Here is a 576,716-nt window from a genome sequence, read left to right on the forward strand (position 1 = left end):
AACACAGGATTCTTGAAAGCAAACATTGCAATAGTTCTCGCATTGATGGCCTGCCTTGTTGCTATAGACAGTGTAGCAGTGCTTACACATGTAACGGGCACCCAGAAAAGCCTTCAGATTTACAATGCCGTAATAGTGCTGGTCATGAAAAAACAGAAACACCGTTTTTGCTTTAAGCTGGGGGGTTGTTTCGTATCTTGCAAAAGTATCTGTTTCAGGACATCTGTAAACCACTACGATTTTAACTTCAAGAAGCTGTTCAAATTTAGAAATGTCTGCAAATGAAACCATCTGATCTTTAGTCAAACCCACTGCTTCTTGCAATTTTAACCCCTCAACCACACATGCACTATGCGTTCTATCAACTTTAGGAAGCATCAAACCCGCTAAACAGTAAGAAAAGCACAGCTGATCGTCTTTGTTATAACAGATGATGAGATGTTGGGCTTTCTTTTTAATGATACCGCTGTTCATAATGGTTGATAAACCACGCCGCAATGGCTGTCATTAGAGTCGTAACACACGGCGCAGCCATGGTAGAAACAGCCTGCAAATTCATAGGCTGTAGGAACACCCTCTACAACCGCGTAACCATCCACAAAATATCTCCCAAACTGTTTCTCACCATCGTTCAAAGCGTGCTGAATGTATATATTTTCAGTTTCAGCAACATACAACAGCCACTGTATTGAAGCATTTGAAAAACTCTTCTGCTGCTTTGCATAATTATCAGCGGGTACAATACCTATTGTGTTCTGAGGCAGAAATTTAGTCCTGTACATAGCCATGCACAAGGAGGCGATTGTAGTGCATTGGAAGGGGTCAATCTCGCCTACTTTGTAAACTTCTGTTTTGAAACGGATACACGCTTCTTTTAAAATCTCGACATCGTTCTTACAGTAAAACACCATCTCCTTTTTGAAATCAAACACGCCATCCTTAACGGTCGCATACCATGCATAAAAGTCCTCGCGGTCTTTAGCCATCATCTGGTGAATACCGTAGTACTTAGGATCCGGATACGGGCCCACATAGGTCTGGTTTTCAGCAGTATTGAAGAAATGTGGGAAATACCCTTTAGCGGCGTCAAATCCCATCGCTTTAGGCATAGCGCTCAGCCGCATAGGTAAAAAGTTCAAAGAATCAATATACCTCATATTGAAAGTTTTGTCAATGAAACACATCAGCTTGCTCCCCTGAGATATAATCTGGGGGGTGAGGGCATTGTGTACTAGATGATTCATGAGCAGATAACCATCATAACCTTTTGAGTTATGCGCTATAAAAGTATAGTCTTTATATCTGTAATTACGGTATCTCTGAAAGAAGGCCTTCACACAATCCTCTCCATCCCAAGACCATTCGACACCATCCAAATGGATGCAATGCAGATAATTGGGTACATGAACACCATCCTCCTGTCTACATTCAAAATCATAGAAGACATAATTCGTAGACACTTCAGGGGCCCTGAGAGGGGATATGAAGCATTTATGTGGGGAGTCAGGGTCCAGCGGGGCCTTACATGTCCTACACTGCGCTGCTAAACACATATGCTTTTTTGGTTTATCAGGATTGATGGTGACTAACCTACAACAAGATTCACACAATTTCAAGGTATCACAATGTGAAAACATCAGATCTAAAGTAACAGTGGAAGGGGTCCAAGCAGCCTTATGAGAATCATAACAAGATTGTGAACGACAATTTCTATGACACTCATCACATTTAACTTTCCCCTGAGGATCCTGAACACAGGATTCTTGAAAGCAAACATTGCAATAGTTCTCGCATTGATGGCCTGCCTTGTTGCTATAGACAGTGTAGCAGTGCTTACACATGTAACGGGCACCCAGAAAAGCCTTCAGATTTACAATGCCGTAATAGTGCTGGTCATGAAAAAACAGAAACACCGTTTTTGCTTTAAGCTGGGGGGTTGTTTCGTATCTTGCAAAAGTATCTGTTTCAGGACATCTGTAAACCACTACGATTTTAACTTCAAGAAGCTGTTCAAATTTAGAAATGTCTGCAAATGAAACCATCTGATCTTTAGTCAAACCCACTGCTTCTTGCAATTTTAACCCCTCAACCACACATGCACTATGCGTTCTATCAACTTTAGGAAGCATCAAACCCGCTAAACAGTAAGAAAAGCACAGCTGATCGTCTTTGTTATAACAGATGATGAGATGTTGGGCTTTCTTTTTAATGATACCGCTGTTCATAATGGTTGATAAACCACGCCGCACTCCCCCGCCTCGGGGGCAACGGATAACATTCACTACAAGCATCAGGGTCTCATCAGCCAGAATTGAACTATGACTTTGCAGTAGGGATTCAATATGGAGGAGAAATTCATCAATAGACAGAGTAGCACCAGTCATGTTTAGAAATACCGGGATATCCAGCGAATCAGCTCTTAACTCTAGGTGTACAACGTCATCCGGTTTCAGGGTTTCCCTAATTGAGGCTATCATACTTTCTAAAACCTCATGCATTACCACAAACATTTCACCATAAGAACCAAGATCATACAGCCGTCTGAAATTAAACCTGTACCTCAACTCTGTGTTATTAAAGCGAGGGCGTTGAATAATCTGTACCCCATTCTCAGTGTTTTCAACAGATGTCTCTTCTGAAGAGGTCGTACTAGCGCTATCAATTGAAGAAAAAGATTCCTGACTACTATCAGAGTCTGCATCTCTTATAAGACCGCCTCCTTGGATCGGTAGAGTGCCAGGCTTTGACATACCCGAAGTACCAGGTCTTTCATTATCAACAGTGCAGGGGTCAGACAATTTTGAAGTACCAGGTCTTTCATTATCAACAGTGCAGGGGCCAGACAATTTTGAAGTACCAGGTCTTTCATTATCAACAGTGCAGGGTGCAGACAATTTTGAAGTACCAGTTCTTTCATTATCAACAGTGCAGGCAGCAGACAATTTTGCTAAAGCAGCATCCAAACACTCTAGATCATACAGGGCCTAATGGAGTTCCGTACAGAGTGTACAAGAGTGCTTCAGGAGTTCTACGAATTCTGTGGAAATTGATGAAAGTGGCATGGGAAAAACAGGTTGTACCAAGAGCATGGCGCCGAGCAGGTGGAGTCTTTATACCTAAAGAAAAAGATTCTACAAGCATCAGTCAGTTTCGTCCCATTTCCCTGTTAAACGTAGAAGGCAAGATTTTCTTCAGCATTATTGCTCAGAGATTGTCAGCTTACATATTAAAGAACTGCTTCATTGACACTTCAATACAAAAAGCGGGCATTCCAGGTTTCCCAGGTTGCTTAGAACACATCAATGTGATCTGGCAACAAATTCAATCAGCTAAAAAGGAGAGGAAGGAGCTCCATGTGACATTCCTGGATTTGGCTAATGCATATGGTTCAGTGCCACATGAACTACTTAGGGCAGCATTTGATTTTTTCAGTGTACCGATGACAATAACAAATTTAGTGAAAGCCTATTTTGGAGATTTGCAATTCAGTTTTTCAACTTCAGAATTCAGCACTACATGGCAATGCCTAGAGGTTGGAATAATGGCAGGATGCACCATTTCTCCACTGGCTTTTACCATGGCAATGGAAGTAATCATTAGGGCATCAAAATGGGTAGTAGGAGGAGAGCGCTTGGCTTCTGGAATGCGACTACCACCAATTCGAGCATACATGGATGACATGACAACCATGACTACAACAGTAGCCTGCACTAATCGATTATTGGGCAAATTAACCAATAACATTGAATGGGCACGAATGCAATTCAAGCCCACTAAATCAAGGAGCATCTCTATAATTAAAGGCAAAGTAGTAGATAAAACATTCTTCATTAATGGTGAGGCAATACCAACAGTGTCTGAGAAGCCAGTGAAGAGTCTTGGGAGATGGTACGACGGGGATCTAAAGGACACAGTTCGTGTGGGAGAAGTTAGACAACAAGCAGTGGAAGGGTTGAAGAGCATAGACAGCTGCGCTCTACCAGGTAAACTAAAACTCTGGTGCTTTCAGTTTGGTCTACTGCCGAGGTTGCTGTGGCCACTGACTGTGTACGAGGTTTCTTTGACAACAGTAGAGAAGCTGGAAGCTTTAATCAGTTCATACATCAGGAAATGGTTGGGAGTTCCACGCTGCCTCAGCAGAGTAGGACTTTATGGTAAAGGAATACTGCAGCTACCAGTCTCTGCTCTAACCGAGGAGTTTAAGTGCGCCAAGGTCAGACTGGAAATGACATTAGTAGAGTCACGCGATAAATGCGTAAGGGAGGCAGCACCTGTGTTGAAAACTGGAAGAAAGTGGGCGGCAAAGAAAGCTGTGGAAGATGCAAAGGCTGCCCTTCGAATTGGTGATATCATGGGGCAAGTTCAGCATGGAAGAGGGGGTCTTGGTTTCAGTTCAACTCCTCCTACATGGCACAAGGCGGCCCCAGCTCAAAGAAGGAAGCTGGTAGTCAACGAGGTGCAAAAGCAGGAGGAGAGGATGAGGTGTATAAAGGCCATTTCCCAGGCCAAACAGGGAGAATGGATGAGATGGGAGAGTGTGGAACAACGCAAGATTGGCTGGCAAGACCTATGGTCAATGGAACAGAGCAGGATCAGTTTCCTCATCAGGTCAACATATGATGTTCTCCCATCACCACAGAACCTAAACCTCTGGGTTGGAGAGGATCCCTCATGTCCTTTGTGTTCATCACCTGCAACATTAAGGCACATTTTGACAGGATGTAAGGTGGCTCTTAGCCAAGGACGGTTTACTTGGCGCCATGACCAGGTGCTGCGATGTTTGGCCTTAGCATTGGAAGACAAGCGTAACATGACCAATAAGTTGCCACCTGTTCCATCAAAACATTACACACAAAAGACAACATTCCTCCGCCCAGGAGAGCAACCACCAAGAAAAGGTGTTAAAACCAATCCTCGCCCAGGACAACTGGAAGCTGCTAGAGACTGGAATATGCTGGCAGATGTTGGTCAACGGCTTATTTTTCCACCTGAGATTGCCACCACTAACCTTCGACCAGATATTGTCTTGTGGTCTAGATCAGCACGCCTTGTTCACCTAGTAGAGTCAACAGTGCCATGGGAGGACGCTGTAGATGAGGCGTATGAGAGGAAGAAACTGCGGTATGCTCAACTAGCCACTGAAGCGGAACAGCGAGGATGGAGAGTTCGGGTTTACCCAGTGGAAGTGGGTTGTCGAGGATTTGTGGCACACTCTACAACCCGGTTTCTCAGAGACGTCGGATTCAGTGGCCAAGAGTTGCGTCGCACAGTGAAGAACTTATCTGAAGCAGCAGAGAGGAGCAGCAACTGGCTGTGGTTGAGACGGAAAGATTCTGGCTGGGGACAGGTAAGTAAGCTGGGCTGAGTTGAGTGGGGGACGGAGGGGGGTGATTCTGGGACGCCAGAATCACCGTCGAGCCCTCTTGAGGTGTCGTGGGCTAGTCGACGAAACACTGAGGATGGAAGGTGCCCACTTGAAAACCCCAGAGATGTACCCTACTTAGCTCAATCCAGACGGTTGTCATGCTGATGCGCTGGGGAGGCCGCACTTTGGTTGATCCCCGGAGCCAGCATCGCAGCCGTTGTGTGTGCTGATGCGCCAGGGAGGCAAAATAAGCTGATCCCTGGAGCCAGCATTACACTTCAGCCATTAACACCAGACAGAAGGATATCTACATCATCATATGGAAGGAAACGTAAATGGATGGAGATGCATATGGATCACATTAGTTTACTGTAAAGCTACGTCTTAGTTGGTGCTTATCTTGGCGAGAGCCGAGTTCAAATCAGCATGAAGTTTTAACATCTACTCTCGTGTAATGGAAATCATAGGATTAACTACAGAGCTTTCAACTTTTACAGTAATAGGAGTACATGGGGGGGGTTTCTTCATTCAAATCAGGTAATGGAATGTTTGCACACGTTTCAGAAACCAGTTGTGTTATATCTTCAAGATTACAAGGAGGGCAATTTAAATCAGTTACCAAACTATTGCTAAGATCTAAATTAGATGCATCATCTAGAACAGGTCTTAGAGAGGTGTTAACAGTAGTCTTTTTAGCATTAAGCAGGGTATGAACATCGGCAGCATTGTCCCTCTTCATTCTATCTTTTTTAGTCATTTTTTATCAGACGTGTTTTTTAATGATCTTAACACAGATATAAGTTGTTCAATGTTACCTTCTAGGAGTTGTAAGATAAGGCTGAGATGGTTAAGATTATCTGAGACAAGGAACGGCGGTGAATCAGTCTGGGTAGCTACAGAGACCTTCTTCAGACGTGGGTCATCAATGATTAATGTCCTTTCAGCGGTTTTGTAGATCTTAGAGCTTCCAGGTAAAACAGGGGATGCGCAAGAGTATCGGAGGGTACGTCCTCTCTTCTTTTGTGGGGCTGAATAAGAGAAAGACATACAGGCTTGTAGAGTTGGCAAAAAAACCCTCCGCTTTTAAAAAATAAATAAATACATAAATAAATAAAGAAAGAAAGAGGTCTTAATATACGTACCGTGAGAGATGTCTCTAGAAGAGTTGAAACGGGTTGTAGGGGTTTCTACCGGGCCGTGTATGGTTTCTTTAGTATGTGTAGGAGTCTTCTTAGGATTGTCAGTAATTAGGTTTCTCTTGAACCCTGCATCACCAGGGGATGCTGGGGTTTTGCAGAACTTGGAGGAACTGTGCAGTGTTGGGGGTGCTCCAACTGCTCCGGGTCTACAAGACTTTTTCCTTTGTGGGGCTGTATAAGATAAAAACAAAGAGACTTATTGAGATGGGCTCTTTAAATAAATAAATAAATAAATAAATAAATAAATAAATAAATAAATAAATAAACAAGTATTAATACACGCACCATGAGATTTAGCCAAGGGTTTTATAAAGCGATCTTTAGGGGTGACTGCTGATCCATGAGAGTCTTTTTTAGGGCGTGCTGGAGGCTTCCTAGCCCTCAGTTTACCCTTAATGGGGCCTGGTTTGTTGACAACAAAGTCTTCCAAAGTCCAGACTTTATCAGGATCTGAAGGGTTTAACAGGCTTTGAAAGAGGTGCGGCATCTATAGTTTTAAAAAGAAAATTGTGTTAGAGAAGAGCAGCATTTATATATATATATATATATATACACACACACACAGAAACATTAAAACTCTGAGAGGAAAAAACAACACTTACTGATATTAGTATCTACTAAAGCCTCTAACTCAGCCACTACAAGCCGTTCCTGACTGGGGCTACATATGTTATCGGCCAGGAAATGGAATGAATCGTCGACTGCTGAAGCATCAGAGGAATATTTAGCTGTAAAAATAAATAAATAAATAAATAAATAAATAAATAAATAAGTTAAAAGGGTCAGAAAAAAATAAAAAATAAATAAAAAAGACTTACTAATATTGCTTATAATTTCTGAAAATATTTTATAATCTTGGGATGCTGTACAGAGAGAACCGGGCAGGAGATCACACGACACAGCTGTGAAATCTGAGGGTGATTACGTTATAAGAACAGTGCTAAAATAAAAATAAAAAAGAAAATAAATAAAATTAATAAATAAATAAATAAATAAATAAATAAATAAATAAATAAATAAATAAATAAATAAATAAATAAATAGATAAATAAATAAATAAAGTATATAGGATGTAAAATGTTCACTTTAATACAAAGAACATATTGGTAACATCTATCAATGTCCAAAATAACAGACAAAACGAGTACTAAAGTAACCACAACATTTTTTAAACATCAGACAACAAAACGGTATTACATTTTAAACAGGCGCCTTTGAAACAATTTTAAAATAAATGCACATACCTAATTTGCTGTCGAAGTAATCCATTATTTTAGAGAGTCCAAAGCATACGATATTTTCCAACGCAGATCAGGCAGTCAGGCAGGGAGTAGTTTTATCCAAAATAAGGTTTTCGGTATCAGCACCGTGCAGGGCTTAAATACTGTTACCTGAAGGAGGCATAATTAGATTAGCCATTACCCCTACCTTAAATCTATTGATTATCTGTTTTTTTTTTTTTTCAAAGATCTGTCTACCCCATTTGAATACAGTACACAGAACGATCAATTAGACATGGCCGCGCGTCTTTTTTTTTTTTTTTTACAGTCCGATGATGTTGGAGCGGTGAAACTATCAAATACTGTTATTTATATTAAACGTTAGTTTTTACTATCAAACACGTTTTTTATACAATATTTATTTTTGAAAAATAATTAGAAACCGATGCTCGAATATTAAAACCGATGCTACAGACACAAGTCAGCAGCATGTGTTTTTTCAAAGATCTGTCTACCCCCCTTTGAATACAGTACACAGAACGATCAATTAGACATGGCCTCGCGTCTTTTTTACAGTCCGATGATGTTGGAGCGGTGAAACTATCAAATACTGTTATTTATATTAAAACGTTAGTTTTTACTATCAAACATGTTTTTTATACAATATTTATTTTTGAAAAATAATTAGAAACCGATGCTACAGACACAAGTCAGCAGCATGCTTAATCCGGCAGCACTGATACAGTTTAACAGAAAAAGACGATTCATGTACCTAACCACGCCGTGTATAGTTTTTTAAAATAATCGCAATAAGATAAATAATATTGTGGAAACATCAATCAACGTCTAAAATAAGTTTTTTTTAAAAAAATACTGTTACCTGAAGGAGGCATAATTAGATTAGCCATTACCCCTACCTTCACTCTATTGATTATCTGTTTCTTTTTTTCAAAGAGCGGTCTACCCTCGTTTGAATACAGTACACAGAATGATCAATTAGACATGGCCTCGCGTCTTTTTTTACACTCGAAGATGTAGGCGCAGTGAAACTATCAAATACTGTTATTTATATTAAAACGCTAGTTTTTACTATCAAACATGTTTTTTATACAATATTTATTTTTGAAAAATAATTAGAAACCGATGCTCGAATATCCTGGGGTGCACCCCCTGCAATATTCAATTCGACCAGCAGATGGCAGTAGACGGCTTGCTTAATAATACAGCCCCTGCAATATTCAATTCGACCAGCAGATGGCAGTAGACGGCTTGCTTAATAATACAGCCACTGCAATATTCAATTTGACCAGCAGATGGCAGTAGACGGCATGCTTAATCCGGCAGCACTGATACAGTTTAACAGAATAAATATTATTCTTGTACCTAACCACGTCGTGTATCGTTTTAAAATGTTCACATTAATACAAAGAACATATTGGTAACATCTATCAATGTCCAAATTACATTTTAAATCGTTTTTTAGAGTTCTCTGTAAAGTTAATAGAAACAGTATGCAAATACAGGGCATTATGGGTAGGCTCCTAAAATACCCTAAAACCTTTACAATTCAGCCTGTGCTAACCTTTATTGGATTCAAAAACAACTTTAAATCGTTTTTTGGAACATGTTGTAATATTAAAATCAACTATTAGATGGAAACATGTTTATTATGGAATTGACACAGCTACCTACCACGGCCTGGAAATCCAACCGAAATGTAGGGCCCGGCGCCTTTGAGACTTGCTATTATGGGTTAGTTTTCAGTGTAGTATGTGTATAATATACTGATTATGAGACTCTTTTTAATGTTTAGGGACTCTCTGTATGGTAATAACCCCTGGTTATTGTTATAGAGGGTCTCAAACATAGTCAAACATGTTTAGGGACTCTCTGTATGGTAATAACCCCTGGTTATTGTTATAGAGGGTCTCAAACATAGTCAAACATGTTTAGGGACTCTCTGTATGGTAATAACCCCTGGTTATTGTTATAGAGGGTCTCAAACATAGTCAAACATGTTTAGGGACTCTCTGTATGGTAATAACCCCTGGTTATTGTTATAGAGGGTCTCAAACATAGTCAAAAAACATTGCATTACAATACAACATGCTTTCTCTTCTTTATTTCTATCTTTTCTTTGTAATAGTCTGTAAAATAAGGATACAACAGATGCCATTTTTAGGGAGGGCTATTTTTGACGGATGTACGGTAAAAAAGGGATGGGTCATAAATCACTCAAAGCGTGGGAAAAAGGGGCGAGGCTTTAGAGCCATAAATCACTCAAAGCGTGGGAAAAAGGGGCGAGGCTTTAGAGCCATAAATCACTCAAAGCGTGGGAAAAAGGGGAGGGGCTTAAGGGTCATAAATCAATCAAACCGTGGGAAAAAGGGGAGGAGCTTAAGGGTCATAAATCACTCAGGGGTGTGGAAGGGGGCGGGGCTTAAGGTCATAAATCAACCAAAAGGCGTGAAAGGGGCGGGGCTTAGGGTCATAAATCAATCAAAAGATGTTAAGGGGCGGGGCTTAGGGTCATAAATCAATCAAAAGGGGCGGGGCTTAGAGAAGTGACAGACGCTGTCGTACCGTTACTACTATCGCGATATTCTCTGTTCTGTTTATCCGCACAGATTACAGGAGCTAAATCAGTATCTCTTTCTGGTTGTCGAATTGGCCATGCGCTACGGAGGCGCTTTGTTCTATCAATACCACCGTGCTTTCTCAGCCAAAGCTGCTGCCACCCTCTCAGCCGACAACCGTATTATTGATTGGTCCCGTTCCAACACAGATCTTTTCACCCGGATCTTCAGCGGAATTCGTCCCAACGCCTGCAGCGCATGTGCCTCCACAGCACACTCCTCTTATCTATGCCCTAAGACAGCAGCTAGTTCTCTTCAACCCATTCATCATCCCTTGCCTTCTCTTCTCAGCTCAAGACATCTTGCCCCTGCTTCCATCCATGCTTCAGCTCCTCCCACCAGATCTCAAGCCAGAGATATCTATGGCCGTCCCATCAAGTTTATAGGTGGCAGGCAAATATGCAATAACTTTAATACTTCTGCCTGCTTCAGCAAAACCTGCAAGTACCTGCATGCCTGCAGCTTCTGCAACGACGCCCACTCACGCTCCATATGTCCTCTTACAGCTAAGTGACAATCAAAGTTACTTCAAGTTTCTACTCCTATCAACGTCCAGGCTCTCGCTAATGCGCTACAAAATCATCCAGATAAGCCGTTCGTCTCTTATCTAATTAGTGGACTTACAAATGGCTTTTTTACTGGCATTTCTCACATTCCTTCGGAGTCTCACATCTGTCAAAATCTCCGCTCTGCCATTTCTGAGCCACAAGTCGTCAGTTCCCTTCTCCAAGCCGAAGTCAACAAAGGCTTCATGGTCGGCCCCTTTTCAGCACCCCCCTTCACTACCTTTCACATTAATCCCATAGGCATCGCTACCCGTAAGTATTCAGGTAAGAAACGCCTTATTATTGACTTATCCGCTCCTCGGGGCGGTTACACACACAGCATTAACTCCCTCATTTCAAGCGAGGAGTTCTCTCTTCACTACATTAAGCTCTCAGATGCCATTCATTTCATCAAAATTGCAGGTCACGGAGCCTGGCTTGCCAAAGCCGATATCTCCGATGCATTCAAGGTTATGCCTATTCACCCTTCCCTCCGTCACCTTTTCGGAGTCTGTTGGGCAGACAAGTTCTATTTCTCCACCCAGCTCACTTTCGGCTGCCGCAGTAGCCCAAAAATATTCGATTCCTTGTCAGAAGCCCTCTGCTGGATTCTGCTCAACTCCTATCATGTCCCCTTCCTCCTCCATCTAATGGATGACTTTCTGCTTATTTTCCCCCCGTCAGATCCTCCAGCCCAAGCAATTAATCAGCTTAAGACCCTCTTCCCCTCAGTCGGTGTCCCTCTTTCTCAAGAGAAAACCATCAGCCCTGTTAACTCCCTGGAATTCCTCGGCATCAGACTCAATACAGTGAAATTCGAAGCCAGCCTGCCTCCTGCCAAACTCCAACGCTTACTTTCACTCATTAACAATTTTCAGATCTCCTCTTTCATTAAGAAGAGGGACCTCCTGTCTCTCCTCGGCCATTTTAATTTCGCCATTCGCATCATTCCCCAGGGCAGAACATTTATTTCACGTCTCCTAGCCCTCTCATCAACGGTCAAGAATATGAATTCTCACGTGAAAATTTCAGCCGAAGCCAGGAAAGACATAAAGATGTGGATCAGTCTCCTTACTAACTGGAATGGCCTCTCTCTATTTTATGACAATTTCATTTCAGCCCCCCACGACCTTGCCCTCTTCACTGACGCCTCATCCATCGGATTCGGCGGGTTCCTTGTTCCTGAATGGTTCTCTAGCACTTGGCCCCCTGAAATTCAGCTCCTTCCCCCTCAAGAGAAATCTACGGCACTTCTAGAAATGTATCCAATCTTGGTGGCCGCTGCCCTCTGGGGTCACCAATGGTCAAAAAAATCAATTATTTTCTTCAGCGATAACAAACCCACAGTACACATCATTAACAAAGGACGTTCTTCATCCCCCCTCATTATGCGCCTGCTCCGTCGTCTCATATGGTCTTCTGTATCTCTCAACTTCCTAATACAAGCTTGTCATCTTCCTGGTACCCATAATAATGCGGCGGATGCTCTTTCTCGCCTACAGGTAGCCAAGTTCCGTCAGCTGGTTCCATCTGCCTCCCCAAACCCCCTCCAGACCCCACAGTTTCATCAGCTGCTTCTAGACTGAACCCTACCCTCCGCAACCTCCTTCAATCTGCTCAAAACTACATGTCTACAGCCCTCGCCCCTTCCTCAAGAGCTTCTTATTCTACGGCCTGGTCAGCATTCCTAACCTTCTGTGCTCATAATCATATCCACCCTATTCCCTTCAATCAAGATTGGATCCTGGCCTTCATCGTCCATGCTAAGGAATCTCTCCATCTTTCCCCAGCATCCATCAAATCTTACATTTCAGGAATCCAATATCACTACCACATCATGTCCGTGCCTTCACCCACCATCCTCTCCATACCAGTTGTTTGTCTGACCCTCCGCGGAATCTTCAAAAGCTCCCCCCTGCTGCATCTTCCCGCCTGCCTATATCAACAGATATCCTCCATTCTCTCATCTCTACTCTTCGGAAAGGTTGCTTTTCCCCATACGAAGATCTCCTAATGGAAACCATCTGCCTTACAGCCTTCTTCGGCTTCCGCAGATGCTCAGAATTCGCAGTTCCTTCAGCTTCAAGCTTCCCTGCAACGGGTATTCGTCTATATGATCTCTCCTGTAGCAACTCCTATTTCATAATCCTGCTGCTTATCTCAAAGACAGATCAACTCCGGCGTGGTCAGTTCATCCAGCTTTCAAGGATTGAATCCTCTATCTGCCCTTTCTCAGCAATGGCAAAATATCTCTCCATCAGGAAATCCTTTCTCCCCCTGGACCCTCTATTTATCGATTCCTCTCACTCTATTGTCACTCGTCACTGGTTCTCAGCCCACCTCTCCTCCCTCCCTTCTAGAGCAGGCCTCCCTCCTCAGCTGTATTCTCCCCATTCATTTCGTATAGGTGCAGCTACCTCCGCCGCAAGAGCCAGCATCAACCACAGTCTGATCAAGACCATGGGCCGCTGGTCCTCTTCCGCAGTAGATTATTACGTCCATTCATCTCCCTCTGATATAGCGGCAGCCCATTTTAAAATCGCTAGCATGCCTGGAGTGGGGGCTACCTGTTCGCCGGGGCCACCTGAGGTTTTCCCCTAATTCACCTCAAGGGTTTTTTTCCTCTCCACTGAGCGGCAGGTATACACATAGTCACATCCCACTAACAAATTTACTAATCACCCTCTGTTCGTCCTTCTGGTCTTTTGTTTATGTTATGCGTTGGCATGTGCTGTCTTGTTTGTCTCACGGTGTGGGAATTTTCGTAGGTGCCGGGGGTCCATCCTTTGGGGGGCAAGTGAGGCTCACTTCCCCGACCTCAGGGCTAGGCAGCCGCCTCCCTTACCTTCAGGGGTTCTCACCGCGTGAGTCAGAGCGGACCCCCGGCCAAACTCTGTCCTGTCGCAGCTCCTGCGCTCATCTCACTCGAGGCTCTCTTCTATTCTGCCTCTCTTCAGGACGTGGTCACTCGTGCCGAGTCCTATACTAACCTCAATGCTTTGTCCTTATTTTCAGGTCCCAGGCAGCGTGATGTCTCGGCCAATCAGGGGTTTTACGAGCGCCCCTTACATAAGCCTCAAATGCTGGTTACCTCTCTCATCTCCTCCCGAGGGGCGGCTTTCCAAGTCATAACCCTCATATGTGTTTTCGGTTGCCGGGTCCTCCGCCCCTGGGATGTCGACAGCGTCGGCCCCAGTCGGTGACCTCTTTTCTATCCTGTTTCCGGTTGCCGGGTCCTCCACCCCTGGGATGTCAACAGCGTCGGCCCCAGTCGGTGACCTCTTTTCTATCCTGTTCGGTTGCTGGGTCCTCTGCCCCTGGGATGCGTGACAGCGTCGGCCCCAGTCGGTGACCACATTCTGTCCTACTAACTGCTCCTTGCTGCTTCTTCTGCCTTATCTTTCCCCCCCAGCTCACGCCCAGTGAAATAAATAAATAAATAACCCTGTTAGTTCCTCCCCATTCATTGCTAAAATTTTAGGCTACATATCTTCTTGATAAAGTTTCTCCCTTATAAATCTTTTGGTTTACTGTACATTTAATACATTTTTAAAATTTATTTTCTTGGAAAAGTAAGAGGCCACCTTAACTGGGCCAATATGGTATTCAGTGTTTAGAACAGACACAACACCTAATAAGTGTGTCGGTGCCTGGGAGGGGATCTCGTTCTGAAAAAAAAAAAAAGTGCCTAATGAACTTAGGAGTCCCCATCATTTTGTGTTACACTTATACCAATCATCAATATTACACAATAGGCTACTACTGCTCGTAAGTAATCATTTGAAAACTAAAATTATTACACAGGGGTTGGAAATTAACCACTTGTGTCAATTTCAGAATCACTGGAACTAACTGCCTGTGTCCTTTAAGCAGTTGTGATTTTGTACGATGATGCAATTCTTTGTATTTGTGTGCTTTCTCTTAACTTCTCCTCGAATAAACATGTATTTCTTACTTCCTGTCCCAGTAATAATTGTATTTTTAAATTTTTAAATTGTGTTCTTTCTCTGACAGATCTAACATTTTCTTCTCAAAATGAGGAAGAGCTCGCTGGCGTACAGCTTGACCCATTCGTGCTGGCTGCACTGCTGTCTCGCTCTCTCTCCTATCTCTGCACCATCTCTCTCCCACATTAAATAATGAGGACTAATAAAAGTTCCCTTTCAATTCGAAGATGACCACAAACTGATACTTTTGGGATATGCCTGCCACAGGTCAGGTATTCACTGAGCATTTTATATCAAAGCTGACGATAAGCCCCTCCGTGGAGTGATGTCCTTGGTCCCGCCCATCGAGGTATTAAATAGTTACTCAGCTGAAAACTCATTCTCTTTTGCTTCTCACAACAAGGTAAGTAAGGTGGGTATAAACTAACCTCTTTCCAGTTGTTGATTGTCTCTTTTTAAGAGCCCTTCTCTCCGAGTTTTCTGCAGGTTCCTTGGCAATTTTATTGCTGGAAGTTGGCTTGCCACTTCCCCGGACTCAGAACTCTGCAGCTGAAGCCTGAGCGAAACGCTGCGCAATGGCACTTCATTTTAAAATAATTATTTTCAACAGCCAACATCGCCTAGCAAATGTAGTCTGCCTTTACTAACCTTGTAGCTTACTGCCTGTGTTTTCTATTTTCCTCTGCCCTTGGCAGCTTTTGAAAAACACCAGAGAGAGAGACGTTTTCCTCCAGCAAGACCCAGCTCTGCTGTGCCCTCTGTTGAGTCGAGTACTCTGGGCCACCTCGGCACGCACACTCGCTGTGCACGGCCTAGTCTTTCTCTATCTTTTAGATAATGGGGCATTCAGAACAGAAAATAGGAGGCACTTTTTTACACAGAAAATTGTGGGAGTCTGGAACCAACTCCCCAGTAATGTTGTTGAAGCTGACACCCTGGGATCCTTCAAGAAGCTGCTTGATGAGATTCTGGGATCAATGAGCTGCTAACGACCAAACGAGCAAGATGGGCCAATGGCCTCCTCTCGTTTGTAAACTTTCTTATCTTCTTATGTTCTTTCTTTCTTTCTCTCTGCCTCTCTTTTTGTAGGCTGTGCCTCCCCGCTAAAAGCTACACACTTCACCAGCTGTGTACTGCAGGCGATCCAGACGACACCATCTGAGGACTGCTCCACTCCGCTGTAAGTTATGCGCTGTTCCTGGTTGAGTGACTGCAAGCAGCCCAAACTAGACACACAGCTCAGTACCCTTGATGCTTGAAGCCCTCGCGCAGGTGAGAGGTTTGCCTGGTGGAGGCAAACCTCTCACCTGCGCGAAGGCATAGGTATGGGAGTGATACACAGCCATCAAGTGGTGACGACAGACGCATCCAACTCGGGTTGGGTTCGGTCTGGGCAGGCAGAGGAGTCTGTGGGTCCTGGTTGGGTCGCTGGACATCCCTGCACATAAATGTGCTGGAGCTCCGAGCAGATCACCTCGCTCTCCAGCATTTCATTCCTGTGATCCGGAACAGACGTCCTCATCCACACAGACAACTTGTTGGTAATAGCGTCCCCGGGGTTGCGCCGCTTAGCCTTTCGACTGTTGGTCTGGGCACTCGGGCTGTTTATCTCCCAGGAGTGGTGAACTGCGCGGCGGACCTCCCCCCGGTAGGAGGCCTGTCTAAAGATCCTGTATGCACTAACGGCCAATGCAGGGTCACAGAAGCCCATCTCAGAAAGGCGCATGCAGCTGAAGCGCAAGTAACGCACCTGGCCAACACAGGAGGCCTCTTGACAGCCTACCTGGATGGCATCTTGCAATATGTATCCCTTCCTGAACCGCCAGCTTCAGAGCTACGCCTGGTCTCGGGTACGTTATTACAGATCTCTGGCTACCAGGGGCAAGCCCTAGGCAGAAGCCTGGCAGGCTTGGTGGTAGAACGCAGACAGCTGTGGCTGTCTCATGCGAGGGCCCCAGATGCGGACAAGTCCGTCCTATTGGATGTGCCTATGTCCCCTGGCCATACCTTCGGGCCAGCGGTGGAAGAGATATTGCAACGCTCCCACAGGGAGCGAGAGGCGTCTCGGCAGGTGGCTGCAATGCCACCCCCAGCACGAGAGAGGGGGAAGCGTTGGTGTCTGGCAGTTACTACAGTAACCCGGACAGTTCCAATCCTCACTGCGCCACGGGGTGACGTGAGGCACCGCCTTCAGGCCCCTGTGGCAGCTAATACCCGGGGCCGTCAGCAAGGACGGGGAAATGCCGGACATGGGGCCCAAGTGCACCAGCGCTCAGGGAGACAGTTCCAGTGGAACCGTCCCAGGCAGCCTCTACCCCAGCCCAAGCAGCCCCAGCAGGGGCCCTGAAGGGTTGCGGCCTCAGACCCACCCGTTCACACCACACCAGCTGCAATACTAGCGCAATTGCACCTCAGACTCCTGTGTGCTTGCCACTGTACACACCGGTTACGTACTGCAGTTCTGACCTCCTCCCTTTTGAGGGATCACACATCGGCACATCCTCCAGTCTGTCCGGCTGGGCAACTGGTTTACAACAGTGGACCTGAAGGACGCGTATTTTCACATCCCTATCCATCCAGCGCACAGGAAATATTTCTGCTTCGCCTTTCAGGGGAGTTTTCCGTGCTGCCATTTGGCTTCTCCTTAGCCCCCAGCACCTTTTCGAAGTGCGTGGATGCCATCCTAGCTCCCTTGCAGCTGAAGGGATCAGGGACGACTGATTAATCTACTCCCAGTCTCAGGAAGGAGTGACAGAACATCTGGCGAGACTGGGTCTCACCCTTAATGAGGCCAAAGTCCAATTAATACCAGTGCAGAGTACGGTCTACTTGGGTCTCCGGCTGGATTCCCTCACCATGCGAGCCTACCTGTCGGATGACAGAGTAGCCTCCATTCAAAACTGTTTAGCCCTGTTTCAACAAGGGTCCACAGTACAATTGGTGTTGTGTCAGAAACTATTGTATCTGATAGCTGCAGCTTCATCAGCCATCCAACTGGCGTTGCTACACATGCACCCAATCCAAGCGTGGCTCAATGCCTTTTGGCTACACCCCAAGCGCGGCAGACACTGTCGGCTGACCGTGTCTCGCTCATGCTGGGAAGCCCTACGCTGGTGGAGGCAAACCTCTCACCTGCGCGAAGGCATAGGTATGGGAGTGATACACAGCCATCAAGTGGTGTCGACAGACGCATCCAACTCAGGTTGGGGTGCGGTCTGGGCAGGCAGAGGAGTCTGTGGGTCGTGGTTGGGTCGCTGGACATCCCTGCACATAAATGTGCTGGAGCTCTGAGCAGATCACCTTGCTCTCCAGCATTTAATTCCTGTGATCCGGAACAGACGTCCTCGTCCGCACGACCCATTGCACTGTGGTTCTCTCTCCGCCGCTGCGGAGGTCCACTAGGCGTTGACACCCTAGCCCACGAGTGGCCCAAGGCGCTATTGTACGCATTCCCACCGATACGGCTGCTCCCTGCCTTCCTCGAGAAGGTCAGGAGAGATGGGGCGACAGTTCACCTGGTGGCTACAAGACGGCCCAGCCATATCTGCATGCCATGTCCCCATTGACTCAGTGTCCCCAGGCGGTCATATTCTGGTGACCCGTTTTCTAAAGGGTGCTCAGCGACTACGTCCTCCTAAGAAGTTCGTCCTCCCCGAATGGAGTCTAGACGTGGTATTGGAGGCTCTCACTAAGGCCCCGTTTGAGCCTATGCATTCAGTAGTTGAAATATCTCTCTTTGAAGACAGCCTTTTTATTAGCCATCACCTCTGCTAAGCGGGTCAGTGAGCTACAGGCTGGGTCAGTGCACAGTTCCTGTATGCGTGTTTGGGACCATGGAAACTGGGTATCGTTGCACACAAACCCTGCTTTCCTCCCTAAGGTGATTACAACTTTTCACTTGAATCAATCAGTGGAACTAAAGGCTTTCCATCCTCCTCCTTTTGCGGAGGCATAGCATAGCATAATCTATGTAAATTAGTCCGGGGGGACCATTTTCCAAGGGAGACCATTTTTTGTGTGACACCGTATTAGCTTTGTACTAACTCTGCAAGTTTGTTGCAACTGACCCTTTGAGTTTTTTTTGTTTGTTTGTTTTTTAAAGGGAGAGTGAGGGGTTGGGAGTCGTCTAAATCACCCAATCAAACAAGAGCAAAAAGCTTTCAATGCTTCCATTGAATGACACAAATGTCAATCAAAAGTTCAACAAGTAGATGGCATTAAGTTTTTGTGGTGAGTAAGAAGTTATGAAATAAAAGATAATTGTATATTTAAAAAAAAAAAGAAAATGTTACCTAATTGCTGACAATACAGTGCAGCTGCTGATTAGTCAATGCGTTTTTCCTGTTCTTTTACTATGCTGGTGCACTTGATAGCCCCTAACTAAACATATTATTTGTAGACGTTTTCTGTCAGATAAGTAGCAAACTTAACTGAGTAAAAAAAAAGAAAAAAGAAGGCTTTTATTTCTCTCAAGTGCTTGTGGCAGAGTGTCAGGAAAGGCAGATCATGTCTAACTAACCTACTTGACTTTTTTGAGGATGCAACATTGAAAATGGATAACTGCAAAGCATACGACATGGTTTATTTAGATTTCCAGAAAGCTTTTGACAAAGTCCCGCATAAAATATTAATTCTCAAACTGAACGCAAAAGGGATTCAAGGAAATGCATGCACATGGATTAGGGAGTGGTTAACAGGTAGAAAACAGAAAGTACTGATTAGAGGAGAAACCTCGAAATGGAGCGAGGTAACCAGTGGTGTACCACAGGGATCAGTATTAGGTCCTCTGCTATTCCTAATCTACATTAATGATTTAGACTCTGATATAGTAAGCAAACTCGTTAAATTTGCAGACGACACAAAAATAGGAGGAGTGGCAGACACTGTTGAAGCAGCAAAGGTCATTCAAAATGATCTAGACAGCATTCAAAATTGGGCAGACACATGGCAAATGAAATTTAATAGAGAAAAGTATAAAGTATTGCATGCGGGCAATAAAAATGGGCATTATAAATATCATATGGGAGATAGTGAAATTGAAGAAGGGAACTATGAAAAAGACCTAGGAGTTTATGTTGACTCAGAAATGTCTTCATCTAGACAATGTGGGGAGGCTATAAAAAAGGCTAACAAGATGCTTGGATATATTGTGAGAAGTGTTGAATTTAAATCAAGGGAAGTAATGTTAAAACTCTACAATGCATTAGTAAGACCTCACCTAGAATATTGTGTTCAGTTCTGGTCACCTCGTTACAAAAAGGACCAGACCAGAATTATCCCGGGTTTAAAAGGCATGTCGTATGCAGACAGGCTAAAAGAATTGAATCTATTCAGTCTTGAACAAAGAAGACTACGCCGCAATCTGATTCAAACATTCAAAATCCTAAAAGGTATAGACAATGTCAACCCGGGAGACTTCTTTGACTTGAAAAAAGAAACAAGGACCAGGGGTCACAAATGGAGATTAGATAAAGGGGCATTCAGAACAGAAAATAGGAGGTACTTTTTTACACAGAGAATTGTGAGGGTCTGGAATCAACTCCCCAGTAATGTTGTTGAAGCTGACACCCTGGGATCCTTCAAGAAGCTGCTTGATGAGATTCTGGGATCAATAAGCTACTAACAACCAAACGAGCAAGATGGGCTGAATGGCCTCCTCTCGTTTGTAAACTTTCTTATGTTCTTATGTATTATTATTTGTATTTTTGTTTACAGCGCGGGTAAAAGCGCTGCGTCTTTTATTATTTTATATTTAAAAACCCCGTGAGGATGCATGGCTGATCAGCTACTGATTATTTAACTAGCTGACAGTCATGCATCCTTACCAAATGCGTGCAGACTCTGGCCGAGGGATAATAAGATAATTACCAACTAGTTAATCCCTCGGCCAGAGTATATAAACCTGCAGCTCTCTGCACTTGAGGTTGGGTGTACAGAGGAGAGTACGGGGAGCGGAGAGAGCGAGCAACATTCGAAAAACAATTGCTAAAACGTGCTGGATTGTCCAGCACAACACTTACTTGTTTGTTTGTTTATTCATTTGGCCCTCGTGCCCTTTTGTTTTGTGTTTTGTGTGTTTTGTTTAAATCTTTTGTTTGTTTATTAAATACGCTGAACGCAATTGCATTCAGCTTCACCCGCCCATCCACTGTTTTGGTTTGAGTTACTTCCTGGTCTGTGACGTCATCACACATCACCACTGCGAGCCAGTCTGTCACATATGGTGTCCTGCGTGGGACAAACAACGCCTCCAACAGCCGGACCAGGAACAGCAAAGGAAGTTTTTTTTGTATTCATTTTTTTCAAATAGAGTACGGGGAGCGGAGAGAGTGAGCAACATTCGAAAAACAATTGCTAAAACGTGCTATAGACCGCCAAATTCAGACGCTGAGCAAAATAATCTGTTATACAATGACATTCGAAATGCGTGTAGAAAAGGAGAAGCCATACTAATGGGGGATTTCAACTTCCCCTGTATAAAATGGGAAAACCCAATGGGGGGCACGACGGACGAAATTGAAATGGTGGAAATGACAAATGACTGCTTCCTAACGCAATTTGTCAAGGCACCGACTAGAGGGGAGGCATGCCTTGACTTAGTCTTTTCAAATAATGAAGACAGAATAATTTCCATTACACGAGAGTAGATGTTAAAACTTCATGCTGATTTGAACTCGGCTCTCGCCAAGATAAGCACCAACTAAGACGTAGTTTTACAGTAAACTAATGTGATCCATATGCGTCTCCATCCATTTACGTTTCCTTCCATATGATGATGTAGATATCCTTCTGTCTGGTGTTAATGGCTGAAGTGTAATGCTGGCTCCAGGGATCAGCTTATTTTGCCTCCCTGGCGCATCAGCACACACAACACCTGCGATGCTGGCTCCGGGGATCAACCAAAGTGCGGCCTCCCCAGCGCATCAGCATGACAACCGTCTGGATTGAGCTAAGTAGGGTACATCTCTGGGGTTTTCAAGTGGGCACCTTCCATCCTCAGTGTTTCGTCGACTAGCCCACGACACCTCAAGAGGGCTCGACGGTGATTCTGGCGTCCCAGCATCACCCCCCTCCGTCCCCCACTCAACTCAGCCCAGCTTACTTACCTGTCCCCAGCCAGAATCTTTCCGTCTCAACCACAGCCAGTTGCTGCTCCTCTCTGCTGCTTCAGATAAGTTCTTCACTGTGCGACGCAACGTCTCTGAGAAACCGGGTTGTAGAGTGTGCCACAAATCCTCGACAACCCACTTCCACTGGGTAAACCCGAACTCTCCATCCTCGCTGTTCCGCTTCAGTGGCTAGTTGAGCATACCGCAGTTTCTTCCTCTCATACGCCTCATCTACAGCATCCTCCCATGGCACTGTTAACTCTACCAGGTGAACAAGGCGTGCTGATCCAGACCACAAGACAATATCTGGTCGAAGGTTAGTGGTGGCAATCTCAGGTGGAAAAATAAGCCATTGACCAACATCTGCCAGCATATTCCAGTCTCTAGCAGCTTCCAGTTGTCCTGGGCGAGGATTGGTTATAACACCTTTTCTTGGTGGTTGCTCTCCTGGGCGGAGGAATGTTGTCTTTTGTGTGTAATGTTTTGATGGAACAGGTGGCAACTTATTGGTCATGTTACGCTTGTCTTCCAATGCTAAGGCCAAACATCGCAGCACCTGGTCATGGCGCCAAGTAAACCGTCCTTGGCTAAGAGCCACCTTACATCCTGTCAAAATGTGCCTTAATGTTGCAAGGTGATGAACACAAAGGACATGAGGGATCCTCTCCTACCTAGAGGTTTAGGTTCTGTGGTGATGGGAGAACATCATATGTTGACCTGATGAGGAAACTGATCTTGCTCTGTTCCATTGACCATAGGTCTTGCCAGCCAATCTTGCGTTGTTCCACACTCTCCCATCTCATCCATTCTCCCTGTTTGGCCTGGGAAATGGCCTTTATACACCTCATCCTCTCCTCCTGCTTTTGCACCTCGTTGACTACCAGCTTCCTTCTTTGAGCTGGGGCCGCCTTGTGCCATGTAGGAGGAGTTGAACTGAAACCAAGACCCCCTCTTCCATGCTGAACTTGCCCCATGATATCACCAATTCGAAGGGCAGCCTTTGCATCTTCCACAGCTTTCTTTGCCGCCCACTTTCTTCCAGTTTTCAACACAGGTGCTGCCTCCCTTACGCATTTATCGCGTGACTCTACTAATGTCATTTCCAGTCTGACCTTGGCGCACTTAAACTCCTCGGTTAGAGCAGAGACTGGTAGCTGCAGTATTCCTTTACCATAAAGTCCCACTCTGCTGAGGCAGCGTGGAACTCCCAACCATTTCCTGATGTATGAACTGATTAAAGCTTCCAGCTTCTCTACTGTTGTCAAAGAAACCTCGTACACAGTCAGTGGCCACAGCAACCTCGGCAGTAGACCAAACTGAAAGCACCAGAGTTTTAGTTTACCTGGTAGAGCGCAGCTGTCTATGCTCTTCAACCCTTCCACTGCTTGTTGTCTAACTTCTCCCACACGAACTGTGTCCTTTAGATCCCCGTCGTACCATCTCCCAAGACTCTTCACTGGCTTCTCAGACACTGTTGGTATTGCCTCACCATTAATGAAGAATGTTTTATCTACTACTTTGCCTTTAATTATAGAGATGCTCCTTGATTTAGTGGGCTTGAATTGCATTCGTGCCCATTCAATGTTATTGGTTAATTTGCCCAATAATCGATTAGTGCAGGCTACTGTTGTAGTCATGGTTGTCATGTCATCCATGTATGCTCGAATTGGTGGTAGTCGCATTCCAGAAGCCAAGCGCTCTCCTCCTACTACCCATTTTGATGCCCTAATGATTACTTCCATTGCCATGGTAAAAGCCAGTGGAGAAATGGTGCATCCTGCCATTATTCCAACCTCTAGGCATTGCCATGTAGTGCTGAATTCTGAAGTTGAAAAACTGAATTGCAAATCTCCAAAATAGGCTTTCACTAAATTTGTTATTGTCATCGGTACACTGAAAAAATCAAATGCTGCCCAAAGTAGTTCATATGGCACTGAACCATATGCATTAGCCAAATCCAGGAATGTCACATGGAGCTCCTTCCTCTCCTTTTTAGCTGATTGAATTTGTTGCCAGATCACATTGATGTGTTCTAAGCAACCTGGGAAACCTGGAATGCCCGCTTTTTGTATTGAAGTGTCAATGAAGCAGTTCTTTAATAGGTAAGCTGACAATCTCTGAGCAATAATGCTGAAGAAAATCTTGCCTTCTATGTTTAATAGGGAAATGGGACTGTGTATTCTGAGCTTCCGAGGAAGCCGAAGAAGGCTGTGAGTGATGTATAACTAAAACAGAGGTCAGAGAGCCATTGGCAAACTCAGACCACAACATGGTCTCATTTGAAATATTTTTTAAATCCCCAAAAGTAATGACTAAAGCTAAGGTTTACAATTTTAGAAAAGCAAACTACGAAGGTATGAAACAGAGACTAACAGAAGAAGATTGGAGTAAAATAGAGAAAACATCCACAGAAAAAGGGTGGCTGTTTTTTAAAAATGTAGTACTAGAGGCACAAAACAATTACATCCAAAAAGTAGACACATCTAAATCTAAAACAAAATGGCCAAAATGGTTTAATAGATCAATTAAAAAAAATATTCAGCGAAAAAAGGCACTTTACAGAGCGTTTAAAAGGGACCAAAAACAAAGCACACAGAAAGAGTACTTGGAACTGCAAACACAAGTCAAAAAGGAAGTTAGAAAGGCCAAGAGAGAGATAGAAATCAATATTGCTAAGGGGGCTAAAACCAATTCCAAAATGTTTTTCCAATATTATTACAGCAAGAGAACATTCAAAGAGGAGGTTCACTGGGCGTGAGCTGGGGGGGAAAGATAAGGCAGAAGAAGCAGCAAGGAGCAGTTAGTAGGACAGAATGTGGTCACCGACTGGGGCCGACGCTGTCGACATCCCAGGGGCGGAGGACCCGGCAACCGGAAAGGATAGAAAAGAGGTCACCGACTGGGGCCGACGCTGTCGACATCCCAGGGGCGGAGGACCCGGCAACCGGAAACGGGATAGAAAAGAGGTCGTCGACTGGGGCCGACGCTGTCGACATCCCAGGGGCGGAGGACCCGGCAACCTGAAAACACATATGAGGGTTAGACTTGAAAAGCCACCCCTCGGGAGGAGATGAGAGAGGTAACCAGCATTTGAGGCTTATGTAAGGGGCGCTCGTAAAACCCCTGATTGGCCGAGACATCACGCTGCCTGGGACCTGAAAATAAGGACAGAGCATTGAGGTTAGTATAGGACTCGGCACGAGTGACCACGTCCTGAAGAGAGGCAGAATAGAAGAGAGCCTCGAGTGAGATGAGCGCAGGAGCTGCGACAGGACAGAGTTTGGCCGGGGGTCCGCTCTGACTCACGCGGTGAGAACCCCTGAAGGTAAGGGAGGCGGCTGCCTAGCCCTGAGATAGGGGAAGTGAGCCTCACTTGCCCCCCAAAGGATGGACCCCCGGCACCTACGAAAATTCCCACACCGTGAGACAAACAAGACAGAACATGCCAACGCATAACATAAACAAACAAACAAAAGACCAGAAGGACGAACAAAGGGGAATTAGTAAATTTGTTAATGGGATGTGACTGTGTATACCTGACTATGTGTATACCTGCCGCTCAGTGGAGAGGAAAAAACCCCTCGAAGTGAATTTAGGGGAAAACCTCAGGTGGCCTCGGCGAACAGGTAGCCCCCACTCCGGGCATGCTAGCAATTTTAAAATGGGCTGCTGCTATATCGAAGGGAGATGAATGGACGTAATAGTCTACTGCGGAAGAGGACCAGCGGCGCATGGTCTTGATCAGACTGTGATTGATGCTGGCTCTTGCAGCGGAGGTAGCTGCACCTATACGAAATGAATGGGGAGAATACAGCTGAGGAGGGAGGCCTGTTCTAGAAAGGAGGGAGGAGAGCTGGGCTGATTAGGAGATTTTCGTCGCTGCAGGGAAGCTTGAAGCTGAAGAAACTGTGTATTCTGAGCTTCCGAGGAAGCCGAAGAAGGCTGTGAGTGATGTATAACTAAAACAGAGGTCAGAGAGCCATTGGCAAACTCAGACCACAACATGGTCTCATTTGAAATATTTTTTAAAACCCCAAAAGTAATGACTAAAGCTAAGGTTTACAATTTTAGAAAAGCAAACTACGAAGGTATGAAACAGAGACTAATAGAAGTAGATTGGAGTAAAATAGAGAAAACATCCACAGAAAAAGGGTGGCTGTTTTTTAAAAATGTAGTACTAGAGGCACAAAACAATTACATCCCAAAAGTAGACAAATCTAAATCTAAAACAAAATGGCCAAAATGGTTTAATAGATCAATTAAAAAAAATATTCAGTGAAAAAAGGCACTTTACAGAGCGTTTAAAAGGGACCAAAAACAAAGCACACAGAAAGAGTACTTGGAACTGCAAACACAAGTCAAAAAGGAAGTTAGAAAGGCCAAGAGAGAGATAGAAATCAATATTGCTAAGGGGGCTAAAACCAATTCCAAAATGTTTTTCCAATATTATAACAGCAAGAGAACATTCAAAGAGGAGGTTAAATGTCTAAGAGACACAAATGGCAAAATGAAGAAAAAAAAATAGCAAATATATTAAATGATTACTTTTCACAGGTTTTTACAAAGGAGGACACGGACAACATGCCCCACATGTTGACCTGTTCCTATCCAGTTTTAAATAACTTTAGCATAACAGAGGCAGAAGTGTTAAAGGGACTAGGAGCTCTTAAAATAAACAAATCCCCTGGGCCGGATGAGATCCTCCCAATAGTACTCAAAGAAATGAAAGAAGTTATTTACAAACCGCTAACCAAGATCATGCAACAGTCTCTTGACACAGGGGTTGTACCAACAGACTGGAAAATAGCAAATGTAATACCAATCCACAAAAAGGGAGACAAAACCGAACCAGGTAACTACAGACCAATAAGCCTGACTTCTATTATATGTAAACTTATGGAAACTATAATAAGATCCAAAATGGAAAATTACCTATATGGTAGGGTTACCATGTGGCTCCAGATTAACCGGACGCTGTGAGACAGAACGGGATTTCAAACTTGCCCCTAAATTGAAATAAATGAAGGTGTAAATGAACCATCCTTAGCTACAATTAAGAATGGTGCTTAAATACCCGCATGCGCGTCAAATAATTGTATTATACCAAGAATGAATTGCAGCCAGTCGCTATTTTTTTCTGTTTGTTAAAATTCAATCGCCCATATTATTCTGCAAATACAATCGCATCATCATCTCGTTGCTCTATCGATAAATTAGCTATTCGTTAATTAAGATCTGATCAGAAGCAGCTGATCAGTGTGAATTGTTTGCTGCGCCCAAGCAATTCCACCACAGCAGGATTAATCTCAGCAAAGGTGGAGCTCATTTATACGTTAATTACTTTCAATTTAGGGGGAATTTTGAAAACCCGGTCTGTCTCAAAGCGTCCGGTTAATCTGGAGCCATATGGTAACCCTATATATGGTAACAATATCCTGGGAGACAGCCAGCATGGTTTTAGGAAAGGGAGATCATGTCTAACTAACCTACTTGACTTTTTTGAGGATGCAACATTGAAAATGGATAACTGCAAAGCATACGACATACGACAAACTCGTTAAATTTGCAGACGACACAAAAATAGGAGGAGTGGCAGACACTGTTGAAGCAGCAAAGGTCATTCAAAATGATCTAGACAGCATTCAAAATTGGGCAGACACATGGCAAATGAAATTTAATAGAGAAAAGTGTAAAGTATTGCATGCGGGCAATAAAAATGTGCATTATAAATATCATATGGGAGATAGTGAAATTGAAGAAGGGAACTATGAAAAAGACCTAGGAGTTTATGTTGACTCAGAAATGTCTTCATCTAGACAATGTGGGGAAGCTATAAAAAAGGCTAACAAGATGCTTGGATATATTGTGAGAAGTGTTGAATTTAAATCAAGGGAAGTAATGTTAAAACTCTACAATGCATTAGTAAGACCTCACCTAGAATATTGTGTTCAGTTCTGGTCACCTCGTTACAAAAAGGATATTGCTGCTCTAGAAAGAGTGCAAAGAAGAGCAACCAGAATTATCCCAGGTTTAAAAGGCATGTCGTATGCAGACAGGCTAAAAGAATTGAATCTATTCAGTCTTGAACAAAGAAGACTACGCGGCGATCTGATTCAAACATTCAAAATCCTAAAAGGTATAGACAATGTCAACCTGGGGGACTTCTTTGACTTGAAAAAAGAAAAAAGGACCAGGGGTCATAAATGGAGATTAGATAAAGGGGCATTCAGAACAGAAAATAGGAGGCACTTTTTTACACAGAGAATTGTGAGGGTCTGGAACCAACTCCCCAGTAATGTTGTTGAAGCTGACACCCTGGGATCCTTCAAGAAGCTGCTTGATGAGATTCTGGGACCAATAAGCTACTAACAACCAAACGAGCAAGATGGGCTGAATGGCCTCCTCTCGTTTGTAAACTTTCTTATGTTCTTATGTTCTTATGTTTGTTTATTCGTTTGGCCCTCGTGCCCTTTTGTTTTGTGTTTTGTTTAAATGTTTTGTTTGTTTATTAAATACGCTGAACGCAATTGCAATTGCGTTCAGCTTCACCCGCCCATCCAGTGACGCCTGACACAGGGAGGAGTGATGCCTGACACAGGGAGGAGTGATATCTGAGGACTGACATCTGAGGACTGACTTGAGGAAGACTGATACCTGACACAGGGAGGAGTGACGCCTGACACAGGGAGGAGTGATGCCTGACACAGGGAGGAGTGATGCCTGACATAGGGAGGAGTGATACCTGACACAGGGTGGAGTGATGCCTGACACAGGGAGGAGTGACGCCTGACACAGGGAGAGTGATGCCTGACACACCTGTGTCTAATCCACACACAAACGAAGAACAAGCGTACAAGGACATACAGATCCACTAGGAATGTGATCGAACTGACCTTTGGTTTACTAAAAATACAACCCCCAAACTGTGGCTCGGATCTTCGTAGCGTGTTGTATCCTGCACAACAGGGGGACCAAGAACTGTTCGACGCACTTGAGGAAGGTGAGGAGGAAGAAGTGCCTCATCTTGAACCATGGAAGCCTCAGAATATTTCTCCTGGAGAAGCCGCCAGGGCCAGGGCTGTCAGGCAGCACATCATTGACATGGATTTTGCCTAAACGTATTTGTAATGTTGTCAGACTCCCCCCACACTTTATGTACAGTGTACACTTTCACCTTCACATGTTTGTATGCATATAAAATGTTTTTATAATACTGTAAGTGATCGTTGGCTACTTCCAATCATGTTTAGTTTATATATCTCAGAGACGAGCAAAGAGTACCAGAGAAAATGCATTCAACATGATTAGAGGAATTCACCGAACAGTTATAAACAAACTGTGTATTGGGTAGGGAGTTCTATAGTCATTTTAAAAGCTTAATAAACATATAATGAAGTGTTACATACATAGTATACATGTATAATAACTAACAACTACAAAGACAAATGACACTTCAAACGTATATTTATAGCCTACAATCGTACCTACACAAGTAGATGTCAACATAAGAAAATAAATTCCAACCACGCCTACATAGAGGGCTTGCCCCATCCAAAAAATAAATAAATAAAAAAAAGTAAAAATATGTTCCCCTCTACCTGCATGTCAGCCAGTGCAACACAGAGGGACAGACACAGCCTGGGAAACGGGAGGTGTCTGTGGCCAGTGCGACACAGAGGGACAGACACAGCCTGGGAAATGGGAGGTGTCTGTGGCCAGTCCAACGAAGAGGGACAGACACAGCCTGGGAAATGGGAGGTTTCTGTGGCCAGTCCAACGAAGAGGGACAGACACAGCCTGGGAAACGGGAGGTGGCCTGCAAGAAAGAAGCTTTTTTACCGAGAAATTTGATCATTAACAACCTCACTGAGTCCATTTCAAAGCATTAACGGATTGATTTTATTAACAAATTCCATTTGAAATTGAAATGCCACTAAAGCTGTCATTACTATACCACGAGTTCCATACAGTAACTCTGATGTTTGAAAGTCCCCCCATTATGTTTTACATTGAAAACACGTTTGCTAAAACATGCGTTTCTTTCAAAACTGCACATTTGAGTCCTATGTAGCTAATGGGAGGGCAATATAGGGAAGATTTCTGGAATTATTTTGTTAGCTACAATTACTTTTAAAAAAGAAGAGGTGACTAAATGTATTAGTAGTAATATTACTATAGCTTATGTCAAAAGTCTAATTTATGACCCTTTTGACTTTTTTTTGACCTTATAGGTATGAATTTATGAATATATAATGAGGGGGCGTGGATTTTATGGTTGTTACAAGACAGATATGCTTATTGAATATAGGCTTATATATGCCTATAAACTTATTGCACGTCTTTTATAAGATATGTACAAAAATCAGTGTTTAATATGTTATTTATGTAATCGTGATAGAGGGTACCCATGTTTTATAAATGCTTATGTTAACTTCTGCTTGGTGCATACAACATTAATGCTTATGTTAACTTATGCTTTGTGCAGACATTAAAGTCTTTTTTTTTTTTTTTACATAAGACACTTAATGAAAAAGGAGAAAGTTTAAAAGAAGTTATTAAAAGCAAAAAGAAAAACCAAAAAAGAAAACGTCTTATTCACCATTTAAAAGCATTTAAACAATATACATATATACACTTAATGAAAAGAAAGTTTAAAACAGCGTATCACAAAATAAAACAGATATTAAAATTAAATATTTATAAAAAAAAGTACTAAACAAATTCTACCAGAATACAATTTCTGAAAAAGTACTCTCTCTCTCTCTCTCACCGTTTTTCAAAAAAAACTCCCCGGACAAAACGCTTTACAGTCAGCATTCCCTGAAAGCATTTAAACTAACATTACACACACACACACACACACACACACACACACATACACACACACACACACACACACACACACTTAATGAAAAAGAAAGTTTAAAACAGCGTATCACAAAATAAAACAGATATTAAATTAAATATTTATAAAAAAAGAACTAAACAAATTCTACCAGAATACAATTTCTGAAAAAGTGCTCTCTCTCTCTCTCTCTCTCACCGTTTTTCAAAAAAAACTCCCCGGACAAAACGCTTTACAGTCAGCATTCCCTGAAAGCATTTAAACTAACATTACACACACACACACACACACACACACACACACACACACACACACACACACACACACACACACACACACACATACACACACACACACACACACATATATACACACACACACACACACACACACACACACACACACACACACACACACACACACACTCTTAATGAAAAAGAAAGTTTAAAACAGCGTATCACAAAATAAAACAGATATTAAATTAAATATTTATAAAAAAAGAAAAAAAACAAGACAAAAAAATCTACCAAAGTACAATTTCTGAAAAAGCTCTCTCTCTCTTACCGTTTTTAAAAAAACTCCCCAGGACATCCGCTTAAGTACAGTCTGAATTCTCTCCCTCGCAGCCAACTGCAGCCAACTGCACTCATCAAACTTTAGCAGAAGAATGACTGCAAACTCGCTCTATGACTTAAATAGGGGGCGGTTCCTTGGGCTTCGAACATGCGCACAACTTCCTATAGGTACACTTACAGGCGCGCGCACATGAGCACCGGCACTGAGACAGCCCCACTCGCAGACACAGACACACAGACACATAACCACCCGCTATGAACAGCCTTGCGTCTCGATGTATTAAAAAGCACCGCTACCTATTTGTTAGAGGAAGGTCCCCTGCAGAGAAGGCTTTTGAAATGTGTGATTTGTAATGCCTAAAGGTTTGGTCTCCGCATGATAGACACTGCGATGACTACTTCAAATGAATATACATACTTTATATATATATATATATATATATATATATATATATATATATATATATATATATATATATATATATATATATTAAGGAGCATGCATATTTCTGTTAAGATTAAAACCAGGAATCAATTCTATAAATAAAAACTGTTTAAACGTGTTTGGTTGTCTGTGTTTGTTTGTTTGCATGTTTTTTAAAAAGATAAAATGAGAGCATTTTTTTTCATGACGCTAGTAAAATTAAAAAAAAAAAAATGAAAGACGTATTTAAAATATATTGCATGAACATTTTATGCCTGTATTACCGCGTAAAGAAAGTAGATTTAACTAAGCCTACGTTCAACTATAAACAAACAAACATGTACAATATATGCTATTGCAAAGCTTGGTTATTCGCACTGTACCTGTAAAACTAAGGGAATTGAATATAACTGAATAAAAACAAAATGTAATGATTTTGCAGGAAACAAATGAAGGAAAATTAAACACATATGTAAATGAATAAATCAGAGTTTATCATGTCTTAAGGAATAAGTGCTACGGTTTTTGTAGGGTATTTTGTGTGTCTGAAAAACCGAAATTCATTTGTGAGGTGAGAATCGTGGCACCCGTGAGTCTAGTTCTTTAACATATCAGACTTTGGGTGACTGTATGTTTGATGATGTTGGAAAGCACAATATTATCTCAATGTGAATATATATATATATATATATATATATATATATATATATATATATATATATATATATATATATAGATAGATAGATACCTATAGGGGATAAATATTTTTTATTCAATTTTACACGTTAGGCTCAGCTTGGCGCCGCTGTGTATTAAAAGTACAGATAGCGTATGCGGCGTCGTTTAGTCTGCTATGGGCAATAAGCCTCATGGTATTTCAAACGGGATTTAGTTTCTGGGCATAACGATTAGAAAATAAAATAAGATAAAATCTGTGTTATATTGCAAATAAAATAAGAGAACCTATTTAAGTGTTTTATCATTGCCCGTTTTTGAATAGCCACCCATCAGGATAATCTCCAGTAGCTTCTCATACACAAACAAACTATTCTGACGATGGTGCAAATCATTAACACGCTTTTACAGTTTGTAGATTTAAAACTATGTGGCAGCATAGTACAACGTAATGTTTTTTTAAGAAACGGCGAATATTGACTCGATACAGTTGTAATGCTCCTTTACGTGTATCTAAAATGAATCGGGTTATAAAACAGATTGTATAAAATCGTTTACAAAACGAATGAGAATATTTTTTTGCATATAATACTGAGTATAGAAAAAACTAAGCCCTCTTTTAACTATAAAAACATACAAGTGTAGGTATATGCGTCGTCATTTCTTGTTTATTAAAAGCATACCTTTAAAAACGTGATTTAAACATAATAAAACATAATGTCCGCATAATATCGAGAATATGACGGATGGGTTTGTGAATAGCCGCTTTAGAGAAGCGGGGATGGGCAGATTTCAGCGCCAGCTAGTCTAGGCATCTTTCGGGTGTCGTGTTTATCTCCCCTGATCCAGCCTGATCCGGACCCCGTGTGGTTACAAAGGCATTTACCGCGGATCTTGAGAGTATAAATCGTCCACGTACAGAGCTATGTATTACACTTCTGGAAAGGACGATTCCTCTTAAGAAACCTTATCCCGTAAAGAACCACTTCAGCTATAAATGGACGGAGAATCAAGCCACAACAATGAGGATCTAAACGGTAGGTCCTAGGTTTAATGTTTAAATTGGCTGTAAATGTTAGATGTGTGGTAAAAAATGTTTGATACGCTGTTTAATTTATGCTTATGATGAACAATGTGGGGTGTGTCGGTGATGCTGCCTAACCGTGTTTTCTTTTTGTTTTCTTTTTTTTCTTTTTTTTATAAATATTTAATTTAATTTTTGTTTTATTTTGTGATAAGCTGTTTTAAACTTTCTTTTTCATTAAGGGTGTGTGTGTGTGTGTGTGTGTATGTGTGTGTGTGTGTGTGTGTATGTGTGTGTGTGTGTGTGTGTGTGTGTGTATGTGTGTGTGTGTGTGTGTGTGTGTGTGTGTGTAATGTTAGTTTAAATGCTTTCAGGGAATGCTGACTGTAAAGCGTTTTGTCCGGGGAGTTTTTTTTTTGAAAAACGGTGAGAGAGAGAGAGAGAGCACTTTTTCAGAAATTGTATTCTGGTAGAATTTGTTTAGTTCTTTTTTTATAAATATTTAATTTTAATATCTGTTTTATTTTGTGATACGCGGTTTTAAACTTTCTTTTCATTAAGTGTATATATGTATATTGTTTAAATGCTTTTAAATGGTGAATAAGGCGTTTTCTTTTTTGGTTTTTCTTTTTGCTTTTATTAACTTCTTTTAAACTTTCTTTTTCATTAAGTGTGTGTGTGTGTGTGTGTGTGTGTGTGTGTGTGTATAATAAAATGAGATAATAGTGACAATATCTAAAAATATAAATTATAAAAAGGGGTTATTACATCACGATATGCAATGTGTTTTATTTTATGTCGTCATTAATATTATTATTATTTTATTTATTTAAAATCATATATTTTCATTTTTATAGATATCCAGGAATTTATTGAAGAACATTTAATTTCACACCAGGAGGAAGTAATTGAGCATCTTCCTATGCTCATTCCCCTCTCACCTACAATCATTCCATTGTCCCCGACATTTTTTTTGGATAGTCAGAATGGTGAGTTTTTTCATTTTGCTAACCAAAATATCGCGAGGGTTTTTTTTTTTTTTTTTTTTTTTTTCTGGTCTAACTATAAATACCTCCTTTTAAATTGCAGATACAATCCCAGGGCACAGCATTTCCCTTGAGCTACCGTGCGATCTAATCGTGCCTGAGGACTTTGTAAATAATTTCTCAGTGATAACAGAAAAGCCTGAAAGTGAGTAAAATAGTAGACATATTTGTCTGTTTGTTTTATTAATAACAAATACATAAATGTACTTATGATATATATAGTGCGTGAATGATATTACATGCTAGACATTGTTTTTTTTAGCTTATTATGATTTCCTTTTAAAACATAACTGATTCATTCTGTTTTTAGAAGCTGAATATATTGAAGATTCTGAGCTTTTGGAACAGTACTTCAAGACATCCTTCAGCGACCTAGCGTCAGACTCCGAATTGTCTAAAAGTATGAACCGTATTGTTTTTATAGATTAATAAAATATGTTTGATCGTTTTTCATAATATTAATTATTTTTAGGTTAAAACATTCATATTCAACCGTTTATATTATTTTAGAAGTTCCTGAAAAAGCCGAAAGGAACGACGTGGCCTGTACTTCGGAGGAGGGCCAGGTTATACATGCGTATACCCCCTTGGAGCCTCCCAATAGACCTCAAAAATCTGCAAAAAGACCTCTCAAAAGTAAGTGTATTTGAAATGAAGTTTTTTTTTTTTTTTGTTAAATATTTCAAACATCTGTTAAGGTATTTTTGGTCTGATTGTATATTTTGGCATATTTTCATTTAGAACGGCCCACTAGACGTACACTTCTTGTGGAAAGCGAATCTTCCGAGGACGACACCTCCTTCAGCAGAGACCCAAAGTCTAAAAGGCCGCGTAAATTTTCCGAAAGGTTTCATACTTCACTACAATCAAGAGGCACCCCCACAGTCTCCAAAGTATCACAAAGGCTAAAACCTACGCTCCCCTCAACTTCAACTACTGCTAGGTATCACAGCGCTGAGCTATTGAAACATGTACATATGACTATAGAGCAGATCATTTACAGACATCCTGCTATAAGGGCCCTAGTTTCTGACCCAGAAGTGGCTCAGAATATACAAACATTAATTACCCTATTGAAAACGCTGGGTTTTTTAAAACAATAACAGTGTATTTGTAGAGCTACAATGGAACCACATCGCAAAAAAACATGTAAAAGGAAACACATTGAAATTACTGTTGATGATTCTGACAATGATGATGCGGCTGTGAATGGAGTTCTAAAAAATAAAAAGGTTTCAATTGATCCGAGTCATAATGTGTCAAATTCTGTGGTAAATTCTATATTCGTTCCTAAAAATACCTTAAATTCTGATCCTTCAACAAGTTCACATACACATAGTATGTCTACAGCCCCCAATGTCAGTCTGCCCCCTGTTCACCCCCAAAATTTAAATGGTTTCGAGAATTTTGACTATCTAGACAAACTATTAAATGATTTAAATTATAATGCGTATAGTTTACTGTCAATCAGGGCTCTGATTGATGAAATTTCTCCAGATAGGCCCCCGATAAATGACAACTCCACTAATATAGACAGCAATAACTCCCAGTGCCGTGTGTTTGTTAATGATGCTAAATTGACTCAGATCAATTTTGACTCTTTGGATAAGCTTCTGCATGAAATGTATAGAGAGAATCATGATACTCTAGAGAGTGTAGTTGATGTGGAAAAACAAATAGGGGGAGGTTTGAACGACAGGGCTTACCGTGATGATTCTTTTAGCATAAAAGTCCCGGGGGGTGGTGTATTACATGATGATCAAGTGGCAGGTCCTTCAGGTTTACAGGCCCCCCATAGGGATAGTGACGGTGTTAGAATTGGAGGGGCATGTGTACAGCGTAGACATAGACCTATGTTTAACAATTTCGAATTGAAGCAACCTCTTAACTTTACACATCTGTATGACTTGGATTCCTACGCTGAAGTTTTTACGGTGTTACATGAAACGTTAGAGAATATGTTGAGTGAGGTTTCTAGAACGCTAAGACCCTCAGACGTTGTGCATCTTGAATTACGAGCGGGATCCTTAGATATACCAGTGTATGTAAAAATGAGTGGAGCCAATTTAATTCTAGATGATTTTCTCAGTCAGATTGAAGCTCTCCTTCAAAGTCATAGTGAAATTTTTAAAACTTTGTACAAGGTGCTATTCTCTCTATAAATGTGACCCGACAAAGCCACAGACTCATAAATGTCTTACTCCTTACTGTAAGCTATGTAAAGCCGTGTTGTTACCTCACAGTGATCATAAATGCTTCATTCAAATGCTTAAACCTAAGGAACCCACAGACAAATATGTGTTTTATGATTTTGAATGTCGTCAGGAAGCTGGCGTACACATTCCTAATTATTTGTACTGCATGCACATGGGTGGTGAATCATGGTTTTGGGGGGGCGAGGAATGTGTGAAAAAGTTTTTTGAGCGGTATCGTAGACCTTGTTATGCAGGATATACTTTCTTGGCACACAATGCAAAGTCTTATGACAGTTATTTACTGATGAATTATTTAGTAACCAACGGAATTAACCCAAATATCATAGCTCAGGGTAGCAAGTTGATGTGTTTTACAGACGAGGCTTTTAAAATGCGTTACATTGATTCCTTTAACTTTTTGCCCATGAAGTTAAGTGCCCTGCCTGCTGCTATGGGATTTGAAGCCAAAAAAGGATATTTTCCTCATTTTTTCAATACTGCTGAAAACCAGAATTATGTGGGGCCATTTCCTGAACCCATTTACTATGGTGTTCAGCAAATGATGTCTAAAGATCGTGATGACTTTTACAAATGGTATGATTCGATTAAGATGGGTGTTTTTAATTTCAGAGACGAAATGGCATTCTACTGCAAAAATGATGTTGAAATTTTGAAAGAGGCATGTATCAAATTCCGGACCGAGGTTTATGCAATAGGGCAGATAGACCCCTTCCAATGTACCACCATTGCTTCACTGTGCATGGCTATGTATAGAAGTAAATTCATGCCTAAAGACACAATAGCGATCATTCCTCCCGACAATTACAGTGAGCAGCAAAAAAGCTTTTCAAATGCCTCGATACAATGGTTAATGTATGTAGCAGAAACTGAAAATGTTTTCATTCAACACGCTTTAAACTACGGAGAGCTTAAAATAGGCCCCTTTTTCTTGGACGGTTATGCTGTGATTAATGGTAAGCGTACGGCTTTTGAATTTGCAGGGTGTTTTTTTCATGGTTGTCCCTTGTGCTATGATTCGGCCGATGTAAACCCCTTAAGCAAAGTATCGTGTGGTACGATGCATCATCACTTTGATGAAAAGATTGAAACATTGCAAAAGGTTTACGGGATGGAAGTCAGAGTTATTTGGGAACATGAATGGAACACCCTGAAAAAACAACCTAAAGTTCACGATTTTCTGATTCGTTCTGATTTTCCAGAACGCATAAATCCACGCGAGGCTCTGTTTGGGGGACGTACAAATGCCATTACATTACATTATGTGGCCCAAGAAAATGAAAGGGTGGAATACTTTGATTTCACTAGTTTGTATCCGTTTGTTAACAAAACAAAAGTGTATCCCGTAGACCATCCTACTGTAATTTACCATAATTTTCAAGACTTGAGCCAGTACTTTGGCTTGTTCAAATTAACTGTTCTGCCTCCTAGGGGTCTTTATTTCCCTGTACTGCCAGCCCGCATCTGTGGTAAATTAATGTTTACCCTCTGCCGCTCATGCGCGGAAACACTAAACCAGACTGGGGTATGTAATCATACCTCTGGAGAAAGAGCCTTGACAGGGACATGGTGTAGTGTAGAGGTAGTTAAAGCTCTTGAGAAAGGTTACAAAGTGTCTAAAATACATGAAGTGTGGCATTTTCCTCAGAAATCTGACACTCTCTTTACAGGTTACATTAATAGTCATCTCAAGGGGAAACAGGAAAGTTCAGGATACCCTGCTCATTGTACCGATGAGGAGCGTAAAGAGCGTTATATTGCGGAATATTTTCAGAAAGAGGGGGTTCAATTAGATCCTCAAAACATTAATGTTAATCCTGCTAAAAGACAAATCTCCAAACTATGCCTCAATAGTTTGTGGGGAAAACTAGCACAGAGAACTAACCAGCTCTCTACAAGCTTGGTAAAGGATCCTGACCAGTTTTTCCATTATCTCTTTTCAAAAAGATATCAGGTTTCGCATTTTTGTTTTGTAAGTGATACTGTGGCTCAGGTTCAGTGGCGTTACGCTTCTGATACCTATACTCCCACAGGTAATGTAAACGTATTCATAGCGGCGTTTACAACCGCTTACGCACAGCTAGAGCTCTATAACCTCTTGGATCGTCTGCAGGGTCGATGTCTGTATCATGATACAGACTCTGTAATCTTTGTCAGCAGGCCCCAGGCTTGGCGTCCAGAACTAGGTGATTATCTTGGTGATTTAACTAGCGAGTTGAAGCCGGGGGAATACATTACAGAGTTTGTGTCAGGGGGCCCTAAAACATATGGATACGTCACAAACAATGGAAAAACATGTCTCAAAGTAAAGGGGATTACCCTAAACTATGAGAATTCCAAATTAATTAACATCGCTTCATTAAAAGACCTTGTACAAAACTTTGTGAATCATGATAGAAACACCCCTGCAGAACATATCATGATTCGAGGCTCCCAGATTCACCGCAATAAAAAAGAATTTCAATTGGAAAACAAACCACTCCAGAAAACCTTTCAAATAGTCTACAATAAGCGAGTCTTGCGTTCTGATTTCACATCGATTCCTTATGGGTACTGAAGAAGGTTTTGATATTAGACTATCTGTGCCTTTTGCAGCTATAATATCGGGACCCTCCAATTCAGGGAAAAGTTATTTTGTGAAGCAGCTTTTAGAAAACTCTCAACAGATCTTTTCCAAAACCCCTGAGAATATCATTTGGAGTTATAGTTGTTGGCAGGGATTATACAATGAATTGGCCCTTAAATTTAAAAATATCAAATTTATTGAAGGCATACCAGATTCATTAACCGATGATAATTTAATGCCTCCTAACAAAATCAATTTACTCATTATAGATGACTTGATGGAAGCAGCTAGCGAAAATGATGAAATACAGAAAGCTTTTACAAAATACGTTCATCATAGGAATTTATGCGTACTGTATTTGGTTCAAAATTTGTTTTTTCAAGGAAAAATGAGCCGCACAATAAACTTGAATGCCAATTACATTATTCTGTTTAAAAACCCTCGAGATAAACTTCAAATCAACACACTAGCCCGTCAGATGTACCCCGGGAACTCCAAGTTTATCTTAGAAGCGTTTGAAGATGCGACAAAAAAACCCTATGGTTATCTTTTAATAGACTTAAAGGCCCAAACCCCTGAAGCATTTCGTCTAAGAACTGGTTTATTTACTCCTGATTGGCCTGTTGCGTACATCCTGAGAAATACCAAATCAAAACACCTATAAGCGACCGGTTATTGCTCTAAAACTTTTATTTATCTAGGCTTTGCAACAGCGCAGCATGTCGGCTAGAATAAAACGTAACCTCCATCTCTTAAAGAGCATAGTTCATAGCTCTGCTCATCAGAGAAGAGCAATTTTACGAAACGCCTCAGACGATTTTATCAAATCGATTGGGGAAATTGCCTTAAATGCCTTAAAGGGTCACATCCCCTTAACTTCGAGTCAGTTAAACACTCTCAAAAAGCAGCAGCGTGTTATAAAGAGCCTATGCAATAAGAAGCATTCAATTAAAAAGAAGAAAAAAACTGTGAATCAGAGTGGTGGTTTTATCAGAGCTTTAATAAGGATTGCATTGCCTTTTTTATCAGGACTCTTATCGCCTCAAAGTTAATTTGTAAAAATGACTCACTCCCAGAAAATGTTTCTGATACCCCAGCATCAACTCGATAGACTCAATAAATTTCGTTCCACTTCATGATTGTGTCCCACTTGTTGTTGATTCTTCACAAAAAAATTACAGTTTCATATCTTTATGTTTGAAGCCTGAAATGTGGCAAAAGGTCGCAAAGTTCAAGGGGGCCGAATACTTTCGCAAAGCACTGTATATATATATGTCTTTACAGCAATAAAAATATTTATTCACCATTTACAATGTCATAAGTTTTTTTTTTTGAAGATTAACATTCATAACATTTTTTAAAATCATGATGAGTCTTGACACACTGCACGCATGAAAATATATTTATACAATTCTGTTTTTTAGGGTTAGACATACAACGTATAAATTGGGACACCATCAGATCATTTTTGTTTAAATCAGAGCTGTAGAGAGCTATAACCTCAGGGTAAGTAAGTCCTTTGGATCGATGATGTACAAAGAAAACACAGTGATGGCCGCATGTCGTGGTCATAAGACCTTGTAGAGGCTGGTTATTGTACACTGTTTGTTTGACGTTGTTGTCTAAAAAGTTTGAGATAGTCTTAGGAAAATAAATAAAATCTGGAGGGTTACCGTAAGAATAAAAAAACTCTCCCTGTCCCTCTTCTTTTAGATAAATCCCTAGCCAGTGTTCTCCCGGATAATTCTGGGGGTCCGTGTTGACAATGAGTATTGCAGGCAGTTTTTTTATTTTTCCTTTAGGTAGTTGATCACTAGCTAGAACCCCATAAAAATACTTTGCAGTCAATGGGTTGCTGGTTAGCAGCGCTGTAAGCTGAGTGGTATTCATTTTAAAAGGATCAATGTTGTATCAAACTTTTCAGTAATCAAAGAGAACAGCTCTTTGGTGGGAAACCTCAATCACGTTCTCAAAAACAGCATATACAATCATATTCACCGTCTCTGGCAGAGCATTGGCAAAACGCATTTCAAGGCGCATATTACCATTTTTCACTAAGGAAAAATGATCTCCACATTCTTGATCAGGGGTCAAATCAAATGCATAGAGCGTATAGCCTCTAATAAAGTCTGACCTATCAATTATCAGCGGTTTGTCTTTGAGATGTCTACCCGTGGCTTGTATTAGACTGTAATATTCCCTGACTGGGTTGTGTCTTGCTGTATAGTGGGGTTGTAAAGGTTTTGAGGGGACTTGTTCACCATCGACGTACATAGCTATAAAGTTCCCAGCAAAGTGTTTAAAGTTAAATGGGTTTTTAGCGTAGGAACCACTAAATGCGTCATTATCTGTTAAACCAATAACCACAAACTTTGGTAACTGCCTGTCACAAAGACGGCCAGAGTGGGTGGCGTCAGACCAGAAGCAGGAAGGAATACAGAGAGACTTGGGGTTTTGGTATAGCTGAGCGCGTGATCGCGCTCAGCATTTAATAAACAGAAAATAAAAGGTTTTAAACACAAAAACACGGGACACGGCACTACACGCCAAAATAAAAAGACAAACAAAACGGACTACACAGACAAAACACGGTGAGCAGATTTACCTATAATAATAATAATAATTATTATTATTATTCTCTTTACCTCCGTCTCCAATCCCGTTCTCCACTCACCGAACACCTAACCCCGACTGCATGCTACGTGTCTCTATATATACTGTTGTGCTGGGATTCAATTACTAATTAATTATTCACTTGAATCCCAGCACGTGAATTAATTCTGTGCAACCCCGTGCTCACATACTACATTTAACCAGCACGTGAAGTGATTTGTGCTCTCCTCGTGCCTAAATACAAATCTACACTTTTTAAATACACGTGAAACACAGACCCGTTTATATCCCGTGTACCAATCTCTATACACCAACATTAACACACGCACGCAACATACAACATATAACACACAAATGCACACAGGGGCGGGGCACATTGCCACACTGCCCCAGAAACAAATTCTCCTGATTACAGACCCTACTCCCTCTAGGAATACTAAAAACTTTCATAGACACTCTATCAATAGGATATCGGGCATTAGAGGTCATCAAGGCCTGAGCTTGGGCAATTCTGACCTCAGGGGACACTTTTACTTTTTTAATATAGAGAGATGCTTCTAAAATTTTAAGTTTGAACTCTTCTGCAGCATCAGACATTAAACAGAAAGTGTCATTGGCCCTCACCATTTTAATTTTCAGGTCAATCCCATTCAGCATGAGTTTCTCTTGAAAAAATATATCCGCATGCAGAGGTCCTAAAAGTTCAACAGTATGACTCATTCTGGTAAACACATGCCGTTTAACTAAACCTTCATTAGCCCCTGCAGGATCAGTCTCATCCATATGTCCTGGGGTATCTTTGTAAAACAAGCCGGCAGTGAACTGTGATTCTAGAGTGTCCTTACTAAAGTTTAGCATTGCTTCTATAATGCTCCTGTAAGGATAAGTATTACTGCTTTGACTGATTAAGCGATTTCCTAAAGTTACATCCACTTGTGAAAACATGGTAGCTACAGGGTAATTGATAATACCGACTATACTGCCTCCAACTAAATCGGAGCCATCAGCCCTAGTAATTTTGCATGAAAGTCTTAAAAGAGTATTATTCAAATCAAGATAATCTTCCCCATTTCCCGCTATGTAAAATTCGATGGGGGCCGTGTCAGACAAGGCAGACAGGGGGGGAATTTCCACATAAAAGTTTTTTTCAATACTTGTCTGGGTATAAGGTATAGTAAACAGATCCAATTCTGATTTCACACATTCTTGAGACATATGATGTACCAGCGTCATGATTTAAAAGATGTTTCTCTTTTTCGCTGTTCTGGGGGTCTTTGGTTTCTTACTCCTTCTCCGGTTACCGTTACTAAATGACCTCAATGTAGCTGGTTTAGCCTTTTTGTGTGGATGATAGCGAGATCCTGGGGGTTTGCCACGTTTTCTCTTGTATCCTCGGGACATCACCATCAATCCCTACCCTGACTGGCTCTTGTTATGGCTATGAGGGTTATGACTTGTTAGGACATTTGACACTACGTCACTAACAATATTTTTAGCTGCTGATTTAAAATGAGGTTTAACTATTTCAAAACCCCTTCTAAGTAACGGTAAAGCTTTTCTGAAAAGACTTCTAAAAATACCCCCTATACCCGCCCCGTACATTACTGGAGCTCCAGAAAATCCAGGCAATCCATTACCAGCTTGATTTTTGTAATAATTAATATAAGGATTGACATATCCATTAGGGCCCATTTTCAATTATGTGTAAAAAAGAGGCTTTACAGGTCGGAAATGCAACTTCACTACAACCTTCCCAAAACGGAATGGCACTAACTTGTTTTGGTCCGTCTTAATTTGTATAGTTAACGTGTCAAAGTTGGTCTTGCTGAGGGGCACGTAATGAGGTCTGTCGTAAGTTACCGTGATTATATCGTTGTTTTTGCCTTTAATAGGAACGCATCTTAGAAGAGGCACGTAACTATCTCCAATGGCTTGATGTGTAATGATATCAGTATAGACATACAGGGTATAAAATCCCGCTCTGATGTCGGCTGGGTAGTTGGTCCTCAAATAAGCAGAATACACTTTAGCCTCAGTAGGGCCTAATAGTCTAATAGTTTCACCCTTTATAGTCTCACGAAATCCCAACATTTGTCCGAGATGTTCTTTGGTAAAAATCATATATGGTTTTGTACTTTTTATATAAATTCGTCTTTCTATAGGTTTATAGACTAATTTCAAATCATTATTATTTTGTTCATCGGGAGCCTTGTCACCTTTCTGATCTAGTCATTTTCCGAGCAGGACATCGTTCATGGTCGTTATTACATCCTGAAGGGTCTCATAATATCCTTTTGGTATAGTATAATCACGTTTTATCGCATTTTCTATATCATAAGTAATAAAAGTGCTGTCTTTAAGGCTTATATTATCCCAGGTATGGGGATATTGAATCTCTGCTAAGCAAACTTCCCATTTTCCCGGTAGATTCAGTGTTTTAACCAATTTGATAGTAAAATTGGATATTGCGTTTTTAGGGAAAACATCCTGTGAAGCGTTACTAGGCAGAGTTACATAAAAAGAGTCTTGAGACATCTTGAATAATGTTTTAAGTGTAATTAAATACAGTCAGTTCTTGTTAACTCTTTAGATCCACCACCTGCTGCTCTGCGACCCAACTGTTAAATTTTTCAGGCCAACCGGCCCATTTTATAAGATAAGACTTTTTACCATTTTCCTTTTTCTCGGCAACTATCTTCTCTATCCTAAACAGCCTATCAGTCTTAACATTTATTTTCTGTAATTCTGGTTCATAAAAGGTGCCCATTATAGGCTCTCCATCATAATCACATAGTTTATACACCGGTGGAAATCTTGTATACATTCTGTTATAGTAAAAATCTCTGATGTAAACGTCTGTTCATAGCCTTTTATAAAGGGAGCTCTTAACTTTGAAATTCTTACGCTGTCACCGACGGCAAACTTAAACTTTATATGTTTAGGGCTTTTCTTCTTAGAGTATAAAGTTTTAAACACTTTAAATTAATTATCTTCATTAACTTCTGAAGGTTTCATTTGAATACTACGGTGGAAGGAGTTGTTATATGCATGTACCATTTCTTGTAGTTTATCCATATACTTATGCGTGTTAAAAGCGGTGAAATATTTCCACATTCTTGTTTTAAGAGTCCTGTTGTATCTCTCAACAATAGATGCTTTTAGTTCATTCCCCGTGGTAAAGTGTAGAATATTATGTTTTTTTAGCATGTTCTGAAATGCTTTGTTTAGAAATTCGGCCCCTTTATCAGTTTGTAGTTTTTTAGGTTTCCTACCAGCGCTGATGATCCTCTTGAACGCCTCTGTCACCGTCTTAGATGACTTATTTTTCAAAGGTAAGACCCATGCATATTTGGATAAGATATCTATACATGTTAACAAGTACTTATAACCTCCATTTTCTTTTGACAAGCTAGACATATCCACTAAATCAGCTTGCCACTGTGTGTCGATATTAGATACAAATACAGTGTTTCTTTTAAAGTTTATTTTAGAGGGCTTATGCAACGTATATGAGTCTTGCTCTGATAAAAAGTCAGTTAAGACCCTCTCAGAGACTTTAGGTCCATCAGACCTCAGAGCTCTTTGAAGAGTCTGTAAACCCCCTAAACCTCCAGGATTTGAGGGATCGTAGTATATTTTTTTCATACGCTGGTGTGTCATCTTTAACCAAAATAACACAACTGAGAACAATATGACTTTCAAAAAGTTTTTATTCAAAGGTTATCATAACACTTCAGAGACATGTGGGAATGTCACAAAGACGGCCAGAGTGGGTGGCGTCAGACCAGAAAAGGAATACACAGAGATGGTGGTTGTGATGATGAGCCGAGTGCAATGGCTGCACTCAGCGTTTATTAACAAATAAAAAGGTTTTAAACGGTACACAAAACAGGACACGGCACTTGACGCCAAAATAAACAGACAGACAAAACGACTAAACACTTAACAAACGGTGCACGGAGACAAACAGACACGGTGAGAACAAACACTTTACGTTTACGTTTTTACTGCTTTAACTCTCCTCTCTCTCTCTCTCACCCGTTCTCCTCTTCCGAACACCCAACCCTGAGTGCAAGAAATGTGCGTCTATATATACTATTGTGCTGGGATTCAATTACTAATTAATTATTCACTTGAATCCCAGCACGTGAATTAATTCTGTGCAACCCCGTGCTCACATATTACATTTAACCAGCACGTGAAGTGATTTGTGCTCTCCTCGTGCCTAAATACAAATCTACACTTTGTAAATACACGTGAAACACAGACCCGTTTATATCCCGTGTACCAATCTATACACCGACATTAACACACGCAACATCCAACATACAACACAGATCACACAAATGCACACAGGGGCGGGGCACTTTGCCACAGGGAAGTTCAAAAGTTTTATTCACAGTTTATCAAGAAGATTAGGACATTTTAGAAGAGCTATAAAGTTTTTACACAAACATTCATGATTAGTCACTAAATAATCCACGACATTTTGCACAACTATCGATATAGCTTCATCTCTTAAAAACCTGGCCATGTTATAAAAACATACATCAGTCACATAAGCATACAAAACAAGGATATGTGTGCATTTGCAATCTTCTATTTCATCAAACATTTTAGGTAATATATTCATTAAAAATGCATTTAAGGGTTTACAGTGTTTTACATGTGTAATTACCAACTCTGACCATTCTTTAGTATCAATATCTTTACGGATTAAATCAGTTACACTTTTTAAATTGCTGAACATTTTTACATTTACGGGGATCAGGTTTTGAAAGAGTCTCTTGCAAGCCACTTTCTCAGCTAACTCAAACAGCAGCCCCTCCATGGTTTTCCTCAGTTTTGCTGGAGTCTGGACGTTCCCCATTTTCAAAGTCACAGGCCCCGTAATATGCTAATGGAGCGCGCGGGTTTGTAAAACTGCGATGGTAGAAAGCTTTGGTAATTTTGTTAACAATGTCTCGGGCCTTGTCATCCAGGGTTTCTTGTAGATGAATCAGTCTAATGCTGTGTTCTGGTCTTAGCTCTGTTAAAATATCTTCCACCAGTTTCTGAAGTTTTGTCAAAGATGGATGAAAATTGAAACAAGCTAGAGCTTTAGCCACCAGAAGTTTCAACCACGGGACGTGTATTTTTTCTAGTATTTCTTCAAAATGTTGATCAAAATAATTGGGGGCCGCTTCAAAAAGGCAGCTGTGTCTCAGCTGGCTCGGGTGGTCAATTTCGCAACCACGGCAATTTTTCACCATATCATGGTCAATGATCACTTCCAATAGAGAAGCCACGAGCCCCATAGAGATCTTTAATACTTTTTCAAAAGAGATGCCTAAGCCCCCATCAACGTCATCAGACTCTGCAGGGTTGAGGAGCGGGACATTTTCAAAGTCTTTTATAAGCTGGGTCATTTCTTCACTGGTCCAATCCATCTCATGATCGCTAGGTTCAAGAACGGCATTTTCAGAGAAGTATCTAAAGTTTGCAGAAGCCATGATGTCAGACTCCTTCAATCAAAAGGACATGTGGGGAGCCCCTTTAGTATGCTCCCCAAGATTAGGTTTCGGCCTATGAGGGTGTTGACGCCTCAGGCACCGTGGGGGATCCTTTGAGACGACCTATCAGAGATCCTTGAATGGGTGGTCCTTGAGGCGCCGCCCCTAGAGGCGTTTTCAGAGTTACCCTAATACATCTGCCCCTCTCTCTCATTGATGTTTGTTTTCAGTTCAGTCCACCGAGGAGGTTGTACAGTACACAGACGATCCTTGGGAAGAATGCTTGAAGGCCCCATGCTTGGACTCTCTCTTGAAACTTTTTTACAAGCCGTGGTTTCTTCTACATCTGCGGAAGGGCTAATGTGCATTTTTTTAAAGGCTTTTATAAGTTCAGACATTTCCCGATCCTCAAGATCCCCTTTCTCTGAGCAGCAACTAACAACGGAATGAGACATCTTGTGTAACACTCTAATAAACTCCCCAAATATTTTCCTCCTTTTTATAAGGTCTGAAAAACATGCCCAGACATGCCCCTTTAAAAAAAACAAAAACCCAACGTAGTCTCCATCTGTTCAACCTTTTGCTCAAACACCATACCACCTTGATTCTCTGAATCCCCCGGTAAGCTTAATACTTATTTTTTTATTTATTAATGTTTTAAGAAAAACTGTTGTGTCCGAGTGGTTAAGGCGAAGGACTTAAGATCCTTTTGACTCAATTGTCAGCGTGGGTTTGAATCCTACCCACAGTAATTATTTTATTTTCATACTCTTTTACATTTATAAATATTTAATGTTTATAAGCACTTGTAAAATACAAAGGGTCTGTTTTATATATATATATATATATATATTGTGACAAAGTTAGTCCTTCTTTGCGTACTTTGTTCACAAGTATGAGCGGGGACAACACAATAGACACAACAAGTGTAAGTTTATTTTAAACAGGATGTTACCTGCGTGTTTATTTTCAAGGGAAGTCCAATAATCAGAGTTGTAATGTTAATCCAGAGTGTGCCAACAATCAGGTAGTCATCCAAAATAGGGTCAAGAAAGCCAACAGGGTTATCCAAACAGTCCAGGGTCATACACAATATTGCAATCCAGAAATCAATAGAACACACAGAAATCTTCTCAACACACAGCACCAAACTCCTTCTACTCCCCTCTCACTATGGTGCTGTCAGTTTGCTCCTTTTATAGGGCTGGTCATTACCCTTGATCACCTGCAGGTGTGCTGACATACCTTAATTACCTGGTAAGGATCCTGGGTAGTGTAGTTTGTGGTGGGCGACCATTTTGGAAACTGTAGTCCTATTGGGACCTCCATTTTGTGAACGGACAAAGTCCTAACAAAATCTCTGCCCTCACATATCTCCCATTCAGGACCATGCCCTGAGGTTTATCACAATATATATATATATCAATACCAATATAAAATCCCCGCCCCTCATTATATATTCATAAATTCATAAATCCACGCCCCCTCATTATATATTCATAAATTCATACCTATAAGGTCAAAAAAAAGTTAAAAGGGTCATAAATTAGACTTTTGACATAAGCTATAGTAATATTACTACTTGTATTGTTACAGTTTCTAAAGCAGCTTCATTATTACAGTAGTGAAATAAATCCTATTGCTGAAAGAATACAGAAATACCATTGATTAATTCATGCATATTTTATTCAAGAGTAAAAAAAGTGTTTTCTTCCCATAGGGCATGCTTACAATGTCTGTGTTTAAGAAGTCAAATGCGAAAACTTAGGTCCAGAAAAAATACAAGAAAAATTGCCACAAGTTAAAGTTCCATGAAATACCTTTTGAAGTAAACACATTTGAACAAAACAAGAATCATAAAAGAGTGGAAGAAAATGAACAGTAAGCTTAAAATTGTTTAAAGTGAGGCACAACAGTGTGCCTCAACCTGTGTTACATTTTAATAAACCATGCGATCATGCATTGGCAGCCAAAAATGTTGCTTTTCACTGAATATGTTCATTCACGCCTATTGAACACTCCTGTACAGGAACACAACATAAAAATACAAGTTAGAATTAACAGTTTAAAATAACTTCAATACCTGTACAGCAAAAAAAAAAAAAAATTACAAAGAGAAGATAATAAAGCAGGAAAAAATTCAGAATTACCATATTGAAACACAGCACAAAGATAATTGCACATATCAATAAGAAATGTAACCGCATGCATAGATGCGTTCCATAGATGCGTTCTATAGATGCTGTACAAATTATTATTATTATTATCATTTTAACAGTATGGTCAATCGGTCTGCAAAACATACTGTATGCATTTTTAATTACAGGCAAGTGATAAATGAACAGGCAGTGTATATTGTGCAGGTAGCAACAGAAGTTAAATTGCATTATTTGCTGATTCTTAGCAACATTATTGACAGTGGCTTATTAAAAGGACTATCAGCCTTCCAGCAGAGTAAACAAATTGGGGGCAGAGAAGTTGTTTTACAAAACATCATTTTCAGGTAAGATTCATTGTAAATCAAAATTGTACACATTTTTTTTTTTATATAATTCTTTATTCTTTAGTAATACTAGTAGCAAAACATTTTAAACAGCAAGATAATTTGTAGAAGATGTTTTATGAATTAAACCTTTACTTAACATTTAAAATATAAGTGCCAAAATACAGTTAATGCACCCACAAATGCATCCTTATGAAGCAATTTACTGAAGTACATAAAAGGACGAAATCATTCCCGTATTTCTTAGGGAGTGAAGAAAATGCTGCTGCTGCCTGAACGCATTTCTTGCTGGAATTTGTTCCCCTTTTTTCCTAAAAGCGGTAAACGTCACCCCTAAGTAGTTAGCTCATATTCTGTCTTCAAAGCAATAGACTTTCAGCTCTCTAAAACGGGGTGGCTTTTGAGAAGGTCTCATTTCAATTGAAGCAGAATATTGCATTGGAGATAAGAGGCTTCACTGTGTTGGTAGAGTTGGTGCAGATGTGAGGAGGTCTCACTGTATGTTACTGTTGTCATCTGTCCCGTTCGACTCTGACATGTTCATCTTGCCCATCGAATGGCCCACATTGTTTACTGTGTCCTTCCTGGGAGGCATCCTCTCGTTGACACGGTCCAAGCCCTTTGCTTCCGCAAAACTGTTGATCTTGTGCTGGGGGGAGAATCCTCGGACTGCTTCAGGAAAGAGGGAAATGAGAAGACAAGCAGGTCAGGAAGTACACAAGTACAGCTTGTAGTATTAAAACATCACCATGACCTCCAGCCATGTTAATAATGTTCCCCATAGTAAAAGCATTGCAAAGCGTAATTAAGCATGTTAAAACATGGGCTAGTATTGGTAAGCATGTGAAACCCAGGGAGGTATGGGAAATCATATTACAAACATGGCAAACCATGGGAAACGATGCATAGTATAATCATAAGAAAAGCATAGACAACTGCTAAATTACCATACAAATGTACTTTGGTAAACTTGTATAAAGCCCATTAATATATCAATTGCATCTTAGAAGATTAATAAAGCAGTTTAAAAAATTTCCAAGCCGAACATGAATCTTCTAAATAAGGAAAATGTGTAGATCGGCTGCTAATTTGACAGGCAAAAATAGTCCAATAGGTTGACTAGTCTCCACTTTTCTGTCCTCCCTTTTCCCCCAAAATTACAAATCTTTGTGTCATATTCTTCCAGTTTTTAAAATAAAATAATTGTGTAGCTTTAATTTTCAAATTAGGGGAATGTAAATCAAATATGTGTAACTGATGTGACCTGTCCAAAGGTTTGTATCCTAGCAATGCACTCATGTTGGCTACCCCTACTGTACTCGCATCACTACGTAATCAATGTTTTAACCCTGTAGTGCCCAGGGCATGTTCCTCTTCCTATTTAATGCCTATTTTCTCAATGTCAAATATATTGGACACTGGGCAGCAAAGGGTTAATGCAAACTGGCAATGGGAGATTTCAAACTGGGCTCTAATTGAATGCATCGATTCACCAGTATGTAAACTTGGCACATTCATTGCATGTCTACAAACAACAGTATTGCAAATTACAGGAGCAAGAAAAAAAAAAAAAGAATTTGCTAAATCTTTGAAAATCATAGGTCTTATTTTCAAAGCATTTCCTACATTCTAATTAACTCATGTTACAAAATGAAGTACAAGACATATTGAGTGTGAAATAAAACTTAGTTGCTTGGTTTTAGTTTTGAAAACTGAACAGGTGAGATAACGAAGTTATGAAAAGGACTAGCATGTTCAGCATTAACACAGAAGCAGGTACAGAGCATCACTTCACACAAGACACTGCACACAGTCTTACCTTCACCGTCCTCAGGTGGCTCAATGGCTTCAATGGCTTCAATCGTAGCTGTGAAAGAAACAGAAATGTGAGGGGCTTTCAGAAACATGACATCGTAGCTTTAAATGAATAGCTATAGGAAACAGTGTTTAATGGAATAATCTACAAACGCATGCCTGGTAGCAAGAATGATAGAATGCTAACGAGGAACCAACTTCAGAGTGTGTAACTGAAGTAAAAAGCTTTGTGAAACTCTTAAGGGGTGAGAATCAAGTCTTTCAACCCCATTCCTGTACCTCGTATTAGTATTACAGTTGCACCATCCCCTTTCACATCACTTCTCTTACCTTGTTTTTTTACTGATCACTCTATAAAGAAAGCTGCTTGCTTCTTCCTGGTACCTTATCACATCCTGTGTCAGCCATGGTGCACCACTCAGCCTGCCCCATGGCAGTGAAACAACAGGAAGTGGTAGAGTTCCAGGAAGCAGCCATTTAAACCTTGCAATTCCGCATATCCCTCATTAAGAAAAGCTTCTTCTTATTGTCTTACTTAGATTTAATTTCCTTTGCTGCAGATGAGTTTTAGTCAAAACATGGCCTATCTATTGTTCAGGCTTCAGTAGGTTTCAGACTCCCTCTTGTGGTCAAAGTTAGCTACTGTTTTTTGTTTCTTTTTAAATGTTTTCATTGACAGCAGTGTAAATGTTTTCATTGACAGCAGTGTAAATGTTTTCATTGACAGCAGTGTAAATGTTTTCATTGACAGCAGTGTAAATGTTTTCATTGACCGCAGTGTAAATGTTTTCATTGACACCAGTTTAAAAGAGAAGTGAAACTGATACCGGTTGGGTTTTTCAGCACGAATAACAAGTCACATCTGTAAAACTCATTGGGACATATTTTCAAAGCCTTTCCTCAAGTCTTATTTTTTTTAAAGGAGAAAAGTAATGTAAATGTTACAACATCAGAAACAAGCACCTTGAGCTAACGTTGGCATAAGGTTGGTATGGATGGCTGACCGTCCCAGTCGGGGAGCTGGGGCCTGATTCACAATGCGCTCCTCAGCATTTAGCAGCTTCTATCCAGCATGTTTCTATCTGATTCACAATGCGCTCCTCAGCATTTAGCAGCTTCTATCCAGCATATTTCTATCTGATTCACAATGTGCTCCTCAGCATTTAGCAGCTTCTATCCAGCATGTTTCTATCTGATTCACAATGCGCTCCTCAGCATTTAGCAGCTTCTATCCAGCATGTTTCTATCTGATTCACAATGCGCTCCTGTGGCAATGTTCTCCGCCCCTGTGTGCATTTGTGTGTTATGTGTTGTATGTTGCGTGCGTGTGTTAATGTTGGTGTATAGATTGTTACACGGGATATAAACGGGTCTGTGTTTCACGTGTATTTAAAAAGTGTAGATTTGTATTTAGGCACGAGGAGGACACAAATCACTTCACGTGCTGGTTAAATGTAATATGTGAGCACGGGGTTGCACAGAATTAATTCACGTGCTGGGATTCAAGTGAATAATTAATTAGTAATTGAATCCCAGCACAATAGTATATATAGACGCACATTTCTTGCAGTCGGGGTTGGGTGTTCGAGAGTGGAGAACGGGTGAGAGAGAGAAGGAGAAATAACTTTAAAATATCAATTGCTATTACGTGCTGGTAGGACCAGCACAATACTTGTTTATTTAAAACTCACCGTGTTTGTTTGTGTGTCTGTCCGTGCACTGTATAGTCCATTTTGTTTGTCTTTTTATTTTGGCGCAAGTGCCGTGTCCTGTGTTTTTGTCTGTTCCAACCTTTTATTTTCTGTTCTGTTATTAAATGCTGAGCGTGGTCACGCTGTGTCTGTCTGTGTATTTCCTGCATCTGGTCTGACACCACCCACTCCGGCCGTCTTTGTGACACGTGGTGTCCTAGTGGGATCTACAGCGCCTCCAGGACTCAGGCCAGAGCAGGAACAGCATTTTTGGATTAAAAAAAAAAAGAGAGAGAAAAAAAAAGAGGGGGAAAAAAAATGGCAGAAGACGCAATCAAAGTGCGGGACTGGATGCTGGAAAATGCTGGGCTGGAGGCCCAGTCTATCCCAGTAGTCGTCCAGTTCCTGCGGTTTATGGACAGAGAGCGATGGGAGGCATATGCAAGGGAACAGACCGTAAGCACCTGGGAGGAAGGTGTGGGGTTGGTCCTCAGCTACCTGGAGGCAATTATAAGTGGAACAGCAGCCCAGGTAGCAGGTCCACCAGCAGAGGAAGAGTACCTGCTGTCCCCATCTCCACCAGCAGAGGGTGAGTACCTGCTGTCCCCATCTCCACCAGCAGAGGGTGAATGCCTGCTGGTTTTGCCTCCACAGCCCAAGTGGGAGGAGCCCGAATGTCCTACGCCTGAGTGGGAGGAGCCCGAACGTCCTACGCCTGAGTGGGAGGAGCCCGAACGTCCTACGCCTGAGTGGGAGGAGCCCGAACGTCCTATGCCTGAGTAGGAGGAGCCCGAACGTCCTACGCCTGAGTGGGAGGAGCCCGAACGTCCTACGCCTGAGTGGGGGGAGCCCGAACGTCCACAGCCCAAAAGGGAGGAGTCGGGGCGTCCACAGCCCAACAGGGAGGAGTCGGGGCGTCCACAGCCCAACAGGGAGGAGTCGGGGCGTCCACAGCCCAACAGGGAGGAGTCGGGGCGTCCACAGCCCAACAGGGAGGAGTCGGGGCGTCCACAGCCCAACAGGGAGGAGTCGGTGCATCCACAGCCCAAAAGGGAGGAGTCGGTGCGTCCACAGCCCGAAGAGAGGGAAGTCGGGGCTTCCACAGCCCCAGGACCCAAGCTGCCAGCAGAGGGAGAATGCCTGCTGGTTCCACCTCCACCAGCAGAGGGAGAATGCCTGCTGGTTTCCCCGTCAAAGGCGGAGCTGCACCAGTCCCCTGCAAGAGAGGCAGAGCAGCACCAGTCCCCTGGAAAAGGGTGAGACTACACGCTGCTCCCACCTCCATCGGCAGGAGACTACACGCTGCTCCCACCTTCACCGGCAGGAGCAGAACAGCCGGAGCTGCCTCTGCCTCCGCCACCTACACCGGCAGAGCAGCCGGAGCTGCCTCTGCCTCCGCCACCTATACCGGAAGGAGCAGAGGAGCAGGAGCTGCCTCTGCCTCCACCACCTCCAGGAGCAGAGGAGCAGGAGCTGCCTCTGCCTCCACCACCTCCAGGAGCAGAGGAGCAGGAGCTGCCTCTGCCTCCACCACCTCCAGGAGCAGAGGAGCAGGAGCTGCCTCTGCCTCCGCCACCACCACCGCAAGGAGCAGAGGAGCAGGAGCTGCCTCTGCCTCCACCACCACCACCGGAAGGAGCAGAGGAGCAGGAGCTGCCTCTGCCACTTCCAGGAGCAGAGGAGCAGGAGCTGCCTCTGCCTCCACCACCGCCAGAAGCAGAACAGCAGGAGCTGTCTCTGCTTCCCGTACTTCCACCACGGGGAGTACGGTGGCCGGAGCCCCAGAAAGGGGAGCTGTCGGCCACGAAGAAGGGGGAGGAGGTCTGGAGACCACCAACCCCAGCAGCAGTTTCGCTGCCGGAGATCGTGGGGGAGGTCCGGAGACCTGCTCCCACTGCAGCAGTTTTGCTGCCGGAGATCGTGGGGGAGGTCCGGAGACCTGCTCCCACTGCAGCAGTTTCGCTGCCGGAGATCGTGGGGGAGGTCCGGAGACCTGCTCCCACTGCAGCACTTGTGCTGCAGAAGAGACTGTGGCCGGAGCCCCGGAAGAGGGAGCTGCCGGCTACGAAGAAGAGGGGAGGTCAGGAGACCATCCCCCAAGCAGCCTTTCCGCTGCCAGGACTGCCCCTGCTGAAGGAGTCAGTCTGGGAGCTGTCAGCACGTTTGCTGACAGCATGGCCAGTAGCAGCCTGGCTACTGGCAACATTGCCACCTGTGGGCCCCTGGAAGCCTCCCTTCCCAGCCCGAGACTTTGGCCTGGACTGCTGGATTTTTAAGGGGGGAGGTGGCCGTTGAGGCCATGTGTGCTGCGCACAAGGGGGGGTATATGTGGCAATGTGCCCCGCCCCTGTGTGCATTTGTGTGTTATGTGTTGTATGTTGCGTGCGTGTGTTAATGTTGGTGTATAGATTGGTACACGGGATATAAACGGGTCTGTGTTTCACGTGTATTTAAAAAGTGTAGATTTGTATTTAGGCACGAGGAGGGCACAAATCACTTCACGTGCTGGTTAAATGTAATATGTGAGCACGGGGTTGCACAGAATTAATTCACGTGCTGGGATTCAAGTGAATAATTAATTAGTAATTGAATCCCAGCACAATAGTATATATAGACGCACATTTCTTGCAGTCGGGGTTGGGTGTTCGAGAGTGGAGAACGGGTGAGAGAGAGAAGGAGAAATAACTTTAAAATATCAATTGCTATTACGTGCTGGTAGGACCAGCACAATACTTGTTTATTTAAAACTCACCGTGTTTGTTTGTGTGTCTGTCCGTGCACTGTATAGTCCGTTTTGTTTGTCTTTTTATTTTGGCGCAAGTGCCGTGTCCTGTGTTTTTGTCTGTTCCAACCTTTTTTTTCTGTTCTGTTATTAAATGCTGAGCGCGGTCACGTGCTTAACCAAAACCCCAAATCTCTGTCTGTGTATTTCCTGCATCCATTTCCTGCATCCATTTTTGGTCTGACACCACCCACTCCGGCCGTCTTTGTGACAGCTCCTCAGCATTTAGCAGCTTCTATCCAGCATGTTTCTATCTGATTCACAATGAGCTCCTCAGCATTTAGCAGCTTCTATCCAGCATGTTTCTATCTGATTCACAATGCGCTCCTCAGCATTTAGCAGCTTCTATCCAGCATGTTTCTATCCGATTCACAATGAGCTCCTCAGCATTTAACAGCTTCTATCCAGCATGTTTCTATGTGTTTCACAGACAATTATGTGACATTTTGAGACCGAAAACAAAGAGAAGCGCGCTGTACCAAACACAATACAAGTGTCTGTAGCTGTTGTATTTTACGCATGGGTGCAAATTTAGGTGATTTTCATGGCCTTAAGAAGGCAGTGGCTTCATGAATTATTGGCTGTGTTTCCCACAGCCTTGGCAAGAGAAATATAGAAAAATAGAAAGCACAATTGAAAGATGTTTTGGGCTAATGAAGTCCAGATTTCAGTGCTTAAGTAAGTTTGAATTCTGTGTTTTCTGTGTGCACATACAAAACCAAACTGTTTATAAAAGACAGAACTGTCCCCTTGTGGCGGAGTGTCCCGCCCCTATTTATTATTATTTGTATTTTTGTTTGCGGCGCGGGTAAAAGCGTGGCGTCTTTTATTGTTATATTTAAAAAACCCCGTGAGGATGCATGGCTGATCAGCTACTGATTATTTAACTAGCTGACAGTCATGCATCCTTACCAAACGCGTGCAGACTCTGGCCGAGGGATAATAAGATAATTACCAACTAGTTAACCCTCGGCCAGAGTATATAAACCTGCAGCTCTCTGCACTTGTTGTTGGGTGTACAGAGGAGAGTACGGGGAGCGGAGAGAGCGAGTCACATTTGGAAAAAACAATTGCTAAAACGTGCTGGATTCTCCAGCACGACACTTACTTGTTTGTTTGTTGATTCGTTTGGCCCTCGTGCCCTTTTGTTTTGTGTTTTGTTTAAATATTTTGTTTGTTAATAAATACGCTGAGTGCTACTGCACTCAGCTTCACCCGCCCATCCACTGTTTTGGTGTCAGTTACTTCCTGGTCCGTGACGTCATCCACTTCACCTCTGCGAGCCAGACTGCCACATATGGTGTCCTGTGTGGGACAAACAACGCCTCCAAGAGCTGGACCAGGACAGAAAAGTGCGTTTTTTTTTGTTTGTTCGGTTTTTTTTTTCAAATTAAAAATGGGGAAAAGTAGCCGGAGGAGAAAGCAGCAGCAGCAACAACAGCAGCAGGAGGCGCAGCAACAGCAGCCTTACCTTGCCACACTGGATGTCTGCCTCACCTGCCTGAAGGGTGAGGAGTGGTGCTTCGCGGTTGGTGAGGTCGGGCACGTGGCACCAGACCAACCCCCTCCATGGCAGGAGATGGAGGAGCCTGAGCGTCCGGCGTCAGGGGGAGAGGGCCCGCTGGCTAAGAGGAGTTCACTCTCTTCTGAGGGAATCTGGGGCTGGCTGGTGGAGCCTGGGAGGAATGCTGAAGAGGCCCTCCCCGATGTGATCAACCTCCTGTGGGCCAGAGATGGAGAGCGATGGGAAGCCTGGGAAAAGCAACACTGCCCAGTGTCCCTCCCGGAGGTTGCAGACATGGTAATCCGCTACCTGGCTGCAGATATGGCAGGGCTACCACTATCTCCAGCTCCATCGGGAAAAGCCCAGTCGCTGCCATCTCCAGCGCCAGAGGGAGAAGAGTCATCGCTGCCTTCTCCAGCACCAGAGGGAAAGGAGCCATCGCTGCCGTCTCCAGCGCCAGAGGGAGAGGAGCCATCGCTGCCGTCTCCAGCGCCAGAGGGAGAGGAGCCATCGCTGCCATCTCCAGCGCCAGAGGGAGAGGAGCCATCGCTGCCGTCTCCAGCGCCAGAGGGAGAGGAGCCATCGCTGCCTTCTCCAGCGCCAGAGGGAGAGGAGCCATCGCTGCCATCTCCAGCGCCCGAGGGAGAGGAGCCATCGCTGCCATCTCCAGCGCCCGAGGGAGAGGAGCCATCGCTGTCATCTCCAGCGCTCGAGGGAGAGGAGCCAGTGCTGCCGTCTCCAAAGCCAGAGGGAGAGGAGCCATGGCTGCCGTCTCCAGCGTTAGAGGGTGAGGAGCCCTCGCCACTGCCTCCACCGCTGTGGGAGGACTGCTTGCCCCTCCCACCTCCACCAGCAGAGGGTGAATGCCTGCTGGTTCTGCCTCAACCGCCGTGGGAGGACTGCTTGCCCCTCCCACCTCCACCAGCAGAGGGTGAATGCCTGCTGGTTCTGCCTCAACCGCCGTGGGAGAACTGCTTGCCCCTCCCACCTCCACCAGCAGAGGGTGAATACCTGCTGGTTCCGTCTCGGCTGCTGTGGGAGGACTGCTTTCCCCTCCCACCTCCACCAGCAGAGGGTGAATACCTGCTGGTTCCACACCCACCGTCATGGGAAGGACTGCTCCTGCCCTGCCTCGCACCACCCAGGGATGCCTGCATCGGATCGCCTGGGGCTGCCTGTTGCTCCACATCGCCTGGAGAGCCACCAGGCGTCAGGGGGAGAGGGCCCGCTGGCTAAGAGGAGTTCACTCTCCTCTGAGGGAATCTGGGGCTGGCTGGTGGAGCCTGGGAGGAATGCTGAAGAGACCCTCCCCGATGTGATCAACCTCCTGTGGGCCAGAGATGGAGAGCGATGGGAAGCCTGGGAAAAGCAACACTGCCCAGTGTCCCTCCCGGAGGTTGCAGACATGGTAATCCGCTACCTGGCTGCAGATATGGCAGGGCTACCGCTATCTCCAGCTCCATCGGGAAAAGCCCAGTCGCTGCCATCTCCAGCGCCAGAGGGAGAAGAGTCATCGCTGCCTTCTCCAGCACCAGAGGGAAAGGAGCCATCGCTGCCGTCTCCAGCGCCAGAGGGAGAGGAGCCATCGCTGCCGTCTCCAGCGCCAGAGGGAGAGGAGCCATCGCTGCCATCTCCAGCGCCAGAGGGAGAGGAGCCATCGCTGCCGTCTCCAGCGCCAGAGGGAGAGGAGCCATCGCTGCCTTCTCCAGCGCCAGAGGGAGAGGAGCCATCGCTGCCATCTCCAGCGCCCGAGGGAGAGGAGCCATCGCTGCCATCTCCAGCGCCCGAGGGAGAGGAGCCATCGCTGTCATCTCCAGCGCTCGAGGGAGAGGAGCCAGTGCTGCCGTCTCCAAAGCCAGAGGGAGAGGAGCCATGGCTGCCGTCTCCAGCGTTACAGGGTGAGGAGCCCTCGCCACTGCCTCCACCGCCGTGGGAGGACTGCTTGCCCCTCCCACCTCCACCAGCAGAGGGTGAATGCCTGCTGGTTCTGCCTCAACCGCCGTGGGAGGACTGCTTGCCCCTCCCACCTCCACCAGCAGAGGGTGAATGCCTGCTGGTTCTGCCTCAACCGCCGTGGGAGAACTGCTTGCCCCTCCCACCTCCACCAGCAGAGGGTGAATACCTGCTGGTTCCGTCTCGGCTGCTGTGGGAGGACTGCTTTCCCCTCCCACCTCCACCAGCAGAGGGTGAATACCTGCTGGTTCCACACGCACCGTCATGGGAAGGACTGCTCCTGCCCTGCCTCGCACCACCCAGGGATGCCTGCATCGGATCGCCTGGGGCTGCCTGTTGCTCCACATCGCCTGGAGAGCCACCAGCTACAGGGAACAAGGGAGAAGTGGAGCTCCCGCTGCCGCCTCCATGGCCAGGGGCTCCCCTCCCGAGTTCACCTCCCGAGGGTCCGCTGCCGTCGCCTCCTGAGGGTCCGCTGCCGCTGCCGTCGCCTCCCGAGGGTCCGCTGCTGTCGCCTCCCGAGGGTCCGCTGCCGCTGCCGTCGCCTCCCGAGGGTCCGCTGCCGTCGCCTCCCGAGGGTCCGCTGCCGCTGCCGTCGCCTCCCGAGGGTCCGCTGCCGTCGCCTCCCGAGGGTCCGCTGCCGCTGCCGTCGCCTCCCGAGGGTCCGCTGCCGTCGCCTCCCGAGGGTCTGCTGCTGCTGCCGTCGCCTCCCGAGGGTCCGCTGCCGTCGTCTGGGTTCGCCAGGAATGCTGCTTCGCCTGGGGTCGCCAGGGATCCTGCTTCGCCTGGGGTCGACAGGGATCCTGCTTCGCCTGGGGTCACTACACTGTGGTCGGAGCCCCACGGAGGGGAGCTGCCGGCTATGAAGAAAGGGGGGGAGGTCAGGAGACCAGCTCCCCCAGCCTCACTTTCGCGGCTGGAGATCATGTGGTCGGAGCCCCACGGAGGGGAACTGCCGGCCTTGAAGAAGGGGGGGGAGGTCAGGAGACCAGCTTTCTCGCCACACTTTCGCGGCAGGATAGAGTGTGGAGGGAGCCCCATGAAGGGGAGCTGCCGGCCACGGAAAAGGGGGGGGAGGTCAGGAGACCAGCTCCCCCAGCCACACTTTCGTGGCAGGAAATACTGTGGCTGGAGCCCCGTGAAGGGCAGCTACCAGTCATGAAGAAGGGGGGGGGGGAGGTCAGGAGACCAGCTTCCCCCGCAGCAATTTCGCTGCAGGAGAAAGGGTGGCCGGAGCCCCACGGAGGGGAGCGGCCGGCCATGAAGAAGGGGGGGCAGGTCTGGAGACCACCCCCAAAAAATTTTTGGCCAGAGGAGCCGGCCGGTGCGCGGGCCTTTGGAACGCTACGGCTGTTTGGGTGGGAGGAGGACATCCCACCGTGGCCGCCACCTTTGGTCCGTTGCTGCCCCTGTTCCTGCGCCGGGACTGCTAACCGGGACTTTGGGGACTAAGGGGGGAGGTGGCCGAAAAGGCCATGTGTGCTGCGCACAAGGGGGGGCATGTGTGGCGGAGTGTCCCGCCCCTATTTATTATTATTTGTATTTTTGTTTGTGGCGCGGGTAAAAGCGCCACGTCTTTTATTGTTATATTTAAAAAACCCCGTGAGGATGCATGGCTGATCAGCTACTGATTATTTAACTAGCTGACAGTCATGCATCCTTATCAAACGCGTGCAGACTCTGGCCGAGGGATAATAAGATAATTACCAACTAGTTAATCCCTCGGCCAGAGTATATAAACCTGTAGCTCTCTGCACTTGTTGTTGGGTGTACAGAGGAGAGTACGGGGAGCGGAGAGAGCGAGTCACATTTGGAAAAAACAATTGCTAAAACGTGCTGGATTTTCCAGCACGACACTTACTTGTTTGTTTGTTGATTCGTTTGGCCCTCGTGCCCCTTTGTTTTGTGTTTTGTGTTTTGTTTAAATATTTTGTTTGTTAATAAATACGCTGAGTGCTACTGCACTCAGCTTCACCCGCCCATCCACTGTTTTGGTGTCAGTTACTTCCTGGTCCGTGACGTCATCCACTTCACCACTGCGAGCCAGACTGCCACACCACTTCAGTTGGTATTTGTTACCTAACTAACTGTCCAGGTCTAGAAGTTCTGCTATGAGAACGTCTGGAAGATGAAGGCTGCCCTTTGTTTATGAAGCCGATTCTCAAATACCCCGTTTCCACAGCCGCCAGCCCTAAAAACATGTGTTTCCACTGCTGCACACATCGGCCCTGGCTGGCCGCAGACCCTTTCTCTCTATCATACCATATCCACATCATGACGTAGCAGGGAGGCGTGTGCTGGATAAGAAGCTGGATAAGAGCTACACATTAGCACACGTGAATTACAGCGTGGAATGACATCATCCTCACTATCTTCCAATGCAGCGCAATCAGAGTCACTTTCAATCTGTCTTCTTTTAGAGGCTAGGACAATTAGTGGCTGTCTAAAATCATATGTAGAATGAAAATCAAAATAGCGACAAATGTTCTTTCAATTGCAGCATCCACTGCTCAGAATTTTTTTTTCTGAATGTAGTATTGCTACTGGTTTCTTTAAAACACCCACAATCCTCCATAGCCTGGACGTCGCCGGTTCGAGTCCAGGCTATTCCATTGACGACCGTGGACGGGAGCTCCCAGGGAGCGGCGCACAATTGGCCGAACGTCACCCGAGAGGGGGGCTTACCGCTCACCAGCGACCCCTGTCGTCTGACCAGGTGTCTGCAGGATTGCCTGTAAGCTGCCCAGGGCTGTGTTGTCCTCCGACACTGTAGCTCTGAGGTGGCTGTATGGTGAGCCTGCAGTGTGTGAAGAAGCAGGCGGTTGACGGCACACGCTTCAGAGGACAGTGTGTGTTCGTCTTCGCCCCTCCTGAGTCAGCGCAGGGGTGGTAGCGGTGAGCTGAGCCTAAAAATAACTGGACATTCTAAATTGTGAGAAAATAATAAAAATAATTGCAAACGACTAAATTTAAAAAAAGAGTGTATTTGAAAGCCTTTGTTCTCATGTTGTCTGGTTGTATAGTCTGAAAACAGTAACATCTCCACTCACCATTCTCTAAGGTTTGCTTGCCTCCAGAAAGCACCCCACTAGGAAGCATTCCAGTCGGAGTCAGACCTTTTAGTGTCAAAACGTTCTCGCTCTCCTCTCTGCGGAACACAGTTCACATGACACGGTTAGCAGCTTCAGAGACACTCCAGAGCTCATATTTGTTGCTTATTATTTGTGTTATTGACTGCAATAGATTTATGTTATAGCAGTAACAAACACATGTATAGTCTCTCATCAACACAAATCTCACAAATCCCTTTTTGCAGGTTTTATTTTCATTCCTGTCACAACGTCCTGTGCCAAAAGAGGCGGATTTCCTCAGCAGAGCAGACACACACATATCTCTATAGATACCCCTCAACTTTGTCCTTACAAAGGCCCTAAAAACAACTTCAGTGACAATGTGTCCACAGCTTTCTTTCTTGTTGTAGACATTAACCTTGCAGAGGTGTGAACAGCACTAGTTACAGCAGCTCACATAGACAAAGAAAAAGTAAAACGTGGACAATATGAGAAGAGCCTTTTTAGAAGGTAATGAAAAGATGAGAGCATAGGGCAGAAATGTAGATTTGGTGATATCTTAAAGTAATTGATGTTAAAAAAAAGAATGATATATATATTGTGGCAGAGCTCTGCATGTAAATATAGTCTGGGTGTTTTGTATGTGTTGTGGTGGTGGTTGGCAGGGACGGGGTTAATTCGTGTCCCTGCCACAAACATGTGAGAATGTGGCTGTTCCCAAATGAGATAATTGTCAATTGGGAACAGCCACATACTATAAAAGAGAGCTTCCAGCTCCATTAGATCAGAGATCACCAGGGAGCTAGTTTGTGAAGAGAACTGCCAAGTTCATGAAACACAAAGGTCCTGTGTAAAGTTGCATTTGTCTGTGAAAAGTGTTGATAAAGGTTTGTGACTGGTAAATGGCTTAGCCATCCAGTCTGATAGTGAGGGACTGTTTAACGTGAAGTTAGGCTCTATGCTTGAGCTAGGCTTTTGTTTTGTTTATTTTTTGTGTTGTAAAAAATAAAAGTGCACGAAAGTGCTTCACTGTGCAATTCTTGTGTCTGGGTCTGTCTTTTAAAGGGCAAACAAGCTGAGTACGGAGAGGCTACGTTACTATACATATATATATATATATATATATATATATATATATATATATATATATATATATATATATATATACACTACCAGTCAAAAGTTTTAGAACACCTCCATTTTTCCAGTTTTTATTGAAATTTACGCAGTTTAATGTCTCAATGTACTCTGAAATTAAAGCATAGAACAAATAAACAATTGGAGATAAAAAAAGACATCATGGAATTGTTTTGTTTAACAAAATTTAATCTAAATTTTTGACTCATCAAAGTAGCCACCTTTTGCAGATATAACAGCCGAACACACTCGTGGCATTCTTTCAACAATGGAAATCAAATATTGTTCGGAAAGTTCTTCCCAACACTGTTGCAGAAGTTCCCACAAATGTGTTGCACTTGTAGGTTACTTTGCTTTCACCCTTCTGTCCAGTTCATCCCAAACCAGCTCGATGGGGTTTAAGTCTGGAGACTGTGCTGGCCATTCCATGATTTGAAGCCTACCATCTTGTTCTTTTCTTCTAAGGTAGTTCTGACATAGCCTGGAGGTATGTTTTGGGTCATTATCTTGCTGTAGGATGAACCCCTGACCAACTAGGCGTATACCAGAGGGTATTGCATGGCGCTGCAAAATGCTGTGGTAGCAGTTTTGGTTCAGGGTGCCACTCACTCTGTGCAAGTCGCCGACTCTGGATCCAGCAAAAGAGCCCCAGACCATCACGCTTCCTCCTCCATGTTTGACAGTTGGTGTCACACACCGAGGAACTATCTTTTCGCCTACTCGACGGCGTACAAAAACCCTGCATGATGAACCGAAGATTTCAAATTTGGATTCATCGGTCCATAAGACCTTCTTCCAGTCTTCAGTAGTCCACTGGCGGTGCTTCATGGCCCAGGCAAGCCTCTTTTTCTTATTTTGCCATCTTAGCAATGGCTTTCTTACTGCCACTCGACCTGTCAAACCTGCAGCTCGAAGTCTTCTCTTCACAGTTGAAACTGAGACTTGCTTACTTCGACCAGTGTTAAGCTGTGCTTGAAGCTGTTGTCCTGTGAGCCGCCTATCACGCAAGCTGTTGACTCTCAAAAACTTGTCTTCTGATTCTGTTGTGGCTTTGGGTCTGCCAGACCTCTTCCTGTCAGTTTCCTCCAGTTTCCAAGTGCCTTTTGATGGTGTAGGAAACTGTACTCACTGACACCTTGGCTTTCTTTGCAATTTCTCTAAAGGAAAGACCTACACTTTTAAGGGTTATAATGGTCTGTCTGTCTTCCTTTGTTAATTGCCTTTTTCTCGCCATTATGAGAGCAATATACTACTTCCTGCAGTACAATACTGTCCAAATAATGCTTAAGAGGGTGTAGTAACACAGTCTGTTCCAACACTGCTTTTATACAGACAGAGGGTTTGTAAGTAATCAACAAAAGTTGGGACACCTGTAGGAATTGTTAGCATCAACTTTCAAGGCTTAATTTACTTCCATTGCTGCAGAACAGCTGTAAGTTGTTAACCCATTACTTGTTCCCTGAAAAAGGCCTTTTTGTATAACTCTGAAATGTACATTATTTTTCAGTTTTTGGTAACCTAAACTTTTTTTTTTAACCTCTGGCAGTTTACCGCTTACCTTTGTACCATTTCAGGTTATTCACTGGACTTGAACTGCTTAAATTTCAATAAAAACTGGAAAAATGGGGGTGTTCTAAAACTTTTGACCGGTAGTGTATATATATATATATGGTACTACTTTAGGTTAAAAGAAGCTTTCAGTTTTTATGCAGTTCATTGCAGTTCAAGTTTATTGTAAACACAGTGAGTGGTTTGCACTGAAACGTCCCTGTAGCGTTAGTCACTGCACAAGTTCATTTGAGTTTTTCTAACCCTCCTGTACTCGCAGTACTTACCTCAAGACTGAAAACATTTTGGCCATCTTGCCAATGGCTCTTATCTTGTTCCTGATCACTTCCTTTCGAGCAGCAGCAGCATTGGCTAAGAAAAGGAAAGAAATATCTTACTTCTGATTAATCAGTCTCACATTACAGGTGGAATCACAGGATGCAATGTGGATTTCTAATAGGCAGTGTTGTGTGATACATAGTTGTTATGAAATCTGACCCCTGTTGGTGAGATGAGGTTACAAGCTATAGAACCATGAATGCAGACAGGCCTCTCCCTGTTACATTGGTACCCGAACCCGGATCTCGTAGATTGGCTGCGGAGTTTAACGGGGGAGGAGTGTAATGGGCAGTGTTGAAAGGTTAAAGTTGGAGGAGTGTAATGGGCAGTGTTGTGAGGTTAAAGGGGGGAGGAGTGTAATTGGCAGTGTTGACAGGTTAAAGGGGGAGGAGTGTAATGGCAGTGTTGGAGGTTAAAGGGGGGGAGTGTAATGGGCAGTGTTGTGAGGTTAAAGGGGGAGGAGTGTAATGGGCAGTGTTGACAGGTTAGAGGGGGAGGAGTGTAATGGGCAGTGTTGTGAGGTTAAAGGGGGGAGGAGTGTAATGGGCAGTATTGAGAGGTTAAAGTTGGAGGTGTGTAATGGGCAGTGTTGTGAGGTTAAAGGGGGAGGAGTGTAATGGGCAGTGTTGAGAGGTTAAAGGGGGAGGAGTGTAATGGGCAGTGTTGTGAGGTTAAAGGGGAGGAGTATAATGGGCAGTGTTAAGAACATAAGAAAGTTTACAAACGAGAGGAGGCCATTCAGCCCATCTTGCTCGTTTGGTTGTTAGTAGCTTATTGATCCCAGAATCTCATCAAGCAGCTTCTTGAAGGATCCCAGGGTGTCAGCTTCAACAACATTACTGGGGAGTTGGTTCCAGACCCTCACAATTCTCTGTGTAAAAAAGTGCCTCCTATTTTCTGTTCTGAATGCCCCTTTATCTAATCTTCATTTGTGACCCCTGGTCCTTTTTTCTTTTTTCAAGTCAAAGAAATCCCCCGGGTTGACATTGTCCATACCTTTTAGGATTTTGAATGTTTGAATCAGATCGCCGCGTAGTCTTCTTTGTTCAAGACTGAATAGATTCAATTCTTTTAGCCGTCTGCATACGACATGCCTTTTAAACCTGGGATAATTCTGGTTGCTCTTCTTTGCACTCTTTCTAGAGCAGCAATATCCTTTTTGTAACGAGGTGACCAGAACTGAACACAATATTCTAGGTGAGGTCTTACTAATGCATTGTAGAGTTTTAACATTACTTCCCTTGATTTAAATTCAACACTTCTCACAATATATCGAAGCATCTTGTTAGCCTTTTTTATAGCTTCCCCACATTGTCTAGATGAAGACATTTCTGAGTCAACATAAACTCCTAGGTCTTTTTCATAGTTCCCTTCTTCAATTTCACTATCTCCCATATGATATTTATAATGAACGTTTTTATTGCCCGCATGCAATACTTTACACTTTTCTCTATTAAATTCCATTTGCCATGTGTCTGCCCAATTTTGAATGCGGTCTAGATCATTTTGAATGACCTTTGCTGCGTCTGACCTGTGTCTGCCACTCCTACTATTTTTGTGTCGTCTGCAAATTTAACGAGTTTGCTTACTATATCAGAGTCTAAATCATTGACAGGTTAAAGGGGGGAGTGTAATGGGCAGTGCTGAGAGGTTAAAGGGGAGGGGTGTAATGTACAGTGTTGAGAGGTTAAAGGGGGAGGAGTGTAATGGGCAGTGTTGACAGGTTAAAGGGGGAGGAGTGTAATAGGCAGTATTGACAGGTTAAAGGGTAGGGGTGTAATGGGCAGTGTTGACAGGATAGAGGGGGAGGAGTGTAATGGGCAGTGTTGACAGGATAGAGGGGGAGGAGTGTAATGGGCAGTGTTGACAGGTTAAAGGGGGAGGAGTGTAATGGCAGTGTTGGAGGTTAAAGGGGGAGGAGTGTAATGGGCAGTGTTGACAGGTTAAAGGGGGAGGAGTGTAATAGGCAGTATTGACAGGTTAAAGGGGAGGGGTGTAATGGGCAGTGTTGACAGGATAGAGGGGGAGGAGTGTAATGGGCAGTGTTGACAGGATAGAGGGGGAGGAGTGTAATGGGCAGTGTTGACAGGTTAAAGGGGGAGGAGTGTAATGGCAGTGTTGGAGGTTAAAGGGGGAGGAGTGTAATGGGCAGTGTTGACAGGTTAAAGGGGGAGGAGTGTAATGGGCAGTATTGACAGGTTAAAGGGGGAGGAGTGTAATGGGCAGTGTTGACAGGTTAAAGGGGGAGGAGTGTAATGGGCAGTGTTGAGAGGTTAAAGGGGGAGGAGTGTAATGGGCAGTATTGATAGGATAGAGGGGGAGTGTAATGGGCAGTGTTGACAGGTTAAAGGGGGAGGAGTGTAATAGGCAGTGTTGACAGGTTAAAGGGGAGGGGTGTAATGGGCAGTGTTGACAGGATAGAGGGGGAGGAGTGTAATGGGCAGTGTTGACAGGATAGAGGGGGGAGTGTAATGGGCAGTGTTGGAGGTTAAAGGGGGAGGAGTGTAATGGGCAGTGTTGACAGGTTAAAGGGGGAGGAGTGTAATGGGCAGTGTTTTGACGTTAAAGGGGGAGGAGTGTAATGTGCAGTGTTGAGAGGTTAAAGGGGGAGGAGTGTAATGGGCAGTGTTGAGAGGTTAAAGGGGGAGGAGTGTAATGGGCAGTGTTGACAGGTTAAAGGGGAGGAGTGTAATGGGCAGTGTTGAGAGGTTAAAGGGGGAGGAGTGTAATGGGCAGTGTTGTGAGGTTTTATATCAATATGAATTTTGAATTGTATGTACTATTGATAAATGTTAGGATAGATTTTAATATCAATATGACTTTTGAATTTGAGTCCAATGAAAGATAAAATCAATTCTAACACAATCTTAAGTAGAAAAGCAGCTCTCTAATGTAAAAACAACAGGGTACGTAATATGCTTTTTCTAATAACAAATAGCTAATGGCATAACACTTCTGAAATGATCAGTGTCTTAGATGAGCCTCCATTATGCCCCAATAATTATGTTACATACAGATTTGTAATATTATCAAGAAGACACATGTTAATCTATAGGCCTAAGACTGAATTGACTTTTTTTTTAATAGTAAACAGTAAACAATGACCCACATCTGAATCCAAGCAAACATTACTCAATTTATCACCTGATAATATGTCATATAAATTAGGGTCTCAATAACTGAAAATAAAAACAAATAAAACAATCATTAATAAGACTTTTAAAACAGTCTTTAAAAATTATGAACTTCTACTCTGATTGGATGTTTCATTACGATGACCAAATCAAAAGAACTGTTCAATAATACCCCCCCTTTGAGGGTTCTTACCATCAAAGATTTCATCACCGTCGTTCATGAGCTCATCATCGGAGCAGATATTTAACACATTCACTAGCATCTCTGTAACTGCAAGGGAATGAAAGTGTGTTAGCGTTAGGAATGCCACCTAGCCCTACAATTACATGACACTTTAACACCGGCCAGGCTTGGGTGTGCAGCCTCTGTCAACTCCTCTCTCTAAACCACCAACACATTGATTTCAATTGACATATGAAGGGAGTGTGAACTGTCAATAAATGAAGTGAACTGTTTTACTTACTAGTTACCAAAAGCACATACCTGTCCATCAATCAGACCTGTGCAGCATGCTGATTTGCTTTATTTGTCTGATTGGGCGGGACTGTGTGAAGCAGGCAGAAATAAGAAATAAATGGAAAGCGGCCCCCGAGGTTAAATGAAAAGCACGTGGGTGAGTGTAAAGCTATCTGGAATGTACAATACTATTTGATCAATATTTTCACCCTATCAAATTTCAAGCAATCCCATTTGAATCAATGTTGTTATGTCGCTGCCGCAGCAATTCAAAATATTCAATCTGTTTAATGAAGCATTGTAACCAGAGAGCATCATTTAAGATGAACATGTTTGCTTTCTTTCAAAACTGCACACCTGAATAGATTTCCATGGTGTGGAGTGAATCACTTTAAAGTAGAGATACATGATGTTTAGTGAGCATGTGAGTGGGGTAGAGCAGGCAACAAGCAACCCCAGTGGTCCTGGGGAATTATTTTGAACATTTATACTTTAGGAATGGAAAGTTCAGATCCACGTACTTTTTTCCCCAACAAATGGCAAGGACCAAGTAAAGACATCCATGAAGTTTGGAAGCCAGTAGGGATGAGGGGAGCAGTTGAACTGTCGAATATTCATGACATTGTTTTCATACTTCAATACTGCAGCTGAAAACAAACATTAGAAACAGGAATCAGTAAGACTCTGCACTTGGTGTAAATTGGGTATTATTTGCTGCTAAATCCCCACATGTGTGTGTTTGAAATAACAGCAAACAGTGACAATACAACAATCTGCATTTCACTTTATGAATACATCATTTAGTTCAGCATTGTGACCAAGCGAAGCTCATCTTTTTATTTTGCATTGAGAGCAGTGTCTCCGGGTGCTGTAGTCATTTAGAAATATACTTTGTATTGCTCGCCTGGACAAAAGTATAGAATTATGACTCTTGAAATGACATGCACATCTTCCACTAGGTATGGCGCTGACTTGAATATATTTATAGTTTTTTCATCACTTATACTTTTTAGACTAATTTTGATTGCCCTTTATTAGGAACTACAGGCTCCAGAATGCACTGCATTTCAGTCAGCCCCTGCCTGAAATACATTTGGTGAATTTGAATTTAGTGTACTGGTATAATCTCATTAAAACAGTTGATAAACAATGTTTGACAGTCGTTCCATTTTGTAATTTGCTCTCTTGTCAGGTGATCGTCACTATTGCAGTGTGGCAGTATTTATTAAAGCAATGAAGCACTTTGTGTCAGCCAAATATTGCATTGCATTGAAATTCAAAACATAATAACACACAAAAAATAAGAACATTTACAAACGAGAGGAAGTCAACCGATCCATCAGTGCTCGTCCGGTTCTAGCAGCTGTTTAATCTCAAAACGTTGTCAAGTTGGGTCTGCAAACATCCAAGTGATTGAGTCTCAACAACAAGACTAGGTAGGCAGCCCATTCCATAGCCTCACCACTCTGTGTGTGAAGAACTACTTCTCTGCTTCATTTCCAAATGTGTCCCCTGGTCCTGGTTTCTGTTCTGTACCTAAGGAATTGATTAGGATGACCTATGTCAACTCCTTTGAAGATGTTAAAGACTTCAAGCAATATAAGCATGTGATGGGGTGCCAGCTCGCCCCTATAATTTGTGTATTGTTGTTATTTTTACTGTTTTCATTATGTTTTTGTGATTCTTGGTTTGTTTTGGATTGGCAGGGAGGGGGTTAAATTCCTCCCTGTAAAAATGCATGTGAGAATGTGGCTGGAGCCTTAAGTGTTTAATTGTTAATTATTAGTTAATTGGGCTCCAGCCACAGACTATAAAAGACAGCTGAAACCCTTTGTTAGGGAGAAGAGTTTTGGGGTGAGTTTGTTTGTTGCTGTGCTGTGCTGTGCTGTGCTGTGCTGTGCTGTGCTGTGCTGTGCTGTGCTGTGCTGTGCTGTGCTGTGCTGTGCTGTGCTGTTTTGAAAAAAGAAACTGTAGTGAAGGCGAATGCCCAGCCTACATTTCTGTATTTTTGTTTGAACCTTTTTGTTGGCCCTTGTGCCTATTTATTTGATTATTTTTTGTTTAATAAAGATCATTATTTTGTCCATCCACTGTCTCTGAGCCTCGAACCTCTGTCATCCTGCCACAAAGCAATATAATAAGTGACGATAAGAAGGGGTGAGTCTTATCAGCCTTTACCTTTAAAAGCCACAGCTGGAGAATTTAGAGCATTTTACAGCAACAGGAGTAATGCCTGGATAACCCTGGCCCAGAGTGATCCCCCTGTGCTGTAAAATGGTCTGGTCTAAATCAAGCTGTGGTTTACAGGTAAACACCATCAATGGTCAAGTAGACAAATCTTTGTCTAAAATCCTGATGAAGACAACACATCCTCTCAACAACCCCTAACCCTTCACAACACCTAACACATCCTCTCGACAACCCCTAACCCTTCACAACACCTAACACATCCCCTCAACAGCCCCTAAACCTTCACGACACCTAACACATCCTCTCAACAACCCCTAACCCTTCACAACACCTAACACATCCTCTCAACAACCTCTAACCCTTCAGAACACCTAACACATCCTCTCAACAACCCCTAACCCTTCACAACACTTAACACATCCTCTCAACAACCCCTAACCCTTCACAACACCTAACACATCCTCTCAACAACCTCTAACACTTCACAACACCTAACACATCCTCTCAACAACCCCTAACCCTTCACAACACCTAACACATCCTCTCAACAACCCCTAACCCTTCACAACACCTAACACATCCTCTCAACAACCTCTAACCCTTCAGAACACCTAACACATCCTCTCAACAACCCCTAACCCTTCACAACACTTAACACATCCTCTCAACAACCCCTAACCCTTCACAACACCTAACACATCCTCTCAACAACCTCTAACCCTTCACAACACCTAACACATCCTCTCAACAACCCCTAACCCTTCACAACACCTAACACATCCTCTCAACAACCCCTAACCCTTCACAACACCTAACACATCCTCTCAACAACCTCTAACCCTTCAGAACACCTAACACATCCTCTCAACAACCCCTAACCCTTCACAACACTTAACACATCCTCTCAACAACCCCTAACCCTTCACAACACCTAACACATCCTCTCAACAACCCCTAGCCCTTCACAACACCTAACACATCCTCTCAACAACCCCTAACCCTTCACAACACCTAACACATCCTCTCAACAACCTCTAACCCTTCAGAACACCTAACACATCCTCTCAACAACCCCTAACCCTTCACAACACTTAACACATCCTCTCAACAACCTCTAACCCTTCACAACACCTAACACATCCTCTCAACAACCTCTAACCCTTCACAACACCAAACACATCCTCTCAACAACCCCTAACCTTTCACAACACCTAACACATCCTCTCAACAAAATCTAACCCTTCAGAACACCTAACACATCCTCTCAACAACCCCTAACCCTTCACAACACCTAACACATCCTCTCAACAACCCCTAACCCTTCACAACACCTAACACATCCTCTCAACAACCCCTAACCCTTCACAACACTTAACACATCCTCTCAACAACCCCTAACCCTTCACAACACTTAACATATCCTCTCAACAACCCCTAACCCTTCACAACACTTAACACATCCTCTCAACAACCCCTAACCCTTCACAACACTTAACACACCCTCTCAACAACCAAGCCCTCGGCCTCCTAACACCCCAGCTGCTGAATGCTATTGCTTCATCTAATCTGAAGTGTTGAAATGCTTCTCAAGACAGAGGAAATCCATCACTGCTAAAATACAAGTACCAGACATTCTGCATTATTGTTTTGTCAGAAACAGTGAAATAGTAGAATTGGTTCTGCTATTGTTCTGTGTGCTCAGCAAGTTAACAACACATTCATTCATTAGGTTGTGTTAGCCCATTAAAAAAAAAAAAGTATCATTTGCTTTGTTACCAGAGTAAGGGATTTCCTTTTGAGAGTTTGTCATGACTGATTTATTTTCAATTCCTGGACCATGTCCACACTTACTGTCATGTTTTGTTTAGATAACAATGTGTTTACATTTCCACAGTCACGTTGCAGTTTTGCCCATGCTTTTCCAATGGTCATACTATGCTTAAAGTATGTGTACATGTTTTAAAATTTGCTTTACCACACCTTGTTGTGATTTTGGGCCCTGAAATCATTCCTGTTGCAGTGAGAACATGCTTGCTGTGTGCAGCCCTCAAATCATTCCTGTTGCAATGAGAACATGCTTGCTGTGTGCAGCCCTCAAATCATTCCTGTCGCAATGAGAACATGTTTGCTGTATGCAGCCACTTTTTGCAGTTGCTAAGATGTGGAATGGATGAAAGTCATCTCACATTTTGCAACTCCAGTGTTTAATGAAGGAGACTGTCTTGAATAGTAGTAGTGTCTATCTCTACACATACTTAGGTTTTAATGGTCTAATGCAGACACTCTTAAACTCTATATTAACCCCACTTATGGTGACAGGCTGTGAATAATGCAGGTATAAGAGTGTGATGGGGTGAAGACTCCTCACTTGTAAACGGGTTCTTTATTTATTGTGTTAACCTATTTTTTGTACTGGTACTTGTTTGCATTCATTCCCATATTCTGCAGTATAAATGTGTTTAATTCCACCAGCTACATCATCAACAGTATCATCTTTATTGTCATATCTGTTGACTTTTTGTATAAATGTTCGATAGTGTTATATATTAACTGGACCCAGCAAAGGGTTAAGTTTGGGTTTGATTTAAAATACTTGCGTTTCTATGTGAGAATGTGGATGGAATGGAGTAAGATGGGGGCTTGATTGCTCTATTTCATTTTTCAATGTGTTTTAAATGATGCAGGTCTATACCAAAATAAGCACTATTTGCATGTGAGGGTTTTTCTTTCCCTGTCACAATCCTTATTTCATGGTTCATATTTTCTTGGACGTTTTGTTCTTGTGTCTCCTACAAGTTCAATCTAAATTAGTATTGCCGTGTCGTTTGATACATTGATATTAAGCTATATACAATATAGTTACATGTGCAGCAAGAATCAAAGACACAATTATATAAAGACACAGGAGAGAGCTGTATCGAAGAGGCGTTTGTCATTCCTGAATTAGCACGAGGAAACGTCCTTGCTTAGCAGGACACCTGGACTCACCTAAGGTAAATATCAGAAACTGCAAAAGGAACTCAACTGTTCTAACAGCTGGCTTTGTAAAGTACAGCACAAGGCACGCCATTCATTCTCATTCCATCAGCACACTCTGCTCTGCAATGATATTGGAAATATCTCAGTTCATTTAGACCAGGAAGAAGTGCTCAGGCTAAAAAATAAATGCATCACTTCCAGTGGGGCCACCAAGCCAATACCATGGCTAAAATCTTATTCACGCTGTTTGGAAGTCAATGAAGAGTAACCAAGACCCAGTGATTTAAAACCTGGCCTCTTCATTGCTTCAAAACAGCTCACACAACATTTGTTAGACTTTTTCTAGCCTTTTGTAATTTAAAAACAGGTCACATTTTTTAAATTGAAATCTACCCTTTAAAAATGGGTGTTTAGTCAGTGTGGGCGTGAAGAGGTACTTCCATAAACAGGTCTATATCCTCACAGGGCGCATGGTCAGCAGGGTCCACTGTAACAGGTTGAACAGTGCCTGCTTCTGACCCTCGATGACTCCGGGAGTCCCATAGTCTGTGGTGCAGCGCTCCCTGTGGAATCCCCTGGCACATCTGAGAACTTGCTCTCTCTCCTGACTGTGTGTCATTTAAAAGTAATGGATTGCAACCGCAGCTTAACTTCCGTCCACATAAAACCATGTACTTCACAATTATCAGTCAAGTAACACACAATTAGTGGACTACCAGTCGACTGTCACTTTTCTTTTCTACTGATTGACTGTTCAGTGCTACCCTAGTCACCAGTGTTTATGTAACCCTGCAAACAGTGCCTGTCTTTTTGGATAGTATCTAAATCATAGCCTGCGGGTTACAGAAATGACCTGGAAGCTTCAGGCACTTTATTACAATCTCTGTGAAGTTTGTAATCAGGCTATCATTTAGGCTGTAACACATCTTTTCTTTTGGGCAGTAATTGCGGGTTGCTCAGCAACGAATAAGTTACCAGTCAGAAAACAATAAGCGCATTCCAGCATTTCACCAACTGCCTTGGGATCTCCTGCAGCTGAGAGGTGACTGTTCCCTGATTTAATATCTCATCTCATTAGCTGCACAGTACAAGCACCCACTCACTGCAGTGCAGGGGGAGGAGTCATGATCACTGCAGTGTGGGAGGAGGTGGGATCACTGCAGTGCAGGAGGAGTCAGGATCACTGCAGTGTGGGAGGAGGCAGGATCACTGCAGTGCAGGAGGAGTCAGGATCACTGCAGTGTGGGAGGAGTCAGGATCACTGCAGTGCAGGGGGAGGAGTCTGGATCACTGCAGTGTGGGGGAGGAGCCAGGATCACTGCAGTGTGGGGGAGGAGTCAGGATCACTGCAGTGTGGGAGAGGTGTCAGGATCACTACAGTGTGGGGGAGGAGTCAGGATCACTGCATTGTGGGGAAGGAGTAAGGATCACTGTAGTGCGGGGGGCAGTGTTGTAATCGAGTCACAACAACTGGAACTCAAGTCGAGTCACTGGGGGGTAAGACTGGTATTGTAGCTCCTGTTTCATAAACAGATGTAAAATACCCCAGCAGTGCAAACAATCTTTTTTTTACCAGTGTAATAATTGATCTGTTCACCCACTATGGCAAAATCCACAGACCACTTCTTAAAACTTCATTGAAAACAATACAGCTCTGTCCTCAACCTTATTTTGTCTGGCAATGTTGATTGTACCTATTCCCAACATTTTGCTGCTGTGGTCTGGTCTGACCATTTCGTTTTAATGAATGTATTCATTAAAAGAGCTAAACGTTTTTAACCAAACTAACTCTAAAACATCTATCCAGCACATCCTGATGTATTGAATGAATCAAACATGTCTAGAGCTAATTAACTCAACATCAACAAAGATGACTGTGCAACAGCTTCACTGATCATCTGTACCATGTGCTATATTTATTTATTTTATTTTATTTATTGCATTTATATAGCACTTTTTATACAAAAGTATAACAAAGCACTGTACAGTACATAGCAGAAAAAAAGAACAAACCACAATACAATGGCTGTAGGCTAAGGGAATGTATAAAAATGAATACCATTATTAAAGCTCCAGAGGGTTGTTTGTGTGTTCATTTCACACACACACACACCCACACACATGTACATATACTGGTAAAAAAAAAATTCAGCATGCCTGTGGCTTCTCTGTATGTCACTGCTGGTTTTTTTTTTTTTTTTTTTTTTGCACGAACCAGCCACCGATCCATCGTAATAAGAGCAAACTTAACACTGCAATTTCCAGTTTACCGATTGTGACCAACTGAGCTGGGAGCGGCAAGCAGTCCTCCCACGGCGGCTGAGGCGGAACCAGCAAGCATTCACCCTCTGCTGGTGGAGGTGGCGGAGGCAGAGGCAGCTCCTGCTGCTCTGCTCCTGGCGGTGGTGGAGGCAGAGGCAACTCCCGCTGCTCTGCTCCTGGTGGTGGAGGTGGCGGAGGCAGAGGCAGCATCTTCATAATAGCGGAAGGGACAGTTGGCAAATCGATGCTTCTGGTCACAGAGGGGGCACAACTCTGATGGCTGGCTATATCTCCCTGGGTTTCTGGCCATTAGGAGACACTCCTCCTCCCTGTCCTTCACCTCTCGGTCTTCCTTCCATCCCATTTTTTTTCCCCCCTTCACAAAAAAACACTTTTTGAAAAAAACGAACACAAAAAAAATACTCCCTTTGCTGTTCCTGGTCCGGCTCCTGGAGACGTTGTTTGTCCCATGCAGGACACCATATGTGGCAGGATGGCTTGCAGTGGTGAGGTGTGGTGACGTCATGGACCAGGAAGTAACAGAACCACAACAATGGATGGGCGGGTGAAGCTGAATGCAAAGGCGTTCAGCTGATTTTATTAACAAACAAAACAAATGATTTGAACAAAACAACAAAAACAAAGGGCACGAGGGCCAAACGAATCAGTGTCGTGCTGGCTAATCCAGCACGTTTTAGCAATTGTTATTTTAAAGTCTGTCTCCTCTCTATCTCCTCGTACCTCCTCTCTGTACACCCAACCCCGCAGCACGGACAGCTGCAGGTTCTTATTTATTTATTTTATTTTTTATTTCTTAGCAGACGCCCTTATCCAGGGCGACTTACAATTGTTACAAGATATCACATTATTTTTTTCCATACAATTATCCATTTATACAGTTGGGTTTTTACTGGAGCAATTTAGGTAAAGTACCTTGCTCAAGGGTACAGCAGCAGTGTCCCCTACCAGGGACTGAACCCACAACCCTCCGGTCAAGAGTCCAGAGCCCTAAGCACTACGCCACACTGCTGCCCTTATACTCTGGCCGAGGGGTTAACTAGCTGTTAATTATCTTATTACCCCTCAGCCACAGTCTGCACGCGTTTGGTAAGGATGCTTGACTGTCAACTAGTTAAATAATCAGTAGCTGATCAGCCACGCATCCTCACGGGTTTTTAAATTATATAAATGTGACAAAGAGAGTGAACTCTTGTTTTAGATCTCCCTTCCAACCGGTGAGGGCACGGGGGAGGAGGAGCAGGCGGAGCCGCGGTGCGCAACGTCACAGACCCGGTCGGGAAGCGCGGTGGCAATCACGCATTGGCTGACGGCGGTTGCCCTCGCTGACCAATGGGGACGGGACGGGACGTACAAAAGGGGGCGTGGCCCGGGGTTCTGTTCCTTCTGGCAAGGTACTGTGTGTGTGAGTGTGAGTGTGAGTGTGAGTGTGAGTGTGAGTGTGAGTGTGAGTGTGAGTGTGAGAGAGAGAGAGAGAGAGAGAGAGAGAGAGAGAGAGAGAGAGAGAGAGAGAGAGAGAGAGAGAGAGAGAGAGAGGGAGAGGGGGAGAGGGAGGAGAGCAGAGCAGAGCAGAGCAGAGCAGAGCAGAGAAACGGGGGAAGGGAATTGGAATACGGATTGTCTGTGTGCAGGGATTTATTCTGCTAACCCATCTCCCATCTCCCATCTCCTCTTTTCTGTGTTTTAGAGCACTAACGGGATGCTCCGGGATTACGCCGGAGGAGCGACAACCCGGAAGTGCTGGGGTTTATTACCCCCCGTGTTTTCCCGTTCCTGAAGCATAAAAGGAAGACAGACGTTTTCTTTGTTGTTTGTTTATTTGGGACTGCAACCTTTTTCCCTTTGATTGGGTCGGGTTACACATTGTTGTGTATCCCGGCATTATTATTATTATTATTATTATTATTATTATTATTATTATTATTATTATTATTATTATTATTATTATTATTATTATTTAATCGGGTTACACATTGCTGTGTATCCCGGTATTATTATTTGTTGTTTTTTTTTGCCGTGTGAGGAATTAAAGCCGGGTTTTTTTTTTACCAACAAACCTGGACTGGTCTGACGATCATTTACACCACACGCTCAGCTATCCTGTCACAATAAACAATAAGAAATACGCCGCGCCGCAAACAATAATACAAATAATAATAAATAGGGGCGGGACACTCTGCCACACCAACGCTTACTTCATAGTAAGCTGACAAACAACATACGTTACCAGATGGTTGTGGACTTCATCCAAAAATATGCAAGCTTAAAAGGCACCAGTCAGATGCACAGCTCCATCTACAAACTTTGACATGCCTGGAGGTGTCAGCAGAAAGATTTGTTTTAAGTTAATATAATAATAATAATAATAATAATATCTTTATTTTTATATAGCGCCTTTCATAGTTGACCACCATCACAAAGCGTTTTACAGAGGTGGACTGTGAACTGTGCATTATATTCAGAGTCACTTACAATAGGATATTGAGTTTAGTTATTGAGAACAAGGAGGTTAAATGACTTGCTCACGATTACACAGTGAGTCTGTTAGTGGCAGAGGTGGGATTTGAACAGGTGATCTTTTGGTTACAAGCCCTGGACTTTAACCACTGAACCACACTGCCTCCTATAGCAGCAGTGTGGAGTAGTGGTTAGGGCTCTGGACTCTTGACCGGAGGTTTGTGGGTTCAATCCCAGGTGGGGGACACTGCTGCTGTACCCTTGAGCAGGGTACTTTACCTAGATTGCTCCAGTAAAAACCCAACTGTATAAATGGGTAATTACATGTAAAAATAATGTGGTATCTTGTAACAATTGTAAGTCACCCTGGATAAGTGTGTCTGCTAAGAAATAAATAATAATAACAAAAATTTTTGGCTGGTATTAAATTCGGCAGATTTGCTACGTTGGGGGATTTTTTAGACTAGCAAGCACTGGCAAAATCAGCTTAGTTTTATACGGTGCAAAATGTTTTAACGTTTTGTTTTGTTTCTGGACTTTGCGATACCTGCACAATGGCTGCATTAATAGTAGTTGTAAAAAAAACCAAAAAAAAATGCTTAACATAACAAAGAACAGTCCTACTAGAGTAGCAGGCAGTTTACACTGCTTCTGGGTTTCTGATCGCATCATCAATTCCACATTTTTTAAATCCATTGATGGAAATGTCCGTTCTACTTTTAATGTTTTCAAGCAAATTGGCTTTGTCACTGCCATTCTCATATCCACTTTGATATCTGACACATTATTACAGCGCTTCTTTAATCTGTTCTGTATACCAGTCTGACAGAGGGCAGGACAGCTATGAATACTGTATGCAACCCTCTGTTTGGTGGAAGTATTATTGGCGATCCAATCAAAATAGCCAGTAAAGCCCAAATAAAGTATCTGCCTGTTATACGGTATAGTCTAGGTTAAGATGTGCACTGTAATTAAAAAATAAATAAATAAATAAACCCAGAACTTCTAACGCACCCCCCCCCCCCCCCAAGATACAGTCCTGAACCTTCTAATGCCCCCCCAGGATACTGTCCTAAACCTTCTAACGCCCCCCCAGATACAGTCCTGAACCTTCTAACGCCCCCCAGATACAGTCCTGAACCTTCTAACGCCCCCCCAGATACAGTCCTGAACCTTCTAACGCCACCCCAGATACAGTCCTGAACCTTCTAACGCCACCCCAGATACAGTCCTGAACCTTCTAATGCCCCCCAGATACAGTCCTGAACCTTCTAATGCCCCCCCAGATACAGTCCTGAACCTTCTAATGCCCCCAGATACAGTCCTGAACCTTCTAACGCCCCCCCAGATACAGTCCTGAACCTTCTAATGCCCCCCCAGATACAGTCCTGAACCTTCTAATGCCCCCCCAGATACAGTCCTGAACCTTCTAATGCCCCCCCCAGGATACTGTCCTGAACCTTCTAATGCCCCCCCCCGGGATACAGGTACAGATTTCCTGTTCCACAGGCAGCTCTTTTGTGTTTAATTGGTACAGTTTTCCTGTTCCACAGGCAGCTCTTTTGTGTTTAATTGGTACAGTTTTCCTGTTCCACAGGCAGCTCTTTTGTGTTTAATTGGTACAGTTTTCCTGTTCCACAGGCAGCTTTTTGTGTTTAATAGGTACAGTTTTCCTGTTCCACAGGTAGATATTTTGCGGTACATCCAGGACAGTAAATGACAGTCACGACAGCATTTGTGTTGTTAGGCAGGAAAACAGTTGCTGTTTACTTTTATTCCTCTACGTTTTTGTTGGCACAGTCGCTGTACAGTTTAAACAAATAACGTATACAATTTGAATTACATTTATCAAAAATATACATTCGTAAAATGGTACTACTTGTTACATTGTACAGCCAACAGGGGCGTGTTAAGCTTTCTTGTAATGTTTATATTTAAGGTACTTAAGTTCACAGTTACATACAGAATTTTGAATTGTGTTTACTACGTACTTCGTTTATAAAGTACTGATTTCCATTGCCCCTGGAGTCCGTTATCAGTGGAGTTCACCTGTACATTCAGTGTCAAATGTTATCAGAAGTCTTTCTCAATGTCTTCAATCTAGTCAAAATGTTTGTCATTTTGAAGTTTCTAAATGTAGCTCTATTGAGTGTGTAATAGTTATAGATACAGTGAGCACGAACTGTCTTGTTCTATTGTCAGGGAGACTCTGAGTGTGTAATAGTTATAGCTACAGTGAGCAAGGACTGTCTTGTTCTATTGTCACAGACTCTGTGTGTGTAATAGTTATAGATACAGTGAGTGTGGACTGTCTTGTTCTATTGTCACAGACTCTGAGTGTGTAATAGTTATAGATACAGTGAGCATGGACTGTCTTGTTCTATTTGTCAGGGAGACTCTGAGTGTGTAATAGTTATAGATACAGTGAGCATGGACTGTCTTGTTCTATTTGTCAGGGAGACTCTGAGTGTGTAATAGTTATAGATACAGTGAGCATGGACTGTCTTGTTCTATTTGTCAGGGAGACTCTGAGTGTGTAATAGTTATAGATACAGTGAGCATGGACTGTCTTGTCCTATTGTCACAGACTCTGAGTTTGTAATAGTTATAGATACAGTGAGCATGGAGTGTGACTCAGTTAACACATATCATCTTGTTCCACCCCAGATCATTTCTCCAGCAGGAGGTTCTCAGAGGTACATTTGTGTCTTTGTAAAAAAAATAGATCTTTCTCCATTTAGGATAATTGCCATATGTATCACATTCAGCACCAAGCAAGAGTCCCAGTCAATGCAGTGCCATCATTAGAAGCAGTCGCATGTCCCCATGCAATGAACTCCCACATGAAAACCTTTCATTAAAACCAGGACACATTTTTGCCATTGCGTTTACCGGAGAAAAGTTAGAACCAACCCATTTAAATGTGAAATTAAGCCAACTGCCTATTGTATTTTTCCTTTCTTCGTTAATAAGTCAGAGATAATCTGTAATTTATAATGAAAAAATAATTGTAGCAGAGTGATGTTACAGTCCAGTGCTCACTTATTATTTCTCTAACTGAAAACAGTGAATACATGAAGGGCCCTTATACAGAAAAATAGAACAAATATAATAAGGATTTCTACTATTTTTTTTAACACAGAATGTACACATTTTGCAAAGGCACGCTCTCTAGTCACAGTTGTTTGTGAAAAACAATGTAGCAAATTTCTGGATCTCATTCTCTGTTTTTCATCCATGGCATCTGCAGCTGAGAGGATCCTGCACTGCACTCCCACCAGTGCCATGGGATCTGCAGCTGATAGGATCCTGCACTGCACTCCCGCCAGTGCCATGGGATCTGCAGCTGAGAGGATCCTGCACTGCACTCCCACCAGTGCCATGGCATCTGCAGCTGAGAGGATCCTGCACTGCACTCACACCAGTGCCATGGGATCTGCAGCTGATAGGATCCTGCACTGCACCCCCGCCAGTGCCATGGGATCTGCAGCTGAGAGGATCCTGCACTGCACTCCCACCAGTGCCATGGGATCTGCAGCTGAGAGGATCCTGCACTGCACTCACACCAGTGCCATGGGATCTGCAGCTGAGAGGATCCTGCACTGCACTCCCGCCAGTGCCATGGAATCTGCAGCTGAGAGGATCCTGCACTGCACTCCCGCCAGTGCCATGGGATCTGCAGCTGAGAGGATCCTGCACTGCACTCCTGCCAGTTGAGAGGTGACTGCTCTTCTGTTTAATATCTCATCTTATCAGCCCCACAGCACAAACACCCACATAATTCAGCACCATCTCTGCTTGAGAACTGAAGGGCAGGCAAGGGGTGTTCAGGTCAGGATTCTGGTGTACTTGCTTAGACCCAGGACAGACCCAGGCAAAAAAGTGATCTATCGAGGCTTGGCAATTTTTGTTTGTTTTTAAAAAGCTGGTTTGTTTGTGGTGCTGTGGAATAAGGAATTTGAATCCGATGGCTTACTGAACCTATCTACAGATGTGTGAATGACTGGAGTAAAACAAGAACCACATCTCCCCCAGACTGCACTGCTAGTTATGAGGGTGCTTGTGGGGCATTGTGGATGTTTGTGTGCATATACTCAAAGTGGGGAATTCTTTAGAATCACCAAGATAATGTGGATTAAAACAAGCAATACATGCCCCAGCACCACAAACACAAGAACACAAGAACATGTATGAATGAGAGGAGGCCATTCGGCCCATCTAAGCTCATCCAGTGCCTAGTAGTTGATTGATAACAGAACTTTGTCAAGTCTTAAAGGATCCAAGTGATTCTGCCTCAACAACATGACTAGTTAATCCATAATCCATTGCATCCCCTCGCCACTCTCTGTGTGAAGAAGTATCTCCTTCCCTCTATCCCAAGTCTATCAATTGACAGGTATAACATATTATTTTTCTAAAAAGCTAAATATAAAAGGCATACCATGACATCTTGAGCCTGAAAGCAGCTCCAGAGAGTCAGTGTTTTGCCTGGCCCCCCATCCCCTCTAACTCACCCTGCATTCCCCTGCACAACAGCCAGTTCTGTTGCACAGTAGGTAGGAGTACCTTTATCTCTTGCAAGAATCGAATTATATTGGTCTCTACAGACATAAACAGCCTCGCAAGCAATCTACCTTTGGGCAATGAGCAGAATTGGAATGTGGAACTACTCGTCCCCCAGGCTTCTTCTAACTGATCTAATAATTTCCCCGCTAGTTTATAAGAAGTGGGCGAGAAAGCGTGACTGTCACTTCTCAGCACAGCAAATCTGCATCAAAGAAGCCTCAAGAATAATAATAAGCTGCCCACGTAATCACCAGCACAGAGCTGCATGAAAGCACTGCAGCACTGGGCTGCTTCACACAGTGCTTTGCTTTGATTCAGTTAGAAGAAGATAAAAGGCTGGATGTCTTATGAGGTTTTGGCAAGTATTTTCATTCTAATGGTAACAGAAGAAAAAAGCAAAGGACAACAACAAAAAAAAGTGTAAAATAATGTGGATTTGTATATAATGTTTAGGGAAGAAATCATTGTGGTGTAAGAGGTGGCACCCTGTGTGATCAGGTTACTCATCCCTCTAAACCAGTGGTCGGCAATTAAATTTGATGGCGTGCCAAATGACCCACAGGCAGCTGCAGAGCGGGCAACTTGCAATACCGCCCCCCCCCCAGCCCAGAAAAATGTGCCCTTAAAATGTGTTACAGCATGGCACATGGCATACGTCAATGTGCCATGTCAATAAGAAAGCTGGTCAGGCTGGTTGAAAACAAACCAAAAATGAAAAAACAAGTAACAATTGTGCTAGTACGTATGTGTACCCTCCAAATAAATAATACAGCATCTGTGTTGTATCTATTAAGAGACACATTTGTTTAGTTTAACATTTCGATATGTTGTAAGTGAAACGTAACTCAAAATGACTCCTAACGATGTAGTCACTGGCTTATGACAGACTTCATTGCACAGCTGAAAGACAACTTCAGCATTCCCAGGGACGTAATCGGTTTTGTCCGTGATCCATTTTCAATCAACCCCGAATCGACGAAGCAGCTCTGCAACTAGAACTAGTAGATTTGCAGGCATCGTCGCTGCTAAAAACTGAATTCATTAACAAAGCAAATCGAATTCTGGTCCGCCTATATATGTCCAGAGAACTACGCGACAATGAAGAAGCTGGCTCTGTCTGTGCTCTCCATGTTTGGATCTACTTACACATGCGAAGAGGCTTATTCCACAATGAATGCAATAAAACAGAGGCACGAAACAGGCTGACACAAGAATCTTTGGAGGACTGCCTGCGTATCGCCGTCACGTCTATCGCTCCTGGTGTTCTAAAGCTGATCTCAGAACAAAAGTGCCATTTTCCTCATTAAATTTGTCATAAAGCAATGAACCATTTAAAATAAAAACGTATGATACTTTTGAATTTTGTTTTATGTTATTGCGGTCCTGTCTATGTAGGAAAGTGCCGTTTCATGTTGGTGTTTTGTAACTGAACTATATCCAGTTAAGACCACCCACGCAGCAGTTGACAGGCTGCACAAAATGTCAGTTTATCAGCCGAGATGATTATTGGTTGTTAGTTGCTTTGGAAATTAATTATATCCTGTGGTTACTTAGTAAAGCCTGGCCACGCAGCATTTGACAGGCTGCACAAAACATGACAATAAGCGGGTTTGTGATATGATATTAAGACAGGTATGTTTTCATATAAACTATGGTGTATGGCGAGTGGTTTTTGAAAAATTATGATAATAAACGGGGTATGATATCAAGCGAGGTGATAGAAAACGGGTTCATCTGTACTTTGTAATCGATATTTGTGTTGGAGCGCACCCCGTCCCTGTGTGTATTGTATTTGTGTTGGAGCGCACCCCGTCCCTGTGTGTATTGTATTTGTGATGGAGCGCAAACCCGCCCCTGTGTGTATTGTATTTGTGTTGGAGCGCACCCCGTCCCTGTGTGTATTGTATTTGTGTTGGAGCGCACCCCGTCCCTGTGTGTATTGTATTTGTGATGGAGCGCACCCCGTCCCTGTGTGTATTGTATTTGTGATGGAGCGCAAACCCGCCCCTGTGTGTATTGTATTTGTGATGGAGCGCACCCTGCCCCTGTGTGTATTGTATTTGTGTTGGAGCGCACCCCGTCCCTGTGTGTATTGTATTTGTGATGGAGCGCAAACCCGCCCCTGTGTGTATTGTATTTGTGATGGAGTGCACCCCGTCCCTGTGTGTATTGTATTTGTGTTGGAGCGCACCCCGTCCCTGTGTGTATTGTATTTGTGATGGAGCGCACCCTGCCCCTGTGTGTATTGTATTTGTGATGGAGCGCACCCCGTCCCTGTGTGTATTGTATTTGTGATGGAGCGCACCCCGCCCCTGTGTGTATTGTATTTGTGACGGAGCACACCCCGCCCCTGTGTGTATTGTATTTAAAAAATTTGAGTAACAAAGAAACTAAAAAGAATAATAAAAATTGCTAATCATGATGGCTTAATACCAGCGTGATACTTGTTGTATTTAGTGTTTGTTCAGTGTGTGTTTTTGTCTGTCTGTTTTGGCCAGCGTGCCGTTTTGTTTTGTAAAAGTGTTTTCGTTTGTTCAGGCCTTTTATTATTAAAACGTGCAAGCAGCGCTTTCATACCCCAGTCCTGTGTGGGAGTCCATTAATTTCCTGGTCTGATGTCACCCGCAAGCCATCCGGGTCACAATATTGCAAAACACTTAATTATTTGCTTACTGAAAGAAATGAAGGTCATACAGGGAATCATAACAGGCCCCTTGAAGTAATATTAAAATGAAGCTCTGCTCTCTCAGCCCTTGATACAGCCCTGCCAAGGAGCCTTCCACTGCTCTAAACCATGACAGCCCCTTGCAGTAATATTAAAATGAAGCTCTGCTCTCTCAGCCCTTGATACAGCCCTGCCAAAGAGCCTTCCACTGCTCTAAACCATGACAGCCCCTTGCAGTAATATTAAAATGAAGCTCTGCTCTCTCTCAGCCCTTGATACAGCCCTGCCAAGGAGCCTTCTACTGCTCTAAACCATGACATACGACATGTCATGCTGCTTTATGCTGTGTTAATGTTTTCTATTTTCTATAAATAAGATGTAGCTCCCCTAACTCATGTGTAATCTTTTACCTTTTACATGGCACATCTCTTCCAGCAGGTGAGCTGGCTGGACACAAGAGCATTCTTCAGACCCGGCTTTAGAAACTCCTCTTTTAAAATATTCTCACCTAAATAAAAATTTAAATCAAACTGTACTTCCATTGTAAAATATTTGGTATTTGTGAATATTATCAGCGTTTTGGAAATAGTTTGTTTTAAATGATATGCAGTATGCTTAGCAATGGAATTTATTTATAGTGCAGTCTGTCACAATGAGAAAAAAAGATCCAGTCACTAACTCTTCATGACATAACATAAGAATAACTCTTGGAACTGTAGACACATGAGTGGTGTACGAAAGCATATAACTGCAAATTAAATTACACGTTATCTCTACACCTAGAATTTTAGGATTGAGACATAATTAAAAAAAAATCTATGAATTGATACCTTTCATTTAACATCATGTAATCAAAGAAACTACAAAATGATATCGCAGTGTACCAGAAGCCATAATAATAGTACAGTATTTAAGCGATAGTGCCCGTCGATGATGACTCTACTGTGTGATAATTGACCGCGACGGGAGTTATGCGTCCCGAGCCACGGTAGAGCCATCATCGAGAGGACACTGTCGCTATTAGAAAATTATTTTTACCATTGTTTTCTTTAAAAAAAACGCCTTAAAACCTAGATTTACCTTGAACTTGTACTTATTTGTCGGGTACCTTTCAGCTGAGTAAAGACGTTCTAAGAAAATAGTCCTGAACATTTTTTAAATAAAAAACAAGGATGACATACATAAAAGAGAAAAACAATTAGTTTTTAATTAATAAATCGATTTTTACTTTTTATGACGTTGTTACAGTTTTAAACCCCTCTTTATAATCTGGACATTGTCTGAGAAATGAACGCAGCGGTCCCTGAACAGGGAGTAGATTGGCTGGTGCGGGAGTGACAGGAACCGGATCCACTGCTTGATTGGTTGGTTTTGAGTCTTGTTTGGAGGATCCAGCCGAGGACAGTGTTGTAGACCAATTGTGTTTTTGCTGAACATTTGCTGTCCAATAGCTGAGAATTGAGCCTTCGTTATGGTGTCCTGTACAGACATGATTTCTCTTGTCTCCAGACCAACGTCAGATAGAAGTTGAACAGCTGTTGCTCTCACACAGTGATTTGTGTGCCTTTTGGTGAGATTGGCTTATTTCACTGATGGTAGTCATTAAATTGCCACGCATGTTTTTTCCCAGTGGTTTGTAGATATACCAAGTAGGTTGTGTGGCAGCATTTTCAGGAGAGAAAGGCTTTGGCTGAAGGTAGAAACATGGTGAGTTAGGAGGCATTTTAGAGTGGTGTTTAATGAGAGATTGTATTGGGCACATTGGGTCACCAGGCTTTTCAAACATACAGCCTCTAAGCAGAGATGTATTTCCTTCGGTTACATCAGAGTGTTTTTTTGTGGGTTCGTTATAGGTCAGGGTAGCATATCTTATGCCATTTTCATCAGTATTGATTTTGAAGGCGTTTGCAGGCAGCTCTTACAGACCTTCTCTGCCATGGCGGGCAGAGTGTAACTGTATATCGAACCACACTTTATACAGAAGCCCCCTTGGTTCACTGATGTTCAAGATGCCAGATGATTTAAGTTTCTCTAGATCAGATTTGGAGATAAATTCATGCTTTTTAGATTTGCCTTTCCCTTCCCTGTGCATCTTTTTAATCATTCTGATAAAAACATTGTTTGCTGAAGTAAAATCAGTACTGTGCAGGATATTTATGTTTCTACTGTGAGAAGGATTATTAAGATGCTTGTTAACTCTGCGCATTGTACTAATTTCCTTTTGCATTCCTTACAGAGGCATAACACTGTCTAATTTACTCGTTTAGTACAGTCGCAGTTTCAAATTCAGTATCAAAATGCTTTTCAGCTAACCAGTTCTTAAAAACAGATACTGACCTCTTGGTTTGTTGTCTTGTTCTTAGTTCATTTCTTTGCAGTTCTAGGTTTTCCAGATCATTCTCTGATACATGCCTTGCTGTATTATTACTTGTAGTACTAGGGTTTTGTAGCAGTAGCTGGATCGGGTGTTGTAGGTAAGGGTGGTAAATTTACCCACTCCGGTATTGATTCTTGCCCAAATCAATTGAAATGTACATAAATAGATTCAGAGTTTAGGCAGTTTGTCATGTTGTCAGTTTAACTGTAAGCACAAATGTAATTTGTAAAAAAGCTGATTGATTTTAAATTTGATTCATAGTTGGTTCTGAGACGTTCCAGTGGGCATCTACTGTCTATTAGAAAACGATTGAGTGTGAACAGCCAATCAGCTTCCAGATCTAGCAGGCTTCTATTTTGCATAGATGCCCGCTGGAATGTTGAAGTGCTTAACTGTGAATTCAATTTGAAATCAATTGGTTCATGAATACCAACTTTTCCCCTTCACATTCTAATCTACAAGTAACATGAAAAGCTACTTAAACATTGATATCATGAATGTCAATTTTGATTTATTCAGAAACCTATCAATACTGGAGTGATGATGAATTTGCCATCCTCACAGACTACAAACAATCCAGCTGCGGAACATAAGCAACAACAAATCCCCAGTACTAAAACTAATAAAGAAAGAAGTATCAACGTACAGGAACATGAGCTTCAAAACTTGGAACTGCAGAAAAATGAACTAAGAACAAGACAACAAACTAAATGGTCAGTGTCACTACATAAAGCAACTACTGTTCAGTTTATTCCTGATGCTGGTCTAGAGACAAAGGAAATCATGTTTGTGACAGGACACCGTAATGAAGGCTCAATTCACAGCTACTGGACAGCAAATCAACACGAAAAACACAATTGGTCCACAATTCTGTCATCAGCTGGATCCAAACAAAACCAGCCAGTCAAACTGCCAACCCTGTTTCTCTTACTGCACCAGCCAATCCACTCCCTGCCAGCTTGAATGACGCCCCGCCTCCAACAAGAAGTTTCGAGCACAGTTGCCAAGTCCGCTGATAATAAGCGGGAATGGGCTTGTTTTGAGAGTCGCGGGTTGGGATTTGCATAAGCACCCATACTCTAACATGGGTTACGCGTGTTTTTTTTCCCGTGAGACTTGCAACACTGGTTTAGAGTCTGACTCTATACTACACAGACTATTCAACAATTGTACAATTAATTTATCTGGCAGTGTCTCGATAAATTATAATGAGAAAGACTCCAATAAATAAATATTTTAGCCAAATAATAATAATAATAATAATAATAATAATAATAATAATAAAACATTTTCTCTACGTGTGTGTCATTTTTCGATTCTAATTATGTTAGGGTCTATTTTCCTCAGCGGAAGGTTCCCCGGCGAAATGTCAGAAGTTCAAGGTAAATATAGATTTTAAAGTAACCAGGAGAGAAAATAAATAAACAAATTGTTTTTTAATAGCGATAGAGCCCTCTCGATGCGTGCTCTACCGTGTGGTAGAAGACCTCCATCGACGGGCTCTATCGCTTAATTAAAGCCTGCTAGAGCTGGAAGCTGATTGGTTGACTGTATTGGATCGTTTTCTAATTCATGTTACATTTTTTTCAATTTGTTCCATTTTTTTTATTAAGTATATGGAAAACTTCAAAGCCGTATGTAATTCAATATGTTAGCGTAACATTTTTCAGGAGGTTTCATTTAACTTTTTGAAGCAAAATTAGTTAATTCTATATGGTGATGTAAAACTTTAGCCACAGCTGTAGAACACATTAATATAAACACAATTGTGCAAATGAATACCTATAGCTAATTAAATACTATATAAGACCTTTAATATACTTGTCATGTTCGAGGCCCTACAGTTTACATGAGACTCACTGGATTAATTAGGCTGCCGTTTCAGCTCGTCTGGTCTCGTTGGGTCTTCACAGTCCTTGTAGTCTCTATAAAGTAGAAACGTTGCTCTGGAGATACACGACTCGGACAGGTGTAACTTTGGAACAATACCTCAAGTTTTATTAGCGAGTCATGTAACGCTGCATACAAATCCGAACATGCTCTCCGTCTAAACCTAGCCCCGCGCCAACAGCACGTTGCGTCCTGCGTAGTGACGCAGCTCAACATGATGCATAATGCATTATGTGACATCCCCTTTTTTCAGCTTATTTTTATTTTATTTTATTTTTTTTTTACAATTACTTTTTACATAGCGTAGTCGTTGTAACGACTTGGCAGGACCACTTGTCTGCCAGACCTGGTAGCTGTAACTTCAGCTCCAGCTTGTACAGAAGTATGAGAAACATTTTGTGAAACATCAACAAAAACATCATCATTTTCAGCATTAGACACAGGAACAATGTCAGGAATAGAAACCACAGATGAGGCCTTAGAGAGAGTCACTAGCCGTTCACTGTGGTCAGCTCTCAGGTGCCTCCTGTTATGTCTATATACCCTGCCGGAGGCAGTTTCAACATCATAGGACCTGGGCTCCCTGCGAACATTTTGAACTGTGGCCGGGAACCACCCTTGTGTAGTCTCTAGGCGTACTGGATCCCCTGCTTTGAATGGTTTCAGAGGTGCAGCATCCCTATCATAATAAGCTTTCTGCTTAAGTTGCTGTTTGGCCAACTGTTTTGTGACATGGCGTGCTACACACGGTTTCAGTTTGCGTGACATCACAGGAATGACCCCTCGCAAGACCCTGCCCATGAGCAGCTGTGCAGGAGAGTACTTCATACCTGAGATTGGAGTGTTGCGAAGGGTAAGAACAGCCAAATGGGGATCAGTGCCGGATCGCATAGCCTTTTCTAACACATGCTTGACAGTTTGTATGGTACGCTCAGCTAAACCGTTACTTTGGGCGTAATTGGGACTGGAGTGACTAAATGTAAACCCCCATTCAGCAGCCACCAGGTGTACTTCCTTGCTTTCAAAGGGCATGTTATCTGCCACTACTACCTTAGGAATGCCATGTCTTGCAAAAATAGCTTTCAATTTGCCTATTACTGTTGCACCTGTTTTGTCTGGCAGCTGCTGAATTTCAGGGAATTTGGAATGGTAATCCACAACTACTAGGTAGCTGTGTGAGTTAAAATCAAATATGTCAACCCCAACTTTCAACCATGGAATGTCAGGAATGTTGTGGTTAATGAGCGGCTCTTTGTGGTTGGCTGGAAGCAGTGCCTGGCATGGGTCACATTGTTGAATGCATAATTCTATGGCAGCACCCATGTTGGGCCAGAACATGTACTCTCAAGCATATGCCTTGGTTCTATTGACACCTTGATGTGCTACATGCAATCTCTCTAACATCAATGTTCTAAGTTTAATAGGAATTACCACTCTATCATCGAACAGTACCACTCCGTCTTGAACTCGCAGTAGATGCTTGATTGACCAAAATGGTTTGGCAAATGGATGGGTTTTGGACAGCCTGTCTGGCCAGGCACTGGTCAGCAGTTTCTTTACTTCATTGAGCTGAGGGTCTTTGTCTGTTTCTTCACCATTCTGTACTGTCTCCAGGGAGAGAAGCCCTGGACAGAAGATCAGCAATGACTACCTTTGACCCCGGGACATAAGCTATTGACAGATCGTATTTTTGCAATTGTAACAACATGCGCTGTAAATGTGCTGGGGTTTGTGCCATTGATTTGTGGAATATTGCCTCTAAGGGCTTGTGATCGGAGTGTACTACTGTAGTTCCATACCATAGATATGGTGGGTACCTGGGAACTGCCCAAGGTCATCAAAAATATCATTGTACTCTTTCAGCATCTGTCCTCTCGTGATGTCAGCCTGATTGTCAATGCTAAGTACTATGCGCACTAGGTCTAGAGCCGTGCATGCGTCTCTGCCAAGAATGGGTGTATCTGACACACTGGTGACAAAGAATGGTAATAAGTGTACAGTGTTGTCCCGTTTTTTACATCTAGCTCTATAGTACCATGAGGCTTTATTTTAAGACCTCCATAGGCTGTAACGTTATAGTTGTATGTTCCAACGGTTTGTTTGCAAACCATGCCTCATATAGTGCTAAGAGAAGAACATTGGCGTCAGCTCCCGTGTCAATTTTAAACTCAATATTTTTATTTTGGACTGCGAGTTTGATTTTCCATTGATCTTGTGAGCGTGTGTGTTTGTATCCGTTTCTGAATCTGGCCAAAGTTCCAATGAAAACCTCATTGACGTGTCGTGTCGTGTTTCTACCAGTAGAGGTCGCCCTACACACAGTCGCAAAATGATTCCTTTTGTTGCACGCTCTACATGTTAATCCATATGCGGGGCACGCTCGGGGTTTGTGTGTTTGCCCGCAGTTACCACAGGTTTTTTGAGGCTATTGCCGTGTCGGTTTCTGTCTAGAAATGTGATCTACGGCTGGGAGATCTACACCATCCGACGTTTGTGCTGCGAGTGTCATTACAGCCTGAGAGATCTGACCCTCCAGCATTATTTTTGATTGTGTCTGCGAGATCTCTTTGGCCCTGCATATGTCTATTGCTTTCAATAGTGTTAAATCCGGAAGAGTGAGCAGTTTCTCTTTGAGACGGGAATCCGTTATGCTGAACACTATTTTGTCCCTCATCATTGTATCTGCAGTGGTGCCGAAACCACAATTTTTAACTTTTACCGAGTTCAGTCACAAATTTGTCTATGGTATGTGATGCTGACCACCGATGGGCCCAGAATTGGTGTCGTTCGAATATTTCATTGCTTTTCGGCTCACAGTATGCTTTCAGAGCGCCTAGCACCTCGCCCGCTGTCTGTTTAGTCGGGTCTGCAAACACAATGTTCAGCCCGTTGTATATGTCAAGACCATCTTGTCCTAACATGTGTAAAATGGTGGCAACTTGAATTTCGTCAGATTTTTTGTTTAGACCTGACGCAACTGAATATATTTCGAATCGCTGTTGCCATCGTTTCCAGTTTTCAGTGAGATTCCCCTTGTTTCTAAGGCAGGGGGAGGTGCTAGTTGTTCCATTTTGGGTCAACAATCAAAACTACGTGTAGTCTAAGCACTTTATCTTTCAACACAATTCTCAAATACGATATCTGAAAACTCACATAGGGATACACTGAACGATTTAGTCCGTGATGAGTGAGTGTCCTTTCTGTATCTAAATCCGCGTTGCTGGTTTCCCGTATGAGCTGGGCTGTGGTTAGATGTTGTCAGGTGCAGCTCCACGATGCCTTGTTTCCGGTGTGGACCTTAGACAATTGTGGATGAAAAAGCTGGATTGCAGCATCTGCGAGTTGTAGGCTGGTCACTGATTGCTGTAGTCTTAGTCTGGTCCTATTCTTAGTTATCATTGATCATACGTAGCTATTAGAGTTATCATTGATCATAGGTATCTATCAGAGTTATCATTGATCAAACGTATCTATTAGAGTTATCATTGATCATACATATCTATCAGAGTTATCATTGATCATACGTATCAATTAGAGTTATCATTGATCATACGTATCTATCAGAGTTGTCATTGATCATACGTATCTATTAGAGATATCATTGATCATACGTATCTATCAGAGTTATCATTGATCATACATATCAATTAGAGTTATCATTGATCATACGTATCTATCAGAGTTGTCACTGATCATACGTATCTATCAGAGTTATCATTGATCATACGTATCAATTAGAGTTATCATTGATCATACATATCTATCAGAGTTGTCACTGATCATACGTATCTATCAGAGTTATCATTGATCATACGTATCTAATAGAGTTATCATTGATCATACGTATCTATCAGAGTTGTCATTGATCATACATATCTATCAGAGTTGTCACTGATCATACGTTTCTATTAGAGTTATCATTGATCATACGTATCTAATAGAGTTAACATTGATCATATGTATCAAAGAGGTGTGACTGATCATACGTATCTATCAGAGTTGTCATTGATCATACGTATCTATCAGAGATATCATTGATCATACGTATCTATCAGGGTTGTGACTGATCTTACGTATCTGTCAGAATCATTGATCATACGTATTTTTCAGAGTTATCATTGAATATACATATCTATCAGAGTTATCATTGATCATATGTATCTCTCAGAGTTGTCAATGATCATACGTATCTATCAGAGTTATCATTGATCATACGTATCTATCAGAGTTATCATGGATCATACGTATCTATTAGAGTTAGCCTTGATCACAAGTATCAATCAGAGGTGTGACTGATCATAAGGATCTATCAGAGTTATCATCGATCATACAAATCTATTAGAGTTGTCATTGATCATACGTATCTATTAGAGTTATCATTGATCATACGTATCTATCAGAGTTATCATCGATCATACGTATCTATCAGCGTTATCATTGATCATACGTATCTATCAGAGTTGTGACTGATCAAACATATCTATTAGAGTTATCATTGATCATACGTATCTATCAGAGTTGTGACTGATCATAAGTATCTATGAGTTATCATTGATCATACGCATCTATCAGGGTTGTGACTGATCTTATATATCTATAAGAATCATTGATCATATGTATCTTTCAGAGTTATCATTGAATATACATACCTATCAGAGTTATCATTGATCATACGTATCTATCAGAGTTATCATGGATCATACGTATCTATTAGAGTTAGCATTGATCACAAGTATCAATCAGAGGTGTGACTGATCATACGAATCTATCAGAGTTATCATCGATCATACAAATCTATTAGAGTTATCATTGATCATACGTATCTATCAGAGTAGTGACTGATCATACGTATCTATCAGAGTTGTCATTGATCATACGTATCTATCAGAGTTGTCATTGATCATACGTATCTATTAGAGTTATCATTGATCATATGTATCTATCAGAGTTATCATCGATCATACGTATCTATCAGCGTTATCATTGATCATACGTATCTATCAGAGATAAGACTGATCAAATATATCTATTAGAGTTCTCATTGATCATACATATCTATCAGAGTTCTGACTGATCATACGTAGCTATCAGAGTTGTGATTGATCATACGTATCTATTAGTTATCATTGATCATATGCATTTATCAGACCTTTCATTGATCATACGTATCTATCAGAGATATCATTGATCATACGTATCTATCAGAGGTGTGACTGATCATACGTATCTATCAGAGTTATCATTGATCATACGTATCTATCAGAGTAAAGACTGATCATACGTATCTAACAGTTATCATTGATTATAATTAGCTATTAGAGTTATCATTGATCATACGTAATTATTAGGGTTATCATTGATCATACGTATCTATCAGAGTTATCATGGATCATACGTATCTATTAGAGTTATCATTGATCACAAGTATCAATCAGAGGTGTGACTGATCATACGAATCTATCAGAGTTATCATCGATCATACAAATGTATTTGAGTTATCATTGATCATACGTATCTATCAGAGTTGTGACTGATCATACGTATCTATCAGAGTTGTCATTGATCATACGTATCAATTAGAGTTATCATTGATCATACGTATCTATCAGAGTTATCATCGATCATACGTATCTATCAGCGTTATCATTGATCATACGTATCTATCAGAGTTGTGACTGATCAAACATATCTATTAGAGTTATCATTGATCATACGTATCTATCAGAGGTGTGACTGATCATACGTATCTATCAGAGTTATCATTCATAGTACGTATCTATCAGAGTTATCATTGCTCATAAGTATCTATTAGTTATCATTGATCATACGTATTTATCAGAGTTGTCATTGATGATACGTATCTATCAGAGTTATCATTGATCATACGTATCTATCAGAGGTGTGACTGATCATACGTATCTACCAGAGTTATCATTGATCATACGTATCTATCAGAGTAAAGACTGATCATACGTATCTAAAAGTTATCATTGATCATACGTAGCTATTAGAGTTATCATTGATCATATGTATTTATTAGCGTTATCATTGATCATACGTATCTATCAGAGTTATCATTGATCATACGTATCTATCAGGGTTGTGACTGACCTTATATATCTATCAGAATCATTGATCATACATATCTTTCAGATTTATCATTGAATATACATATCTATCAGAGTTATCATTGATCATACGTATCTATCAGAGTTATCATTGATCATACGTATCTATCAGAGTAAAGACTGATCATACGTATCTAAAAGTTATCATTGATCATACGTATCTATTAGAGTTATCATTGATCATACGTATCTATCAGAGTTATCATCGATCATACGTATCTATCAGCGTTATCATTGATCATACGTATCTATCAGAGTTGTGACTGATCAAACATATCTATTAGAGTTATCATTGATCATACGTATCTATCAGAGTTGTGACTGATCATAAGTATCTATGAGTTATCATTGATCATACGCATCTATCAGGGTTGTGACTGATCTTATATATCTATAAGAATCATTGATCATATGTATCTTTCAGAGTTATCATTGAATATACATATCTATCAGAGTTATCATTGATCATATGTATCTCTCAGAGTTGTCATTGATCATGCATACCTATCAGAGTTATCATTGATCATACGTATCTATCAGAGTTATCATGGATCATACGTATCTATTAGAGTTAGCATTGATCACAAGTATCAATCAGAGGTGTGACTGATCATACGAATCTATCAGAGTTATCATCGATCATACAAATCTATTAGAGTTATCATTGATCATACGTATCTATCAGAGTAGTGACTGATCATACATATCTATCAGAGTTGTCATTGATCATACGTATCTATCAGAGTTGTCATTGATCATACGTATCTATTAGAGTTATCATTGATCATATGTATCTATCAGAGTTATCATCGATCATACGTATCTATCAGCGTTATCATTGATCATACGTATCTATCAGAGATAAGACTGATCAAATATATCTATTAGAGTTCTCATTGATCATACATATCTATCAGAGTTCTGACTGATCATACGTAGCTATCAGAGTTGTGATTGATCATACGTATCTATTAGTTATCATTGATCATACGCATTTATCAGACCTTTCATTGATCATACGTATCTATCAGAGATATCATTGATCATACGTATCTATCAGAGGTGTGACTGATCATACGTATCTATCAGAGTTATCATTGATCATACGTATCTATCAGAGTAAAGACTGATCATACGTATCTAACAGTTATCATTGATTATAATTAGCTATTAGAGTTATCATTGATCATACGTAATTATTAGGGTTATCATTGATCATACGTATCTATCAGAGTTATCATGGATCATACGTATCTATTAGAGTTATCATTGATCACAAGTATCAATCAGAGGTGTGACTGATCATACGAATCTATCAGAGTTATCATCGATCATACAAATGTATTTGAGTTATCATTGATCATACGTATCTATCAGAGTTGTGACTGATCATACGTATCTATCAGAGTTGTCATTGATCATACGTATCAATTAGAGTTATCATTGATCATACGTATCTATCAGAGTTATCATCGATCATACGTATTGTGGCAAAGTGCCCCGCCCCTGTGTGCATTTGTGTGTTCTGTGTATGTATGTTGCGTGCGTATGTTAATGTTGGTGTATAGATTGGTACACGGGATATAAACGGGTCTGTGTTTCACGTGTGTTTAAAGTGTATAATTATATTTAGGCACAAGGATGGCACATCACTTCACGTGCAGATAAAATGTGTATAATGTGTGGCACGGGGTTGCACGTAATGAATTCACGTGCTGGGATTCAAGTGAGTAATTAATTAGTAATTGAATCCCAGCACAACAGTATATATAGATGCACAGTTTCACTCAGTCGGGGTTAGGTGTTCAGAGAGTGGAGAACGGGTGAGAGAGAAGGAGTAAAATAAGATCGGAAATATAAGTGTGTTGTTTGTACTCACCGTGTTTGTTCGTCTGTCCTGCACCGTCTGTTTAGTGTTTAGTCGTTTTGTCTACCTGTTTATTTTGGCGTGTAGTGCCGTGTCCTGTGTTTTGTTGTTTCAAACCTTTTATTTTCTGTGCTGTTTTATTAAATGCTGAGCGAAACCATTCGCTCAGCTCCACCAAACTCCAAGTCTCTGTCTGTTTGTGTTCCTGTTTCTGGTCTGACGCCACCCACTCCGGCCGTCTTTGTGACACGTGGTGTCCTGCGTGGGATCGACAGCGCCTCCAGGACTCAGGCCAGAGCAGGAACCGCAGTTTGGATTTAAAAAAAAGAGAAAAAAAAAAAAAAAAAAATGGCAGAAGACGCCATCAAAGTGCGGGACTGGATGCTGGAGAATGCTGGGCTGGAGGCCCAGTCTCTGCCCATAGTCGTCCAGGCCCTGTGGATGATGGACTGTGAGAGATGGGAGGCCTATCAGGAGGAACACACCCCAAACACCTTGGAGGAAGGTGTGGAGTTTGTCCTCAGCTACCTGGAGGCAACCATAAATGGAACAGCAGCCCAGGTAGCAGGACCACCAGCAGAGGAGTACCTGCTGCCCCCATCTCCACCAGCAGAGGGTGAGTACCTGCTGTCCCCATCTCCACCAGCAGAGGGTGAGTACCTGCTGTCCCCATCTCCACCAGCAGAGGGTGAGTACCTGCTGTCCCCATCTCCACCAGCAGAGGGTGAATGCCTGCTGGTTTTGCCTCCACAGCCCAAATGGGAGGAGCCTGAGCATCCACAGCCCAAATGGGAGGAGCCCAAGCGGAAGGAGCCCGAATGTCCTACGCCTGAGTGGGAGGAGCCCGAACGTCCTACGCCTGAGTGGGAGGAGCCCGAACGTCCTACGCCTGAGTGGGAGGCGCCCGAACGTCCTACGCCTGAGTGGGAGGAGCCCGAACGTCCTACGCCTGAGTGGGGGGAGCCCGAACGTCCACAGCCCAACAGGGAGGAGTCGGGGCGTCCACAGCCCAACAGGGAGGAGTCGGGGCGTCCACAGCCCAACAGGGAGGAGTCGGGGCGTCCACAGCCCAACAGGGAGGAGTCGGGGCGTCCACAGCCCAACAGGGAGGAGTCGGGGCGTCCACAGCCCAAAGGGAGGCAAGTCGGGGCTTCCACAGCCCTGGGACCCAAGCCACCAGCAGAGGGAAAATGCCTGCTGGTTCAGCCCCAGGAGCCAGAAGGGGAGGAGTTACAGGCTCAACCCCCTGAAAATTTTTGGGGGGGAGAAGGGCAGGATGCTGGTGTCCCCCAGCAGCCTCTCGCTATGCTGCTGAAGGCAGCACGGCGTGCACATGCCCAGCCGCCACAGCAGAGGGAGCCAGCACCGCCAGGATCAGAGGAGCTGGAGCTGCCTCTGCCTCCACCACCTCCAGGAGCAGAGGAGCAGGAGCTGCCTCTGCCTCCACCACCTCCAGGAGCAGAGGAGCAGGAGCTGCCTCTGCCTCCGCCACCACCACCGCAAGGAGCAGAGGAGCAGGAGCTGCCTCTGCCTCCGCCACCACCACCGCCAGGAGCAGAGGAGCAGGAGCTGCCTCTGCCTCCACCACCTCCAGGAGCAGAGGAGCAGGAGCTGCCTCTGCCTCCGCCACCACCACCGCAAGGAGCAGAGGAGCAGGAGCTGCCTCTGCCTCCGCCACCGCCCGGAGCAGAGGAGCAGGAGCTGCCTCTGCTGCCCGTACCTCCGCAGGGAGTACGGTGGCCAGAGCCCCAGAAAGGGGAGCTGCCGGCCACGAAGGGGGACGAGGTCTGGAGACCACTTTCCCCAGCAGCAGTTTCGCTGCAGGAGTTCTTGTGGCCGGAGCCCCACAGGAGGGAGCTGCCGGCTACGAAGAAGGGGGAGGTCGGGGGACCACCTGCCCCCGCAGCTTTTTCGCTGCAGGACAGGACCAACAGGCTGTCAGCCGTGCCACTACCGGCAGGGGTGCTGACAGCATGGCCAGCCATGGGCCCACTGGAGCCTCCCTTCCCAGCCCGAGACTTTGTCCTGGACTGCTGGATTTTTAAGGGGGGAGGTGGCCGTTGAGGCCATGTGTGCTGCGCACAAGGGGGGGTATATGTGGCAAAGTGCCCCGCCCCTGTGTGCATTTGTGTGTTCTGTGTATGTATGTTGCGTGCGTATGTTAATGTTGGTGTATAGATTGGTACACGGGATATAAACGGGTCTGTGTTTCACGTGTGTTTAAAGTGTATAATTATATTTAGGCACGAGGATGGCACATCACTTCACGTGCAGATAAAATGTGTATAATGTGTGGCACGGGGTTGCACGTAATGAATTCACGTGCTGGGATTCAAGTGAGTAATTAATTAGTAATTGAATCCCAGCACAACAGTATATATAGATGCACAGTTTCACTCAGTCGGGGTTAGGTGTTCAGAGAGTGGAGAACGGGTGAGAGAGAAGGAGTAAAATAAGATCGGAAATATAAGTGTGTTGTTTGTACTCACCGTGTTTGTTCGTCTGTCCTGCACCGTCTGTTTAGTGTTTAGTCGTTTTGTCTACCTGTTTATTTTGGCGTGTAGTGCCGTGTCCTGTGTTTTGTTGTTTCAAACCTTTTATTTTCTGTGCTGTTTTATTAAATGCTGAGCGAAACCATTCGCTCAGCTCCACCAAACTCCAAGTCTCTGTCTGTTTGTGTTCCTGTTTCTGGTCTGACGCCACCCACTCCGGCCGTCTTTGTGACACGTATCTATCAGCGTTATCATTGATCATACGTATCTATCAGAGTTGTGACTGATCAAACATATCTATTAGAGTTATCATTGATCATACGTATCTATCAGAGGTGTGACTGATCATACGTATCTATCAGAGTTATCATTCATAGTACGTATCTATCAGAGTTATCATTGCTCATAAGTATCTATTAGTTATCATTGATCATACGTATTTATCAGAGTTGTCATTGATGATACGTATCTATCAGAGTTATCATTGATCATACTTATCTATCAGAGGTGTGACTGATCATACGTATCTATCAGAGTTATCATTGATCATACGTATCTATCAGAGTAATGACTGATCATACGTATCTAAAAGTGATCATTGATCATACGTAGCTATTAGAGTTATCATTGATCATATGTATTTATTAGCGTTATCATTGATCATACGTATCTATCAGAGTTATCATTGATCATATGTATCTATCAGGGTTGTGACTGATCTTATATATCTATCAGAATCATTGATCATACATATCTTTCAGATTTATCATTGAATATACATATCTATCAGAGTTATCATTGATCATACGTATCTATCAGAGTTGTCATTGATCATACGTATCAATCAGAGTTATCATTGATCATACGTATCTATCAGAGTTATCATGGATCATACGTATCTATTAGAGTTATATTTGATCACAAGTATCAATCAGAGGTGTGACTGATCATACGAATCTATCAGAGTTATCATCGATCATACAAATCTATTAGAGTTATCATTGATCATACATATCTATCAGAGTTGTGACTGATCATACGTATCTATCAGAGTTATCATCGATCATACGTATCTATCAGCGTTATCATTGATCATACGTATCTATCAGAGTTGTCACTGATCATACGTATCTATTAGAGTTATCATTGATCATACGTATGTATCAGAGTTGTCATTGATCATACGTATCTATCAGAGTTATCATGGATCATACGTATCTATTAGAGTTATATTTGATCACAAGTATCAATCAGAGGTGTGACTGATCATACGAATCTATCAGAGTTATCATCGATCATACAAATCTATTAGAGTTATCATTGATCATACGTATCTATCAGAGTTGTGACTGATCATACGTATCTATCAGAGTTATCATCGATCATACGTATCTATCAGCGTTATCATTGATCATACGTATCTATCAGAGTTGTCACTGATCATACGTATCTATTAGAGTTATCATTGATCATACGTATCTATCAGAGTTGTCACTGATCATACGTATCTATTAGAGTTATCATTGATCATACGTATCTATCAGAGTTATCGTTGATCATACACATCTATAAGAGGTGTGACTAATCATACGTATCTATCAGTTATCATTGATCATACTTATCTATCAGAGTTATCATTGATCATACATATCTATCAGAGTTGTCATTGATCATACGTATCTATCAGAGTTTTTATTGATCATACGTATCTATTAGAGTTATCATTGATCATACGTATCTATCAGAGTTATCATTGATCATACGTATCTATTAGAGTTATCATTGATCATACATATCTATCAGAGGTGTGACTGATCATACGTATCTACCAGAGTTGTCATTGATAATATGTATCTATTAGACTTATCATTGATCATACATATCTATAAGAGTTATGACTGATCATACATATCTATCAGTTATCATTGATCATACGTATCTATTAGAGTTATCATTGATCATACGTATCTATCAGAGTTGTCAATTGATCATACGTATCTATCACCATTGATTATACGTATCTATCAGAGTTATCATTGATCATACGTATCTATTAGAGTTATCATTAATCATACGTATCTATCAGACTTATCATTGATCATACGTATCTATCAGAGTTATCATTGATCATACGTATCTATTAATTATCATTTATCACACGTATGTATCAGAGTTCTCATTGATCATACGTAGCTATTAGAGTCATCATTGATCATACGTATCTATCAGAGTTGTCATTGATCATACGTATCTATCAGAGATATCATTGATCATAAGTATCTATCAACGTTATCATTGATCATACGTATCAATTAGAGTTATCATTGATCATACGTATCTATCAGAGTTGTCATTGATAACACGTATCTAAGAGTTGTGACTGATCATACGTATCTATCAGAGTTGTCATTAATCATACATATCTATCAGAGTTACCATTGATAATACGTATCTATCAGGGTTGTGACTAATCTTATATATCTATCAGAATCATTGATCATAAGTATCTTTCAGAGTTATCATTGAATATACATATCTATCAGAGTTGTGACTGATCATACGTATCTATCAGAGTTATCATTGATCATACGTATCTATCAGAGGTGTGACTGATCATACGTATCTATCAGAGTAATCATTGATCATACATATCTATCATAGTAAAGACTGATCATATGTATCTAACAGTTATCATTGATCATACGTAGCTATTAGAGTTATCATTGATCATACGTATCTATTAGGGTTATCATCGATCATACGTATCTATCAGAGTTATCATTGATCATACGTATCTATCAGGGTTGTGACTGATCTTATATATCTATCAGAATCATTGATCATACATATCTTTCAGATTTATCATTGAATATACATATCTATCAGAGTTATCATTGATCATACGTATCTATCAGAGTTGTCATTGATCATACGTATCAATCAGAGTTATTATTGATCATACGTATCTATCAGAGTTATCATGGATCATACGTATCTGTAGGAGTTATCATTGATCACAAGTATCAATGAGCGGTGTGACTGATCATACGAATCTTTCAGAGTTATCATCGATCATGCAAATCTATTAGAGTTATCATTGATCATACGTAACTATCAGAGTTGTGACTGATCATACATATCTATCAGAGTTGTCATTGATCATACGTATCTATTAGAGTTATCATTGATCATAAGAATCTATCAGAGTTATCATCGATCATATGTATTTATCAGCGTTATCATTGATCATACATATCTATCAGAGTTGTGACTGATCAAACATGTCTATTAGAGTTATCATTGATCATACGTATCTATCAGAGTTGTGACTGATCATACGTATCTATCAGAGTTATCATTGATCATACGTATCTATCAGAGTTATCATTGATCATACGTATCTATCAGGGTTGTGACTGATCTTATATATCTATCAGAATCATTGATCATAGATATCTTTCAGAGTTATCATTGAATATACATATCTATCAGAGTTATCATTGATCATATGTATCTCTCAGAGTTGTCATTGATCATACATATCTATCAGAGTTATCATTGATCATGCGTATCTATCAGAGTTATCATGGATCATACGTATCTATTAGAGTTAGCATTGATCACAAGTATCAATCAGAGGTGTGACTGATCATAAGAATCTATCAGAGTTATCATCGATCATACAAATCTATTAGAGTTGTCATTGATCATACGTATCTATTAGAGTTATAATTGATCATACGTATCTATCAGAGTTATCATCGATCATACTATCTATCAGCGTTATCATTGATCATACGTATCTATCAGAGTTGTGATTGATCCAACATATCTATTAGAGTTATCATTGATCATACGTATCTATCAGAGTTGTGACTGATCATAAGTATCTACGTATCTATCAGGGTTATCATTGATCATACGCATCTATCAGGGTTGTGACTGATCTTATATATCTATCAGAATCATTGATCATATGTATCTTTCAGAGTTATCATTGAATATACATATCTATCAGAGTTATCATTGATCATATGTATCTCTCAGAGTTGTCATTGATCATACATATCTATCAGAGTTATCATTGATCATACGAATCTATCAGAGTTATCATGGATCATACGTATCTATTAGAGTTAGCATTGATCACAAGTATCAATCAGAGGTGTGACTGATCATACGAATCTATCAGAGTTATCATCGATCATACAAATCTATTAGAGTTATCATTGATCATACGTATCTATCAGAGTAGTGACTGATCATACGTATCTATCAGAGTTGTCATTGATCATACGTATCTATTAGAGTTATCATTGATCATATGTATCTATCAGAGTTATCATCGATCATACGTATCTATCAGTCTTATCATTGATCATACGTATCTATCAGAGTTGTGACTGATCAAATATATCTATTAGAGTTATCATTGATCATACGTATCTATCAGAGTTGTGACTGATCATACGTAGCTATCAGAGTTGTGATTGATCATACGTATCTATTAGTTATCATTGATCATACGTATTTATCAGACTTTTCATTGATCATACGTATCTATCAGAGTTATCATTGATCATACGTATCTATCAGAGGTGTGACTGATCATACGTATCTATCAGAGTTATCATTGGTCATACGTATCTATCAGAGTAAAGACTGATCATACGTATCTATCAGAGTTATCATTGATCACACGTATCTATCAGAGTAAAGACTGATCATATGTATCTAACAGTTATCATTGATTATACTTAGCTATTAGTGTTATCATGGATCATACGTATCTATTAGAGTTATCATTGATCAGACGTATCAATCAGAGGTGTGACTGATCATACGAATCTATCAGAGTTGTCATTGATCATACGTATCAATTAGAGTTATCATTGATCATACGTATCTATCAGAGTTATCATCGATCATACGTATCTATCAGCGTTATCATTGATCATACGTATCTATCAGAGTTGTGACTGATCAAACATATCTATAGAGTTATCATTGATCATACGTATCTATCAGAGTCGTCACTGATCATACGTATATATCAAGAGGTATCATTGATCATACGTATCTATCAGAGTTATCATTGATCATACGTATCTATCAGAGTTGTGACTGATCAAACGTATCTATTAGAGTTATCATTGATCATACGTATCTATTAGTTATCATTGATCATACGTATTTATCAGAGTTGTCATTGATCATTCGTATCTTTCAGAGTTATCATTGATCATACGTATCTATCAGAGGTGTGACTGATCATACGTATCTATCAGAGTTATCATTAATAGTACGTATCTATCAGAGTTATCATTGATCATACGTATCTATTAGTTATCATTGATCATACGTTTTTATCAGAGTTGTCATTGATCATACGTATCTATCAGAGTTATCATTGATCATACGTATCTATCAGAGGTGTGACTGATCATACGTATCTATCAGAGTTATCAAAGATCATACGTATCTATCAGAGTAAAGACTGATCATACGTATCTAAAAGTTATCATTGATCATACGTAGCTATTAGAGTTATCATTGATCATACGTATTTATTAGGGTTATCATTGATCAAACGTATCTATCAGAGTTATCATTGAATATCCATATCTATCAGAGTTATCATTGATCATACATAGCTATCAGAGTTGTCATTGATCATACGTATCTATCAGAGTTATCATTGATCATACGTATCTATCAGAGTTATCATGGATCATACGTATCTATTAGAGTTATATTTGATCACAAGTATCAATCAGAGGTGTGACTGATCATACAAATCTATCAGAGTTATCATCGATCATACAAATCTATTAGAGTTATCATTGATCATACGTACCTATCAGAGTTGTGACTGATCATACGTATCTATCAGAGTTGTCATTGATCATACGTATCAATTAGAGTTATCATTGATCATACGTATCTATCAGAGTTATCATCGATCATATGTATCTATCAGCGTTATCATTGATCATACATATCTATTAGAGTTGTGACTGATCAAACACATCTATTAGAGTTATCATTGATCATACGTATCTATCAGAGTAGTCACTGATCATACGTATATATCAGAGGTATCATTGATCATACGTATCTATCAGAGTTATCATTGATCATACGTATCTATCAGAGTTGTGACTGTTCATACGTATCTATTAGAGTTATCATTGATCATACGTATCTATTAGTTATCATTGATCATAAGTATTTATCAGAGTTGTCATTGATCATTCGTATCTATCAGAGTTATCATTGATCATACGTATCAATCAGAGGTGTGACTGATCATACGTATCTATCAGAGTTATCATTGATCATACGTATCTATTAGTTATCACTGATCATACGTATCTATTAGAGTTATCATTGATCATACATATCTATCAGAGTTATCGTTGATCATACATATCTATAAGAGGTGTGACTAATCATACATATCTATCAGTTATCATTGATCATACGTACCTATTAGAGTTGTCATTGACCATACGTATCCATCAGAGTTATCACTGATCACACGTATCTATTAGAGTTATCATCGATCATACGTATCTATCAGAGTTATCATTGATCATACGTATCTATCAGAGTTGTGACTGATCATATGTATCTATCAGTTATCATTGTTCATACGTATTTATTAGAATTATCAATGATCATACGTAACTATCAGAGATGTTATTGATCATTCGTATCTATCAGAGGAGTGAATGATCATACGTATCTATCAGAGGTGTGACTGATCATACGTATCTATCAGAGTTATCATCGATCATACGTATCTATCAGAGTTGTGACTGATCATATGTATCTATCAGAGATGTCACTGATCATACGTATCTATCAGAGTTGTCACTGATCATACGTATCTATCAGAGTTGTGACTGATCATACATATCTATCAGAGCTATCATTGATCATACGTATATTTCAGAGTTGTGACTGATCATACGTATCTATCAGAGTTATCACTGCTCATACGTATCTATCAATCATCGATCATACGTATCTGTAAGAGTTATCATTGATTATACGTATTTATTAGAATTATCAATGATCATATGTATCTATCAGATTTGTCATTGATCATACGTATCTATCAGAGTTGTCTTTGATCATACGTATCTCTCAGTTATCATTGATCATACGTATCTATTAGAGTTATCATTGATCATACATATCTATCAGAGGTGTGACTGATCATACGTATCTATCAGAGTTATCATCGATCATACATATCTATCAGAGTTATCATCGATCATACGTATCTATCAGAGTTATCATTGATCATACGTATCTATCAGACTTATCATTAATTATACCTATCACTCAGAGTTGTGACTGATTATACGTATCTATCAGAGTTGTCACTGGTCATACTTATCTGTCAAAGTTGTGACTGATCATACATATTTATTAGAGTTATCATTGATCATACGTATCTATCAGAGGTGTGACTGATCATACGTATCTATCAGAGCTATCAGATCATAAGTATCTATTAGAGTCATCATTGGTCATAATTTCCATCAGAGTTGTCATTGATCATACATATCTATCAGAGTTGTCACTGATCATACGTATCTATCAGAGTTATCATTGATCATATGTATCTATCAGAGTTATTATTGATCATATGTATCTATTAGAGTTATCATTGATCATATGTAGCAATCAGAATTGTCATTGATCATACGTATCTATCAAAGCTATCATTGATCATACATATCTATCAGAGTTATCATCGATCATACGTATCTATCAAAGTTGTGACTGATCATACATATCTATAAGAGTTATGATTGATCATACGTATCTATCAGAGTTGTGACTGATCAAATGTATCTACCAGAGTTGTCAATAGTCATACGTATCTATCAGAGTTATCATTGATCATATGTAGCAATCAGAATTGTCATTGATGATACGTATCTATCAAAGCTATCATTGATCATACATATCTATCAGAGTTATCATCGATCATACGTATCTATCAAAGTTGTGACTGATCATACATATCTATAAGAGTTATGATTGATCATACGTATCTATCAGAGTTGTGACTGATCAAACGTATCTACCAGAGTTGTCAATAATCATACGTATCTATCAGAGTTGTGACTGATCATATGTATCTATCAGTTATCATTGTTCATACGTATTTATTAGAATTATCAATGATCATACGTAACTATCAGAGATGTTATTGATCATTCGTATCTATCAGAGGAGTGAATGATCATACGTATCTATCAGAGGTGTGACTGATCATACGTATCTATCAGAGTTATCATCGATCATACGTATCTATCAGAGTTGTGACTGATCATATGTATCTATCAGAGATGTCACTGATCATACGTATCTATCAGAGTTGTCACTGATCATACGTATCTATCAGAGTTGTGACTGATCATACATATCTATCAGAGCTATCATTGATCATACGTATATTTCAGAGTTGTGACTGATCATACGTATCTATCAGAGTTATCACTGCTCATACGTATCTATCAATCATCGATCATACGTATCTGTAAGAGTTATCATTGATTATACGTATTTATTAGAATTATCAATGATCATACGTATCTATCAGATTTGTCATTGATCATACGTATCTATCAGAGTTGTCTTTGATCATACGTATCTCTCAGTTATCATTGATCATACGTATCTATTAGAGTTATCATTGATCATACATATCTATCAGAGGTGTGACTGATCATACGTATCTATCAGAGTTATCATCGATCATACATATCTATCAGAGTTATCATCGATCATACGTATCTATCAGAGTTATCATTGATCATACGTATCTATCAGACTTATCATTAATTATACCTATCACTCAGAGTTGTGACTGATTATACGTATCTATCAGAGTTGTCACTGGTCATACTTATCTGTCAAAGTTGTGACTGATCATACATATTTATTAGAGTTATCATTGATCATACGTATCTATCAGAGGTGTGACTGATCATACGTATCTATCAGAGCTATCAGATCATAAGTATCTATTAGAGTCATCATTGGTCATAATTTCCATCAGAGTTGTCATTGATCATACATATCTATCAGAGTTGTCACTGATCATACGTATCTATCAGAGTTATCATTGATCATATGTATCTATCAGAGTTATTATTGATCATATGTATCTATTAGAGTTATCATTGATCATATGTAGCAATCAGAATTGTCATTGATCATACGTATCTATCAAAGCTATCATTGATCATACATATCTATCAGAGTTATCATCGATCATACGTATCTATCAAAGTTGTGACTGATCATACATATCTATAAGAGTTATGATTGATCATACGTATCTATCAGAGTTGTGACTGATCAAATGTATCTACCAGAGTTGTCAATAGTCATACGTATCTATCAGAGTTATCATTGATCATATGTAGCAATCAGAATTGTCATTGATGATACGTATCTATCAAAGCTATCATTGATCATACATATCTATCAGAGTTATCATCGATCATACGTATCTATCAAAGTTGTGACTGATCATACATATCTATAAGAGTTATGATTGATCATACGTATCTATCAGAGTTGTGACTGATCAAACGTATCTACCAGAGTTGTCAATAATCATACGTATCTATCAGAGTTGTCATTGATCACACGTATCTATCAGTTATCATTGATCATACGTATCTATTAGAGTTGTCATTGACCATACATATCTATCAAAGTTATCATTAATCATACGTATCTATTAGAGTCATCATTGATCATACGTATCTATCAGAGTTGTGACTGATCATATGTATCTATCAGAGTTGGCACTGATCATACGTATCTATCAGAATTGTCACTGATCATACGTATCTATCAGAGTTGTCACTGATCATACGTATCTTTCAGAGTTGTGACTGATCATACGTATCTATCAGAGTTATCACTGATCATACGTATCTATCAGAGTTATCATCGATCATACGTATCTGTCAGAGTTATTATTGATCATACATATTTATTAGAATTATCAATGATCATACGTATCTATCAGATTTGTCATTGATCATACGTATCTATCAGAGTTGTCTTTGATCATACGTATCTATCAGTTATCATTGATCATACGTATCTATTAGAATTATCATTGATCATACATATCTATCAGAGCTGTGACTGATCATACGTATCTATCAGAGTTATCATCGATCATACGTATCTATCAGAGTTATCATCGATTATACCTATCAATCAGAGTTGTGACTGATTATACGTATCTATCAGTTATCATTGATCATACGTATCTATTAGAGTTGTCATTGACCATACGTATCTATCAAAGATATCATTAATCATACGTATCTATTAGAGTTAACATTGATCATACGTATCCATCAGAGTTATCACTGATCACACGTATCTATCAGTTATCATTGATGATACGTATCTATCAGAGTAAAGACTGATCATACGTATCTATCAGAGTTGTCATTGATCATACGTATCTATTAGAGTTATCATTGATCATATGTATCTATCAGAGTTATCATCGATCATACGTATCTATCAGTCTTATCATTGATCATACGTATCTATCAGAGTTGTGACTGATCAAATATATCTATTAGAGTTATCATTGATCATACGTATCTATCAGAGTTGTGACTGATCATACGTAGCTATCAGAGTTGTGATTGATCATACGTATCTATTAGTTATCATTGATCATACGTATTTATCAGAGTTATCATTGATCATACGTATCTATCAGAGGTGTGACTGATCATACGTATCTATCAGAGTTATCATTCATAATACGTATCTATCAGAGTTATCATTGATCATACGTATCTATCAGAGTAAAGACTGATCATACGTATCTATCAGAGTTATCATTGATCATACGTATCTATCAGAGGAGTGACTGATCATACGTATCTATCAGAGTTATCATTGATCATACGTATCTATCAGAGTAAAGACTGATCATATGTATCTAACAGTTATCATTGATTATACTTAGCTATTAGTGTTATCATGGATCATACGTATCTATTAGAGTTATCATTGATCACAAGTATCAATCAGAGGTGTGACTGATCATACGAATCTATCAGAGTTGTCATTGATCATACGTATCAATTAGAGTTATCATTGATCATACGTATCTATCAGAGTTATCATCGATCATACGTATCTATCAGCGTTATCATTGATCATATGTATCTATCAGAGTTGTGACTGATCAAACATATCTATAGAGTTATCATTGATCATACGTATCTATCAGAGTCGTCACTGATCATACGTATATATCAAGAGGTATCATTGATCATACGTATCTATCAGAGTTATCATTGATCATACGTATCTATCAGAGTTGTGACTGATCAAACGTATCTATTAGAGTTATCATTGATCATACGTATCTATTAGTTATCATTGATCATACGTATTTATCAGAGTTGTCATTGATCATTCGTATCTTTCAGAGTTATCATTGATCATACGTATCTATCAGAGGTGTGACTGATCATACGTATCTATCAGAGTTATCATTAATAGTACGTATCTATCAGAGTTATCATTGATCATACGTATCTATTAGTTATCATTGATCATACGTTTTTATCAGAGTTGTCATTGATCATACGTATCTATCAGAGTTATCATTGATCATACGTATCTATCAGAGGTGTGACTGATCATACGTATCTATCAGAGTAAAGACTGATCATACGTATCTAAAAGTTATCATTGATCATACGTAGCTATTAGAGTTATCATTGATCATACGTATTTATTAGGGTTATCATTGATCAAACGTATCTATCAGAGTTATCATTGAATATCCATATCTATCAGAGTTATCATTGATCATACATAGCTATCAGAGTTGTCATTGATCATACGTATCTATCAGAGTTATCATTGATCATACGTATCTATCAGAGTTATCATGGATCATACGTATCTATTAGAGTTATATTTGATCACAAGTATCAATCAGAGGTGTGACTGATCATACAAATCTATCAGAGTTATCATCGATCATACAAATCTATTAGAGTTATCATTGATCATACGTACCTATCAGAGTTGTGACTGATCATACGTATCTATCAGAGTTGTCATTGATCATACGTATCAATTAGAGTTATCATTGATCATACGTATCTATCAGAGTTATCATCGATCATATGTATCTATCAGCGTTATCATTGATCATACATATCTATTAGAGTTGTGACTGATCAAACACATCTATTAGAGTTATCATTGATCATACGTATCTATCAGAGTAGTCACTGATCATACGTATATATCAGAGGTATCATTGATCATACGTATCTATCAGAGTTATCATTGATCATACGTATCTATCAGAGTTGTGACTGTTCATACGTATCTATTAGAGTTATCATTGATCATACGTATCTATTAGTTATCATTGATCATAAGTATTTATCAGAGTTGTCATTGATCATTCGTATCTATCAGAGTTATCATTGATCATACGTATCAATCAGAGGTGTGACTGATCATACGTATCTATCAGAGTTATCATTGATCATACGTATCTATTAGTTATCACTGATCATACGTATCTATTAGAGTTATCATTGATCATACATATCTATCAGAGTTATCGTTGATCATACATATCTATAAGAGGTGTGACTAATCATACATATCTATCAGTTATCATTGATCATACGTACCTATTAGAGTTGTCATTGACCATACGTATCCATCAGAGTTATCACTGATCACACGTATCTATTAGAGTTATCATCGATCATACGTATCTATCAGAGTTATCATTGATCATACGTATCTATCAGAGTTGTGACTGATCATATGTATCTATCAGTTATCATTGTTCATACGTATTTATTAGAATTATCAATGATCATACGTAACTATCAGAGATGTTATTGATCATTCGTATCTATCAGAGGAGTGAATGATCATACGTATCTATCAGAGGTGTGACTGATCATACGTATCTATCAGAGTTATCATCGATCATACGTATCTATCAGAGTTGTGACTGATCATATGTATCTATCAGAGATGTCACTGATCATACGTATCTATCAGAGTTGTCACTGATCATACGTATCTATCAGAGTTGTGACTGATCATACATATCTATCAGAGCTATCATTGATCATACGTATATTTCAGAGTTGTGACTGATCATACGTATCTATCAGAGTTATCACTGCTCATACGTATCTATCAATCATCGATCATACGTATCTGTAAGAGTTATCATTGATTATACGTATTTATTAGAATTATCAATGATCATACGTATCTATCAGATTTGTCATTGATCATACGTATCTATCAGAGTTGTCTTTGATCATACGTATCTATCAGTTATCATTGATCATACGTATCTATTAGAGTTATCATTGATCATACATATCTATCAGAGGTGTGACTGATCATACGTATCTATCAGAGTTATCATCGATCATACATATCTATCAGAGTTATCATCGATCATACGTATCTATCAGAGTTATCATTGATCATACGTATCTATCAGACTTATCATTAATTATACCTATCACTCAGAGTTGTGACTGATTATACGTATCTATCAGAGTTGTCACTGATCATACGTATCTATCAGAGTTGTCACTGGTCATACTTATCTGTCAAAGTTGTGACTGATCATACATATTTATTAGAGTTATCATTGATCATACGTATCTATCAGAGGTGTGACTGATCATACGTATCTATCAGAGCTATCAGATCATAAGTATCTATTAGAGTCATCATTGGTCATAATTTCCATCAGAGTTGTCATTGATCATACATATCTATCAGAGTTGTCACTGATCATACGTATCTATCAGAGTTATCATTGATCATATGTATCTATCAGAGTTATTATTGATCATATGTATCTATTAGAGTTATCATTGATCATATGTAGCAATCAGAATTGTCATTGATCATACGTATCTATCAAAGCTATCATTGATCATACATATCTATCAGAGTTATCATCGATCATACGTATCTATCAAAGTTGTGACTGATCATACATATCTATAAGAGTTATGATTGATCATACGTATCTATCAGAGTTGTGACTGATCAAATGTATCTACCAGAGTTGTCAATAGTCATACGTATCTATCAGAGTTATCATTGATCATATGTAGCAATCAGAATTGTCATTGATGATACGTATCTATCAAAGCTATCATTGATCATACATATCTATCAGAGTTATCATCGATCATACGTATCTATCAAAGTTGTGACTGATCATACATATCTATAAGAGTTATGATTGATCATACGTATCTATCAGAGTTGTGACTGATCAAACGTATCTACCAGAGTTGTCAATAATCATACGTATCTATCAGAGTTGTCATTGATCACACGTATCTATCAGTTATCATTGATCATACGTATCTATTAGAGTTGTCATTGACCATACATATCTATCAAAGTTATCATTTATCATACGTATCTATTAGAGTCATCATTGATCATACGTATCTATCAGAGTTGTGACTGATCATATGTATCTATCAGAGTTGGCACTGATCATACGTATCTATCAGAATTGTCACTGATCATACGTATCTATCAGAGTTGTCACTGATCATACGTATCTTTCAGAGTTGTGACTGATCATACGTATCTATCAGAGTTATCACTGATCATACGTATCTATCAGAGTTATCATCGATCATACGTATCTGTCAGAGTTATTATTGATCATACATATTTATTAGAATTATCAATGATCATACGTATCTATCAGATTTGTCATTGATCATACGTATCTATCAGAGTTGTCTTTGATCATACGTATCTATCAGTTATCATTGATCATACGTATCTATTAGAATTATCATTGATCATACATATCTATCAGAGCTGTGACTGATCATACGTATCTATCAGAGTTATCATCGATCATACGTATCTATCAGAGTTATCATCGATTATACCTATCAATCAGAGTTGTGACTGATTATACGTATCTATCAGTTATCATTGATCATACGTATCTATTAGAGTTGTCATTGACCATACGTATCTATCAAAGATATCATTAATCATACGTATCTATTAGAGTTAACATTGATCATACGTATCCATCAGAGTTATCACTGATCACACGTATCTATCAGTTATCATTGATGATACGTATCTATCAGAGTAAAGACTGATCATACGTATCTATCAGAGTTGTCATTGATCATACGTATCTATTAGAGTTATCATTGATCATATGTATCTATCAGAGTTATCATCGATCATACGTATCTATCAGTCTTATCATTGATCATACGTATCTATCAGAGTTGTGACTGATCAAATATATCTATTAGAGTTATCATTGATCATACGTATCTATCAGAGTTGTGACTGATCATACGTAGCTATCAGAGTTGTGATTGATCATACGTATCTATTAGTTATCATTGATCATACGTATTTATCAGAGTTATCATTGATCATACGTATCTATCAGAGGTGTGACTGATCATACGTATCTATCAGAGTTATCATTCATAATACGTATCTATCAGAGTTATCATTGATCATACGTATCTATCAGAGTAAAGACTGATCATACGTATCTATCAGAGTTATCATTGATCATACGTATCTATCAGAGGAGTGACTGATCATACGTATCTATCAGAGTTATCATTGATCATACGTATCTATCAGAGTAAAGACTGATCATATGTATCTAACAGTTATCATTGATTATACTTAGCTATTAGTGTTATCATGGATCATACGTATCTATTAGAGTTATCATTGATCACAAGTATCAATCAGAGGTGTGACTGATCATACGAATCTATCAGAGTTGTCATTGATCATACGTATCAATTAGAGTTATCATTGATCATACGTATCTATCAGAGTTATCATCGATCATACGTATCTATCAGCGTTATCATTGATCATATGTATCTATCAGAGTTGTGACTGATCAAACATATCTATAGAGTTATCATTGATCATACGTATCTATCAGAGTCGTCACTGATCATACGTATATATCAAGAGGTATCATTGATCATACGTATCTATCAGAGTTATCATTGATCATACGTATCTATCAGAGTTGTGACTGATCAAACGTATCTATTAGAGTTATCATTGATCATACGTATCTATTAGTTATCATTGATCATACGTATTTATCAGAGTTGTCATTGATCATTCGTATCTTTCAGAGTTATCATTGATCATACGTATCTATCAGAGGTGTGACTGATCATACGTATCTATCAGAGTTATCATTCATAGTACGTATCTATCAGAGTTATCATTGATCATACGTATCTATTAGTTATCATTGATCATAAGTTTTTATCAGAGTTGTCATTGATCATACGTATCTATCAGAGTTATCATTGATCATACGTATCTATCAGAGGTGTGACTGATCATACGTATCTATCAGAGTTATCATTGATCATACGTATCTATCAGAGTAAAGACTGATCATACGTATCTAAAAGTTATCATTGATCATACGTAGCTATTAGAGTTATCATTGATCATACGTAATTATTAGGGTTATCATTGATCAAACGTATCTATCAGAGTAATCATTGAATATCCATATCTATCAGAGTTATCATTGATCATACATATCTATCAGAGTTATCATGGATCATACGTATCTATTAGAGTTATATTTGATCACAAGTATCAATCAGAGGTGTGACTGATCATACAAATCTATCAGAGTTATCATCGATCATACAAATCTATTAGAGTTATCATTGATCATACGTACCTATCAGAGTTGTGACTGATCATACGTATCTATCAGAGTTGTCATTGATCATACGTATCAATTAGAGTTATCATTGATCATACGTATCTATCAGAGTTGTCATTGATCATACGTATCAATTAGAGTTATCATTGATCATACGTATCTATCAGAGTTATCATCGATCATAAGTATCTATCAGCGTTATCATTGATCATACATATCTATTAGAGTTGTGACTGATCAAACACATCTATTAGTTATCATTGATCATACGTATCTATTAGAGTAGTCACTGATCATACGTATATATCAGAGGTATCATTGATCATACGTATCTATCAGAGTTATCATTGATCATACGTATCTATCAGAGTTGTGACTGATCATACGTATCTATTAGAGTTATCATTGATCATACGTATCTATTAGTTATCATTGATCATACGTATTTATCAGAGTTGTCATTGATCATTCGTATCTATCAGAGTTATCATTGATCATACGTATCAATCAGAGGTGTGACTGATCATACGTATCTATCAGAGTTATCATTGATCATACGTATCTATTAGTTATCACTGATCATACGTATCTATTAGAGTTATCATTGATCATACATATCTATCAGAGTTATCGTTGATCATACATATCTATAAGAGGTGTGACTAATCATACGTATCTATCAGTTATCATTGATCATACGTACCTATTAGAGTTGTCATTGACCATACGTATCCATCAGAGTTATCACTGATCACACGTATCGATTAGAGTTATCACTGATCATATGTAGCTATCAGAATTGTCATTGATCATACGTATCTATCAGAGTTATCATTGATCATACGTATCTATCAGAGTTATCATCGATCATACGTATCTATCAGAGTTATCATTGATCATACGTATCTATCAGAGTTGTGACTGATCATATGTATCTATCAGTTATCATTGTTCATACGTATTTATTAGAATTATCAATGATCATACGTAACTATCAGAGATGTTATTGATTATTCGTATCTATCAGAGGAGTGAATGATCATACGTATCTATCAGAGGTGTGACTGATCATACGTATCTATCAGAGTTATCATCGATCATAAGTATCTATCAGAGTTGTGACTGATCATATGTATCTATCAGAGATGTCCCTGATCATACGTATCTATCAGAGTTGTCACTGATCATACGTATCTATCAGAGTTGTGACTGATCATACATATCTATCAGAGCTATCATTGATCATACGTATATTTCAGAGTTGTGACTGATCATACGTATCTATCAGAGTTATCACTGATCATACGTATCTATCAATCATCGATCATACGTATCTGTAAGAGTTATCATTGATTATACGTATTTATTAGAATTATCAATGATCATACGTATCTATCAGATTTGTCATTGATCATACGTATCTATCAGAGTTGTCTTTGATCATACGTATCTATCAGTTATCATTGATCATACGTATCTATTAGAGTTATCATTGATCATACATATCTATCAGAGGTGTGACTGATCATACGTATCTATCAGAGTTATCATCGATCATACATATCTATCAGAGTTATCATCGATCATACGTATCTATCAGAGTTATCATTGATCATACGTATCTATCAGACTTATCATTAATTATACCTATCACTCAGAGTTGTGACTGATTATACGTATCTATCAGAGTTGTCACTGATCATACGTATCTATCAGAGTTGTCACTGGTCATACTTATCTGTCAAAGTTGTGACTGATCATACATATTTATTAGAGTTATCATTGATCATACGTATCTATCAGAGGTGTGACTGATCATACGTATCTATCAGAGCTATCAGATCATAAGTATCTATTAGAGTCATCATTGGTCATAATTTCCATCAGAGTTGTCATTGATCATACATATCTATCAGAGTTGTCACTGATCATACGTATCTATCAGAGTTATCATTGATCATATGTATCTATCAGAGTTATTATTGATCATATGTATCTATTAGAGTTATCATTGATCATATGTAGCAATCAGAATTGTCATTGATCATACGTATCTATCAAAGCTATCATTGATCATACATATCTATCAGAGTTATCATCGATCATACGTATCTATCAAAGTTGTGACTGATCATACATATCTATAAGAGTTATGATTGATCATACGTATCTATCAGAGTTGTGACTGATCAAATGTATCTACCAGAGTTGTCAATAGTCATACGTATCTATCAGAGTTATCATTGATCATATGTAGCAATCAGAATTGTCATTGATGATACGTATCTATCAAAGCTATCATTGATCATACATATCTATCAGAGTTATCATCGATCATACGTATCTATCAAAGTTGTGACTGATCATACATATCTATAAGAGTTATGATTGATCATACGTATCTATCAGAGTTGTGACTGATCAAACGTATCTACCAGAGTTGTCAATAATCATACGTATCTATCAGAGTTGTCATTGATCACACGTATCTATCAGTTATCATTGATCATACGTATCTATTAGAGTTGTCATTGACCATACATATCTATCAAAGTTATCATTAATCATACGTATCTATTAGAGTCATCATTGATCATACGTATCTATCAGAGTTTTGAGTGATCATACGTATCTATCAGAGTTGTCAATGATCAAACGTATCTATCAGAGTTGTCATTGATCACACATATCTGTCAGTTATCATTGATCATACGTATCTATTAGAGTTGTCATTGACCATATGTATCTATCAAAGTTATCATTAATCATACGTATCTATTAGAGTTATCATTGATCATACGTATCCATCAGAGTTATCACTGATCACACGTATCTATCAGTTATCATTGATCATACGTATCTATCTGAGTTGTGACTGATCATATGTATCTATCAGAGTTGTCACTGATCATACGTATCTATCAGAGTTGTCACTGATCATACGTATCTATCAGAGTTGTGACTGATCATACGTATCTATCAGAGTTATCATCGATCATACGTATCTATCAGAGTTATCATCGATCATACGTATCTATCAGAGTTATCATTAATTATATCTATCAATCAGAGTTGTGACTGATTATACGTATCTATCAGAGTTGTCACTGATCATACGTATCTATCAGAGTTGTCACTGGTCATACTTATCTATCAAAGTTATCATTGATCAACCGTATCTATTGGAGTTATCATTGATCATACGTATCTATCAGAGTTATCATTGATCATATGTATATATCAGAGGTGTGACTGATCATATATATCTATCAGAGTTATCATCGATCATACGTTTCTATCAGCGTTGTGACTGATCATACGTATCTATCAGAGCTATCAGATCATAAGTATCTTTCAGAGTTATCATTCGTCATAAGTTCAATCAGAGTTGTCATTGATCATACATAACTATCAGAGTTGTCACTGATCATACATATCTATCAGAGTTATCATTGGTCATATGTATCTATCAGAGTTTATTTTGATCATACGTATCTATTACAGTTATCATTGATCATATGTAGCTATCAGAATTGTGATTGATCATACATATTTATCAAAGCTATCATTGATCATACGTATCTATCAGAGTTATCATCGATCATACGTATCTATCAGAGTTGTGACTGATCAAACGTATCTATCAGCGTTGTGACTGATCATACGTATCTATCAGAGTTGTGACTGATCATATGTATGTATCAGCTATCATTGATCCTACGTATCTATTAGAGTTATCTTTGATCAAACGTATCTATCAGAGTTGTCATTGATCATACGTATCTATCAGAGTTGTCATCGATCATACGTATCTATCAGAGTTATCATTAATTATACCTATCAATCAAAGTTGTGACTGATTATACGTATCTATCAGAGTTGTCACTGATCATACGTATCTATCAGAGTTGTCACTGGTCATACTTATCTATCAAAGTTATCATTGATCATCCGTATCTTTTGGAGTTATCATTGATCATACGTATCTATCAGAGTTATCATTGATCATATGTATCTATCAGAGGTGTGACTGATCATATATATCTATCAGAGTTGTGACTGATCATACGTATGTATCAGAGTTGTGACTCATGATACGTATCTATCAGGGTTATCATTGATCATACGTATCTATCAGAGTTATCATTGATCATCCGTATCTATTGGAGTTATCATTGATCATACGTATCTATCAGAGTTATCATTGATCATATGTATCTATCAGAGGTGTGACTGATCATACGTATCTATCAGAGCTATCAGATCATAAGTATCTATCAGAGTTATCATTCGTCATAAGTTCCATCAGAGTTATCATTGATCATACATATCTATCAGAGTTGTCACTGATCATACGTATCTATCAGAGTTATCATTGATCATATGTATCTATCAGAGTTATTATTGATCATACATATCTATTAGATTTATCATTGATCATACGTACCTATCAGAGTTGTCATTGATCATACGTATCTATCAGAGTTGTCATTAATCATACGTATCTATCAGAGTTGTGACTGATCAAACATATCTATCAGCGTTGTGACTGATCATACGTATCTATCAGAGTTGTGACTGATCATATGTATGTATCAGCTATCATTGATCCTACGTATCTATTAGAGTTATCTTTGATCATACGTATCTATCAGAGTTGTCATTGATCATACGTATCTATCAGAGGTGTGACTGATCATACGTATCTATCAGAGTTATCATCGATCATACGTATCTATCAGAGTTGTGACTGATCATATGTATCTATCAGAGATGTCACTGATCATACGTATCTATCAGAGTTGTCACTGATCATACGTATCTATCAGAGTTGTGACTGATCATACATATCTATCAGAGCTATCATTGATCATCCGTATCTTTTGGAGTTATCATTGATCATACGTATCTATCAGAGTTATCATTGATCATATTTATCTATCAGAGGTGTGACTGATCATATATATCTATCAGAGTTGTGACTGATCATACGTATGTATCAGAGTTGTGACTCATGATACGTATCTATCAGGGTTATCATTGATCATACGTATCTATCAGAGTTATCATTGATCATCCGTATCTATTGGAGTTATCATTGATCATACGTATCTATCAGAGTTATCATTGATCATATGTATCTATCAGAGGTGTGACTGATCATACGTATCTATCAGAGCTATCAGATCATAAGTATCTATCAGAGTTATCATTCGTCATAAGTTCCATCAGAGTTATCATTGATCATACATATCTATCAGAGTTGTCACTGATCATACGTATCTATCAGAGTTATCATTGATCATATGTATCTATCAGAGTTATTATTGATCATACATATCTATTAGATTTATCATTGATCATACGTACCTATCAGAGTTGTCATTGATCATACGTATCTATCAGAGTTGTCATTAATCATACGTATCTATCAGAGTTGTGACTGATCAAACATATCTATCAGCGTTGTGACTGATCATACGTATCTATCAGAGTTGTGACTGATCATATGTATGTATCAGCTATCATTGATCCTACGTATCTATTAGAGTTATCTTTGATCATACGTATCTATCAGAGTTGTCATTGATCATACGTATCTATCAGAGGTGTGACTGATCATACGTATCTATCAGAGTTATCATCGATCATACGTATCTATCAGAGTTGTGACTGATCATATGTATCTATCAGAGATGTCACTGATCATACGTATCTATCAGAGTTGTCACTGATCATACGTATCTATCAGAGTTGTGACTGATCATACATATCTATCAGAGCTATCATTGATCATACGTATATTTCAGAGTTGTGACTGATCATACGTATCTATCAGAGTTATCACTGCTCATACGTATCTATCAATCATCGATCATACGTATCTGTAAGAGTTATCATTGATTATACGTATTTATTAGAATTATCAATGATCATACGTATCTATCAGAGTTGTCATTGATCATACGTATCTTTCAGAGTTGTCATTGATGACACGTATCTATCAGTTATCATTGATCATACGTATCTATTAGAGTTGTCATTGACCATACGTATTTATCAAAGTTATCATTAATCATACGTATCTATTAGAGTTGTCCCTGATCATACGTATCTATCAGAGTTGTGACTGATCATACGTATCTATCAGAGCTATCATTGATCACACATATCTATCAGTTATCATTGATCATACGTTTCTATTAGAGTTTTGACTGATCATACGTATCTATCAGAGTTGTCAATGATCATACGTATCTATCAGAGTTGTCATTGATCACACGTATCTGTCAGTTATCATTGATCATACGTATCTATTAGAGTTGTCCCTGATCATAGGTATCTATCAAAGTTATCATTAATCATACGTATCTATTAGAGTTAACATGGATCATACATATCCATCAGAGTTATCACTGATCACACGTATCTATCAGTCATCATTGATCATACGTATCTATCAGAGTTTTGAGTGATCATACGTATCTATCAGAGTTGTCAATGATCAAACGTATCTATCAGAGTTGTCATTGATCACACGTATCTGTCAGTTATCATTGATCATACGTATCTATTAGAGTTGTCATTGACCATACGTATCTATCAAAGTTATCATTAATCATACGTATCTATTAGAGTTATCATTGATCATACGTATCCATCAGAGTTATCACTGATCACACGTATCTATCAGTTATCATTGATCATACGTATCTATCTGAGTTGTGACTGATCATATGTATCTATCAGAGTTGTCACTGATCATACGTATCTATCAGAGTTGTCACTGATCATACGTATCTATCAGAGTTGTGACTGATCATACGTATCTATCAGAGTTATCATCGATCATACGTATCTATCAGAGTTATCATCGATCATACGTATCTATCAGAGTTATCATTAATTATATCTATCAATCAGAGTTGTGACTGATTATACGTATCTATCAGAGTTGTCACTGATCATACGTATCTATCAGAGTTGTCACTGGTCATACTTATCTATCAAAGTTATCATTGATCAACCGTATCTATTGGAGTTATCATTGATCATACGTATCTATCAGAGTTATCATTGATCATATGTATATATCAGAGGTGTGACTGATCATATATATCTATCAGAGTTATCATCGATCATACGTATCTATCAGCGTTGTGACTGATCATACGTATCTATCAGAGCTATCAGATCATAAGTATCTTTCAGAGTTATCATTCGTCATAAGTTCAATCAGAGTTGTCATTGATCATACATAACTATCAGAGTTGTCACTGATCATACATATCTATCAGAGTTATCATTGGTCATATGTATCTATCATAGTTTATTTTGATCATACGTATCTATTACAGTTATCATTGATCATATGTAGCTATCAGAATTGTGATTGATCATACATATTTATCAAAGCTATCATTGATCATACGTATCTATCAGAGTTATCATCGATCATACGTATCTATCAGAGTTGTGACTGATCAAACGTATCTATCAGCGTTGTGACTGATCATACGTATCTATCAGAGTTGTGACTGATCATATGTATGTATCAGCTATCATTGATCCTACGTATCTATTAGAGTTATCTTTGATCAAACGTATCTATCAGAGTTGTCATTGATCATACGTATCTATCAGAGTTGTCATCGATCATACGTATCTATCAGAGTTATCATTAATTATACCTATCAATCAAAGTTGTGACTGATTATACGTATCTATCAGAGTTGTCACTGATCATACGTATCTATCAGAGTTGTCACTGGTCATACTTATCTATCAAAGTTATCATTGATCATCCGTATCTTTTGGAGTTATCATTGATCATACGTTTCTATCAGAGTTATCATTGATCATATGTATCTATCAGAGGTGTGACTGATCATATATATCTATCAGAGTTGTGACTGATCATACGTATGTATCAGAGTTGTGACTCATGATACGTATCTATCAGGGTTATCATTGATCATACGTATCTATCAGAGTTATCATTGATCATCCGTATCTATTGGAGTTATCATTGATCATACGTATCTATCAGAGTTATCATTGATCATATGTATCTATCAGAGGTGTGACTGATCATACGTATCTATCAGAGCTATCAGATCATAAGTATCTATCAGAGTTATCATTCGTCATAAGTTCCATCAGAGTTATCATTGATCATACATATCTATCAGAGTTGTCACTGATCATACGTATCTATCAGAGTTATCATTGATCATATGTATCTATCAGAGTTATTATTGATCATACATATCTATTAGATTTATCATTGATCATACGTACCTATCAGAGTTGTCATTGATCATACGTATCTATCAGAGTTGTCATTAATCATACGTATCTATCAGAGTTGTGACTGATCATATGTATGTATCAGCTATCATTGATCCTACGTATCTATTAGAGTTATCTTTGATCATACGTATCTATCAGAGTTGTCATTGATCATACGTATCTATCAGAGGTGTGACTGATCATACGTATCTATCAGAGTTATCATCGATCATACGTATCTATCAGTTATCATTGATCATACGTATCTATTAGAGTTGTCATTGTCCATGCGTATCTATCAAAGTTATCATTAATCATACGTATTTAGCAGAGTTGTCATTGATCATACGTATCTATTAGAGTTGTCCCTGATCATACGTATCTATCAGAGTTGTGACTGATCATACGTATCTATCAGAGCTATCATTGATCATACGTATCTTTCAGAGTTGTGACTGATCATACGTATCTATCAGAGTTGTGACTGATCATATGGATCTATCAGTTATCATTGATTATACGTATTTATTAGAATTATCAATGATTATACGTAACTATCAGAGTTGTTATTGATCATACGTATCTATCAGAGGAGTGAATGATCATACGTATCTATCAGAGGTGTGACTGATCATACGTATCTATCAGAGTTATCATCGATCATACGTATCTATCAGAGTTGTGACTGATCATATGTATCTATCAGAGATGTAACTGATCATACGTATCTATCAGAGTTGTGACTGATCATACGTATCTATCAGAGCTATCATTGATTATACGTATATTTCAGAGTTGTGACTGATCATACGTATCTATCAGAGTTATCACTGATCATATGTATCTATCAAAGCTATCATTGATCATACGTATCTATCAGAGTTATCATCGATCTTATGTATCTATCAGCGTTGTGACTGATCATAGTATCCATCAGAGTTTTGACTGATCATATGTATGTATCAGCTATCATTGATCCTACGTATCCATTAGAGTTATCATTGGTCATTCGTATCTATCAGAGTTGTCATTGATCACACGTATCTATCAGTTATCATTGATCATACGTATCTATCAGAGTTGTCATTGACCATACGTATCTATCAAAGTTATCATTAATCATACGTATGTATTAGAGTTAACATTGATCATACGTATCCATCAGAGTTATCACTGATCACACGTATCTATCAGTTATCATTGATCATAAGTATCTATCAGAGTTGTCATTGACCATACGTATCTATCAATGTTATCATTAATCATACGTATCTGTTAGAGTTATCATTGATCATACGTATCCATCAGAGTTATCACTGATCACAAGTATCTATCAGTTATCATTGATCATACATATCTATCTGAGTTGTGACAAATCAATGACAAATCTGTTATCATCGATCATACGTATCTATCAGAGTTATCATCGATCATACGTATCTATCAGAGTTATCATTAATTATACCTATCAATCAGAGTTGTGACTGATTATGCGTATCTATCAGAGTTGTCACTGATCATACGTATCTATCAGAGTTGTCACTGGTCATACTTATCTATCAAAGTTGTGACTGATCATATATATCTATCAGAGTTGTGACTGATCATACGAATGTATAAGAGTTGTGACTCATCATACGTATCTATTAGGGTTATCATTGATCATACGTATCTATCAGAGTTATCATTGATCATCCGTATCTATTGGAGTTATGACTGATCATACGTATCTATCAGAGTTATCACTGATCATACGTATCTATCAGAGTTATCATCGATCATACGTATCTGTCAGAGTTATCATTGATCATACGTATTTATTAGAATTATCAATGATCATACATATCTATCAGATTTGTCATTGATCATACGTATCTGTCAGAGTTGTCTTTGATCATACGTATCTAGCAGTTATCATTGATCATATGTATCTATTAGAATTATCATTGATCATACATATCTATCAGAGGTGTGACTGATCATACGTATCTATAAGAGTTATCATCGATCATGATAGCTGATACATATGTATGTATCAGATATCATTTATCCTACGTATCTATTAGAGTTATCATTGATTATACGTATCTATCAGAGTTATCATTGATCATACGTATCTATCAGAGTTATCATTAATTATACCTATCAATCAGAGTTGTGACTGATTATACGTATCTATCAGAGTTGTCACTGATCATACGTATCTATCAGAGATGTCACTGGTCATACTTATCTATCAGAGTTGTGACTCATCATACGTATCTATTAGGTTTATCATTGATCATACGTATCTATCAGAGTTATCATTGATCATCCGTATCTATTGGAGTTATCATTGATCATACGTATCTATCAGAGTTATCATTGATCATATGTATCTATCAAAGCTATCATTGATCATACGCATCTATCAGAGTTATCATCGATCATACGTATCTATCAGCGTTGTGACTGATCATACGTATCTATCAGAGTTTTGACTAATCATATGTATGTATCAGCTATCATTGATCCTACGTATCTATTAGAGTTATCATTGATCATACGTATCTATCAGAGTTGTCATTGATCATACGTATCTATCAGAGTTGTCATTGATCATACGTATCTATCAGAGTTGTGACTGATCATACGTGTCTATCAAATTTATCATTGATCATACGTATCTATCAGAGTTGTGACTGATAATACGTATCTATCAAAGTTATCATTGATCATACGTATCTTTCGGAGTTGTGACTGATCATACGTATCTATCAGAGTTATCACTGATCATACGTATCTATCAGAGTTGTCACTGATCATACGTATCTATCAGAGTTATCACTGATCATACGTATCTATCAGAGTTATCATCGATCATACGTATCTGTCAGAGTTATCATTGATCATACGTATTTATTAGAATTATCAATGATCATACGTATTGTCACAAAGACGGCCGGAGTGGGTGGCGTCAGACCAGAAGCAGGAAGTAAATAAACAGAGAGATGGGGTTTTGGTAAAGCTGAGCGCGTGATTGCGCTCAGCATTTAATAACAGACAGAAAATAAAAGGTTTGAAACAACAAAACCACAGGACACGGCACTATACGCCAAAGTAAAAAGACAAACAAAACGCACTAAACACAAACGGTGCACGGAGACAAACAAACACGGTGAGTACAAACAAAACACTTATTATATTTATAATTACGCTTTTAACTCTCCTTCTCTCTCACCCGTTCTCCACTCTCTGAACACCTAACACTGAGTGCAAGAAATGTGCGTCTATATATACTATTGTGCTGGGATTCAATTACTAATTAATTATTCACTTGAATCCCAGCACGTGAATTAATTCTGTGCAACCCCGTGCTCACATATTATATTTTAAATGCACGTGCGTGATGTGCAATCCCGTGCCTAAATACAAATCTACACTTTTTAAATATACGTGAAACACAGACCCGTTTATATCCCGTGTACCAATCTATACACCGACACTAACACACGCACGCAACATACAACACAGAACAAGCAAAATACACACAGATGCACACAGGTCGGGGCACATTGCCACATATACCCCCCCTTGTGCGCAGCACACATGGCCTCAACGGCCACCTCCCCCCTTAAAAATCCAGCAGTCCAGCACAAAGTCTCGGGCTGGGAAGGGAGGCTTCAGTGGGCCCAATGCTGGCAATGCTGTCAGCACCCCTGCCGGTAGTGGCACGGCTGACAGCCTGTTGGTCCCGTCCTGCAGCGAAAAAGCTGCGGGGGCAGGTGGTCCCCCGACCTCCCCCTTCTTCGTAGCCGGCAGCTCCCTCCTGTGGGGCTCCGGCCACAAGAACTCCTGCAGCGAAACTGCTGCTGGGGAAAGTGGTCTCCAGACCTCGTCCCCCTTCTTTGTAGCCGGTAGCTCCCTTTGGTGGGGCTCCGACCACAGTACTGCCGGCAGCGAAGAAGCTGTAGTGGGAGCAGGTCTCCGGACCTCCCCCACGATCTCCGGCAGCGAAACTGCTGCAGTGGGAGCAGGTCTCCGGACCTCCCCCACGATCTCCGGCAGCGAAACTGCTGCAGTGGGAGCAGGTCTCCGGACCTCCCCCACGATCTCCGGCAGCGAAACTGCTGCAGTGGGAGCAGGTCTCCGGACCTCCCCCACGATCTCCGGCAGCGAAACTGCTGCAGTGGGAGCAGGTCTCCTGACCTCCCCCACGATCTCCGGCAGCGACACTGCTGCTGGGGTTGGTGGTCTCCAGACCTCCTCACCCTTCTTCGTGGCCGACAGCTCCCCTTTCTGGGGCTCCGGCCACCGTACTCCCCGTGGTGGAGGTATGGGAAGCAGAGACAGCTCCTGCTGTTCTGCTTCTGGCAGTGGCAGAGGCAGAGGCAGCTCCTCTGCTCCTGGAAGTGGCAGAGGCAGCTCCTGCTCCTCTGCTCCTGGAAGTGGCAGAGGCAGCTCCTGCTCCTTTGCTCCTGCCGGTGTAGGTGGCGGAGGCAGAGGCAGCTCCGGCTGCTCTGCTCCTGCCGATGTAGGTGGCGGAGGCAGAGGCAGCGGCAGCTCCTGCTCCTCTGCTCCTGGAAGTGGCAGAGGCAGCTCCGGCTGCTCTGCTCCTGCCGGTGAAGGTGGGAGCAGCGTGTAGTCTCCTGCCGATGGAGGTGGGAGCAGCGTGTAGTCTCCCCCTTTTCCAGGGGACTGGTGTTGCTCTGCCTCTCTTGCAGCGGACTGGTGCGGCTCTGCTTCTGAAGGGGAAACCAGCAGGCATTCTTCCTCTGCTGGTTGTGCTGGGGAAACCAGCAGGCATTCTTCCTCTGCTGGTTGTGCTGGGGAAACCAGCAGGCATTCTTCCTCTGCTGGTTGGGCTGGGGAAACCAGCAGGCATTCTTCCTCTGCTGGTTGTGCTGGGGAAACCAGCAGGCATTCTACCTCTGCTGGTTGTGATGGGGAAACCAGCAGGCATTCTTGCTCTGCTGGTGAAGGTGGGAACAGCTGCCTCTCAGGCTTCGGATTCCCGCGGTCCCCCCGTCTGGGCGCTGGACGCTCGCGGTCCCCCCGTCTGGGCGCTGGACGCTCGCGGTCCCCCCGTCTGGGCGCTGGTTCCTCCTCTTCATACTGGGTGGGGCATATGGCTAACGTGTGCCCATAAGCCCCACAGCCAGGGCATAACTCTGCTGCGAGGTTCTTTAAAAAAACCTCCCAGCCATCATCCTCGACCTCCTCCCTTTTGGGCTGTGGACGCCCCGACTCCTCCCTTTTGGGCTGTGGACACTCGGGCTCCTCCCACTCGGGCTGTGGACGCTCAGGCTCCTCCCACTCGGGCTGTGGACGCTCAGGCTCCTCCCACTCGGGCTGTGGACGCTCAGGCTCCTCCCACTCGGGCTGTGGACGCTCAGGCTCCTCCCACTCGGGCTGTGGACGCTCAGGCTCCTCCCGCTCAGGTACTGGAGAGGGCAGCGACTGCTCCTCTCCCTCTTGCTCACTGGAAGGCATCCCTCCCATGTCTGCAGCTAGGTAACCCAGCACCACAATGGTGAGGTCACGAACGGATGCCGGGTTGTGCTGTTGCTCCCAGTCCTCCCATCGTTTCCCATCTCGCATCTGCAGTGCGTGAATAACCATGGGGAGGTCACTGGCGAAGTTCCCCTCGGGGTGCACCAGCCAGTCCCATATTTCCCGGGACGGTGGGGAACCCGGTGGCAGTGGGGGTAGAGGGGTGGCTACTGCCCCGTTGTGGCTGTCCTCCTCCCAGCCCGGCATGCAGGATGAGGGCTGCAGCTGTTGTTGTTGCTGCTGCTGCTTCTGCTGCTTCCTGCAGCTCTTTCTTCCCATCCTCGCTTTACTATTTTTTTTTTTTTTTTTCACAAAACCCCCTCTCCTGGTCTGACGCTTGGAGGCGCTATTATCCCACGATGACACCACGTGTCACAAAGACGGCCGGAGTGGGTGGCGTCAGACCAGAAGCAGGAAGTAAATAAACAGAGAGATGGGGTTTTGGTAAAGCTGAGCGCGTGATTGCGCTCAGCATTTAATAACAGACAGAAAATAAAAGGTTTGAAACAACAAAACCACAGGACACGGCACTATACGCCAAAGTAAAAAGACAAACAAAACGCACTAAACACAAACGGTGCACGGAGACAAACAAACACGGTGAGTACAAACAAAACACTTATTATATTTATAATTACGCTTTTAACTCTCCTTCTCTCTCACCCGTTCTCCACTCTCTGAACACCTAACACTGAGTGCAAGAAATGTGCGTCTATATATACTATTGTGCTGGGATTCAATTACTAATTAATTATTCACTTGAATCCCAGCACGTGAATTAATTCTGTGCAACCCCGTGCTCACATATTATATTTTAAATGCACGTGCGTGATGTGCAATCCCGTGCCTAAATACAAATCTACACTTTTTAAATATACGTGAAACACAGACCCGTTTATATCCCGTGTACCAATCTATACACCGACACTAACACACGCACGCAACATACAACACAGAACAAGCAAAATACACACAGATGCACACAGGTCGGGGCACATTGCCACACGTATCTATCAGATTTGTCATTGATCATACGTATCTGTCAGAGTTGTCTTTGATCATACGTATCTAGCAGTTATCATTGATCATACGTATCTATTAGAATTATCATTGATCATACATATCTATCAGAGGTGTGACTGATCATACGTATCTATAAGAGTTATCATCGATCATGATAGCTGATACATATGTATGTATCAGATATCATTGATCCTACGTATCTATTAGAGTTATCATTGATCATACGTATCTATCAGAGTTATCATCGATCATACTTATCTATCAGAGTTATCATTGATCATACGTATCTATCAGAGTTTTGAGTGATCATACGTATGTTTCAGAGTTGTCAATGAACAAATGTATCTATCAGAGTTGTCATTGATCACACGTATCTATCAGTTATCATTGATCATACGTATCTATTAGAGTTGTCATTGACCATACATATCTATCAAAGTTATCATTAGTCATACGTATCCATTAGAGGTATCATCGATCATACGTACCTATCAGAGTTGTGACTGATCATACGTATCTATCAGAGTTATCACTGATCATACGTATCTTTCAGAGTTGTGACTGATCATACGTATCTATCAGAGTTATCACTGATCATACATATATATTAGAGTTGTGACTAATCATACGCATCTATCAGAGTTGTCACTGATCATACGTATCTATCAGAGTTGTCACTGATCATACGTATCTATCAGAGTTGTGACTGATCATACGTATCTATCAGAGTTGTGACTGATCATACGTATCTATCAGAGTTGTGACTGATCATATGTATGTATCAGAGTTATCATTGATCATACGTACCTATCAGAGTTGTCACTGATCATACATATCTATCAGATTTGTCATTGATCATACGTATCTATCAGAGTTGTCTTTGATCATACGTATCTATCAGTTATCATTGATCATACGTATCTATTAGAGTTATCATTGATCATCCGTATCTATTGGAGTTATCATTGATCATACGTATCTATCAGAGTTATCATTGATCATATGTATCTATCAAAGCTATCATTGATCATACGTATCTATCAGAGTTATCATCGATCTTACGTATCTATCAGCGTTGTGACTGATCATAGTATCCATCAGAGTTTTGACTGATCATATGTATGTATCAGCTATCATTGATCCTACGTATATATTAGAGTTATCATTGATCATTCGTATCTATCAGAGTTGTCATTGATCACACGTATCTATCAGTTATCATTGATCATACGTATCTATCAGAGTTATCATTGACCATACGTATCTATCAAAGTTATCATTAATCATACGTATCTATTAGAGTTAACATTGATCATACGTATCCATCAGAGTTATCACTGATCACACGTATCTATCAGTTATCATTGATCATAAGTATCTATTAGAGTTGTCATTGACCATACGTATCTATCAAAGTTATCATTAATCATACGTATCTATTAGTTATCATTGATCATACGTATCCATCAGAGTTATCACTGATCACACGTATCTATCAGTTATCATTGATCATACGTATCTATCTGAGTTGTGACAAATCAATGACAAATCTGTTATCATCGATCATACGTATCTATCAGAGTTATCATCGATCATACGTATCTATCAGAGTTGTCACTGGTCATACTTATCTATCAAAGTTGTGACTGATCATATATATCTATCAAAGTTGTGACTGATCATATATATCTATCAGAGTTGTGACTGATCATACGAATGTATAAGAGTTGTGACTCATCATACGTATCTATTAGGGTTATCATTGATCATACGTATCTATCAGAGTTATCATTGATCATCCGTATCTATTGGAGTTATGACTGATCATACGTATCTATCAGAGTTATCACTGATCATACGTATCTATCAGAGTTATCATCGATCATACGTATCTGTCAGAGTTATCATTGATCATACGTATTTATTAGAATTATCAATGATCATACATATCTATCAGATTTGTCATTGATCATACGTATCTGTCAGAGTTGTCTTTGATCATACGTATCTAGCAGTTATCATTGATCATATGTATCTATTAGAATTATCATTGATCATACATATCTATCAGAGGTGTGACTGATCATACGTATCTATAAGAGTTATCATCGATCATGATAGCTGATACATATGTATGTATCAGATATCATTGATCCTACGTATCTATTAGAGTTATCATTGATTATACGTATCTATCAGAGTTATCATTAATTATACCTATCAATCAGAGTTGTGACTGATTATACGTATCTATCAGAGTTGTCACTGATCATACGTATCTATCAGAGATGTCACTGGTCATACTTATCTATCAGAGTTGTGACTCATCATACGTATCTATTAGGTTTATCATTGATCATACGTATCTATCAGAGTTATCATTGATCATCCGTATCTATTGGAGTTATCATTGATCATACGTATCTATCAGAGTTATCATTGATCATATGTATCTATCAAAGCTATCATTGATCATACGCATCTATCAGAGTTATCATCGATCATACGTATCTATCAGCGTTGTGACTGATCATACGTATCTATCAGAGTTTTGACTAATCATATGTATGTATCAGCTATCATTGATCCTACGTATCTATTTGAGTTATCATTGATCATACGTATCTATCAGAGTTGTCATTGATCATACGTATCTATCAGAGTTGTCATTGATCATACGTATCTATCAGAGTTGTGACTGATCATACGTGTCTATCAAAGTTATCATTGATCATACGTATCTATCAGAGTTGTGACTGATAATACGTATCTATCAAAGTTATCATTGATCATACGTATCTTTCGGAGTTGTGACTGATCATACGTATCTATCAGAGTTATCACTGATCATACGTATCTATCAGAGTTGTCACTGATCATACGTATCTATCAGAGTTATCACTGATCATACGTATCTATCAGAGTTATCATCGATCATACGTATCTGTCAGAGTTATCATTGATCATACGTATTTATTAGAATTATCAATGATCATACGTATCTATCAGATTTGTCATTGATCATACGTATCTGTCAGAGTTGTCTTTGATCATACGTATCTAGCAGTTATCATTGATCATACGTATCTATTAGAATTATCATTGATCATACATATCTATCAGAGGTGTGACTGATCATACGTATCTATAAGAGTTATCATCGATCATGATAGCTGATACATATGTATGTATCAGATATCATTGATCCTACGTATCTATTAGAGTTATCATTGATCATACGTATCTATCAGAGTTATCATCGATCATACTTATCTATCAGAGTTATCATTGATCATACGTATCTATCAGAGTTTTGAGTGATCATACGTATGTTTCAGAGTTGTCAATGAACAAATGTATCTATCAGAGTTGTCATTGATCACACATATCTATCAGTTATCATTGATCATACGTATCTATTAGAGTTGTCATTGACCATACATATCTATCAAAGTTATCATTAGTCATACGTATCCATTAGAGGTATCATCGATCATACGTACCTATCAGAGTTGTGACTGATCATACGTATCTATCAGAGTTATCACTGATCATACGTATCTTTCAGAGTTGTGACTGATCATACGTATCTATCAGAGTTATCACTGATCATACATATATATTAGAGTTGTGACTAATCATACGCATCTATCAGAGTTGTCACTGATCATACGTATCTATCAGAGTTGTCACTGATCATACGTATCTATCAGAGTTGTGACTGATCATACGTATCTATCAGAGTTGTGACTGATCATACGTATCTATCAGAGTTGTGACTGATCATATGTATGTATCAGAGTTATCATTGATCATACGTACCTATCAGAGTTGTCACTGATCATACATATCTATCAGATTTGTCATTGATCATACGTATCTATCAGAGTTGTCTTTGATCATACGTATCTATCAGTTATCATTGATCATACGTATCTATTAGAGTTATCATTGATCATCCGTATCTATTGGAGTTATCATTGATCATACGTATCTATCAGAGTTATCATTGATCATATGTATCTATCAAAGCTATCATTGATCATACGTATCTATCAGAGTTATCATCGATCTTACGTATCTATCAGCATTGTGACTGATCATAGTATCCATCAGAGTTTTGACTGATCATATGTATGTATCAGCTATCATTGATCCTACGTATATAATAGAGTTATCATTGATCATTCGTATCTATCAGAGTTGTCATTGACCATACGTATCTATCAAAGTTATCATTAATCATACGTATCTATTAGAGTTAACATTGATCATACGTATCCATCAGAGTTATCACTGATCACACGTATCTATCAGTTATCATTGATCATAAGTATCTATTTGAGTTGTCATTGACCATACGTATCTATCAAAGTTATCATTAATCATACGTATCTATTAGTTATCATTGATCATACGTATCCATCAGAGTTATCACTGATCACACGTATCTATCAGTTATCATTGATCATACGTATCTATCTGAGTTGTGACAAATCAATGACAAATCTGTTATCATCGATCATACGTATCTATCAGAGTTATCATCGATCATACGTATCTATCAGAGTTATCATTAATTATACCTATCAATCAGAGTTGTGACTGATTATGCGTATCTATCAGAGTTGTCACTGATCATACGTATCTATCAGAGTTGTCACTGGTCATACTTATCTATCAAAGTTGTGACTGATCATATATATCTATCAGAGTTGTGACCGATCATACGAATGTATCAGAGTTGTGACTCATCATACGTATCTATTAGGGTTATCATTGATCATACGTATCTATCAGAGTTATCATTGATCATCCGTATCTATTGGAGTTATGACTGATCATACGTATCTATCAGAGTTATCACTGATCATACGTATCTATCAGAGTTATCATCGATCATACGTATCTGTCAGAGTTATCATTGATCATACGTATTTATTAGAATTATCAATGATCATACATATCTATCAGATTTGTCATTGATCATACGTATCTGTCAGAGTTGTCTTTGATCATACGTATCTAGCAGTTATCATTGATCATACGTATCTATTAGAATTATCATTGATCATACGTATCTATCAGAGTTATCACTGATCATACGTATCTATCAGAGTTATCATCGATCATACGTATCTGTCAGAGTTATCATTGATCATACGTATTTATTAGAATTATCAATGATCATACATATCTATCAGATTTGTCATTGATCATACGTATCTGTCAGAGTTGTCTTTGATCATACGTATCTAGCAGTTATCATTGATCATATGTATCTATTAGAATTATCATTGATCATACATATCTATCAGAGGTGTGACTGATCATACGTATCTATAAGAGTTATCATCGATCATGATAGCTGATACATATGTATGTATCAGATATCATTGATCCTACGTATCTATTAGAGTTATCATTGATCATACGTATCTATCAGAGTTATCATTGATTATACGTATCTATCAGAGTTATCATTAATTATACCTATCAATCAGAGTTGTGACTGATTATACGTATCTATCAGAGTTGTCACTGATCATACGTATCTATCAGAGATGTCACTGGTCATACTTATCTATCAAAGTTGTTTTTGATCATACGTATGTATCAGAGTTGTGACTCATCATACGTATCTATTAGGTTTATCATTGATCATACGTATCTATCAGAGTTATCATTGATCATATGTATCTATCAAAGCTATCATTGATCATACGTATCTATCAGAGTTATCATCGATCATACGTATCTATCAGCGTTGTGACTGATCATACGTATCTATCAGAGTTTTGACTAATCATATGTATGTATCAGCTATCATTGATCCTACGTATCTATTAGAGTTATCATTGATCATACGTATCTATCAGAGTTGTCATTGATCATACGTATCTATCAGAGTTGTCATTGATCATACGTATCTATCAGAGTTGTGACTGATCATACGTATCTATTAGAGTTATCATTGATCATACGTATCTATCAGAGTTGTCATTGATCATACGTATCTATCAGAGTTGTCATTGATCATACGTATCTATCAGAGTTGTGACTGATCATACGTGTCTATCAAAGTTATCATTGATCATACGTATCTATCAGAGTTGTGACTGATAATACGTATCTATCAAAGTTATCATTGATCATACGTATCTTTCGGAGTTGTGACTGATCATACGTATCTATCAGAGTTATCACTGATCATACGTATCTATCAGAGTTGTCACTGATCATACGTATCTATCAGAGCTATCACTGATCATACGTATCTATCAGAGTTATCATCGATCATACGTATCTGTCAGAGTTATCATTGATCATACGTATCTATTAGAATTATCATTGATCACACATATCTATCAGAGTTGTGACTGATTATACGTATTTGTCAGAGTTATCATTGATCATACGTATCTATTAGAATTATCATTGATCATACATATCTATCAGAGTTGTGACTGATTATACGTATCTATCAGAGTTGTCACTGATCATACGTATCTATCAGAGATGTCACTGGTCATACTTATCTATCAAAGTTGTGACTGATCATACGTATGTATCAGAGTTGTGACTCATCATACGTATCTATCAGAGTTATCATTGATCATCCGTATCTATTGGAGTTATGACTGATCATACGTATTTATTAGAATTATCAATGATCATACATATCTATCAGATTTGTCATTGATCATACGTATCTGTCAGAGTTGTCTTTGATCATACGTATCTAGCAGTTATCATTGATCATACGTATCTATTAGAATTATCATTGATCATACGTATCTATCAGAGATATCACTGATCATACGTATCTATCAGAGTTATCATCGATCATACGTATCTGTCAGAGTTATCATTGATCATACGTATTTATTAGAATTATCAATGATCATACATATCTATCAGATTTGTCATTGATCATACGTATCTGTCAGAGTTGTCTTTGATCATACGTATCTAGCAGTTATCATTGATCATATGTATCTATTAGAATTATCATTGATCATACATATCTATCAGAGGTGTGACTGATCATACGTATCTATAAGAGTTATCATCGATCATGATAGCTGATACATATGTATGTATCAGATATCATTGATCCTACGTATCTATTAGAGTTATCATTGATCATACGTATCTATCAGAGTTATCATTGATCATACGTATCTATCAGAGTTATCATTAATTATACCTATCAATCAGAGTTGTGACAGATTATACGTATCTATCAGAGTTGTCACTGATCATACGTATCTATCAGAGATGTCACTGGTCATACTTATCTATCAAAGTTGTGACTGATCATACGTATGTATCAGAGTTGTGACTCATCATACGTATCTATTAGGTTTATCATTGATCATACGTATCTATCAGAGTTATCATTGATCATCCGTATCTATTGGAGTTATCATTGATCATACGTATCTATCAGAGTTATCATTGATCATATGTATCTATCAAAGCTATCATTGATCATACGTATCTATCAGAGTTATCATCGATCATACGTATCTATCAGCGTTGTGACTGATCATACGTATCTATCAGAGTTTTGACTAATCATATGTATGTATCAGCTATCATTGATCCTACGTATCTATTAGAGTTATTATTGATCATACGTATCTATCAGAGTTGTCATTGATCATACGTATCTATCAGAGTTGTCATTGATCATACGTATCTATCAGAGTTGTGACTGATCATACGTGTCTATTAAATTTATCATTGATCAAACGTATCTATCAGAGTTGTGACTGATAATACGTATCTATCAAAGTTATCATTGATCATACGTATCTTTCGGAGTTGTGACTGATCATACGTATCTACCAGAGTTATCACTGATCATACGTATCTATCAGAGTTGTCACTGATCATACGTATCTATCAGAGTTATCACTGATCATACGTATCTATCAGAGTTATCATCGATCATACGTATCTGTCAGAGTTATCATTGATCATACGTATTTATTAGAATTATCAATGATCATACGTATCTATCAGATTTGTCATTGATCATATGTATCTGTCAGAGTTGTCTTTGATCATACGTATCCAGCAGTTATCATTGATCATACGTATCTATTAGAATTATCATTGATCATACATATCTATCAGAGGTGTGACTGATCATACGTATCTATCAGAGTTATCATCGATCATACTTATCTATCAGAGTTATCATTGATCATACGTATCTATCAGTTTTGAGTGATCATACGTATGTTTCAGTGTTGTCAATGATCAAATGTATCTATCAGAGTTGTCATTGATCACACGTATCTATCAGTTATCATTGATCATACGTATCTATTAGAGTTGTCATTGACCATACATATCTATCAAAGTTATCATTAATCATACGTATCCATTAGAGGTATCATCGATCATACGTACTTATCAGAGTTGTGACTGATCATACGTATCTATCAGAGTTATCACTGATCATACGTATCTTTCAGAGTTGTGACTGATCATACGTATCTATCAGAGTTATCACTGATCATACATATATATTAGAGTTGTGACTAATCATACGTATCTATCAGAGTTGTCACTGATCATACGTATCTATCAGAGTTGTGACTGATCATACGTATCTATCAGAGTTGTGACTGATCATACGTATCTATAAGAGTTATCATCGATCATGATAGCTGATACATATGTATGTATCAGATATCATTGATCCTACGTATCTACTAGAGTTATCATTGATCATACGTATCTATCAGAGTTATCATTGATCATACGTATCTATCAGAGTTATCATTAATTATACCTATCAATCAGAGTTGTGACTGATTATACGTATCTATCAGAGTTGTCACTGATCATACGTATCTATCAGAGATGTCACTGGTCATACTTATCTATCAAAGTTGTGACTGATCATACGTATGATTCAGAGTTGTGACTCATCATACGTATCTATTAGGTTTATCATTGATCATACGTATCTATCAGAGTTATCATTGATCATCCATATCTATTGGAGTTATCATTGATCATACGTATCTATCAGAGTTATCATTGATCATATGTATCTATCAAAGCTATCATTGATCATACATATCTATCAGAGTTATCATCGATCATACGTATCTATCAGCGTTGTGACTGATCATACGTATCTATCAGAGTTTTGACTAATCATATGTATGTATCAGCTATCATTGATCCTACGTATCTATTAGAGTTATCATTGATCATACGTATCTATCAGAGTTGTCATTGATCATACGTATCTATCAGAGTTGTCATTGATCATACGTATCTATCAGAGTTGTGACTGATCATACGTGTCTATTAAAGTTATCATTGATCAAACGTATCTATCAGAGTTGTGACTGATAATACGTATCTATCAAAGTTATCATTGATCATACGTATCTTTCGGAGTTGTGACTGATCATACGTATCTACCAGAGTTATCACTGATCATACGTATCTATCAGAGTTGTCACTGATCATACGTATCTATCAGAGTTATCACTGATCATACGTATCTATCAGAGTTATCATCGATCATACGTATCTGTCAGAGTTATCATTGATCATACGTATCTATTAGAATTATCATTGATCATACATATCTATCAGAGGTGTGACTGATCATACGTATCTATAAGAGTTATCATCGATCATGATAGCTGATACATATGTATGTATCAGATATCATTGATCCTACGTATATATTAGAGTTATCATTGATCATACGTATCTATCAGAGTTATCATCGATCATACTTATCTATCAGAGTTATCATTGATCATACGTATCTATCAGAGTTTTGAGTGATCATACGTATGTTTCAGAGTTGTCAATGATCAAATGTATCTATCAGAGTTGTCATTGATCACACGTATCTATCAGTTATCATTGATCATACGTATCTATTAGAGTTGTCATTGACCATACATATCTATCAAAGTTATCATTAATCATACGTATCCATTAGAGGTATCATCGATCATACGTACTTATCAGAGTTGTGACTGATCATACGTATCTATCAGAGTTATCACTGATCATACGTATCTTTCAGAGTTGTGACTGATCATACGTATCTATCAGAGTTATCACTGATCATACATATATATTAGAGTTGTGACTAATCATACGTATCTATCAGAGTTGTCACTGATCATACGTATCTATCAGAGTTGTGACTGATCATACGTATCTATAAGAGTTATCATCGATCATGATAGCTGATACATATGTATGTATCAGATATCATTGATCCTACGTATCTACTAGAGTTATCATTGATCATACGTATCTATCAGAGTTATCATTGATCATACGTATCTATCAGAGTTATCATTAATTATACCTATCAATCAGAGTTCTGACTGATTATACGTATCTATCAGAGTTGTCACTGATCATACGTATCTATCAGAGATGTCACTGGTCATACTTATCTATCAAAGTTGTGACTGATCATACGTATGATTCAGAGTTGTGACTCATCATACGTATCTATTAGGTTTATCATTGATCATACGTATCTATCAGAGTTATCATTGATCATCCATATCTATTGGAGTTATCATTGATCATACGTATCTATCAGAGTTATCATTGATCATATGTATCTATCAAAGCTATCATTGATCATACATATCTATCAGAGTTATCATCGATCATACGTATCTATCAGCGTTGTGACTGATCATACGTATCTATCAGAGTTTTGACTAATCATATGTATGTATCAGCTATCATTGATCCTACGTATCTATTAGAGTTATAATTGATCAAACGTATCTATCAGAGTTGTCATTGATCATACGTATCTATCAGAGTTGTCATTGATCATACGTATCTATCAGAGTTGTGACTGATCATACGTGTCTATCAAAGTTATCATTGATCATACGTATCTATAAGAGTTGTGACTGATAATACGTATCTATCAAAGTTATCATTGATCATACGTATCTTTCGGAGTTGTGACTGATCATACGTATCTATCAGAGTCATCACTGATCATACGTATCTATCAGAGTTGTCACTGATCATACGTATCTATCAGAGTTATCACTGATCATACGTATCTATCAGAGTTATCATCGATCATACGTATCTGTCAGAGTTATCATTGATCATACGTATTTATTAGAATTATCAATGATCATACGTATCTATCAGATTTGTCATTGATCATACGTATCTGTCAGAGTTGTCTTTGATCATACGTATCTAGCAGTTATCATTGATCATACGTATCTATTAGAATTATCATTGATCATACATATCTATCAGAGGTGTGACTGATCATACGTATCTATAAGAGTTATCATCGATCATGATAGCTGATACATATGTATGTATCAGATATCATTGATCCTACGTATCTATTAGAGTTATCATTGATCATACGTATCTATCAGAGTTATCATCGATCATACTTATCTATCAGAGTTATCATTGATCATACGTATCTATCAGAGTTTTGAGTGATCATACGTATGTTTCAGAGTTGTCAATGAACAAATGTATCTATCAGAGTTGTCATTGATCACACATATCTATCAGTTATCATTGATCATACGTATCTATTAGAGTTGTCATTGACCATACATATCTATCAAAGTTATCATTAGTCATACGTATCCATTAGAGGTATCATCGATCATACGTACCTATCAGAGTTGTGACTGATCATACGTATCTATCAGAGTTATCACTGATCATACGTATCTTTCAGAGTTGTGACTGATCATACGTATCTATCAGAGTTATCACTGATCATACATATATATTAGAGTTGTGACTAATCATACGCATCTATCAGAGTTGTCACTGATCATACGTATCTATCAGAGTTGTCACTGATCATACGTATCTATCAGAGTTGTGACTGATCATACGTATCTATCAGAGTTGTGACTGATCATACGTATCTATCAGAGTTGTGACTGATCATATGTATGTATCAGAGTTATCATTGATCATACGTACCTATCAGAGTTGTCACTGATCATACATATCTATCAGATTTGTCATTGATCATACGTATCTATCAGAGTTGTCTTTGATCATACGTATCTATCAGTTATCATTGATCATACGTATCTATTAGAGTTGTCACTGATCATACATATCTATCAGATTTGTCATTGATCATACGTATCTATCAGAGTTGTCTTTGATCATACGTATCTATCAGTTATCATTGATCATACGTATCTATTAGAGTTATCATTGATCATCCGTATCTATTGGAGTTATCATTGATCATACGTATCTATCAGAGTTATCATTGATCATATGTATCTATCAAAGCTATCATTGATCATACGTATCTATCAGAGTTATCATCGATCTTACGTATCTATCAGCGTTGTGACTGATCATAGTATCCATCAGAGTTTTGACTGATCATATGTATGTATCAGCTATCATTGATCCTACATATATATTAGAGTTATCATTGATCATTCGTATCTATCAGAGTTGTCATTGATCACACGTATCTATCAGTTATCATTGATCATACGTATCTATCAGAGATATCATTGACCATACGTATCTATCAAAGTTATCATTAATCATACGTATCTATTAGAGTTATCATTGATCATACGTATCCATCAGAGTTATCACTGATCACACGTATCTATCAGTTATCATTGATCATACGTATCTATCTGAGTTGTGACAAATCAATGACAAATCTGTTATCATCGATCATACGTATCTATCAGAGTTATCATCGATCATACGTATCTATCAGAGTTATCATTAATTATACCTATCAATCAGAGTTGTGACTGATTATGCGTATCTATCAGAGTTGTCACTGATCATACGTATCTATCAGAGTTGTCACTGGTCATACTTATCTATCAAAGTTGTGACTGATCATATATATCTATCAGAGTTGTGACTGATCATACGAATGTATCAGAGTTGTGACTCATCATACGTATCTATTAGGGTTATCATTGATCATACGTATCTATCAGAGTTATCATTGATCATCCGTATCTATTGGAGTTATGACTGATCATACGTATCTATCAGAGTTATCACTGATCATACGTATCTATCAGAGTTATCATCGATCATACGTATCTGTCAGAGTTATCATTGATCATACGTATTTATTAGAATTATCAATGATCATACATATCTATCAGATTTGTCATTGATCATACGTATCTGTCAGAGTTGTCTTTGATCATACGTATCTAGCAGTTATCATTGATCATACGTATCTATTAGAATTATCATTGATCATACATATCTATCAGAGGTGTGACTTATCATACGTATCTATAAGAGTTATCATCGATCATGATAGCTGATACATATGTATGTATCAGATATCATTGATCCTACGTATCTATTAGAGTTATCATTGATCATACGTATCTATCAGAGATATCATTGATCATACGTATCTATCAGAGTTATCATTAATTATACCTATCAATCAGAGTTGTGACTGATTATACGTATCTATCAGAGATGTCACTGGTCATACTTATCTATCAAAGTTGTGACTGATCATACGTATGTATCAGAGTTGTGACTCATCATACGTATCTATTAGGGTTATCATTGATCATACGTATCTATCAGAGTTATCATTGATCATACGTATATATCAGAGTTATCATTGATCATATGTATCTATCAAAGCTATCATTGATCATACGTATCTATCAGAGTTATCATTAATTATACCTATCAATCAGAGTTGTGACTGATTATACGTATCTATCAGAGTTGTCACTGATCATACGTATCTATCAGAGATGTCACTGGTCATACTTATCTATCAAAGTTGTGACTGATCATACGTATGATTCAGAGTTGTGACTCATCATACGTATCTATTAGGTTTATCATTGATCATACGTATCTATCAGAGTTATCATTGATCATCCATATCTATTGGAGTTATCATTGATCATACGTATCTATCAGAGTTATCATTGATCATATGTATCTATCAAAGCTATCATTGATCATACATATCTATCAGAGTTATCATCGATCATACGTATCTATCAGCGTTGTGACTGATCATACGTATCTATCAGAGTTTTGACTAATCATATGTATGTATCAGCTATCATTGATCCTACGTATCTATTAGAGTTATCATTGATCATACGTATCTATCAGAGTTGTCATTGATCATACGTATCTATCAGAGTTGTCATTGATCATACGTATCTATCAGAGTTGTGACTGATCATACGTGTCTATTAAAGTTATCATTGATCAAACGTATCTATCAGAGTTGTGACTGATAATACGTATCTATCAAAGTTATCATTGATCATACGTATCTTTCGGAGTTGTGACTGATCATACGTATCTACCAGAGTTATCACTGATCATACGTATCTATCAGAGTTGTCACTGATCATACGTATCTATCAGAGTTATCACTGATCATACGTATCTATCAGAGTTATCATCGATCATACGTATCTGTCAGAGTTATCATTGATCATACGTATCTATTAGAATTATCATTGATCATACATATCTATCAGAGGTGTGACTGATCATACGTATCTATAAGAGTTATCATCGATCATGATAGCTGATACATATGTATGTATCAGATATCATTGATCCTACGTATATATTAGAGTTATCATTGATCATACGTATCTATCAGAGTTATCATCGATCATACTTATCTATCAGAGTTATCATTGATCATACGTATCTATCAGAGTTTTGAGTGATCATACGTATGTTTCAGAGTTGTCAATGATCAAATGTATCTATCAGAGTTGTCATTGATCACACGTATCTATCAGTTATCATTGATCATACGTATCTATTAGAGTTGTCATTGACCATACATATCTATCAAAGTTATCATTAATCATACGTATCCATTAGAGGTATCATCGATCATACGTACTTATCAGAGTTGTGACTGATCATACGTATCTATCAGAGTTATCACTGATCATACGTATCTTTCAGAGTTGTGACTGATCATACGTATCTATCAGAGTTATCACTGATCATACATATATATTAGAGTTGTGACTAATCATACGTATCTATCAGAGTTGTCACTGATCATACGTATCTATCAGAGTTGTGACTGATCATACGTATCTATAAGAGTTATCATCGATCATGATAGCTGATACATATGTATGTATCAGATATCATTGATCCTACGTATCTACTAGAGTTATCATTGATCATACGTATCTATCAGAGTTATCATTGATCATACGTATCTATCAGAGTTATCATTAATTATACCTATCAATCAGAGTTGTGACTGATTATACGTATCTATCAGAGTTGTCACTGATCATACGTATCTATCAGAGATGTCACTGGTCATACTTATCTATCAAAGTTGTGACTGATCATACGTATGATTCAGAGTTGTGACTCATCATACGTATCTATTAGGTTTATCATTGATCATACGTATCTATCAGAGTTATCATTGATCATCCATATCTATTGGAGTTATCATTGATCATACGTATCTATCAGAGTTATCATTGATCATATGTATCTATCAAAGCTATCATTGATCATACATATCTATCAGAGTTATCATCGATCATACGTATCTATCAGCGTTGTGACTGATCATACGTATCTATCAGAGTTTTGACTAATCATATGTATGTATCAGCTATCATTGATCCTACGTATCTATTAGAGTTATCATTGATCAAACGTATCTATCAGAGTTGTCATTGATCATACGTATCTATCAGAGTTGTCATTGATCATACGTATCTATCAGAGTTGTGACTGATCATACGTGTCTATCAAAGTTATCATTGATCATACGTATCTATAAGAGTTGTGACTGATAATACGTATCTATCAAAGTTATCATTGATCATACGTATCTTTCGGAGTTGTGACTGATCATACGTATCTATCAGAGTCATCACTGATCATACGTATCTATCAGAGTTGTCACTGATCATACGTATCTATCAGAGTTATCACTGATCATACGTATCTATCAGAGTTATCATCGATCATACGTATCTGTCAGAGTTATCATTGATCATACGTATTTATTAGAATTATCAATGATCATACGTATCTATCAGATTTGTCATTGATCATACGTATCTGTCAGAGTTGTCTTTGATCATACGTATCTAGCAGTTATCATTGATCATACGTATCTATTAGAATTATCATTGATCATACATATCTATCAGAGGTGTGACTGATCATACGTATCTATAAGAGTTATCATCGATCATGATAGCTGATACATATGTATGTATCAGATATCATTGATCCTACGTATCTATTAGAGTTATCATTGATCATACGTATCTATCAGAGTTATCATCGATCATACTTATCTATCAGAGTTATCATTGATCATACGTATCTATCAGAGTTTTGAGTGATCATACGTATGTTTCAGAGTTGTCAATGATCAAATGTATCTATCAGAGTTGTCATTGATCACACGTATCTATCAGTTATCATTGATCATACGTATCTATTAGAGTTGTCATTGACCATACATATCTATCAAAGTTATCATTAATCATACGTATCCATTAGAGGTATCATCGATCATACGTACCTATCAGAGTTGTGACTGATCAAACGTATCTATCAGAGTTATCACTGATCATACGTATCTTTCAGAGTTGTGACTGATCATACGTATCTATCAGAGTTATCACTGATCATACATATATATTAGAGTTGTGACTAATCATACGCATCTATCAGAGTTGTCACTGATCATACGTATCTATCAGAGTTGTCACTGATCATACATATCTATCAGAGTTGTGACTGATCATACGTATCTATCAGAGTTGTGACTGATCATACGTATCTATCAGAGTTGTGACTGATCATATGTATGTATCAGAGTTATCATTGATCATACGTACCTATCAGAGTTGTCACTGATCATACATATCTATCAGATTTGTCATTGATCATACGTATCTATCAGAGTTGTCTTTGATCATATGTATCTATCAGTTATCATTGATCATACGTATCTATTAGAGTTATCATTGATCATCCGTATCTATTGGAGTTATCATTGATCATACGTATCTATCAGAGTTATCATTGATCATATGTATCTATCAAAGCTATCATTGATCATACGTATCTATCAGAGTTATCATCGATCTTACGTATCTATCAGCGTTGTGACTGATCATAGTATCCATCAGAGTTTTGACTGATCATATGTATGTATCAGCTATCATTGATCCTACATATATATTAGAGTTATCATTGATCATTCGTATCTATCAGAGTTGTCATTGATCACACGTATCTATCAGTTATCATTGATCATACGTATCTATCAGAGATATCATTGACCATACGTATCTATCAAAGTTATCATTAATCATACGTATCTATTAGAGTTATCATTGATCATACGTATCCATCAGAGTTATCACTGATCACACGTATCTATCAGTTATCATTGATCATACGTATCTATCTGAGTTGTGACAAATCAATGACAAATCTGTTATCATCGATCATACGTATCTATCAGAGTTATCATCGATCATACGTATCTATCAGAGTTATCATTAATTATACCTATCAATCAGAGTTGTGACTGATTATGCGTATCTATCAGAGTTGTCACTGATCATACGTATCTATCAGAGTTGTCACTGGTCATACTTATCTATCAAAGTTGTGACTGATCATATATATCTATCAGAGTTGTGACTGATCATACGAATGTATCAGAGTTGTGACTCATCATACGTATCTATTAGGGTTATCATTGATCATACGTATCTATCAGAGTTATCATTGATCATCCGTATCTATTGGAGTTATGACTGATCATACGTATCTATCAGAGTTATCACTGATCATACGTATCTATCAGAGTTATCATCGATCATACGTATCTGTCAGAGTTATCATTGATCATACGTATTTATTAGAATTATCAATGATCATACATATCTATCAGATTTGTCATTGATCATACGTATCTGTCAGAGTTGTCTTTGATCATACGTATCTAGCAGTTATCATTGATCATACGTATCTATTAGAATTATCATTGATCATACATATCTATCAGAGGTGTGACTTATCATACGTATCTATAAGAGTTATCATCGATCATGATAGCTGATACATATGTATGTATCAGATATCATTGATCCTACGTATCTATTAGAGTTATCATTGATCATACGTATCTATCAGAGATATCATTGTTCATACGTATCTATCAGAGTTATCATTAATTATACCTATCAATCAGAGTTGTGACTGATTATACGTATCTATCAGAGATGTCACTGGTCATACTTATCTATCAAAGTTGTGACTGATCATACGTATGTATCAGAGTTGTGACTCATCATACGTATCTATTAGGGTTATCATTGATCATACGTATCTATCAGAGTTATCATTGATCATACGTATATATCAGAGTTATCATTGATCATATGTATCTATCAAAGCTATCATTGATCATACGTATCTATCAGAGTTATCATCGATCATACGTATCTATCAGCGTTGTGACTGATCATACGTATCTATCAGAGTTTTGACTAATCATATGTATGTATCAGCTATCATTGATACTACGTATCTATTAGAGTTATCATTGATCATACGTATCTATCAGAGTTGTCATTGATCATACGTATCTATCAGAGTTATCATTGATCATACGTATCTATCAGAGTTATCATTCATCGTACGTATCTATCAGAGTTATCATTGATCATACGTATCTATCAGATTTGTCATTGATCATATGTATCTATCTGAGTTGTCTTTGATCATATGTATATATCGGAGTTATCATCGATCATTCTTATCTATCACCGTTATCATTGATCATACGTATCTATCAGAGATATGACTGATCATACGTATCTATCAAAGTTATCATTGATCATACGTATCTATCAGAGTTTTGAGTGATCATACGTATCTATTAGAGTTATCATCGATCATACGTATCTATCAAAGTTGTGACTGATCAGTTGTATCTATCAGTTATCATTGATCATACGTATCTATTAGAGTTGTCATTGACCATACGTATCTATCAAAGTTATCATTAATCATACGTATCTATTAGAGTTGTCACTGATCATACGTATCTATCAGAGTTGTGACTGATCATACGTATCTATCAGAGCTGTCATTGATCGTACGTATCTTTCAGAGTTGTGACTGATCATACGTATCTATCAGAGTTTTGACTAATCATACGTATCTATCAGAGTTGTCACTGATCATACGTATCTATCAGAGTTGTCACTGATCATACGTATCTATCAGAGTTGTGACTAATCATACATATCTATCAGAGTTGTGACTGATCATACGTATCTATCAGAGTTGTGACTGATCATATGTATGTATCAGAGTTATCATTGATAATACGTATCCATCAGGGTTGTGACTGATCATACGTATCTATCAGATTTGTCATTGATCATACGTATCTATCAAAGTTGTCTTTGATCATACGTATCTATCAGTTATCATTGATTATACGTATCTATTAGAGTTATCATTGATCATCCGTATCTATTGGAGTTATCATTGATCATACGTATCTATCAGAGTTATCATTGATCATATGTATCTATCAAAGCTATCATTGATCATACGTATCTATCAGAGTTATCATCGATCATACGTATCTATCAGCGTTCTGACTGATCATACGTATCTATCAGAGTTTTGACTGATCATATGTATGTATCAGCTATCATTGATCCTACGTATCTATTAGAGTTATCATTGATCATACGTATCTATCAGAGTTGTCATTGATCATACGTATCTATCAGAGTTGTCATTGATCATACGTATCTATCAGAGTTGTGACTGATCATACGTATCTATCAAAGTTATCATTGATCATACGTATCTATCAGAGTTGTGACTTATCATACGTATCTATCAAAGTTATCATTAATCATACGTATCTATTAGAGTTGTCACTGATCATTCGTATCTATCAGAGTTGTGACTGATCATACGTATCTATCAGAGCTATCATTGATCATACGTATCTTTCAGAGTTGTGACTGATCATACGTATCTATCAGAGTTGTGAGTGATCATACGTATCTATCAGAGTTGTGACTGATCATATGTATGTATCAGAGTTATCATTGATCATACGTATCTATCAGAGTTGTCATTGATCATACCTATCTATCAGAGTTGTGACTGATCATACGTATCTATCAAAGTTATCATTGATCATATGTATCTATCAGAGGTGTGACTGATCAGACGTATCTATTCGAGCTTTCAGATCATAAGTATCTATCAGAGATATCATTGGTCATGAGTTCTATCAGAATTATCATTGATCATACGTATCTATCAGATTTGTCATTGATCATATGTATCTATCAGAGTTGTCTTTGATCATACGTATCTATTAGAGTTGTCATTGACCATACGTATCTATCAAAGTTATCATTAATCATACATATCTATTAGAGTTGTCACTGATCATACGTATCTATCAGAGTTGTGACTGATCATACGTATCTATCAGAGCTATCATTGATCATACTTATCTTTCAGAGTTGTGACTGATCATACGTATCTATCAGAGTTATCACTGATCATATGTATCTATCAGAGTTGTGACTAATCATACGTATCTATCAGAGTTGTCACTGATCATACGTATCTATCAGAGTTGTCACTGATCATACGTATCTATCAGAGTTGTGACTGATCATACGTATCTATCAGATTTGTCATTGATCATTATTATCTATCACTGTTATCATTGATCATACGTATCTATCAGAGATATGACTGATCATACGTATCTATCAAAGTTATCATTGATCATACGTATCTATTAGAGTTGTCACTGATCATACGTATCTATCAGAGTTGTGACTGATAATACGTATCTATCAAAGTTATCATTGATCATACGTATCTTTCGGAGTTGTGACTGATCATACGTATCTATCAGAGTCATCACTGATCATACGTATCTATCAGAGTTGTCACTGATCATACGTATCTATCAGAGTTATCACTGATCATACGTATCTATCAGAGTTATCATCGATCATACGTATCTGTCAGAGTTATCATTGATCATACGTATTTATTAGAATTATCAATGATCATACGTATCTATCAGATTTGTCATTGATCATACGTATCTGTCAGAGTTGTCTTTGATCATACGTATCTTGCAGTTATCATTGATCATACGTATCTATTAGAATTATCATTGATCATACATATCTATCAGAGGTGTGACTGATCATACGTATCTATAAGAGTTATCATCGATCATGATAGCTGATACATATGTATGTATCAGATATCATTGATCCTACGTATCTATTAGAGTTATCATTGATCATACGTATCTATCAGAGTTATCATCGATCATACTTATCTATCAGAGTTATCATTGATCATACGTATCTATCAGAGTTTTGAGTGATCATACGTATGTTTCAGAGTTGTCAATGATCAAATGTATCTATCAGAGTTGTCATTGATCACACGTATCTATCAGTTATCATTGATCATACGTATCTATTAGAGTTGTCATTGACCATACATATCTATCAAAGTTATCATTAATCATACGTATCCATTAGAGGTATCATCGATCATACGTACCTATCAGAGTTGTGACTGATCAAACGTATCTATCAGAGTTATCACTGATCATACGTATCTTTCAGAGTTGTGACTGATCATACGTATCTATCAGAGTTATCACTGATCATACATATATATTAGAGTTGTGACTAATCATACGCATCTATCAGAGTTGTCACTGATCATACGTATCTATCAGAGTTGTCACTGATCATACATATCTATCAGAGTTGTGACTGATCATACGTATCTATCAGAGTTGTGACTGATCATACGTATCTATCAGAGTTGTGACTGATCATATGTATGTATCAGAGTTATCATTGATCATACGTACCTATCAGAGTTGTCACTGATCATACATATCTATCAGATTTGTCATTGATCATACGTATCTATCAGAGTTGTCTTTGATCATACGTATCTATCAGTTATCATTGATCATACGTATCTATTAGAGTTATCATTGATCATCCGTATCTATTGGAGTTATCATTGATCATACGTATCTATCAGAGTTATCATTGATCATATGTATCTATCAAAGCTATCATTGATCATACGTATCTATCAGAGTTATCATCGATCTTACGTATCTATCAGCGTTGTGACTGATCATAGTATCCATCAGAGTTTTGACTGATCATATGTATGTATCAGCTATCATTGATCCTACATATATATTAGAGTTATCATTGATCATTCGTATCTATCAGAGTTGTCATTGATCACACGTATCTATCAGTTATCATTGATCATACGTATCTATCAGAGATATCATTGACCATACGTATCTATCAAAGTTATCATTAATCATACGTATCTATTAGAGTTATCATTGATCATACGTATCCATCAGAGTTATCACTGATCACACGTATCTATCAGTTATCATTGATCATACGTATCTATCTGAGTTGTGACAAATCAATGACAAATCTGTTATCATCGATCATACGTATCTATCAGAGTTATCATCGATCATACGTATCTATCAGAGTTATCATTAATTATACCTATCAATCAGAGTTGTGACTGATTATGCGTATCTATCAGAGTTGTCACTGATCATACGTATCTATCAGAGTTGTCACTGGTCATACTTATCTATCAAAGTTGTGACTGATCATATATATCTATCAGAGTTGTGACTGATCATACGAATGTATCAGAGTTGTGACTCATCATACGTATCTATTAGGGTTATCATTGATCATACGTATCTATCAGAGTTATCATTGATCATCCGTATCTATTGGAGTTATGACTGATCATACGTATCTATCAGAGTTATCACTGATCATACGTATCTATCAGAGTTATCATCGATCATACGTATCTGTCAGAGTTATCATTGATCATACGTATTTATTAGAATTATCAATGATCATACATATCTATCAGATTTGTCATTGATCATACGTATCTGTCAGAGTTGTCTTTGATCATACGTATCTAGCAGTTATCATTGATCATACGTATCTATTAGAATTATCATTGATCATACATATCTATCAGAGGTGTGACTTATCATACGTATCTATAAGAGTTATCATCGATCATGATAGCTGATACATATGTATGTATCAGATATCATTGATCGTACGTATCTATTAGAGTTATCATTGATCATACGTATCTATCAGAGATATCATTGATCATACGTATCTATCAGAGTTATCATTAATTATACCTATCAATCAGAGTTGTGACTGATTATACGTATCTATCAGAGATGTCACTGGTCATACTTATCTATCAAAGTTGTGACTGATCATACGTATGTATCAGAGTTGTGACTCATCATACGTATCTATTAGGGTTATCATTGATCATACGTATCTATCAGAGTTATCATTGATCATACGTATATATCAGAGTTATCATTGATCATATGTATCTATCAAAGCTATCATTGATCATACGTATCTATCAGAGTTATCATCGATCATACGTATCTATCAGCGTTGTGACTGATCATACGTATCTATCAGAGTTTTGACTAATCATATGTATGTATCAGCTATCATTGATACTACGTATCTATTAGAGTTATCATTGATCATACGTATCTATCAGAGTTGTCATTGATCATACGTATCTATCAGAGTTATCATTGATCATACGTATCTATCAGAGTTATCATTCATCGTACGTATCTATCAGAGTTATCATTGATCATACGTATCTATCAGATTTGTCATTGATCATATGTATCTATCTGAGTTGTCTTTGATCATATGTATCTATCGGAGTTATCATCGATCATTCTTATCTATCACCGTTATCATTGATCATACGTATCTATCAGAGATATGACTGATCATACGTATCTATCAAAGTTATCATTGATCATACGTATCTATCAGAGTTTTGAGTGATCATACGTATCTATTAGAGTTATCATCGATCATACGTATCTATCAAAGTTGTGACTGATCAGTTGTATCTATCAGTTATCATTGATCATACGTATCTATTAGAGTTGTCATTGACCATACGTATCTATCAAAGTTATCATTAATCATACGTATCTATTAGAGTTGTCACTGATCATACGTATCTATCAGAGTTGTGACTGATCATACGTATCTATCAGAGCTGTCATTGATCGTACGTATCTTTCAGAGTTGTGACTGATCATACGTATCTATCAGAGTTTTGACTAATCATACGTATCTATCAGAGTTGTCACTGATCATACGTATCTATCAGAGTTGTCACTGATCATACGTATCTATCAGAGTTGTGACTAATCATACATATCTATCAGAGTTGTGACTGATCATACGTATCTATCAGAGTTGTGACTGATCATATGTATGTATCAGAGTTATCATTGATAATACGTATCCATCAGGGTTGTGACTGATCATACGTATCTATCAGATTTGTCATTGATCATACGTATCTATCAAAGTTGTCTTTGATCATACGTATCTATCAGTTATCATTGATTATACGTATCTATTAGAGTTATCATTGATCATCCGTATCTATTGGAGTTATCATTGATCATACGTATCTATCAGAGTTATCATTGATCATATGTATCTATCAAAGCTATCATTGATCATACGTATCTATCAGAGTTATCATCGATCATACGTATCTATCAGCGTTCTGACTGATCATACGTATCTATCAGAGTTTTGACTGATCATATGTATGTATCAGCTATCATTGATCCTACGTATCTATTAGAGTTATCATTGATCATACGTATCTATCAGAGTTGTCATTGATCATACGTATCTATCAGAGTTGTCATTGATCATACGTATCTATCAGAGTTGTGACTGATCATACGTATCTATCAAAGTTATCATTGATCATACGTATCTATCAGAGTTGTGACTTATCATACGTATCTATCAAAGTTATCATTAATCATACGTATCTATTAGAGTTGTCACTGATCATTCGTATCTATCAGAGTTGTGACTGATCATACGTATCTATCAGAGCTATCATTGATCATACGTATCTTTCAGAGTTGTGACTGATCATACGTATCTATCAGAGTTGTTAGTGATCATACGTATCTATCAGAGTTGTGACTGATCATATGTATGTATCAGAGTTATCATTGATCATACGTATCTATCAGAGTTGTCATTGATCATACCTATCTATCAGAGTTGTGACTGATCATACGTATCTATCAAAGTTATCATTGATCATATGTATCTATCAGAGGTGTGACTGATCAGACGTATCTATTCGAGCTTTCAGATCATAAGTATCTATCAGAGATATCATTGGTCATGAGTTCTATCAGAATTATCATTGATCATACGTATCTATCAGATTTGTCATTGATCATATGTATCTATCAGAGTTGTCTTTGATCATACGTATCTATTAGAGTTGTCATTGACCATACGTATCTATCAAAGTTATCATTAATCATACATATCTATTAGAGTTGTCACTGATCATACGTATCTATCAGAGTTGTGACTGATCATACGTATCTATCAGAGCTATCATTGATCATACTTATCTTTCAGAGTTGTGACTGATCATACGTATCTATCAGAGTTATCACTGATCATATGTATCTATCAGAGTTGTGACTAATCATACGTATCTATCAGAGTTGTCACTGATCATACGTATCTATCAGAGTTGTCACTGATCATACGTATCTATCAGAGTTGTGACTGATCATACGTATCTATCAGATTTGTCATTGATCATTATTATCTATCACTGTTATCATTGATCATACGTATCTATCAGAGATATGACTGATCATACGTATCTATCAAAGTTATCATTGATCATACGTATCTATTAGAGTTGTCACTGATCATACGTATCTATCAGAGTTGTGACTGATCATACGTATCTATCAGAGCTATCATTGATCATACGAATCTTTCAGAGTTGTGACTGATCATACGTATCTATCAGAGTTGTGATTGATCATACGTATTTATCAGAGTTGTGACTGATCATATGTATGTATCAGAGTTATCATTGATCATACGTATCTATCAGAGTTGTCATTGATCATACCTATCTATCAGAGTTGTGACTGATCATATGTATGTATCAGAGTTATCATTGATCATACGTATCGATCAGAGTTGTCATTGATCATACCTATCTATCAGAGTTGTGACTGATCATACGTATCTATCAAAGTTATCATTGATCATATGTATCTATCAGAGGTGTGACTGATCAGACGTATCTATTCGAGCTTTCAGATCATAAGTATCTATCAGAGATATCATTGGTCATAAGTTCTATCAGAATTATCATTGATCATACGTATCTATCAGATTTGTCATTGATCATATGTATCTATCAGAGTTGTCTTTGATCATACGTATCTATCAGAGTTATCATCGATCATTCTTATCTATCACCGTTATCATTGATCATACGTATCTATCAGAGATATGACTGATCATACGTATCTATCAAAGTTATCATTGATCATACGTATCTATCAGAGTTTTGAGTGATCATACGTATCTATCAGAGTTGTCATTGATCATATGTATCTATCAGAGTTATTATTGATCATACGTATCTATTAGAGTTATCATCGATCATACGTACCTATCAGAGTTGTGACTGATCATACGTATCTATCAGAGTTATCACTGATCATACGTATCTATCAGAGTTATCATCGATCATACGTATCTATCAGATTTGTCATTGATCATTATTATCTATCACTGTTATCATTGATCATACGTATCTATCAGAGATATGACTGATCATACGTATCTATCAAAGTTATCATTGATCATACATATCTATCAGAGTTGTCACTGATCATACGTATCTATCGGAGTTATCATCGATCATTCTTATCTATCACCGTTATCATTGATCATACATATCTATCAGAGTTGTCTTTCATCATACGTATCTATCAGAGTTATCATTGATCATACGTACCTATCAGATTTGTCATTGATCATATGTATCTATCAGAGTTGTCTTTGATCAAACGTATCTATCAGAGTTGTCATTGATCATACATATCTATCAGAGTTGTCATTGATCATACGTATCTATCAGAGTTGTGACTGATCATACGTATCTATCAAAGTTATCATTGATCATACGTATCTATCAGAGTTGTGACTGATCATACGTATCTATCAAAGTTATCATTAATCATACGTATCTATTAGAGTTGTCACTGATCATACGTATCTATCAGAGTTGTGACTGATCATACGTATCTATCAGAGCTATCATTGATCATACGTATCTTTCAGAGTTGTGACTGATCATACGTATCTATCAGAGTTGTGACTGATCATACGTATTCATCAGAGTTGTGACTGATCATATGTATGTATCAGAGTTATCATTGATCATACGTATCGATCAGAGTTGTCATTGATCATACCTATCTATCAGAGTTGTGACTGATCATACGTATCTATCAAAGTTATCATTGATCATATGTATCTATCAGAGGTGTGACTGATCAGACGTATCTATTCGAGCTTTCAGATCATAAGTATCTATCAGAGATATCATTGGTCATAAGTTCTATAAGAATTATCATTGATCATACGTATCTATCAGATTTGTCATTGATCATATGTATCTATCAGAGTTGTCTTTGATCATACGTATCTATTGGAGTTATCATCGATCATTCTTATCTATCACCGTTATCATTGATCATACGTATCTATCAGAGATATGACTGATCATACGTATCTATCAAAGTTATCATTGATCATACGTATCTATCAGAGTTTTGAGTGATCATACGTATCTATCAGAGTTGTCATTGATCATATGTATCTATCAGAGTTATTATTGATCATACGTATCTATTAGAGTTATCATCGATCATACGTACCTATCAGAGTTGTGACTGATCATACGTATCTATCAGAGTTATCACTGATCATACGTATCTATCAGAGTTATCATCGATCATACGTATCTATCAGATTTGTCACTGATCATTATTATCTATCACTGTTATCATTGATCATTCTTATCTATCACCGTTATCATTGATCATACATATCTATCAGAGTTGTCTTTCATCATACGTATCTATCAGAGTTATCATTGATCATACGTACCTATCAGATTTGTCATTGATCATATGTATCTATCAGAGTTGTCTTTGATCATACGTATCTATCGGAGTTATCATTGATCATTCTTATCTATCACCGTTATCATTGATCATACGTATCTATCAGACTTCTCATTGATCACACGTATCTATCAGTTATCATTGATCATACGTATCTATTAGAATTGTCATTGACCATACGTATCTATCAAAGTTATCATTAATCATACATATCTATTAGAGTTGTGACTGATCAAACGTATCTATCAGAGCTATCATTGATCATACGTATCTTTCAGAGTTGTGACTGATCATACGTATCTATCAGAGTTATCACTGATCATATGTATCTATCAGAGTTGTGACTAATCATACGTATCTATCAGAGTTGTCACTGATCATACGTATCTATCAGAGTTGTGACTGATCATACGTATCTATCAGAGTTGTGACTGATCATACGTATCTATCAGAGTTGTGACTGATCATATGTATGTATCAGAGTTATCATTGATCATACGTATCTATCAGAGTTGTGACTGATCATACGTATCAATCAGAGTTGTCTTTGATCATACGTATCTATCAGTTTTCATTGATCATACGTATCTATTAGAGTTATCATTGATCATACTTATCTATCAGAGGTGTGACTGATCATACGTATCTATCAGAGTTATCATCGATCATACGTATCTATCAGAGTTATCATCGATCATACGTATCTATCAGAGTTTTCATTAATTATACCTATCAATCAGAGTTGTGACTGATTATACATATCTATCAGAGTTGTCACTGATCATACGTATCTATCAGAGTTGTGACTGGTCATAATTATCTATCAAAGTTGTGACTGATCATACATATCTATCAGAGTTGTGACTGATCATATGTATGTATCAGAGTTATCATTGATCATACGTATCTATCAGAGTTGTCATTGATCATACCTATCTATCAGAGTTGTGACTGATCATACGTATCTATCAAAGTTATCATTGATCATACGTATCTATCAGAGGTGTGACTGATCAGACGTATTTATTCGAGCTTTCAGATCATAAGTATCTATCAGAGTTATCATTGGTCATAAGTTCAATCAGAATTATCTGATCATACATATCTATCAGAGTTGTCACTGATCATACGTATCTATCAGAGATATCATTGATCATATGTATCTATCAGAGTTATTATTGATCATACGTATCTATTAGAGTTATCATCGATCATACGTACCTATCAGAGTTGTCATTGATCATACGTATCTATAAGATTTGTCATTGATCATATGTATCTATCAGAGTTGTCTTTGATCATACGTATCTATCAGAGTTATCATCGATCATTCTTATCTATCACCGTTATCATTGATCATACGTATCTATCAGACTTGTCATTGATCACACGTATCTATCAGTTATCATTGATCATACGTATCTATTAGAGTTGTCATTGACCATACGTATCTATCAAAGTTATCATTAATCATACATATCTATTAGAGTTGTCACTGATCATACGTATCTATCAGAGTTGTGACTGATCATACGTATCTATCAGAGCTATCATTGATCATACTTATCTTTCAGAGTTGTGACTGATCATACGTATCTATCAGAGTTATCACTGATCATATGTATCTATCAGAGTTGTGACTAATCATACGTATCTATCAGAGTTGTCACTGATCATACGTATCTATCAGAGTTGTCACTGATCATACGTATCTATCAGAGTTGTGACTGATCATACGTATCTATCAGAGTTGTGACTGATCATACATATCTATCAGAGTTGTGACTGATCATACGTATCTATCAGAGTTGTGACTGATCATATGTATGTATCAGAGTTATCATTGATCATACGTATCCATCAGAGTTGTGACTGATCATACGTATCTATCAGATTTGTCATTGATCATACGTATCTATCAAAATTGTCTTTGATCATACGTATCTATCAGTTATCATTGATTATACGTATTTATTAGAGTTATCATTGATCATCCGTATCTATTGGAGTTATCATTGATCATACGTATCTATCAGAGTTATTATTGATCATATGTATCTATCAAAGCTATCATTGATCATACGTATCTATCAGAGTTATCATCGATCATACGTATCTATCAGCGTTCTGACTGATCATACGTATCTATCAGAGTTTTGACTGATCATATGTATGTATCAGATATCATTGATCCTACGTATCTATTAGAGTTATCATTGATCATACGTATCTATCAGAGTTGTCATTGATCATACGTATCTATCAGAGTTGTGACTGATCATACGTATCTATCAAAGTTATCATTGATCATACGTATCTATCAGAGTTGTGACTGATCATACGTATCTATCAAAGTTATCATTAATCATACGTATCTTTCAGAGTTGTCACTGATCATACGTATCTATTAGAGTTGTGACTGATCATACGTATCTATCAGAGCTATCATTGATCATACGTATCTTTCAGAGTTGTGACTGATCATACGTATCTATCAGAGTTGTGACTGATCATACGTATCTATCAGAGTTGTGACTGATCATATGTATGTATCAGAGTTATCATTGATCATACGTATCTATCAGAGTTGTCATTGATCATACGTATCTATCAGAGTTGTGACTGATCATATGTATGTATCAGAGTTATCATTGATCATACGTATCTATCAGAGTTGTCATTGATCATACATATCTATCAGAGTTGTGACTGATCATACGTATCTATCAAAGTTATCATTGATCATATGTATCTATCAGAGGTGTGACTGATCAGACGTATCTATTCGAGCTTTCAGATCATAAGTATCTATCAGAGATATCATTGGTCATAAGTTCTATCAGAATTATCATTGATCATACGTATCTATCAGATTTGTCATTGATCATATGTATCTATCAGAGTTGTCTTTGATCATACGTATCTATCGGAGTTATCATCGATCATTCTTATCTATCACCGTTATCATTGATCATACGTATCTATCAGAGATATGACTGATCATACGTATCTATCAAAGTTATCATTGATCATACGTATCTATCAGAGTTTTGAGTGATCATACGTATCTATCAGAGTTGTCATTGATCATATGTATCTATCAGAGTTATTACTGATCATACGTATCTATTAGAGTTATCATCGATCATACGTACCTATCAGAGTTGTGACTGATCATACGTATCTATCAGAGTTATCACTGATCATACGAATCTATCAGAGTTATCATCGATCATACGTATCTATCAGATTTGTCATTGATCATTATTATCTATCACTGTTATCATTGATCATACGTATCTATCAGAGATATGACTGATCATACGTATCTATCAAAGTTATCATTGATCATACATATCTATCAGAGTTGTCACTGATCATACGTATCTATCGGAGTTATCATCGATCATTCTTATCTATCACCGTTATCATTGATCATACATATCTATCAGAGTTGTCTTTCATCATACGTATCTATCAGAGTTATCATTGATCATACGTACCTATCAGATTTGTCATTGATCATATGTATCTATCAGAGTTGTCTTTGATCATACGTATCTATCGGAGTTATCATTGATCATTCTTATCTATCACCGTTATCATTGATCATACGTATCTATCAGACTTCTCATTGATCACACGTATCTATCAGTTATCATTGATCATACGTATCTATTAGAGTTGTCATTGACCATACGTATCTATCAAAGTTATCATTAATCATACATATCTATTAGAGTTGTGACTGATCATACGTATCTATCAGAGCTATCATTGATCATACGTATCTTTCAGAGTTGTGACTGATCATACGTATCTATCAGAGTTATCACTGATCATATGTATCTATCAGAGTTGTGACTAATCATACGTATCTATCAGAGTTGTCACTGATCATACGTATCTATCAGAGTTGTGACTGATCATACGTATCTATCAGAGTTGTGACTGATCATACGTATCTATCAGAGTTGTGACTGATCATATGTATGTATCAGAGTTATCATTGATCATACGTATCTATCAGAGTTGTGACTGATCATACGTATCAATTAGAGTTGTCTTTGATCATACGTATCTATCAGTTTTCATTGATCATACGTATCTATTAGAGTTATCATTGATCATACTTATCTATCAGAGGTGTGACTGATCATACGTATCTATCAGAGTTATCATCGATCATACGTATCTATCAGAGTTATCATCGATCATACGTATCTATCAGAGTTTTCATTAATTATACCTATCAATCAGAGTTGTGACTGATTATACATATCTATCAGAGTTGTCACTGATCATACGTATCTATCAGAGTTGTGACTGGTCATAATTATCTATCAAAGTTGTGACTGATCATACATATCTATCAGAGTTGTGACTGATCATATGTATGTATCAGAGTTATCATTGATCATACGTATCTATCAGAGTTGTCATTGATCATACCTATCTATCAGAGTTGTGACTGATCATACGTATCTATCAAAGTTATCATTGATCATACGTATCTATCAGAGGTGTGACTGATCAGACGTATCTATTCGAGCTTTCAGATCATAAGTATCTATCAGAGTTATCATTGGTCATAAGTTCAATCAGAATTATCTGATCATACATATCTATCAGAGTTGTCACTGATCATACGTATCTATCAGAGTTATCATTGATCATATGTATCTATCAGAGTTATTATTGATCATACGTATCTATTAGAGTTATCATCGATCATACGTACCTATCAGAGTTGTGACTGATCATACGTATCTATCAGAGTTATCACTGATCATACGTATCTATCAGAGTTATCATCGATCATACGTATCTATCAGATTTGTCATTGATCATATTTATCTATCAGAGTTGTCTTTGATCATACGTATCTATCAGAGTTATCATTGATCATACGTATCTATAAGATTTGTCATTGATCATATGTATCTATCAGAGTTGTCTTTGATCATACGTATCTATCGGAGTTATCATCGATCATTCTTATCTATCACCGTTATCATTGATCATACATATCTATTAGAGTTGTCATTGACCATACGTATCTATCAAAGTTATCATTAATCATACGTATCTATTAGAGTTGTCATTGACCATACGTATCTATCAAAGTTATCATTAATCATACATATCTATTTGAGTTGTCACTGATCATACGTATCTATCAGAGTTGTGACTGATCATACGTATCTATCAGAGCTATCATTGATCATACTTATCTTTCAGAGTTGTGACTGATCATACGTATCTATCAGAGTTATCACTGATCATATGTATCTATCAGAGTTGTCACTGATCATACGTATCTATCAGAGTTGTCACTGATCATACGTATCTATCAGAGTCGTGACTGATCATACGTATCTATCAGAGTTGTGACTGATCATACGTATCTATCAGAGTTGTGACTGATCATACGTATCTATCAGAGTTGTGACTGATCATATGTATGTATCAGAGTTATCATTGATCATACGTATCTATCAGAGTTGTGACTGATCATACGTATCTATCAGAGTTATCATTGATCATACGTATCTATCAGAGTTGTGACTGATCATACGTATCTATCAGAGTTATCATTGATCATATGTATCTATCAAAGCTATCATTGATCATACGTATCAATCAGAGTTGTGACTGATTATACGTATCTATCAGAGTTGTCACTGATCATACGTATCTATCAGAGTTGTCACTGGTCATAATTATCTATCAAAGTTGTGACTGATCATACATATTTATCAGAGTTGTGACTGATCATACGTATGTATCAGAGTTGTGACTCATCATACGTATCTATTAGGGTTATCATTGATCATACGTATCTATTAGAGTTATCATTGATCATCCGTATCTAATGGAGTTATCATTGATCATATGTATCTATCAGAGTTATCATTGATCATACGTATCTATCAGAGGTGTGACTGATCATACGTATCTATCAGAGCTATCAGATCATAAGTATCTATCAGAGATATCATTCATCATAAGTTCCATCAGAGTTATCATTGATCATACATATATATCAGAGTTGTCACTGATCATACGTATCTATCAGAGTTATCATTGATCATATGTATCTATCAGAGTTATTATTGATCATATATATCTATTAGAGTTATCATTGATCATATGTAGCTATCAGAATTGTGATTGATCAAACGTATCTATCAGCGTTGTGACTGATTATATGTATCTATCAAAGCTATCATTGATCATACGTATCTATCAGAGTTATCATCGATCATACGTATCTATCAAAGTTGTGACTGATCATACGTATCTATTAGTTATCATTGATCATATGTATCTATCAGAGTTGTCACTGATCATACGTATCTATCAGAGTTATCACTGATCATACGTATCTATCAGAGTTATCATCGATCATACGTATCTATCAGAGTTATCATTGATCATACGTATCTATCAGAGGTGTGACTGATCATACATATCTATAAGGGTTATCATTGATCATACGTATCTATCAGAGTTATCATTCATCGTACGTATCTATCAGAGTTATCATTAATCATACGTATCTATCGGAGTTATCATCGATCATTCTTATCTATCACCGTTATCATTGATCATACGTATCTATCAGAGATATGACTGATCATACGTATCTATCAAAGTTATCATTGATCATACGTATCTATCAGAGTTTTGAGTGATCATACGTATCTATCAGAGTTGTCAATGATCATACGTATCTATCAGAGGTGTGACTGATCAGATGTATCTATCAGTTATCATTGATCATACGTATCTATTAGAGTTGTCATTGACCATACGTATCTATCAAAGTTATCATTAATCATACGTATCTATTAGAGTTGTCACTGATCATACGTATCTATCAGAGTTGTGACTGATCATACGTATCTATCAGAGCTGTCATTGATCGTACGTATCTTTCAGAGTTGTGACTGATCATACGTATCTATCAGAGTTGTGACTAATCATACGTATCTATCAGAGTTGTCACTGATCATACGTATCTATCAGAGTTGTCACTGATCATACGTATCTATCAGAGTTGTGACTGATCATACGTATCTATCAGAGTTGTGACTGATCATACGTATCTATTAGAGTTGTGACTGATCATATGTATGTATCAGAGTTATCATTGATCATACGTATCCATCAGAGTTGTGACTGATCATACGTATCTATCAAAGTTATCATTAATCATACGTATCTATTAGAGTTATCATTGATCATATGTATCTATCAGAGTTATTATTGATCATACGTATCTATTAGAGTTATCATCGATCATACGTACCTATCAGAGTTGTGACTGATCATACGTATCTATCAGAGTTATCACTGATCATACGTATCTATCAGAGTTATCATCGATCATACGTATCTATCAGATTTGTCATTGATCATATTTATCTATCAGAGTTGTCTTTGATCATTCTTATCTATCACCGTTATCATTGATCATACGTATCTATCAGACTTGTCATTGATCACAATCATCTATCAGTTATCATTGATCATACGTATCTATTAGAGTTGTCATTGACCATACGTATCTATCAAAGTTATCATTAATCATACATATCTATTAGAGTTGTCACTGATCATACGTATCTATCAGAGTTGTGACTGATCATACGTATCTATCAGAGCTATCATTGATCATACTTATCTTTCAGAGTTGTGACTGATCATACGTATCTATCAGAGTTATCACTGATCATATGTATCTATCAGAGTTGTGACTAATCATACGTATCTATCAGAGTTGTCACTGATCATACGTATCTATCAGAGTTGTCACTGATCATACGTATCTATCAGAGTTGTGACTGATCATACGTATCTATCAGAGTTGTGACTGATCATACGTATCTATCAGAGTTGTGACTGATCATATGTATGTATCAGAGTTATCATTGATCATACGTATCTATCAGAGTTGTGACTGATCATACGTATCTATCAGAGTTGTCTTTAATCATACGTATCTATCAGTTATCATTGATCATACGTATCTATTAGAGTTATCATTGATCATACTTATCTATCAGAGGTATGACTGATCATACGTATCTATCAGAGTTATCATCGATCATACGTATCTATCAGAGTTATCATCGATCATACTTATCTATCAGAGTTTTCATTAATTATACCTATCAATCAGAGTTGTGACTGATTATACGTATCTATCAGAGTTGTCACTGATCATACGTATCTATCAGAGTTGTCACCTGTCATAATTATCTATCAAAGTTGTGACTGATCATACATATTTATCAGAGTTGTGACTGATCATACGTATGTATCAGAGTTGTGACTCTTCATACGTATCTATTAGGGTTATCATTGATCATACGTATCTATTAGAGTTATCATTGATCATCCGTATCTAATGGAGTTATCATTGATCATATGTATCTATCAGAGTTATCATTGATCATACGTATCTATCAGAGGTGTGACTGATCATACGTATCTATCAGAGCTATCAGATCATAAGTATCTATCAGAGATATCATTCATCATAAGTTCCATCAGAGTTATCATTGATCATACATATATATCAGAGTTGTCACTGATCATACGTATCTATCAGAGTTATCATTGATCATATGTATCTATCAGAGTTATTATTGATCATATATATCTATTAGAGTTATCATTGATCATATGTAGCTATCAGAATTGTGATTGATCAAACGTATCTATCAGCGTTGTGACTGATTATACGTATCTATCAAAGCTATCATTGATCATACGTATCTATCAGAGTTATCATCGATCATACGTATCTATCAAAGTTGTCACTGATCATACGTATCTATTAGAGTTATCATTGATCATATGTATCTATCAGAGTTGTGACTAATCATACGTATCTATCAGAGTTGTCACTGATCATAAGTATCTATCAAAGTTGTCATTGATCATACGTATCTATCAGAGTTGTGACTGATCATACGTATCTATCAGAGTTGTGACTGATCATATGTATGTATCAGAGTTATCATTGATCATACGTATCTATCAGAGTTGTGACTGATCATACGTATCAATTAGAGTTGTCTTTGATCATACGTATCTATCAGTTTTCATTGATCATACGTATCTATTAGAGTTATCATTGATCATACTTATCTATCAGAGGTGTGACTGATCATACGTATCTATCAGAGTTATCATCCATCATACGTATCTATCAGAGTTATCATCGATCATACGTATCTATCAGAGTTTTCATTAATTATACCTATCAATCAGAGTTGTGACTGATTATACATATCTATCAGAGTTGTCACTGATCATACGTATCTATCAGAGTTGTGACTGGTCATTATTATCTATCAAAGTTGTGACTGATCATACATATCTATCAGAGTTGTGACTGATCATATGTATGTATCAGAGTTATCATTGATCATACGTATCTATCAGAGTTGTCATTGATCATACCTATCTATCAGAGTTGTGACTGATCATACGTATCTATCAAAGTTATCATTGATCATACGTATCTATCAGAGGTGTGACTGATCAGACGTATCTATTCGAGCGTTCAGATCATAAGTATCTATCAGAGTTATCATTGGTCATAAGTTCAATCAGAATTATCTGATCATACATATCTATCAGAGTTGTCACTGATCATACGTATCTATCAGAGTTATCATTGATCATATGTATCTATCAGAGTTATTATTGATCATACGTATCTATTAGAGTTATCATCGATCATACGTACCTATCAGAGTTGTGACTGATCATACGTATCTATCAGAGTTATCACTGATCATACGTATCTATCAGAGATATCATCGATCATACGTATCTATCAGATTTGTCATTGATCATATTTATCTATCAGAGTTGTCTTTGATCATACGTATCTATCAGAGTTATCATTGATCATACGTATCTATAAGATTTGTCATTGATCATATGTATCTATCAGAGTTGTCTTTGATCATACGTATCTATCGGAGTTATCATCGATCATTCTTATCTATCACCGTTATCATTGATCATACGTATCTATCAGACTTGTCATTGATCACACGTATCTATCAGTTATCATTGATCATACGTATCTATTAGAGTTGTCATTGACCATACGTATCTATCAAAGTTATCATTAATCATACATATCTATTAGAGTTGTCACTGATCATACGTATCTATCAGAGTTGTGACTGATCATACGTATCTATCAGAGCTATCATTGATCATACTTATCTTTCAGAGTTGTGACTGATCATACGTATCTATCAGAGTTATCACTGATCATATGTATCTATCAGAGTTGTGACTAATCATACGTATCTATCAGAGTTATCACTGATCATACGTATCTATCAGAGTTGTCACTGATCATACGTATCTATCAGAGTTGTGACTGATCATACGTATCTATCAGAGTTGTGACTGATCATACGTATCTATCAGAGTTGTGACTGATCATATGTATGTATCAGAGTTATCATTGATCATACGTATCTATCAGAGTTGTGACTGATCATACGTATCTATCAGAGTTGTCTTTGATCATACGTATCTATCAGTTATCATTGATCATACGTATCTATTAGAGTTATCATTGATCATACTTATCTATCAGAGGTATGACTGATCATACGTATCTATCAGAGTTATCATCGATAATACGTATCTATCAGAGTTATCATCGATCATACTTATCTATCAGAGTTTTCATTAATTATACCTATCAATCAGAGTTGTGACTGATTATACGTATCTATCAGAGTTGTCACTGATCATACGTATCTATCAGCGTTGTCACTGGTCATAATTATCTATCAAAGTTGTGACTGATCATACATATTTATCAGAGTTGTGACTGATCATACGTATGTATCAGAGTTGTGACTCATCATACGTATCTATTAGGGTTATCATTGATCATACGTATCTATTAGAGTTATCATTGATCATCCGTATCTAATGGAGTTATCATTGATCATATGTATCTATCAGAGTTATCATTGATCATACGTATCTATCAGAGGTGTGACTGATCATACGTATCTATCAGAGCTATCAGATCATAAGTATCTATCAGAGATATCATTCATCATAAGTTCCATCAGAGTTATCATTGATCATACATATATATCAGAGTTGTCACTGATCATACGTATCTATCAGAGTTATCATTGACATTTGTATCTATCAGAGTTATTATTGATCATATATATCTATTAGAGTTATCATTGATCATATGTAGCTATCAGAATTGTGATTGATCAAACGTATCTATCAGCGTTGTGACTGATTATACGTATCTATCAAAGCTATCATTGATCATACGTATCTATCAGAGTTATCATCGATCATACGTATCTATCAAAGTTGTGACTGATCATACGTATCTATTAGAGTTATCATTGATCATATGTATCTATCAGAGTTGTCACTGATCATACGTATCTATCAGAGTTATTACTGATCATACGTATCTATCAGAGTTATCATCGATCACACGTATCTATCAGAGTTATCATTGATCATACGTATCTATCAGAGGTGTGACTGATCATACATATCTATAAGGGTTATCATTGATCATACGTATCTATCAGAGTTATCATTCATCGTACGTATCTATCAGAGTTATCATTAATCTTACGTATCTATCAGATTTGTCATTGATCATATGTATCTATCAGAGTTGTCTTTGATCATACGTATCTATCGGAGTTATCATCGATCATTCTTATCTATCACCGTTATCATTGATCATACGTATCTATCAGAGATATGACTGATCATACGTATCTATCAAAGTTATCATTTATCATACGTATCTATCAGAGTTTTGAGTGATCATACGTATCTATCAGAGTTGTCAATGATCATACGTATCTATCAGAGGTGTGACTGATCAGATGTATCTATCAGTTATCATTGATCATACGTATCTATTAGAGTTGTCATTGACCATACGTATCTATCAAAGTTATCATTAATCATACGTATCTATTAGAGTTGTCACTGATCATACGTATCTATCAGAGTTGTGACTGATCATACGTATCTATCAGAGCTGTCATTGATCGTACGTATCTTTCAGAGTTGTGACTGATCATACGTATCTATCAGAGTTGTGACTAATCATACGTATCTATCAGAGTTGTCACTGATCATACGTATCTATCAGAGTTGTCACTGATCATACGTATCTATCAGAGTTGTGACTGATCATACGTATCTATCAGAGTTGTGACTGATCATACGTATCTATTAGAGTTGTGACTGATCATATGTATGTATCAGAGTTATCATTGATCATACGTATCCATCAGAGTTGTGACTGATCATACGTATCTATCAAAGTTATCATTAATCATACGTATCTATTAGAGTTGTCACTGATCATACGTATCTATCAGAGTTGTGACTGATCATACGTATCTATCAGAGCTATCATTGATCATACGTATCTTTCAGAGTTGTGACTGATCATACGTATCTATCAGAGTTGTGACTGATCATACGTATCTATCAGAGTTGTGACTGATCATATGTATGTATCAGAGTTATCATTGATCATACGTATCTATCAGAGTTGTCATTGATCATACCTATCTATCAGAGTTGTGACTGATCATATGTATCTATCAGAGTTATCATTGATCATACGTATCTATCAGAGTTGTCATTGATCATACCTATCTATCAGAGTTGTGACTGATCATATGTATCTATCAAAGTTATCATTGATCATATGTATCTATCAGAGGTGTGACTGATCAGACGTATCTATTCGAGCTTTCAGATCATAAGTATCTATCAGAGTTATCATTGGTCATACGTTCTATCAGAATTATCATTGATCATACGTATCTATCAGATTTGTCATTGATCATATGTATCTATCAGAGTTGTCTTTGATCATACGTATCTATCGGAGTTATCATCGATCATTCTTATCTATCACCGTTTTCATTGATCATACGTATCTATCAGAGTTGTCATTGATCATACCTATCTATCAGAGTTGTGACTGATCATATGTATCTATCAAAGTTATCATTGATCATATGTATCTATCAGAGTTGTGACTGATCATACGTATCTATCAGAGTTGTGACTGATCATACGTATCTATTAGAGTTGTGACTGATCATATGTATGTATCAGAGTTATCATTGATCATACGTATCCATCAGAGTTGTGACTGATCATACGTATCTATCAAAGTTATCATTAATCATACGTATCTATTAGAGTTGTCACTGATCATACGTATCTATCAGAGTTGTGACTGATCATACGTATCTATCAGAGCTATCATTGATCATACGTATCTTTCAGAGTTGTGACTGATCATACGTATCTATCAGAGTTGTGACTGATCATACGTATCTATCAGAGTTGTGACTGATCATATGTATGTATCAGAGTTATCATTGATCATACGTATCTATCAGAGTTGTCATTGATCATACCTATCTATCAGAGTTGTGACTGATCATATGTATCTATCAGAGTTATCATTGATCATACGTATCTATCAGAGTTGTCATTGATCATACCTATCTATCAGAGTTGTGACTGATCATATGTATCTATCAAAGTTATCATTGATCATATGTATCTATCAGAGGTGTGACTGATCAGACGTATCTATTCGAGCTTTCAGATCATAAGTATCTATCAGAGTTATCATTGGTCATACGTTCTATCAGAATTATCATTGATCATACGTATCTATCAGATTTGTCATTGATCATATGTATCTATCAGAGTTGTCTTTGATCATACGTATCTATCGGAGTTATCATCGATCATTCTTATCTATCACCGTTTTCATTGATCATACGTATCTATCAGAGATATGACTGATCATACGTATCTATCAAAGTTATCATTGATCATACGTATCTATCAGAGTTTTGAGTGATCATACGTATCTATCAGAGTTGTCATTGATCATATGTATCTATCAGAGTTATTATTGATCATACGTATCTATTAGAGTTATCATCGATCATACGTATCTATCAAAGTTGTGACTGATCATACGTATCTATTAGAGTTATCATTGATCATATGTATCTATCAGAGTTGTCACTGATCATACGTATCTATCAGAGTTATCACTGATCATACGTATCTATCAGAGTTATCATCGATCATACGTATCTATCAGAGTTATCATTGATCATACGTATCTATCAGAGGTGTGACTGATCATACATATCTATAAGGGTTATCATTGATCATACGTATCTATCAGAGTTATCATTCATCGTACGTATCTATCAGAGTTATCATTAATCATAAGTATCTATCAGATTTGTCATTGATCATATGTATCTATCAGAGTTGTCTTTGATCATACGTATCTATCGGAGTTATCATCGATCATTCTTATCTATCACCGTTATCATTGATCATACGTATCTATCAGAGATATGACTGATCATACGTATCTATCAAAGTTATCATTGATCATACGTATCTATCAGAGTTTTGAGTGATCATACGTATCTATCAGAGTTGTCAATGATCATACGTATCTATCAGAGTTGTGACTGATCAGATGTATCTATCAGTTATCATTGATCATACGTATCTATTAGAGTTGTCATTGACCATACGTATCTATCAAAGTTATCATTAATCATACGTATCTATTAGAGTTGTCACTGATCATACGTATCTATCAGAGTTGTGACTGATCATACGTATCTATCAGAGCTGTCATTGATCGTACGTATCTTTCAGAGTTGTGACTGATCATACGTATCTATCAGAGTTGTCACTGATCATACGTATCTATCAGAGTTGTCACTGATCATACGTATCTATCAGAGTTGTGACTGATCATACGTATCTATCAAAGTTATCATTAATCATACGTATCTATTAGAGTAGTCACTGATCATACGTATCTATCAGAGTTGTGACTGATCATACGTATCTATCAGAGCTATCATTGATCATACGTATCTTTCAGAGTTGTGACTGATCATACGTATCTATTAGAGTAGTCACTGATCATACGTATCTATCAGAGTTGTGACTGATCATACGTATCTATCAGAGCTATCATTGATCATACGTATCTTTCAGAGTTGTGACTGATCATACGTATCTATCAGAGTTGTGACTGATCATACGTATCTATCAGAGTTGTGACTGATCATATGTATGTATCAGAGTTATCATTGATCATACGTATCTATCAGAGTTGTCATTGATCATACCTATCTATCAGAGTTGTGACTGATCATATGTATCTATCAAAGTTATCATTGATCATATGTATCTATCAGAGGTGTGACTGATCAGACGTATCTATTCGAGCTTTCAGATCATAAGTATCTATCAGAGTTATCATTGGTCATACGTTCTATCAGAATTATCATTGATCATACGTATCTATCAGATTTGTCATTGATCATATGTATCTATCAGAGTTGTCTTTGATCATACGTATCTATCGGAGTTATCATCGATCATTCTTATCTATCACCGTTTTTATTGATCATACGTATCTATCAGAGATATGACTGATCATACGTATCTATCAAAGTTATCATTGATCATACGTATCTATCAGAGTTTTGAGTGATCATACGTATCTATCAGAGTTGTCATTGATCATATGTATCTATCAGAGTTATTATTGATCATACGTATCTATTAGAGTTATCATCGATCATACGTACCTATCAGAGTTGTCACTGATCATACGTATCTATCGGTGTTATCATCGATCATTCTTATCTATCACCGTTATCATTGATCATACATATCTATCAGAGTTGTCTTTCATCATACGTATCTATCAGAGTTATCATTGATCATACGTACCTATCAGATTTGTCATTGATCATATGTATCTATCAGAGTTGTCTTTGATCATACGTATCTATCTGAGTTATCATTGATCATTCTTATCTATCACCGTTATCATTGATCATACGTATCTATCAGACTTCTCATTGATCACACGTATCTATCAGTTATCATTGATCATACGTATCTATTAGAGTTGTCATTGACCATACGTATCTATCAAAGTTATCATTAATCATACATATCTATTAGAGTTGTGACTGATCATACGTATCTATCAGAGCTATCATTGATCATACGTATCTTTCAGAGTTGTGACTGATCATACGTATCTATCAGAGTTATCACTGATCATATGTATCTATCAGAGTTGTGACTAATCATACGTATCTATCAGAGTTGTCACTGATCATACGTATCTATCAGAGTTGTGACTGATCATACGTATCTATCAGAGTTGTGACTGATCATACGTATCTATCAGAGTTGTGACTGATCATATGTATGTATCAGAGTTATCATTGATCATACGTATCTATCAGAGTTGTGACTGATCATACGTATCAATCAGAGTTGTCTTTGATCATACGTATCTATCAGTTTTCATTGATCATACGTATCTATTAGAGTTATCATTGATCATACTTATCTATCAGAGGTGTGACTGATCATACGTATCTATCAGAGTTATCATCGATCATACGTATCTATCAGAGTTATCATCGATCATACGTATCTATCAGAGTTTTCATTAATTATACCTATCAATCAGAGTTGTGACTGATTATACATATCTATCAGAGTTGTCACTGATCATACGTATCTATCAGAGTTGTGACTGGTCATAATTATCTATCAAAGTTGTGACTGATCATACATATCTATCAGAGTTGTGACTGATCATATGTATGTATCAGAGTTATCATTGATCATACGTATCTATCAGAGTTGTCATTGATCATACCTATCTATCAGAGTTGTGACTGATCATACGTATCTATCAGAGTTGTCATTGATCATACCTATCTATCAGAGTTGTGACTGATCATACGTATCTATCAAAGTTATCATTGATCATACGTATCTATCAGAGGTGTGACTGATCAGACGTATCTATTCGAGCGTTCAGATCATAAGTATCTATCAGAGTTATCATTGGTCATAAGTTCAATCAGAATTATCTGATCATACATATCTATCAGAGTTGTCACTGATCATACGTATCTATCAGAGTTATCATTGATCATATGTATCTATCAGAGTTATTATTGATCATACGTATCTAATAGAGTTATCATCGATCATACGTACCTATCAGAGTTGTGACTGATCATACGTATCTATCAGAGTTATCACTGATCATACGTATCTATCAGAGTTATCATCGATCATACGTATCTATCAGATTTGTCATTGATCATATTTATCTATCAGAGTTGTCTTTGATCATACGTATCTATCAGAGTTATCATTGATCATACATATCTATAAGATTTGTCATTGATCATATGTATCTATCAGAGTTGTCTTTGATCATACGTATCTATCGGAGTTATCATCGATCATTCTTATCTATCACCGTTATCATTGATCATACGTATCTATCAGACTTGTCATTGATCACACGTATCTATCAGTTATCATTGAGCATACGTATCTATTAGAGTTGTCATTGACCATACGTATCTATCAAAGTTATCATTAATCATACATATCTATTAGAGTTGTCACTGATCATACGTATCTATCAGAGTTGTGACTGATCATACGTATCTATCAGAGCTATCATTGATCATACTTATCTTTCAGAGTTGTGACTGATCATACGTATCTATCAGAGTTATCACTGATCATATGTATCTATCAGAGTTGTGACTAATCATACGTATCTATCAGAGTTGTCACTGATCATACGTATCTATCAGAGTTGTCACTGATCATACGTATCTATCAGAGTTGTGACTGATCATACGTATCTATCAGAGTTGTGACTGATCATACGTATCTATTAGAGTTGTGACTGATCATATGTATGTATCAGAGTTATCATTGATCATACATATCTATCAGAGTTGTGACTGATCATACGTATCTATCAGAGTTGTCTTTGATCATACGTATCTATCAGTTATCATTGATCATACGTATCTATTAGAGTTATCATTGATCATACTTATCTATCAGAGGTATGACTGATCATACGTATCTATCAGAGTTATCATCGATCATACGTATCTATCAGAGTTATCATCGATCATACTTATCTATCAGAGTTTTCATTAATTATACCTATCAATCAGAGTTGTGACTGATTATACGTATCTATCAGAGTTGTCACTGATCATACGTATCTATCAGAGTTGTCACTGGTCATAATTATCTATCAAAGTTGTGACTGATCATACATATTTATCAGAGTTGTGACTGATCATACGTATGTATCAGAGTTGTGACTCATCATACGTATCTATTAGGGTTATCATTGATCATACGTATCTATTAGAGTTATCATTGATCATCCGTATCTAATGGAGTTATCAGTGATCATATGTATCTATCAGAGTTATCATTGATCATACGTATCTATCAGAGGTGTGACTGATCATACGTATCTATCAGAGCTATCAGATCATAAGTATCTATCAGAGATATCATTCATCATAAGTTCCATCAGAGTTATCATTGATCATACATATATATCAGAGTTGTCACTGATCATACGTATCTATCAGAGTTATCATTGATCATATGTATCTATCAGAGTTATTATTGATCATATATATCTATTAGAGTTATCATTGATCATATGTAGCTATCAGAATTGTGATTGATCAAACGTATCTATCAGCGTTGTGACTGATTATACGTATCTATCAAAGCTATCATTGATCATACGTATCTATCAGAGTTATCATCGATCATATGTATCTATCAGAGTTGTCACTGATCATACGTATCTATCAGAGTTATCACTGATCATACGTATCTATCAGAGTTATCATCGATCATACGTATCTATCAGAGTTATCATTGATCATTCGTATCTATCAGAGGTGTGACTGATCATACATATCTATAAGGGTTATCATTGATCATACGTATCTATCAGAGTTATCATTCATCGTACGTATCTATCAGAGTTATCATTAATCATACGTATCTATCAGATTTGTCATTGATCATATGTATCTATCAGAGTTGTCTTTGATCATACGTATCTATCGGAGTTATCATCGATCATTCTTATCTATCACCGTTATCATTGATCATACGTATCTATCAGAGATATGACTGATCATACGTATCTATCAAAGTTATCATTGATCATACGTATCTATCAGAGTTTTGAGTGATCATACGTATCTATCAGAGTTGTCAATGATCATACGTATCTATCAGAGGTGTGACTGATCAGATGTATCTATCAGTTATCATTGATCATACGTATCTATTAGAGTTGTCATTGACCATACGTATCTATCAAAGTTATCATTGATCATACGTATCTATCAGAGTTTTGAGTGATCATACGTATCTATTAGAGTTGTCACTGATCATACGTATCTATTAGAGTTGTGACTGATCATACGTATCTATCAGAGCTATCATTGATCATACTTATCTTTCAGAGTTGTGACTGATCATACGTATCTATCAGAGTTATCACTGATCATATGTATCTATCAGAGTTGTGACTAATCATACGTATCTATCAGAGTTGTCACTGATCATACGTATCTATCAGAGTTGTCACTGATCATACGTATCTATCAGAGTTGTGACTGATCATACGTATCTATCAGAGTTGTGACTGATCATACGTATCTATTAGAGTTGTGACTGATCATACGTATCTATCAAAGTTATCATTGATCATACGTATCTAACAGAGGTGTGACTGATCAGACGTATCTATTCGAGCTTTCAGATCTTAAGTATCTATCAGAGTTATCATTGGTCATAAGTTCAATCAGAATTATCATTGATCATACATATCTATCAGAGTTGTCACTGATCATACGTATCTATCAGAGTTATCATTGATCATATGTATCTATCAGAGTTATTATTGATCATTCGTATCTATTAGAGTTATCATCGATCATACGTACCTATCAGAGTTGTGACTGATCATACGTATCTATCAGAGTTATCACTGATCATACGTATCTATCAGAGTTATCATCGATCATACGTATCTATCAGATTTGTCATTGATCATATTTATCTATCAGAGTTGTCTTTGATCATACGTATCTATCAGAGTTATTATTGATCATACGTATCTATAAGATTTGTCATTGATCATATGTATCTATCAGAGTTGTCTTTGATCATACGTATCTATCGGAATTATCATCGATCATTCTTATCTATCACCGTTATCATTGATCATACGTATCTATCAGACTTGTCATTGATCACACGTATCTATCAGTTATCATTGATCATACGTATCTATTAGAGTTGTCATTGACCATACGTATCTATCAAAGTTATCATTAATCATACGTATCTATTAGAGTTGTCACTGATCATACGTATCTATCAGAGTTGTGACTGATCATACGTATCTATCAGAGCTATCATTGATCATACGTATCTTTCAGAGTTATGACTGATCATACGTATCTATCAGAGTTGTGACTGATCATACGTATCTATCAGAGTTGTGACTGATCATATGTATGTATCAGAGTTATCATTGATCATACGTATCTATCAGAGTTGTCATTGATCATACCTATCTATCAGAGTTGTGACTGATCATATGTATCTATCAAAGTTATCATTGATCATATGTATCTATCAGAGGTGTGACTGATCAGACGTATCTATTCGAGCTTTCAGATCATAAGTATCTATCAGAGTTATCATTGGTCATACGTTCTATCAGAATTATCATTGATCATACGTATCTATCAGATTTGTCATTGATCATATGTATCTATCAGAGTTGTCTTTGATCATACGTATCTATCGGAGTTATCATCGATCATTCTTATCTATCACCGTTTTCATTGATCATACGTATCTATCAGAGATATGACTGATCATACGTATCTATCAAAGTTATCATTGATCATACGTATCTATCAGAGTTTTGAGTGATCATACGTATCTATCAGAGTTGTCATTGATCATATGTATCTATCAGAGTTATTATTGATCATACGTATCTATTAGAGTTATCATCGATCATACGTACCTATCAGAGTTGTGACTGATCATACGTATCTATCAGAGTTATCACTGATCATACGTATCTATCAGAGTTATCATCGATCATACGTATCTATCAGATTTGTCATTGATCATTCTTATCTATCACCGTTATCATTGATCATACGTATCTATCAGAGATATGACTGATCATACGTATCTATCAAAGTTATCATTGATCATACATATCTATCAGAGTTGTCACTGATCATACGTATCTATCAGAGTTATCATTGATCATATGTATCTATCAGAGTTATTATTGATCATACGTATCTATTAGAGTTATCATCGATCATACGTACCTATCAGAGTTGTGACTGATCATACGTATCTATCAGAGTTATCACTGATCATACGTATCTATCAGAGTTATCATCGATCATACGTATCTATCAGATTTGTCATTGATCATATTTATCTATCAGAGATGTCTTTGATCATACGTATCTATCAGAGTTATCATTGATCATACGTACCTATCAGATTTGTCATTGATCATATGTATCTATCAGAGTTGTCTTTGATCATACGTATCTATCGGAGTTATCATCGATCATTCTTATCTATCACCGTTATCATTGATCATACGTATCTATCAGACTTGTCATTGATCACACGTATCTATCAGTTATCATTGATCATACGTATCTATTAGAGTTGTCATTGACCATACGTATCTATCAAAGTTATCATTAATCATACATATCTATTAGAGTTGTCACTGATCATACGTATCTATCAGAGTTGTGACTGATCATACGTATCTATCAGAGCTATTATTGATCATACGTATCTTTCAGAGTTGTGACTGATCATACGTATCTATCAGAGTTATCACTGATCATATGTATCTATCAGAGTTGTGACTAATCATACGTATCTATCAGAGTTGTCACTGATCATACGTATCTATCAGAGTTGTGACTGATCATACGTATCTATCAGAGTTGTGACTGATCATACGTATCTATCAGAGTTGTGACTGATCATATGTATGTATCAGAGTTATCATTGATCATACGTATCTATCAGAGTTATCATTAATCATAAGTATCTATCAGATTTGTCATTGATCATATGTATCTATCAGAGTTGTCTTTGATCATACGTATCTATCGGAGTTATCATCGATCATTCTTATCTATCACCGTTATCATTGATCATACGTATCTATCAGAGATATGACTGATCATACGTATCTATCAAAGTTATCATTGATCATACGTATCTATCAGAGTTTTGAGTGATCATACGTATCTATCAGAGTTGTCAATGATCATACGTATCTATCAGAGTTGTGACTGATCAGATGTATCTATCAGTTATCATTGATCATACGTATCTATTAGAGTTGTCATTGACCATACGTATCTATCAAAGTTATCATTAATCATACGTATCTATTAGAGTTGTCACTGATCATACGTATCTATCAGAGTTGTGACTGATCATACGTATCTATCAGAGCTGTCATTGATCGTACGTATCTTTCAGAGTTGTGACTGATCATACGTATCTATCAGAGTTGTCACTGATCATACGTATCTATCAGAGTTGTCACTGATCATACGTATCTATCAGAGTTGTGACTGATCATACGTATCTATCAAAGTTATCATTAATCATACGTATCTATTAGAGTAGTCACTGATCATACGTATCTATCAGAGTTGTGACTGATCATACGTATCTATCAGAGCTATCATTGATCATACGTATCTTTCAGAGTTGTGACTGATCATACGTATCTATTAGAGTAGTCACTGATCATACGTATCTATCAGAGTTGTGACTGATCATACGTATCTATCAGAGCTATCATTGATCATACGTATCTTTCAGAGTTGTGACTGATCATACGTATCTATCAGAGTTGTGACTGATCATACGTATCTATCAGAGTTGTGACTGATCATATGTATGTATCAGAGTTATCATTGATCATACGTATCTATCAGAGTTGTCATTGATCATACCTATCTATCAGAGTTGTGACTGATCATATGTATCTATCAAAGTTATCATTGATCATATGTATCTATCAGAGGTGTGACTGATCAGACGTATCTATTCGAGCTTTCAGATCATAAGTATCTATCAGAGTTATCATTGGTCATACGTTCTATCAGAATTATCATTGATCATACGTATCTATCAGATTTGTCATTGATCATATGTATCTATCAGAGTTGTCTTTGATCATACGTATCTATCGGAGTTATCATCGATCATTCTTATCTATCACCGTTTTTATTGATCATACGTATCTATCAGAGATATGACTGATCATACGTATCTATCAAAGTTATCATTGATCATACGTATCTATCAGAGTTTTGAGTGATCATACGTATCTATCAGAGTTGTCATTGATCATATGTATCTATCAGAGTTATTATTGATCATACGTATCTATTAGAGTTATCATCGATCATACGTACCTATCAGAGTTGTCACTGATCATACGTATCTATCGGTGTTATCATCGATCATTCTTATCTATCACCGTTATCATTGATCATACATATCTATCAGAGTTGTCTTTCATCATACGTATCTATCAGAGTTATCATTGATCATACGTACCTATCAGATTTGTCATTGATCATATGTATCTATCAGAGTTGTCTTTGATCATACGTATCTATCTGAGTTATCATTGATCATTCTTATCTATCACCGTTATCATTGATCATACGTATCTATCAGACTTCTCATTGATCACACGTATCTATCAGTTATCATTGATCATACGTATCTATTAGAGTTGTCATTGACCATACGTATCTATCAAAGTTATCATTAATCATACATATCTATTAGAGTTGTGACTGATCATACGTATCTATCAGAGCTATCATTGATCATACGTATCTTTCAGAGTTGTGACTGATCATACGTATCTATCAGAGTTATCACTGATCATATGTATCTATCAGAGTTGTGACTAATCATACGTATCTATCAGAGTTGTCACTGATCATACGTATCTATCAGAGTTGTGACTGATCATACGTATCTATCAGAGTTGTGACTGATCATACGTATCTATCAGAGTTGTGACTGATCATATGTATGTATCAGAGTTATCATTGATCATACGTATCTATCAGAGTTGTGACTGATCATACGTATCAATCAGAGTTGTCTTTGATCATACGTATCTATCAGTTTTCATTGATCATACGTATCTATTAGAGTTATCATTGATCATACTTATCTATCAGAGGTGTGACTGATCATACGTATCTATCAGAGTTATCATCGATCATACGTATCTATCAGAGTTATCATCGATCATACGTATCTATCAGAGTTTTCATTAATTATACCTATCAATCAGAGTTGTGACTGATTATACATATCTATCAGAGTTGTCACTGATCATACGTATCTATCAGAGTTGTGACTGGTCATAATTATCTATCAAAGTTGTGACTGATCATACATATCTATCAGAGTTGTGACTGATCATATGTATGTATCAGAGTTATCATTGATCATACGTATCTATCAGAGTTGTCATTGATCATACCTATCTATCAGAGTTGTGACTGATCATACGTATCTATCAGAGTTGTCATTGATCATACCTATCTATCAGAGTTGTGACTGATCATACGTATCTATCAAAGTTATCATTGATCATACGTATCTATCAGAGGTGTGACTGATCAGACGTATCTATTCGAGCGTTCAGATCATAAGTATCTATCAGAGTTATCATTGGTCATAAGTTCAATCAGAATTATCTGATCATACATATCTATCAGAGTTGTCACTGATCATACGTATCTATCAGAGTTATCATTGATCATATGTATCTATCAGAGTTATTATTGATCATACGTATCTATTAGAGTTATCATCGATCATACGTACCTATCAGAGTTGTGACTGATCATACGTATCTATCAGAGTTATCACTGATCATACGTATCTATCAGAGTTATCATCGATCATACGTATCTATCAGATTTGTCATTGATCATATTTATCTATCAGAGTTGTCTTTGATCATACGTATCTATCAGAGTTATCATTGATCATACATATCTATAAGATTTGTCATTGATCATATGTATCTATCAGAGTTGTCTTTGATCATACGTATATATCGGAGTTATCATCGATCATTCTTATCTATCACCGTTATCATTGATCATACGTATCTATCAGACTTGTCATTGATCACACGTATCTATCAGTTATCATTGAGCATACGTATCTATTAGAGTTGTCATTGACCATACGTATCTATCAAAGTTATCATTAATCATACATATCTATTAGAGTTGTCACTGATCATACGTATCTATCAGAGTTGTGACTGATCATACGTATCTATCAGAGCTATCATTGATCATACTTATCTTTCAGAGTTGTGACTGATCATACGTATCTATCAGAGTTATCACTGATCATATGTATCTATCAGAGTTGTGACTAATCATACGTATCTATCAGAGTTGTCACTGATCATACGTATCTATCAGAGTTGTCACTGATCATACGTATCTATCAGAGTTGTGACTGATCATACGTATCTATCAGAGTTGTGACTGATCATACGTATCTATTAGAGTTGTGACTGATCATATGTATGTATCAGAGTTATCATTGATCATACATATCTATCAGAGTTGTGACTGATCATACGTATCTATCAGAGTTGTCTTTGATCATACGTATCTATCAGTTATCATTGATCATACGTATCTATTAGAGTTATCATTGATCATACTTATCTATCAGAGGTATGACTGATCATACGTATCTATCAGAGTTATCATCGATCATACGTATCTATCAGAGTTATCATCGATCATACTTATCTATCAGAGTTTTCATTAATTATACCTATCAATCAGAGTTGTGACTGATTATACGTATCTATCAGAGTTGTCACTGATCATACGTATCTATCAGAGTTGTCACTGGTCATAATTATCTATCAAAGTTGTGACTGATCATACATATTTATCAGAGTTGTGACTGATCATACGTATGTATCAGAGTTGTGACTCATCATACGTATCTATTAGGGTTATCATTGATCATACGTATCTATTAGAGTTATCATTGATCATCCGTATCTAATGGAGTTATCATTGATCATATGTATCTATCAGAGTTATCATTGATCATACGTATCTATCAGAGGTGTGACTGATCATACGTATCTATCAGAGCTATCAGATCATAAGTATCTATCAGAGATATCATTCATCATAAGTTCCATCAGAGTTATCATTGATCATACATATATATCAGAGTTGTCACTGATCATACGTATCTATCAGAGTTATCATTGATCATATGTATCTATCAGAGTTATTATTGATCATATATATCTATTAGAGTTATCATTGATCATATGTAGCTATCAGAATTGTGATTGATCAAACGTATCTATCAGCGTTGTGACTGATTATACGTATCTATCAAAGCTATCATTGATCATACGTATCTATCAGAGTTATCATCGATCATATGTATCTATCAGAGTTGTCACTGATCATACGTATCTATCAGAGTTATCACTGATCATACGTATCTATCAGAGTTATCATCGATCATACGTATCTATCAGAGTTATCATTGATCATACGTATCTATCAGAGGTGTGACTGATCATACATATCTATAAGGGTTATCATTGATCATACGTATCTATCAGAGTTATCATTCATCGTACGTATCTATCAGAGTTATCATTAATCATACGTATCTATCAGATTTGTCATTGATCATATGTATCTATCAGAGTTGTCTTTGATCATACGTATCTATCGGAGTTATCATCGATCATTCTTATCTATCACCGTTATCATTGATCATACGTATCTATCAGAGATATGACTGATCATACGTATCTATCAAAGTTATCATTGATCATACGTATCTATCAGAGTTTTGAGTGATCATACGTATCTATCAGAGTTGTCAATGATCATACGTATCTATCAGAGGTGTGACTGATCAGATGTATCTATCAGTTATCATTGATCATACGTATCTATTAGAGTTGTCATTGACCATACGTATCTATCAAAGTTATCATTGATCATACGTATCTATCAGAGTTTTGAGTGATCATACGTATCTATCAGAGTTGTCAATGATCATACGTATCTATCAGAGGTGTGACTGATCAGATGTATCTATCAGTTATCATTGATCATACGTATCTATTAGAGTTGTCATTGACCATACGTATCTATCAAAGTTATCATTAATCATACGTATCTATCAGAGTTGTGACTGATCATACGTATCTATCAGAGCTGTCATTGATCGTACGTATCTTTCAGATTTGTGACTGATCATACGTATCTATCAGAGTTGTGACTAATCATACGTATCTATCAGAGTTGTCACTGATCATATGTATCTATCAGAGTTGTCACTGATCATACGTATCTATCAGAGTTGTGACTGATCATACATATCTATCAGAGTTGTGACTGATCATACGTATCTATTAGAGTTGTGACTGATCATATGTATGTATCAGAGTTATCATTGATCATACGTATCCATCAGAGTTGTGACTGATCATACGTATCTATCAAAGTTATCATTAATCATACGTATCTATTAGAGTTGTCACTGATCATACGTATCTATCAGAGTTGTGACTGATCATACGTATCTATCAGAGCTATCATTGATCATACGTATCTTTCAGAGTTGTGACTGATCATACGTATCTATCAGAGTTGTGAATGATCATACGTATCTATCAGAGTTGTGACTGATCATATGTATGTATCAGAGTTATCATTGATCATACGTATCTATCAGAGTTGTCATTGATCATACCTATCTATCAGAGTTGTGACTGATCATATGTATCTATCAGAGTTATCATTGATCATACGTATCTATCAGAGTTGTCATTGATCATACCTATCTATCAGAGTTGTGACTGATCATATGTATCTATCAAAGTTATCATTGATCATATGTATCTATCAGAGGTGTGACTGATCAGACGTATCTATTCGAGCTTTCAGATCATAAGTATCTATCAGAGTTATCATTGGTCATACGTTCTATCAGAATTATCATTGATCATACGTATCTATCAGATTTGTCATTGATCATATGTATCTATCAGAGTTGTCTTTGATCATACGTATCTATCGGAGTTATCATCGATCATTCTTATCTATCACCGTTTTCATTGATCATACGTATCTATCAGAGATATGACTGATCATACGTATCTATCAAAGTTATCATTGATCATACGTATCTATCAGAGTTTTGAGTGATCATACGTATCTATCAGAGTTGTCATTGATCATATGTATCTATCAGAGTTATTATTGATCATACGTATCTATTAGAGTTATCATCGATCATACGTATCTATCAAAGTTGTGACTGATCATACGTATCTATTAGAGTTATCATTGATCATATGTATCTATCAGAGTTGTCACTGATCATACGTATCTATCAGAGTTATCACTGATCATACGTATCTATCAGAGTTATCATCGATCATACGTATCTATCAGAGTTATCATTGATCATTCGTATCTATCAGAGGTGTGACTGATCATACATATCTATAAGGGTTATCATTGATCATACGTATCTATCAGAGTTATCATTCATCGTACGTATCTATCAGAGTTATCATTAATCATACGTATCTATCAGATTTGTCATTGATCATATGTATCTATCAGAGTTGTCATTGATCATACGTATCTATCGGAGTTATCATCGATCATTCTTATCTATCACCGTTATCATTGATCATACGTATCTATCAGAGATATGACTGATCATACGTATCTATCAAAGTTATCATTGATCATACGTATCTATCAGAGTTTTGAGTGATCATACGTATCTATCAGAGTTGTCAATGATCATACGTATCTATCAGAGGTGTGACTGATCAGATGTATCTATCAGTTATCATTGATCATACGTATCTATTAGAGTTGTCATTGACCATACGTATCTATCAAAGTTATCATTAATCATACGTATCTATTAGAGTTGTCACTGATCATACGTATCTATCAGAGTTGTGACTGATCATACGTATCTATCAGAGCTGTCATTGATCGTACGTATCTTTCAGAGTTGTGACTGATCATACGTATCTATCAGAGTTGTCACTGATCATACGTATCTATCAGAGTTGTCACTGATCATACGTATCTATCAGAGTTGTGACTGATCATACGTATCTATCAGAGTTGTGACTGATCATACGTATCTATCAGAGTTGTGACTGATCATATGTATGTATCAGAGTTATCATTGATCATACGTATCCATCAGAGTTGTGACTGATCATACGTATCTATCAAAGTTATCATTAATCATACGTATCTATTAGAGTTGTCACTGATCATACGTATCTATCAGAGTTGTGACTGATCATACGTATCTATCAGAGCTGTCATTGATCGTACGTATCTTTCAGAGTTGTGACTGATCATAAGTATCTATCAGAGTTGTCACTGATCATACATATCTATCAGAGTTGTCATTGATCATACGTATCTATCAGAGTTGTGACTGATCATACGTATCTATCAGAGTTGTGACTGATCATACGTATCTATCAGAGTTGTGACTGATCATATGTATGTATCAGAGTTATCATTGATCATACGTATCCATCAGAGTTGTGACTGATCATACGTATCTATCAAAGTTATCATTAATCATACGTATCTATTAGAGTTGTCACTGATCATACGTATCTATCAGAGTTGTGACTGATCATACGTATCTATCAGAGCTATCATTGATCATACGTATCTTTCAGAGTTGTGACTGATCATACGTATCTATCAGAGTTGTGACTGATCATATGTATGTATCAGAGTTATCATTGATCATACGTATCTATCAGAGTTGTCATTGATCATACCTATCTATCAGAGTTGTGACTGATCATATGTATCTATCAAAGTTATCATTGATCATATGTATCTATCAGAGGTGTGACTGATCAGACGTATCTATTCGAGCTTTCAGATCATAAGTATCTATCAGAGTTATCATTGGTCATACGTTCTATCAGAATTATCATTGATCATACGTATCTATCAGATTTGTCATTGATCATATGTATCTATCAGAGTTGTCTTTGATCATACGTATCTATCGGAGTTATCATCGATCATTCTTATCTATCACCGTTTTCATTGATCATACGTATCTATCAGAGATATGACTGATCATACGTATCTATCAAAGTTATCATTGATCATACGTATCTATCAGAGTTTTGAGTGATCATACGTATCTATCAGAGTTGTCATTGATCATATGTATCTATCAGAGTTATTATTGATCATACGTATCTATTAGAGTTATCATCGATCATACGTACCTATCAGAGTTGTGACTGATCATACGTATCTATCAGAGTTATCACTGATCATACGTATCTATCAGAGTTATCATCGATCATACGTATCTATCAGATTTGTCATTGATCATTCTTATCTATCACCGTTATCATTGATCATACGTATCTATCAGAGATATGACTGATCATACGTATCTATCAAAGTTATCATTGATCATACATATCTATCAGAGTTGTCACTGATCATACGTATCTGTCAGAGTTATCATTGATCATATGTATCTATCAGAGTTATTATTGATCATACGTATCTATTAGAGTTATCATCGATCATACGTACCTATCAGAGTTGTGACTGATCATACGTCTCTATCAGAGTTATCACTGATCATACGTATCTATCAGAGTTATCATCGATCATACGTATCTATCAGATTTGTCATTGATCATATTTATCTATCAGAGTTGTCTTTGATCATACGTATCTATCAGACTTGTCATTGATCACACGTATCTATCAGTTATCATTGATCATACGTATCTATTAGAGTTGTCATTGACCATACGTATCTATCAAAGTTATCATTAATCATACATATCTATTAGAGTTGTCACTGATCATACGTATCTATCAGAGTTGTGACTGATCATACGTATCTCTCAGAGCTATCATTGATCATACGTATCTTTCAGAGTTGTGACTGATCATACGTATCTATCAGAGTTATCACTGATCATATGTATCTATCAGAGTTGTGACTAATCATACGTATCTATCAGAGTTGTCACTGATCATACGTATCTATCAGAGTTGTGACTGATCATACGTATCTATCAGAGTTGTGACTGATCATACGTATCTATCAGAGTTGTGACTGATCATATGTATGTATCAGAGTTATCATTGATCATACGTATCTATCAGAGTTGTGACTGATCATACGTATCTATCAGAGTTGTCTTTGATCATACGTATCTATCAGTTATCATTGATCATACGTATCTATTAGAGTTATCATTGATCATACTTATCTATCAGAGGTGTGACTGATCATACGTATCTATCAGAGTTATCATCGATCATACGTATCTATCAGAGTTATCATCGATCATACGTATCTATCAGAGTTTTCATTAATCATACGTATCTATCAGATTTGTCATTGATCATATGTATCTATCAGAGTTGTCTTTGATCATACGTATCTATCGGAGTTATCATCGATCATTCTTATCTATCACCGTTATCATTGATCATACGTATCTATCAGAGATATGACTGATCATACGTATCTATCAAAGTTATCATTGATCATACGTATCTATCAGAGTTTTGAGTGATCATACGTATCTATCAGAGTTGTCAATGATCATACGTATCTATCAGAGGTGTGACTGATCAGATGTATCTATCAGTTATCATTGATCATACGTATCTATTAGAGTTGTCATTGACCATACGTATCTATCAAAGTTATCATTAATCATACGTATCTATTAGAGTTGTCACTGATCATACGTATCTATCAGAGTTGTGACTGATCATACGTATCTATCAGAGCTGTCATTGATCGTACGTATCTTTCAGAGTTGTGACTGATCATACGTATCTATCAGAGTTGTGACTAATCATACGTATCTATCAGAGTTGTCACTGATCATATGTATCTATCAGAGTTGTCACTGATCATACGTATCTATCAGAGTTGTGACTGATCATACGTATCTATCAGAGTTGTGACTGATCATACGTATCTATTAGAGTTGTGACTGATCATATGTATGTATCAGAGTTATCATTGATCATACGTATCCATCAGAGTTGTGACTGATCATACGTATCTATCAAAGTTATCATTAATCATACGTATCTATTAGAGTTGTCACTGATCATACGTATCTATCAGAGTTGTGACTGATCATACGTATCTATCAGAGCTATCATTGATCATACGTATCTTTCAGAGTTGTGACTGATCATACGTATCTATCAGAGTTGTGAATGATCATACGTATCTATCAGAGTTGTGACTGATCATATGTATGTATCAGAGTTATCATTGATCATACGTATCTATCAGAGTTGTCATTGATCATACCTATCTATCAGAGTTGTGACTGATCATATGTATCTATCAGAGTTATCATTGATCATACGTATCTATCAGAGTTGTCATTGATCATACCTATCTATCAGAGTTGTGACTGATCATATGTATCTATCAAAGTTATCATTGATCATATGTATCTATCAGAGGTGTGACTGATCAGACGTATCTATTCGAGCTTTCAGATCATAAGTATCTATCAGAGTTATCATTGGTCATACGTTCTATCAGAATTATCATTGATCATACGTATCTATCAGATTTGTCATTGATCATATGTATCTATCAGAGTTGTCTTTGATCATACGTATCTATCGGAGTTATCATCGATCATTCTTATCTATCACCGTTTTCATTGATCATACGTATCTATCAGAGATATGACTGATCATACGTATCTATCAAAGTTATCATTGATCATACGTATCTATCAGAGTGTTGAGTGATCATACGTATCTATCAGAGTTGTCATTGATCATATGTATCTATCAGAGTTATTATTGATCATACGTATCTATTAGAGTTATCATCGATCATACGTATCTATCAAAGTTGTGACTGATCATACGTATCTATTAGAGTTATCATTGATCATATGTATCTATCAGAGTTGTCACTGATCATACGTATCTATCAGAGTTATCACTGATCATACGTATCTATCAGAGTTATCATCGATCATACGTATCTTTCAGAGTTATCATTGATCATTCGTATCTATCAGAGGTGTGACTGATCATACATATCTATAAGGGTTATCATTGATCATACGTATCTATCAGAGTTATCATTCATCGTACGTATCTATCAGAGTTATCATTAATCATACGTATCTATCAGATTTGTCATTGATCATATGTATCTATCAGAGTTGTCTTTGATCATACGTATCTATCGGAGTTATCATCGATCATTCTTATCTATCACCGTTATCATTGATCATACGTATCTATCAGAGATATGACTGATCATACGTATCTATCAAAGTTATCATTGATCATACGTATCTATCAGAGTTTTGAGTGATCATACGTATCTATCAGAGTTGTCAATGATCATACGTATCTATCAGAGGTGTGACTGATCAGATGTATCTATCAGTTATCATTGATCATACGTATCTATTAGAGTTGTGACTGATCATACGTATCTATCAGAGTTGTCACTGATCATACGTATCTATTAGAGTTGTCACTGATCATAAGTATCTATCAGAGTTGTGACTGATCATACGTATCTATCAGAGCTGTCATTGATCGTACGTATCTTTCAGAGTTGTGACTGATCATACGTATCTATCAGAGTTGTCACTGATCATACGTATCTATCAGAGTTGTCACTGATCATACGTATCTATCAGAGTTGTGACTGATCATACGTATCTATCAGAGTTGTGACTGATCATACGTATCTATCAGAGTTGTGACTGATCATATGTATGTATCAGAGTTATCATTGATCATACGTATCCATCAGAGTTGTGACTGATCATACGTATCTATCAAAGTTATCATTAATCATACGTATCTATTAGAGTTGTCACTGATCATACGTATCTATCAGAGTTGTGACTGATCATACGTATCTATCAGAGCTGTCATTGATCGTACGTATCTATCAGAGTTGTGACTGATCATACGTATCTATCAAAGTTATCATTAATCATACGTATCTATTAGAGTTGTGACTGATCATAAGTATCTATCAGAGTTGTCACTGATCATACGTATCTATCAGAGTTGTCACTGATCATACGTATCTATCAGAGTTGTGACTGATCATACGTATCTATCAGAGTTGTGACTGATCATACGTATCTATCAGAGTTGTGACTGATCATATGTATGTATCAGAGTTATCATTGATCATACGTATCCATCAGAGTTGTGACTGATCATACGTATCTATCAAAGTTATCATTAATCATACGTATCTATTAGAGTTGTCACTGATCATACGTATCTATCAGAGTTGTGACTGATCATACGTATCTATCAGAGCTATCATTGATCATACGTATCTTTCAGAGTTGTGACTGATCATACGTATCTATCAGAGTTGTGACTGATCATACGTATCTATCAGAGTTGTGACTGATCATATGTATCTATCAAAGTTATCATTGATCATATGTATCTATCAGAGGTGTGACTGATCAGACGTATCTATTCGAGCTTTCAGATCATAAGTATCTATCAGAGTTATCATTGGTCATACGTTCTATCAGAATTATCATTGATCATACGTATCTATCAGATTTGTCATTGATCATATGTATCTATCAGAGTTGTCTTTGATCATACGTATCTATCGGAGTTATCATCGATCATTCTTATCTATCACCGTTTTCATTGATCATACGTATCTATCAGAGATATGACTGATCATACGTATCTATCAAAGTTATCATTGATCATACGTATCTATCAGAGTGTTGAGTGATCATACGTATCTATCAGAGTTGTCATTGATCATATGTATCTATCAGAGTTATTATTGATCATACGTATCTATTAGAGTTATCATCGATCATACGTATCTATCAAAGTTGTGACTGATCATACGTATCTATTAGAGTTATCATTGATCATATGTATCTATCAGAGTTGTCACTGATCATACGTATCTATCAGAGTTATCACTGATCATACGTATCTATCAGAGTTATCATCGATCATACGTATCTATCAGAGTTATCATTGATCATTCGTATCTATCAGAGGTGTGACTGATCATACATATCTATAAGGGTTATCATTGATCATACGTATCTATCAGAGTTATCATTCATCGTACGTATCTATCAGAGTTATCATTAATCATACGTATCTATCAGATTTGTCATTGATCATATGTATCTATCAGAGTTGTCTTTGATCATACGTATCTATCGGAGTTATCATCGATCATTCTTATCTATCACCGTTATCATTGATCATACGTATCTATCAGAGATATGACTGATCATACGTATCTATCAAAGTTATCATTGATCATACGTATCTATCAGAGTTTTGAGTGATCATACGTATCTATCAGAGTTGTCAATGATCATACGTATCTATCAGAGGTGTGACTGATCAGATGTATCTATCAGTTATCATTGATCATACGTATCTATTAGAGTTGTGACTGATCATACGTATCTATCAGAGTTGTCACTGATCATACGTATCTATTAGAGTTGTCACTGATCATAAGTATCTATCAGAGTTGTGACTGATCATACGTATCTATCAGAGCTGTCATTGATCGTACGTATCTTTCAGAGTTGTGACTGATCATACGTATCTATCAGAGTTGTCACTGATCATACGTATCTATCAGAGTTGTCACTGATCATACGTATCTATCAGAGTTGTGACTGATCATACGTATCTATCAGAGTTGTGACTGATCATACGTATCTATCAGAGTTGTGACTGATCATATGTATGTATCAGAGTTATCATTGATCATACGTATCCATCAGAGTTGTGACTGATCATACGTATCTATCAAAGTTATCATTAATCATACGTATCTATTAGAGTTGTCACTGATCATACGTATCTATCAGAGTTGTGACTGATCATACGTATCTATCAGAGCTGTCATTGATCGTACGTATCTTTCAGAGTTGTGACTGATCATAAGTATCTATCAGAGTTGTCACTGATCATACGTATCTATCAGAGTTGTCACTGATCATACGTATCTATCAGAGTTGTGACTGATCATACGTATCTATCAGAGTTGTGACTGATCATACGTATCTATCAGAGTTGTGACTGATCATATGTATGTATCAGAGTTATCATTGATCATACGTATCCATCAGAGTTGTGACTGATCATACGTATCTATCAAAGTTATCATTAATCATACGTATCTATTAGAGTTGTCACTGATCATACGTATCTATCAGAGTTGTGACTGATCATACGTATCTATCAGAGCTATCATTGATCATACGTATCTTTCAGAGTTGTGACTGATCATACGTATCTATCAGAGTTGTGACTGATCATACGTATCTATCAGAGTTGTGACTGATCATATGTATGTATCAGAGTTATCATTGATCATACGTATCTATCAGAGTTGTCATTGATCATACCTATCTATCAGAGTTGTGACTGATCATATGTATCTATCAAAGTTATCATTGATCATATGTATCTATCAGAGGTGTGACTGATCAGACGTATCTATTCGAGCTTTCAGATCATAAGTATCTATCAGAGTTATCATTGGTCATACGTTCTATCAGAATTATCATTGATCATACGTATCTATCAGATTTGTCATTGATCATATGTATCTATCAGAGTTGTCTTTGATCATACGTATCTATCGGAGTTATCATCGATCATTCTTATCTATCACCGTTTTCATTGATCATACGTATCTATCAGAGATATGACTGATCATACGTATCTATCAAAGTTATCATTGATCATACGTATCTATCAGAGTTTTGAGTGATCATACGTATCTATCAGAGTTGTCATTGATCATATGTATCTATCAGAGTTATTATTGATCATACGTATCTATTAGAGTTATCATCGATCATACGTACCTATCAGAGTTGTGACTGATCATACGTATCTATCAGAGTTATCACTGATCATACGTATCTATCAGAGTTATCATCGATCATACGAATCTATCAGATTTGTCATTGATCATTCTTATCTATCACCGTTATCATTGATCATACGTATCTATCAGAGATATGACTGATCATACGTATCTATCAAAGTTATCATTGATCATACATATCTATCAGAGTTGTCACTGATCATACGTATCTATCAGAGTTATCATTGATCATATGTATCTATCAGAGTTATTATTGATCATACGTATCTATTAGAGTTATCATCGATCATACGTACCTATCAGAGTTGTGACTGATCATACGTCTCTATCAGAGTTATCACTGATCATACGTATCTATCAGAGTTATCATCGATCATACGTATCTATCAGATTTGTCATTGATCATATTTATCTATCAGAGTTGTCTTTGATCATACGTATCTATCAGAGTTATCATTGATCATACGTACCTATCAGATTTGACATTGATCATATGTATCTATCAGAGTTGTCTTTGATCATACGTATCTATCGGAGTTATCATCGATCATTCTTATCTATCACCGTTATCATTGATCATACGTATCTATCAGACTTGTCATTGATCACACGTATCTATCAGTTATCATTGATCATACGTATCTATTAGAGTTGTCATTGACCATACGTATCTATCAAAGTTATCATTAATCATACATATCTATTAGAGTTGTCACTGATCATACGTATCTATCAGAGTTGTGACTGATCATACGTATCTATCAGAGCTATCATTGATCATACGTATCTTTCAGAGTTGTGACTGATCATACGTATCTATCAGAGTTATCACTGATCATATGTATCTATCAGAGTTGTGACTAATCATACGTATCTATCAGAGTTGTCACTGATCATACGTATCTATCAGAGTTGTGACTGATCATACGTATCTATCAGAGTTGTGACTGATCATATGTATGTATCAGAGTTATCATTGATCATACGTATCTATCAGAGTTGTGACTGATCATACGTATCTATCAGAGTTGTCTTTGATCATACGTATCTATCAGTTATCATTGATCATACGTATCTATTAGAGTTATCATTGATCATACTTATCTATCAGAGGTGTGACTGATCATACGTATCTATCAGAGTTATCATCGATCATACGTATCTATCAGAGTTATCATCGATCATACGTATCTATCAGAGTTTTCATTAATTATACCTATCAATCAGAGTTGTGACTGATTATACATATCTATCAGAGTTGTCACTGATCATACGTATCTATCAGAGTTGTCACTGGTCATAATTATCTATCAAAGTTGTGACTGATCATACATATCTATCAGAGTTGTGACTGATCATATGTATGTATCAGAGTTATCATTGATCATACGTATCTATCAGAGTTGTCATTGATCATACCTATCTATCAGAGTTGTGACTGATCATACGTATCTATCAAAGTTATCATTGATCATACGTATCTAACAGAGGTGTGACTGATCAGACGTATCTATTCGAGCTTTCAGATCTTAAGTATCTATCAGAGTTATCATTGGTCATAAGTTCAATCAGAATTATCATTGATCATACATATCTATCAGAGTTGTCACTGATCATACGTATCTATCAGAGTTATCATTGATCATATGTATCTATCAGAGTTATTATTGATCATTCGTATCTATTAGAGTTATCATCGATCATACGTACCTATCAGAGTTGTGACTGATCATACGTATCTATCAGAGTTATCACTGATCATACGTATCTATCAGAGTTATCATCGATCATACGTATCTATCAGATTTGTCATTGATCATATTTATCTATCAGAGTTGTCTTTGATCATACGTATCTATCAGAGTTATTATTGATCATACGTATCTATAAGATTTGTCATTGATCATATGTATCTATCAGAGTTGTCTTTGATCATACGTATCTATCGGAATTATCATCGATCATTCTTATCTATCACCGTTATCATTGATCATACGTATCTATCAGACTTGTCATTGATCACACGTATCTATCAGTTATCATTGATCATACGTATCTATTAGAGTTGTCATTGACCATACGTATCTATCAAAGTTATCATTAATCATACGTATCTATTAGAGTTGTCACTGATCATACGTATCTATCAGAGTTGTGACTGATCATACGTATCTATCAGAGCTATCATTGATCATACGTATCTTTCAGAGTTATGACTGATCATACGTATCTATCAGAGTTGTGACTGATCATACGTATCTATCAGAGTTGTGACTGATCATATGTATGTATCAGAGTTATCATTGATCATACGTATCTATCAGAGTTGTCATTGATCATACCTATCTATCAGAGTTGTGACTGATCATATGTATCTATCAAAGTTATCATTGATCATATGTATCTATCAGAGGTGTGACTGATCAGACGTATCTATTCGAGCTTTCAGATCATAAGTATCTATCAGAGTTATCATTCATCATACGTTCTATCAGAATTATCATTGATCATACGTATCTATCAGATTTGTCATTGATCATATGTATCTATCAGAGTTGTCTTTGATCATACGTATCTATCGGAGTTATCATCGATCATTCTTATCTATCACCGTTTTCATTGATCATACGTATCTATCAGAGATATGACTGATCATACGTATCTATCAAAGTTATCATTGATCATACGTATCTATCAGAGTTTTGAGTGATCATACGTATCTATCAGAGTTGTCATTGATCATATGTATCTATCAGAGTTATTATTGATCATACGTATCTATTAGAGTTATCATCGATCATACGTACCTATCAGAGTTGTGACTGATCATACGTATCTATCAGAGTTATCACTGATCATACGTATCTATCAGAGTTATCATCGATCATACGTATCTATCAGTTTTGTCATTGATCATTCTTATCTATCACCGTTATCATTGATCATACGTATCTATCAGAGATATGACTGATCATACGTATCTATCAAAGTTATCATTGATCATACATATCTATCAGAGTTGTCACTGATCATACGTATCTATCAGAGTTATCATTGATCATATGTATCTATCAGAGTTATTATTGATCATACGTATCTATTAGAGTTATCATCGATCATACGTACCTATCAGAGTTGTGACTGATCATACGTATCTATCAGAGTTATCACTGATCATACGTATCTATCAGAGTTATCATCGATCATACGTATCTATCAGATTTGTCATTGATCATATTTATCTATCAGAGATGTCTTTGATCATACGTATCTATCAGAGTTATCATTGATCATACGTACCTATCAGATTTGTCATTGATCATATGTATCTATCAGAGTTGTCTTTGATCATACGTATCTATCGGAGTTATCATCGATCATTCTTATCTATCACCGTTATCATTGATCATACGTATCTATCAGACTTGTCATTGATCACACGTATCTATCAGTTATCATTGATCATACGTATCTATTAGAGTTGTCATTGACCATACGTATCTATCAAAGTTATCATTAATCATACATATCTATTAGAGTTGTCACTGATCATACGTATCTATCAGAGTTGTGACTGATCATACGTATCTATCAGAGCTATTATTGATCATACGTATCTTTCAGAGTTGTGACTGATCATACGTATCTATCAGAGTTATCACTGATCATATGTATCTATCAGAGTTGTGACTAATCATACGTATCTATCAGAGTTGTCACTGATCATACGTATCTATCAGAGTTGTGACTGATCATACGTATCTATCAGAGTTGTGACTGATCATACGTATCTATCAGAGTTGTGACTGATCATATGTATGTATCAGAGTTATCATTGATCATACGTATCTATCAGAGTTGTGACTGATCATACGTATCTATCAGAGTTGTCTTTGATCATACGTATCTATCAGTTATCATTGATCATACATATCTATTAGAGTTATCATTGATCATACTTATCTATCAGAGGTGTGACTGATCATACGTATCTATCAGAGTTATCATCGATCATACGTATCTATCAGAGTTTTCATTAATTATACCTATCAATCAGAGTTGTGACTGATTATACATATCTATCAGAGTTGTCACTGATCATACGTATCTATCAGAGTTGTCACTGGTCATAATTATCTATCAAAGTTGTGACTGATCATACATATCTATCAGAGTTGTGACTGATCATATGTATGTATCAGAGTTATCATTGATCATACGTATCTATCAGAGTTGTCATTGATCATACCTATCTATCAGAGTTGTGACTGATCATACGTATCTATCAAAGTTATCATTGATCATACGTATCTAACAGAGGTGTGACTGATCAGACGTATCTATTCGAGCTTTCAGATCTTAAGTATCTATCAGAGTTATCATTGGTCATAAGTTCAATCAGAATTATCATTGATCATACATATCTATCAGAGTTGTCACTGATCATACGTATCTATCAGAGTTATCATTGATCATATGTATCTATCAGAGTTATTATTGATCATACGTATCTATTAGAGTTATCATCGATCATACGTACCTATCAGAGTTGTGACTGATCATACGTATCTATCAGAGTTATCACTGATCATACGTATCTATCAGAGTTATCATCGAGTTGTCTTTGATCATACGTATCTATCAGAGTTATCATTGATCATACGTATCTATAAGATTTGTCATTGATCATATGTATCTATCAGAGTTGTCTTTGATCATACGTATCTATCGGAGTTATCATCGATCATTCTTATCTATCACCGTTATCATTGATCATACGTATCTATCAGACTTGTCATTGATCACACGTATCTATCAGTTATCATTGATCATACGTATCTATTAGAGTTGTCATTGACCATACGTATCTAACAAAGTTATCATTAATCATACATATCTATTAGAGTTGTCACTGATCATATGTATCTATCAGAGTTGTGACTAATCATACGTATCTATCAGAGTTGTCACTGATCATACGTATGTATCAGAGTTATCATTGATCATACGTATCTATCAGAGTTGTGACTGATCATACGTATCTATCAGAGTTGTCTTTGATCATATGTATCTATCAGTTATCATTGATCATACGTATCTATTAGAGTTATCATTGATCATACTTATCTATCAGAGGTATGACTGATCATACGTATCTATCAGAGTTGTGACTGATCATATGTATGTATCAGAGTTATCATTGATCATACGTATCTATCAGAGTTCTGACTGATCATACGTATCTATCAGAGTTGTCTTTGATCATATGTATCTATCAGTTATCATTGATCATACGTATCTATTAGAGTTATCATTGATCATACTTATCTATCAGAGGTATGACTGATCATACGTATCTATCAGAGTTATCATCGATCATACGTATCTATCAGAGTTATCATCGATCATACTTATCTATCAGAGTTTTCATTAATTATACCTATCAATCAGAGTTGTGACTGATTATACGTATCTATCAGAGTTGTCACTGATCATACGTATCTATCAGAGTTGTCACTGGTCATAATTATCCATCAAAGTTGTGACTGATCATACATATTTATCAGAGTTGTGACTGATCATACGTATGTATCAGAGTTGTGACTCATCATACGTATCTATTAGGGTTATCATTGATCATACGTATCTATTAGAGTTATCATTGATCATCCGTATCTAATGGAGTTATCATTGATCATATGTATCTATCAGAGTTATCATTGATCATACGTATCTATCAGAGGTGTGACTGATCATACGTATCTATCAGAGCTATCAGATCATAAGTATCTATCAGAGATATCATTCATCATAAGTTCCATCAGAGTTATCATTGATCATACATATATATCAGAGTTGTCACTGATCATACGTATCTATCAGAGTTATCATTGATCATATGTATCTATCAGAGTTATTATTGATCATACATATCTATTAGAGTTATCATTGATCATATGTAGCTATCAGAATTGTGATTGATCAAACGTATCTATTAGAGTTATCATCGATCATACGTACCTATCAGAGTTGTGACTGATCATACGTATCTATCAGAGTTATCACTGATCATACGTATCTATCAGAGTTATCATCGATCATACGTATCTATCAGATTTGTCATTGATCATATTTATCTATCAGAGTTGTCTTTGATCATACGTATCTATCAGAGTTATCATTGATCATACGTATCTATCAGATTTGTCATTGATCATATGTATATATCAGAGTTGTCTTTGATCATACGTATCTATCGGAGTTATCATCGATCATTCTTATCTATCACCGTTATCATTGATCATACGTATCTATCAGACTTGTCATTGATCACACGTATCTATCAGTTATCATTGATCATACGTATCTATTAGAGTTGTCATTGACCATACGTATCTATCAAAGTTATCATTAATCATACATATCTATTAGAGTTGTCACTGATCATACGTATCTATCAGAGCTGTGACTGATCTTATGTATCTATCAGAGCTATCATTGATCATACGTATCTTTCAGAGTTGTGACTGATCATACGTATCTATCAGAGTTATCACTGATCATACGTATCTATCAGAGTTGTGACTAATCATACGTATCTATCAGAGTTGTCACTGATCATACGTATCTATCAGAGTTGTCACTGATCATACGTATCTATCAAAGTTGTGACTGATCATACGTATCTATCAGAGTTGTGACTGATCATACGTATCTATCAGAGTTGTGACTGATCATATGTATGTATCAGAGTTGTCATTGATCATACGTATCTATCAGAGTTGTGACTGATCATACGTATCTATCAGATTTGTCATTGATCATACGTATCTATCAGAGTTGTCTTTGATCATACGTATCTATCAGTTATCATTGATCATACGTATCTATTAGAGTTATCATTGATCATACATATCTATCAGAGGTGTGACTGATCATACGTATCTATCAGAGTTATCATCGACCATACGTATCTATCAGAGTTATCATCGATCATACGTATCTATCAGACTTATCATTAATTATACCTATCACTCAGAGTTGTGACTGATTATACGTATCTATCAGAGTTGTCACTGATCATACGTATCTATCAGAGTTGTGACTGATCATACGTATCTATCAGAGTTATCACTGATCATACGTATCTATCAGAGTTATCATCGATCATACATATCTATCAGATTTGTCATTGATCATATGTATCTATCAGAGTTGTCTTTGATCATACGTATCTATCTGAGTTATCATCGATCATACTTATCTATCAGAGTTATCATTGATCATACGTATCTATCAAAGGTGTGACTGATCATACATATCTATCAGAGTTATCATTGATCATACGTATCTATCAGAGTTATCATTCATCGTACGTATCTATCAGAGTTATCATTGATCATACGTATCTATCAGATTTGTCATTGATCGTATGTATCTATCAGAGTTTTGAGTGATCATACGTATCTATCAGAGTTGTCAATGATCATACGTATCTATCAGAGTTGTCATTGATCACACGTATCTATCAGTTATCATTGATCATACGTATCTATTAGAGTTGTCATTGACCATACGTATCTATCAAAGTTATCATTAATCATACGTATCTATCAGAGTTGTCACTGATCATACGTATCTATCAGAGTTGTCACTGATCATACGTATTTATCAAAGTTGTGACTGATCATACGTATCTATCAGAGTTGTGACTGATCATACGTATCTATCAGAGTTGTGACTGATCATATGTATGTATCAGAGTTGTCATTGATCATACGTATCTATCAGAGTTGTGACTGATCATACGTATCTATCAGATTTGTCATTGATCATACGTATCTATCAGAGTTGTCTTTGATCATACGTATCTATCAGTTATCATTGATCATACGTATCTATTAGAGTTATCATTGATCATACATATCTATCAGAGGTGTGACTGATCATACGTATCTATCAGAGTTATCATCGACCATACGTATCTATCAGAGTTATCATCGATCATACGTATCTATCAGAGTTATCATTAATTATACCTATCAATCAGAGTTGTGACTGATTATACGTATCTATCAGAGTTGTCACTGATCATACGTATCTATCAGAGTTGTCACTGGTCATAATTATCTATCAAAGTTGTGACTGATCATACATATTTATCAGAGTTGTGACTGATCATACGTATGTATCAGAGTTGTGACTCATCATACGTATCTATTAGGGTTATCATTGATCATACGTATCTATCAGAGTTATCATTGATCATCCGTATCTAATGGAGTTATCATTGATCATACGTATCTCTCAGAGTTATCATTTATCACATGTATCTATCAGAGTTGTCATTGATCATACGTATCTATCAGAGTTGTGACAGATCATACGTATCTATCAGAGTTATCATTGATCACACGTATCTATCAGTTATCATTGATCATACGTATCTATTAGAGTTGTCATTGACTATACGTATCTATCAAAGTTATCATTGATCATACGTATCTATCAGAGTTGTGACTGATCATACGTATCTACCAGAGTTATCATTGATCACACGTATCTATCAGTTATCATTGATCATACGTATCTATTAGATTTGTCATTGACTATACGTATCTATCAAAGTTATCATTAATTATACCTATCAATCAGAGTTGTGACTGATTATACGTATCTATCAGAGTTGTCACTGGTCATACTTATCTATCAAAGTTATCATTGATCATCCGTATCTATTGGAGTTATCATTGATCATACGTATCTATCAAAGTTATCATTGATCATATGTATCTTTCAGAGGTGTGACTGATCATATATATCTATCAGAGTTGTGACTGATCATACGTATGTATCAGAGTTGTGACTCATCATACGTATCTATCAGGGTTATCATTGATCATCCGTATCTATCAGAGTTATCATTGATCATATGTATCTATCAGAGTTATCATTCGTCATAAGTTCCATCAGAGTTATCATTGATCATACATATCTATCAGAGTTGTCACTGATCATACTTATCTATCAGATTTATCATTGATCATATGTATCTATCAGAGTTATTATTGATCATTCGTATCTATTAGAGTTATCATTGATCATATGTAGCTATCAGAATTGTGATTGATCATACATATCTATCAAAGCTATTATTATTATTATTATTTATTTCTTAGCAGACGCCCTTATCCAGGGCGACTTACAATATCACATTATTTTTACATACAATTACCCATTTATACAGTTGTTTTTTGACTGGAGCAATCTAGGTAAAGTACCTTGCTCAAGGGTACAGCAGCAGTGTCCCCACCAGGGATTGAACCCACAACCCTCTGGTCAAGAGTCCAGAGCCCTAACCACTACTCCACACTGCTGCCCTACGTATCTATCAGAGTTATCATCGATCATACGTATCTATCAGCGTTGTGACTGATCATACGTATCTATCAGAGTTGTGACTGATCATATGTATGTATTAGCTATCATTGATCCTACGTATCTTTCAGAGTTATCATTGATCATACGTATCTATCAGAGTTGTCATTGATCATACGTATCTATCAGAGATATCATTGATCATAAGTATCTATCAGAGTTATCACTGATCATACGTATCTATCAGATTTGTCATTCATAACACGTATCTATCAGAGTTATCATTGATCATACGTATCTAAGAGGTGTGACTGATCATACGTATCTATCAGAGTTGTCTTTGATCATACGTATCTATCAGTTATCATTGATCATACGTATCTTTTAGAGTTATCATTGATCATACGTATCTATCAGAGGTGTGACTGATCATACGTATCTATCAGAGGTGTGACTGATCATACGTATCTATCAGAGTTATCATTGATCATACGTATCTATCAGAGTTATCATCGATCATACGTATCTATCAGAGTTATCATTAATTATACGTATCTATCAGAGTTATGACTGATCATACGTATCTATCAGAGTTGCCACTGATCATACGTATCTATCAGAGTTGTCACTGGTCATACTTATCTATCAAAGTTGTGACTGATCATCACTCAAGCTAGCACTCTTGTAATTTATATGTCACCAGAAACCCTTGATAGAATTACAATCTTATTATGCACAGCTGCGTGTACATTATTCCTTATATTATCTTAACATTGGTTAATCTTTTTATGTGACACGGTCTATCCATTAAATACAAAACCATACTACTTTATACCGCTGGGGTTATATCAATTCTACCCTTTTTGAACTGTTGAATTGAGGAGGGTGTTCTTACTCTGCAATAACATGCACTCCTGTCACTCACAGCATGTTGTTTATAATGTCATCAGAGTACTTTAGAATAGAACATGTTTGGATTACCTTTGATTTGTACACTTTTGAACCCCCCTCTGCACTTACTGAGAAACACTTTACTTTGTGGGTTCACGTGGGATGAACAAGCTATTTTTCAGAACATATGCTATAGGAATATAATACAGATTCAGTGTACCCTGTAGGATCCCCTTAAAAGTCTTTACAGTCCTTGTGACAGAAAGACAATGATTCTTGGTGGTAACTCCCTCCCGACCTATGAGGGCGCTAAGTAACGGGAACAGAGTACCCTGTACTACTTATCCTGACACTTCGTTCCTAGGCTTAAAAGGAAGTCAGTCATTTAGAAAAGGGGCTGAGCTTCTGTACATTAACTCATCAACCTGGAAAGGAAATGATGTGGCAGCCGCAGATTGGAGAAGCAGCTGCAATCGTTTACAAAGGGGTCATGAGTGACGGTATAAGTTGGGGATGGAGCAACGCAATCTGTTTCTTTGTTGTGGTTATGAAAATGAACCGAAAGGACTGGTATTCTATGTTAAAAAGAACATGAGTGTTTTGTTTGTTTTTGTCAGTCTGTCTATATTGTCTTGTTTCTCTTGTGTATTTAGACTAGACGGCTAAACACGATCCGGAGCTGTCGCCCATGGCCAGCACAAAACCTGGATAACAACGCACTGACTGTTCACTAAATAACATTGTAAATTCACGACCAGCACTACAGCACTCACTGGGAGAGGTGACCGTGTTTGTGTTTGGGTATTTGCATTGGGATTATTGTTCTTGTGGGGTAATTGTTCATTGTAAACGGGACTGTAACCCATCATCATTTACTGTGTGATACACATCGTTGTGTATTGCCAGTCATCATTGTTTGTTTCTGTTTGGTCATCAGACTCCTGGATTAAAATAAACAGAAACCTTTTCACCCATACTTTGTTTGTCTGTCATTTCTCGTTGGATTACTGCACCTGCACGTACCACTTACCACTTTGCCACACTCCTATACAACTTCACATTGCACTCTATTCTGTACAGCTGGGACTCGTTCACATTGCACTCTATTCTGTACAGCTGGGACTCGTTCACATTGCACTCTATTCTGTATAGACTTGTTCACATTGCACTCTATTCTGTACAGACTCGTTCACATTGCACTCTATTCTGTACAGACTCTTTCACATTGCACTCTATTCTGTACAGACTCCTTCACATTGCACTCTATTCTGTACAGCTGGGACTCCTCCACATTGCACTCTATTCTGTACAGCTCAGCCTTCTTCACATTGCACTCTGTTCTGTACAGACTCCTTCACATTGCACTGTATTCTGTACAGACTCATTCAAATTGCACTCTATTCTGTACAGACTCCTTCACATTGCACTCTATTCTGTACAGCTCAGCCTTCTTCACATTGCACGTCTGTCATGTAATTGTCTCAGGCACAGAGATGCTTCCCCATTTTACCCTGCTCATATTGTTTCGCGTGTGCGCAGGTCATGCAGAGATCTTGTCAAGTCAAGTAATATTTCAAACACAGCTGAGCCCATGGAACAACCTTTTTCTGGCAATGCAACTAGTTGTAAGAAAAAGCTGCCTGAAGTTGTCTTGTGTTTCCTGGGCTGTAGAATGTGTAGCAATATATTTTCTATGGAAGATCATTATTTGTGATTAAGCCCGTTCTACCTGACTGCTGTACACTGCTAAGAAATTCCCTAGGAAAGCAACACATGTGACAGGGTGTTCAGTCCAATAAAACCTACCCCAGCCCTTCCAAAGTGAACTGGCTGTCAAGTGAATCAGGCAGAGGGGTGACTGTTCCATGTTGACATTGTGCCACTGAGATGGCTCCCTCTATCGTACCTTAACTTTCACAAGAACCAAATATCTGAAGCAAACAAGGAAAAACAGGACCTTCAAACTACTATTAAAAAAGTCATGTGCAGTAATGCTTTTAGTATCGGTCATTAAAGCAATAAGCATGTAATCAGATCTTCTTGATGTCGCAAGATAATGAATTAGATTCATTCATCCAGATTAATGCATCATTAGCAGACCATGTCAGTGATACTGAAGTAACAGAAACAGGGGTCAGTGGTTGATCTTCTAGATCAGAAAGTTTTACAGCGGGGACAATTCATATTAGGTAGAATACCAGGGGTAAAAACTGATAAACAATTGACCAAGAAAATAAAAACAGTTGACAATAATAAAGATAAGAATTTCTGCTATAGATTATAGTGATTGTAAAACAGAAATGCATTACAACCTTGCTTTACCAGCATATACTGCTGTGTACATCACCTTGCTCCATTCACAGTGTGGACAGAAAGGAAGCACAGCCAATGGATTGGATTAGAACTGTGTTAGAATTGTGTTAAGCATCCCACAAGTGCACAGCACTACAATTATAAAAAATACAAATAAAAACTGACAATGCAGCACTTTGAGAATGTCAGGCCGAATACAGCACTTTGAGAATGTCAGGGTGAATACAGCACTTTGAAAATGTCAGGGTGAATATATCACTGAGACAGGGTGGCTGAGTGGTCTGACGTCACGGCAGAAGCAGGAACAAAAACTGACACCAGGGACATACTGCAGGTAAAGGCACTCGCGCCATTTTTATTTACAAAAACTAAAATAAATAAAATATTTAAACAAAAACACACTTGCTCGTAGAGCAAAATAAAACAGGTAAACGAAACAAATCACGAACACAAAATAAAACACAGGTCAGGCTGAGCTATAGCCTTCACTGATCCTGTTATCTTTTTAAACTCCTTTTTAAACTCCCCGTTCTCTCAACTCTCACTCTCTCCGCTCCTAACACTCACCCGGAACATGGAGAGCTGCAGGCTTTTTATATTCAGGTGACCATCTCCCGATTAGCAACAAAATTAATCACTTAACTAATTCGGGAGATGGCCACCTTCTGCACGAGTTTGTCAATTACTGTGGATGGGGTTTCCCATCCACGCTACTAACCAAAATAAACATTAGGCTACGCCGTCATATAAATACAATAAAATAAACAATACAAAATTACACAGGGGCAGAGGGGGACCCCATTCTAAAATAAAACAAACAAATCAATGTACAGGGCTGCTCGCCCTGTTACAAGCACTTTGAGAATGTCAGGGTGAATACAGCACTTTGAGAATGTCAGGCCGAATACAGCACTTTGAGAATGTCAGGCCGAATACAGCACTTTGAGAATGTCAGGGTGAATACAGCACTTTCAGAATGTCAGGCCGAATACAGCACTTTGAGAATGTCAGGCCGAATACAGCACTTTGAGAATGTCAGTCAATACCCGACAGCTGACTTCATCTTTCTTCTTTGTATTCTTAATATTATTATCTAGCAGCAATCTTATCAATAAGAGTTGGGTTTTTTAAAGAAGATAAAAAATATAGGAATTTGTAAATCCTTTTTCTGGCTTTATTTGAATCTCCATACAAGAAGGAAAAGAACAGAATACCTTTAAAGCAGTCCCAGAGCTTTGCATTGTAATTACACAGCTCTTCAACTGAATACACCAATTACAAAACAACAACGTTCTTACAAAAGAGAGGCTTATAAGTCCCCACTCTGCTCCACTTCTGAGTGCCAGAGAGTTTGCATCCTGAATTTGAAAAGGTTTTAACACAAAATGTAAATAACTTCAAGCACTCATTGATTGTGAATGGAGTGAAAATAGTTCTAAAATGATACAAATACAGAAGTGCTTTGTATGACTTCAGAATCCATGTCCTTAATTATGATTGCATTAGAAGACGTACCTTTATTATTATAAACATCAAGGTAGTTTGGTGCTGAGAAAATGGTGATGAGTGAAGGGAAGCCCGTGGTCTGACTCTTCCTGTACATCCGGTAGCTTGCAGAGAAGAGACACAAAGGAAGAATGGAGTTAGAATCAGCGTTGCCACCTTAGCCAATTTAATGGCTGACTTGGCAACAAATTTTGTCAAAAGCGACTAGCTACAAATCTAGTGATTTCCAGATATGTAAAATTGTCAAAATGTTTAGATTATCCTGTTTTAGCAATGTCCTTTTACTATCATTGTCAATCCTTTTGGAATCATTGTCAGGGTAATTAAAATGAAATCCAATAATGCCCGCCCCCTTGAATAAGCAAGAAAGTCAATGTGTCGTTTGCTTAGCAACGGGCTTAACAACCACGAACCTGGTTCTAAACAAACCAGTTTGATATTCATTTGATATTCGCAACCATATCACCTAGACATTTCAAACCAACTTTAAATGTGAAGCTGAGCAGTTAACCTTTTCTTTAACTGTAAATCCTATAAATAATTTGTGAAAATCAACACAATACCCCCTATGCACATATAGTAGTTGATATGGTTCCTAATAAAAAGCTTCCTCACTCATCCCCATAAACTACAAGCATATGGAATATTGTATTGATTTTCACAAATTATTTATAGGATTCGCAGAAAAATTAAATAGCACATTTTGGCAATTTTTCATAGGCTGATCTATGAAATTTAGTCTGGGGGGACCGTTTTCCAGGGGGGACAAAATGTCCCATGCCACCGGCACGCTCGCTCTCTATCACCCCCTAGTGTTCTGGTACTTCTAGACTGAGGACTACACACTGCATACTGTGTGTAGCTGTTAGTGTGTCTATGATTGTTTGACAACTTTTGTTTTAAAATAGCGACTTTCTGAGGCTAATCTGGCAATGTTCAGATCTGAAAAGTTGGCACACAGGTTAGAATGATTCATCAAGCAACCCTGTATAGCATGTGACAGGGCCAGGACTGACCTGCCAGCTTAGCAGACTCCTGAAAGAAATGCATGTGCACGTCCAGTCTGTCTGTGAAGAGCACATGCTCGTTTTAACCACTAACTAATGATCAAAGTGCTGAACTCCGGCACAGGCTTCTCATATTGAATCAATGGAGTGCCAGTGAAGATTTATTAAGAAACTTCTCCTATTGAATCAATGGAGTGCCAGTGAAGATGTATTAAGAAACTTCTCATATTACAGTAACCTACAGTAACCTTTGTCAAATCCCTATTACCCCTGCTCAATCACAGGCTCTTGATTGGACCAATTTACACCTACATTTATTTAATGTCAGGTCTCTGTCTAATAAGGCTCTGTTAATTAGTGATTTTATTCAGGATTACAACATTTGGAATGAAAGACAATGTTTCCCTGATTGAGGCTTCTCCACCTAACTATTCTACTGGATGGGGAGATGGACTTGCTGCTGTTTTCCGTAGTGAACTTACAATCAAACAGGAATTGCTGAAGGTTATTCATCTTTTGAAGTTTTAACCGTGACATTAAACAGTCCATTATCTCTTCATATTGTAATTATTTATCGACCACCTCAGTCAAACCTGCTATTTCTGACTGAATTTGGGGATCTGCTATCTATATTGACAGTCAAATATGATAGGATTCTTTTATTGGGTGATTCCTAACTCCTTGGAATGTTTGAGGCTACTGGATCTCCTGATAAACCAGACCACGCTCCTTCCTGCAACAACAGAATGTGCAGAAGAGACATTCTCTCTCGCCTGATAAACCAGACCATGCTCCCTCCTGCAACAACAGCAATGTGCAGAAGAGACATTCTCTCTCGCCTGATAAACCAGACCACGCTCCCTTCTGCAACAACAGAATGTGCAGAAGAGACATTCTCTCTCGCCTGATAAACCAGACCATGCTCCCTCCTGCAACAACAGCAATGTGCAGAAGAGACATTCTCTCTCGCCTGATAAACCAGACCACGCTCCCTCCTGCAACAACAGCAATGTGCAGAAGAGACATTCTCTCTCGCCTGATAAACCAGACCATGCTCCCTCCTGCAACAACAGCAATGTGCAGAAGAGACATTCTCTCTCGCCTGATAAACCAGACCACGCTCCCTCCTGCAACAACAGCAATGTGCAGAAGAGACATTCTCTCTCGCCTGATAAACCAGACCATGCTCCCTCCTGCAACAACAGCAATGTGCAGAAGAGACATTCTCTCTCGCCTGATAAACCAGACCATGCTCCCTCCTGCAACAACAGCAATGTGCAGAAGAGACATTCTCTCTCTCCTGGTAAACACTCCTGAGTAAATGTTGAGAAATGTGTTGGCCAGTTGATTTACGACCTGTGATGTGTGATTAAAAATTTCAGATGAGGCAATACTGTACAGCTATGGCCAAACGTTTTGCATCACCCTATAGAATGAACTAATTTTGCTTCATAAAGTCGAATGAAACCTGCTAAATAATGTTATGTTAACATATTGAATTACATACTACATGCTTTGTAGTTTTCCATATACTTAACAACAAAATGAAAAAATGAAATACTGTACTACTATTATGGCTTCCAGTAGACCTTTGTGATATTATTTTGTAGTTTCTTTGATAACATGATGTCAAATAAAATATCTAAATTATGTTCACATAGTTTTTTTATTATGTCTCCAAAAATTCGAAGTGATGAAAAACCTTTGACCACAGCAGTAGTAAAGGCACGACAGCATCTGTCACTTTTCTAAGCCCCGCCCCTTTTGATTGATTTATGACCATAAGCCCCGCCCCTTTCGATTGATTGATTTATGACCTTAAGCCCCGTCCCTATTGGTTGATTTATGACCTTAAGCCCCGCCCCTTTCCACACCTCTGAGTGATTTATGACCCTTAAGCCCCTCCCCTTTCCCCCCACACACTTTGATTGATTTATGACCCTTAAGCCCCTCCCCTTTTCCCCACACTTTGAGTGATTTATGACCCTCAAGCCCCTCCCCTTTTCCCCACACTTTGAGTGATTTATTTCTCTAAAGCCTCGCCCCTTTTTCCCACGCTTTGAGTGATTTATGACCCTTACGCTCCTCCCCTTTTCCCCATGCTTTGAGTGATTTATGACCCTCCCTAAAAATGGTGTCTGTTGTACCCTTATTTTATAGACTATTACAAGGAAAAGACAGAAAGAAAGAAAAAAAGAAAGAAGAGAAAACAAGTTGCATTGCAGGGCATTGTTTTTTGACTATGTTTGAGACCCTCCATAACAATAACCAGGGGTTATTACCATAGAGAGAGCCCCTAAACATTTTTCCTATGTTCAAGATCCTCCATAACAATAACCAGAGGTTATTACTATACAGAGAGTCCCTAAACCTTTTTTTTACTATGTTCGAGACTCTTTGTAACAATAATCAGGGGTTATTACCATACAGAAAGTCCATAAACATAGAAAATAGTCTCATAATCAGTATATTATACAAATACTATACTGAAAATTAACCCATAATAACAAGACTCAAATGCGCCGGGCCCTACATTTCGGTTGGATTTCCAGGCTGTGGTAGGTAGCTGTGTCAATTCCATAATAAACATGTATCCATCTAATGGTTGATCAGATGGCAGTAGGCGGCATGCTTAATCCTGCAGCATTTATACAGTTTTTTAACAGAAAAATATTGTTCTTATACCTAACCACATCTTGTATGGTCTTAAAATAATCACATTAAGACAAATAATATTGTGGTACCATCTATCAATGTCTAAAATACATTTTAAATAGTTTTTTAGAGTACTTTACACATATCCAGGTCGTAGCCACTGCAATATTCAATTGAACCAGCAGATGGCAGTAGGCGGCATGCTTAATACAGCAGCATTGATACAGTTTTTTTAACAGAAAAAATATTATTCTTGTACCTAACCATGTCGTGTCTGGTTTTAAAATAACCACATGAAGTCAAATAATATTGTGGTAACATCTATCAATGTCTAAAATACATTTTAAATCGTTTTTTTAGAGTACATTACACATATCCAGGTCGCAGCCACTGCAATATTCAACTGAACCAGCAGATGGCAGTAGGCGGTATGGCTAATCCTACCTCGTTTATACAGTTTAACAGAAAAAGACGATTCTTATACCTAACCACGTCTTGTATGGTCTTAAAACAAGCACAATAAGACAAAGAACATAGTGGTAACATCTATCAATGTCTAAAATACCTTTTAAATCGTATTTTAGAGTTATCTGTAATGTTAATAGAAACCAGTATGCAAATACGGGGCATTATGGGTAGGCTCCTAAAATACCCTAAATCCTTTACAATGCAGCCTGTGCTAACCTTTATTGTATTCAAAAACAACTTTAAATCGTTTTTTAGAACATGTTGTAATATTAAAATCAACCATTAGATGGATACATGTTTATTATGGAATTGACACAGCTACCTACCACAGCCTGGAAATCCAACCGAAATGTAGGGCCCGGCGCATTTGAGTCTTGTTATTATGGGTTAATTTTCAGTATAGTATTTGTATAATATACTGATTATGAAACTATTTTCTATGTTTATGGACTTTCTGTATGGTAATAACCCCTGATTATTGTTACAGAGAGTCTCAAACATAGTAAAAAAAGGTTTAGGGACTCTCTGTATGGTAATAACCTCTGGTTATTGTTACGGAAGGTCTTGAACATAGGAAAAAATGTTTAGGGGCTCTCTCTATGGTAATAACCTCTGGTTATTGTTACGGAGGGTCTTGAAATAGTTAAAAATGTTTAGGGACTCTCTGTATGGTAATAACCCCTGGTTATTATTACGGAGGGTCTCAAACATAGTTAAAAAACAATGCACTACAATCCAACTTGTTTTCTCTTCTTTCTTTCTTTCTTTCTGTCTTTTCTTTGTAATAGTCTATAAAATAAGCGTACAACAGACGCCATTTTTAGGGAGGGCTATTTTTGACGATGTCCGGTAAAAAGAGACGGGTCATAAATCACTCAAAGCGTGGGGAAAAGGGGAGGAGCGTAAGGGTCATAAATCACTCAAAGCGTGGGAAAAAAGGGCGAGGCTTAAGGGTCATAAATCACTCAGAGGTGTGGAAAGGGGCGGGGCTTAAGGGTCATAAATCAACCAATAGGGGTGGGTCTTAGGGCCATAAATCAATCAAAAGGGACGGGCTTAGGGTCATAAATCAATCAAAAGGGGCGGGGCTTATGGTCATAAATCAATCAAAAGGGATGGTCTTAGGGTCATAAATCAATCAAAATGGGCGGGGCTTATGGTCATAAATCAATCGAAAGGGGTGGGGCTTAGTGTCATAAATCAATCGAAAGGGGCGAGCCTTATACAAGTGACAGACACTGTCGTGCCTTTACTACTCACAGCTGTATGTTTAAAAATATGAACGTGCAATATGGACAACATGGGACCCAGCAAAAGTAACATAATGCATGTTCTGTAAATACTGCAGGGGGTTCTTCACAATGTAAGGGCCATCCCAGTTCATCTTAAATCTGAGATTAGGTACGTTTTTAACAGCCATGCATTGTCAGTGATTTATAAGATCAAACGTCAGAATAGAGAAGACCAATGGTCAATAATATTTCACATTGAACCTGTTTATATTGAGCAGTGATTTCAATCAGTATCTGCTATCTCACTTGTTTTGACTGAATCCTGTGAAGCCCATTTACTGTAAATCCTTGGCCACCACTCAAGATTAGATGCAGAACAAAAAGGTACAACTGTTGTTTGTATACAGCACACATCCAGCACCAGCCATTTCAATGAAAGATGAAACAGTGAGAACAGCTCACATTAGTACTGCACAGAAAGGGCTACTGAACTAAGGCTGTTTGAAATGGTCTTCAGCAGCTAGTCTAGTAAATTCACAGGGTTACCACCTCAGGGTTGCTAATTAAATAACTTCAGCGTCATACGCTGAAAAATGAATGCAAACGGTCAAAGATGTTAGACTATAGCAGGCCTCCTGTTTTAGTGGTGTATGCTTCCTTTACTACTTGTGTTAAAATGAAAGTACTATACAGCTGAGACCTACAGTATACAGTGAATGGATGTGCATGGCAAACATAGGGAAATATTTTGTTAGCTACAGTCACATAAATAAAGAAAAGAAACATCACCCTCCTCCATGTTGCTCAATTTCTACAGATGAAGGTGCTTTAATGAAGGATTTGCAGTATATGACAATGGGACACTGCAGTATCAGGTTATTAACAGTACACTTGTCAGACATACCCAGCGTCTTGTGCCTCATGAGCTCGGATAACTGATAATAAATGGTTGTTCTGTAGAAAGTCACATACCGCAGGGTAACTAGATGAGAAAGAGAGAGAAAAAGAAAGATTAAAAAACAGTGCAGTGTCTGCTCTACACAAATGTTATAAAGAACATTTGCTAACCATGTATGTTTCATCTATTTCAAACACATTATTGATCTTTCACTGTTACAGAACAACCTGCAAAGTTAAAAAGAAACACATTACGTTGACTTTGCTGTGTCTCGTGTTGTCTGTAACACAGTTATATTTTTAAACATATCATTAAACATTTAATCACACATCATAAAACATATCTCAACATTTACTCTGGAGCAGGAGAAAAAAAGTCTTCTAAGGCTACATACACAGGATAAATGCGGTTGTGAGTTCACCTTTTGCTCTTAATACGGTTTGTATACACACACAGTTCGGTTACAAAGGGCAGCGACAACCACACTAGTTCATTCTTTTCAGAGCGAGTATCGAGTGAGGTTATTAATTCATTTCGGTTAGTTATGCACACTAACTGTGTGTGTGTGTATTACAACCGCACTTACACAACCGCAGGTGGTGCTCAGTGGATTTCTGCGCAACTAATGATGTCATTGTTTATCAGACATTTCCATGTGATAAACATGGCTAAAAACAATATATATATATATATATATATATATATATATATATATATATATATATATAGATATAGATATAGATATAGATATAGATATAGATATAGATATACTAAATAGTGCATACATATAATATACTTTTTATATTTAATCAAAGTACAGTTGCATAATATTCTGTTGTAAGAAAACAAAATTGTATTTTTGGTTTTGCAACTTAAATAAAACAATAACGTCTTTCTCACCACTGTGACTTGTTTTTAACACTTCTATTCACGAGCCAATCACTCAAAACGTGTTTATAAGGGCATGATGTGCGTGTTATTAGACAATCAAACCAAAGTGGTTTTAATAGATTGGGTATGACACACTGTTAGAAATGTTAGATTAGTTTACACTGCCAGAGGACAGTTTGAAGTATTAAACACCAGCAAACATTTTTTGATACCTTTATCAGTATTAATCTGGGGGAGTGTTTAAAGTCATTTCAATCTCCACCACATAATTTGTTCCATGAGAACCTCCATTTCCCTGTTTGAATCTCCTATAACATGCATTAGAACCTCCATTTCTCCCTATTCAAAACTGTACACTACAAAGTCCTATTTCAGGTGCAGTCAAGTGAGTTTTACTATTTGATGGATATTATGTACAGCTGGGTGCAATATTCTTTTTTATTACGCACTTCTCATCTGAAGATCACTTGAATAACACAACAATATTGACCTTACTTGAGGTAGTCCGGGGTGCTCTACGTTCTGGATGAAAGATTAATGAACATTTACATGTTTTAATAAATGAGCACTCACATAGAAAATGACAGACTTGGTACCTTGCCTTCGGATATATTTGACCTCCTTATTGAATCCCCCTGACATTTGAAAAGTAGTTTAAGGCAGTAAAAATTACATGCAATTATATCTGACATATTTGCTTGTATAAAAAATAGAGCAAGACAAATGAATTGGCAAACCACTAGGGGCTCACTTGCAATTCCACAGAACCATGGAGGCAATAGAACAACATGACATACATCTGCACTTTGTATGCGCAGGTACAAATGAAAAAGGAAGGAATATATTTCAGTAGACATTGGCAGGTGCAATGGTACACTGGTTATACAGAATGGCCGTGTATTGAATTTTGTCTTCATATGCGTAAACTGTCTTCCCTTTTATTTGAAGTAATTGTAGTTATGATAATAATTCCACACATCTTACCCTTGTTGCACCTCCATTCACTACATACATCTCAAATGTGCAGTTTAGAAACAAACACATGGGGCCCAATTCTGACAAAGGGTCAATCCATTAAACGCGTAGGCAAAACGCGCTTGTCCCTGATTTTGGTGACATGCTTTGCCCTGCCTTTACTGTCTGCTTTAGCGCCAGTGGGGTGTGTCCTATTTGCATGTTTTTTTTCTTTTAAATTATTTTTTTGTTATTTTCTCCCCAATTTAGTAGTATCCAATTATTTTGTTTAGCTCAGCTTACCGCTACCACCCTTGCGCTGACTCAGGAGGGGCGAAGACGAACACACGCTGTCCTCTGAAGCGTGTGCGGTTAGCCGCCTGCTTTTTTACACACTGCAGACTCACCATGCAGCCACCCAGAGCTACAGCGTCAGAGGACAATGCAGCCCTGGGCAGCTTACAGGCAAGCCTGCAGGCGCCTGGCCATACCACAGGGGTCACTGGTGCGTAGTGAGCCATGAATACCCTGGCCAACCTAACCCTCCCTCCCCCCGGGAGGCGCTCAGCAAATTGTGCGCTGCTCCCGTCCCGGCAAAGGAATAGCCTGGACTCGAACCGGCGACGTCCAGACTAAGGGCGCATCCTGCACTCCACGTGGAGCGCCTTTACTGGATGCGCCACTCGGGAGCCCCTGCATGTTAGCTTTGAGTGATTTTTATGAAAACATAGATGGGGGCGACTGTGTCTCAAAATAACCAGTAAAGGGGAGGCTTATCTGAAACACAGGCACAGCCGATTCCATTATAAAACGGGAACAGCAAGTGGTGAAAGAGAAGTAGAGAGAGACACACTTTTTCCAAACAATGCTCTATGTTATATATTTTTTACATTTTAAAATAAACACTATATAATAGAGCTGTGGAACGTGCCTTCATTAACTTTAGAGCTGCTCTGAAAGATATAGATTTACATGGAAAAAATAAATACCTCACAATATAGATCATATTTCACAATTACTGGATGTGTTCTCCAATGGCCCGTGAGGGCTTGGTACGGTATGGTTACGGGTGCTTCTCCATTGGCACATCTGACCCGTGAGGGCTCGGTACGGTACGGTACAGGTGCTTCTCCACTGGCACACCCGATCCGTGAGGGTTCGGTATGGTACGGTACAGGTGCTTCTCCACTGGCACACCCGACCCGTGAGGGCTCGGTACGGTACGGTACTGGTGCTTCTCCACTGGCATACCCGACCCGTGAGGGCTCGGTACGGTACGGGTACTGGTGCTTCTCCACTGGCACACCCGACCCGTGAGGGCTCGGTACGGTATGGTACAGGTGCTTCTCCACTGGCACACCCGACCCGTGAGGGCTCGGTACGGTACGGTACAGGTGCTTCTCCACTGGCACACCCGACCCGTGAGGGCTCGGTACAGTACGGGTGCTTCTCCACTGGCACACCCGACCCGTGAGGGCTCGGTATGGTACGGGTACTGGTGCTTCTCCACTGGCACACCCAACCTGTGAGGGCTCGGTACGGTACGGGTACTTCTCCGCAGGCTATTTGTCGAGCCGAGCGAGAACCAAACCGTGAAACTTCGGCGGGGTTAAGGATCTTCATCATTACGTTGCATCAGTCAGTACACTCCAGAAAGACAAACAGCAAACATGGCAGGCAGCGAGTGTGATGCGAGAAAAGTACAGCCTTGGGACGCTGATGAAGTGCAGGCTCTAGTTTCTCTGTGGGCAGATAGAATTGTTCAGGAAGATCTGCAGTCATTCGTCAGAAATGAGAAAGTTTATGCCCGAATTTCTGACAATTTGAAGGAAATGGACATAAACTGTGGGTACAGTACACTTAACTCACACGCTCAAAAACACAAAATTCTACCAAATTTCTCATCCTTGACCTTTATTATATTTATATAAAGAAAACATGTGGAAAATAAAAATAAAAAATCTGAATTTATTTACAAAAATATAGTAAAACAAAATACTGTACGGCTGTACCACACATACAACTACGGTTCTCACTGCACTCGCATAGCTTTTTTTTTATAAGCACCCAAACAAAAAACAACTCTTGAAAAAACAACAACTATCCTTAAACAGAATATCTTTGGCAAATCATATTTTTAAAACCTTCTTTTTTACCCTTGAACAGAGCTAATTGAACTTTATTAAGTCGATATACAGTAAAATTTGTGGAATGAAATTCCTAAATATATTTACAAAATATAGGGATACAAGATACAGATGTAGCATTGGTCCATTAATTTTTTAACACACTTTTTTTAGCATCTTTTGGCAAACTGAGTTAATTAATAACAATAATTAATAACAACTGTCTGTCGTTGCGTGTGACGTCAGTAGCATGTTGTTGTGTATAATAAGTGAATTGCTAAAACAAGCCTTACCTATAGAAATATGAACAGCCTCTGACAGTGTTGTGGCTGAAGAATTCCTGGGTCTTTTCATTTCCAAAATCTTCCAAAGGATCTGACCACAGCAGGTCACACATTGGCCCAAAAGCAGGAGGTTCTTTAAACCTGTCTAACTATAAAAGCAGGCAGTGTTATACTTCTGATTATGTATTGATACAGAGTGCAAATCATAAAGCAGGCAGTATTATACTTCTGATTATGCACTGATAGGCAGTGCAGATCATAAAGCAGGCAGTGTTATACTTCTGATTATGCATTGATATAGAATGCAGATCATAAAGCAGGCAGTATTATACTTCTGATTATGCACTGATAGGCAGTGCAGATCATAAAGCAGGCAGTGTTATACTTCTGATTATGCATTGATATAGAATGCAGATCATAAAGCAGGCAGTGTTATACTTCTGATTATGCACTGATAGGCAGTGCAGATCATAAAGCAGGCAGTGTTATACTTCTGATTATGCACTGATATAGAATGCAGATCATAAAGCAGGCAGTATTATACTTCTGATTATGCACTGATAGGCAGTGCAGATCATAAAGCAGGCAGTGTTATACTTCTGATTATGCATTGATATAGAATGCAGATCATAAAGCAGGCAGTGTTATACTTCTGATTATGCACTGATAGGCAGTGCAGATCATAAAGCAGGCAGTGTTATACTTCTGATTATGCATTGATATAGAATGCAGATCATAAAGCAGGCAGTGTTATACTTCTGATTATGCACTGATATAGAGTGCAGATAATAAAGCAGGCAGTGTTATACTTCTGATTATGCACTGATATAGAATGCAGATCATAAAGCAGGCAGTATTATACTTCTGATTATGCACTGATAGGCAGTGCAGATCATAAAGCAGGCAGTGTTATACTTCTGATTATGCATTGATATAGAATGCAGATCATAAAGCAGGCAGTGTTATAAAGAGGGCAATGAAAAAGATTTCAGAACATTCCAGTACACGCCACAAGTGTCATCTCATGCACGACTACCAACTGACACAAATTCTAAAGTTATTGAGAACGGCGTTAACTATGTTCTTCTTTTAAAAATAAATCATGATGTTTAATAAGTCAATCTGTACAGCTAACCCTGTCGTTTCTCACTTTTATTTACCTTTTATTAGCATCACCAAAGCTATCACTGATCCCCTTATCACTGTGCTTCAGATTTTTATATTTACTGTAATTATAACCAAAGCTATCACTGATCCCCTTATCACTGTGTTTCAGATTTTTATATTTACTGTAATTATAACCAAAGCTATCGCTGATCCCCTTATCACTGTGCTTCAGATTTTTATATTTACTGTAATTATAACCAAAGCTATCACTGATCCCCTTATCACTGTGTTTCAGATTTTTATATTTACTGTAATTATAACCAAAGCTATCGCTGATCCCCTTATCACTGTGCTTCAGATTTTTATATTTACTGTAATTATAACCAAAGCTATCTCTGATCCCCTTATCACTGTGCTTCAGATTTTTATATTTACTGTAATTATAACCAAAGCTAGCGCTGATCCCCTTATCACTGTGCTTCAGATTTTTATATTTACTGTAATTATAACCAAAGCTATCTCTGATCCCCTTATCACTGTGCTTCAGATTTTTATATTTACTGTAATTGAGGGTTGTGGCAGGACTGAGGCCCTGCTCATGTGCGTTCCTAGTTTCTTTAGAGTTTTGTGTTTTGTGTTTGTTTCTGTTATTTAGTCAGACACTCCATCTGGGACATGCTGCCTCCTGTGTTTGTTTGCAGGGAACAGCAGCTTGGGATTGGCCTTTGTTCTTTGTGAACAGGGAGAAGAGGCCCTTCAGTGCGGTGAACAGCCATGAATTTCTACTTCTAACTCTGGGACAAGCAGGTAAAACAAAGAAAGGGGGACTAATACCTGAAGAGGAGAGAGCTGCTCAGTAGTGCTGAATCAGGTCCTGTCTTTCCTTCTCAAAGGAACATTATCAAATACATTGCACTTCCTTTATATTCACCTTTTTAATATCATCTAAAGTGTGTACTTCAGGTGACAGACCTCCGTGAACACACAGGAACTGCTGGTTCATCAGGGCAGCCAGAGGAAGGCAGTCAAACGCATCCATGCAGGAGTCATACACCTGCTCCGAATACTTGATTCTACCTGGAAGAAGGAGGAATGGAAACAAGCCCCGCTGTAGTGAATCAGCACACTCTGAGTCACATGTGTGCTGCGTTCAGCATTCCCTTTCCAGCACACTCTCTGAGTCACATGTGTGCTGGGTTCAGCATTCCCTTTCCAGCACAGTTGCTGGGTTCAGCATTCCCTTTCCAGCACACTCTCTGAGTCACATGTGTGCTGGGTTCAGCATTCCTTTTCCAGCACACTCTCTGAGTCACATGTGTGCTGGGTTCAGCATTCCATTTCCAGCAAACTCTCTGAGTCACATGTGTGCTGGGTTCAGCATTCCCTTTCTAGTTACCCTCTGGAACGGTTTAGTTGTTTTTTTCACTTAAGTTGCTTTGTCACAGCATCCTGCTCCTGTCAGGCTGACGTGACAGCAAGAGACTGCATGCAAGAAGATTTATACGTTCAAACAAAGCTGAGAATTAACAAAGAGACAGAAATAATAACTCTAATGCCTTCCATTTTAAACATTAGCTGTAAATGACTCCATATTAAAGAAAATAATAATGAACAACCAAACTGAACTGCATTTTTAATAGGTGTTTTTTTTTTATTTAATTTTTCAATTAAACAAAACAAGCTGATAGGAAACTGCGTGGGATCAGGTGTAATCCTATGTGCAGCAACAGGTGTGTGTGCTGCCACAGGTAAGGGAAAACAGATTCATTTTATTGTATATGTGTGGCAGAGTGGATCTCTGCCTGGAACAATGTGTGGGTGATTAGCAGGGATAGGGTTCATTTCTTTCCCTGCCAGAGTGTGGGTGTGGCTTCTCGCACAGCCACAGGTATGATCATTTGTGTTAAATTAATAGATTAATAGTCACCTTCCTGTAGCAGGCAGGTATTTAAACAGCACCAAAGTGTTTGTTCGGGGCAGTCTCCAGTCTGTGTGAAGAGAGAGGCTGTCCCAGTAAAGATACCTGTGTGGTCTGTAAAAGGTACTGTGTGTTATTTTGTTTTACTGGTAATTGGCTTAGCCATCCAGTTTTAGTTAGGGACAGAGAAAAAGTTTGAGTTAGCCCTCTGAAGTTGAGTTAGGCTTTTGTTTTGGTTTGTCTTGGTTTGTCTTTTATTTCTATAACTAATACAATTGCACAAAAGTGCTTAAAAACTTCAAGTTGTGTGTCTGGGTCTGCTTACTAAGGGCAATCAAACCTATAAGAAGTAAAATTATTCACATATTTTAATGTCCAATTATGCTCCCTCAAAGCAGCAATTCCCCACAAGGTCAGGGGTTGTCCTCAGATTACATGACCCAAATGCTTGCCTCTTTACACCCAGGAGCTCGAGAGCGGATGTCGGTGAGCTACCTGGCCTCTGGAGGACACAGGCCAGCCCTGCATGTGTCTGGTCAGTAGGGTCTGTTGTGCGATGAGGAGAAACAGTGCCGGTCTCCATAGCCCGCGGGAGCGCCAGAGACAATGCAACCCTCCCTGTGTAATCCCCAGCGAAGACCGTCTGTAAACCTGCACTCCCCTGACTGTAAGGGTTAAAATAAACATGTAGTCTTGTATTCTGTGTATAGATATGCATTTGGAAGGAGTTCAGTGTTAGGCTGGTATCAGGGTGTGTGTAGAGTATCCTATTGCAAGGGCTTATCCATTGTATAGGTTCATTCTATGTGAAGACAAACCAGAACCAGACAATGGAATTCTATAGGATTAAGACTGCGCATGTTCAGAGCCAAATGAAATAAAACTATAAAAGCTTAGAGGGGCTACACTTTTTTGACTTGCCCAGCTGAAATGAACTAACAACTACTCCGGGACCTGTTCTGAAAGGGTGTTCCCAGTTAAAGGTAATGGCAAATTACTATTTTGACTGTAAGTTAGGAAACTACCATTATTCGACTAGAAGAAAGGGTTGCAATAATTGTGATGTTTCTGTATCTTCAATAACCAATGAATGTAAACAAATGTAATCATGTGTGGACATCTGTTCTGAATAATCTTTCATGAATCAATAAGCCATGGAATTGGAATAATTCTACAAGTAGAACTGTCTGATTAATTATAATAAATATTAAAGTTACCACACCCTGCATGACTGTATGACTCACCATGCACAACACATGGGTGTTCCAGTGCCTGGTGAGACACTTGAAACAGTAAAACAAAATGCCCTTTCCCGGGCTAAGAAAGAAGCCTAATACCCCTTGTGGTTTTTAAAGAAATGCTTGTTTGTCTGTGCTGGCCAGCCCCTGACTGCAGCTGCTGTAGAAGCACCAGCCTTCACTCCTCCCTCTCTGATTGCAGCCTTTTTTACATCTGCTTTATAGGTACATTCGTTTAATGAAATCGACCAGTTGACTGTCTTATTAGCTCAGGAGGCTCTAAAGCAAAAAGGACGACAGCTTTTGCCCCATCCTAGACCTGAGATTCCTCAACAAGTTCCAAATGTTGACTCACCGTCACATTCTCCAGTCAGTCCGGCCAGGCGACTGGTTTACCACCGTGGACTTGTATTTTTACGTTCCCATTTGTCCAGAGCACAGGAAGTACCTTCGCTTCACCTTTCAGGGAAGCGTTTACAAGTTCTCCGTGCTGCTGTTTGGCCTCTCCCTAGCTCAGAGTGCTAAACTATCTCGACGACTGGCTGATTTTCTCCCAGTCGCGAGAGGGAGCAGTGGCCCACACAGCAATTGTAACACAGCATCTGGCAAGGCTTGGCCTCACCATCAACGATGCGAAGAGTCGGCTTATACCAGTGCAGTGCATGACATACTTGGGGCTCCGGCTGGGCTCCATACCTGTGAGACGACAGAGTAGCAGCTATTCAGAGTTGCCTCTCTCTGTTTCAACAGGGATCGCAGGTCCCTTTGGTGCAGTACCAAAAACTCTTGGGTCTGACGGCCACAGCTGTATCAGCCATCGAGCTGGGTTTATTATGCATGTGCCCGCTCCAAGCGTGGCTCAATGCATTTCATTTACACCCCAAGCGCAACAGAAACTGTCGGATGACAGTGTCTCACACGTGCTCCACGGCCCTGCGATGGTGGAGGATGCCCTCTCATCTGCACGAGGGCATGAGGATGGGAGTGTGTGGCAATGTGCTGTATGTTGCGTGTGGTGTGTTAAATGTTGGTGTATAGTCATTGGTACACGGGATATAAATGGGTGTGTGCAGCACGAGTATTTAAATTGTATAATTATATTTAGGCACGGGATTGCACTATCACTTCACGTGCATTTAAAGTATGTAATAATATATGAGCACGGGGTTGCACGTAATGAATTCACGTGCTGGGATTCAAGTGAATAATTAATTAGTAATTGAATCCCAGCACAACAGTATATATAGAGACATGTAGCACTCACTCAGGGTTGGGTGTTCAGGGCGAAAGAACGGGAGAGAGAGGAGGTAATGAGAATAATAATAACAATAATAATAATAATAATAAGTGTTTCTCACCGTGTTTGTTCGTCCCTGTTTGTTAAGTGTTAGTTCGTTTTGTTTGTCTATTTATTTTGGTGTAAGTGCTGTCACAAAGACGGCCAGAGTGGGTGGCGTCAGACCAGAAGCAGGAAATAAATAGACAGAGATTTGGAGTTTGGTGGAGCTGAGCGAATGGTTTCGCTCAGCATTTAATAAAACAGCACAGAAAATAAAAGGTTTGAACAGAACACAAAACAGGACACGGCACTACACGCCAAAATAAAAAGACAAACAAAACGGACTACACAGACAAACAAACACGGTGAGCAGATTTCACTACTATTCACTTTTACGATACACAATTACCTCCGTCTCCAATCCCGTTCTCCACTCACCGAACACCTAACCCTGACTGACTAAAAATGTGCCTATTTATACTGTTGTGCTGGGATTCAATTACTAATTAATTATTCACTTGAATCCCAGCACGTGAATTAATTCTGTGCAACCCCGTGCTCACATATTACATTTAACCAGCACGTGAAGTGATTTGTGCCCTCCTCGTGCCTACATACACGTGAAACACAGACCCGTTTATATCCCGTGTACCAATGACTATACACCAACATTAACATACGCAACATACAACACATAACACACAAATGCACACAGGGGCGGGCACTTTGCCACATATACCCCCCCCTGTGCAAAGCACACATGGCCTCAACGGCCACCTCCCCCCTTAAATACCCAGCAGTCCAGGCCAAAGTCTCGGGCTGGGAAGGGAGGCTTCAGTGGGCCCATGGCTGGAAATGCTGTCAGCTCCCCTGCCGGTAGTGGCACGGCTGACAGCATGCTGGTCCCGTCCTGCAGCGAAAAAGCTGCGGGGGCAGGTGGTCCCCCGACCTCCCCCTTCTTCGTAGCCGGCAGCTCCCTCCTGTGGGGCTCCGGCCACAAGAACTCCTGCAGCGAAACTGCTGCTGGGGAAAGTGGTCTCCAGACCTCGTCCCCCTTCTTCGTGGCCGGCAGCTCCCCTTTCTGGGGCTCCGGCCACCGTACTCCCTGTGGAGGTACGGGCAGCAGAGGCAGCTCCTGCTCCTCTGCTCCGGGCGGTGGCGGAAGCAGAGGCAGCTCCAGCTCCTCTGCTCCTGGTGGTGGTGGAGGCAGAGGCAGCTCCTGCTCCTCTGCTCCTAGTGGAGGAAGCGGTGGAGGTGGCAGAGGCAGAGGCAGCTCCTGCTCCTCTGCTCCTTCCGGTGGAGGTGGCGGAGGCAGAGGCAGCTCCTCTGCTCCTGGCGGCGCTGGCTCCCTCCGCTGTGGCGGCTGGGCTGGTGCGCGCCGTGCTGCCTTCAGCAGCATGAATAGAGGCTGCTGGGGGACACCAGCCTCCTGCCCCTCTCCCCCCAAAAAATTTTCAGGGGGTTGGGCCTGTAACTCCTCCCCTTCCGGCTCTTGGGGCTGAACCAGCAGGCATTTTCCCTCTGCTGGTGGCTTGGGTCCCAGAGCTGTGGAAGCCCCGACTTGCCTCCCTTTGGGCTGTGGACGCACCGACTCCTCCCTTTTGGGCTGTGGACGCACCGACTCCTCCCTTTTGGGCTGTGGACGCACCGACTCCTCCCTTTTGGGCTGTGGACGCACCGACTCCCCCCTCTTGGGCTGTGGACGTTCGGGCTCCCCCCACTCAGGCGTAGGACGTTCGGGCTCCTCCCACTCAGGCGTAGGACGTTCGGGCTCCTCCCACTCAGGCGTAGGACGTTCAGGCTCCTTCCGCTTGGGCTGTGGACGCTCAGGCTCTTCCCGTTTGGGCTGTGGACGCTCAGGCTCCTCCCATTTGGGCTGTGGACGCTCAGGCTCCTCCCATTTGGGCTGTGGACGCTCAGGCTCCTCCCATTTGGGCTGTGGACGCTCAGGCTCCTCCCATTTGGGCTGTGAAGGCAAAACCAGCAGGCATTCACCCTCTGCTGGTGGAGATGGGGACAGCAGGTACTCCTCTGCTGGTGGTCCTGCTACCTGGGCTGCTGTTCCATTTATCGTTGCCTCCAGGTAGCTGAGGAGAAACGCCACACCTTCCTCCAAAGTGTTTGTGGTGTGTTCCTGCTGATAGGCCTCCCATCTCTCACTGTCCATCATCCACAGGGCCCGGACGACTATGGGCAGAGACTGGGCCTCCAGCCCAGCATTCTCCAGGAACCAGCCCCGCAGTTTGATGGCGTCTTCTGCCATTGACTTTTTTTTTTCCCCAAAACAATATTTGTAATCCTTTATTTTTTTATTTTTTTATTTATTTTTTTTTATTTTATTTTTTTTTAATCCAGACCCCTCCTGGTCTGATGCTTGGAGGCGCGGCTATCCCACGAAGACACCACGTGTCACAAAGACGGCCAGAGTGGGTGGCGTCAGACCAGAAGCAGGAAATAAATAGACAGAGATTTGGAGTTTGGTGGAGCTGAGCGAATGGTTTCGCTCAGCATTTAATAAAACAGCACAGAAAATAAAAGGTTTGAACAGAACACAAAACAGGACACGGCACTACACGCCAAAATAAAAAGACAAACAAAACGGACTACACAGACAAACAAATACGGTGAGCAGATTTCACTACTATTCACTTTTACGATACACAATTACCTCCGTCTCCAATCCCGTTCTCCACTCACCGAACACCTAACCCTGACTGACTAAAAATGTGCCTATTTATACTGTTGTGCTGGGATTCAATTACTAATTAATTATTCACTTGAATCCCAGCACGTGAATTAATTCTGTGCAACCCCGTGCTCACATATTACATTTAACCAGCACGTGAAGTGATTTGTGCCCTCCTCGTGCCTACATACAAATCTACACTTTTTAAATACACGTGAAACACAGACCCGTTTATATCCCGTGTACCAATGACTATACACCAACATTAACATACGCAACATACAACACATAACACACAAATGCACACAGGGGCGGGCACTTTGCCACAGTGCCGTGTCCTGTTTTGTGTTTGTGTTTGTTTGTTCAACCTTTTTATTTTCTGTTCTGTTTATTAAATGCTGAGCGAAACCATTCGCTCAGCTCCACCAAACCACACCTCTCTGTCGTTTTATTTCCTGCTTCTGGTCTGACGCCACCCACTCCGGCCGTCTTTGTGACACGTGGTGTCATCGTGAGATTAACAGCGCCTCCTAGACGCAGACCAGAGAAGGAGTAGTGTGGGGTTTTTTTGGAAAGGGAAAAAAAATATATAATATGGATTTTTTTTTTGGAGAAAGGGAAGGTGAAAAGAGCCTAGAGAGGATGCAACAGCAGCACCCATCCTGCAGGCCAGTGACAGAGGAGGTGATCGACTGGCTGCTGGATCGGGAGAAGCAAGGGGGCCCCAGAGTAACATCAGCGCAGCAGATGCAGGCGGTGTTAAAAAGGTGCCCCGCACCGCTACTAGCAAGGCTGTTGTCCATTCTAGCGCCCAAAGGGGAGGAGCCCAAACGTCCTACGCCTGAGTGAGAGGGGCCTGAATGTCCTACGCCTGAGTGGGAGGAGCCCGAACGTCCTACGTCTGAGTGGGAGGAGCCCGAACGTCCTACGCCTGAGTGGGAGGAGCCCGAACGTCCTATGCCTGAGTGGGGGGAGCCCGAACGTCCACAGCCCAAGAGGGGGGAGTCGGTGCGTCCACAGCCCAAAAGGGAGGAGTCGGTGTGTCCACAGCCCAAAAGGGAGGAGTCGGTGCGTCCACAGCCCAGAGGGGGGAGTCGGTGCTTCCATAGCCCAAGAGGGGGAAGTCGGTGCTTCCACAGCCCTAGGACCCAAGCTGCCAGCAGAGGGAGAATGCCTGCTGGTTCCATGTGCACCAGCAGAGGGAGAATCCCTGCTGTCCCCATCTCCACCAGCAGAGCCTTCATGCCTGCTGTCCCCATCTCCACCAGCAGAGGAAGAATGCCTGCTGGTTTCCCCTTCAGAGGCAGAGCCGCACCAGTCCCCTGCAAGAGAGGCAGAGCCACACCAGTCCCCTGCAAGAGAGGCAGAGCCGCACCAGTCCCCTGCAAGAGAGGCAGAGCAGCACCAGTCCCCTGCAAAAGGGGGAGACTACACGCTGCTCCCACCTCCGTCGCCAGGAGACTACACGCTGCTCCCACCTCCATCGCCAGGAGACTACACGCTGCTCCCACCTTCGTCGCCAGGAGACTACACGCTGCTCCCACCTTCACCGGCAGGAGCAGAGCAGCCGGAGCTGCCTCTGCCTCCGCCACCTTCACCGGCAGGGGCAGAGCAGCAGGAGCTGCCTCTGCCTCCGCCACCTTCACCGGCAGGAACAGAGCAGCAGGAGCTGCCTCTGCCTCCACCGCTTCCTCCACTAGGAGCAGAGCAGCAGGATCTGCCTCTACCTCCGCCACCTTCACCGGCAGGAGCAGAGCAGCAGGAGCTGCCTCTACCTCCGCCACCTTCACCGCCAGGAGCAGAGGAGCAGGAGCTGCCTCTGCCTCCGCCAGCGCCAGGAGCAGAGGAGCAGGAGCTGCCTCTGCCTCCGCCACTTTCAGGAGCAGAGGAGCAGGAGCTGCCTCTGCCTCCGCTACTGCCTCTGCCTCCGCCACTTTCAGGAGCAGAGGAGCAGGAGCTGCCTCTGCCTCCGCCACTTTCAGGAGCAGAGGAGCAGGAGCTGCCTCTGCCTCCGCCACCTCCACCAGCAGAGGGTGAATACCTGCTGGTTCCACCTTCATTGTTGTGGGAGGACTGCTTGCCCCTCCCACCTCCACCAGCAGAGGGTGAATACCTGCTCGTTCCGCCTTCACCGCTGTGGGAGGACTGCTGGCCCCTCCCACCTCCACCAGCAGAGGGTGAATACCTGCTGGTTCCGACACCACCAGGAGCAGAGGAGCAGGAGCTGACGCTGCCTCCACCACCGCCAGGAGGAGAGCAGCAGGAGCTGCCTCTGCCTCCGCCACTGCCAGGAGCAGAACAGCAGGAGTTGTCTCTGCTTCCCGCACCTCCAACACAGGGAGTACGGTGGCCGGAGCCAATTTCGCTGCAGGAGTGGAGCAGCATGCTGTCAGCCGTGCCACTACCGGCAGGGGTGCTGACAGCATTGCCAACCATGGGCCCACTGAAGCCTCCCTTCCCAGCCCGAGACTTTGTCCTGGACTGCTGGGTTTTTAAGGGGGGAGGTGGCCGTTGAGGCTATGTGTGCTGCGCACAAGGGGGGGTATATGTGGCAATGTGCCCCGCCCCTGTGTGCATTTGTGTGTTATGTGTTGTATGTTGCGTGTGGTGTGTTAAATGTTGGTGTATAGTCATTGGTACACGGGATATAAATGGGTGTGTGCAGCACGAGTATTTAAATTGTATAATTATATTTAGGCACGGGACTTCACGTGCATTTAAAGTATGTAATAATATATGAGCACGGGGTTGCACGTAATGAATTCACGTGCTGGGATTCAAGTGAATAATTAATTAGTAATTGAATCCCAGCACAACAGTATATATAGAGACATGTAGCACTCACTCGAGGTTGGGTGTTCAGGGCGAAAGAACGGGAGAGAGAGGAGGTAATGAGAATAATAATAACAATAATAATAATAATAATAATAATAATAATAGGTTTCTCACTGTGTTTGTTCGTCCCTGTTTGTTAAGTGTTAGTTCGTTTTGTTTGTCTATTTATTTTGGTGTAAGTGCCGTGTCCTGTTTTGTGTTTGTGTTTGTTTGTTCAACCTTTTTATTTTCTGTTCTGTTTATTAAATGCTGAGCGAAACCATTCGCTCAGCTCCACCAAACCACACCTCTCTGTCGTTTTATTTCCTGCTTCTGGTCTGACGCCACCCACTCCGGCCGTCTTTGTGACAGAGTGGTGTTAACTCGCCAAGTGGTGACGACGGACGCCTCCAACTTGGGTTGGGGGGCAGTCTGGGAAGGCAGAGGAGTCTGCTGCATCTGGTCGGGCCGTTGGATAGCCCTGCACATAAATATGCTGGAGCTGCAGGCTGTTTTCCTGGCTCTCCAGCACATTCTTCCGGTTTTGCAAGGAACACACGTGCTGGTCCGAACGGACAACACGTCAGTGGTGATGTATGTCAACCACCAGGGTGGCCTCTGATCCCCGGGGTTGCATTGCATCGCCTTCCGGCTCCTGAATTGGGAACAACAGAACTTGCTGTCCCTACGGGCGAAGCATCTTCCTGGAGTGGCAAACTGGCACCTGGACCACCGCTTAGGCGGTCCACTCAGCATCGACACCCTTGCCCACGAGTGGCCCAGGACGCTCCTTTATGAGTTCCCGCCAGTACTGTTGCTTCCAGCCTTCTTGGAGAAGGTCCGGTTAGAGAAAGTGACAGTTCTCCTAGTGGCCCCTCGGTGGCCCAGGAGAATCTGGTTCTCGACCATGTGCTAGCTCATACAAGGCCAGCCCTGGGAGATCCCACTTCGCCTGGATCTCCTTAGTCAGACGAGAGGCACTCTCTGGTATCCGGAACTGGGCAAGTTTCAATTATGGGTCTGGCCCCTGAATGGGACTGCTGGACAGATCAGATCTCCCTTGTTACAGACGCGGTTGTGGGTACTCTGCAGAGCACTAGGGCAGACTCCACTAGGTCGCTGTACGCCTATAAGTGGAAGTATTTTCAGAATTGGTGTCTGACTAGAAGTCATGACCCAGTTTCTTGCCCCATGCCAGTTATCTTGCAGTTTCTGAAAGAACCGCATGATGCTGGTAGGTGACCTTCCACATTTGAAGGTGTATTTGGCGGCTATCTCTGCATGCCAGGCCCCCATAGATTCGGTATCTCCGGGTGCGCATTTTTTTGCTACCCAGTTTCTTAATGGCGCTCGGCAGTTAAGTCCTCCCAGGAGGGCTGTTCTCCCCGAATGGAGCTTTGATGTTGTACTGGAGGCTCTCACGAAGGCCCCGTTTGGCCCATACACTCCATAGAGTTGAAGCATCTGTCTATGAAGACAGCCTTCCTCTTGGCTATCACCTCCACAAAGCGGGTCAGTGAGCTACAGGAGCTGTGCACAGACAGCGCCTGTAGCTCCCTGACCCACTTTGCAGCTTTGGGACAATGGCAGCAGGGTGTCACTGCATACAAACCTTGCTTTCCTCCCAAGGTGATCACAGCCTTCCACATAAATCAGTCTGTGGAACTTGAGTCTTTCCATCCACCTCCGTTTTCTTCTTCTGAGGATAGGAGCTTGAACTTCCACTGCCCGGTGCGGACGCTAAGATGTTACGTGGATAGAACAAAAGCTCTGTGTCATTCTGACCAGTTCTTTGTTTGTCACAGTTTATGGACCCTAGGACAGCCCCTCTCAAAACAGCAACTGTCCCACTGGATTGTGGATACAGTCTCTATGGCGTATGACAGTGCTGACTTCTCCCACCTGGGAGAGTAGCTGCGCACTCCACTAGAGGGTTGGCTGCATCTTCGGCCCTCACTGTCTGATATATGTACGGTGGCTAATTGGGCTACGCCGCATACATTCTCCAGGTTCTACCGCTTGAATGTGGTTGATCCTTCTTTGCCTTCAATAGGCATGAGGGTCCTTGAGGTTGCACGCTCACATCGCTAACCTAGGGTTAAGCGGTTCTGATGCATCCCTCGTAAGCTGCCGTTCCTTCTCCCTCACGAAGGCTCTGGTATACATTTCCCATATGTAATGTAGTGGTGGTCATCTTTGAATTGAAAGGGAACATTAGGTTACTTACCGTAACCCTGGTTCCCTGAAAGAGAAGACGACCACCAACCAGCGAGGTCGCATCGGTCGCCCTCACGGCTTTGATGCAAAAAGAGAAATGGCTTCTGTAGAATGATGGCTTTAACCCCTAGGTAGGCGGGACCGAGGGCGTCATCCCAGGAAGGGGCCTATCGGCAGCACTGGTATAGGGAGCTCAGGAAATATCAACCAGTAGGCAGGCATATCCCATATGTAATGTTTTGGTGGTCGTCTTCTCTTTCAGGGAACCAGGGTTACGGTAAGTAACCTAACGTTTCTCTTTGTGGTTCAACCTCAGATGAATATGTAGTTATGGGCATTCCTGCATACATTCACAAAAAGGGGGTGGAGTGCAAATCAGGGTTCTCAAATATTAAAAGGACATGTACGAAAGCTGCAGACAATTGTGTCCCAGATCTAATACTTCTCTCATGATACTTTAACTGATAACTTCAGAAGGCAGCTCTCGGTAAAACAGAATCTAAACGAAACAAAAAAAAAACTTTGTATTAAGGAGAATTGACTGTCCTCCTGTATCGTAATTTGTCAATGCGGCACCATGATTTATTTTGTGTTAATTGTCTAGGCTGCCAAGTTAATAATAATAATAATAATAATAATAATAATAATAATAATAATAATAATAATAATAATAATAATAATAATAATAAATGCTTTTAGTTTCAATTTAAAATAATTGCATGATTTATTTTGTGTTACCATACCGGTAGCCTACAGGCCAAAGCAAAAAGAAAGTGCGCTAGGTATTCTTTTGATTTTACTTGCATACTGTATAGGCCTACTGTACATATTTATATTTTTTTCATAATGTAATGTGTAGCCTACCCAAAGCACATTAGTGTTATTTCAGAGCAATGATTTATACATTTAAAATAAATTGAGCACTATAAATGTATGTGTGTGCAATTTTTTTTTTTTTTAAACCAACACCTCTTAATGTCAAGCAAACATATCCGGTTTAGCGAGGGGCTACTCCTGTATGATTATGAAACGCTTTTTGATAGAACACATTTTTTATTTTGGGGTTAAAGGTGGGGGCTCCACTATAGATTTGAAAAATTTGTAGTGTATATTAATGCAGTTGACAGCAATTTACATCATAAATGTGAATCAGACATACAAAAGATATTTTTTTTGGATTTATTAATTTATAAGAGTATGAATATGTTGCATACCACGCTTTTCAGTAAACGACAGATCGGAGTTCTCTATTACTAGCGCACAGTCAACACCCATTATATGTGATTAATTGACGATATCACTCTGTTGCACTTTGATGATTGTTTATTAAGTGTGTTTATTGATTGTAACCAGATTTATATTAAATGAGATATTTGTGAATGAACTGGGAATCTAATATATCGAATGTACATGTGACATAATTGTAGAACTACTTCAAGCAAGATGTAAAATACTAATGATGTAGTTCTGTTGTACTGCATACTTTAATTGATGCTCATTGAATAATTACTTGAGTAAACTCATTGAGACCGTGTGTTTAATTACTAATGATTAACCATTGTTGTCAGGTGCGGTATGTATAAAATGCCCAAGATGCACCTCTTTACCATTTACTCTGATGAAGACATGTTTCTGTTGAAACGCGTTAGCAAACACTATTTTGACTTGTTAATGTAAGAGTAAAGTCTGTTTTATTAATATCTGCCATGGATCTGAATTTTGTTGATGGGGGTTGCAGTCTTTTCTCCTTGCTAGAAATACCTCCCGATGGAAGGTATTTATTTGAAACACCCCTGCTTTGAAGGAAATTGGAAAACAATCTTTTAGCACTGGTATATATATATATATATATTATTATTATTATTTATTTCTTAGCTGACGCCCTTATCCAGGGCGACTTACAATTGTTACAAGATATCACATTATTTCTACATACAATTACCCATTTATACAGTTGGTTTTTTTTTACCCATTTTATACAGCAGTGTCCCCACTGGGGATTGAACCCACGACCCTCTGGTCAAGAGTCCAGAGCCCTGACCACTACTCCACACTACTGCCCATACATATGTTAAAGGCAAAACCCGGTGGTCTGGCGAGTCTAATTTTCCTCGGGCCAATCTAGCTTCACCAAGGGCTTCTGGGCGAATCCCGAAGTTACCACTTTTTTTCCTCACTCGCCCGCATCCAATTGGGCGAATCTTGATTGGCCCAGAACTTGAAAAAGATGACTGGGCGAAACCCGTTTTTTCAACAGTTTTCACTGAATTTCGGGACTAGCCCGAGCGAGTTATATATATATATATAACTCGCTCGGGCAGTATTAAAATAGGTAAAATGAAGATGGAACATAACAAAATTGTATTTCAGAAAATCTAGACAAAATATTGACAGGGTTCTTTCACCCTAACCCTCAGCCCCAAATAATGAGAACAACTGTACTTTGAACAACTCCTTTTTGCTGTGTAGTTTTAAAAGTCCCTCCGAAATGTCTGAATTACTACATTATTTTATTAATTTAGATATGCTGGGTGGCTACCAATAATAATGAATGTTCATAGAGGTTTCTCTTGCGTTCTGTGAAGGGAAAAGTGAGAAATAAAATATTTTTTAAAAGAGTCTGACCAAGAGTCTGACAGTATGTTGACAATGTCGAGGAAGCTACTTTTAAAAAGTAATCCATTGTAGTTGCTTGAATAAAATTGTAACTGCTTACAGTTATAGTTACAACTATGTTACTCATCAGGCACAGTTTACATTGAACCCGCTCGTTCTCTCCTCTGAGGCTGTTTGCTATCAATATGAAATGCACGTTCACATGTAAGGTTTGACTTGTATTGTTTAAGAGCTTTCTGATTTCCATGTTATGCCTTAGCCATAGTCCATTTTTTAAATGTAATGAAAGGTAACGACGTTATTTTATCACATAAAATGTAATCCCTTACCACATTGTGTTACCTGCCTGAAAAAGAACCATTACAGTTATAAATTGCTGAAAAATGTGATCAGATTACAGTAACGCTTTCTATGTAATGCATTTTTCTCCCCAACACTGGTGCTGGGCACCAGGATTACATGAACAGAATTAGTTAGCCACCCAGCACTATACAAGATAGATACAGTGGCTCTCAAAAGTATTCACCCCCTTGGACTTTTCCACATTGTATTGTGTTACAACATGGAATCAAAATGGATTTAATTAGGAGTTTTGCCACTGATCAACACAAAAAAAGTACATAATGTCAAAGTGAAAAATAAAATCTACAAATTGTTCTAAATTAATTACAAATACAAAACAGAAAATAATTGATTGCATAAGTATTCACCCCCTTGAGTCAATATTTGGTAGAGGCACCTTTGGCAGCAATTACAGCCATGAGTAAATTTGGATAAGTCTCTACAAGCTTTGCACATCTGGACACTGCAATTTTTCCCCATTCTTCTTTGCAAAATTGCTCAAGCTCTGTCAAGTTGGATGGGGACCTTTGGTGAACAGCAATTTTCAACTCTTTCCACATATTCTCAATTGGATTGAGGTTTGGGCTTTGACTGGGCCACTCCAGGACATTAACCTTTTTGTTTTTAAGCCACTCCAGTGTGGCTTTGGCTGTATGTTTGGGGTCATTGTCCTGCTGGAAGATAAATCTTCTCCCAAGTCCCAGGTCTCTTGCAGACTTCAGCAGGTTTTCCTCCAGGAGTTCTCTGTACTTTGCTGAATCCATTTTGCCCTTTATCTTCACGAGCTTTCCAGGCCCTGACGCAGAGAAGCATCCCCATAGCACGATGCTGCCACCACCATGCTTCACGGTAGGGATGGTGTTCTCAGGATGATATGCGTTGTTAGGCTTGCTCCAAACATAGCGCTTAGCGTTGAGGCGAAAAAGCTCTATTTTGGTCTCATCAGACCATAGAATCTTCTTCCACTTGGTCTCAGAGTCTCCCACATGCCTTCCGGCAAACTCTAGCCGAGATTTGATGTGAGTTTTTTTCAACAATGGCTTTCTTTTTGCCACTCTCCCATAAAGGCCAGTTTTGTGAAGCACCCAGGCTATTGTTGTCGTATGCACAGTGTCTCCCAGCTCAGCCGTGGAAGACTGTAACTCCTTTAGAGTTGCCATAGGCCTCTTGGTGGCCTCCCTGACTAGTGCCCTTCTCACTCGGATACTCAGTTTTTGAGGACGGCCTGTTCTAGACAGATTCACAGTTGTGCCATATTCTCTCCATTTCTTAATAATGGACTTTACTGTGCTCCGGGGGATATTCAATGCCTTGGAAATGTTCTTATAGCCTACCCTTGATTGGTGCTTTTGAAGAACCTTATTCCGGATTTGCTTTGAATGTTCCTTCGTCTTCATGATGTAGTTTTTGTTAAGAAATGTACTAACCAACTGTGGGACCTCCCAGAGACAGGTGTATTTAACCTGAAATCATGTGAAACCCCTTAATTGCACACAGGTGGACTCCATTCAACTAATTATGTGACTTAATTTAGAACAATTTGTAGATTTTATTGTTCACTTTGACATTATGGACTTTTTTGTGTTGATCAGTAGTAAAAACTCCTAATTAAATCCATTTCCTTCTATATCCTTCTTCTGCACCCAACACTATACAAGGTAGATATCCTTCATCTGCACCCAGCACTATACAAGGTAGATATCCTTCATCTGCACCCAGCACTATACAAGGTAGATATCCTTCATCTGCACCCAGCACTATACAAGGTAGATATCCTTCATCTGCACCCAGCACTATACAAGGTAGATATCCTTCATCTGCACCCAGCACTATACAAGGTAGATATCCTTCATCTGCACCCAGCACTATGCAAGGTAGATATCCTTCATCTGCACCCAGCACTATACAAGGTAGATATCCTTCATCTGCACCCAGCACTATGCAAGGTAGATATCCTTCATCTGCACCCAGCACTATGCAAGGTAGATATCCTTCATCTGCACCCAGCACTATGCAAGGTAGATATCCTTCATCTGCACCCAGCACTATACAAGGTAGATATCCTTCATCTGCACCCAGCACTATACAAGGTAGATATCCTTCATCTGCACCCAGCACTATGCAAGGTAGATATCCTTCATCTGCACCCAGCACTATGCAAGGTAGATATCCTTCATCTGCACCCAGCACTATGCAAGGTAGATATCCTTCATCTGCACCCAGCACTATGCAAGGTAGATATCCTTCATCTGCACCCAGCACTATGCAAGGTAGATATCCTTCATCTGCACCCAGCACTATACAAGGTAGATATCCTTCATCTGCACCCAGCACTATACAAGGTAGATATCCTTCATCTGCACCCAGCACTATACAAGGTAGATATCCTTCATCTGCACCCAGCACTATACAAGGTAGATATCCTTCATCTGCACCCAGCACTATACTAGGTAGATATCCTTCATCTGCACCCAGCACTATACAAGGTAGATATCCTTCATCTGCACCCAGCACTATACAAGGTAGATATCCTTCATCTGCACCCAGCACTATGCAAGGTAGATATCCTTCATCTGCACCCAGCACTATGCAAGGTAGATATCCTTCATCTGCACCCAGCACTATACTAGGTAGATATCCTTCTTCTGTACCCAGCATTATTATGAGGAAAATGATTCTAATTGAAGCTGATTTTTAGACTGACTTCTGTTCTGCAAATATGTTCCTTGTTTGCATGCATTTTGATTAACAAGTTCCCCTTATCTAGTCATTGAGACAGGAAGTGATGTATGTGACCTGCAACAATTAAGCTTTTTAACGAGAAATGTGTTAATTAACAACCTCATTGAATGAATTTCAAAGCATTATTTGATTGATTTTATTAACAAATTTTGTCTGAAACTCACTTGCTACTAAAGCTGTTGTTACTATACAATACAATGATGTTTGAAAATCTCCCGCAGTATCTCAAACCAAAATGACCCCGATAGTCTTCTTAGGTCAGGTCAAAGTGGGTGACTGCTGTTAAGAGTTTGCCTAAGGAGTTTCCATAATAAGTTCACAAGGGGTTTTGAGAAGAAATTCACTCCAAACTTGCATGAACTGGTCCACCTGCAGTTCAGTCTCAAGATGTCCGTATATTGACCCCAATCTAACTGATCGAAAAACAGTTAAGTAATTAACAAAGGCACGTTTAAAAGATAAAGCACAGTCTCCTAGTCTCTACAAGCATTATTCCATTCTACATAACAAGAATTAGCTATAAAGAGGGAACTCTACCCTGAAAAGCAAATCAGTGGCAATCACTCCACGACAATTAGTCAAAGAGCTCTGCTAAGGATGGGGCTCCCGAGTGGCGCATCCAGTAAAGCACTCGCCAGAGTGCAGGATGCGCTCTATAGCCTGGACGTCGCCGGTTCGAGTCCAGGCTATTCCACAGCCGACTGTGGACGGGAGCTCCGAGGGGGCGGCGCTCAATTGGCCGAGCGTTGTCCGGGGGGTGGGAGGGTTAGGTCGGCCAGTGTGTCCTCAGTTCACCGCGCACCAGCGACCCCTGTAGTCTGGCCGGGCGCCTGCGGGCTTGCCTGTAAGCTGCCCAGAGCTGCGTTGTCCTCCGATGCTGTAGCTCTGAGGCGGCTGCACGGTGAGTTCGCAGTGTGTAAAGAAGCGGACGGCTGATGGCACACGCTTCGGAGGACAGCGTGTGTTTGTCTTCGCCCCTCCCGAGTCAGCGCAGGGGTGGTAGCGGTGAGCTGAGCCTAAAAATAATTGGGCATTTCAAATTGGGGAGAAAATAATAAAAACTGATTGGCAACGACTAAATTTATTATTATAAAAAAAAAAAAAAAAGAGCTCTGCTAAGAGTTTGACTGATTCTTTCACACATGAATCAGCCCGAACGCACTCCCAGTTCTGTGGCTGACTTCGTATTAGAGTCATCAAAGACCTGTAGCAGGAGGAATGAACTCCACAATGTGTACAGACAGGCCCACCTGCAATTCAATACTATCCCTCATGTCCATATGTTGATCACAATTAAAATTATCTGAAGAACAATCAGGTAATGAACCCATTAACTTAGAGAATTATAAAACATTACCTAATAATGAGGGCTAATTAATGTGTTTCAAAGATAAAGCCTTGATTCTTAGGCTAATATGCATACAACTTACCGTCTCTTTATCGTGGCAGTAGTATTTCATAGGGTGATTCATAAGTCATTTACTGTAAAAAACGACTGGACGTGGACCCTTTTTAAAACAAATCCATATCAAAACATTTCTAACAGTCTGTTTTCTTCCCCGCGGCTTGATATCTGCCTGTCTGAGTGTCTTGCGGCTCCAGTGGAGGTGTAACAGCACAGAAACTGCAGCTCCTCTGAGTTCTGTGCAGCATATCCGCCTACAAGTCGGCTGTTTTGCTGAGTGGGTGCTAATTCCGTACCCTGCAGTCAGTATATTATACAATGTATACATTTCACATAAACCCAGGTGTCGTGGGATGTCAACCAATGACCCCGACTTTGCACAGTCAGCATGGCTTTTGAGCAGGACGAATATTGTGCATTTTATATTTGTTTCTACATAATGTGGTGCTCTTTGTAAACTCTAAAAGTTTAAACATATTATAAATGCAGTTCAAACTTCAAACATGAAATTGCTGCTGAAGAAACAGAATGAAACCCTTTATTATTATTGCTGTTGTTGTTGCTATAGTAGAAGATGTAGTAGTAGAAGCAGTCCTATTTAAAGATTCATTTAGGGTTAGGGTTAGGGTTAGCATTATTTATTATTGTTGTTGTTAGTAGTATAACTTGTAGCAGTAGAAGAAGTCCTATTTAAAGATTCATTTAGGGTACTTCTGTCAAATAACAGTCAGAAACAAATCTATAATGAACATGTATGTAGATGAACATGGGATACTAATGGGTGGATCTAAAAAGCAGTACTGTATATTCTTAACTTGAATTTCAATACAGGAACACATAAACATGACTGCTATACTTACATTCTTGTTTGAAAGTGAAATATTCTGTCAAATGTCTACATTCGTGGTTTCCTCTGAGTAAAAATAACGTCTTTGGATAGAGGATTTTCAAGGACCACAGGTACAAAACACACTAGAAAAAAAGAGCCAACAGAAGGTGTCACAAACATCCAGCAACATACGTTATCATTCTCAAAAACAGCATCACAATGTTCATGTCAATATGGAAACTGCAGCCCAGTTATGGAGGAAGTAAAACACTGCAGGACACAATTTCAGTCTTGAAATAACTGAGAAGATGAAATATCTACAGTAATGTAAAAAACTGAGAAACATACAACTGGATAGTTCTTATGTCACAATGGGCCATACTTTGAAAGCTTTTCCTCCATTCTTTAATGAACTCCTATTTTTTTAAAGGAGAAAAATGACAAATGACAAACAAGCTTTGGTTCTATTTTTTGTGTTTTACTGCTTTCAAAACAGTTAATTAAAAACTGGAGTAAACACTTTGGAAAGACGGCCCCTTCACTTGAATTCATGCTTTTCCTGTGGTTATACTATAGTTTACCCTGCTTTGCCATGTTTAGTAATATGCTTTGCCACACTGTGCTTTATTACACTTTGCTATGCTTTTACTGTGAGACACTTTCATAAGGGTTAGTTTACGATGGTTTGTTTTTTAATATGCTTTCCATATCTCTCTGTGCTTTACTATGCTTTCACTGTGCTTTATTACACTTTGCTATGCTTTTACTGTGAGACACTTTCATAAGGGTTAGTTTACGATGGTTTGTTTTTTAATATGCTTTCCATACCTCTCTGTACTTTACATAAGAACATAAGAAAGTTTACAAACGAGAGGAGGCCATTCGGCCCATCATGTTCGTTTGGTTGTTAGTATCTTATTAATCCCAGAATCTCATCAAGCAGCTTCTTGAAGGATCCCAGGGTGTCAGCTTCAACAACATTACAATACTTCCCTTCCATACCTCTCTGTGCTTTACAATGTTCCCCTATGCTTAACCACACTTTCACTGTGCTGTGCTTTATTACACTTTGCTCTGCTTTTACTGTGGGAAACGTTTATAAGGGAAATGGTGTTTTAACAGCTTCTTTCACAGAACTTTTCTTTTATATTTGCTCTCATAGTTCTGACTGCCGTCGCTCAAATATTTTAAGTTTTATTTTGTATCTGTTCTGTGTGATCTAATTTTCGTGTCCAGGTTGTACTTTACCTGTTGGATCAGATAAGAAACAAACAGACAGAATGTGCCTGTTTTGAATTTTTAGCGCAACGTCACTGCAGGATCAAGGGACCCTACTGGTCGCCATGGAGACAGCATTACCTGAACGAGGAAGTACAAATCACAAGCTCGAGCTACTTTGATAAGTTGCTGGGCTTTTCAAAACAATTCAATTAATTGTCTTAGGGCACATAAAAAAACAACTATAAAACTATTAAAATATTTAAGCAATGGCCCCCATAACGACTCAAACTGACTGCAAATTTTGTAAAAAGGCAAGGGGAGCTACTTGATCATTAAGTGTGATTGTATGAAGCTGCTGTCTTCCAATCAATATCTCAATCCTGACTAAATAATACATAATTGAATTGATCTGTATTGAATTAAATTGAATTGATCTGAACTGAACTCTGGTGGTTTCAACTTAGTCTTCAGGAATCCCACACTTGCTTGAGAGAGATCCGTGGATGAATGGCATGCAGGGGGTGTTCAGGTCAGGATTGAGAGACTTGCTTGAGAGAGACCCGTGGCTGAATGCTTGCAAGCAGGCAGACAGGCAAGCAAGCAGACAGGGGGTGTTCAGGTCAGGATTGAGGGGCTTGCTTGAGAGAGACCCGTGGCTGAATGCTTGCAGGCAGGCAGGCAGGCAGGCAGGCCGGCAGGCAGGCAAGCAGAGAGGGGGTGTTCAGGTCAGGATTGAGGGGCTTGCTTGAGAGAGACCCGTGGCTGAATGCTGGCAAGCAGGCAAGCAGACAGGGGGTGTTCAGGTCAGGATTGAGAGGCTTGCTTGAGAGAGACCCGTGGCTGAATGCTTGCAGGCAGGCAGGGGTGGTCAGGTCAGGATTGAGGGGATTTGAGAAGCACTAATATATCACCAGTAGCTGTCCTCGCCCCTCCTTTGAGAAGCACTAATATATCACCAGTAGCTGTCCTCGCCCCTCCTTTGAGAAGCACTAATATATCCCCAGCAGCTGTCCTTGCCCCTCCTTTGAGAAGCACTAATATATCACCAGTAGCTGTCCTCGCCCCTCCTTTGAGAAGCACTAATATATCACCAGTAGCTGTCTTCACCCCTCCTTTGAGAAGCACTAATATATCACCAGTAGCTGTCCTCGCCCCTCCTTTGAGAAGCACTAATATATCACCAGTAGCTGTCCTCGCCCCTCCTTTGAGAAGCACTAATATATCCCTAGTAGCTGTCCTCGCCCCTCCTTTGAGAAGCACTAATATAACCCCAGTAGCTGTCCTCGCCCCTCCTTTGAGAAGCACTAATATATCACCAGTAGCTGTCCTCACCCCTCCTTTGAGAAGCACTAATATATCACCAGTAGCTGTCTTCACCCCTTCTTTGAGAAGCACTAATATATCACCAGTAGCTGTCCTCACCCCTCCTTTGAGAAGCACTAATATAATCTCCCCAGTAGCTGTCCTCACCCCTCCTTTGAGAAGCACTGATATATCACCAGTAGTTGTCCTCACCCCTCCTTTGAGAAGCACTAATATAATCTCCCCAGTAGCTGTCCTCGCCCCTCCTTTGAGAAGCACTAATATAATCTCCCCAGTAGCTGTCCTCACCCTCCTTTGAGAAGCGCTGCTGTGTATTACCCAGTATTCTGAAGCACAGCTCAGCTCAGCTCCAGCCCCTCCCGAGTGCTTTCTTAGCCTCTCCTTACCTCAATGCTAAAGTAGCCCCTGTCCACATAGTCTCCCAGGAAGAGGTAGCGTGTGGTGGCCGGGGAGCCGCCCACTTCAAACAGCTTCATCAGGTCAAAAAACTGCCCGTGTATGTCACCGCACACTGGAAAAAAGGATAGATAAAGATTAATCAGGTTTGTAAAAATAAATAAATAAAAACAATGCAGGTTGCATTGGAATTTCCAGTCAGTAAGTATATTACGTTTTTACTTCAGACTGTTATCAGCATAATTTTTTCTAAAATGAAAACATTTCAATTCCATTTCTAAAAAATATCTCAAGATTCTTTACAGCTCCAACATTAAATGTCTGCGTTGTGTATTTCTTTATAATTTATGCTGATTACAATTTTAATTACCATGGTTTTACCATGCTTTCACTGTGCTGTACAATGCATGCCTGTGTTTTACCATGCTTTCACTGTGTTGTACAATGCTTGCCTGTGTTTTACCATGCCTCCCTGCGCTGTACAATGCTTGCCTGTGTTTTACCATGCCTCCCTGCGCTGTACAATGCTTGCCTGTGTTTTACCATGCCTCCCTGTGCTGTACAATGCTTGCCTGTGTTTTACCATGCCTCCCTGTGCTGCACAATGCTTGCCTGTGTTTTACCATGCCTCCCTGTGCTGCACAATGCTTGCCTGTGTTTTACCATGCCTCCCTGTGCTGTACAATGCTTGCCTGTGTTTTACCATGCCTCCCTGTGCTGTACAATGCTTGCCTGTGTTTTACCATGACTCCCTGTGCTGCACAATGCTTGCCTGTGTTTTACCATGCCTCCCTGTGCTGTACAATGCTTGCCTGTGTTTTACCATGCCTCCCTGTGCTGTACAATGCTTGCCTGTGTTTTACCATGCCTCCCTGTGCTGCACAATGCTTGCCTATGTTTTACCATGCCTCCCTGTGCTGTACAATGCTTGTCTGTGCTTTACCATGCCTCCCTGTGCTGTACAATGCTTGCCTGTGCTTTACCATGCCTCCCTGTGCTGCACAATGCTTGCCTGTGTTTTACCATGCCTCCCTGTGCTGTACAATGCTTGCCTGTGTTTTACCATGCCTCCCTGTGCTGCACAATGCTTGCCTGTGTTTTACCATGCCTCCCTGTGCTGCACAATGCTTGTCTGTGCTTTACCATGCCTCCCTGTGCTGTACAATGCTTGTCTGTGTTTTACCATGCCTCCCTGTGCTGTACAATGCTTGCCTGTGTTTTACCATGCCTCCCTGTGCTGCACAATGCTTGCCTGTGTTTTACCATGCCTCCCTGTGCTGTACAATGCTTGTCTGTGCTTTACCATGCCTCCCTGTGCTGTACAATGCTTGCCTGTGCTTTACCATGCCTCCCTGTGCTGTACAATGCTTGCCTGTGTTTTACCATGCCTCCCTGTGCTGTACAATGCTTGCCTGTGTTTTACCATGCCTCCCTGTGCTGCACAATGCTTGCCTGTGTTTTACCATGCCTCCCTGTGCTGTACAATGCTTGCCTGTGTTTTACCATGCCTCCCTGTGCTGTACAATGCTTGCCTGTGTTTTACCATGACTCCCTGTGCTGCACAATGCTTGCCTGTGTTTTACCATGCCTCCCTGTGCTGTACAATGCTTGCCTGTGTTTTACCATGCCTCCCTGTGCTGTACAATGCTTGCCTGTGTTTTACCATGCCTCCCTGTGCTGCACAATGCTTGCCTATGTTTTACCATGCCTCCCTGTGCTGTACAATGCTTGTCTGTGCTTTACCATGCCTCCCTGTGCTGTACAATGCTTGCCTGTGCTTTACCATGCCTCCCTGTGCTGCACAATGCTTGCCTGTGTTTTACCATGCCTCCCTGTGCTGTACAATGCTTGCCTGTGTTTTACCATGCCTCCCTGTGCTGCACAATGCTTGCCTGTGTTTTACCATGCCTCCCTGTGCTGCACAATGCTTGTCTGTGCTTTACCATGCCTCCCTGTGCTGTACAATGCTTGTCTGTGTTTTACCATGCCTCCCTGTGCTGTACAATGCTTGCCTGTGTTTTACCATGCCTCCCTGTGCTGCACAATGCTTGCCTGTGTTTTACCATGCCTCCCTGTGCTGTACAATGCTTGTCTGTGCTTTACCATGCCTCCCTGTGCTGTACAATGCTTGCCTGTGCTTTACCATGCCTCCCTGTGCTGTACAATGCTTGCCTGTGTTTTACCATGCCTCCCTGTGCTGTACAATGCTTGCCTGTGTTTTACCATGCCTCCCTGTGCTGCACAATGCTTGCCTGTGTTTTACCATGCCTCCCTGTGCTGTACAATGCTTGCCTGTGCTTTACCATGCCTCCCTGTGCTGTACAATGCTTGCCTGTGCTTTACCATGCCTCCCTGTGCTGTACAATGCTTGCCTGTGTTTTACCATGCTTTCACTGTGCTGTACAATGCTTGCCTGTGTTTTACCATGCCTCCCTGTGCTGTACAATACTTGCCTGTGCTTTACCATGCTTTCACTGTGCTGTACAATGCTTGCCTGTGTTTTACCATGCTTTCACTGTGCTTTATTACCGTTTGCTATGATTTTACTAGGGGGAACTGGTATAAGGGCTTCCTTACAGGGAAGTAAGTTGGTAGTTTTCAGCATCACATTTATTTTGTAAAACGTGGCTAATTTCCAATTATATTTCTGAAAACCTGTATTTCTCAGAAAAAGTGATCAATGTAAAGTTGTAACCCTTTCAGCTGCAACCCAGCCCAAATTGCATAATTTGAATGTACTGTTCAGACTGCTGTCCTGCTCAGATAGTATTTGTTCGAAGAAACTCTCAAATACTTTGGCAATAACTGGAAGTACAGATACAGGTCTGCAATTGTTTTGGTTCCAATGGTCAACATATGCAGATTTCCGAATTGATGGGATTAATTTGAAAGGAGAGAGAGAGTTAATAGATTGGCTGATGGTTGAGCAATACTCTGTGCTGCTCCAGTCTATCTAGGCCAGCTGAATGTTTATGATCTAGACACAGTAATACTTTAAGTACCTCGTATGCTTTAAAAGTACAGAAATACAATGTCACTGTAAACTTCTGCTGTCTCTGTCTTTGTCTTTGTGGTTTATCATATTCTATTGTGGCCCTTCAAATGGCAAACGTGTTCTCAAAGCTCAAAGATGTGTTTGTGTTTCTCTCCAATCTTCACACAGACTTGAGGGATGAAGAGGGTGATCCTGTCACATACACTCAGCACTGCCCTACACCGGCCCGAGCTGCTGAGGCTGCAACATGTTCTATACATTTAAAACATCCATGAAAAGCAGTTACTCTGAAATAAAATGGGTTTGCAGACCTGGAACTGTAAATGAACATTCAAAACCCTGCAGCATGTTCCAAGGAGACTGAACACTTCCTTTTCACACAAAATATCCTTTAACTCCTGAAGTCTGCTGGAAGGTTTATTGATCCCCAAAATCAGAATTTAGCCTGCAGCTTAAAACAGTAACTAGGTCTCAAATATCCTGGTAATGTTTCTGTAACCATTAAAAAACATGCTGAGTTTGAGAGCGTTTTCTAGAACATTCTATTACACATGTTTTGTAAACAAATCTGAATTGAAGATCCCAGTACAAATTACTTCTCGCTGATTGGTTGTCTTAAGAGGTGGTGTTAAAAACTGGAGCTGCCAAGTCTAAAACATGGGACCATATTTTCACAAACAATGGATTTTTAAAAAACTTCTTGACATTTGTTTCATCATATGGAAACCTGTGACTTTATTGGATAATAAAGTTACCTTTGAGACCCAACCCCTATTAACAAAGTGGAGAGCGCTGTCAAGCTTCAATTAAAAAGGGTCAATTGGAATAATTAACCTGTGAGAATGAGTTCAGGTTTTCAAGAGAAGACACTTGATCTACAAAGACAAGTGGAACAGTGGAACTGGACTAAAACCGAAACCAAAACTTTCTCTGCCTTTTGAGTTTCATCGCCTCTGCCGTGTCTCAGAGCAACTGTGGATTTGTGTTCAAACTGCTCTCCTGCGACCTTGGATATAGTAACAATCTCACAGCCTCCAGCTTGAGATAAAGAGAGGCACAGAAAACCTCAGCACTGTTCCAGGACCCGATCCTCAAACAACTTGTAATGAACTGGTTTGATGAGTATAAGCAGGTTCATATGACATTACGAGTGACTGGGAGCGCTCACATGTTAAACTGATGGACTTCTTATTTAACCCTCTCAAGAGGCAGTGTGGTCCAGTGGTTAAAGTCCAGGGCTTGTAACCAGAAGATCACCGGTTCAAATCCCACCTCTGCCACTGTATGACACTGCGCAAGTCACTTAACTTCCTTGTGCGCTATCCTGCGGATGAGATGTTAAATCAATGTCCTATTGTAAGTGACTCTGCACATAATGCACAGTTCACAGCCTACCTCTGTAAAGCGCTTTGTGATGGTGGTCCACTATGAAAGGCGCTACATAAAGATTATTATTATTGTCACTGAGTGATGCCATTCTGTAACTTTGTGAACTGAATCACTTCTTTATTCACCTAGCTATTCTGTAACTTTCCACCCCGCCACCTAGTTACATCTCTGCAGTAGCGTTCAGCTTGGAACATTGAATAACATTTTCATATTTTGTGGTCCTGAGTGAATATTAACTTGCAATCTATCTTGCTGTTATATAAACCCTATACCCTATGAACATGGTTATTTCACTCATGAGGACAGCTGTAAACACCCCGCTTTACTCCTTTGACATTGTGGAATAACTACAGGACTCTGTGAATGATCAGGGTGGATCCTCTATATATTCCTCTCCAGTACACAGCTATCCTCATTGTGGAATAACTACGGGACCCTGTGAATGCTCAGGGTGGATCCTCTATATATCCCTCCCCAGTACACAGCTATCCTCATTGTGGAATAACTACAGGACTCTGTGAATGCTCAGGGTGGATCCTCTATATATTCCTCTCCAGTACACAGCTATCTGCCTCTATGTATGTTTCTAAATGCACAAATGAGCTAAAGGGGATCAGGATTCTATTGTTAATACTGTTAAATGAATATAAAATAAAAAAACAACATGTTGTACTCTTAGCACAGCATGTCATTATCAGCTTGTTCTCCACTAAATTGATTTTTGCATTTGCTGCAGTGGCAGGTTAATACGGGAAGATCGCCTTCTTTTGCTCAACTCCTTCCTTTACCTGTTTCCTAGCAACTAGGTTTCTAAAATGATTTTCCAACTAACTGCTCATGTGGATGTGAGCAGTGCTGAAAGCACCAAATAGCATAAGACACTGGGAAACATCCTTAGTCATATCCCTCCCCTTGCATACTGAACTGTATGTATGTGCTCATCTGGTCGCTCCCACTTCAAGCCCGTGGCAGTGTGTGTGGGAGGGTTAGCAGAGTGTGTATCACTTCAAGGAAGAAGTGCTGCCAGTGTAAAGAATGCAGGCATCTCTTGCAGAAAAGCTCCAGTGTAAAGAATGCAGGCATCTCCTCTCGTTTGTAAACTTTCTTATGTTCTTATGTTCTTATGTTCTTCTTATGTTCTTACCTCTTGCAGAAAAGCTGTAAAGAATGCAGGCATCTCTTGCAGAAAAGCTCCAGTGTAAAGAATGCAGGCATCTCTTGCAGAAAAGCTCCAGTGTAAAGAATGCAGGCATCTCTTGCAGAAAAGCTCCAGTGTAAAGAATGCAGGGATCTCTTGCATTAAAGCTGTAAGTTCTCCTCTGTGACAGTACCGAAACAGAACACAGGACTGCCATTTATATTGCATTGTTTTATAAATACAATATTTTACATCTATCTGCATCCTTTAGCTTTCTAATGCCCCTCAATCTTATCAGAATGCATTTCCATTGCCCAGCTATCACATGCAAGTTAAACTGTTTCATTGTGTTTAATATATGCATTGGATCACATTATAATACACTGCAATCCTATACCCTACAGTATCTAACACTGTATTTACTGTTGGGAAGTCACTACTTGCCGATATGATTCCAGCACACAATGTGTAATGAATTGGCATCTTATTGAATTGAATGGAAAGGACAGAGCTGCATGTAAACCATACGAAGAGCGTCTGAACATTCAGCTAGAGAGCAAGATCTGTAGCACAGAGGCAAGTGCAGGTCTCATGCTGCTGCCTGTGCTGACACTTATCAGCCTCTAGGAGGTAAAACTTTCTGCTTTGAAAAAAAGTTACTGGTAGGTTTTACATTTTCTCTGAGAAATACATGAATCGTATGTTTCTTCAGTTTTGGGAATGTTCTTGTCCTCAGCCAGAGGTTCTACCGCCATGTATTATAACATATAAGACAGTGTATTCCTATCAAAAAGAAGTGAAGGTGTTTACGTTAACCCTATTGTCATTTGACAGTGTATCATTTTAAAGACAGTTGCTTAAAGGATCAGATAAAGAACAAATAAAACCCATTCTACATTCTGAAGTGCTCATTTAATGTAAAAATACAAGTAACCCAAGTTGTCCAGTTATTTCATGGTTTGATAATTCACTAAATTGCCCATTTTCAGTGACTCGTGTGTACTGTATAAGGACCCTTCACTGAGTCACAGTTGATAATATTCATGATGTGTGAGTCAGGTAGTGCAATAACAAGGTTCAAAGGCCACTAAGACCCCAGCTCTGGTGCTCTGTGCCTGTTAAGTCAGACAGACCATTTCACCTGCATTTCAAACAACTGTACACCCCTGGTGGCCTGTAAACAGCACTGAAGTAGGATTGATGGGTTTTAGTGAATGTAAGCCTTCACAGGAAGTATATTAATAAAGGGAACTCTCAGAACACAGCATGCCTCACACAAGCCTAACATGCTTTCTATTGTCCTTTTTATTTTATTTGTGAATTTAGGGAAAGGTGATGGACCAGTGGCTACAGTCAGGCATATCGCTAGGTGAGTTTCCCTTCATTTTCTCCCAAGAAGAAACTGATAACAGTGCATGAATGTATGGTACTGAGAACCAGAAGTCATTTCTGAGACTTCATTTTCACCACAATTGGACTGGAAATCAAATCTACAACACAGAAGTTTCCACCCGAACAGCCCCTTATTAATGTGTCAGTGTGCAGGGCTCTTCTGCACTCAAGCTCTGGTATTTACAGTGCAGTTCAGAACAGCCCCTTGTTAATGTTTCTGTGTGCAGGGCTCTTCTGCACTCAAGCTCTGGTATTTACAGTGCAGTTCAGAACAGCCCCTTGTTAATGTTTCTGTGTGCAGGGCTCTTCTGCACTCAAGCTCTGGTATTTACAGTGCAGTTCAGAACAGCCCCTTGTTAATGTGTCTGTGTGCAGGTAAAGGGACTGCATAATATATATTCTCTCTCTCTCTCTCTCTCTCTCTCTCTCTCTCTCTCTCTCTCTCTCTCTCTCTCTCATTCAGCTCAAAGGTTGTGGAGCGTGGAGGTGATCTACAGGCACCCTTAGCTGACGGTCCGGAGTCCGGTCCAGCGGCTATACTGACATGCCCGGAGGAGAAGGGGAAGTCCAGCCTGACAGCGGAACTCCCCGTGCCCAACTCGGCAGAGGGGAGGAGCAGACTGGAGCAGCGAGGAGCTGAAACAAGTTGGGGTGAGTGAGGTTGAAGAACATGAAGAAATGTACGAGATGGAGGACGGGGAGCTCTCTCATTCCTCTGTTTCTTCTGATATCTTTGGCAGTCAACCTGCCAGCAAAAAATATATATTCTCGACAAAGAAAATAAATTGTTTTTTGGGATATTGCAAAAAACAAGAAAGGTGTGGAAGTTAAACATTATTTCCCAGTTTAAAATTGTTTTTATACTCCGTACAGATGACGTTCAAAAAGCAACGTTAGTTGAATTAAGTCAGCAAAAAAGATTTAGATTTAAGAAAATGGTGCAGAGCGTGAAGAAAATTGTTGGAAAACGGTTAAAGAAAACTATTTAAATAGCTGTTTTTTTATATAAATGTATTATTTGTTATTGTTTTCATGTTGTTGTTTTTTAACTTTCTAGCTGTAATGGAGAAAACCAATTTTATCTCTTTGAATGTTAATGGATGTAGACAGGCTTTTAAAAGGACGCAGCATTATGACTTTTTAAATCAGAAGCGGGCAGGTCTGACACAGAGAATGAAGCAGCCTGGCGTGCAGAGTGGCGGGGGCAGAGTGTGCTGAGTCACGGCTCTAATGCTAGCACTGGGGTCATGGTGCTTTTTAGCTCTAGATTAAGTTTAAGCATTTTAGATATGGAAGAGATAGTTAAAGGGGGGCTTTTAAATGTGAGAGTTAAAATTGTGGAGATTATTTATGTTTTCATTAATATATATGCTCCAAATGTAGGAAAGGAAAGAATTTTATTTTTTTATAAACTTAAGGATACTCTTTTAAAACTTGACAGCGATGAGGTTTTGATGGTTGGGGGGAGGGATTTTAACAGAGATAGGAATGGTGAGGAGCCGCATCCCCAGTCTGATGGAGTTTTGACTGCAGTTTTTAAGTTTGGTGACCTGGTTGATGTTTGGAGGTGTCTGCATCCACACGCACGGCAATATACTTGGTCGCAGCACCATAGTACTCGTGTATATAGAGCGTGTTTAGACCGGTGTATATTTTAAGAAATCATTTAAATATTATTACAGCAGCATTTATTGTTCCTAATAGTCTATCAAATCACCACTGCTTAGTAGTTACAGCTATCTTCCCAAGGAAGACCTTCATATTGGTGTTTTAATTTAAAATTGTTGGAAGATGGCACTTTTAATAATACTTTTAAATATTTTTGGTGTGTGTGGAAGAAGCAAAAAACTATATATAGAGATTTAAGGCAGTGGTGGGACATCGGGAAGGCACAAATTAAATACTTTTGTCAACAATAAACTTTGGACACACCAGGTCCCTAAACAATGCAGTCCAAGAGTTGGAGAGAGACATTTTACAATTACAAAATGATGAAAACAATACATTTAATGAGCAAACCCTCCAAGATTTAAAAGAAAAGAAAGAATTATTAGGCGACCTGCTGAAGGAGAGAGTGAGGGGGGCAATGGTGCGATCCCGCTTGTGGAGTGCAGAGATATGGACGCCCCCACCAGTTTCTTCTTGAGCTTGGAGAAGGGGAGAGCGGAGAGCCGGCAGCTGAGGTGCGTGCGGACGTCTGATGGCAAGGAGCTGTACAGCCAAGAGGAGAGCAGTGACGCAGCAGTGCAGTTCTATAAGGAATTGTTCTCTGTGACCCAGAGGACACTCAACGATTGCTTCAGTACCTGCCCAGACTAGGAGAGGATAAGCAGAGGGACCTGGACAATGCACTGGAGTTTACAGAACTAACTGATGCTGTCTCTCAGTTGTCTAGTGGGAAAGCACCCGGGATTGACAGCCTACCTGCGGAGTTCTACAAACACTTCTGGATTCTGATGGGGAGAACTTCTTCCAGGTGCTGCAAGAGAGCTTGGAACTTAATGAATTGCCCAATTAATTACATTACTGCTCAAAAAAGGAGACCTATGTTTTTTAAAGAACTGGAGACCTGTGGCACTTTTATGTTCTGATGTTAAATTAATTTCAAGATAATTATCAAATAGACTTAAGAAATGTATTGGACTTATAGTGCACACAGATCAAACATACTGTGTTCCTGGACGTTTCATTGTTGACAATTTATTTTTGATTTGTGATTTTAATGTGGGGTTGTCCCTCTGTAGTCTGCTCTGCCATGTTGATGCAGCGTTACATAACATAGCCTCTAGAAACTAACGGAACACAACACTGTACTCAAACCCAGAAACTCACTGCACACAACGCTGTACTCAAGCCCAGAAACTCACTGCACACAACACTGTACTCAAACCCAGAAACTCACTGCACACAACGCTGTACTCAAGCCCAGAAACTCACTGCACACAACACTGTACTCAAAACCAGAAATTCACTGCACACACAACGCTGTACTCAAGCCAGAAACTCACTGCACACAACGCTGTACTCAAGCCCAGAAACTCACTGCACACACAACACTGTACTCAAAACCAGAAACTCACTGCACTCAAAACTGTACTGAAGCCCACTGAATCACAAGAACAGGCAGGGAAGAAACCACACTGCAGCATATCGGCACTGCTCATATGCCTTCAATTCATTACCTGATTTTCTGCACTCTTCCTCCCGACTGCATATTATCTAGAGCTGCATGAGCCTATTATCAAAGGTGGCAAATAATGGGGGTTGAAGCAACTTCGTAAGGCCATTCTTTACAGCAAATGATTGAGAGTAATAGAATGGAGATATAAAGAGGTGCCTTTCCATTTCTCTTTCCCTGTGTGCGTATTGTTTTTATTTTATCTTGAGAAATGCTTATTCAATGTGACAAAACTTGGTTACAGCATTTATTATTATTATTATTATTATTATTATTATTATTATTATTATTATTATTATTATTACTATGCCCAATTATGTTATCTACAATTCTCTCCCTAATTAGGAATGCCCAATTACTAATTACATTCCTTCACCGCAGCAGTTCCCCACAACAGCTCAGGATAAGGTCAGTGGACGTCCTCCGATCCCACGACCAAGCCAACTGCCTCTTTACTCCAGCCCTGCAGGTGTTCGCTTAAGCTCAGCAGATGCCTGGCCAGTAGGGTCTTCTGTAGTGTGATGAGGAGAATCAGTCCCTGCTGGTTTTGTCTCCCTAGCCTGCAACAGTGCCAGACCCAATGCCACACTCCCTCTGAAATCCCCAGCAAAGACTGTCAGCGAACCTGCGCTCCCCTGACTGTACACCACACAGCAATGCATTTACCAGGGGAGACCATCGGGGACCCCTGCGCTCCCCTGACTGTGTGACTCACCCTGCACACCACACAGCAATGCCTTTACCAGGGTAGACCATTGGGGACCCCTGCGCTCCCCTGACTGTACGACTCACCCTGCACACCACACAACAATGCCTTTACCAGGTGAGACCATCAGGGACCCCTGCGCTCCCCTGACTGTGCGACTCACCCTGCACACCACACAGCAGTTTTATTGGTCAGCAACAATCATAGGAAAGCAGAAGGATCAACTACAAAATGAGCCTGACGGTGCCATTCAGAACAGTCTCTGGGGGTTCCAGCATGTGGATCAGGACAGTCTCTGGGGGTTCCAGTGTGTCCATCAGGACAATATCTGGGGGTTCCTGGATTGCAACGTTTGCAGAAACATCTTGGTGTATCAGGTGTGCAGACCAGTGCAAAGCAAATCAGAAATCCTCACGAGACACACATCACATACCTGTCCCAGATACTAGATACACATCACATACCTGTCCCAGATACCAGACACACATCACATACCTGTCCCAGATACCAGACACACATCACATACCTGTCCCAGATACCAGACACACATCACATACCAGACACACATCACATACCAGACACACATCACATACCTGACCCAGATATTAGACACACATCACATACCTGTCCCAGATATTACTGTGGATTTGAGGATTATGGAAGCAGTGTGAATTACTGAAGTGTTTTCTTCTCATTTTAAAATGCCCCAGATTTTAGTTGTGCACATTAGCAAACTGATTCAACATGACTTTGCATTTTGAAAGTTTCAGGGCCATGTTCACACAGCTACTGCCAGTAAAACCAGTGCTGGCACATACAGAGGGTCCTCAGAATCTATTAACAAGTGAAAGGTTGTCGTGAAATACACTCTGAAACTTCGATAGCAGGCTAGGTGTGTACAATATACGTTTGGTATAGATTGGTGCAAAATCAATGCAGTTATCGTGTTCATGGTGTAACTGACAGATAGACAGACAGAGTCAGTGAAAAAGTGAAATTACATGTAGAATTGAAATGTTAGTACTATTGAGCCTGTTAAACTAGATACTGTACTTTATAGAACACTGATTCTATCTATGTAACAGTTGAAGTAGTTGATTGCCGTGGACTATGTGGTATTGTAATATAAAGTATGTATAGAGCATCCTCCATGAACATTCATAGTGCTGTAGTTATTCCACCAGTGAGGATAGACAAGCATGTGAAGAGGCTGAGTGGGCTGCTTATGGCTGTTCTCATGAGTGAAATAAGCACAGCACTCTAGGAGCGTTCATGGAGTATTCTATAAAACAAAGTATGTTTAAACCTGCGTTTAAACCTGCTGTATATTCAACAGCTGATTTCACAGAATTGCTTTCAAATTTCAAAATATCACTGTCCTGGTCACAAAAACAAAGTTTGTGGGGAATAATAGCCATTTTCTATACTTTGAGGCATAAGCAATTAGGAAATAACACTTACTACCCAGGAACAAAAATTGTGTTACATAGTGTATTCAGCTCAGCCGCACAGAGTAATCTGGATCAGAGAATTGCTTTCCTTAGATTCAGCTCAGCCGCACAGAGTAATCTGGATCAGTGAATTGCTTTCCTTAGATTCAGCTCAGCCACACAGAGTAATCTGGATCAGTGAATTGCTTTCCTTAGATTCAGCTCAGCCGCACAGAGTAATCTGGATCAGTGAATTGCTTTCCTTAGATTCAGCTCAGCCACACAGAGTAATCTGGATCAGTGAATTGCTTTCCTTAGATTCAGCTCAGCCGCACAGAGTAACCTGGATCAGTGAATTGCTTTCCTTAGATTCAGCTCAGCCACACAGAGTAATCTGGATCAGTGAATTGCTTTCCTTAGATTCAGCTCAGCCGCACAGAGTAACCTGGATCAGTGAATTGCTTTCCTTAGATTCAGCTCAGCGACACAGAGTAATCTGGATCAGTGAATTGCATTCCTTAGATTCAGCTCAGCCGCACAGAGTAACCTGGATCAGTGAATTGCTTTCCTTAGATTCAGCTCAGCCGCACAGAGTAACCTGGATCAGTGAATTGCATTCCTTAGATTCAGCTCAGCCGCACAGAGTAACCTGGATCAGTGAATTGCTTTCCTTAGATTCATCTCAGCCACACAGAGTAACCTGGATCAGTGAATTGCTTTCCTTAGATTCAGCTCAGCCGCACAGAGTAACCTGGATCAGTGAATTGCTTTCCTTAGATTCAGCTCAGCCACACAGAGTAACCTGGATCAGTGAATTGCTTTCCTTAGATTCAGCTCAGCCGCACAGAGTAACCTGGATCAGTGAATTGCTTTCCTTAGATTGAGCTCAGCCGCACAGAGTAACCTGGATCAGTGAATTGCTTTCCTTAGATTCAGCTCAGCCACACAGAGTAACCTGGATCAGTGAATTGCTTTCCTTAGATTCAGCTCAGCCACACAGAGTAACCTGGATCAGTGAATTGCTTTCCTTAGATTCAGCTCAGCCACACAGAGTAACCTGGATCAGTGAATTGCTTTCCTTAGATTCAGCTCAGCCACACAGAGTAACCTGGATCAGTGAATTGCTTTCCTTAGATTCAGCTCAGCCACACAGAGTAACCTGGATCAGTGAATTGCTTTCCTTAGATTCAGCTCAGCCACACAGAGTAACCTGGATCAGTGAATTGCTTTCCTTAGATTCAGCTCAGCCGCACAGAGTAACCTGGATCAGTGAATTGCTTTCCTTAGATTCAGCTCAGCCACACAGAGTAACCTGGATCAGTGAATTGCTTTCCTTAGATTCAGCTCAGCCACACAGAGTAACCTGGATCAGTGAATTGCTTTCCTTAGATTCAGCTCAGCCACACAGAGTAACCTGGATCAGTGAATTGCTTTCCTTAGATTCAGCTCAGCCACACAGAGTAACCTGGATCAGTGAATTGCTTTCCTTAGATTCAGCTCAGCCGCACAGAGTAACCTGGATCAGTGAATTGCTTTCCTTAGATTCAGCTCAGCCACACAGAGTAACCTGGATCAGTGAATTGCTTTCCTTAGATTCAGCTCAGCCGCACAGAGTAACCTGGATCAGTGAATTGCTTTCCTTAGATTCAGCTCAGCCACACAGAGTAACCTGGATCAGTGAATTGCTTTCCTTAGATTCAGCTCAGCCGCACAGAGTAACCTGGATCAGTGAATTGCTTTCCTTAGATTCAGCTCAGCCGCACAGAGTAATCTGGATCAGTGCGATTCAGCTGCTCATTCTGTATCTCCTTCCCCACAGATCTGCAGCCTCGCGGGGATATTAAAGAATAAGCAGCGTTCTCCGTGTTGCTACGGCTGATTAAACGACGTACCTGTCATTGTTCTTTTCATTGTTAACATCCGTTTCACACTTCTATCTTTACCTTTATAGTCTGTTTAAGGGTATTTTCAACACATCAGCCCTCGGGTTTGAGATCACAGGCGTGCCACAGATCACCACCGGAAGAGCGATTAGAAAAAAGAATAGAAACTACAAGTACTTTGGCTTTGTGTACCGTGTGACATGATGGGTCGTTACTGCTGTGTTACCTGCTTGGCTATGTGGGCAATAATCCTTACACTATCAGCTATAATAATAATAATAACAACAACATTTAGTAGACGGAGATGAGCATCAGATATAACCTGCTCATGAGTTGAATGACACTGTTTTATGCTCATGAAATTAAATTCCTCTCTTGGTGCTCTAATTGCTACCCGAGTACAGTCTATAGAACAGATCATATGAATAGAAATCCCCTTTTACTCAATCTGCTTCTTTTCCCTGTAGTTAAACTGAATGCACCGAGGACAGAGTGAAATGATCGAGTCCCAAACCCCAGGCATCAATGCACTAAGAGAGGCTTGTGAAATGCCAGTTATGTCTCCGATCTGCCTTTGAAAGCTACCAGTGGACATAAAGCCAATAGAAGACAGAACTTGAATATGTGCAGCAACAGGATGTGTGCGCTTGGTGTGTCTGTGCAGCCTAGGACCCAACATCTCACACAATTCCTTTAGGACTGCCTGGGGAAAGCGGTCTTCCAGAAGTGCAAGACCAGACATTTTCAAATGATGTTTTGACGTATTACTGTATGTGAATTTATAGAAAAGAATGATTTCTTAATGATTTCTACAAACCTGCTGCAACTTACTGTATCATTAATGTCTTCTGTAATTACCAGTACACAACTGAAACAAGGGTGTCACAAAAACTTTCTTTTTATTACCTTCTGTTTATTAAGTAATAGTCATGATGGTGGTAATCAACATTTATATCATACTACGGCCTAAATATTAATAACACTTTCTAATAGCAGCATCAATAACATAACCCCAATGAGAATGTTATTACTTTACATCTTACACTGATTGCAGATCTTTGGTCTAGTCTATAATATTAGACTGATCTTATCTTGCAATACCATCATTCTAACACAAGGAAGCCATCGTACGCATGGTCCAGAGTGTGTGTAGTCTATGGACATTCTCACACAAACCCGTGTTGATAAAGCACATACTTTCTGTTTGAATGTGGGTACACATGGTTTAGAAGGGAATACATGCACAGGCACAATTGATAAATACAGGCCCTGCTGAGCTCAGGTGGACACCTTTGTCCTCCAGGGGCTGGTAGCTTGCTGACATCCACTTGGTGTAAAGAGGCAATTGGCTTAGTCGTGGGATTGGAGGATGCCCACTGGCTTTCAGCTCGGGACATTTAACTGTGACAGGTGGGCCTTTGCAGACGGTAAAGCCCTATTGTTTGAGTTCTAGTGCTTAATTTTGGCATTCCCTTTAAAGTGCTCTACTTTTTGAAGCACTCCCAATAATGTCATGGTCTCTATACCTTCCACAGCCTCTATGAGAATTGTTTTTAGCACCCTTTCTCTGTTAAAGAGATCTGCTCCACCAGCGGATTTGGCAGATTTTCTAATCTGAGAAGTTTATTCTTTAACTCAAATTTTAAATCATAATATATTTTAAAAATGTTTAATATTTAGGGGGCTCCCGAGTGGCGCATCCAGTAAAAGCACTCGCTAGAGTGCAGGATGCGCTCTATAGCCTGGACGTCGCCGGTTCGAGTCCAGGCTATTCCACAGCCGACCGTGGACGGGAGCTCCGAGGGGGCGGCGCTCAATTGGCCGAGCGTCGCCTGGGGGGAGGGAGGGTTAGGTCGGCCAGGGTGTCCTCAGCTCACCGCGCAGCAGTGACCCCAGTAGTCTGGCCGGGCGCCTGCGGGCTTGCCTGTAAGCTGCCCAGAGCTGCGTTGTCCTCTGACGCTGTAGCTCTGAGGCGGCTGCACGGTGAGATCGCAGTGTGTAAAGAAGCGGGTGGCTGACAGCACACACTTCGGAGGACAGCGTGTGTTCATCTTCGCCCCTCCCGAGTCAGCGCAGGGGTGGTAGCGGTGAGCTGAGCCTAAAAAAATAATTGGGCATTTCAAATTGGGGAGAAAATTATAAAAAAAACTAATTGGCAACGACTAAATTAAAAAAAAAAAAAAAAAAAAAAAAAAAAAAAGTTTAATATTTGTATATCCTTTTTTATATATTTTTTAATCTAACCCTAACCCTAATCTATATCCTATTGAACAGTTGAAACAGTAATACATAATCTGGGGAGTGGGTGAGAAATGGGTAAAGACAACACTGCCTGGACCGGACACTAAAACAGTGTGAAACATCTTAAACTGTACCACACGATTACTGAGCTTCTGTACAGAATATTAAAAAGCATCATCATTATATGACTTGATGCTCCTTTAATCGTGTAGTATAATTAGATTGTTCTCATTGATTTAGTGCCCCACCCAGACAGGCTTGTCTTGATCTGAAAGCATTTTAATGTATAAACAATACTGTATATGAAATTGAAAACTCATATCATCATAATTATTTTGAATATGTAGACTACAGTGACCGAGTCATTGTGTGGTATAGTTTTTCATACGTTTCACATTGTTTAGTGCCAAATCTTTTTAGTTGTTTTCTCTTTTTGTCAGCTATTAACACAATCTAATGTTTCAGGAAAGTTCCTACTCAATGCTTTTGAATACTATGAGCCATTGTCTCACCTTGCTTGCAAATACACTGCATCAGTGGGGTATAGTCTGAGTTGTGATTCATGTCCTGTTTAGATTCATTTAAATGTATTAATTTCCACAGCCCTGCAATGTTATTTCGAATTTCAATATATGCAAGATATTTGCAATACGAGCAGAGTTGCATAAATGCTGCATAAATCTGCAAACCCTTCCATATCTGTCCCAATACATTTTAAAAGAGGGTGGTCACTTCAAAACAATAAGGATACATGACCCTAAATGAGCACAATGGCACAAGTGGGCCTGCCTAGGATTTGTTACACATGGAAAAAATAAGAATGTGTCATTAGACAAGTTCATTTCTGCAAAAATACCTATATGGCCGTTTCATAATAAATACAACATCCTTAGGAAATATTTAATTTTTTTCCATCCATAAATTCTCATTTTATAGATCCTTGTCCTTTCTCATACTCTTCTGTTGAATAATCTCAGAACACTGTAGACGCACATTGCATTGGGTGCTCATTGGGAGACGATGCATTGCCATGGACACAGGCCTCAGGTTTATACTGAGTCACACAGTCTGGTTGCCATGGGTGGGCTCTTAATCATTGTTTAGGTGAGTTCTAATGAGTGGAAGTGTTACAGCACTGTGTTTCATTTTATATAAATGAACAGTTTTTCACTTTAATCAATCACAAACTATGTAAAACAAGAAAAAGCAATCACTTAGAACAGCTTCCACTCACCATAATTGTTTACTCAACAATGCTAATGTTGCTCATAAAACAGAGATTAAACTAATTTATAGTACCAACAGATTATGAAACTTTATCAAAATTGATTAAATTAACATCGACATGACATGGTTTCAAGAATGACCACTAGGGCCGTGGAACTGTATTTTGTGCCCTCTCTGAAAAATATGAGTTAGTTGAGTAACTTACAGAGTAAGAACTGTTTATGGAAATATATATATTTTAAATTAATGATTGAGGTATAGCTAAGGCACATTAGCTGCACTATAATTGAACTACTGCTTCCTGTCACTAAGTTGGTTTTTGACAGTTGTATTCCTCTCTAAATATTTGTCTTTGCTGTTTGTCATTTGGCACAAAGACAGCCATCGTACAATGAGGAGGGCTCGCTGCTGGGCACTGAAAGGGTTGATATAGACTCCTCTCCCTCTCCCCCAGGATGGAAGCGGGTTGTGTTCTTATTATATCACTGTACTTTCAGCAAAACTCCAAACGAGTTCTGGGTCACCCTCTGTGAGAGTTAAGCGCCTAATTGCAAGGAGCTGCTTCAGTCCCAGGGGCCATTATTAGAAGCATTTGCACTTTCAAATATTGTTTTGCTGTATTATCCCAATATTCCTCCCATTAAATGTTTCTTCAACAATCAATCTTGTTGACATGTTTCTGACCAAGATAAAAAAAATAAAATTCTGTGTGCTTTTATGTGCCTTTTTTTTGGGGACAATTTTTAATGAAATGCATTATTATTATTATTTATTTCTTAGCAGACGCCCCTATATCCAGGGCGACTTACAATCGTAAGCAAATACATTTCAATTATGCAACATATAGTACTGCAACTTGAAATGATTTCAGTTTTAAACTGCAGTTAAAACGTTTATAAGCAAACAAGTTTAGTCTTGATTGGAGGGGGAGCTATACCTCAGTCATTAACTTAAAATATCTATATTTCCATAAACAGTTATTACTCTGTAAGTTACTAACTCACAATCTGCAGGGAGGGCAAAAAATACTGTTGCATGACCCTAGTGGTTATTCCTGAAACCATGTTAGCTTCTTTCCATAGTCAAAAAAGGACATGAGTTAGAAAGCCAATGTAACATGGAGGAGTCTGTGTGTGAACAGGCGACCCTGCACACAACAGAGTGTAGAAACCACAGTACAAACATATTATTATTTGAATACAGTAAGTATTTATGTTTGAGAGCGATTTCGACTAAAAGCAGTTACATTTATAGTAAAAATTATTTGTGCTTATAAAAGGGTAAATTCCATTAAGAGCATGTAGTAAGTACAATAAATGGATAGGAATGATTTCAAATAAGAGCAATTACAAAAAAATGTGAATACGGATACCTATACCTAAGATATACATACGATACCTAAGAGAAAAATCAAGTACCAGATACAGGAGGCAGTTATAATTAAGAGCAGTAGTAGAATACGGCAAGGTATGGAGCAGTTCAGTGCAAGTACTGGAACAATTGGGTGCCATATAGACCAGTATAGTTGAGGGTTGTGAGGTTTACAGATGCTGTCTGAACAGGTGTGTCCTGAGGAGGCGCCGGAAGGAGGTCAGGGACTGAAGAGTCCTGGGGTGCCTTCAATAGGCAAAGCACCCCAAGGCGTTACGTGGTGCTTTCTATTGAACAACCTGCATGCCGAGAGCACTTCTTAACAGTAGCTAAGAGCTGCCTCACTGGAGGTCCAAAATGGCAGACCTGTATTATCAGTGCGGTGGCTGCAAATGGATTTCTTCAAATATGGATTTGTATAGCTAATACATGTGTGTTAAGCACTATTTTTGTTGTCATTTTGGCTTTTTAAAACTGATTATGGCACAGTGCCTTGCGAAAGTATTCGGCCCCCTTGAACTTTGCGACCTTTTGCCACATTTCAGGCTTCAAACATAAAGATATGAAACTGTAATTTTTTGTGAAGAATCAACAAGTGGGACACAATCATGAAGTGGAACGAAATTTATTGGATATTTCAAACTTTTTTAACAAATAAAAAACTGAAAAATTGGGCGTGCAAAATTATTCAGCCCCCTTAAGTTAATACTTTGTAGCGCCACCTTTTGCTGCGATTACAGCTGTAAGTCACTTGGGGTATGTCTCTATCAGTTTTGCACATCGAGAGACTGAAATTTTTGCCCATTCCTCCTTGCAAAACAGCTCGAGCTCAGTGAGGTTGGATGGAGAGCATTTGTGAACAGCAGTTTTCAGTTCTTTCCACAGATTCTCGATTGGATTCAGGTCTGGACTTTGACTTGGCCATTCTAACACCTGGATATGTTTATTTGTGAACCATTCCATTGTAGATTTTGCTTTATGTTTTGGATCATTGTCTTGTTGGAAGACAAATCTCCGTCCCAGTCTCAGGTCTTTTGCAGACTCCATCAGGATTTCTTCCAGAATGGTCCTGTATTTGGCTCCATCCATCTTCCCATCAATTTTAACCATCTTCCCTGTCCCTGCTGAAGAAAAGCAGGCCCAAACCATGATGCTGCCACCACCATGTTTGACAGTGGGGATGGTGTGTTCAGGGTGATGAGCTGTGTTGCTTTTACACCAAACATAACGTTTTGCATTGTTGCCAAAAAGTTCGATTTTGGTTTCATCTGACCAGAGCACCTTCTTCCACATGTTTGGTGTGTCTCCCAGGTGGCTTGTGGCAAACTGTAAACGACACTTTTTATGGATATCTTTAAGAAATGGCTTTCTTCTTGCCACTCTTCCATAAAGGCCAGATTTGTGCAGTATACGACTGATTGTTGTCCTATGGACAGAGTCTCCCACCTCAGCTGTAGATCTCTGCAGTTCATCCAGAGTGATCATGGTCCTCTTGGCTGCATCTCTGATCAGTCTTCTCCTTGTATGAGCTGAAAGTTTAGAGGGACGGCCAGGTCTTGGTAGATTTGCAGTGGTCTGATACTCCTTCCATTTCAATATTATCGCTTGCACAGTGCTCCTTGGGATGTTTAAATCTTGGGAAATCTTTTTGTATCCAAATCCAGCTTTAAACTTCTCCACAACAGTATCTCGGACCTGCCTGGTGTGTTCCTTGTTCTTCATGATGCTCTCTGCGCTTTAAACGGACCTCTGAGACTATCACAGTGCAGGTGCATTTATACGGAGACTTGATTACACACAGGTGGATTCTATTTATCATCATTAGTCATTCAGGTCAACATTGGATCATTCAGAGATCCTCACTGAACTTCTGGAGAGAGTTTGCTGCACTGAAAGTAAAGGGGCTGAATAATTTTGCACGCCCAATTTTTCAGTTTTTTATTTGTTAAAAAAGTTTGAAATATCCAATAAATTTCGTTCCACTTCATGATTGTGTCCCACTTGTTGTTGATTCTTCACAAAAAATGACAGTTTCATATCTTTATGTTTGAAGCCTGAAATGTGGCAAAAGGTCGCAAAGTTCAAGGGGGCCGAATACTTTCGCAAGGCACTGTATTTTTTAAAGTGACGATTATTATTATTATTATTATTATTATTTATTTCTTAGCAGACGCCCTTATCCAGGGCGACTTACAATCGTAAGCAAATACATTTCAAGTGTTACAATACAAGTAATATTAGAAAAGGAAACATGGACTATTTATAACTTGAGAAATCTGACTGAAGCCTCAAGATGTTAAACCAAAACAAGTGTCAGTAACTATTACAAAAATACAGTTGTAGTAATTACATACAAAAACTGCAAAACTGGCTTGAAGCAAATGTTTTAATACACAGCGATGTATTGCCTGCTATTGTGAAACTGCTCCCTCCTAACAGACCGTCCAATAACTGCTAACATATGTTACGGGGCGCCACAAGAGAGCACCCTGCTACTGAGCGCACCCCTGATATCCATGGGCAGGTCATTCCAACACGGAGGGGCAAGGGAGGAGAAGGAGCGGGCTCTGGAGGCGGTGGAGCGGAGGGTGGGTACAGCTAATCTGCCGGTGGCGGAGGAGTGGAGGGGGCGAGAGGGGGTGTAGGGAGAAATAATAGTCTGGAGATTGGAGGGAGCAGAAAGGTCGAGACAGTGATATGTGAGTACAAGAGTTTTGAATTGGATTATAGTTACATTAGCGCATAATCAGTTTATTTTATTTTTTCTGCTACGTGTTCGTAGTGTCAAGGTGACAGCAAAAATCAGCATAAGGGCCTGCTGTTTAACATTTAGATCCTTGAAGAATGAGAGTTTAAGAGTTCAGAGTTCCAGTTCTGTTTTTGTTATTGTTCGTTGCATTACCATAAGTATTATGTATAACACTTCTACTAATACATCTAATACACAATAATACAAAAATTTTGTTTTACTTATCATAAAACTGTTTAAGCATGAATATGTTATGCGCAATTTAATTATTTATGTTTCATGATTGTTTCATACTAAATATAAGATTTTATAATCTTTTAAACTTTTTGTGTACATTTTTTAAAAACATTTTCTTTCATATGCCTTCGATGTTGTACACTGCAGTTTTATATATATATATATATATATATATATAGATATATATTTTTTAAACTGTGTTAATGCAGCAGTTAGGGTTGAACCTATCGACACGAAAGCATGGAAAAGTTGCATTGGGGTTTTTAACCCTAACTCGCCATTCCTACCCCACAAGCAGCCAAAGGAACCAGACAACACAAGCAACGGCAGACCGCCGTCATCAGGTAAGACACAGAACATGCAGACTTAAATGGCTTGCCAGTGAGCATTGACAACACCAGCATGAGTCCCAAGGTGACGTACTGGACAGGGACAAATGGTCAGGTCTCTCATCTCCTGTGCCATCGTTAGCAAACTAGCCTATGCCTGACATGAAGAGATAGCTGCTGAATGCACTCTTTGGGTTGTCACAGGCCAAACTGTAAAGTACCAGAGGAAATCCTGGAGGCCACCACTGAGCTCTGTGTCCCGACACCAAATGTAGAGGTAGAGGCACACAACCAGTATATGAAAAAGAGATTGCAGAACCAAGTAACGCAATATGCTAATGAGAGGCACAGGTGTGTGCTGACTTCAGGTAGCAGCCCTGCAGATTTTCTGGGTAGGAATGTCCCTGGATGCAGCCACTGAGGCAACAGTATATCTGGTGGAATGAGCCTTACACCCTGCAGGCTCCCTACCAGCCAGTATATGATTATACTGAATGCTTGAAGTGCTACAAAACGTTAACAGTGCAAATGTCAGTTATTTACATACTTGCATTGGAATCAAAAGTGCATGGAAGTATAGTTTTATTTTTGTAAAGTTGACGTGGCTCTGCAGCCTTAAGCGGGCGTCTGTGTTTTGAAGCGTACATGCATAGCCATACACCAGCACTGGAAGACCATGATGGAATTGACATTGTCTCTTGTGTCATCTGGAAAGAGTTGCATGTTCTATGTCTTATCTGATGACGGCAGTCTGTAGTTGCTTGTGTTGTCTGGTTCCTTTGGCTGCATGTGTGGGGGTGGGAATGGTGAGTCTGGATTAAAAACCCTAACGCCACATTTCCTTGCTTTTGTGGCGATGGGTTCAACCCTAACTGCTGCATTAAGCAGTTTTTTGCAATGAATTTCCCTACTTTTTTAAGAGTTTTTATTTTTTATTAAAAATTACTTTTGTGGAGGTGTTACATTTTACCATTTTATTAGACATGTTAATACAAAGAGTTTAAACTAATTCTAGCAAGATATTAAAGCAATGTTAATCATTTGTATCTACATAGTGTTTGAAATTTAAAGTATAATGCAGGTGAAACAGGACTGTGCTGGGGAGATCCAAGTAAAACACCTGCATCCCAATACACTTTCACAAAGGGACATAAAAATGTGAGATCAGCTACTGAAATGTGTCAACTGGCTTATTACAGTCTTTATGAAAAAAATCTGTAGCTATGCAACATGACTTTTATCATACACTACAGCAAACCAGTAATGAGACCAGCTTTGTGTTTGTATGCAAAGTTTTCTAATTACAAAAACATGCTAGTTACCATCTATTAGTGAAACATGTAGTATAATGCTCAATATATACAGTATGTGTGTGTATATAGTAGCCTATATTATGAACATGAGACATAAATGTATATACAGTATATTACAATTGAGGGCAAAGGTTTAACATTGCTCATTATGTACTAAAATTAGAATGTGAATATATTGAATTTAAATCTACTATTAAACTGCAAGAACAATTTGACTGTACTGCAACTGTGATTCTTGAGTGTTGCATTTTTTTATGTTTTTTTTTTTTTTTAAATATGAGGAAATCAATAATAATAATAATAATAATAATAATAATAATAATAATAATAATAATAAGTACAGATAAAATACACCGGTGTCCTGACAATATCTGCGCTAAACAAGAATGACTGTACAGTAGTATAAACTGTATTTCATAGGTGTTTGGAACAGTATTGGAAGAGTCATTTTTATCAAAACGCTCCACGTCTTTACCAAAGAGCAGCTTTTAAGGGTTATAATACAGACTTACAATTTGAAAGTTTTTTTTTTTGAAGATTTTAATTAAATTTACCAGTAAGCACATCAAGCCACGTTAAGCATTTTTCACACCAAACCTTTTCATTTTAAGTTTTGTTCTGCTCCTCAGAGAAATAAACATAAAGGATTTCTTTGGAAGTTCTGGTTTTTAATCTGTTATATGGATGAGTGTTTTTGCTTTTTTGTAAATCTAGTATGTAAATAATGATAGGCCTATTTGAAATGTTTCGCTGTTATTTATTGCTGCTCTGGCGCTCAGTCTGTTTACATCTAGGTTTTAAATTCACCTTGTCATTATCAATATTATTAATTATTTATTTATTTACTGAGGACAGTATGTGATGCTCTGCCATGCTTCGGAAGGCTTGAAACGTTACATATCAGCCGTTCGGTGTGCATTCTGGGAGCTGTAGTTCAAACTGCCGTTCCTAAGTGATTGTATTGTTACAGGCCCTGTCAGAACTACAGATCCCAGAGTGTCGTGACATGTACTACAAGCGGCTATCTTATTTTTCATTTGATTTTGTTTTGTTTTTTTCTGTCACAATATGTACAGTAGTAACTCGACAGTACTTGCACACTTAAGTTGTACCTTCTTCTTTCCTTTGCTGTCTTCCACAACGAAATCGCTATGGTCATGGGCACATTCTTCTGGGGTTTTTGTGTGTAGGCATTTTTGTACATTTTGCCACAATACTGTTTTAGATCCTGTTTTAAATCCCGCTAACAAGCATCCATCCATCCTGATTGTAATCTCGTTTTAAATCTCGCAAGCAGAGTCTCCAATAGAAATGTAGGAATGTGCTGTCACTCAGTAGTTGGGGCGGGTTTAAAGTATTCAGAACGAATCAATGATAGATGCAAGTCAGAAAGGCGGGACATTGCCCAGCAGCACTGGGAAATGTATTTATTATTATTTTTGTAGTAGGTTTTATTTATTATTATTAGTTTATTTAGCAGACACCTTTATCCAAGGCGACTTAGAGACAAGGGTGTGTGAACTATGCATCAGCTGAAGAGTCACTTACAATTACGTCTTTCCCAAGAGACGGAGCACAGGGAGGTTAAGTGACTTGCTCAGGGTCACACAATGAGTCAGTGGCTGAGGTGGGATTTGAACCGGGGACCTCCTGGTTACAAGCCCTTTTCTTTAACCACTGGACCACACAGCCTCCTTGATGGAAAAAGGGTAAAATCAACGTGAATGATTTACCATTTCCAGTTTTTCTGATATTTTCCGGTGTTTATTGGCTATCCACGATTTAATTTATTTTGTATCAGCGGTGTTTTATCAATTAAAAACAAAAATCAGAAGCCCTAAATATAATGCAATAATCGGTTATTTCTTTTTAATCGGACCTTGAGAGGATACTAAGTTAGTAGAGACCACATGTACCTAACCATGTTTGGTCCAAAAATTCAGTTCTTTGTAGCCTGTAAGGGCAAAAAAAATAAAAATATTTTAAGAATAGGCTGAAAAGGGAAAGATTTTCAAAACAACGGGTATCCAGATCTCAGAAACTATGTAAGGCAGCGACATGAAAGCTCCCACATTTATACAACTTTACAAGCGGATCTAAACACTGAAAAAACACAGTCAAAGCCATAGAGGTGCACAGTTAGGGGTTTAACATTGAGCACCCAACAACTATACCTATAATGGCGCTATATATAATAGCACGGTGGGGGGGGGGGGGGGAGTCAGTGAAAATGATTATTATTTGTGAATTGTTTGACTGTTTTGGCAGTTGGCCTCGTTATTGCAAATTGAGGCCAGCTGCCAGGTATAAAAGGAGAGCAGCCAGCCTGCTCAAGGTCTCTCCTGTGTGAGGAGATAAGGGAGCAGTGAAATTCAATTCAATTCAATTCAATTCAATTCAATTCAATTCAATTCACTGCAATCTGAACCTTCAGTTACTGAGCAGAGCAGGGCCTGTCCATTCAAGGGACACTATTGGCAGGGCAGTCATTCAGTGCAGGTTTTATCACCGGATGGTTTGCGAGGTTGCCCTTTCAAATCTCTACGCACAGTCACATGAATTAGCAGACGTCGGACCAGAGCCCTCAATCAAATCGACACTGTGTCACCGTTCATGTGCCTCGACATTCTGTAAATAAGCTACCTGTGTGTGTCCTCAGGCCAAGCAAACACTACAGCACATATTATTAACACAGAACAAGCTGCTTCTACTTTTCCTTTTTTTGGAAGCAGCTTTCTTTCTCGGGAGCTCCATAGCAATATTTGAATATTTGGATATTTGGCTATTTGTGTACAGTAGTCTTTGTTTGTGCGTGAGGGAGTGGAGGGTTGGGTGGGTGATTCTCCAGCAGCCGACAAAGATTCATAGCATTTTTTATTTATTTATTATTTATTTATTTCTTAGCAGACGCCCTTATCCAGGGCGACTTACAATTGTTACAAGATATCACATTATTTTTACATACAATTCCATTATTTTTTACACATTATTTTTTACATACAATTACCCATTTATACAGTTGGGTTTTTACTAGAGCAATCTAGGTAAAGTACCTTGCTCAAGGGTACAGCAGCAGTGTCCCCCACCTGGGATTGAACCCACGACCCTCCGGTCAAGAGTCCAGAGCCCTAACCACTACTCCACACTGCTAGAGATTAATCAACTGATCTCCAAGCGTCTATTGCACCATTGTTCCCTATTTGGAGCCTCACCCTCACCTATATATAATATTACCAGCACATGCATGTTTTTGGGAAGAGTCGACACATCTTGTTAGCTTCTTTCTTGTTATCAATGCACAATATTCTTGATTGCTACCAGTCCGATATTCGACGAGGAGATCAGGTGCTGATTGTAATAAAGATATGCTGATGAGGGAGGCTGGCACTATAAGTAAAGCAGACAGCATGTTGGTTCAATCCTCAGTCGTTAACTGAGTATAAAGCCAAAACCTCAAAGAGTCAGGTCTTTATCAACCAGAAGTCCAAAGTCCAGAAGTCAAATGACCACTATATGGCAGTCATATTAGATCACTGGTCAACATGAAGGGAGTCCTTGTATCATGCCTGAGGACTTTCCACTGAAAATATTAAGTCTATATCTGAAATGGTTTATGAGATATGTGCTGTTGAAGACACGGTCATGAGTGATTTACAAAACAGGAGAGCTTCATACACAACTTCCTACCAGCCTGTGAAGGTCATTCAAGAACCATAACTGGAATTTAAGACATGCCTCTTTACCAAGCTGCAGTCAATTAGTCATGAAGTTTATTTTCCTTTCAATTTCAGAAAGGGTCAGTTAGCGTAGAAAACTAAAATTGTTTCATGTCGTTAAATCGTTGAAAGAAAGTTGTTTATGATCTAGCACAGGTCCTGACAGCACGGTAATAAAGAAGGCAGCACAAACAGATTCATTTTGGTTACTTTAAGACGTCTCCACAACTTATCAACGTGAATCTTTTTAACTGCAGTTTGGTAAAAAGGCACGTCCTAAATTTCAGTCATGGCTCTTGAAAGGGGATTACAGTTCGAGTGTACTGGGACCCAGTTTGAGCTCTTCAGGGGAATCCAGCCCCCTCTGAGATTGGACACTGGCTCTATGAGTGCTGGCCAGCTTGAAGGAGACAGGCACAGCGCTGGCAGAGACGGCGTTGACAGTGGGGCCTACATGACCTACAGGCTGGCAGAGACGGCGTTGGCAGTGGGGCCTACATGACCTACAGGCTGGCAGAGACGGCGTTGACAGTGGGGCCAACATGACCTACAGGCTGGCAGAGACGGCGTTGGCAGTGGGGCCTACATGACCTACAGGCTGGCAGAGACGGCGTTGGCAGTGGGGCCTACATGACCTACAGGCTGGCAGAGACGGCGTTGGCAGTGGGGCCTTGTCACAAAGACGGCCGGAGTGGGTGGCGTCAGACCAGAAGCAGGAAATAAACAGAGACTTGGAGTTTTGGTGAAGCTGAGCGCGTGATCGCGCTCAGCATTTAATAAATAAACAGAACAGAAAATAAAAGGTTTTAAACACAAAACAGGACACGGCACTTGCGCCAAAATAAATAGACAAACAAAACGTACTAAACACTTAACAAACGGTGCACGGAGAGACAAACAAACACGGTGAGTACAAACACTTCTAGATTATTTCACTTTACTACTTTCCTCCTTCTCCTGACCCGTTCTCCACTCTCGAACACCCAACCCTGAGTGAAAGAAACGTGCATCTATATATACTGTTGTGCTGGGATTCAATTACTAATTAATAATTCACTTGAATCCCAGCACGTGAATTAATTCTGTGCAACCCCGTGCTCACATATTACATTTAACCAGCACGTGAAGTGATTTGTGCCCTCCTCGTGCCTAAATATAAATCTACATTTTAAATCACACGTGAAACACAGACCCGTTTATATCCCGTGTACCAATGACTATACACCAACATTAACACACGCACCATACAACACATAACGCACAAATGCACACAGGGGCGGGGCGCATTGCCACATATACCCCCCCTTGTGCGCAGCACACATGGCCTCAATGGCCACCTCCCCCCTTAAAAATCCAGCAGTCCAGAACAAAGTCTCGGGCTGGGAAGGGAGGCTTCAGTGGGCCCATGGCTGGCCATGCTGTCAGCACCCCTGCCGGTAGTGGCACGGCTGACAGCCTGCTGGTCCACGCCTGCAGCAAAATTGCTGCGGGGGATGCTGGTCTCCTGACCTCTCCCCCGATCTCCGGCAGCGAAACTGCTGCAGTGGGAGCAGGTCTCCTGACCTCCCCCACGATCTTCGTGGCCGACAGCTCCCTTTTGGGCTGTGGACGCACCGACTCCTCCCTTTTGGGCTGTGGACGCACCGACTCCTCCCTTTTGGGCTGTGGACGCACCGACTCCTCCCTTTTGGGCTGTGGACGTTCGGGCTCCCCCCACTCAGGCGTAGGACGTTCGGGCTCCTCCCACTCAAGCGTAGGACGCTCAGGCTCCTCCCGCTTGGGCTGTGGATGCTCAGGCTCCTCCCACTTGGGCTGTGGACGCTCAGGCTCCTCCCGCTTGGGCTGTGGGCGCTCAGGCTCCTCCCGCTCAGGTACTGGCGAGCTGGCATAGGGGCATCCCGACCAGTCGTGTCCCCCTCCCTCACATCGCCTGCACCAGCTCGGTGGCACCTCGGAGCAGTCTCTCCAGCGGTGATCCACCTTTCCGCACCAGGTGCACCAGGGGAACAGGTTCTCTGGCTCCTCTGGCCGCTGTTGCAGTTGTGGTTGGGGCGGTGGGAGCAGCAGTCTACCTCCCCCTGCTGGTGGTGGAGACTGAGGCGACCCCTGCTCCTCCCTCTCCTGATGGACAGGGCAGCAGGCCACGAAGTGCTCACCTCTGCAGATGGGGCATAGTTGGGGTAGCTGTCCGAGGGGGTACCAGGGGCAGTTGGTGCTGGAATGCCCAGGCTCAGCGCAGCAGTAACACCCGGGCTGCTGTTCCTCCGGCTGGTGTTGTGGTTGCTGTTGCTGCTGCAGCTTTCCTTTCCCCCTTCTCTTCTTACTCCTCCTCCCTACCTTCCTCTCCTGGGCCGGTTCCTCCTCCTCCTCACCTTGGAAGGGGCAGATCGCCACCGTTTTTTTTTTTTTAAACACAAAACCCCCTCTCCTGGTCTGACGCTTGGAGGCGCTGTTATCCCACGATGACACCACGTGTCACAAAGACGGCCGGAGTGGGTGGCGTCAGACCAGAAGCAGGAAATAAACAGTGATCGCGCTCAGCATTTAATAAATAAACAGAACAGAAAATAAAAGGTTTTAAACACAAAACAGGACACGGCACTTGCGCCAAAATAAATAGACAAACAAAATGTACTAAACACTTAACAAACGGTGCACGGAGAGACAAACAAACACGGTGAGTACAAACACTTCTAGATTATTTCACTTTACTACTTTCCTCCTTCTCCTCATCCGTTCTCCACTCTCGAACACCCAACCCTGAGTGAAAGAAACGTGCATCTATATATACTGTTGTGCTGGGATTCAATTACTAATTAATTATTCACTTGAATCCCAGCACGTGAATTAATTCTGTGCAACCCCGTGCTCACATATTACATTTAACCAGCACGTGAAGTGATTTGTGCCCTCCTCGTGCCTAAATATAAATCTACATTTTAAATCACACGTGAAACACAGACCCGTTTATATCCCGTGTACCAATGACTATACACCAACATTAACACACGCACCATACAACACATAACACACAAATGCACACAGGGGCGGGGCGCATTGCCACAGGCCTACATGACCTACAGGCTGGCAGAGACAGCATTGGCAGTGGGGCCTACATGACCTACAGGCTGGCAGAGACGGCGTTGGCAGTGGGGCCTACATGATCTACAGGCTGGCAGAGACGGCGTTGGCAATGGGGCCTACATGACCTACAGGCTGGCATGAAGGTGTTTATTAAAGAGCAGCCAAATAGCAAGCCTCAAAACCTGCATTCTTTGCAACCTCCAAAAGAAGAAACACTTACTGAGAATATGTGGCAATCCCCACAGAAAACAATAATCCAGAAATCACTACGTAATTACTACAGTACATTCATTAATTAATAACTAAGAAAGCACAGTCAGTTTCTAATTCATTTTTTCTCCCCCTGTGCTTCACTTTTCTTTGCTACAATATGCTTTGTTTGTGCAATGGTGAAACACAATGTTTGGCTCTGGTAACACAGACAAATACAGTAGAAACAAGTCAGTGAAAAAGGCTGACTAGTGAAAAAGACGTTGTTTTGATTACCAAAAAGCAAAAAACTACTATAAACCAAGTGAAGAACTCTCAAACCAGCAGCATGTGTAATCGTTGTATTTGTGTAGCTATGTGTTTGTTTGTGTGTATCGGGATAGGGGTCAGATAAAATGTGCTCCGGACCTTCACCTTGCTGGAACTAACAATTTCGGACATTCCCATAAAATAATTGACGACCCCTGGATTACAGTATAGCAAAGCTGTTTATACCTAACAGTCACTCAGTATACACTATGTTAGATATGCCCTGTAACTGGAAGTGTACTATAGCAATAGAGTGAATGAAACCCGTCTGATCTCTCTAGCCTAAATGAGCTGTGCTCGTTATTTCACTAGAATATTCATACACATTGTAAATCTATCTGACTTCTCAGATACAACCTGCAGCTACAATGTAATTGGCTATTTTAAGTAGCTACAGCACCAAGGCAAAACAGACAAAATGTGTCTTATGTTTGATACATTACGAATCAAAGGCAGAAAGCAGCTAGTAGCTTTGCATTAGAGAACTGGGCCCAAGTGAAAACACCAGATAAAGATTAACCGAACCTTACAATTCTGTGAACTAATGCAAGTGAAAGAAGCTAGCCTGTTGACAGAGGCCCTTTCCTTTCATAGGACACCCTTGTTAGCTGCAGGCAACTGGGGTGGGCTCAATGCCAACCTGGGGGCCACCTTTCCCTTTCAAGCTGCTTAAACAAACCGAAGCTTGCATTTCAAAGCAGGCGCTCACTTGAAGACAGGCCTTTTGGGCCTAGCACCAATTACAAGTGACAGAGAATCTCTGGCGTTAATAGGTACTGCACACGATTACCCTGCATTATTCTCGCTAAGGAGAAATAAACATTTCACTCCCATTCAAGCTGATAGCAGGCATGATTTTCACAGTCCTACAATCTACAGCACATTGCCAGATCAGGAGGACTGCCCTTACCTACAATGCAGCTGTAATAACAGCACTGACAGCTAGTTGGCCATTGGTGACCCATATGTAAAGCACGAGTATAACAGGCTGTTTATTTAGTTTGTGACATCACTGCCTGGCTGACTACTCGGACGGCTCTTCACACTTCAGGATGATGCTCTTCCTGCTTATACAAGCCATTTATATATCTGTAAACTTGCTTTCCTTTTTCCATTTGTAGGTAAATATATTTTGTTTGTTTGTTGAAGAAGCGGTTGTGACTGAAGGTCATGTAGGCCTGTGGCAATGCGCCCCGCCCCTGTGTGCATTTGTGTGTTATGTGTTGTATGTTGTGTGCGTGTGTTAATGTTGGTGTATAGATTGGTACACGGGATATAAACGGGTCTGTGTTTCACGTGTGATTTAAAGATGTAGATTTATATTTAGGCACGAGGAGGGCACAAATCACTTCACATGCTGGTTAAATGTAATATGTGAGCACGGGGTTGCACGTAATGAATTCACGTGCTGGGATTCAAGTGAATAATTAATTAGTAATTGAATCCCAGCACAACAGTATATATAGACACATTTTCATTCAGTCGGGGTTTTGGGTGTTCAGTGAGTGGAGAACGGGATTGGAGACAGAGGTAATAATAATAATAATAATAATAGTAGTTGAACGTATCTGCTCACCGTGTTTGTCTGTCTAGTCCGTTTTGTTTGTCTTTTTGTTTTGGCTCGAGTGCCGTGTCCTGTGTTTTTGTGTTAAAACCTTTTATTTTCTGTGCTGTTGATTAAATGCTGAGCGAAAGCATTCGCTCAGCTTCACCAAACCACACCTCTCTGTCTGTTTATTTCCTGCTTCTGGTCTGACGCCACCCACTCCGGCCGTCTTTGTGACACGTGGTGTCCTGCGTGGGATCTACAGCGCCTCCAGGACTCAGGCCAGAGCAGGAACCGCATTTTTGGATTAAAAAAAAAAAAAAAAATGGCAGAAGACGCCATCAAAGTGCGGGACTGGATCCTGGAAAATGCTGGGCTGGAGGCCCAGTCTATACCAGTAGCCGTCCGGTTCCTGCGGTTGATGGACAGGGAGAGATGGGAGGCGTATGCAAGGGAACAGACCGTAAGCACCTGGGAAGAAGGGGTGGAGTTGGTCCTCAGCTACCTGGAGGCGGTCATAACTACAGCAGCCTAGGTAGCAGGTCCACCAGCAGAGGAAGAATGCCTGCTGTCCCCGTCTCCACCAGCAGAGGAAGAATGCCTGCTGGTTTTGCCTCCACAGCCCAAGCGGGAGAAGCCAGAGCGTCCACAGCCCGAGCGGGAGGAGCCAGAGCGTCCACAGCCCGAGCGGGAGGAGCCCGAGCGTCCACAGCCCGAGCGGGAGGAGCCTGAGCGTCCACAGCCCGAGCGGGAGGAGCCTGAGCGTCCACAGCCCAAGCGGGAGGAGCCTGAGCGTCCACAGCCCAAGCGGGAAGAGCCCGAACGTCCTACGCCTGAGTGGGAGGAGCCCGAACGTCCTACGCCTGAGTGGGAGGAGCCCGAACGTCCTACGCCTGAGTGGGGGGAGCCCGAACGTCCACAGCCCAAGAGGGGGGAGTCGGTGCATCCACAGCCCAAAAGGGAGGAGTCGGTGCGTCCACAGCCCAAAAGGGAGGAGTCGGTGCGTCCACAGCCCAAAAGGGAGGAGTCGGTGCATCCACAGCCCAAAAGGGAGGAGTCAGTGCGTCCACAGCCCGAAGAGAGGGAAGTTGGGGCTTCCACAGCCCTAGGACCCAAGCTGCCAGCAGAGGGAGAATACCTGCTGGTTCCACCTACACCAGCAGAAGAACAATGCCTGCTGTCCCCATCTACACCAGCAGAGGAAGCATGCCTGTTGGTTCACCTGCTGCTGCCATCCCGAGAGCTAAAGGGGGAGGAGCCATCGCTGCCGTCCCAAGAGCCAGAAGGGGAGGAATTACAGGCTCAACCCCCTGAATTTGTCTGGGGGGGAGAAGGGCAGGATGCTGGTGTCCCCCAGCAGCCTCTAGTTATGCTGCTGAAGGGAGCACGGCGCACGCCAGCCCAGCCGCCACAGCAGAGGGAGCCAGCACCGCCACAGCCTCCCTCTGAGTGGCCAGCATCAGCCCCATGGCCTCTGCCTCCACCGCAAGGAGCAGAGCAGCAGGAGCTGCCTCTGCCTCCGCCACCTCCACCGCTTCCTCCACTAGGAGCAGAGGAGCAGGAGCTGCCTCTGCCTCCACCACCGCCAGGAGCAGAGCAGCAGGAGCTGCCTCCGCCTCCACCATCTTCACCGGCAGGAGCAGAGCAGCAGGAGCTGCCTCTGCCTCCGCCACCACCACCGCCAGGAGCAGAGGAGCAGGAGCTGCCTCTGCCTCCACCACCACCAGGAGCAGAGGAGCAGAAGCTGCCTCTGCCTCCGCCACTGCCAGAAGCAGAACAGCAGGAGCTGTCTCTGTTTCCCGTACTTCCACCACAGGGAGTATGGTGGCCGGAGCCCCAGAAAGGGGAGCTGTCGGCCACAAAGAAGGGGGAGGAGGTCTGGAGACCTGCTCCCACTGCAGCAGTTTCGCTGCCGGAGATCGTGGGGGAGGTCATTAGACCTGCTCCCACTGCAGCAGTTTCACTGCCGGAGATCGTGGGGGAGGTCAGGAGACCTGCTCCCACTGCAGCAGTTTCGCTGCCGGAGATCGTGGGGGAGGTCCGGAGGCCTGCTCCCACTGCAGCAGTTTCGCTGCCGGAGATCGGGGGAGAGGTCAGGAGACCAGCATCCCCCGCAGCAATTTCGCTGCAGGCGTGGACCAGCAGGCTGTCAGCCATGCCACTACCAGCAGGGGTGCTGACAGCATGGCCAGCCATGGGCCCACTGAAGCCTCCCTTCCCAGCCCGAGACTTTGTTCTGGACTGCTGGATTTTTAAGGGGGGAGGTGGCCATTGAGGCCATGTGTGCTGCGCACAAGGGGGGGTATATGTGGCAATGCGCCCCGCCCCTGTGTGCATTTGTGTGTTATGTGTTGTATGTTGTGTGCGTGTGTTAATGTTGGTGTATAGATTGGTACACAGGATATAAACGGGTCTGTGTTTCACGTGTGATTTAAAGATGTAGATTTATATTTAGGCACGAGGAGGGCACAAATCACTTCACGTGCTGGTTAAATGTAATATGTGAGCACGGGGTTGCACGTAATGAATTCACGTGCTGGGATTCAAGTGAATAATTAATTAGTAATTGAATCCCAGCACAACAGTATATATAGACACATTTTCATTCAGTCGGGGTTTTGGGTGTTCAGTGAGTGGAGAACGGGATTGGAGACGGAGGTAATAATAATAATAATAATAATAATAGTAGTTAAACGTATCTGCTCACCGTGTTTGTCTGTCTAGTCCGTTTTGTTTGTCTTTTTGTTTTGGCTCGAGTGCTGTGTCCTGTGTTTTTGTGTTAAAACCTTTTATTTTCTGTGCTGTTGATTAAATGCTGAGCGAAAGCATTCGCTCAGCTTCACCAAACCACACCTCTCTGTCTGTTTATTTCCTGCTTCTGGTCTGACGCCACCCACTCCGGCCGTCTTTGTGACAAGGCCCCATTGCCAACGCCATCTCTGACAGTGCTGTGCCTTCCTCCCTTGAGCTGGCCAGCACTGATAGAGCCAGTGTACAATCTCAGAGGGGGCTGGATTCCTCTGGAAATCTCTGGAGCTCAAACTGGGTCCCAGTACACTCGAACTGTAATCCCCTTTCAAGAGCCATGACTGAAATTTGGGACGTGCCTCTTACCAAACTGCAGTCAAAAAGATTCACGTTGATAACTTGTGGAAACAGATGTCTTAAAGTGACGGAAATCAATTTGTTTCTGAGAAAGTTCCTGTGCGCTGTGTAGTCCTGACCTGTACCACTGTGTGCGGTGTAGTCCTGACTTGTGCCATAGTATAATGTAAACTAGATATATATCCCTGGATAAATAAGGTCAAGTTTCATCACAGATGAATCAGTGATAGATAGATGTAAAAAATAAAAATAAGAGATATGTATCGGCCTGTCCACTCTCCACACAGAACTTATATTTTAATTAATCACTAAACCAATTTAACTGCTTGGGTTAATTATTATTAGTAATTCATTATTCATCACTATTAATTCAAACTTAATTCGTATAGTAAAACATATTTTTTTTGTTTTCACTCTAGAAACTAGTGAATGGGGAGAAAAGTAAATGGGCTTCACCAGAAAACAGACAGAAACCAGAGCTTTGTGAGAATGTTGGTGTGTTTGAACGAGCTGGTTGTACAGTAGGGCACCATCACACAAGAGATATGCATTTCATTGTAGCTTTGCACAATTCTATTTTTGTATTAACTATTACTGACTGGCTGACTGATGACAACACTCTCTGCCTGTCCTTTTCCTGCCTTCCTGGTCTGGGCCTTCTGAAGCCTCTGTCAGCAGGTGAATCAATTACACAAATAACCAATTAATTGATTGGCTAATCGCCAACCAATCAGTGCCCCAGTTTCCTACATTCCAGCTTCATTCTGGCTGGAACGGAGGAAGGCGAGAACCCAATTGGTATCATTTTTATACACATGTTATACTTTACTTTGTCGCTGTATGCTATTGTTACAATATGAATCATGTGTTATGATTTTTGAAAGCCTTGGTGTAAAGAAGTGAAGATGCATGGCTTTTCTTACCTGGCGTGGTATTTAAATTTGTCATGTGCTAGTACAGACAGATCTGACTGTTGTCCGAAGGCACTAAGGGAGCTAACAGCAGTTGTCTATATGCTTGCAGGCTGAAATATAGTGTGCAAAAACATTGATTACAGTGTGGGTGCAGGAATCACTCAATAATGAATCACTCACTTCAATAATGAACTTCTGTCAGCTTCCAGGTACTGTGTTCTATTTTTCATACAGTGGAATGAGTTGTAAAGAGGCTGAAAGAACTAAATTTATTAAGCCTAGACAAAGAAGAATTAGGGAGGATGTAATTGAAGTCTTTAAAATCTTAAAAGGAGTTGACAAAGTTAACCATAACCAATAGTTTAAGCGCAGCACAGAAACCAGGACCTGTTGGAAATTAAATGGAGATAGACTTAGGACAGAGTTAAGGAGGTGAGGGTATGGAATGGGTTACATAGTCATGTTGTTGATGCTGAATCACAGCTTGATAAAGTTTTTAGATCAATCAGCTACTAGGAACCATACGAGCTTAGATGGGCCAAATGACCTCCTCTCGTTCGTAAATGTTTTGATTATAAAGTTTTTGAATATTTATATTTATCATTTTGAATATGTTTTGAATAGTGCACTGATATACATAAAGTTTTACTGCAGGTCAGCATTTGAAAACTAATGAACTGCCAATTCCCTGTAACTCAAAGGCAGTACGATTACCGTGGGGCTTCACAAAACCCCCTTGAAGAACCAGCTTCAAGACCTTCCTGCAGCCCAATTTATTACAGCTCTTATCTGGGAGGTTTGCTGTAAACCTTCATATTGAATGGCAGAATGAAGCAGCTCCCCAAACCCTAATGAGCTCATTTTGAAACTCTCCTGTGGGTTTGTGTTTTTGTTGTGATCATTACTGCTGGTGTGTTTACTGTCTTTTCTGTGTGCCTTTGATAGTCATTTCTTTTTTTAATGTACATTCCTGGAAGAACAGACTTGTGTAGCCTTGCAGTGTCAGTAAAAAGGATTATAAAAATCTACTGAACAGAAACCCTTTTTGGGGGAGCTCTCATATAAAAGCTTACAGTAAAGACTGGTAGACCCTGGAGCTGCCACAATAGTCAGTCGTATTTGGTAAACGCCAAGGTAAGCCATCAAATACTGGACTGCCGCAAGACTTTAAATTGCCAACTGCCACCAGATTTTTCAACTCCACAAACATTTTAATTGACTGTGGCTGAGTGCTGCTACTGGTTGCTAGGGCGACCGCCTGTTCCCAGCTTCTGCTAACATTCTATTGGTTGGCCTTTTGTTGTGCCTAACTGTACCTTCACTTCGCGCCGATAGAAGATTTCCCTGAAACATGACATGTTGCATGTATGTGCTCCAAGTTACTGCTGATAGCAGCAGTTATTACCACAAGAAATACAGTTTACTCAAATTCAAAGGTTTTGCCAAGTGGATAATAATGTACAGCAGTCGCTCACTAATATTTCATTTTGGATCTTATTATAGTTTCCATAAGTACATATAATAGAAGTCAGGCTTATTTGTCTGTAGTTACCTGGTTCGGTTTTGTCTCCCTTTTTGTGGATTGGTATTACGTTTGCAGTTGTCGGTACAACCTCTGTGTCAAGAGGCTGTTGCATGATCTTGGTTAGCGGTTGGTAAATAACTTCTTTCATTTCTTTGAGTACTATTGGGAGGATCTCATCCGGCCCAGGGGATTTGTTTATTTTAAGAGCTCCTAGTCCCTTTAACACTTCTGCCTGTTATGCTAAAGTTATTTAAAACTGGATAGGAACAGGTCGATATGTGGGGCATGTTGTCCGTATCCTCCTTTGTAAAAACCTGTGAAAAGTAATCATTTAATATATTTGCTATTTTTTTTCTTCGTCTATGATTTTGCCATTTGTATCTCTTAGACATTTAACCTCCTCTTTGAATGTTCTTTTGCTGTTATAATACTGGAAAAACATTTTGGATTTGGTTTTAGCCCCCTTAGCAATGTTCATTTTTATCTCTCTCTTGGCCTTTCTAACTTCCTTTTTGAATTGTGTTTGCAGTTCCAAGTACTCTTTTTGTGTTCTTTGCTTTTGGTCCCTTTTAAACGCTCTGTAAAGTGTCCTTTTTTGCTGATTTTTTTTTAATTGATCTATTAAACCATTTTGGCCATTTTGTTTTAGATTTAGATTTGTCTGCTTTTGGGATGTAATTGTTTTGCGCCTCAAGTACTACATTTTTTAAAAAACAGCCATCCTTTTTCTGGGGATGTTTTCTCTGTTTTACTCCAATCTACTTCTGTTAGTCTCTGTTTCATACCTTCATAGTTTGCTTTTCTAAAATTGTAAACCTTAGCTTTAGTCATTACTTTTTGGGTTTTAAAAATCACTTCAAATGAGACCATGTTGTGGTCTGAGTTTGCCAATGGCTCTCTGACCTCTGTTTTAGTTATTCTGTCTTCATTATTTGAAAAGACTAAATCAAGGCATGCCTCCCCTCTAGTCGATGCCTTGACAAATTGCGTTAGGAAGCAGTCATTTGTCATTTCCACCATTTCAATTTCGTCCGTCGTGCTCCCCACCGGGTTTTCCCATTTTATATGGGGGAAGTTGAAATCCCCCATTTGTATGACTTCTCCTTTTCTACACGCATTTCTAATGTCTTTGTATAACAGATTATTTTGATGAATTTGGCGGTCTATAGCATGCTTCTATTATTATGCCCTTTTAATTTTTGTCCATTATTCTGACCCATATTGATTCTGCTTTGTTTTCTTTGTCCAGACTTAACACCTGGACTACAAGACTATTTCTTATGTATAGCGCTACCTCTCCGCCTCTTCTGTCCTGCCTGTCTTTCCTATACAGTGTGTACCCACTAATATTATATTCGTCTCCATCACTCTCAGACAACCAAGTTTCTGTAACAACAATCACATCGTAGTTACTTGTTAGTGCAGCAGCTTCAAGTTCTAGCATTTTGTTTCTCAGACTTCTAGCATTTAGATAAATACATTTAATGGCTGTCTTACCTGAGCTGTTGCCCTTGTTTTGAAGTGGACTCCCTTCTGATCTTTTGTTTTTTCCCCCTTCCTTTCTAAATGCTTCTGGAACTCCTCAAGGATTCTTTCTCTGAGTAGATTGGTTCCCTTTTTGTTGAAGTGCAGTCCATCCCGCCTTTATAGTCCTTGTTGTAGAATGTACTCCAATGTTCAAGAAAGACGAAGCCTTCCTGTGTGCACCACGATTTCAGCCATGCATTTTGTATTTCCAGCTGTCCTGTATTTAAGAGGTGCAGTCATAAGAACATAAGAAAGTTTACAAACGAGAGGAGGCCATTCAGCCCATCTTGCTCGTTTGGTTGTTAGTAGCTTATTGATCCCAGAATCTCATCAAGCAGCTTCTTGAAGGATCCCAGGGTGTCAGCTTCAACAACATAACTGGGGAGTTGGTTCCAGACCCTCACAATTCTCTGTGTAAAAAAGTGCCTCCTATTTTCTGTTCTGAATGCCCCTTTATCTAATCTCCATTTGTGACCCCTGGACCTTGTTTCTTTTTTCAGGTCAAAGAAGTCCCCTGGGTTGACATTGTCTATACCTTTTAGGATTTTGAATGTTTGAATCAGATTGCCGCGTAGTCTTCTTTGTTCAAGACTGAATAGATTCAATTATTTTAGCCTGTCTGCATACGACATGCCTTTTAAACCTGGGATAATTCAGGTTGCTCTTTTTTGCACTCTTTCTAGAGCAGCAATATCCTTTTTGTAACGAGGTGACCATAACTGAACACAATACTCTAGGTGAGGTCTTACTAATGCATTGTAGAGTTTTAACATTACTTCCCTTGATTTAAATTCAACACTTCTCACAATATATCTGAGCATCTTGTTGGCCTTTTTTATAGCTTCCCCACATTGTCTAGATGAAGACATTTCTGAGTCAACATAAACTCCTAGGTCTTTTTCATAGTTCCCTTCTTCAATTTCAGTATCTCCCATATGATGTTTATAATGCACATTTTATTGCCTGCATGCAATACTTTACACTTTTCTCTATTAAATTTCATTTGCCATGTGTCTGCCCAATTCTGAATGCTGTCTAGATCATTTTGAATGACTTTTGCTGCTGCAACAGTGTTTGCCATTCCTCCTATTTTTGTTTCGTCTGCAAATTTAACGAGTTTGCTTACTATACCAGAATCTACATCATTAATGTAGATTAGGAATAGCAGAGGACCTAATACTGATCCCTGTGGTACACCACTGGTTACCTCACTCCATTTCGAGGTTTCTCCTCTAATCAGTACTTTCTGTTTTCTACCTGTTGACCACTCCCTAATCCATGTGCATGCATTTCCTTGAATCCCTACTGCGTTCAGTTTGAGAATTAATCTTTTATGCGGGACTTTGTCAAAAGCTTTCTGGAAATCTAAATAAACCATGTCGTATGCTTTGCAGTTATCCGTTTTCAATGTTGCATCCTCAAAAAAGTCAAGTAGGTTAGTTAGACACGATCTCCCTTTCCTAAAACCATGTTGACTGTCTCCCAGGATATTGTTACCATATAGGTAATTTTCCATTTTGGATCTTATTATAGTTTCCATAAGTTTACATATAATAGAAGTCAGGCTTACTGGTCTGTAGTTACCTGGTTCGGTTTTGTCTCCCTTTTTGTGGATCGGTATTACGTTTGCTATTTTCCAGTCTGTCGGTACAACCCCTGTGTCAAGAGACTGTTGCATGATCTTGGTTAGCGGTTTGTAAATAACTTCTTTCATTTCTTTGAGTACTATTGGGAGGATCTCATCCGGCCCAGGGGATTTGTTTATTTTAAGAGCTCCTAGTCCCTTTAACACTTCTGCCTGTTATGCTAAAGTTATTTAAAACTGGATAGGAACAGGTCGACATGTGGGGCATGTTGTCCGTATCCTCCTTTGTAAAAACTTGTGAAAAGTAATCATTTAATATATTTGCTATTTTTTTTCTTCATCTATGATTTTGCCATTTGTGTCTCTTAGACATTTAACCTCCTCTTTGAATGTTCTTTTGCTGTTATAATACTGGAAAAAACATTTTGGAATTGGTTTTAGCCCCCTTAGCAATGTTCATTTCTATCTCTCTCTTGGCCTCAGCCATCCTTTTTCTGTGGATGTTTTCTCTATTTTACTCCAATCTACTTCTGTTAGTCTCTGTTTCATACCTTCATAGTTTGCTTTTCTAAAATTGTAAACCTTAGCTTTAGTCATTATTTTTGGGGTTTTAAAAAATATTTCAAATGAGACCATGTTGTGGTCTGAGTTTGCCAATGGCTCTCTGACCTCTGTTTTAGTTATTCTGTCTTCATTATTTGAAAAGACTAAATCAAGGCATGCCTCCCCTCTAGTCGGTGCCTTGACAAATTGCGTTAGGAAGCAGTCATTTGTCATTTCCACCATTTCAATTTCGTCCGTCGTGCCCCCCATCGGGTTTTCCCATTTTATATGGGGGAAGTTGAAATCCCCCATTAGTATGGCTTCTCCTTTTCTACACGCATTTCGAATGTCATTGTATAACAGATTATTTTGCTCAGTCAGTCTGCACAAGGCTGTTGAGTAGAAAGAGACAGGAGGTGTGCTCTGTTTCCGAGCAGTCAATAGAAAAGTAAGTGCTGTGATAAAACTGTGTGTTTTTGTTTATGCCAGGTAAACGGCTTAGCCGTCCTGCAAGCTAGTCAGGGACCTGCATAACTGTGTAATTAGCGCTCCGAAGGAGCTAGATGTTTATTTTGGTTTTTGTTTGTTTTATTTATTAAAAATAGCTTGTCAGTGCTTGAAAAATCAATTTCTGTGTCCTGGGTCTGCTTTTAAAGGGGCAGCGAACCGCGGAGAGTGCAGCCGGGTTTACACTATAATATATATATATATATATATATATATTGTGACCCGACTCGCACCATTCACGGTTCTTGCCCCTTTAAAAATTGACCCAGACACAGAAATAGGTGGTTCAGCGCTTACGCGCACTTTTAATAAAACAAACAAAAACAAAATAAAACACAAAATAAACACCTAGCTCTCATACGAGCACTAACTAAACACACAGGAACGCCCTTCCTAACACGGGACGGATACCCCGTTTACCCGTAACAAACAAAACATATGCTTTACAAAGCTAAACACAGCACAGTACTTACATTGGGACTGCTAGGACACAGAGTACTCCTTTCCATGTCCTTCTACTCAGCAGCCCTGAGCCAACTGAGTGCACTCTTTAAATACCCTGCACCTGGATCTAATTTAACAATAACTACCAGGTGCAGGGGATAATTAATAATAAAACAATTAACAAAACTAACTAAACAATAAAGCAAAACAATAAACTACTAAGAACAATGTGCCTGTGCACATGTTTTACGCAGGGAGGATTTTAACCCCCTCCCTGCTATGTTACAATATATATATATATATATACACACACACACATATCCATTACAAAAAAATGTCCAAAAGTAGTACTGTAAGTGTGCCAAAATAAGATAGTACCAAGAGGACCATAACTACTTGCAGTAGCCTATGTTACTTTTTTGTAAGAGATATACCGAAACAGTCCTAAACTGAAAGTACGAGTGCTCTGGATGATGACATTTATGCAAAAATAACAATGATTTTTTTTGTTTTTTTATGTATTTATTAAAACTAAAAATAAATCCTTAATACATTCTGTAAAATAAGCACATTCAGAAATGTTTACAAACACAAAAGTACACATGCTGTATGTTCTATGCGCATAGCAACATCAAAATACGAAATAGGAGTATACAAATACTCTCGTTCTCGCTTCCAAACACCCTCTATATATAGTGCATCACGTCCGATCGCACCCTATTGCACCCGGAGCGATCAGCAGAGACTGCATGCGATCGACTGCATGCCATCACGCAATCAGATTGCATGCGATCGGATTGCACTGAAATTGCATAGTGTATCGTGGCCTTTAGGTGACTTTGACGCATTTTGATTGGCTCTTGTAATGCTAACATTTGCATATTTCCCAATTACCCATTGTTTTCTATTCATTACTTTCATTCCTCTTAACTTGAAAGCTACTTGTTATTAAGTATTTAATTGCAAAGAAAGGAAAGTGTGACTCATACCATCAGAAAACAAAAGTGTTTTACTTGCAGCCTAGTACACCGTAAAATGACTGATTATCTCTGTAAAGGGTGTGCAGTACATTTAAGGTACTGTATAGTATCATAACGTGTTAATGGGGTACCATGATCTGTTTTGTGGTAATTGTTAATTAGGCTACGATAAAAAAAAGAAAATGCACGATACTAATTTTGCAAGCCATACTTTTAGACTGTCTTGCACTTCTTGGGTAATTTTACATGGAGAGTGAAATTGTCACCTTCTCTTCACAGGAATCAGCTGCTTCCCCTATTGACTGACATACTTTCAGCCAATAATATGCTTCAACCCAGAAGACACTGCTGGGGAGACATGAACAAGGAATTAAAGCAGACTTCCTGGAAGGACAGGCAAGCAAAGGGGTATTACCGTATTACTTCAAATTAACCCCGCCCTCGAATAAACGCTGCTCTCAATAAAGAAATGCAACTGTATTTTGTTTCTACCCCTCTCAAAAAATAAAGAAAGAAACGCACAACTCTGGCTATGTAAATGTGACACCCCTGAAGAGACTGCAGCCTCAATCCACCATGTAACACAAACTAATGTACACACACCTTAGTAAGCAAGTTTTATTTTATGGTACAGTCCCGACAGACAACCCAAGATGATCTATTTACAGCACAGCAGTCCTTCATGTCCCTTTTTTTCCAGCAGAGTTCAGTGCCAACACAGCAGGGGTAAAACAAGGGCTGTCTGTTTACCTCGTTGTCAGCTTTGCCGGCCACTCTAAGTGTTATCCGAAAGCTGGCTGAAGATATCTTCTTGTAGGGGGTTTCGTTGTTTTGTTTTTTATTCAATTGGAATTTTACTCAGTCCTGTACAATTATATAAAAAAAACGTGCTTATTATCTATGAGAAGATTTCGTTTCAGTTTCTCTTACAGAGAAATTACAAACAAGCAGGTAAATTACAGTGAGAAAAAAAAATAATAACCAAGTAGAATATATTTTAGTTTTAACACAAATCAAACCGATATTCAGAGGTAATATTTTTCGTTAAGAAAAACAACTGTCCCACCCCGCTGGTACAGTACTCCCTTGACGCACCTTACTGTATGGGGCTTCACAATCAATGTTTGCTGTAACATTGGTTTTGCTACAATTACTTTAATATAAAGATCTTTGAACTGAACGTACACTCCAGTGTTTACATCATACAGTAGGTCAGGGCATTGTAAACAGGAATGCTTCTGATTGTTCTGGTTTGTAATGCTACAGTGAGATTTATTTAACATGATACATTCTCTCCTCAAACTTCCATTTGCAGTGATATATTATGTATAATAATGTTAGCCGCATGTAGCAGACACAATGCACATTAGCAAAGGAAAACGATGAGAAGCTGATATCATTATCACGAAATCCAGAGGGATCCTAATATAATAGAATCACAATCTGGGCTTTATGCAGTGCTTTTTCATACAATTAAACATCTGTATAAAGGAATGGGAAGACACAACAATGTACACTGTATGTACACTATATCCATATAGAAATTCTATCATAAATTCACAGGTTTGACACGCTTTGACTAATGCCTTTATTTTATTTGTATTAGAAAGGGTTTGTCCCTCTTAAATGTTACCAATTAAAGTATAACAACAAACTCAAACACACTGTTGAAGGCATCAGTACCGCAGTGGAGACTGGTACAGACACACAGGATCACTGTGCTACAGAGACTCACACGAGACACCACGCGGTACAGACACACAGGATCACTGTGCTACACAGACACGAGACACCACGCGTTACAGACACACAGCATCACTGTGCTACAGCGACTCACACGAGGCAACACGCAGCACAGGCACACAGGATCACTGTGCTACAGAGACTCACACGAGACACCACGCGGTACAGACACACAGGATCACTGTGCTACACAGACACGAGACACCACGCGTTACAGACACACAGCATCACTGTGCTACAGAGACTCACACGAGGCACCACGCAGCACAGGCACACAGGATCACTGTGCTACAGAGACTCACACGAGACACCACTCGGTACAGACACACAGGATCACTGTGCTACAGAGACTCACACGAGACACCACGCGATACAGACACACAGGATCACTGTGCTACAGAGACTCACACGAGACACCACGTGGTACAGACACACAGGATCACTGTGCTACACAGACACGAGACACCACGCGGTACAGACACACAGCATCACTGTGCTACAGAGTCTCACACGAGGCACCACGCAGCACAGACACACAGGATCACTGTGCTACAGAGACTCACACGAGACACCACGCGGTACAGACACACAAGATCACTGTGCTACAGGGATTCACACGAGGCACCACGTGGTACAGACACACAGGATCACTGTGCTACACAGACACGAGACACCACGCGGTACAGACACACAGCATCACTGTGCTATAGAGACTCACACGAGGCACCACGCAGCACAGGCACACAGGATCACTGTGCTACAGAGACTCACACGAGGCACCACACAGCACAGGCACACAGCATCACTGTGCTACACAGACACGAGACACCACGCGGTACAGACACACAGCATCACTGTGCTACAGAGATTCACACGAGGCACCACGTGGTACACGCACACAGGATCACTGTGCTACAGAGACTCACACGAGACACCACGTGGTACAGACACACAGCATCACTGTGCTACAGAGACTCACACGAGACACCACACGGTACACACACACAGGAATTTATTATAATTACAACATCTAATCAATATACCTACTAAATGTAATACAGTTTATTTTAATTTAGTGTGAACTGATTACTGTATTTCGATGATGGTTTTGGTGGAAACTGTCAGTGATGCAGAATACAAGTTTCAGTTTCTCAGTTTAGTAGCAGAGACAAGCGACTGCAGCGAGGCAGCCTACTTATTCTACAAGTGGTTTTGTTTCAATAAGTGATTTACAATTTTCATAATGTTTTAGGTAATTGACAATATATTTTATATACAAATTCTACATGTGTAATAATCATTTGTAATAACAATGGAAGCTTACTTGTGCAATGTCATGTGAACTGTAGCCATAAATCCAATAACATGGAAACATCTTTTTTATTGGTTTTGCTATACATATTTGTGTCCTGTGCCAAGATTTCCATTACACGAGAGTAGATGTTAAAACTTCATGCTGATTTGAACTTGGCTCTCGCCAAGATAAACACCAACTAAGACGTAGCTTTACAGTAAACTAATGTGATCCATATGTGTCTCCATCCATTTATGCTTCCTTCCATATGATGATGTAGATATCCTTCTGTCTGGTGTTAATGGCTGAAGTGTAATGCTGGCTCCAGGGATCAGCTTATTTTGCCTCCCTGGCGCATCAGCACACACAACGGCTGCGATGCTGGCTCCGGGGATCAACCACAGTGCGGCCTCCCCAGCGCATCAGCATGACAACCGTCTGGATTGAGCTAAGTAGGGTACATCTCTGGGGTCTTCAAGTGGGCACCTTCCATCCTCAGTGTTTCGTCGACTAGCCCACGACACCTCAAGAGGGCTCGACGGTGATTCTGACGTCCCAGCATCACCCCCTTCCGTCCCCCACTCAACTCAGCCCAGCTTACTTACCTGTACATCAGCGTTTCTTTCTTTCTATTGTGCTTGAGATCCCCAGCCAGAATCTTTCCGTCTCAACCACAGCCAGTTGCTGCTCCTCTCTGCTGCTTCAGATAAGTTCTTCACTGTGCGACGCAACTCTTGGCCACTGAATCCGACGTTTCTGAGAAACCGGGTTGTAGAGTGTGCCACAAATCCTCAACAACCCACCTCCACTGGGTAAACCCTGACTCTCTATCCTCGCTGTTCCGCTTCAGTGGCTAGTTGAGCATACCGCAGTTTCTTCCTCTCATACGCCTCATCTACAGCATCCTCCCATGGCACTGTTAACTCTACCAGGTGAACAAGGCGTGCTGATCCAGACCACAAGACAATATCTGGTCGAAGGTTAGTGGCGGCAATCTCAGGTGGAAAAATAAGCCGTTGACCAACATCTGCCAGCATTTTCCAGTCTCTAGCAGCTTCCAGTTGTCCTGGGTGAGGATTGGTTTTAACATCTTTTTTTGGTGGTTGCTCTCCTGGGCGGAGGAATGTTGTCTTTTGTGTTTAATGTTTTGATGGAACAGGTGGCAACTTATTGGTCATGTTACGCTTGTCTTCCAATGCTAAGGCCAAACATCGCAGCACCTGGTCATGGCGCCAAGTAAACCGTCCTTGGCTAAGAGCCACCTTACATCCTGTCAAAATGTGCCTTAATGTTGCAGGTGATGAACACAAAGGACATGAGGGATCCTCTCCTACCCAGAGGTTTAGGTTCTGTGGTGATGGGAGAACATCATATGTTGACCTGATGAGGAAACTGATCCTGCTCTGTTCCATTGACCATAGGTCTTGCCAGCCAATCTTGCGTTGTTCCACACTCTCCCATCTCATCCATCTCATCCATTCTCCCTGCTTGGCGTGGGAAATGGCCGTTATACACCTCATCCTCTCCTCCTGCTTTTGCACCTCGTTGACTACCAGCTTCCTCCTTTGAGCTGGGGCTGCCTTGTGCCATGTAGGAGGAGCTGAACTGAGACCAAGACCCCCTCTTCCATGCTGAACTTGCCCCATGATATTACCAATTCGAAGGGCAGCCTTTGCATCTTCCACAGCTTTCTTTGCCACCCACTTCCAGTTTTCAACACAGGTGCTGCCTCCCTTACGCATTTGTCGCGTGACTCTACTAATGTCATTTCCAGTCTGACCTTTGGCGCACTTAAACTCCTCGGTTAGAGCGGAGACTGGTAGCTGCAGTATTCCTTTACCATAAAGTCCCACTCTGCTGAGGCAGTGTGGAACTCCCAACCATTTCCTGATGTATGAACTGATTAAAGCTTCCAGCTTCTCTACTGTTGTCAAAGAAACCTCGTACACAGTCAGTGGCCACAGCAACCTCGGCAGTAGACCAAACTGAAAGCACCAGAGTTTTAGTTTGCCTGGTAAAGCGCAGCTGTCTATGCTCTTCAACCCTTCCACTGCTTGTTGTCTAACTTCTCCCACACGAACTGTGTCCTTTAGATCCCAGTCGTACCATCTCCCAAGACTCTTCACTGGCTTCTCAGACACTGTTGGTATTGCCTCACCATTAATGAAGAATGTTTTATCGACTACTTTGCCTTTAATTATAGAGATGCTCCTTGATTTAGTGGGCTTGAATTGCATTTGTGCCCATTCAATGTTATTGGTTAATTTGCCCAATAACCGATTAGTGCAGGCTACTGTTGTAGTCATGGTTGTCATGTCATCCATGTATGCTCGAATTGGTGGTAGTCGCATTCCAGAAGCCAAGCGCTCTCCTCCTACTACCCATTTTGATGCCCTAATGATTACTTCCATTGCCATGGTAAAAGCCAGTGGAGAAATGGTGCATCCTGCCATTATTCCAACCTCTAGGCATTGCCATGTAGTGCTGAATTCTGAAGTTGAAAAACTAAATTGCAAATCTCCAAAGTAGGCTTTCACTAAATTTGTTATTGTCATTGGTACACTGAAAAAATCAAATGCTGCCCAAAGAAGTTCATGTGGCACTGAACCATATGCATTAGCCAAATCCAGGAATGTCACATGGAGCTCCTTCCTATCCTTTTTAGCCGATTGAATTTGTTGCCAGATCACATTGATGTGTTCTAAGCATCCTGGGAAACCTGGAATGCCCGCTTTTTGTATTGAAGTGTCAATGAAGCAGTTCTTTAATAGGTAAGTTGACAATCTCTGAGCAATAATGCTGAAGAAAATCTTGCCTTCTACATTTAATAGGGAAATAGGACGACACTGACTGATGCTTGTAGAATCTTTTTCTTTAGGTATAAAGACTCCACCTGCTCGGCGCCATGATTTGATAAAGATGGTGGGTTTGCATGGAGTACTCCAGGGTAACATGTTTAATGTCACATGTAGGATCATGTGACAGGATATTTCTAATGAGGAGCAGTGGTAATTTAAACACACAGCAAATCACAGTATAATACCTATGATCAATCTTGACTGAGAGGGCAGCAGTGTGGAGTAGTGGTTAGGGCTCTGGACTCTTGACCGGAGGGTTGTGGGTTCAATCCCCAGTGGGGGACACTGCTGTTGTACCCTTGAGCAAGGTACTTTACCTAGATTGCTCCAGTAAAAACCCAACTGTATAAATGGGTAATTGTATGTAAAAATAATGTGATATCTGTATAATGTATAATGTGATATGTTGTAACAATTGTAAGTCGCCCTGGATAAGGGCGTCTGCTAAGAAATAAATAATAATAATAATAATAATAATAATAATAATAATAATAATAATAATGAGAGAATCACAGAATACACCTGTGTACCAAGAATGAAGGTAACATCTAAAAGCATTAGGTCTATCATCTGGAAATTAAAATGTCACCTGACCCCAATATGGCAGCGATCGTCGGTCATGGGGTAAAATCAAAGGAGGCGTTAGATTGTGCCTGAGGAGTCCATGACATTGAAAATATGAAGTTGCCAGCTGAAATGGGGGGGGGGGGGCTGGAAGGACTTCACCTTCCCATCCTCCAGACAGTCCAGCTGAACTTCAGGCAGGCATCTCAGCATTAGACCAGGTCTCCCAGGGAGAGAGGATCGAGGCATCCTGTATCTGCGCTAAACACACTTCAAATCTTAAATCTGGCAGACCCTTCTCTTTGTATTCTTGATTTCAATTGGCCTGTGCTGAATAAAAACCTTAAACTCATTGCTTTGTCCATGCTCATTTAACACAGACTATCTTTTAGGTTTACGATGACCAGTTTGCTGTTCAGAACATATAAAACTCCAAGTACCTGCAGATAAAATAAAAATAGTAGGTCTACCATTCAGCGACAAATCCAAGCTACAAGCTGCTAGCTTTAATTGTATGCAGCTGTAACCTTCTAGGTCAACTATAATGAAAAGTCCTACAAGTTGTAACATGTTCTCTACAGATTAGAGATAGACAATCAGACAAAAAGAGATTATTGGGTAGTTTCACAGACCCTTGATTAGGTCTAATCTTGGATTACTTTATGTAAATTAACATTGAGTAGTCCAAGATTAGTGCTGATCTGTGAAACTATCTGATAATCTATTTTTGTAAGATTTTGTAAGATTTAGCCATAGCCATAAGATTTTAGAGATCTACAAGTAGTAGACAAAGTAAACAATATAAAATAAACATTTTGAATTTACCCCTTCCCCTTCACAATCCCTTTCCACCTGCATCAGCCTAACCAGCCACAGCTTGCCCTTCACAATCCCTTTCCATGATGCATCAGCCTAACCAGCCACAGCTTGCCCTTCACAATCCCTTTCCATGATGCATCAGCCTAACCAGCCACAGCTTCCCCTTCACAATCCCTTTCCATGATTCATCAGCCTAACCAGCCACAGCTTCCCCTTCACAATCCCTTTCCATGATGCATCAGCCTAACCAGCCACAGCTTGCCCTTCACAATCCCTTTCCATGATGCATCCGCCTAACCACCCACAACTTGCCCTTCATTATCCCTTTCCATGATGAATCAGCCTAACCAGCCATAGCTTGCCCTTCACAATCCCTTTCCATGATGCATCAGCCTAACCAGCCACAGCTTCCCCTTCACAATCCCTTTCCATGATGCATCAGCCTAACCAGCCACAGCTTGCCCTTCACAATCCCTTTCCATGATGCATCCGCCTAACCACCCACAACTTGCCCTTCATTATCCCTTTCCATGATGAATCAGCCTAACCAGCCATAGCTTGCCCTTCACAATCCCTTTCCATGATTCATCAGCCTAACCAGCCACAGCTTCCCCTTCACAATCCCTTTCCATGATGCATCAGCCTAACCAGCCACAGCTTCCCCTTCACAATCCCTTTCCATGATGCATCAGCCTAACCAGCCACAGCTTCCCCTTCACAATCTCTTTCCATGATTCATCAGCCTAACCAGCCACAGCTTCCCCTTCACAATCCCTTTCCATGATGCATCAGCCTAACCAGCCACAGCTTGCCCTTCACAATCTCTTTCCATGATGCATCAGCGTAACCAGCCACACCTGGCCCTTCATTATCCCTTTCCATGATGCATCAGCCTAACCAGCCACAGCTTCCCCTTCACAATCCCTTTCCATGATGCATCAGCCTTACCAGCCACAGCTTCCCCTTCACAATCCCTTTCCATGATGCATCAGCCTTACCAGCCACAGCTTGCCCTTCATGATCTCTTTCCATGATGCATCAGCCTAGCCAGCCACAGCTTCCCCTTCACAATCCCTTTCCATGATGCATCAGCCTAACCAGCCACAGCTTCCCCTTCACAATCCCTTTCCATGATGCATCAGCCTAACCAGCCACAGCTTGCCCTTCACAATCCCTTTCCATGATGAATCAGCCTAACCAGCCATAGCTTGCCCTTCACAATCCCTTTCCATGATGCATCAGCCTATATATCACATAGGCTTCACAATCCCTTTCCATGATGCATCAGCCTAACCAGCCACAGCTTCCCCTTCACAATCCCTTTCCACGATGCATCAGCCTAACCAGCCACAGCTTGCCCTTCACAATCTCTTTCCATGATGCATCAGCCTAACCAGCCACAGCTTCCCCTTCACAATCCCTTTCCATGATGCATCAGCCTTACCAGCCACAGCTTCCCCTTCACAATCCCTTTCCATGATGCATCAGCCTAACCAGCCATAGCTTGCCCTTCACAATCCCTTTCCATGATGCATCAGCCTAACCAGCCACAGCTTCCCCTTCACAATCCCTTTCCATGATGCATCAGCCTATATATCACATAGGCTTCACAATCCCTTTCCATGATGCATCAGCCTAACCAGCCACAGCTTCCCCTTCACAATCCCTTTCCATGATGCATCAGCCTATATATCACATAGGCTTCACAATCCCTTTCCACGATGCATCAGCCTAACCAGCCACAGCTTGCCCTTCACAATCTCTTTCCATGATGCATCAGCGTAACCAGCCACACCTGGCCCTTCATTATCCCTTTCCATGATGCATCAGCCTAACCAGCCACAGCTTCCCCTTCACAATCCCTTTCCATGATGCATCAGCCTTACCAGCCACAGCTTCCCCTTCACAATCCCTTTCCATGATGCATCAGCCTTACCAGCCACAGCTTGCCCTTCATGATCTCTTTCCATGATGAATCAGCCTAACCAGCCATAGCTTGCCCTTCACAATCCCTTTCCATGATGCATCAGCCTAACCAGCCACAGCTTCCCCTTCACAATCCCTTTCCATGATGCATCAGCCTAACCAGCCACAGCTTCCCCTTCACAATCCCTTTCCATGATGCATCAGCCTAACCAGCCACAGCTTGCCCTTCACAACCCCTTTCCACGATGCATCACGTAAATGCACCTTACCTAATATGCATGGCCATCATTTCTTAGATCTCCTATATTAAACATGCAGACATTATGGTTAAGTTGAATGGTATTTGTATTTGTATTATTGATCGCTTTGCGCAAATACTTCAATGCTGCACTTCCTATTACACAGGCCTTGGCCACTATCCCTTTAAGGATGCTGTTCTAAACGTGGTGGGCTAAGAGAATCTGTGTAGATTTTATTTTGCTGTTCCAATTCAGCCACCCACTCAAAGTCTAGGTTAGTTGTGCCAAATATTATATACTCACTGGATGATTAAAAGCATTTTCTTTGCTGCAAAGAATACTTGCTTCATTTAAAAATAAGTACTAGTAATACTTCCACAGCCAAATAGCTGTTCTGCAATGAGTAGCTGGCGAAGAAAAAATGGTAAATTATTTTTTTGAATTATTATTGTTTATAGTTTATATTTAATTAAACTGAAGTTTTGGTAAATAATTATTTACCATAAAATTAACCAGTTGCCAAAGTTGGTGTTTTCCGAGAAAGGATTTTGTTCATGAGCTGGCCAAGAATTCGCCATGCATGGTTTACTCAAGACTTGTTCACTAGCACTTTCTGTCCAGAAGAAATTAACTGAAGATTAGAAAGTGATTGCACAAGTGAAGTGATGGCACTTTGGGGCTGTTCACTTGAGTAGTTACAGTTCGATGCTGGAGGTTTATATGAGAAAGCAGGAAGCAGAGCTACTGGGATACAAAGCGGGGATCTGTGAAGCTTGAGGGCTCTCAAAGTGTACCCTGACATCTTCCAAAACAGACCAAATATCGATCTATCGTTTTACTCTTAAAGCCATTAAAAAAACATTTCTCAGCTTGGAGCTGTGATCTCCAACAGAACAATAAGGGGCTTGTGCATCGAGTCAATAAACAGGCATGTGTCAAGGAGAGTTCACTCCACACACGACACCAAAAACCTGATCATTTGGTGACCGGCTGGAATGCAATTTGTTTGTGACACTCCAGACTCCACCAATACATATATACTGGGCACATAAAGGCGTCACACCACTGCAACCAGAGATAGAGCTCCTGGCTATTATTAAGACCAGATCAGACCCTGGGACTGCATCTGTTTCCCCAGTTAAATACTGCCCACCAAAGAGTTCCTGCTTTGTTCTTTATCTTTGTGTGTTTGAGAGCTACAGGCTGTCTACTATGTATCTGGTGCTTGAAGCTAAGAAAATGAACTAAGGGGGAAGTTTAGAGCCAATACGCACACCAGCGTTCAGTGCTTCATGGGCACTGCTGTGTATACATCATAAAAGCAATGACTAGAAAGAGATTTACAATTCTCAACTCCAGGTCATGGAATTAGTAAAGAAATGCTATCAGTACTGCAGTATATAGTATGAAGAATCCTTTTTAATAAGGATGCTTATTAGAAACAAAAAGTCAAACATTCTGAGAGCAGAATTCAATTCTAGTACCTCAGGGATCATATGGATACAGAGCCTATATTTTTAACACCTTAAGGTACACAAGGAATTGAGTAGCTGTTCAGACGATTTCTTCTTAAAATACACTGTTTCGTGCACCTAGTTGCAAAAAAATGAAAGTTAGCATTGTTTTTGTGAGACACACATGGCCCTTGTCCCTTAAAGGGTTAAAGGACTCTGTAATAAACTAAGACGTCTACATGTTTAATAGGGGCAGCCCGGTGAATGGCAGCGGTTCACAGGGCCTCTACCTGTGACGGGAGCCTCGATGTCGAGCATGGTCTTTTCTTGGCGGAGGATGGCGGCTCCTTCGTTAATTATTCTCAAGGCTGCAGTTTCCTCCACCCGACCCTCCTTCGTGAGATGAGCCTTCAAGAGATCGACCCGTGGCTTGCCCTCGCAGTCAAACACCTCCTTCATTGTGAGACGATGGCTTAAGGGAAAGGGGACAGCTGAAACAAGCAAACAGGAAAACAGCCATCAGAGATGTTTAATGTAACTATTAACAAGCGCTGGAACACCATTGAGTACAACGACAACAGAAGCAAAGCGGTCCAATCACACAACCAATACTAATACTAATACTAATAATAATAATAATAATAATAATAATAATAATAATAATAATAATACTAATAATAATAATAATAATAATAATAATAATAATAATAATAATAATAATAATGCACCCATGAAAAAGTAACACAAATAATCTGGTTTAAGAATGTAAATAGTTGGCCAATTCTGAAAAAATCAGTCGTTCATTTCTAGTAAAGAAAGGGAATGGCACTGAACCCAGGAGAGTAGGTCCAACTTTAGCAACTGTGATGTCTGATTTGTGGACCAGTTTCTCAGAACATGCTAGAATCTAATGGGAACATTGCTGGAAGCTGCTCGGAAACACGACACTCCAAGTACCTCCCTTTATTTGTGAGAAGTAGAACAGACAAACCTTTCGACAAGTGCCTCCATCAGAGAACTACTCCAAACACTTGTGTTTAACTTGAAGAGTGCTGAAGAAAACAAAATACAATACATTACAGCGACCCAACAAGATCAACACGGGATCCCACAGAACCAGAAATAAGCACAGCACCCTGCTGCTGCAGGTCTATTTACACAGAAGGGTTTAACATAGCATTGGGGACTGGAAACAAACTGGGAAGTAAAGCAGGCTGTGCACAATGTAAGCACTGTGGCAAGCAGACACTGCACTATTATATGTTTTTGTAAAATTTAATATGATTGTCAAAGCAGCCTTCAAATACTGGAAGTAAAAAAAGGTTGAAGCAAGAGCTCAGAGAAACACTTGCATGGCCCTAACTTGCATCTGCCTCAAAATAGAGGTTGGGCAGAGCTGATTCAGAATCTAGTCAAGGGCCTTGTAAGATACATCTCTTCATACTGTAGATGTACAAAAATATGTACTTTAAATCCCTTTCATGTGCATGTGTTTATTGTAAGTGATTTTAATGAGGTGTTTCACTTTTTGAATATTGTAACTCAGTATGGTGCAGTGCCCCACAACAGTACACATTTTTACTCAGTAAATGGCGTTTCAGCATTAGCACATAAACTGTTATAGTCTCTTACAGGGCAGGAATCCATAATCACTTTCAATACTTTAAGGGAACATAACACTGGTCATCGCTGGCCATTCCACAACAGGATGTATTGTTATCAATTAAATAACTAAAGTGCGACCTAGATAGGGTTTAATTGGTCCAGTTAGTCATTGAGGGAATGCTTTGTGCTCCCTGCTCTACATCATCAGAACACGTTGTGTTGATATTCTCCCCCCTGCAATGTCAATCTCCCTGCCAAGAGCTACACAGCAATTAAATTACACTCACATATCTGTGTATGTAGTTCATGCAATGATTACTGATTCATGGTTAAGACGTTCTCCTCTGGAGACCAGGGTTCGAACGCAGCCCTGGTCTGAATACCAGGGGGGTTGGGGTGGGGATATTCATGAGACTGTTCAGGATCTTGTTGGTTTCTTAGAAAACAATCTGAAAAGGGTTAAGAATGCTTTATTTCATTAGAATTAGGAGTGTAATTCTCTCTAAGAGGAGAGGAAGCATGTTACACCAACACAACCCATCAGGGGCATTGCCTCGCCCCTGAATGCTCTCTAAAAGGAGAGGGAGCATGTTACACCAGCACAACCCATCAGGGGCATTGCCTCCCCCCTGAGGTGTCAGTCATTACCATGAAAAACTACATGAGTGGTATAAAATCTCCTAACACATGCCCATGTACACTGACACCTGGTTCCCAAGACATAGCCTTCAAGTGCTCAGTCAATCAGGTTCAAGTTTTAAATCAATCAGCAACTAGGAACTTGACAAGCACCGATGGGCTGAAAGGCCTCCACTCGTTTGTAAATGCTTTTATGTTCTTATGATGGAATGCAGAGCCTGTGGTGCAGAGCCTGTGGTTTCCACTAACTTTGCAATGCCGTTCATTTCTTGCATATGCTTAAGAAAGCTGTGTGAGAGTATTGGTTTCTTTACTTGGGACAGTGTTTGCCTATAATTACATTTTAACTCATGAATTCAGTCTAGTGGGCTTACTATAATTCAGCCCAGAGATTTTCACAAGCAGGGACTGCCACATGTGCTGAATGTGTTTGGATACACTAATGTCCACTGGGAGCTCAATTCAAACAATCACAGTGTTTTGTACATGTGAGCCACCGACTAGTGAGTTAACACATTGGCCCCCAACATTTTAACCCAGTCTACTGTAAGCAGTCTCTTCTTCAGCAAAATGAATTCTCTGATACAGGACATTCATTGTATACATTTATTAAAAAACCTACTATGTGTCTTTTATCACAGCCTACACAGGATGACATTTCCTTATTCCCTTCCACCCCCAGCATGTTTTCATTCCAATTACATCAAGATCTCTGCTCAGCTCTTACTCATCTGTTTCCTCTAATTCACCAGTAAGAGAGAATGGACTGCCACAGCAAAGACCAACCACTACATTTAAAGGTGTAAAAATAATTCACATCCCCCATTAGTTAAACAACAAACTCACAGGCTCCTTATTGTTTTTCTGTTGGTCTTTTTATTTTACACACAAATATTGGTGAACAAATGCAGAACGACTAGCCATTCTTATAAGTTTCTATAGTAAAAACATAGCAAAATGTAATAAAGCATAGTGAAAGCATAGGTAAGCATTGTAAAGCCCATGTCATTTACATGGTATCGTAAAGCATATTAGAAAAACTTGGCAAGTTATGGTAAACTATGTAAAGCATAACCATGGGAAAAGCTTACTGTGGTCAACTTTTATAAGGGTTGTTGCTTAAGACCCTGGATGCTCACAAGAGATTGGAACCTCTGAATAGATCTCCATGCTTCAAATATATACAAAACATCTTAATGAGTAAGGACAGAGATGCACAAATATTGTATTCATCGAATGGCATTTATTGGTGGGGGATTTATTTCCCCTTTATCTCCAAGGGACTGTACCCTGCAACACAATGCAATGCACCTCCTCCTAGCAGCTGGTGGGTCAATAACACTGAAAGAGACTTCTAACATTCGTCATTGAATATTTCTATTCCATTTCTAAATGTGTCTCTGTCGAGTGTTACGTCTGGAGTAGTCATTTTCAGTGGGAGTATCAAGGAAAAGCAGAATATTAATTGAACTGCATTTCCAGTAAGTTGTCGCTTCTGTAGTTACTGGTTTCATTTCTCGTCTCTCTGTTTCTAAACAGCTGTCTACCGGATCAATTTTAAAATGTGAGCAGCACAGTGTGTGCCAGGGATTCTGAGATGCTGTGGCAGGATGCCCTACCCCAGTGCATTTTAAAATGTGAGCAGCACAGTGTATGCCAGGGATTCTGAGATGCTGTGGCAGGATGCTCTACCCCAGTGCATTTTAAAATGTGAGCAGCACAGTGTGTGCCAGGGATTCTGAGATTCACATCTTTATAGCAGCTACTTTATTTTCACTAAATCCTGACCAAGGAATGCTGGAAACGCAATTTTGTATTCTGACAGAAGTCTGAACCCCTTTCTACAGGGAAAGTCACTGTGATCTGTGTGCAGACTCAAACCTCTAAATAATACATGTTATGTTTCAAAATGTACATTAAAGTACATTAATTACATTAAAGTTGGAATGAGAGAGTTCTAGACAGGCTCTTATAATTTTAGAGAGGTTCACAACAAGTTTCTAAACAAGATGTCTGGGTTTTCATTTAATATGTACAAGGAAATCTCTCTAACCCAAACACCTCTGCTATGCAAACAGCCCTTTGGAGTACAATGCTCTACACTAAGCTGCCCTATGGTATTGCATTGTGAAGTTTCAATGCTCTCACTAACCAGCCCTATGGTATTGCATTGTGAAGTTTCAATGCTGTACACTAACCTGCCCTGTGGTATTGCATTGTGAAGTTTCAATGCTCTACATTAACGTGCTCTATGGTATTGCATTGTGAAGTTTCAATGCTCTACACCAGGGATGCCCAATCCTGGTCCTGGAGGGCCGATGCCCTCCTGGTTTTTGTTCCAACTGTACACTAAATTGCTGAATTGGACCAATTAAGCTTCTAATAAGTGCTTGATTGGTCCAATTAAGTAATTTAGGGGACAGTTGAAACAAAAGCCAGGAGGACACCGGCCCTCCAGGACCAGGATTGGGCACCCCTGCTCTACACGAACCAGCCCTATGGTATTGCATTGTGAAGTTTCAATGCTCTACACTAACCAGCCCTATGGTATTGCATTGTGAAGTTTCAATGCGCTACACTAACCAGCCCGATGGTATTGCATTGTGAAGTTTCAATGCACTACACTAACCAGCCCTATGGCATTGCATTGAGAAGTTTCTTGATTCAGATGCTCTTACCCTGATAAAGTTGACCTCAGTATTTTTGCACAGCATGTTTCTTCTACGCATGTGTCATTGTTTACACTGGTTTGCCATGTTTATTATTATTATGCTTTACCGTGCCTCTCAGTTCTTACCAATGCTTACCTATGCTTTACCATATTATCACTGTGCTTTAGTACAGTTTGCAGTGCTTTTACAATGGCACACGTTTCCAAACGTATTAACTGTAGAGGAATCATTTTATTATTTACACATACCACAGATGTATAGGTGAAGACACACCAGTGAAAACCTCTTAACACAGAAGTGTGGAGACTTTATTTTGTTCAAGAGGCAGATTCAATGAGTGCTATGTTTGAGTTGTACAATATGCAGCTGATTCAGTTAAGCAGTGATTCTATGAAGCAGTTTCCATGTACAGTAAACCTGTCACTATCTGAACCCCTCTGGTAACCTGTCCTGTTGTGTGCTGTGCTCTTCTGCCCTGCTGTCACCACCCCTCGATCTCTGGTATTTATAGAACAGTGCAGTGCTGTAGGTTATATGTCCCAATTCTCAAGTCAAACCATTCGACTCCTCTATAGTAAGGATGCCTTCAAACCCCCTTCAGTGCTCAGGACTATTTCACTGATGTTGATTCTTGCACATTGTATACTGTTACAATTGTTCAGTTCCTCTATGAATATTTGCCTTTACTTTGGCACTGGCTTCACAGAATGGTCCTGTAAGTTGTGATGTCTTTCTCTTCTCATTCATGTATAGTAATTGTAGTGAACAAAATCATTTCATACATCTGTTTTGCATTGATGTGCAGTTTTAAAAGAAACATATATCATTAACCTAATTTAGCTCAGTTCAAGACTACCATAAGGATCATTGCTGAAGCTACCCTTCTGTAGGAAACCTTGTATATATTATATAGTTCGTGTATAATATGTATATAAATATATATGAAGTCAAAACGTTTAGCAAACAATGCATGGACAGTGCAAAGTGCTGTCTTATGAAATGTTGGTATCTGTAATGATATGTCTGGGTTTTTGTTTTGTTTCCTTCACTTTCTTTCTTTTTTGGTGGCCAAGTGATGCAGGCTGCACTTATTGGGCTTCAACACAACCTAAAATCCTCAACCCAGTGTAAGAAACATGCGTAGTATCAGCAGTCGCACAAGGCCAAACTGGAACACTGAGAGAATTATTTAAATATACCCTGCCACATTAATATTAATTAGGTCATTTGGATTTTTAGGGAAACTGCCTGAAAGATACTATCAAAATAGCATGGCAAAAAGGGAAGACTTCTTTCTTTTTTTGCATGTAAACCAAGCCATAGTCAACTATACATATTAATTTTGAAGAAGGCATTCGCCTAAACATTCATCTACTTGAGCTATTAAATAGATCTGTTTAACATTTACATAGTACATGAATTGACAACAACAGCTGCACACATAAAGGGGCAGTTTTACTTGCATTGGTACAGGCTGTAAGATATAACAACATCCCACAGTGTGTAAAACTCCAGGATGACAGAGAGATACAGGCTGGGATTGCTCTGATTCTCAATATGTGTGCTCGTGTCTCTGCTGCAGAGCGGGGGCTGCATGCTTGCAATCCCAGAGAGAGTTGGATCTCAAGTTCTGCATTACAGCTGTCACAGAGTATGTGTTCTCTATTTATTGTAACAAAACATCAAGACAATACTCTGGTCTTCTATATTCCTCCTCGCAAGCCAAGGAAACATGAAAACATGCATATGCATCCCAGCAGAGCTTCACCTGGCATCCCAACATGCACAGGGCACGAGTATCCCAGCAGAGCTTCACCTGGCATCTCAACATGCACAGGGCACACAGGCACAAGTATCCCAGCAGAGCTTCACCTGGCATCTCAACATGCACAGGGCACAAGTATCCCAGCAGAGCTTCACCTGGCATCTCAACATGCACAGGGCACACAGACACAAGTATCCCAGCGGAGCTTCACCTGGCATTTCAACATGCACAGGGCACACAGGCACGAGTATCCCAGCAGAGCTTCACCTGGCATCTCAACATGCACAGGGCACACAGGCACAAGTATCCCAGCTGAGCTTCACCTGGCATCTCAAAATGCACAGGGCACACAGGCACAAGTATCCCAGCAGAGCTTCACCTGGCATCTCAACATGCACAGGGCACACAGGCACAAGTATCCCAGCTGAGCTTCACCTGGCATCTCAACATAGTAAGAAAGAACTACTTAGTAAGAAAACATCCTTTAACTATAAAACTTCATGAAGCCATGTTCTTTTCACTGGAGAAATGAACGTGAGACACAATATTTAAGGCTTGTAAAATAGTGCATTCAAAGTACTGTATTCAGTCAGGCTGTAACTGCATCGCTTATAGTAGCTATACACATTATAATATATTCTCCTGGTTTACCCTTAGAAACCACACTCTGTTGGCCCTCCATTTAAATTAAAGGCAGCTCCTCTTCAGTTTTGAAAGTATTAGAGAATAATTCTTTCGGCTCTGCAGCAGCAGGAGGTTTTCTGCAATGTCAAACAAAAATCTAAAAAGTGTGCACTTTTTTCAACATGTTAAACTGATAAAAAAATAACGTACAGGGAGCCACCACAGATGATAGACGGCGTGTGAGTGTGAATTCATTGTGAAGTGTCTCGTTTTAGATGGTAGCAAATACAGTTGTGGTTGCAATCCATTAATATACCAATTACAATAAGTTTTAAAATATAGATATTATTAAATATATCATTTATTAATGTTTATAAATATATCAATTACAATAAGTTTTAAAATATAGATATTATCAAATACATCATTTATTAATATATCATACAATTACAATACGTTTTAAAATATAGTGCACCAACAGCAACATGTTCCGAAACAGTATACTCACAAATTGAGCACCAGATATTATCAAATATATCATTTATTAATATTTTGTGGTGACTAGTCGACTATTTTTACCTCAACTATTCTGTCAAATGAGTTAGCGTTCTATCACTAATCAACAGGCCTTTTTACAATTTAAACAAATCAATAATGCAGGTTTTAATTCAACTAAAAAGACATTCCTGTATCTGTGAAAGTGGATCTGAGATTTCCTTTAACATGACTGCTCAAAATGAGATCCCTAATCTGTGGTAAAGGACCATGAATGTTATCTTTCAAACTATGTTTAATCTCTGTTCCAAATTAATCTGCTAGAAAAATACAGTATTCATTTATGTCATTGACATTTTCTCTGCTTGATGAAAGAAAATCTTTGTTCTAGTACACCCCCTCTGAATGTTTCAATGGCTTGGTTTACATGCAGTTTAGAAACTCCAAATTCTCTTTCCATTGTCATGAGAATGTGACGTAGCAGCACATATCACACACACACACACACACACACACACTCCTCACGCAATTCTCTTTCCATTGTTATGAGAATGTGACGTAGCAGCACATATCACACACACACGCCTCATGCTATGGGAAGCACGCGGCAAAACCATGGGCTGGATAATAAGGGCGGGTAAATCGCCTTCTCGTGCTAAAAAGCTGTGCAAATTCACTAAAAACTACGATTTTTTTGCATGACAGCTTTCCATATGCTCATGAGACTTCAGCAGTGAAGATACCGTCTGTGACGCAACTTTCTACTATAAGTAAAGGCTGAACCAAGCAATACTTTATTAACAACTGAGAGCAGCTGAAGGTAGCCTTGGCAGTTTCTTTGACCAAATAAATAAATAACGCATACGAGGGGTTTAGAGACCTCTTCATTCAGGATGTTTTTTTTGTTTTTGTTTTTTATGTGACCGCATTTATTCAACATTCCAAATTATTGCCATTTGCAGGTGACTCATAAAATGATAGAGCTTTATAATTATGTTGTTTTATAAGAAATGTTATAAAAACAAAACAGCCGATATAGTCATGGTCGTCAACTTTTTCATCATACTGTCAGCTCCAATGTAGAATTCACAGCTGTGGCAGGGGAAGTATACTTGTTTATGAGAACTGCTCAAGAAAACATATTTAGGCTGCATCAATTTAAAAACATTTCAGCCCTATAGAAAAATACAGCTAAACTTTGATGTGACTGTGTGAGAATGGGAGCTCAGCTGGTTCCAATGAGAAGTGTGTGTCTCTGTGGAATCATTAGAGACAGAGACACTGAGGAATCCTCCAGCCACTCTAGCGCCAGTACTTTCAGCCATGATATTGAAGCTCACATCATTAAGAAATGTCCCTTGTTAAACCATGTAGAACCTCATTTACACAGACCCAGTCCATCACGTCGCCCCCGAGACCTCTCATTAAGAGCATACAGCGTATGAAAGAAAACACTTGAATGGGCATCTGGAGCTGGGTGTACCCCATCACAACATCTTACTGGTTTGTTGTTTTTTCTTTATTTTGCAACTGCATGCCAACACTGGAGACAGTACGGATACAAATTAGCAGGTTTGAACTGATTCACCTTTATACAAATATACAGTATACCTAGATTATATATCAGATTGTTACTGGTTTTCACGCTTCAGCTGCAGCTTGCTATCAGTGAAATGGGATTATAGTGTTCCCATCCCCCAGCCACATGAAAACAGGGCATATTTTTAAAGCATTCATTCCTTTTACCAATTAGATCCAAGAGTTGAGAATTGTAAAGTAAAATAGAGTGGGGGGTTATGAGGGGGAACTCACAGTTTAAAACATATTTCCATTCAACTGAAGAGCAAGCTGTGTAGTGGAGAGTCTTCTGCTGATGTTAGCATTATTACTCATCAGCCGCTGCAGGAGATTCATCACATTCCATACCGCTTAAGCGTGTTCTCGAGTGTGCATCCAGCTAGGCTCAGGGAGGAGTTTCAACGAGGGGCTCCAGTATTCATCACATTCTCTACCTCTTAAAGCGTGTTCTCGAGTGTGCATCCAGCTAGGCTCAGGGAGGAGTTTCAATGAGGGGCTCCAGTATTCATCACATTCTCTACCTCTTAAAGCGTGTTCTCGAGTGTGCATCCAGCTAGGCTCAGGGAGGAGTTTCAACGAGGGGCTCCAGAATTCATCACATTCTCTACCTCTTAAAGCGTGTTCTCGAGTGTGCATCCAGCTAGGCTCAGGGAGGAGTTTCAACGAGGGGCTCCAGTATTCATCACATTCTCTACCACTTAAAGCGTGTTCCCGAGTGTGCATCCTGCTAGGCTCAGGGAGGAGTTTCAACGAGGGGCTCCAGTATTCATCACATTCTCTACCTCTTAAAGCGTGTTCTCGAGTGTGCATCCAGCTAGGCTCAGGGAGGAGTTTCAACGAGGGGCGCCAGTATTCATCACATTCTCTACCTCTTAAAGCGTGTTCTCGAGTGTGCATCCAGCTAGGCTCAGGGAGGAGTTTCAATGAGGGGCTCCACTATTCATCACATTCTCTACCTCTTAAAGCGTGTTCTCGAGGGTGCATCCAGCTAGGCTCATGGAGGAGTTTCAATGCGGGGCTCCAGTATTCATCACATTCTCTACCTCTTAAAGCATATTCTCGAGTGTGCATCCAGCTAGGCTGATGGAGGAGTTTCAACGAGGGGCTCCAGTATTCATCACATTCTCTACCTCTTAAAGCATGTTTTCAATAAACAATATTGAAACTAGACTAGAAAGGAAGGGGGGAGAAAACAAAAAAACAGAAGGGAGACCACATCAAAACAAGAGCAACAACTCAGGTAAGACCACTATTAAATGTATTTATCTTAATGCTAGAAGTCTCAGAAACAAAATGTTAGAACTTGAAGCTACTGCACTAACAAGCAACTACGATGTGATAGGTGTTACAGAAACTTGGTTGTCTGAGAGTGATGGAGATGAATATAATATTAGTGGGTACACACTGTATAGGAAAGACAGGCAGGACAAAAGAGGTGGAGGGGTAGCGCTATACATAAGAAATAGCCTTGAAGCCCAGGTGTTAAATCAGGACAAAGAAAACAATGCAGAATCAATATGGGTCAGAATAATGGACACAAATTCAAAGGGCATAATAATAGGAGCATGCTATAGACCGCCAAATTCAGACGCTGAGCAAAATAATCTGTTATACAATGACATTCGAAATGCGTGTAGAAAAGGAGAAGCCATACTAATGGGGGATTTCAACTTCCCCTGTATAAAATGGGAAAACCCAATGGGGGGCACGACGGACGAAATTGAAATGGTGGAAATGACAAATGACTGCTTCCTAACGCAATTTGTCAAGGCACCGACTAGAGGGGAGGCATGCCTTGACTTGGTCTTTTCAAATAATGAAGACAGAATAACTAAAACAGAGGTCAGAGAGCCATTGGCAAACTCAGACCACAACATGGTCTCATTTGAAATATTTTTTAAATCCCCAAAAGTAATGACTAAAGCTAAGGTTTACAATTTTAGAAAAGCAAACTACGAAGGTATGAAACAGAGACTAACAGAAGTAGATTGGAGTAAAATAGAGAAAACATCCACAGAAAAAGGGTGGCTGTTTTTTAAAAATGTAGTACTAGAGGCACAAAACAATTACATCCCAAAAGTAGACACATCTAAATCTAAAACAAAATGGCCAAAATGGTTTAATAGATTAATTAAAAAAAAATTCAGCGAAAAAAGGCACTTTACAGAGCGTTTAAAAGGGACCAAAAACAAAGCACACAGAAAGAGTACTTGGAACTGCAAACACAAGTCAAAAAGGAAGTTAGAAAGGCCAAGAGAGAGATAGAAATCAATATTGCTAGGGGGCTAAAACCAATTCCAAAATGTTTTTCCAATATTATTACAGCAAGAGAACATTCAAAGAGGAGGTTCACTGGGCGTGAGCTGGGGGGGAAAGATAAGGCAGAAGAAGCAGCAAGGAGCAGTTAGTAGGACAGAATGTGGTCACCGACTGGGGCCGACGCTGTCGACATCCCAGGGGCGGAGGACCCGGCAACCGGAAAGGATAGAAAAGAGGTCACCGACTGGGGCCGACGCTGTCAACATCCCAGGGGCGGAGGACCCGGCAACCGGAAACGGGATAGAAAAGAGGTCGTCGACTGGGGCCGACGCTGTCGACATCCCAGGGGCGGAGGACCCGGCAACCTGAAAACACATATGATGGTTAGACTTGAAAAGCCACCCCTCGGGAGGAGATGAGAGAGGTAACCAGCATTTGAGGCTTATGTAAGGGGCGCTCGTAAAACCCCTGATTGGCCGAGACATCACGCTGCCTGGGACCTGAAAATAAGGACAGAGCATTGAGGTTAGTATAGGACTCGGCACGAGTGACCACGTCCTGAAGAGAGGCAGAATAGAAGAGAGCCTCGAGTGAGATGAGCGCAGGAGCTGCGACAGGACAGAGTTTGGCCGGGGGTCCGCTCTGACTCACGCGGTGAGAACCCCTGAAGGTAAGGGAGGCGGCTGCCTAGCCCTGAGGTCGGGGAAGTGAGCCTCACTTGCCCCCCAAAGGATGGACCCCCGGCACCTACGAAAATTCCCACACCGTGAGACAAACAAGACAGAACATGCCAACGCATAACATAAACAAACAAACAAAAGACCAGAAGGACGAACAAAGGGGAATTAGTAAATTTGTTAATGGGATGTGACTGTGTATACCTGACTATGTGTATACCTGCCGCTCAGTGGAGAGGAAAAAACCCCTCGAAGTAAATTTAGGGGAAAACCTCAGGTGGCCCCGGCGAACAGGTAGCCCCCACTCCGGGCATGCTAGCAATTTTAAAATGGGCTGCTGCTATATCGAAGGGAGATGAATGGACGTAATAGTCTACTGCGGAAGAGGACCAGCGGCCCATGGTCTTGATCAGACTGTGATTGATGCTGGCTCTTGCAGCGGAGGTAGCTGCACCTATACGAAATGAATGGGGAGAATACAGCTGAGGAGGGAGGCCTGTTCTAGAAAGGAGGGAGGAGAGCTGGGCTGATTAGGAGATTTTCATCGCTGCAGGGAAGCTTGAAGCTGAAGAAACTGTGTATTCTGAGCTTCCGAGGAAGCCGAAGAAGGCTGTGAGTGATGTTGGCCCTTGCAGCAGAGGGGGCTGTGCCTACGGAATGATTGGGGGGGAGGCCCGCTCTGGAGGCAAGGTAGGTTGGAATCCAGTGACGAGTGATCCTAGGAGCGAGAGAAATCAATGAGGGGGTGAAGTAGAGGAGGGAGGCTTGCTCTGGAGGGTGGAAGGAGGGGCGATGAGTGATGATAGGAGCGAGAGGAATCAATGAACCGAGGGTCCTGGGGGGGGGGTTCTTGCTGGGGAGATACCTTGATGATGAAAAGGGGCAGATAGGGGACTCTACTTGACAGCTGAATGGACTAACCACGTTGAAATTGATCCCTCTTGGAGGTACGACCGAATGGTGAAGTAAATCAGAAGCAGAAGAAACTGCGAGTTCTGAACGTAATAATCTACTGCGGAAGAGGACCAGCGGCCCACGGTCTTGATCAGACTGTGGTTGATGCTGGCTCTCGCAGCGGAGGTAGCTGCACCTATACGAAATGAATGGGGAGAATACAGCTGAGGAAGGAGGCCTGCTCTAGAAAGGAGGGTGGAGAGGTTGGCTGATTAGGAGATCTTCGTCGCTGCAGGGAAGCTTGAAGCTGAGGGAACTGTGAAGTCTGAGCTTCTGAGGAAGCCGAAGAAGGCCGAGAAGCAGATGAGATACCTTGACGTTGAAAATAAGGGGCAGATAGGGGAATCTGCTTGACAGCTGAATTAACTGACCGCGCTGAAATGGATCCGTCTGGAGGTACACAACTGAATGATGGCGTAAATTAGAACTGTGAATTCTGAGCTCCTAAGGAGACCGAAGAGGGGGCACGCAGCAGACGGGACCAGTCGACGGAACTTGAACACTAAAAGTGGAGGCCGAAGGGGAGCTGGAACTGACAGTTGAGGTAGCAGCTGGAACTGACGAACGTGTAAATCGACTGCTGGGGAAGCTCAGCACGCTTTGTGCTCCATTTACTGGAATGGAGGGCAGAGATGAGATGTTGACTATCCTACGTGTCAGTGAATACGGGATCGATCTGTGGTCTGCTACTATCATGTCTGCTTGAAATGGAAAAGGTGAACTCACATTGAGAGACTGGGTTTCACAACTCCAGTTATTCTCCTAGAGTGGAACTCCTTAACTCATAAACGAGACAGATTTCCAGTCTCACCGCGTCTCTCACCATGTATTAATGCTGTAATATTTGAGAGGATGTGTGGACATATAAATAGATTGCTGAGAAAGACAAGCACCTCGTATTTTTGATTAGATGGGGATTAGCATTAGCCATGACTGCGGAATGCTTCCACGGTCTGCGTATTGGAGGAAAGCGGAAGCGTTGGAAGATCTGGAGTAGTGCAGGTCCAGATTTAGACTGAACTAAGCAACTTGCATGCTAGAACAGTGAGTAGAACTGAAGAGGGAGCAGAGATCTGCTGCAGGGAGGAGCAATTAACAGTAGAGGATGGGATCTGCTGGACGGTGCAGAGATCTGAGGAAGTAAACAAAGAAGTGCTGTCAATAATGAGCGGTGGTCTGCTGTAGGAAGAGATCTGCTGAAGCAGTGATCTGTTATTGTGAATGGTGGACTGCCATTGGTAGAGTGTGGTGGTCTGCTGCAGAACGCCGATATCTGCTGAAGCAGGGATCTGTAATAGTGAATGGTGGATTGCCATCGGTAGTGTGATGATCTGCTGTAGAGCACAGACATCTGCTGAATGCTGTGGATATTGGACTGTGAGTTAAACTGATTTAGATGAAGCCAGAGATGGAGAATACATAGAGCTGAGGCTGCTGTAGAACCTAAGAGGATGAAGAATCCGCTGCACTGAGGCTGTTGAAATATCTATAGATTTGGTCAGGAGCAGTCCGCCTCAAAGGGGCGGGGGGAGGGGGGTAAGAGTTGAAATTGAAGAATGTCATTTGATATAGATAGACGGAGGATGAGGCAGGAGGGGAACTCCCGAGAATCCATCCGAGTGAGAACTGCGGGAATAGATAGAAAAGCTGTAGTGTCCAAGCTTTGCAGCGAAACCAAACTGGTTTAATGTATAGAGAGAGAGCTTGTGGTATTATACTGCCATCCAGAGGTTATGATTGGAATTACATCATTGACCTGAGTGAATCAGGGTAGAATCTAAGAAGTTATTACGATTAAAATCCTTGTCTATGTAGAACAACATTTGCTTATTCCTTTAGATTTGAATAATAAATATTCTAGACATGTTTAGGACAGATAGTCATGAATAGAAATAAGTTAACGCAATATTTAGATGTCATGGTTCGGCGCGATGAATTCGTCTCTGCCAGTTGTGAAAGTGCAGCAACAGGAAGCCGGAAGATTGCGGTGCTGAGGCGCAGAGCACGCAGAGCCTGATGAAGCTGCCTGGTCACCATGACAACTTACCACTCCCCGCAGTCACTCAATGAGGGCGTTGCCGTGGTAACCATGGTCTGTGAGGCGCCGGTGGAAAAGTTACAGTACAATAGTGTAGTTGGAGAATGTTGTGACCAGTCGAGTCACGAGCCACCACTAGTTAAAAATTGAGTTTAGAATGGGCTGGATACGTCTTTAAAAGGTTGAACGTAGCTGATGGAGTTCCAGGGCAAGATCTTCTGATGAAACGGTAATTGTGCTGGCTCAGTGGGAGCGAGGGGAGGGGCGTCTGATTACAAGCGAGGAGTAAAGAAGGATTAAGCCGACAAAACTTCGTGGTAGAATTAAATAGAGCTAAGGTAAGGCAATCGCAGACAACGGGAATGTCGAAGGAGCTTGGAAGTTTAACGGAGGACCAGACTTTCTGATAAAGCTGCAGACAAGTTGAGTATTGAAGCTGCGCTTTGGATGGCTATGATGCCAAGGTGGAGACCGGATGGAACAGGAAAGAGTAACGTTGGAGCTCTTGGAGCCGAAAAGAGAAGCTGACTGAAAAGAAAGATCACCTGAGCAGGTAAGAAAATGATTGATAATATCTTGGCAGCGATGTGCAGAGAAACGACCTGCATGAGCGAGGCAACGAAGTTTAGATATTAGAGGTGAAGCACGAAACGACGGCGTCTGAGCGTTTGCTAAAAACGAAACACTAGACAGAAAAGGTGCAGGTGATCAGGTCTTAAATAGTAAATAGAACTAATTAACTGGAGATTAGAAAATTGAAAGATTAGAGATTAGCGGCCCCCCCAGCTCCACGCCCCCCGAACCTCGCAAGCTAACATTTAAATGTCTAAGAGACACAAATGGCAAAATCATAGATGAAGAAAAAAAAATAGCAAATATATTAAATGATTACTTTTCACAGGTTTTTACAAAGGAGGACACGGACAACATGCCCCACATGTCAACCTGTTCCTATCCAGTTTTAAATAACTTTAGCATAACAGAGGCAGAAGTGTTAAAGGGACTAGGAGCTCTTAAAATAAACAAATCCCCTGGGCCGGATGAGATCCTCCCAATAGTACTCAAAGAAATGAAAGAAGTTATTTACAAACTGCTAACCAAGATCATGCAACAGTCTCTTGACACAGGGGTTGTACCAACAGACTGGAAAATAGCAAATGTAATACCAATCCACAAAAAGGGAGACAAAACCGAACCAGGTAACTACAGACCAATAAGCCTGACTTCTATTATATGTAAACTTATGGAAACTATAATAAGATCCAAAATGGAAAATTACCTATATGGTAACAATATCCTGGGAGACAGCCAGCATGGTTTTAGGAAAGGGAGATCATGTCTAACTAACCTACTTGACTTTTTTGAGGATGCAACATTGAAAATGGATAACTGCAAAGCATACGACATGGTTTATTTAGATTTCCAGAAAGCTTTTGACAAAGTCCCGCATAAAAGATTAATTCTCAAACTGAAAGCAGTAGGGATTCAAGGAAATGCATGCAAATGGCTTAGGGAGTGGTTAACAGGTAGAAAACAGAAAGTACTGATTAGAGGAGAAACCTCGAAATGGAGTGAGGTAACCAGTGGTGTACCACAGGGATCAGTATTAGGTCCTCTGCTATTCCTAATCTACATTAATGATTTAGACTCTGATATAGTAAGCAAACTCGTTAAATTTGCAGATGACACAAAAATAGGAGGAGTGGCAGACACTGTTGAAGCAGCAAAGGTCATTCAAAATGATCTAGACAGCATTCAAAATTGGGCAGACACATGGCAAATGACATTTAATAGAGAAAAGTGTAAAGTATTGCATGCAGGCAATAAAAATGTGCATTATAAATATCATATGGGAGATAGTGAAATTGAAGAAGGGAACTGTGAAAAAGACCTAGGAGTTTATGTTGACTCAGAAATGTCTTCATCTAGACAATGTGGGGAAGCTATAAAAAAGGCTAACAAGATCCTTTATATATTGTGAGAAGTGTTGAATTTAAATCAAGGGAAGTAATGTTAAAACTCTACAATGCATTAGTAAGACCTCACCTAGAATATTGTGTTCAGTTCTGGTCACCTCGTTACAAAAAGGATATTGCTGCTCTAGAAAGAGTGCAAAGAAGAGCAACCAGAATTATCCCAGGTTTAAAAGGCATGTCGTATGCAGACAGGCTAAAAGAATTGAATCTATTCAGTCTTGAACAAAGAAGACTACGCGGCGATCTGATTCAAACATTCAAAATCCTAAAAGGTATAGACAATGTCAACCCGGGGGACTTCTTTGACTTGAAAAAAGAAAAAAGGACCAGGGGTCATAAATGGAGATTAGATAAAGGGGCATTCAGAACAGAAAATAGGAGGCACTTTTTTACACAGAGAATTGTGAGGGTCTGGAACCAACTCCCCAGTAATGTTGTTGAAGCTGACACCCTGGGATCCTTCAAGAAGCTGCTTGATGAGATTCTGGGATCAATAAGCTACTAACAACCAAACGAGCAAGATGGGCTGAATGGCCTCCTCTCGTTTGTAAACTTTCTTATGTTCTTATGTTCTTAATAAAAGACTTGTTTTAAGAAACCAACTGTAGATTGTGGGACAAATCAATGTATTCAGAGATGCACAGCAATGCTACCAAGAGGGAGGAACTACAGCACTTTATATACCCTCGTGCAATGCAATCATTTGCATGTGCAAACACAATATTCCAAGCAGTGAAAGTGAAACAATCATTAGAATATAAAAAGTGCAAAGACTGCCTGTGTAACAGAGCAGAGGCTGGGTGTGAACCTGCGCACAGGCACACCGCAAGCCAGCGCCTGAACCACAGTGCAGAAGAGCCGACTCCTTGGCATCCGAGGTTTTAGAGCTTTATCCTCATCTCATCCCACCGACAGGGGCATGGACAGGACCACAAAACTCTGCCTGTTACACACACATTATTGTAAATGATACAAAACAACACTGAAGTCATAATAACTTTTCAATCAATGAAACTTTACAATTATTAACATTACTGCAAAGAAAAATGGGGGGGGGGGGAGGTTCCCGGCAAGCTGAGCATTAATGTATAGCACTAATTTGTAACCAAGCTAACGAAGCCCAGCCACGGCTCTCTCCTCGTATATCTCAGCTGATATATACAGTTATTTTAACATGGGGCTTCTTCAAGTATCACTTAAAGCAAATCCAGATCGCAAGTGCAGTTTTGCAATACTGTCTTTGATGTTTAGTGCATTATAAAAAATAAAAAAAAATGCATATTTCAATGAAAGCTTGGACGTGGATCAAAGGGCTAAAGCGACAACACCACTTGTATCTCCTGTCGCCCAATACAACCCACTTTCTCATTTAAATACATCCCGCTCACTTGTTACAAAAGCACAGGGAAGTGTAATAAAACACACTGAAAGCAAGGGAAAGCATAGGGAAGCATTTGTAGGTCCAGAGAGGTATGGTAAAGCATTTTTTTTAAAGTGAAACCATGGTAAACTATTGTAAATGCAGAGTGGGAAAAACATGGAGAAAACTGCAACATAACTGTGCAGATTGACTTCAGTGAACTTTTATAAAGGTGTGTGCACTTCCATGAGCTGTTTAGATCCCACATGTGCATGGAACTTCATTTTTAAAATGATATCTGATAGCTTACCAGGTTAAAGAAAGCTCTCAGTTTGCATGTCTTACTGTCAGGTAGTGTGATACAGTTTCACTTCCTTCTGGGTCATTTCACCTCAGCAGTGTCTTTGGGGTCAAGCATGGCCCTGTCTATAAAGCACCTCAGTCATTTGTGGATGTCACACAAACCTGCTCCAATGTACAAGCGCAAATCACACAGACCTGCTCCAGTGTACAAAAGCAACAGAGACCTGCTCCTCCTGTGTACAAGAGTAAATCACACAGACCTGCTCCTCCTGTATACAAGAGCAAATCACACAGACCTGCTACACTGTACAAGAGCAAATCACACAGACCTGCTCCAGTGTACAAGAGCAAATCACACAGACCTGCTCCAGTGTACAAGAGCAACAGAAAGCCTGCTCCTCCTGTGTACAAGAGTAAATCACACAGACCTGCTCCTCCTGTATACAAGAGCAAATCACAACAGACCTGCTAAGCTGTACAAGAGCAAATCACACAGACCTGCTACACTGTACAAGAGCAAATCACACAGACCTGCTACACTGTACAAGAGCAAATCACACAGACCTGCTACACTGTACAAGAGCAAATCACACAGACCTGCTACACTGTACAAGAGCAAATCACACAGACCTGCTACACTGTACAAGAGCAAATCACACAGACCTGCTCTCGTATACAAGAGCAAATCACACAGACCTGCTCCTCCTGTATACAAGAGCAAATCACACAGACCTGCTCTCGTATACAAGAGCAAATCACACAGACCTGCTCTCGTATACATGAGCAAATCACACAGACCTGCTCTCGTATACAAGAGCAAATCACACAGACCTGCTCTCGTATACAAGAGCAAATCACACAGACCTGCTCTCGTATACAAGAGCAAATCACACAGAGCTGTGCATCAGAGCTTCAGTAGCTTTATATTTTGCCCAGTCAGCGTAAGTGACGTCACACAAGACAGGATGGTCTGATAACTCATGTGAGACAAAGTCAGAAGCTGGGTATGTCAAGCCATCCTCACGCAGGTGGTAAAAGCTGTTATCATATCATGAACTACGTATGCTGTAACAACTTCTATACAAATGGCCTTATTAACTAAACTCTATTAATTTTAATATGTCACCACACTTTAAAATCTAATAGTTTGCATTTTGAACTTAATTAGAATATATTTAATGCAAAAAGACATTACATGTTGACATTCTGCTTTCAGACTGAAGCTTTACCCATCTCTATACAGTGATGTGCACAGTAATTGTGTCATGTTTGTGCTGAAGTATTGGGATTACTTCCTGAATGCTACCATGCCACATTGAGATAGGAAGTTAGATAATACGCATTCAATGCAAGGATGCTAGAGGGTCAGGGTTAACTGGGGTGCTGGGGCTGAGGTTATAATTCCAATATTTCTAGTTTTTTATTATTTTTTTATTTTTGTAATATGTTCATGTTTTGTTAAGGACATTAAACACATTTTTTTTAATAGTAAAGTATTTCCTTTAAAATCAATTATTGCCTGATACACAGTGGCAGTGGTATCATCATCATGATTTTATCACAAGGGGTTTTCTCAAGAAACTAGATTTTTGCCTGGATTATTAAGCAAGAAGAATTCCTTTCTTCCACAAACTAGGAGGCTTTTTGACTACAAAGAGCAGCACAGAATGATGAGCAGCTGGGATGGAATCAGGCACAGCCGTTCTGCTGGAATCCCCTTTGCTTCTTAATAACGCAGCCACGTTGATCTGCCAAGGAAAACCCACTTTCCCCTTGTATCCGTCTTTCATTTGAGCTGCAGTTTATTCCCTCAATGTGAGTCATAAACAGCAGATATGGCTGGCCTGTCACAATGACAGAAACCTAATCATTCCAACACTATATTCTCTAATTATTCCTTCTATCCTTCTGCCTCTCTTAATCTGTCAAGGCTTGCTTCAACTGTGTTATTTCAAAACCACTTCCGAAAAGATCTGTTGATATCAAGCTCTACTATAAAGTATTACTTGTGGCACAGGTGACATTCTGTATGCAACAAGGAAATACAGTGAAACTGTAATTAACAGCAAACTTAGGGTTAGAGGTGTGACAGGGGAAGGCTCTGTCACTGGCTACTCAGTGCATGCGTGCCACTGCAGGAACAGCTTGGACGATACAGGGGAGACGTGCTGTGAGTCAATTGGTTGAACAGGGAGACTCAGCCAGGGTTCGGCTGACTCTGATTGGCTGGGGGGTGGGCCCTGAGGAGCACCTGACCATTGAGAAAGAGCCTGCGCTACAAACCCAGGTTGCTCAATGTTTGCAGGACTACTCTGGAGGGAGAGAAAAGGAACCGGCTGGAAGCACCCAAAATGCAGCCTTTATGTTCAGGAGAGCAAAACAACCGGCAAGTAAGAGTCTTTAATACTGCAACACCATGTGTGGAACTGGGGCTCGCTAGTGCCGTAGAGAAGGGTTAGTTTAGGGATCAGGAGCGATCTTCATATAGTATAGTGAGGGGTGTGAAGCACACATACTCTAGTAGCAGCACCCTCCTTCTTGTGGTGGCAGCCTGTCACAACCCCCTGTGACAAGAGGTGTATCCTACTGTACCTCTGACAAAGAAACTCACACCTGCTGTTATTCGTTCTCCTTGAGTGTCAGCCTTGTTTTGGTCCATGGGTGGAGATTCGGTCCAATAACATTTCTGATAGTTGACAATATGCCCTTCAATGGAAGTGTGTAAGTGTTACAGAGTACTCTGAGATGTTTACTGGAAACATATTATTAACCTTCACTATGTCCTGTATTGTCACTAGTGACTCGTTCTAACATTTGAATGTCTCTTAGACGACAAGTTATCTTTCTCCTGGCGAACATTCCCTAGTTGATTTACCTATCATGTGTGAATAAAAACAATCTGGATTATGCTGAGAAATATATTGCTGTGATCTGCAGCACCCCAGATACAGCAGAGGTAAAGCAATGTGTTTCATGTAAACACTGCAGGGGGTTCTGGAACACCGATCTATAGCATTGTACCTGGCCAAGCCACATGGCATTCAAATTGGCTCTATGGAAAACCCCCAGCTGAGATCTGTATAAAACTGATAGATCCTGTAACATGCGAGCTGAATGGTACATGTTTTTGCTGCTCTATGTGTAAGTGTGCTGTTCATGATTGTACTACCAGCCTCTCACTAGCAGTTACCAAAGTAATCGTTCAGGATCCTGTGCATAAGAGATTAATAACAGAAATCCACACATCATTTCCTGTGTCATTTCTGCACCAATGCCTGCTTTGTTTGACTGCTACTGCAGCTGACAGTATTTATACTCCCTGTTTCCATGGTGATGGCTGTGTAGCGCTGACATGGGGGGCATTGCCCATGATGTCAGCTGACATGGCCAGGTGGGCAATAGAGGGGATATTAATAAAGACAGGCGTCCTACTCCAAGTCATTGTAGGACTGCAGAATTAACACTACCTACAAAAGCCATCCTATCCTTACAGCCATCCTTCAAATGTTGACTGCAAACAGGGGACTTATTTTTTGCAGTGCTGTTAGTTTTATAATTGGAAAACCTGAAGATGGAATTGTCTGTGACAGGCTGTAGTATGCATTACAGCAGAAAGAGTGTTAGGATGAAAGATCACTGACTGGACATGGCTACTGCTGGAGCTGCTGGAGTTGTCTGCCATCAGAGTTGAGCAGGAGCAAATTCACAATTCCCAAATACTCTGATCACACCCAGTGTCACAGCAAATTCTCTGATCAGTCCCAGTGTCACAGCAAATACTCTGATCAGACCAAGTGTCACAGCAAATACTCTGATCAGACAGCATCACACCAAATACTCTGATCAGACAACATAATCTGTTGTACAATGACATTCGAAATGCGTGTAGAAAAGGAGAAGCCATACTAATGGGGGATTTCAACTTCCCCTCTATAAAATGGGAAAACCCAATGGGGGGCACGACGGATGAAATTGAAATGGTGGAAATGACAAATGACTGCTTCCTAACGCAATTTGTCAAGGCACCGACTAGAGGGGAGGCATGCCTTGACTTAGTCTTTTCAAATAATGAAGACAGAATAACTAAAACAGAGGTCAGAGAGCCATTGGCAAACTCAGACCACAACATGGTCTCATTTGAAATATTTTTTAAAACCCCAAAAGTAATGACTAAAGCTAAGGTTTACAATTTTAGAAAAGCAAACTACGAAGGTATGAAACAGAGACTAATAGAAGTAGATTGGAGTAAAATAGAGAAAACATCCACAGAAAAAGGGTGGCTGTTTTTTAAAAATGTAGTACTAGAGGCACAAAACAATTACATCCCAAAAGTAGACAAAGCTAAATCTAAAACAAAATGGCCAAAATGGTTTAATAGATCAATTAAAAAAATTATTCAGCGAAAAAAGGCACTTTACAGAGCGTTTAAAAGGGACCAAAAACAAAGCACACAGAAAGAGTACTTGGAACTGCAAACACAAGTCAAAAAGGAAGTTAGAAAGGCCAAGAGAGAGATAGAAATCAATATTGCTAAGGGGGCTAAAACCAAATCCAAAATGTTTTTCCAATATTATAACAGCAAGAGAACATTCAAAGAGGAGGTTAAATGTCTAAGAGACACAAATGGCAAAATCATAGATGAAGAAGAAAAAAAATAGCAAATATATTAAATGATTACTTTTCACAGGTTTTTACAAAGGAGGACACAGACAACATGCCCCACATGTCGACCTGTTCCTATCCAGTTTTAAATAACTTTAGCATAACAGAGGCAGAAGTGTTAAAGGGACTAGGAGCTCTTAAAATAAACAAATCCCCTGGGCCGGATGAGATCCTCCCAATAGTACTCAAAGAAATGAAAGAAGTTATTTACAAGCCGCTAACCAAGATCATGCAACAGTCTCTTGACACAGGGGTTGTACCAAAAGACTGGAAAATAGCAAATGTAATACCGATCCACAAAAAGGGAGACAAAACCGAACCAGGTAACTACAGACCAATAAGCCTGACTTCTATTATATGTAAACTTATGGAAACTATAATAAGATCCAAAATGGAAAATTACCTATATGGTAACAATATCCTGGGAGACAGCCAGCATGGTTTTAGGAAAGGGAGATCATGTCTAACTAACCTACTTGACTTTTTTGAGGATGCAACATTGAAAATGGATAACTGCAAAGCATACGACATGGTTTATTTAGATTTCCAGAAAGCTTTTGACAAAGTCCCGCATAAAAGATTAATTCTCAAACTGAACGCAGTAGGGATTCAAGGAAATGCATGCACATGGCTTAGGGAGTGGTTAACAGGTAGAAAACAGAAAGTACTGATTAGAGGAGAAACCTTGAAATGGAGTGAGGTAACCAGTGGTGTACCACAGGGATCAGTATTAGGTCCTCTGCTATTCCTAATCTACATTAATGATTTAGACTCTGATATAGTAAGCAAACTCGTTAAATTTGCAGACGACACAAAAATAGGAGGAGTGGCAGACACTGTTGAAGCAGCAAAGGTCATTCAAAATGATCTAGACAGCATTCAAAATTGGGCAGACACATGGCAAATGACATTTAATAGAGAAAAGTGTAAAGTATTGCATGCAGGCAATAAAATGTGCATTATAAACATCATATGGGAGATAGTGAAATTGAAAAAGGGAACTATGAAAAAGACCTAGGAGTTTATGTTGACTCAGAAATGTCTTCATCTAGACATGTGGGGAAGCTATAAAAAAGGCTAACAAGATCCTTTATATATTGTGAGAAGTGTTGAATTTAAATCAAGGGAAGTAATGTTAAAACTCTACAATGCATTAGTAAGACCTCACCTAGAATATTGTGTTCAGTTCTGGTCACCTCGTTACAAAAAGGATATTGCTGCTCTTGAAAGAGTGCAAAGAAGAGCAACCAGAATTATCCCAGGTTTAAAAGGCATGTCGTATGCAGACAGGCTAAAAGAATTGAATCTATTCAGTCTTGAACAAAGAAGACTACGCCGCAATCTGATTCAAACATTCAAAATCCTAAAAGGTTAGACAATGTCAACCCGGGGGACTTCTTTGACTTGAAAAAAGAAAAAAGGACCAGGGGTCATAAATGGAGATTATATAAAGGGGCATTCAGAACAGAAAATAGGAGGCATTTTTTTACACAGAGAATTGTGAGGGTCTGGAACCAACTCCCCAGTAATGTTGTTGAAGCTGACACCCTGGGATCCTTCAAGAAGCTGCTTGATGAGATTCTGGGATCAAAAAGCTACTAACAACCAAACGAGCAAGATGGGCTGAATGGCCTCCTCTCGTTTGTAAACTTTCTTATGTTCTTCTTATGTTCTAACATCACAGCACATACTCTGATCAGACCCAGTGTCACAGCAAATACTCTGATCAGACAGCATCACACCAAATACTCTGATCAGACAGCATCACGGCAAATACTCTGATCAAACAGCATCACAGCAAATAATCTGATCAGACCCAGTGTCACAGCAAATACTCTGATCAGACTCAGTGTCACAGCAAATACTCTGATTAGACAGCATCATAGCAAATACTCTGATCAGACAACATCACAGCAAATACTGTGATCAGATCCAGTGTCACAGCATATACTCTGATCAGACCCAGTGTCACAGCAAATTCTCTGATCAGACCCAGTGTCACAGCAAATACTCTGATCAGACCCAGTGTCACAGCAAATACTCTGATCAGACTCAGTGTCACAGCAAATACTCTGATTAGACAGCATCACAGTAAATACTCTTATCAGACAGCATCACACCAAATACTCTGATCAGACAACATCACAGCAAATACTCTGATCAGACCCAGTGTCACAGCAAATACTCTGACCAGACAGCATCACAGCAAATAGTCTGATCAGACAACATCACAGGAAATACTCTGATCAGACAGCATCACAACAAATATTCTGATGAGACATCACAGCAAATACTCTGATCAGACCCAGTGTCATAGCAAATACTCTGATCAGACCCAGTGTCACAGCAAATACTCTGACCAGACAGCATCATAGCAAATACTCTGATCAGACAACATCACAGCAAATACTCTGATCAGACACAGTGTCACAGCAAATACTCTGAACAGAAAGCATCATAGCAAATACTCTGATCAGACAACATCACAGCAAATACTCTGATCAGACAGCATCACAGCAAATACTCTGATCAGCCAGCATCACACCAAATACTCTGATCAGACCCAGTGTCACAGCAAATACTCTGATCAGACAGCATCACAGAAAATACCCTGATCAGACAACATCACAGTAAATACTCTGATCAGACAGCATCACACCAAATACTCTGATCAGACAGCATCACGGCAAATACTCTGATCAAACAGCATCACAGAAAATAATCTGATCAGACCCAGTGTCACAGCAAATACTCTGATCAGACTCAGTGTCACAGCAAATACTCTGATTAGACAGCATCATAGCAAATACTCTGATCAGACAACATCACAGCAAATACTGTGATCAGATCCAGTGTCACAGCATATACTCTGATCAGACCCACAGCAAATACTCTGATCAGACTCAGTGTCACAGCAAATACTCTGATTAGACAGCATCACAGTAAATACTCTTATCAGACAGCATCACACCAAATACTCTGATCAGACAACATCACAGCAAATACTCTGATCAGACCCAGTGTCACAGCAAATACTCTGACCAGACAGCATCACAGCAAATAGTCTGATCAGACAACATCACAGGAAATACTCTGATCAGACAGCATCACAACAAATATTCTGATGAGACATCACAGCAAATACTCTGATCAGACCCAGTGTCATAGCAAATACTCTGATCAGACCCAGTGTCACAGCAAATACTCTGACCAGACAGCATCATAGCAAATACTCTGATCAGACAACATCACAGCAAATACTCTGATCAGACACAGTGTCACAGCAAATACTCTGACCAGAAAGCATCATAGCAAATACTCTGATCAGACAACATCACAGCAAATACTCTGATCAGACAGCATCACAGCAAATACTCTGATCAGCCAGCATCACACCAAATACTCTGATCAGACCCAGTGTCACAGCAAATACTCTGATCAGACAGCATCACAGAAAATACCCTGATCAGACAACATCACAGCAAATACTCTGATCAGACAGCATCACACCAAATACTCTGATCAGACAGCATCAAGGCAAATACTCTGATCAAACAGCATCACAGCAAATAATCTGATCAGACCCAGTGTCACAGCAAATACTCTGATCAGACTCAGTGTCACAGCAAATACTCTGATTAGACAGCATCATAGCAAATACTCTGATCAGACAACATCACAGCAAATACTGTGATCAGATCCAGTGTCACAGCATATACTCTGATCAGACCCAGTGTCACAGCAAATTCTCTGATCAGACCCAGTGTCACAGCAAATACTCTGATCAGACCCAGTGTCACAGCAAATACTCTGATCAGACTCAGTGTCACAGCAAATACTCTGATTAGACAGCATCACAGTAAATTCTCTTATCAGACAGCATCACACCAAATACTCTGATCAGACAACATCACAGCAAATACTCTGATCAGACCCAGTGTCACAGCAAATACTCTGACCAGAAAGCATCATAGCAAATACTCTGATCAGACAACATCACAGCAAATACTCTGATCAGACAGCATCACAGCAAAAACTCTAATCAGCCAGCATCACACCAAATACTCTGATCAGAACAAGTGTCACAGCAAATACTCTGACCAGACAGCATCACAGCAAATACTCTGATCAGACAAAGTGTCACAGCAAATACTCTGACCAGAAAGCATCATAGCAAATACTCTGATCAGACAACATCACAGCAAATACTCTGATCAGACCCAGTGTCACAGCAAATACTCTGACCAGACAGCATCACAGCAAATACTCTGATCAGAACCAGTGTCATAGCAAATAATCTGATTAGACCCAGTGTCACAGCAAATACTCTGACCAGACAGCATCACAACCAATACGCTGATCATACCCAGTGTCACAGCAAAAACAGTGATCAGATCCAGTGTCACAGCATATACTCTGATCAGACCCAGTGTCACAGCAAATTCTCTGATCAGACCCAGTGTCACAGCAAATACTCTGATCAGACTCAGTGTCACAGCAAATACTCTGATTAGACAGCATCACAGTAAATACTCTGATCAGACAGCATCACAGCAAATACTCTGATCAGACCCAGTGTCACAGCAAATACTCTGACCAGACAGCATCACAGCAAATAGTCTGATCAGATAACATCACAGGAAATACTCTGATCAGACAGCATCACAACAAATACTCTGATCAGACAGCATCACATCAAATACTCTGATCAGACACAGTGTCACAGCAAATACTCTGACCAGAAAGCATCATAGCAAATACTCTGATCAGACAACATCACAGCAAATACTCTGATCAGACAGCATCACAGCAAAAACTCTAATCAGCCAGCATAACACCAAATACTCTGATCAGAACAAGTGTCACAGCAAATACTCTGACCAGACAGCATCACAGCAAATACTCTGATCAGACAAAGTGTCACAGCAAATACTCTGACTAGAAAGCATCATAGCAAATACTCTGATCAGACAACATCACAGCAAATACTCTGATCAGACCCAGTGTCACAGCAAATACTCTGACCAGACAGCATCACAGCAAATACTCTGATCAGAACCAGTGTCATAGCAAATAATCTGATTAGACCCAGTGTCACAGCAAATACTCTGACCAGACAGCATCACAACCAATACGCTGATCATACCCAGTGTCACAGCAAATACAGTGATCAGATCCAGTGTCACAGCATATACTCTGATCAGACCCAGTGTCACAGCAAATTCTCTGATCAGACCCAGTGTCACAGCAAATACTCTGATCAGACTCAGTGTCACAGCAAATACTCTGATTAGACAGCATCACAGTAAATACTCTGATCAGACAGCATCACACCAAATACTCTGATCAGACAACATCACAGCAAATACTCTGATCAGACCCAGTGTCACAGCAAATACTCTGACCAGACAGCATCACAGCAAATAGTCTGATCAGACAACATCACAGGAAATACTCTGATCAGACAGCATCACAACAAATACTCTGATCAGACAGCATCACATCAAATACTCTGATCAGAACCAGTGTCACAGCAAATACTCTGACCAGACAGCATCACAGCAAATACTCTGATCAGACAAAGTGTCACAGCAAATACTCTGACCAGAAAGCATCATAGCAAATACTCAGATCAGACAACATCACAGCAAATACTCTGATCAGACCCAGTGTCACAGCAAATACTCTGACCAGACAGCATCACAGCAAATACTCTGATCAGAACCAGTGTCATAGCAAATAATCTGATTAGACCCAGTGTCACAGCAAATACTCTGACCAGACAGCATCACAACCAATACGCTGATCATACCCAGTGTCACAGCAAATACAGTGATCAGATCCAGTGTCACAGCAAATACTCTGATTAGACAGCATCACAGTAAATACTCTGATCAGACAGCATCACACCAAATACTCTGATCAGACAACATCACAGCAAATACTCTGATCAGACCCAGTGTCACAGCAAATACTCTGACCAGACAGCATCACAGCAAATAGTCTGATCAGACAACATCACAGGAAATACTCTGATCAGACAGCATCACACCAAATATTCTGATGAGACATCACAGCAAATACTCTGATCAGACCCAGTGTCACAGCAAATACTCTGATCAGACCCAGTGTCACAGCAAATACTCTTACCAGACAGCATCATAGCAAATACTCTGATCAGACAACATCACAGCAAATACTCTGATCAGACACAGTGTCACAGCAAATACTCTGACCAGAAAGCATCATAGCAAATACTCTGATCAGACAACATCACAGCAAATACTCTGATCAGACAGCATCACAGCAAATACTCTGACCAGACAGCATCACAGCAAATATTATTATTATTATTTATTATTATTTATTTCTTAGCAGACGCCCTTATCCAGGGCGACTTACAATCGCAAGCAAATACAAATACATTCAAGTGTTACAATATAAGTCATACAATAAGAACAAGAAATACAATAATTCTCAAGTGTGACAAACCACAATTCAATAATACAGCAGATAATAGTGAAAGTTACATCAGGATATGATTAAGTAGTGATAGTTACATCAGGATATGATTAAGTACAAAATACTACAGATTAAACACTTGGCAGATTACAATATTCTGAGGTACAGGATTAAATGCAGTAAAATAGGGGGCAGATAAGAGCAAAATAAAGCATATTTAAATGAAGGGTGATAGTGTCCCAGGATACAACAGAGGAGTTCTACAGGTGCTGTTTGAAGAGGTGAGTCTTAAGGAGGCACCGGAATGTGGTCAGGGACTGGGCAGTCCTGACATCTGTAGGAAGGTCGTTCCACCACTGCGTAGCAAGGGTGGAGAAGGAGCGGGCTCGGGAGGCAGGGGAGCGTAGCGGAGGTAGAGCCAGTCTTCTAGTGCAGGCGGAGCGGAGAGGTCGAGTGGGGGTGTAGGGAGAGATGAGGGTCTGGAGGTAGCTGGGTGCAGTCTGATCAAGGCATCTGTAGGCTAGTACAAGAGTCTTGAACTGGATGCGAGCGGTGATCGGGAGCCAGTGGAGCGAGCGGAGTAGTGGAGTAGCGTGGGCGAAGCGAGGTAGAGAGAACACCAGGCGAGCAGCAGAGTTCTGGATGAGCTGGAGCAGACGGGTGGCGGACGCAGGGAGGCCAGCCAGGAGGGAGTTGCAGTAGTCTAGGCGGGAGAGTACCAGGGCCTGGACCAGGAGCTGGGTAGCATAGTTGGTGAGGAAGGGTCGGATTCTTCGGATGTTGCTCAGGAAGAATCTGCAAGTGCGTGCCAGAGTGGAGATGTGCTGGGAATAAGAGAGGCAGGGGTCCAGGGTGACTCCAAGGTTCTTAGCTGAGGAAGAGGGAGAGAGTGTGGTAGATTCCAGAGGAACAGAGATAGAGAGATCAGAGGAGGGGGAGGAGGAGGGAAAGAAAAGGAGGTCAGATTTAGAGAGGTTGAGTTTGAGGTGATGCGAGTGCATCCAGGAGGAAATAGCAGACAGACAGGTAGAGATACGGGAGGAGATGGTGGAGTCAGAGGTGGGGAAGGAGAGGAAAATCTGAGCATCATCAGCATAGAAATGGTATGAGAAACCATAGGATGCGATGAGGGGGCCCAGGGAGCGGGTGTAGAGAGAGAACAGGAGAGGACCCAAGACTGACCCTTGGGGGACTCCAGTCAAGAGAGGGTGAGGTGTGGAGGTTGCTCCACGCCAGGTTACCTGGTAAGTGCGGTTGGAGAGGTAGGAGGAGAACCAGGCCAGAGCAGTGCCAGAGATCCCCAGGTCAGCAAGAGATGATAGTAGAATAGAGTGATCAACAGTGTCAAAGGCAGCAGAGAGGTCGAGGAGAATTAGGACAGAGGAGAGAGAGGCAGCTCGGGCACACTTAAGTGAGTTGGTGACAGACAGAAGGGCGGTTTCAGTGGAGTGAGCAGAGCGGAAGCCAGATTGGAGAGGGTCAAGCAGAGAGTGGTTGGACAGGAAAGCAGAGAGCTGGCGGTGTACAGTCCGCTCGAGGGTTTTGGAGAGGAAGGGTAGGAGGGAGACAGGACGGTAGCTCTGGAGGGAGGTGGGGTCGAGGGTAGGTTTTTTGAGGAGGGGAGTGATAGAGGCTTTTTTGAAGGCAGAGGGGAAGATGCCAGAAAGTAGAGAGGTGTTGAGGAGGGAGGAGATGAAGGGGAGTAGAGCAGGAGCAGCAGCTTGAAAGAGGTGAGTGGGGAGGGGGTCCAAGGCACACGTGGTGGGTTTGTGACCCTGGAGCAGGGAGGAGAGGTCAGAGTCTGAGAGGGGCAAGAAGGTGGAGAGGGAGGGCGAGTTAGTAGGGGATGTAGTGGGTGTAGGGGTTGGAGCAGGAGGGGGTGCTGATCAGAACCAGTGTCACAGCAAATAATCTGATTTAGACCCAGTGTCACAGCAAATACTCTGAAAAGACAGCATCACAACCAATACGCTGATCAGACCCAGTGTCACATCAAATACAGTGATCAGATAAAGTGTCACAGCATATACTCTGATCAGACCCAGTGTCACAGCAAATTCTCTGATCAGACCCAGTGTCACAGCAAATACTCTGATCAGACTCAGTGTCACAGCAAATACTCTGATTAGACAGCATCACAGTAAATACTCTGATCAGACAGCATCACACCAAATACTCTGATCAGACAACATCACAGCAAATACTCTGATCAGACCCAGTGTCACAGCAAATACTCTGACCAGACAGCATCACAGCAAATAGTCTGATCAGACAACATCACAGGAAATACTCTGATCATACAGCATCACACCAAATATTCTGATGAGACATCACAGCAAATACTCTGATCAGACCCAGTGTCACAGCAAATACTCTGATCAGACCCAGTGTCACAGCAAATACTCTGACCAGACAGCATCATAGCAAATACTCTGATCAGACAACATCACAGCAAATACTCTGATCAGACACAGTGTCACAGCAAATACTCTGACCAGACAGCATCATAGCAAATACTCTGATCAGACAACATCACAGCAAATACTCTGATCAGACACAGTGTCACAGCAAATACTCTGACCAGAAAGCATCATAGCAAATACTCTGATCAGACAACATCACAGCAAATACTCTGATCAGACAGCATCACAGCAAATACTCTGATCAGACAGCATCACAGTAAATACTCTGATCAGACAGCATCACACCAAATACTCTGATCAGACAACATCACAGCAAATACTCTGATCAGACCCAGTGTCACAGCAAATACTCTGACCAGACAGCATCACAACCAATACGCTGATCAGATCCAGTGTCACAGCATATACTCTGATCAGACCCAGTGTCACAGCAAATTCACTGATCAGACCCAGTGTCACAGCAAATACTCTGATCAGACCCAGTGTCACAGCAAATACTCTGATCAGACAGCATCACAGTAAATACTCTGATCAGACAGCATCACACCAAATACTCTGATCAGACAACATCACAGCAAATACTCTGATCAGACCCAGTGTCACAGCAAATACTCTGACCAGACAGCATCACAGCAAATAGTCTGATCAGACAACATCACAGGAAATACTCTGATCAGACAGCATCACACCAAATATTCTGATGAGACATCACAGCAAATACTCTGATCAGACCCAGTGTCACAGCAAATACTCTGATCAGACCCAGTGTCACAGCATATACTCTGACCAGACAGCATCATAGCAAATACTCTGATCAGACAACATCACAGCAAATACTCTGATCAGACACAGTGTCACAGCAAATACTCTGACCAGAAAGCATCATAGCAAATACTCTGATCAGACAACATCACAGCAAATACTCTGATCAGACAGCATCACAGCAAATACTCTGATCAGACAGCATCACAGTAAATACTCTGATCAGACAGCATCACACCAAATACTCTGATCAGACAACATCACAGCAAATACTCTGATCAGACCCAGTGTCACAGCAAATACTCTGACCAGACAGCATCACAACCAATACGCTGATCAGACCCAGTGTCACAGCAAATACAGTGATCAGATCCAGTGTCACAGCATATACTCTGATCAGACCTGGTGTCACAGCAAATTCACTGATCAGACCCAGTGTCACAGCAAATACTCTGATCAGACCCAGTGTCACAGCAAATACTCTGATCAGACTCAGTGTCACAGCAAATACTCTGATTAGACAGCATCACAGTAAATACTCTGAACAGACAGCATCACACCAAATACTCTGATCAGACAACATCACAGCAAATACTCTGATCAGACCCAGTGTCACAGCAAATACTCTGACCAGACAGCATCACAGCAAATAGTCTGATCAGACAACATCACAGGAAATACTCTGATCAGACAGCATCACACCAAATATTCTGATGAGACATCACAGCAAATACTCTGATCAGACCCAGTGTCACAGCAAATACTCTGATCAGACCCAGTGTCACAGCAAATACTCTGACCAGACAGCATCATAGCAAATACTCTGATCAGACAACATCACAGCAAATACTCTGATCAGACACAGTGTCACAGCAAATACTCTGACCAGAAAGCATCATAGCAAATACTCTGATCAGACAACATCACAGCAAATACTCTGATCAGACAGCATCACAGCAAATACTCTGATCAGACAGCATCACACCAAATACTCTGATCAGAACCAGTGTCACAGCAAATACTCTGACCAGACAGCATCACCGCAAATACTCTGATCAGACAAAGTGTCACAGCAAATACTCTGACCAGAAAGCATCATAGCAAATACTCTGATCAGACAACATCACAGCAAATACTCTGATCAGACCCAGTGTCACAGCAAATACTCTGACCAGAGAGCATCACAGCAAATACGCTGATCAGACCCAGTGTCACAGCAAATACTGTGATCAGATCCAGTGTCACAGCATATATTCTGATCAGACCCAGTGTCACAGCAAATTCTCTGATCAGACCCAGTGTCACAGCAAATACTCTAATCAGACCCAGTGTCACAGCAAATACTCTGATCAGACTCAGTGTCACAGCAAATACTCTGATTAGACAGCATCATAGCAAAAACTCTGATCAGACAACATCACAGCAAATACTCTGATCAGACCCAGTGTCACAGCAAATACTCTGACCAGAGAGCATCACAGCAAATACGCTGATCAGACCCAGTGTCACAGCAAATACTGTGATCAGATCCAGTGTCACAGCATCTACTCTGATCAGACACAGTGTCACAGCAAATACTCTGACCAGAAAGCATCATAGCAAATACTCTGATCAGACAACATCACAGCAAATACTCTGATCAGACAGCATCACAGCAAATACTCTGATCAGACAGCATCACAGTAAATACTCTGATCAGACAGCATCACACCAAATACTCTGATCAGACAACATCACAGCAAATACTCTGATCAGACCCAGTGTCACAGCAAATACTCTGACCAGACAGCACCACAACCAATACGCTGATCAGACCCAGTGTCACAGCAAATACAGTGATCAGATCCAGTGTCACAGCATATACTCTGATCAGACCCAGTGTCACAGCAAATTCACTGATCAGACCCAGTGTCACAGCAAATACTCTGATCAGACCCAGTGTCACAGCAAATACTCTGATCAGACTCAGTGTCACAGCAAATACTCTGATTAGACAGCATCACAGTAAATACTCTGAACAGACAGCATCACACCAAATACTCTGATCAGACAACATCACAGCAAATACTCTGATCAGACCCAGTGTCACAGCAAATACTCTGACCAGACAGCATCACAGCAAATAGTCTGATCAGACAACATCACAGGAAATACTCTGATCAGACAGCATCACACCAAATATTCTGATGAGACATCACAGCAAATACTCTGATCAGACCCAGTGTCACAGCAAATACTCTGATCAGACCCAGTGTCACAGCAAATACTCTGACCAGACAGCATCATAGCAAATACTCTGATCAGACAACATCACAGCAAATACTCTGATCAGACACAGTGTCACAGCAAATACTCTGACCAGAAAGCATCATAGCAAATACTCTGATCAGACAACATCACAGCAAATACTCTGATCAGACAGCATCACAGCAAATACTCTGATCAGACAGCATCACACCAAATACTCTGATCAGAACCAGTGTCACAGCAAATACTCTGACCAGACAGCATCACCGCAAATACTCTGATCAGACAAAGTGTCACAGCAAATACTCTGACCAGAAAGCATCATAGCAAATACTCTGATCAGACAACATCACAGCAAATACTCTGATCAGACCCAGTGTCACAGCAAATACTCTGACCAGAGAGCATCACAGCAAATACGCTGATCAGACCCAGTGTCACAGCAAATACTGTGATCAGATCCAGTGTCACAGCATATATTCTGATCAGACCCAGTGTCACAGCAAATTCTCTGATCAGACCCAGTGTCACAGCAAATACGCTGATCAGACCCAGTGTCACAGCAAATACTGTGATCAGATCCAGTGTCACAGCATATATTCTGATCAGACCCAGTGTCACAGCAAATTCTCTGATCAGACCCAGTGTCACAGCAAATACTCTGATCAGACCCAGTGTCACAGCAAATACTCTGATCAGACTCAGTGTCACAGCAAATACTCTGATTAGACAGCATCATAGCAAAAACTCTGATCAGACAACATCACAGCAAATACTCTGATCAGACCCAGTGTCACAGCAAATACTCTGACCAGAGAGCATCACAGCAAATACGCTGATCAGACCCAGTGTAACAGCAAATACTGTGATCAGATCCAGTGTCACAGCATATACTCTGATCAGACCCAGTGTCACAGCAAATTCTCTGATCAGACCCAGTGTCACAGCAAATACTCTGATCAGAACCAGTGTCACAGCAGATAATCTGATTAGACCCAGTGTCAAAGCAAATACTCTGACCAGACAGCATCACAACCAATACGCTGATCAGACCCAGTGTCACAGCAAATACTGTGATCAGATCCAGTGTCACAGCATATACTCTGATCAGACCCAGTGTCATAGCAAATTCTCTGATCAGACCCAGTGTCACAGCAAATACTCTGATCAGACCCAGTGTCACAGCAAATACTATGATCAGACCCAGTGTCACAGCAAATACTCTGACCAGACAGCATCACAGCAAATAGTCTGATCAGACAACATCACAGGAAATACTCTGATCAGACAGCATCACACCAAATATTCTGATGAGACATCACAGCAAATACTCTCATCAGACCCAGTGTCACAGCAAATACTCTGATCAAACCCAGTGTCACAGCAAATACTCTGACCAGACAGCATCATAGCAAATACTCTGATCAGACAACATCACAGCAAATACTCTGATCAGACACAGTGTCACAGCAAATACTCTGACCAGAAAGCATCATAGCAAATACTCTGATCAGACAACATCACAGCAAATACTCTGATCAGACAGCATCACAGCAAATACTCTGATCAGAAAGCATCACACCAAATACTCTGATCAGAACCAGTGTCACAGCAAATACTCTGACCAGACAGCATCACCGCAAATACTCTGATCAGACAAAGTGTCACAGCAAATACTCTGACCAGAAAGCATCATAGCAAATACTCTGATCAGACAACATCACAGCAAATACTCTGATCAGACCCAGTGTCACAGCAAATACTCTGACCAGAGAGCATCACAGCAAATACGCTGATCAGACCCAGTGTCACAGCAAATACTGTGATCAGATCCAGTGTCACAGCATATATTCTGATCAGACCCAGTGTCACAGCAAATTCTCTGATCAGACCCAGTGTCACAGCAAATACTCTGATCAGACCCAGTGTCACAGCAAATACTCTGATCAGACTCAGTGTCACAGCAAATACTCTGATTAGACAGCATCATAGCAAAAACTCTGAACAGACAACATCACAGCAAATACTCTGATCAGACCCAGTGTCACAGCAAATACTCTGACCAGAGAGCATCACAGCAAATACGCTGATCAGACCCAGTGTCACAGCAAATACTGTGATCAGATCCAGTGTCACAGCATATACTCTGATCAGACCCAGTGTCACAGCAAATTCTCTGATCAGACCCAGTGTCACAGCAAATACTCTGATCAGAACCAGTGTCACAGCAGATAATCTGATTAGACCCAGTGTCAAAGCAAATACTCTGACCAGACAGCATCACAACCAATACGCTGATCAGACCCAGTGTCACAGCAAATACTGTGATCAGATCCAGTGTCACAGCATATACTCTGATCAGACCCAGTGTCACAGCAAATTCTCTGATCAGACCCAGTGTCACAGCAAATACTCTGATGAGACCCAGTGTCACAGCAAATACTCTGATCAGACCCAGTGTCACAGCAAATACTCTGATCAGACTCAGTGTCACAGCAAATACTCTGATTAGACAGCATCACAGTAAATACTCTGATCAGACAGCATCACACCAAATACTCTGATCAGACAACATCACAGCAAATACTCTGATCAGACCCAGTGTCACAGCAAATACTCTGACCAGACAGCATCACAGCAAATAGTCTGATCAGACAACATCACAGGAAATACTCTGATCAGACAGCATCACACCAAATTTTCTGATGAGACATCACAGCAAATACTCTGATCAGACCCAGTGTCACAGCAAATACTCTGATCAGACCCAGTGTCACAGCAAATACTCTGACCAGACAGCATCATAGCAAATACTCTGATCAGACAACATCACAGCAAATACTCTGATCAGACACAGTGTCACAGCAAATACTCTGACCAGAAAGCATCATAGCAAATACTCTGATCAGACAACATCACAGCAAATACTCTGATCAGACAGCATCACAGCAAATACTCTGATCAGACAGCATCACACCAAATACTCTGATCAGAACCAGTGTCACAGCAAATACTCTGACCAGACAGCATCACCGCAAATACTCTGATCAGACAAAGTGTCACAGCAAATACTCTGACCAGAAAGCATCATAGCAAATACTCTGATCAGACAACATCACAGCAAATACTCTGATCAGACCCAGTGTCACAGCAAATACTCTGACCAGACAGCATCACAGCAAATACGCTGATCAGACCCAGTGTCACAGCAAATACTGTGATCAGATCCAGTGTCACAGCATATATTCTGATCAGACCCAGTGTCACAGCAAATTCTCTGATCAGACCCAGTGTCAAAGCAAATACTCTGATCAGACCCAGTGTCACAGCAAATACTCTGATCAGACTCAGTGTCACAGCAAATACTCTGATTAGACAGCATCATAGCAAAAACTCTGATCAGACAACATCACAGCAAATACTCTGATCAGACCCAGTGTCACAGCAAATACTCTGACCAGAGAGCATCACAGCAAATACGCTGATCAGACCCAGTGTCACAGCAAATACTGTGATCAGATCCAGTGTAACAGCATATACTCTGATCAGACCCAGTGTCACAGCAAATTCTCTGATCAGACCCAGTGTCACAGCAAATACTCTGATCAGAACCAGTGTCACAGCAGATAATCTGATTAGACCCAGTGTCAAAGCAAATACTCTGACCAGACAGCATCACAACCAATACGCTGATCAGACCCAGTGTCACAGCAAATACTGTGATCAGATCCAGTGTCACAGCATATACTCTGATCAGACCCAGTGTCACAGCAAATTCTCTGATCAGAAAGCATCATAGCAAATACTCTGATCAGACAACATCACAGCAAATACTCTGATCAGAACCAGTGTCACAGCAAATACTCTGACCAGACAGCATCACCGCAAATACTCTGATCAGACAAAGTGTCACAGCAAATACTCTGACCAGAAAGCATCATAGCAAATACTCTGATCAGACAACATCACAGCAAATACTCTGATCAGACCCAGTGTCACAGCAAATACTCTGACCAGAGAGCATCACAGCAAATACGCTGATCAGACCCAGTGTCACAGCAAATACTGTGATCAGATCCAGTGTCACAGCATATATTCTGATCAGACCCAGTGTCACAGCAAATTCTCTGATCAGACCCAGTGTCACAGCAAATACTCTGATCAGACCCAGTGTCACAGCAAATACTCTGATCAGACTCAGTGTCACAGCAAATACTCTGATTAGACAGCATCATAGCAAAAACTCTGAACAGACAACATCACAGCAAATACTCTGATCAGACCCAGTGTCACAGCAAATACTCTGACCAGAGAGCATCACAGCAAATACGCTGATCAGACCCAGTCACAGCAAATACTGTGATCAGATCCAGTGTCACAGCATATACTCTGATCAGACCCAGTGTCACAGCAAATTCTCTGATCAGACCCAGTGTCACAGCAAATACTCTGATCAGAACCAGTGTCACAGCAGATAATCTGATTAGACCCAGTGTCAAAGCAAATACTCTGACCAGACAGCATCACAACCAATACGCTGATCAGACCCAGTGTCACAGCAAATACTGTGATCAGATCCAGTGTCACAGCATATACTCTGATCAGACCCAGTGTCACAGCAAATTCTCTGATCAGACCCAGTGTCACAGCAAATACTCTGATCAGACCCAGTGTCACAGCAAATACTCTGATCAGACCCAGTGTCACAGCAAATACTCTGATCAGACTCAGTGTCACAGCAAATACTCTGATTAGACAGCATCACAGTAAATACTCTGATCAGACAGCATCACACCAAATACTCTGATCAGACAACATCACAGCAAATACTCTGATCAGACCCAGTGTCACAGCAAATACTCTGACCAGACAGCATCACAGCAAATAGTCTGATCAGACAACATCACAGGAAATACTCTGATCAGACAGCATCACACCAAATATTCTGATGAGACATCACAGCAAATACTCTGATCAGACCCAGTGTCACAGCAAATACTCTGATCAGACCCAGTGTCACAGCAAATACTCTGACCAGACAGCATCATAGCAAATACTCTGATCAGACAACATCACAGCAAATACTCTGATCAGACATAGTGTCACAGCAAATACTCTGACCAGAAAGCATCATAGCAAATACTCTGATCAGACAACATCACAGCAAATACTCTGATCAGACAGCATCACAGCAAATACTCTGATCAGACAGCATCACACCAAATACTCTGATCAGAACCAGTGTCACAGCAAATACTCTGACCAGACAGCATCACCGCAAATACTCTGATCAGACAAAGTGTCACAGCAAATACTCTGACCAGAAAGCATCATAGCAAATACTCTGATCAGACAACATCACAGCAAATACTCTGATCAGACCCAGTGTCACAGCAAATACTCTGACCAGACAGCATCACAGCAAATACGCTGATCAGACCCAGTGTCACAGCAAATACTGTGATCAGATCCAGTGTCACAGCATATATTCTGATCAGACCCAGTGTCACAGCAAATTCTCTGATCAGACCCAGTGTCACAGCAAATACTCTGATCAGACCCAGTGTCACAGCAAATACTCTGATCAGACTCAGTGTCACAGCAAATACTCTGATTAGACAGCATCATAGCAAAAACTCTGATCAGACAACATCACAGGAAATACTCTGATCAGACCCAGTGTCACAGCAAATACTCTGACCAGAGAGCATCACAGCAAATACGCTGATCAGACCCAGTGTCACAGCAAATACTGTGATCAGATCCAGTGTAACAGCATATACTCTGATCAGACCCAGTGTCACAGCAAATTCTCTGATCAGACCCAGTGTCACAGCAAATACTCTGATCAGAACCAGTGTCACAGCAGATAATCTGATTAGACCCAGTGTCAAAGCAAATACTCTGACCAGACAGCATCACAACCAATACGCTGATCAGACCCAGTGTCACAGCAAATACTGTGATCAGATCCAGTGTCACAGCATATACTCTGATCAGACCCAGTGTCACAGCAAATTCTCTGATCAGACCCAGTGTCACAGCAAATACTCTGATCAGACCCAGTGTCACAGCAAATACTCTGATCAGACCCAGTGTCACAGCAAATACTCTGACCAGACAGCATCACAGCAAATAGTCTGATCAGACAACATCACAGGAAATACTCTGATCAGACAACATCACAGCAAATACTCTGATCAGACCCAGTGTCACAGCAAATACTCTGACCAGAAAGCATCATAGCAAATACTCTGATCAGACAACATCACAGCAAATACTCTGATCAGACAGCATCACAGCAAATACTCTGATCAGACAGCATCACACCAAATACTCTGATCAGAACCAGTGTCACAGCAAATACTCTGACCAGACAGCATCACCGCAAATACTCTGATCAGACAAAGTGTCACAGCAAATACTCTGACCAGAAAGCATCATAGCAAATACTCTGATCAGACAACATCACAGCAAATACTCTGATCAGACCCAGTGTCACAGCAAATACTCTGACCAGAGAGCATCACAGCAAATACGCTGATCAGACCCAGTGTCACAGCAAATACTGTGATCAGATCCAGTGTCACAGCATATATTCTGATCAGACCCAGTGTCACAGCAAATTCTCTGATCAGACCCAGTGTCACAGCAAATACTCTGATCAGACTCAGTGTCACAGCAAAAACTCTGATTAGACAGCATCATAGCAAAAAACTCTGATCAGACAACATCACAGCAAATACTCTGATCAGACCCAGTGTCACAGCAAATACTCTGACCAGAGAGCATCACAGCAAATACGCTGATCAGACCCAGTGTCACAGCAAATACTGTGATCAGATCCAGTGTCACAGCATATACTCTGATCAGACCCAGTGTCACAGCAAATTCTCTGATCAGACCCAGTGTCACAGCAAATACTCTGATCAGAACCAGTGTCACATCAGATAATCTGATTAGACCCAGTGTCAAAGCAAATACTCTGACCAGACAGCATCACAACCAATACGCTGATCAGACCCAGTGTCACAGCAAATACTGTGATCAGATCCAGTGTCACAGCATATACTCTGATCAGTCCCAGTGTCACAGCAAATTCTCTGATCAGACCCAGTGTCACAGCAAATACTCTGATCAGACCCAGTGTCACAGCAAATACTCTGATCAGACCCAGTGTCACAGCAAATACTCTGATCAGACTCAGTGTCACAGCAAATACTCTGATTAGACAGCATCACAGTAAATACTCTGATCAGACAGCATCACACCAAATACTCTGATCAGACAACATCACAGCAAATACTCTGATCAGACCCAGTGTCACAGCAAATACTCTGACCAGACAGCATCACAGCAAATAGTCTGATCAGACAACATCACAGGAAATACTCTGATCAGACAGCATCACAACAAATATTCTGATGAGACATCACAGCAAATACTCTGATCAGACCCAGTGTCATAGCAAATACTCTGATCAGACCCAGTGTCACAGCAAATACTCTGACCAGACAGCATCATAGCAAATACTCTTATCAGACAACATCACAGCAAATACTCTGATCAGACCCAGTGTCACAGCAAATACTCTGACCAGAAAGCATCATAGCAAATACTCTGATCAGACCCAGTGTCACAGCAAATACTGTGATCAGATCCAGTGTCACAGCATATACTCTGATCAGACCCAGTCTCACAGCAAATTCTCTGATCAGACCCAGTGTCACAGCAAATACTCTGATCAGACGCAGTGTCACAGCAAATACTCTGATCAGACTCAGTGTCACAGCAAATACTCTGATTAGACAGCATCACAGTAAATACTCTGATCAGACAGCATCACACCAAATACTCTGATCAGACAACATCACAGCAAATACTCTGATCAGACCCAGTGTCACAGCAAATGCTCTGACCAGACAGCATCACAGCAAATAGTCTGATCAGACAACATCACAGGAAATACTCTGATCAGACAGCATCACAACAAATATTCTGATGAGACATCACAGCAAATACTCTGATCAGACCCAGTGTCATAGCAAATACTCTGATCAGACCCAGTGTCACAGCAAATACTCTGACCAGACAGCATCATAGCAAATACTCTTATCAGACAATATCGCAGCAAATACTCTGATCAGACACAGTGTCACAGCAAATACTCTGACCAGAAAGCATCATAGCAAATACTCTGATCAGACAACATCACAGCAAATACTCTGATCAGACAGCATCACAGCAAATACTCTGATCAGACAGCATCACACCAAATACTCTGATCAGAACCAGTGTCACAGCAAATACTCTGACCATACAGCATCACAGCAAATACTCTGATCAGACAAAGTGTCACAGCAAATACTCTGACCAGAAAGCATCATAGCAAATACTCTGATCAGACAACATCACAGTAAATACTCTGATCATACCCAGTGTCACAGCAAATACTCTGACCAGACAGCATCACAGCAAATACTCTGATCAGAACCAGTGTCATAGCAAATAATCTGATTAGACCCAGTCTCACAGCAAATACTCTGACCAGACAGCATCACAACCAATACGCTGATCATACCCAGTGTCACAGAAAATACAGTGATCAGATCCAGTGTCACAGCATATACTCTGATCAGACCCAGTGTCACAGCAAATTGATCAGACCCAGTGTCACAGCAAATACTCTGATCAGACCCAGTGTCACAGCAAATACTCTGATCAGACTCAGTGTCACAGCAAATACTCTGATTAGACAGCATCACAGTAAATACTCTGATCAGACAGCATCACACCAAATACTCTGATCAGACCCAGTGTCACAGCAAATACTCTGACCAGAGAGCATCACAGCAAATAGTCTGATCAGACAACATCACAGGAAATACTCTGATCAGACAGCATCACACCAAATATTCTGATGAGACATCACAGCAAATACTCTGATCAGACCCAGTGTCACAGCAAATACTCTGATCAGACCCAGTGTCACAGCAAATACTCTGACCAGACAGCATCATAGCAAATACTCTGATCAGACAACATCACAGCAAATACTCTGATCAGACACAGTGTCACAGCAAATACTCTGACCAGAAAGCATCATAGCAAATACTCTGATCAGACAACATCACAGCAAATACTCTGATCAGACAGCATCACAGCAAATACTCTGATCAGACAGCATCACAGTAAATACTCTGATCAGACAGCATCACACCAAATACTCTGATCAGACAACATCACAGCAAATACTCTGATCAGACCCAGTGTCACAGCAAATACTCTGACCAGACAGCATCACAACCAATACGCTGATCAGACCCAGTGTCACAGCAAATACAGTGATCAGATCCAGTGTCACAGCATATACTCTGATCAGACCCAGTGTCACAGCAAATTCTCTGATCAGACCCAGTGTCACAGCAAATACTCTGATCAGACTCAGTGTCACAGCAAATACTCTGATTAGACAGCATCACAGTAAATACTCTGAACAGACAGCATCACACCAAATACTCTGATCAGACAACATCACAGCAAATACCCTGATCAGACCCAGTGTCACAGCAAATACTCTGACCAGACAGCATCACAGCAAATAGTCTGATCAGACAACATCACAGGAAATACTCTGATCATACACAGTGTCACAGCAAATACTCTGACCAGAAAGCATCATAGCAAATACTCTGATCAGACAGCATCACACCAAATATTCTGATGAGACATCACAGCAAATACTCTGATCAGACCCAGTGTCACAGCAAATACTCTGATCAGACCCAGTGTCACAGCAAATACTCTGACCAGACAGCATCATAGCAAATACTCTGATCAGACAACATCACAGCAAATACTCTGATCAGACCCAGTGTCACAGCAAATACTCTGATCAGACTCCGTGTCACAGCAAATACTCTGAATAGACAGCATCATAGCAAATACTCTGATCAGACAACATCACAGCAAATACTCTGATCAGACCCAGTGTCACAGCAAATACTCTGACCAGAGAGCATCACAGCAAATACGCTGATCAGACCCAGCATCACACCAAATACTCTGATCAGACCCAGTGTCACAGCAAATACTCTGACCAGAGAGCATCACAGCAAATACGCTGATCAGACCCAGTGTCACAGCAAAAACTGTGATCAGATCCAGTGTCACAGCATATATTCTGATCAGACCCAGTGTCACAGCAAATTCTCTGATCAGACCCAGTGTCACAGCAAATACTCTGATCAGAACCAGTGTCACAGCAGATAATCTGATTAGACCCAGTGTCACAGCAAATACTCTGACCAGACAGCATCACAACCAATACGCTGATCAGACCCAGTGTCACAGCAAATACTGTGATCAGATCCAGTGTCACAGCATATACTCTGATCAGACCCAGTGTCACAGCAAATTCTCTGATCAGACCCAGTGTCACAGCAAATACTCTGATCAGACCCAGTGTCACAGCAAATACTCTGATCAGACTCAGTGTCACAGCAAATACTCTGATTAGACAGCATCACAGTAAATACTCTGATCAGACAGCATCACACCAAATACTCTGATCAGACAACATCACAGCAAATACTCTGATCAGACCCAGTGTCACAGCAAATACTCTGATTAGACAGCATCATAGCAAATACTCTGATCAGACAACATCACAGCAAATACTCTGATCAGACTCAGTGTCACAGCAAATACTCTGACCAGAGAGCATCACAGCAAATACGCTGATCAGACCCAGTGTCACAGCAAATACTGTGATCAGATCCAGTGTCACAGCATATATTCTGATCAGACCCAGTGTCACAGCAAATTCTCTGATCAGACCCAGTGTCACAGCAAATACTCTGATCAGACTCAGTGTCACAGCAAATACTCTGATTAGACAGCATCATAGCAAATACTCTGATCAGACAACATCACAGCAAATACTCTGATCAGACCCAGTGTCACAGCAAATACTCTGACCAGAGAGCATCACAGCAAATACGCTGATCAGACCCAGTGTCACAGCAAATACTGTGATCAGATCCAGTGTCACAGCATATACTCTGATCAGACCCAGTGTCACAGCAAATTCTCTGATCAGACCCAGTGTCACAGCAAATACTCTGATCAGAACCAGTGTCACAGCAGATAATCTGATTAGACCCAGTGTCACAGCAAATACTCTGACCAGACAGCATCACAACCAATACGCTGATCAGACCAAGTGTCACAGCAAATACTGTGATCAGATCCAGTGTCACAGCATATACTCTGATCAGACCCAGTGTCACAGCAAATTCTCTGATCAGACCCAGTGTCACAGCAAATACTCTGATCAGACCCAGTGTCACAGCAAATACTCTGATCAGACTCAGTGTCACAGCAAATACTCTGATTAGACAGCATCACAGTAAATACTCTGAACAGACAGCATCACACCAAATACTCTGATCAGACAACATCACAGCAAATACTCTGATCAGACCCAGTGTCACAGCAAATACTCTGACCAGACAGCATCACAGCAAATAGTCTGATCAGACAACATCACAGGAAATACTCTGATCAGACAGCATCACACCAAATATTCTGATGAGACATCACAGCAAATACTCTGATCAGACCCAGTGTCACAGCAAATACTCTGATCAGACCCAGTGTCACAGCAAATACTCTGACCAGACAGCATCATAGCAAATACTCTGATCAGACAACATCACAGCAAATACTCTGATCAGACACAGTGTCACAGCAAATACTCTGACCAGAAAGCATCATAGCAAATACTCTGATCAGACAACATCACAGCAAATACTCTGATCAGACAGCATCACAGCAAATACTCTGATCAGACAGCATCATAGTAAATACTCTGATCAGACAGCATCACACCAAATACTCTGATCAGACAACATCACAGCAAATACTCTGATCAGACCCAGTGTCACAGCAAATACTCTGACCAGACAGCATCACAACCAATACGCTGATCAGACCCAGTGTCACAGCAAATACAGTGATCAGATCCAGTGTCACAGCATATACTCTAATCAGACCCAGTGTCACAGCAAATTCTCTGATCAGACCCAGTGTCACAGCAAATACTCTGATCAGACCCAGTGTCACAGCAAATACTCTGATCAGACTCAGTGTCACAGCAAATACTCTGATTAGACAGCATCACAGTAAATACTCTGAACAGACAGCATCACACCAAATACTCTGATCAGACAACATCACAGCAAATACTCTGATCAGACCCAGTGTCACAGCAAATACTCTGACCTGACAGCATCACAGCAAATAGTCTGATCAGACAACATCACAGGAAATATTCTGATCAGACAGCATCACACCAAATATTCTGATGAGACATCACAGCAAATACTCTGATCAGACCCAGTGTCACAGCAAATACTCTGATCAGACCCAGTGTCACAGCAAATACTCTGACCAGACAGCATCATAGCAAATACTCTGATCAGACAACATCACAGCAAATACTCTGATCAGACACAGTGTCACAGCAAATACTCTGACCAGAAAGCATCATAGCAAATACTCTGATCAGACAACATCACAGCAAATACTCTGATCAGACAGCATCACAGCAAATACTCTGATCAGACAGCATCACACCAAATACTCTGATCAGAACCAGTGTCACAGCAAATACTCTGACCAGACAGCATCACAGCAAATACTCTGATCAGACAAAGTGTCACAGCAAATACTCTGACCAGAAAGCATCATAGCAAATACTCTGATCAGACAACATCACAGCAAATACTCTGATCAGACTCAGTGTCACAGCAAATACTCTGACCAGAGAGCATCACAGCAAATACGCTGATCAGACCCAGTGTCACAGCAAATACTGTGATCAGATCCAGTGTCACAGCATATATTCTGATCAGACCCAGTGTCACAGCAAATTCTCTGATCAGACCCAGTGTCACAGCAAATACTCTGATCAGACTCAGTGTCACAGCAAATACTCTGATTAGACAGCATCATAGCAAATACTCTGATCAGACAACATCACAGCAAATACTCTGATCAGACCCAGTGTCACAGCAAATACTCTGACCAGAGAGCATCACAGCAAATACGCTGATCAGACCCAGTGTCACAGCAAATACTGTGATCAGATCCAGTGTCACAGCATATACTCTGATCAGACCCAGTGTCACAGCAAATTCTCTGATCAGACCCAGTGTCACAGCAAATACTCTGATCAGAACCAGTGTCACAGCAGATAATCTGATTAGACCCAGTGTCACAGCAAATACTCTGACCAGACAGCATCACAACCAATACGCTGATCAGACCAAGTGTCACAGCAAATACTGTGATCAGATCCAGTGTCACAGCATATACTCTGATCAGACCCAGTGTCACAGCAAATTCTCTGATCAGACCCAGTGTCACAGCAAATACTCTGATCAGACCCAGTGTCACAGCAAATACTCTGATCAGACTCAGTGTCACAGCAAATACTCTGATTAGACAGCATCACAGTAAATACTCTGAACAGACAGCATCACACCAAATACTCTGATCAGACAACATCACAGCAAATACTCTGATCAGACCCAGTGTCACAGCAAATACTCTGACCAGACAGCATCACAGCAAATAGTCTGATCAGACAACATCACAGGAAATACTCTGATCAGACAGCATCACACCAAATATTCTGATGAGACATCACAGCAAATACTCTGATCAGACCCAGTGTCACAGCAAATACTCTGATCAGACCCAGTGTCACAGCAAATACTCTGACCAGACAGCATCATAGCAAATACTCTGATCAGACAACATCACAGCAAATACTCTGATCAGACAGCATCACAGCAAATACTCTGATCAGACAGCATCACACCAAATACTCTGATCAGAACCAGTGTCACAGCAAATACTCTGACCAGACAGCATCACAGCAAATACTCTGATCAGACAAAGTGTCACAGCAAATACTCTGACCAGAAAGCATCATAGCAAATACTCTGATCAGACAACATCACAGCAAATACTCTGATCAGACCCAGTGTCACAGCAAATACTCTGACCAGAGAGCATCACAGCAAATACGCTGATCAGACCCAGTGTCACAGCAAATACTGTGATCAGATCCAGTGTCACAGCATATACTCTGATAAGACCCAGTGTCACAGCAAATTCTCTGATCAGACCCAGTGTCACAGCAAATACTCTGATCAGAACCAGTGTCACAGCAGATAATCTGATTAGACCCAGTGTCACAGCAAATACTCTGACCAGACAGCATCACAACCAATACGCTGATCAGACCCAGTGTCACAGCAAATACTGTGATCAGATCCAGTGTCACAGCATATACTCTGATCAGACCCAGTGTCACAGCAAATTCTCTGATCAGACCCAGTGTCACAGCAAATACTCTGATCAGACCCAGTGTCACAGCAAATACTCTGATCAGACTCAGTGTCACAGCAAATACTCTGATTAGACAGCATCACAGTAAATACTCTGATCAGACAGCATCACACCAAATACTCTGATCAGACAACATCACAGCAAATACTCTGATCAGACCCAGTGTCACAGCAAATACTCTGACCAGACAGCATCACAGCAAATAGTCTGATCAGACAACATCACAGGAAATACTCTGATCAGACAGCATCACACCAAATATTCTGATGAGACATCACAGCAAATACTCTGATCAGACCCAGTGTCACAGCAAATACTCTGATCAGACCCAGTGTCACAGCAAATACTCTGACCAGACAGCATCATAGCAAATACTCTGATCAGACAACATCACAGCAAATACTCTGATCAGACACAGTGTAACAGCAAATACTCTGACCAGAAAGCATCATAGCAAATACTCTGATCAGACAACATCACAGCAAATACTCTGATCAGACAGCATCACAGCAAATACTCTGATCAGACAGCATCACACCAAATACTATGATCAGAACCAGTGTCACAGCAAATACTCTGACCAGACAGCATCACAGCAAATACTCTGATCAGACAAAGTGTCACAGCAAATACTCTGACCAGAAAGCATCATAGCAAATACTCTGATCAGACTAAGTGTCACAGCAAATACTCTGATCAGACCCAGTGTCACAGCAAATACTCTGACCAGACAGCATCACAGCAAATACTCTGATCAGACCCAGTGTCACAGCAAATACTGTGATCAGATCCAGTGTCACAGCATATATTCTGATCAGACCCAGTGTCACAGCAAATTCTCTGATCAGACCCAGTGTCACAGCAAATACTCTGATCAGACCCAGTGTCACAGCAAATACTCTGATCAGACTCAGTGTCACAGCAAATACTCTGATTAGACAGCATCATAGCAAATACTCTGATCAGACAACATCACAGCAAATACTCTGATCAGACCCAGTGTCACAGCAAATACTCTGACCAGAGAGCATCACAGCAAATACGCTGATCAGACCCAGTGTCACAGCAAATACTCTGATCAGATCCAGTGTCACAGCATATACTCTGATCAGACCCAGTGTCACAGCAAATTCTCTGATCAGACCCAGTGTCACAGCAAATAATCTGATCAGAACCAGTGTCACAGCAGATAATCTGATTAGACCCAGTGTCACAGCAAATACTCTGACAAGACAGCATCACAACCAATACGCTGATCAGACCAAGTGTCACAGCAAATACTGTGATCAGATCCAGTGTCACAGCATATACTCTGATCAGACCCAGTGTCACAGCAAATTCTCTGATCAGACCCAGTGTCACAGCAAATACTCTGATCAGACCCAGTGTCACAGCAAATACTCTGATCAGACCCAGTGTCACAGCAAATACTCTGATTAGACAGCATCACAGTAAATACTCTGATCAGACAACATCACAGCAAATACTCTGATCAGACCCAGTGTCACAGCAAATACTCTGACCAGACAGCATCACAGCAAATAGTCTGATGAGACATCACAGCAAATACTCTGATCAGACCCAGTTTCACAGCAAATACTCTGATCAGACCCAGTGTCACAGCAAATACTCTGACCAGACAACATCATAGCAAATACTCTGATCAGACAACATCACAGCAAATACTTTGATCAGACAGCATCACAGCAAATACTCTGATCAGACTGCATCACAGCAAATACTCTGATCAGACAACATCACAGGAAATACTCTGATCAGACCCAGTGTCACAGCAAATACTCTGATCAGACCCAGTGTCACAGCAAATACTCTGACCAGACAGCATCATAGCAAATACTCTGATCAGACAACATCACAGCAAATACTCTGATCAGACAACATCACAACAAATACTCTGATCAGACAACATCACAGCAAATAGTCTGATCAGACCCACTGTCACAGCAAATACTCTGATCAGACCCAGTTTCACAGCAAATACTCTGACCAGACAGCATCACAGCAAATACTCTGATCAGACCCAGTGTCACAGCAAATACTCTGATCAGATCCAGTGTCACAGCAAATACTTTGATCAGACCCAGTGTCACAGCAAATTCTCTAATCAGACCCAGTGTCACAGCAAATACTCTGATCAGACGCAGTGTCACAGCAAATACTCTGACCAGACAGCATCACAGCAAATACTCTGATCAGAACCAGTGTCACAGCAAATACTCTGACCAGAAAGCATCATAGCAAATACTCTGATCAGACAACATCACAGCAAATACTCTGATCAGACAGCATCACAGCAAATACTCTGATCAGACAGCATCACAGTAAATACTCTGATCAGACAGCATCACACCAAATACTCTGATCAGACAACATCACAGCAAATACTCTGATCAGACCCAGTGTCACAGCAAATACTCTGACCAGACAGCATCACAACCAATACGCTGATCAGACCCAGTGTCACAGCAAATACAGTGATCAGATCCAGTGTCACAGCATATACTCTGATCAGACCCAGTGTCACAGCAAATTCTCTGATCAGACCCAGTGTCACAGCAAATACTCTGATCAGACCCAGTGTCACAGCAAATACTCTGATCAGACTCAGTGTCACAGCAAATACTCTGATTAGACAGCATCACAGTAAATACTCTGAACAGACAGCATCACACCAAATACTCTGATCAGACAACATCACAGCAAATACTCTGATCAGACCCAGTGTCACAGCAAATACTCTGACCAGACAGCATCACAGCAAATAGTCTGATCAGACAACATCACAGGAAATACTCTGATCAGACAGCATCACACCAAATATTCTGATGAGACATCACAGCAAATACTCTGATCAGACCCAGTGTCACAGCAAATACTCTGATCAGACCCAGTGTCACAGCAAATACTCTGACCAGACAGCATCATAGCAAATACTCTGATCAGACAACATCACAGCAAATACTCTGATCAGACACAGTGTCACAGCAAATACTCTGACCAGAAAGCATCATAGCAAATACTCTGATCAGACAACATCACAGCAAATACTCTGATCAGACAGCATCACAGCAAATACTCTGATCAGACAGCATCACACCAAATACTCTGATCAGAACCAGTGTCACAGCAAATACTCTGACCAGACAGCATCACAGCAAATACTCTGATCAGACAAAGTGTCACAGCAAATACTCTGACCAGAAAGCATCATAGCAAATACTCTGATCAGACAACATCACAGCAAATACTCTGATCAGACCCAGTGTCACAGCAAATACTCTGACCAGAGAGCATCACAGCAAATACGCTGATCAGACCCAGTGTCACAGCAAATACTGTGATCAGATCCAGTGTCACAGCATATATTCTGATCAGACCCAGTGTCACAGCAAATTCTCTGATCAGACCCAGTGTCACAGCAAATACTCTGATCTGACCCAGTGTCACAGCAAATACTCTGATCAGACTCAGTGTCACAGCAAATACTCTGATTAGACAGCATCATAGCAAATACTCTGATCAGACAACATCACAGCAAATACTCTGATCAGACCCAGTGTCACAGCAAATACTCTGACCAGAGAGCATCACAGCAAATACGCTGATCAGACCCAGTGTCACAGCAAATACTGTGATCAGATCCAGTGTCACAGCATATACTCTGATCAGACCCAGTGTCACAGCAAATTCTCTGATCAGACCCAGTGTCACAGCAAATCCTCTGATCAGAACCAGTGTCACAGCAGATAATCTGATTAGACCCAGTGTCACAGCAAATACTCTAACCAGACAGCATCACAACCAATACGCTGATCAGACCCAGTGTCACAGCAAATACTGTGATCAGATCCAGTGTCACAGCATATACTCTGATCAGACCCAGTGTCACAGCAAATTCTCTGATCAGACCCAGTGTCACAGCAAATACTCTGATCAGACCCAGTGTCACAGCAAATACTCTGATCAGACCCAGTGTCACAGCAAATACTCTGATCAGACTCAGTGTAACAGCAAATACTCTGATTAGACAGCATCACAGTAAATACTCTGATCAGACAACATCACAGCAAATACTCTGATCAGACCCAGTGTCACAGCAAATACTCTGACCAGACAGCATCACAGCAAATAGTCTGATGAGACATCACAGCAAATACTCTGATCAGACCCAGTGTCACAGCAAATACTCTGATCAGACCCAGTGTCACAACAAATACTCTGACCAGACAGCATCATAGCAAATACTCTGATCAGACAACATCACAGCAAATACTTTGATCAGACAGCATAACAGCAAATACTCTGATCAGACTGCATCACAGCAAATACTCTGATCAGACAACATCACAGGAAGTACTCTGATCAGACCCAGTGTCACAGCAAATACTCTGATCAGACCCAGTGTCACAGCAAATACTCTGACCAGACAGCATCATAGCAAATACTCTGATCAGACAACATCACAGCAAATACTCTGATCAGACAACATCACAACAAATACTCTGACCAGACAGCATCACAGCAAATAGTCTGATGAGACATCACAGCAAATACTCTGATCAGACCCACTGTCACAGCAAATACTCTGATCAGACCCAGTTTCACAGCAAATACTCTGACCAGACAGCATCACAGCAAATACTCTGATCAGACCCAGTGTCACAGCAAATACTCTGATCAGACCCAGTGTCACAGCAAATACTCTGACCAGACAGCATCATAGCAAATACTCTGATCAGACAACATCACAGCAAATACTCTGATCAGACACAGTGTCACAGCAAATTCTCTGATCAGACCCAGTGTCACAGCAAATCCTCTGATCAGAACCAGTGTCACAGCAGATAATCTGATTAGACCCAGTGTCACAGCAAATACTCTAACCAGACAGCATCACAACCAATACGCTGATCAGACCCAGTGTCACAGCAAATACTGTGATCAGATCCAGTGTCACAGCATATACTCTGATCAGACCCAGTGTCACAGCAAATTCTCTGATCAGACCCAGTGTCACAGCAAATACTCTGATCAGACCCAGTGTCACAGCAAATACTCTGATCAGACCCAGTGTCACAGCAAATACTCTGATCAGACTCAGTGTAACAGCAAATACTCTGATTAGACAGCATCACAGTAAATACTCTGATCAGACAACATCACAGCAAATACTCTGATCAGACCCAGTGTCACAGCAAATACTCTGACCAGACAGCATCACAGCAAATAGTCTGATGAGACATCACAGCAAATACTCTGATCAGACCCAGTGTCACAGCAAATACTCTGATCAGACCCAGTGTCACAACAAATACTCTGACCAGACAGCATCATAGCAAATACTCTGATCAGACAACATCACAGCAAATACTTTGATCAGACAGCATAACAGCAAATACTCTGATCAGACTGCATCACAGCAAATACTCTGATCAGACAACATCACAGGAAGTACTCTGATCAGACCCAGTGTCACAGCAAATACTCTGATCAGACCCAGTGTCACAGCAAATACTCTGACCAGACAGCATCATAGCAAATACTCTGATCAGACAACATCACAGCAAATACTCTGATCAGACAACATCACAACAAATACTCTGACCAGACAGCATCACAGCAAATAGTCTGATGAGACATCACAGCAAATACTCTGATCAGACCCACTGTCACAGCAAATACTCTGATCAGACCCAGTTTCACAGCAAATACTCTGACCAGACAGCATCACAGCAAATACTCTGATCAGACCCAGTGTCACAGCAAATACTCTGATCAGACCCAGTGTCACAGCAAATACTCTGACCAGACAGCATCATAGCAAATACTCTGATCAGACAACATCACAGCAAATACTCTGATCAGACACAGTGTCACAGCAAATACTCTGACCAGAAAGAATCATAGCAAATACTCTGATCAGACAACATCACAGCAAATACTCTGATCAGACAACATCACAGCAAATACTCTGATCAGACCCAGTGTCACAGCAAATACTCTGACCAGACAGCATCACAGCAAATAGTCTGATGAGACATCACAGCAAATACTCTGATCAGACCCAGTGTCACAGCAAATACTCTGATCAGACCCAGTGTCACAACAAATACTCTGACCAGACAGCATCATAGCAAATACTCTGATCAGACAACATCACAGCAAATACTTTGATCAGACAGCATAACAGCAAATACTCTGATCAGACTGCATCACAGCAAATACTCTGATCAGACAACATCACAGGAAGTACTCTGATCAGACCCAGTGTCACAGCAAATACTCTGATCAGACCCAGTGTCACAGCAAATACTCTGACCAGACAGCATCATAGCAAATACTCTGATCAGACAACATCACAGCAAATACTCTGATCAGACAACATCACAACAAATACTCTGACCAGACAGCATCACAGCAAATAGTCTGATGAGACATCACAGCAAATACTCTGATCAGACCCACTGTCACAGCAAATACTCTGATCAGACCCAGTTTCACAGCAAATACTCTGACCAGACAGCATCACAGCAAATACTCTGATCAGACCCAGTGTCACAGCAAATACTCTGATCAGACCCAGTGTCACAGCAAATACTCTGACCAGACAGCATCATAGCAAATACTCTGATCAGACAACATCACAGCAAATACTCTGATCAGACACAGTGTCACAGCAAATTCTCTGATCAGACCCAGTGTCACAGCAAATCCTCTGATCAGAACCAGTGTCACAGCAGATAATCTGATTAGACCCAGTGTCACAGCAAATACTCTAACCAGACAGCATCACAACCAATACGCTGATCAGACCCAGTGTCACAGCAAATACTGTGATCAGATCCAGTGTCACAGCATATACTCTGATCAGACCCAGTGTCACAGCAAATTCTCTGATCAGACCCAGTGTCACAGCAAATACTCTGATCAGACCCAGTGTCACAGCAAATACTCTGATCAGACCCAGTGTCACAGCAAATACTCTGATCAGACTCAGTGTAACAGCAAATACTCTGATTAGACAGCATCACAGTAAATACTCTGATCAGACAACATCACAGCAAATACTCTGATCAGACCCAGTGTCACAGCAAATACTCTGACCAGACAGCATCACAGCAAATAGTTTGATGAGACATCACAGCAAATACTCTGATCAGACCCAGTGTCACAGCAAATACTCTGATCAGACCCAGTGTCACAACAAATACTCTGACCAGACAGCATCATAGCAAATACTCTGATCAGACAACATCACAGCAAATACTTTGATCAGACAGCATAACAGCAAATACTCTGATCAGACTGCATCACAGCAAATACTCTGATCAGACAACATCACAGGAAGTACTCTGATCAGACCCAGTGTCACAGCAAATACTCTGATCAGACCCAGTGTCACAGCAAATACTCTGACCAGACAGCATCATAGCAAATACTCTGATCAGACAACATCACAGCAAATACTCTGATCAGACAACATCACAACAAATACTCTGACCAGACAGCATCACAGCAAATAGTCTGATGAGACATCACAGCAAATACTCTGATCAGACCCACTGTCACAGCAAATACTCTGATCAGACCCAGTTTCACAGCAAATACTCTGACCAGACAGCATCACAGCAAATACTCTGATCAGACCCAGTGTCACAGCAAATACTCTGATCAGACCCAGTGTCACAGCAAATACTCTGACCAGACAGCATCATAGCAAATACTCTGATCAGACAACATCACAGCAAATACTCTGATCAGACACAGTGTCACAGCAAATACTCTGACCAGAAAGAATCATAGCAAATACTCTGATCAGACAACATCACAGCAAATACTCTGATCAGACAACATCACAGCAAATACTCTGATCAGACAGCATCACACCAAATACTCTGATCAGAACCAGTGTCACAGCAAATACTCTGACCAGACAGCATCACAGCAAATACTCTGATCAGACAAAGTGTCACAGCAAATACTCTGACCAGAAAGCATCATAGCAAATACTCTGATCAGACAACATCACAGCAAATACTCTGATCAGACCCAGTGTCACAGCAAATACTCTGACCAGAGAGCATCACAGCAAATACGCTGATCAGACCCAGTGTCACAGCAAATACTGTGATCAGATCCAGTGTCACAGCATATATTCTGATCAGACCCAGTGTCACAGCAAATTCTCTGATCAGACCCAGTGTCACAGCAAATACTCTGATCAGACCCAGTGTCACAGCAAATACTCTGATCAGACTCAGTGTCACAGCAAATACTCTGATTAGACAGCATCATAGCAAATACTCTGATCAGACAACATCACAGCAAATACTCTGATCAGACCCAGTGCCACAGCAAATACTCTGACCAGAGAGCATCACAGCAAATACGCTGATCAGACCCAGTGTCACAGCAAATACTGTGATCAGATCCAGTGTCACAGCATATACTCTGATCAGACCCAGTGTCACAGCAAATTCTCTGATCAGACCCAGTGTCACAGCAAATACTCTGATCAGAACCAGTGTCACATCAGATAATCTGATTAGACCCAGTGTCACAGCAAATACTCTGACCAGACAGCATCACAACCAATACGCTGATCAGACCCAGTGTCACAGCAAATACCGTGATCAGATCCAGTGTCACAGCATATACTCTGATCAGACCCAGTGTCACAGCAAATTCTCTGATCAGACCCAGTGTCACAGCAAATACTCTGATCAGACCCAGTGTCACAGCAAATACTCTGATCAGACCCAGTGTCACAGCAAATACTCTGATCAGACTCAATGTCACAGCAAATACTCTGATTAGACAGCATCACAGTAAATACTCTGATCAGACAACATCACAGCAAATACTCTGATCAGACCCAGTGTCACAGCAAATACTCTGACCAGACAGCATCACAGCAAATAGTCTGATGAGACATCACAGCAAATACTCTGATCAGACCCAGTGTCACAGCAAATACTCTGATCAGACCCAGTGTCACAGCAAATACTCTGACCAGACAGCATCATAGCAAATACTCTGATCAGACAACATCACAGCAAATACTTTGATCAGACAGCATCACAGCAAATACTCTTATCAGACTGCATCACAGCAAATACTCTGATCAGACACAGTGTCACAGCAAATACTCTGACCAGAAAGAATCATAGCAAATACTCTGATCAGACAACATCACAGCAAATACTCTGATCAGACAACATCACAGCAAATACTCTGATCAGACAGCATCACACCAAATACTCTGATCAGAACCAGTGTCACAGCAAATACTCTGACCAGACAGCATCACAGCAAATACTCTGATCAGACAAAGTGTCACAGCAAATACTCTGACCAGAAAGCATCATAGCAAATACTCTGATCAGACAACATCACAGCAAATACTCTGATCAGACCCAGTGTCACAGCAAATACTCTGACCAGAGAGCATCACAGCAAATACGCTGATCAGACCCAGTGTCACAGCAAATACTGTGATCAGATCCAGTGTCACAGCATATATTCTGATCAGACCCAGTGTCACAGCAAATTCTCTGATCAGACCCAGTGTCACAGCAAATACTCTGATCAGACCCAGTGTCACAGCAAATACTCTGATCAGACTCAGTGTCACAGCAAATACTCTGATTAGACAGCATCATAGCAAATACTCTGATCAGACAACATCACAGCAAATACTCTGATCAGACCCAGTGTCACAGCAAATACTCTGATCAGACCCACTGTCACAGCAAATACTCTGACCAGACAGCATCATAGCAATTACTCTGATCAGACAACATCACAGCAAATACTTTGATCAGACAGCATCACAGCAAATACTCTGATCAGACTGCATCACAGCAAATACTCTGATCAGACAACATCACAGGAAATACTCTGATCAGACCCAGTGTCACAGCAAATACTCTGATCAGACCCAGTGTCACAGCAAATACTCTGACCAGACAGCATCATATCAAAGACTCTGATCAGACAACATCACAGCAAATACTCTGATCAGACAACATCACAACAAATACTCTGATCAGACAACATCACAGCAAATAGTCTGATCAGACCCATTGTCACAGCAAATACTCTGATCAGACCCAGTTTCACAGCAAATACTCTGACCAGACAGCATCACAGCAAATACTCTGATCAAACCCAGTGTCACAGCAAATACTTTGAACAGATCCAGTGTCACAGCAAATACTCTGATCAGACCCAGTGTCACAGCAAATTCTCTGATCAGACCCAGTGTCACAGCAAATACTCTGATCAGACAAAGTGTCACAACAAATACTCTGACCAGAAAGCATCATAGCAAATACTCTGATCAGACAACATCAAAACAAATACTCTGATCAGACCCAGTGTCACAGCAAATACTCTGATCAGACCCAGTGTTACAGCAAATAATCTGATCAGACCCAGTGTCACAGCAAATTCTCTGATCAGACCCAGTGTCACAGCAAATACTCTGATCAGACAGCATCACAGCAAATACTCTGATCAGACCCAGTTTCACAGGAAATACTCTGACCAGACAGCATCACAGCAAATACTCTGATCAGACCCAGTGTCAAAGCAAATACTCTGATCAGATCCAGTGTCACAGCAACTACTCTGATCAGACCCAGTGTCACACCAAATACTCTGATCAGAACCAGTGTCACAGCAAATACTCTGATCAGACCCAGTGTCACACCAAATACTCTGATTAGACAGCATCACACCAAATACTCTGACCAGACCCAGTGTCACAGCAAATAATCTGATCAGACCCAGTGTCACAGCAAATACTCTGATCAGTCAGCATCACAACAAATACTCTGATCAGACCCAGTGTCACAGCAAATACTCTGATCAGACCCAGTGTCACAGCAAATACTCTGATCAGTCAGCATCACACCAAATACTCTGATCAGACCCAGTGTCACACCAAATACTCTGATTAGACAGCATCACACCAAATACTCTGATCAGAACCAGTGTCACAGCAAATACTCTGATCAGACCCAGTGTCACACCAAATACTCTGACCAGACAGCATCACAACAAATACTCTGATCAGACCCAGTGTCACAGCAAATACTCTGATCAGACCCAGTGTCACAGCAAATACTCTGATCAGTCAGCATCACACCAAATACTCTGATCAGACATCACAGCAAATACTCTGATCAGACCCAGTGTTACAGCAAATACTCTGATCAGACAGCATCACAGCAAATACTCTGATCAGACTCAGTGTCACAGCAAACACTCTGATCAGACACAGTGTCACAGCAAATACTCTGATCAGACAGCATCACAGCAAATACTCTGATCAGACAGCATCACACCAAATACTCGGATGAGACAGCATCACAGCAAATTCTCTGATCAGACCCAGTGTCACAGCAAATACTCTGATTAGACCCAGTGTCACAGCAAATACTCTGATTAGACAGCATCACAGCAAATACTCTGATCAGACCCAGTGTCACAGTAAATACTCTGATCAGACCCAGTGTCACAGCAAATACTCTGACCAGACAGCATCAAAGCAAATACTCTGATCAGACATCATCACAGCTAATGCTCTGATCAGACAGCATCACACCAAATACTCTGATCAGACCCAGTGTCACAGCAAATACTCTGATCAGACCCAGTGTCACAGCAAATACTCTGATCAGACTCAGTGTCACAGCAAATACTCTGATTAGACAGCATCACAGTAAATACTCTGATCAGACAGCATCACACCAAATACTCTGATCAGACAACATCACAGCAAATACTCTGATCAGACCCAGTGTCACAGCAAATACTCTGACCAGACAGCATCACAGCAAATAGTCTGATCAGACAACATCATAGGAAATACTCTGATCAGACAGCATCACACCAAATATTCTGATGAGACATCACAGCAAATATTCTGATCAGACCCAGTGTCACAGCAAATACTCTGACCAGACAGCATCACAGCAAATACTCTGATCAGAACCAGTGTCACAGCAGATAATCTGATTAGACCCAGTGTCACAGCAAATACTCTGACCAGACAGCATCACAACCAATACGCTGATCAGACCCAGTGTCACAGCAAATACTGTGATCAGATCCAGTGTCACAGCATATACTCTGATCAGACCCAGTGTCACAGCAAATTCTCTGATCAGACCCAGTGTCACAGCAAATACTCTGATCAGACCCAGTGTCACAGCAAATACTCTGATCAGACTCAGTGTCACAGCAAATACTCTGATTAGACAGCATCACAGTAAATACTCTGATCAGACAGCATCACACCAAATACTCTGATCAGACAACATCACAGCAAATACTCTGATCAGACCCAGTGTCACAGCAAATACTCTGACCAGACAGCATCACAGCAAATAGTCTGATCAGACAACATCATAGGAAATACTCTGATCAGACAGCATCACACCAAATATTCTGATGAGACATCACAGCAAATATTCTGATCAGACCCAGTGTCACAGCAAATACTCTGACCAGACAGCATCACAGCAAATACTCTGATCAGAACCAGTGTCATAGCAAATAATCTGATCAGACCCAGTGTCACAGCAAATACAGTGATCAGATCCAGTGTCACAGCATATACTCTGATCAGACCCAGTGTCACAGCAAATTCTCTGATCAGACCCAGTGTCACAGTAAATACTCTGATCAGACCCAGTGTCACAGCAAATACTCTGATCAGACTCAGTGTCACAGCAAATACTCTGATTAGACAGCATCACAGTAAATACTCTGATCAGACAGCATCACACCAAATACTCTGATCAGACAACATCACAGCATATACTCTGATCAGAGCCAGTGTCACAGCAAATACTCTGACCAGACAGCATCACAGCAAATAGTCTGATCAGACAACATCACAGGAAATACTCTGATCAGACAGCATCACACCAAATATTCTGATGAGACATCACAGCAAATACTCTGATCAGACCCAGTGTCACAGCAAATACTCTGATAGACTCAGTGTCACAGCAAATACTCTGATTAGACAGCATCACAGTAAATACTCTGATCAGACAACATCACAGCAAATACTCTGATCAGACCCAGTGTCACAGCAAATACTCTGACCAGACAGCATCACAGCAAATAGTCTGATGAGACATCACAGCAAATACTCTGATCAGACCCAGTGTCACAGCAAATACTCTGATCAGACCCACTGTCACAGCAAATACTCTGACCAGACAGCATCATAGCAATTACTCTGATCAGACAACATCACAGCAAATACTTTGATCAGACAGCATCACAGCAAATACTCTGATCAGACTGCATCACAGCAAATACTCTGATCAGACAACATCACAGGAAATACTCTGATCAGACCCAGTGTCACAGCAAATACTCTGATCAGACCCAGTGTCACAGCAAATACTCTGACCAGACAGCATCATATCAAAGACTCTGATCAGACAACATCACAGCAAATACTCTGATCAGACAACATCACAACAAATACTCTGATCAGACAACATCACAGCAAATAGTCTGATCAGACCCATTGTCACAGCAAATACTCTGATCAGACCCAGTTTCACAGCAAATACTCTGACCAGACAGCATCACAGCAAATACTCTGATCAAACCCAGTGTCACAGCAAATACTTTGAACAGATCCAGTGTCACAGCAAATACTCTGATCAGACCCAGTGTCACAGCAAATTCTCTGATCAGACCCAGTGTCACAGCAAATACTCTGATCAGACAAAGTGTCACAACAAATACTCTAACCAGAAAGCATCATAGCAAATACTCTGATCAGACAACATCACAACAAATACTCTGATCAGACCCAGTGTCACAGCAAATACTCTGATCAGACCCAGTGTTACAGCAAATACTCTGATCAGACCCAGTGTCACAGCAAATTCTCTGATCAGACCCAGTGTCACAGCAAATACTCTGATCAGACAGCATCACAGCAAATACTCTGATCAGACCCAGTTTCACAGGAAATACTCTGACCAGACAGCATCACAGCAAATACTCTGATCAGACCCAGTGTCAAAGCAAATACTCTGATCAGATCCAGTGTCACAGCAACTACTCTGATCAGACCCAGTGTCACACCAAATACTCTGATCAGAACCAGTGTCACAGCAAATACTCTGATCAGACCCAGTGTCACACCAAATACTCTGATTAGACAGCATTACACCAAATACTCTGACCAGACCCAGTGTCACAGCAAATAATCTGATCAGACCCAGTGTCACAGCAAATACTCTGATCAGTCAGCATCACAACAAATACTCTGATCAGACCCAGTGTCACAGCAAATACTCTGATCAGACCCAGTGTCACAGCAAATACTCTGATCAGTCAGCATCACACCAAATACTCTGATCAGACCCAGTGTCACACCAAATACTCTGATTAGACAGCATCACACCAAATACTCTGATCAGAACCAGTGTCACAGCAAATACTCTGATCAGACCCAGTGTCACACCAAATACTCTGACCAGACAGCATCACAACAAATACTCTGATCAGACCCAGTGTCACAGCAAATACTCTGATCAGACCCAGTGTCAAAGCAAATACTCTGATCAGACATCACAGCAAATACTCTGATCAGACCCAGTGTTACAGCAAATACTCTGATCAGACAGCATCACAGCAAATACTCTGATCAGACCCAGTGTCACAGCAAATACTCTGATCAGACCCAGTGTCAAAGCAAATACTCTGATCAGACATCACAGCAAATACTCTGATCAGACCCAGTGTTACAGCAAATACTCTGATCAGACAGCATCACAGCAAATACTCTGATCAGACTCAGTGTCACAGCATACACTCTGATCAGACACAGTGTCACAGCAAATACTCTGATCAGACAGCATCACAGCAAATACTCTGATCAGACAGCATCACACCAAATACTCGGATGAGACAGCATCACAGCAAATTCTCTGATCAGACCCAGTGTCACAGCAAATACTCTGATTAGACCCAGTGTCACAGCAAATACTCTGATTAGACAGCATCACAGCAAATACTCTGATCAGACCCAGTGTCACAGTAAATACTCTGATCAGACCCAGTGTCACAGCAAATACTCTGACCAGACAGCATCAAAGCAAATACTCTGATCAGACATCATCACAGCTAATGCTCTGATCAGACAGCATCACACCAAATACTCTGATCAGACCCAGTGTCACAGCAAATACTCTGATCAGACCCAGTGTCACAGCAAATACTCTGATCAGACTCAGTGTCACAGCAAATACTCTGATTAGACAGCATCACAGTAAATACTCTGATCAGACAGCATCACACCAAATACTCTGATCAGACAACATCACAGCAAATACTCTGATCAGACCCAGTGTCACAGCAAATACTCTGACCAGACAGCATCACAGCAAATAGTCTGATCAGACAACATCACAGGAAATACTCTGATCAGACAGCATCACACCAAATATTCTGATGAGACATCACAGCAAATATTCTGATCAGACCCAGTGTCACAGCAAATACTCTGACCAGACAGCATCACAGCAAATACTCTGATCAGAACCAGTGTCACAGCAGATAATCTGATTAGACCCAGTGTCACAGCAAATACTCTGACCAGACAGCATCACAACCAATACGCTGATCAGACCCAGTGTCACAGCAAATACTGTGATCAGATCCAGTGTCACAGCATATACTCTGATCAGACCCAGTGTCACAGCAAATTCTCTGATCAGACCCAGTGTCACAGCAAATACTCTGATCAGACCCAGTGTCACAGCAAATACTCTGATCAGACTCAGTGTCACAGCAAATTCTCTGATCAGACCCAGTGTCACAGCAAATACTCTGATCAGACCCAGTGTCACAGCAAATACTCTGATCAGACTCAGTGTCACAGCAAATACTCTGATTAGACAGCATCACAGTAAATACTCTGATCAGACAACATCACAGCAAATACTCTGATCAGACCCAGTGTCACAGCAAATACTCTGATCAGACCCAGTGTCACAGCAAATACTCTGACCAGACAGCATCACTGCAAATACTCTGATCAGACAACATCACAGCAAATACTTTGATCAGACAGCATCACAGCAAATACTCTGATCAGACAGCATCACAGCAAATACTCTGATCAGACAACATCACAGGAAATACTCTGATCAGACCCAGTGTCACAGCAAACACTCTGATCAGACCCAGTGTCACAGCAAATACTCTGACCAGACAGCATCATAGCAAATACTCTGATCAGACAACATCACAGCAAATACTCTGATCAGACAACATCACAACAAATACTCTGTTCAGACAACATCACAGCAAATAGTCTGATCAGACCCATTGTCACAGCAAATACTCTGATCAGACCCAGTTTCACAGCAAAAACTCTGACCAGACAGCATCACAGCAAATACTCTGATCAGATCCAGTGTCACAGCAAATACTCTGATCAGACCCAGTGTCACACCAAATACTCTGATCAGACCCAGTGTCACAGCAAATACTCTGATCAGACCCAGTGTCACACCAAATACTCTGACCAGACAAAATCACAGCAAATTCTCTGATCAGACCCAGTGTCACAGCAAATACTCTGACCAGACAGCATCACAGCAAATACTCTGATCAGACCCAGTGTCACAGCAAACTCTCTGATCAGACCCAGTGTCACAGCAAATACTCTGATCAGACAGCATCACAGCAAATACTCTGATCAGACAGCATCACACCAAATACTCGGATGAGACAGCATCACAGCAAATTCTCTGATCAGACCCAGTGTCACAGCAAATACTCTGACCAGACAGCATCACAGCAAATACTCTGATCAGACCCAGTGTCACAGCAAATACTCTGATCAGATCCAGTGTCACAGCAAATACTCTGATCAGACCCAGTGTCACAGCAAATTCTCTGATCAGACCCAGTGTCACAGCAAATACTCTGATCAGACAGCATCACAGCTAATACTCTGATCAGACCCAGTGTCACAGCAAATACTCTGATCAGACCCAGTTTCACAGGAAATACTCTGACCAGACAGCATCACAGCAAATACTCTGATCAGACCCAGTGTCAAAGCAAATACTCTGATCAGATCCAGTGTCACAGCAAATACTCTGATCAGACCCAGTGTCACACCAAATACTCTGATCAGACCCAGTGTCACAGCAAATACTCTGATCAGACCCAGTGTCACACCAAATACTCTGATTAGACAGCATCACACCAAATACTCTGACCAGACAGAATCACAGCAAATTCTCTGATCAGACTAAGTGTCACAGCAAATACTCTGATCAGACCCAGTGTCACAGCAAATACTCTGATCAGACCCAGTGTCACAGCAAATACTCTGATCAGACCCAGTGTCACAGCAAATACTCTGATCAGACCCAGTGTCACAGCAAATACTCTGATTAGACAGCATCACAACAAATACTCTGATCAGACCCAGTGTCACAGCAAATACTCTGATCAGACCCAGTGTCACAGCAAATACTCTGATCAGACAGCATCACACCAAATACTCTGATCAGACATCACAGCAAATACTCTGATCAGACCCAGTGTTACAGCAAATACTCTGATCAGACAGCATCACAGCAAATACTCTGATCAGACCCAGTGTCACAGCAAACACTCTGATCAGACCCAGTGTCACAGCAAATACTCTGATCAGACAGCATCACAGCAAATACTCTGATCAGACAGCATCACACCAAAAACTCGGATGAGACAGCATCACAGCAAATTCTCTGATCAGACCCAGTGTCACAGCAAATACTCTGATTAGACAGCATCACAGTAAATACTCTGATCTGACAACATCACAGCAAATACTCTGATCAGACCCAGTGTCACAGCAAATACTCTGACCAGACAGCATCACAGCAAATAGTCTGATCAGAGAACATCACAGGAAATACTCTGATCAGACAGCATCACACCAGATATTCTGATGAGACATCACAGCAAATACTCTGATCAGACCCAGTGTCACAGCAAATACTCTGATCAGACCCAGTGTCACAGCAAATAATCTGACCAGACAGCATCATAGCAAATACTCTGATCAGACAACATCACAGCAAATACTCTGATCAGACAACATCACAGCAAATACTTTGATCAGACAGCATCACAGCAAATACTTTGATCAGACAGCATCACAGCAAATACTCTGATCAGACTGCATCACAGCAAATACTCTGATCAGACAACATCACAGGAAATACTCTGATCAGACCCAGTGTCACAGCAAATACTCTGATCAGACCCAGTGTCACAGCAAATACTCTGACCAGACAGCATCATAGCAAATACTCTGATCAGACAACATCACAGCAAATACTCTGATCAGACAACATCACAAAAAATACTCTGATCAGACAACATCACAGCAAATAGTCTGATCAGACCCATTGTCACAGCGAATACTCTGATCAGACCCAGTTTCACAGCAAATACTCTGACCAGACAGCATCACAGCATATACTCTGATCAGATCCAGTGTCACAGCAAATACTCTGATCAGACCCAGTGTCACACCAAATACTCTGATTAGACAGCATCACACCAAATACTCTGACCAGACAGAATCACAGCAAATTCTCTGATCAGACTAAGTGTCACAGCAAATACTCTGATCAGACCCAGTGTCACAGCAAATACTCTGACCAGACAGCATCACAGCAAATACTCTGATCAGACCCAGTGTCACAGCAAATACTCTGATCAGATCCAGTGTCACAGCAAATACTCTGATCAGACCCAGTGTCACAGCAAATTCTCTGATCAGACCCAGTGTCACAGCAAATACTCTGGTCAGACAGCATCACAGCAAATACTTTGATCAGACCCAGTGTCACAGCAAAAACTCTGATCAGACCCAGTGTCACACCAAATACTCTGATCAGACCCAGTGTCACAGCAAATACTCTGATCAGACCCAGTGTCACACCAAATACTCTGATTAGACAGCATCACACCAAATACTCTGACCAGACAGAATCACAGCAAATTCTCTGATCAGACTAAGTGTCACAGCAAATACTCTGATCAGACCCAGTGTCACAGCAAATACTCTGATCAGACCCAGTGTCACAGCAAATACTCTGATCAGACCCAGTGTCACAGCAAATACTCTGACCAGACAGCATCACAACAAATACTCTGATCAGACCCAGTGTCACAGCAAATACTCTGATCAGACCCAGTGTCACAGCAAATACTCTGATCAGACAGCATCACACCAAATACTCTGATCAGACATCACAGCAAATACTCTGATCAGACCCAGTGTTACAGCAAATACTCTGATCAGACAGCATCACAGCAAATACTCTGATCAGACCCAGTGTCACAGCAAACACTCTGATCAGACCCAGTGTCACAGCAAATACTCTGATCAGACAGCATCACAGCAAATACTCTGATCAGACAGCATCACACCAAATACTCGGATGAGACAGCATCACAGCAAATTCTCTGATCAGACCCAGTGTCACAGCAAATACTCTGATTAGACCCAGTGTCACAGCAAATACTCTGATTAGACAGCATCACAGCAAATACTCTGATCAGACCCAGTGTCACAGTAAATACTCTGATCAGACCCAGTGTCACAGCAAATACTCTGACCAGACAGCATCAAAGCAAATACTCTGATCAGACAGCATCACAGCAAATGCTCTGATCAGACAGCATCACACCAAATACTCTGATCAGACAACATCACAGCAAATTCTCTGATCAGACCCAGTGTCACGGAAAATACTCTGATCAGACCCAGTGTCACGGAAAATACTCTGATCAGAACCAGTGTCACAGCAAATACTCTGATCAGACCCAGTGTCACAGCAAATTCTCTGACCAGACAGCATCAAAGCAAATACTCTGATCAGACAGCATCACAGCAAATACTCTGACCAGAAAGCATCACAGCAAATACTCTGATTAGACAGCATCACAGCAAATACTCTGATCAGACCCAGTGTCACAGTAAATACTCTGATCAGACCCAGTGTCACAGCAAATACTCTGACCAGACAGCATCAAAGCAAATACTCTGATCAGACAGCATCACAGCAAATACTCTGACCAGAAAGCATCACAGCAAATACTTTGATCAGACAGCATCACAGCAAATACTCTGATCAGACCCAGTGTCACGGAAAATACTCTGATCAGACCCAGTGTCACGGAAAATACTCTGATCAGAACCAGTGTCACAGCAAATACTCTGAGCAGACCCAGTGTCACAGCAAATACTCTGATCAGACCCAGTATCACAGCAAATACTCTGATCAGACTCAGTGTCACAGCAAATACTCTGATTAGACTACATCATAGCAAAAACTCTGATCAGACCCAGTGTCACAGCAAATTCTCTGATCAGACCCAGTGTCACAGCAAATACTCTGATCAGACCCAGTGTCACAGCAAATACTCTGATCAGACTCAGTGTCACAGCAAATACTCTGATTAGACAGCATCATAGCAAAAACTCTGATCAGACAACATCACAGCAAATACTCTGATCAGACCCAGTGTCACAGCAAATACTCTGACCAGAGAGCATCACAGCAAATACGCTGATCAGACCCAGTGTAACAGCAAATACTGTGATCAGATCCAGTGTCACAGCATATACTCTGATCAGACCCAGTGTCACAGCAAATTCTCTGATCAGACCCAGTGTCACAGCAAATACTCTGATCAGACCCAGTGTCACACCAAATACTCTGATCAGACAGCATCACAGCAAATACTCTTATCAGACCCAGTGTTACAGCAAATACTCTGATCAGACAGCATCACAGCAAATACTCTGATCAGACCCAGTGTCACAGCAAACACTCTGATCAGACCCAGTGTCACAGCAAATACTCTGATCAGACAGCATCACAGCAAATACTCTGATCAGACAGCATCACACCAAATACTCGGATGAGACAGCATCACAGCAAATTCTCTGATCAGACCCAGTGTCACAGCAAATACTCTGATTAGACCCAGTGTCACAGCAAATACTCTGATTAGACAGCATCACAACAAATACTCTGATCAGACCCAGTGTCACAGTAAATACTCTGATCAGACCCAGTGTCACAGCAAATACTCTGACCAGACAGCATCAAAGCAAATACTCTGATCAGACAGCATCACAGCAAATGCTCTGATCAGACAGCATCACACCAAATACTCTGATCAGACAACATCACAGCAAATTCTCTGATCAGACCCAGTGTCACAGCAAATACTCTGACCAGAAAGCATCACAGCAAATACTTTGATCAGACAGCATCACAGCAAATACTCTGATCAGAACCAGTGTCACAGCAAATACTCTGACCAGACAGCATCACAGCAAATTCTCTGATCAGACCCAGTATCACAGCAAATACTCTGATCAGACCCAGTGTCACAGCAAATACTCTGATCAGACAGCATCACAGCAAATTCTCTGATCAGACCCAGTGTCACAGCAAATACTCTGATCAGACCCAGTGTCACACCAAATACTCTGATCAGACAGCATCACAGCAAATACTCTGATCAGACTCAGTGTCACAGCAAATACTCTGATCAGACAGCATCACAGCAAATACTCTGATCAGACAGCATCACAGCAAATACTCTGATCAGACAGCATCACACCAAATACTCTTATCAGATCCAGCATCACAGCCAAGCAGCTCCCCGCACTCTGGCACTCAGGCTGGGCTTATCATTAAAAGCAGATTTGAAATATTGATCTCCCAGCAATATCAGAAAGGCAGGCGACTGGTCTCTATCTCTGACACACAAAAAGAGCTTAATTATAGCATTCTGTTCATCACAGGAATGCTCATGATGAGGTCTGAGAAATAATGTGTCACTCCAGCAGGCTGTCGCCAGACTCGTAGGCTCGCAGGCTCGCAAATTGTAATCCCTGCATTACCATTGTGGTGTATTCTTTTCACACATATACAGTATTCTCGTTTCCTGAGTTCAGTAGCAACTCCATTCTCTCTCCAAACAGTAACAATATGAAAAAGATTGGGGAAGCAGGGCTGCAAGTTTAATTTAAACCATGCATCACATCGAATGGGAATCAAATAAACCATGTGACTTCTGTAAGGCCATGCCAATTGATCCAAACTGATTATGAAGAGAAACTGTGTGAGGAGTCCTTTATCAGATGTGTTGGGAGAAGAAAAAAAAAAAGATTATTTCTGAATTCTGTAACTGATTTTTAAAGCAAGGCTTGTATAGCTATCATTTTAGAATTTAATAAATAAAAAAGGACTTTAAAGTTAGAATAATAAAGAGATTCACAAGCATAGCATCATTCTTATAAATCCCTTATTGTTTTGTTAATCTTTTTGAAACTCTGAGCGAAACTTATAAGAGACTCAAGTCAAGACATTTTGGCTAATGCCTGCTACAGTTAATGAATAGTTGTAACTCAGACACATTATTTTAGTCTTGCAGACCTTATTTTCAATTTGACAAGGGTGAAGTCCATCCTGCCAGCAAGTTCTGTTGTAACTACTTCCTGACCCAACATGTGTAAGTAACTAGACCCCTCTTTGTGATCACGTATTAAACATGAGAGGGGACACGTTCGCCCCAGTTGTGTCTTCTTAAGCCTGTTGTGTAGACATCACATATTATATAACAAGTGCTGAGATATGTAGCATCAAATAGCCTTTTCATATTCCATGCTGTTGCATGAATACGTATTATTTTACCCATTTTGGAATCTAGTTGGGTTCATTCAAATCCAACGACTGATTGACCAGGCCAATCACAGTGTTCCAATAAGTAGATCCAAATTCAGCCAGTACATACAGGGTTAAATATTCGCGTTCTATAAAAACAGAATACTCCATGAGCGTTCACAGTGCTGTGGTTGTTTCTCTCACGAGGACGTCTGTAAACAGCCCCTCAGGGGACTCGTCCAGTTATTCAGCGATCCTCATTGGTGGAATAACTCCACGACTCTCTGAACGGTCAGGAAGTATCCTCTACTTCTACAGCTCACATTCTTAACTGGTTGTTTTTGTATATTTTATCTACTTTAGTCAGATATATATTTTGTGTATTTGTTTTAATATATCTTCATATTTAGGTTTTAGTTTGTTTTTTTAGCCTGTATATTCTAGACTCTCCATCCTGATCCTGCTCTGACTGGCTGTAAAATGTTTGTAATGACTTGCTAATGTGTGTATTGATATGTACTCTAGTGCCAGGGTTCTATTAGGGAATAGCCTGTGGCTGTTATAGGTAATGCTGCTATATGATATATAGAAATGCACTTTACCTAAACATCATCAATCATCAGTAAGGGGCGAATCCTCCACTGTTGCATAAACCATGCAAATTCAAGTATGATTGATGAAAATGTCTACAAATCAGAGGCACTTAACACTGCTTGTAATACAGTCCTCAGTCCCCAGGCACTTTCCCTGCTTTAATTATGTTTACTTGATCCATAATGTTATAATACAATTACCTTCTGCTAGAACAGCCTGCCACAACAGAATATGCTGGGCCCTTTCAAAAAGCTTCATCTCATGGGTCAAAGTTTAATGAATCCCAAACTTCATTTTAGTACTCAAAACTGACTTTATTTCATTTTTTCATTCCCATGGCAGCTTTCAGCTCACTCGTGTTCTCTTAACATGAGTCTGAACCCGACACTGCACAGTAAAAACACATTACAAGAAACCACTGCCCATTGTTATGACACGTGTCCTTTTGTAAGTAATCTGGAGGTGTTACACAAGTAGTAGAAGAAATCAAAGCAGGGATGTCTTATATTACTGCTCATTTAAAATGGTATATATCTCACCAGTTGTCAGTGCACATGTAATGTACCTCCTCCCTCCTCCTGTGTTGTTATTTTTGTTAGTTAGTCACCAGACCTGATCCGCTGGGGGAATGTATCCAAGACGTCTGTGTTATGCTTACCATGGGCGTCTTGTTGTCATGGCACCCTCTAATAGTGCATCACAGGTACCTCAAATGAGACATATGCCTCAAACAGAGATTTCTTAACATAATGTAACACCAAGGGGAAATTAATGGAAAAAAATACCAGATGTTTCCTTTTAAAAACTGTATTAAGGTCAAATGAAAAATGTATGCTATAATTAATATTACTTCCTAGGTCATAGGTTACAGTTATCTACTGGCATGGAACGTCATAGTAAGGTTCAGGTGGGGCATTTTGCCCATAACACAGGAAGTAAATGTACAGTGTGGTGTTGTGGTATGGTCAGAGCTAAGAACTAAGGTCTGAAAAACTTTGAAAGTAAGTTGGTATGCTAATGCTAAAGCCTTGATTACTCTTTTGAATGTGTTGAACACACATGGCCAGAGAGTAGCCCAGAGTACACCCCAGAATACACCCCAGAGTACAGCCCAGAGTACACCCCAGAGTACAGCCCAGAGTACAGCCCAGAATATACCCCAGAGTACAGCCCAGAGAACAGCCCAGATTACAGCCCAGAGAATACCCTAAACCAGCGGGAGAACCATCTGAACAAACCAACAAGAGGGTGCTTCTCGTTTTAAGTATCACAAAATAAACATGAGGGATAACACTGAGAAAGAAAACCTTGTCATTATGGAATACAATGTGGGCGGCAAGCTGCCATTTCCACTGGGGCTCTTGACAGCCCAGAGAGAGGTGCACAGCTCCAGAGATTCATTTCAGAGAACGAGCTGATGAAAGAGAGGCTGGGGAGCGATAACCCAGGCATGAAAACACAATCTGCTTGAAATGTGATTTCATATGAAAAGCCTCTGAAGAGCATGAGAAATTAGGAGAAAGGAGCTACAAGTACCCATTAAACAGGCCCTTCAGTGAATAGCCACTGGTAAACCAGGGTCTGGATGGAGATGCAGGTCTTCAGCACAGAACAAATATGTTGTTTTTGTATAACTAAGTCTATACAAAAGAAATGGAGTTGAGAGTTGAGAGTTCTGGCCCCCTGTCATTACCCATCACTAGGGTCATGGAAAATTAACGTTACTTTTTCAAGAAATTCACGAATGACAGTAAACAAAAATAATACATTTCACGGATTGTCATGGAAGTGCCATTTTATTAAAAAAGTTTCTATTGTAAGTTACCTAAAATTAATAGCGCATCAAAGAAAATCACAGAGGTTGAAACATTTTAACATTTAATGGTAGCTGAGTCAACATTTACATTGTAACATTTAATACAATCTTTTAAAATGTAATTTAAATGCGTTGGCTGAAAAAAGTAACAAGCAGACAAAACTGATTAAAACTAAACAAGTTTGAATGACAAATTCGGCAACATTGTTGAGTTTAAACATTTAAGACTTGTATGCTATGTTCATACAGTAATTAAAAGGACTGTGCTGTATAGCGTTATGCTGACTTTGAAAAACATAATGTTAAAAACAGGGTTAAGTGCAAGTGACAAAACCGAAACTATGTGTTTTTCTTTACACACACTAAATTATATATGAAGTTTTAAACCCACATAACATCGTGCTACTTTAGCGAATCAACCTATACAAAATTATTATTATTATTATTATTTATTTCTTAGAAGACGCCCTTATCCAGGGCGACTTACAATTGTTACAAGAGATCACATTATACATTATACAAAATAATCTGAAGAACAAGAACAGGAAAAACAAGAAGAAAATTGTATGCGACTTTTTATCCATCTAGCGTGTTGTGCACACACACACACACACACACGCATGCAAGCACGCACACACCCACACACACGCACACACACACACACGAATGAACGCACGCACACACACATGCATGCAAGCACGCACACACACGCAAGTATGCACGCACACACACTGACACACACACACGCACGCACACACACACGCACACACAATCACACACACACACGCACGCACGCACACACACTGACACACACACACACACTCACTCACACACACACACACACGCAAGTATGCACGCACACACACACACACACTGACACACACACACACGCACACTGACACACACGCACGCACGCACACACACTGACACACACACACACACTCACTCACACACACACACACACGCAAGTATGCACGCACACACACACACACACGCACACACACACACGCACGCACACACACACGCACACACAATCACACACACACACGCACGCACGCACACACACTGACACACACACACACACTCACTCACACACACACACACACGCAAGTATGCACGCACACACACACACACACACTGACACACACACACACGCACACTGACACACACGCACGCACACACACGCACGCAAACACACACGCACACACAATCACACACACACGCACGCACACACACACTGACACACACACGCATGCACGCACACACACACACACACACAAACAAACACCGACACACACGCACACGCACACACACACACGCACACACAAACATACACACACACACGCAAAATAATTGTCTGGCCCGTGAGCAGAAAACTAGTTATTTGTTGACGGCCAGCACTGTGCATCTTGTTGCAGTTTCAACACTTGTGGTTTGTCTTTGTGGTGTAAAAACCTCTCCATATGCGGAAACTGCTCGTTCTGCATCCACAGTTTGGTGGAATTGACAAAAAGCAGCATGCAATTTTTGCCATGTTTGGGAATCTGATTTCAGACCTCACCCAGAAATCAACAATATTGACATTTTTGTCACTTTCAGTGGCATGGTGCTTGTAAAATTCAATTTCATCTCTACAGCTTGTAAAATCAGGGATTGCATCTAGTGGCAAAGATAAATATAAGATCTATTATTAGTCGTAGTTTTATTATTGTTGCAGACATTTCTATGTAGTTGTCTATGGTTTCTACATGATAAAAGCTGGTGAAGAGTAATGTAAAAAATAAAAATTTTCCCAGTAGGCAGTCAAATACCCAATTTCCATTAAATTTGTGAAATCGTAAATTTTCCGTGGCCCTACCCATTACCTAAGGCTTGCAGGTCTTCAGCACAGAACAAATATGTTGTTTTTGTATAACTAAGTCTATACAAAAGAAATGGAGTTGAGAGTTGAGAGTTCTGGCCCCCTGTCATTACCCATCACTAGGGTCATGGAAAATTAACGTTACTTTTTCAAGAAATTCACGAATGACAGTAAACAAAAATAATACATTTCACGGATTGTCATGGAAGTGCCATTTTATTAAAAAAGTTTCTATTGTAAGTTACCTAAAATTAATAGCGCATCAAAGAAAATCACAGAGGTTGAAACATTTTAACATTTAATGGTAGCTGAGTCAACATTTACATTGTAACATTTAATACAATCTTTTAAAATGTAATTTAAATGCGTTGGCTGAAAAAAGTAACAAGCAGACAAAACTGATTAAAACTAAACAAGTTTGAATGACAAATTCGGCAACATTGTTGAGTTTAAACATTTAAGACTTGTATGCTATGTTCATACAGTAATTAAAAGGACTGTGCTGTATAGCGTTATGCTGACTTTGAAAAACATAATGTTAAAAACAGGGTTAAGTGCAAGTGACAAAACCGAAACTATGTGTTTTTCTTTACACACACTAAATTATATATGAAGTTTTAAACCCACATAACATCGTGCTACTTTAGCGAATCAACCTATACAAAATTATTATTATTATTATTATTTATTTCTTAGAAGACGCCCTTATCCAGGGCGACTTACAATTGTTACAAGAGATCACATTATACATTATACAAAATAATCTGAAGAACAAGAACAGGAAAAACAAGAAGAAAATCGTATGCGACTTTTTATCCATCTAGCGTGTTGTGCACACACACACACACACACACGCATGCAAGCACGCACACACCCACACACACGCACACACACACACACGAATGAACGCACGCACACACACATGCATGCAAGCACGCACACACACGCAAGTATGCACGCACACACACTGACACACACACACGCACGCACACACACACGCACACACAATCACACACACACACGCACGCACGCACACACACTGACACACACACACACACTCACTCACACACACACACACACGCAAGTATGCACGCACACACACACACACACTGACACACACACACACGCACACTGACACACACGCACGCACGCACACACACTGACACACACACACACACTCACTCACACACACACACACACGCAAGTATGCACGCACACACACACACACACGCACACACACACACGCACGCACACACACACGCACACACAATCACACACACACACGCACGCACGCACACACACTGACACACACACACACACTCACTCACACACACACACACACGCAAGTATGCACGCACACACACACACACACTGACACACACACACACGCACACTGACACACACGCACGCACACACACGCACGCAAACACACACGCACACACAATCACACACACACGCACGCACACACACACTGACACACACACGCATGCACGCACACACACACACACACACAAACAAACACCGACACACACGCACACGCACACACACACACGCACACACAAACATACACACACACACGCAAAATAATTGTCTGGCCCGTGAGCAGAAAACTAGTTATTTGTTGACGGCCAGCACTGTGCATCTTGTTGCAGTTTCAACACTTGTGGTTTGTCTTTGTGGTGTAAAAACCTCTCCATATGCGGAAACTGCTCGTTCTGCATCCACAGTTTGGTGGAATTGACAAAAAGCAGCATGCAATTTTTGCCATGTTTGGGAATCTGATTTCAGACCTCACCCAGAAATCAACAATATTGACATTTTTGTCACTTTCAGTGGCATGGTGCTTGTAAAATTCAATTTCATCTCTACAGCTTGTAAAATCAGGGATTGCATCTAGTGGCAAAGATAAATATAAGATCTATTATTAGTCGTAGTTTTATTATTGTTGCAGACATTTCTATGTAGTTGTCTATGGTTTCTACATGATAAAAGCTGGTGAAGAGTAATGTAAAAAATAAAAATTTTCCCAGTAGGCAGTCAAATACCCAATTTCCATTAAATTTGTGAAATCGTAAATTTTCCGTGGCCCTACCCATTACCTAAGGCTTGCAGGCTTGACTCCCACTCCTGTTATTACATCATCAGTTTACCCCTCCCCCTGCTCCCTTACAGAACATATATGCAACAGAAACCCACCTCCACCTGTGCTGTTGTAATACTTTAATATTACGGTGATGAATCTGGAAAACAAAATTGACACATTCAGTAAATAAAGGAATTTTTAAAAATCTTTTTTCCTAATGACAGCTAATGAGAAAATCTTTGAGAAATGAGAGACACCAAATTCCATAATGAGGCCAAAATCCCATTAGCAACAAATCTTAAAAGGGTATCACAAATTTTCTTCCATGTTATTACCTACCTATCCAATATAGAAGACTGATAAAACAAAAACGTGAACATTACACTCATCTAAACCCTGGAAGCTGTGCTTAGGCAGGTGTCAGAGTAAATGTTACCTTTCAACTGTATCGAGGGGCACTGCATGCAGTTTATGAATCCCAACACTGCCCTAGCCCCTCCACTGTGTGTCTCGTGTCCCGGCTGCTGCTCTCTCCCCCTTAGGGCTCAGGGAAGTCTCATTATGTAAGAGGCCTGTGGCGGAGTGTCCCGCCCCTATTTATTATTTTGTATTTTTGTTTATTAAAAACTTTATTTTTGAACTTTATACTGTCTCTGAGTCTCAAACCTCGGTCAATCCTGTCACATTTGGTGTCAGAAGTGGGATAGCGCCACCTGGAGGTTCAGAGCAGTAATATTTTTTTTTTTTTTTTTTTTTGGGTAGGTGAAACCGAGTGCAAAAGCACTCAGCGTATTTAATAATAAACAAACAAAAGATTTAAACAAAATACAAACAAAAGGGCACGAGGGCCAAACGAATAAATAAACAAACAAGTAAGTGCCGTGCTGGATAATCCAGCACGTATTAGCAATTGTTTTTTAAATGTTATTCCTTCTCTCCGCTCCCCGTACTCTCTACTCCAACACCCCAACCCCAAGTGCACAGAGCTGCTGGTTTATATACTCTGGCCGAGGGATTTAACTAGTTGGTAATTATCTTATTATCCCCCGGCCAGAGTCTGCACGCGTTTGGTAAGGATGCATGACTGTCAGCTATTTAAATAATCAGTAGCTGATCAGCCATGCATCCTCACTGGGTTTTTAAATAATAATAAAAGACGCGGCGCTTTTACCCGCGCCGCAAACAAAAATACAAATAATAATAAATAGGGGCGGCACACTCCGCCACAAGGCCACAGTACAGGAAACCTGCCCTGAACAAAGGGTTAAATAATTCAGCTGCACTGCTAAATAAAGCCTGCGAGTGCATAATCAAAATGTAGATACAGAATGCATAATGTGTTGTCTCTGAAGGCCTTCCACAGTAAGTAAGGCTTTAATGAAGATTCAGCAATGTTTGCTTCTTGGAGAAAATCTTCCCATCTCAGCATAGACAGCCAACAGTGAACACTCCAGTCTTGCTAATTTCAACCAGAAGAATGATGCATGTTTTTAGTATTGCTAGTCGTAGTAAATATGTATACCTGTGTGAAATACAAGTATAAAGCACAGTCTTTCCTTTATTGTTTAAATATCCTTGGTCTTGACTTGATTTATCTACTCTAACCCTGACACGTTTCTCAGCAGGGGCAAAAAAAGGGTGCACCTGTTTAAAGATACAATTTCAGCCTACTGTGAGAGGTACAGTAACTTAGCTTTACTATGGTAATACAGTTAGTAGCATAGCATCAAATAAAACAACACACAAATACAACTACAGCACACAGCTCTAAAAAAGGCACTCAATACAGAAGTTATTTGATCTTGGCTTTCTGTAACGTTACTTCCCTTTTAAAAGTTTTGCAGGAAAATGTTGCAGTTTTCAAATGGTTATAATGTGCATTTACCATAGTTTACCATAGCTTCCCATGGTTTACCTTGTTTTTAATACGCTTTAAATACATCTCTCATAATTACCTATGCTTTCTATATTCCTTTTTTTAAACTTTGCCACTCTTTTAGTGCCTAAAGAGTTCATATAAAATGTGTTTTGAAATAATGGCATGATGGTGCATGTATAATCACTTTGAAGATGTTCTATATGATAGATGCACACATTACATTAAATGTGTATTGGATTTTTAATGCCATTTCTTGCATAGCATTTGTAAACAATAAAACTCAACAATCAGAAGGTTTTTATTTTTTTAAACAATGACTCTTCCTGAGCACAGTTTTGGTTGCCATTTATATTCTTTAATAGAACTCAAACTCCCAGATGGCAGACATGTTGGCTTTCATTCAAGTACCAATCACTGCTTTTCCAGTGACTGACGTGTTTTAATGGCTACATTTACAATGAAATAGTGGTAGCTCTCTATGATTGATGTGCTATTAACAATGGCTACATGTACAATGAAATAGTGGTAGCTCTCTATGATTGCTGTGCTATTAACAATGGCTACATTTACAATGAAATAGTGGTAGCTCTCTACGATTGATGTGCTATTAACAATGGCTACATTTACAATTAAATAGAGGTAGCGCGCTATAGCCCCTTTCACACTGGCACTCCTACCCGGGTCCTGACCCGGGTTCTGGCTACCCGGGTCACAATTCTGTGTAGTGTGAAACCACGTACCTGGGTCGTAGCCGGGTTGAGCCGGGTCGCAGTGACCCACCTCCGGATGTGGGTCGACATGCTTTGACCCAGGTCGAGTGAGACAAAATGCATGATGTACATTCGTGAGCCGACGCAGTAACAAACAGCCATGCCTGCATGATGGTTTCACTGCCACAAGGAACATTTCTATGGATTCTGTTTAGCCATATTTTTGTTGATCGAGACAGGTTGCAGCAGGGATGAAGAAACATTTGCTCTAATCAACATTTGGGCCGACGGTTCAATCCAGAGAAGCTTGGATGGAAGTGTCAGTAACAAGCTGCTTCTGGGGCATTGATCCGCGCGTTGTGTCCTTGCGTCTGTCACCCAGGTCAACCCTACTTTATCAAAAGCAGTGTGAAATCACATAGACGACCCACTGACACCGAGTCCCGACATGGGAACGATCCGACCAAGATAGAGCATGCCAGAGCCCCATGTGAAAGGGGCTTATGATTGTTGTGCTATTAACAATGGCTACATTTACAATGAAATAGAGGTAGCTCGTTATGATTGCTGTGCTATTATTCCTGAAAAACAACCTCCTGACCCTGTCCTTTTTATTTTGACAAGGGTTTACAACAAACTGCTAATTGCTGTGGCAGGTCATTTTATGGGAGGTCATTTTATGAAAATTAAACAGCATTCTTCATAAGAACATATCGATAATTAAACACACATTGCATTAAAAGTGTGTTTCCAATGACTTTGTAAGATTTTAGAATGATATTACAGAGAGGTTCCAATTTTACATACCTAATCCGGGGTTACAGCCCATGTAACTAGAGCATTCTACTGGCCATGCTGTTTTAAATCTCCAAGGAGGGTTACATGTCATTATTTGTTAAATGTTTCTATTAAGATTATCTCATTGCACAAAAAGGATTCCTTAATGTGCTGTGCTAAAGATGTGCCAGCATGCTACCACCACGACTAATTAAATGAAGTTTATCTTTTCAAACTAAGTAAGTTAATATGTGCTTTATTTTTTTGGTTGCTCAGCATTGTGACTAGCAAAATCGCTACACTGGAACATGAACTTCATAAAAATGTGTCCTGTAAAAGATGTACGATTCTTTACTTCAAATCCACACATTTTTCAAAGAAAGGCTATAACTACTGCAATTATTATGAGAAGTATTGTGTATTGAAATATTTTTCAACAGCTGGGTTTATTGATTGATCAGCTCGTTGCTGAGATTTATTAGCCACAGTATATTGCATTTATAATGTATATGTATAAAAAGTGTACAGCATTAACAGATTTACCTGTTTTGACATTATTCAGAAATTGGGGGGTTGCCCCAATTGTTTCTACTAACTGCTTGTGTCTTTTATTCAAGTTTGATCCCCTTTTATTGTCCCTGAAAAACACAAGCCAAGTTAGTAGAAATAATTGGGGCAACCTTGTCCCCCATCAGTTTTACAGTTGTGCCTATTTGCTTTGTGCTGGGCAAGGTTGCCCCAATGGTTTCTTGTGTTTTTGATATCTCTTCTTTAAATGGTTGGGCACTTTTGGTAACTTGGCGTTTTTTTCACATTCCCAATGTGTTTTTGTTTCAGATATCACTTCTTTTTTTACTTTATAACACACACACACTACAGGAATATTATTATTATTATTATTATTATTATTATTATTATTATTATTATTATTATTATTATTATTATTATTTATTTCTTAGCAGACGCCCTTATCCAGGGTGACTTACAGTCGTAATCAAAAATACATTTCAAGAATCACAGTACAAGTATTAATACAATTAAGAGCAAAATAAAATACAATCACTTCGGTTCTAGCAAGTACAAGTATATGACAAAATACAATTCAACAACGGAGCAGATAACAGTGTCAGTGATAGTTACATCAGGATATAATTAAATACAAAATACTACAGATTAAATAACACTTGTGACAGATTACAGTACTCAAGTACAATAGCAAAATTGTTCAACCTATTTTGAGGCAATGTATTGCTGTTTGGATAGGGTCAATGTAAATAGTAGCCTAGTCTGTTGAAAGGGTTAAGATGTGAATCTGTGTAGCGTAGCAGTTATGTAGTTGGAGTGAAAGTATGACTAGTTAGGGTTCAAATCCCGATTGTATTGAAAGCTTTCATCTGATTTTGCAAACTATCATAATAAGCTAGATCTGTTCATTTAGTATATTGTAACGTTTTCATGTTTAGGAAGTCGTACTCAGGGAGAGGGTGTTGAATTCTCAAAATGTTTGCTTTATTTGAAACTACAGAGAATTCCTGTCAAAATAATAGCCCAACTTTTTAGTCTTGGCACTTTCACTAAATATTCTCTCCGGTCACAGCTCACACGCTTGCTCAGTCACACCCACAGTTTCTCATTCAAGTTCAGCGCTGGACTGTCTCCAATCCCCAGGCTCATGCACCCCCATATTATAAACCTCCCGTCGTTTCACGCCGCTGTCCACCTCCAGTCACATCCATGCTCTGTAACCCCTGAAAACAGCAACACACATTCTCCCCACTCATTCACACTCTCCCCCTTCCCATGCTAAGTAACGGTGTAACCCGTTCCCTTTACAATCCATGGAACATAAAAGACAGACGAGACAAACTGAACAGACAACAAGTCCTGCAAAAAAGCAATTGTCCGGGTCGTTACAACATATATTTTTAATTTGAATGTAAAAATATTTGAAAGCATGACGGCCTTTATGTACAAAAATCTTCACTAATATACAATTGAACAAGAACGGCTGAGTATTTATTTTCATTTCATACAGTATTAAATGGCAGTGTTTATATCCGATAGTGAAAAATAAATAAATACATTTCAAGATAGATTAAAAAAAAGTCTATGTATTCATTTATGTATTCATTTATGTTTTACTTTTACAGATATATAGGCTATCCTTCAGCATAGCTAATTCTCAGAAATGAATGTTCCTTTTTGTCCAGTGGGGACCACAAATAGCGTTACTCTCATCAACCAGTATCGAGAGGAACCTTACTTCCTTGTGCCAATAGGGACCTGTGACAGAGACAGAATGATTCTTGGTAATAAATCTCCCTCCCAACCTGTGGCCAGACGATTCACTCCCGGGTTAGGTGGAAGTTGGCCATCTAGAAAGGGGGTGGAGCTACAGTACACCAAGTCATCAACCTGGAAGGGAAGCGATGTGGCAGCCGTGGATTGGAGGAGCGGTTGCAGTCGTTAACCAAGGGGGCGTGATTGACGGTACATAAGGGGACGTAGCGAGGTGATCTGTTCCTTTGTTATGGTTACGGAAGAACCAGAAAGGAGCATGATAATATCATGAGTGTTTGTTTGTTTTGTCGTTGCTAATACTGTGCTTGATTTGTAATTATTAGACTGCTAAACATGATGCAGGAGCTGTCGCTTAAGGCCAGCACAAACCTGGACAACACTGCACCATTGTTCACGTATTAAATTGTATGATTGTGTGTGTAAATTGACTGTGTTATTATTTGGGACTGCAACCCATTATTTAGAGCAGTGCAATACACATTGCTGTGTATTGCCTGGGATTAGTATTTGTGGTCACCAGACTGGGATTATTAATAAACATCGTTGCATTTGGATTATCGTTGTATCTTTCATTGATCACTGCATCACTCCTGCACCTGCGCACTGCAACACACTTTGCCACAGGACCACAATGAGTGTTACTCTGACAGGAAACCAACATTTTTCAGAGATCAAGATCAGAATCTCAGAATGATGATGATGATGATGATGATGATGATGACGATGATGGTGATAAAGATGACTCGAAAAATCTCCAAAATAAGTCCAGAGAATTCTCAGCTGGCTGACTTCATCTTTCAAAATACTGCTTGTTTGCTCAACTAAACACGTAGCACTGAGATGACAGTAACACAACATAATTGCAAACTGAAGGTTATAGTTTCAAATCCCATGCATGCCAGACCTTTTTATATATTTATAAAACAGAGGTAATGTTGCTAGGTTCAAAAAAACAATTAAGTAAGGCCGAGCTTTGTGCATCTACTGGAAACCTTCCTGTGGCAATGTGCCACGCCCCTGTGTGCATATTATGTGTTGTATGTTGCGTGCGTGTGTTAATGTTGGTGTATAGTCATTGGTACACGGGATATAAACGGGTCTGTGTTTCACGTGTGAGTTAAAAATGTAGATTTATATTTAGGCACGAGGAGGGCACAAATCACTTCACGTGCTGGTTAAATGTAATAGGTGAGCAAGGGGTTGCACGTAATGAATTCACGTGCTGGGATTCAAGTGAATAATCCCAGCACAACAGTATATATAGAGACACGTAGCATTCACTCGGGGTTGGGTGTTCGGTGAGTGGAGAACGGGATTGGAGACGGAGGGAATTATAAAAGTAAATAGTTAAAATCTGCTCACCGTGTTTGTCTGTGTAGTACATTTTGTTTGCCTTTTTATTTTGGCGTATAGTGCCGTGTCCTGTGTTTTGTCTGTTCAAACCTTTTTATTTTCTGTTCTGTTTATTAAATGCTGAGCGAAAGCATTCGCTCAGCTTCACCAAACCACACCTCTCTGTCTGTTTATTTCCTGCATCTGGTCTGACGCCACCCACTCCGGCCGTCTTTGTGACATTTCCCCTTTGCACTGAAGGCTGACATGAGAAACTTGGGTGTACTTTTTGACCCAGTTCTTTCTTTTGAACCTCATATTAGGAGAGTAACTAAAGTGTCTTTCTTTCATGTTAGAAATATTGCCAAAATAAGACGTTCTCTTTTAGTTCAAGACACAGAGAGACTGATGCATGCCTTTGTAACATCTAGAATTGATTATTGTAATTGTCTATTCTCCGCCATTCCTTGTCAAGTTTTATCCCGTTTGCAACTTGAACAAAATGCTGCTGCCAGGATTTAACTAAAACAAGAAAGTATGACTATATTACATCGGTATTGGCAGCCCTACATTGGCTTCCAGTTCAGTTTCGGGCTGATTTTAAGCTTCTGCTCATAACCTACAAAACCTTACATGATCTGGCTCCCTCTTACCTGAATGATCTTCTAATTCCATGTGTTCCTAGGCGGCCTCTCCGATCCCAGGTGCCGGGCTGCTCACTATTCCCAAAATTTTAAAAACCATTATTGGTGGCAGAGCTTTCAGTTACAGGGCCCCTAAATTATGGAACGATTTGCCCATTTCTGTAAGGGAAGCACCAGCGGTTGCAGCTTTTAAAATAAGACTGAAGACACATTTTTATAATTGATCTTTTTTATCTTAAAATTATTGTCTATGGTTTTATTGTTTCGCTGATCTTGTTTTTATTTATATGTTTTATCTGCTTATTTATGCATTTAATTCCATTGCATTCTTATTGTTTTATTGATCTTGTTTTTATTTCCTTCTGTTTTATCTATTTATTTATGCATTTACTCTCCTGCTCATGTATTTTCATTTACTGGGATTATTGTGTTTCCTGCTTGTATTTTCAGTTTTAGTCATGTAAGGCGTTTTGAGGCATTGCTTTTGTGAAAGGCGTTATATTCAATAACGGTTGATTGATTGATTGATATTATATAAAATATGGTATTTTTGGCAGGCAAATGCTCCATTTTAAAAAACAGAAATAAATCATTTAATATAAATGACATACACATCACAATAAGTGCATTCCCTAGCATATTTCCATGTTGACAAAACAAGTTAATTTTCATTAAACTCGGATGTCCTGTAATATACATATGCGTGGAGAAAAGTGCCTGGGGTCTGCAAAAATCTGCAAAAAAATACGTTGGGAGAAAAAGGAGAAGGGCATTTTTATCTTACTTTGGCAACTTATTTCTCTTACTGTATGACAGGCTGTGACAGGATGGCTAAGTGGTGACATCAGGTCAGATTGCAGGAAGAAAAACTAACAAGTAAAATACTGCGGTGCGAAGGGGCTGCGGCGACGTTTATTTAATTAACAAACACAAATAAAACAAAATCTCGAACACAAAACAGACAATACAGGTCAGGCTGAGCAAATGCTGTCACTGATCCTGTATATTTTTTAAATTTTCTTTTCTCCGTTCCGTTCTCCTCTCGCTCTCCCATACTCTCCTCTGTACACCCACCTAGAGCACGGAGAACTGCAGGCTTATTATTATTATTATTATTTATTTCTTAGCAGACGCCCTTATCCAGGGCGACTTACAATTGTTACAAGATATCACATTATTTTTACATACAATTACCCATTTATACAGTCGGGTTTTTACTGGAGCAATCTAGGTAAAGTACCTTGCTCAAGGGTACAGCAGCAGTGTTCCCTACCAGGGATTGAACCCACGACCCTCCGGTCAAGAGTCCAAAGCCCTAACCACTACTCCACACTGCCGCCCTGTGGTCAGGTGACCATCTCCCGATTAGCAACAATTAAACAATGAATTAACTCGGGAGATGGTCACCTTCTGCATGAGGTTTTTAATGTGGATGGGGCTTCCCATCCACGCTGCGAAACAATACAAAACAATAAGAAAACACGGCTCTGCCATCATATTTATAAATAAATCAATAATAACAATAATAATAACAATAATAATAATAATAATACTACAAAACAAATACAAAACAATAAGAAAACACGGCTCTGCCGTCATATTTATAAATAAATCAATAATAACAATAATAACAATAATAATAATAATACTACAAAACAAATACAAAACAATAAGAAAACACGGCTCTGCCGTCATATTTATAAATAAATCAATAATAACAATAATAATAACAATAATAATAATAATACTACAAAACAAATACATAATAATAAGAAAACACGGCTCTGCCGTCATATTTATAAATAAATCAATAATAACAATAATAATAACAATAATAATAATAATACTACAAAACAAATACAAAACAATAAGAAAACACGGCTCTGCCGTCATATTTATAAATAAATCAATAATAACAATAATAATAACAATAATAATAATAATACTACAAAACAAATACAAAACAATAAGAAAACACGGCTCTGCCATCATATTTATAAATAAATCAATAATAACAATAATAATAATAATACTAATAATAATACTACAAAACAAATACAAAACAATAAGAAAACACGGCTCTGCCGTCATATTTATAAATAAATCAATAATAACAATAATAATAACAATAATAATAATAATACTACCAAACAAATACAAAACAATAAGAAAACACGGCTCTGCCGTCATATTTATAAATAAATCAATAATAACAATAATAATAATAATACTACAAAACAAATACAAAATAATAAATTGCACAGGGACGGAGGGGTACCCCGTTCTATAAATAAATAAATAAATACATACATACATATACAGGGCTCCTCACCCTATTACACAGGTATTGACTTTTTTTTCTACATTTCACCTAAGAGTGTTGGGAACTACACATTAAAAGTGAAATGGTGCTTTTGGCTGATTTACTTTTGCTGCTCCAGTACCCTGAAAACACGTAAACTATCCGTGCTGTATAGAGAGTCCTCGATGATAACATGGCGCGAGGAACTACTGTTCCTCAATAAAGTGACTACTGTGTATAATGTTGATGAAAAGTAGTTTCAAATATTGAATGTATTTATTTGTTTATTTATTTACTTATTTTTAAATAATTATTTTAAAACATTGGGATTGTGGAGGATTAGAAGTCAACATTGAATCTGTCTGTCAAACTTCCATTTACAAGTAGAAGTAAATATAGGTTATGGTACCTTTTCAACTTGCAAAACTGATTCCTCTAAGATTGTGTTTGCAGCCGTAGATGAATGTCACTGACATGCTTGTTTTGCCTTTGAGACTTGCTCAGCATGGTATTGTTGTCTAGTTAGCGTTGAAAATAAGACTTGCTCAGCATGGTATTGTTGTCCAGTTAGAGTTCAATGGATTTCAGACTGCATGGATTCTGTTGTCCTCTGTTCGTAACCATGGTGCTGTCGTAATGTGAAACACATTCATGGCAGGTGACTCATATCAGCTACACTGCTTGCCTCTCCTTCAAGTACTGAGAAAAAACCCATTATGCATCTACAACACCATTAAGTTTCTAAACATGCTTAAAAACGTGGCAACTAGCTACATCACTATTTCAAACAGATTCTATAATACCAGCATACAACAACACACAGCCAATCCCAGCCACTGATACCCACACTGCCTGACTGAGAGCTCATACCTGTAGCCAAGATCAACAACTTATGTTCCAGCTGTGTCCTCTAGTGCTGGTTTCTGTGCTGCCTGGTTAGTGTAACTTTGTCAACTCCTTTTAAGACTTTAAGGGCAGGATTTTCAAAAGGACAGCAGTTAGCAAAGATCCAATCTCACCTCTACCGGAGCCTGCCTTCCTCACCTCACCTGTACGACAGAGAGCGAGAGCACTGGTCACATTCATGAGAGTGGAGATCAAGTCCCAGGAAGGAACTTGAGATGGAGGGCAGGGTGAATCCCTGAGACTGAGCCTGATGCTGCAGTATAAACTCTGGCCTCTGCTGGTTTGTGTTCTTGGGGGTATTGGCTGGAGGTCAGGGTGAATCCCTGAGACTGGGCCCGATGCTCCAATATAAACTCTGGCCTGTGCTGGTTTGTGTTCCTGAGAGTATTGGCATTTGTTGCCCATTTTAGCTCACTCACACGATGGTAAAGTATGAAAATGCATATGAAAATGCATGCTTCTCCCAAGTAACCATGGGAGAAGCATGGGAAAATGACTGTGGTCCACTTCTAAAGGTTACTATTAAACCCCAATTACACCCCTTGTTGTTTAAATATCTTACTATACCTGAACGGATAATTGTCCCTTCAAAAATAGGCAACACATGTTAATAAGAAAGACAAGTGCAGTGGTGCCCCAGATTTGATTTCTCTAGCACAGGTTTGACTACACAGCACCAAACGAGTGCACTGATTATCAAAAGGATCTGTAGTGTTCTTCTAGAAGTTAGCTCTGACAATTCCCTATAGTCAGGTGCAGCCTCAAATGAGTGCTCTTTGACAGAATGATGGTGCACATATAGGCAGCTGAAAGTGGTGATAACCAAGGCTTTCAGATTCATTTTCTAACCACTTACTGGCATCAAGAACATTACCAGTGCCCCTCCCCTGTGCTGTGATGAAGGGTCTTTGCTGGCTGTTTCAAGGATATGTTACATATACGACACTATGTACTGACTGCATTGGATTGCAGATGGAATCATTATTGTGAAGCAATAAGAAGGATGGCCTCACTAAGGTGCAATTAGTCTTTCCTTTCTTTATTATACTGAAGGGTTTAAGATCAGCCCATGAATCAAAGTATCAGAGGGACTCCTGCAGCTGTTGTTTATCTAATGATGTTGATTAAAATCATCAATCTCAAGTGTTCTTTAAAAGTGTTACAGATGGGATGCTTTCATAGGCAACGACAGCCTCAAAATGTGAACTCTCTAGTCCCTCATCTCCCAATGAATTTGAACATAAACAGGGTTCAAAGTTGTATTTTTTAAACTAGTATGTTTGTTAAATAGATTTCCCTCACAGAGCTCTAGATATATTAAACATGTACAGCTCAACATACACAGCCTGTCAGGCACCTCCGCGTATCCCTGGATTCCACTGCTCTGAATAAGTTCTACAAAGACTGCTCAGACCAGAAACATAAGACAAACAAAACAGTGTACTAATGAGAGGACGCCATTCTGTGCATCACTGCTGATCCGGATCCTAGTAGCTCATTGATTTCAAACATTCTTAAAGGCTTCCGATAATTTAGCATCAACAGCATGGCTAGGTAACCCTTTCCTTACCCTCACCACTTTCTGTGTGAAGACGTGTCTCCTATCTTCTGTCCTAAGTTTATCTCCACTTATGTTCCAGCTGTGTCCTCTAGTGCTGGTTTCTGTGCTGCCTGGTTAGTGTAACTTTGTCGACTCCTTTTAAGACTTTAAGGGCAGGATTTTCAAAAGTTTGTAAATGAGAACTCCAGTGTTAATCAACAAATCGGTATGCAGCATTGATTCTGGCATTTTCAAGAGCTCAGTATGCCTAGCTCGTTATTAAATAATCATGCTAATGTGATATCTGAAATTATGTTGATTTACGAAAATAATGTTAATATCTTAACGAGCAGTGCTTCTTGAGACTATTTATTTTGTTTGTGATGGAATTTAAAAGCAATATTAACAACAGCCCTAATGACACTTCAAATGTATTTATTTATAGCCTACAATCGTACACACTAAAATACATACTAAAGTAGATGTCAACATAAGAAAATAAATTCCAACCAATATAGACAGATGGCTTACCCTCCCACCCCATCCAAAAAATAATAATTACTATATATTTTATAGTACAGTTTAAAATCTGTGTTGTCCGATTTTTCCCCACACGCCAGATAATCGTAAATCAGCATTTTATGTGTAAATAAATGTACATTCTGCTGACAAAATGCACAATTTTAAATGAACTTTACAAATTATACACAAACTAGATATTCCCATTATTTTTTATTTAATTTCCATTTGGCAGCTGCTCGCAGATAAGAGAGCTGTCTCACTGTACACTAGTAGTTTCCATAAAAGCAAATTATGCTTCCATTCATTTTTCTTGATCTCGTTAACATGCATTTTGATTAACGAGTTCCGCATATTTAGTTGTTGAACAGGAAGCAATGTACGTGACCTGTGACAATTAGCTTTTTAACGAGACCAGAACCGAACACAGTGTTTTAAAGTAGATTAGCCTTGTGGGGCCCAGAACTGAACACAGTGTTTCAAAGTGGATTAGCCTTGTGGGGATCATAACTGAACACAGTGTTTCAAAGTTGATTAGCCTTGTGGGGCCCAGAACTGAACACAGTGTTTCAAAGTGGATTAGCCTTGTGGGGATCATAACTGAACACAGTGTTTCAAAGTGGATTAGCCTTGTGGGGGTCATAACTGAACACAGTGTTTCAAAGTGGATTAGCCTTGTGGGGGTCATAACTGAACACAGTGTTTCAAAGTGGATTAGCCTTGTGGGGGTCATAACTGAACACAGTGTTCCTCAGTTGATAAGCCTTGTGGGGATCATAACTGAACACAGTGTTTCTGAGTGGATTACCCTGGTTGCTCTTCATTGGACACTCTCTCCTTTTGGCAATGAGGTGACCAGAACTGAACACAATGTTTCTCTGTGCACAGTAAGTGCTCGTCCTCCTTTATGTAGAGCATACAGTATTATTTCTAAAAGATCTGAATGACGATCAAACAGATTACACCAATTAGAACAGCCAAGATTAGTGATGAATGTAAAGACAGCATACTCCCAGGAGACATGAAGTTATGCTCAAAACAGAACCCCAGCTGCAGGGAAAGAGGATGGGGAAGGAAAGGGGTGGGGCTGGGGGTAGACCCTCATCACTCAAGAGTCTAGTGATACAACAACCCTGACAAAGAGGAAGAAGACAGAAAAACAACCACCACACCTACCCTGTAGCACAGAAGACATACCCAATATGAGGTCAATATTTAATATGGAGGAAATCTGTGGGAATATGGAGCATGAAGGAATGTTTTGAATTAGGCTGGTGTACAGTGCTTTGTTTGTATAGGACTGTGGTGTAACCAATGATCTAATTCCAGACACTGAGTATTTATAGAGTTAAAGGAGCTGAGATAAGAACCTGGCTGGATGGACACAGTCCTTAATGGAGATGCAAACATGGGCAGCTGAGAGAGTTGGATGGACACACTTCTTCATGAAGATGCAAACATGGACAGCTGAGAGAGCTGGATGGACACACTCCTTAATGGAGATGCAGACATGGTCAGCTGAGAGAGCTTGATGGACACACTCCTTAATGGAGATGCAAACATGGGCAGCTGAGAGAGCTAGATGGACACACTCCTTCATGAAGATGCCAACATGGGCAGCTGAGAGAGCTGGATGGACACACTCCTTCATGAAGATGCAAACATGGGTAGCTGAGAGAGCTGGATGGACACACTCCTTCATGAAGATGCAAACATGGGTAGCTGAGAGAGCTGGATGGACACACTCCTTCATGAAGATGCAAACATGGGTAGCTGAGAGAGCTGGCTTCAAAGCTGACTGTTAAAGGCACTGTTTACTGAGGATACTGTGGTTATACATAATGATCACTATGATTACTGAGAGACCTATTGTCCATATACCACATGTCACAGGGTATTGATTGGATACCTGGCCAATCAAGACTCATTGAAAGCCAGAAGCCTAGTGACAGGTAACTGAAATGCTTTCCAAAAGATTTTGGTGAAGAATGAGAGCTGGAAGCAATTTCTGGAGTAAACCACAGTTTCAGAAGCTATACTTAGATGCAAAAGATGTCCTTTTGCAAAAACAATATAGTTAGCTATGAAGGAATAGTGGTATCAACAGCAATGTTGCTTTTTCAGAATAAGGTTAATTTATTCTTTAAAAAAAACAAAACCCTTTGTATATGATCATAGTTCCTATGTATTTAACATAGTTTACCATGGTTCGCCATGTTTTTAATATGCGTTACAATTTCTCACTATGTTTTACAATGCTTTCACTATGCTTTTTCACACTTTGCTATGCTTTTACAAAGGTACACTTTTATAAGGTGTTTTTTAAACTGAATGTTTCATGAGCTTACCTCACTTTAACATCCTACCAGATTGTGAAGTAAAATTGATAGTGGGGTCATTTTTAATGATATTAATGAATTATCTTATTTATGCCACCCTCAAAACCTGCAGATCTGTTCTCTCTATAGTTGTATTATTTATGCAGTGAGAATATAAATCACCCCAGACAGCTAAGAGCAGTGGTACTTAGATCATGAAGATAATAATGATGGGTATTTTAGTCACTGCATCTACCTACCACTAAACAGCTAATAAAGAAGCCAGCTTCAGGAAAAACAGCATTATAAAGGTATTGAAACAACAGTGAAGGGCTGGTCCCTGTCTTACTGTGCACCACTGTGAGAAGCAGGAGCTCTCATGAGAGTTTGTGAAGAGGAGACATGGAGTCTCACACAGGAGGCTTGTTCATAATAGTGAAGGGCTGGTCTCTGTCTTACTGTGCACCACAGTGAGAAGCAGGAGCTCTCATGAGAGTTTGTGAAGAGGAGACATGGAGTCTCACACAGGAGGCTTGTTCATAATAGTGAAGGGCTGGTCTCTGTCTTACTGTGCACCACAGTGAGAAGCAGGAGTTCTCATGAGAGTTTGTGAAGAGGAGACATGGAGTCTCACACGGGAGGCTTGTTCATAATAGTGAAGGGCTGGTCTCTGTCTTACTGTGCACCACAGTGAGAAGCAGGAGTTCTCATGAGAGTTTGTGAAGAGGAGACATGGAGTCTCACACGGGAGGCTTGTTCATAATAGTGAAGGGCTGGTCCCTGTCTTACTGTGCACCACAGTGAGAAGCAGGAGTTCTCATGAGAGTTTGTGAAGAGGAGACATGGAGTCTCACACGGGAGGCTTGTTCATAATAGTGAAGAGCTGGTCCCTGTCTTACTGTGCACCACTGTGAGAAGCAGGAGCTCTCATGAGAGTTTGTGAAGAGGAGACATGGAGTTTCACACAGGAGGCTTGTTCATAATAGTGAAGGGCTGGTCTCTGTCTTACTGTGCACCACAGTGAGAAGCAGGAGTTCTCATGAGAGTTTGTGAAGAGGAGACATGGAGTCTCACACAGGAGGCTTGTTCATAATAGTGAAGGGCTGGTCTCTGTCTTACTGTGCACCACAGTGAGAAGCAGGAGTTCTCATGAGAGTTTGTGAAGAGGAGACATGGAGTCTCACACGGGAGGCTTGTTCATAACATAAGAAGCCCAGCAACTAGCAGTGCAATTGAGTTAGTGACTGAAAAAGTGGTCTTAATACTAGAGACATATGTGTATGCTGTGGTGGTACTGCATTTGCAGGATGTTATAGTCATTTTCACAACAAATAATACTTTTGAGTGGATTCATATGATGCCATAAAATGACTTTGATGTAACAGTTCAGAATGAGACAGGAACAGCAAACATGGATTAGTAATTACTATCATGTGAACCAATCAGTGTATTTATTTTTTCTATTTTGCTGAATCCATTTTTGATGTTTTTTAAATTGATGGTTGTACAGTTTTGCTTTTCTGTGAAGAGCAATGAGACACTAGTTTTGACAGTGATAAGTCACACATGATTATCTTCATCTGTGTTTCTAAACATCATGGTGACATGAATAGTTCTAATATGACAGCTTTCTTGAGAAAGACACAGGGGTGAATGGCAGTCTGGGTTTAGGTCAGGATTGAGAGGAAACTCAAACTATAGCCATTGCCACTCAGCTTTCCATCACATAACTACAGCCTGGGTGTGATTCTGAAATGCAGAAATATTATGCAAGTCAGCTTGAACTTCACATGCTGTTCAGCCTTGAGTCATACCAAGCAGTCCCTTACCTCTATAAAACAGCAAGTCAAATGAAGAGTCCCTTTGTGCTGTCGTGTCTAAACCAGACGAAATAAACAATGGGCTGCAGTCCAATCTGCCACACTGCATGGTAATGAAGACTTTATCCAACATGAGGAGTGATGCCTCCTGGAAGAACGGGTCATTTATATGGGTTGCTATTGACAATGTGAGTAGACTGGTCAGTACAGCCTGATGCATGAAACAAAAGCGCTTGTCCAGCTGTTAACCCTGTTCAACAAATATAATACAATACCCAATGCACTTCATCACTGCTTTATACCAGCAATGGGTTGATGTTGCAAACTTAACCTTATCTTAACATAGTCTCTTTGCACTTAATTTAAAACTCTATTTTAAAAAAAGATGTGTTCATGAACAAACCTTTTTTTTAAAATACAGTTTTAAATCGTTGCAAAAAAACCTATATTAAGATAACATTAGGTTAACTAGGTAAAACGAGAGAAATTAGGGTTGAGTTTTTATACTACAGCAATCTTAACTGAGACATAGGCAAGGAAAGTGTCCCCAGTGCCCACATGTGTAATAGTTGGCTTTGAAGCACTGATTTATGTATGTACACACCACATTTAAACATTTAGATTTTTCTAACTTCACATTATTGTATGTCTTTAAAAACATTGACAAAGTAAATATATTTCTGTATCCAGATACAGCTGTGATACGCCTGCCCTGTAATTCACTTTGGAATAAAGGCTGTGTTTCCCCTCGACTCTGTCAGGGAAGCACAGTGCTCCACTTGCTGTTTTGTGATTCACTGCTGATTGGCTAATCAGACTCCCTATAGAGAAAGAGCACATCTTCAGTTAGGCTACATCCAGACACACCTGGTATAGACACAGCCAGTGAAGCACTCTGACATGGAGTGCAGGGAGAACACTGGCAAGTCACACCCTTAATAATACTCTTCCATCTTTCTGTCAGAGGCTTTACATTTATTTTACAAAGAATACATTTTAAAGAATATAAAGCCAGCAGAAATACTAAACAAATTGTTAAAACTAAACACTGTTCAGAAAAAAATGTTATAATGTACTCTGTATTAGTTTATGAGAATATTGTAGGATTCTATATTCCTGAAACCTGCTTGAACAGGGGGTTTTAGAAATAGAGAGAGGTCAAGCTTAGTTTAAGAATTAAAAAGCTAACATGAGACTGTTACATTTAACTATGATTTCTATAGCTTGGATTTAAGTGAAAATAACTGGATTTATTACTGCACATTCTAACAGCCTTTATCCAATATTATTATGTTAACACTAGAAGCACCAAGTCGGCCAATTTGACAGTTTGGGGTTTTCAAATTTAAATTACTCTGCGTTCCGGAACGTAATGCGCATGCTGGTTCGTGACTTTTCCTAAATATATGTATTAGATATACTGACGGCGTTTGAGCCGCATATTCACAAGAAATTGATAATTATAAACACGTTTACCTAGAACAGTGGTTCTAACCTAAACTGCAGCCTGCACCCCTTTGGTTCTCAAAATATGTTCTCGCACCCCTTATCAAAAATCGTTGAAGTAGGTCAGTTCTTTAAACCTAAGATATATCATAACTATAGAATGAAAGAGATAGAATTATATATTTATTTTAATTTCGCAGTAAAATTAAGAATACATGAAAAATTATACACTTTTTTTAGAATTATATATTTATTTAAATTTCGTAGTAAAATTACTTACCACAAATATTAGTACAGTAGGCACACAAAAATACACAAGTACTACTCAGAGATGTTGCGGAGTTTTGCTGTGGAAGTAAACTGTAGCTGACGCGCTAACAGTTAGTTAACAGTTAGAAATTCACCTTTCAGCAGGACAATGATCCCAAGCACAAGACAAAGCAACATTGGAGTGGCTCAAGAACAAAAAGGTGAATGTCCTACAGTGGCCCAGTCAAAGTCCTGATCTCAATCCCATTGAGAATCTGTAGCACTATTTGAAAATTGCGGTCCACAAGCGTCGTCCAACCAACCTGAACAACCTGGAGCAAATTTGCCAAGAAGAATGGGCCAAAATCACTCCGACACTGTGTGCAAAGCTGGTACATACTTACCCCAAAAGACTTAAAGCTGTATTGCAGCGAAAGGTGGCTCTACCAAATATTAATGTGTGGGGGTTGAATACTTATGCAAGCAAGATATTTCAGTTTTTTATTTTTCTTAAAAATATTTCCCAACATAAAACCAATGTCACCTTACAATAATTGATTTTGAGTTTCAGTGTTTTAAAATAAAATATCAAACAGAACGAAATTTCAATGTACCATTTGTAATTCAGTAAATATGAGAGAATTGGTCAGGGGTCTGAATACTTTTCCAAGGCACTGTATATATATATATATATATATATATATATATATATATATATATATATATATATATATATTCTATTATTAAATATACTATATATATCTACTTATTAAACTAAATATCGCCTTATAAAACTGACTAGCGAGTATGCAATGTTTAAATTAGACACAACAAACTCACCACTACCATCCAATTTCAGAAACATATAAACATATTTAAAACCAAATTAAAATCTCTTCTGCTCTCTGCTGACACAACCGTTGGGCATTTAAACAAGGTCGGGTTCAGCATAGAATTCCATTGTGCTCGCCGCGGACGGGAAGGACTGTGGCACTGCGCAAACTGACACGGAAGTCGTTTAGTCCACATATCACCTAATGCTGGTTTACAATCTAGGGAAATGATGCCAGTTACTAGCCATCCATGTGAAAACCGCCTCTGAAATTATTTGTCAGCTTCTTTTGAAGACCGCAAAGCCAGAGTAGGATCATTTCCTAAACCAAAAAAAAAAAACAGCACTCACAAGCTCCTCCCTTCATGTCACGTGCCAGTGCAGTGTTTGGCTGTTCCGTGAATCCTCCCTCAGATGTGGGGAATCAATCTGCTTTCAATTCCCAAATGCCATTTTATCTAGAAAATTTTACTATAAATGGGAATGTTCAATGTAATGTTTATGGCAAATAAAAAAGTACAAAATATATGTATTCAGGGACTGTTTTTTTCTCAGTGGAAGGATACATAATACATTTCTAATTTTTTCCTTAAAAAAGCTATGTGGCGGAGTGTCCCGCCCCTATATATTTGTGCACTGTTTTTGTATTATTGTTTGCGGCGCGGATAACAGCGCCGCATATTTCTTATTGTTTTTATATTTAAAAACCTCGTGAGGATGCATGGCTAATCAGCTACTGATTATTTAACTAGCTGACAGTCACGCATCCTTAGTGTGGCCGAGGGGTAATAAGATAATTAACAGCTAGTTAACCTCTCGGCCAGAGTATAAGAACCTGCAGCTGTCTGTGCTGCGGGGAGAGTGTACAGAGGAGAGTACGGGAGAACATGGGAGAGCGAGCAAGGAGAGCAAAAAACAATTGATACATTTAAATATATTTGTTTCTGTTTATTTGTTTGGCCAACGTACCCTTTGGTTTCTGTTTTGTTGTTTGTTTAAATCTTTTGTTTTGTTTTATGATTTAATAAATCAGCTGACCGCAGTAGCGTTCAGTTTCACCCGCCCATCCACTGTTTTGGTTCAGTTACTTCCTGGTCCGTGACGTCACCACACCTCACCACTGCAAGCCATCCTGCCACAAGCTAGTTTGTGTAAAAAAAGGAGCCATTTTTAAGCATTTAATAAACCGAAGGAGCACTAATACTGCTCTGGTTCGTTAAAACTTCAAATTATTATTATTATTATTATTATTATTATTTATTTCTTAGCAGACACCCTTATCCAGGGCGACTTACAATCGCAAGCAAATACAAATACTTTCAAGTGTTACAATACAAGTCATTCTTCGGATGTTGCTCAGGAAGAATCGGCAAGTGCGTGCCAGAGTGGAGATGTGCTGGGAATAAGAGAGGCAGGGGTCCAGGGTGACTCCAAGGTTCTTAGCTGAGGAAGAGGGAGAGAGTGTGGTAGATTCCAGAGGAACAGAGATAGAGAGATCAGAGGAGGGGGAGGAGGAGGGAAAGAAAAGGAGGTCAGATTTAGAGAGGTTGAGTTTGAGGTGATGCGAGTGCATCCAGGAGGAAATAGCAGACAGACAGGTAGAGATACGGGAGGAGATGGTGGAGTCAGAGGTGGGGAAGGAGAGGAAAATCTGAGCATCATCAGCATAGAAATGGTATGAGAAACCATAGGATGCGATGAGGGGGCCCAGGGAGCGGGTGTAGAGAGAGAACAGGAGAGGACCCAAGACTGACCCTTGGGGGACTCCAGTTAAGAGAGGGTGAGGTGTGGAGGTTGCTCCACGCCAGGTTACCTGGTAAGTGCGGTTGGAGAGGTAGGAGGAGAACCAGGCCAGAGCAGTGCCAGAGATCCCCAGGTCAGCAAGAGATGATAGTAGAATAGAGTGTTCAACAGTGTCAAAGGCAGCAGAGAGGTCGAGGAGAATTAGGACAGAGGAGAGAGAGGCAGCTCGGGCACACTTAAGTGAGTTGGTGACAGAGAGGAGGGCGGTTTCAGTGGAGTGAGCAGAGCGGAAGCCAGATTGGAGAGGGTCAAGCAGAGAGTGGTTGGACAGGAAAGCAGAGAGCTGGCGGTGTACAGTCCGCTCGAGGGTTTTGGAGAGGAAGGGTAGGAGGGAGACAGGACGGTAGCTCTGGAGGGAAGTGGGTTCGAGGGTAGGTTTTTTGAGGAGGGGAGTGATAGAGGCTTTTTTGAAGGCAGGGGGAAAGATGCCAGAAAGTAGAGAGGTGTTGAGGAGTGAGGAGATGAAGGGGAGTAGAGCAGGAGCAGCAGCTTGAAAGAGGTGAGTGGGGAGGGGGTCCAAGGCACACGTGGTGGGTTTGTGACCCTGGAGCAGGGAGGAGAGGTCAGAGTCTGAGAGGGGCAAGAAGGTGGAGAGGGAGGGCGAGTTAGTAGGGGATGTAGTGGGTGTAGGGGTTGGAGCAGGAGCAGGAGAGGGTGCGGGGGAGGGAGAGGTGTTAAAGAGTTTGCGGATATCTGAGATTTTAGAAGAGAAGAAGGAGGCAAAGTCGTCAGGGGAGATAGAGGAGGGAGGAGGAGGGGGGAGGGTTTAGGAGGGAGGAGAAGGTAGAGAATAGTTTACGTGGGTTGTTAGTGGAGGCTTCGATTACAGAAAATAAGCACATTTAGCAGAGGAGAGAGTAGAGGAGAAGGAGGAGAGGAGAGTGCGGTAAAGGTCTAGGGCAGCAGGGAGTTTGGTTCTCTTCCATTTCTTTTCAGCAGATCGCAGTGTGATTCTTGCCGAGCGGAGCACAGAGGAGAGCCAGGGATGGGGAGGGGAGGGGCGAGCAGATCGGGAGGTGAGGGGACAGAAGGAGTCGAGGGAGGAGGTGAGTGAGGAGAAGAGGGTGGAGGTAGCAGAGTCTACGGAGAGTTGTGAAAAGGAGTCGATAGGAGGGAGGTGAGAGAGAGCAGTGGAGGCAAGGTCAGAGGGGGAGAGAGAGCGGAGGTTACGGCGAGAGGTGACAGTGGGGGTAGGAGGAGCAGGGAGAGGGGGGAGAGACAGAGAAAAAGAGATGAAATAGTGATCAGAGAGGTCCAGGGGGTGACAGAGAGGTTGGAGGGGCAGCAGGCCCTGGAGAAGGTGAGGTCCAGCTTTGTGGGTAGGAGGGGACAGAGAGAGACAGAAGTCGAAGGAGTGAAGGAGAGGGAGGAATCCAGCAGAGTGGCTGGGGTTGGAGAGATGGATGTTGAAGTCACCCAACAGGACAGTCGGGGTAGACAGAGAGGGGAGGGAGGAGAGTAGATAGTCGAGTTCATCCAGAAAGTGAGTGAGAGGCCCAGGGGGGCGGTACAGAACAATGAGCAGGAGTTGACAGGGAGAGGTTAGTTGGACTGCATGAAATTCAAAGGTACTGACAGAGAGGGAGGTGAGATCGGAGGGGACAGAAAAGAGTAAGGAGGGAGAGAGGAGAAGACCCGTCCCACCTCCCCGTCCAGTGAGATGCGGGGTATGGGACAGGACGTAGAGAGAGGACAGGGCAGCAGGAGTAACAGTGTTATCAGGGGACAGCCAGGTTTCAGTAAGAGCAAGGAAATCGAGCGAGAGGTGGGAGGCAAAGGCAGAGATGAAATCAGCTTTGTTAGCAGAAGAGTGACAGTTCCAGAGTGCACCAGAGAGTTTGCGGGAGGGGGGGAAAGGCAGAGAAATGAGGTTAGAGGGGGTGGAGGAGCAGCAGCGGAGGGAGGGCAGAGGACAAGGACGGGGGGACAGAACAGGGATGTGAGAGACAGTCATAGCAGGACAAGCAAGACAAAAGGCACAGTAGGAGCAGTGGGGTGGAGGATACAGACCTGACTAGTAGATGGCTTCTTCCAGAGCGCTGTTAGGTTCAGATCTATTCGACCAGTGTCTCAGCGCAGGCCTCCCCTTGCTGGACTCCCACAGCTAGACTCCCGGCTCTTTTGTTGAGGCTCTTCGGTTTGCTGGCGCTTCTTGCTGGCGCTAAAATAAGCTGCTATCTTGCTTCAGACGCTGGTTACCTGTAGACTCCCACAGCTAGACTCCCGGCTCTTTTGTTGAGGCTCTTCTGTTTGCTGGCGCTTCTTGCTGGCGCTAAAATAAGCTGCTTGAATAAATGTTACACCTGCTTGGCAAAAGAACCAACTAAACTGTGTGGAAACCAATCAAATAGCAAAATCAACTGCTAATCAATTTAGCCACTCACCTGGTACTAATCACACACTAACTCAGCCAATTCAAACACCACCTTACAATGTCACCAAATGTAGTTAGTTACAATTAATAAAAGCAGGAACTTATCTATCTGCCTCTGTCCCTGGTTACCTGTAAATTGAATGAGTCTGTGTGATTTTCTTGATTATTTAAAGTTGCCTGGATATATTGTAAGCCCAGTGCATGAACAATCCACTACAGGAGTCCAAAACATCTCTGTGTCCTCCTTAAACATCTCCCCTGAGATACAGTATGCTATATATATGCTCCACATCAAAGCATATATATAGATAAAAGAAGTATGTGGAATCTGACACCTCCCTGCCTAATTGAAACTTGATGTGGAGCATGGAAAGCCAGCCCTTTCTCCACAAGCTGAAGAGGATGGATTGTGAAATCTATGGACAGCCTGCAGTCCTGTGTGGAGAGCCTGCAGGACTATGTGGAGAGCCCGCAGGACTGTGTGGACAGCCTGCAGGACTGTGTGGAGAGCCCGTAGGACTATGTGGAGAGCCAGCAGGACTGTGTGGAGAGCCCGCAGGACTGTGTGGAGAGCCCGCAGGACTGTGTGGAGAGCACGCAGGACTGGGCGGAGAGCCCGCAGGACTGGGCAGAGAGCCTGCAGGACTGTGTGGAGAGCCCACAGGAGTTTCAACATCCAACCTCTGTGTCTCTCATATCTCACTGAGTACCTACATGTAACAGAATATTTGACCTAGGGATACACAGAGCACAGAATGACTTTCTCTTGCACTCTTGCATGACAGATCAGACTCGCTTCACTTGCAGGCCTGACACAGCACAAATACACCCGACTTCATTACAGGTATCCATTTTGTATTTGTTGCTGATATTTAGTGAATTGCATATTCTATGTCTTGGATAGATCTTGTATTCTGTATATTTATTTATTTATTTTCATTTTTATAGCGCTTCTTATACAGTAGTATCTCAAAGCGTTGTACAGTACATAATAAAAAAATCAAACCACAATACATTTGTAAAACATCTACCACATCATACCATTTAAATAGCATATTCAAACAGTATAATAAAAATATATATAGATACAGTGCCTTGCGAAAGTATTCGGCCCCCTTGAACTTTGCGACCTTTTGCCACATTTCAGGCTTCAAACATAAAGATATGAAACTGTAATTTTTTGTGAAGAATCAACAACAAGTGGGACACAATCATGAAGTGGAACGAAATTTATTGGATATTTCAAACTTTTTTAACAAATAAAAAACTGAAAAATTGGGCGTGCAAAATTATTCAGCCCCTTTACTTTCAGTGCAGCAAACTCTCTCCAGAAGTTCAGTGAGGATCTCTGAATGATCCAATGTTGACCTAAATGACTAATGATGATAAATAGAATCCACCTGTGTGTAATCAAGTCTCCGTATAAATGCACCTGCACTGTGATAGTCTCAGAGGTCCGTTTAAAGCACAGAGAGCATCATGAAGAACAAGGAACACACCAGGCAGGTCCGAGATACTGTTGTGGAGAAGTTTAAAGCCGGATTTGGATACAAAAAGATTTCCCAAGCTTTAAACATCCCAAGGAGCACTGTGCAAGCGATAATATTGAAATGGAAGGAGTATCAGACCACTGCAAATCTACCAAGACCTGGCCGTCCCTCTAAACTTTCAGCTCATACAAGGAGAAGACTGATCAGAGATGCAGCCAAGAGGCCCATGATCACTCTGGATGAACTGCAGAGATCTACAGCTGAGGTGGGAGACTCTGTCCATAGGACAACAATCAGTCGTATACTGCACAAATCTGGCCTTTATGGAAGAGTGGCAAGAAGAAAGCCATTTCTTAAAGATACCCATAAAAAGTGTCGTTTACAGTTTGCCACAAGCCACCTGGGAGACACACCAAACATGTGGAAGAAGGTGCTCTGGTCAGATGAAACCAAAATCGAACTTTTTGGCAACAATGCAAAACGTTATGTTTGGCGTAAAAGCAACACAGCTCATCACCCTGAACACACCATCCCCACTGTCAAACATGGTGGTGGCAGCATCATGGTTTGGGCCTGCTTTTCTTCAGCAGGGACAGGGAAGATGGTTAAAATTGATGGGAAGATGGATGGAGCCAAATACAGGACCATTCTGGAAGAAAACCTGATGGAGTCTGCAAAAGACCTGAGACTGGGACGGAGATTTGTCTTCCAACAAGACAATGTTCCAAAACATAAAGCAAAATCTACAATGGAACGGTTCACAAATAAACATATCCAGGTGTTAGAATGGCCAAGTCAAAGTCCAGACCTGAATCCAATCGAGAATCTGTGGAAAGAACTGAAAACTGCTGTTCACAAATGCTCTCCATCCAACCTCACTGAGCTCGAGCTGTTTTGCAAGGAGGAATGGGCAAAAATTTCAGTCTCTCGATGTGCAAAACTGATAGAGACATACCCCAAGCGACTTACAGCTGTAATCGCAGCAAAAGGTGGCGCTACAAAGTATTAACTTAAGGGGGCTGAATAATTTTGCACGCCCAATTTTTCAGTTTTTTATTTGTTAAAAAAGTTTGAAATATCCAATAAATTTCATTCCACTTCATGATTGTGTCCCACTTGTTGTTGATTCTTCACAAAAAATTACAGTTTCATATCTTTATGTTTGAAGCCTGAAATGTGGCAAAAGGTCGCAAAGTTCAAGGGGGCCGAATACTTTCGCAAGGCACTGTACACATATACACACACATGCATACATAGATAAATATACTTACAAATGTGACAGGGTTAATAATGTTTTCGCTAGATTTCTGAACTGATATGAAAAGGGGATGTGGCAGCTGTGCGTGTGGAAACCAAGTGACTGAGACCGTTCCACTGCACTGGATTGGGAGCCCCGGGATATAGTTAAACACAAGTTAATGAAACCAAGTGACTGAGACCGTTCCACTGCACTGGATCGGGAGCCCCTGGGATATAGTTAAGCACACATTAATGAAACCAAGACTGAGACCGTTCCACTGCACTGGATTGGGAGCCCCGGGATATAGTTAAACACAAGTTAATGAAACCAAGTGACTGAGACCGTTCCACTGCACTGGATCAGGAGCCCCTGGGATATAGTTAAGCACAAGTTAATGAAATCTAGGTTTTCCTTTTGTTTTAAAAAATAATCATCTGTGATATTTTTCTATGTGGTTGTGCATTCAACAGTGAGGAAACTCGCTGTAACTTGTTAACTGGGGAAATGATTCTCTTTTCTTTCCCCCCCTCTAGTTGGGAAACTAGTTTAACGGTCTCAGTCTCCCAACTTTGAAATTGAGGACAAATACAACATCTGGAATTCTGCATCATTTTGCCTCTTCTACCTTCATTTATCTTTAATTAAAATACACAACGCAAAGTAAAAGAACATCTCACCCCACATACACACATCCATCCATAATAATAATAATAATAATAATAATAATAATAATAATAATAATAATAATAATAATAATAATAATAATAATAATGCAATATAAAAGTTACATTTAGACCCACTTAGACAAGAAAGCCATTTTATAAGTGCGTGTTTTTAGTCTTGACTTGAAACTGTAATGGTCCCAGCTTCCCTGACAGACGCAGGCAGAGCATTCCACAATTTCTGAGCTCTACAAGAAAAAAACCCTCCCTCCTCCCATGGTGATTTTGTTGACTCTAGGAATAACCAGCAGCCCTGCATCCTGTGATCTCAGAGTGCGGTTTGGAAGAGACGGGGTCAGTAACTCCTGCAAATAACTAGGTGCTAATCCATTCAGGGCCTTGTAAGTTAACAACAAAATCTTAAAATCAATTCTATACCCCACAGGGAGCTGTGCAAATAGGACTAAACAGGGGTAATGTGTTCACTTTTCCTGGTTTTAGTCAGACTTGTAGCTGCTGTATTCTGAACAAGCTGTAAGCGAGAAACCACCCGTTTTGGGATACCAGAGAAAAGTGCATTACAATAGTCAATTCTTGATGAAACATGCATTAGTTTCTCAGCATCAGATACAGAAATAATAGGTCTAAGCTTAGCTATGTTTCTCAAATGATAAAATAGGGGGTGTCAGTGATGGTGATGTCAGCACACCATATGAAACATAACCAGATATTTAGGGTTGAAAATTTGATTTGGAAAAACTGAAAGCAGATACCATATGGCAATCTTAATACCAAGTACCATCACATAATATGATTACAATATGAAACAATGTCTGCTTGTGTGACAGCCTCTTCTATAAGATCATTAAGGATAATTAGAGATTCTGTTTTTTTAATTCACCATTTCATCAACTTAAACAACACCCCATCACTGGTTCAGAACATACAGTATACTTGATGTATAATTGCTACTACATTGCTGTAGGGATCTGTAGGATTAAAAATATTTGACTACATGTTTAGTTAAAACCAGGTTAAATTCTATTTGAATGGATTCTGATATTCCATGCAGTGGTGCAGAGCACGGAACTGACACCCCCCTCATACCAGTGAAAAGGAAACCGAACAGAAGGAGGGCCATTTCCATGCAAGTGTGTGCTACAGCCACAGTTTTGTCCATGCCCTGTACTTGTCTCTTGTGTAATAGAAGGCAGATCCACTGTGCTGTGTGCTGATCTGGTTTGCACTGCAGGGCAAAGGCCTCCAACACAATGCACTGCTTCACTGGCCAGCCTCATCACAGACTTCCAGACACAACACACAGGATCACCTTCATCTAGAAGCAATGTTAAGAGCAACAAGGAACCCCTATGCACTGCAGTTCACAAGCATGCCTTAATCAGGTTGTGAAAAAGGGCTTGTGGGTTATCAGCTGACAGAGCGGAAGAGACTTAGGAAGTGATAGTGAAATGCCTCGTAGGTGTCCAGGGTTTATTTATAAAGAAATATAAAAATGACCGTGCCACTGTACCAACAGTGCTGCTCACAGGCAACAACAACAAAACTGTAAAATGAACCAAAGATGCAAAAAAACAAAAAACAAACCTTGTGACGAAACAGCTACAAATCAAAGCCTGAACAACATGACTAGGCAAGCCATTCCGTACCCTCACCACTTTCAGTGTGAAGTGTCTCCTTCCTTCCACTCAGAAGTCCATCTGCACTTAAGAACTACAAGGCCTTACATGGTCTTGCTCCATCCTATATTTCAGAGCTGCTCATTCCATATGCTCCAGTCGTGCCCCAGTGGTGCTCCAGTAATGACCTAGTCGTGCCCCAGTTGTACCCTAGTCGTACCCTCCGGTTTCAAAGTCTTGGATTACTGGTGGGCAGACTCTACCCAGGGAGCGCAAGCTATTTCAAACTATAGCAGGTATATATTTGTTATATAGTGGGTTTGTCTTGATTTTTTATTGTAAATTGGCCTTTTGATCCTGTGTTTTATAATAGCATTTCTGTGTTCAAAATATACAGCACTGTGTCTTGACAGCGCTTTAAAAGTTTGAAAGTGTTGTTGTAGTTGTAAAGAGCTCTGAGTGAACAGGAGTCTGTATACAACATTTTCATTCAGCCAGCCCTGTGTTCTGACTCGACTCTGAGTGAACAGGAGTCTGTTTCATTTAGTCAGCCCTGTGTTCTGACTCGACTCTGAGTGAACAGGAGTCTGTGTACAACATTTTGTAAGCTTCATTTTCCTTTGAGCACTCCCCCACTCCACTCTAATAAACACTGTCGAGATGACCTACATTCTACAAAGCTGGCGTGATTTCATTCTTAATGTGCTGCTGCCTATTTGTGGAACCTGTACACAATATTTCAAAAACGGGGCTCTGCAACAGAAACGCTAATTATAAAGTGAAGCCTCTGTGCTACATATCAGCCCTGCTTTGTTGTTGTTGTCACCTCCGATATCTTCCTTAAACCACTGCTAGTGGTAATCAAGTATTACAACAGTTAAGAAGTGCAGAAAGTTGTTCTAAGCAAGGCTTCAACTCCATTTTCTTTCCTCTATTAACTCAACACACTGCTATCTTGCTATTCTGAATCTGCACCCATACAATGCATATTAACAGGAATACTTCGGTTTTATTTATTCATTGCCATATGAGTACACTCCTCAATATTTGTATTTTTATAAAAACATTATTTGCCACATTATTTGACCGCCGATTTTCTCCCCAGCTTGCAATATCTATTTTTTTTTTTCTCCTCACAGCAACAATTCTCCACAGCTCAGGAGATCTGAAGGTTCAGTGGGTGTCCTCCAATCCCACGACCAAGCCAGCTTCCTCTTTTTTTTTTACACCCAGGAACTCGAGAGTGGATGTCAGCAAGCTACCGGCTTCTGGAGGACAAAGGCCAGCCCTGCCGGTGTCTGCTCTGAGCTCACTGGGCACCTATTTAAGATTGGTATTTATGTTCAACACTAGCACCACCACGGCACTCATTTTGACGGTTTAGACAAGCATCAAAGGATTACTTTCTATGAAATGTCACTTTCATTGTTGCCGTTACAGACCTAGTCAATGTGGGTATGCATTGCACGGCAGTACCACACTCTGCACTGCCCTGCTTTTTGGCAATTCCTGGTCCGCTTTAAGCTGTGACCAATCATTTCCATCAAATGTCCTGATGTTAAAATGTACACTGCTTTTACACAGAGAGGTACGGTGGGTGAATTCAAAAGTCTGTATTCATCCCATTGGTGTGGAATTCCATAACAGATAGGAGGGGGTATTCTAAATCAAGCCTCAGGAGTGATAACCACTACTTCTAGGAACATTACCACTGGTCAACCACTCTCGCGTCTTGATTTACTAGAATATTGAATATTTATAAACAAAACAATGAAGTAAAAAGGAAATGTGAACAAGGCATTGATATGTCCAGAGGTAAAAACAACATGGTGTGAAATGTGTACTGGACACCACCTGTAATTGAACTTTATTGGGAGAATCATAGACTACAGCTGTGTGCCAACTATAAAGACACTATTTCACTGACATGGTCAGTGGTTAAAACAATGTGTCAGTTAAGCTTTTTTTGTTTCTATTCTGGACAACACTGGTAATGTAAACTAACCAAGAAAAGAATATAGCAATGTACAACTCAAAAGTCTCAAAAAGTCACAAAAGCTCAATACAGCAGCCATATTAGGTGAATGACATGGTCCCCAACACATTTAGGATGTAGAATTTATATAACATGCACATGCCTCAGATAGCATCTGAGATATGAGATTTAGACACTGACGGTGGCGGTTTTGTATATAAGAGGCAGGAAAGGGTTCATTTTTTTGTACAATAGACACACTCAGAGAATCACAGAATATAGCTGAGTATGAAGGCAACATCTCAAAGCATTAGGTCTTATGGCTCCAGTATGGTCCCTGTATGGCAGTAGATTTTGCCCGCTACGTTTCCACAAGACTGAAAATGTTGCCAGTGGTGTGAGATATTAGCAGCAGTAGGTGCGGCGGGTTGACAAACTCATACCAGCTTACAGGAAAGCTTGAGAAAGCTGTTCACAGCACATCAAAGTATATGTGAATGAATATAAAGACATGTATCTTATGAACACTAATCAAACAATAAATAAATAAAAACAGGTTGCTTAGACTGGTCCTTATTCATTCATTAATACTGAGGCACCCGCCAACTGAGCATCTACTATCAGCTCAGTATCAAAGTCAATCAATCAATCAATCAACCAATCTTTATTTTTATATAGCGCCTTTCACAAAAATTTGCCTCAAAGCTCTGAACAAGAGAAAATAAAATAAAATAGTAACATATTTAAGAAGAAATACAGAAAATACTTAAAAACAAACAAACAAGAAATGCATAAGCATAAATAAGTAAGTGAATAAGTTAATAATTACAAAGCAGTAAAAACAAGTGATAAAAATAAATATCATTTACAGAACTGTGAACGCTCTGTCATTAAAGTAAGTTTTCAGTCTTACTTTAAAAACAGCAACAGAGAGTGCCTTCTCACAGATGGTGGCAAGCCATTCCACAGTTTAGGGGCTCTGTAAGAGAATGCTCTGCCACCTGCATACCAGCTCAATATCAAAGTCAACTGAGCACCTACTACCAGCTCAATATCAAAGTAACCTCAGCACCTACTACCAGCTCAATATCAAAGTAACCTCAGCACCTACTACCAGCTCAATATCAAAGTCGTCAGATCAGCCCATCATAACTGAATCTGGCATACAATATGGAGATGTATATTACAGAACACATGTCAGAAAATAATCAATTTCCTTAATAGAGTATGCTGTCCTGCACAACCCCTATTCACTGCACTGCATGAGCAAGGAGCTTCTCCTTTCTTTATTTCACTGTCTCCTTGCCTATCCGAGTGCTTCTGATTGCAATTACTCAAATGCTGTTTTTGTATTATTTTCTGATAGCGGAGTTCAGGAGTTTCTCTTCAGTTCTAGTTGCCTGCAGTAGAAACCTGTAGCATACAGAAGTAAGAGCCAGCGCCATCTAGTGATCGTACTCTTTGGATCAATTTTCCTTTTTCCTTTGTTAGCAATACACTGCTGTGCACTAGATGGCGCTGGCACCTACTGATATAAAGACTCTTTGGCTGATCTAGCCTACATTACATAGCTCTATGGCAGCACAGAACAGGCGAGCAGCTCCTGAACTCTAGTGAGCAATGTAATAAAAACCCCACAGTATTTGAGATGTCGCAAAATGATCCACTCAATCATGCCACACATAAAAAGATAAAGGGACAGTAGAAACAAAATTACAAAATGAAGCTGTTAAATGCCAGTCCTAAGAAACAAATTATTCCTTGGAGTTTTGGAGCCAATTTCCAAGCAGCGACAAGCTTTTTTTTTTCTTTGGTAAACCTTTTATATTAAACCTATTTTTATCTTTTTTCCCCAGAGCATAATATTCAATCAGTGCAATCCACATATTACTCAAAGATCTAGAGTTCCTATAGAAACCAACACATTATAAACCCAATCTGGAATAATAGCATACCGTAGAAAGATGTGCTTCAACATGGTCCACAAGTCAGCATGTAACACAGACAGCCCTTCTGATTACATGTTACTGTTTATTCTTCAGTAACAACAAGTTTAAATTGCAGTGAGTTCGTTCTGCTATATTTACTATATTAAATACACCACAGCAAGCACATTGTCATATATTTGAGATATTTTCATTAGCACAATCTGAGAGCTAAATGAACTGAATACCAGTTGTTTTTTTACTGCAGTGTAGTAAGCTGCAGTACATTTAATTTTTAATTCCCTAAATGTTTCTTTTCTCAGCAGTACACTTCCTAATTACAGTCCAAAGTAGTTCTGTGCATTCTGCTTTCACATTTCTTAAAATGGTTATTTTGAGAAATAAGCTTTCTTTTCCCTGCAACAGCTGACCCTGCTTTAGTACAAAACACACACTACACACTGTTTTACATTATGGGAACGGTGATCTTATAATACGTTTCCATGAACCACAGAACCCAGAAGGCTGGCCAGCCCACTCCTTGGGCTGGCCTGCATTCTAAAGTCTGAATTCAGGCTGGGAGGAAATTACATCACTAAACGTCAATATAAAATGTTGTAGGGGTGGGACATACCGTATAACGGGACATTTTGGCTATTATTAAATTCAGCAGATTTGCTGCCTTGATCTCCCAACAGGGGAAACTATAAAAAAGGGTATGTATATACTGTATCTTAATTCTGCTCTCCCAATCTGGTATTTTTAAAAGTTGGCAGGCATGCAACTTGGAGAACAACAAAGAAGGCCTTCTAATCAGTTACAGTATTTATTGTTCTTATATGGCCCTTAATTTTAAGAACCAGTAAACTTTTACGATAAGCATTTGCTATCTCTCAGTTTTACAACTTACCTATGGTTCACAACATAACACAGTGGAATGATCACAGTATCATGTAATTGTAGGACAGTACGAAAACTTAAAATATAAAGCCAAAATCAAAATACTTAAATTTGCTTAGAAATAATTTGAAACTGGTTAATAGACTAGCAAGCACTTGTAAAATCAGCTTCGTTTTATACGGTGCAGAACTAATTTATTTTAATGTTTTGTTTTGTTTCTGTACTTTGCGATACCTGCACGATGGGTGTCTTCAGTACTCGTATCTACAAGGTATCAACAATAACAATCAACCATTTTGTTACAGACTTTCTAACAAGTCTGGCATAAACACTTTTGGATGTTACTCAATTAAACCCTTGTAAAATGGTTAACATAAAAAGAACAGTCCTACTACAGTAGCAGGCACAGTTTCTGATTGCATCATCAATTCTACATTTTTTAAATCATAAGAACATAAGAACATAAGAAAGTTTACAAATGAGAGGAGACCATTCGGCACATCTTGCTTGTTTGGTTGTTAGTAGCTTATTGATCCCAGAATCTTATCAAGCAGCTTCTTAAAGGATCCCAGGGTGTCAGCTTCAACAACATTACTGGGGAGTTGGTTCCAGACCCTCACAATTCTCTGTGTAAAAAAGTGCCTCCTATTTTCTGTTCTGAATGCCCCTTTATCTAATCTCCATTTGTGAGGTAATTTTCCATTTTGGATCTTATTATAGTTTCCATAAGTTTACATATAATAGAAGTCAGGCTTATTGGTCTGTAGTTACCTGGTTCGGTTTTGTCTGGATAGGAACAGGTCGACATGTGGGGCATGTTGTCCGTATCCTCCATTGATGGAAATGTCCGGTCAACTTTTAATGTTTTCAAGCAAATCGGCTTCATCACTACCATTCTCATATCCACTTTGATATCTGACACATTATTTCCCTCGTCCAGCGCTTCTTTAATCTGTTCTGTATACCAGCCTGCCAGAGGACGGGATCGCTACGAGCCTGTATGCACCCGTCTGATTGGTGGAAGTATTATTATAATACCGTCTGCAGTGAATTCATGTCTTGACATTTAAATCGCAAGTATTTCTGGGGAAAATCGTAGTATTTCCTGCCCAACTCAGGGGAGAATTCAGGCCAATTCCACTCCAATTAACTGTCTATGGAAACGAGGTATTAAATGACCGTTCTTTGGCTGAAAGATATCAGCTCATCATCTAACTGGAGAATCTGCAGCTCAATTAAATCATTAAATTAAATGATTTGTTTATTTAGCAGACGCCTTTATCCAAGGCGACTTACAGAGACTAGGGTGTGTGAACTGTGCATCAGCTGCAGAGTCACTTGCAACAACATCACCCGAAAGACAGAGTACAAGGAGGTTAAGTGACTTGCTCAGGGTCACACAATGAGTAAGTGAGTGAGCCGGGATTTGAACCAAGGACCTCCTGGTTACAAGCCCTTTTCTTTAACCACTGAACCGGTAAACAATGTAAATAAATCTATTAAATCTGGGATACAGGATGCAACAGACAAAAATAAACCGTTCACGTTGACTTAAAACTTTATTGAGGCACTCTATGATTTGACTGGTGAAAGATAACTTTTTCAGCTTGGTACAGTAACCTTTTCACTTCCTTTTTTGTTTAATTATTGACCTTTTTGCTGCATCACAGCCCTTCATTAATTACTTTCTTTATTTTAAGTTTCCAGGGTATTTTGTTAATGGCACGTGTGCAACACACAAACCTTAACCCTTTGCGGTCCATTGTCGGACCTGGTCTGACACTGCAATTATTCCTATCCGGTCCATTGTCGGACCCTGTCCAACATCATAAAAAAAAAACGCAAAAAATGGGTTTCTAGTCGTTTTTTCTCCGGAAAAAGCCAAGAAAACCATTCAATGGCCGAGTGGGAGCGACAGGAGCCGAGACAAGCCGATAAAAAAATAAATAAATTTAAAAAAAAAAGGCGTATCTCATGATTAGTCATACTTGCCCCTGGCATCACATATGGGCGGTCATAAGGAAACAAGCTGTCTGATACTGCATCAGCGCACAGAGACTATCACGGACATTTGCAGAGCTTTTTTGAGATGTTATAGTAATAAAATAATGACTTGGACTGCATTATTGAGGAGTTTGGTGATAAAACGAGTGATCAGGAGATGATTGATCGGTATGTACGACTATTATTATTATAATTTTTTTTCTTAGCATATGTGAAAGCTATAGCGAACGAAAGGGTGGGGCGGGGCTGGAGATGCCTAGTGAGTGCTTTGTTGATATGCAGGGCCTTTTAAACCCTTCTGACTGTGAAAAAAAAATACTTTTAAACAGCGCGTCTAAAATTAACTGTGCGTGTGAAAATAAATTGGACCTGACGCGCCTGACGCGCACTTAATAAATGGACTGCAAAGGGTTAAGTGCATTTTTATTTTAGTTTTTCACTGTTCTTGCTCTACATTTCTTAAATGCAGCTGTTCCTTTTAAGCTAATTTTTTACACAACAGTACTCGCACACGTTTGGTCACCATCACAACTGTTGCAAGCTGGGGTTCCCGTATTCTGCTGGTGTTAACACCTCTCTGCACTTACAAGCATTTGTATTCGATCAAAGTGTTACCGTCCTTCTCGCACTTCAGTTTATTAAAACATGATATGCGTTTTTTTTTTTTTTTTTTTTTTTTTTATATAGACCAATGTCATGTTGCATTCATAAATACTAACACATGCTTGGTACAGATACATTACGATGGTGTGATTGAGGGAGTATTGTGATTGAGGAATCATATCTCATTTCTCTGTGATTCAGTGGTACAGATACATTACGATGGTGTGATTGAGGGAGTACTGTGATTGAGGAATCATATCTCATTTCTCTGTGATTCAGTGGTACAGATACATTACGATGGAGTGATTGAGGGAGCGGTGTTGTGGTTGAGGAATCATATCTCATTTCTCTGTGATTCAGTGGTACAGATACATTACGATGGTGTGATTGAGGGAGTATTGTGATTGAGGAATCATATCTAATTTCTCTGTGATTCAGTGGTACAGATACATTACGATGGTGTGATTGAGGGAGCGGTGTTGTGGTTGAGGAATCATATCTCATTTCTCTATGATTCAGTGGTACAGATACATTACGATGGTGTGATTGAGGGAGCGGTGTTGTGGTTGAGGAATCATATCTCATTTCTCTGTGATTCAGTGGTACAGATACATTACGATGGTGTGATTGAGGGAGCGGTGTTGTGGTTGAGGAATCATATCTCATTTCTCTATGATTCAGTGGTACAGATACATTACGATGGTGTGATTGAGGGAGTATTGTGATTGAGGAATCATATCTCATTGCTCTGTGATTCAGTGGTACAGATACATTACGATGGTGTGATTGAGGGAGTATTGTGATTGAGGAATCATATCTCATTGCTCTGTGATTCAGTGGTACAGATACATTACGATGGTGTGATTGAGGGAGTATTGTGATTGAGGAATCATATCTCATTGCTCTGTGATTCAGTGGTACAGATACATTATGATGGTGTGATTGAGGGAGCGGTGTTGTGGTTGAGGAATCATATCGTCATAAAGAACACCTGCCGGTGTGTACCAGGTGCAAGCCTGTCACACACCAGTACTGGGACGCGTACCACAGTGTAACAGGGGGAGACATGTACTGACTCTTCTGATGTGTTCGAAGTGCTGCAGGAAGAGGGCAGCAGCCCGTCAATATTCGCCTGTCAGTCATGGCAGTGACACGGAGAGGTGGGAGAGTGGGTGTGCGGGCTTTCCTTCTCTCTGAATGGCTGAGAGGCGGGTCTTGGGGGAATTGCTGGCCCTATAAGTTAACATTCTGCTGTTCCCTCAGGTCTGCCCTCTGAGACGTACTAGGCGTACGGAAGCGCTGGAGCGAGAACTGCGGGGACGGAAATCCCAACAAAAAGAAAAGGAAAAAAGAAAAAGAATTAGCGGTGAAAACCTTGGGCAGCCCCGATAAACATTTGTATAGCAGGCTGAGGGAGCCGTGAGTGTAGGACGGAGACGGGTAGCGACGGTTGGGGGAAGCTGCCGAGCGCAGCACCTTTTATGTTGTAGTTTTGTTTATTGTGCTTTATTTCCCCTGTTCCTTTCGCCTTTGGATTATTCTTGTGTTTGAGCACCTGTACTCTGTACCGCTCCCGGTATAGTTGTGGCTCTGTCTGTACCATCGCTGGTAAGGCAGACCACAGACAACAGCGCCCTCTGCGGGCTGAAAAGAAATTATGCTCCCATAATAAAACTGGGCACCTGTGCAGTGTTCCCAAATTACCTTTATGTCTCCTGTGTGTCAGTGAACTACCCACCACCCTTCCACACACAGGTTTTAAACCACTGCTCTAGAGAATGTGGTAAGCTTGTCATTCTTTAGCGCACCGGTTGTCAGTTTCTTGAGTCCTCATGTTTTGGGCTTTGCCTCTGTGCTTACCTGGTCCACCCTGGGAGGCACTGCTGCATGGGACTTCATGAACAGACTGGCCACTAACGCTGCATATGCTGCAAATCACATTCATTGCAATGGTTTATATAGAAAAAACGGTAAAAAGCACCATTTCTATAAACAGTTTCCACGTTTCTTTTGAAACGAAACAGATCGTAAAGCCAAATGTGTCTTTGCACTGCTATTGTAGATACACAATCCTGGAGCAATTCCGCTAGTTGATGGCTGCATTAGTAGCCTACTGTTACTGGCTGTATTGAAGCAGATACCTGAAAGGAAAATAAAATGTAGTGTCAGTGAGATTGTGACGGTGCTGTTATCACTGGAGTCAGCGCAGATGAAAAGTGTTTGGAATGCACTCATTCTCCGCGATTTCTGACATACTACTTATTTATTAGGTTTGGCCTAAAATGAAATTATTCCATGGCAATGGCGCAGCAGCCTTTCTAAAACTGCAACTAAACACTGTGTGCTGTACAAAGGCCTTTTTCCCTGCAGTGCACATGTTTCTTTTGTCAAAAAGTGATGGGGGCATCCAGTAAAAGGTGCTCCACGTGGAGTGCAGGATGCGCTCTATAGTCTGGACATCGCGAGTTCGAGTCCAGGCTGTTCCTTTGCCGACCGAGGACGGGAGCTTCCAGGGGGCGGCGCTCAATTGGCCGAGCACCGCCCAGGGGAGAGGGAGGGTTAGGTCGGCCAGGGTGTCCTCGGCTCACCGCGCACCAGCGACCCCTGTAGTCTGGCCGGGTGCCTGCGGGCTTGCCTGTGAGCTGCCCGAGAGCTGCGTTGTCCTCCGACGCTGTAGCTCTTGGGTAGTGTGAAAAAAAGTGGTCGGCTGACGGCACACGCTTCGGAGGACAGCGTGTGTTTGTCTTCACCCTCCCGAGTCAGCGCAGGGGTGGTAGCGGTGAGCTGAGCTTAAAAATAATTGGCCATTTCCAAATTGCAGAGAAAATAATTGGTAACGACTAAATTTATAAAAATAAAATAATAAAAAAAAAAAAAAATTGTGAGGGGCTTGGCCCCCCTGCTCTGGTGCCCCTGATCCGCAGTGTATCTTTCAATCCTGATCCGCAGTGTATCTTTCAATCCTGATCCGCAGTGTATCTTTCACTCCTGATCCACAGTGTATCTTTCCATGCACTCCTGATCCACAGTGTATCTTTCACTCCTGATCCGCAGTGTATCTTTCCATGCACTCCTGATCCGCAGTGTATCTTTCACTCCTGATCCGCAGTGTATCTTTCGATTTTGATTCATTCAATATATAACAGTGCCTTGTGTCCTACTTTGTTTCAACGAAACTAGCACAATGAACTAGATTTTCATTGCTTCTCTCTAACGATTGAGCTAAATACAGTATAACAGTAAGATACACAACTTAACATAAAAATAATCATGGAAAATGAATCAATAACTCCATATTGAATTACCAATGCAAGACCAAAGACATATAAACTTCAGGATACTATTCAGGTGTCATTTAATAATTAGACAATGAGAAGAAGAAGAAGAAGAAGAAGAAGAAGAAGAAGAAGAAGAAGAAGAAGAAGAAGAAGAAGATTGCTTTTTGTTTTGTTATCATTCAGATCAGTGATGTGGACAGGTTTGAGCCCTTAGAATATATTTGTTCTGGATATTATATTTTTTATACTGTCTTCTGATTATAAAAACGCACTAATTTAAAAAGATGAATCTTGCCCTAAGAATAACGATGTGAATGTTCCTTTTAAAAAACATAACACACCCACGCGCACATAAAATATTCAATACAAAATGTATTTGGAACTGCAATAACTCGGTAAAGTCCTCCAAACATGGGGCAGTGCGCAATGTTAATACATAGCTTAGCTTTTGAAATTCATTTTTCAGATACAATTGCAGCTAGCTGCAGAGACAAAATCAAAACAAAGGCTGGGGTTGCCAAATAAAACCCCATTATAAATACATAAATAAATACGTAAATAAATACATACATACATTATATCAGTTAACATGCCAACTGCACATGTTGTTAACCAAGCCATGTCCAGTAAATCACACATTACGACAGGTTGAAATAAAACAAATGACTATAATGTACTGTTCGATTACAGTGAATATCCAAACCTCCCTGAGAATATTAATAGTATCCCATTATCTCGTAACCTAAGAGGACAAAAGATTAAACACTAATCAGATTTCACTTACTGCTGAAATCCACTGTTTCCAGACACACGCATCCCTTGACTACAGTGAGGAAAGCTAATCGCGTCTGTGGGGTGATCGTATTGACTTGATACACTGTAGTAGCATCTTAATTGTACTGGCCACAGAGAGCTCGTCCTGTATTCCATACATTTTACACATTTCAAGTATAAAGTGAAAACAGTTTCTACAGCATCCTTTAGCCACTACGTAGCAGCTAACGATGTTCAAATCCTGACTCTCAACACTCGTAAAATACAGAAACTCTTCAAGTCTGCTGTATATAAATATATTCCACAATGACAAAAACACAAAAGTCAAACCTTTGAACCCGCAAGTCGACATCATTCAGCAGTCAAAAAGCAAACAAATCGTCGAAAAAGCAGCAAATGTATCCTCCGGGCGCCCAGTGTACTGCTACTGACAGAACATGTATTTAAATGGATTACAGCTCCAGCATAGCCATGATTCTGCCTCAGAATCCTGCTGCATCGCCGCCTTCGCGAACACCTTCTCAATGCATCGCCAAAACACGGAATAGCATCATTTGACAGTCTATTAACAATAGCTATGCATATAAGTAAGCTCCATTGATCCAAAAGGGCTGTTGTGTCTGTTTTTTTGTTTATTAAAGACGAACACCATTTACTGTACTGCTAGCCACAATTCCATACGAGTATTTAGATACCCCGTGTTTAAAGCCGTTTAAAAATGCATTGTTTTCTTTAAACCAAATGTGTTTTCTGCCAAAAGCAACAAGACAGATTTACCACTGCACCCCCTATACAATATATTGAGATATGTGTACTTACATTTGACCATCCTGTCAGTGGAATTTATGACCATGTCAACGTTAGTCATCTTCATGAGCAGAGGGTGGTTTGTGATATTGGTTTATTCCTTTAATTAGTTGCGTGCTTGTGCTGGAGGAGGATGCGGCAGTCACAGGAGCATCACTCGGTGCGTCTCTCCTGTGTCTCTCCGCCTGGATTCGGCTGCTACCCGGAGCGGGGATGGATGTTGCTGTGTGGGGGAGGCTGGATGAGAGGAGAGCCTGAGTCACTGCGCCACCCCGACATGGCCAGCGAGCAGGGAACTCCCACGCAATTGCTTTCAGGGGCTGCCTCATACCGCCATCAGGTGGAGGCAAAGCCGGGCTTTCCCATGGAACACGCCTTGCATTCTGATGTAGTGCTGATTCCAACACTACTGCTGCCCATTGTATCTTATGGCAGGTCGAGGGCAACAGCGGGGAGAATGCACAAGCAGCTTCAGACAGTATTTGCGGAGCAAAACGGGGAATTCGGATTCTATTAGACACAAGGCAGGCAACACCTCAGGTCTGAAAAGGTAAATGATTTATAGACTAATGTGAAATCACAATTCATGAAGCGACCGACTACATTTTATTATTATTATTATTATTATTATTATTATTATTATTATTATTATTATTATTATTATTAGGGGAGACCGGGGCTGGTTGTCACACTTTTTCCTATTTATTATTTTCCTCAATCTGGTGACATTCAGCGAGGTTCTGTTCCTCGTTATATCAAAGAATAACTCTTCACGTACAAATGTATGTTTTTTTTTTTTTTAAATTTCAGCATAACTTTATTCCAAATATGATATTTAGACGGTTGAAAATGCGCCGGTCACCTGTAACAACCTGCCCCATACTGGGGTTGGGTGTCACATGATATGGGGCTGGGTGTCACATGATATGGGTTGGGTGTCACATGATATGGGGTTGGGTGTCACAAAGTATGTTCTTGGTTTTACAGTAAACAATAATACAACTTTTTTTTTTTTTTTTAAATAACATAAAGTTTCTACTGTGTACAATGACAGAAAGAGTTGTATTTTTACTTTTTATGTGAATATAAAAAAAATATAGACCTATATATATATTTGAAATGTTGACCCATGCTACAAAATAATACCACAGCATCCACAGAACCGGAGGACAAACAGTAAATAATTTAAATAAGCATTGTATGGTGACATATCCCACATGTTGATGTAAAAAAAAAGTAGAAAGAAAAAATATATGACTTCTTCCTATAGGATTGACATGTGACAAACAACCCCAAAAACTATGAGACAACCTGCCCCAACCCGACTTTACATGATAATTGAATTCTCTCAGTACTACTGGGAGAACCTACTGGTTTTGTTTTTACACCAAAAGATAGCCAGTATCTGGTTCTATTTGACATGGTCATCAGTTCAAACAAACTCCAATACTGCTAAGAGTTATAACATAAATAACAAGATATACATGTTTTACTTTGGGTATGAAAAAATGAAATATGTGCTAACCTGTATGTTAGATGGATTTTACCTCAAATTACAAGATGGTTGTTCCGGTCGAACGCTAGATGGAGTAGACACATGTGAGGCTCGCTCCCACAAACTATTATACATTTAGTTACCAAACCCATTCTTTAATATATATTTTCACTGTGTCGATTTTTTTTTTTTGTAGTAACATATCTGTACACCTGCCATATGATGTCAAAGCTAAATAAACCTAAACGAGGGACACCAGACTCTTTGCCTCTGGATTCCGCTACCAAGGGCCCTGCTGACCCGGCCGAGCCTGCGCCGGTTTCGATGTCTGCCGTAGTTTCCGAGCTAGAAAAGCTCCGCGCAGCCCATACCGCTGATCTTACGGCAGAGTTTAAAAACTCGTTTGCGTCTTTTAAAGCTTCTATCGATGCCATCCAGACCACAGTCACCTCCCATGGACACCGCATCGATAGCCTCGAGCATTCGGCTGACGACACCGGGGATCGAGTTCGTGAGTTAGAGACCTCTTGTGTTTCACTTGCTGCTGACAACAAGGCGATTAAGGAAAAGTTGTTGGATCTAGAAAATCGCAGTAGGCGTCAGAATCTCTGAATCATCGGCCTGCCAGAGGGGTTGGAGGGTTTGCACCCTACTAAGTTTATGTCTGATTTCTTTGTGGAGTTATTTGGGAGTGGGGCGCTGGGATCGGCTCCGGAGCTGGATCGGGCACATCGCTCTCTGGTGCCGAGGCCGGCCCCTCACCTAAGGCCCAGACCTGTGATCGTCCGCTTTCATCGCTATCAGACCAAAGGAGCTTGTCCTCCGGCTGGCGAGGGAACGGGGTACCCTCACCTTTCGGGAACAAAAGATCTTTATTTTTCTGGACCTTAGCTCAGATGTCGCCCGAAACCATGTAGCTTTTAGGGACATAGACAAGGCTGTTTAAAAAGGGAATTAAATTCAGCTTACTCTATCCAGCCAGGCTCCGTATTGTCTTCAAGGGTCGGAATCTGATTTTCACTTCGGTACACAGGAGGCTGAAGCTTTCTATGATAATGACATTCTCCCTTGTCTTGAAGTCAGCACAGATAAGTAGCGATATGTTATGATGTTTTGTAGACTATGCTGAACTGTTCAATAGGGTTTTAAGCCCTGGTTTCAGTGACTAACATACGGTTTACTAAGCTTTGTTACTTAAGCGTCTTATATAGACTGTACAATTACTTATTTGGTCAGTGGAAATAGTTGATTAGATCTACGGACATCTTTGTTTAAGTGAATTTGTATACTTTTCTTCTTAGAATGTACTTATTTCTAAAACCATTGCAGGTGTTTTAAACTGTCACTGGTTAATTTCACATATTGATTGTCTATTTTGAGTCATTTTAGCATTTTTGTTCTTAGATGCTAAATACCTTTTTCTGTCAGTGTGCCAGTTTATACTGTGTGTGTGTGTGTGTGTGTGTGTGTGTGTGTGTGTGTGTGTGTGTGTATAGGCTATTTTAATATTTTTGCTTCTTTCTTTTTTTAATGTATACAAGGGGTAACAAGGTATTTGTATAGACTTGAGATATGTGTTAAACTGTTATTGGTTAACTTCATATACTGATTGTCTGTATATCTAGAGTCATTTTAGCATTTGTTTTTAGATGCTAAATACCGTCATATTGTGTTTTTTTTTTCCTCTGTTGTCTATGTGCCTGCTTATACTGTGTGTATGTATGTGTGTATAGGTTATTTTTATATTTTTGCTTCTTTCTTTTTCTAGCGTATACAAGGGGTAACAAGGTATTTGTATAGATTTGAGAGATGTTTTAAACTGTTACTGGTTAAGTTTACATCCTATTGTCTATCTTGAGTCATTTTAGCATTTTTGTTTTTAGATGCTAAATACCCAGTTATGGCGCTTTTTTTCTGTCTGCCTGTTTATATTGTGCATATGTAATGTGCGTGTAGGCAATTTTTATTTTTTTTCTATTTTCTTTTTTCTAACGTTTACAAGGGGTATCAAGATATTTGTATAGACTTGAGAGACTTTTTTTTTTTTTAAACCTAATTTGGTAGTTTAATTAAGCCTGAAAGCCTTGAGTGGGTAGAGTTGGGCTGCTTTATACTGGTCATGATACCTGTATTGCTAGGGTCAAATAGTGTTTTTTTTTTTTTTTTTTTTAATAGAATTACTCCAATTATTCAATCTTTTTTAGTTTCTTAAAGAGAAGATATGTATGTGTATGTATGTGTGTATATGTGTATATATATGTGTATGTGTGTGTGTATATATATATATATATATACACTACCGGTCAAAAGTTTTAGAACACCCCCATTTTTCCAGTTTTTATTGAAATTTAAGCAGTTCAAGTCCAGTGAATAACCTGAAATGGTACAAAGGTAAGCGGTAAACTGCCAGAGGTTAAAAAAAAAAGTTTAGGTTACCAAAAACTGAAAAATAATGTACATTTCAGAGTTATACAAAAAGGCCTTTTTCAGGGAACAAGTAATGGGTTAACAACTTACAGCTATTCTGCAGCAATGGAAGTAAATTAAGCCTTGAAAGTTGATGCTAACAATTCCTACAGGTGTCCCAACTTTTGTTGATTACTTACAAACCCTCTGTCTGTATAAAAGCAGTGTTGGAACAGACTGTGTTACTACACCCTCTTAAGCATTATTTGGACAGTATTGTACTGCAGGAAGTAGTATATTACTCTCATAATGGCGAGAAAAAGGCAATTAACAAAGGAAGACAGACAGACCATTATAACCCTTAAAAGTGTAGGTCTTTCCTTTAGAGAAATTGCAAAGAAAGCTAAGGTGTCAGTGAGTACAGTTTCCTACACCATCAAAAGGCACTTGGAAACTGGAGGAAACTCTGACAGGAAGAGGTCTGGCAGACCCAAAGCCACAACAGAATCAGAAGACAAGTTTCTGAGAGTCAACAGCTTGTGTGATAGGCGGCTCACAGGACAACAGCTTCAAGCACAGCTTAACACTGGTCGAAGTAAGCAAGTCTCAGTTTCAACTGTGAAGAGAAGACTTCGAGCTGCAGGTTTGACAGGTCGAGTGGCAGTAAGAAAGTCATTGCTAAGATGGCAAAATAAGAAAAAGAGGCTTGCCTGGGCCATGAATCACTGCCAGTGGACTACTGAAGACTGGAAGAAGGTCTTATGGACTGATGAATCAAAATTTGAAATCTTCGGTTCATCACGCAGGGTTTTTGTACGCCGTCGAGTAGGCGAAAGGATGGTTCCTCGGTGTGTGACACCAACTGTCAAACATGGAGGAGGAAGCGTAATGGTCTGGGGCTCTTTTGCTGGATCCAGAGTCGGCGACTTGCACAGAGTGAGTGCACCCTGAACCAAAACTGCTACCACAGGATTTTGCAGCGCCATGCAATACCCTCTGGTATATGCCTAGTTGGTCAGGGGTTCATCCTACAGCAAGATAATGACCCAAAACATACCTCCAGGCTATGTCAGAACTACCTTAGAAGAAAAGAACAAGACGGTAGGCTTCAAATCATGGAATGGCCAGCACAGTCTCCAGACTTAAACCCCATCGAGCTGGTTTGGGATGAACTGGACAGAAGGGTGAAAGCAAAGCAACTTACAAGTGCAACACATTTGTGGGAACTTCTGCAACAGTGTTGGGAAGAACTTTCCGAACAATATTTGATTTCCATTGTAGAAAGAATGCCACGAGTGTGTTCGGCTGTTATATCTGCAAAAGGTGGCTACTTTGATGAGTCAAAAAATTTAGATTAAATTTTGTTAAACAAAACGATTCCATGATTTCTTTTTTTATCTCTAATTGTTTATTTGTTCTATGCTTTAATTTCAGAGTACATTGAGACATTAAACTGCGTAAATTTCAATAAAAACTGGAAAAATTGAGGTGTTCTAAAACTTTTGACCGGTAGTGTGTATATATATTTATTAATCCAAGTTATTTTTCCTTCGTTCTCTTTTTTTTTTTTATTGGGTCTCAGACAACTGCACTATCTATAGCATGTTATTTAAAAGTGACAATGGATCTTTTTTCCCTGATTTTATTTTTTACAGCCTATAGTTTGATCTTGTATTTTTGCTATTATGATGTCTGCTAATAGAGGAACTGGTGTCAAGTTTGTAAGTTGGAATGTAAAAGGGCTAAATCATCCAGTGAAACGAAATAAGGTTCTAGTACATCTCCAACATTTAAATGCTGGCATTGCATTCTTGCAGGAAACCCATTTCGAATGTCCGATCACTCCCACGTGCGCAGGGATTGGGTGGGGCAGCTCTATCATTCAACATTTCATGCTAAGGCCAGAGGTGCTGCAATCTTAATACATAAGAACATACCGTTTGTTGCCTCTGAAGTTATTGCTGATAGGAATGGTCGTTATGTTGTTGTTGTAGGCAGACTTTATGGTACGCCTATGATTCTGGCCAATGTCTATGCCCCAAACTGGGATGACAGGGATTTTATTACACATTTTTTAGCCTCAATTCCTGATTTAAATACACATCGCTTGCTTTTGGGTGGGGACTTTAACTGTTGCTTGAATCCTGCTTTAGATCGTTCTTCCTCGAAATCTACCTCATTTTCTAAAACTGCGTTAACCATTCGATCCTTTCTGTCAGACTACAGTGTTTCTTATCTGTAGCATTTTTTATTTCCTACAGGTAGACAGTACTCTTTTTTTTTTTCTTCTGTTCACCATACATTTTCACGAATTGATTATTTTTTTCTGGATAATAAACTGCTGTTGGCTGTTAGTTCTTGTTCTTGTACGTATCACAGCATAATCATCTGATCATGCCCCTGTTATATTAGAACTGAATTTTCCAAATCAGGTTATACCCAGAACTCCTTGGCGTTTTAGTAGTTTGCTGCTTTCGGATGAAAATTGTCAAATTTATGTCTGAACAGATTACTTATTTTTTTGATACGAATAACTCCTCAGGAGTCCCTATTACTACGGTATGGGAGGCAATGAAAGCTTACCTGCGTGGTCAGATCATCTCTTTCACTGCTCAAAAGAACAAGTGTTGTAAGAAAAGACTGTCAGAGCTAAGTGATCTTATTCTCCAGCTGGATCAACAGTATGCTGTTTTACCTACCCCTGATTTGTATAAGGAGCGACTAAGACTACAAACGGAATTTGATTTACTTGCCTCTCAACGTGTAGAAAAACAAATACTCCAGATTACGTCATGTTTTGTATGAACATGGTGATAAAGCGAGCAAGCTTTTAGCTCATCAACTGCGTCAATCAAGCCTCTCACTTGATTACTGAAATTCGAACACAATCAGGCTCTGTTACAACTGAGCAAAAAGCTATCAATGAGCAATTTAAATGGTTTTACTCAAATTTATATACTTCTGAATCTGTTATGGATCATTCTTTAATTGACTCTTTTTTTCAGAACCTCGACATGCCTTCTATCAACCCCCAATCAAAGGCTAGCTTAGAGGAGCCCTTTTCTATTGAGGAAATAACAGAGGCCATTAAATCAATGCAAAGTGGCAAATCTCCTGGACCCGATGGTTTTTCAGTCGAATTCTATAAAACATTTTCATCCCAACTTTCCCCATTTTTGATGTCTATGTTCACTGAATCATTTAAGTCGCAATCTCTCCTACCTACACTTTATCAAGCCTCAATATCCTTACTGTTAAAAAAGAATAAGGACCCTCTCGATTGCAGCTCATATCGCCCAGTTTCATTACTTAATGCAGATGTCAAGATTTTAGCTAAAGCTTTAGCTCGCAGGCTCGAATCAATTATTCCCTCTATTGTCTGTTCAGATCAGACAGGTTTCATCCAGATCCGCCACTCTTTTTTTAACCTAAGACGTTTGTTTAATATTATCTCTACATCTTTGCCTCATCTGGACCCTGAAGTGGTTATTTCATTAGATGCTGAGAAAGCTTTCGATCGCGTGGAATGGGATTACCTCTTTGCTGCCCTTCAAAAATTTGGATTTGGTCAAAAATTTATTTCTTGGGTAAAATTACTCTATAAGTCTCCTGTTGCCTCAGTTTGTACTAACAGTATGAAATCTGGATACTTTTCTCTGCAGCGTGGAACCCGTCAGGGATGCCCCTTATCTCCTCTATTATTTGCCATTGCAATTGAGCCCCTTGCTGCTTCCCTTTGCTGTAATCAGCTTATTAGTGGGGTGGTCCGTGGTGGCCTGGAGCAAAAGGTATCCCTTTATGCTGATGATCTCCTTCTTTATGTATCTGACCCTTCTACATCCCTCCCTCATATTTTATCTACCCTAGATCAATTTGGTAAATTTTCTGGATACAAACTCAATTTACATAAGAGTGAATTATTTCCAATCAATCCTGCGGCAGTACGTTGTCAATTTGCTGATCTACTTTTCAAAATTACTTATGATAAATTTAATTATCTAGGAATTTCTGTAACAAGGTCCTATGTAGATCTATTTAAATCTAATTTTACCCCCTTAGTGGAACATATTAAACAAGATTTTATCTGCTGGTCCACTTTGCCTCTCTCACTTGCTGGCCGCATTAATTCAGTTAAAATGAATGTGCTACCTAAATTCTTATATTTTTTCCAGTGTATTCCTATTTTTATTCCTAAATCTTTTTTCAAGACGCTGGATACACTAATTTCATCTTTTATATGGAATAAGAAAATCCCACATATTCGCAGGTCCCTCTTACAACGGCCTAAAAGGTTGGGAGGTTTGGCCTTGCCCAATTTTCAATTCTATTATTGGTCAGCTAACATTCGTTGTATCACATTCTGGCTCCACCAACATCTACAGCAGACAGGGCCTGCCTGTTTACTGACTGAAGCTGCCTCTTGCCAACCCACATCTTTAGCAGCATTGATGTGTTCTTCTCTGCCTCTTTCTCTCACACAGTTTAGTTCCAACCCTGTAGTAAGGCATTCCCTTAGGATATGGGCCCAGTTCAGACAGAATTTTGGTTTTCAATCTCAATCAGTGTTTTCACCCATTGCTTTGAATCATAATTTTGCACCCTCTTTGAGTGATGTTTCCTTCCAGGTGTGGCATGATAAGGGTCTGAAATTTGTAAAAGATCTGTATATTGATGATAATTTTGCTTCTTTTGAGCAACTTTCTCAAAAATTTTATATTCCAAATAAACATTTCTTTCGATACTTGCAGGTTAGACACTTTGTGCGTAGTAAGGTGACTCATTTCCCCAGTGCACCTGCTGAATCCCCCATGAACTCTCTACTTAAACTTAATCCTCAATGTAGGGGCATGATTTCTATTTTCTCTTTAAATTGCCCTTCAATAGCTACTATAAGGGCTGCCTGGGAGCAGGACCTTGGCTTTAGTTTTACAGATGACATTTGGGATTCTATTGTTTTAAGAGTACATTCCTCTTCTATTTGTGCACGTCATGCTCTGATTCAATTCAAAGTCATCCATCGCATCCATATGTCCAAAACTAAATTGGCAAATATCTATCCTAATATCGATCCTACATGTGATAGATGTAAGCAGGCTCCAGCCTCATTGATCCATATGTTTTGGACCTGTCCTAGACTAACCACATTTTGGAACTTTGTTTTTGAAACCTTCTCCCAAATTTTTTGTTTGCCTATTGACCCTATACCACTTATAGCGTTATTTGGAGTTGAACCGGATGGTCTACTTTTGTCCAAACTCCAATCCAGCACACTGGCTTTTGCATCTCTTCTGGCTCGCCGCCTTATTTTGATGAATTGGAAGCAAGCTGCCCCACCCTCTCATGTGCATTGGGTTAGAGACATCAGGCAATTTCTCAAACTTGAAAAAATTAGATTCACTCTTAATGGATCTAGCACTAAATTCTATACTGCATGGCAGCCCTTTCTCTCATATTTTGACACCTCACAAATTACGGCTCCTTCTGCTTAATTCCTGTTATTATTTTTGGCTGTATGTTTTTGCAATAGTCTGAGACCCAGCTTCCCTTTTTTCTCTTTTTTTTGTGTATCCAATGCAGGTACTTTAGTTTATTGACTGTGCTGTATGGCTGATGAGATGATTTAGCCAATAATTTTTTTTGTTTACTTATTTTATTGTCACCATACACTAATGCAGTTGTGTGTTTTTTTTTTGTTTGTTTTTTCCCTCATTGTTTTTGTATTATGTTTGAAAGCAGAAAATTAATAAAAAATAATTGCACAAATTACAAGATGGTTGAGTTCCAGACATATGTTACTAACACTGAAAACACACGTTTCAGTGTTAGTATCACCTGCCTGCACCATCTAGTGTCATAATAATAATAATAATAATAATAATAATAATAATAAACCTTTATTTATATAGCGCAATTCATGTACAATACAATTCAAAGCGCTTTACATACAGAAGAAAAAAATGCAAAAATACAATAATAAACAGAAAGAAAAGAGTGCAGTTATTAAAAACAGAAGTAACAATAAAACTCAGAATAAAACATAAAAACGTTATGGAAAAGCTATATATACATATTTATGAGCACTGTGACAACCAATAATAATAATAATAATAAGCTGTAAGTCATTCACATATACCTATACCTGTGATTTAAAAAACAAACAAAAAATAATTAAGGAATCTATTGGAGGAAATTCTGGTTGGAGGAAATTGGAGGAAATCAAAGGCTTTGAATTGCTAGGATGCCAAAGTAACACTGATTATCACTTAAAGACAGCAACAGGGAAGAAAACTCAGTGCTGGACAAACCAGAAGACAACAATGGAAAGCAATGTGTAAACGAGGAGTGTAATACATACCATGCATGTGACTGTGCGGAAGAGAGTTTCTCTTCTTTGTTTAGAGTGCAGCTTCACAGGTATTATAACAATAATAGTCATGCTTTATTGTTAGAGCAAGTCAACCATTCTCAATACACATCAGTGGTAAATCAGCTAGGACAGGGGTTCTCATCCTGTTTGGAATCACACCCCACCTTAGCATTTCTATATGTATATAGATTTGTAATTAAAAGGTTATTTCCTATAAGAAACGTGTATTGTTTTACACTGTTAATAAATGGTTAATTGCAGTAGACATGCTGCATTCATTGCAGCAAATAGTTATGTATTATGTAGCCCACCAAAATAAAGACATGGCCCTTTACAATACAATACAAATGTGTTTTTATACAGAGAGCTCATATGTACAATACACTCCAGCTACAACCAATTATATAAAAGCACATAAACACATGTATGTTTTCAATTTATCCTTAAAAGAATCCAATGTTTCAACCTGTCTAATGGTAGCCGGAATAGAGTTCCAGAATCAAGGCGCACAACAGCAAAAAGCTCTGGCTCCAGCTGATTTGAGATTACTTTTTGAAAAGTTCTGCATTTTTTGATCTCAAAGAACGAGTAGGAATATACAGAGTTAGTAGTTCTTGGAGATAGGATGGCACTAATCCATGAAGGAGCTTATAAATTATTACAGCAACTTCAAGTCAATTTGGTAGCTCACTGGTAACCATGTAAGGACCTGAACACTGGAGTAATATGCTGAGAACGACGAGTATGAGAAAGCAATCTGGCAGCTGCCTTCTGCCATGCATGCTGTTCTAATAGGCCCCTTTGTGCCTGTTCTCCGCTCATGAGACCTTCATGGTAGGCCAGAAATGCCTTCTTAAATTATTCCCAGCTGCGAACCCGCTGTCGTTTATAACACCACCATTTCTGTGCATTCCCTTTAAAATGGAAATCAATCTGCAGTAACCACTGGTTCTCCGGAATACTCTGTGCTTGGAAGAGTCCTTCTAAAAGAGCAACAAGCTCACAAGTTTGGGGCCTCCTTCACTGCTATATTCAGGAGGCTGCATAACTGATGGAGAACGAAGCCATGGCCGAGGGCTTGCACACCATGGTGTGGATAGTGAAGACCTTTTGTGTGATGGAGGTAAGGGGGTGCTGAACTGGAGCGCAGAAACTCTGGGGTTTAGTGCAGGAGAATCTGCTACAGCATTCCCAGTCTGAGACATTGTGCTCTGGGTGTGTCTTTTAGGCATGCCACCTCCACAAGCCATGGTCTCTTGAATGTATGAATGCTTGAATGAATGCAGGTTCTCTACCTTCTGGTTCAAAGCATCCACGTCCTGCTGCATGCCCTGAAGACCTTCTTGCACAGAGCCTGTCAGCTTGCATATTCTCCAAAGCTACACCATGCTTGGAAATAACACATTCACAAGATGCCATTCAGGCCGTAAGATCAGCTGTAGTCTTCCCAATGTCACTAACTTCTCTTCTGAGCATGTTTTGGAAGCCATTAAGGCCATCGGTAACCTTATGGAGATTGTTTGTTTTGCACTGACCCTAAGTTCTTATTCATTTGTTGATTTTGGTTGTCCATTTTATCCAAAATACATTGCAGCATCATTTTGAAAACAGAACAATTTGGTTAGTATTTTTGACTGTAAATATACTGTTGTCCCTTTAAATTCGCAAGTGGGACAGTTTCTCGTACCTCGTCTAACATTGCCGGTTCCCATTCAGTTGTGTTTGCATTGCTTTCAATGACTTTAGGATTAGCTGAAAAAGTAGTTGCTATACTGCCACCACCAGAGGGAGCTCCAGACAGCAATTCCACTGTTCGCACACCAGCAACACATGGTAAAAATTGGTTATTTTCTTATTTTTAACCAGGTCTTTGGTCCAATGAAGCAAGACAAGTTCATTTAATAAGCAAACTAATGTATTTTATTATATTTTCTTTTCTTGCTTCTCACTTTTATTTTCAGAGATCGCTATTGAACGCAGGCCCGACGTTGGGCGCCAGTTGTAACCACACTTTTTGTTAACTGTTCGCTAGCTCAACATAAAAGATCTTCAGAGTCAGTTATGGTTACTGTTTTTATTTTTAAACAATTTGTGTTTTTCTTGGATGTGTATGCAAAAACAAATGAGTTACGTCTTTACAAAAGTCCACAAAACAAAATTCAATGTCCAGTCATATTTTTCAGACCACAAATACTGGTTACGAACACATATTGTAATATGTATTGTTCTTCTTAAAATGTATTGCCCAGAATTTTGACCTTTGACCTTTTTTTGGTTCCAGAATACATACAGTGGCTCTCAAAAGTATTCACCCCCCTTGGACTTTTCCACATTTTATTGTGTTACAACATGGAATCAAAATGGATTTAATTAGGAGTTTTTGCCATTGATCAACACAAAAAAGTCCATAATGTCAAAGTGAAAAATAAAATCTAAATTAATTACAAATACAAAACAGAAAATAATTGATTGAATAAGTATTCACCCCCTTGAGTCCACATTTGGTAGAGGCACCTTTGGCAGCAATTACAGCCATGAGTCTATTTGGATAAGTCTCTACCAGCTTTGCACATCTGGATACTGCAATTTTTGCCCATTCTTCTTTGCAAAATTGCTCAAGCTCCGTCAAGTTGGATGGGGACCTTTGGTGAACAGCAATTTTCAACTCTTCCACATATTCTCAATTGGATTGAGTTCCGGGTTTTGACTGGGCCACTCCAGGACATTGACCTTTTTGTTTTTAAGCCTTTCCAGTGTGGCTTTGGCTATATGTTTGGGGTCATTGTCCTGCTGGAAAATGAATCTTCTCCCAAGTCCCAGGTCTCTTGCAGACTTCAGCAGGTTTTCCTCCAGGATTTCTCTGTACTTTGCTGCATCCATTTTGCCCTCTATCTTCACAAGCTTTCCAGGCCCTGACACAGGGAAGCATCCCCATAGCATGATGCTGCCACCACCATGTTTGAGGCCAAAAAGCTCTATTTTGGTCTCATCAGAACATAGAATCTTCTTCCACTTGGTCTCAGAGTCTCTCACATGCCTTCTGGCAAACTCTAGCCGAGATTTGATGTGAGTTTTTTTCAACAATGGCTTTCTTTTTGCCACTCTCCCATAAAGGCCAGTTTTGTGAAGCACCCAGGCTATTGTTGCCGTATGCACAGTGTCTCAGCCGTGGAAGACTGTAACTTTAGAGTTGCCATAGGCCTCTTGGTGGCCTCCCTGACTAGTGCCCTTCTCGCCCGGATACTTTTTGAGGACGGCCTATTCTAGACAGGTTCACAGTTGTGCCATATTCTCTCCATTTCTTAATAACAGACTTTATAGTGCTCTGGGGGATAATCAGTGCCTTGGAAATGTTCTTATATCCTACCCCTGATTGGTGCTATTGAAGAACCTTATTCCGGGTTTGCTTTGAATATTCCTTCGTCTTCATGATGTAGTTTTTGTTAGGAAATGTACTAACCAAATGTGGGACCTCCCAGAGACAGGTATATTTAACCTGAAATCATGTGAAACACCTTAATTGCACACAGGTGGACTCCATTCAACTAATTATGTGACTTCTAAAGACAATTGGTTGCACCAGAGCTTATGTAGGTTTGTCATAGCGAAGGGGGTGAATACTTATGCAATCAATTCTTTTCTGTTTTATATTTGTAATTAATTTAGAACAATTTGTAGATTTTATTTTTCACTTTGACATTATGGACTTTTTTGTGTTGATCAATGGCAAAAACTCCTAATTAAATCCATTTTGATTCCATGTTGTAACACAATAAAATGTGGAAAAGTCCAAGGGGGGTGAATACTTTTGAGAGCCACTGTATAAAATGGCCCAATCTTAATGAATTGTTGGTAATTTACTTCAGACATTTTAAATAATGATTGGTGAGAAAATGAAAAAAAAACTATCTCTTAATTATTTTTTGTGTGATCAAATGTTTATTAAGGATAAAACATGCCACCCCCACCCCAAGAAGGAACTCAGAGACCAAATCAGTGGTAAGAGTGAACGTATCAATCAATGCTTTGACAGACCCTGTGGCCGCCTCCCAGGCCAGCACAGTCCTGCCCCCGGCTCCGTGGATCAGAGCGGTGGATAATTCCATATGAATAATATCAAGGAAAGCAAGGACCCAATGGCCGCCATCGAAGAGCTAACAATTTTTTTGCTGCAGTGAAAGGTCAAGGGAAGAATCGTCATTTAGTAATAGTATTCTAGAAGAACAAGGAATATCTTTATCAAGAATAGTGGATAGAGTAGAAGAGACCTGGTTCCAGAATGAAAGTACATCTGGGCACTCCCAAACCATATGCCAAAAGGTGGCCATGGTACCCCGGGGACAGAGCATACACATAGGGGTAGGGGCAAGTTTCATTTGAGGTTTTCTTCGAGGGGTTAAATATGTCCTGTGAAAATTTTTTAAATGAATAACATGGTGATTAGGGTTCTTAGGAGCACATTTTAAATGAGCCCAAACAGTAGCCCAGGATATGTCATTATCAACAGGAGATAGGTCTTTATTCCAGGTAGTATGGATCACCAAAGGTTTGTACAAAGCCTTTAGAAAAAAATATATAGTGTAGAAACCAAACCCTTTGATTTACCCCTCGTATCCAACAACGCATGGAATGTGTGGATTGGCAGTTCTGTCTCCTATGGGACTCCATACGCACGCATCTTTGCTTGCAGAACGCAAGCAAAGATAAAAGAAAAAAGAGGTGCAATGATATTGCAACTTTAAGTCTTGGAACGTGTGAAGGCAATTATCTTTAAAAAATATCTGCAAGAACATGAATACCTTTGTCTCTCCATTGTGGGAAAGAAAAAGGGCAACTATCCAATAACAGCACACAATTATGAAAAATAGGAGATTGAGTGTGCCATTTGAGTTGAAGTTTAGTATGCTTTTCAGCTGTGCGCCAGATTGTAATTAGGTGAGAAATTATATTTATTAAATTAAATTATATTATAATATTTAAGAGATACACCAGAGTCGACCTGATCTTGGAGTCCATGTGGAAGCACTAAGGTTTCCTCTATTGATTGCCATGAAACATGTGCATTGAGGTCCAGCCAGGCTGTAATTGGGCACAGCACAAAAGACCAAAAGTAATATCTGAAATTAGACAAAGATAAACCTCCTGTGGATTTCTCATGCTACAGAGTGGAGAGTTTAACACAGGGACATTTCCCCTTCCAAACAAATCTGAAAATTAAAGCATGTAATTTGTCCCAATATTTAGTAAGCGGGGGGGGGGGGGGGGGGGGATTATTAAGATGAAAAAGTTAATGCGTGGAAGCACATTCATTTTTAAAATGGAGATACAGGCTTGCAATGAATTAGGAAGCTGCGCCCATCGATTTAAGTCTGTCTCTATCTGTTTGAGAATGTTATAAGGTTATTCGATGTGATGGAATGCAGGGAAGTGTCAATTTCAATGCCCAGATATTTAAAATGTTTAACACCCGGTATATTCAACGGTAAGACACAACCCCTCATTGTATTATTTAAGGGCAATAATGCAGATTTAGACCAATTGATTTTATAGTCTGACAACAAACTGAAATTATCAAAAAAAGCTAATAAATGGGGAAGTGACTGAGGAACATTATCAACAAATAATAATATCTCATCAGTGTACAGTGAGATACGATGTTGTGTATTATTGACACTGAGAGGAGTGGAGGACGTGGTCTGGTGGACAGCCTGAGCAAGCAGCTTGAGTGATAGGACAAACAGAAGCGGGGAGAGAGGGCAGCCCTGGTGACTACCCCTGGAGATAGTGAACTGTGAAGAGCACTTACTACCTGTAAGCACTATCGCAGAGGGGTTGGCATGTAAAACTGACCATATTGATAAAATCTGAACCCAAGCCCAAATAATCTAAAAATGACCACAGGTATCCCCATTCCAAACGCTCGAAATCATCTAGCGCAAGGACCACACATGGGGTGTCAATATCCACAGCGGCGTGAATGATATGAAGGAGGTGACAAACGTCATCGGATGCCAGGCGAGTTCTAACGAATCCTGTCTGATCATGGTGGACAAGTTTAGTCATATAAATCTCAAGATGACGTGACAGGACCTTAGCAAACTGCTTGACATCAGAATTTAAGGGTGATAGCTTGCACAATTAGTGGGGTCTTTATCTTTTTATTTTAATAATAAGCCGAATTACTATCTCTACGAAAATAACCCTTCTCAACAGTAATTTGCATCCTTTCCAATAAAAGAGGTCCTAACTGATTCCAAAAAGTGAGAAAGAACTCAGGAGGTATGCCATCATAACCCAGCAATTTGCCTTTTCTCATATCTTGTAAAGCCTCCTTCAACTCAGCAAGAGATAGGAGAGCTCCAAGTGCAGCTGACTCCTCGATAGATAGACGTGGCAGTCTAAGGTATTGAAGAAAGCACATACATTTATCATTAGAGGGGGATATAGGAACTGTACAATTTGGAATAAAATGAGCGAAATTCAGAATTAATTTGTAAGGGGTGAGACAGTAATTCACCCTGCGTGGATTTAATAGATAATATGTCTGGAAAACATTCGTTACTATGAAGTCTAAGTGCCAGGAGACGGCTGGGTTTAGAACTATTGAAATAATAATACTGTCTGACTGTGGATAATAAATTCTGCTCGCTGTCTAAGCAATATATAAAATTCAGTCCTAGCAATGTCAAGTTCCCGTGCAGTGGTCTCAGAAAAACTATTTTGTTGACTATGTTCCAACAATGCTAATTTGGTCTCAAGTTCTTTCATTTTTACTCAGCCTTGATTTATTCAGATTAGAGGCAAATAAAGTATAAGTGTTGTTAATGAATCCCTTGATTGCATCCCATATGATACGAGGATCATTCACAGAGTCACGGTTAAAACCGATAAATTACTCTAATTTAGTTTGAAATGAAGAACAAAAATGTCTCATTGGTTGGATTTCAATGCTATGTACCTCAGAAAAAAGGGTTTTTGAAACGAAAATATAAATCGTGGAATAAGATTTATGTCTGGCTGCAAAAAAAGTAAATTTTTTGGCACTTGGATTAAAAACACAATAGAGATCAACCAGACCAAGATCAGAAACGAAACACCGTAAAGCTGCCGAAGCCCTAGACTGTGATTCTACTTCCTGCTGATTCGACCGGTCAATAGCAAAATTCAGAACGGCATTCATGTCGGCACCAATAACTATGCTAAAGTCAAACATATCTAGTAGTAATTTGGTCAGTGAATTAAAAAAATCAGATTTCGCGATTTTTTTTTACCTGAAATTTGTTTTCAAATAAGACACCCTACCATCTGTAGTTCCATGCGATTCCAAAATAGTGACTTGCAGATTGTGCTGTAATACAATTAAAGAAAGTCTTGGAATCAGTAAAAGATGCCACAGCAATATAGTAGTGCTATAGTAGTATAGTAGTATAGTACAAATCTGGGGATATCATGTTGTCTAAGATGAGCTTCTTGTATAAATGTGACATCTATATGTTTTCGACAAAATAAATCTAAACAGGCAGTTCCCTTGTTTGGAGTATTCAACCCTTGCAGGTTCCAATACAACATCGCAATATTAGTCATGGGAGTCGAAAATAAATACAATGACTGAAAGCAAGCGAACAGGGCATCTGGAACACAGTACACAAATCCAGGACCTCATGAAGAATTTAATCACAGGAATCAGAAATGAAAGCGATGCTTGGGAACAGACCTTCATACAGCAATAAAATAGAACAGTGATCATTTTACCGAGATCCCTCCCTCCACCAGGGCGCAAATTCAACACAAAAAACAAAAGAGAATCCAAAGCCTGGGCAAAGCTTCTCCCTCGCATCTCCCTCCCTCCAACTGCACAGCAAGCTTCACTCGTAGCCCCCCCTGCCCCTCAATACGAATAATAGTAGATGATAATTCAGAAATTCACCCATGTATTTAACACAAAATCATCCAAATCTCCTGAACATAACAATGACCTAGTAAACATAAGCATACAATCAATTGAGTCCCAAAACAGCATAAAGGAACCTGTTTCATCACAGATGCAACGGAGCAGCACACACAGCGCACAGCAGGCCTCCATGAAATCCCCCTTAGTCCTCCATCTCCAGGACAGGCAGGGGGAGAATCGGTTAGATGGGCCCCGGGGCAGTGATGATTCGGGAGTACCCAGTGAATTGAGAAAGTTCTGTACATCAGCCATAGAACGGTACAAGTTGGTGTGTAATTTTGCAGACTGCTGGATACAGAAGGTTTGAATACCCCGAGAGCGAGCGAAGGCGAGGGGCTGCGAGAAGGCAGGTCAGCGTTGAGCGGTAAGAGCGCTGTAATTGTGTAGAAAAGTGTTTTATTGGCATGGCAAGGTGGGTCTTTTCTGGAAGCCTGAAGAAGGACCTGTCTGTCCGTGTAGCACAGCAGGTTGAAGATTAGTGTGCGAGGTTTGTTGCTTGACGTTGGTCTACCTGAGGAGATGCGATGTGCTCTCATGATTTCGATATTTCTACCTGTGAGAGATGGGAACCACATCGGCAAAATTTTGGTTAAGAAATCGATGGCATTGTCCACTTCAGCTCCCTCCTTCAACTTCACAATGCGCAAGTTGTTCAGACGAGCACGATCGTGTTGCTGAGCTCTGTCATTCTCACAGCAGTCAATTCTAGTGACACACGTGGAAATCGCCTTCGCTCAACATGTGTCCAACAAACATGCCATCGCCTGGGTCGTTACAATATATCTGATTGTGCATGGGACCCTTGCATGACAACAATTCAACCAGCTGAATCACAGAAATCTTTCAGTTTTGTTTTACTTTTAAAAATCTGCTACAAAAATTATATATATATATATATATATATATATATATATATATATATATATATATATATATATATAAAAACATACAAGGTATGGTAACCATTCATTTTCCAGTTTCAAACCAAAATTAGGCACTTCTAGGTTTTGCAGATGTGAGAATTATTATTATTTTTTTTTTAAAGCTTTTATATTCAATGTGATTGCCATTGCATTTTATAATTCATTATGGAGGGAGAAATATATATTCTCCCGATTGTGGAGCTGCCATATAAAAATGTGAGAAACGTCATCCGTGTGTCCATCTGTCTGCAGTTATTACATAGCCTATATTGTTCTTATACAGTTCTACGGTTATGCCTCAATACAGCACCGTGAACACGGTTGATATTTTCTGCACTCTTAAAGATAGTTCATACACTACAGTGTGGTCCGTTAGCCCCGTTGACACTCACTCATTTATGTTCGTGGGTTGCTTTGAGCTCCCTGTGAGATATTCGGAAACAAGCAAGCCCAGTATAAAGCTAATTTGATACGAATCATATGCAAAGTTTGAAGTAGGGGTGGACACCGTACACAACATTGTAGGAACCTGTTCATTGCGAGAAGATATTTTCTAACTTTTACATTATTTGCAATTTATGCATTTTTTCAGTACCAATCAACAATAATTAGAAAGCGTCTTTGAATTAGATTAGATAACTTATCTGAACAGTATGTGTGCTTTATCTTTGCTGATTATAGCTGGGCATGAGGCTTGTTAAACTGTATTTGCCTTTATTGCCTTGTACCATATGACAGAAATCACATTTAAAGAGGCATACTGTTCACATTTGAGACAGGACAGGTTTTTACATTGGCCCTAAAACTGAAATAAATCAATTCGTAAATTGAGCCTGATACATACATTTTATCCAGCAGACTGATGCCTGTGACGTAGTAGGACTAGGGACGGATCTCTCCCAGGAGGCAGAGGGTGTGGAGCATTTGGGATTGTACATCAGCAGAAAGCTGCTTGTGTGAGAGATTCAGAGGTTAGGTATGCTGTAATCGAGAAAGAAATGCATAGCTGTCATAAAAGAACATTTTTGCTGTCAGTTTGTGTGAAATGTGTCTCTCTGTTCCCCTGCGGGCTTCTTATCCAACACACACCTCCCTGATACGTGATGATGGAGTTATTATTATTTATTATTATTATTTATTTCTTAGCCGACGCCCTTATCCAGGGCGACTTACAATTGTTACAAGATACCACATTATTTTTACATACAATTACCTATTTATACAGTTGGGTTTTTACTGGAGCAATCTAGGTAAAGTACCTTGGTCAAGGGTACAGCAGCAGTGTCCCCCAACTGGGATTGAACCCACAACCCTCCGGTCAAAAGTCCAGAGCCCTAACCACTACTCCACACTGCTGTTCCTTCGTGGCCAGGTCTAGAACATCATGTGAAATTCCTAAACAGTAACTGTAGTTATTTGTTAAAAGTTAGATACACTTGTATGTGGGTGTCAGGGTGAGTAGTCCTAAGTGAAAATGTGTGTTTGGATATGATAGTCACTAACAGTACTGGAGCTGAAACCCCATTCAGGAAATCGCAGAAGGGTGCATTATTTTGTAATTAAGGTTCATCTCTATCTTAACAATTGTGTTATGTATTGTTATTGAAGTATGCAGGACACATTTCAAGTAAACAGAGGGCAATATAGTGCTTTTGGTGTCTCTTATTAGCGGTTGCCAAGATAAATGTCCAGGATCCTGTTCATGAGTGAAACTGCCCAGAACAGACGATTTAAAAAAATAAACACCCACTGGCTCTGATCCCTATGCTCGGTCATGTTGTAACGGTCACTCTGCACAACCGAAATGCAGCTGCACTGTCCTCCCTAAGGAGATATCACTGACCCTATTTAATATTATCAAACAAGTCAGCAAGAGTGACAAACAGCAAACACAGAGACGTCAGAGGTGTCAATTTCATGAACAACCGCTTTATTGTTGTGAATAATAATATCAACAAATGAAAAAAATAAACAAAACAAAATACAAATGGGTATAGAACAGAAAAAGAAGAAATGTAGACAACAGTAATTCCGATAATGATAAGAAAGAAAACAGATAACTGTAGAGAGCAGGTAAGTAAGTAAAGGTGCAGGTAAGTATGTAGGTACAAACAGAAAGCCAAACAGTATAAATAAATAAAATAAAAGGAGTGTAGTGTCTGGAGGGTCAAAGACAAATCACATGTAACAGCCTCCGTGGCGATTGTGAATGACAGGTAGGCCCAACAAGTCCAGTACTAGTAGTGTAATTGAAATCCATACAAAGTAACAAAATAACAAAACCAAAAAATACTGAAAACCAAAGTAGCAAATGAAAGTAGAAAAATCCAACAAACCAAAAAAAGAATAATGGTGTAACAGGTGATTAGAAAAAAATCAGGAGTCTAAAGCCCGCCGCACACAGCCCGACTCACACCGTCCCGACTCATCTCATCTTTCCTGGCCGTACAGAGTCTGGATGAATCGTAGCAGTGTGCGTGTCCTTAAAACCAGGATTATGCAGATTTCAGTCGGGATGTCTTCAGATTTGAAGATTGAACATGTTGAATCTTTTTCAGACGCAGTTTCGTTCAGATGTGATCAGTCTGTCTGTGTGCGGCGGTTACCGACCAAGACTGACTGAGACCGATTAGTCATAAGGGTGTCAACCAATGGTGAAGCAGGTTTAAGTGAGGTAGATTGTCATGTAACTTGTCATACAAGATGGTGGACTATTATAATGAACAATCATGAATCTGGAGGACTTAACTTTCTTGATTTTTCTACCTTAAACAATACCTTTAAAATAAATTGGATTAAACAGTTTATTAAAAATCCATCTTCAACTTGGAACTTTATTCCTGCATATATTTTTAATAATCTTGGTGGTCTAAGCTTTCTATTAATATGTAATTACAATATCGAAAAAATTCCCATCAAGTTATCAAATTTTCATAAACAAATGCTTCTTTCTTGGTCTTTAATCTATAAACATAACTTTTCTCCACACAAATATTTCATTTGGAATAATAAGGATATTTGCTATAAGCATAAGTCCTTATTTTTCCCCAATTGTTTTAATAATGGCATCATATTAGTTACTCAATTATTTAAATGTAATGGTAATCTTCTTAACTATACAGAATTCTTGTCCACCTTTAAATTACCTATTACAACAAAGGAGTTTGCCATTATTTTTGATGCTCTCCCTAGAGGAGTGATCACTTTACCGAAAAATTATTTGAAAGTATTATCTTGCCCTCTACCTTCCATAGACCCTTGTGAAACTTTTATTGGAAAATATTGTTTTATAGATCATTCTAAAAATAATAAGCGTATAAGATCTCTTTTCCAAAATGATCTAGTATCCATCCCTTATGTTATTTCATATTGGGATGGGTTTATTGAAGGTATTGACTGGAGAAAAGTTTGGATTTTATCCAACAAGTACTTATTAACTAACAAAGTTAAAGAAGTTTCTTATAAAATAATACATAAATGTTATCCTGTTAAAAACTATTTAAAGAAACTGAAACATGGTATCAACCTGAGCTGCTCATTCTGTAAGGACTCCACTGAAACAATGTTGCATTTATTTTGGAATTGCAGATACTCCAGATTTTTTTGGAAAGATTTAATTACTTTCACCAACAATAATATTAAAAAGGAAAAAAAAAACTTAAAATTCATATTGGTAATGTACTGTTTGGTTTCACTAACTATAAGTCCAGTGAAAATAATGAGTATTACATTATAAACTTGATTATTCTAATGGCCAAATTTCATATTCACAAGTGTAAATTCTCTAATCAGAAGCCTTTCTTTTTTCTTTTTGTAAAAGAAATGAAACAGTACATTAAGGTTATTAAGATGTCCAATAATAAAAAAGCTTTGAAAACACTTAATGTATGTAACCTATTTAATATTTTTTTGTAATTGTATAAAGCCCACCCCATGGCTTCCATTATAATATGTTCACTATTCTGTTTTGTTTTTGTTTTTTCTACTTTCTGTACATTTTTTTTGTTTATTTCAATAAAAATGCATTAAAAAAAAAGAAGAAAAAGATGGTGGACAGCTTTAGTTCCACAGGTAGAAATACATTAGTCTTGAATTGCTCCGAGTGTCCTGAATTAAAAAAATACCAGATATGTGCACATTTGAATCGTTTTTTTAGGCGTTTACTAATCAAAGGTAATTTCAATTTACCTTTTTTATTATCAATCTACTGGCAGTGTATATTTTCTTACTGCGCAAAACAGTAGTAACCGGTGCGTCGATCTCCAATAGGTCACAAATCACAAGCCCCTAGACCCACACGCTGAGAAAAAAACACCAGTCAAATAAAAAAAATCAACAGGTTGGAATTTATTTACCACAGGCTAAAGTGTAGTAGGCAAACTATACAAAAAGTCAAACACTGCCTGAAACGTTTGCACGGTGTAAATGGTCAATAGCTAAATTAATAGGCTAAGCGCTTCTTTTGGTTGCCTCGCGGCGCTGTCTCCACCGTCTAATCAGCATACGATGCCATGCATAATATGAGGGTCGCTAAGTTAATACAAAAATGTGTACAGGGCAGTATTAATTAAATCTGCATACATAGTAATCACCAGGATCTAGCTGTGGTCAGTAATTCAGTCTTAGCAGAGTGCGACACCCAGTCGTAAAAAACTGAACTGTAAAACCCGCCGCACACAGCCGGACTCAAGCCGTCCCGACTCATCTCACCTCAACTGGCCGTACAGAGTCTGGATGAATCGTATCAGTGTGCGTGTCCTTAAAACCAAGATTATGCAGATTTCAGTCGGGATGTCTTCAGATTTGAAGATTGAATATGTTGAATCTTTTTCAGACGCAGTTTCGTTGCCGACCAAGACTGACTGAGACCGATTAGTCATAAGGGTGTCAACCAATGGTGAAGCAGATTTAAGTGACGTAGATTGTCATGTAACTTGTCATACAAGATGGCGGAATATTGACAGCTTTAGTTGAGGTATGTCACAGGCCCGGTCTTTGGGAAGGAACCGCATAACAGTCTCGCGTTTTGATTGGTCCATGTCTGTCACATGAATATGTCGTCATACGACTGGAAAAGCTTGCAGGCATTTTTAACATTGTAATCAGGGAGAGAGAAAGAGATCTGCTTTCCACAACCTTACCATCAAAATATAATGTGGTATTACGCTGTACTGATATAACAAACTATGGGTAATTACTTTATATGAATTATCATGTTATGCACGAATGTAAGAATTGGCTTTCTGTAATGGCGTACTTTTTAGCATATATCTATAATCGTTTACGCGATATATTTTAATATCAAATTTATGTCTTCCACACTATTACAGTTTTGTTAGAGGATGTATTAGTTTAGATCTAATGTAATCACAGTTTTACATATAGACTGCCCGTTTTCATTTACGTCGCAAATTCTGGGCCGCTTTGCTTTTCAGATAATGTCCCGAATTCTGGGCCGATTTGGTTTGCAGATAACGTCCCAAATTCTGGGCCGCTTTGGTTTTTAGATAACGTCCCAAATTCTGGGCCGCTTTGGTTTTAGATAACGTCCCAAATTCTGGGCCGCTTTGCATTTTCGAATTCAACCCAGTTTTGGGGACTCAGCTGACAGCGAGTTTCTAAGTCATCCATGCACAGTTTACCATAAACTGGATCATGAATTCATTTGAGAGTAGCCCTTAGTATGTGAATCAAAGTTAATGTATTTTTTACTCACCCCAGAAATCTTTTTTTTAAATTTTTTTTTATGAAAAAACAGAAATAAAATGTAAATGTTAAAAAAAAACGTATTACGTGAATAAACTACATTGCACTGAAATAGATACAGGAAAATTAATTAAAGCAGTCGTTTTCCTTTATTAAAGGCTAATATTAAAACACATTTTTTGGGAAGGAACATGGTATTCCGAAAAAAGGACATCTCATTTTCTTATGTAACGTCCATCAATATATTGTAGTGTTTCAGGTTCTTTTTGGACAGAAATGAGACTGCGACTGTGAGTAGATGAAGGCCCTTTATTTTGACAATAATTAAATAATCACAAAATAATATCATAAAGTGAGGGAAAGGAGACTGGGAGTCGAAAGTGAAAATAAATGATTGTAGTAATTTTTCTTTTACCCTACCCTTCCCAGTCTTTTCCCCGCCCCTCGTTTGCGCAAAACCTGCACTCCAATTCCCCTCCGCCCACATGTACCACCATGCAACCCCAGCACGCACACACCACCATGCAACCCCTGCACGCATACACCCACCATGCAACCCCTGCACGCACACACCCACCATGCAACCCCTACATGTATACACCCACCATGCAACCCCTGCACGCACACACCACCATGCAACCCCTGCACGCATACACCCACCATGCAACCCCTACATGTATACACCCACCATGCGACCCCTGCACGCACACACCACCATGCAACCCCTGCACGCACACACCACCATGCAATCCCTGCACGCAGACACCCCCATGCAACCCCTGCACGCACACACCACCATGCAATCCCTGCATGCAGACACCCCCATGCAACCCCTGCACGCACACACCACCATGCAACCCCTGCACGCATACACCCACCATGCAACCCCTACATGTATACACCCACCATGCGACCCCTGCATGCACACACCACCATGCAACCCCTGCACGCACACACCACCATGCAATCCCTGCACGCAGACACCCCCATGCAACCCCTGCACGCACACACCACCATGCAATCCCTGCATGCAGACACCCCCATGCAACCCCTGCACGCACACACCACCATGCAACCCCTACACGCATACACCCACCGTAGCAATTCTATGTCTATGGCAGTGTTAAAAAACACATTTTCAGTCATATCTCTCGAACCAGAGCACCTACAACCACTGTTCGAAGGGTTCTAGACCAGCCTGAATGTAACATGCCCAGTTTTGTAGCAATTCTTTGCAAAAAATATTTTCAGGGCGTTCAGCCTCACTCACGTCTATGGCAGGGTTGAAAAACACATTTCAGGCATATCTCTCAAACCCGAGCATGTAGAACCACCATTCAAAGTGATATAGACTCAGGGGGCCCCGCCGCCAAAAAAAAAAACCAAGTTCCTAACCCCCACAAAACCCAAGATACGCCCTGTCAAAAATGTCCAAAAACTACCCTTTTCAGGGTCATATCTCCATGACCCTGGGGCCTAGAAACCGGGTTGAACTTCCTAGGGTCATGTCTGGGGGCCCTCTTTCACAGGGAGCCACCCGTTTTCAAATGCTACATTTTCAACAAATTTACACATTTTCAGCATGATGGCATGTCAAGGTTGCATTTCCAATAGCTTTTGAGCTCCAGGTTGGCAAAAAAAGTCTAAACTGGTGTCCTTTCTAGCTGGGGACACGTCGCTTCGAGGGATCGACAGGGGCCCCGAGGTGGACCTCCGTACCGATTTTCAAGTCTCGGGGACCCCCGGAACCCGAGATATAGCACCCTGAAAAATGTCTATGGGAAATCCCATTATAAAACCCCTTTGGGGCAACGCCCACCATCTGGCGGTGGGGTGATGTATGAACCCGTGGCCAATGTCTTTCTTTAGCTAAGACTCTTATGCACGCAAAGAGTTCCCTTCTGAGTTCGTTGGCCCAGGGGTCGTGGAGATACAGGTACGATAAGAGACCACCCCCTTCCCTATGGCAAATCCCATTATAAAAACCCCATCGGGGTAAGGCTTGGCCAATGGCGGTCGTGGGTCGTACGTGGGTTCAATCCCTGGTGGGACACACTGCTGCTGTACCCTTAAGCAAGGTACTTTACCTAGATTGCTCCAGTAAAAATCCAACTGTAGAAATGGGTAATTGTATGTAAAAATAGTGTGATATCTTGTAACAATTGTAAGTCGCCCTGGATAAGGGCGTCTGCTAAGAAATAAATAACAATAACAATACTGCAATTTAGAGGCCTGTAGTGTCAAACTGGTAGTCCCTAACTGATTCAAGTGTTTTTGGAATGATTCTTGCAAAGACTGATTTATAAGACAAAAGAGAGATTGACAAACAGCATTTTGCTTTATATGCAGAAACGGGCAACTACAAGAGGGTGTCAAACAAGCTGTGAATGTCCTAGGAGGCTACAGAGTACCTCTGGGTATGAATCCAGATGCTCGCAGTACCTGTTCTTAGATGTCTGAAACCACTGTATCGCTGTATAACTGTATACCCTATAAATATCACTTTTTATTGTGTATTTGAGGAACACAACCAATTACAAACTTAATTTGAATTGCTGTGCTATCAGAATGTCAGTGTATAACTTTGCTGGGTATTGCAGTGTATGCTGGGTATCAAAAGGCCTTCACTTTTACAAAAGGCCATCAAAGTTACAAAAAAATACGTGTGCTCCTAACCCAATACTTGTCTTTTTAATTCTGTGCATCCAAATACTTGTAGTTAAAAGTTTTAAGAATTAAGCCTACTGTTTGTTGTTCTGTCCTAAACCAGCAGTTTGTCACCCAAATTTATTAAATAAACAGGGGGGGGGGGGGGGGTCATCAGATTATTATTATTATTATTATTATTTATTTCTTAGCAGACGCCCTTATCCAGGGCGACTTACAATTGTTACAAGATATCACATTATACATTATTTTACATTATACAGATATCACATTATTTTACATACAATTACCCATTTATACAGTTGGGTTTTTACTGGAGCAATCTAGGGAAAGTAGGGTTCTCCATTTTATTGTAACTGAGGTACCGTTCAGTTGAGCGAAAATTGTAAAGGGGTACTCGAGCTGAAACCTCCAGATAGAAGGGGTACAGTTTCAAAAAAAACCCTGACCTACAGTATAAACTATCAGGAATAGATAAGGGAAATGTTGACTAATACAATACAATAGGATTCATTTAAAGTTGTTGAAGGGCACTGGTCTCTCAAACCCAGAAGTTCTGATAAACCCCTATGCCTCATTATATATTGATGGACATTACATAAGCAAAGAAATGTCCTTTTTTTTTGGTATACCATGTTCCTAAATGTTTTCTGGGAGAGTAAAAAATACATTAACTTTGATTCATGTACTAAGGGTTACTCTTAAATGAATTAACGGTCCAGTTTATGGGTAAACTGTGCATGCATGACTTAGAAACTCGGCTGTCAGCTAAGCAGAATATCTCAAAAACTGGCCTGAATTCGAAAATGCAGAATTTGGGACGTTATCTAAAAACCAGAGCAGCCCAGAAATTGGGATGTTATCAGAGCGGCCCAGAATTTGGGACGTTATCTGCAAACCAAATCGGCCCAGAATTTGGGACGTTATCTGAAAAGCAAAGCGGCCCAGAATTTGGGAGGTGAATGAAAACATGGGCAGTCTATATGTACAACTGTGATTACATTAGATCTAAACTAATACATCCTCTAACAAAACTGTAATAGTGTGGAAGACATAAATTTGATATTAAAATATATCGCGTAAACGATTATAGATATATGCTAAAAAGTACGCCATTACAGAAAGCCAATTCTTACATTCGTGCATAACATGATAATTCATATAAAGTAATTACCCATAGTTTGTTATATCAGTACAGCGTAATACCACATTATATTTTGATGGTAAGGTTGTGGAAAGCAGATCTCTTTCTCTCTCCCTGATTACAATGTTAAAAATGCCTGCAAGCTTTTCCAGTCGTATGACGACATATTCATGTGACAGACATGGACCAATCAAAACGCGAGACTGTTATGCGGTTCCTTCCCAAAGACCGGGCCTGTGACATACCTCAACTAAAGCTGTCAATATTCCGCCATCTTGTATGACAAGTTACATGACAATCTACGTCACTTAAATCTGCTTCACCATTGGTTGACACCCTTATGACTAATCGGTCTCAGTCAGTCTTGGTCGGCAACGAAGCTGCGTCTGAAAAAGATTCAACATATTCAATCTTCAAATCTGAAGACATCCCGACTGAAATCTGCATAATCTTGGTTTTAAGGACACGCACACTGATACGATTCATCCAGACTCTGTACGGCCAGTTGAGATGAGATGAGTCGGGACGGCTTGAGTCCGGCTGTGTGCGGCGGGTTTTACAGTTCAGTTTTTTACGACTGGGTGTCGCACTCTGCTAAGACTGAATTACTGACCACAGCTAGATCCTGGTGATTACTATGTATGCAGATTTAATTAATACTGCCCTGTACACATTTTTGTATTAACTTAGCGACCCTCATATTATGCATGGCATCGTATGCTGATTAGACGGTGGAGACAGCGCCGCGAGGCAACCAAAAGAAGCGCTTAGCCTATTAATTTAGCTATTGACCATTTACACCGTGCAAACGTTTCAGGCAGTGTTTGACTTTTTGTATAGTTTGCCTACTACACTTTAGCCTGTGGTAAATAAATTCCAACCTGTTGATTTTTTTTATTTGACTGGTGTTTTTTTCTCAGCGTGTGGGTCTAGGGGCTTGTGATTTGTGACCTATTGGAGATCGACGCACCGGTTACTACTGTTTTGCGCAGTAAGAAAATATACACTGCCAGTAGATTGATAATAAAAAAGGTAAATTGAAATTACCTTTGATTAGTAAACGCCTAAAAAAAACGATTCAAATGTGCACATATCTGGTATTTTTTTAATTCAGGACACTCGGAGCAATTCAAGACTAATGTATTTCTACCTGTGGAACTAAAGCTGTCCACCATCTTTTTCTTCTTTTTTTTTAATGCATTTTTATTGAAATAAACAAAAAAAATGTACAGAAAGTAGAAAAAACAAAAACAAAACAGAATAGTGAACATATTATAATGGAAGCCATGGGGTGGGCTTTATACAATTACAAAAAAATATTAAATAGGTTACATACATTAAGTGTTTTCAAAGCTTTTTTATTATTGGACATCTTAATAACCTTAATGTACTGTTCCATTTCTTTTACAAAAAGAAAAAAGAAAGGCTTCTGATTAGAGAATTTACACTTGTGAATATGAAATTTGGCCATTAGAATAATCAAGTTTATAATGTAATACTCATTATTTTCACTGGACTTATAGTTAGTGAAACCAAACAGTACATTACCAATATGAATTTTAAGTTTTTTTTTTCCTTTTTAATATTATTGTTGGTGAAAGTAATTAAATCTTTCCAAAAAAAATCTGGAGTATCTGCAATTCCAAAATAAATGCAACATTGTTTCAGTGGAGTCCTTACAGAATGAGCAGCTCAGGTTGATACCATGTTTCAGTTTCTTTAAATAGTTTTTAACAGGATAACATTTATGTATTATTTTATAAGAAACTTCTTTAACTTTGTTAGTTAATAAGTACTTGTTGGATAAAATCCAAACTTTTCTCCAGTCAATACCTTCAATAAACCCGTCCCAATATGAAATAACATAAGGGATGGATACTAGATCATTTTGGAAAAGAGATCTTATACGCTTATTATTTTTAGAATGATCTATAAAACAATATTTTCCAATAAAAGTTTCACAAGGGTCTATGGAAGGTAGAGGGCAAGATAATACTTTCAAATAATTTTTCGGTAAAGTGATCACTCCTCTAGGGAGAGCATCAAAAATAATGGCAAACTCCTTTGTTGTAATAGGTAATTTAAAGGTGGACAAGAATTCTGTATAGTTAAGAAGATTACCATTACATTTAAATAATTGAGTAACTAATATGATGCCATTATTAAAACAATTGGGGAAAAATAAGGACTTATGCTTATAGCAAATATCCTTATTATTCCAAATGAAATATTTGTGTGGAGAAAAGTTATGTTTATAGATTAAAGACCAAGAAAGAAGCATTTGTTTATGAAAATTTGATAACTTGATGGGAATTTTTTCGATATTTTTTTCGACGTTATCTAAAAACCAAAGCGGCCCAGAATTTGGGACGTTATCTGCAAACCAAATCGGCCCAGAATTCGGGACATTATCTGAAAAGCAAAGCGGCCCAGAATTTGCGACGTAAATGAAAACGGGCAGTCTATATGTAAAACTGTGATTACATTAGATCTAAACTAATACATCCTCTAACAAAACTGTAATAGTGTGGAAGACATAAATTTGATATTAAAATATATCGCGTAAACAATTATAGATATATGCTAAAAAGTACGCCATTACAGAAAGCCAATTCTTACATTCGTGCATAACATGATAATTCATATAAAGTAATTACCCATAGTTTGTTACATCAGTACAGCGTAATACCACTATATTTTAATGGTAAGGTTGTGGAAAGCAGATCTCTCTCTCTCTCTCTCTCTCTCTCTCTCTCTCTCTCTCTCTCTCTCTCTCTCTCTCTCTCTCTCTCTCTCTCTCTCTCTCTCTCTCTCTCTCTCTCTCTCTCTCTCTCTGATTACAATGTTAAAAATGCCTGCAAGCTTTTCCACTCGTCTGACGACATATTCATGTGACAGACATGGACCAATCAAAACGCGAGACTGTTATGCGTTTCCATCCCAAAAAACGGGCCTGTGTCATACCTCCTTTAGTTCCACAGGTAAAAATACATTAGTCTTGAATTGCTCTGAGTGTCCTGAATTAAAAAATACCAGATATGTGCACATTTGAATAGTTTTTTTTTGGGCGTTTACTAATCACAGGTAAATTATCAATTTACCTTTTTATTATCAATCTACTGGCAGCCTATATTTTTTTTACTGCGCTAAAACAGAAGTAACCAGTGTGTTTGATGTCAATTGTGATGTCAAACCAAAACTGAGCACAACTGATCGCAGAATCTGTGCAAACTCAGATGAGATGAGTCAGGGCGGCTTGAGTCGGTCTGTGTGCTTCGGGCTTTAGAAAATGGAGACTGCCGCACCCAAAAACAACACTAAACAGACCTTGAATCTACAGCTAAACTTAAACAAGCAACAGTGAACAAAAAAAAAGAGTTTAGACAAAGTGCAAAAATCAGAAAGGATACAGCAGTTTTATCTAAATAGTTGAAGTACACTGAAGTTAAGTTTGAAAATGCTGTGGTTTGGTAATGTTTTTCTTCAGGAAGAAAAGGAAGTCTCCCCCCAGCTCTAAGTAATCAGCCTTCTTATGAGCTGTGATTGGAGAAGTGGAGATTTGAATGAGCCAATGGGGAGAAAGGATGAACAGAGGAGGTTTGAAAGGAACTATGGGAATTGAAGTTTAACCTGGCCAGGCTACTGACCCTACTTAAAGGGATAGGTGGGTGAGTTTGTCCACCCACATTATGTAGCATTGGGCTTGCTACAGTGTCCTTCAGCTGAGTGTGTTTCTGTGTTCTGTTCCCAAGGAGACGGCACTGAGGGCGTTGCTCACACAGTGCCTCTGCGTGAGCCGGCTCAGGGACCACTGTGTTCACAGTAGAGCAAAAAGCCGTCACAAAGCTACCCTCTGGAGCAGGTCGCTTTTGTGATGGCTGGAATTAGGATGGCTGTGTTTACACTACAAAAAACAGCCATCCTAAGAGCTAAGCCAGCTCAAAGTTGGCTTAAAAGAGGCTAGTGTAAATGTGGTATAAAAACTATCCTGACTGGGAAGGCATTAATGAAAGAAACTGCTGGTGAAAAGACAGCTGCCTGTGTCCTTATGTGGCTCTACTAAAGAGCACATTTCACTGTAGAAAGACCTGCTAAAAAGGTGGGGTTTGTTTAATTTTTTTTCTATGGTTATAAGTGTGCCACCAGGCACTTAACTGCTTGTGTCTCCTGATCTGCCCAACAGCCAACCTGTCTCACCTGCTTTAAGCCTTGACCAGCAGCAATGCAGCAAACACAGCAGGTGGGAAGGAGTGCACATGCAGCCCACATACATAAACATAATGTAAAGCAAAAAAACAACACACATATAAACTACACAAATACATATTATACTGTACTGGAAACTCAGCATGTACTAGTAAAAACAATGTGTCAGCCCCTACCTCTGCTTCAATGTGTCAGCCCCTACCTCTGCTTCAATGTGTCAGCCCCTACCTCTGCTTCAATGTGTCAGCCCCTACCTCTGCTTCAATGTGTCAGCCCCTACCTCTGCTTCAATGTGTCAGCCCCTACCTCTGCTTCAATATGAAGTTGCATTGTGCATACAAAATCAGAACTTGCATACATAACAAAAAAAGATAGAATGGCTCCATCCCTAATAAAAAAGAATGTCCATCAAAATAGTGGCGTTTTGGAAGTTTCAAAGTCCTGTAGACTCCGGATTGCCAGTCGTCTCGATCAGGCATTGAGTCTACATTACTGGTAGCGTAGTATATGAAATATTGTGATGTCTGCTGCCATTTTGTTTCTGGATCCCTACCAGGGAGAGTTCTATGCCTTGTCGTGGCTGCTATCATATTCTCAGCACCAGAAAAATGTGTGCAAGCCTCTATCTGCAACCAATGGCAAATAAAGGAAGATAAAAGAAGATCTAAAATCCAGAAGCAGACCAATGTTCCTTTGAGGGGATTCTAATTGCAACAGACCCGGTTATTGTATAGCAGCTGCTGCATTGTAGAACTTACGCACTATCAAGGCTATCAATGTGCATCTGGTTTTACAGCATTTTTTCTTTTAATCGTGACTAGGTTGAAGGCTGTCATGAAATTGTGCTCAATGCTCTTTGCTTTTGTCTTCGTTTATTTAGCATATTAGGCTCTCAAGATCAGCTGTGTTGATCCTCTGGGTTTAAAGACTCTCAAGATCAGCTGTGTTGATCCTCTGGGTTTAGGCACTCTCAAGATCAGCTGTGTTGATCCTCTGGGTTTAGGCACTCTCAAGATAAGCTGTGTTGATCCTCTGGGTTTAGGCTCTCAAGATCAGCTGTGTTGATCCTATGGGTTTAGGCTCTCAAGATCAGCTGTGTTGATCCTCTGGGTTTAGGGTCTTATGATATTAAAGAGGTGTTTCAGTGACCTTGTTTGGGGAAAGTCTTATTATATTAAAGAGGTGTTTCAGTGCACCCCTGGTGTAGGGCAGGTCTTATGATATTAAAGAGGTGTTTCAGTGCCCCCCCCTGGTGTGGAGCAGGTCTTATGATATTAAAGAGGTGCTTCAGTGCCCCGTGTTGGGCATGTCTTATGATATTACAGAGGTGTTTCAGTGCCCTGGTGTGCGGCAGGTCTTATGATATTTAAGAGGTGTTTCAGTGCCCCCCCTGGTGTGGGGTAGGTCTTATGATATTAAAGAGGTGTTTCAGTGCCCTGGTGAAGGGCAGATCGTATGATATTAAAGAGGTGTTTCAGTGCCCTGGTGTGGGGAAGGTCTTATGATATTAAAGAGGTGTTTCAGTGCCCTGGTGTGGGGCAGGTCTTATGATATTAAAGAGGTGTTTCAGTGCCCTGGTGTGGGGAAGGACTTATGATATTAAAAAGGTGTTTCAGTACACCCCTGGTGTGGGGCAGGTCTTATGATATTAAAGAGGTGTTTCAGTGCCCCATGTGGGGCAGGTCTTATGATAGTAAAGAGGTGTTTCAGTGCCCCATGTCCTGTGATATTAAAGAGGTGTTTCAGTGCCCTGGTGTGGGGCAGGTCTTCTGATATTAAAGAGGTGTTTCAGTGCCCCTGGTGTAGGTCAGGTCTTATGATATTAAAGAAGTGTTTCAGTGCACCCCTGGTGTAGGGCAGGACTTATGATATTAAAGAGGTGTTTCAGTGCACCCCTGGTGTAGGGCAGGACTTATGATATTAAAGAGGTGTTTCAGTGCCCACCCTGGTGTGGGGCAGGACATGATATTAAAGAGGTGTTTCAGTGCCCTGGTGTGGGGGCAGGTCTTATGATATTAAAGAGGTGTTTCAGTGCCCTCGTGTGGGGCAGGTTTTATGATATTAAAGAGGTGTTTCAGTGCCCTGGTGTGGGGAAGGTCTTATGATATTAAAGAGGTGTTTCAGTGCCCTGGTGAGGGGCAGATCTTATGATATTAAAGAGGTGTTTCAGTTCCCCGTGTGGGGCAGGTCTTATGTTAATAAAGAGGTGTTTCAGTGCCCCGGTGAGGGGCAGGTCTTATGATATTAAAGAGCTGTTTCAGTGCACCCCTGCTGTGGGGCAGGTCTTTTGATATTAAAGAGGTGTTTCAGTGCACCCCTGGTGTGGGGAAGGTCTTATGATATTAAAGAGGTGTTTCAGTGCCCTGGTGAGGGGCAGATCTTATGATATTAAAGAGGTGTTTCAGTGCCCCCCTGGTGTGGGGCAGGTCTTTTGATATTAAAGGGGTGTTTCAGTACCCGCCCTGGTGTAGGGCAGGACATGATATTAAAGATGTGTTTCAGTGGCCTGGTGTGGGTTAGGTCTTATGATATTAAAGTGGTGTTTCAGTGCCCCGGTGAGGGGGCAGGTCTTATGATATTATAGAGGTGTTTCCGTGCCCACCACCCCTGGTGTGGGGCAGGTCTTATAATAATCAAGAGGTGTTTCAGTGCCCCCCTGTTGAGGGGCAGGTCTTATGATGGTAAAGAGGTGTTTCAGTGCCCCCCTGGTGTAGGGCAGGTCTTCTGATGTTAAAGAGGTGTTTCAGTGCCCCCCTGGTGTAGGGCAGGTCTTCTGATGTTAAAGAGGTGTTTCAGTGCACCCCTGGTGTGGGGCAGGACTTCTGATATTAAAGAGGTGTTTCAGTGCCCACCCTGGTGTGGAGCAGGTCTTATGATATTTAAGAGGTGTTTCAGTGCCCTGGTGTGGGGCAGGTCTCATGATATTAAAGAGGTGTTTCAGTGCATCCCTGGTGTGGGGCAGGTCTTATGATATTAAAGAGGTGTTTCAGTGCACCCCTGCTGTGGGGCAGGTCTTTTGATATTAAAGAGGTGTTTCAGTGGCCTGATGTGTGGTAGGTCTTATGATATTAAAGAGGTGTTTCAGTGGCCTGGTGTGGGGTAGGTGTTATGATATTGAAGACGTGTTTCCGTACCCCGGTGAGGGGGCAGGTCTTATGATATTAAAGAGTTGTTTCAGTGCCTTGGTTTGGGGAAGGGCTTATTGTATTAAAGAGGTGTTTCAGTGCCCCCCTGGTGAGGGGCAGGTCTTATGATAGTAAAGAGGTGTTTCAGTGCCCCCCTGGTGTAGGGCAGGTCTTCTGATGTTAAAGAGGTGTTTCAGTGCACCCCTGGTGTGGGGAAGGACTTCTGATATTAAAGAGGTGTTTCAGTGCCCACCCTGGTGTGCGGCAGGACATGATATTAAAGATTTGTTTCAGTGCCCTGGTTTGGGGCAGGTCTTATGATATTATAGAAGTGTTTCAGTTCCCCGTATGGGGCAGGTGTTACGATAGTAAAGAGGTGTGTCAGTGCCCTGGTGTGGGGCAGGTCTTATGATATTAAAGAGGTGTTTCAGCGCCCTGGTGTGGGGAAGAGCTTATGATATCAAATAAGTGTTTCAGTGCCCTGGTGAGGGGCAGGTCTTATGATATTAAAGAGGTGTTTCAGTGCCCTGGTGTGGGGCAGGTCTTATGATATTAAAGAGTTGTTTCAGTGCCCCCCTGGTGTGGGCCAGGTCTTTTGATATTAAAGGGGTGTTTCAGTGCCCGCCCTGGTGTAGGGCAGGACATGATATTAAAGATGTGTTTCAGTGGCCTAGTGTGGGTTAGGTCTTATGATATTAAAGAGGTGTTTCAGTGCCCTGGTTTGGGGAAGGTCTTATTATATTAAATAGGTGTTTCAGTGCACCCCTGGTGTGGGGCAGGTCTTATGATATTATAGAGGTGTTTCAGTGCCCACCACCCCTGGTGTGGGGCAGGTCTTATAATAATAAAGAGGTGTTTCAGTGCCCCCCTGTTGAGGGGCAGGTCTTATGATAGTAAAGAGGTTTTTCAGTGCCCCCCTGGTGTAGGGCAGGTCTTCTGATGTTAAAGAGGTGTTTCAGTGCCCTGGTGTGGGGAAGGTCTTATGATATTAAAGAGGTGTTTCAGTGCCCTGGTGAGGGGCAGATATTATGATATTAAAGAGGTGTTTCAGTGCCCTAGTCTGGGGCAGGTCTTATGATGTTAAAGAGGTGTTTCAGTGCCCCCCTGGTGTGGGGCAGGTCTTATGATATTAAAGGGGTGTTTCAGTGCCCGCCCTGGTGTCGGGCAGGACATGATATTAAAGTTGTGTTTCAGTGGCCTGGTGTGGGGTAGGTCTTATGATATTATAGAGGTGTTTCAGTGCCCCGGTGAGGGGGCAGGTGTTATGATATTAAAGAGTTGTTTCAGTGCCCTGGTTTGGGGAAGGTCTTATTATATTAAAGAGGTGTTTCAGTGCACCCCTGGTGTGGGGCATGTCTTATGATATTATAGAGGTGTTTCAGTGCCCCCCTGGTGAGGGGCAGTTCTTATGATTGTAAAGAGGTGTTTCAGTGGCCCCCTGTTGAGGGGCAGGTCTTATGATAGTAAAGAGGTGTTTCAGTGCCCCCCTGGTGTAGGGCAGGTCTTCTGATGTTAAAGAGGTGTTTCAGTGCCCTGGTGTGGGGAAGGTCTTATGATATTAAAGAGGTGTTTCAGTGCCCTGGTGAGGGGCAGATCTTATGATATTAATGAGGTGTTTCAGTGCACTAGTCTGGGGCAGGTCTTATGATGTTACATAGGTGTTTCAGTGCCCCCCTGTTGTCGGGCAGGTCTTATGATATTAAAGGGGCGTTTCAGTGCCCGCCCTGGTGTCGGGCAGGACATGATTTTAAAGATGTGTTTCAGTGGCCTGGTGTGGGGTAGGTCTTATGATATTAAAGAGGTGTTTCAGTGCCCCGGTGAGGGGGCAGGTGTTATGATATTAAAGAGGTGTTTCAGTGCCCTGGTTTGGGGAAGGTCTTATTATATTAAAGAGGCGTTTCAGTGCACCCCTGGTGTGGGGCAGGTCTTATGATATTATAGAGGTGTTTCAGTGCCCCCCTGGTGAGGGGCAGGTCTTCTGATGTTAAAGAGGTGTTTCAGTGCACCCCTGGTGTGGAGCAGGACTTCTGATATTAAAGAGGTATTTCAGTGCCCACCCTGGTGTGGGGCAGGACATGATATTAAAGATTTGTTTCAGTGCCCTGGTTTGGGGCAGGTCTTATGATATTATAGAAGTGTTTCAGTTCCCGTATGGGGCAGGTGTTACGATAGTAAAGAGGTGTGTCAGTGCCCTGGTGTGGGGCAGGTCTTATGATATTAAAGAGGTGTTTCAGCGCCCTGGTGTGGGGAAGATCTTATGATATTAAATAAGTGTTTCAGTGCCCTGGTGAGGGGCAGGTCTTATGATATTAAAGAGGTGTTTCCGTGCCCTGGTGTGGGGCAGGTCTCATGATATTAAAGAGGTGTTTCAGTGACCTGGTGAGGGGCAGGTCTTATGATAGTAAAGAGGTGTTTCAGTGCCCCCCTGGTGTAGGGCAGGTCTTCTGATGTTAAAGAGGTGTTTCAGTGCCCTCGGGTGGGGAAGGTTTTATGATGTTAAAGAGGTGTTTCAGTGCCCCCCTTGTGTGGGGCAGGTCTTATGATATTAAAGGGTTGTTTCAGTGCCCGCCCTGGTGTCGGGCAGGACATGATATTAAAGATGTGTTTCAGTGGCCTGGTGTGGGGTAGGTCTTATGATATTAAAGAAGTGTTTCAGTGCCCCGGTGAGGGGGCAGGTGTTATGATATTAAAGAGGTGTTTCAGTGCCCTGGTTTGGGGAAGGTCTTATTATATTAAAGAGGCGTTTCAGTGCACCCCTGGTGTGGGGCAGGTCTTATGATATTATAGAGGTGTTTCAGTGCCCCTGGTGTAGGTCAGGTCTTATGATATTAAAGAGGTGTTTCAGTTCACCCCTGGTGTGGGCAGGTCTTATAATATTAAAGAGGTGTTTCAGTGCCCCCCTGGTATGGCGCAGGACTTATGATATTAAAGAGGTCTTTCAGTGCCCCCCTGGTTAGGGGCAGGTCTTATGATATTAAAGAGGTGTTTCAGTGCCTTGGTGTGGGGCAGGTCTTATGATATTAAAGAGGTGTTTCAGTGCCCCGGTGAGGGGCAGGTCTTATATATTAAAGAGGTGTTTCAGTGCCCTGGTGTGGGGCAGATCTTATGATATTAAAGAGGTGTTTCAGTGCCCCCCTGGTGTAGGGCAGGTCTTCTGATGTTAAAGAAGTGTTTCAGTGCACCCCTGGTGTGGGGCAGGACTTCTGATATTAAAGAGGTGTTTCAGTGCCCACCCTGGTGTGGGGAAGGACATGATATTAAAGAGGTGTTTCAGTGCCCTGGTGTGCGGCAGGTCTTATGATATTTAAGAGGTGTTCCAGTGCCCCCCCTGTTGTGGGGTACGTCTTATGATATTAAAGAAGTGTTTCAGTGCCCTTTTGTGGGGCAGGTCTAATGATATTAAAGAAGTGTTTCAGTGCCCTGGTGAGGGGCAGGACTTATGATATTAAAGAGGTGTTTCAGTGCCCTGGTGTGGGGCCGGTCTTATGATATTAAAGAGGTGTTTCAGTGCCCCCCCCCCTGGTGTGGTGAAGGTCTTATGATATTAAAGAGGTGTTTCAGTGCCCTTTTGTGGGGTAGGTCTTATGATATTAAAGAGGTGTGTCAGTGCCCCGGTGAGGGGCAGGTCTTATGATATTAATGAGGTGTTTCAGTTCCCTGGTGTGGGGCAGGTCTTATGATATTAAAGAGGTGTTTCAGTGCACCCCTGGTTTGGGGCAGGTCTTATGATATTAAAGAGGTGTTTCAGTGCCCCCCCCTGGTGTGGGGCAGGTCTTATGATATTAAAGTGGTGTTTCAGTGGCCTGGTGTGGGGCAGGTCTTATGATATTAAAGAGGTGTTTCAGTGCCCCCCCTGGTGTGGGGCAGGTCTTATGATATTAAAGAGGTGTTTCAGTGCCTTGGTTTGGGGAAGGTCTTATTATCTTAAAGAGGTGTTTCAGTGCACCCCTGGTGTGGGGCAGGTCTTATGATATTAAAGAGGTGTTTCAGTGCCCCCCCCCCTGGTGTGGGGCACTTCTTATTATATTAAAGAGGTGCTTCAGTGCCCCGTGTTGGGCATGTCTTATGATATTAAAGAGGTGTTTCAGTGCCCTGGTGTGCGGCAGGTCTTATGATATTTAAGAGGTGTTCCAGTGCCCCCCCTGTTGTGGGGTACGTCTTATGATATTAAAGAAGTGTTTCAGTGCCCTGTGTGGGGCAGGTCTAATGATATTAAAGAAGTGTTTCAGTGCCCTGGTTAGGGGCCGGTCTTATGATATTAAAGAGGTGTTTCAGTGCCCCCCCCCTGGTGTGGTGAAGGTCTTATGATATTAAAGAGGTGTTTCAGTGCCCTGGTGAGGGGCAGGACTTATGATATTAAAGAGTTATTTCAGTGCCCTGTGTGGGGCAGGTCTTATGATATTAAAGAGGTGTTTCAGTGCACCCCTGGTGTTTGGCAGGTCTTATGATATTAAAGAGGTGTTTCAGTGCCCTGGTGTTGGACAGGTCTTATGATATTAAAGAGGTGTTTCTGTGCCCTGGTGTGCGGCAGGTCTTATGATATTTAAGAGGTGTTCCAGTGCCCCCCCTGTTGTGGGGTACGTCTTATGATATTAATGAGGTGTTTCAGTGCCCTTTTGTGGGGTAGGTCTTATGATATTAAAGAGGTGTGTCAGTGCCCCGGTGAGGGGCAGGTCTTATGATATTAAAGAGGTGTTTCAGTTCCCTGGTGTGGGGCAGGTCTTATCATATTAAAGAGGTGTTTCAGTGCCCTTGTGTGAGGTAGGTCTTATAATATTAAAGAGGTGTTTCAGTGCCCTGGTGTTGGACAGGTTTTATGATATTAAAGAGGTGTTTCTGTGCCCTGGTGTGGGGCAGGTCTTATGATATTAAAGAGGTGTTTTAGTGCCCTGGTGAGGGGCAGGTCTTATGATATTAAAGGAGGAAACATTTACATTCACTGCAGTAGTCTCTCTTTCTTTTGTTGATTTTGCCATTTCATATTTTCAGTCACTTCAAAACATTTTAAAAAAGATATCCCCCAAAGAAAGTAAGTATATGGAAATATAAAATCAGGTTCACAAACACCTAATTATGTGTTACCTTATAGAAAATATGATTGTGTTTTTTTATAAATTAAATAACAGTGTAAAATGGTGGTGACTTCGAGAAAAACATATTTAATACTGAAGTCCTGGCTGCAGAATTCAAACACACTATATATATATATATATATATAGCGTGTTGTGAGAGACGGCAGGGAGGGTGTTAAAACCTCCCTGCAAGAGATAACATGTGAGAATGCACCTTTTGGTTAATTGTTTGATTGCATTGATTTATTGTTTCATTTAGTTTGCTAATTGTAGAACCAGGTGCAGGGTATAAAAGACGAGCAGGCAGTCTGATCGAGGCTGCTGAGTAGAAGGAAGCAGAAGAGAGGTGCTCTGCTTCCGAGCAGTCATTGAGAAGTAAGTGCGGTGTTAAGCCTGTGTGATTTTTGTTTTGTGGTGCCAGGTAAACGGCTTAGCCGTCCTGCAAGTTAGTCAGGTAATAACCTGTATAGTTAGCGCTCCAAGAGGAGCTAGGTGTTTATTTTGTATTTTGTTTTATTTTGTCTTTATTAAAAAATATAGCGCAAACACGCAAGAAAATCCATTTCTGTGTGTGCTGGGTCGTATTTTTAAAGGGGCACGAACCCGAGTGAGTGCAATCGTGTTACATATGGTGGCAGAGTGTGTGGGCGCCCCTACGACCCCAGAAATGGAGAGCATCGAGGAGTTATTTGCGCGAATCAATCGCAATACTGCTGCTCAAAGAGAGCAGACTGCGAGAATGGAGAGACAGATGAGCGAGTGGGGGTTGGCACCACTGAAGAAAAGGGAGCCAACAGAGTTGGAGCTGTTGCTCCAGAGATGGGAGCAGGCTAGCGCAGCTCCGCAATCTCCCGAGCCAGAGGGGGAGGAGCCGCCGCTTCCGAAGCCCAGAGGGGAGGAGCCGCCACTTCCGGAGCCCAGAGGGGAGGAGCTGCCGCTGCCAGAGCCCAGAGGGGAGGAGCTGCCGCTGCCAGAGCCCAGAGGGGAGGAGCCGCAGCTTCTGGAGCCCAGAGGGGAGGAGCCGCCGCTTCCGGAGCCCAGAGGGGAGGAGCTGCCGCTGCCAGAGCCCAGAGGGGAGGAGCTGCCGCTGCCAGAGCCCAGAGGGGAGGAGCTGCCGCTGCCAGAGCCCAGAGGGGAGGAGCTGCCGCTGCCAGAGCCCAGAGGGGAGAAGCCCACAGTCCGTACCATAGGAGATAATTATTACATATGACACAGTAATCGCGCAATATAGTAAGCCAACAAACAAATATACATACCTAATATACAGTATGTAAAGTAGATTTTAATATACATTGTGTTTTTTTTTAATTCATTTATCAGTAGAGATTCTTCAGCTGGAACTTGTTTAGCGGCAGGTGTTTCCACTTCTCACCTTTCCAATGCTTAAGAAACTAACTTTGTGAGCCTCAAGAGGAAAAGCTTCATGATTTTCCATTTGATGTTATTCCTGATAGGCAGGAGGTGGAATCACTGAATCACTGCTTTATAAACATCAGAATGTTACAAGCAGGAGCTTTCTAGCTCTGAAATCAGGAGTTTCATAATAATCCATACAATTGAGGGATGCAAACGAGCAAAGTATCTTAAACAAGCTTGGTCAAATCCATTATTTGTTTGTTTAGTGTGTCATCTTCACCAACAACTACTGTCATCTTAAAAGAAACAGTTTTTTTTAAATTAATGAAACACAAATGAGGATTTCCATAGATAATAATATAGTTTGACAAGCCCACCACTTTGCGCTGCGTTCCTGTGTTTCCTGGGTGTTTGCAGCCTCGAAATGTTTCCCTGGTTAAGAGTTTATCTAACCTCACAGAGACTGTGTCTCATTTTGAGCTCTGTGGTGTTACTCCAGATGTGCCTGAGTGCTTGTTTCACTTCTGTTTATCTCCCTTATCAGAATTACACACATTAACGGAAACCAGCAGAGCGTGAGAGGCTCTCGCCAAACTTTATTCAAAGTGCAAAATATTATTTTTACAATGTTGTTTTTAATTTGGAGACAAAGGTCTATCTGTATATACTGGCTGAGCTTTGCATTCAATCTCTTTCTGCATTGCTATAGTGTTCCACTTGAATTCACTTTCAATCTGTGACCATTGTTACAATAGAAGATGCATTCAGAATGAGCTGGGACATGTCATTCTATTGGAGAGCATATTAGTTTGCAGCTCCTATTTGAAAGCATTGCTTGTGTTTTTAAAAGGCTGTTCATCATAAACAAAGCAATGGCAATTCTACAAGCATGTCAGTCACATACATCCCTGTCATGGCTGTCAATTCAAAACGATCAGTGTGATGAAAAAGCTGATGACCTTGACCTAGACTAACAGTACATACAGGCTAGTCTACAGCTCTGGCTCTACACCATTAACTCATTGTGCTTCACAAAGTCCAATGAAACCTGCTCAATAATGTTACGGTAATATATTGAATTACATACCACCGCTTTCTAGTTTTCCAGATACTTAACAAAAAACTGACAAATTGAACCCACAGTCCATTATTAATTAGCAATGAAATGTTTAATCACCATTTGATAAGCAATTCTCCAGATCAATGCAGACATGCTGAATGAATGGACCCCTGCATACCCACTGTGACAGGGTGCTCGTGTCAGGGTAGCCGCTGCTTAGGCAATACAGAGAGACATGGGAGTTGGAGTTGAAACACCAGCACAGGCTCGCAGGATTTATTAATACAAAAGAAAGTAAATTAACAAAGGGGTCATGTGACATTAACAGCGATGGTAACGCATAGAGGACGCATACAGCAAGCTGTACAAAAGGCAAAATAAAACACAGTACAAAAACTACAAATAAAAGGTGCCACACAGGGCGAGTGCTAGCCTTATAACGAGGCGTCCCGCTCCAGGAACCGGCTACACTACGTAACCCTCGCTATACATCACATGGGATAACTATCCCCTAAACTAACCTACTGATGAGCCGGTATTCATACGACGACTCCTGCTGCTTCATACGGCCTTGGCTGGGCATTGCCTTCACAAGCACCGCTTGCAGTTTCAGGGTTGCGTAGCTGTCGTTCCTGAGTGTACACAGCTCTCCTCTGTAGCATGACGTTGCAGTCGCCCACAGCGATCCCCACCGGATGTTTTTCGAGACCCGCCCACCTGCTGATTGAGGACCGGCACAGCCAATCACTCACTGTGAACACGTGGCCCGGGTTTGAACCCAGGTCTCCAGAGATGTAAATAGCTTGCTTCTTAGCTGATCATTTCTCACTATATTACTGTGGCAAAGTGGTAATGACGTGCAGGTGAGTGCAGTGCAGAATAATCACACAGACAAACGTTGATACAGGTGCAAGGGTGTTTATTTAAATTAATAAATGTCCAGAGCCTCAAGGCAAAACCTGTAAATAATAATGGTGCTGGAAGTGATATAGCGGCGTGTATCACTTCTCGTTATAATCCTACGGGTTTGACCCGCAACCCCAAAGTCCCGTTCCGACACCCACACTAAACACAAACACAAAGACAGTGCGTGATTCAAGTGCTAAAAGGTGCAAACAACAGACAGTTCCAGTAGTGAAAAGGTGAGTGGTGAAGTCCGGGTTTGTCGCTGGCCTGCGGCTGCAGCTCCGGATCGTGCTCAGTAATCTTTAGTGAAACAACACACAAGACACACAGTGTTAGGACACAGACACAAAACACTCACGGTCGATTTCACAAACGGGCTCCTTCTTGGTCATATAATTTAACCATATGCAAAGGAACAGATCACTCAAGCCATGCCCCCTATTTATACCCTCGCCCATGACCCCGAGGTTAACGAGCGCATCCGCTCCTCCAGTCCTCGGATGCCACGCCGCTTACCGTCTGGGTCACTGAGCTCGGGTGCCATGGCTCCGCCCCCTTCCGAACTGACCGACTTCCATCTACCCTACGGAATAAATTGTCGTGCCATTTCATTAAGGGTACTCTGTTCCTCGTATACCGTGCCCTCACAGGTCGAGAGGGAGATCTAACACTAAGACTCATTCGATCTCTGTCACATATCCCACCGCTCAGAGTGGAGCCGAAGGAACACTCGGCTAAACCTACCTTTCCCATTACTCCCCCCTCCCGGGAAAAATAATCCGCATTTTGGTGGTCTTTCCCTGCACGGTGTACCATATGGTACATGAAGGGCTGCAATGCCAGATACCACCGAGTTATCCGGGCATTGCTGTCCTTCATTGTGCTTAACCACTTGAGTGGGGCGTGGTCAGTGACAAGATCAAATGAGTGTCCCAGCAGGTAGTATCTTAAAGAGTGAGTAGCCCATTTCATGGCCAAACACTCTTTTTCGACGACGGAGTAGTTGCGCTCCCGAGGGAGCATTTTTTTACTTATGTACAAAACAGGGTGTTCTACTCCGCCTACCATTTGAGACAGGACTGCACCCAAACCGACATCCGAAGCATCGGTGTGGAGGATGAATCTCTTAGTGAAGTCTGGAGTGATGAGAGCAGGGGCCTGGCAAAGTCTCTGCTTAACAGTATTAAACGCCCCCTGACATTCTTCTGACCATTTAATTAAATTTGGTGCGCTCTTTTTGGTGAGGTCAACTAAGGGATTAACCACTGTGGCATACTCGGGGATAAAGCGGCGGTAATAACCGGCTAACCCCAGTAGCGACCGCACTTGAGCCTTGGTTTTGGGGATTGCCGCGTCTACCAAGGCCTGGACCTTGGAGACAACGGGTTTCACCCTGCCATTCCCCATTACAAATCCCAAATATTGTGTTTCTCTTTTGGCAAACGCACATTTTCGCAAGTTAGCTGTCAGCCGGGCTGCCCTTAGAGACTGAAGGACGGCTGTGATCCTAGCCAAATGCTCTCGCCAGGTGGAGCTGTAAATGACCACATCATCAATATACGCTGCCGCATATTCACGATGTGGGTGTAAAACCTGGTCCATCAGTCTCTGGAAGGCAGCAGGCGCACCATGTAACCCAAACGGCATGGTTGTAAAATGAAACAGCCCCTCTGGTGTTGAAAATGCGGTTTTCTCTCTAGACCTACGAGTTAACGGGATCTGCCAATATCCTTTCGTCAGATCCAGAGTGGAGATGAACCTCGCCGTCCCCAGTCTATCTAGGAGTTCGTCGACCCGAGGCATGGGATACGCATCAAACTTGGCAATAGCGTTTACCTTGCGGAAATCAACGCAGAAGCGGTTGGTGCCGTCCTTTTTGGCCACTATCACAATTGGACTGCACCACTCGCTCCTGGAATGCTCAATCACCCCAAGCTCGAGCATGTCCCATACCTCTTTGCGATCGCCACTCCGTCGACTTTCCGGGACCCGGTAAGGTCTCTCTCGCACTGTGACACCTGGGGGAGAGATAATGTCATATTCAGCGAGGTTAGTTCTACCGGGCGTGTTAGAAAAAACATCGCTAAATTCCTCAATTAACCTGCGTAGTTCACGTTGCTGATCAGGAAGTAACTGTTCCCCCATCGAAATGTTCTTTGTGCTAGAGGGTTCTAGCTCGGGCCCTAAATCATCCTCTATATTGCCTGGGGCTATAAATAACACCTCTCTTGCCTGCCAGGGCTTTAATAAATTTATGTGATAAATTTCTTTTTTGTTACGGCGATCGGGCTGTTTAATTTCGTAATTCACCTTTCCTATAGCCCGAATCACCTCATATGGCCCTTGCCATTTAGCACATAGTTTTTTGGCTATCGCAGCAGCACTAGTGGACCTCAATGCCTCTGGGTATCGCGTTGCGTAATCTACCACCACTAATATATGCGTATACCCGGAGTCAGAAGGTAGCAAAGGGCCGACTATGTCCACTGCGATGCGTTCAAAGGGGGTGGAAATAATCGGCAGTGGGACCAAAGGGGCGGGGCGCACTCGACCCGGCGCTACTCTCTAGCAGTCTGGGCATGTGGCTACATACTTCGACACTTCTTTATAAACACCTGGCCAAAAGAATCGAGCCAATATCCGTTCCCTTGTCTTGTCAACTCCGAGGTGCCCCGCAAAAGGGATATCATGCGCCAGCCTCATGACCTCCAGCCGACAAGACGGGGGAACCAATAATTGTGTTACAGGATGTCCTGTGCCCGCGGCCAGGTTTACCCTATATAGTAATTGCCCCTTGATAATGAAGTGTGGAAATACTAGTGCCCCAGCGCCTTCAACATCCTTACCTTCAATGGACCGGACCTGTCCCCGAATGTGCACCAGTGATGGGTCATTGTCCTGCTCCCACACTAGGTTCACATTCGAGTGCCACATGTCCGGTATATTGAGCGGGGCGGGAGTAACATCTGCCCTTGATGGCCCAGTAACCTCGCCCTCTCGGTCACACTGCGTTCCGACCCCCTTTGACTGACGTTTTTCACCGTTATAACAGGCTCCCACCAGCCCCCAGCCTTGTCTCATTAACGCTCCCTCCCATTTCCGCAGCCTTCTCTCTTTGTTTGTTTTTTTCGGCCGGAACAGGGAAGAGAACATTTCCGCTTGAAAGGGAAAAACATTACCAATCATTTCCCCTTCTACTTTTTCTGCCACATTTGCGTGTATGGCCGGGACTGCCCTTAATTTCAATAAATCTTTATAGTTGGGCCAGTCCCGACCCAGAATAATGGGATGTGGTAACCTTTCCGCTACCCCAACTACCAGGGAACGTTTCATCGGACCGACCAATAAATATGCTTTTACTGTGGGGTATGTTGCCGTGTCTCCATGGATACAGGAGATCGCCACCTGACCTTGTGGCTGCCACACCATACCGCCTAAGAGAGATGCTCTAATTAAGGTCTGACCACACCCTGTGTCCACTAATGCATGGGTTTTCACATTTCCAAAAATCACCTTAACAATACAAGGCCCCTCCCGACCATTTTTCCCTCGCTCACCCGCTTCAGATGCCAGATTACAGACGGCCACGTCACACTCCATCGCAGATGGGCATGACCTAGCCTGATGTCCCGGCTGGCGGCACCTAAAACAGGTAGGGGGAAAGGAGGGCACAGTGTTAAATGGTCTGTCCCGCTGCTGGTATGGCAACGGGGCAGGGGCAGCACCTCTACCCCCGCTGGGGGCCGACCTTGGTCTCCATGAAGAGGAGGCAAGGTCGCCCATTGGGGTTGGTGCTCTCGGAGGTCGTTGAACCGGTCCTGGTGGTGGGGCTGATGGAGCAGAGAGAGGAGGTGGGGCTCGGCTGCTCCGTTGAGGTAGCGGGGTGAGTAGCCCGGTCTGGGCGGATACCAGGGAGTCCTCGAAGTCCTCAGCGAGCTTGACTGCCTGTTCCAGGGTGTCGGGGTTGTGGCGCCGTATCCATCCTTGGGTCTCGGCGCCGACCACATGACAAAACTGCTCAATGACGATGGCCTCCCCCATCTGGGCAGTTGTTTTTAGCGCCGGGGTGAGCCAGTGTATCATGTGGTCACAGAGCTTCTGCGCGACCACCCTGGGGCGTACGTTCGGGGACCTCCTGTACTCCCTGAACCTCACTCGGTGCGTTTCCTCCGTAATGTTAAGACGGCGGAGAATAGCCAGCTTTACCAGGTCATATTGAGCGGCGTCGTCATCCCCCATCGCCTGGTAGGCTGCCTGCGCTTCTCCAATCAGGCAGGGTCCCAGCTGGCTTGCCCAGAACTGTCGGGGCCATGACGCGGTGGTAGCCAGCCGCTCAAATGCCACCAGGTATGCTTCTGGATCATCATCCGCCGTCATTTTATGCGTCCTGGCTTTGGGCGCTATGAAGCCGCGTTCCGCTGATGCTGTGGGAGGTATTGCCAGCCCGACCCTCTCGATCAGCGCAGTGTACCTCTCCTCTCTCCGTCTTTCCTCCCCCTCCCGTCTGCTGTCCAGCTGCTCCAGCAGCACCGACAGTGTTGCGTAGTCCATCCCACTTCTGACACCACGTGTGGCAAAGTGGTAATGACGTGCAGGTGAGTGCAGTGCAGAATAATCACACAGACAAACGTTGATACAGGTGCAAGGGTGTTTATTTAAATTAATAAATGTCCAGAGCCTCAAGGCAAAACCTGTAAATAATAATGGTGCTGGAAGTGATATAGCGGCGTATATCACTTCTCGTTATAATCCTACGGGTTTGACCCGCAACCCCAAAGTCCCGTTCCGACACCCACACTAAACACAAACACAAAGACAGTGCGTGATTCAAGTGCTAAAAGGTGCAAACAACAGACAGTTCCAGTAGTGAAAAGGTGAGTGGTGAAGTCCGGGTTTGTCGCTGGCCTGCGGCTGCAGCTCCGGATCGTGCTCAGTAATCTTTAGTGAAACAACACACAAGACACACAGTGTTAGGACACAGACACAAAACACTCACGGTCGATTTCACAAACGGGCTCCTTCTTGGTCATATAATTTAACCATATGCAAAGGAACAGATCACTCAAGCCATGCCCCCTATTTATACCCTCGCCCATGACCCCGAGGTTAACGAGCGCATCCGCTCCTCCAGTCCTCGGATGCCACGCCGCTTACCGTCTGGGTCACTGAGCTCGGGTGCCATGGCTCCGCCCCCTTCCGAACTGACCGACTTCCATCTACCCTACGGAATAAATTGTCGTGCCATTTCATTAAGGGTACTCTGTTCCTCGTATACCGTGCCCTCACAGGTCGAGAGGGAGATCTAACACTAAGACTCATTCGATCTCTGTCACAATTACTCAAAGGTTTTAGTGAAGGATGTCTTAGTGAATGTATCTAGGAAGCCCTATAACAATGTTCTGTACTTTCTAGATGGATCTCATCAGCTGTAGCCCGCTGGACCCAGATTTAGGCCTTGGTACACAGATCATGAATTTTTCAGAGCTTCCTTCAAGTAAGTGGACATTTTAAAAGAGCCATAACCAAACCTATCAAACCCATTCTCTGATTTTCCTGATTATCTTACTTTACAACCCAGCAGTTTCAAGGTTGTGATGGTTTCACCATTCTAACATGTGTCAGTAACAGACATGCCCACCAGGGCTGTGAATGAAAATGAGACTTATCATTATGATGAGAGTTACATGACTTAGAGCAACAGTATGTACAGAATAATAGAGAATAACCCATGGGCATTGGGTAAGAGGTATTTAAGACCTAGATGTCGCTAGGTGTTAGTACTATGGTAGGGTATAGCAAAATGATTGATTGACAGTAACTGTTCTCAAGATGTAGTTCCGTGTTTAAGTGTGACATACTGACAGGTGTGTGTACAGAAGGAGAGACACCTCCGTCTTTGCACGGTACTTTTAAACTAAGTTGCTACGAAAAAGGATTTTAGAGCTTTCAGTGACACTTTGCTCTTTCTAGCAGCACTTGGTAAAATACAAAAGCCATTCATTTATTGATTGATCCAGTTATCTATTACTTCCTGGTACCTGCAATGACAGTTTATGTGCACCAATCAGATTCAGGTTACCTATCTCAGGCATCCCTTCCAAAACCCTCCCTCTGTTCTCATGTAAAGCAGTTTCAAGCTGGAGTCACCATGCACATACTGTAGGTTCAGAAGCTTTGATTTCTCTGAACCCTGTTGAGTTTGTGAATTTATGAAATAAAGGAGGCCATTCGGCCCATCTATGCTCACCTGGTTCCTAGTAGCTCATAGAACTCAATATTTTTCAAGTTGGGTCTGTGCATTGAAGTGAATGGATGTGATTGGTTGAGAAAATGTACTGAACTATTTTGTCAGCTTTAAACTGCTTTCCTTTAAAAAAAACAATTCACTTGCCTTGTGATTAAATGCAATTTGTTTTATCCAAAACAATATCCAGTCTCAGTTTACACACACGAGTCCCATTGCTTTACCAAAGGAGCTCTGATTGGGAGCTTGCAAGTGCATTAATAGAGGCTGTGGCAATTCATTTACAAGATTTTGGTCGGCATGCCATTGTGTTGCTGATAAATACAGATTAGGGCTGTTTTTTAATTTCTTTTTTATAAATCAACAGCACATAATTATTCACAAGTTCAAAAAATACGTTCTGTGTCCACAATCCAACCCAGGCAACAGCCTTGCTTTCTAGACGACTGAAGCTCAGGCATGGAAGATCAGTGGGGCACTCAGGCTTGTGCTGTTAGCTTAGAGAATGGTTAAAGAGGCATGAGCAGCTCATTGAGTGAGCAAGCACAGCACACTGCATGGGCTTCACTGTGCACACCAATACAATACAGTAATGGCACATGCTTGTTTTGACTCATAAAACTGCTGTCCATTCACAGTCAGAGCTATCAGTATGATGAAAAAGGTGATGCGCATGACTGTATCAACAGCATGTAGAGAAGAGAATAGAATAATAAACTGCAGTGTTCTTAACACAGTGTTCAATCTACTAATGAACTCAAAAACAAGTCCAGTGCTGGCAGGGCACGTGTCTGTGCTATGTGGTACAGTTCCAGTAAGGCAAGCAGAATTTCCGTTTAGGTTAGTTCTGTGCAGTAGTGTTCATGTACAGTGTTGTAGTAACGTATTACTTATTAAACATGTAACTAGTTACAATTCCAAACAGTTGCTTCTCAGTCAGGGCTAGTTCCTGTGCTGATAGACCGTGTGTGCCCCGCCCTCCTTTGTAGTTCCAGGTGATGCATACTCGATTCCAGTTGCAGGAACTGCCCCAGACACGGCTCGGCCAATCGAATGGCTGGATTCTAGTTGCAGGAACCGCCCCCAGATACGACATTAGAGATGAGAAGTGCAGGAGCAGTACACACACTGGCCTCATAGTTTCCACAGAACTGCACATGCATTAGATGCTATTCAATCAGCCTTACATCCAGCGGAATGCCATTTCATAAACACACCTTTAATGTTCACATTTGGTCCCAACACTTAAATCACTGCATTCTGTCTTCATTATTCAACTTTTTCTCAAGTATGGATTTCTTTGAACACTGGAATTTCTGGGAACAGTGCTTGTATTAAATTCAGGTTTGTTTGCCTGTCTGCTTGTTGTGTTCTACTTACTCGACTTGCTCCTTAACCTTGCTAGGTTTTAGACAACTGATATTCATTGAAACTGGAAGAAACTTGCAAAGTGCCGTAGGTGAGAGTAGAACCAGGATGTTGGTCATGCTTACCTTGTGCTAGTATGCATTGCTGCATTACTCTCCTCTGTATTTCTCAGATTATTCATTGCTGCATTACTCTTCTCTGTATTTCTCAGATTATTCATTGCTGCATTACTCTTCTCTGTATTTCTCAGATTGTTTGTTCATTGTTGCATTACTCTCCTCTATATTTCTCAGATTATTCATTGCTGCATTACTCTTCTCTGTATTTCTCAGATTATTCATTGCTGCATTACTGTCCTCTGTATTTCTCAGATTATTCATTGCTGCATTACTGTCCTCTGTATTTCTCAGATTGTTTGTTCATTGTTGCATTACTCTCCTCTGTATTTCTCAGATTATTCATTGCTGCATTACCCTCCTCTGTATTTCTCAGATTGTTTGTTCATTGTTGCATTACTGTCCTCTGTATTTCTCAGATTGTTTGTTCATTGTTGCATTACTCTCCTCTGTATTTCTCAGATTATTCATTGCTGCATTACTCTTCTCTGTATTTCTCAGATTATTCATTGCTGCATTACTGTCCTCTGTATTTCTCAGATTGTTTGTTCATTGTTGCATTACTCTCCTCTGTATTTCTCAGATTATTCATTGCTGCATTACTCTCCTCTGTATTTCTCAGATTGTTTGTTCATTGTTGCATTACTCTCCTCTGTATTTCTCAGATTATTCATTGCTGCATTACTCTCCTCTGTATTTCTCAGATTATTCAATGTTGCATTACTCCCATCTGTATTTCTCAGATTGTTTGTTCATTGTTACATTACTCTCCTCTGTATTTCTCAGATTGTTCATTGCTGCATTACTCTCCTCTGTATTTCATTGTACTTGTTTTTTTCTGAACTGCAGATTTTTTAAGATCCACATTATAGCTTTGGAAAGCAGTTACTGGTATATTTGTACAACCTGTATCAGCCTTTCATTGGCTCCCAGAGTGAGGCTGTGACCATGGGAGTGTTGGCTGGTTCACATTTCAATTGTGCAGCCACTGCCTCTTGTAGGAGTGTAACGATTCATTGCATATTGATGAAATGCTCCTTTCTTTACATGATATATTGTAACTTAATAGTATCGTTTGTACTGAGATACAAGACCAAGAGCACAGCATAGCTCATTGTAGTTCACCACGTGGTTCTTGAATGAAGAATGTGTTTTATTGTTAATAAATACCCTCTGTAACAGGATAGCGTCAGGAATGAGACTCAGAGGCTTGGTACCTACAGTCTAAGCACTGGGTGCACATGTTTAATCAACAAAAATAAACAAACAAACAGGCACAGTGGCCAAAATAAAACGTTTAAACAAAACACTACTGTACATACACTGGTGTCAGACTGGGCATTTGCCTTCACTGCACTGCACTGCACTGCACAGCACAGCTCAGCTCAGCTCAGGTTAGGTTAGGTCAGGTCAGGTCAGGTCAGGTCAGGTCAGGTCAGGTCAGGTCAGGTCAGGTCAGGTCAGGTTAGGTTAGGTTACACTCGCCTCCACACCAACTCCAAACAAAGGATTTCTCCTCCCTTATATCCCATGTGGCTGGAGTCTAATTAACCATCAATCATTCAATGAAGGCTCCAGCCACATTCTCACATGTATTCTGGCAGGGAGGATTAACCCCCTCCCTGCCAACCCTATATGTATACCACACACACACTATTTACACGTAGGGCTTTCACTCTGCTTTAACAAAATAGTCCATTGTTAAATGATCATTTGATCTTGTTATACATCATATTAGAAGCCCATCAGAATCCTCACGTGTATCGTGACACATATCACAACCTGCCAATCGCAATATGTATCAAAGCGTAACATGAGATTATCATTACACTCCTACTTTATAGTCATGGGACTGTCTGCAGATCCCAGGGAGAGTTGAAGTGTCTCCCGGTGGTCGAAGACTGAATTGTGAAGCAGCCTTGAGACCCTAAAGAACTATCTGTACATTTTCTACAGTCTGGTGCTTGAAAATATCTCCAGTTAAAGAAAACAAATTGACAGATCTCATCTAATCAATGAACACATTTGAAATGAAATGTCCTCAGGTATCCTGTTTAAGCCTCTTTATCAATGCAATCACTATATTGATTGCACCAGTGCATTACTGGAACTAGTTCACTTTTTGTCCTTTGTAAGTAATATGTATGTTTTCCAAATGCAATTGCACACTGCATCCATTCCATCATCTACCATCCATAATCCAGAAGTGTTGCTTGGAAGCAGGATAGGTGCGTTTCATATAGTAGTTGTGTATTGTAAATGTTTCATATAGTAGTTGTGTATTGTAAATGTGTAAATGGTTCTAATTCTTCATTTGCTTTTATATGTCTGCTCTGTCTTTTCATCTGCCATTTTTCTCTCTCTGTATCCTTATTTTTCCTTCTTATACAATTATCTGTTGCTCGATCATATTCCCTTCTGGAAATGTTACTTTCTTTGTATTATTTTCTGTTTTTGTGTTTGTCCAGGGACTGCCAATGAAAATTAGCTCATAGCTAAATCTGGATGCAATGCATCTTATGACGTCATAAGTGTTACAAATTGTATGTTATCCCTGTCAAATAAATACATAAATAATTAAATATTCATACATTCAGATGGCTGCTTTAATCTAGTATTGCATGACATGTCAGGTGTCTCACTACAGTAAATAGCATTGTTTGCTGTTGTTTTTACACACATAATAATGGGTATCAAATATAGTATCTAAAGTATAGCAATGGAGGTGCCATACATGTTGATTTAATCTAGGCCCTCATGTGCAATGCCTGACAAAAGAAGCTATGGAAATAAAAAAGATTCCGACATGTCCATGTCACATTCTTAACCCATTTGAAATCATTGCATGTTTCGTTAATTCCAGACACTATAGGATACTTGTATTGTCATTTTCTTCCAGCGCAGGAACCGAACATCACAATTATTGAGCAGCCAAGGCAGGTAGACATATCCACTTCTATACTACCTCTCTATCTATTCAAGTTCATGTCATGCAGCTACAGGTTGTACAGTGGTGGCCAGGACTATTGCATGAATCACCTACATTGTTGTGTTTAATCTCTGTTTCTGAACCCTGTTGAGCTCATCTGGGCTCAGTGGTGCAATCCACCAGTCTCTGCCTCTGCCTCAGGCCCTGGCAACAAGCATGCAGCCAGTACCACTGTTCACACCTTTCATTTATACTAAAGCTAACAAGAACCAAATAAACAAATTATAATGATAAACATCCAGGAATGTTAATATTACTGAACAATTAAAATACTGCAGATACTGGTGACTGGCTCCAAAAAGTAATCTGCTACAAATTACTGATTACTTTCTATTACAAGTAATATGGATTACTTATATATTATTTTTGCCAACGAGGTTAATCACAAAAATAATAATTCTAAAACACACAACAGCGCACTTATTGTTAGGGCTGTATTTCTTTCACAGCTTTTCACACTCTAAAAATAGGTATGCAAGATATTTATTGCACAGCATGTTCTTAAATGTTTAAATGAAAAACAGGAAATGCTACATTGTATTTTTAAAAACATTCTATTTTCATCATCAGTGAACTATCAAACAAAATAAAAACATAAATACAGGTAAAGATAACGACATGTGAAATGTCCTCTTCTTGTACTGAAGAGAGCGACATTTAGCAGAAATATTTCCTATGTTTGATGCAGCTGATGTATTTTTTCTTGAAGACATTTTAAAGAAATGGTGCAGTGTGTTCAATCATTCACCAGAAGCACACTAAACCGACTGCCAGGTTCCTAAATGCAGTGGAACAGGTAGTGCATCAATAAGGCCAATGATTGCTGTATTTATTTTTAAATGATAATAAAAATGCATATTTGCACTATTCTAACAGAAATGGGTGAATTTCAAAGAAATCTGTGACAACTGTGAACAAAATACTGCCTTACTTATTGTTGTTTCCAAATTGCATACTTAAAACTTGTGCTTCAGATTTACACAGAATTGTTTGATCTTTTGTTTACCTTCTCCGTTTTAAACATTGCCAGCTGTAGGTAGAGCATGAAGTAATAAAAAGTAATCTCTTTCTCTTTTGGTCCTGAAAAGTAATGAGATTACTTGTCAATATTACATGTTAAAAGTAGCACTGCAATAAGTTACTCAAAGTTATGTTATTCCAAGTAATTCCATGTGGAGTGCGATGTTCTTCCTGTCTTGTAGAGGGGTTTCCGTTTCCGGTACAGCTGTGAAGGCCCGACTCACGGAGGAATACAGGGGGAGTGCAGCGAGAGAAACAGAAAGACACACCCTGCCATCAAGGTACTGAGCACCAGCAAGGCTCTTACAAAATAAACACACACACCCTGCCATCAGGGTACTGAGCACCAGCAATGCTCTTACAAAATAAACACACACACCCTGCCATCAAGGTACTGAGCACCAGCAAGGCTCTTACAAAATAAACACACACACCCTGCCATCAGGGTACTGAGCACCAGCAAGGCTCTTACAAAATAAACACACACACCCTGCCATCAAGGTACTCAGCACCAGCAAGGCTCTTACAAAATAAACACACACACCCTGCCATCAAGGTACTGAGCACCAGCAAGGCTCTTACAAAATAAACACACACACCATGCCATCAAGGTATTCAGCATCAGCAAGGCTCTTACAAAATAAACACACACACCCTGCCATCAAGGTATTCAGCACCAGCAAGGCTCTTACAAAATAAACACACACACCCTGCCATCAGGGTACTGAGCACCAGCAAGGCTCTTACAAAATAAACACACACACCCTGCCATCAAGGTACTGAGCACCAGCAAGGCTCTTACAAAATAAACACACACACCCTGCCATCAAGGTATTCAGCACCAGCAAGGGTCTTACAAAATAAACACACACACCCTGCCATCAAGGTATTCAGCAACAGCAAGGGTCTTACTTACAAAATAAAAATGTAGTGATATCCACTCTGCAAGACCAAGGCACTCCCTGTATCTAGAGCTGTGGCAAAGTGGTGATTGGATACAGGTGAGTGCAGTGCAGTTACAAATCACACGGACAATTACTAACAGGTGCAAGGGTGTTTATTGATAAATTACTACAATGTCCAAAGCCTTAAGGCAAAACACCTGTAAATAATAATGATGGAGTGAAACAGCGGCGTGTATCACTTCGGTTTGTAAAATCCCACGGGTTTGACCCGCAACCAAAATGTCCAGTTTTATCACCCACACAAAACACAAAGACACAGACACGGTTCCTACGGTGCGTGATTTAAGTGCTTGTGGTGAAAAGACAGTTCTCAGTGGAAAGTGAAGTGCTGGTGTCCGGGTTTAATGCTGGCCTGCGGCTGCAGCTCCGGATCGTGTTAGTAATCTTTAAGACAAACGAAACAAACAAACAAACAACGTTTACAAGACAGACTAACAAAACACTCACAGTTATTACATGCAGGGACTCCTTTCAGGTTCTTTCCTAACCATTCACAAAAGGAACAGATCACGTCCGCTATGACCCCTATTTATATCCTCGCTCATGACCCCTAGATTAACAAGCACATCTGCTCCTCCAATCCTCGGATGCCACACCGTTTACCGTCTGGGTCACTGAGTTTGGATACCGTAGCTCCGCCCTTTTCCTAACTTCCACCTACCCAATGGAATAAATTGTCATGCCATTTAATTAAGGGTACTCTGTTCCTCTTACACAGTGTTCTCACAGGTCGAGAGGGAGATCTAACACCAAGAATCATTCGATCTCTGTCACAAGAGCGCTTGAGCATGTCACCTCCTAGTGGTGCCATGGTTCAAATATACATTCTTTAAACTAGAACCATTTGACTAATCTACAACTGATCTTATCAAAGCTCTTTATAGATTAATAACATTTTCATATCTGCTCCTCATCAATAATCCAATATACCTTTTTTTTGCTACCATTGAATTAAAGTAAAGGTACTTGTGTTAATCAAAAATGGCTCCTATATATTTAAATTCTGGTCCTATTTGAACTCCTTTTCATATGAACCAGTTATTTTAACATCTTCTTCGTGAATACCATTGCTTCTGTTTTAACATCTTTCTTCTTCATGAAAACCATTGCTTTTGTTTTAACATCTCCTTCATGAATACCATTGCTTCTGTTTTAACATCTTTCTTCTTTGTGAATACCATTGCTTATGTTTTGACATCTTTGTCTTTCTTCTTCATGAATACCATTGCTTGTTTTAATATCTTTACCTTTATTCATGAATACCATTGCTTCTGTTTTAACATCTTTCTTCTTCATGAATACCATTGCTTCTGTTTTAACATCTTTACCTTTCTTCTTCGTGAATACCATTGCTTCTGTTTTAACATCTTTCTTCTTTGTGAATGCCATTGCTTCTGTTTTTGCAATTGAGAATCTGAAGCCACTCTTCCATTCTTTTAAGTGCTTGATTAACATGTCACAGACAGTGGGAGTGTGGGGTGCACTACTGAATAAAACCACTTGAGGCAGTATTGAGTTTCTGGAAAGTTCTCTTATTTTCTGTTTATTATCTCTCATAATCACAAATCAAATCTTCATAATTCCACAGGCTTTCTGTTCACACGTTTCTTTATAAATTCCTTCTTACTTTGATAAATCAAAGTTCCTTTAAAGATCATAAATCAATAAAATAACTCCCCACCTACCAACAATGGTATTCGGTTTGGTTAAATTAAAAAGTCTTAAACGTAAGAGAACCATTAACAAAGGACTTACAATAAACAAAAGAAGACTGTTTTAAAGTTTTTAAAGTTTCCTGGAGGACTTCACTCCATGGGAAGAGTCAGCGTCCTGCTGGATTTTCTCTCTCTCTCTCTCTCTCTCTCTCTCTCTCTCTCTCTCTCTCTCTCTCTCTCTCTCTCTCTCTCTCTCTCTCCCTCTGGATCTACTTGATAAAAATCCACACAGAGTGTTAGCGTCCTCCTTTCACAAGCACCTGTGCAAACAGCATGCCTGTCTCCTTCCACCAACCAACCCCGAGCTGTTACAATCTGGGCCCTATATACACAAGGAAACGCCCCCCTCCAATTAACAGCACTCAATCATCTGCTGATTTGAGAATGTTCCAGCATGTTCCGGGGTTGCTGCCCCCAACAAAGATGGCGACCGCTGTAACTGCTCTTCCGCCCCAACGTCAGTCCCATGTCAGGTGATCCTTGTTGGGAACTTCGTTGTCGATTCACAGCTCTCTGATGGCTGGGAGGTTGAATTGCAGTACAGGATCGCGTTACTCCGTCACACATGTGTATACATTGTTGCTACAAGCCCATATGACACTATCATCTGAATACATTGAAATTCAAACCATTAATCATCATCTTCATAAAGTACGACTGATCCCACTCCCATGGAGAGTCCCATTATCCATTTGAACATTTCCAGAAAATTCATTACCGTACCTAGTTTTACTTGAAATTATACATTTCTTCCTTTAATTATTATTATTATTATTATTATTATTATTATTATTATTATTATTATTATTATTATTATTATTTGTATATTTAATAATCATTTTGTCCATAACATATGCTTTCTCCACTTCTAAAAGATAAATGCCACTTTATTATAAATGGGCTTAATGTGACTCACTGTGTGTGACCCTGAGCACGTCACTGAATCTCCTTGTGCTCCATCCTTCCAATGAGATGTAAAACCGAGTGACTCTGCAGCAGCAGGTGTTGATGCACAGTTCACCCCCCCGTCCTGTAAGTCATGCTGGATAAAACCATCTGCTAAATCACTCATTCATAATAATAATAATAATAATAATAATAATAATAATAATAATAATAATAATAATAATAATAATAATAATAAAACTGCTCTCTGCCTCATTATACAAATTATTATTTTCTAAATAACCCATTACCCTGATATCATCCTCTCCATTATTTTCCCAGATGAGATGTTAATGCTCTAAGTTCTTATAAATTAATTAACTATATTCATCCTCTTTATTTTCTATTATGAGTCTATTCTCTGTAGTAAATCTCTTTTTGTTTTATTCCCATTTTTGTCATGACAAACTTTTGAAAGCTAAAATGTAATCTTTTTCATCTTTTCTACTAAAGCATTTCCCCTTACCAGCCTATTACTGACATACCTGTCTCCCAGGCCCTCCTTTGGAAATTGATGAGCCAATTTGGCCTGACCACATTCTCACATGTTTTTATATATTGTGATAAAGTAAAGGGTGTGGTTGTAGATGGTAAATACGTCAGGGCTGAGGTTTTGACAGCACTTTCTACCATCACAAAATGGCAGCAGGTAAAGGACTACATGTCACAAAATGGCCACCCACAGCACACTACAATTCCCACAATGCAAGGTGCCCAGGGTGTGGTAGCCACACCTGCCCTGAATTAGGCATAATCGTCCACCTATAAAAGGGCTGGGGCACAGCACGGGGGGGAAGGAGTACAAGGTGGTTAAGTGAGAGAGAGAGAGAGAGAGAGAGAGAGAGAGAGAGAGAGAGAGAGAGAGAGAGAGAGAGAGAGAGAGAGAGAGAGAGAGAGAGAGAGAGAGAGAGAGAGAGAGAGAGAGAGAGAGAGAGAGAGAGAGAAAGAAAAGTGCTGGTAAGAATTATTGCTTTAAAACTAAAAGGAAGAAAAAATAATTCTGTGTATGACTTGGACTGTTTTGACCACCCTTCTGGCGGATTAACCTGGACTGTATGAGAACCTGAACTGTGTTTGACCTCTGTATGGATGTGGCAAAGCGCCCCGCCCCTGTGTGCATTTGTTTTATGTGTTGTATGTTGCGTGTGTAAATGTTGGTGTATAGATTGGTACACGGGATATAAACGGGTCTGTGTTTCACGTGTATTTAAAAAGTGTATATTTGTATTTAGGCACGGGATTGCACATCACGCACGTGCATTTAAAATGTAATATGTGAGCACGGGGTTGCACAGAATTAATTCACGTGCTGGGATTCAAGTGAATAATTAATTAGTAATTGAATCCCAGCACAACAGTATATATAGAGACACGTAGCACTCAGTCAGGGTTGGTGTTCAGTGAGTGGAGAACGGGATTGGAGACGGAGGTAATAATAATAATAAGAAGAATAGTTAAGTGTTTTCACTCACCGTGTTTGTTCGTCTGTCTGTCCTGCACCGTCTGTTTAGTGTTTAGTCGTTTTGTATGTCTATTTATTTTGGCGTCAAGTGCCGTGTCCTGTTTTGTATTCCATTGTTCAAACCTTTTATTTTCTGTTTATTAAATGCTGAGCGCGATCACGCGCCCAGCTTATACCAAACCGTCTCTGTTTATTGTGTTCCTGTTTCTGGTCTGACGCCACCCACTCTGGCCGTCTTTGTGACACGTGGTGTCCTGCGTGGGATCGACAGCGCCTCCAGGACTCAGGCCAGAGCAGGAACCGCAGTTTTGGATTTAAAAAAATATAAAATAAAAAAAAATGGCAGAAGACGCCATCAAAGTGCGGGACTGGATGCTGGAAAATGCTGGGCTGGAGGCCCAGTCTATCCCAGTAGTCGTCCAGTTCCTGGAGTTTATGGACAGAGAGCGATGGGAGGCATATGCAAGGGAACAGACTGTAAGCACCTGGGAGGAAGGTGTGGGGTTGGTCCTCAGCTACCTGGAGGCAATTATAAGTGGAACAGCAGCCCAGGTAGCAGGTCCACCAGCAGAGGAAGAATGCCTGCTGTCCCCGTCTCCACCAGCAGAGGAAGAATGCCTGCTGGTTTTGCCTCCACAGCCCAAGCGGGAGGAGCCTGAGCGTCCACAGCCCAAGCGGGAGGAGCCCGAACGTCCTACGCCTGAGTGGGAGGAGCCCGAATGTCCTACGCCTGAGTGGGAGGAGCCCGAACGTCCTACGCCTGAGTGGGAGGAGCCCGAACGTCCTACGCCTGAGTGGGGGGAGCCCGAACGTCCACAGCCCAACAGGGAGGAGTCGGTGCGTCCACAGCCCAACAGGGAGGAGTCGGTGCGTCCACAGCCCAACAGGGAGGAGTCGGTGCGTCCACAGCCCAACAGGGCGGAGTCGGGGTGTCCACAGCCCAAAAGGGAGGAGTCGGTGCGTCCACAGCCCGAAGAGAGGGAAGTCGGGGCTTCCACAGCCCTAGGACCCAAGCTGCCAGCAGAGGGTGAATACCTGCTGGTCCCACCTCCACCAGCAGAGGGTGAATGCCTGCTGGTTCCACCTCCACCGCAGTGGGAGGACTGCTTGCCCCTCCCACCTCCACCAGCAGAGGGTGAATACCTGCTGGTTCCACCTTCACCGCAGTGGGAGGACTGCTGGCCCCTCCCACCTCCACCAGCAGAGGGTGAATACCTGCTGGTTCCACCACCGCCAGGAGCAGAGGAGCTGGAGCTGCCTCTGCCTCCACCACCACCAGGAGCAGAGGAGCAGGAGCTGCCTCTGCCTCCGCCACCACCACCGCAAGGAGCAGAGGAGCAGGAGCTGCCTCTGCCTCCGCCACCACCACCGCAAGGAGCAGAGGAGCAGGAGCTGCCTCTGCCTCCGCCACCACCACCGCAAGGAGCAGAGGAGCAGGAGCTGCCTCTGCCTCCGCCACCACCACCGCAAGGAGCAGAGGAGCAGGAGCTGCCTCTGCCACTTCCAGGAGCAGAGGAGCAGGAGCTGCCTCTGCCTCCACCACCGCCAGAAGCAGAACAGCAGGAGCTGTCTCTGCTTCCCGTACTTCCACCACGGGGAGTACGGTGGCCGGAGCCCCAGAAAGGGGAGCTGTCGGCCACGAAGAAGGGGGAGGAGGTCTGGAGACCACCAACCCCAGCAGCAGTTTCGCTGCCGGAGATCGTGGGGGAGGTCAGGAGACCTGCTCCCACTGCAGCAGTTTCGCTGCCGGAGATCGTGGGGGAGGTCTGGAGACCTGCTCCCACTGCAGCAGTTTCGCTGCCGGAGATCGTGGGGGAGGTCAGGAGACCTGCTCCCACTGCAGCTTCTTCGCTGCCGGCAGTACTGTGGTCGGAGCCCCACCAAAGGGAGCTACCGGCTACAAAGAAGGGGGACGAGGTCTGGAGACCACTTTCCCCAGCAGCAGTTTCGCTGCAGGAGTTCTTGTGGCCGGAGCCCCACAGGAGGGAGCTGCCGGCTACGAAGAAGGGGGAGGTCGGGGGACCACCTGCCCCCGCAGCTTTTTCGCTGCAGGACGGGACCAACAGGCTGTCAGCCGTGCCACTACCGGCAGGGGTGCTGACAGCATTGCCAGCCAAGGGCCCACTGAAGCCTCCCTTCCCAGCCCGAGACTTTGTTCTGGACTGCTGGGTTTTTAAGGGGGGAGGTGGCCGTTGAGGCCATGTGTGCTGCGCACAAGGGGGGGTATATGTGGCAAAGTGCCCGCCCCTGTGTGCATTTGTGTGATCTGTGTTGTATGTTGGATGTTGCGTGTGTTAATGTTGGTGTATAGATTGGTACACGGGATATAAACGGGTCTGTGTTTCACGTGTGTTTAAAGTGTATATTTGTATTTAGGCACGGGATTGCACATCACGCACGTGCATTTAAAATATAATATGTGTGGCACGGGGTTGCACGTAATGAATTCACGTGCTGGGATTCAAGTGAGTAATTAATTAGTAATTGAATCCCAGCACAACAGTATATATAGATGCACGTCTTAGTCACTTGTGGTTGGTGTTCGGTGAGTGGAGAACGGGTTAGGAGACGGAGGGTATTTTAAAAGTAATAATAGTAAAAGAAGCTCACCGTGTTTGTCTGTGTAGTCCGTGTTGTTTGTCTCTTTATTTTGGCGTGTAGTGCCGTGTCCAGCGTTTTTGTGTTTCAAACCTTTTATTTTCTGTGCTGTTTTATTAAATGCTGAGCGAAACCATTCGCTCAGCTCCACCAAACTCCAAGTCTCTGTCTGTTTGTGTTCCTGTTTCTGGTCTGACACCACCCACTCCGGCCGTCTTTGTGACAGAGATCCACAAGATTCTCTCTTGAAAGTTAGACAGATGCAAAAAAATTCAATATATATTGTGAGACAGCATGGAGGGGGTTAAAACCTCCCTGCGCAGAAAACAGGTGAAAATGCACACTGGTTTTAGTTTAATTGTATTTGTTTATTGTTAATTTAAATTGGTTAATTGTTTTATTGTTTAATTATCCCCTGCACCTGGTGGTTGTTATTAAAAAAAAGGGGCACGAACCCGAGTGAGTGGCAAGCTCGCTCACAATATACACAAATATAGTATTTTTTAAGCATAACATGCACCTTTCCACACATTTTATAAGAATTGCTGCATGTGAGGTGTCAAAGCTGGATGTCAAGCATGTGTAACGCATGCCATTTTTTTATTATTAACTTTCTTATCGGTTGTGAAACTTTTCAGCATAATAATTCTAATAACTAAATAAATGCCTATGTTGTTTTTAAACTAGAGGAAGAAAGAGAACACATTCACAAAGCCGCACAGCAGCGTGCCAAAGTCATTGAACTCGCGGTGGTACGCCTGATGTTCACAGCTTACCTACCTGATAACAACGGCACCTTCACACTCAGACTGGAGCCAGTGCTGTCAGGACCCATCTATGACAATAGTAAGTACAGCCATAAGAGAGCAGTGCTGGGGAACAAGTCATCCGTTACAGTTTCCAGTTACTTGAACATTCAGGTGATGTGCACTAGCACAGTTGAAGCTCTTTCTGATTTCTATGTTAGGCATTAGCTGTAGTCCTTTGTTTTAATGTAACTAAATGTGGGGTATTTTCACATCAAATATCATGCATTACCACATTCAGTTACCCGTCCAATAAAGGAACCATTACAGTTACAAGTTAGTTAAAAATGTAATCAGATTACAGTAATGTGCTACTCCCCAGCACTGTAAGTGTGTTATTTTCAGATTACAGTAATGTGCTACTCCCCAGCACTGTATTATTATTATTATTATTATTATTATTATTATTATTTATTTCTTAGCAGACGCCCTTATCCAGGGCGACTTACAGTCGTAAACAAAAATACATTTCAAGAATCACAGTACAAGTATTAATACAATTAAAAGCAAGATAAAATACAATCACTTTGGTTCTAGTAAGTACAGTGATAGTTACATCAGGATATAATTAAATACAAAATACTATAGATTAAATAACACTTGTGACAGATTACAGTACTCTAAAGTACAGGATTAAATGCAGTAAAATCGGGAGCAGATAAGAGCAAGTAAAGCGCATTAAGGAAGAGTGATAGTGTCCAGAGGGAAAAGAGGAGTTCTACAAGTGCTGTCTGAAGAGGTGAGTCTTGAGGAGGCGCCGGAAGGTGGTCAGGGACTGGGCAGTCCTGACATCTGTAGGAAGGTCATTCCACCACTGCGGGGCGAGAGTGGAGAAGGAGCGGGCTGTGGAGGCAGGGGAGCGTAGAGGAGGTAGAGCCAGAGGTCAAGTGGGGGTGTAGGGAGAGATGAGGGTCTGGAGATAGCTGGGTGCAGTCTGGTCAAGGCATCTGTAGGCTAGTACAAGAGTCTTGAACTGGATGCGAGCGGTGATCGGGAGCCAGTGGAGTGAGCGGAGCAGTGGAGTTGCGTGGGAGAAGCGAGGCAGAGAGAACACCAGGCGAGCAGCGAAGTTCTGGATGAGCTGGAGCGGACGGGTGGCGGACGCAGGGAGGCCAGACAGGAGGGAGTTGCAGTAGTCTAGGCGGGAGAATACCAGGGCCTGGACCAGGAGCTGGGTGGCGTAGTTGGTGAGGAAAGGTCAGATTCTTCGTATGTTGCTCAAGAATCGGTAAGTGCGTGCCAGAGTGGAGATGTGCTGGGAATAAGAGAGGCAGGGGTCCAGGGTGACTCCTAGGTTCATAGCTGAGGAGGAAGGAGAGAGTGTGGTAGATTCCAGAGGGGGAGGAGGAGGAGGAGGAGGAGAGAAAGGAAAGGAGGTCAGATTTAGAGAGGTTGAGTTTGAGGTGATGCAAGTGCATCCATGAGGAGGGAGAGGTGTTAAAGAGTTTGCGGATATCTGAGATTTTAGAAGAGAAGAAAGAGGCAAAGTCATCAGAGGAAATAGAGGAGGGAGGAGGGGGAGGGTTTAGGAGGGAGGAGAAGGTAGAGAATAGTTTACGTGGGTTGTTAGTGGAGGCTTGGATTATAGATTGGAAATAAGAACATTTAGCAGAGGAGAGAGTAGAGGAGAATCACGTAACTCTACTAGCAACACACTTTCACAATTATTTTCAGAACTTGGTAAGGGTTACTGTGACGTAATTATATCAAGACTTAGTGCTGGGACGAACACGGGATTTTCATGTTCAGATATTCATTTGTTATTCAAAAGGTAATAAAATTCATTATATCGTGCTGAGACAGCATAGCGGCAGGGGGCGTGGCCATGGCCCCTGTGTGTTGTAATGCTTTTTATTTTATTTATTTTATTAATTAATTTTTTGTTTACATTCACTGCGGTTCGGAATTGAACTGCTTCGCAGACACGCTACAGTTTCGCTAAAGGGGAATCCCACCTAGTACGGTTTGTAGTCAGTGTCTTTATGCACACATGTAATGTGCCTATCCGGCCGGTAGGGGTCGTTCATTACATATTTTAAGGTTACAACCACAACAAGCTATTTCGAATTCCACCAGGGTATCCCTACATTTAAAAGATTCATGGAACGTGACTAGTTTGTTCATAAATATGTATGCTCGCACACTGCCTTTTCACTGCATTTTTAAATGCTGTACAATTTTGACAAAGCATTATAAAAACTCCATGACAAACTTCCATTTTATTTATTAGCTATAAAACCACTGCCAACTATTTTCTTATATATATATATATATATATATATATATATATATATATATATATATATATATATATATATATATATTTGTGGGAAAAAATGGGGAAAAAACTGAACAAATTGGATTAAAAAAATCAAGGAATTATGGCCATGTATACAAAAGGGACCAAAAGCAACCAAAAAAAAACTTATTAATTGAACAAAAAGAAAAAAAAGAAGAAAGAAAAACATTCAAATTATTCGTCCCAGGCACCCTGACCTCCTAATATGGTCATCTACCGGAAATACACAAGTAGGACCTCGTTTTAAAGGTCTAAATCTACTCTTTCCAGTGACACAAACAGGGCTGTCTCTCACAGTGCCTGAGTAAAAAGAGTTAAAGGGCCAGGTCACCGACGGGATATTTAACATTGGGCGGGCCCTAAAAGGTTAAATGAGACACAGCTATTATTATTTATTTCTTAGCAAACGCCCTTATCCAGGGCGACATACAATTGTTACAAGATATCATGTTATTTTTGCATACAATTACCCATTTATACAGCTGGGTTTTTACTGGAGCAATCTAGGTAAAATACCTTGCTCAAGGGTACAGCAGCAGTGTCCCCCACCTGGGATTAAACCCACAACCCTCTGGTCAAGAGTCCAGAGCCCTAACCACTACTCCACACTGCTGCCCTAAATAAAATAGAAGAAAAAATACTAAAAAGACTACAACATGGGCTGTTAATGTATTTAAGACACGCTTTTTGTATTTAAGACACAGTTTTTTAACACTGAGAGCTGGAATAAATAGATTTTTTAACAGTAGAAATGTTAACATCTCTGTTGACTCTAGTGTTTGACCTCAAAGTAAATATATATATATATATATATTTAGAAAGTATGTTTATAAAATCTAGTCCAGGAAGCTTGTTTATGTTTTTGTTTTGTATTTATGTATTTAAATAAAGAGGCTCCTAACACTTGTGATCTGAAAATTGTGAGAATGGACCGGGTGTGTGGCTCAGCTGCAGGGGGAGAGGAGATGTATCTTCTGTGTGACAAAGTGCAGAAAGGTAAGAGACCAGCGTTCACAGATGCTATGAAGGGTTGCCTAAAGAAAACTAACAAAATGTGAAAGGACAACATAAACCAACTGGATGGTGAACAAAGTAATGAAATAATTTAAAGTGTTTGGGATTAAAACTAAAGATGTGTTAACGAATAAACTTGTAAATGATAATGGTGTGCTAATGAAGGGAAAGTAAAATGAAATAAGTTTGGGTTAAAATAAATATTATTATGCAGGAACAATACCTTGGGGGCATTAGGACCCTGTGGAGGTTACTGGAGTCAGGGTTGTTTAAGGATGTAATTAGTTATGTTTAAAAGGTGTGTGTGTGTGTGTGTGTGTGGATCAGGGAGGGTGGTAGTAGGAGTTTTGGGTTGAGAGCTGGAGAGTTGGAGAGCAAGTGAACAGATTACTATTATTGGGTAAACTAGAAAACCAACACATTGGAAAAGGTATTGGGACAACAGCTTGGATTAGGATTTGGTTTTGGAGATGAGGTAACAGGCTTAGCCTGCCTCGTAATTAGATAGTAAACCTTCTGTTTAGATAGGACCCAAGAGCGGGTTATTATTATTATTATTATTTATTTCTTAGCAGACGCCCTTATCCAGGGCGACTTACAATCGTAAGCAAAAACATTTCAAGCATTACAATACAAGTAATACAATAAGAGCAAGAAATACAATAACTTTTGTTCAAGTAAAGTACAAGTTTGACAAACCACAATTCAATAATACAGCAGGTAATAGTGATAGTTACATCAGGATATGATTAAATAGTGATAGTTACATCAGGATGTGATTAAATACAAAGTACTACAGGTTAAAAACTTGGCAGATTACAGTATTCTGAAGTACAGGATTAAATGCAGTAAAATAGGGGCTGATAAGAGCAAAATAAAGCACATTTACATGAAGGGTGATAGTGTCCCAGGATACAAACAGAGGAGTTCTACAGGTGCTCTTTGAAGAGGTGAGTCTTAAGGAGGCGCCGGAATGTGGTCAGGGACTGGGCAGTCCTGACATCTGTAGGAAGGTCATTCCACCACTGCGGAGCAAGGGTGGAGAAGGAGCGGGCTTTGGAGGCAGGGGAGCGTAGCGGTGGTAGAGCTAGTCTTCTAGTGCAGGCGGAGTGGAGAGGTCGAGTGGGGGTGTAGGGAGAGATGAGGGTCTGGAGGTAGCTGGGTGCAGACTGGTCAAGGCATCTGTAGGCTAGTACAAGAGTCTTGAACTGGATGCGAGCGGTGATTGGGAGCCAGTGGAGCGAGCGGAGTAGTGGAGTAGCGTGGGCGAAGCGAGGCAGAGAGAACACCAGGCGGGCAGCAGAGTTCTGGATGAGCTGGAGCGGACGGGTGGCGGACGCAGGGAGGCCAGCCAGGAGGGAGTTGCAGTAGTCTAGGCGGGAGAGTACCAGGGCCTGGACCAGGAGCTGGGTAGCATAGTTGGTGAGGAGATGCCAGCAAACGCTGTATCTGGGTTGGGTTTTGTTTTGTTTATTTTCTTTTGTTATTTTAAATAATAAACGTACACTACAGCGTTTGCTGGCATCCTGGTCTTCAAGTGTTATTTGAAGGAGAGAAAACCTGTGAGAAGGCGGCAATTGGTCACAATATATATGTTAAGGGCAAACCTGTGGTCTGGCGAGTCTAGCTTTGCCCGGGCCAGTGTAGCTTCATTGTGTGTCATTGAAGGTGTACTTCATATATGAAGAATGTATTGTAGCGATCCGTGCAAGTGTATTTATGTACCGTATTCCCTGTTGTTTGTTTGTGTTTGCATGCTGTGTGTGTTAATCCCTCCCTGCTGTATTCCTCCATTGCTTGTTTTCCTTTTGTTTGTGTATTCCCGTAACATGTAACCCGCTGTTGCGAATTCAACGCTTGTCTTCTTTCTATTCCTTAAGGATATTATCTTCAATTATTGCTCATCCTTGTTATGCAGCTTTTTGCGTCTTCCAGTCCTGGGTTTGTCAATTACAGATGATGTTTCTCTGTACTTGCTGATTATGCTTCAGATGCCACACCTTGAAAATCCAGTGATGCGCTCTATTTCTCTCAATGTGTTTCCTTCTTTATGCAAGTCAAGGTTGTTATAATAGTAGAAAACATTAGTGGAGGCTTTGAGTAAACTGTTGATGTTCATAATGCATCAGAGTAGAAAAATGCAACATGTCTAAGACTTTTGCACAGCAGTGTATCTACAGTGCCTGTAGAAAGTCTACACCCCCTTGAACTTTTTTCACATTTTGTTGTGTCAGTGCCTCAGAGTTTCATGCATTTAAATGATGATTTTTTTTCCACTTATCTACACACCATACTCCACACTGTTAAGTGGAAAATAGTTTTTATTGAGAAAAAAATTATATATTAAAAATACAAAACTTAAAGATCATAATTGGATAAGTCTCCACCCCCCTGAGTTAATACTTGGTGGAAGCACCTTTGGCAGCAATTACAGCTGTGAGTCTGTTGGGATAGGTCTCTACCAACTTTGCACACCTAGATTTGACAATATTTGACCATTCTTCTTTACAAAACTGTTCAAGCTCTGTCAAGTTCCTTGGGGAGCGTTGATGGACAGCAATCTTCAAGTCATGCCACAAATTTTCGATTGGATTTAGGTCGGGGCTCTGACTGGGCCACTCAAGGACATTTACCTTTTTGTTCCTTAGCCACTCCAGTGTAGCTTTGGCTGTGTGCTTTGGGTTGTTGTCATGCTGAAAGGTGAACTTCCGTCCCAGTTTCAGCTTTCTTGCAGAGGGCAACAGGTTTTCCTCAAGGACTTCTCTGTACTTTGCTCCATTCATTTTCCCTTCTATCCTGACAAGTGCCCCAGTCCCCCAGTAGAGATATAGACCAGCTCTCAGCTTGTGGGGGCATTCCCAGCCCCAGCTCCCCTTGATATATAGAGATACAGACCAGCTCCTAGCTTGTGGGGGCATTCCCAGCCCCAGCTTCCCTTGATATATAGAGATACAGACCAGCTCCTAGCTTGTGGGGCAGCCCCAGCCCTAGCCCACCTTGATATATAGAGATACAGACCAGCTCCTAGCTTGTGGGGGCATTCCCAGCCCCAGCTCCCCTTGATATATAGAGATACAGACCAGCAACCAGCTTGTGGGGCAGCCCCAGCCCTAGCCCACCTTGATATATAGAGATACAGACCAGCTCCTAGCTTGTGGGGCAGCCCCAGCCCCAGCACACCTTGATATATAGAGATACAGACCAGCTCCTAGCTTGTGGGGCAGCCCCGAGCAGGATTATTTATTTAAAAAATAACATAAATAACAACTGGTAGCTGCGATGTGTTTACCAACAAGACAACAAACAGACAAGTCCTGTTCTTAAAATGAGTCAGACTGGATTCAAGTTCACCACCTGAAGGGAGAAGCACATCAAAGCTAAACTGGTGATTTTCTGCCCACTGAGACTCCGGATCAGCACCAGAGACACCTGTGGTAAAGAACAATATAAAGAACAAGTGCTCAGTGCAATCAAAATAAAGTGAAATAGCTAATTAAACAAAATGCAATACACACAAGTGAAATAAACCAAACAGCCCTTCATGCAATAGTAAATAAAGAAACAAACCTCCTGTGGCAATGTGCCCCGCCCCTGTGTGCATTTGTGTGTTATGTATTGTATGGTGCGTGTGTTAATGTTGGTGTATAGTCATTGGTACACAGGATATAAATGGGTCTGTGTTTCACGTGTATTTAAAAATGTATAATTGTATTTAGGCACGGGATTGCACATCACTGCACGTGCATTTAAAGTAAGTAATATGTGCGCACGAGGTTGCACATAATCAATTCACGTGCTGGGATTCAAGTGAATAATTAATTAGTAATTGAATCCCAGCACAACAGTATAAATAGATGCACGTTTCATTCACCCGGGGTTGGGTGTTCAGGGTGAAGGAACGGGAGAGAGTGAGGAGATAAATTAATAGTGAACAATTGCTACGTGGTATGTGTTTGTTTAGTGTTCGTCCCTGTGTGTCAGTGTCTGTTCGTTTTGTTTATATATTTATTTTGGCGTAAGTGCCGTGTCCTGTTTTGTGTTTAAAACCTTTTTATTTTGCAATAAACCTTCTGAACGCTACCATTGCATCTCAGTTTCACTCATCACCACCGTCTGTCTGTGTGTTTCTTCCGGGTCTGACGTGTCACCACTCAGCCAGCCTTGTGACACCTCCACAACCCCAAATTAACACACCAGGCCCCACAAGCCCTGAAGCAGACCCCAGGAGGCAGAGCAGCACAATAAATGCAGTGCAATCTCCCCTCAGTGGGCAGCCCAGCACCTGTCAGCCTCACTTCAAATTGGGTCTTGAGTTAGGAACAATAAACACAGTAATTAGTCACTATTGTACCAGTATATTAAGATCACAGGCTTTAAACAGACTAGCCAATAACACTAGCTTACACTGAGACAAAATTGCCTTTCTTTTTTGGATCAACACCCTAGGATAAAATAAAGCGTTTCAAAAGAAGCCAGAGGTATAATAGTCTTTACCTTACCACAAAGCAACCACAGCTCTAAAATATCAGATACACAGGACATAACCATAACAACGTGGGCTTTCATAGGTAACCGATGAGTAAATAAAACACTATTTAAAAAGCAAGGAAACAGCGGCTGGCTGGCATTCTTTGTCCTAAACTAAAAACAAAGAGTCATGCTGGACCAGCCACTTCAACATTAAAATTCACAGTCATGATAAAACAAATAAAATACCTTAGGAGAATCCAGAACGGAACCACAAGATAGTCTTAATCTTCGGAGCTTGCCCTGCAACATACCGATAAAAATAGTATAAAGGTAAATTAAAAACAGAACAGGAGTAATAGCCACTAAATAAAAAACAAAGATGGGGAAAAGATGGTGCAACACCCTTACCTTCTATAACAGACAACAAACTGGAGCAACAGCAGGGACCTAGATCACTGCTCTTTCATTGCCTGTGCTGGCCACTTATTTATACAGCTTTCAATGAGGTTGCTGGAGCCCAAGAACCCTAAGTGGGTCCTAGTGTCCCACCCGTGACACAGGGCTAGGGGTTTTTAACCCTATCCTTGCCAAACCAGAACAAAAACAATATTATTTCCATCAGCAATGCCCCAGAGGACCCGTCGCTGTGCCGCACACTCTCTGCAGTGGTTTTCAGTATCTTATTGTGTTACTGCAGTGTAAACGGTGGGCAGGATCAAGGAGCCTCCCTATTATTCTCTTCCCTTTTCCTTAGATGACATCCAAGTGAGATTCTATGAGCAAGATGAGAATGGCCCACTCTGGGAAGCATTTGGAAAGTTTGGACCTGCAGACGTCCATAGACAGGTAATGAAGCTCAAGGAATTTTTGAGAGGTTACTGGTTATACAGTGGCACCAACCTCTGTTCAGACTCTTATCATTCGTTACAGACTCCATTATTAATGAGGATAGCTGGTGTGCTTATTAAAGTGTAGAATACAGTTCCCAGTAAAGTACAAATTGAACGCTTGGGGGCGCCTCAGGGATTTGTACTGGCCAATGAAAATAGAGAAGTGGAAGCATCTGTCTCTTCTTGCTCTCCTTGTTCTTGATATAACACAGTAAATGAAGACAGATCCTTATGAAGCTTAGAAAACTTGTGGGGAATGATATGAACGAAGGACTGCAATTTAAATGTGTCACCTTCCTAGTTTATTTATTTTGAAATTTATTTATTTTTTAATTGACATCTGTAACCTCTTTTGGCCATTAGTCGAGTGACATGAGCTCTACTAAGCCCTTCTCAATCCAGGCTTGTATATAATAAAATCTGAGAGCTAGCCTGGCCAAGCAGACTAAAGCACTGTGGTCAAGTGTCAGACACATCTGGATACAGAGCTCTGAATGCCAGTTGTGTGTGATGACATCTGTCATTTCCAAGTGTACAACTTAGCAAAAAGGAGCAGCCAGATAAAGATGTAATATCTCAAGTTATATAGAAGAAAGGGCCAGCCCTGTAAAGATTGGATGTGAAAGGTATTATTCATGTTGATGCTAGTTCCTAGAGGACCCAGTTTACCCCGATTGTGTCTTCTTTAACTTGTACATGCCATCTTTACAGGGCTGACCCTTTCTTGGATCTAACTGGGCCTCTTTGTTGATATTGTACCTGTATATTGTATGCTAACTTGGTCATTTTTGTACGTGTAAAATATTATTATTATTATTATTATTATTATTATTATTATTATTATTACTATTATTTATTTCTTAGCAGATGCCCTTATCCAATTGTTACAAGATATCACATTATTTTTATATACAATTGTCCATTTATACAGTTGGGTTTTTATTGGAAGAGGACTTTGCTGCCCTTCCTCTGACTTTTATTTTGGTTTGTGTTTTCGTGCTCCTCAAATGTCATACAGCATCTACTGCTCTCTGTACTCCTAACTCTGCAAGTGCGGACGTTAAATAGACCGATGTGCTCATTGAGACCCTCATTATCATGATTGCAGATCATTATTTGTGCATGTTGAGTAATTTGCATTGCTCTTAAGTTTACATAGGGCGCAGTGCAAAATAATTGCCTGGCCACAATGCAATTTTAATTTTGCTTCTGCAATTATTTGCACTGTGCCTATACTTACATCACCCCCATCATGTTTTAAAATGAAAATCACTGTTTGCTATAGCATGTGCTTCATTCAAAGCAGCACTGATACCTAGATAATGAATGGATGTAGATGGTGGAGAACGTTGGAGCTGTTTTCTTAGCTACAATCACTTTAAAGGACTGCTGTCCAAGGCTTTCAAATCCATTATCACATTTTAGCAAAAGCAATATAAGCACTGCCCCCTTCTGTTGAAGAAACAGAACTCCCTTTTTATTCTGCTATCTTACTAAGCCCCTTTCACACACAAATGCCGCTACTGAGCCGTCGCAGAGACATTAAAAAAATTATTTAAAATACCCATTCACACGGCACGAAATTGCGCAATCTATGCAGGTATAATAACATCATAACCCTTTCACACAGCCAAAGGAATCCTGTGAGTACAACTTTCAAACCTGTCAGTCAACAAACGGCGATTCGCCATAAATTTCAGCATCACGCACTGCCCCTTCTATTTGTGAATCCACCTCCTCGGCAGCCCGTAAAGTTAACAATTCCTTAACTTATTCCAGACTCCAATTACTACCTGGTTCTTGATCAGCCATTGCATTGGATAAAAATGAAAGCGTGTAACAAAAAATACCAAACACGTCCGGTATACAGTCACGTGGGATATTGACTTTCAATCCACGCCCACTATAGCGCTTCAGTGCTGGCATAGCATTTCACACAGGAGTTAAAGACGGTTCAGTGCCGTCTCTGAACCACCTCGCAATATGACGGCTCTGTGACGGTATAGACAATTCATACAGACCACAATACCGCATCAGTGCCGGTTCTGAGCCATCATAACTCGTCTGTGTGAAAGGGGTTAGATGTCAATAAAATCAGGAAATAGTCAAAATAGTGAATTAGGGAAGGACTCATATACAGGAATATATAGGACTTACAATGTAGGCTACTGTGAACGTGGCCGAACAGTGACTTAACCGAATCAGTGAATAATGGAATGGTGACAAATCGAGGTAGCATTGCACTTTCATGTTTAAAATATCGAGGGAGAGTTGCACTTTCATGTTTAAAATATCAAGGGATTGTTGCACTTTCATGTTTAAAATGTTATCCTTCAGTTTGGAATATGCAGACAGCTCTATAAATGAGAAGTTACTGCAGCTTCCTGATTACCAATCACTTCCAGTGTTGTAGTTCAAACTCAGACCATGTGACCTACAACAAAAGTACCAGGATGCAGCAATTAATCTATAGCATTGTATCTGAAAACACAAAACAAGAGAAGAACCAACGCCTTATTAGACTAGTACAAGTGTCATGAAGAGTTAGTGACTGTTTTCATTGTGACAGACCGCATTTAAAACAAACTACTTTACACTTTTTTTTTGGTATCTTGACCCTCCTGACCAGGTGCCTGGTGAGATCAAGCACTACAGCACACCCTCCTGACCAGGTGGCTGGTGAGATCAAGCACTACAGCACACCCTCCTGACCAGGTGCCTGGTGAGATCAAGCACTACAGCACACCCTCCTGACCAGGTGCCCGGTGAGATCATCGCACTACAGCACACCCTCCTGACCAGGTGCCTGGAGAGATCAAGAACTACAGCAGACCCTCCTGACCAGGTGCCTGGTGAGATCAAGCACTACAGCACACCCTCCTGACCAGGTGCCTGGTGAGATCAAGCACTACAGCACACCCTCCGGACCAGGTGCCTGGTGAGATCAAGCACTACAGCACACCCTCCTGACCAGGTGCCCGGTGAGATCATCGCACTACAGCAGACCCTCCTGACCAGGTGCCTGGAGAGATCAAGCACTACAGCAGACCCTCCTGACCATGTGCCTGGTGAGATCAAGCACTACAGCACACCCTCCTGACCAGGTGCCCGGTGAGATCATCGCACTACAGCACACCCTCCTGACCAGGTGCCCGGTGAGATCATCGCACTACAGCAGACCCTCCTGACCAGGTGCCTGGTGAGATCAAGCACTACAGCAGACCCTCCTGACCAGGCGCCCGGTGAGATCATCGCACTACAGCAGACCCTCCTGACCAGGTGCCTGGAGAGATCAAGCACTACAGCAGACCCTCCTGACCAGGTGCCTGGTGAGATCAAGCACTACAGCAGACCCTCCTGACCAGGAGCCCGGTGAGATCATCGCACTACAGCAGACCCTCCTGACCAGGTGCTTGGAGAGATCAAGCACTACAGCAGACCCTCCTGACCAGGTGCCTGGTGTGATCAAGCACTACAGCACACCCTCCTGACCAGGTGCCCGGTGAGATCATCACACTACAGCAGACCCTCCTGACCAGGTGCCTGGAGAGATCAAGCACTACAGTAGACCACCCTGACCAGGTGCCTGGAGAGATCAAGCACTACAGCACACCCTCCTGACCAGGTGCCCGGTGAGATCATCGCACTACAGCAGACCCTCCTGACCAGGTGCCTGGAGAGATCAAGCACTACAGCACACCCTCCTGACCAGGTGCCCAGTGAGATCATCGCACTACAGCAGACCCTCCTGACCAGGTGCCTGGAGAGATCAAGCACTACAGCAGACCCTCCTGACCAGGTGCCTGGTGAGATCAAGCACTACAGCACACCCTCCTGACCAGGTGCCCGGTGAGATCATCGCACTACAGCACACCCTCCTGACCAGGTGCCTGGAGAGATCAAGCACTACAGCAGACCCTCCTGACCAGGTGCCTGGTGAGATCAAGCACTACAGCACACCCTCCTGACCAGGTGCCCGGTGAGATCATCGCACTACAGCAGACCCTCCTGACCAGGTGCCTGGAAAGATCAAGCACTACAGCAGACCCTCCTGACCAGGTGCCTGGAGAGATCAAGCACTACAGCAGACCCTCCTGACCAGGTGCCTGGTGAGATCAAGCACTACAGCAGACCCTCCTGACCAGGTGCCTGGTGAGATCAAGCACTACAGCAGACCCTCCTGACCAGGTGCCTGGTGAGATCAAGCACTACAGCAGACCCTCCTGTCCAGGTGCCTGGAGAGATCAAGCACTACAACAGACCCTCCTGACCAGGTGCCTGGTGAGATCAAGCACTACAGCAGACCCTCCTGACCAGGTGCCTGGTGAAATCAAGCAGACTCCTGAGGGCTGGCCTTTGTTAGCAGCTCTGATATCCGCCCTCGAGCTCCTGGGTGTAAAGAGGCGATAGGCTTGGTCTGGGATCTGAGGATGGCCACTGATCTTCAGTTCTCCTGAGCAGTTGTGTAATCCAACATTCTAGATTGGGTAGACATTTAGTGGTAAAATGAACAGTGGGAAACACAAATATCAAGAGAAAAATGTATGACAAAATGTATTTCTTTTCTTTTAACTGTAGACAAAAGAGTGTGTTTGGTACGTCAATGGATATTTGTTTGTTTTTAAAGATAAAGAGAGAGTCCATCAGAAAAGAAAGAAACCATTGCAGGATGAACCAGCACAGAACGGAAGACAAGAAAGTGTGAACGGACGAGGTGCGTGTATCCTGTCATCTATAACTGTGTGAACGGACGAGGTGCGTGTATCCTGTCATCTATAACTGTGTGAAAGGACGAGGTGAGTGTATCCTGTCATCTATAACTGTGTGAAAGGACGAGGTGCGTGTATCCTGTCATCTATAACTGTGTGAATGGACGAGGTGCGTGTATCCTGTCATCTATAACTGTGTGAATGGATGAGGTGCATGTATCCTGTCAGCTATAACTGTGTGAACGGATAAGGTGCGTGTATCCTGTCATCTATAACTGTGTGAACGGACGAGGTGCATGTATCCTGTCAGCTATAAATGTGTGAACAGATGAGGTGCGTATATCCTGTCAGCTATACCTGTGTGAACGGACGAGGTGTGTGTATCCTGTCATCTATAACTGTGTGAATGGACGAGGCGCGTGTATCCTGTCAGCTATACCTGTGTGAACGGTGGAGGCGCGTGTATCCTGTCATCTGTAACTGGCACAGTGTATTGAATAAAGTGCTGTGTTGCTGCTAGGCACAGTGTATTGAATACAGTGCTGTGTTAAGGCTAGGCACAGTGTATTGAATACAGTGTTGTGTATCTGCTAGGCACAGTGTATTGAATACAGTGCTGTGTTCAAGGGCACTGTGACAGAGATCAAATGATTCTTGGTGTTAGATCTCCCTCTCGACCTGTGAGGACACTGTGTAAGAGGAGCAGAGTACCCTTAATTAAATGGAACGACAATTTATTCCGTAGGGTAGGTGGAAGTCGGTCATTTAGGAAAGGGGCGCAGCTATGGTATCCAAACTCAATTACCCAGACGGTAAACGGTGTGGCATCCGAGGATTGAAGGAGCGGATGTGCTTGTTAACCTAGGGGTCATGAGCGAGGATATAAATAGGGGTCATAGTGGACGTGATCTGTTCCTTTTGTGAATGGTTAGGAAAGAACCTGAAAGGAGTCCCTGCATGTAAAAAACCTGTGAGTGTTCTGTTAGTCTGTCTTGTAAACGTTGTTTGTTTGTTTGTTTTTTCTAAAAGATTACTAACACGATCCGGAGCTGCAGCCGCAGGCCAGCATTAAACCCGGACACCAGCACTTCACTTTCCACTGAGAACTGTCTTTTCACCACAAGCACTTAAATCATGCACCGTAGGAACTGTGTCTGTGTCTTTGTGTTTTGTGTGGGTGATAAAACTGGACTTTTTGGTTGCGGGTCAAACCTGTGGGATTTTACAAACCGAAGTGATACACGCCGCAGTTTCACTCCATCATTATTATTTACAGGTGTTTGCCATAAGGCTCTGGACATTGTAGTAATTTATCAATAAACACCCTTGCACCTGTTAGTAATTGTCTGTGTGATTTGTACCTGCACTGCACTCACCTGTATCCACTCACCACTTTGTCACAGGCACATAAGGACATTTTTATTTTATTGTGTTACATGTTCACATGTGTTGCTACAACTGTTTACATAAGGTGTGTGTATTGTTTTAATTTTTTTTTTTTTACATTTTGACCACTTTTTTAAACTTTTAAATTACATTCCCTGCCTCAAGATGGTTTCCCATGTACCCGCATGAACCTCTCAGAACTACATTTCCCGTCATCCTCCTGCTCACCGGTAAATTCATCTCATTTACATATGTGAGCAGTAGGATGATGGGAAATGTAGTTCTACAAGGTCCCTGTGGGTACATGGGAAGCCATATTGTGGCAGGGAATGCAATTTAAAAGTTTTAAAAAGTTGTAGCAACACATGGGAACATGTAACTGTGACAGAAATACAATGATTCTTGATAGTAAATCTCCCTCCCGACCTGTGAGGGCGCTAAGCAGCGAAAACAGAGTTCCCTGGACTGGTTGAGCCGACAGTTCTTTCCCAGGGTTCAAGGGAAGTCGGCCAGTTAGAAAGGGGGCGGGACTCCGTTGCATTAACACATTGACCCATGTGTGACGGCATAAAAAGGGACAGAGAAAGGCAATCTGTTCCTTCACTTTGGTTTGAGTTTTGAACCTGTAAGGACTGCGAGAGACCCCATGAGAAATAACGTATTGTGAATGTTTTGTTTGTTTGTCTGTAATTGTCTTGTTTTGTAAATTACTAGACGGCTAACACGATTCAGGAGCTATCACCAAGGGCCAGCACAAAGCCAGAACAGCACTGCACTACTGTCACTAATAAACTGTATCACCCACCACAAGCACTACTGCACGCACCCAGGACTGGTGACCGTGTTAGTATATTGTGGGATGGATATTTTTGTTTATTGTTTGGGACTGCAACCCGTTGTTATTTACTCTGTTCAATACACATTATTGTGTATTGCCGGGGTCTTATTATTTAGTGACCAGACCTGGGTACAATAAAATCCCCTTCCAACTGGATTATAACTCTTGTCTGTTTAATCACGCACTGCATCACTCCTGCACCTGTATCCACTTCACCACTTTTCCACAGTAACACAATAAAATAAAAAGGTCCTTATGTGCCCTTTACGTCTATGCAAAGTGTCTTTATATTAGTGAGCATTAGCAACATCTAGTGCACAGTTCTGTGTTGCCAGGAAAACAATAGGAAATCCCAAAGAATTCATACCTAGATGGCTCTTACTTCTGTAAAGACAGTGTGGCTGATGCTCATGTTACTTACTGTATGTCTTATGTACTGTGGAACAAAGCAGACAATAACCTCTGAAATCTCTGAAGCTACTTACTTTTCTCTTTTGATGTTGTGTTGTGTTCTAAACTCCTAGCCCCTATTTGTGGGTAAAGTCACAGCCTTACATGTATTACCAGTACAGATACTGCAGTACAGAGTGACCCAGCGCTTCACTCACTCACACAGGGAACGTATACACTGCAGGATAGCAGCACACTGAAGTCTCAGGGGAGGGGAGGCACACACTGAAGTCTCAGGGGAGGGGAGGCACACACTGAAGTCTCAGGGGAGGGGAGGCACACACTGAAGTCTCAGGGGAGGGGAGGCACACACTGAAGTCTCAGGGGAGGGGAGGCACACACTGACGTCTCAGGGGAGGGGAGGCACACACTGAAGTCTCAGGGGAGGGGAGGCACACACTGACATCTCAGGGGAGGGGAGGCACACACTGACGTCTCAGGGGAGGGGAGGCACACACTGACGTCTCAGGGGAGGGGAGGCACACACTGAAGTCTCAGGGGAGGGGAGGCACACACTGACGTCTCAGGGGAGGGGAGGCACACACTGACATCTCAGGGGAGGGGAGGCACACACTGACGTCTCAGGGGAGGGGAGGCACACACTGACGTCTCAGGGGAGAGGAGGCACACACTGAAGTCTCAGGGGAGGGGAGGCACACACTGACGTCTCAGGGGAGGGGAGGCACACACTGACATCTCAGGGGAGGGGAGGCACAGTTTTTGTTCTAATTCTAGTTTGTTCTTCATGTCACAGGCTTCTACTCGACCTATGTCCCAGACTTTTCCAGGTACGAAGGGAGATCCCACTTTCCTGCTGATAACGCTGGCAGCTTGTGTGAGACAGGTGCTATAAGCGCGCCTTTAAAGAGTAAGTTCCTTCAAGTTAATTTCTCTTTGCCTGTTAGTTATGTTTGCAAGCATTCAGAGTGGGTCCTACTGCAATTGCTCAAATATTGTGCTTTTTATTGTTTAGGGTGTTTGGGTGCTTTGTTCACAATTCAGGAGCTGCTCTTCAGTTCTAGCTGCTTATCATAGCACATAAGAACATAAGACAGCTAACAAACGAGAGGAGGCTATCAATCTCATCTAAGCTTGTCAGGTTCCCAGCAGCTGATTGACCTCTTTTGTCAAGGTGATCTTAAAGGATCCAAGTGATTCAGTCTCAACGACACGACTAGGTAGCCCATTCCATCCCCTCACCACTCTCCGTGTGAAGAAGTGTCTCCTTCAGGCAACATGACTAGGTAACCCATTCAATACCCTCACCACTCTCTGTATGAAGAAGTGTTTCCTTCAGCAACATGACTAGGTAACCCATTCCATCCCCTCCCCACTCTCTGTGTGAAGAAGTGTCTCCTTCAGCAACATGACTAGGTAACCCATTCCATCCCCTCCCCACTCTCTGTGTGAAGAAGTGTCTCCTTCAGCAACGTGACTAGGTAACTGTGACAGGATGGTGGATAGGAGACACTAACAATGATTGCAAGTGAAAATTAACTCTGTTTTATTTCTTCGGAAAACATAAACAAAACTGTGAGGGAGGGAAGGTGTGAGGGCAAAGTCAAAATTAACCAAATCTTCCGGACGGCTCCGACGTGAGTGTCCGGCTTCAGTGATTTAAAAGTCTGGAACAAAAGAAAAAAGAAATGGAAACAAAATAACAAGAAATTGAAATCTCCCAGACTTGTTTCTACCGCAGTAGATGTGTCGATCTCACCCCTCCTCCTCTCAATCCCCATTCCAGGCTCCAGCCCTGTGTGCAACAACCTGATCCCTCTTGTACTTGTGACCCGGCCCCTGGAGTCATGGAAACACCAATCGCTAACTTACTGGTGTTTATAATTCCCCTCTGACCCAAGTGGCTGTGCCCCACGTACACAGATTGTTGCCCTTAATCAGGATGGTGTTGCCCACAATAGAGACTTCTGTCTCGCGCACGTGATCCTGGTGAAGGGTACTTTAAGCTGGGCTGACACCCTCTGTTGTTGGGAGTCGGAATTACAAGCCAAAATCCCTTTGTCTCATCAAAGTAACCCATTCCATCCCCTCACCACTCTGTGTGAAGAAGTGTCTCCTTCAGCAACATGACTAGGTAACCCATTCCATCCCCTCACCACTCTCTGTGTGAAGAAGTGTCTCCTTCAGCAACATGACTAGGTAACCCATTCCATCCCCTCACCACTCTCTGAGAGAGAGAGAGAGAGAGAGAGAGAGAGAGAGAGAGAGAGCTTTTATCATGTGTATTTTGTCATGTGTATTTTGTGTAGACTGCCAAACTCATTTTTGACTGTAACGCGAAAGGCCGCTGCAGCTGTCACCCATTTAAGCTGCAGTGTAAATGCTTGTGCAGGATATAAAACCTGCTCTGCCAGGACACATGATCCAGCGAAAACACTTTGAAATGCAAAATCTTGCATGAATTGTGGCCTATTTCTGTCAGCATTATTGCCAGAATGCTGTTGATGCCTTAGTGGAAATCCAGCTCAATTTCAAGCAGTGTAGATTATATAGCTGGGTGACTGATAGAGGAATAAACAAGATAATACCAAACCTGCGACCCCCAGTCAGCCAGTGCACTTCAGAGAATTGAAACCGAGCAACCAAACCCCCTGGTCCCTCTGCTTTTTTATTTCATCAATTTGAAGAGATGAATGCATGACCGCAAGCAGTATTGCAGGAAATATCACTGGTTGTGATAACGAGATCCCAATAGACAAGGCACTGTGTTGCTCCTATTAGGATTGTGAAACATACAGTACTACCTCGTATAAAAACGAAAGTGTATTTTAAACATGTGTGGGTTTCATATTTATTTTTCATATTTCACAAATGCTTTGAATTCAGAGCTCCTAGCAGCAACAGTAATGTAAATCCATCCTAATGAGTAAACGGTCAGTTACTAGAGGTACAAACAGAAAACATGATGAAGATTACAGGGGGGGTGATTTCAGAACAGAATCATGTGGGTCCCGAGGTCTCTCCTGGTAAAGGCAGGGTGAGTCCTACAGTCCGAGGGGCACAGATTCACATCCTGGCTGTGCGAAATCGCATTGGCTCTGGTGCTTCCGCTGGTTAGGGAGGCAAAGCCACCAGGGACAGTTTCTCCTCACTGCACCACATGGGCTGTGAGAAGAGCCTGGTGAGCTCAGGTGGACACCTGCAGGGCTGGCCTTTGTCCCCCAGGGGCCAGTAGCTCACTGACATCCGCTCTTGAGTTCCTGGGTGTAAAGAGGTGATTGGCGTGGGCGTGGGGTCAGAGGATGCCCAGTGACCTTTAGTTCTCCAGAGGTCTTGTGGGGAGTTACTGTGGTGAGGGGTGAGGGAACATAATAGGAGAGCAAACAGGGGGATTGGGCTTACTGCATCAGCACTTGTATCATAGAAAAAATATATTAGTTTTGAAATTACAGATTCATTTCAAATGAGTGAATTACAAAAATGGACACATAGACACCCCCATATAAAAGTTTACCATAGTAAACCCAGATTGGTTGGTAACGTATGTTAACAATATGGCAAGCCATGGTAAACTAAAGTAAATGCATACTGTAACCATTGCAGAATTACTGTGGTAAACTTTTGCGGGCCCATATAAAAAAGTACTAGAGCACCATCCAGAAACTGCAGTATATTAAAAGAAACGACAGTCCATGGTACTATAGTATTATATATGAGGTCATTTTTCCACCATTTGAAAGAAATGAATGTATCTGTTAAATATGTCTATCCTTCATATCTATAGTTTTTATATCGCTATGGCAACATACATCAGGAGGACATGCTGAGGAAGGTTGCTGCAGTGCAAAGCTTGAAGGATTAGAGTAGGTTCCCTTCTCATTCAATGCAGGTTATTAATATTCAATCAATACATGAAATGGACACAAACACAGAAGCTGTACATGAGACATTGTGTAATATGTTACTGATCCAGGGCGAAGCACAACGTCTTATTTCAGTATTGTCAATGGTTAAGTCAAAATATATAAAAATAGCTGTTACAAATGTAAAAAAATCTCCAAAAGCAATCGTACAAACAAAATAATTCCACAGATTGTCACAAGCGTGCACATCCATTCACTATACTGCTCTCAAATGTGTTTGTTATTTCAAACAGGGTGTCTGCTACTGCACTGGGTTACAGAAATCTGTGTTGCATGCGTTCAGATTGTCATTGCCCCACCCCTTCAAGGCTTTCTCTTCTGTCATTAAGCAACCAGCTGCTTCCCCTAATAAGAACATAAGAACATAAGAAAGTTTACAAACGAGAGGAGGCCATTCAGCCCATCTTGCTCATTTGGTTGTTAGTAGCTTATTGATCCCAGAATCTCATCAAGCAGCTTCTTGAAGGATCCCAGGGTGTCAGCTTCAACAACATTACTGGGGAGTTGGTTCCAGACCCTCACAATTCTCTGTGTAAAAAAATGCCTCCTATTTTCTGTTCTGAATGCCCCTTTATCTAATCTCCATTTGTGACCCCTGGTCCTTGTTTCTTTTTTCAAGTCAAAGAAGTCCCCCGGGTTGACATTGTCTATACCTTTTAGGATTTTGAATGTTTGAATCAGATCGCCGCGTAGTCTTCTTTGTTCAAGACTGAATAGATTCAATTCTTTTAGCCTGTCTGCATGCGACATGCCTTTTAAACCCGGGATAATTCTGGTCGCTCTTCTTTGCACTCTTTCTAGAGCAGCAATATCCTTTTTGTAACGAGGTGACCAGAACTGAACACAATATTCTAGGTGAGGTCTTACTAATGCATTGTAGAGTTTTAACATTACTTCCCTTGATTTAAATTCAACACTTCTCACAATATATCCAAGCATCTTGTTAGCCTTTTTTATAGCTTCCCCACATTGTCTAGATGAAGACATTTCTGAGTCAACATAAACTCCTAGGTCTTTTTCATAGTTCCCTTCTTCAATTTCACTATCTCCCATATGATATTTATAATGCACATTTTTATTGCCCGCATGCAATACTTTACACTTTTCTCTATTAAATTTCATTTGCCATGTGTCTGCCCAATTTTGAATGCTGTCTAGATCATTTTGAATGACCTTTGCTGCTTCAACAGTGTCTGCCACTCCTCCTATTTTTGTGTTGTCTGCAAATTTAACGAGTTTGCTTACTATATCAGAGTCTAAATCATTAATGTAGATTAGGAATAGCAGAGGACCTAATACTGATCCCTGTGGTACACCACTGGTTACCTCACTCCACTTCGAGGTTTCTCCTCTAATCATTACTTTCTGTTTTCTACCTGTTAACCACTCCCTAATCCATGTGCATGCATTTCCTTGAATCCCTACTGCGTTCAGTTTGAGAATTAACCTTTTATGTGGGACTTTGTCAAAAGCTTTCTGGAAATCTAAATAAACCATGTCGTATGCTTTGCAGTTATCCATTTTCAATGTTGCATCCTCAAAAAAGTCAAGTAGGTTAGTTAGACATGATCTCCCTTTCCTAAAACCATGCTGGCTGTCTCCCAGGATATTGTTACCATATAGGTAATTTTCCATTTTGGATCTTATTATAGTTTCCATAAGTTTACATATAATAGAAGTCAGGCTTATTGGTCTGTAGTTACCTGGTTACCTGGTGTGTGTTCTGTGTGAGTTAATATCCCGTGGTGTGTGTTCTGTGTGAGTTAATATCCCCTGGTGTGTGTTCTGTGTGAGTTAATATCCTGTGGTGTGTGTTCTGTGTGAGTTAATACCCTGTGGTGTGTGTTCTGTGAGTTAATATCCTGTGGTGTGTGTTATGTATGAGTTAATATCCTGTGGTGTATGTTCTGTATGAGTTAATATCCTGTGGTGTGTGTTCTGTGTGAGTTAATACCCTGTGGTGTGTGTTCTGTATGAGTTAATATCCTGTGGTGTATGTTCTGTGTGTGTTATGTATGAGTTAATATCCTGTGGTGTGTGTTCTGTGTGTGTTAATATCCTGTGGTGTATGTTCTGTATGAGTTAATATCCTGTGGTGTGTGTTCTGTGTGAGTTAATATCATGTGGTGTGTGTTCTGTGTGAGTTAATATCCCGTGGTGTGTGTTCTGTGTGAGTTAATATCCCGTGGTGTGTGTTCTGTGTGAGTTAATATCCTGTGGTGTGTGTTCTGTGTGAGTTAATATCCGGTGGTGTGTGTTCTGTGTGTGTTAATATCCTGTGGTGTGTGTTCTGTGTGTGTTCTGTATGAGTTAATATCCCGTGGTGTGTGTTCTGTGTGCGTTAATATCCTGTGGTGTGTGATCTGTGTGACTTAATATCCTGTGGTGTGTGTTCTGTATGAGTTAATATCCTGTAGTGTGTGTTCTGTGTGTGTTAATATCCTGTGGTGTGTGATCTGTGTGACTTAATATCCTGTGGTGTGTGTTCTGTATGAGTTAATATCCTGTAGTGTGTGTTCTGTGTGTGTTAATATCCTGTAGTGTGTGTTCTGTGTGTGTTAATATCCTGTGGTGTGTGTTCTGTATGATTCTCTGTTGCTGTTTCTCCTTAGCTCATTATTTACTAGGCTTACTAATGCTATTTCTGAACCACAGGGCCAGGGGTGTAGTGGCAAGAAAACCTGCCCTAAAATCAGCAATACTACATTTAAATCAATTACCCTTTACACATATACTAGCGAATGTTTACTAGCACTTGAAGCAGGCTATAAAAATATACAATGCACAGTTAAATCAGCTGAATTATAATTAGGGTGACCAGATTTTCAAATCTCAAAATCGGGACACATTGTTAAGTAATGGATATGGACTAATTAAACCATTTAAATACAGACTATAATGGTTATTTAAATAGCCATCCTCTCACTCTTAGTATTATCTTGTTTCTGAACCCTCTGCCACTGTGACCTCTGGTAAAAGGTACATATCTATACAAAATCACAGTTACAGTGGGGATTCCAGCTGCACACCCTAATAGTGAATTCAGAAGCAGACCAAGGGTTAGAAAAAGACATTTAGTCAGGAAGTGTTAGTAACCATGGTTACTGTCCCCAGAGCGATGATGCTGTTTGCTGTCATTCTGAATTGTTCTTATTGCAATTGCTCCAGCACTGTTTTCTTCTTGTTTTTTTTTTTAATCTACATTCACAAGGCACTTTGAACTGAGTTCAGGAGCTGCTCTTTAGTTCTACTTGCCTGACATAGATATTTATAATATAGGCTTGGTTGGCCATAGTGTCTTTAGGTGCCAGCGCCATCTAGTGATTTTTTTTTTAATTTAGTATTCGCCAATTGATTTTTATCCAATTTTTCTCACAATTTGAAATAGCTAATTGTATTATTTTAGGCTCAGTTCTCTGCTACCAGCCCCGCGCTGACTCGGGAGCGGCTAAGACGAACACACGCTGTCTTCTGAAACGTGTGCTGTCAGCCGACCGCATCTTTTCCCTCTGCAAGCCCGCCACGCAGCCACCGCAGAGATACAGAGCCAGAGGACAACGCAGCTCTGTGCAGCTTACAGGCAAGCCCGGCCAGTCTACAGGGGTCTGGTGAGTGGTGAGCCGAGGACACCCTGGCCGACCTAAGCCCTCCCCATCCGGACGATGCTCGACCAATTGTGCGCCTGCTGCCCGACCCTGTCTGAAACAAAAAAAAACAAACACATGGATAGCTATGAAAAGACAGGTAGAAATCACAAAACATACACACATCTATAATGTAATTATGCATATTAACCACTTCAGCTCTCCAAGACATACGCAGATAGCACATGCAGTAATAATAATCACTGTACTGTGTTATTATTTTGTCAAACCTTAGGCCAGCGGGTTTTCAGTCACAAACAAAACGCTTTCACAAAATAATAACAGTACAATAACCCACAAGTGCACGGGTAAGTGCTCGGTGTAGTGTTATTATTTTCAGGTACGCGGATGGTACATGCTCGCGCATGCCCAAACAACTTCTGCTTCGAAAACACGGAAGTGCCCGTTCAAATGTGGTACTTTATGCTGTATTTCGGTCTTTTTCATATTTTTTTATTTCTCATATTTTTCCACCATTAAGAAAATAGTATGCGAATATTTGTCATATGCAATACATTGAGTATTGTACATTTTTTTTTAACTTCTGCAACTTTGCGGTGGACTTCTCATTTTGTCTTGTACGTCTGTTTTTTTTCTTTCTGTTTAGAGATTGATTGTCGGTTTCCAGTTTAAGTTTGCAAAATAGAAAAAAATAAAATAAATACGTATAATTAACTTAACATTTGTTTTGTGTTTTTGCTATAGATTCGTATGGAGGAGGACGCTAAATCAGAAGATAAATGAATCAAATAAAACGTAGCTACTCTAAGGTGTGCAAAGGAAATGTAACAATAAACACCCGCAGAAAATTACATTTATCAACTTTTAACAACCGTTTTTTGTAAATCATGGAGGGAAACATTAAAGTTATCACGTACATTTTTACCCCTTTACACTGAGATTTCCAGCTCAGATTCCTTCTCTCTCTGTCATAATGCCCGAAGGCAGTATTATTTTATTTATTTATTTATTTATTTATTTAGGAGCGCATTCCATCTATACATTTAAATGATTAGCGCCCTCTGTCTGTAGTCATTAGTTTCTTATTTTGTCTTTATTTATCATTAAGCACAGTTAATGAGTCTGTAAATAGGACTGCTTTCTTAGGATTTAATTCTGCTATTTTTAATTATCGCAAATACAATAGCTACCATTTTTTTGTAGACATTATTATTATTATTAGTAGTAGTAGTAGTAGTAGTCGTAGTAGTCCTATTTAAGACCCAGGGCGGACTACACCAACTGCCCAGTGGCAGCCGGTGCAAAATTTAAAATTCAATTTAGCAACCTAAACAAAAAGGGGTGCTAACAAAGACTGGGCCTTAACAAACGAAAAGAAAACTGGTCAAAAAGGACTGTAAATTAAATGTTCAAAACAAAAGGGGAGGTGGTACAGAGCACGCCCCCTAGAGCCCACTGGTCGACAAAAGATGTCATGTCGCCAGCAGACTCCGCGTGGGCATGCTCTAACTTAACCCGAGATCGGGCGAGGGCCCTGAACATGGCCCCACAATCAAAGAGACCCTCCCCGATCATCTTACGCTTCCTGGTCTTGTAGATGGCGAGTCTAGCAAGAGCCAGGAGCAGATTCACGAGGAGGTCTCTCCTTTTGGTGGAGCCACGGACAGGGTGCCCGAAAATGAGGAGGGTTGGGGAGAAATGCAGCCAGAACTGCAGCAAAAGGTTCTCAAGAAGATGAAGAAAGGCTGCAGCCTGGCGCAAAGAAAATAAATGTGACTTACCGACTCGGACTGACCGCAGAAAGGGCATGCAGCGTCCGAGTTGGTAAAGTGACGCAGGATCTCTCCTGACGTGAGCGCTCCGTGCAGGACCCTCCATCCCAAGTCCCCAGCTCCTCTGGGGACCAGCGGGGAGTACAGAGTAGTAGTAGTCGTAGTAGTCGTAGTAGTCGTAGTAGTTGTAGTAGTAGTATTATATAGAATTAAATCACAGCATCCCTTAGGGCATAATGTAAGGAGAGTGGCATCTCTGATTGACTGGGTGTGGTCTGTATCACTGAGGTGCAAGAACACATCGGTGTAATAAACACAAAGTGCACCTTCTTTATATAGAAGAAATGTAAACAGTCACATAACCTCAAAACTGCAGCCAGGTTTGGTTGGAGTCAAGGTCCTCAGCACATTCAGCATTAGGGGTGTAATGCTACTCTAATGTCACGCTATGATATGTGTCACGATGCATGTGATAGTCCTGATGGGATACCTGTATGGTGCAGAATAAGAGTAAAAGATCATTTAATGATGGACTGCTTTGTTAAAAGACAGAATGAGTTAGTAGAGCATGCATTCATAGCAGCTCTGAAACACACTTCTGTGTTCAAGAAAAACATGGTGAGCTACAAGGAGCTGTGCTGTGCTTGTGGTCTTGCATCATGATACACACCCCTATTACAATACGAGATATCATGTGAAGAAAGTATCCTGATTCATCGATTCACAATGAATTGCTACACCCTGCAAATATGAAGTCACTCCCTCAAATAACTCTTCTGACTGTGTAACAGGGGCAGCTTTGTAATATTACTGCACAAAAGAGTTCATTGTTCTTGTATGACATGCATTATCAAACTTAACCTGGAGTACAGAAGAATAAAGATGTGTATCGAATATGAAGCCATCAGTTTGGTTTTTATCATCCGGTCACAGATAGGGGCGCCATGTGGCTCCATGTCCAGCTGTCCAGTTCAGGCTTTTTAACTCATATTGCAATGCATTCTGGTAAGTGTAGTCCTGTTTCTTCTAAAGAAAAGAGACAGGTGAAAGGTACCTTTGTAAAGGTGAAGGTGCATTGTGATGGGAGTTAAATAACCTGAAGTGCCTGGTGAACATGGTCACCCAGGTTACATGTCAAAGTGAAGGGGACAGCTACAATGTGTCTGAAAAGATGAAGTTGGCATCTCAAACACTTTATGATACAGGAGCTGTTAATGAATTGGAGGCGGTGGCTGATGTATAAAAATAGAAAGGTCCCTGTTGCAGTGGTGCTTGTCGATTGAAATCAGAGACAGGTTATAATCCATGCATTATTTTCAGCTTACTTCCCCCTTCAGGGTATCCATTGTTCCCACAGGCCTTTATGTGACAGCTTTGCACTATTCACTATTGTATAATGTCCAGGGAGCGTGGGTGGGGCAAAAAATTTAACCACCTGCCATTTATAGCACATACTTATCAGTAATGTGTTATATAAATCGACTATCCTTCATATAATGACTGGTTAATTTGTTTAATATAGTTCTGTAAATGGAATCCCAGACATGTATCCAATAGACTGTGTCTCCTTGTTGCAAGTCAGTTTCAGTCACAATGTGCAAGACAGTAGCTATCACAGGTGCTTGGTTGGCAGGTGCTTCTGTATCCAGGCCTACAATTTGAACATATTTGGATTTAGAATGAAGGCTGTGGATAACCCTCACAATGGATGACTATTTGTATACCGTTTTTAAGTAGAATTGAATAGCTGTACAAATATAGTATTTTTGTTATATTTGGTCCATTTAACATTAGAAACCGTAGCCTACTTCAAGCAAGTATTAATAACCGACTGGTAATACTATCATCCTACTCTTAACTGCCATCAATGACATATAATAATAATAATAATAATAATAATAATAATAATAATAATAATAATAATAATAATAATAAACCCAACCTCTGGACTAAAGTTACAGTATTCTCATATCTCCAGGTCTGTATTTTCATATTCAGAAACAACACTTTCCACTCAGTGCTTTCTTGTAATAATACAACAATAATCTGAGTCATTCCTCACTGGGGCTCTCGCTGAAGTGACACTCGGATTGCTCTTTTTACACCGTATCCCTCCGCTCACTTTACACTTCCTCTTTAGGGTCATTTTTTGAACGTTTGTAAAGCCAGTTTGACGATTTTATAAATGGTTACCGCTCTCCCCATGGCGTTATATACGTGTGAGCGCTCCAGGGGTACCGTGCAAGTTTATATCGGGGTCCTTCGAGTTAAGAATCGGAGGAGAGTATGCAGTCCACGCGTGCCATGTTGGCTCCGCCTGTGACGCTCCTGCAGAGCCGGAATGGCGGCAGTTTCCTAATTCACACTGGAGCGGAGACACACAGGACGCGTTGGCGGATGTGCATTGTCAGTGCTGTGCGAGTGTGCGGAGCTGCTGCGGGAGGAAGGGTTTACATTTGTGTCTGTCCGACTCTCTTTAAACAATAACTAATCCCCAGTCCGCCTTTCAGATAAATACCTGTACCTCTCGTTTCTAAACTGGCATATTGTTTACATCCAGGGGATAACCTGCAGTGGGGAAAATAACCGCCATTTTACCGAATAAAAAACACGTTTTCAGTGACAGCAGCTGCACAACATGGCTCTGAAAAGAATTCACAAGGTAAGGAAGACCGCTCGAACAGACATTAATATATCAGGGTTTAAACGTCAAGGATGCATTGAATTCACAAGGTAAGGAAGACAGCTCAAACAAACGTGAAGAATATCAGGGTTTTAAAAGTCAAGGATGCATTGAATTCACAAGGTAAGACCGCTCGAACAAACATGAATAATATCAGGGTTTTAAACGTCAAGGATGCATTGAATTCACAAGGTAAGGAAGACAGCTCAAACAAACGTGAAGAATATCAGGGTTTTAAACGTCAAGGATGCATTAGATTTTAAAAAAAAAAAAACCTAGGGAGAATTTTCTGGGATTAAAAAAAAACAAACTCAAAAAACATTTTTGTATTTTTTACTGTTCTCCGTATGTTATGGTCCTGATAAAGAAAAATAATGTATTTTTATTATGGGGAGGATATCATCGTTTTCTTATGTCTTTATAAACGCGTGTGTTTTATTTCTGACTGGATGGTGAAGGGAGTTCGTACAGTGAGTTGGGAAGTGTTACACAGTTTATTGGGGGGTTACATGTTATATTCTCTACATTCATCAATACATTGTGAATAAGGTGGATGTTGTCGATCTTGTCAGTACTTGAAAATGTGTTTGTACAGGAAGGAAGACGGGCCTGTGCTGTTAGACCCGGGGGTACCGCTGCTGGTTTAAAGAACCGAAAGAAATATATTTTAACACAATAAAACCCATGAGAGAGATCCCGGTCGCAGTTATGGAATGCATCCATGTGCTCATTTTTCTAATATAATGATATAGAGTATATTACCAGTCGGTTTGTTGTAACCAGAAACAGATATTGATGTTCCGGTTGCAGGTTTTTTTTTTTTTTTTTCACGTAGCTACATATTGTGACATCTCCGGGACCGAAGACGTATTTGTGCCATTAAAACACTAGAAATATGTTCAACCCTCACCTTATCGGTTCAGATAGTTTAGTTAAACACTGACGTGTGAAGATGTGAAATAACATTAAGGTGGTGTGGTTTGTGGGCCTGTGAGAGGCCTTGCAGTTACACTGCGGTCTTGTATGATTTAAGTAATGCTACCGTACCATACATGATAGCGTGTTGATGTGTGGTGGGCATTTTGCAACCTGATTTGTAATCCATAGCGATACCTTATTATAAATTCCAATGACGTATTGAGAGGTAACACAACCGAGCTTCGCTTTCTTGTGTGTGTTATTGCAGAGAGAACATTGTACTGATCAGTGTAGAGAAACAAACTAACTGGGCTACATTCAGTTTAAAAACGATATGAACGTGGATTGTGTGTTGTATTAATAAAAAAGCTCTAAGAACCATTTTAGTTATTTTTACAGACCACTACAATTGTGATTTAAATAACATTTCTGATTGAAAATTGTTGGTGTTTACCCTTTTCACAAATAACTTGCCCAATCCACAGATTAAATAACTGTGAAATGTATGAAACGAATTCCAATGAGTGTGTAATTGGTGCTGAATGAAGACTGGATTGATTGATTGTAGTATCTGCTGATCACTCCAGTTTGCAGCATTGAGATTGCCAGATACTATGGCATGGCTGCAAATGGGGTGAAATAAAACTGGTGTCTTAAAGATTCAGCGGGTGGAAAACATACCATACCATTAGTGTCTGTTTCTGCAATGTCTTCCTCCTTGTGATCAGCAGTATATAGAAATGTAAGCTTACCATGGAGTCCCTTTCAATGTGGGAAACGGTCTGAATATTTCCAGAGTTGGGGCCCGCTCTCTCTTTCCCTTGAGAGCTGAACAGAAAACAAAGTAACAATCGTACATGAGAAGGGATGCAGAGTCCATAATGTGAGCCTGATCCCTGGACATGGCTAGAAAGGGCAGTGACCAGGAAGCCTGAGCTGGAGTCCTGGGAGAGCTGGCGGTACCACAAGGTTGCACATGATGTTCAATAGCGGTAGAGCCGACGCACACTCTTAATGTACAGTAAATATTAGAAAATTCATGCTAAGTTTTATATACCAGATAATTGGAAGCGAGTGAGAAGTCTGACAGCTGGATTTTGAACATGCTGCAATCTGGATAGAATCTATGGAATATCGTGTAGGATTCTGTACAATGCAAGGAATCGGAATAGAATCGATGGAATATCACGTAGGGTTCTGTACAATGCAAGGAATCAAAGCAGCTACCCTGGGGCCAGTTGTACTAAACGGATCTGATCCTGTATCGAGGCTCTGATTTTGATCCTATCACATATTGAGTTGCATTAAAAGGATCAGCGCTGATCCTGAGCTCAGTTTCGGCTCAAAATCTGATCCTATTTCGGTCTTGCTTCAGACCAAGATCAGAATCGGATCAGCGCTTTTTAAAATGGACCATGCATCATCAAAATACATAACTGAAACCTTTTTAAAATTGCTAAAATAATATTTAAATAAGCACTATACTGAATTTGGATAATTAATGATAACTTAATAAACTTTAAAACCTGCTTGCAGGGATATCCAAAAATATTTCCTTCAGATTGAAACAGAGATCATTTCACGTTTTAGAAAACATTAAGCAACAATGCATTTAAAAGTAGCTGTAACAGTACTGTATTAAGATAATATCAATTAGAAAAAAAAAATACTTTGTACAATATTAGTTTAGTTTTGTTTTCACCTTATAGCTACAGAAAAAAAAGACCTGACTGCGTAATGAGGTTTAATAAATATTATTTCTATGTTTTGTGTGTTGACAAAGACATACCGCTGTTATGTTATCGATTACAATTAAGTCATTGATTTAATTAGATTTAACATTGTAGTTTTTTTTAATGCATAGGACGGTCATTTTTTTTCCCTCAATTCCTTTTTTCTCAATAACTTACGCTTACCTTTTGACAGCCTCAATGTCTATGAATTGCACACCCCTGCGCTCTTCAGGTATATCTGTGTGTCATCAGCATAAAAATGAAGTCATAACAAAATAAAGTTGGACCTAAATAGTCTCATGAGGTACTGCAGTAATGATGTAATGATACTGCAGAGTAGCCACCAATAGAACCATAATGACTGATCCAAAAGAGTCACAGCATTGACTGATCAATGGTTTTAAATGCTGCACTCAGATTAAGTAAATTAGGAATGACAATTGATTAGAATCTGAACCATGAAACCAAAACTCCACCTCCTTTCATTCTGTCGGCTCTACTGAAGCACACAGTCCAGTCTGGGATCCACGTCAAGTATCGCCTGCAGTGTCTTGCCACTTCAGTTTATACATTTATTCACCTACGTGAGGTATTTTCCTCATTAGTATGGATAATTGTCAGCCCTCCCTTCTGCCTTAATGTTTTTGAGTTGAGTTCTTCCATGGGAACGATTGGGTTGAAGCGAGTTATCTCAGCTTGTAGTTCAGGTTTGTGCTGTCTCATTTCCAATCGTGTTGAGCTGCTGACAATGGAATATGTCAGTGTGCTCCCTTTTTAACAGAGGGATTCCACTGTGTCCTAAAGCCACTTCTCTCTGGGGTAATCATGACTGATGCTCCGACACCAGGCTGCAGCTAGACACTTAGTCAGGTTAAGAGCCAATAAAGGGGATTCATTAGTTTTTATTCATGTATTCAAACGAGCTCCTGTTGGAAGTGACTCTGCAGCAGCAGTTACGATGCATAGTCTCCTCCCCCAGGGCTCAAAGTCGCTTTGGATAAAAACGTCTGCTAAATGACAAATGAATAATAATAATATTGGCCATCCAGGGATGGAAATAATACTCTAATAGTACAATCTCAAATTAACTTTGCCAGACCACTTTCGCTGAGTCTTCCTTTCATCCTTTTCATTGTATACAAGGTTATCAAATAATGAGTCTGGATCTGAGCTTGGTAGTCCCTCTTTATAATTCTGTGCACATATGTTATCAGCCAGTAATCTCTAGTAAGAATATTATTTCCACTTCACACAAGGCTCTTGAATAAGCTGACCCAAATGGCCATTCTATCTGGGTTATCAAATCAGTCCTGACCCTGTTCAGCTCTTCAAACTGCTGCTTTGAGCTACATTTTGTTGTGATTTCAGCTGCTTTGAGCTACACGGATGTGATTTCAGTTATTATATTCAAATGCAATTCATACGTGCATTCTGTATGGGCTTGGAGCTTTGTGTGGCTACAGATGGGTTTTGGGACCACTGAAGTTTGGCATTAAGCAAATGCATTAAAAGCATTGGAAAATTAACCTGAACAAGCCAAGGTTGTCACTGTATCTGTGCACAATAGAAGCCTATTTTTTAATTGTTGATCAGTCTACTGGCTACAGCCTTTGATGGATGTCATGTGATCTGCCAAGTGGTGCAGTAGTCTCTGTGTATAGGAACACCACCTAACCGAGCACTTCACCTAAGAGAACACCCTTGTGGTGAAACAGAGTTTTCACACTGTAAATGCTCTGCCTGAAGAAACAGGAACTGCACTTAAAAGAACACCTTTTTGGCACTGCTAGCGATTCGTTCAACCTGATAACTCATCATCATCAAACTTAAATTAATATGGTTTATTCAGTCTTTTCAAATGTGACTCGTCATCGCGAGAGTGTCTTGAGGCACACCGATTGGCTTATTCAACCTTTCCAGAACTGATGTCATTGCCTCGTTTTGTATTCTGATTTCCATGAGTGCACCTCATCGCTACAAAATGGCATGCACCTGTTCAGTCCGCATCTGCAAACCTCACAACCCTCGTCTATACTGGACTATATGGCACCCAATTGGTCCAGTTCTTGCATTAGCTTGTACTTCCACTGAACTGCTCCATACCTTACCTTAATCTACTACTGCTTTTAATTATAACTACCTCCTGTATCTAGTACTTGATTTTACTCATAGGTGTCTGTATTCACGTTTTTTGTAATTGTTCTTATTTGAAATCGTTTTCATCCATTCATCGTACTTACTACGTGCTCTTAATGGACTTTACTCGTATAAGCAAATGTTTTTACCATGTTAACTGCTTTTAGTCGAACTCGCTCTTAAAGGGAATTATTTACTGAATCTTTTAAATGATGTATTATTATTATTAATTATGATTAGGGCAGCAGTGTGGAGTAGTGGTTAGGACTCTGGACTCTTGACTGGAGGGTTGTGGGTTCAATCCCCAGTGGGGGACACTGCTGTTGTTGTACCCTTGAGCAAGGTACTTTACCTAAATTGCTCCAGTAAAAACCCAACTGTATAAATGGGTAATTGTATGTAAAAATAATGTGGTATCTGTATAATGTGAAATAATGTATAATGTGATATCTTGTAACAATTGTAAGTTGCCCTGGATAAGGGCGTCTGCTAAGAAATAAATAATAATAATAATAATAATAATAATGATTACGTTTTTAAAAATCCTGCAACATGTATCCAATGGGATCTGCTTTCTCCCATGTACCCTGCTTTCCAGAAGATGTTTTCATGGGGGAGACGCTTTCGAAGCTTTGGGGCCGTTTCAAGCCCTTTTGAAATATGTCTGCGAGAAAGCATGTTGCAGTTGGTTGACATTGTAAAACCCCAATCGCAATGAGGGGGTTAAGGCTTGCTTCACAATGTATTTCAGACTTGGTGATGTCACTGCTTTGCGAGTGCTTGTGAATTCATACAGGTTTTCCCTGCATTCTTACAGTGTGCTGTGTGATGTTGTTTTCCTCAGGAGTTGAATGACTTGGCACGTGATCCACCGGCGCAGTGTTCAGCTGGACCTGTTGGGGATGACAGTGAGTATTTAGTCTTTAGGGCTTCAGGTTTTTACTTTTTCTGTTCTCAGGCTGAACTTTGAATTTTGAAAAAGGGTTTAATTAATCCGAAGCTGGATAAAGGTGTCTTCTAAATAAACAAACAGAAGCTACATTACACCAATCAATGGATCTTTCAGGTTAATAATGTAATATTTATGTGTGAAATTGGGTTTAACCCCATTCCGTTTTGAGGGGTTACATATTGTAAGGTCTTGCTATAAAATAAAGGCACACACAAGGGCCACGGCCACACTTGCTGCTCTGCTGTCTCTGTCTGCGTTTAGAGCAATATAATGGCTTTTATTACTTTTTGAAAAGCGAATATTCAATATTTAACGAATATTTAAATTGAGTGAATATCCGAACATGAAAATCCTGTGTTCGACCCAGCACTATATAATATAATATATAATCTCAGCCTCGGCACACACCACAACAAAATCAACACCTTCCTGTCTGCTGTGTGCAGATTCAACACTGTCTGGGATCGTGCTGTGTAGTGCTCGGGAGCCTCGCTGATTTCTCTTCATGCTTGATGTGGTTCTTTAGATGGATTTTTGACATTAAGTGCTCTTTGCAGGTATCTTTTCGGGTCCAGTCAGTTGAGTGTTGACAGCATTTGCAGATCATCATACCATCTGATTCGTAGAAGTCATTAGGGAACTGACTTACTCGTGACTTTGATGTTAGTTTATAAACCTGCTCTTCACTGCGTATCTTCGCAACGACCAGCAGCGTAGTTAATGCCAGCCCCGCAGCACGGTAGCTACGACTGCCTGCCCTGTACTGTACACACTGCATGCACATTTCAAAAGATTCATTTCTCTTCAAGTGTGTCTTTTTAAGCCTAATGCTGTACTGCCAAATGCAGTTTTTTATTTTCATGCAGCACTGGATTCCGTAATGCAACCAATCCTTCCACCCATTAATGCAGATTGCAAACCTGCCACTCGAACAGAAACACCAGTGTGCCATCAGAAAGAGTGTTCACTACACAGCTGCTATAGCAGGGCTCCACACTGCGACTAAAATGTGCCATCAGAGAGTGTTCACTATACAGCTGCTATAGCAGGGCTCCACACTGCGACTAAAATGTGCCATCAGAGAGTGTTCACTATACAGCTGCTATAGCAGGGCTCCACACTGCGACTGAAATATGCCATCAGAGAGTGTTCACTACACAGCTGCTACAGCAGAGCTCCACACTGCAACTAAAATGGTTGCAAATGCAAACATTTTTTGACAACTCTTTTGGGTTAGGTGCCATTGACATAAAACGTGACCAAACATGTGTGAGTACTGTTGTTTAAAAATGTAGCTTAAAATGAACAGCTGCATTCAAGACATTTAGAAGAACAACAAATAATTAAAATGAACAAAATGCAATGAAAACATAAATATAATAATTAATGAAGGGCTGGAATGCAGCAAAAAGCTCAATAATGAATCAAAAAGGGAAGTGAAAAGGTTACTTTATCAAGCTGAAAAGTGCTCTTTGTGAGCGCCAATAAACCAACGTTATCTTTTACCAGTCAATTCGAAGAGTGCCTAAAGAAAGTTTTGATTCAACATGAACGTATTTTCTTTGTCTGCATCGTCTTTAGCGGCTGCAACTGTCCCAGATCTAGTAGATTAAGTTACATTGTTTACCGTCAGGGGGTTAAGAATGATTTAAGTGAGCTGCAGATTCCCCAGTTAGATGATGAGCTGATGATATTTCATCGGCCAAAGAACCAGGCACGGTAATTAAGATGTTACTGTGATTAACTGCATTGACTGACCATTTTAAGAAAGGTGAAAGCAGAACACATAGAAATACTTGGAACTGTAATTAGGAAGTGTGCTGCTGAGAATTGCAGTAAAAAAAAAAAAAAAAAAAGCCATTCACAAAATGTAGCTCTCGGATTGTGCTACTGAAAGAATCTAAACTATATGACAGTGTGCTTGCTGTGGTGTATTTAATATCGTAACTATAGCAGAACGAACTCACTGCAATTTAAACTTGTTTTTACTGAAAAATAAATGGTAACATGTAATCAGAAAAGCTGTCTTTTTGAGCATGGGCGCTGCAGCATGCTATTCCCGTATCACAGCTGTACACAATTAAAGGAGTGGTCACCAATTCCATACACATACTTGCAAAATATTTCAAATATGAACATGCTGAGTTCATTGCAGAATGAGGCAACAACAAGTGAGTACAGACATTAAGTTACTGTTTTAGTATCACTTTAGTGTCTGAGGAAGTTACTGTATGTGGCACCCAGTAATTGGATTTAGCAACCAAAAAGTTTGTCTGAAGCCCTGTATAGTAAGTATATGTACAGTAAAAACTGCTCTGAAGGCCAAGCATGTTGTCTAGTGTTTATGAAGAAACCTTGAAGTGAACAATGCATCTCATTTTCAGGGGCTTTGTGACGTCCCTGCAGCTCGCTGAACAATGTAAACAAACCGGACTGTCAACACGGCTTTCATAAACACAGAAGCTGAACTATGCTTTAGAAAACCTTATTAAATGATTGTGGGTGTTGACTGCAGCTGTGAACTGCATGCTTTCTATTTTGATTCACATATTGGCAAATATTAACAAATGTGCAGTGTTATGTAGTGGTGCAATCGGCACCCTAATTTCATATTGGATTATCGTATAGGCATTTTTCAAAATAAAGAACAAACGTTAGTTTTGTTTTAACAGAAGACTAATAACTAAAAACACTGTTGTGCAGAATAGTTAAACAAAAGGGCACCATTTATATTCAAATTAGAACACTTATTAAAAAAGAAATACAAAGGACTTGAGTTTAACAACTGGAAAGAATGTGCATGCGTCCACATCAGATGTCCCTTTGACACTAGAACCACTGCGGTTATACTCATGCCTAAACCCATTGCAGGCAGTCATTATGACGGTTACATTTTAAACAATATCAATATTAAAATGAAAGACAAACTATCGGATACAACTCAAGTTTTATTCAAGCACATCATATCAAACATCTGCACAGCCAAAACGCTGCATTTAAATGAACAATTAAACATAAAAGGGTTTATTTTCTAACTTACCACTATAAAGCATTCAAAAAATTAAAAACTATAATAAACATTTCAAAAGAAACTAGTGTGTAAACAGGTATATGTACATACAAAACGGTAAAAACGAAAGTAGTTATATTCAAAATAAAAAAATGTAAAGGGCAGTCAAAGTTCCTGTCACGGCAGTCATTTTGACTGTTTTCACTTTTAAAATTTAAATTGCACTGCGTGTGTGAAAGATACGCGGTTGTCCATTCTTGACTTTTTGTAAATAAGTGTATTAAATACCCTGATGGTGTTTGAAAGGCAGGATCGCAAAAATAAGTTACAATAATCCCCTCTACCTAGAACCACCAAAGCCTCTAACTTAACTATAGACTATATTTCTACCAAGTTCCCCAAACTAACTAACTTGCTTAATCAAACAGTCAGTTTCTTATGCTTGGGAAGCAGTCATCAAAAAAGCCTGAAATGGATTTCAGAGAAACACAGAACCATACACAGCAGGTCAGGTGAAAGGAATGCACCTCAGTATAGTGTTCAGTCCTTCAGTCCGCTCCGATTCACGATGTTCCTGGGTCCATGTTTTCCAGTTCTCCACAGCAGGAACTACAACGCAGTGTATGAGTTTGCAAACATTGTGTAGCTCGCACGTATTACTTGCATGATTTAAAACAATAAATAAAACCAACAATGTGCAGTGGGGCTGCCCTCCTGAGACTGACAGGTGCGCGCTGCAGAGACGCAGGCAACTGCAACCCTGAGAGTCCTGACAAGCCCCCCTGCGTGCGTGAAGGAGGCAGGTCCCTACGCCCCCGGGAGCCTCGCTGGGAATGAAGATTTAAATAAACATTCATTAAGAACGACATTGTAACGCAATGCCAATCTCCTTCCTGGATTATACTATTGTATACAATGGAAATGTTTCATACTGGCAAGCTAGATTAAGCTAGTTGAAATATTTCAGTTTATCACATTTTATTTTTTGTACTTCTGCATTACTACTTTAAAAAAAAAAAAACTTAAGGGTTTATTTTGTAAATTCACAATAAGACAAACATTTTGATTAATTGTATTGTGGTACGTATCATGTCGCAGCCCATGTACCAAAGATGCACAGCCCTTGCACTGAAACGCCTCCACTGTGCCCCCGTTGCTGGTGATTTTTTTTTTTATTATTTTTTTTTTTGGTGGTCTGGGCATTTAACAACAAAATCCCAAACAGCAGAGGGTTTGAGACATTTCATTATAGCTGACGCTATACAACGCTTTGCTGTCGAGATGGCGAATGAAGAAATTAAAGTTCTGCTGCTGGATAACACAAGCTGGAGGGGAGAGGGGAAGAAGGTGCTTAGTTTTTTAAATGAAAATTATTAGTGTTATCGTATATTTTGCATGTTTCAAACATATTCTACCATAACACTTCTCTTGCACTGTCTTGTACACTAGATATTCAGTACATATTTTACTGAAGCACTACAACCGCTATAGGTACCCCCCCTCCCCAGTGCTTTGGATACTACACCTGCTCCATACACGGCAGCGGAGCCATATAGAGTTGCTACGTATAACGATTTGCTAGTGGATTTTAATACAATTGTAATTTTGTAGAATCTGATCATTTTTTTGGTTAAACTGAGTAAAGACTTGTCTTGTAGTGTGTGTTTGATAGTAAACATACAATGTTAAAACAAGTAACTAGTTAGATGGCAGGAATATTCTAGGTTGGGAATGTCTTCACTCTAACTTGCTTTCCTTTTCCTGTTCTGTTATAGTGTTCCACTGGCAAGCCACAATAATGGGACCAGTAAGTATGTTTCTTCATTATTTCCTCCATTTCAGAATAAAAAACTATTTTACTTATTGGTGTTTTTCTATATTTTACTTTGACAGAATGACAGTCCTTACCAGGGTGGAGTGTTTTTCTTGACAATTCACTTTCCCACAGATTATCCCTTCAAACCACCAAAGGTGAGCTGTTTTGATTTTCTGGTGTATAATGTACTTTGCCTTTTTAAATAAAACTTGAGCAATGTAACCTGTAAATACATAAGCTTTTATTTTGTCCCCCAATTTAGGTTGCATTTACAACAAGAATCTATCACCCCAATATCAACAGCAATGGCAGCATCTGTCTGGATATTCTGCGCTCGCAGTGGTCTCCGGCACTCACTATTTCAAAAGGTATGCATGTCAGGCTGTTGGGTAGGTGACCGTACAGTCAGAGAGCTTGCTGACCAGTAATAATGTGGGGGCTCCTGTATGTTTGTATGTCATTGTATCCACTTTAATGATGCTGATGGCTGTAATTGTTTACTGAAAAAGGTGCGCAAGAGAAGCTGTCCCTCATTGGTCAGTTCCCTAGCTGCCACACGACAAAATCGCAAAAATAGACACCAATCCCCCACAGGAAGTGTGAACGGCACGTGTCAAATACATATTTTATTATTTTTTATCGTGGTGTGGTGTGTTGTACTTTACATTCGCTCGTCACATCGCGTCCACTGTGTAGAGGCCTTAACAGTTGCAAAAAGGTACTGAATAAATAGTAGGCTACATGATTAGTGCTTAAAAGTGAAAAGGGGGGGCTCCCGCGTGGCGCATCCAGTAAAGGCGCTCCGCGCAGGATGTGCCCTATAGCCTGGAGATGGCAGGGAGTTCCTAGGGGGCTGCGCACAATTGGCTGAGCGCTGCCCGGGTAGGGAGGGCTTAGGTCGGCAGGGGAATCCACGGCTCACCGCGCATCAGCGACCCCTGTGGCCGATAGGGCGCCTGTGGTTCTGCAGTGGAGCCGCCAGATCTGTGTTGTCCTCCGGCAGTATAGGTCTGGTGGCATTGCTGTGGATCTGCAGTGCGAAAAATGACGGCTTGGCAGGAGCACATTTTGGAGGACGCGTGTTCCAGCCGCCGTTTCCCGAGTCGGCGGGGGGGTTGCGAGCGGTGAGCCGAGGATACAGATAATAATTGGGCATACTAAATTGGGGAGAAAACCGGGGTAAAAAATTGGCGACGACTAAAATTTTAAAAAAAAAAAAAGTGAAAAGGAGTGCAGCAATGTTAAAATATGGCTTGTTTATTGAAAGATATATTGACATGTGTAAAATATTCTCTACTCATTTTAAATGTGTTGCTGGATGCTACAGAGAATATTTCATGTTTTGTAAAGCAGCACAAAACTCACAGCGAAACCATCTGCTAGGAGTACGAGTGCTGCCTCTGGGTCTCATTCCTGTCGGTAACATCTTGGGCTGTGACGAGATCTTGGCACAGGTGGTACAGCGCACCCTAGAGACCCAGAGACAGAAAGCTGAAGTTTTACACGCAAAGCGCACTTTAATTAACACAAACAAACAGGCACAAAATAAACATGGCATGAGGGCCAAAATAAAAGGTTCACACAAACAAAACAGTACAGGTTGGGCATTTGCCTTTACTATAAAGTTTACACTCCAAAAGCACATTTCCACACAGGTACACTCCTCCAACTCCCTCTTCCCCACACAAAGGATTTCTCCTTCCTTGTATGCAGGTGGCCACTCCTTAATTACCTCATTGGGGAATGGCCACACCTGTGATTGCTGGCAGGGACAGATTTAACCACATCCCTGCCAACCTTACACTTATTTACATAAGCAGGGCTTTTGCCCTGTCAGTGTACCAATGGTACATTCAGTATCTATAACATTTCTTTATAAATGCACCAGTAAATGTGGATATATACAAAAATAGGACATGAAGTGTTGTAGATACCTGTGACAAAACATCATCTCTTGCCTCCATAAAAGCCTAGATTTCTGCATTTGTTGGGTTTTTTCATTTTATTGTTTTTGTGTTATCAAGGTGTTTTTAAAAATATGTTTGTTTTTTGTGTGTGTGTGTGTGTGTGTGTGTGTGCCCTTCTAGCTTTCAGTTAGTTATGCTTTGTTTATGTAGCAGACCCCTCTCAACTCTGGTGGTGTCCTGCTCAGTTGTATCAGGGATCTGTGTTTTAAGTGTGTTCGATATCGAGATCTCCAGCACAGAAAACCAGGGCTCCGTTGTTCCAGCTACGACCAGACAAAGCCGGTCATCCTCCTTAAACACGATGTTGGGATCAGAACTGCACAAGACGAGATGACAAAATATTTTTTGTGCCGGTCATTTCAATGCTCTGACAAAGGCGTCGCCATCTTTCCCTGTGGGATTGGTTTAGTATGCTTCCCTGCACAGCGGGAAAAGAAAAAAATAAAATAAAGAATGTCCAGCTACACTGATCAACTGCTTCCAGTGGGTTATGGTATGAAGGTTTTTTCTGTTCACAGGTATGGTAGCCTGTAACTCTGCGACGGTGGCACCAAGACAAACACAGTAACAGCCGATCAGCGGTACTCTCTGCCTGCAGTGGCTGGTCCGGATGACATCACTGACTCCTGCCCTGGCGAGGCCGTGCTGGAATACACAGTTGTGTATGTACCGATGCTGACGCTGTGAGAGGGTTTCACCCTCTCCCCAACGTCAAATACCGAGTCCTGATGGGCCGATTCCTGTGGCATCTACTGATGCAGAGGATAAGAAAACCTGTACTCCTGTAAGTCGCCTTGTAGAAGACATCTGCCAGATGAAGTAATAATAAAGTAGTGGTGAATCATTGCATACAGATATGCTGATGCTGTTTTAAGAGGGATTTCGTGCTCAACTTCAGTAACCGGATCTAGACATGGATGTTTTCCTTAACATCTTAGGGGTAAATTCTACTTGTTAACAGCCAAAACTGATGTTCTTTTTGGCTCCACCACCTGAGGGTGGATTGACACCTATCTGGAGAAGGATTGCACCATCTCCACAGGCAACAGATATGTTAATAACTATAAGCTAAGTCACCTAATATCAACACAAGCTGGAGGGAAGGCTTTCTGCGGTCCGGCAGACATCTACACCAGCTCGTATATACTAGCCATACACCGGAGTGTAAGTATTTTACCTAGAGGCTGCATGGTACACATTTGAGACTAACGTCACAGCTTTGACGAATGTCATCACGGCAGGAGGTGTTATCTAGGTGGGTCTATCCTGCTCGGCAGCTGTGAGAGGCGCATTCCCCAGTGGGGGATTCTTAACAAGCAGTTGCCTTTCAGGCATCAGCGGTTCTAGTACCCTTTGGAAAGGGAAGCTTCTTCCAGCTCAGCCAGGGATGCTGATCTTTCTATTGCCATAATAGGGAAATAGGCAAGTTTACTTCCTGATACTCCTACCTCTACCCCACTTTCTGGCAAGCAGGCAAAATATACATTCGCTCCCTACGGGCCTGGAACTTAAGTTAACCTGCTACCCTACAGGATACCCAACAGTGAGAACAGTAACACCAGCGATGGACATATCTGCACACTGAGAACTGGTTATGCTACAGAGGGTTTACAAAGGATTCAATCCATGCTCTCATCCTTTCAGAAAGGGTCCATTCCAGGTATCTGTAGTAGTAAAGGAAATTCGGATCTGAATGCTACATTTGTTTGGGGAAAATTTAGGATGGCACCTCCACCACCACCATCAAGGCAGTCCTCCCAGGAGACTGACAGTTTCCATCAGATCTGTAGGAGAGCCGCTTCCATCTCCACATACATAAGGACTGCAGCAGTACCTCTGTTCTCCATCGGACGCAGCCAATGCCAGCCTGTTTTTTGCCTTGGATCTCTATAGCTGAAGTATTCACGTAGTGTAGACGAAGTAACATTCACAAAGCATAGACATACATCATTAGACGACTTTTGAGGGCAAGTTCTCTCTCTCTCTCTCTCTCTCAAAAAAAAAAAAAGGGCGGGTAAACCCTGGAGCATAGTAAGAAGACTCGTCCCTTTTTTTTCTAGGAGAGAGGCTCATTGATCTACAGTGAAATATCACCTCTCTCCACAGCATACACGCAGCATTCTAGGAACCCCTCTATACACTTGCAGGAAGAGTGTATCTTCGAGTGTATTTCACATAGGAGAGGATGGTCACAAACCATCAGCTGTCAAGCCTCTTCTAGATGGGGGCCAGGCCAACAGCAGTTATTTCAGCAGTTTCTGGGCACTAGCAGCAGTAATCTCCTTGGTAAGAGAGGCAAAACTACAGGTGGGTGCCTCCTTTTTTTCTTTTTTAATAGATCTTCCCAGTATCCCTCAGCCTCAAGCCTTCCTTGGGAGCTACAACAGGAACCACAAGGTGGCAAATTTCAGGGAGCAGATTTATCAGAGGAGTAGTTACCACAACTAACACCTTCACTAAAATCATCCCTACTTTCAGCAATCTGCCATACACTGAAAACCCTTTGCCCAGTTAAAACAAGGGCATGCTTCAATCGATAAGACAAAGGACATCACAATCCAGAAAACCTACTTGCTGGACTACTTTTTTTACAGAAGATGTTGATGAGTTGACAGATCTATCTGATGGTGAACTTCACATTATGCACCCGTCAAACAATTTGGTGTAAAATGAAAACCAGACACGGAATTTAGAATATTCTTTCAGATCCTAAGTTTAAGGTAGGAGATCACTAAATTACACTTTTCTAAGACCTTGCTAAAGGAAACTGAATTTGAGTACATTCAATTAATTTTTTACATTCAACCTGGGTAATTGTAGGGTATATTTCATCATAAAGTGAAATGGTTATTCTCTAATGTTCAGATTCCCAGCTGTTTAGTAAGGTATAATACAGTTTACTTTCGGTGGATGTTTGTCCTGATACACAAGCTGAAAGTCATGTTATGTCAGTCAGACCTCAAACAGGTAGAATGTTTACCGGAGTGGAAGGGTTAATTGCCCCAGTTTCCAGCAGGGAGCAGTCATGGCACACAATCCAATCAGTTTCTTTGTCGACTGGCATATGTAGGCATCGGAGAGCGCGAGCTGCTGCGCAAGCCAATTGTATATTCTGGCCTGCTCCTTTACAGCACTGAAGAACTGAGCACGGTTTTATATTACTAGAATACATGTTATGCCATGGAGTTTGCACAAATTATTAAAAAAAGATGACGATAAACAGATGCAGTCACTTTACAGTATTTTCCATCATGCCTGTGCATGGTAACCATTCTTTTTCCAGTTTCAAACTACAATTAGGCACTTTTATGTTTGCAGACTTGAATTGCATTTAAAAAAATAAAAATAAAGCATTACTATCATACTGTTATCATGTACACACGTATTGCACAATAACACAAAACAAATTAAATATCTACTTGCTGAAACGGTTTTTATTTTAGCCAACGAGGTGTTCACGTGTGGCAGCAATGCACTAGCAAAAGTCACAAGGCAGTGATGTCGGCGCCCTACAGCAAGCCTCCCATGTTGGGAATGGTTTCTTTCAATGCAGCGGGTTTGTGCATTTTAGAAAGGAGAGGAAGACTCATGAAGTTAATTGGAGACAAGTTGATGAGAAGCAATTACCCTCCGCTGTACGAATTAAAATGGTGTGCTGCTTTTTATACAAAAAAAGAGAAAAAGCCCCCGATTTAAAACGAGAGTGGTTGTACCGTATTAATTTCTTAGCCTATTTGTTTTTCTATGGGTTTCGTGCTATATCGCTGCCCTTGAATAGAGCTGATTTATATTGGACCACGACACCTGCGATATATCGAGTGGGGTGGGGGGGTGTGTGTGTATATATATATATATATATAATATATATGTATATATACATATATAAAATGTATATCATTTTATTATTTTTTTCCCTCCATAATGAATTATATTCTACCGATTTGTGGATCTGCATTTGTGCCATATAAAAATGTGAGAAACTTCATCAGTTTGTCTGCGGTTAGTACATAGCCTATATTGTTATACAGTTTTACGGTTATGCCCCAGTACAGCACTGTGAACACGGTTTATATTTTCTCTTAAGGTAGTTAATACACTACAGGATGCCCGGCAGCCCCATTGAGACTCGCTCATATGTGTTCGTGGGTTGCTTTGAGCTCCCTATGAGAGATTCAGATACAAACAAGCCCAGTGTAAAGCTAATTTGATACAAATCATATGCAAAGTTTGAAATAGGTGAGTACACCATACATGACATCGTCATAACCTGTTCATTGCAAGATGATCTTTCCTGACTTTTACTCTATTTTCAATGTACGCATTTGTGAAGTAGTGAGCAATAATAATGAGAAAGCGTCTTCGAATTGAATTAAATAACTTCTGTGAGCACTTTTTTTTTTTTTTTTTGGGGGGTCAAGGTATGTGTTTTATAATAAGGATGATTTAAATAGCATTCCTTTCTGAATGTGCATTACATCATTATCTGCAATTGGCATCACAGTGGGAGAAAGAACGGCTAGTTTGTTATATTTTTTTAATACCATGTGAGCGGGGAGCGTGCCTATTTTGTCTGGAGCAGGGGAGCGGAGTCACCGCTCGCATTTTCTGGTAGGCATCCTCGTCCCTGACAATAGGCCAGCAATATTTGTATAGTAAATTGAGAGGGTGCCAGACTTGTTCTTGGCTCCTCTGTGGATATAAAGGTCCTGGAAATACAGTGGAGCAGTGATCTGCTGTCCAGATGTTTTGTTTGTTTTCCACAATCCTTTTGCGGTTGATTTTTAGCTGCCTGAAGACTGAAGAGCTAGAGCTATCTAAACAAGTACAAACCCTACTTGCTGAAGAAAAAGGGGGAAACCTTCAGGCTTCAGGTCCATACAGATGAATGGAATTAAGTTATCCTTGAGTGCGATCCATCCAAAATCTGTGCACAACCTTCTTTCTATCTACATTTTATTATCATACCTCAGCCACCTGTTTTCACAGTTTGTTTCCTCCTGACCAAGCAACATGGAGACCAGGAGTTCACTCTGTGGAGTATATCATCATCATCATAAAGAACACTCCTGTCCAGGGTGAATGCTTTGTACACTCAGGTTTCTTTGTAAATGTACAGAGGATGGACATGTGATGTTACACAGATACTTTCTGCATTTTACACAGGTAATGTTTGTCTTCATTGCTTGAAGGGCAAAAGTTGCATCTTGCACGTTTAGTACCAATGCCAGTTGCTGCAGGCAGACCGTGCCCTCTGTAGGGGACAAGACTTTCATACCTGATAGCAGCTCATTTGTTTTTTGCCTATTGGCTCTGGTATCATGATTTATCAAAGCGAATCATTCTAGCAATGATGTGAAATGTTTCCAGTGACATAGTGGTTGGAGATATAGCCCTACCAGATTCTCTATTCCACAGACTAGCAGTTGCTTCTCCTTTGGGTCTGTACCCTCCAGCTAACTAAAGTAACCTATTGTATGCGTGCACAGCAACGTGATTGCGTTCTTTCCACTTTGCACCATGTACACGCCTGCCTTCCATGTTGCTCATTTCCAGTATTATATTTGATTGCTGGTGGTATGAACAGATCCAATGCTGGTGCTATGTCATGAATGAGAGTAACAGTATATGTAGTAGGTCCAGGAAACATTGTGACGACACTGGAATTTGACAGGCTACCAGGATTCATACGTGGAGATGCTTGGTTATAACTAAGTCAATTGATTTTCTTCATGCATACAAAGCTATGTGGGTAAATACCTCGGGTCAAATTGACCCAAGGCATTGTTTGTATACAAGATCAGTTCTAAACCAAATAAATGTCCTCAAAGTTCTTATTTTCTGTTAACTTTGCTTCTCAGTTTTTTAAGTTCATTTTCCTTTTATTTTGCAGTTCTCTTGTCCATCTGCTCACTGTTATGTGATCCGAATCCAGATGATCCTTTAGTGCCCGAGATTGCGCGCATCTACAAAACCGACAGAGAGAAGTAGGTGAAAATCCCTGTTTGTACTACAATGCAACATTGGTTTGTATGCGGAGCACTGCAGCTGATGTGTTCATTAAGACATCATTGTGGGATTTAAAATCCCATCCAAAGTAGGCCTATCAACTACTGTACACTAATTGCTACACTTTGTATGTTGCAGTTATTATTTATGTATGTATAATAAAATATTGCCTTTTTTAGTTTGTCCTCTTAAATACTACTTCATATACTCTTAATGTCTAAACTTTCCCATTGGCTCAGCTGATACAGTAGGTGTGTGTTATTAAAGATCAGTAAAAACAAGAAGCATAGCAATATTAAAACACAAATACTGAAAATAAGAAATGGTATAGATGCAAATTAATTATGGCAACATAACTCAACCACTAGCAACTGCTAATATACATTGAATACAGTAGTTTACTCTCCAATGTAGACCCTGTGAGAAATGTATTTTGGGTGAGTACAATGCAACATTAAAAAGCACTGTGTATACTTTGATATGAACTTATAGGGAATGCAGTAACTACAGCCTTGCATTTTAACTGTAATGTTACTTTGAACTACAGTGCTCCCTCGCTATAACACAGTCCTCTCTATAATGCACATATAGTAAAGCAAAAATGGTACTTTCCATGAATTAACTATACATAAAGCACCATGTAACCAACGCTAAATTTTTTACAAAAAACATAAATAAATAACATTCTGACTTGTGGATTTTTTAAAATTTTTTATTATTAATAACCTGGATGTTTTGGTCACGTGTTTCTGTCAATTTCCAGACCAGCTATAATTAGCTGTCCCGGCATTCTCTAGCTACTGCAAGCAGTATATTCACAATTGAGATGCCGGGAACCAGCCCAGTACAAGAAGCTTGATAACATGCGAGCTCAAGCTGTGCAGCAACATTGCTCTGCGTATGCTTTGCACATTACGTCTAAATATCATGCATAATTCATATTTTTTCAATGCGTAAACCCCCCGGTTTACAGCTAACTGCCTATACTATTGGATTTTCAAACTGTGAACAGATGTTCCTGTTGATTCATTGTTTTTTGTTTCTTTTGTAGGTACAACAGAATAGCTCGGGAATGGACACAAAAGTATGCAATGTAGTATTGGAGAACTGTGGATACACCTCTACAACGATGGATAGGGGACTTTGAAAGAAAACAAATCGTTTTGGTTTCCATTTGACTGCTCTCTATGAACCCACGCCTCCTCTTGCCCTGTGCACATGCTTACCTGACCCAGCAGGGCTGTGTTGTACATATTTACCCTGTACACATGCTTATCTGACCCAGCAGTGCTGTGTTGTACATATTTACCCTGTACACATGCTTATCTGACCCAGCAGTGCTGTGTTGTACATATTTACCCTGTACACATGCTTATCTGACCCAGCAGTGCTGTGCTGTGTTGTACATATTTGCCCTGTGGACATGCTTACCTGACCCAGCAGGGCTGTGCTGTGTTGTACATATTTGGAACAGCAAACTTGCAAATACTGTGCTCCCTGTATCTTGCTATTTTGGCATCGCACACAGAAGTGTGTGAAGGGCCAGTTGATCAGTTGTAACAAAGAGTTGTGAATCTAAAAGCATTCCTTACCATTTTAAATTGGGGTACTTTGAAATGTGTTTTTTTTTTTCTTTTCCTGTGCTTCCAGGCAATATTTTTCACTACTAATCGGTGGGAGGGAGATGTATTTTTGTATAAATTATCAGGAATTCTGTTAAACATAGCAGGTTATGAATAGAAAGATGGTCTTCGGTTTGTTTTTGTATTGCAGGTAAATTCTGAAGGAATTATTTCTCTTTATTTTTGCGTAAATGTCATGACCAGGAATATACCCATTATACCCACATCCAATAAAAATGCAGGTTTTGGTCAATAGTTGTATAAATAACCAAGCTATTAGTTTTTCCTCTACCTTTTTGGATTGCATTTTGCTTTCAGGTCATTAGTATTAATGGCTCAAATTCCACTTTTAACTGCTCTGTTCTTTCTGTATGTGAGGGTATGGATTCCTATGAAAGAAAAAGTGTGTATATTTCATGACCTGAAAGCTCATTGAGCTTGTGTGTTTCAATATGATTAAACTGTGTAATAAACTGATTACTAAAGTTGTGATGTTTCAATAGAGTTCTCTAGATAATGGCTGAAAAATATGAAGTGAAGAAGATGATGTCATCTTCAGCGGTCTCGTGTAAAATTAAAGATACAGAATGTGTACATATCTGAAATATATTCAAAAGTAATAATTAAACTGATTTTATAACAGAATAAACATTTAAAGGACCATATTTTTGAAGCAAAGCAAGTCAAACACAATTGCAGTCGTGTGGAAGAGGCTGAAGGTGGGATCAGTTCAGTTTGTCATTCTAATTTGCCTTGGCACTTGCTTCAGAATAGGAACCACTCCATTCAAAACTACGTACTAAATGTGTTCAGATCAATATTAACTAATGACTTAAACATCAACCCCCTCATAACCATAAATAAGAGCTCTTGTATAGAGTCAAGTGCTGGTAAGTTGGGAAGTCTTGAGCATGGCCACATTCCCTTTATAGTGTAGCAATTAACTGGAATATAAAACCACTCGGGTGGAAGAAGTAGACAAATATTTACACTGTTGGAATCCACAATATTTTAGGTCACCTGAAAGTCAGGCATCTAAACTGATTTCAGTCATTTCTCCGTGACTTTTTACAATTTGATGTCTGTGGCTTCAGTCAAGATGTGCATTATGAGGGAGTTTATCTTTAAGGTTATTTAAATAAATCCCTGTTGAAAAATGTTTTGAAAATATTTAGGAACTTAGTTTGGGTATCTTCATGAGATACTAAATAAGAATGAGTTATTAGAGGTTAAATTGGAAGCTTATTTCAAGCGGTTCTCGGAATCTGTGTCCATGCCCTAATTGTGTGTGCATTTCATTTGTGTAATTCCTCCAGGAAGGTAGGGGGATCCCACCTGAAGTGTTCAGTGCAGCAAAGTGCAGGTGAAGTCTTCATACCTGCGAGGAAGTGAAGCTACTCTGGAAGGATAAGAAGTGAAAATCAGTTACAGAAAACAAAACTACAGTGCCTATAGAAAGTCTACACCCCCTTGAACTTTTTTCACATTTTGTTGTGTCAGTGCCTCAGAGTTTCATGCATTTAAAGGATTTTTTTCCACTTATCTACACACCATACTCCACACTGTTAAGGGGAAAAAAGGATATATTAAAAATACAAAACTGAAAGATCATAATTGGATAAGTCTCCACCACCCTGAGTTAATACTTGGTGGAAGCACCTTTGGCAGCAATTACAGCTGTGAGTCTGTTGGGAAAGGTCTCTACTACCTTTGCGCACCTAGATTTGACAATATTTGACCATTTTTCTTTACAAAACTGTTCAAGCTCTGTCAAGTTCCTTGGGGAGCGTTGATGGACAACAATTTTCAAGTCATGCCACAAATTTTCGGTTGGATTTAGGTCGGGGCTCTGACTGGGCCACTCAAGGACATTTACCTTTTTGTTCCTTAGCCACTCCAGTGTAGCTTTGGCTGTGTGCTTTGGGTCGTTGTCATGCTGAAAGGTGAACTAACGTCCCAGTTTCAGATTTCTTGCAGAGGGCAGCAGGTTTTCCTCAAGGACTTCTCTGTACTTTGCTCCATTCATTTTCCCTTCTATCCTGACAAGTGCCCCAGTCCCTGCCGATGAGAAACATGCCCATAACATGCTGCTGCCACCACCATGCTTGACAGTAGGGATGGTGTTCTTTGGGTGATGTGCTGTGTTGGGTTTGAGCCAAACATAACGCTTTGCATTTAGGCCAAAAAGTTCCATTTAAGTTTCGTCAGACCACAAAACTTTTTGCCACATGGCTACAGAATCTCCTGAGTGTTTTTTTTTTGCATACTTCAAATGGTATTCAAGGTGGGCTTTCTTGAGTAATGGCTTCCTTCTTGCCACCCTACCATACAGGCCAGATTTGTGGAGTGCTTGGGATATTGTTGTCACATGCACACTTTGACCAGTCTTGGCCATAAAAGCCTGTAGCTCTTGCAAAGTTGCCATTGGCCTCTTGGTAGCCTTTCTGATCAGTATCCTTCTTGCTCGGTCATCCAGGGATGACCGAGGGTCGGCCTGATCTCGGCAGGGTCTTGGTGGTGCCATACACCTTCCACTTCTTAATAATCGTCTTGACCATGCTCCAAGGGATATTCAAGGCCTTTGATATTTTTTTATACCCATCCCCTGATCTGTGCCTTTCAACAACTTTGTCCCGGTGTTCTTTAGAAAGCGCCTTGGTGCTCATGGTTGAGTCTTTGCTTTGAAACGCACTAGCCAGCAGAGGGAACCTACAGGAACTGCTGAATTTATCCTGAAATCATGTGAATCACTACAATTTAACACAGGTGGAGGCCACTTAACTTGGTGTGTGATTTTGAAGGCGATTGGTTACACCTGAGCTAATTTAGAATTGCTATTACAAGGGGGGTGGACACTTATCCAACCAAGCTATTTCAGTTTTTATTTTTAATTAATTTTCTACAAATTTCTAGAATATTTTTTTCACTTAGAAGTTGTGAGGTAGGATGTGTAGATAAATGAAAAAAAAAATATATTTTAATGCATTTTAATTCCAGGCTATGAGGCAACAAAAGGTGAAAATTTTGAAAGGGGGTGTAGACTTTCTATAGGCACTGTATCTATTGCTAGAGGGCTGGATGTATTTCAAGCCTTGGATATTGCCCATTTTAAGCTTTGTTACACTGGTGTCTCTGGACCACATTGTTAGTTCTAGGTTAAGCAGTCTAAAAAGACACCCACATGTTTGCTGTTAATACGTTCTTAAATACTGTATTCAATGTGTATTAGCAGGTGCTGGTGGCTGAGGTTCTGTTGCTGTAATTATACATATATACACTGATGCACAATGAAAACACAACAGTCTAAGTTTAACATCAATAGCTCATTGGGTCCATACATAATGTTATTTACATTTTAAAGAGTGAGCAGATAGGTTTGTTGATGGTTTGAATAGTATTGTTCCTTGGGATAACAAAGTCATGTGATTTAATAAAAACGGCAGGTGCTCAGTGTTTGGTATTTGAGTTAAAATTGCCAAAATGAGTTGATTAAGAATCTGTATAAATAGCCATTCGAAAATTATTTTAATTAAAGCAAGAACAGCGGAAGATACGGCCATGCCCCGCTCGAGTAATGAAGATGGCCTGGTTGCTATCGGCATGATTGAAGGCGGCCTGTCTGTGAGAGAAGTTGCCCGGAGAATGAGGTGTTCTGCTTCACCAATCAGCAGACTAGTCCAGAGAAACCAGGAAACCGGCTATGTGAAGAACAGGCCACGTCCTGGAAGGCAGGGGCTCACCACTACAGTGTCCATTTTAGGATATCCTCAGTCGTCACCGCTCCTCAAGTCAGTCGTCAGGCATCAGTCCTCGAGGTTTCTATTTTATTTATTTATTTTTTTTTTTGGGAGAGAGTAACGTGTTGGACGGAGTCGTCTGAATCACCCAATTAAAAACAAGCAAAAAAACTTTTGGTGCTTCCATTGGATGAAACAGATGTCAGTGTAGCTGCTGATTGGGGCATGCGTTTTTACCTTTCTTCAGCACTTAATATGCATACTGTGAGCGTTTTAAAAAAGTTACGATGTGCAATTTCATTATTTGAATTTATTTGGATTTAAGAACATAAGAAAGTTTACAAACGAGTTGTTAGTAGCTTATTGATCTCAGAATCTCATCAAGCAGCTTCTTGAAGGATGCCAGGGTGTCAGCTTCAACAACATTACTGGGGAGTTGGTTCCAGACCCTCACAATTCTCTGTGTAAAAAAGTGCCTCCTCTTTTCTGTTCTGAATGCCCCTTTATCTAATCTCCATTTGTGACCCCTGGTCCTTGTTTCTTTTTTCAGGTCGAAAAAGTCCCCTGGGTCGACATTGCTTGAATTAGATCGCTGGGTAGTCTTCTTTGTTTAAGAATGAATAGATTCAATTCTTTTAGCCTGTCTGCATACGACTTGCCTTTTAAACCCGGGATAATTCTGGTTGCTCTTCTTTGCACTCTTTCTACAGTAGCAATATCCTTTTTTTTAGCGAGGTGATCAGAACTGAACACAATATTCTAGACGTTCAATATTCTCATTGTACAATTTTAACATTATTTCCCTTGATTTAAATTCAACACTTTTCACAATATTTTTACATAAAGCGAAAGACAAGGGGGATACAATCGTAAGAAATAAAACCAGAAATCTGTCTCTAATCATGTCTGTATATAGGACAAAACATTAATACATGATCTCTGCTAAATACATACATTATTATTATTATTATTATTATTATTATTATTATTATTATTATTATTAATAATAATAATAATAATAATAATAATAATAATAATAATAATAATAATAATGCAAGGGATGCAGTGAAGTTTAAAAAGATTAATCAAAGAAATACAAAAAAAATCCTAAAGCTGACATTTAAGAAAAATTAATTCTAAATTCTAAATTTGTTAATTTACCGAAGTACATAACAGATCTTACAGAAATCTTTATTTATTTTTTTATTTTTTTTGCCATTCAGCTCCCTGATGTTACTTTATTTCCGAATTCACCTCAAATGCTGTAACATTAACTACTGTAGCATTAACTACCATCTCCTTAGTTATTTTATACATTGACCGGTGAGCTGGTAAATCAACACATATACCGGTGTAGTGTTAGAAAGTGGTACGAGTACCCAAATATGACCCATTTATGTCAGAAAGTGGTACGTTGTCAGATTTTGGTACACGTGCACTCAATTGCGATCTGATGGGTGTTTCGCTAATGTGAAAAGGAGGTACATTGTTCATTTTCTAATGAGTGTTTTGCAGCTGTGCATAAGTTTATTTAACCCTTTCAGGACCAAGCATTTTTCAGTGGGATGCTCCCCCAGGACCATCCATTTTTTACAGTAGCTTGGAAATGGTGTCCTTTGTTTTCAGAACACTCTGGGGAACATTATAAAGTACTCCAGAAACCATACAAACTTTTCACTTTTTTTTAAAACACAATATTTCAGGGTTTTTTTTATGTAAATATTTTTTTTATTATGTATTCTGCTTAAAGATACTGGATAAAAACGTGTTATTCTATGACCAGACGGACGTTACAATGCTTCCTGAAAGTTTTGTTGCAAAATATTGATGTTTGGGCAAATTACAAGACATTGTTTAACTTGAGTGATTGCAATGCCATAATAAACGTTTATTCTCAGGATCTTTATAAGCAATAATGGACACTACTCTCGATTATTTTCTCAAAATAAATATTTATCAATAAAATAATAGTTATTCATTCCATTATTATCAGTAGAAAGAAAAATGTACCTGATAACTTTAGTTACTGAAATGTTTTCCTCCATGATTTACAAAAACGGTTGTTTAAAGCGAGAGTTTAAATATTGTTACATTTTCTTTGCACACCCTACAGCAGCTACGTTTTATTCCTAACCGGAGATTAGTTTAATTCTTCTGGTTTCCATACGAAGCTATAGAGCAATAGGTTTGTAGTAAAAACACAAAACAAATGTTAAGTTAATTATAAGCATTTTTTGCAAACTTAAACTGGAAACAATCAATTTCTCTAAAAAGAAAAGAAAAAAAACTCACGACGAACAAGACAAAATTAGAAGAAAAAAAAAATGTGCAAGACCCAATGTATTGCATATGATAAATATTCAAATATTATTTTCTTAATGTTGGGAAAATATAATAAATGAAATTTAAAAAGATGAAAACAGCATAACGTACCAAATTTCAACGGGCACGTCAGTGTTTTCAAACCGGAAATACTTTAGGCATGCGCAGTGCAAGTATTTCCGGTTTGAAAACACTGACAACTTTTTTAACCACGTACCTGAAAATAACACTACACCGGTTATGTTACAGATTGACCGCGAGCTGGTGAATCTACACATTTACCGGTTAATCTATAGTATCCACCAGTGCAGTGTGCACAGTACAGGGTATTAGTACAGAATTCTAGACTCGAGCAGTATCCACCAGTGCAGTGTGCACAGTGCAGGGTATTAGTACAGAATTCTAGACTGGAGCAGTATCCACCAGTGCAGTGTGCACAGTACAGGGTATTAGTACAGAATTCTAGACTGGAGCAGTATCCACCAGTGCAGTGTGCACAGTGCAGGGTATTAGTACAGAATTCTAGACTCGAGCAGTATCCACCCGTGCAGTGTGCACAGTACAGGGTATTAGTACAGAATTCTAGACTCGAGCAGTATCCACCAGTGCAGTGTGCACAGTGCAGGGTATTAGTACAGAATTCTAGACTGGAGCAGTATCCACCAGTGCAGTGTGCACAGTACAGGGTATTAGTACAGAATTCTAGACTCGAGCAGTATCCACCAGTGCAGTGTGCACAGTGCAGGGTATTAGTACAGAATTCTAGACTGGAGCAGTATCCACCAGTGCAGTGTGCACAGTACAGGGTATTAGTACAGAATTCTAGACTCGAGCAGTATCCACCAGTGCAGTGTGCACAGTGCAGGGTATTAGTACAGAATTCTAGACTGGAGCAGTATCCACCAGTGCAGTGTGCACAGTGCAGGGTATTAGTACAGAATTCTAGACTCGAGCAGTATCCACCAGTGCAGTGTGCACAGTGCAGGGTATTAGTACAGAATTCTAGACTGGAGCAGTATCCACCAGTGCAGTGTGCACAGTGCAGGGTATTAGTACAGAATTCTAGACTCGAGCAGTATCCACCAGTGCAGTGTGCACAGTGCAGGGTATTAGTACAGAATTCTAGACTCGAGCAGTATCCACCCGTGCAGTGTGCACAGTACAGGGTATTAGTACAGAATTCTAGACTCGAGCAGTATCCACCAGTGCAGTGTGCACAGTGCAGGGTATTAGTACAGAATTCTAGACTGGAGCAGTATCCACCAGTGCAGTGTGCACAGTACAGGGTATTAGTACAGAATTCTAGACTGGAGCAGTATCCACCAGTGCAGTGTGCACAGTGCAGGGTATTAGTACAGAATTCTAGACTGGAGCAGTATCCACCAGTGCAGTGTGCACAGTACAGGGTATTAGTACAGAATTCTAGACTGGAGCAGTATCCACCAGTGCAGTGTGCACAGTACAGGGTATTAGTACAGAATTCTAGACTCGAGCAGTACCCACCAGTGCAGTGTGCACAGTGCAGGGTATTAGTACAGAATTCTAGACTCGAGCAGTATCCACCAGTGCAGTGTGCACAGTGCAGGGTATTAGTACAGAATTCTAGACTGGAGCAGTATCCACCAGTGCAGTGTGCACAGTGCAGGGTATTAGTACAGAATTCTAGACTCGAGCAGTATCCACCCGTGCAGTGTGCACAGTACAGGGTATTAGTACAGAATTCTAGACTCGAGCAGTATCCACCAGTGCAGTGTGCACAGTACAGGGTATTAGTACAGAATTCTAGACTCGAGCAGTATCCACCAGTGCAGTGTGCACAGTGCAGGGTATTAGTACAGAATTCTAGACTGGAGCAGTATCCACCAGTGCAGTGTGCACAGTGCAGGGTATTAGTACAGAATTCTAGACTCGAGCAGTATCCACCAGTGCAGTGTGCACAGTGCAGGGTATTAGTACAGAATTCTAGACTCGAGCAGTATCCACCAGTGCAGTGTGCACAGTACAGGGTATTAGTACAGAATTCTAGACTCGAGCAGTATCCACCAGTGCAGTGTGCACAGTACAGGGTATTAGTACAGAATTCTAGGGATACACACGTCATGTACTCAATCCCTGTTTCTGCGTAGATCACTATTTGTAATAGTTTCCATTGAGTGAGTGTGTTGTAGTGAATTCAGGTGCTGCAGGTACTGGACACTGCTATCCTTGCTCATTCTCTGGCTCCACAATCCATTAGCAATAAAATTATCTTTATAGACCAATTATTATGAACTACTTTTAACAGCTCATAATCATTGGTCAGCGGAGGATGCTCTGGAAAGCTGGTGTGCATTTTGAGACACCTACTGCATCTTTGTTCAGTAGAAAAAGAGCCACCACATTGAGCCTCTTAATGCAGCCTGATAATACACACCAGACACACGCCTTCCTGTCTGCTTTCTTCAGTGCAGTGGTCCAGTAAAGTGTTATCCAAAGAGGCAGAACAAATGAAGCATGAACAGTAAGAGGAAACCAGAGAGGTTTCAGAACAGTTGAAATCATTGCATATCAGTGCATACCTGTCCAGTAAAGCACATTCGAACTCAGGGTCTCAGCATTCAACTTTATACCAGTCAGTGTTCAGCTAATGGAAATGCACGTGCTTCATTTTTCTATAGTCTGTTCAATATTGCTCCAAGAGACACAAAAGATCTCTTGTGGATCCTGATCCACGTATTGTACACCACTGTCACGTGACTAAAGGGTACTCGATATGAGATTTGCGATTGTTGCTCCCGTGCAGTTTTTTTTTCTACAGCTGCGTCACTGTGACCTTTCACTTCTACTGTCTGACGTGCTCTACCACACTGTTCTCTGATTGGATACATACATGTATATATGTACAGATAAATAAATACAGAACTATTTTAGGTGAGGTATGAAGTCTGTTTTAACCCGCGAGATATGCAGATATATTCCCTGCAGTCCCAATAACAAACAAACAACACATTTTAAACTATGACACAATACAAATGTCACAATAAAATACATTATTAACAATATATAAATGCTTTTAAAATCAATTAAGTGCCGCACAACGTTACCTTTTTCAGGTTTGTAGAATGACTGACTTATTTGCGTCATAATAACCCTAAAAACTCCGCCCCTAAATATCTTTAGGCAAAGGACAGAGTTCAGCTTCGACTGAAGACAAAACAGTCGTTTGCTGATCTTGACGAAATAGAATTTGAACTGAACCGTCCTGTACAGCTTTCATAATGTCATCGGCATACTCAGGGCTCCATATGAAAGGTACGGTGAAAACACGATTGTATAAAAATTGTAACGATTCTGAATTTACTAGACTGTGCAAACGAAACGAGCAGGTGGCAGACATGAGACTATTGAACATGACATATATATATATGTGGTTATATAATGTGAGGGTAGTTTTAGAGAATGAGTGGTGTCTCGTTCATCATGTTGATTAATTATATAAAACAATACTATGAAGACGCTCGTGTTTACCACGTTATGCACATCGTGTGTCGTTTCTGTGTGGTTGTGCTGTACAATTACTGCATGTATGGCATTTTCAAGCCTACATTTCTTACAGTGCCGGGCGGTAAATAACGTAATTTGAAACCGAGTACTGTGCGCTGTAATTCTGTATTGCAATCTCTAATCCTATGTTAATACAGGCTGTGTAGACTTATTTGCTTGCATAAGACTTGGTAGTACCATGTGACCACAGCTGGTCACATTTGCATTGCAAGTGTTATGACATATTTAGTTTATTTTACGATTTTGACAATTTCTGTTGAAATGAACGTAAATCATTTTGACTAATCAAATGTTAGCAATGTCAGCAAATATGACTTAAAACTGCATATATATATATATATATATATATATATATATATATATATATATATATATATATATATATAGATAGATAGATAGATAGATAATATCTCATTAATTAAAGGCCGTTAGCGGGACGTAGTTTGTATTTATTTCTGTGGAATCAAGCAATAAACAAACAGGATAAAGTAATCCAGGAAACTATCCCTGAATGAGAAACGTCTAATGTTGGGAAAAGTATATGATGGAGGAATAGTAAATCTTCCTGAACAAAATGTGAACTTTTTTTTTTTTTTTTTAAACTGTGTATTATTGATTTAATAAACGTAAACACCAAATAGGCCTCGTACTGTATGCCAACCTATAATCCGTTTATGTTAAATATTCCGTTTAAAGTGCATTACAATAATCAATTCTAGATGAAACAAAGGAATGCATTAGTCTCTCGGCATCAAATATGGAAATAATCATAATCAAATAAACTAGGGATGGGCGGTTTTTTCTGTCGCCTGGAGAAAGTGTACTAGAGCACCAGCGTTGTACATGAGGGAGTGTAATCTGGATAAAGAAACTAAAATGAATAACCAAGTCCAGACCATGTGACTAATATCGCATCAATCATCTCCATTGCTGGGTGCTTCCTGTGCCTTCGGGATCAGTTTCCCAAGTATCCCAACATTGATCGCAGTCCATGAAAATAGAGGTGCAACACCGTAATAATAGATAGGAGATCAAATTTAATTCTTTAGTATTTAAAAAGCAACATTTCAGCCAGACAGCCTTCATCAGGCTGAGACACAATACAATTTGAAACCCCAAATCCTTGATCTAGGTATGAATTGTCACTGTAGTGTACATGAGATGAAGCCAAATGCCATTACAGCCCAGGCAGATCTGTCACCCATACAGTACCAGCACAGCCTGGAGCTTTCAGAACCACTCTGAACTATCCTTTGAGAACCGTCACCCGTGGGGAGCCATTTTATAAGCACAACAACACACTTCAGGGTGTTCAAATTGTCCAGAGTTGTTCGGAAAGCTTCAGGCTGTGCTGGTGTGGTGACATTTCTGCACAGTCTGGAACACTTGTTAGCTAATGAGATTGCTCCCTCTGTTCTTCCATTTTATAATGTACTCTATACTGTTTACTGTTTCCCATTTCAAACTTGCTCAGTGTTTGAGATTGCATTTCCTTTCATTCCAGCCCACTTCACCACAGTGGTTCCAGTGACTCTCGCAGCTGCCCTGGGAAGCTACTTGTTTTACCGATACGTCTGCTGCAAAACACCCAAAAAGAGCTGGGTGAACTTGGATATCAAGAAAGACAGTGTGAAGGTGGTTGACAGCTTTGACATTGAGGACATTGGCTCGAAGGCTGTGTACTGCAGGTGCTGGAGGTCTAAGAAGGTATGTGAACGTGTCTTGTCTTCCTTTCTCACAGTCTTCTTCATAGTGAACACGGTTCCCTGCAGTCGGAGGGCATGTTGAGGTTGTAAGTGTTGCAGACTCCTTGTGAAGAATACAAGTCTACAACATTAACACCAAAGCTGAGTGCTGCTGGGTATGCAAAATAATTATTTCATGCAAATCAACACCTAACCATCTTTCCTGTATTTCCACTGGGATAGTGTTTATAAGACACCAAGGAGGGTCCTTTTTTAATTTATTTATTGCATTTTTTTATTATTTATTTATTTATTTTTAAATTTAGTCGTCGCCAATTATTTTCAGGGGTAAAAAAAGAGGCCAAAACAGGGGTAATATTTTTTCCTGGTTTTAGTCAGAATTCTAGCGGCAGTATTCTGAACAAGCTGCAAGCGGGATACCACACGTTTTGGGAAACCAGAAAAAAGTGCATTACAATAATCAATTGTATATGAAACAAAGGCATGCATTAGCCTCTCGGCATCAGATATGGAAATAATTGGTCTAAGTTTGCCTATATTTCTCAAATGGTAAAAAGATACTTTAGTAACTTCCCTAATATGAGTCTCAAATGATAGATCAGGATCAAAGAAGACCCCCAAACTCTTAATTTCTAGTTTAAGTTTTGATGGGAGACTGCAATGGTTGAGCTCATGTAATCCCACATTTCCTTTTAATTGGTTCTCTAGCATGACCTCTATTGTGTCTGAATTCAGCATTAGAAAATTCTGTGACATCCAGTGCTTGATGTCTGTAAGGCAAGTAGCTAATAACACCCAGGCAGAAGAAATTCCTGGCTTTAGGGACAAATATAGCTGCGTATCATCAGCATAGCCATGGAAGTTCACTCCGTGTCTGCGGATAATGTCTCCTAACGGTAGCATATATAATGAAAACAGCAAGGGATCTAGAATGGAGCCCCGTGGAACACCACAGACAACTTCCGATAATGCCGATTTTACCTCCCCAATAGAGACAAACTGAAACCTATCAGACAGATAAGATTTGAACCAGGACAGGACAAGGCCAGACAGTCCCACGGTGCTATCAAGACGATTCATTGGGATAGAAAGCACGGGATTGCAGGAATCGCGCATTTTCCAAGTTGCAACTTTCAGTACAGGAAAATCCTGCAGAGGTATTTGAAGACACCAAGCTACTGTATTTTTCACCCAATTTAGAATGCCTGAAACGCTACAACAATCTCTAAGGAAGTGGGTGTCAGTGACGAAAGCACTATGAGCCACATTCTGAGTAGTTCTGGTTAAAATAAATAAAAGTCGTGCTGGATATTTTAAGTACCGCGAGACTTTATTCTCTTGTACGTGATTCTCGGCAGCTATCTTTAAGGATTATAGAAACTCGGGACACTGAAGTAAGTAAACAGTTTGGGAAAAAAAGATGATATTAATTCTATCTAGGTGTTGTTTTGCAAGCGGTGACTTTCGCTTTAAAGTTTAAAACTCAGCCCCATTCATTTTGGGGCGCCAGCGCACCGAAGGTTACGCACATATTACTCAGGCATCGTCAAAGCCACCATGGCTTGTTTAAAAGTACAGACTCAGGGCTTTCCAAAGATGTATTCAGTGTGTGTATGCAGTACTCCTAGCCGGAACTACGGTCACCTGAAGTTAAGCCTCTCATCATGTGACATCAGAGTTCACAGCTTAGTTTTCGTTTTGAGTCTATTGTTCCGTCATTGTAGCAGCTAGACTGAAAGGGGCGGTATCGTTGGAAAGTTTAGAAGCTCAGTGTCCCCCCCCCCCACACACAAATGAATGTGTTCATTTCATATTGAGGTAATGGTGCAGTTTTTTTTGTTGTTGTTGTTTTTGAGCCATCTATGATTACAATATATACAGTATTAGCAGTGACCAACATGATTATTTTGGAAAACCCTTTTTTTTTTTTTTTTTTTTTTTAAACATATATTCTCATCGCTACCACTTATAGTATACCTGATCCTGTGGCAACTTACATAATATGAAAGGACATTTTGTGGCCTTTCATTTGATGTGTTACATGCATGCAGCACAAACTGTCCAGTAATTAAACATAAATGAAAACAGTGAAAAACAGGCGGAAATAGGACTGAGTGAGGAAATGGAGAGTGCTCTGTCTCACAGTGATGAACAGATGTAGGTCTCCTGAAAGCAGCTTATTTTAAAGCAACACCAGTGTGAATGATGATGCAGTAAAATATATATAATTTTTTATATGCAAAAGTTCCTAAAAGTGTCTAAAATTTTGGAATCCCCACCCCCTTGGCTGCAGCATAGGGGGAAATCCCCTCAGCACACAAAAATGAAGTTCAAGCCCTGCATCATACAACTAGCTCATGAGGACCATCACATTTATTGTGATGTGTATCGTATTGCAACCTGATAAGTACCGTTCTTGTGCACTGTTACACCCCTAGTGTTTATATGGGTTTGGATCAATCGAATACCTTCCTTCCATCAGCTAAGGCTGATACAGCCCGAGTATCACCAGACTTTACAGTCATGTAGAGCTGTATGTCTTCCTCATAGCAGTGAAAGTTAACACCATGTTTATGAACACTCTTACCCAACAGTAACATGTACAAAAGAAGAGAATGGGTCCCAGTGTAGAGCCCTGGGGAATGTCACAGGCAACAGCTGACAATCCAGACTCCAGTCTCCTAATGAAACAAATTGCTGTCTGTTAGTGAGATATGACTTGAACCATTTTAAGACAATACCGGACAATCCAACACAACTTCTGAGATGAGCAATTAAAGCGTGTGGTCCACTGTGTCAAATGCAGCACTAAATCTAAAATAACAGGAATAGATACACAGCTGGAGTCTGCACTTAACAGAGCATCATTCACCCCTCTGATGAGCGCAGTCTCTGTGCTGTAAATGAATTCAGCTGGTTTGCTACTACTTTTTCTAGAACCTTAGCTAGAAATGGCAGGTTTGTAGGTTTATAATTGTTTAAAGCAGCAGGGTCTAGGTTTGGTTTCTTAAGCAGAGGTTTAACCACAGCCATTTTTAAGGCAGAGGGAACTAGACCCCGTTCACACTGCTGTGCTGGCCCAGGGCCACCGCATATTTAGGTCTGCAACCCCGTTCACATTTGTGGTTTAAGGCTCCTTTGCGCGTTCACTTATGTGACTGAAAATCTTCTTGATTTAATCCTAACCTAACACTACTTGACGGCTAAGCCGCTTCCCAGTCCCACACAATCCAACACAGGGCTCCACAGTGCCTTTGCTGATTCCAGCCAGACAGGTCTCCTCACGGCTGTGCGCAGCCTCACCACAGCATCCTCACTTATGAAACATAACCTGGTAACCGTACTGATGGCATATCACATGCTTAGGTGACAGGTGTGGTTGCAGTGTCGTAGAACTTAAGGATAAAACAGTTGAGCACAAGGTGGTTTCAATAAATACGTTTTTTTTAATTTATTTATTTATTTCTTAGCATACGCCCTTATCCAGGGCAACTTACAATTGTTACAAGATATCACATTATCTTTACATACAATTACATTATTTTTTACACATTATTTTTACATACAATTACCCATTTATACAGTTGGGTTTTTACTGGAGCAATCTAGGTACAGCAGCAGTGTCCCCCCACCTGGGATTGAACCCACGACCCTCCGGTCAAGTCCAGAGCCCTAACCACTACTCCACACTGCTGCCCCATGCGATACTATGCGATAATTTGGGTTATTCAGTCAATTTAAAGCAGTAGGTAGGTGTTTATTTTTGTAATTATTTTTATATGTAATTATTAGTGGAATAAACCACTACCGAATGAGACTATTTTACTACCTACTTTCCAGGCAGGTAGCAAATCCTCACTACTGCGTTAAAGTGAACTTCTAGCCCTGTTTGGTTTTTTTTCCCCCTTCACTTTACAGCGCCATTTCCACGTTAGTTTTATTTGAAGTGTTTAAAGTTAAATTTCAGTTTTCATTTGCTTGTTCAGCTACAAAAAGGCACAAGTAAACCTCATGTTATTACTTTATGAAAACGTGTCTATGGCCACTGTTTACTGTGAAGAAACGGCGATGCCCATGAATGAAAATAAGAAAAAAAAATTATTTGTCAACTTCATGTACTATTTATTTCGGGAATAAACAAAACAACGTTTAACTTGGACTGTTATTTGGCATCCTTTGTTTTATAGTTACTTCACTTATTCTTTACTCCTGGGATATTTTTCTATTTTAACGTGTTACATATTGTAAGGTCTTGCTGTAAAATAAAGGCACACACACACAGGGGCCACGCCCCCTGCTATGCTGTCTCTGCCTGCATTCAGAGCAATATAATGGCTTTTATTACTTTTTGAAAAACGAACGAATATCCGAACATGAAAATCCTGTGTTCGGCCCAGCACTGATATAAAATAACGTAATAGTTTAGAAATTAAACATCGGGTGAATTTATTGCAGCTGATAACTCATTATTTTCTTTATATTGTCATCTTGTCAAAACATGTTAAATGTACAAAAAAACAGATTTAAAAAATAGATCAGCTATTACCATTGAAACTTTTATGGTATACACATAATCAGAATGGTTAAACAAATAATCCATAAGATGCCAAATGGACCGAGACCACCTCTTTCGATGGACTTTGTTGTTCATACTTCACACCAAACATACCGAACTGTGCCGAGTGTGGACCAAACCCTCTAAATGGACCCAGTGTGAATACATGCTTTCCTAATGGCCTGCAAGTATAGCAGATGCAGATATTTGTATCGCTCAGATTGGTTGGATGTAGTCCGGTTTGTGGATAAAGATAGAAAGCTGGCGGATTCTTGAGACATTGCATTATATATATATATATAATATATATATATATATATATATACACTACCGGTCAAAAGTTTTAGAACACCCCCATTTTTCCAGTTTTTATTTAAATTTAAGCAGTTCAAGTCCAGTGAATAACCTTAAATGGTACAAAGGTAAGCGGAAACTGCCAGAGGTTAAAAATAAAAGTTTAGGTTACCAAAAACTGAAAAATAATGTACATTTCAGAGTTATACAAAAAGGCCTTTTTCAGGGAACAAGTAATGGGTTAACAACTTACAGCTGTTCTGCAGCAATGGAAGTAAATTAAGCCTTGAAAGTTGATGCTAACAATTCCTACAGGTGTCCCAACTTTTGTTGATTACTTACAAACCCTCTGTCTGTATAAAAGCAGTGTTGGAACAGACTGTGTTACTACACCCTCTTAAGCATTATTTGGACAGTATTGTACTGCAGGAAGTAGTATATTGCTCTCATAATGGTGAGAAAAAGGCAATTAACAAAGGAAGACAGACAGACCATTATAACCCTTAAAAGTGTAGGTCTTTCCTTTAGAGAAATTGCAAAGAAAGCTAAGGTGTCAGTGAGTACAGTTTCCTACACCATCAAAAGGCACTTGGAAACTGAAGGAAACTCTGACAGGAAGAGGTCTGGCAGACCCAAAGCCACAACAGAATCAGAAGACAAGTTTCTGAGAGTCAACAGCTTGCGTGATAGGCGGCTCACAGGACAACAGCTTCAAGCACAGCTCAACACTGGTCGAAGTAAGCAAGTCTCAGTTTCAACTGTGAAGAGAATACTTCGAGCTGCAGGTTTGACAGGTCAAGTGGCAGTAAGAAAGCCATTGCTAAGATGGCAAAATAAGAAAAAGAGGCTTGCCTGGGCCATGAAGCACCGCCAGTGGACTTATGTGGCCAGAGGTCTTGAATCATGAATCAAAATTTGAAATCTTCGGTTCATCACGCAGGGTTTTTGTACGCCGTCGAGTAGGCGAAAGGATGGTTCCTCGGTGTGTAACACCAACTGTCAAACATGGAGGAGGAAGCGTGATGGTGCAGCAGTGTGGAGTAGTGGTTAGGGCTCTGGACTCTTGACCGGAGGGTCATGGGTTCAATCCCCGGTCGGGGACACTGCTGTTGTACCCTTGAGCAAGGTACTTTACCTAGATTGATCCAGTAAAAACCCAACTGTATAAATGGGTAATTGTATGTAAAAATAATGTGATATCTTGTAACAATTGTATGTCGCCCTGGATAAGGGCGTCTGCTAAGAAATAAATAAATAAAATAAAAATAAATAAAATGGTCTGGGGCTCTTTTGCTGGATCCAGAGTCGGCGACTTGCACAGAGTGAGTGGCACCCTGAACCAAAACTGCTACCACAGGATTTTGCAGCGCCATGCAATACCCTCTGGTATACGCCTAGTTGGTCAGGGGTTCATCCTACAGCAAGATAATGACCCAAAACATACCTCCAGGCTATGTCAGAACTACCTTAGAAGAAAAGAACAAGACGGTAGGCTTCAAATCATGGAATGGCCAGCACAGTCTCCAGACTTAAACCCCATCGAGCTGGTTTGGGATGAACTGGACAGAAGGGTGAAAGCAAAGCAACCTACAAGTGCAACACATTTGTGGGAACTTCTGCAACAGTGTTGGGAAGAACTTTCCGAACAATATTTGGTTTCCACGAGTGTGTTCGGCTGTATATCTGCAAAAGGTGGCTACTTTGAGTTAAAAATTTAGATTAAATTTTGTTAAACAAAACGATTCCATGATTTCTTTTTTTTCTCCAATTGTTTTTTTGTTCTATGCTTTAATTTCAGAGTACATTGAGACATTAAACTGCATAAATTTCAATAAAAACTGGAAAAATGGAGGTGTTCTAAAACTTTTGACAGGTAGTGTATGTGTGTGTGTGTGTGTATATATATATATATATATAAATATATATATCACCATCAAACATGCTTCTGCTGCCAACAAGCTTCATACCAAGCGATGGTGCTGGCAGCTTAGCAAAGTGTCTGAGGAATGTCTGAACTGTGAACTGATTATACTGTATTTTGAGAATGGGTTTGAAGGAAACTGTCAGTGACACAGAATACAAAGCTTGTTTCTTCATTGTCAGATAATATCATTTTAATTGAGAAACGGTCATGGTTTAACATTGCTAATTATAGCTTTATTAAATGCAGATAGTGGAAAGAAAGCAACTAAACAATAATTAAATACGCAATTAATTTAACTTACTTACTTCAGGAAAGCCTCGCTTGAGCGCAGTACTGCAGGTCTAGGTTTTTCAGCGTAAAAGAATGCCGGGCTTTGCCATTTTTATTGTTTTCTTGTTCTCTACGTGTTTACGACTGGCAATATGATCTTCAATGGTATTGACTCGTACATGATCAATCGAATGACAGCAAAACTTGCAGAATACTATCCCACCATCCTCATATAGACAATCAGAAAATGTTTTAGCTCTGTCTTTTGCTGAAACATTGTTGTTTTTTTTTCTTCGTTGGTGCAGCCGCCATGTTGAGTTTCAGTTTCATGTGAATTAACTCATCTTGGCTGGGTGTACTGTAAAAAAAAAAAAGCAGAAAACTGGACAACACTGCAAAATGCCTAATTCTGCCGTTCAGTCTGCCATTCCACGATCGTAGAAAATAAGAGGCCCTATATAAAGTGTGGAAACCCAAATTGTGCTAAGACTTGAGAGAAAGTTGTGAAGAGAATGTGTGTATGTGATTCAGGAGTCCTGGCTGTGTTAGTGCTGCTGTGCATAAGAGAATGTGTGTGTGTGATTCAGGAGTCCTGGCTGTGTTAGTGCTGCTGTGCATAAGAGAATGTGTGTGTGTGATTCAGGAGTCCTGGCTGTGTTAGTGCTGCTGTGCATAAGAGAATGTGTGTGTGTGATTCAGGAGTCCTGGCTGTGTTAGTGCTGCTGTGCATAAGAGAATGTGTGTGTGTGATTCAGGAGTCCTGGCTGTGTTAGTGCTGCTGTGCATAAGAGAATGTGTGTGTGTGATTCAGGAGTCCTGGCTGTGTTAGTGCTGCTGTGCATAAGAGAATGTGTGTGTGTGATTCAGGAGTCCTGGCTGTGTTAGTGCTGCTGTGCATAAGAGAATGTGTGTGTGTGATTCAGGAGTCCTGGCTGTGTTAGTGCTGCTGTGCATAAGAGAATGTGTGTGTGTGATTCAGGAGTCCTGGCTGTGTTAGTGCTGCTGTGCATAAGAGAATGTGTGTGTGTGATTCAGGAGTCCTGGCTGTGTTAGTGCTGCTGTGCATAAGAGAATGTGTGTGTGTGATTCAGGAGTCCTGGCTGTGTTAGTGCTGCTGTGCATAAGAGAATGTGTGTGTGTGATTCAGGAGTCCTGGCTGTGTTGGTACTGCTGTGCATAAGAGAATGTGTGTGTGTGTGTGTGATTCAGGAGTCTGGGCTGTGTTGGTACTGCTGTGCATAAGAGAATGTGTGTGTGTGATTCAGGAGTCCTGGCTGTGTTGGTACTGCTGTGCATAAGAGAATGTGTGTGTGTGTGTGTGATTCAGGAGTCTGGGCTGTGTTGGTACTGCTGTGCATAAGAGAATGTGTGTGTGTGATTCAGGAATCTGGGCTGTGTTGGTACTGCTGTGCATAAGAGAATGTGTGTGTGTGTGATTCAGGAGTCTGGGCTGTGTTGGTACTGCTGTGCATGCTCCCAGTAGACTGCTGTTCTTCATGCATTCTCATGGCTTTATATTCCAGTTTCCATATTGTGATGGAGCTCACAGCAAACACAATGACGAGACCGGAGACAATGTTGGACCTTTGATCATCAAAAAGAAGAATGTCTAAATACCTCATATCGGTGTGGCTGTCAAAACCTGCCAGTTTTCAAAATCTGCTGTTTTCTACACTTATTGTGGCAGGACAAAATGGACGAAACAGTGTTCTTTTCTTGGTATTAAGTTTGATCAATAACTGTGTGTTGCTCCTTCTACTCAACAGGAATTGCGTACAACAGACTACTCTGCTGTGTCTTTGTAACTGTTTTCAATACATGAATTGTTAAAAGAATTACATTTTGAATAAATACATTTTTGGCGTTATGTGATCTTTGTTCAAAACGTTAAATCTGTCCGCTGTTGTAATAGCCTGATCTTTATGTAGTATGGTTTTGTACACTATGCAGACAGATTCTTCCTTCCTAGCACAGGTCCCCTATGAGGGGTGAGTCGCTATAGCGGTTTTGCGGTTCAGGTGCATTATGGTATTAATACCGTTCCTGTTAATCTACACAGCAGATATCGTAATTCGGTATACAGTGGTTAACACTACCTTCATATTCCTATGAACAAAGTGAAGTACGACTCGGCTTACTCACCTAGCCATCCACTTATACATGCTGTCAATCACCATCATCTCCTCCGTTTGGCTTTGAATTCTTCTACTGCAAACGTGCTTCTAAACCCAGCCATGATGTCTGAGGAAGGTCTACGTGTGAAGCGATACTGTGTTCTGATAATGGCTTTGAAGGAACTCGACTAGCAGAGACAGGCCGCTGCAGCTGGACAGCCTGCTTCGTCTCACAGTAGTGTTGTTTACCAGGTTATTTACAGTATTCACACTTTTTTAGGTAAGTGAAGTAATCTCTCTTTGTACAAACTCTATATGTGTAATAATCATTAGTAACTACATTGAGAGCTTACTGGACTGTAGATATAAACCCGGTAACGTACGACTTGATAATAAAATACATTTAAGGGTGGTGTTGTATGTATTGGATTTACCCCATGCCAAAAATAAATAGCACTTTTCTGATCTAAATAATTACCTATATTTGTAAATGTTTGTTTTAATAATTACCTATGTTTGTTTAAAGCAGTATGACTGATCATTTCCTAATTCTGTTTTATTAAGTTAGTTATTTGTAAGTTCAAATTGTTCTAACAAACTGCAGCACCCCGTTGTCTTGAGCAGAGTATAGATCTTAATAATAGAATAATACATTCTATGGCAATTCAACATTTATATTGTACAAAAAAGCATTAAAATTGCTATTCCTTTTCAGCTTCAGGTTATCAGAGATTGTATACTGGCTCATCCGTAGCCCCCATGAGATCAGGCCCTGCACACCCCCTGAATGAATCACACCATTGTGTTGTATGATGGTGCTGTTAGCACAGGCATGGGAAATGATCTCAAAGTACATATAGCTAACAAATAAAGAATTCCTCTAATCCAGTATGTATTACCATCACTTGGTAGATCTCACATTTTCACAAAACGCAGCGCCTCCTCTGCAACGGTCTTCCTCTGGGGGCAAGTCCATCCTCCCCTCTTCCAAAACGCAGCATGATCTCCCTCTGGGGGCAAGTCCATCCTCCCCTCTTCCAAAACGCAGCGCCACCTCTGCAGCGGTCTCCCTCTGGGGGCAAGTCCTTCCTCCCCTCTTCCAAAACGCAGCACGACCTCTGCAACAGTCTCCCTCTGGGAACAAGTCCATCCTCCCCTCATCCAAAACTCAGCACGACCTCTGGAACGTTCTCCCTCTGGGGGCAAGTGACGCTCACTTCCCAACGTCCTCATCCAGGAAGGTTCTCCGAGAGCCAGAGGGGACCCCCGGCCAAATCTATCCTAACAGTCTATCAATGTAGGTTCCCCTTGCATCGATGCTTCCAGCCTTGGAGGCTGATCGGTTCAGTCTCGCCTCTGTAAGGGTGGCTCTCCCTGAGCCGGGGGGAAGCCCTGTATTCTTTACTAACAGCTTGTATTAATCTGTGCCAGTGTTCCTCTCTGGCGTCTGCTTTGCATGTTCATTTCCTTCTCTTTCAGCATTGCCCTGCTCTGCTTCGGAAGTGTGGCCGCGCCGACCTCCCTAAGCGTACACTGTAAACCCCAAAGTCATTCTAAATAAATTAAGTCAATTACATTAACTTAAAAATTCAAATGTTATTCGTTTTAAGTTATTTGAACATTCAAATTTACTTTAGTTGTTCAAATGTAAATGGTTTAAGTAGAAGGGGACTAGATTCCCATCAGCCCTTGCGGGACTTGCACAATTTGTTTGGAATTGTTTGTTGTTTATTGTGTTGTTGTGTTGTGTTTGCTTGTGTCTTGTGCCCCCGCCTGCTCCCTTACATGTGTTCATCTTGTGTTGTGTGTAGCCACCCCCGTTCGGTGGTCAGTGTGTGGATGTGACCTCCCTCCCTCCCTTCTCCCTCTGTCTACATCTCTGCATCAGCCTGGTTCCAGCGCTTGTGAATGCTAGCATAAGCGCATAAGCAGAAGTGCTGCACTGGCAGCTAATAAAGTAGTTTGTTGATTGCACATTCTGTTGCCTCAGCTAACATTTTATTGTTTAAATGAAATAAAAATGTTCAAACTAACTTGACTATTAAAAAGTAAATCTAACTCAAATTAAGTTACATATATATACATGTTATGAGTTGTCAGCCCCAGAGAAAGTTGTCGTAACAAAAACAAAATGAGTTGTTAAACTTAATTATATTAAGACTATGAGTTTACTAAAATCTTTTGAGTAAACTTGACTTATCAGGGTTTACAGTGTAGGCGTTCCTTATTAGCCGGGGCGACTTCTAGTCCTCTTATGTATCCACTATCCTTCTCTTCATTTCCCCTTGGGGGAAGTAGCCTTGGAGGCCGATCCATCTGGTCTCATCTCCACGAGCGAAGGGGAAAGCTGAGTAACACTTCCTAGCCTTGGAGGCCGATCGGTCTGGTCTCACCTCCCCGAGCGAAGGGGAACGCTGAGTAACACTTCCTAGCCTTGGAGGCCGATCGGTCTGGTTTCATCTCCGCGAGCGAAGGGGAACGCTGAGTAACACTTCCTAGCCTTGGAGGCCGATCGGTCTGGTTTCATCTCCGCGAGCGAAGGGGAACGCTGAGTAACACTTCCTAGCCTTGGAGGCCGATCGGTCTGGTTTCATCTCCGCGAGCAAAGGGGAAAGCTGAGTAACACTTCCTAGCCTTGGAGGCCGATCGGTCTGGTCTCACCTCCGCGAGCAAAGGGGAAAGCTGATCATCTTCCTAAAGTCACAAGCACGTCATTCCTATTTCAAGTCCCAGGGCTTTACACCACTCCAATACAAATCTAATTCACCTTTACCATAGTGTGTGTGTTTTTCATGTCGGAAAATTTGAGACCTACGAAATGATGGCAGCATATATCAGATAAGATCTACTTTACTTATTTTGTTAGCACCATGTACGAGAGCTTACATCAAGGTAGTATGTCCACAAAATAACCCCAAGCAGCTAACTGTAGCATTCATGTAAATTTATGCCCCTGCCCCCCCCCCCCCCCCCAAAAAAAAAAACCCTGGTTCACACACACAGCTGTTGGCGAATTTCAGTTAACTGTCATGCCGATCAGAGGCTTTTCACAACGATGTTTTCGTGGCAGCATGGACGGCCTTGCAGCAGCCGTGAAGTGAATAAACGGGACCTCTTTATACCTGACGCCGTGCTGGAACACACCGACCTGCTGATTAGATTCCACACGGCCTTGAAGCAGCCCTGAAGTGAATAAACGGGACCTCTTTATACCTGACGCCGTGCTGGAACACACCGACCTGCTGATTAAAGTCCACACGGCCTTGCAGCAGCCCTGAAGTGAATAAACGGGACCTCTTTATACCTGACGCCGTGCTGGAACACACCGACCTGCTGATTAAAGTCCACACGGCCTTGCAGCAGCCCTGAAGTGAATAAACGGGACCTCTTTATACCTGACGCCGTGCTGGAACACACCGACCTGCTGATTAAAGTCCACACGGCCTTGCAGCAGCCCTGAAGTGAATAAATGGGACCTCTTTATACCTGACGCCGTGCTGGAACACACCGACCTGCTGATTATCCACACCTGGTAATCACAAACTGCAGGCAGGCTCTCCCAGGAGCGTCAGGTACTTCATTATTTACATACATTTTTACACACAATACTATTTACAATATATAGATACACAAACCCCACCCTTCATACGCAGGGCTCCTGCCCTGCCACAAACACCCACCCCCCGCCACAGCTGGAAATTCACAATCAGAGCTCTCGTGTGATGAAAGAGTTGATGACCATGATCTATAGCATCAGTATGCACGTTCTAATATAAAATAAGAATTGCCAATGACATGTTGAAATGTGTTTAAATGTGTTTTACACTGTTATTGATATAAACTGGTCTCTATAGCATTATCAAATGTGTTTTACACTGTTATTGATATAAACTGGTCTTTATAGCATTATCAAATGTGTTTTTACACTGTTATTGATATAAACTAGTCCCTATAACATTATCAAATGAGTTTGTACACTGTTACAGACTGGTCCCTATAGCATTATCAAATGTGTTTGTGCACTGTTATAGATATAAACTGGTCCCTATAGCATTATCAAATGTGTTTTTACACTGTTATTGATATAAACTAGTCCCTATAACATTATCAAATGTGTTTGTACACTGTTATAGACTGGTCCATATAGCATTATCAAATGTGTTTGTACACTGTTATAGACTGGTCCATATAGCATTATCAAATGTGTTTGTACACTGTTATAGACTGGTCCCTATAGCATTAAAGGTGCTTTTATGTTGTTATTGTTTTACAGGAATTGTCTTCAGGCTCCAGATAATCTTCAGAAACATGTAAACACTACTCTTAAAACCCTGGCTGTCATTTGAATGGTTAACATGACCAGGTGTGCTGCAGCTATAGCTAGTGTAGCCTGCCCAGTAGAGTTGTTCTTAAAGCTGCCAGCAGAGGGCAGAACTGGTCTATTTTACAATAGGAAGATCAAATGCATTTCCACCAATGTACAGAACCTTCTTGTCTGGAAAGCCTACTGGTGCTAAATTATTCAATGCTGCCCTAATCAAGCCTCCCTTACAATGACACAAACCTTCTCTCCTGTGTGTGTGATGAGTGTGGGAGGTCATTTGAGTAGTCCTAAAGAGAAACAATTGTCATCTATGATTGCTAAGGAATAATAATAATAATAATAATAAATTAAACATGTCTACTGGATGCAGAATGTAATGTCGCTCTCGCTGTATGAGGTACCCTGGCGCTAGAATCTAGCTCCAGATTTACACCCCTGATCCTTGACATCCCAGCTGTTTGAATTGTCGGAGGAGGAGGTGGAGCTAGACAGCGACTTGGAGGATGACCCTTAATTTTGGTGAGTACCAAACCATTCCTACTGGTAACCCTGTGAGAACCTAATGATACAAGTCATGTGAACCCCTGATTATAACCATGTATTGTAATCTGGGCATTTGATAGATTCTGTAACATATGTAAGCTGTGTTTATTAATTTTTCTTTGTTTTGTTCTTTGAATATAATGTAAAAAAAAGTTGTTCATAAGAAGCCCATAAGGGTTATTTATGTCTTCTTTCATGGATTGACGTAGCTCTGTGAAAATGTGTCCATATGAAAAAAACACTTTTTTCAGCATCCACAGAATTGGTAACAACTGACAAATATAATTGAGTCTTTCTTGCTAAAGTTTTCGCCAAACATTAGGTCAAAGAAATTCCGCTGCCGTTTTCTTTTGCATACAGTTGCTATCCCTCCATTTCTGATTTACAATCAGCCTCAAACCCTGGAATACAATCTAACAGGAGGGGCTCTTTATCCAAACTGCAAACATGTCATGGGTCTAGAATCCTCACTGCCTTCAGAAACGTGTGAGCTGGTTGAATAAAACGTGCTTTTATTCTGCATTGATCAGGGTTGTAGTGACTCGTCAATTTTTCAAAAACTTAATGGAAGGTTTTAACAGCACACTGTTTATTCTGCCATCTGTGCTGTGCAACTGGAGCTTTATTATACGTTTGATGAATTCTAACATTACGGCTTTCAAAATAAGTTGTACCCATCAGTGTGCAGCACACTAGATGGATATTGCTGCGTGCGCTCTCTCAAGAAGACTTCTTTTGTTGGTGCATCTATTTGCATCTTTTTGCAAGTCTCAAGATTTTTCTTTAAATGCATTAATTTCTAGAATGGCAACAATTGTCTGTCGTAATTAGTGGGTGTTTTCTAATTAGTCAGAATTGAATGGGTTTATTATGTAATCATTCTTTTGATCAGTTTAGCTGGAAATGCTACAGGTTAGGATTTCAGGTTAGACATGTTCTAATTCTCCTGTGACTTTCACAGGACTCTGCCTATGAGCAGCGGATTGGTCATGTGACGCCCCGGTCCTGAACATTCTAAATCAGCAGTTCTCAATCTGTGGACTGCCGGCTCTCTTCAGGGGGTCCGTGGAAAGATTATGGAAAGGAAGCGGCAGCATAGTTTATAGAACCATTGCAAACCCAACATTTGTGACCTTAAAAACTCAGCTACAGAAGCAGGAAGAAAATGCATACATGGAGAATACCTCCAAGTTAAAAAAAAAAGGTCAAACTTTTCATCATATATTTTTGGAGTGTCTAAATGTATAAAGTCTTCGTGTATCGCGCTCACATGCACTCAACACAGCAGCTTGTAAAGTAAGGGATAACACACGACAGGGCGTGCGTTGTGTTGCATTAACATACTGCTGTAGTTGGGTTGGAGGCAGAAAGCGAAGCCCTGGATTGTTATCACACTTATAAACCAATACAATAAAGTTTTTTTTTTTTTTTTTTAAACAATTTTAATTTTATTTATCCTTCTGCTTTGGAGACAAAATAATCAACCAAACAAGGTTCTATTTGTTGTAAACATTAAACTGGAGGTTTCAACATTTCCATTTATTATAATTATTATTATTATTATTTCTTTCTTTCTTTCTTTCTTTCTTAGCAGACCCCCTTATCCAGGGCGACTTACAGTCGTAAACAAATACATTTCAAGAAATTAATTCAAATGCTTGAAGTCTCCATGGTGGTCTCAATCGCTCCGTAAACAGAGCTGACATAACCCCCAATGTTAGCCTTGTTAATGACTAAGCATTTAAAAATGCCAATCATGTATTTTTGTTGATAATGAAAAGATACAGAAAAGGAGGCAAAGACAAAGTTCACTATCCACGCATTACTACCGCTGATCTGGAGAAGCAATACAATAATACATTGTTGGCATTTTTAAATGCTTGGTCACTAACAGGCTATCATTGCGGTTTATGTCAGCACTGTTTACTGATTGAGACCAGCATTGAGGCTTCATTCATTTGAATTAATTACAATTACAACATAACAAAACTGAGCCCTCTTGACCAGCCGAATTAGGCACTGAAGTACAACATTCTTGTAATAGACCGTTTATATTTTCAAGACAAACTGTTTTTAAGTCGATGACCATTTCTTTGTTAAATCTTTGTGTCTCTTGCTATTTTTTTTAATTTATTTTATTTAGGTTTTTCTTGTAATTCTAGCCATTCTACTGTCAAGCCTCCGAAAAGATCAAATATGCCGAAAGGAATGTCACTCATTTTAAAAAACTTTAAAAGACCTCTCACACCAATGTGTATATGTATTGCGAGTTTAATATGTTGTGTATTGATCATTTATTAATTGAACTGTGCTTCGGCAAAAACAAGTTCCGCTGTGCATTGTACAGTACGGAAGCGTCCTAGTGCCAATGAAAAAAAAAAATGAAAAAAAAAATCTCCTAGCTAGGAGAAAAAAAGTCCTGGACTTTTATCTCCTAGCTAGGAGATTTTTTTTTTCATTTTTTTTTTTTCATTGGCACTAGGACACTTCCGTAGTACAGTACTATAGAACTGCAGGGTAAAAAATAAATCCTCAACAGCCAATCAGCGTGCAGCATCCAAATATTCCGTTTTATAAGATTATAGCTGGAGCAGTGTTGACAGTTAATGATTCCTCAGCACCATTATTTGATTTTTTAAAATTTGTTTTTATGGATCATCTTATGAGAGAAGTGCAGCTCTATATTTATTTATTTATTTATTCACAGAATGGATATCTCCGGTTCTTGGAGACGATTTTTCAGTTCGCTGTAAGTACCGTCAGGCGATTCTGAAAACACACAAAAAGGATTTGTTGGCCCATGCTAACTCAGCTAAACATCAGAAGTGTGTTAAGTTAAACAGAGAAGCAAAAACATCGTCTATGTCACGTTTTGTGGCGCCAGCAATAACAGACAGTCGTAAAGAAGCTGAATTAAAAATAGCGGTTTTCCTTGCAGAACATGGCTCTATTGCCTCTGTTGATCACCTGACATGCTGCCATCTCTTGATCCTAAATCAGATCTACTGAAAAAGATCAAAATACACAGGACCAAATGTACGGCATTAATAAAACGGGTAATTGCTCCTGCATTTACAGAGGAACTGTTGGCAGACATTGGAAAGAGCTACTACTCATTAGTTATTGATGAAAGTACAGACATCTCAACAGTTAAGCTACTTTGTGTGATGATTCGCTACTACAGCGAGTCGCAACATAAACTTGTAACTACATTTTACAAACTTATTGAGGTTGAAGTGGCAAATGCAGAGTCTTTGACAAACCTTATTAAAACACTGCATGCTGATTGATTAAAAATCGACCATTTAATTGGCATTGGTGTGGATGGTGCAAATGTGATGGTAGGACAACATTGTTCAGTGTCATCGATGCTTAAATTATTATTATTATTATTATTATTTGTTTATTTAGCAGACGCCTTTATCCAAGGCGACTTACAGAGACATTTGAACTATGCATCAGCTGCAGAGTCACTTACAATTACGTCTCACCCGAAAGACGGAGCACAAGGAGGTTAAGTGACTTGCTCAGGGTCACACAATAAGTCAGTGGCTGAGGTGGGATTTGAACCTGGTTACAAGCCTTTTTCTTTAACCACTGGACCACACAGCCTCCTAAGGCTTAAAGAGATGTGCAGTCATTTAGTTGTAGTGAGGTGCGTTTGTCATTCTCTCCATCTAGCAGCAGAAAAAGCATGCAGTGTGCTTCCAAGAAACCTGGAGTTTCTAGTTCGGGAATCTTACAACTGGTTTGCTCATAGCAGCAAGAGCCAACATGAATACAGGCAAATGTTCGATATCCTAGGAAATGAAAGATGCATCATACTGGTTCAACTGGCTAACACTAGGTGGCTTTCAAGACATGAGTCAATATCTGTAATGTTAGATCAATGGAATACCCTTAGGCTTCACTTCATGCTGGCCAAAGACAAGGAAAGATGCTACACAGCTGATCAGCTTTACCAAATGTACAATGACCGAACTTGTAAGATGTACCTGGTGTTTCTGAAGGGAATACTAAAAGATGTGACCAGGGTAAATACATTCTTCCAAAGTGATAATGTACAGCAAATTAAATTACTTGAAGACGTTACTGACCTTTACATGTCTTTACTGACCAAGATTGTTGTGCCGGCTCAGCTTTAGACCGTGAAAAGGAATGAACTGGTAAACTACAATTTCAAAAATTACATTATGCCAATAGCAGCCATCAATTTTGGATACAAATTCACCTGGAATGTGGGAATGCTGAAAATAATATCCTTCTAACTTAAGTAAAGGAACGTTGCAAGGAATTCCTTGTAAGTCTCTGTACTGAAATTCAGAAACGTCTGCCAGACAATATTTCGACACTTGAAAAAATAACAATGTTGCATCCAAATGTTGCCACCTCTCAGGTACGGCCAAGCATCACCGAGCTTGCAGTGGCATTTAAAGCAGTGTACCTTGACATTGATGCTACAGTAAAAGAATGGCAAATGATCCCAAATAAACTGTGGCTGCACACATCTGGAAGTGAAGAATTCTGGGCAGAAGTGTCAGGAGATTGTGACTCTGGTGGCAATAAAAGATTTGAGCACATTAGCACTCTGGCACTTGCCCTACTTACTCTGCCTGTGTCCAACGCAACAGTAGAACGAGCATTCTCAAACCACAACTGCATTAAAACAAAACTAAGAAACAAAATGCACGTTGAAACTGCAGAAGCCATAATGAGAATCAGATACAGTTTGAGACGAATGAACACAACTTGTGTACTGTTCAAGCCCACCAGAGAAATGCAAAGACGTTTTACATCTCAGATCTACGTAAGCAGCAGCACCCAGGGTGGAAATGAAGAGCAGTTTGGTATCATCGCTGATGCACTGGCATGCTGATTTAAAGGTAGGCTTTAGTTTAAGTTGTACTGTCGCTTTAAAAACTCACACGTCATTTCACAAAGGGTGGGGGGTATAGACCAGTGGCAAATATCGGTAGGGCTATATATTCTATTAACAGTATAAAACCAGGTTTCAGTTTTTTTTAATGTTCTTCTTCATTTTTAAAATTTGGGGGGAAAATGTGTGATTTAGGGGATTTTTAGGATCAGTTTGGGGGGAAATTAAGGAGAGGACCTGGCAACACTGAGCTGGAGATTCATATCTCCGACTGTGCTGGTAACTCATGGATGTATTTTAACCCCAACCCCCCCAAGTTTCGAAGCATTTAATAAAAAAAAAACGAGAGTTATTTACGAGGTTTAAATTCCTATGTTTATGGGAAACTAATAATAATATATGCAATTGCTTTTTTTGTTTGTTTTTGTTTTGTTTTGCATGGCCGTCGGGCTATACCATAGTTAAGTTATGCCAGGAGCGAGCAACATCAAAGCATTCAGTGCTGTAATGCGCCATAGCTGAGGTAAAACTTAACTGCCGTTAAAGGAAAATATAATTATTATAAGCAAAAATTATAATTATATAAGTCTTTATGATCTTGCATAAATTGTTACTTGAGAATTTTGTTTTAGAAGACTTGGATCACATTTATTTTTGTTCGTTTTATTAAACATTGGTGTTCGTGCGGTGTATTGGGGATTTGTAGTTACTGTTTTGTTATTCGCGTGTCACGTCTGAAGTGTTTACCGTATGTAGGTGCTTAAGATAAACACAACATGAGTTGTTAACACTGATAAAACCAGACTGGTTTCATGACAATGAACACCAATAATTAATTAATCAGGTTTCAGCTTTGCCCCCCCAAGGTTTTGCTGAATTGGCGCCACTGTTTTAACCACAGAGTATTAATTCACATAAATCAATTTCTGCTGTAATTATCAATTTATAAATAAAACCTGTTTTTTCCATCTCTGTAAATTCGTGTTAATGATAATAAAACTAGAACCGTTCTTTAAAACTCCAATTTTAAAATAACTTTGCTCACAGAAACAGGCCTACTCATCGCATTAAAACAAACAAAGGTAAGTCTTATGGGCGGCGCACAATTGGCTGAGCGCCGCCCGGGTTAGGAGGGCTTAGGTTGGCAGGGCAGTCCATGGTTCACCGCACACCAGCGACCCCTGTGGCTGATACAACAAGTGATTCACGGACCACCTGATTATTATTATTTTTTTTTTCTCTCTCAGCGGACCACACAATAAACAGTATTGACTGAAGAATAAGCACACACACAAAAAAATCACTATAATACTAAGAATAACCGTAGACTTACCTACCTTTCTTCTTTTTTTTTTAAATTTAGTTGTCGGCAAAGTTTCTTTTTTTTTTAACCCCGGTTTTCTCCCCAATTTGGAATGCCCAATTATTATTTTTATCCAGGTTCACCGCTGCAACCCCCCCGGCAACTGAAACACGCGTCCTCCGAAACGTTTTCCTGCCAATCCATCATTTTTCGCACTGCGGATCCAGAGCAAAGACACCAGACCTATAGTGCTGGAGGACAACACAAATCTGAATGGCTCCACTGCAGACCCGCAGGCGCCCTATGATCGCTACTGGTCACATTTTAACCATTCATGGTTTCTGGTCTTAATCCAGTTTCATATGATGGATTGAGTTTTTCCAGTCCCCTGTATGATTTGCTAAAATTGGGTATCAATCGACTTGATTTGTTTAGGGCAAGTCAGACTTCTTTCCAAAGCCAGGACACCAATGCTTAACAGATTTAGTTAAACGCATTTTTCTCAGAAACAAAATGCAACTCTTTTTTTTGTTTTAAAACAAAACAAACAGAGTAAAGATGTCAAGTGGGTGGGGCTGGCCAAGTTGAAAGGTCACATTGTCACATGAATAGAATAAGGAAGATAGTTCAGTCCCAGCAATGAACCTTTTCTAAAGCAGCTCTGTGCAGGTAAAGGCAGATTTAGAGATAGTGACGCCACATTGGAGCAAAATAACCCGTCCCGGATCCGAATGCAAACACCATCAATAATAAGAAGTACATTGAAACAGCATTCAAAGCTGCTTACTCTGGGAACAGAATTTCTGTATTGATCGCAGCTGCAGTGCCCCGCATGATGTCAAGTGTTACTCTACAATGCATTATTCCTCAGGGTCTATTTACACAGTTCATTCTTCTCGGCACAGTGGTTTATCACCTTCTAGAAACCTGCTTGTAACTATGCCAGTCAGCCTAATGTACTGATATATTATACAGGACCCCAGCACCTCCTCTGTAAAGTAATTGTAGCTGACAAAATCATTCCAAGAATCTTATTTGTGTTACACGTCCATTCCCTACGTACTGTAGGTCTCATGAAGCACATGTATAGAAACACAAGGTGTAAAAGATCTGGTTCCACGCCTTGCTCTCATGTGTTACATTTCCACTTCCTCTCACACTTGTGGGTCTCGAAGCATGCTACTGGCTGAAAGCATGTCAGTCGGGCTGCTTAATGACAGGAAGGAAGCCACTGAAGAGGAGGGGCAGGTGAAATACCAGGGAAGCGCAACAGTATCTCATGTAAACAGATCATGTAGTACCAGACATCAGATTTCAAATTGAAAATACATGCTTGGAAAATATGTCTTTCTTTCAAAACTATGCATTTGAGAGCTATGCTACAGTGAATGGATGGGAAAGTCATGGAATTTACTGTACAATCACTTTATAAAATACAAATAAAAAGGATGTTCTGTTTCGTGTTTCAGCATGTTCAAAACTATATGGGACATTTCACCTTATGAGATAAAAACTTCTTGGCACTTTCATAGTGTTAAAATGGCATTATTCCTCTGAAAACATGCATTTGCTTTAGCACTTGTTTCAACATAGCCATAGTAAATATTGTAGATGGTATAGTGTCTGTACCAGTAGGTGGAGCTGTGGAGCAGCTGACAGTATTTCCAGAGCTGCAGAACACTGCACTGGATATTGTGTTCAGTATGTTCTGTACAGCAGTCAGCATCTACTGACTTAACTCATGCACAATGTATACACAAGTATCGGGACAGAGGAATAATGCATATCTTGGTATCCTTGAATACATATTCATCCTCTCAGATGCACTGCAATGAGCAAATCTGATGGACTGTCTCCATCAAAGACTAGCATCGTGTCTCCACCAGTGGCGCATATGTTGGATCCTGTAGATAGTGGGGTGATACAATAGACAGGAGGGCATCGTCAAACAGCAGCATATATAAAATAACGTAGAGGTGCTTTACGATAGGGCTGATATCCATTCTACCCACGAGTGGCTGGCTGCTCTCATCCTGACTGGGAAAATCAGCTTGGATTAGATGTCCTTTACTATATTTTCAATAGGATATTGTTAAATAGGAACAGTACAGCTAATTTTAATGTGACATTATTTCTATCTGATACAAAAAAAACATGTCAGGTGTATAAGATCAGTATCAGGGTCTACGATATGTTACCTTTATTCAGCAAGCTGAGTCAGGTAAAGCATGCAATGAATAACCCACTCCCCAACCCAGTCCCACAATGGTGGAATATAAAAAGATGAGGCAGCCCCAGGTTTTCATCCAGGAGGACTGGCTTCTGTCTTCTTCATCCTGATTGAAATGTATTTAGAAGTCTAGCTGTCTCAACAGGCAGTAATGATCAGTGGCTCTGCATTTCAATGCTGGGACCCTCTGACCCGTCCTCTTATGTACACTAGAAGCCCCAGTGCACGTCTCCTTTCCCCTGATAGGCTATGTACTCTCCCCCTCCCCTTCGTGTTCATCAGCTTCATCGAATGCCGCAGCCCAGCTCAGCAAACAGATATGTGGACCCCCACGCAGAGTGCCGGGATTGCTGTGATCACTCTGCATCCCCGAGAGAGCCCATCATCCTGACTCCTCTGGCAGCCTCCCACACTCACTATCCATCCTGATCCTTCACAGCTATAGCACTGCACCTCAGGCTACCAGTATCTCCAAACCTGAATCTGCCATTAACACATTATGATAACTTCTTATCTCCCTGTTTCCTATCAGCAGCTTCTGTCCAATTTCCCTTCAAGCACTGCTTTAACACATTTCTGTAAGTGCTAAATACACCCTTAGAGATTGCTTACTTGCTAAGGGGTATATTTGTAAAGCCTTTACCCCAGACTTTATAATTAACTCCTATTTTTGGAAAGGAGAAAAATAATACTAGGACCAAACTGACAAATACGAAACCTGTTTCTTAGTTCTGTTACTTCTGGAGAAGTTACTTAGTTCTGGAGAAAATGCCTTTGATTTGCACTGCCAAGTAATAGAGGACTGGGAGCTCACCATCGTTCATTAAACATACAGTTACAGAGTTTTACAGTGATAATAATAATAATAATAATAATAATAGTGTAGTGTTGCAGTTCAGGTATCTGCCAGCAGGTGGAGATACTGAGTTTTGCTCTGTCTGGACTGTAGAGTGCAAGTCTTTGTAGTAAATGAGTTCAAATATGTTTTGTTTGTCAGAACACATGGTAACATTGTACCAATGTTGGATCTTTATTGAGAATGAAATCTAATAATTAAGTTTAAAGTGATTGTAGCTATCAAAATAATTCCATAAATCTAACCTCCTATGCATCATTGCACGTGTCTCAAATGTCCAGTTTTGAAAGAAACACATTACTGTAAACATGTATTTTTTTATTTTAAATCATGACATCTGGTACTGCACTTGGCTAAAGAGATCTCTGTTTGCAAGCCGTGTTTTCAGTTAGTCTTGCAATTACTTGGTGACCTGCAGGGTGAAATTGTCCCCACCCCTTCAGTGTCTTCTTTCCAGCTGCTTCCTGTAAAGACTGCTTTCAGACCTTCAGTTATACGCATCATACACATGGGAGGGATCCTACACAAAAACCACTCATTATCATAGAATAGACGTATCCCCTCAACTCAACACCACACGACCATCATGACAGTAAAAACAGACACAATGAAGCAAATCAGCAGATGTGTCAGCCTCATGAAGAGCACAGCGTGTGGTTTTCACTAACTGTACTGTGCAGAATAAATGCATTCTTTTCTATGGGTAAATATCGGGACTTTTTTCCTATGCATCGGGTCTTGGGGCATTTGCTAGGAAATAGGGACTGTCCTGATCATATAGGGACTGTTGGCATGTATGCACTATCCTGTGCAGGGTTTACTGGCTGGTAAAAGCAGGTAACCGTGAAGACAGTTTCACTGTAACTATATAACATTCCTAGCATTAACCCTTTCTTCTGCATGCCATTGCGCTCTTGCAGAACTGCCTGGCTGGACATATTTACCCCATGAGATCATCCTAACCTCGCCTACTGAAAACTCAGAGCGCCGTTCTGCTAGTGGAAAAAAAACAGAACGAGTGAAAACAGGAAAGGGAAGCGCGGCCTTTGATCTGCGGCTCCTGTTTCTCTCCTAGACTGCCGATAACTCTGAAAGATGCCCATGTGATCACCAAGCTTCAGTCACTCTTCCATCTGCTTGTGGAGAGTAAACACTGCACACAGAGAGCATGAAAGAGAGGGAGACAGACGAGAGAGCGCACTGAAGCTTAGAACTACAGAGCTTTATAGTGTGCCAGTGGCACAGCATGCAGTTACTAGCTAACCTTGCAACCCATGCATACTGCGTCAAAGTAACCATGCCATTTCTACCTTAGGTTTAAGAGGATAATTTTATAAACTAGGGGTTTTAATCTTGATATTTTCTTTTAATCGATTAATCACCCCATCTGGACAATTAATGAATCGATTAATCACACCCATTTGCTGTAGTATGCAATTGCAGTGAAAGACAACTAGAAGTAACACTTGGTATTAATGCTATTTTTTGCAAGCATTTATTAATGACACCTAAGTCGTCCTTTGCAGTAATTGTCGACACCAGCTCAGGAGAACTGAAGCAGTGTGATCCTCCGATCCCTAACCCAATCGCCTCTTTACTAAGAACTCCACAGCAGATGTCAGGGAGCTACCGGCCTCTGGAGCACAAAGACCAGCCCTGCGGGTATCTGCATATGTTCACCAAGCGACTGGCCGGTAGGGTCCGCTGTAGCACGATGATGAAAAATAGTCCCTGCCTCCCAAACCGTGCAAGATCCTTCGAAGACCGGCAGCTTCACACAGGCAGGACGTGAACCTGCGCTCCCCTGACTGTATAACACTGCACACCATGCACTTCACACAGGCAGGACGTGAACCTGCGCTCCCCTGACTGTATAACACTGCACACCACACACTTCACACAGGCAGGACGTGAACCTGCTATCCCCTGACTGTATAACACTGCACACCATGCACTTCACACAGGCAGGACGTGAACCTGCGCTCCCCTGTCTGTATAACACTGCACACCATGCACTTCACACAGGCAGGACGTGAACCTGCTATCCCCTGACTGTATAACACTGCACACCATGCACTTCACACAGGCAGGACGTGAACCTGCGCTCCCCTGTCTGTATAACACTGCACACCATGCACTTCACACAGGCAGGACGTGAAGCTGTGCTCCCCTGTCTGTATAACACTGCACACCATGCACTTCACACAGGCAGGATGTGAACCTGCGCTCCCCTGTCTGTATAACACTGCACACCATGCACTTCACACAGGCAGGACGTGAACCTGTGCTCCCCTGACTGTATAACACTGCACACCATGCACTTCACACAGGCAGGACGTGAACTTGCGATCTCCTGACTGTATAACAAACACTGCACACCATGCAGTGGCCGTGCTTTTACCAGGTCACCTTTGTTCTACTAAGTTTTTTTACATTATAATTATATTTTATAGAACAATTACTCCAAACACTGAACAAATAACTAATTAATTATGATCTGTTTACAGGATTTTATGTGAATCCCACTTGAATACTAGTCAAAACAGCCGAAATCTAGGCCAGCCCAAGTGTAGCAAGTCTCCTTGGAGCACAGTGGAATCATGGGTAAGTCCGGTCGGCCCAATGGTAAATAATCATCACAATCAGAAGCCTAATTCCACTCACCTTTGCTGGTGTGGGTCCCTACAAAGACAGCAAGCAGGTTCAAAGTTAAACAGCTGTATTGAGCAAGTGTTTTAAATTGTGGGATAGCAGATATCTGCACTGCATGCTATTACTGCTACAGCACTCCCCTTTATCATGCTGCACTCAGGAGCCATTGGTAAGAGACCATGCCGTTTGTGTTCTGCATTGTAATGAGAATACAAGTGCTGGTGGAGTGGCATATTTGGGCAAATGGGAACTATCACCTTAATAATAATAATAATAATAATAATAATAATAATAATAATAATAATAATAATAATAATAATACAACAGAACTAATTGTGACCGATACTAGTTCACGTAATTGATTTGTAACACCGTGTAACACATTTTTTTTTTTTTTTGGTTCCTGGGTAGTAAGTGTTATTTCCTAATTGCTTATGCCTCAAAAGTATAGAAAATGGCTATTATTCCCCACAAACTTTGCTTTTGTGACCAGGACAGTGATATTTTGAAATTTACCTATTTTCCAGAACATTCCAGATAGATTCAGTGCTGAGTAAACTTGGAGTAACTTCTAGAACTTTCTAGAACTTTCCAGTAATATAAATAGTAGTATAAATACAGGGGCCTTAAGCCCACCAGTTCAGTTTAGTTCCAGCTGCCTAAGTGGATCCATATCTCCATTTTTCTGAGATGGCATCAAGAGGCTGCAAGCATCCGGCAGACACATTTTGCTATGTCTGCGGCCAATTTATCAAGACAAGAGCGAAAAAGTACTCCGTGGAAGCATCTGCTAAGATGTGTGAGGCCTACAAGGCATATTTCGGCATGCCTGTCGGGGATCAAGACAAACCCTGGGCACATCATTTCACCTGCGAGCACTGCAAAAAAACTCTGGAAGGTAAGATGGACAATTGTTGCTCGGAATTTTATGTTATAAAATTTGTTAAAATTTTTAAAATTGTAAAAGTTTTTAATTTTAAAATGTTTTACAATTTTCAATGTTATTGAAAAAATATATCATATATGAAAAATGTTGCGAGAATCTCTTACACATTAGTCATGGGTGAAATAAATGTATTTTTGTAGGATGGTACAGAGGGGAAAAGAGAGCCATGAAGTTCGCTATCCCAAGAATTTGTCGGGAACCCACTGACCACTCAAGCAACTGCTACTTCTGCATGGTGGACCCTTCCAAACGTCGGACTGGCAAGAATGCACCTGCTATCACGTATCCGGACCTTCCTTCATCCATCGCCCCGGTGCCACACTGCCATGAACTCCCCGTACCCACTCCTCCAGAGAGAGAGCAGCCGTCTTTAGAAGAGAGCAGCAAGTCAGAGAGCAAGGAAGACGTTGTAGATCCAGATGACAATTTCAGAGGTGGAGCTGAGGAGAGAAACCCATACTACCCCAACCAAAAAGACCTCAACGACTTGATTAGAGATCTTGGTCTCACCAAGTCCAATGCCGAGCTTTTGACGTCTAGGCTCAAGCAGTGGAACTTGTTGGATGAAAGTGTGCAAGTCGCAGATCAGAGGAAGCGTCACCAACCTTTTTCCAGCTTCTTCACCCGTCAAGATGGGCTCTGCTTCTGCCACAATGTGACCAGTCTGTTCGAGGCAATCGGAATCGCCTGTAACCCGAATGAGTGGCGCCTCTTCATTGACAGCTCATCCAGGAGCCCCAAAGCCGTGCTGCTCCATAATGGTATCAAGTACCCGTCTCTTCCCCTGGCTCACTCGGTGCACCTCAAAGAGGATTACAACAGCATCAAGACCTTGCTGGACGCCTTGAAGTATGATGAGTACGGCTGGGAGGTCATAGGAGACTTCAAAATGGTGGCATTCCTGATGGGTCTCCAAGGCGGTTTTACCAAGTTTCCCTGCTATCTTTGCCTTTGGGACAGCAGGGACACCAAGGCGCACTACCACAGGCGGGACTGGCCACAGCGGACCAAGTTCTCTGTGGGGAGGAACAACGTCAAGTGGGAGCCACTGGTGGACCCCCGGAAGGTGCTGATGCCACCACTGCACATCAAATTGGGCCTTATGAAACAATTTGTCAGAGCTCTAGATAAGGAGTCGGCAGCCTTCAAGTACCTTCAAGACTTCTTCCCTAAGCTGTCTGAGGCAAAGGTCAAAGCCGGTGTATTCGTCGGACCACAGATAAAGAAGATCCTGGAGTGCAATGAATTCCCCAAGAAGCTCACTAGTAAGGAGAAAGCGGCTTGGAACAGCTTTGTCGCAGTGGTTCAGGGCTTCCTGGGCAATCACAAGGCCGAAAACTATGTGGAGCTAGTTGAGACTCTGGTGAAGAACTACGGCACAATGGGCTGTAGGATGTCCCTCAAAGTCCATATCCTTGATGCTCATCTTGATAAATTCAAGGAGAACATGGGAGCGTACTCGGAGGAGCAAGGCGAGCGCTTCCACCAGGATATACTGGACTTTGAACGCCGCTACCAAGGACAGTATAACGAGAACGTGATGGGAGACTACATTTGGGGGCTGATTCGTGAAAGTGATTTACAGTATAATCGTAAATCTCGAAAAACTATTCACTTCTGAATCTTTTGTAGTCATTTTTGTATTACTTTAGTATAAATACATGTTAATTTGGATTCATACGTTGTTTTTTCTGACTTTATGTGAACGAAAAGACACAAATTCGCCCGTTTTCTCATTGGAAATAGGTAAATTTCAAAATATCACTGTTCTGGTCACAAAAGCAAAGTTTGTGGGGAATAATAGCCATTTTCGATACTTTTGAGGCATAAGCAATTAGGAAATAACACTTACTACCCGGGAACAAAAATTGTGTTACATAATGTAATCGAACAGGTATTTATAACAATTACTGTACCTTACCTAATGTACAGAATAGAGTTAACATACACAAGTACCTACTGATGATATACAGCTAGTAACCTATTCTATCACATGAAGCATACACAATTACAAAGCTTTACAAGTCATTAAATTAATGCAATTCAGTAAAACTTTAACAGTCAAGGTAATGAAATACTGTAATTGAAAAGTACCATATACCAAACTTTGAAAATCATCAAAGAATACAATTCAGTTTGACACATTACAGAACTTTGGGAATCATGATTAAACTTCAAAAATTCAGTAAAATGTTTCTATACTTTGATACTTGCTGTTAAGGCATTGTAATAAAATAAAAGTTCTTAGCTGCTCAGTAACATAGAAAGGATCTCCAGCCCTAACTGATGAAATAGAAAAAAAAATCAAGAACGAGGTGGCTGTTTTAATTTGCTTAACTGCAACAAGGGGGGAGGCCGCGCTTCCAGCGTTAAGAAGGGGGAAGACCGAGTGTTCACAGCCCAAGAGGGGTAAGCCCACGTCACCAGTGACCGAGGGAGAGCCACACCAGTCTCCTGTGACCGAGGGAGAGACGCACCCGTCTCCAGAGATAGAAGGTGACTACCTGTTGCTCCTGCCTCCACAGCTAGAGGGAGACTACCTGCTGCTCCTGCCTCCACCGCCAGAGGGAGACTACCTGCTGCTCCTGCCTCCACCGCCAGAGGGAGACTACCTGCTGCTCCTGCCTTCACCGCTAGAGGGAGACTACCTGCTGCTCCCGTCTCCACCGCCAGAGGGAGACTACCTGCCTCTGGAATTCCAAACGAAGCCCTATATGACTCACCCTGTGCACCACATAGCTGTATTTTTACTGGTGAGCCACTCGGGGACCCCATTGAACCTGCCCTGTTTGATTCACCCTGGACACCACATGGTTGTGCTTTTACCAGGGACCCCCACCCTTATTTTTAATCTCAGACTCTGACGTGTTTGGTACTTCAATGCAGACCACTGCCTAAAATCCTTTCCTTTGATCAGCTGAGAAGACCAGGTGCACCCAAACCAAAATCTTTTTTAATTAAGTCCCTGTTTTCCACTCTTTAGCTATCTTTCTTCACTGTTCACACCCTTCCTCAACTGTTAAGCAAGCTTCAGAGTGAAGCCACCCCTTCTCGTGCAGCTGCCAGGGGGCTGAAGCATCACAGGGGGCTCTTATTAACAAACACGGCTCTGTACTGCCCAGGGTCTGTGCTGCGATTGTACACAACCTCATACTGTGTGTAAATTCAGAACCGACCCGTTCTACAATGTGATTGTACACAACCTCATACTGTGTGTGAATTCAGAACCGACCCGTTCTACAATGTGATTGTACACAACCTTATGCTGTGTGTAAATTCAGAACCAACCTGTTCTACAATGTGATTGTACACAACTTCATAATGTGTGTGAATTCAGAACCGACCCGTTCTACAATGTGATTGTACACAACCTCATGCTGTGTGTAAATTCAGAACCGACCCGTTCTACAATGTGATTGTACACAACTTCATAATGTGTGTGAATTCAGAACTGACCCGTTGTACAATGTGATTGTACACAACCTCATACTGTGTGTGAATTCAGAACCGACCTGTTCTACAATGTGATTGAATTCAGAACCGACTCTTTCTACAATGTGATTGTACACAACTTCATAATGTGTGTGAATTCAGAACCGACCCGTTGTACAATGTGATTGTACACAACCTCATACTGTGTGTGAATTCAGAACCGACCCGTTCTACAATGTGATTGTACACAACCTTATGCTGTGTGTAAATTCAGAACCAACCTGTTCTACAATGTGATTGTACACAACTTCATAATGTGTGTGAATTCAGAACCGACCCGTTCTACAATGTGATTGTACACAACCTCATGCTGTGTGTAAATTCAGAACCAACCCGTTCTACAATGTGATTGTACACAACTTCATAATGTGTGTGAATTCAGAACTGACTCTTTCTACACTGTGATTGTACACAACCTCATACTGTGTGTGAATTCAGAACCGACCCGTTCTACAATGTGATTGTACACAACCTCATGCTGTGTGTAAATTCATAACCAACCCGATCTAGAATGTGATTGTACACAACCTCATGCTGTGTGTAAATTCATAACCAACCCGTTCTAGAATGTGATTGTACTCAACCTCATGCTGTGTGTAAATTCAGAATCGACCTGTTCTG

At 40.7% G+C, this 576,716-nt stretch overlaps 5 protein-coding genes and 2 long non-coding RNA genes across 11 annotated transcripts in view; 6 read left to right on the top strand and 1 right to left on the bottom strand.

The window, feature by feature from the left end:
- Positions 1–6,187, top strand: part of LOC131699527 (uncharacterized) — a 25,040-nt gene extending 18,853 nt beyond the window's left edge. Inside the window, exons 4-5 of the mRNA XM_058996608.1 lie at positions 2,927–4,431; positions 6,160–6,187. Of these exons, the coding sequence (XP_058852591.1) occupies positions 2,927–4,431; positions 6,160–6,187 (1,533 nt within the window). The remainder of the gene's footprint in view (positions 1–2,926; positions 4,432–6,159) is intronic.
- Positions 6,188–49,162: 42,975 nt separating this feature from the next.
- LOC117431429 (protein phosphatase 3 catalytic subunit alpha-like) lies at positions 49,163–421,902 on the bottom strand. Of its 3 annotated transcripts, none has more exons than XM_034927042.2 (14): positions 421,652–421,902; positions 301,844–302,044; positions 247,074–247,198; positions 244,175–244,286; positions 224,989–225,134; positions 222,960–223,099; positions 218,702–218,779; positions 212,445–212,539; positions 69,950–70,075; positions 69,165–69,242; positions 65,786–65,870; positions 62,793–62,890; positions 51,817–51,864; positions 49,163–50,666 (listed from the first exon to the last, which is right to left on the bottom strand). In XM_034927042.2, the coding sequence occupies exons 1-14, from the start codon at positions 421,704–421,706 to the stop codon at positions 50,491–50,493; spliced, it is 1,563 nt and encodes a 520-aa protein (XP_034782933.1). In that variant the 5' UTR covers positions 421,707–421,902; the 3' UTR covers positions 49,163–50,490. The 3 variants fall into 3 exon arrangements, with proteins under 3 accessions (XP_034782933.1, XP_034782932.2, XP_034782934.2); XM_034927041.2 differs by having other exon boundaries at positions 49,163–50,669; positions 421,652–421,901; XM_034927043.2 differs by lacking the exon at positions 421,652–421,902 and adding an exon at positions 421,163–421,305 and having other exon boundaries at positions 49,163–50,669.
- LOC131699410 (uncharacterized) lies at positions 253,932–262,008 on the top strand. Its single transcript, XR_009308116.1, has 3 exons — positions 253,932–253,974; positions 254,461–254,648; positions 261,662–262,008. It is a non-coding gene; the product is annotated as an uncharacterized LOC131699410 (long non-coding RNA).
- Positions 421,903–477,952: 56,050 nt separating the features above from the next.
- On the top strand, positions 477,953–497,631 carry LOC117431778 (nuclear factor NF-kappa-B p105 subunit-like). Its single transcript, XM_058996018.1, has 5 exons — positions 477,953–478,041; positions 486,133–486,291; positions 489,442–489,546; positions 494,789–494,880; positions 497,554–497,631. The coding sequence occupies exons 2-5, from the start codon at positions 486,207–486,209 to the stop codon at positions 497,590–497,592; spliced, it is 321 nt and encodes a 106-aa protein (XP_058852001.1). The 5' UTR covers positions 477,953–478,041; positions 486,133–486,206; the 3' UTR covers positions 497,593–497,631.
- Positions 497,632–498,831: 1,200 nt separating this feature from the next.
- Positions 498,832–511,345, top strand: LOC131699411 (uncharacterized). 2 transcript variants are annotated; one of them, XR_009308118.1, is made up of 3 exons: positions 498,832–499,638; positions 503,062–503,175; positions 510,538–511,345. It is a non-coding gene; the product is annotated as an uncharacterized LOC131699411 (long non-coding RNA). The 2 variants fall into 2 exon arrangements; XR_009308117.1 differs by lacking the exon at positions 510,538–511,345 and adding an exon at positions 509,595–509,847.
- A 2,570-nt stretch (positions 511,346–513,915) lies between these two features.
- On the top strand, positions 513,916–534,897 carry LOC117431499 (ubiquitin-conjugating enzyme E2 D2). 2 transcript variants are annotated; one of them, XM_034052458.3, is made up of 7 exons: positions 513,927–514,227; positions 519,880–519,943; positions 524,773–524,804; positions 524,891–524,968; positions 525,076–525,181; positions 532,671–532,764; positions 533,838–534,897. In XM_034052458.3, the coding sequence occupies exons 1-7, from the start codon at positions 514,204–514,206 to the stop codon at positions 533,881–533,883; spliced, it is 444 nt and encodes a 147-aa protein (XP_033908349.1). In that variant the 5' UTR covers positions 513,927–514,203; the 3' UTR covers positions 533,884–534,897. The 2 variants fall into 2 exon arrangements, with proteins under 2 accessions (XP_058852002.1, XP_033908349.1); XM_058996019.1 differs by lacking the exons at positions 532,671–532,764; positions 533,838–534,897 and adding an exon at positions 527,299–527,587 and having other exon boundaries at positions 513,916–514,227.
- Positions 534,898–543,620: 8,723 nt separating this feature from the next.
- On the top strand, positions 543,621–554,626 carry LOC117431430 (CDGSH iron-sulfur domain-containing protein 1-like). Its single transcript, XM_034052317.2, has 3 exons — positions 543,621–543,758; positions 545,515–545,717; positions 554,283–554,626. Exons 1-3 carry the CDS (start codon positions 543,725–543,727, stop codon positions 554,370–554,372), a joined length of 327 nt encoding a protein of 108 aa, XP_033908208.1. The 5' UTR covers positions 543,621–543,724; the 3' UTR covers positions 554,373–554,626.
- The last annotated feature ends 22,090 nt before the right edge of the window (positions 554,627–576,716 follow it).

This window comes from Acipenser ruthenus, chromosome 22 (genome assembly GCF_902713425.1).
Source record: "Acipenser ruthenus chromosome 22, fAciRut3.2 maternal haplotype, whole genome shotgun sequence".
NCBI classification, from domain to species: Eukaryota; Metazoa; Chordata; class Actinopteri; order Acipenseriformes; family Acipenseridae; genus Acipenser; species Acipenser ruthenus.

What these genes read in the sequence shown, in the direction of transcription:
- LOC117431429 (XM_034927041.2), bottom strand. Translation starts at nt 421,706, where the DNA reads ATGAAGATGACTAACGTTGACATGGTCATAAATTCCACTGACAGGATG. An exon ending in CATCGAGGCTCCCGTCACAG is followed by an intron (nt 247,199 to 301,843) that starts GTAGAGGCCCTG and finishes CCTTTTTTCCAG; the next exon opens with TGTGCGGTGACATACACGGG. An exon ending in GCCATTTGTTGGGGAAAAAA is followed by an intron (nt 69,243 to 69,949) that starts GTACGTGGATCT and finishes ATTCCCTTGCAG; the next exon opens with TTACAGAGATGCTAGTGAAT.
- LOC117431778 (XM_058996018.1), top strand. Translation starts at nt 486,207, where the DNA reads ATGTTCACAGCTTACCTACCTGATAACAACGGCACCTTCACACTCAGA. An exon ending in GTGTGACAAAGTGCAGAAAG is followed by an intron (nt 489,547 to 494,788) that starts GTAAGAGACCAG and finishes CCTTTTCCTTAG; the next exon opens with ATGACATCCAAGTGAGATTC. An exon ending in CTGCAGACGTCCATAGACAG is followed by an intron (nt 494,881 to 497,553) that starts GTAATGAAGCTC and finishes CCTCCTGACCAG; the next exon opens with GTGCCTGGTGAGATCAAGCA.
- LOC117431499 (XM_034052458.3), top strand. Translation starts at nt 514,204, where the DNA reads ATGGCTCTGAAAAGAATTCACAAG. An exon ending in CTCTGAAAAGAATTCACAAG is followed by an intron (nt 514,228 to 519,879) that starts GTAAGGAAGACC and finishes TGTTTTCCTCAG; the next exon opens with GAGTTGAATGACTTGGCACG. An exon ending in TACAAAACCGACAGAGAGAA is followed by an intron (nt 532,765 to 533,837) that starts GTAGGTGAAAAT and finishes TTTCTTTTGTAG; the next exon opens with GTACAACAGAATAGCTCGGG.
- LOC117431430 (XM_034052317.2), top strand. Translation starts at nt 543,725, where the DNA reads ATGTCATCGGCATACTCAGGGCTCCATATGAAAG. An exon ending in CTCAGGGCTCCATATGAAAG is followed by an intron (nt 543,759 to 545,514) that starts GTACGGTGAAAA and finishes CTTTCATTCCAG; the next exon opens with CCCACTTCACCACAGTGGTT. An exon ending in GGTGCTGGAGGTCTAAGAAG is followed by an intron (nt 545,718 to 554,282) that starts GTATGTGAACGT and finishes TTTATATTCCAG; the next exon opens with TTTCCATATTGTGATGGAGC.